Source organism: Taudactylus pleione, unplaced genomic scaffold, assembly GCF_031769625.1.
Source record: "Taudactylus pleione unplaced genomic scaffold, aTauple2 ptg000495l, whole genome shotgun sequence".
Taxonomy (NCBI): domain Eukaryota; kingdom Metazoa; phylum Chordata; class Amphibia; order Anura; family Myobatrachidae; genus Taudactylus; species Taudactylus pleione.
In genome coordinates this window covers 341,520-816,088 of record NW_028284897.1, presented here as the reverse complement: position 1 = coordinate 816,088, position 474,569 = coordinate 341,520, and the positions used below count along the sequence as shown (strand labels likewise).

Sequence of the window (474,569 nt, the reverse complement as noted above, 5' to 3'; positions counted from 1 at the left end):
TTGAGATTGGTAAACTCAAAATGGGTCTTGTGCTTAAGATCCCAAACTAGGTAATCGAGGACAGCTGCGGGGAACAGTGGAGGGTGTGGACGGAGCTGACTGGGTAGCCAAGGAAGGTCAGGGAGAGGGAAACCTTTAACGAGAGCATGTTCCAAATCCACCCAGGACTTAAAATGAGGGGGCAGAAACCAGTCACATAATTGGGAGAGTAGGACAGTCTCATGATATCTAATAAGATCAGGAAGGGTAAGACACCCTGCGGTTCTGAGTGAATCGTAACATTATAAGCCATTCTGGGGGGCTTACGTTTCCACACATAAGAAAACATCAATCATCTCATCTGTTGTAGTAATGTACGGGGGATTGCATAGGGAATGGCACAAAATATGTACATCAGTTTTGGTAACAACATAATTTTAAACGCCGCCAGACGGCCTAACCAGGAGACATCGTGACACATCCAAGCTGTGGCTAAGGACGTCAACTGGGTCAATAAGGGGATGTAATAAACCTTGTGAACATTTTTAATGCTAGAGGGAAGGAGAAGTTTGGGGAAGGCCGTTTCTATTCCAACATGACTGCCCAAGTGCAAAAAAGCAAGGATTATAAAGACATGGTTTGATATGGTGGAAGAACTTGACTGGCCCACACTGAGCCCTGACATCAACCCCATCGAGCACCTTCGGGTTGAACTGGAATGGAGATTGTGAGGAGTTATCATCCAACATCAGTGCCTGACCTCACAAATGCTCTACAGAATGAATGGGTACAAATTCCCACAGAAACCCCCCAAACACTTGCAGAAAGCCTTCTAAGAAGAGCTGAAGCTGTTATAGCTGCAAAAGGGGGACCAACTCCATATTACAGTATATGTATTACAGTCCCTGTTGGTATAATGATCAGGCATCTGAATACTTTTCTCCATATAGTGTGTAGAGATAGATAATATGAGATATGGTAAGAACTTACCCTTGTTATCTCTATTTCTACGAAGTCCATAGGGTTCCACAGGATACCTTGGGGTATAGGTGTGACGTCAGTCGCAGGGCACCAAAGAGTTAAGCTTTCAGCCTCCCAGGATGCACTAGGTCCCCCTCCTATACCCCGCCCCCGGGCCAAGGCACCTCAGTTAGTTACCAAGCCATAGGCCGGAGGAGGAGAAGGAAGAGAGAGAACAAAGATCTGGACACATACAAGAATCACATTCTCACCAGAGGGAGACGGAAAACCGGTGACCAGAGCAAAGCCCATCTGCAGCACAGGTGCGACAGGGCGGGAGTCCTGTGGAACCCTATGGACTTCGTAGAAATAGAGATAACAAGGGTAAGTTCTTACCATATCTCATATTTTCTACTTCAGGGTCCATAGGGTATCCACAGGATACCTTGGGGATGTCCCAAAGCAGTATCCTTTAAGGGTGGGGACGCTCCTGTGCAGAAAGGAGAATCCGCCGCCCGAAGGAAGCATCCTGAGAGGCGAAGGTGTCAAACCTGTAATACCTCACGAAGGTATGGACAGAAGACCACGTAGCAGCCTTGCAGATCTGAACTGCCGAGGCACCACGTCGAGCTGCCCACGAAGGACCCACAGACCTAGTGGAATGAGCCTTCAGAGAAGGAGGGACCGGTAGGCCTTCATGAAGATAAGCTTCAGAAATAGCCATACGGATCCAGGCTGCCAAAGTTTGCTTTGAAGCAGGCCAACCCTTTTTACGGAAGCCAAAGAGGACAAACAAAGCGTCCGACTTCCTAAACGAAGAAGTGCGGTCAACATAAGTCCTTAAGGCCCGCACAACATCCAAAGAGGCCTCACCCACGGAAAGACCCGGTGAGTTAAAGGCCGGAACAACTATTTCCTCGTTAATATGAAACTGGGAAACAACTTTGGGAAGAAACTCGGGCCGAGTGCGGAGCACTGCCCTGTTCCCATAAAAAACCAAGAAAGGGGGTCTACAAGAAAGAGCCCCTAACTCAGAAACACGTCTGGCCGAAGCAATGGCCAGAAGGAAAACAGTCTTAGCTGTTAGCCATTTAAGATCCACTGAGCCCAGTGGTTCAAACGGCGGTCCTTGGAGAGCCCTCAGGACCACAGCCAAATCCCAAGGCGCCACAGGTGGAACAAAGGGCGGCTGAATGCGGAGAACACCCTGCATAAAGGTGCGCACATCCGGGATTGTAGCAATCCTACGGTGAAACCAGACAGATAGGGCCGAAACCTGTACCTTCAAAGAAGCAAGGCGAAGCCCATGATCTAGTCCCGCTTGCAGGAAGGCGAGAATCCGAGACAGACGAAACTCCCGCGGTGCATAACCTCTCGGTCGACACCACTGGAAGAACGTATGCCACACGCGATGGTATATCCTCGCGGAAGACGGTTTCCGAGCTCGTAACATGGTACGCACCACAGAGCTGGAAAACCCCCGGGACCTCAGCATGGCCGTCTCAACAGCCACGCCGTCAAAGACAGCCGAGTCAGGTCCGGGTGAAGGCAAGGACCCTGAGACAGAAGGTCCGGTCGTAGCGGCAACCGCAGAGGAATGTCCACGGACAGATCCTGAAGGTCTGAGAACCAGTGCCGTCTGGGCCACGCGGGAGCTATCAACAGGAGCGTCCCTCCTTCCTGTTTGAATTTCCGGATTACCCGTGGAAGAAGGGAGACCGGAGGGAACAGGTATGCGAACCGGAACGTCCACCGGACGGACAGAGCATCCACCAGAGACGCCCCTTCGTCTCTTGTGCGAGACCCGTACACCGGCAACTTGTTGTTGTGCCGGGACGCCATGAGGTCGATTTCTGGAAGACCCCACCTGTCCACCAGTAGTTGAAAAACGTCCGGGTGCAGGGACCATTCCCCCGGATGAACGTCCTGGCGACTTAGAAAGTCCGCCTCCCAATTGAGCACTCCCGGGATGAAGACCGCTGATATGGCCGGAAGATTGCGCTCCACCCAAACCAGGATCCGAGAGACCTCTACGAGAGCCGCCCGACTGCGAGTTCCTCCTTGCCTGTTTATGTAGGCCACGGTGGTAGCGTTGTCCGACTGGACCTGCACCGGGCGACCCTGGAGAAACCGCTGTGCCTGCTGGAGAGCATTGAAGACCGCACGGAGTTCCAAGATATTTATTGGAAGCTCCGCTTCTGTCGGCGTCCACCTGCCCTGGAACAAGTGTGGACCCGAAACTGCTCCCCAGCCCCGAAGACTGGCGTCCGTTGTCAACAGGACCCAATTTGGAACCCAGAACGGACGTCCCTTGTTGAGGTGGGTCGTCTGTAACCACCACGTAAGGGACAGGCGAACCTCCTGGGTGAGCACAATCGTCTGGGACTTCAGAGACTGAGTCAGCCCGTTCCACTTGGACAGGATCAGGTGCTGCAGAGGTCTGGAGTGAAACTGGGCGTATTCCACCATGTCGAACACCGACACCATGGAGCCCAGTAACCTCATCGCCGAGTGTAAGGACACCCGGCGGCTGTGCAGACAACTGCGCACCTTTGACTGTAAAGCAGAGATCTTGTCCTCCGTCACGAAGATCCTTTGCTGTCCCGAGTCCAATAAGGCTCCAAGATGCAGAATCCTCCGAGACTGGATTAGAGTGGACTTCTGCCAGTTGATTAGCCAGCCGTGCCGTTGCAGCAGTGCAATGGTCAGGTCCAAGTGGCGTAACAGGAGCTCTGGAGATCCTGCCACCAATAACAGGTCGTCCAAATACGGCAACATGCGGACTCCCTGCAGCCGCAGAGAAGCCGCCATGACCGCCATCACCTTGGTGAAAACACGTGGTGCTGTTGCCAGGCCAAAAGGTAACGCCCGAAACTGGAAGTGGTCGCTGCTGATTGCAAACCTGAGGAACTGTTGATGGCGCCAAAGAATAGGGACATGCAGGTAAGCATCCTGTATGTCCAATGACACCAAGTAGTCCCCAGGTTCCAGCGCCAGAATGATGGACCGTAGGGTCTCCATCCGAAACTTCGGGACCCGCAAAGACTTGTTGAGTGCTTTGAGGTTGAGAATCGGACGATATGACCCATTGGGTTTCTGTACCAAAAATAGATTTGAATAGAAACCCTGGCCCCTCTGGGAGAATGGAACCGCCACTATAACTCCAGCCTGGAGCATAGTGTGCAATACCTTCCGCAGCTCCGTAGCCTTGTTCCGGTCTGATGGGAGACCCGTGGTGAAGAAGCGAGCCGGGGGTCTGTGCCGGAAGGAGAGGGCGTATCCGTGGGAAACCACCTCCAGAACCCAAGTGTCTGTCGTAGTGGTCGACCAACACTGGGCGAACTGTAGCAGGCGGCCTCCCACCCTGGGATCCCCCAAAGGGAGGCCCGGACCGTCAGGCCGCAGGCTTGTCATCTGGCTTGGGGGCCGGACGTCTGGTACTCCATGCCTGCTTCCGGGGCTTGACCGATTTCTTAGGGCCAGCCTGTCGAGGAAACGACTGTGGTTTGGGCCTGCCCTGGGCCCTAGATGACCGAAAGGACGATGGTCCCGAACCAGAAGGAGCAGCGGCCGACGGGAGACAGGCAGATTTGGCTGCCGCCAGCGTGGCCACAATCTTATCCAGATCCGGACCGAAGAGAACTTCTCCGGTAAACGGCAACGCTTCCAGACCTTTCTTGGAATCTGCGTCCGCCTTCCAGGATCGCAGCCACAAGGTGCGACGAGCAGCTACCGCTGCTGAAGAAATTCTAGACACCAGAGTACTAATGTCTAGAGCCGCCTCGTTGATGTAGGTGGCCGAATCACGGAGATTGCCAATCAACTCCGCCTGATCGGCCGGACAGTCGGATTCAAAAGAAGCCTCTAATGAATCCGCCCAGCGCTCCATCGCTCTGGCAACCCAGCAAATGGCCATAGCCGGCCGTGCTGCCCCCCCTGCAAGGGAATAAGCGGACTTCAGGCAGATTTCTACCTTGCGGTCCGTAGCATCCTTAAGGGAGGACATGGATGGCATCGGCAATGTGGCACTACGGACAAGACGGGTCACGTGAGAATCCACCTGTGGAGGGGATTCCCACTTAGCAAAATATCCGCGAACGGATAAGCCACCGCCAGGCGTCTCTGCGGCTGGTATCTTTTGCCAGGTTGTTTCCACGCCTCCTCTAAATGGTCCACCAACTGACCCGAAAGAGGAAAGACTGTGGCATCGCCCTTCACATCTTTGAAAAAGGCATTTTAGATTTAGCCGCTGGGGGAACTTCGTCCTCAATCACCAAGGCTGTGCGGACCGCCCGAATAAGTCCAGGAATATATACTTTGGACTTAGCATCAGCGTCCTTAGTATGGAGAGGTTCCTGATCGTAAGGATCTAGAATCTCCCCATCATCAGACGTCCCTTCGTCATCCTCATAAGGAGCGGACAGAGACGCCACCGGCCTTTTATGAGACCGCATCACAGACTCCCCTTGCAACACATCCGACAAGTGCTGTACAGAACTCGTCAGGGAGTTAACCCACGCTGGCTCCTGAGAACCCGGGAGCGGGGAAATAGGGAGACTATGGGGTACCACCAATTGTCGTGGGAACCCCTGCATGGGTGACGACACCACAGACTGCTGGGACAAACCCATCGGAGTAAACGCGGGCTGCGGAGCTAACTGGCCCACTAAAGCTGTTAACGCCTGAGCGAAACAAGCCCAGGGCGGCTCCTGTACCGGTGCTGTAACCGTAATAGGCCACGCCATGGACAAACACTGCCGGCAAAGGCCCTCCGCGCTACCCTCCCCCTCCGCTAACGGTACTTTGCACGTGGTACACTGTAGCCGGAGGGGAAAATCACTTTCAGACATGATGGCACCACGTATGTGACCTCTCTCACCAATTAAGTATTAAATAGGCGAGAGACCACCCTGCAGCACCGCACCGCAAGGGCTTTAGCAGAAAGAACAGGGACAGTAATAAAGCTGACAGTTTAGAGAAGAAAAGTTACAGGCAGCAGCGCTAGCACAGTCACATACAATGCAGAGAAATAACAATTCCTGCACTAACAGCGCTGATCACTCAACTACACAGACACAGGGCCTGGTAGGACACAGCGCTGCATACACAGACCTGACCACAGCGGAGGAGAGGTATGCGGGGGGACCCAGACCACGATGCTTCCGTCCAGCGCTTCCAGCAGCGTTCACCATGCGTTCTGGAGAAGATGGCCGCCGAGGAGCAGAGAGGAGGCTGGCCTGGGGGAGGAGCGCTGCCACAGGACCAGTCGGCAGCATGCAGAGAGGGCTGTGTGCAGCGGGGGAGGCGCCGGCTGTGAGACAGGGAAGGCGCGCTCCCCTGGCATGCATTTAACCCCTGGGACGCCGCAGCGCTACCGCTCTGCTGCGGTCCGCTGTCCCAGGGGGTAGTGGAAGCGCAGGTTGGTCGCCTGGCTCCACGCTGCAGCCAGTCCCCAGGGAGCCCCCTGCCTGGGGACTTAGGACCATGTGATCAGCGGGGACCCACCGCGGGACCCCGCTGCTTACCTCTGTCCCCCTTGAATCCGGCCATGGTCCGGAGCATCTGGGGTCACCGCTAGCTGTGACCCCAGACGCCCACCAGCATCCCCGGATCAGTACCGGCGTTCTGGTACCGGCGGGGTGTAGGGAAGACAGCATGGACGTCAGGACTGACTGTCCATGCTGTTCATCCAGATGTGCAGCCACAGCTGCATGAAGAATAAGCTTCAGGGGCTCTTCTAGCCCCCACTCCAACAGGTGCACCCGACTCCGGCCGGGCACCAAACTAAACTGAGGTGCCTTGGCCCGGGGGCGGGGTATAGGAGGGGGACCTAGTGCATCCTGGGAGGCTGAAAGCTTAACTCTTTGGTGCCCTGCGACTGACGTCACACCTATACCCCAAGGTATCCTGTGGATACCCTATGGACCCTGAAGTAGAAATATAATACTTTTCTCCATATAGTGTGTAGAGATAGATATATAATACTGTTTTCCATATAGTGTGTAGATATAAATGTGTGTGTGTGTGAATAAATGGGATTATTGACACCCATTTAGGTAATGAAGGGAAGGTGAAAAGAATTTTACAAAAACCTAATTGTGTAAAACAATTATGATGATCAACATTGCATTTTACAAATAGAAGTATAATAAATAAGTATATTCCTGATATATTACTGTAATTCTCTTACATGTAATAGGGAGAGGTGTCTGCCATAAATTTATCTATCCCTATCTTCATTTTCCAATCTGATTTTGGTGTCAATTTTCTTAATATCAAACACAAATACCAAATCTTATGTCAGAATAAGGATAAAAATAGTCCCAATATTCACCAACATAAGACAAATTGAAGTAATTGTTCCTTATATTTAAGTGGAATGGGACAGATTTAAGTAATTGTTCCTAAGCAGATGTGGGGGAGCCCCCTCCACTAATAGGATTGTTTGTGAAATATTAGTTGTTTTTAAAATAATTCTTTTAAATCCCCAGGATTACATGAGAAATGCCGTATAATTGTTCTCCTCATTTAGGCCCACTGGTGCCCAGGTGCCCATTACACATATGAGTCTTGTTTCTCATCTTAATAGTTCACTATCGATATCGCTCCCTCTAATGTCCATGTTATTTTCCTCATGCCAAATGCTGTTATCCCATTAGGGTTACTTTGTGGTATAGTATAAAATGTCTATCCCCTGGTGTTAGTACATTAGGGTTACTTTGTGGTATAGTATAAGATGTCTGTCCCCTGGTGTTAGTACATTAGGGTTACTTTGTGGTATAGTATAAGATGTCTATCCCCTGGTGTTAGTCCATTAGGGTTACTTTGTGGTATAGTATAAGATGTCTGTCCCCTGGTGTTAGTCCATTAGGGTTACTTTGTGGTATAGTATAAAATGTCTATCCCCTGGTGTTAGTACATTAGGGTTACTTTGTGGTATAGTATAAGATGTCTGTCCCCTGGTGTTAGTCCATTAGGGTTACTTTGTGGTATAGTATAAAATGTCTATCCCCTGGTGTTAGTCCATTAGGGTTACTTTGTGGTATAGTATAAGATGTCTATCCCCTGGTGTTAGTACATTAGGGTTACTTTGTGGTATAGTATAAAATGTCTATCCCCTGGTGTTAGTCCATTAGGGTTACTTTGTGGTATAGTATAAAATGTCTATCCCCTGGTGTTAGTCCATTAGGGTTACTTTGTGGTATAGTATAAGATGTCTGTCCCCTGGTGTTAGTACATTAGGGTTACTTTGTGGTATAGTATAAAATGTCTGTCCCCTGGTGTTAGTCCATTAGGGTTACTTTGTGGTATAGTATAAAATGTCTATCCCCTGGTGTTAGTCCATTAGGGTTACTTTGTGGTATAGTATAAGATGTCTATCCCCTGGTGTTAGTCCATTAGGGTTACTTTGTGGTATAGTATAAGATGTCTATCCCCTGGTGTTAGTACATTAGGGTTACTTTGTGGTATAGTATAAGATGTCTATCCCCTGGTGTTAGTACATTAGGGTTACTTTGTGGTATAGTATAAAATGTCTATCCCCTGGTGTTAGTCCATTAGGGTTACTTTGTGGTATAGTATAAGATGTCTATCCCCTGGTGTTAGTCCATTAGGGTTACTTTGTGGTATAGTATAAGATGTCTGTCCCCTGGTGTTAGTCCATTAGGGTTACTTTGTGGTATAGTATAAAATGTCTATCCCCTGGTGTTAGTCCATTAGGGTTACTTTGTGGTATAGTATAAAATGTCTATCCCCTGGTGTTAGTACATTAGGGTTACTTTGTGGTATAGTATAAAATGTCTATCCCCTGGTGTTAGTACATTAGGGTTACTTTGTGGTATAGTATAAGATGTCTATCCCCTGGTGTTAGTCCATTAGGGTTACTTTGTGGTATAGTATAAGATGTCTGTCCCCTGGTGTTATCCCATTAGGGTTACTTTGTGGTATAGTATAAGATGTCTGTCCCCTGGTGTTATCCCATTAGGGTTACTTTGTGGTATAGTATAAAATGTCTATCCCCTGGTGTTAGTACATTAGGGTTACTTTGTGGTATAGTATAAAATGTCTATCCCCTGGTGTTAGTACATTAGGGTTACTTTGTGGTATAGTATAAAATGTCTGTCCCCTGGTGTTAGTCCATTAGGGTTACTTTGTGGTATAGTATAAAATGTCTGTCCCCTGGTGTTAGTCCATTAGGGTTACTTTGTGGTATAGTATAAGATGTCTGTCCCCTGGTGTTAGTACATTAGGGTTACTTTGTGGTATAGTATAAAATGTCTGTCCCCTGGTGTTAGTCCATTAGGGTTACTTTGTGGTATAGTATAAAATGTCTATCCCCTGGTGTTAGTCCATTAGGGTTACTTTGTGGTATAGTATAAGATGTCTATCCCCTGGTGTTAGTCCATTAGGGTTACTTTGTGGTATAGTATAAGATGTCTATCCCCTGGTGTTAGTCCATTAGGGTTACTTTGTGGTATAGTATAAGATGTCTATCCCCTGGTGTTAGTACATTAGGGTTACTTTGTGGTATAGTATAAAATGTCTATCCCCTGGTGTTAGTCCATTAGGGTTACTTTGTGGTATAGTATAAGATGTCTATCCCCTGGTGTTAGTCCATTAGGGTTACTTTGTGGTATAGTATAAGATGTCTGTCCCCTGGTGTTAGTCCATTAGGGTTACTTTGTGGTATAGTATAAAATGTCTATCCCCTGGTGTTAGTACATTAGGGTTACTTTGTGGTATAGTATAAAATGTCTATCCCCTGGTGTTAGTACATTAGGGTTACTTTGTGGTATAGTATAAGATGTCTGTCCCCTGGTGTTAGTACATTAGGGTTACTTTGTGGTATAGTATAAGATGTCTGTCCCCTGGTGTTAGTACATTAGGGTTACTTTGTGGTATAGTATAAGATGTCTGTCCCCTGGTGTTAGTACATTAGGGTTACTTTGTGGTATAGTATAAAATGTCTGTCCCCTGGTGTTAGTACATTAGGGTGACATTTGTGGTATAGTATAAAATGTCTATCCCCTGGTGTTAGTGGCCCCATCAGTTGTTGGTCACGTTTGGCATTGTGTATGTTCCCCAGGTGTTCCAAAGTCCTCTTTTTCAGTGGTCCTCTCATTATTCTTGCATGGACATTGTATATTATAGATAATTGCTGCTGTGTTACAGGTAATATATTAATATATGTACCATGTTTTGTTCTACCTATCACATTATTATTAGTAGGTACCATCACTGGGCACACCTTACATGTACCACATTGCATGGATCCTTTTTTAGATAATACAGATTTTTGACACTACTCATACTGTATACTTTAATTTTATTCCAAATGTATAAATGTCTAACCTATTTTATTATGGAATAAGATACTCCAGTTGTCTCAGAACTAATTTCAGCATGATCCTAAAAGAAATGTCCCATTAAACTACATTTCCCATGAGAAAACTACATATTACCTAATTCCCTGAAGATGCCTCCAATATCAGACCTAATCATCATGGTGACATCACTTCCGCCATCCCACTCAGGGTTTTTATTACCTTGAAGATCCCCAGATTGACAAAAGACCGGCACTATGATACAAGTCACTACTGCCCCACACCCCTGAAGATGCTTATTTTATACATGAAGATGGACCTCCACTTCCAGTCTGCAGCACCGGAACCTGAAGTGACACCATTTTAAAGAGAAAACTGTTAATATAGAAGTGAGCACTTTGGAAGTTACCCTCCATGCCGTGATAAAGATATATAGGGCCTTATTTATCAATGAGTTTTATTATTCACAACGAGTGACTGTGTATGATTAATGGTCCTCCAGCCAATCAGCTCCCAACTGTCACTGTTTAAACAGATGGGAGCTGATTGGCTGGAGCACCGTTATCATATGCAATGAGTTTTGAATAAATGATAAAACTTGTTTATAAATGAGGCCCATAATATCTAGAAATGCGTTGGCTGTAGTACAGCGCGCTGGCGCTGCATACTTATACCCTGGAAGGAGGTAAGACCCTTGTTTGCACCATCTAGTTTCTTGAAAATGATATTAGTGATTCCTAACATCATCACTGCTCACTTTGCTCCAGGGGGAGCATGAAACCCCCTGGGTAATACATTTTGTATTTGTTTATATGTGTCAGGCATATCCATGCACTATAATATTCTAATACCAGTAACATTCCTTATACCAGCTAATGGTACCTGTATATGAGAGGCAGAGTATGCACAGTGGTGAGTACGGTATACATGTGATTTCCATCTCCCATTTGCATAGACACACATACATGTTTGGTATCACTACTGTCAGTGTCAGTGAGGTCCGCCATCATCACTGACTGCTAATACCAGTAACATTACTTATACCAGCTAATGATACCTGTATATGAGAGGCAGAGTATGCACAGCGGTGAGTATGGTACACATGTGATTCCCATTCCTCATTTGCATAGACACACATACATGTTTGGTATCACTACTGTCAGTGTAAGTGAGATACGCCATCATCACTTACTGCTAATACCAGTCACATTTCTTATACCATCTAATGATACCTGTATATGAGAGGCAGAGTATGCATAGTGGTGAGTACAGTACACATGTGATTCCCATCTCCCATTTGCATAGACACACATACATGTTTGGTGTCACTACTGTCAGTATAAGTGAGGTACGCCATCATCACTGACTGTTAATACCAGTAATATTACTTATACCAGCTAATAATACCTGTATATGAGAGGCAGAGTATGCATAGTGGTGAGTACAGTACACATGTGATTACCATCTCCCATTTGCATAGACACACATACATGTTTGGTGTCACTACTGTCAGTATAAGTGAGGTACGCCATCATCACTGACTGTTAATACCAGTAATATTACTTATACCAGCTAATGATACCTGTATATGAGAGGCAGAGTATGCATAGTGGTGAGTATGGTACACATGTGATTCCCATTCCTCATTTGCATAGACACACATACATGTTTGGTATCACTACTGTCAGTGTAAGTGAGGTAAGCCATCATCACTGACTGCTAATACCAGTAACATTTCTTATACCAGCTAATGATACCTGTATATGAGAGGCAGAGTATGCATAGTGGTTAGTACAGTACACATGTGATTTCCATCTCCCATTTGCATAGACACCCAAACATGATTGGTGTCACTACTGTCAGTGTAAGTGAGGTACGCCATCATCACTGACTGCTAATACCAGTAACATTACTTATACCAGCTAATGGTACCTGTATATGAGGGGCAGAGTATGCATAGTGGTGAGTACGGTACACATGTGATTTCCATCTCCCATTTGCATAGACACCCATACATGATTGGTGTCACTACTGTCAGTGTAAGTGAGGTACGCCATCATCACTGACTGCTAATACCAGTAACATTACTTATACCAGCTAATGATACCTGTATATGAGAGGCAGAGTATGCATAGTGGTGAGTACGGTACACATGTGATTACCATCTCCTATTTGCATAGACACACATACATGTTTGGCATCACTACTGTCAGTGTAAGTGAGATACGCCATCATCACTTACTGCTAATACCAGTCACATTTCTTATACCATCTAATGATACCTGTATATGAGAGGCAGAGTATGCATAGTGGTGAGTACAGTACACATGTGATTTCCATCTTCCATTTGCATAGAGACACATACATGTTTGGTGTCACTACTGTCAGTGTAAGTGAGGTACGCCAACATCACTGACTCCTAATACCAGTAACATTACTTATACCAGCTAATGATACCTGTATATGAGAGGCAGAGTATGCACAGTGGTGAGTACGATACACATGTGATTACCATCTCCCATTTGCATAGACACACATACATGTTTGGTGTCACTACTGTCAGTGTAAGTGAGGTACGCCATCATCACTGACTGCTAATACCAGTAACATTACTTATACCAGCTAATGATACCTGTATATGAGAGGCAGAGTATGCATAGTGGTGAGTATGGTACACATGTGATTTCCATCTCCCATTTGCATAGACACACATACATGTTTGGTATCACTACTGTCAGTGTCAGTGAGGTCCGCCATCATCACTGACTGCTAATACCAGTAACATTACTTATACCAGCTAATGATACCTGTATATGAGAGGCAGAGTATGCACAGCAGTGAGTATGGTACACATGTGATTCCCATTCCTCATTTGCATAGACACACATACATGTTTGGTATCACTACTGTCAGTGTAAGAGAGATACGCCATCATCACTTACTGCTAATACCAGTCACATTTCTTATACCATCTAATGATACCTGTATATGAGAGGCAGAGTATGCATAGTGGTGAGTACAGTACACATGTGATTCCCATCTCTCATTTGCATAGACACACATACATGTTTGGTGTCACTACTGTCAGTGTAAGTGAGGTACGCCATCGTCACTGACTCCTAATACCAGTAACATTACTTATACCAGCTAATGATACCTGTATATGAGAGGCAGAGTATGCACAGTGGTGAGTACAGTACACATGTGATTACCATCTCCCATTTGCATAGACACACATACATGTTTGGCATCACTACTGTCAGTGTAAGTGAGGTACGCCATCATCACTGACTGCTAATACCAGTAACATTTCTTATACCAGCTAATGATACTTGTATATGAGAGGCAGAGTATGCATAGTGGTGAGTACAATACACATGTGATTACCATCTCCCATTTGCATAGACACACATACATGTTTGGTGTCACTACTGTCAGTGTAAGTGAGGTACGTCAACATCACTGACTGCTAATACCAGTAACATTACTTATACCAGCTAATGATACCTGTATATGAGAGGCAGAGTATGCATAGTGGTGAGTACAGTACACATGTGATTTCCATCTCCCATTTGCATAGACACACATACATGTTTGGTGTCACTACTGTCAGTGTAAGTGAGGTACGCCATCATCACTGACTGCTAATACCAGTAACATTACTTATACCAGCTAATGATACCTGTATATGAGAGGCAGAGTATGCATAGTGGTGAGTATAGTACACATGTGATTACCATCTCCTATTTGCATAGACACACATACATGTTTGGTGTCACTACTGTCAGTGTAAGTGAGGTACGCCATCATCACTGACTGCTAATACCAGTAACAGTACTTATACCAGCTAATGATAACTGTATATGAGAGGCAGAGTATGCATAGTGGTGAGTACAGTACACATGTGATTTCCATCTCCCATTTGCATAGACACACATACATGTTTGGTGTCACTACTGTCAGTGTAAGTGAGGTACGCCATCATCACTGACTGCTAATACCAGTAACATTACTTATACCAGCTAATGATACCTGTATATGAGAGGCAGAGTATGCATAGTGGTGAGTATAGTACACATGTGATTACCATCTCCTATTTGCATAGACACACATACATGTTTGGTGTCACTACTGTCAGTATAAGTGAGGTACGGCATCATCACTGACTGTTAATACCAGTAATATTACTTATACCAGCTAATGATACCTGTATATGAGAGGCAGAGTATGCATAGTGGTGAGTATGGTACACATGTGATTTCCATCTCCCATTTGCATAGACACACATACATGTTTGGCATCACTACTGTCAGTGTAAGTGAGATACGCCATCATCACTGACTGCTAATACCAGTAACATTCCTTATACCAGCTAATGATACCTGTATATGAGAGGCAGAGTATGCATAGTGGTGAGTATTGTACACATGTGATTTCCATCTCCCATTTGCATAGACACACATACATGTTTGGTGTCACTACTGTCAGTGTAAGTGAGGTACGCCATCATCACTGACTCCTATTACCAGTAATATTACTTATACCAGCTAATGATACCTGTATATGAGAGGCAGAGTATGCACAGTGGTGAGTACAGTACACTTGTGATTACCATCTCCCATTTGCATAAACACACATACATGTTTGGCATCACTGCTGTCAGTATAAGTGAGGTACGCCATCATCACTGACTGTTAATACCAGTAATATTACTTATACCAGCTAATGATACCTGTATATGAGAGGCAGAGTATGCATAGTGGTGAGTACAGTACACATGTGATTACCAACTTCCATTTACATAGACACACATACATGTTTGCTGTCACTACTGTCAGTATAAGTGAGGTACGCCATCATCACTGACTGTTAATACCAGTAATATTACTTATACCAGCTAATGATACCTGTATATGAGAGGCAGAGTATGCATAGTGGTGAGTACAGTACACATGTGATTTCCATCTCCCATTTGCATAGACACACATACATGTTTGGCATCACTACTGTCAGTGTAAGTGAGGTACGCCATCATCACTGACTGCTAATACCAGTAACATTTCTTATACCAGCTAATGATACCTGTATATGAGAGGCAGAGTATGCATAGTGGTGAGTACAGTACACATGTGATTTCCATCTTCCATTTGCATAGACACACATACTTGTTTGGTGTCACTACTGTCAGTGTAAGTGAGGTAAACCATCATCACTGACTGCTAATACCAGTAACATTACTTATACCAGCTAATGATACCTGTATATGAGAGGCAGAGTATGCATAGTGGTGAGTACAGTACACATGTGATTTCCATCTCCCATTTGCATAGACACACATACATGTTTGGCATCACTACTGTCAGTGTAAGTGAGGTACGCCATCATCACTGACTGCTAATACCAGTAACATTTCTTATACCAGCTAATGATACCTGTATATGAGAGGCAGAGTATGCATAGTGGTGAGTACAGTACACATGTGATTTCCATCTCCCATTTGCATAGACACACATACTTGTTTGGTGTCACTACTGTCAGTGTAAGTGAGGTACGTCATCATCACTGACTGCTAATACCAGTAACATTACTTATACCAGCTAATGATACCTGTATATGAGAGGCAGAGTATGCATAGTGGTGAGTACAGTACACATGTGATTTCCATCTCTCATTTGCATAGACACACATACATGTTTGGTGTCACTACTGTCAGTGTAAGTGAGGTATGCCATCATCACTGACTGCTAATACCAGTAACATTACTTATACCAGCTAATGATACCTGTATATGAGAGGCAGAGTATGCATAGTGGTGAGTATAGTACACATGTGATTACCATCTCCTATTTGCATAGACACACATACATGTTTGGTGTCACTACTGTCAGTGTAAGTGAGGTACGCCATCATCACTGACTGCTAATACCAGTAACAGTACTTATACCAGCTAATGATACCTGTATATGAGAGGCAGAGTATGCATAGCGGTGAGTACAGTACACATGTGATTTCCATCTCCCATTTGCATAGACACACATACATGTTTGGCATCACTACTGTCAGTGTAAGTGAGGTACGCCATCATCACTGACTGCTAATACCAGTAACATTACTTATACCAGCTAATGATACCTGTATATGAGAGGCAGAGTATGCATAGTGGTGAGTACAGTACACATGTGATTTCCATCTCCCATTTGCATAGACACACATACATGTTTGCTGTCACTACTGTCAGTATAAGTGAGGTACGCCATCATCACTGACTGTTAATACCAGTAATATTACTTATACCAGCTAATGATACCTGTATATGAGAGGCAGAGTATGCATAGTGGTGAGTATAGTACACATGTGATTTCCATCTCCCATTTGCATAGACACACATACATGTTTGGCATCACTACTGTCAGTGTAAGTGAGATACGCCATCATCACTGACTGCTAATACCAGTAACATTCCTTATACCAGCTAATGATACCTGTATATGAGAGGCAGAGTATGCATAGTGGTGAGTATTGTACACATGTGATTTCCATCTCCCATTTGCATAGACACACATACATGTTTGGTGTCACTACTTTCAGTGTAAGTGAGGTACGCCATCATCACTGACTGCTAATACCAGTAACATTACTTATACCAGCTAAAGATACCTGTATATGAGAGGCAGAGTATGCATAGCGGTGAGTACAGTACACATGTGATTTCCATCTCCCATTTGCATAGACACACATACATGTTTGGCATCACTACTGTCAGTGTAAGTGAGGTACGCCATCATCACTGACTGCTAATACCAGTAACATTACTTATACCAGCTAATGATACCTGTATATGAGAGGCAGAGTATGCATAGTGGTGAGTACAGTACACATGTGATTTCCATCTCCCATTTGCATAGACACACATACATGTTTGCTGTCACTACTGTCAGTATAAGTGAGGTACGCCATCATCACTGACTGTTAATACCAGTAATATTACTTATACCAGCTAATGATACCTGTATATGAGAGGCAGAGTATGCATAGTGGTGAGTACAGTACACATGTGATTACCATCTCCCATTTGCATAGACACACATACATGTTTGGTGTCACTACTGTCAGTATAAGTGGGGTACGCCATCATCACTGACTGTTAATACCAGTAATATTACTTATACCAGCTAATGATACCTGTATATGAGAGGCAGAGTATGCATAGTGGTGAGTACAGTACACATGTGATTACCATCTCCCATTTGCATAGACACACATACATGTTTGGTGTCACTACTGTCAGTATAAGTGGGGTACGCCATCATCACTGACTGTTAATACCAGTAATATTACTTATACCAGCTAATGATACCTGTATATGAGAGGCAGAGTATGCATAGTGGTGAGTACAGTACACATGTGATTACCATCTCCCATTTGCATAGACACACATACATGTTTGGCATCACTACTGTCAGTGTAAGTGAGGTACGCCATCATCACTGACTGCTAATACCAGTAACATTTCTTATACCAGCTAATGATACCTGTATATGAGAGGCAGAGTATGCATAGTGGTGAGTACAGTACACATGTGATTACCATCTCCCATTTGCATAGACACTCATACATGTTTGGTGTCACTACTGTCAGTATAAGTGAGGTACGGCATCATCACTGACTGTTAATACCAGTAATATTACTTATACCAGCTAATGATACCTGTATATGAGAGGCAGAGTATGCATAGTGGTGAGTACAGTACACATGTGATTACCATCTCCCATTTGCATAGACACACATACATGTTTGGCGTCACTACTGTCAGTGTAAGTGAGGTACGCCATCATCACTGACTGCTAATATCAGTAACATTCCTTATACCAGCTAATGATACCTGTATATGAGAGGCAGAGTATGCACAGTGGTGAGTACAGTACACATGTGATTACCATCTCCCATTTGCATAGACACACATACATGTTTGGTGTCACTACTGTCAGTGTAAGTGAGGTACACCATCATCACTGACTGCTAATACCAGTAACATTTCTTATACCAGCTAATGATACCTGTATATGAGAGGCAGAGTATGCATAGTGGTGAGTACAGTACACATGTGATTTCCATCTCCCATTTGCATAGACACACATACATGTTTGGTGTCACTACTGTCAGTGTAAGTGAGGTACGTCATCATCACTGACTGCTAATACCAGTAACATTTCTTATACCAGCTAATGATACCTGTATATGAGAGGCAGAGTATGCATAGTGGTGAGTACAGTACACATGTGATTACCATCTCCCATTTGCATAGACACACATACATGTTTGGTGTCACTACTGTCAGTGTAAGTGAGGTACGTCATCATCACTGACTGCTAATACCAGTAACATTACTTATACCAGCTAATGATACCTGTATATGAGAGGCAGAGTATGCATAGTGGTGAGTACAGTACACATGTGATTTCCATCTCCTATTTGCATAGACACACATACATGTTTGGTGTCACTACTGTCAGTGTAAGTGAGGTACGCCATCATCACTGACTGCTAATACCAGTAACATTACTTATACCAGCTAATGATACCTGTATATGAGAGGCAGAGTATGCATAGTGGTGAGTATGGTACACATGTGATTTCCATCTCCCATTTGCATAGACACACATACATGTTTGGTGTCACTACTGTCAGTGTAAGTGAGATACGCCATCATCACTGACTGCTAATACCAGTAACATTCCTTATACCAGCTAATGATACCTGTATATGAGAGGCAGAGTATGCATAGTGGTGAGTATTGTACACATGTGATTTCCATCTCCCATTTGCATAGACACACATACATGTTTGGTGTCACTACTGTCAGTGTAAGTGAGGTACGCCATCATCACTGACTGCTAATACCAGTAACATTTCTTATACCGGGTGTGATACTATTTGCCGACAAAGCTAATACCGTCATTAAACCTGGCCACAGTGGAATCCCGATTGTGTTAAAATACTGAACACCGTAACAAAGACACTTAACATAGACCTACAATCATTATACCAAAATGTAAAATACAGACAGTATCATTATACCAATATATTGTTATCCCCAACGTCAAGACTCAGACGGGTAATAAACTCGATTTGAATGAAATAACAACAATTCATTATGCTCACAAAGTTGAAATACCAAAATTGCAATAAATCCAACAGCCCAAAAGACCGAAAACCACAATGTAAGTAGGTTAAAATACCTACAAATATAATATCGACATTAATATTCCTTGACAGAAAACTGACAACTGATTTACTGACAAATGAATTTGCCAACAAAACTCCGACATATCATAAACCTAACATTTAATATACCGACAATAATTTCCGGTTATAAGATATCGGCAACTGAAATACTGACAAAAATAATCTCAACACACCTAAAACTTTTATTATACCGATATTTACAATACCGACAATAAATAACCTCCATTCATTATCATAATAATCAGGAACCAAAATATCGCCAAATGAAATACCGACAAACCTAATCTCGACACATCCATAACTATGACAATACCGATCCTCATAATACCGACAAGTAAACAACCAACAAGTGACATCAGTCAGAGGAGTCGCTAAGTCCCGTAATAACTGTCCAGATCCGCCATGTAAGAGAATGCAATGTAGATGGCTGACCCTAGGCTAATACGGGAGTACGCCTTCATATCCCATCTAAAAATGAAAATAGCCGTCCCTTATTAGACAGAAAGTTAGACGCCCAAACTGCGGTATTACCTACTACACACATACTGTATATATGGGGGATACGTATCTTAATCCTACAAGGGGGGTGCCTATCTAACCTTCCCCCCCATGCGGCTAACTTATTCTTTTACTTTTGTTAAGGATGCAGACAGTCTGGATTTTGGCATCTAGCTAAAGATAGGTGTCGGGATTTAGACCCATAACTTAATTCCAGCTTCGTGTTTTGGGCGTCGGGATTTAGACCCATAACTTAATTCCAGCTTCGTGTTTTGGGCATCAGGATATAGACCAGTGGAATCTTTTCCACCAGTGTATTAGTTACATCCCACTAGGAGTATATCTGTATAAATAACTTTATTGTTTAATATTCATTAACCAATTTATAATTAACAGTTTCTTATATAGCGCAGAGTATTCCGTTGCGCTTTACAATTGTAAACATTAATAGAACAAAACTGGGTAATAACAGACAAATATATAGGTAGGAAGGCCCTGCTCACAAGCTTACAATCTATAGGGAAATAGGCATTGATACACAAGGATAGGTGCTATATATATTGCATTTGGTCCAGCCAGAATGCACAGTTTCTTGGTTGGCTGCATGATCCAGTCACACAGGAATTTCAGTTGAAATATAATAAGTATTAAGTATAGACTTTTTTATTTTTTGAAATAATTACCTTAAACTGGATGGTGGTGTAGCAGTATTAGGTGGAGGGTTAGACAATAGGAGGATTTTTTTTATTTATGCATGGCATGGATGTAGCTACCATACCACCCAAAAGATCCTGTCCACCCATCTACTGTTTTTGCGATATTTAGCATGAACCCAGAGGGAGGGACTTTAATAAAATCCAATAGAATTTACAGTATGTGATTATGAATATCTATATAAATAACTTTATTGTTTAATAATCATTAACCAATTTATTATTAACACTTTCTTATATAGCGCAGCATATTCCGAATAATTTTGTCAGATACAGCCTACCTATAAACACCACGCCTTTCACCACAAATAGTCCAAACTGGAAAATTTTGCTTTTGAGTTGGTCAAGAATTTTAACGACCTAAAAATGGAACAACAACAACAGCAACAATAACCCTCCTGCAAGCTTGTTCCTTCACAAAAGGGAGGTGTTATTGAACATACATGGATATTTGTTTGCTAAAAACAAGACGAGAGGTGACATTTCTTATTGGAATTGTGGGGAGAAAAGAAGTGGCTACTGTTTGTCATATGCCAGAACCATTGATTGTGGAGAACCAGCAGTGCGTTCACATGGAGAGCACAATCATCCTCCTCGTGCCGCAGACTGATGTATTAATCGCCAGAGCTGCTCTGAAACAAAGGGCAAGATGTACAACAGAATCTCCTGCACAAATAATTCAGAATGTCACCACAGAAATGTCAACTACCAGTGCTATTGCCATACCTAATCAAGATGCTTTGAGGCAAGTTATAAAAAGGGCCAGAAGAGAGAATTTACCTACAGAAGCCCAGTCTTTGATAGATATAAATGTGCTCCAAAATGTAAGAGAAATTGATGGTGCTGTTTTCCTGGCTAAAGATACAACCTTTGCTGGTAACAGAATATTATTGTTTTGTACAGTAGAGAACTTAATTAAACTTCATGGTTGGGACAGATGAGTCCTCCCAAAGATTCCTACCTTAGGTGTATGGTTTACTCTCCAGCACATCCCTGGAATGCTACAAGCTATTATTTTCGGATTTGCAGGATTTTGCTGATGAAAATGAAATCCAATTGGCACCACAATATTTCATGACTGACTTGGAATTGGGTGTCATTCATGCAGCTAAGAATGAGTTTGGGAGCAGTGTACACAAATGCTGTCTTTTCCACTTATCCCAAAGTATTTCGAAAAACATACAGGACACCGGACTAGCAGAACAATATGGGTCAGACCCTGAATTTTCATTAAAAATGAGACATTTACAAGCACTTGCTTTCTTGATAGAAAGTGAAATCCCATCTGCCTTCATTGAATGAAAAACTCAGATGCCTGCTAACGCTCAACCAGTACTTCGATACTCTGAGGAAAATTATGTACTTGGCAAAACAGGAACGTGGAGCAACTCAGCCAGAATCCCTCCAACTTTTCCCCCCTAAATTTGGTCGGTAACAGTAAATAATGACCTGGGTATACCCAGAACGCAAAATAAATGAGAAGGTTGGCATCACCGCTGGAACACTATTCTAGGACACAACAAATTGGGAATTTATAATCTTATTACAAATCTAATCAAGGAACAGTGCAATACAATCATTCAATGCGAAAGAGTTGTAGCCAATGTGTCCAAAACCCCCCACGTAAAGAAAATGTCACTAAAGAAAGAGCATTGCAGAATTGCATCCACACTAGAGATACAGTGGACACAATGACATTTCTAAGAGGCATTGCACACAATTTGAAACCTTAAATATTTTAATGCTAAAATATAGCATAAATCTGCTGCACTTTTCTGCATATGTTAAGTAAAAGTTTACCTGTGTTATGCTTGAGTTCTTAGATTGTTTATTTTCTTTCATAATGTGATTATAACTTAATTTCTTCACTTTAAAATCTAAATTTTATGGAAGATGCACTTTACAGAATATTGCCTAAGGTATAAATACTAAATAAATGATTTGATTTTACTAATGCTTTGGCTTTTTTTTTAAATGTACACTTAGTTTAAAATATATATTTATATTTTAATACTTATTTATTATGATTATAATTAAAATGTCAATCATACTCCAATTGTTTTTGTTTGTTTAAAAAATTAAGTATTATATTTTATTACCGAAGCCACCATCTTTTTCTAGGATTAAATAAGTAATGCAAGGTATGTGGACAAAGTATAGGTGAATCAGTATTAATTTTTATAATTTGGTTGTGTTTAATTACAAAACACCTGACTTATGTTCCCTGTTTTGCACCTACAGTACAGACAAGTCTGTGTATGTGTGGAATGTAGATAATAAACCTGCGCCAGAGATGCCATCGGGGTCTATATTCCAACACTCAAATCCCCATTGTGGAAATCAGATAGGCAACTAAATATATATATCCAACATGTTGTAGACGGCTAACGATATCTGTCATCTTCCAGTCTCTAAACCGCTAAACCATGCATATCCTGTGTATTCTAGATGGATAACCCTAGCAGCTGTACATACAGTGTTAGTCACAATGATTTTGATCCTAACCCATCTCCCCTGGTTTCCTAAACCTTGCTCGCCCCACTACGGCCGAAGGCTGTGAAGCCGCCGGTTCAAATCCCGACAAGAGGAGATCCCAATGCCAGCTGTTACGTACCCTAACCCTCCACCCCCCTAACTCTAACCATCCCTTAGGGTGTCTAACCATAAAATTCCAGGGGTGGTGTCTGACTCAAAGTCCCCCCCACCAGGGTTGAATAAACCTAACCTCCCCCCACACCGTAAACCTCAAACTCCCGGAGGGGTTGCCTAATGCTTATTCACCCTGGGAGTGCCTAAATCTAACATGCCCCTCCCACCCACGGATACAGAAGTACGCCGGACTGACTTCGTTCGGTCTGGCGTCTTTTGGCAAGTCATTCTTAAGATAGGTGTCGGTATTTAGACGCCTATCTTAATGATCTCATATAAATTTATGCATCAATAAATCTAATGACGGCATTTAGTCTGACGGTATATTAATACCTCCCCGTAAACTATACTAATCCGCTGAAGCATGGTAAGGGATGCCGGGCGTCTCGATTTAGATGTCAGCATCCCACCCCCCTTCTAGGTACACCCATCTAGGTTTATGCATCTGTCTTTAGTAGTAGATGTAGAAGTAGTCGATATTTAGATGTACAGCATCACGTATGCCAGGAAATCAATTTATATGAAGTGAAATACCAACACCCTAACCCACCCCACCCTAAGTCTCCCCCCGGTGGTACCAAGGGTCCGTAACCCCTCACCCCTTAGCCTCACCACTGATAAAATATAGTTGCCAAAATTACGATGCCATCTTTTAATAATCCACCATCCTAGCTATGAGCTGCGGTGATGTATGAATTATTTAGATATTACATAAATATTTTGGAAGCAAATGTGAAATTTTATTCACAGCACTGATAAAATGGCCGCCTGCAAACCAAACATTTTCAGAACCTATTTTTCCTTTATCGATTATTTTTGCCGTTCCTGGGGGATGAATTAAGTGACATGTTCTGTAGCCTGTGAGATAACCAATAACAACGTCTAGATTTGAACAAGGGGATTGCTAATATTTTCGCGCACTTTGTGTTTAATATAAAAGCTTTGACACGCCCTAGCACAGTTGCCATTTTCCTTCCACTGAAACTGTTGGTGACAGCATTGAGGGAATCGGCTCTTTTATTGACAACTGCTAACTGGTGATTAACTGATCGAGATAGCAAATACCATATTGCTTCTGAAAGTTTTTTTTTAATCAACGTAAGTATTTACTGTTATTAAAAATAATTTTTGGGAGAGTTAATAAAATACTATTATAAATATTACATGTATCCCCTGTTCCCCCACCACACCATCCTTTAGTGGTGCCTAACCCACAGTAAATCAAACCCTCCCCCCCAACCGGTGCCATACAGATGGACGCCGGACACTTCGTTCGGTCTGGCGTCCTTCAGCATTCCAGCGTCGGTCTTGAGAAAGGCATTGGTATTTTGACGCCTATTCTTAATCCTCTGGAATTTAGGTGTCAGTAAATATACTGCTGGCATTTAGTCCGGTGGTATATTAACTACATCCCTTATATGTTAGTTCATTGAAATGTTATCATACTCTGGAATTAGCACCCCATACTGTGCCTATTTTCTAGGTTTCCTCATAGAAGGGTCCATTTACTAAGCTGTGTTAGGAGACAGAGTGAAATGTGATAAGAAAGTGATAAGGTGCCAGCCAATCAGCTCCCAACAGTCATTTTTCAAACACAGCCTGTGAGGTGACAGTTAGGAGCTGATTGGCTGGCACCTTATCACTTTTCACTCTGTCTCCTAACACTGCTTAGTAAATAGACCCCATAATTAGCTATACCTATGGATCATTTAAAATGTGTTAGTCAATTTAATGAACACAGATGTGCACCTGATGTGTGAGATAGAAAATGTGTATTATGTGGTTACGCAGTTTGATAATCAATGGTCTATATAATATATAAATGAATATTCTTTGTTTCTGTTGGTGGTGGGAATATTGATTAGTGTGTGTGTGTTTATAGATAATCTAATGCATGTATCCAAAAATATGGTATTGAGAAAACAAAATATTTTTATTTTTTAAATGATAAAAGTTTAAAGATACATTTATATTTTGGTACAACAATAATCTTAATACACTTTTAGAACCTGCAAAACACGTGTACTGCACAGATGCATGCCTGGTAACATGGGAGAGATATACAGTTATAATTGGATGAATGTATATATTTGAAATGTAATGTAGTTGTAATACTGAAGGCCAGGGTGCCGTCTGTTTAAAAGAAGCCCTCAATCCTCAAGCCAATCTAACAGTCCTAGTTTAAAGAAAATACATAATGAAGAATTTAATAATGTTTTACTTAGACAGGTAGTTAAACCATGGATATCCTTAAAACATGACCTGTATAAATGCATTAAGTAATTAGTGTAGTAAACAACGTTATAAGTTCAACATTTAAAATTTTTAAAACATTTAAAATAATAAGTTTAGTTTGTTACACAGATTTAATTTTTGAGATTGCATTATTTTTTAATCACTTTATGGAATATAAATAATTTATTTTTAACAGGATGTAATTTTGTATCAGGATCACATCATACCAACGCTCACCATTATGGAGCTTGAATGTTGCCACCAGTATAACTGTGGCTACAATCCAGTTATGTCAAATTATACTGTTAACTTTTGTGGGGTAGGGTTAATCGCAAGGGTGAAGTGAAGGGTTACGTATTGATGTAAGGTTATTAAAGGTTAGTGGAAGGGGATTTGTTAATTAACTTTAGACGTGTGGGATGTCACTGAGTATTCCTGGTCTGTGATGCAGTACACAATCTGATTTACCTTGTTTAAGGCCTTTTTACTTTATAAACGTGTATGTGTAATTTTGAAACTGTTTGAAGAGTCATTTAATTTTTGCTTTTTTTTGAGTCTTTAAATAATGTTTCTTTTTTAATAGCTATTTAAACCATGTCCGTGGAGGTGAGGACACAAGAAGAAACTGAGCGTGACCAGCGGATCGGTCCAGAAGAAGCAAACCAAGACACCTCAACAATGGAGACTGTCAATGTTTCACATGATGAAGATGAGTCTGAAGATAAAGGATCAAGGCAGAGAGCTCCGAATTTCAGCACAAGGCAAATGGAGACCCTCATAGACCAGGTAATTCTTCACACCTCTCTGCTTTTGGTTCGCAGGCAAAGAACATGCACCACAAATTCAAAAATTCAACATGGGAAAAGATTTCACAAGCCGTTTCTTCAGTCAGTAAACAGTTTGCACACCGGAAAAATGAAAGAAGAGGCTTCGTGACTGTAAAAGGACAACAAATACCAAAATCCAAGATGGAAATGACCTGGAGGAAGAATGAGAAAAGAAGATACAGACAAACTTCGATGTGGTCAGGGAGGAAGAAGTTCCAGGCAATAGCTCACAAGGTATGTATTTACGTATGTATGTTATTTATAATTATTATTTGGTTGTTTTTTTCGGTTTTTATAAGTAGTGAGGTTTAAGACTTGTAATTGTCAGAACTAAATGTCCAATTTTCATTGTGGTTATTGTATAGGAACGCCAAAGAGCAGTAAAAAAAAACCAGACCAACAAAGAAGGAAACAATTACAAGAAAGAAACATGCAACAACACCATCATAAATGGAAGGTAAATACTATTGTTATTTACTTTGCTTTAAAAATGTTTGAACATTATACATAAAATTATTAAATGATTTAAAATATATATATATATATATATATATATTCCCAAAGGGGTCCACACTCACGATGTCCTATGTAAAGTGCTGGGGTGACAACCCAAAGAAGGAAAAAGCAAATCCTTCCAAATCCACAGAACAAAAAGCCACAGGGGTGCACTCACCAGTCTTCAAAAATTATATTTTAATCCATCTTTATTAGAGCATCGACATTTCGGTCCTACACATGGACCTTTGTCAAGATACTTTAAGAAGTGATACCATAGCTCTTAAATACCCTAAGCACCCATATAGACCCTCCCACAATCAATAAAACCAGTAACTGGTTTGAAACGTTGATGCTCTAATATACATGCCTTTATAATGAAGATGGATTAAAATAATTTTTGAAGACTGGTGAGTGCACCCCTGTGGCTTTTTATATATATATATATATATATATATATATATATACACACACACAAACGCACACACACACACACACACACACACACACACACACACACACACACTCTATATATACAGGAGAAAAGAGAAAAAGAAGAGTTTCTTTTGTTGAGGAAGAACATGACAGCAAAAGTGAACCAAGGACAGAGGACGCGGCAATAACCACGTTGGACACAGGTATGCATGTTTAACCAAAATGTACAATGTACTTACTTAGTAGACATTGAATAATTATTGATAATTAATTTTTAAGCTATAAAACATAAAGGAGTGTTTTGTCCATTATGGTTGTGCTTGAAATAGTCAGTCAGAATTGCAATGCAAACATTACTACACATTTTGGTCGATATTATATGCCTCACCCTCTCATTACTATAACCCTCATTACCTAGTGATAGAGCCTAAAATCTCACCTAGTAAGTACACTTACTCTAACACTCACCATACCCTATACCTAACCCTGTTCCTTAGTGCCTAAATCCAACCCTATCCCCAACTACATTAGTTAATTGGAGTGGGGAACATTTACTACATTTCAATTTTAGAAAGTTCATTCACGAGCTAAAGAAAACTGCACCCTGGGTATATGTATAAATTGGACATAAATATGTAAAAACTGAATGATATGGTTAACTTTTCATCTTCATAGTGGTTAGTTCATCAATGAGACAGATGTTCTATTCCCATAAAAGTATCTTTCATTGCTGAGAGAATTTTATCATTTAAAGACTTGTGGATATAATGTAACTGTGAAACGGGGAAGCTGTGCACTTGAACACTTTGCTCCAGATGTACTAAGCTCTGGAAAGTGATTAACTGGACCGAGATAAACTACCAGCCAATAAGCTCCTAACTTTCATTTTTCTAACACAGCCTGAAACATGACAGTTAGCAGCTGAGTTGTTGGCTGTTTATCACTTTCCAGTGTATAACTTTTCACAGCTTAGTACATCTGTCCCTCAGGGACAAGCGCAGTGAGAATAGTAATCTTGTTTACTATGAAATGATTGCAGCATGATGCAAGATTATATAATATACTGGACTTCAACTAAGGCACAGGAATATACTGTTTTCTTATTCTCAGTAGATTGTAAAAGTGTATGAGAACTCCTGTTATCTGTTGTGCTTACACCCAGCAGTATATTTTTTTTAATGAACGTTTATGACTAACTCTGGTGAATATTCACAATATTTTTTGGGAAATCACAAAGCTGTCTCATCAATGAAAAAGACTTATGGAAATAGAACATCTAGATTGTATGTGAGTACAGTACACATTTGTTTAAATTAAACTTAAAATACCTGAGAACACCTATTGCATAGTGAGTGGAGTACACCACTTTTTATTCATCAACTCTTCATTGTGGGATTCTGCAAGAACTGATGATTACATAAAGGGAATCTGATTTAGTACATATTTAGTACACACTCCACTAGTGATTTTTCTTGGGTTATCAATATTCATAACAGAATATGATTTTATGACATTGGTAAAACATTAATATGTTGGAATCTTAAAGCAGAAAACACAGAAAGAACAGTTCCTTCTGACCAGGAAGAAACCGTAGGTGAAAGGGAAGCCAGGACTATAACCACAGTACAAGGTTTTCTTGACACAGGTATGTCTGTTTCAAAATAATCAAAGTTTCATTCACTGTACTGTTCTACATCGACATAATCACTACATACCGTTGTTATAATGTAATGTTATTAAATTTTCATTTTTTAAATTGTTTATTTTTTCTATTAATCAACATAAAAAAAAATATATATATATATAATTTTTTTTTTTTAAATATACTGTATGTGTGTATATATATATATATATATATATATATATATAAAATTGTTTTTATAATTGCAGGAGGACAAAGTACAATAGATAGTAACAGATATTGCATCTGGAGCATCATCCTCACCAAACTTGCAATCAAATGAAGAAAATGCACCTCAAAGAGAGACTATTAGTAAGGACCCAATAAATATTATACATAAAAAAAAGTAAGACGTTTTTATTTTTTAATATCTTTGCGTTTATTTACATAATTTTAAATTTGTTATATTAATACTGCAATAATAGAGCATCGTGAATGGAAGGAACAGAAAATAAGTGAAGATCACAAATGGTTTAAACAAAGGAGAAGAGAAGATCGGGAATGGTTTGAACAAAGGAGAAGAGAAGATCGGGAATGGTTGAACAAAGGAGAAGAGAAGATCAGGAATGGTTTGAATAAAGGAGAAGAGAAGATCGGGAATGGTTGAACAAAGGAGAAGAGAAGATCAGGAATGGTTTGAATAAAGGAGAAGATCAAGAATGGATAGAAGAACAAAGGACAGAAGATCTGATATGGATGGAACAACATTTTAACAGCCTGGCGCAGAGCATGAACCAGATTTCAAATATACAGCTAAATCACTCATGCAGTTGGGAAACGATAGGCCAGTACTTTGGTCAAATGACTACAATGATTGATGTGCTTTTTAGTCATCTCCAACAGATGGACAGCCACTTTAACCATATGATAGTGTGACAGCATCAAGGCAACACAAACACAAGATTGATTGCCAACTAACTGTAGCTGTTGACGGACAATATCAAAAGATCCTCTGAAGTAGATCCACATCTACAAACTGAACAGCTTGCAATGCCATCAACATACAGTGGAGTCCAGCAAATACATGAAGAAAATAGAGAGCTTCGGATGAGGATGGAAATGGAACGGATGCAATTCTCAAGCCAGGAAGAACAGGACCCGGAACCAAGAACTGATGAACCATGATTTTTAAAAGTAAAATAGATTTTTGATTGTAACCATATAAATGTATTGATTGATTTTTTGTCAGGGGTTGAGGATGTGTTTTGTTACACTCCTTTTATTTTTTGGGGGTAAAAGATGTTTTGTTGGGGGTGTTTTTTTTGGAGTTAGACTGGGCGTAAGGGGTCTGCATCCTACTTTGGTGCGCAGGACCCTGTGATGACAGCACAAGGATATCGGGCTGAGAGTAGGACTTGGGGACAAGGTGCTGGTTGTTTTTTCTTTCGGGAAGATTGAAGCTTCATGCCATGTTTGTTTTCCTCCGCCATTGTGTCCAGGAGAAGCGGGGCGGTATGAAGGGACCAGCCTGCCACTAGACGGGGAGGAACCAATGAGGCTGGCATAGAGCTGAAAAGGCGGTGGGCAGACGGTAAGCGCAAAGATTCTCTGGGGCTTCCCCCACAACATTTTGTTTTAAGATAAAGTAATACTTGAATAAAAAAGGGATAGTCATCATCCCAGCTTAAGGGATGCTCACTGTAATTACCATTACTAGAATACAAACAGTGGCCCTAATTCTACAAGTAACACAAGTGCAACTCTGCAGTCAGACGATTCTTTCATTCTTCGTATATACATCTTAGTTACAGTGTGTATGCAAACTAGTCACTAAAATAGGGAATGTGATTGCAATGTATACACAGACCCACCTGGAAGTGATTGACACGAAGTATCATTGGTGGGTGGTGTGGGAGTGTGGTCAAGCAAGTGCAGGCGTGTCACTGTATATGAATAAAGTTGCAGGGGTATGTATAATTTATCCATTGCAAACCTATATGCAGCCTGAGCAATCACTGTGTGAAGGGGGAGGATTTATGTTGTGCTGCGTCTCTAAGTATTGAGCTGCGAGTGTATTGTGATGGCATTCATTTCAAAAACATTTCAGCGTGTGTGTGCAGGATTGCTATCCGTGCTGAATCACGCCCAGTGTCAGCTTCCCAGCTACAGAATGCAAAATGTAGGCATGCAGAAGGTAAGTTTCAGAGGTTAAGGGAGTGTTAGGTCTAGGCACAACCGGTGCGTTAGGGCTAAGTTGCGGGAGGGGGATTTTAGGTTGAGGCACCACCAAGAGGGACTTGGGGTTAGGCACCACAGTGGGGGAGGTTAGGTACCATAGGGGGGAGGTTAGGCACCACTAAGGGAGGGTTCCAGTTAGGGGTTGGGGGAGAAGGGGAGGGTTAGTATACTTACCATGCCCAGTCAGGATCTTCAGAGTTTGTGATTGCAACATCAGTATTTAGTGAGATACTTACCAGCCGTCAGAATTTCATACACAAAGCTATAGAAAATAGTTGGCTAAATATTTATTATATGAAAGAAGAACTGTTTCAATAATTTAGGACTGTGTGTTATTGTTTTAAATAACATATTGGAGTATAGTTAGATTTTAATCTTATTTTTTTTCCATAGCTAATAGAGGAATTTGAACTAGTGAAAATGGATTTAAAAAATACAAGTCAATAAATAAAAAACATTTATACAAATACAATAACAAAATTATACAAAGAAAAACATGTAATGTATTGTTTAATTTGTCTTAAGCAAAGTATTTATTTTTTATTTGCGTCAATAAGAAATAATGTATATTTCATATATTTTAGCTTGTAAATGTTAAACTAAAATGTTATGTTGATTTGCTAAATTTATGTTGATTTGCTTTGTGAATAAAACATGGCTTGCATTATTTTTTTAACTTTAAATAAAAAATAATAAACATAAGTCTTTATTGTATTTTTATCAAGATATGTAATATAGACTTGCCATATAAAATTAAACATGCGTGTGTTTGTGTATACAAACACAAATGCAGGTCCGTTTATAGGGGCAGGCGACCCGTGCAATTGCATAGGGCGCTCCACTCCTACCCCTGCTGACAGGAACGCTGGCCTCTGAAGCTACTGGAGGCTAAAGAAGCATTTACTTCAGAGACAAGCAGCATTCCCAGTAGTGCACTGCAAGGGTGAAATCATTGTTACCCATGCGGTGCAGAGCCTACCCTGCACACCCGATGGATAAAGTTAGATCAAGACAGTGGCGCAAGGCAGTAGCCGCCTACGGAGGCTGGAGAAGACAAAGTGGTCAGGTAAGTAATACTAAGTAGGCTGGGGGCGTGGCATACGGGGCACTACTATATGTAAAAAATAACAACAGGGGACAATGCATAAGTGGCACTGAAAAAGGGTCAAATCTACAGGAAGCACCGCATAAGGGCCACAAATACAGGAGGCACTGCATAAGGGCCACAAATACAGGAGGTACTGCATAAGGGCCACAAATATAGGAGGCACTGCATAAGGGCCACAAATACAGGAGGCACTGCATAAGGGCCACAAATACAGGGGGTACTATTGCCTGAGAGCCAGTGGGGGTGCAGCCTGTGAGCTGAAGGGTTGGAATGGCAAGGAAGGGGGCTGGAGTGACACATGGAGGAGCTGAAGTGGTTCCGGATTTCAAAACGTTTCATTTAACTGCTGTTAAATTTTTTTGGCTGTGTTGGCTTCCACAATTGCAATATTGGACTCCGCCAGGGATATTTAAGGAAGGCACTGAGACACGCTATCAATGGTTAATGGAGTGCACCCTTATCTGTGTGTGTGTGTATATATATATATATATTAAAAATGCCCACAGCAGAAAAGCAGGCCTACTACATATTTGCTTCTAAAGCTAGAGGCAGGATTAAAGACAGACGTCTGTATTCAAAGGTCTGTCTAGATCTAGATGCCAGAACCCCGACGGATGGCTTCCAGAACGAAGGAAAAACTATAGTAGCTGTTAGCTATGCGGGGAGGGTTAGTTTTAGGCCCCCCATGAGGTTTAAGATTAGGCTAGGGGAAGGGGGGGATGATGTTTAGACATCCCCCTTGTAGGATTAGGATACGTATCCTGTATATACAGTATGTGATTACAGGAAGCGTGTTTATAAACTGATTAAAAAAAAAAAACAAATAAAAAAGGATATAGTTAGGTATGAAAATGGGATTTTGTTAGCATTCTCTATTTGGTTTCTCGGTATATTATCTATCTAACTTGCCCTCTAATAAGGGACAGGTATGGCCGTTGTAAACGGGATGGCTGGCTATTTTTAGATGGTGTATGAAGGTAGAACTCGCGCATTAGCCTGGGGTTAGCCATCTACATTGCCGTCTGTTACATGGCGGATATAGACAATTACGGGACTTAGTGAGACTCCTCTGACTGATGTGACTTCTTGTTTGGCTTTTGTCAGTATTGTGACAGTGAAGGGAGATTGTTTACTTGTCGGTATTGTGATCGGTATTGTCATAGTTATGGATGTTTATATGGAAATGGGCTTCAGACTGCACACCTTGAACATATATATATATATATTTATATATATATATAATTAGAGATACTACCTGTGGAGACCATTGATATATGCACAAAAAAAGAAGTACAGGTGCTCAACTCCAAATTAACTGATTGTATATAAATAAATACATTTTTGCAATGAAAAGAGATTTTTGGCATAATCTTGGCCAAGGTTATGGGCCTACCCACCGGGTCCCTAACATACTAGGATTCAAATCCAGAGCGCAGGACACCCCCAAACTGGCCCAGCCAAGCCACCCCAGGGCACCACGATAGTAAGAAAAGTGCAGTGTGAAAGAGATAGTTAAGAGCAGCCTAGGCTGCATATAAAGAATGAAAATAAAAAGTGAAGTACATATTTAATAAACAGTGAAGGGTTAAAATGTGTTAGAAAGGAAAAATGTGTTATAACCATTATACACCATTGTTGACCATGAGGCAGAAGTTAAGGGTGTAGATATGCATTGAGAAAGAATCCTCTTTTTAATGATAAAAAGATAAATTTGATTAAAAAAGACGTTTTATTCATTTTACAAAACAACTATTTCTGGTTTGATGGACAGTTCTATTTACAACTTAGGGGGACTGCTATGAGCATACATTTTGCACCATCTTATGCCAATTTATTTATGGGATGGTGGGAGGAGTCAACAATATGGGAAAATATAGATTTTTTTCACAATATAGTTTTATGGGTTAGATATATCGTTTATATATTCTTTATCTGGAACGGGACAGAGAACAACCTTCTTTTATTTTGTGACATTTTAAACAAAAACTCTCTTAATATTAATTTAGTTTTTAACAAGAATAAATGAGATACATTTTTTAGATTTATTTAATTTATAAAAGGAGATAAATTAAACACCAAAAATTACAGTTAACAAACTGACAGTAACGCCTACATATACACCACCAGTAATCATCACCCATGGTGGCTAAAAAATGTCCCAAAGGGCCAGATTCAGAGAATATGAAGAAATTGTACCTACGAAAATGTATTCCAAGCAGAAGAACTCAAAAAGTTCATTGTGAAAGGATATGATACAAAATCAATTGAAGAAAATATTGAAAAGATGAAGAAAATTCCCCAGAGAAATTTGCTGGAATACAGAAAACCACAATCGCAGAATAATCATCCAAGACTCCCTTTCGTGTCCCCTTTCAACAATCAGTATCGTTCAGTAGAACAGATTTTTAAAAGACATTGGCATATTTTAACTAGTGACCCCTTTTAAAAAATATTATTCCCCTCGTACCCGCTTTCACATAGAAAAGCGCAAAATATAAAAAATAAAATTGTGAATAACGCAATCCCAGAAAAAAGGAGCAATAGAATAAAATCCACTGGATTCCATCGATGTGGAGTGTGCAACCCATCGACATCAAAAAAGTAAGATGGAGACCTATTCATCAACAACCACAGGACAAGTTTTTAAAATACGGGATTTCATTACCTGTGAAAGCACTAATTGTATATACACATTATAGAATGCACTTGTAATCTCTAATATATTGGAAAAACAAAAAGGAATTTAAAAGATTCTTGGAGGGAACATCTGAGGAATATTAAGAGGGTACGAAAATCACACACTATCTAAACATTTTAAATTAAAACATGTATGTTCTACGTCAGGTATCAAACATTTAATAGGTATTAAAAAAGTTGAGGAAAACTGGAGAATAAAAAAATCAGATATCATTTTAGCCAAAACGGAATGAAACCATATATGAGCTAATGACCCTGGAACCTTTAGGGTTAAACAGCGATTTTGAGCTTAAATGGTTTTTATAAATTCATGAATTGTTTATCTTATTGGCTTATGTTTTTTTAAAAATATTTTTTACTCATATTTATTAGTATTTATGTAATCTTATGTAATTCTAGATGATTGTTCTTTATAGTAGATATGGAATTCACTAAGCAAAATGTTTTCTCCTTTTATATATCGTTTAAATATTTATTTTTAAATTGATGTTATTTAGTGTTTTTAAACTGCTAAGCCATGGTGATATGTCATTTCAACGTGGGAGGTTTTTATTATCTATCCCACTTCTTATAGAAAAGTGTAGTCTCTTAAGTACATCACATATCCTGTCTAAATCGATGGAAGGTCTTCCGCCCATACTGCCCAAGTGACTTGATGGCCGTGACGCCACACACATGCATGATACATTCCAGGCTTGTAGACATTACGAGCAGAACGATCCACGTGTTCACAACACGCTCGATGCCGATGATGCACTTCAGATTATGTATTTCCAGTGCGCCACCACGTGGTTGATGTGTTCCAACTGTTGGAATGCACTCAGCGGTAAGGATTCAATCGAGAATCACAGCCACTATTAGTTTCTCCTCCATTTATAGGAATGGAGAACGGGAGCTTTAGCACTTATTCCTTTCATGCCAAATTGGTGAATACTTGATTAGAATAAGGAGTTAGCTCCTCAAATCAAGAAATTTGGAGACCCGCACAACTATATAAAGGTTTGCTAGGGAACCACCACCTCACACCTTGATAAAGACCATACCGGTCAAAATGTATTACTAGAGGGGATTCAACCACTATAGGGAGGAGAGGAGAGTACCCGGGCTCACCATCTTTTATCTCAAAGTGTGCCTTTCCCAAAGGCCCAATCTGGTACGGGGGAACCCCATTTGGTGGTTTCTTTTCATTTTATTTGTATTGTACTATTGTTTCACTTTATTAAAATTAATTGGATTTTACACTATGTGGAACTCTTTCCCATTTTTTTGTGGTACCACATTGTTGAAGGTAAGCAATTGAAGTGATATATGAACAGGATAATAATTATCCAGATCACTACATCTCACACATACGGACGATGAACAATCACTTGCTCTATTTCTGATGTCGGACTGACACAAATGTTTTCTCTATTTTTATTGTTGGACTAACATTGTTGATAATATTGTATTTGTTATTATCCTAACAAGTAGGACTGCAGATCACTCACTGTTGTATTGTTGCCTAGCTATTTAAGCCAGGGGTGGGGAAACTTTTCTGCCGAGGGCTATTTTGATATATATAACATTATTTGTGAGCCTGGTGCAGGCCACGCCGTTTGTGTGATGTCACACAGGGACGGGGTCAGAATTGCTGGTGATTACAGCAATGCCCAGAGCATCCTGAGGTAGCTACGGGGAGTGTAAGGGCAGCAGTGTGACCATCTGAAGCATCCTAAGGACACTCCAGGCAGCACTGCTGCATAGATTCTGGCTGCAGGGCGCCATTCTAGGCACCATGCTAGCCAGATTAGGCTAGCAGTAAAAAGCTCTGAGGGCCAGACCAAATGACTCAGAGGGCCTTATACAGCCACTGGGCGTGAGGTTCCTCATCCCTGATTTAAGCGGTCGGTGTTTCTCCACTCAGTTATCTGCTGCACCCCATTGTTTAGGAGTGGGACCTTTACACACATACCACTTTTGAGGTATTATGGATGTTAGTAAAGTGAAGTGGGCAGCTATATGTAGTTATGGGCATCTGGTTATTGTACTGCGGTTACATTTTGTATGGGTTCATTACCATATTTCTGCAGTGGCTGGGTGCGTGAGCAAGCTTGCGTTGCTTGCTGAACCAGGCCCTATAACCACACTAGCTACTAGGGTAACAATTCCCACACTCGAGCATGTAACTGGTTTCTCACCACTATAAGTCCTCCGATGTGTAACAAGTGTTGGTTTCTGTATAAAAAATGCTTCCTAAACTAGGGATGGATATCAGAAACCGATGGTTACCAACCATCAATGTTCCTGATTCGATTGAAGTACTCTATCAAAGAGAGGGGTTTGAAGTGGTTGCCAGCTATCTGTTGCTGCCTCCCATGAACACGCGATGGGTGTATGAATTAAGCGGTGGAGTCTGCAGCTCAGCATCGGTGCCCATTGCAGTGCATGGTTATGATGCGATAATTAGTAGCTATCGTATCACATGATTTGATGTCAGAACCCTGGCAATTATTCGACAGCAAGCTTCCGATGTCCATCCCTATTCAGAACATGGAAATGGTTTCTCACCTGTGTGACTTCTCTGATGTGTAACAAGACTTGATTTCTGTGTAAAACATTTTCCACACTCAGAACATGGAAATGGTTTCTCACCTGTGTGACTTCTCTGGTGTGCAACAAGACTTGATTTCTGTGTAAAACATTTCCCACACTCAGAACATGGAAATGGCCTCTCACCTGTGTGACTTCTCACATGTATAACAAGATTTGATTTCTGTGTAAAACATTTCCCACACTCAGAACATGGAAATTGTTTCTCACTTGTGTGACTTCTCACATGTGTGACAAGAGCTGATTTATCTGTAAAACATTTCCCACACTCAGAACATGGAAATGGTTTTTCACCTGTGTGACTTCTATGATGTCTAACAAGATCTGATTTCCGTGTAAAACATTTCCCACACTCAGAACATGAAAATGGTTTTGCACCTGTGTGACTTCTCTGATGTGTAATTAGATGTGATTTCTTTGTAAACCATTTCCCACACTCAGAACATGGAAATGGTTTCTCACCTGTGTGACTTCTCTGATGTGAAATAAGATTTGATTTCCTTGTCAAACATTTCCCACATTCAGAACATGAAAATGGTTTCTCACCTGTGTGACTTCTCTGATGTTTAACAAGATTTGATTTCTTTGTAAAACAATTCCCACACTCAGAACATAGAAATAGTTTCTCACCTGTGTGACTTCTCTGATGTGAAATAAGATTTGATTTCCTTGTAAAACATTTCCCACACTCAGAACATGGAAATCGTTTCTCACCTGTGTGACTTCTCTCATGTACAACAAGATGTGATTTTGTTGTAAAACATTTCCCACATTCAGAACATGGAAATGGTTTCTCACCTGTGTGACTTCTCTCATGTATAACAAGATATGATTTATCTGTAAAACATTTCTCACACTCAGGACATGTTAAAAGATTCTCACCTGTGTGACTTCTCTGATGTGTAACTAGCTTTGTTTTCTGTGTAAAACATTTCCCACACTCAGAGCATGGAAATGGTTTCTCACCTGTGTGACTTCTCTCATGTCTAACAAGATGTGATTTCCGTGTAAAACATTTCCCACACTCAGAACACGGAAATAGTTTCTCACCTGTATAACTTATCTGATGTTTAACAAGAGCTGATTTGGGCGTAAAACATTTTCCACAATCAGAAGTGACTGTATCATTGCTATGATATGTACTATGTGCAACAATATGTGAGTTACCAGAAGTACATTCCTCAAGAATAGAGGGATCAGATGGTATATCTGCACTAAGAAGTGGTGGATGAATATTTAGGGTTATGTAATTCTCTTCCGGAGATCCGTGTGTGGGGTTATCTTCTAATTTAAAATCTGGAGACAAAACGAGATGTCCCTCCGAGGTCTTCCTTGTATTCTCTCCACCTGGTAGAAATAAATAGTTATCCAAGTATCCCACAGCAAAGGCATCATTAATTAATATTATTCTCACCCCTATTCCCATAGGTTTGTGCTTAGTACAACATCATGCGGAATACTTTGGGCTTCTACCGATCACACTCATAATATAGAAGAAACAAACCTTACTAAATGGAGCAGACCCCTAGGACTCTAGGTTCTTTTTAATATCCCAGGAGCCGGCCAGCCCTAGATAATGCCCAATGGGGAACTTTCACTCGGTTCCCAAGTTCTAGGCAAAGGGTGATAGATCTATCCCTCACTGAGGCTGTCATTTCTTTTGACACAAAAGAAAAGGCAGAAAAAATTCCTTGGTGGTAATAAAAAACATGTACAAAATACTAATACAGTAAGGATGTAATATATCCTATATATAAATTGAATAGAAAATTATATATTAGTGTATAGGGAAAAAAGTAGCGGCTAGTTCCAATGAGGAGTAGTGATAGTCCTACAAAAAGTGAAAACAAAAGAAAAAAACTGTGCTAATAAAGATAAATATACGAACTCTGCGAGGCCAGCCCTCTGTGTGGTTTCAATCTTGCTGTGGTGCCCTCCTAGAGTGTCTGCCCACTCAATATACAGATTCAGAGGTATCGGCGGCACTCATCCAGACTTGTAATAAGTATAAAGTATGTCCTTTATTTCCAACATTTCGGAGGAAGTAACTCCGTCTTCAAGATGGATGTACTCCTTCCAAAACATTGGAAATAAAGGACGTATTCTATACTTATTACAAGTCTGGATGAGTGCCGCCTATACCTCCGAATCTGTATATATAAATATATATATATCTAACTTTATCTGTCTAGTTATATAGCTCTACCTATTGTAACTAGATTGGGGTAGGAGGTCCCACTCCTGGGGTAGTTGCAACCTCCAAACACACAGCAGTTATGAAACAGCACACAAGTACAGGGTTTTCCTGCAAGCTAGCCTTAGCTAGTTTTTATTGTGCAGTATAAAATGGAAAATATAAAAATAAATCCTAGCACTAAACAGAATCCCTCTCCCAAAGTGGTAGGGCCTACTTCCCTCACCACAAGCATAGGCACAGTATTTAAAAGTAGTACAAGAGCCAAACCCTGACACAGCTTATATGAGCCTTTCACAGCTGCAGGCACTAATTAGCCTGTTCTCAAGTTGAAGGTCAGAAAAACCCAAAACTCTCATCAAGCATAAACAGACATTTCCTGAGGGTTTAAAATACATAAGTCAGAAACCTTGGAGAAATATATTTGCCATTTAGCACTTTACCAGTGCTTCTATCACACTATATATACAGTATATCTATTTTACAAGTCGTCCTGAGTGCTGCCGTAGATGCTATATATTTATTCCTCTCCTGACTGGGAAAGGTAATTGGAGGGCACGGGGCGCAGTACTGGAGGCAAGCGTGGGTGTGCCGGCATTACCGAGTATCATACATATGGTAGGGCAGTGAGAAATCAGGAAGCACCAATTTTGTTTGCAAATGAATAATATCAATGTAATAAGAAAATACAAAGATAGAAAATATATATGAAAAAAAAATTATTCAAGACTATAAGAACTTCTAGCTCATATAAGCCCCATGAAATACAATAAAAAGCATAGATGCTGGTATCATTGCATCATCTACATAGATAAAATTGTGAATAGGTATAGTATATAGACAATCTGTTTTTCATCTGGAATGGGTCCTGCGACCGGATGGCCGCAGCCTCCACTCCCAAACACAGATTACTGGACCTTAAGGTATCAGGGATCCCCACTTACCATCAGTGACCACTTGTCACTGACTCCAACCACTGCGCAGTGGGCGGGTATATAGCTGCCACCTCCGAACTCCCACCATCGTCGTTTGGAACAGCTTTTCCTTATGTACACTCAGCCTCCTATCTCCGGCACCTGGAACCACTTCTGCTGTGTATGCGTTAGCTAGTTGCGGCCACACCCCCTGATTGGTGTCGGCTGATTCCTCCTCATCCCTCACAAAGGACCAGGCTCTGCACGGTAGCTGGCAAAGGGCTTGAGCTTTGGAGACGCTTGGCTCAATCCAGAACAGCTGAAGAACAGAATAGCGCTTTTTGCAATTCTGTTGGTCGCAAGATTCAGATGCAGTTGTACGGCAAATATGTTTATTGCTCACAGACTTGAAAAAGATCTTCCCTTTAGCTTTACGGGGGTACAGTATACATAAATGATACAGAAGTCTTGATATTACAAAGATATACAAGGTTGGACATTTTTACCAGGTACGCAGTCTTCTTTTATGCCACTCCAATACACATTACCACAGGGGTTAAGTCCGGCCTGTGGTTTCCAACCAATCACCTTAAGTGCATGTCCTGTGCATGTGCTGGCCACATGCACATTTAACATTGTCCCCTATGGACAAGGGGGAGCCTACCTGGTGTTTTAGTCACCACCCAGGAGTTGGCTCGTCTAGGGCCGGGGGAGGTTTCCCTCCAAAACCGACTTACAGGAATCTGCTAAGGGACCAAGCCTGCCACCCCTGCCTGAATCTGAGCTCCAGAGGTGGACAAGCAGGGTCCCTAGGCATGGTTTCCTGGCCATGGAGGGGAAGCTCTTTTGGAGCTCGCTGAGAACAATTATCTGGCTGCATTACCCAGCTTCCTACGCACATCCTCATACCACTTCCAGGCATGAGGCTGTATAGGTGGAACGTTTATTGCTCTGGAAGGGGCTGGAGGATCCAGCAGCCCACTGAGAACTCTGGAATCCCTGGCCATCCAGGGAAATCAAAGGTAAGTGCAATTTTCCTTAAATAATACATTTAAAATCATACATTAAATATATACCATTAAAATAAGTGTTTACATTGTACACACATGCACGCTGTGCCTGTTCCCCCCATCAGGCTCTACTCACTGCAGCCCTGCAGCTTGGGTTCTGTGAGCTCAGCTCAGTGCTGCACACACACTTTAAAGACATTTTGATTAAAACCCATGTATTTTTGTATACTCTGGGCTAAGCGCTGGGCTTTCCTAGCCCGGCACACTTGCAGACTGAGCTCAGGGCTGGGGCTCTCCCAGCACCGGGGGTTACCAGAAGCTTGCTTGCCTGGTCCCCCAGCGCTACCACCGCCACTGCTTAGTCGCAGCCTGTGGAGCTCCCGGGGCTGGTGGCACTGCTGACTCCTGGGAGAGCGCACCGGTCTCCAGTAGCTGGCACAGTGCCCCCCTCTGCCACGCTGGGAGCTGGCTTCTCCGTACTGGGGTATCGGAAGCTAGTGCTCCTGACCCCCAGCACACAGCTGCCGCAGTCCTCCCCTTTGTGCGGCACAATGAGGGTTAACTGCCATCCACGCTGTGCTGTGGAGCTAGGGCGCCGGGAGTAGGCCTCCGGCCCCCAGCATCAGCACACAGTGCCCCCTGGTACCGTGCACCAGTGGTTAACCAGCTCCATGGAGGGAGCCGGCTAGCCTGGTCCCCCCTGCATGTGGTGCTTAGCCCTGCAGTCTGGGACACTAGTCCCGGCTGCAGCGGCTTCCTGCTGCCCTGGAGCATGGAACACTCAATGGCTCCTTACAACCTGCCCCCCCCCCCCCGATGCCGTGCACCGAGGGGTTAACACTGCCGTGGCTGTCAAAGGAGGTCCAGGCAGTGGAAGACTATATAAATACATTTTAATACATACCCGGCACTTAGCGCCATTAATACATTTAAATACAGAGTGCCTAGCACCTATTGTAACATTTAAAAATGGCGCCGCAGCACAGGGGTTTAACCCCTTCAGTGCCACGGCCACCTTGGGAAGAAAACCAGGATCAGTTCAAAGGATGGCCCTCTCCTGATAAAAGATCAGAAATGGGGAACGACAGGCAGGTGCCCCCAAATCCGATACCTAAGTGCCCCCAAATCTGATATTGCGGGCAGATGTGATAGCCAAAAGAGTATTCACAGTGAGCCATTTGATGTCTACTGATTCCAGGGATTCAAATGGAGACCCCTGAAGTGCGAGAACCACTGATAAATCCCACGGAGCCACTGGAGGGTTAAAGGGAGGATAAATATGGAGGACACCCTGAAGGAAGATGTGAACATCCGGCAGTGGAGCAATTCTGTGCAGTAACCAGATGGACAAAGCAGAGACATGCACTTTCAGAGAGGCCAGGCGGAGTCCAAGATCTAGTCCACCTTGAAGGAAGCTAGAAGCCCGAAAAACCTCAGGGTCATAGCTTCTGGTAGCATACCACTGGAAGTATGTATGCCACACCCGGTGGAAGCAGTCTTACATGCTCAGAGCATGGCCTGAACCACAAATCTAGAAAACCCTTTAGACCTCATGAGAGATGACTCAAGAGATACGCCGTCAAAGACAGATGAGCCAGGTCTGGATGCAGACAGGGACCCAGAGACAACAGATCCAGGTGTAGAGGAAGTGGCAATGGAGCGTCTATGGAGAGACTCCAAAGGTCAGAGTACCAGTGAGATCTGGGCCAAGCGGGAGATACCAGCAGAACCGTTCCCCCATCCTTCTTGATTTTTCGAAGGACCCGAGGAAGGAGGGAGACTGGAGGGAAGAGGTACGCCAGGTAGATGACTGACAAGGTGTCTACAAAAGCTGCTTCGGGGTCTCTTGGCCTGGACCCGTACACCGGAGTTTTGTAATTGTGTCATGAGGCCCACCTCTGGTAGGCCCCATTTCGTGTCATGTCGTGACAGCTGAAAAAATCTGCTTACCAATTTAGGATCCCCAGTATGAAGACCAGAGAAATAGCCGGGAGGTGACGTTTGGCCCATGTGAGGATGCATGTCACTACTGTCATTGCCGACCGACTACGAGTGCCTCCCTGGTGATTGAGGTAGGTCGCCATTGTGGCGTTGTTGCACTATACTTGTACTGGCCTGTCCCGGAGAATGTCTTGAGCCAAAGTGAAGGCTCTGTAGATGGCACAGAGTTCCAGGATGTTGATTGGGAGGACCCTCTCTGTGGGAGTCCAATGTCCCTGGAAAGACAGCTGGTCTGTCACTGCCCCCCTCCCGCGGAGACTTGCATCCATGGTGAGGAGCACGCAATCTGGGATCCGGAATGGATGGCCCCTGTTCAAGTGGGACATCTGTAACCACCAGGAGAGGGACAGGCGAACCTCCGGAGAGAACCATGGTCTGGGATCTGATCAGATGAGGCAGTCCATTCCACCTGAATAGGATCAGGTGTTGTAGGTGCCTGGAGTGGAACTGCGCGAACTCCACCATGTCGAAGGTGGATACCATGGATCCCAAGGTCTGCATTGTTGAGTAAATTGACACTTCTTGACTGTGGAGTAACCTGCGCACTCGGTGCTGCAGACCGGAGATTTTGTCTGCTGTCAGGAAGATTCTCTGACCCTGAGAAGCTAAGAAGGCTGCCAGATGTACCATACTTTGAGAAGGGGTCAGGGAAGACTTTTCCCAGTTGATCAGCCAGCCGTGCATTTGTGGAAAGGCAATGGTTACCTGAGGTTGGCGGTAAAGGACCTCTGGAGAGCTTGCTGATAGCAAGAGATCGTCTAAGTATGGGAACAGCCTTGGTAGTCACAATCTTGTCCAATTCTGGGCCAAACAGGATCTCCCTAGGGTAGGGCAAAGACTCCAAAGCATTTTCAGAGTCCAAGTCTGTCTTGCATGACCAAAGCCAAATGATACGGCGGGCTACCACCAAAGTGGCAGATGCCTTAAAAGCTAGGAGACCAGTATTCAAAGCCGCTTCTCCTAAATAAGAGGATGCATCCCTAATGTGCGAGATGTGTGACAGCTGTTACCGAGAAGCATCAGTAGAAAATGTGTCTTCTAGGGCCTCAGCCCAGCTCTCAATGGCTTTTGCAACCCAGGACATAGATATGGCAGAACGAGTAATAACTCCTGTAAGAGAGTATACAGACGTCAAGCAAGCTTCAATCCTTCTGTCGTCTCCTTCAAGGAGGTTGCTGTATGGATAGGTAAGGTAACGTTCATAACCAAGTGTTTCACGTAGGAACTACAGCTAGGGGAACTTTCCATTTAGCGCATTCAGTAGCTGGAATAGAGTAAAAAGAAATCAAGCGTTTAGGCAGCTGAAACTTTTTATTTGGCGTATTCCATGCTTCACTCATTAGATGAGAAAGCTGATCAGAGTGAGGAGACTCCAGCATAACCACCTTCTGTCGCTTAAATATTTTGCCTTAGGAGTGGGCTCTGGATCTTCTATTTAAATAATTGATTTTATAGCTCTCACTAATGCAGGTTATTCAATTTATACGTAGGCCCCTCCTCCCCCGAGGGGGAGTCAGAGTGAGAGAGGTCTGCATCTGCTGCCTACCCAGATGGTAACTCAGAATCTGATAGCTGGGTGGACTGGGAAGATAGCACAGCATGCTTTGTAGCTTTACTGGCTAAGCGCCTCTCCTTTTGCATGTGTTGAAAAGCCGCCAAACTCTGCACTGAGGTAGAAAGTCTACCCAGGGAGTTGCAGGGAGTACCTGATGAGGCAATCCCCTAGGGGGAGCAACCACAGGGACCGCTAGGCGATCCGCAATCTTTGCCAACACCTGTGAAAAGGAAGCCCAGGGGGGGTTCCGTATAACAAGATGCACAAAGACCATCTTCAAGTGAATCCTCTGGGGATAAACCTACCAAACAGGACTTACAGGAAGCCAGGGTAGGAGCTGTAGCCTGCTTATTACTCTTGCCTTTGCTAGACATAGCTGCAAGGATAGTATAGCACACAATATGGCACAGTGCAGTGAGCAACACAGATATATGCACAATGTGAAGCACAGCGTATTCCATGGTTGTTGTGAAAGAAAAAGGGAAAGGTATAAGCTGACAGTAGAAAGCCAGACAACAGAGCTAGCATAAGTTACATACAATGCAGAAAATACATCTCACTGCTAGGAGCATAAATGTAACTGCAGTGGGCACTAAAATCAACTACGCAGACCACAGTGGCTGGCAGAGACTGGATCCAGCGTTCCCAGAGACCTGTGGCTGGCTTTCAGTAGAAAATGGATGCTGGAGGTCTATTGGAGTACCGGACGGACCTGTGTCCGTATCGGCGCCTCCAGTCTGTCTCCAGAGACCGGAGGTGAGACTGTCAGTATTACCTTTCCCCTTGCATCCCAGCTGCAGTCTAGGGACTAAGGAGCCACACTAGCCAGGTCCCCCCTTATGCCCCACCAAGTTGCGGTGCCGCAGAGGGGTGATGGAGCAGCACAGATGTCCAGAAGACTGTCTAATGCTGCTTGCTCTCTTACAGTAAAGTAAAATAAAATAAAATCATAAAAATAAAGCTTGGGCTGCTTATAGCAACCCCACTGCATAGCGGTGATCCAGCTTCTGCCGGACACCGTCGAAACTGAGTTGCCTTCAGGCTTTGGGCGGGGCATAGGGGGAAGGACCGGAGCATCCTGTTATAGAAAACAACTTTGCTGTTGGTGTCCGGTCCTTCAAGTACCACCTACACCCCATTGTCGCCCTGTGGAGCCATATGGAAGAAATAACTTTTAATGATGGTAAATGAAAAAAATTTTTTTAAGCGAAACGCATGTCGCTACACATGGGGTGATCCCAGCAGTGAGCAGTGGGACCTCCAGCCAGCCCCTACACATGGGGTGATCCCAACAGTGAGCGGTGGGACCTCCAACCGGCACCATGGGGCACATGGGTTGCAGCATATATAGCACAACCCGATCAGGTACTTTGAGCCTGATCGCAGATTCCCAAGGGTCGAGAATATACGCATGCGCCAGACCCATGCTGCGAATGTGCAGTACATGTCTGTTGGACAGAGTTTGGCAGTAGACTGTCAATGATTAACAGTCTGCTGGCATTTATGGGGCAGCGACGGTCTCTGTTTTCCCGATACTAAGGAGTGTCACCACGGTTGGGGGAGGATTGGAGAGGCCAGGTCTCTTTTGTGCATCTCCGCTGAGCGGTTTGCCTGACCCAATGGTCAGCAAGGCCAGCGAATCTGATCACAGATGATCCAATGCTATGTCCTTGGACGCAGCTTGGATCAGTAATGCATGCAGGAGAAATGGACGCCTCCTACTGCATTAACATAATAATACTATCGCAGCTGCTACCATGTTAGCAGCTGCAATAGCAACTACTTCCGCAGCTGAATCAGGCCCTTTGTCTCTCCCTCCATGCTCCTGGATATCGGTGATCACAGCTACACTCGCCCTGCACCAGAAGTGACTTCTTTCCTCCTCCTGTGATTTCCATCCTATGATCTGTTCTCTCCTCCTCCCGTTCACTGCTTACACATGGTAGGACAGCAGAAGCGGGACATAGGTATTGGAACTACACCTTTCATCTCCTACTTCAGGACAGCAGCTCTCCTATCATCACGGCTGAGATTACATAATACACATCGTCAATTATCAGCTACAAACTTAAAAATTTATGGGCTGCAGATACTTCATGTGTTTAAATATTTTTTTTGCCAAGCCTTGAGCAGATCCAGCTGTTCAATTGTGTTTTATACTAAGTCTGGGAGTAAATTAGATCTTTCATTTGTGTCTATCTGTCAAACTTTCACATGCTGCTCTAATCTTAATATATTCTGGTATTTTCCATATATTAAAAAAAAAAAAAAAAAAAAAGAGAAACCAGATGCACCATGCAACCATTAATAATTATACATAATATGCGAGGTTTTTTGCATAAATTTGGCCAAATATATGAGCTTACCCACTGTCGTCAACGTAAACCTCATCGGGTAAGTCCCTAACACTAAGGGGGTTCATGTCTGGGGCGTGGGGCACCCCCAAACCACAACAGCATGGGTTAGGGTGCATCTGGTTTCTCTTTTTTCTGTGTTGTAATAAGTCTCAACTAGGTAGCATATCCCAGTAGAAAGAGCTAGGGTGTGCAGGCCAGGCCCAAACCTTTCCATATATTTTAAGCATCTAAAAATTCTCTACCAGCCTCTTTATTATTCTATAACCATTGACTTTTATAGGTATTTACCCATTTTCATATATATTCGTTAAATATTTTCGCCATTTCTCAGGTTGTGGCAAGTATTGATACCCCTTACATAATATACTACATTTAATACTTATTTTAAATCGGACATTTTTTTAATCTTATTTATGGAGATAATATTGCCTATAATTTATATGTATTAGCCCTTTTATATTTTTTTCTGCAATCATTAAAACAGTGTGCCCGCAAAAAGGATCCTTTCTTCTGTCTCTCCTGGCGGGAAATATCCCAATGACATGGGTTTTATTTTGTTTACCCTGTTTGTATGGTCTTGTGGTCTGCTATAACAAAATAACAGAAAAAGATCTTTCTGGATTCAGGAAACCCATGTCCTCATCCAGAATAAGAGGACCCTCCAGCATGTGCACTATTCCTTACGCGTTTCATTGTATAATACAACATCCTCAGGGCTATAGAGAATCAAGCTTTACTCTTCCAAGATAATTAATAAGCGCCTTCTTACTCCATCTGCAGTTGTCTTGCGATGTCCCAAAAAGACAAAGCCTCACATACATTACTATATGTGTGTCTCTATATATTTGTGCAATATTGTCCAGATAAAATCACCAATACATCCAGAGGGAAATGTGCCATAACCACGTGGTCCCGTCCCAAAAGTAAACAGGTCACATGATCATCTCACAAAACAGGTGAAAATATCCACTCTAGTGCACCCAATATAACTGGAAAAATAAGATAAATCCAGATGTACTATGATTAAAATATATGAGCTTGATTCAATTTAACGTGAATTGAATAGAGCTGGAAATTAGCTCCCGAAGCTATTCAATTCAGCGCGCTGCAAAGCCCGGATAAGGATTTCTTCTCTCATCCCTCCTGGGATGCGAGCAGAAATCCAACAAAAGTCTAGGCACGATGCTGTTTTCTGCCCTTAGTGCTGAGGAAACAGCATTGTGCCGGGAAGTTTAGTCAGAGATGGCCCGTTCTCGCTATTAAACAACCTGTTTAAGGCACAAGGGGCGGGAGAACGGGCATTCCCTGACCTAACCGCGCAGAATTGAATAGCGCCGGGAGCTCCCTCCCGGCACTATTTACTTTGCGATCAATTGAATCGGGCCCTATAAAATCACTCATCTGAAAAATCTTTCTAAAAAGACTGAAGATAATAGACACTGACACAAGCCTCCATCAGTCTTCACAACGCGTTTCGTCCTGACCAAGAGTGTGGTCTGTATGACTTCCTTCCCAGGGTTATATACAATAATAACAAGCCTAAGTTCTTCTACACTGTGACCATCATCTAAAATTAGATACCAGTGTAAATACTTTGTAATAAAACGTATATCTGAAGTCCTAAGACCTCCATCTCTAGAAGATGGCACCTCTATTAAGGTGGAGTCATAGGATATCCGCTTGCGGCCATTTTGACCTTATTGCTGATGTTTTACACTAGTCTCTAATATTAGATGATAGTCACGGTATATAAGCGGGGGCACAATTCTGGTGGCCCTCTAACACAGTGGAGGGTTGGTGCACATTTTGTAAAAGCATCACAAAATGTGCACTAACTCTGCTACACAAGAATGCAATATATTGGTGCAGGGCACAGACGGGCACAAGCAGAAAGAGGAAAAAAGCAGAAGTGCAGAGCAGGAAACAGAAGTAAATCAGTAGGATCATGGATAATGTTACAAGGGGTTTCATCACATTGATCAGTGATTTAATCATTATAGCTACGTCCACTGCACTGATGTATGATATACACAGAGTGTGGGGAGGAGACAGGTCAGATCTCTGGGCTGGTAACACACAGTGACATGATGTGAGGGGGAGAGCAGGAGTATAATAGGGGCTGATGGCTCCTGATGTATGAGATACTCCACAGAGTGTGGGGAGGCGACTGGTCAGATCTCTGGGCTGGTAACACACAGTGACATGATGTGAGGGGGAGAGCAGGAGTATAATAGGGGCTGATGGCTCCTGATGTATGAGATACTCCATAGAGTGTGGGGAGGCGACTGGTCAGATCTCTGGGCTGGTAACACACAGTGACATGATGTGAGGGGGAGAGCAGGAGTATAATAGGGGCTGATGGCTCCTGATGTATGAGATACTCCACAGAGTGTGGGGAGGCGACTGGTCAGATCTCTGGGCTGGTAACACACAGTGACATGATGTGAGGGGGAGAGCAGGAGTATAATAGGGGCTGATGGCTCCTGATGTATGAGATACTCCATAGAGTGTGGGGAGGCGACTGGTCAGATCTCTGGGCTGGTAACACACAGTGACATGATGTGAGGGGGAGAGGAGGAGTATAATAGGGGCAGAAGAGAGTGTAGAAAGAGATTATTGTACAGACTGAATTATTAACAGAGAAGTATATTTTGGACAGGGGAAGCAAAGCCACGTAAATTGGGAGTACAAACAAACATTCCACATAAGACACTGGTTAAAATAAAGCCGAACTAATCATCACATTGTATGGAGAGAATATTTGAGGCTTAGTGTTTATTACTCACCTGTGTTGATATCTGTAGGGATTTCCTCCTCCTTGAACTGCTGATCACCTCTTGCATACAACTCTTCTCCCTCAGTATGTTCTGCTTTATTATCATCAGTCACATACATCTCTTCATCCTCCCCTGTATTTTCTGTCTTCATATCAGAAACATTTATATCTTCTTCTCCCTCTGTAGCTTCTGTCTTAAAATCAGTCACATACATCTCTTCTTCCTCCTCTGTATTTTCTGTCTTCATATCAGAAACATTTATATCTTCTTCTCCCTCTGTAGCTTCTGTCTTAAAATCAGTCACATACGTCTCTTCTTCTCCCTCTGTAGCTTCTGTCTTAAAATCAGTCACATACGTCTCTTCTTCTCCCTCTGTAGCTTCTGTCTTAAAATCAGTCGCATACGTCTCTTCTTCTTTATTTATATCTTCTGCCTTCATATCAGTCACATACGTCTCTTCTTCTTTATTTATATCTTCTGCCTTCATATCAGTCACATACGTCTCTTCTTCTCTCTCTATATCATCTGCCTTCATATCAGTCACATACGTCTCTTCTTCTCCCTCTATATCTTCTGTCTTCATATCAGTCACATACGTCTCTTCTTCTCCCTCTGTATCTTCTGTCTTCATATCAGTCACATAAGTCTCTTCTTCTCCCTCTGTATCTTCTGCCTTCATATCAGTCACATTCGTCTCTTCTTCTCCCTCTATATTTTCAACCTTAATATTAGTCACAACATCAACCTAAAAAATAATACAAAACAGAAAAATATAAAATACATCAGTCTAGAAAGGAAACCCACTGAGGAAGCCACAAAGTTGGTAGAACACGTCCTGGACCCTTCCTTATTTGTACATACTATTATCAATGACAAATGTATGGAGATCAATAAAACTTTTCAAAAAGTCTTAGAGTCTCCACACACTTGTCCAAAGAGGATACCACCAAATTCATTTGATACATGCACTAAAAAAGAGATTATTCTTGAATAAAACTATGCAAGGAAGGTATGTCCGTATCATTGTTTGGAGGACACATTTACAAGCTTCCATCGAGCAATCAGTAACCATTTGTGCTCCTTATGATCCAATCCAAGGAGGAGTCACGGGGCGGGGAAGGGGGGATAGTGGCGTAATTAAGTGAGTAGAGGAATACAACTGAAAACATCTCCAAAAGTATTTTACTGGGTGACAGCCCCATGTACAAAGGAGGTGGACAAGTCTCTGAGTATGAAAGATATATTGCAAGTTGTTCCTTGCAATATATCTGCTGGACTAACAATGTGCTGTGCTACAATTACTAACCAGGCATTTTCCTGCTGCTGATTGAGGTGTGTGAGCAGAAGTAACATCTTTTGTGCTACTGAGTGATTGTCAGCATTGGCTGGAGATAATTAAGCCAATGTTGTGGCCAAATTTATGTTAGGCATTGCTATAGTGACCTGTATAATGTCCCATTCCCAGCAGTCACCTCTCCAGTCATCATCCAGACACATCCCCTGGTGTTACTGTATAATGTCCCATTCCCAGCAGTCACCTCTCCAGTCATCACCCAGACACATACCCTGGTGTTACTGTATAATGTACCATTCCCAGCAGTCACCTCTCCAGTCATCACCCAGACACATACCCTGGTGTTACTGTATAATGTACCATTCCCAGCAGTCACCTCTCCAGTCATCACCCAGACACATCCCCTGATGTTACTGTATAATGTCCCATTCCCAGCAGTCACCTCTCCAGACAGCAGCTGAAAGATCCTGTTGGTGAGTTCCAGAATCTTCTGTTCATTGTGTCTCTCATGTATCAGTGAGTGAGGTGGAGGCACTGTGATGAGGCTCTGGGTCCTGCTCAGTCCTACTGACACACAAGGACGGCTGCTGGGCGTCTCACACTCACCAGGTGTCTTCTTCACTACTGTGTAATCCTGTGTATTGGGGAAAACACCAAATGTCACTGAATACACTCCCAGATCCCCTCAGCTCCCCAGTCATGTCCCTGTATTATTACTACTATCTATATAAATGTAATTGTGCGATTCCCAGTATCTCACCTCCCTAGTCATGTCCCTATATTATTACTATAGATATAAGTTATGTCACTGTGACACTCCCAGATCCTCTCACCTCCCCAGTCATGTCCCTGTATTATTACTATAGATATAAGTGATGTCCCTGTGACACCCCCAGACCCTCTCACCTCCCCAGTCATGTCCCTGTATTATTACTATAGATATAAGTGATGTCACTGTGACACTCCCAGATCCTCTCACCTCCCCAGTCATGTCCCTGTATTATTACTATAGATATAAGTGATGTCCCTGTGACACCCCCAGACCCTCTCACCTCCCCAGTCATGTCCCTGTATTATTACTATAGATATAAGTGATGTCACTGTGACACTCCCAGACCCTCTCACCTCTCCAGTCAGCACATAGATGATCTCCAGGGTGAGATTTAGTATCCTCTCAGTCATCTGACTCCTGTCCTTGTCGATCCTCAGTGATCAGAGATTTATACAGGACACGTCTCAACCCTCACGTCACTTCTAGTAAAGATTCTCTGGTTCCTCACGGCTCACTTGTCTAAAAATATAAATATAATAAATATTACAGAGCACATGTAACATAATAAAACAGGAAAGACACCGATATCACCCACATGATGCACATTGATCACTATACAGAGGACAAGCTGATATTACACACCTGATACACACTAATCTCACACACACTGATCACTATACAGAGGACAAGCTGATATTACACACCTGATACACACTGATCTCACACACCTGATACACATTGATCATTAAACACATTGATATACACCTGATACACACTGATCACTATACACAGGTCACACACCTGATAACCAGTGATTACTACACACAGTATAATATACACAAGTACACAACACCATATGACAAGATATTTCCCCAGGCCAGATCCCTCACAGCCCACCCACCTTTTCCTCCTAATTCCATCCTCAGGTCATTATCCCCAGTAACCTAGGATAAAGTCTCTGCCCCATCATCTTACCCTACTTCTCTGCTCCCCCTCCGCCATTATACGCCCTCCAATAGCGCACCACATCTCCCAGCCAGCCTCTCTCCCCCACTACTGCCCTATTCCTCTGTCTCCTAATATCTGGACGACTTGTGTACAATCACCCATCTTATTTTCTCTGCTCCCCCTCCCCCATTATACACCCTCCAATAGCGCACCACATCTCCCAGCCCAGCCTCTCTACCCCACTACTGCCCTATTCCTCTGTCTCCTAATATCTGGGCGACTTGTGTACAATCACCCATCTTATTTTCTCTGCTCCCCCTCCCCCATTATACACCCTCCAATAGCGCACCACATCTCCCAGCCCAGCCTCTCTACCCCACTACTGCCCTATTCCTCTGTCTCCTAATATCTGGGCGACTTGTGTACAATCACCCATCTTATTTTCCCTGATCCCACATCTGTAATAATTACTGAGTGTCAGCTGTGTTATACAGTCTGTGACTCCGCAGCTGTAGTGGGACCATAAGTCCCAGCATGCCCTGTCATGCTGGAATCCACAGTTAGCCTACCAGGATGTACGGACCATGTGTGACAATCCTGCCGGCCATGTTTATGTAGCATAGGGGAGAGGCTGAAGCATTTATTGGAGAATAATCCCTTACAGTACACAGTGAAGATCTAGAACAGTTTCCCATCTCCGGTCCCCAGGGATCCCTAACAGGACATGTTTTCCATATGTCCTTGCTGGAGCACAAGTGCCTTCATAAGGCTGCGTACACATATATATATCTGTCCAATCTGTCTGGTAATGTATGGGAGCAAATAACAATATAAATTTGATCCCAAACACTGGAAAACAGACCAGATTTTCCTTCCCACCAGATTGGACAGATATCAACAAAGCGTTACTGAGCGCACATACCATGGGTACACACTATACAATGTACACAGCCTTACTGAGAGCACATACCATGGGTACACAATATACAATGTACACAGCATTACTGAGAGCACATACCATTGGTACACACTATACAATGTACACAGCCTTACTGAGCGCACATACCATGGGTACACACTATACAATGTACACAGCCTTACTGAGCGCACATACCATGGGTACACACTATACAATGTACGCAGCCTTACTGAGCGCACATACCATGGGTACACACTAGACAATGTACACAGCATTACTGAGAGCACATACCATTGGTACACACTATACAATGTACACAGCCTTACTGAGCGCACATACCATGGGTACACACTATACAATGTACACAGCCTAACTGAGCGCACATACAATGGGTACACACTATACAATGTACACAGCGTTACTGAGCGCACATACCATGGGTACACACTATACAATGTACACAGCCTTGCTGAGTGCACATACCATGGGTACACACTATACAATGTACACAGCCTTACTGAGCGCACATACCATGGGTACACACTATACAATGTACACAGCCTTACTGAGTGCACATACCATGGGTACACACTATACAATGTACAGCCTTACTGAGCACACATACCATGGGTACACACTATACAATGTACACATCCTTACTGAGCGCACATACCATGGGTACACACTATACAATGTACACAGCCTTACTGAGCGCACATACCATGGGTACACACTATACAATGTACACAGCCTTACTGAGTGCACATACCATGGGTACACACTATACAATGTACACAGCCTTACTGAGGGCACATATCATGGTAAATACTATACAATGTACACAGCCTTACTGAGCGCACATACCATGGGTACACACTATACAATGTACACAGCCTTACTGAGCGCACATACCATGGGTACACACTATACAATGTACACAGCCTTACTGAGCGCACATATCATGGGTACACACTATACAATGTACACAGCCTTACTGAGCGCACATATCATGGGTACACACTATACAATGTACACAGCCTTACTGAGCGCACATATCATGGGTACACACTATACAATGTACACAGCCTTACTGAGCGCACATATCATGGGTACACACTATACAATGTACACAGCCTTACTGAGCGCACATATCATGGGTACACACTATACAATGTACACAGCCTTACTGAGCGCACATATCATGGGTACACACTATACAATGAACACAGCCTTACTGAGCGCACATATCATGGGTACACACTATACAATGTACACAGCCTTACTGAGCGCACATATCATGGGTACACACTATACAATGTACACAGCCTTACTGAGCGCACATATCATGGGTACACACTATACAATGAACACAGCTTTACTGAGCGCACATATCATGGGTACACACTATACAATGTACACAGCCTTACTGAGCGCACATACCATGGGTACACACTATACAATGTACACAGCCTTACTGAGCGAACATACCATGGATACACACTATACAATGTACACAGCCTTACTGAGCGCACATATCATGGGTACACACTATACAATGTACACAGCCTTACTGAGCGCACATACCATGGGTACACACTATACAATGTACACAGCCTTACTGAGCGCACATATCATGGGTACACAATATACAATGTACACAGCCTTACTGAGCGCACATACCATGGGTACACACTATACAATGTACACAGCCTTACTGAGCACACATATCATGGGTACACACTATACAATGTACACAGCATTACTTAGCGCACATACCATGGGTACACACTATACAATGTACACAGCCTTACTTAGCGCACATACCATGGGTACACACTATACAATGTACACAGCCTTACTGAGCGCACATATCATGGGTACACACTATACAATGTACACAGCCTTACTGAGCGCACATACCATGGGTACACACTATACAATGTACACAGCCTTACTGAGCACACATATCATGGGTACACACTATACAATGTACACAGCCTTACTGAGCACATATCTTGGGTACACGCTAGACAATGTACACAGCCTTACTGAGCGCACATACCATGGGTACACACTATACAATGTACACAGCCTTACTGAGCGCACATATCATGGGTACACACTATAGAATGTACACAGCCTTACTGAGCGCACATATCATGGGTACACACTATACAATGTACACAGCCTTACTGAGCGCACATATCATGGGTACACACTACACAATGTACACAGCCTTACTGAGCGCACATATCATGGGTACACACTACACAATGTACACAGCCTTACTGAGCGCACATATCATGGGTACACACTATACAATGTACACAGCCTTACTGAGCACACATATCATGGGTACACGCTATACAATGTACACAGCCTTACTGAGCGCACATATCATGGGTACACGCTAGACAATGTACACAGCCTTACTGAGCGCACATATCATGGGTACACACTATACAATGTACACAGCCTTACTGAGCGCACATACCATGGGTACACACTATACAATGCACACAGCCTTACTGAGCGCACATACCATGGGTACACACTATACAATGTACACAGCCTTACTGAGCACACATATCATGGGTACACACTATACAATGTACACAGCCTTACTGAGCGCACATACCATGGGTACACACTATACAATGTACACAGCCTTACTGAGTGCACATATCATGGTACACACTATACAATGTACACAGCCTTACTGAGCGCACATACCATGGGTACACACTATACAATGTACACAGCCTTACTGAGCACATATCTTGGGTACACGCTAGACAATGTACACAGCCTTACTGAGCACATATCTTGGGTACACGCTAGACAATGTACACAGCCTTACTGAGCACACATATCATGGGTACACACTATACAATGTACACAGCCTTACTGAGCACATATCTTGGGTACACGCTAGACAATGTACACAGCCTTACTGAGCACACATATCATGGGTACACATTATACAATGTACACAGCCTTACTGAGCACATATCTTGGGTACACGCTAGACAATGTACACAGCCTTACTGAGCACACATATCATGGGTACACACTATACAATGTCCACAGCCTTACTGAGCGCACATATCATGGGTACACACTATACAATGTACACAGCCTTACTGAGCGCACATATCATGGGTACACACTATACAATGTACACAGCCTTACTGAGCACATATCTTGGGTACACGCTAGACAATGTACACAGCCTTACTGAGTGCACATACCATGGGTACACACTATACAATGTACACAGCCTTACTGAGCGCACATATCATGGGTACACACTATACAATGTACACAGCCTTACTGAGTGCACATATCATGGGTACACACTATACAATGTACACAGCCTTACTGAATGCACATATCATGGGTACACACTATACAATGTACACAGCCTTACTGAGCGCACATATCATGGGTACACACTATACAATGTACACAGCCTTACTGAGCGCACATATCATGGGTACACACTATACAATGTACACAGCCTTACTGAGCGCACATACCATGGGTACACACTAGACAATGTACACAGCCTTACTGAGCGCACATACCATGGGTACACACTAGACAATGTACACAGCCTTACTGAGCGCACATACCATGGGTACACACTATACAATGTACACAGCCTTACTGAGCACACATATCATGGGTACACACTATACAATGTACACAGCCTTACTGAGCGCACATATCATGGGTACACACTATACAATGTACACAGCCTTACTGAGCACACATATCATGGGTACACACTATACAATGTACACAGCCTTACTGAGCGCACATACCATGGGTACACACTATACAATGTACACAGCCTTACTGAGCGCACAAACCATGGGTACACACTATACAATGTACACAGCCTTACTGAGCGCACATATCATGGGTACACACTAAACAATGTACACAGCCTTACTGAGCGCACATATCATGGGTACACACTACACAATGTACACAGCCTTACTGAGCGCACATATCATGGGTACACACTACACAATGTACACAGCCTTACTGAGCGCACATATCATGGGTACACACTATACAATGTACACAGCCTTACTGAGCACACATATCATGGGTACACACTATACAATGTACACAGCCTTACTGAGCGCACATACCATGGGTACACACTATACAATGTACACAGCCTTACTGAGCGCACATACCATGGGTACACACTAGACAATGTACACAGCCTTACTGAGCGCACATACCATGGGTACACACTATACAATGTACACAGCCTTACTGAGCGCACAAACCATGGGTACACACTATACAATGTACACAGCCTTACTGAGCGCACATATCATGGGTACACACTATACAATGTACACAGCCTTACTGAGCGCACATATCATGGGTACACACTACACAATGTACACAGCCTTACTGAGCGCACATATCATGGGTACACACTACACAATGTACACAGCCTTACTGAGCGCACATATCATGGGTACACACTATACAATGTACACAGCCTTACTGAGCACACATATCATGGGTACACGCTATACAATGTACACAGCCTTACTGAGCACACATATCATGGGTACACGCTATACAATGTACACAGCCTTACTGAGCGCACATATCATGGGTACACGCTAGACAATGTACACAGCCTTACTGAGCGCACATATCATAGGTACACACTATACAATGTACACAGCCTTACTGAGCGCACATACCATGGGTACACACTATACAATGTACACAGCCTTACTGAGCGCACATACCATGGGTACACACTATACAATGTACACAGCCTTACTGAGCACACATATCATGGGTACACACTATACAATGTACACAGCCTTACTGAGCGCACATACCATGGGTACACACTATACAATGTACACAGCCTTACTGAGTGCACATATCATGGTACACACTATACAATGTACACAGCCTTACTGAGCGCACATACCATGGGTACACACTATACAATGTACACAGCCTTACTGAGCACATATCTTGGGTACACGCTAGACAATGTACACAGCCTTACTGAGCACATATCTTGGGTACACGCTAGACAATGTACACAGCCTTACTGAGCACACATATCATGGGTACACACTATACAATGTACACAGCCTTACTGAGCACATATCTTGGGTACACGCTAGACAATGTACACAGCCTTACTGAGCACACATATCATGGGTACACACTATACAATGTACACAGCCTTACTGAGCACATATCTTGGGTACACGCTAGACAATGTACACAGCCTTACTGAGCACACATATCATGGGTACACACTATACAATGTCCACAGCCTTACTGAGCACATATCTTGGGTACACACAATACAATGTACACAGCCTTACTGAGCACACATATCATGGGTACACACTATACAATGTACACAGCCTTACTGAGCGCACATATCATGGGTACACACTATACAATGTACACAGCCTTACTGAGCGCACATATCATGGGTACACACTATACAATGTACACAGCCTTACTGAGCGCACATATCATGGGTACACACTATACAATGTACACAGCCTTACTGAGCACACACATCATGGGTACACACTATACAATGTACACAGCCTTACTGAGCGCACAAATCATGGGTACACACTATACAATGTACACAGCCTTATTGAGCACATATCTTGGGTACACGCTATACAATGTACACAGCATTACTGAGCGCACATATCATGGGTACACACTATACAATGTACACAGCCTTACTGAGCGCACATACCATGGGTACACACTAGACAATGTACACAGCCTTACTGAGCGCACATACCATGGGTACACACTATACAATGTACACAGCCTTACTGAGCGCACAAACCATGGGTACACACTATACAATGTACACAGCCTTACTGAGCGCACATATCATGGGTACACACTATACAATGTACACAGCCTTACTGAGCACACATATCATGGGTACACGCTATACAATGTACACAGCCTTACTGAGCACACATATCATGGGTACACGCTATACAATGTACACAGCCTTACTGAGCGCACATATCATGGGTACACGCTAGACAATGTACACAGCCTTACTGAGCGCACATATCATAGGTACACACTATACAATGTACACAGCCTTACTGAGCGCACATACCATGGGTACACACTATACAATGTACACAGCCTTACTGAGCGCACATACCATGGGTACACACTATACAATGTACACAGCCTTACTGAGCACACATATCATGGGTACACACTATACAATGTACACAGCCTTACTGAGCGCACATACCATGGGTACACACTATACAATGTACACAGCCTTACTGAGCGCACAAACCATGGGTACACACTATACAATGTACACAGCCTTACTGAGCGCACATATCATGGGTACACACTAAACAATGTACACAGCCTTACTGAGCGCACATATCATGGGTACACACTACACAATGTACACAGCCTTACTGAGCGCACATATCATGGGTACACACTACACAATGTACACAGCCTTACTGAGCGCACATATCATGGGTACACACTATACAATGTACACAGCCTTACTGAGCACACATATCATGGGTACACGCTATACAATGTACACAGCCTTACTGAGCACACATATCATGGGTACACGCTATACAATGTACACAGCCTTACTGAGCGCACATATCATGGGTACACGCTAGACAATGTACACAGCCTTACTGAGCGCACATATCATGGGTACACACTATACAATGTACACAGCCTTACTGAGCACACATATCATGGGTACACACTATACAATGTCCACAGCCTTACTGAGCACATATCTTGGGTACACACAATACAATGTACACAGCCTTACTGAGCACACATATCATGGGTACACACTATACAATGTACACAGCCTTACTGAGCGCACATACCATGGGTACACACTATACAATGTACACAGCCTTACTGAGCGCACATACCATGGGTACACACTATACAATGTACACAGCCTTACTGAGCGCACATATCATGGGTACACACTATACAATGTACACAGCCTTACTGAGCGCACATACCATGGGTACACACTATACAATGTACACAGCCTTACTGAGCGCACATACCATGGGTACACACTATACAATGTACACAGCCTTACTGAGCACACATACCATGGGTACACACTATACAATGTACACAGCCTTACTGAGCGCACATATCATGGGTACACACTATACAATGTACACAGCCTTGCTGAGCACACATACCATGGGTACACACTAGACAATGTACAGCCTTACTGAGCGCACATATCATGGGTACAGCCTTGCTGAGCACACATCATGGGTACACACTATACAATGTACACAGCCTCACTGAGCGCACATACCATGGGTACACATTATACAATGTACACAGCCTTACTGAGCGCACATACCATGGGCACACACTAGACAATGTACACAGCCTTACTGAGCGCACATATCATGGGTACACACTATACAATGTACACAGCCTTACTGAGCACACATACCATGGGTACACACTATACAATGTACACAGCCTTACTGAGCGCACATATCATGGGTACACACTATACAATGTACACAGCCTTACTGAGCGCACATACCATGGGTACACACTATACAATGTACACAGCCTTACTGAGTGCACATATCATGGGTACACACTAGACAATGTACACAGCCTTACTGAGCGCACATATCATGGGTACACACTATACAATGTACACAGCCTTACTGAGTGCACATATCATGGGTACACACTAGACAATGTACACAGCCTTACTGAGTGCACATATCATGGGTACACACTAGACAATGTACACAGCCTTACTGAGTGCACATATCATGGGTACACACTAGACAATGTACACAGCCTTACTGAGCGCACATACCATGGGTACACACTATACAATGTACACAGCCTTACTGAGCGCACATATCATGGGTACACACTATACAATGTACACAGCCTTACTGAGTGCACATATCATGGGTACACACTATACAATGTACACAGCCTTACTGAGCACATATCATGGGTACACAATAGACTGACGTGATATTTCGCTCCGATCTGCGCTAGTGCGTACTCAGGACAAGAAAGCCTCAGACAGGTGAGGACTCAGCAGGGCCTATTACAGAGGATGTTTGTGCATCTTATACATCACCCGGTGTACACTATGGTGTCTCTCTGTGTATTCTGTCACTTCCACACTAATAACCACCTACTGAGGGTACTGACCACCACCTACAGCTGATACGTTCTGTATGGGGGTCTGAGTGCGCCGGACACCTCCCTTTCTCTATAGTCTGTTACCCACCGAACACCACCAGGGTCTGCTCCACCTGTATTATATGTAACACTAATAACCACCTACTGAAGGTACGGACCGCCAGCTACAGCTAATACGTTCTGTATGGGGGTCTGAGTGCGCCGGACACCTCTCTTTCTCTATAGTCTGTTACCCACCGAGCAGTGACTGCTCCAGCTGTATTATATGTAACATCAGGGTCTGCTCCACCTGTATTATATGTAACACTAATAACCACCTACTGAGGGTACTGACCACGAGCTACAGCTGCTACGTTCTGTATGATTTTTTAGAGTCTTTAGTATAAATATGGACACATGGAAGATCAGCCCTATCCCTGAGAAAACACCAAACCATGTGAAACGCGTTGGGTACGAGATGGCTATGGATGGAGATTAACTGAAAACTTCCCTCTCTAACATTGGGCGGCCAGTGACGTCATCCAGCGGCAATGCAATTCAACACGCTGTATATGCTATGAGTCCAGCGCAAACCATCATCGGTAACCTTGCCTCATCTTATCAGGCATCAGACTGAGCACAGAACTGGCAATACAGGCGTACCTGCCGGGTATGTACCGGACCGCATCCGGGAAGAAGAAGACGACCATCTTAGGGTACGGTAGGGACAGGTCACCTTGTGATTGCCGTTCCACATTACCCTCACAGGGACCCGTCCTTCCACATATTCATACAAGAGCTATACACATAGTCTCAGTGCTTGTGCTGATGTATGTATGTGTATTTCTTCTTTATATATAAGGATTACCTCCACATAAATATCAGCGCTCGGTATAATCATATTATATCCTATCCTTACACTACTGAGCTGCTGAGTACATCACAAGCGCAGGAAAGGCTTATTACTTTTACCTTAGTAACAATTGGCTGCTATATGTACGATATACTACTGTATAACTAGATGCTATATATCACAGTAGTAACCTGCAATGCTGTATAACTAGATGCTATAGGTCCCCGTGGTAACCTGCAATGCTGTATAACTAGATTCTATAGGTCACCGTGGTAACCTGCAATGCTGTATAACTAGATGTTATGTCACCGTGGTAACCTGCAATGCTGTATAACTAGGCGCTATATGTCACCGTGGTAACCTGCAATGCTGTATAACTAGACGCTATATGTCACCGTGGTAACCTGCAATGCAGTATAACTAGATGCTATATGTCACCGTGGTAACCTGCAATGCTGTATAACTAGACGCTATATGTCACCGTGGTAACCTGCAATGCTGTATAGATAGACGCTATATGTCACCGTGGTAACCTGCAATGCTGTATAGATAGACGCTATATGTCACCGTGGTAACCTGCAATGCTGTATAACTAGATGCTATATGTCACCATGGTAACCTGCAATGCTGTATAACTAGATGCTATATGTCACCATGGTAACCTGCAATGCTGTATAACTAGATGCTATGTGTCACCGTGGTAACCTGCAATGCTGTATAACTAGACGCTGTATGTCACCGTGGTAACCTGCAATGCTGTATAACTAGATGCTATATGTCACCGTGGTAACCTGCAATGCTGTATAACTAGACGCTATATGTCACCGTGGTAACCTGCAATGCTGTATAACTAGACGCTATGTGTCACCGTGGTAACCTGCAATGCTGTATAACTAGATGCTATATGTCACCGTGGTAACCTGCAATGCTGTATAACTAGACGCTATATGTCACCGTGGTAACCTGCAATGCTGTATAACTAGACACTATATGTCACCGTGGTAACCTGCAATGTTGTATAACTAGACGCTATGTGTCACCGTGGTAACCTGCAATGCTGTATAACTAGACGCTATATGTCACCGTGGTAACCTGCAATGCTGTATAACTAGATGCTATAGGTCACCATGGTAACCTGCAATGCTGTATAACTAGACACTATATGTCACCGTGGTAACCTGCAATGCTGTATAACTAGATGCTATATGTCACCGTGGTAACCTGCAATACTGTATAACTAGATGCTATATGTCACCGTGGTAACCTGCAATGCTGTATAACTAGATGCTATATGTCACCGTGGTAACCTGCAATACTGTATAACTAGATGCTATATGTCACCGTGGTAACCTGCAATACTGTATAACTAGATGCTATATGTCACCGTGGTAACCTGCAATACTGTATAACTAGATGCTATATGTCTCCGTGGTAACCTGCAATGCTGTATAACTAGATGCTATATGTCACCATGGTAACCCGCAATGCTGTATAACTAGATGCTATATGTCACCGTGGTACCTGCAATGCTGTATAACTAGATGTTATATGTCACCGTGGTAACCTGCAATGCTGTATAACTAGATGCTCTGTGTCACCGTGGTAACCAGCAATGCTGTATAACTAGATGCTCTGTGTCACCGTGGTACCTGCAATGCTGTATAACTAGATGTTATATGTCACCGTGGTAACCTGCAATGCTGTATAACTAGATGCTCTGTGTCACCGTGGTAACCAGCAATGCTGTATAACTAGATGCTCTGTGTCACCGTGGTAACCGGCAATGCTGTATAACTAGATGCTCTGTGTCACCGTGGTAACCAGCAATGCTGTATAACTAGATGCTCTGTGTCACCGTGGTAACCTGCAATGCTGTATAACTAGACGCTGTATGTCACCGTGGTAACCTGCAATGCTGTATAACTAGACGCTGTATGTCACCGTGGTAACCTGCAATGCTGTATAACTAGACGCTATATGTCACCGTGGTAACCTGCAATGCTGTATAACTAGATGCTATATGTCACCGTGGTAACCTGCAATGCTGTATAACTAGATGCTATATGTCACCATGGTAACCTGCAATGCTGTATAACTAGATGCTATAGGTCACCATGGTAACCTGCAATGCTGTATAACTAGATGCTATAGGTCACCATGGTAACCTGCAATGCTGTATAACTAGATGCTATGTGTCACCGTGGTAACCTGCAATGCTGTATAACTAGATGCTATATGTCACCGTGGTAACCTGCAATGCTGTATAACTAGATGCTATATGTCACCCTGGTAACCTGCAATGCTGTATAACTAGACGCTATGTGTCACCGTGGTAACCTGCAATGCTGTATAACTAGACGCTGTATGTCACCGTGGTAACCTGCAATGCTGTATAACTAGACGCTGTATGACACCGTGGTAACCTGCAATGCTGTATAACTAGACGCTATGTGTCACCGTGGTAACCTGCAATGCTGTATAACTAGATGCTATGTGTCACCGTGGTAACCTGCAATGCTGTATAACTAGATGCTATATGTCACCGTGGTAACCTGCAATGCTGTATAACTAGACGCTATATGTCACCATGGTAACCTGCAATGCTGTATAACTAGATGCTATAAGTCTCCGTGGTAACCTGCAATGCTGTATAACTAGATGCTATGTGTCACAATGGTAACCTGCAATGCTGTATAACTAGATGCTCTGTGTCACCGTGGTAACCTGCAATGCTGTATAACTAGATGCTATAGGTCACCGTGGTAACCTGCAATGCTGTATAACTAGATGCTCTGTGTCACCGTGGTAACCTGCAATGCTGTATAACTAGATGCTATAGGTCACCGTGGTAACCTGCAATGTTGTATAACTAGATGCTATAGGTCACCGTGGTAACCTGCAATGCTGTATAACTAGATGCTATATGTCACCGTGGTAACCTGCAATGCTGTATAACTAGATGCTATAGGTCACCGTAGTAACCTGCAATGCCGTATAACTAGATGCTATAGGTCACCGTGGTAACCTGCAATGCCGTATAACTAGATGCTATAGGTCACCGTGGTAACCTGCAATGCCGTATAACTAGATGCTATAGGTCACCGTGGTAACCTGCAATGCCGTATAACTAGATGCTATAGGTCACCGTGGTAACCTGCAATGTCGTATAACTAGATGCTATGTGTCACCGTGGTAACCTGCAATGCCGTATAACTAGATGCTATGTGTCACCGTGGTAACCTGCAATGCCGTATAACTAGATGCTATAGGTCACAGTGGTAACCTGCAATGCCGTATAACTAGATGCTATAGGTCACCGTGGTAACCTGCAATGCCGTATAACTAGATGCTATAGGTCACCGTGGTAACCTGCAATGCCGTATAACTAGATGCTATATGTCACCGTGGTAAACTGCAATGCCGTATAACTAGACGCTATATGTCACCGTGGTAACCTGCAATGCCGTATAACTAGACGCTGTATGTCACCGTGGTAACCTGCAATGCCGTATAACTAGACGCTGTATGTCTCCGTGGTAACCTGCAATGCCGTATAACTAGACGCTGTATGTCTCCGTGGTAACCTGCAATGCCGTATAACTAGACGCTATGTGTCACCGTGGTAACCTGCAATGCCGTATAACTAGATGCTATGTGTCACCGTGGTAACCTGCAATGCTGTATAACTAGATGCTATGTGTCACCGTGGTAACCTGCAATGCTGTATAACTAGATGCTATATGTCACCGTGGTAACCTGCAATGCTGTATAACTAGATGCTATATGTCACCGTGGTAACCTGCAATGCTGTATAACTAGACGCTATATATCACAGTAGTAACCTGCAATGCTGTATAACTAGACGCTATATGTCACCGTGGTAACCTGCAATGCTGTATAACTAGACGCTATGTGTCACCGTGGTAACCTGCAATGCTGTATAACTAGATGCTATGTGTCACCGTGGTAACCTGCAATGCTGTATAACTAGATGCTATATGTCACCGTGGTAACCTGCAATGCTGTATAACTAGATGCTACAGGTCACCGTGGTAACCTGCAATGCTGTATAACTAGATGCTATAGGTCACCGTGGTAACCTGCAATGCTGTATAACTAGATGCTATAGGTCACCGTGGTAACCTGCAATGCTGTATAACTAGATGCTATAGGTCACCGTGGTAACCTGCAATGCTGTATAACTAGATGCTATGTGTCACCGTGGTAACCTGCAATACTGTATAACTAGATGCTATAGGTCACCGTGGTAACCTGCAATGCTGTATAACTAGATGCTATGTGTCACCGTGGTAACCTGCAATGCTGTATAACTAGATGCTATAGGTCACCATGGTAACCTGCAATGCTGTATAGCTAGATGCTATAGGTCACCGTGGTAACCTGCAATGCTGTATAACTAGATGCTATGTGTCACCGTGGTAACCTGCAAAGCTGTATAACTAGATGCTATATGTCACCGTGGTAACCTGCAATGCTGTATAACTAGATGCTATATGTCACCGTGGTAACCTGCAATGCTGTATAACTAGATGCTATGTGTCACCGTGGTAACCTGCAATGCTGTATAACTAGATGCTATGTGTCACCGTGGTAACCTGCAATGCTGTATAACTAGATGCTATATGTCACCGTGGTAACCTGCAATGCTGTATAACTAGATGCTATATGTCACCGTGGTAACCTGCAATGCTGTATAACTAGACGCTATATGTCACCGTGGTAACCTGCAATGCTGTATAACTAGACGCTATAGGTCACCGTGGTAACCTGCAATGCTGTATAACTAGACGCTATAGGTCACCGTGGTAACCTGCAATGCTGTATAACTAGACGCTATAGGTCACCATGGTAACCTGCAATGCTGTATAACTAGATGCTATAGGTCACCGTGGTAACCTGCAATGCTGTATAACTAGACGCTATAGGTCACCGTGGTAACCTGCAATGCTGTATAACTAGATGCTATATATCACCGTGGTAACCTGCAATGCTGTATAACTAGATGCTATGTGTCACCGTGGTAACCTGCAATGCTGTATAACTAGATGCTATGTGTCACCGTGGTAACCTGCAATGCTGTATAACTAGATGCTATGTGTCACCGTGGTAACCTGCAATGCTCTATATGTCACCGTGGTAACCTGCAATGCCGTATAACTAGACGCTATATGTCACCGTGGTAACCTGCAATGCCGTATAACTAGACGCTATAGGTCACCGTGATAACCTGCAATGCCGTATAACTAGACGCTATAGGTCACCGTGGTAACCTGCAATGCCGTATAACTAGACGCTATAGGTCACCGTGGTAACCTGCAATGCCGTATAACTAGATGCTATAGGTCACCGTGGTAACCTGCAATGCCGTATAACTAGATGCTATAGGTCACCGTGGTAACCTGCAATGCCGTATAACTAGATGCTATGTGTCACCGTGGTAACCTGCAATGCCGTATAAGTAGATGCTATGTGTCACCGTGGTAACCTGCAATGCCGTATAAGTAGATGCTATGTGTCACCGTGGTAACCTGCAATGCCGTATAACTAGATGCTATATGTCACCGTGGTAACCTGCAATGCCGTATAACTAGATGCTATAGGTCACCGTGGTAACCTGCAATGCTGTATAACTAGATGCTATAGGTCACCGTTGTAACCTGCAATGCTGTATAACTAGATGCTATAGGTCACCGTGGTAACCTGCAATGCTGTATAACTAGATGCTATGTGTCACCGTGGTAACCTGCAATGCTGTATAACTAGATGCTATAGGTCACCGTGGTAACCTGCAATGCTGTATAGCTAGATGCTATAGGTCACCGTGGTAACCTGCAATGCTGTATAACTAGATGCTATGTGTCACCGTGGTAACCTGCAAAGCTGTATAACTAGATGCTATGTGTCACCGTGGTAACCTGCAATGCTGTATAACTAGATGCTATGTGTCACCGTGGTAACCTGCAATGCTGTATAACTAGATGCTATGTGTCACCGTGGTAACCTGCAATGCTGTATAACTAGATGCTATGTGTCACCGTGGTAACCTGCAATGCTGTATAACTAGATGCTATGTGTCACCGTGGTAACCTGCAATGCTGTATAACTAGATGCTATATGTCACCGTGGTAACCTGCAATGCTGTATAACTAGATGCTATATGTCACCGTGGTAACCTGCAGTGCTGTATAACTAGATGCTATATGTCACCGTGGTAACCTGCAATGCTGTATAACTAGATGCTATATGTCACCGTGGTAACCTGCAATGCTGTATAACTAGACGCTATATGTCACCGTGGTAACCTGCAATGCTGTATAACTAGACGCTATATGTCACCGTGGTAACCTGCAATGCTGTATAACTAGACGCTATATGTCACCGTGGTAACCTGCAATGCTGTATAACTAGACGCTATGGGTCACCGTGGTAACCTGCAATGCTGTATAACTAGACGCTATAGGTCACCGTGGTAACCTGCAATGCTGTATAACTAGACGCTATAGGTCACCGTGGTAACCTGCAATGCTGTATAACTAGACGCTATAGGTCACCGTGGTAACCTGCAATGCTGTATAACTAGATGCTATAGGTCACCGTGGTAACCTGCAATGCTGTATAACTAGATGCTATGTGTCACCGTGGTAACCTGCAATGCTGTATAACTAGATGGTAACCTGCAATGCCGTATAACTAGATGCTATGTGTCACCGTGGTAACCTGCAATGCCGTATAAGTAGATGCTATGTGTCACCGTGGTAACCTGCAATGCCGTATAACTAGATGCTATATGTCACCGTGGTAACCTGCAATGCTGTATAACTAGATGCTATGTGTCACCGTGGTAACCTGCAATGCTGTATAACTAGATGCTATATGTCACCGTGGTAACCTGCAATGCTGTATAACTAGATGCTATATGTCACCGTGGTAACCTGCAATGCTGTATAACTAGATGCTATATGTCACCGTGGTAACCTGCAATGCCGTATAAGTAGATGCTATATGTCACCGTGGTAACCTGCAATGCCGTATAACTAGACGTTATAGGTCACCGTAGTAACCTGCAATGCCGTATAACTAGATGCTATGTGTCACCGTGGTAACCTGCAATGCCGTATAACTAGATGCTATGTGTCACCGTGGTAACCTGCAATGCCGTATAACTAGATGCTATAGGTCACAGTGGTAACCTGCAATGCCGTATAACTAGATGCTATAGGTCACCGTGGTAACCTGCAATGCCGTATAACTAGATGCTATAGGTCACCGTGGTAACCTGCAATGCCGTATAACTAGATGCTATAGGTCACCGTGGTAACCTGCAATGCCGTATAACTAGATGCTATATGTCACCGTGGTAACCTGCAATGCCGTATAACTAGACGCTGTATGTCACCGTGGTAACCTGCAATGCCGTATAACTAGACGCTATATGTCACCGTGGTAACCTGCAATGCCGTATAACTAGACGCTGTATGTCACCGTGGTAACCTGCAATGCCGTATAACTAGACGCTGTATGTCTCCGTGGTAACCTGCAATGCCGTATAACTAGACGCTGTATGTCTCCGTGGTAACCTGCAATGCTGTATAACTAGATGCTATAGGTCACCGTGGTAACCTGCAATGCTGTATAACTAGATGCTATGTGTCACCGTGGTAACCTGCAATACTGTATAACTAGATGCTATAGGTCACCGTGGTAACCTGCAATGCTGTATAACTAGATGCTATGTGTCACCGTGGTAACCTGCAATGCTGTATAACTAGATGCTATAGGTCACCATGGTAACCTGCAATGCTGTATAGCTAGATGCTATAGGTCACCGTGGTAACCTGCAAAGCTGTATAACTAGATGCTATGTGTCACCGTGGTAACCTGCAATGCTGTATAACTAGATGCTATGTGTCACCGTGGTAACCTGCAATGCTGTATAACTAGATGCTATGTGTCACCGTGGTAACCTGCAATGCTGTATAACTAGATGCTATATGTCACGGTGGTAACCTGCAATGCTGTATAACTAGATGCTATATGTCACCGTGGTAACCTGCAGTGCTGTATAACTAGATGCTATATGTCACCGTGGTAACCTGCAGTGCTGTATAACTAGATGCTATATGTCACCGTGGTAACCTGCAATGCTGTATAACTAGATGCTATATATCACCGTGGTAACCTGCAATGCTGTATAACTAGACGCTATATGTCACCGTGGTAACCTGCAATGCTGTATAACTAGACGCTATATGTCACCGTGGTAACCTGCAATGCTGTATAACTAGACGCTATAGGTCACCGTGGTAACCTGCAATGCTGTATAACTAGACGCTATAGGTCACCGTGGTAACCTGCAATGCTGTATAACTAGACGCTATGTGTCACCATGGTAACCTGCAATGCTGTATAACTAGATGCTATAGGTCACCGTGGTAACCTGCAATGCTGTATAACTAGATGCTATAGGTCACCGTGGTAACCTGCAATGCTGTATAACTAGATGCTATATATCACCGTGGTAACCTGCAATGCTGTATAACTAGATGCTATGTGTCACCGTGGTAACCTGCAATGCTGTATAACTAGATGCTATATGTCACCGTGGTAACCTGCAATGCTGTATAACTAGATGCTATGTGTCACCGTGGTAACCTGCAATGCTGTATAACTAGATGCTATAGGTCACCGTGGTAACCTGCAATGCTGTATAACTAGATGCTATAGGTCACCGTGGTAACCTGCAATGCCGTATAACTAGACGCTATAGGTCACCGTGATAACCTGCAATGCCGTATAACTAGATGCTATAGGTCACCGTGGTAACCTGCAATGCCGTATAACTAGATGCTATAGGTCACCGTGGTAACCTGCAATGCCGTATAACTAGATGCTATAGGTCACCGTGGTAACCTGCAATGCCGTATAACTAGATGCTATAGGTCACCGTGGTAACCTGCAATGCCGTATAACTAGATGCTATGTGTCACCGTGGTAACCTGCAATGCTGTATAACTAGATGCTATGTGTCACCGTGGTAACCTGCAATGCCGTATAAGTAGATGCTATGTGTCACCGTGGTAACCTGCAATGCCGTATAACTAGATGCTATGTGTCACCGTGGTAACCTGCAATGCTGTATAACTAGATGCTATATGTCACCGTGGTAACCTGCAATGCTGTATAACTAGATGCTATAGGTCACCGTGGTAACCTGCAATGCTGTATAACTAGATGCTATAGGTCACCGTGGTAACCTGCAATGCTGTATAACTAGATGCTATGTGTCACCGTGGTAACCTGCAATACTGTATAACTAGATGCTATAGGTCACCGTGGTAACCTGCAATGCTGTATAACTAGATGCTATGTGTCACCGTGGTAACCTGCAATGCTGTATAGCTAGATGCTATAGGTCACCGTGGTAACCTGCAATGCTGTATAACTAGATGCTATATAACTAGATGCTATGTGTCACCGTGGTAACCTGCAATGCTGTATAACTAGATGCTATATGTCACCGTGGTAACCTGCAATGCTGTATAACTAGATGCTATATGTCACCGTGGTAACCTGCAGTGCTGTATAACTAGACGCTATATGTCACCGTGGTAACCTGCAATGCTGTATAACTAGACGCTATAGGTCACCGTGGTAACCTGCAATGCTGTATAACTAGACGCTATAGGTCACCGTGGTAACCTGCAATGCTGTATAACTAGACGCTATAGGTCACCGTGGTAACCTGCAATGCTGTATAACTAGACGCTATAGGTCACCGTGGTAACCTGCAATGCTGTATAACTAGACGCTATAGGTCACCGTGGTAACCTGCAATGCTGTATAACTAGACGCTATAGGTCACCGTGGTAACCTGCAATGCTGTATAACTAGACGCTATAGGTCACCGTGGTAACCTGCAATGCTGTATAACTAGACGCTATAGGTCACCGTGGTAACCTGCAATGCTGTATAACTAGATGCTATAGGTCACCGTGGTAACCTGCAATGCTGTATAACTAGATGCTATAGGTCACCGTGGTAACCTGCAATGCTGTATAACTAGATGCTATATATCACCGTGGTAACCTGCAATGCTGTATAACTAGATGCTATGTGTCACCGTGGTAACCTGCAATGCTGTATAACTAGATGCTATATATCACCGTGGTAACCTGCAATGCTGTATAACTAGATGCTATGTGTCACCGTGGTAACCTGCAATGCTGTATAACTAGATGCTATATGTCACCGTGGTAACCTGCAATGCCGTATAACTAGATGCTATGTGTCACCGTGGTAACCTGCAATGCCGTATAACTAGATGCTATATGTCACCGTGGTAACCTGCAATGCCGTATAACTAGATGCTATATGTCACCGTGGTAACCTGCAATGCTGTATAACTAGATGCTATATGTCACCGTGGTAACCTGCAATGCTGTATAACTAGATGCTATATGTCACCGTGGTAACCTGCAATGCTGTATAACTAGATGCTATATGTCACCGTGGTAACCTGCAATGCCGTATAAGTAGATGCTATAGGTCACCGTGGTAACCTGCAATGCTGTATAACTAGACGTTATAGGTCACCGTAGTAACCTGCAATGCCGTATAACTAGATGCTATGTGTCACTGTGGTAACCTGCAATGCTGTATAACTAGATGCTATGTGTCACCGTGGTAACCTGCAATGCCGTATAAGTAGATGCTATATGTCACCGTGGTAACCTGCAATGCTGTATAACTAGATGCTATATGTCACCGTGGTAACCAGCAATGCTGTATAACTAGATGCTATATGTCACCGTGGTAACCTGCAATGCCGTATAACTAGACGTTATAGGTCACCGTAGTAACCTGCAATGCCGTATAACTAGATGCTATGTGTCACCGTGGTAACCTGCAATGCTGTATAACTAGATGCTATGTGTCACCGTGGTAACCTGCAATGCCGTATAAGTAGATGCTATATGTCACCGTGGTAACCTGCAATGCTGTATAACTAGATGCTATATGTCACCGTGGTAACCAGCAATGCTGTATAACTAGATGCTATATGTCACCGTGGTAACCTGCAATGCCGTATAACTAGACGCTATATGTCACCGTGGTAACCTGCAATGCCGTATAACAAGACGCTATATGTCACCGTGGTAACCTGCAATGCTGTATAACTAGACGCTATGTGTCATCGTGGTAACCTGCAATGCTGTATAACTAGATGCTATGTGTCACCGTGGTAACCTGCAATGCCGTATAAGTAGATGCTATGTGTCACTGTGGTAACCTGCAATGCCGTATAAGTAGATGCTATGTGTCACCGTGGTAACCTGCAATGCTGTATAACTAGATGCTATGTGTCACCGTGGTAACCTGCAATGCCGTATAAGTAGATGCTATGTGTCACCGTGGTAACCTGCAATGCTGTATAACTAGATGCTATAGGTCACCGTGGTAACCTGCAATGCTGTATAACTAGATGCTATAGGTCACCGTGGTAACCTGCAATGCCGTATAAGTAGATGCTATGTGTCACCGTGGTAACCTGCAATGCTGTATAACTAGATGCTATAGGTCACCGTGGTAACCTGCAATGCTGTATAACTAGATGCTATAGGTCACCGTGGTAACCTGCAATGCCGTATAAGTAGATGCTATGTGTCACCGTGGTAACCTGCAATGCTGTATAACTAGATGCTATATGTCACCGTGGTAACCTGCAATGCTGTATAACTAGATGCTATATGTCACCGTGGTAACCTGCAATGCTGTATAACTAGATGCTATATGTCACCGTGGTAACCTGCAATGCTGTATAACTAGATGCTATATGTCACCGTGGTAACCGGCAATGCTGTATAACTAGATGCTATATGTCACCATGGTAACCGGCAATGCTGTATAACTAGATGCTATATGTCACCGTGGTAACCTGCAATGCTGTATAACTAGATGCTATAGGTCACCGTGGTAACCTGCAATGCTGTATAACTAGATGCTATAGGTCACCGTGGTAACCTGCAATGCTGTATAACTAGATGCTATAGGTCACCGTGGTAACCTGCAATGCTGTATAACTAGATGCTATAGGTCACCCTGGTAACCTGCAATGCTGTATAACTAGATGCTACAGGTCACCGTGGTAACCTGCAATGCTGTATAACTAGATGCTACAGGTCACCGTGGTAACCTGCAATGCTGTATAACTAGATGCTACAGGTCACCGTGGTAACCTGCAATGCTGTATAACTAGATGCTATAGGTCACCGTGGTAACCTGCAATGCTGTATAACTAGATGCTATATGTCACCGTGGTAACCTGCAATGCTGTATAACTAGATACTATATATGTCACCGTGGTAACCTGCAATGCTGTATAACTAGATGCTATATGTCACCGTGGTAACCTGCAATGCTGTATAACTAGATGCTATGTGTCACCGTGGTAACCGGCAATGCTGTATAACTAGATACTATGTGTCACCGTGGTAACCTGCAATGCTGTATAACTAGATGCTATATGTCACCGTGGTAACCTGCAATGCTGTATAACTAGATGCTATATGTCACCGTGGTAACCTGCAGTGCTGTATAACTAGATGCTATATGTCACCGTGGTAACCTGCAATGCTGTATAACTAGATGCTATATGTCACCGTGGTAACCTGCAATGCTGTATAACTAGACGCTATATATCACCGTGGTAACCTGCAATGCTGTATAACTAGACGCTATAGGTCACCGTGGTAACCTGCAATGCTGTATAACTAGACGCTATAGGTCACCGTGGTAACCTGCAATGCTGTATAACTAGACGCTATAGGTCACCGTGGTAACCTGCAATGCTGTATAACTAGACGCTATAGGTCACCGTGGTAACCTGCAATGCTGTATAACTAGATGCTATAGGTCACCGTGGTAACCTGCAATGCTGTATAACTAGATGCTATAGGTCACCGTGGTAACCTGCAATGCTGTATAACTAGATGCTATAGGTCACCGTGGTAACCTGCAATGCTGTATAACTAGATGCTATATATCACCGTGGTAACCTGCAATGCTGTATAACTAGATGCTATGTGTCACCGTGGTAACCTGCAATGCTGTATAACTAGATGCTATGTGTCACCGTGGTAACCTGCAATGCTGTATAACTAGATGCTATATGTCACCGTGGTAACCTGCAATGCTGTATAACTAGATGCTATGTGTCACCGTGGTAACCTGCAATGCTGTATAACTAGATGCTATAGGTCACCGTGGTAACCTGCAATGCTGTATAACTAGATGCTATAGGTCACCGTGGTAACCTGCAATGCTGTATAACTAGATGCTATAGGTCACCGTGGTAACCTGCAATGCCGTATAACTAGACGCTATAGGTCACCGTGGTAACCTGCAATGCCGTATAACTAGACGCTATAGGTCACCGTGGTAACCTGCAATGCCGTATAACTAGATGCTATAGGTCACCGTGGTAACCTGCAATGCCGTATAACTAGATGCTATGTGTCACCGTGGTAACCTGCAATGCCGTATAAGTAGATGCTATGTGTCACCGTGGTAACCTGCAATGCCGTATAAGTAGATGCTATGTGTCACCGTGGTAACCTGCAATGCTGTATAACTAGATGCTATAGGTCACCGTGGTAACCTGCAATGCTGTATAACTAGATGCTATAGGTCACCGTGGTAACCTGCAATGCTGTATAACTAGATGCTATAGGTCACCGTGGTAACCTGCAATGCTGTATAACTAGATGCTATGTGTCACCGTGGTAACCTGCAATACTGTATAACTAGATGCTATAGGTCACCGTGGTAACCTGCAATGCTGTATAACTAGATGCTATGTGTCACCGTGGTAACCTGCAATGCTGTATAGCTAGATGCTATAGGTCACCGTGGTAACCTGCAATGCTGTATAACTAGATGCTATGTGTCACCGTGGTAACCTGCAATGCTGTATAACTAGATGCTATATGTCACCGTGGTAACCTGCAATGCTGTATAACTAGATGCTATGTGTCACCGTGGTAACCTGCAATGCTGTATAACTAGATGCTATGTGTCACCGTGGTAACCTGCAATGCTGTATAACTAGATGCTATATGTCACCGTGGTAACCTGCAATGCTGTATAACTAGATGCTATATGTCACCGTGGTAACCTGCAATGCTGTATAACTAGATGCTATATGTCACCGTGGTAACCTGCAGTGCTGTATAACTAGATGCTATATGTCACCGTGGTAACCTGCAATGCTGTATAACTAGATGCTATATGTCACCGTGGTAACCTGCAATGCTGTATAACTAGATGCTATATATCACCGTGGTAACCTGCAATGCTGTATAACTAGACGCTATAGGTCACCGTGGTAACCTGCAATGCTGTATAACTAGATGCTATATATCACCGTGGTAACCTGCAATGCTGTATAACTAGATGCTATGTGTCACCGTGGTAACCTGCAATGCTGTATAACTAGATGCTATGTGTCACCGTGGTAACCTGCAATGCTGTATAACTAGATGCTATATGTCACCGTGGTAACCTGCAATGCTGTATAACTAGATGCTATGTGTCACCGTGGTAACCTGCAATGCTGTATAACTAGATGCTATAGGTCACCGTGGTAACCTGCAATGCTGTATAACTAGATGCTATAGGTCACCGTGGTAACCTGCAATGCTGTATAACTAGATGCTATAGGTCACCGTGGTAACCTGCAATGCCGTATAACTAGACGCTATAGGTCACCGTGGTAACCTGCAATGCCGTATAACTAGACGCTATAGGTCACCGTGGTAACCTGCAATGCCGTATAACTAGATGCTATAGGTCACCGTGGTAACCTGCAATGCCGTATAACTAGATGCTATAGGTCACCGTGGTAACCTGCAATGCCGTATAACTAGATGCTATGTGTCACCGTGGTAACCTGCAATGCCGTATAACTAGATGCTATGTGTCACCGTGGTAACCTGCAATGCCGTATAACTAGATGCTATGTGTCACCGTGGTAACCTGCAATGCCGTATAACTAGATGCTATGTGTCACCGTGGTAACCTGCAATGCCGTATAACTAGATGCTATGTGTCACCGTGGTAACCTGCAATGCCGTATAACTAGATGCTATATGTCACCGTGGTAACCTGCAATGCCGTATAACTAGATGCTATATGTCACCGTGGTAACCTGCAATGCCGTATAACTAGATGCTATGTGTCACCGTGGTAACCTGCAATGCCGTATAACTAGATGCTATGTGTCACCGTGGTAACCTGCAATGCCGTATAACTAGATGCTATGTGTCACCGTGGTAACCTGCAATGCCGTATAACTAGATGCTATATGTCACCGTGGTAACCTGCAATGCCGTATAACTAGATGCTATATGTCACCGTGGTAACCTTCAATGCTGTATAACTAGATGCTATATGTCACCGTGGTAACCTGCAATGCTGTATAACTAGATGCTATATGTCACCGTGGTAACCTGCAATGCTGTATAACTAGATGCTATATGTCACCGTGGTAACCTGCAATGCTGTATAACTAGATGCTATATGTCACCGTGGTAACCTGCAATGCCGTATAAGTAGATGCTATATGTCACCGTGGTAACCTGCAATGCTGTATAACTAGACGTTATAGGTCACCGTAGTAACCTGCAATGCCGTATAACTAGATGCTATGTGTCACTGTGGTAACCTGCAATGCTGTATAACTAGATGCTATGTGTCACCGTGGTAACCTGCAATGCTGTATAACTAGACGCTATATGTCACCGTGGTAACCTGCAATGCCGTATAACAAGACGCTATATGTCACCGTGGTAACCTGCAATGCCGTATAACTAGATGCTATGTGTCACCGTGGTAACCTGCAATGCCGTATAAGTAGATGCTATGTGTCACCGTGGTAACCTGCAATGCTGTATAACTAGATGCTATGTGTCACCGTGGTAACCTGCAATGCTGTATAACTAGATGCTATGTGTCACCGTGGTAACCTGCAATGCCGTATAAGTAGATGCTATGTGTCACCGTGGTAACCTGCAATGCTGTATAACTAGATGCTATAGGTCACCGTGGTAACCTGCAATGCTGTATAACTAGATGCTATAGGTCACCGTGGTAACCTGCAATGCCGTATAAGTAGATGCTATGTGTCACCATGGTAACCTGCAATGCCGTATAACTAGATGCTATAGGTCACCGTGGTAACCTGCAATGCCGTATAACTAGATGCTATAGGTCACCGTGGTAACCTGCAATGCCGTATAAGTAGATGCTATGTGTCACCATGGTAACCTGCAATGCTGTATAACTAGATGCTATATGTCACCGTGGTAACCTGCAATGCTGTATAACTAGATGCTATATGTCACCGTGGTAACCTGCAATGCTGTATAACTAGATGCTATATGTCACCGTGGTAACCGGCAATGCTGTATAACTAGATGCTATAGGTCACCGTGGTAACCTGCAATGCTGTATAACTAGATGCTATAGGTCACCGTGGTAACCTGCAATGCTGTATAACTAGATGCTATAGGTCACCGTGGTAACCTGCAATGCTGTATAACTAGATGCTATAGGTCACCGTGGTAACCTGCAATGCTGTATAACTAGATGCTATATGTCACCCTGGTAACCTGCAATGCTGTATAACTAGATGCTATAGGTCATCGTGGTAACCTGCAATGCTGTATAACTAGATGCTACAGGTCACCGTGGTAACCTGCAATGCTGTATAACTAGATGCTATATGTCACCGTGGTAACCTGCAATGCTGTATAACTAGATGCTATATGTCACCGTGGTAACCTGCAATGCTGTATAACTAGATACTATATATGTCACCGTGGTAACCTGCAATGCTGTATAACTAGATGCTATATGTCACCGTGGTAACCTGCAATGCTGTATAACTAGATGCTATGTGTCACCGTGGTAACCGGCAATGCTGTATAACTAGATACTATGTGTCACCGTGGTAACCTGCAATGCTGTATAACTAGACGCTATATGTCACCGTGGTAACCTGCAATGCTGTATAACTAGATGCTATATGTCACCGTGGTAACCTGCAATGCTGTATAACTAGATGCTATAGGTCACCGTGGTAACCTGCAATGCTGTATAACTAGATGCTATAGGTCACCGTGGTAACCTGCAATGCTGTATAACTAGATGCTATAGGTCACAGTAGTAACCTGCAATGCTGTATAACTAGATGCTATAGGTCACAGTAGTAACCTGCAATGCTGTATAACTAGATGCTATAGGTCACAGTAGTAACCTGCAATGCTGTATAACTAGATGCTATGTGTCACCGTGGTAACCTGCAATGCTGTATAACTAGATGCTATGTGTCACCGTGGTAACCTGCAATGCTGTATAACTAGATGCTATAGGTCACAGTAGTAACCTGCAATGCTGTATAACTAGATGCTATAGGTCACAGTAGTAACCTGCAATGCTGTATAACTAGATGCTATGTGTCACCGTGGTAACCTGCAATGCTGTATAACTAGATGCTATATGTCACCGTGGTAACCTGCAATGCTGTATAACTAGACGCTATGTGTCACCGTGGTAACCGGCAATGCTATATAACTAGATGCTATATGTCACCGTGGTAACGTGCAATGCTGTATAACTAGACGCTATGTGTCACCGTGGTAACCTGCAATGCTGTATAACTAGACGCTATATGTCACCGTGGTAACCTGCAATGCTGTATAACTAGATGCTATATGTCACTGTGGTAACCTGCAATGCTGTATAACTAGATGCTATATGTCACCGTGGTAACCTGCAATGCTGTATAACTAGATGCTATATGTCACCGTGGTAACCTGCAATGCTGTATAACTAGATGCTATGTGTCACTGTGGTAACCTGCAATGCTGTATAACTAGATGCTATATGTCACCGTGGTAACCTGCAATGCTGTATAACTAGATGCTATGTGTCACCGTGGTAACCTGCAATGCTGTATAACTAGGTGCTATATGTCACCGTGGTAACCTGCAATGCTGTATAACTAGATGCTATGTGTCACCGTGGTAACCTGCAATGTTGTATAACTAGGTGCTATATGTCACCGTGGTAACCTGCAATGCTGTATAACTAGATGCTATGTGTCACCGTGGTAACCTGCAATGTTGTATAACTAGGTGCTATATGTCACCGTGGTAACCTGCAATGCTGTATAACTAGATGCTATAGGTCACCGTGGTAACCTGCAATGCTGTATAACTAGATGCTATAGGTCACCGTGGTAACCTGCAATGCTGTATAACTAGATGCTATAGGTCACCGTGGTAACCTGCAATGCTGTATAACTAGATGCTATATGTCACCGTGGTAACCTGCAATGCTGTATAACTAGATGCTATGTGTCACCGTGGTAACCTGCAATGATGTATAACTAGATGCTATGTGTCACCGTGGTAACCTGCAATGATGTATAACTAGATGCTATGTGTCACCGTGGTAACCTGCAATGATGTATAACTAGATGCTATGTGTCACCGTGGTAACCTGCAGTGCTGTATAACTAGATGCTATAGGTCACTGTGGTAACCTGCAATGCTGTATAACTAGATGCTATATGTCACCGTGGTAACCTGCAATGCTGTATAACTAGATGCTATATGTCACCGTGGTAACCTGCAATGCTGTATAACTAGATGCTATATGTCACCGTGGTAACCTGCAATGCTGTATAACTAGATGCTACATGTCACCATGGTAACCTGCAATGCTGTATAACTAGACGCTATATGTCACCGTGGTAACCTGCAATGCTGTATAACTAGATGCTATATATGTCACTGTGGTAACCGGCAATGCTGTATAACTGGCTGCTATATGTCACCGTGGTAACCTGCAATGCTGTATAACTGGCTGCTATATGTCACCGTGGTAACCTGCAATGCTGTATAACTAGATGCTATATGTCACCGTGGTAACCTGCAATGCTGTATAACTAGATGCTGTATGTCACCGTGGTAACCTGCAATGCTGTATAACTAGATGTTATGCTGCAGTAATATCTGGGTTTCTTTGCAGATTGCTTATACTTACATTTGGGATCTAACCCATGTGTCCTATACTATATGCAGTTATATGTACATTGTCTCACAAGGATACCTGGGAAAGTTCACAGACCTTGTATTATATTAGTAATTAATATATCATTATATTGCTGCCCACTCAGATATATGAGATTACTCTATGTATGTTACATGTGAATGCACCATGTCAGATATATGGGATTACTCTATGTATGTTACATGTAACTGCACCATGTCAGATATATGGGATTATTCTATATATGTAACATGTGATAGCACCATGAGAGGTATATGGGATTATTCTATGTATGTTACATGTGATAGCACCATGTCAGATATATGGGATTATTCTATGTATGTTACATGTGATAGCACCATGAGAGGTATATGGGATTATTCTATGTATGTTACATGTGATAGCACCGTGTCAGATATGAGCACTTGGATATGTCAGACAATAGCATATTATTCGGGTGATGGCCGACGCCAGGGCCAGATTAACAATGGGGCGGATGGAGCTCCAGCTCCAGGCCTCCACATAAAAATAGGCCCATTGTCATGACATGATGACTGGCCATCTGCTCTCCACCCGGTCAGTCATAAATCATAAGTAGTAAAATTCTATTCTATTTACCTCACAAAATGAAGCATTTTTTTATTTGACATATTTAGGGAGACATTGGGGCTCAGAGTATAGGGGTGTACACGCCCACATGGCACTGGCCACACCCACACAGCACTGGTCACGCCCCCTCTCTTCTCATAATAGGCCCTTGGTAATTTTCAGCTCCAGGCCCATGTGGCCCTCAATCCGGCCCTGGCCGACGCATTATTATACAAAGGGAATCTTCCTCCTTACACTTACTGTGATTACCTGTGTATATATATATATATATATATACCCCATACCTCTGAGCAGTGGGTGATGATGTATTTGTTTGACCATAAATGATACAGATAATCACTATATACGTCTCCCATTACACAGCTGGTCAGTGCTGAGGGGTTATTGGCCCTGGTTAGACCAGGCTTTATATCCTCTTTCTGTTACGTTCTGTGTATTTCCTGACTTAGGCCCTGATTCAGAGCCGATCGCTCTGACCAGCGAGACCCGGAGCGACAGCTTGGCTGTCGCAGTCCGGGTCTCGCGCATGTGCACAATGGAGCTCCCTCCATCGTGCGCATGCGCAGTGGGGACCATCGACCCACTTGCGAGCGTACTGCCGCTTGCGAGTGGGTCTGAATGACCCCCTTATTGCGCTATACAGATAACACCTCGGTCATTTCTTACTGACACTATTACAGGTTACGTGTTATTATTAGTAGGGTGAGTGCCCCAAAATATAGAGAGAACTTTCTGCTTCTGTTGTTGTCACCTGTATAATGATAATGCAGCACCAGAGTCTGCTCCAGCTGTATTATAGTAACAAAAAGTTCTACTCCACCTGTAGAATGATAATGAAGCACCAGAGTCTGCTCCAGCTGTATTATAGTAACAAAAGGATCTGCTCCACCTGTATCATGCCAATACTGGGGTCTGCTCTACCTGTATAATAGTGATGAAGCACCAGAGTCTGCTACAGCTGTATTATAGTAACAAAAGGTTGTGCTCCACCTGTATTATACCAACACTGGCGTCTGCTCTACCTGTATATACATAGTGCAGCACTAAAGGCTGCTCCAGCTGTATTATATAGAACACTGGTGTCTGATTTTCCTGTATGATAATGATGAGACACCACAGTCTGCTCCCCCTGTATAATAACAATAAATACCATCACCTGCTGCTTATTCCTGCTGGGACCATCACCCGGAAGCTGCAGCTATACAAGAAGACACGCCCCTCTATATAGCCACGCCCCTCTCTCCTCCGTGGGGCTAAGGCTACTGTCTGCCCCGCCCCTCTTATCTAAGAAACCGCCCTCCTCTCTTTCCCCAGCGAGCAGCCAATCAGGCGGCACAAAGTAGGAAGGACGTCCTGTAACTAAGCAGCGACCTGCCGCTCACAGCTTCATCACTAGAGTAAAAGCTTTATAGTCTAATGGTGTCCTCATGTACGGTGACCGGCGGCCATATTCTTATAGTCTCCCAGTCACAGAGCAGAGGGGGCGGGGCCACAGGGGCTTTAGGTGCCATTTTGTCATAGACATTCCTGACAGCCGGAGCCAGGTAACGTGTCCTGTATATATTATATTATTATTATATAGGGGAGAGGGGACCGTACAGTGATATATGAGGGGGAATAACACAGCTCCCAGCACACACTGATATGTGGTATTATTATTATATAGGAGAGAGGGGACTGTACAGTGATATATGAGGGGGAATAACAGCTCCCAGCACACACTGAAACGTGGTATTATTATTATATAGGGGAGAGGGGACTGTACAGTGATGTATAAGGGGCAATAACACAGCTCCCAGCACACACTGATATGTGGTATTATTATTAAATAGGGGAGAGGGGACTGTACAGTGATATATGAGGGGGAATAACAGCTCCCAGCACACACTGAAACGTGGTATTATTATTATATAGGGGAGAGGGGACTGTACAGTGATATATGAGGGGGAATAACACAGCTCCCAGCACACACTGATATGTGGTATTATTATTATATAGGAGAGAGGGGACTGTACAGTGATATATGAGGGGGAATAACAGCTCCCAGCACACACTGAAACGTGGTATTATTATTATATAGGGGAGAGGGGACTGTACAGTGATGTATAAGGGGCAATAACACAGCTCCCAGCACACACTGATATGTGGTATTATTATTATATAGGGGAGAGGGGACTATACAGTGATATATGAGGGGGAATAACACAGCTCCCAGCACACACTGATATGTGGTATTATTATTATTATATAGGGGGAGGGGACCGTACAGTGATATATGAGGGGGAATAACACAGCTCCCAGCACACACTGATATGTGGTATTATTATATAGAGGGAGGGGACTGTACAGTGATATATGAGGGGAATAACATCTCCCAGCACACACTGATATGTGGTATTATTATATAGGGGGAGAGGGGACCGTACAGTGATATATGAGGGGAATAACACAGCTCCCAGCACACACTGATATGTGGTATTATTATTATATAAGGGGAGGGGACTGTACAGTACACAGTGATATATGTGGTATTATTATAGGGGGTAGAGGAGTGTACAGTGTTCATAAGAGAGGATGTAAAAAAAAAACTTTCTGCAAAATTTTTCGGCTTTCTGATTGTTAGTTTCCGAAACATTGATTTTTCAATTTATTAAACTATTAATAATCGCGACTTATTTATTCAGTTTATTTGAAGTATCATGGCTGTTTATTAAGGAATCACCACAAAATTTGTAGGCTTAAGGTAACCATATTACTTTATCTGCCTTTTCGAATTGCAGCAAAAATTCAAGATTTGGAACAGAATTAAAAATGCAAGGTTAAATCAACATAAATACCCATTTTTTGGGAATTCCTGGAAGACAATATTACAACAGATTCCAAACAAGGGGAAAATAATGTTATTGTTGACTCAACTTCAGTTATGTTTAAGTTTTTACATTTCAAGTTTTCTTGAGTAAATTATGGATGCGGTACAACAGTAATCAAATGTCAATTTCATACTTTTATTTTTTTCTCCACTATAAAACAGAGTACCATGCTGATTTTTTTTTTATGGTAGTAATGTTAACCTTTGTTAAGCACCTAAATAAAATTGAGATATCTAATGTTGATTTAACCTTGTGTTTTTAATTCTGTTCCAAAACCTTTAATCTTTCCTGTAACTCGAAACATAAGACAGATAAAGTAATTTAGTTTGGATTTTTAGATTTAGAGAAAAAGTTACCTTAGGGGTCCAAATTTAATGGTGAGTCCTTAAAAACACCAGTGATACTTCAAATAAAGTGAATAAATAGACATTAGTAAATAGTTTAATAAATTGAAAAATATATATTTTGGAAAAGTCAGACAGTTGAGATATTTGGCAGAAATAGTTTTTTTTACATTATCTGTCAATTAAAAAAAAATTCGTAAAATTCAGAAATGGGTGGTGGACACCCCAGGTTATACTGACGTGAAATGACCCTTCTTCAAATCATTAACATCGGACTCATATCAATTAAGTTCTTCGATTCTTCAAAGTCGGATCCAAACTGATCAAGTTCATAAATTTATCAACATTGGATTCAAATCTATCAAGTTCTTTAATTCATCAACATTAGTCTCAAAACAATCCAGCTCTCAATCAGCATCATCGGTCCCAATCCAAGTCTGCCCATTCCTTCAGTATTTTATGTCCAGTTCCATTCCAACCTCCTGTTCAATAAAGACTTTCTATTCATGTTCTTGCCTTCGGGCCCATCATCCACTGCCGTATCTCTACCTCCTCACATCTATAGATGAGGAAGTCCTGGCTCAAGCCACCTAAATTCATCCACATCTCTCAAATCTCTTCTTCAACCTCCCACACCTGTTCCAACCCAATCCAACCCTCCGGTGTGGCAATTGTTATGTAACTGGATACTTATAATGACAGCTGTGGAGTCAGGAGCATAGTGAAATATAGATTGTTTATTGAAACAAAAATAATCCAGACAAATTACAAAAACAATGGTGCTCTCTGTAATCAATGAGACAGATTCACATGCAGCAATAGGAGGGACAGCTTGCCGAGCCCCTGTTGGCTTTAGTTGCACATATTATGGGATGGAGATATACAGACAGGATACAAGCAAAGGTAATAAGCTGCAGAGTAGATGAGACAGACTCACAGACAGCAGTAGAGATGCAGTTTGCAGAAGTCCAGTAGACAGGAGATCAGGTTCAGGCCGTGGACTACAATCCAGGGAAAACAATCAATGACCAGCAGGGGGCGTGGTGAGGGGGCAGGAATAAATAGTCTGTGAGGCAGGTGATAAAAAGTGGAGTAATATTAACTCCTAAATGTGAGGAGACAATGTCAGATGCAAAATAAAGGCCAATGGGCCTGATTCAGAGCCGTTCGTAAGCGGCCGCTCGTTCGCACTGAGCGATGTTCGCACAACTGCGCATGCATACGGATTGTAATACGCATGCGCGAACCAGTCAGTGTGGCCGAAAATCGTTTGTTCGCTTTATAGCGAATGCCTGCTACTTTGAGTGACAGGAGGAGGCGTATGTGGGTGGTAACAGGGGAAGGTGCTTGAAAACGGGGAGTGGAAATCAACGCAGGCGTGCTTAAAGGTCAAAACGGGCGTTTTAAGGGAGTGCATAATTAATACAGCAGCGTCATTGACCACGTCACTTGGTTATTTGATAGTCAGAACTGCTCGCAATATAGTGGTAGGAAAAACCAACCACAAGAATAGCGAGCAGTTCATACGCTGTTCAATGTACTCGATTAATCACATAAATAGCGGACATGACGTATGGTGCGAGCGGCCAGGGGGCGTATTTTTCAAAATTACAACCGCAAGTTTTGCTCGCTCGTTCAGACTTAGAGGCGTGAACAGACCGCAATGAGCGAACGGATCATTTGAATAGCCACCCCTTGTTTTGGAACGAACGACTGCAAATAGCGAGCGGCTCTGAATGAAGCCCAATGTCCTAACACCAATGTAACTTATTTCTAGTGGCGCAAAGAGCATTTGATATATGTCTTGAAGGAATAAGGACCCCAGCCAGGAGCATTGGTGTAACATTATGCAGTACAGTGCTGTGCGACAGCCCCTGAGGAGTCTAATGGAGCTGCGTCACAGGAAACTCTGACAGACACGGACCAGGGCTCTATGGTTGGGGGGAATGGGAAGATTTACCAGTCACTCAGCATAACTTGTCTGACTGTGTTACATGTGTTCTCAGAGATGTCTGTGATATTTATTCTATTTATTCCTAGAAAGTCCTTCTCTGAGGAACCAGAATCTTTATTACACATCACACGTTCTGTATTCTCACTGATTCACTGAGGATGGACAAGGACCGGAGTCACCATACTGAGAGGATCTTACAGCTAACCCTGGAGATTATTTACCTCCTAACTGGGGAGGTGAGAGGATATGGTAGTGTCACAGTGACATCACTTATATCTATAGTAATAATACAGGGACATGACTGGGGAGGTGGGGAGGTGAGGAGGATCTGGGAGTGTCACAGTGACATGACTTATATCTATAGTAATAATACAGGGACATGGCTGGGGAGGTGAGGGGGTCTGGGAGTGTCACACTGACATTACTTCTATCTATAGTAATAATACAGGGACATGACTGGGGAGGTGAGGGGATCTGGTAGTGTCACAGTGACATCACTTATATCTATAGTAATAATACAGGGACATGGCTGGGGAGGTGAGGGGGTCTGGGAGTGTCACACTGACATTACTTCTATCTATAGTAATAATACAGGGACATGACTGGGGAGGTGAGGGGATCTGGAAGTGTCACAGTGACATCACTTATATCTAGAGTAATAATACAGGGACCTGACTGGGGAGGTGAGGGAATTTGGGAGTGTCACCGTGACATCGCTTATATATATAGTAATAATACAGGGACACGAATAGGGAGGTGAGGTGATCTGGGAGTGTCAGTGATACTTTTATCTATAGTAATAATACAGAAATATGACTGTGGAGGTAACAGGGATCTGGCAGTGTCACAGTAACATCACATATATATATAGTAATAACCTACTTCCCCAATACACAGGATTATACAGCAGTGAAGAAGACATCTGGTGAATGTGAGACACCCAGCAGCCGTCCCCGTGTGTCAGGAGGACTCAGCAGGACCCAGAGCCATATCACGGTGCCTCCACCTCACTCACTGCTACATGAGAGAGACAATGACCAGAAGATCCTGGAACTCACCAACAAGAACAATCAGCTGCTGACTGGAGAGGTGACTGCTGGGAATGGGACATTATACAGTAACACCAGGGGATGTGTCTGGGTGATGACAGGAGAGGTGACTGCTGGGAAAGGGACATTATACAGTAACACCAGGGAATTTGGGTGATGACTGGAGAGGTGACTGCTGGGAAAGGGACATTATACAGTAACACCAGGGGATGTGTCTGGGTGATGACTGGAGAGTTGACTTGCTGGGAATGGGACATTATACAGTAACACCAGGGGATGTGTCTGGGTGATGACTGGAGAGGTGACTGCTGGGAATGGGACATTATACAGTAACAACAGGGGATGTGTCTGGGTGATGACTGGAGAGGTGACTGCTGGGAATGGGACATTATACAGTAACAACAGGGGATGTGTCTGTGTGATGACTGGAGAGGTGATTGCTGGGAATGGGACATTATACAGTAACACCAGGGGAAGTGTCTGGGTGATGACTGGAGAGGTGACTTCTGGGAATGGGACATTATACAGTAACACCAGGGGATGTGTCTGGGTGATGACTGTATCATTGTGTGTGTGTAAGGTTCCTATAAGGTGTCAGAATGTCACGGTCTATGTCTCCATGCAGAAGGGGGAGTATATAGAGGAACACAGGGCTCTGTACAAGGACGTGATGATGGAGAAGCATAAGCCCCTCACATCACTGGGTAAGAGGATAATGTCATTTATTTTACAGGGGAGAGCAGGTATGGGGGCCTCCTATACACACATCATCTGATAATATCATATACAATGTGCTCAGTCACTGTGTGTCTCCTACAGATGGACCCAGTAACAGAAATACACCAGAGAGATGTCCCCGTCCTCTTTATTTCCAGGATTGTACAGAGGAGAATCACAAGATTCCACCGGAGCATCAGGTAGCTGAGGTTTAGGGTCTCACCAATATACTATAGTGACTGTCACTATATAATTTGTAGAGCAGCTGTGTCTGTTTTATACACCGATATTATACTGTATAATCTGAAATAATGACATCAGACCTTATTACATTTTTTATATTCTTATTTAATTAGGGTGAAGATCTGATTAATATTAAGATAAGTAATCTAGATGGAGAAGAAGGGACATATGTGACTGATATGAAGGTAGAATATATAGAGGGAGAAGAAGAGACGTATGTGACTGATATTATGGCAGAAGATATAGAGGGAGAAGAAGAGACGTATGTGACTGATATTATGGCAGAAGATATAGAGGGAGAAGAAGAGACATATGTGACTGATATTGAGGCAGAAAATATAGAGGGGGAAGAAGAAATGTATATTATGGATGATCAGCAGTTTACGGAGGAGGAAATACCTACAGATATCAGCACAGGTGAGTAATAAACACATTACAGAAAATAGTCACATACTGTATTCTCCTTTCTCAGTCACTGCTACATTCTCCTCTGTCAGTACAAACTAATGAGAGGAATGTATCTGCCCAGTGTGGAGTCAGGAGCCATCAGTCCCTATTATACTTCTGCTCTCCCCTCACATCATGTCACTGTGTGTTACCAGCCCAGAGATCTGACCAGTCTCCTCCCCACACTCTCTGGTGTATCTCATACATCAAGAACCATCAGCCCCTTTTATACTCCTGCTCTCCCCCTCACATCATGTCACTGTGTGTTACCAGCCTAGAGATCTGACCAGTCTCCTCCTCACACTCTCTGGTGTATCTCATACATCAGGAGCCATCAGCCCCTATTATACTCCTGCTCTCCCCCTTACATCATGTCACTGTGTGTTACCAGCCCAGAGATGTGACCAGTCTCCTCCCCACACTCTCTGGTGTACCTCATATATCAGGAGCCATCAGCCCCTATTATACTCCTGCTCTCCCCCTCACATCATGTCACTGTGTGTTACCAGCCCAGAGATGTGACCAGTCTCCTTCCCACACTCTCTGGTGTATCTCATACATCAGGAGCCATCAGTCCCTATTATACTCCTGCTCTCCCCCTCACATCATATCACTGTTTGTTACCAGCCCATATGTGCTCTATATTAGACAATGCAAATGTCACACAAACTCGACCTTCTCGCCCTCACATAGCTATAACCACACTCCCGTCATTGCACAATCGCTTCCTCCAGTCTCTGCACTTGGATGATCTGTACTTTTGCACTTTATCTGCTGACAAGTCTCTGTATCCTGCTCTGTCCTTCTCCCTACTTCCTCTTTCTGCTATTGTCCATCTGTGCCCTGAACCATTCCCCTACCCAGTCCTGCTGCCTCCCCCGCTCTGTGCTGCCATCATTCTGTGTTGCTCTGTCCTATCGCTCTCCTTCCCTCTCAGCGTTTATGTAATGACTCATTACCCTAATTCAGTAACATGACTCTGGTGGGACTACTCTCCTTGAGGATGACCAGAGGACCATATAGAAGCTGCTATTGCTACATATATATCCACCTGGAGAACTTTTTGTAGTGTGGACGTAGTTGTTGGTAATTATCCCACAAATTTCCGATGTGTACTGTATGTGTGAGGGCGGTCTAGATGGGTATTGTGGTTCACCAATTTGACTGGCTAATGAGGTTTCCTGCTCTGTGATGATGGCTAGGGAACGTTACCCAGCAAAGTCTGCATTTGGGGGGAGATGTACATTGGTGATGTGCCATCTGCCTGTCCCTGGGGCTGGATCTATGAATTCCAAACCAATATGGAATGTTTGGAGTTTGTATGTGTTTCCTCCAACCTTTTAAAATCATAGTCATAGATTGATTGGCTTCTGATACAAATTAACATTAGTGTGTGTATATGTGTACATATGGTAGGGAATATAGTTTGTAAGCTCCACTAGGCCATGGCCTCATGTGAATGACTAAATATTCTCTGTAAGTGCTGCTCAGTATATCTGCGCTATATAAAAAGCTTCTCAGTATGTCTGCGCTGTATAAAGAGCTGTGAGTAACAATAATACAGTTTTATTGTATTTCCAGCAAATGGACGCACAAGCAGGAATGACTTGGAGGGACATCTCATCTTGTCTACAGATATTAAAACAGAAGATAACTTCACACAGGAATCTCCAGGAGATAATCCCATTACACTAAATATACATCCAGAACCTCAGAGTGCAGACATATCATCTGATCCCTCTAATTGCGAGGACTTTTATCCCGATACCTCAGTGTTTGTTACATATAGTGCAGCTCATACACCTGATAAAATATTTCCATGTCCTGAGTGCGGGAAATGTTTTACATGTAAAACATTTCTTTTTGCACATCAGAGAGGTCACACAGGTGAACAACCATTTACATGTTCTGAGTGTGGACATTTTTTTACAAGAAAATCGAATCTTATCACACATCAGAGAAGTCACACAGGTGAGAAACCATTTCCATGTTCTGAGTGTGGGAAATGTTTTACACTTAAGTCAGACCTTTTTAGACATCAGAGAAGTCACACAGGTGAAAAACCATTTCCATGTTCTGAGTGTGGGAAATGTTTTACACGGAAAACAGGTCTTGTTATACATCAAAGACTACACACAGGTGAGAGGCCATTTTCATGCTCTGAGTGTGGGAAATGTTTTTCACATAAATCAGCTCTTGTTAGACATCAGCAGTCACACAAGAGAAAAGCTTTTCTATGAGCTGATACAAAACAAGGTTGTAGCAACACTCCAGTCACACAGTATTGTAACATTTTAAGTTATCTGTAGATAATTGGGATGTGTCATTAATATAAAAAGAGAAGGGATGTACAGCACTGGGGAAACCTAAACTTCAATAAATAATTTAAATAGGGCTTGATATAGATGCAATAAAAATGTATAGTACTTAGTATGAACCCTCCCAAGGTCGGTGACATATTTCGCCATCTATGCCGTCAGGAGGTGATCTGGATATTCTAACTGAATTTGCTCCACCCGGATGGTTTAAACTAATCAAATTCATCACTGTCACCTGATACCTCTGTGGTCTTTTATACTAGATAGACAAGAACCCTTCACTTGGTCCTATCGACCACCTAGATATTTGTTATACTCCTCTGTATGACTTCACATATGTAATTTTCTACCTTTTTATTTATCTATGTGTGTGTGTAAGTGTATGGATATGTGTATATTTTATATATATATATATATATATATGTCTGTCCTTATTAGTGTATTTAGGTGTGTGGGTGTGATCATATCATGTGACTCACTAGTGAACAATATTGCACGATTTTACTATTATCAACATTACTATACAATATGGGAAATATAATGTTGTGTGTATAACGTGACCTAGATCCCAGTGTCATGCATATCTTCACCGTGGTAACTCTTGCTCATTGTTATTGCTGTAACCAGTCATGTGATTGTAGTTAACCATATGACCGGGTGGAACAAATCATCGAAGCCTCTTACTGGGTTTTTTCCACAAAGATCTCCATGAGTGGTGCATTCCAGTCATGTGTTATATCACATGACCGGGTGAATGTGATTACCCAGACTCCTTATCTAGTTCATTCTGGCACTCTGCAGTGATTGACTTGATTGGTCCATTCCGATTATGTGCGGTTATATACATCACATGACAGGGACTCGGGACCGGCTGCTGTGCTGCATTAATTGGTAAATTTACCTTTTTGTTCTTACGTTTTATATTGTTTTTACAAACTCATTTGCTGATTATACATTAGGTAATGATTGCCTTCTATGTAATATATTTATTATTCTTACATATGGCATGACTAAGTGTGATTCCCAACTTGATGTTTGTTTGATCTGCTCCTTGGGTATATAAGGCAGCCATATTATACTGTATTATACACGCTTCTGAAGAGGTTGTGGGTCTAATTCCATGATGAAACGCGTTAGTCACTTTATCCACTGGTCACGTTTGGGCCACTTGTCCTTCCTTATCCGGACCAGGAGTGACAGCAGGAATGTTGGGACATCCAGCGATTACATCGGCCAGCCATCACCCACTGCGAGCTTTCCTGCTAAAGACTGGACGGACTTCTGTCACAGCAACCTGGTAATATAACTATCTGCCACCTGGCCATTACCCGGATGCACCAAACTTCTTTCCATCACCTATTAGCTTGTGACGTTACCATTAATATCTGATTCTCTATTTACTATTATTGGTGCCCACTTATTTGTACTCCTGAATACCAGTGACCTATGTTTTATATGATCTATATGTGTTATGTCTGTAATTTTATCATTTATATGTTCATATTAAATACTATACATTTATGCATCTTTATCAGGCCGTATGTTATTATTTATTGTTACGTAGATTTCCCTAGCACTGTATAACTCTCTTCTTTGTATAATGTGTTATATATTATTGGAGGATGACCCCCATCTGTGTATAGCTGCTATATAACTCCTCAGACATCACCTATCAGATCTAATCTTTCCTAATCCTCCATTTGTCATTAATATAAGACTGGGATAGATCACTCGGGTGACACTTATAGTATTGTCTGTATTTTATTCGATATCGGCACCACTCTCTGCAGTAATAACAGACCACGTCGTTGTTATATAGGGGATACATATTATGTATATCAGTCATACACAGAGAAGATAAATACATTATTATACTATTAGATATCAGCACCACTCTCTGCAGTAATAACAGACCACGTCGTTGTTATATAGGGGATACATTTTATGTATATCAGTCATACACGGAGAAGATAAAATACATTATTATACTATTAGATATCGGCACCACTCTCTGCAGTAATAACAGACCACGTCATTGTTATATAGGGGATACATTTTATGTATATCAGTCATACACAGAGAAGATAAATACATTATTATACTATTAGATATCAGCACCACTCTCTGCAGTAATAACAGACCACGTCATTGTTATATAGGGGATACATTTTATGTATATCAGTCATACACAGAGAAGATAAATACATTATTATACTATTAGATATCGGCACCACTCTGCAGTAATAACAGACCACGTCATTGTTATATAGGGGATACATTTTATGTATATCAGTCATACACAGAGAACATAAATACATTATTATACTATTAGATATCAGCACCTCTCTCTGCAGTAATAACAGACCACGTCGTTGTTATATAGGGGATACATGTTATGTATATCAGTCATACACAGAGAAGATAAATACATTATTATACTATTAGATATCAGCACCACTCTCTGCAGTAATAACAGACCACGTCGTTGTTATATAGAGGATACATTTTATGTATATCAGTCATACACGGAGAAGATAAAATACATTATTATACTATTAGATATCAGCACCACTCTCTGCAGTAATAACAGACCACGTCATTGTTATATAGGGGATACATTTTATGTATATCAGTCATACACAGAGAAGATAAATACATTATTATACTATTAGATATCAGCACCACTCTCTGCAGTAATAACAGACCACGTCGTTGTTATATAGAGGATACATTTAATGTATATCAGTCATACACAGAGAAGATAAAATACATTATTAGACTATTAGATATCAGCACCACTCTCTGCAGTAATAACAGACCACGTCATTGTTATATAGGGGATACATTTTATGTATATCAGTCATACACGGAGAAGATAAAATGCATTATTATTCTATTAGATATCGGCACCACTCTCCACAGTCATAACAGACCACGTCGTTGTTATATAGAGGCAACATTTTATGTATATCAGTCACACACAGAGAAGATAAATACAATATTAGTCTATTAGATATCGGCACCACTCTCTGCAGTAATAACAGACCACGTCGTTGTTATATAGTGGATACATTTTATGTATATAAGTCATACACGAAGAAGATAAAATACATTATTATACTATTAGATATCAGCACCACTCTCTGCAGTCATAACAGACCACGTCGTTGTTATATAGAGGCGACATTTTATGTATATCAGTCATACACAGAGAAGATAAATACAATATTAGTCTATTAGATATCGGCACCACTCTCTGCAGTAATAACACCACATCATTGTTATATAGGGGATACATTTTATATATATCAGTCATACACAGAGAAGATAAATACATTATTATACTATTAGATATCAGCACCACTCTCTGCAGTAATAACAGACCATGTCATTGTTATATAGGGGATACATTTTATATATATCAGTCATACACAGAGAAGATAAATACATTATTATACTATTAGATATCAGCACCACTCTCTGCAGTAATAACAGACCACGTCGTTGTTATATAGGGGATACATTTTATGTATATCAGTCATACACGGAGAAGATAACTACATTATTATACTATTAGATATCAGCACCACTCTCTGCAGTAATAACAGACCACGTCATTGTTATATAGGGGATACATTTTATGTATATCAGTCATACACAGAGAAGATAAATACATTATTATACTATTAGATATCAGCACCACTCTCCGCAGTAATAACAGACCACATCGTTGTTATATAGGGGATACATTTTATGTATCTCAGTCATACACAGAGAAGATAAATACATTATTATACTATTAGATATCAGCACCACTCTCTGCAGTAATAACAGACCACGTCATTGTTATATAGGGGATACATTTTATGTATATCAGTCATACACAGAGAAGATAAATACATTATTATACTATTATATATCAGCACCACTCTCTGCAGTAATAACAGACCACGTTATTGTTATATAGGGGATACATTTTATGTATATCAGTCATACACAGAGAAGATAAATACATTATTATACTAATAGATATCAGCACCACTCTGCAGTAATAACAGACCACGTCGTTGTTATATAGGGGATACATATTATGTATATCAGTCATACACAGAGAAGATAAATACATTATTATACTATTAGATATCAGCACCAATCTCTGCAGTAATAACAGACCACGTCATTGTTATATAGGGGATACATTTTATGTATATCAGTCATACACAGAGAAGATAAAATACATTATTATACTATTATATATCAGCACCACTCTCTGCAGTAATAACAGACCACGTCATTGTTATATAGGGATACATTTTATGTATATCAGTCATACACAGAGAAGATAAAATACATTATTATACTATTATATATCAGCACCACACTCTGCAGTAATAACAGACCACGTCGTTGTTATATAGGGGATACATATTATGTATATCAGTCATACACAGAGAAGATAAATACATTATTATACTATTAGATATCAGCACCACTCTCTGCAGTAATAACAGACCACGTCATTGTTATATAGGGGATACTTTTTATGTATATCAGTCATACACAGAGAAGATAAATACATTATTATACTATTAGATATCAGCACCACTGTCTGCAGTAATAACAGACCACGTCATTGTTATATAGGGGATACATTATATGTATATCAGTCATACACAGAGAAGATACATACATTATTATACTATTAGATATCAGCACCACTCTCTGCAGTAATAACAGACCACGTCATTGTTATATAGGGGATACATTTTATGTATATCAGTCATACACAGAGAAGATAAATACATTATTATACTATTAGATATCAGCACCACTCTCTGCAGTAATAACAGACCACGTCGTTATTATATAGGGGATACATTTTATGTATATCAGTCATACACAGAGAAGATAAAATACATTATTATACTATTAGATATCAGCACCACTCTCTGCAGTAATAACAGACCACGTCATTGTTATATAGGGGACACATTTTATGTATATCAGTCATACACAGAGAAGATAAATACATTATTATACTATTAGATATCAGCACCACTCTCCACAGTAATAACAGACCACGTCATTGTTATATAGGGGATACATTTTATGTATGTCAGTCATACACAGAGAAGATAAATACATTATTATACTATTAGATATCAGCACCACTCTCTGCAGTAATAACAGACCACGTCATTGTTATATAGGGGATACATATTATGTATATCAGTCATACACAGAGAAGATAAATACATTATTATACTATTATATATCAGCACCACTCTCTGCAGTAATAACAGACCACGTCATTGTTATATAGGGGATACATTTTATGTATATCAGTCATACACAGAGAAGATAAATACATTATTATACTATTAGATATCAGCACCACTCTCTGCAGTAATAACAGACCACGTCATTGTTATATAGAGGATACATTTTATGTATATCAGTCATACACAGAGAAGATAAATACATTATTATACTATTATATATCAGCACCACTCTCTGCAGTAATAACAGACCACATCATTGTTATATAGGGGATACATATTATGTATATCAGTCATACACAGAGAAGATAAATACATTATTATACTATTAGATATCAGCACCACTCTCTGCAGTAATAACAGACCACGTCATCGTTATATAGGGGATACATATTATGTATATCAGTCATACACGGAGAAGATAAATACATTATTATACTATTAGATATCAGCACCACTCTCTGCAGTAATAACAGACCACGTCATTGTTATATAGGGGATACATTTTATGTATATCAGTCATACACAGAGAAGATAAATACATTATTATACTAGTATATATCAGCACCACTCTCTGCAGTAATAACAGACCACGTCATTGTTATATAGAGGATACATTTTATGTATATCAGTCATACACAGAGAAGATAAATACATTATTATACTATTAGATATCAGCACCACTCTCTGCAGTAATAACAGACCACGTTGTTATATAGGGGATACATATTATGTATATCAGTCATACACAGAGAAGATAAATACATTATTATACTATTATATATCAGCACCACTCTCTGCAGTAATAACAGACCACGTCATTGTTATATAGGGGATACATTTTATGTATATCAGTCATACACAGAGAAGATAAATACATTATTATACTATTAGATATCAGCACCAATCTCTGCAGTAATAACAGACCACGTCATTGTTATATAGGGGATACATTTTATGTATATCAGTCATACACAGAGAAGATAAATACATTATTATACTATTAGATATCAGCACCACTCTCTGCAGTAATAACAGACCACGTCGTTGGTATATAGGGGATACATTTTATGTATATCAGTCATACACAGAGAAGATAAATACATTATTATACTATTAGATATCGGCACCACTCTCTGCAGTAATAACAGACCACATCATTGTTATATAGGGGATACATTTTATGTATCTCAGTCATACACAGAGAAGATAAATACATTATTATACTATTAGATATCAGCACCACTCTCTGCAGTAATAACAGACCACATCATTGTTATATAGGGGATACATTTTATATATATCAGTCATACACAGAGAAGATAAATACATTATTATACTATTAGATATCAGCACCACTCTCTGCAGTAATAACCGACCACGTCATTGTTAGATAGGGGATACATATTATGTATATCAGTCATACACAGAGAAGATAAAATACATTATTATACTATTAGATATCGGCACCACTCTCTGCAGTAATAACAGACCACATCATTGTTATATAGAGGATACATTTTATGTATCTCAGTCATACACAGAGAAGATAAATACATTATTATACTATTAGATATCAGCACCACTCTCTGCAGTAATAACAGACCACATCATTGTTATATAGGGGATACATTTTATGTATATCAGTCATACACAGAGAAGATAAATACATTATTATACTATTAGATATCAGCACCACTCTCTGCAGTAATAACAGACCACGTCATTGTTATATAGGGGATACATTTTATGTATATCAGTCATACACAGAGAAGATAAATACATTATTATACTATTAGATATCAGCACCACTCTCTGCAGTAATAACAGACCACGTCATTGTTATATAGGGGATACATTTTATGTATATCAGTCATACACAGAGAAGATAAATACATTATTATTCTATTAGATATCAGCACCACTCTCTGCAGTAATAACAGACCACGTCATTGTTATATGGGGGATACATTTTATGTATATCAGTCATACACAGAGAAGATAAATACATTATTATACTATTAGATATCAGCACCGCTCTCTGCAGTAATAACAGACCACGTCATTGTTATATAGGGGATACATTTTATGTATATCAGTCATACACAGAGAAGATAAATACATTATTATTCTATTATATATCATCACCACTCTGCAGTAATAACAGACCACGTCATTGTTATATAGGGGATACATTATATGTATATCAGTCATACACAGAGAAGATAAATACATTATTATACTATTAGATATCAGCACCACTCTCTGCAGTAATAACAGACCACGTCATTGTTATATAGGGGATACATTTTATGTATATCAGTCATACACAGAGAAGATAAATACATTATTATACTATTAGATATCAGCACCAATCTCTGCAGTAATAACAGACCACGTCATTGTTATATAGGGGATACATATTATGTATATCAGTCATACACAGAGAAGATAAATATATTATTATACTATTAGATATCAGCACCACTCTCTGCAGTAATAACAGACCACGTCGTTGTTATATAGGGGATACATTTTATGTATATCAGTCATACACAGAGAAGATAAATACATTATTATACTATTAGATATCAGCAACAATCTCTGCAGTAATAACAGACCACGTCATTGTTATATAGGGGATACATTTTATGTATATCAGTCATACACGGAGAAGATAAAATACATTATTATACTATTAGATATCAGCACCACTCTCTGCAGTAATAACAGACCACGTCGTTGTTATATAGGGGATACATTTTATGTATATCAGTCATACACAGAGAAGATAAATACATTATTATACTATTAGATATCAGCACCAATCTCTGCAGTAATAACAGACCACGTCATTGTTATATAGGGGATACATTTTATGTATATCAGTCATACACAGAGAAGATAAACACATTATTAAACTATTAGATATCAGCACCACTCTCTGCAGTAATAACAGACCAATGTCATAGTTATATAGAGGATACATTTTATGTATATCAGTCATACACGGAGAAGATAAAATACATTATTATACTATTAGATATCAGCACCACTCTCTGCAGTAATAACAGACCACGTCGTTGTTATATAGGGGATACATATTATGTATATCAGTCATACACGGAGAAGATAAATACATTATTATACTATTAGATATCAGCACCACTCTCTGCAGTAGTAACATACCACGTCATTGTTATATAGGGGATACATATTATGTATATCAGTCATACACAGAGAAGATAAATACATTATTATACTATTAGATATCAGCACCACTCTCTGCAGTAATAACAGACCACGTCATTGTTATATAGGGGATACATATTATGTATATCAGTCATACACAGAGAAGATAAAATACAATATCATTCTTAAAACCAGATTTTATTATGGAAACTTATGGGTAGAACCCAGCTGTTTGCTGCTTTGGAATGGTGGATTTATGGTGATACACAAACCACAAAGTTTTTCTTGGTAGTAGTTAAAAATAAAAAACTAGATTTTTTTCACACTTTGTTGCGATTCAATGAAAACTGTTTTTACCTATTTGGGAAGATTATTTTAGTCTTTTTAGGCGAAATAAGGAAACTAATGGTATTGTTTTGAAAAAACAAGATATTGTGTGGGCACTGCATAAATAATACAAAACAGAGACAATTATTGATCTGGCTGCTTCTCTGAACAACACATCAATATCTATCCCACAGACCTTCATAGACTATGTGAGATAATCTATATAGTGCTGCCAAAGTGGTCACTGGTGAGGGTACATAGACTACGTGATGTACAGTCAGGTGCATAAATATTGGGGCATTGACAGAATTCTCATATTTTGGCCTCTATTCACCACCACAATGGCTTTGAAATGAAACAAACAAGATGTGCTTTAACTGCAGACTTTCGGATTTAATTTGAGGGTAATTACATCCAAATCAGGTGAACGGTGTAGGAATTACAACGGTTTCTATATGTGCCTCCCACTTTTTAAGGGGCCAAAAGTAATGGGACAAACTAAACAATCCTAAATTAAACTTTCACTTTTTAATACTTTGTTGCAAATCCTTTGCAGGCAATTACAGCCTGAAGTCTGGAATGCATAGACATCACAAGACGCTGGGTTTCATCCCTGGTGATGCTCTGCCAGGCCTCTACTGCAAATGTCTTCCGTTCCTGCTTGTTCTTGGGGCATTTTCCCTTCAGTTTTGGTCTTCATCAAGTGAAATGCATGCTCAATCGGATTCAGGTCAGGGGATTGACTTGGCCATTGCATAACATTCCACTTTTTAGACTTGAAAAACTCTTTGGTTGCTTTTGCAGTATGCTTCGGGTCATTGTCCATCTGCACTGTGAAGCACCGTCCAATGAGTTCTGAAGCATTTGACTGAATATGAGCATATAATATTGCCCGAAACACTTCAGAATTCATTCTGCTGCTTTTGTCAGCAGTCACATCATCAATAAATACAAGGGAACCAGTACCATTGGCAGCCATACATGCCCGTGCCATGACACTACCACCACGCTTCACTGATGAGGTGGTATGTTTTGGATAATGAGCAGTTCCTTTCCTTCTCCATACTCTTCTCTTCCCATCACTCTGGTACAAGTTGATCTTTGTCTCATCTGTCCGTAGGATGTTGTTCCAGAACTGTAATGGCTTTTTTAGATGTTGTTTGGCAAACTCTAATCTGGTCTTCCTTTTTGAGGCTCACCAATGGTTTACATCTTGTGGTGAACCCTCTATATTTACTCTTGTGAAGTCTTCTCTTGATTGTTGACTTTGACACATATACACCTACCTCCTGGAGAGTGTTCTTGATTTAAAAACCGAAATCTTATTGGCTATCCAAAACTTGTGACGGCTGATAGTCAATAAGATTCGGTTTTTAAATCCGAACGGAACCGAGTAGAACCGAACCCGCTCATCCCTAGCTGTGAAGGGGTTTTTCTTCACCAGGGAAATAATTCTTCTGTCATCCACCACAGTTGTTTTCCATGGTCTTCCGGGTCTTTTGGTGTTACTGAGCTCTCCGATGCGTTCTTTCTTTTTAAGAATGTTCCAAACAGTTGATTTGGCCACAGTTAATGTTTTTGCTATCTCTCTGATGGGTATGTTTTGATTTTTCAGCCTAATGATGGCTTGCTTCACTGATAGTGACAGCTCTTTGGATCTCATATTGAGAGTCGACAGCAACTGATTCCAAAAGCAAATGTCACACCTAGAATCAACTCCAGACCATTTACCTGCTTAATTGATAATGAAATAATGAGGGAATAGCCCACACCTGTCCATGAAATAGCTTTTGAGTTGATAGTCCCATTACTTTTGGCCCCTTAAAAAGTGGGAGGCACATATAGAAACTGTTGTAATTCCTACACCGTTCACCTGATTTGGATGTAATTACCCTCAAATTAAATCTGAAAGTCTGCAGTTAAAGCACATCTTGTTTGCTTCATTTCAAAGCCATTGTGGTGGTGAATAGAGGCCAAAATATGAAAATTCTGTCAATGTCCCAATATTTATGCACCTGACTGTATGTACACAAACTTTTTTTGATGCACAAAATTATTAGAAATATAGTATAAAATTACCTGCAGGCTGTGTGTATAAGGTGTATATAAAACATAAATGCATTCGGTGTTTAGATTTGGGTCCCATTCCCAAGATATTTAATTATTTTATGAACTTTATAACTGTGACGTATGAAACTGACATGTATACGTATACAGATTAGTCTAGAGGTGCCTTTGTGAACCTAAATAACTGGGGGTATTTAGATTATGACCCCTTTAATTAATTAGTCTTGGAGCTATGCAGAGAATTCTTATGCCCTTATCTCCATAGGCACAATGATCTCATAGAGTTTAATGAAACTATTATGTATTCATCATTCTCTCAAACCAATTGTACTTGTACAGCACAATTATATGTACCTTATATTGGTGTGTGATCAGATTATATGATTGCTGGTGTAAGATTCATGCCATGAGATGCAACGTATACGTCAAAGTTGGATGTAATTGTAGACAGATTACAAAGGAACAGCACCAGGTATAATCCCCTGTTTTGGTCCTCTTATAGTCACTCACACTGCTTACACACAATTATAAAACACTTATATGGTGGTATAAAGTTCTATTGTGTGATTATCAATGTAAAGCTGATCACTCAGAGATACAAATAAATACAGAAAATGGCTGGAAATGGTAATAAGCGGTTGGAGAATAGATCCTTCATTTGCTGAAAGAGACAGCTGAAAATCGGTCACTTGTCTTATAGCAAATGCCCCTATAGTCTGGTTTCAACAGAGTCTAAACAGAATGGAGACCAAGTGATTCCTGCTAAATGATTTCACAAGGTATAGAGTAAGTGACATAATGATATTAGGTCACACGGAGTAAATGTCCAGCTGTAGCCACACTGTGTGGAAGCCTAGGTGTGATGTGTGCATATTATATCAGTAATCATTTGTTATATTGCATCTTCCTAGCAGAGCATCTACAATATGCACACAGCTGCTGGGTACTATTCTAGAAACTTAACATGATGCTGATAATCACTGAAGCCATAATCAGCATTCAACACGTAGCCCACTGTATGTACTGAGATATATAATCAGACGGGGCAAATCACATCACCAGCTGTAGCCACGTTATTTGGACACATGGATACAAAGTGTGCATATGTGCGCATATGTTAATCTGATCACACACCAATATAAGGTACATATAATTGTGCTGTACAAGTACAATTGGTTTGAGAGAATGATGAATACATAATAGTTTCATTAAACTCTATGAGATAATTGTGCCTATGGAGATAAGGGCATAAGAATACTCTGCATAGCTCCAAGACTAATTAATTAAAGTGCTCATAATCTAAATACCCCCAGTTATTTAGGTTCACAAAGGCACCTCTAGACTAATCTGTATACGTATACATGTCAGTTTCATACATCACAGTTCTGTGCCTTTTATGATGCAGAACAATATATAATTATTTGTTGAAACATATAAATTACAGGTTGAGTCTCCCATATCCAAAATGTTTGGGACCAGGGGTATTTTGGATAATGGAATATTCTGTATTTTGGAATATTTGCATAAAATAATGAAATATCTTGGGAATGGGACCCAAATCTAAACACCGAATACATTTATGTTTTATATACACCTTATACACACAGCCTGCAGGTCATTTTATACTATATTTTTAATAATTTTGTGCATCAAAAAAAGTTTGAGTACATACATGAAATTCATTTATGTTTCATATATACCTTATACACACAGCCTGAAGGTTATTTTATACTATATATTTAAATAATTTGTGCTTTAAACAAAGTTTGAGTACATTGAACAATCAGAAAGCAAAGGTTTCACTTTCTCAGTCATGCTAAAAATATTTTGTATTTCGGAATATTTGGATATGGGAGACTCAACCTGTATTTATTTGAACCATATAACATAATCAACTGAATAGACAGAGTGGTGACATGTACCGTAATGGTCATCTGATCACAAAAGATGACAGTAGTGAGTAATATTCAAGGTTCTATAAGAAGTATTTCTTTGATGGTATGATAAGACCCCTCTCACATTACTTTAAATAATTTTCTTGACATTTTTTTTTCCTTACATTATTATAATTTCTTTTAATACTTTGCCAACCTAATCCTGGAGGGGGATAATTTTTTAATGAATACTTAATAAAAGTTATATTTTATTCTACAATAATCGATTTGTGCACCATTATACTACCGCTTTCTCGTTTTTCTGTTATAATCACTTGGTAGTTGGTAGCACACCCCTTGTTTCTATACAACAGGTAGTTGATCTCCTGTTCCTAAAATCCTGAGGGGGTTATCGATCTGGACCAGTGCAGTAGCCTCTTGTGCTTTACTTTATGGAAGAGTGGCCAGAAAAAAAGTCATTACATAGTGATAAAAATAAGAAGACACGATTTGAGTTTGCCAAAAGGCATGTGGGCAACTCCCCAAATGTATGGAGGAAGGTGCTCTGGTCAGATGAGATGAAAATTTTACTTTTTGGTCACCAAGGAAAATGCTATGTCTGGCGCAAACCCAACAGATCCCATCACCCCAGGCACACCATCCCCACAGTGAAGCATGGTGGTGGCAGCATCATGCTGTGGGGATGTTTTTCAGCAGCAGGGACTGGGAAACTGATTCAAGTCGAGGGAAAGATGGATGGTGCTAAACACAGGGATATTCTTGAGCAAAACCTGATTCAGTCTGCCTGTGATTTGAGACTGGGACGGGGGTTCACCTTCCAGCAGGACAATGACCCGAAGCATACTGCTAAAGCAACACTCGAGTGGTTTAAGGGGAAACATTTAAATGTGTTGGAATGGCCTAGTCAAAGCCCAGATCTCAATCCAATTGAGAATCTGTGGTCAGACTTGAAGATTGCTGTTCACAAGCGGAAACAATCCAACATGAAGGAGCTGGAGCAGTTTTGCTTTGAGGAATGGGCAAAAATCGCAGGGGCAAGATGTGGCAAGCTCATAGAGACTTATCCAAAGCGACTTGCAGCTATAATTGCTGCAAAATGTGGCTTGACAAAGTATTGACTTTAGGGGGGTGAATAGTTATGCACGCTGAATTTTTCTGTTATGTTGTCCTAAATGTTGTTTGATTCACGATATAAAAAAAACACAACTTCACAGTTGTAGGCATGTTCTGTAAATGAAATGATGCACACCTTCAAACAATCCATTTTAATTCCAGGTTGTGAGGCAACAAAACATTAAAAATGCAAAGGGATGTGAATACTTTTGCAAGGCCCTGTATGTGCAACACTTTAACCCATATACTGTTTGTAATGTGACACAATATCCTGAAGTTGCAGCTGTAAAATAATCTGTGCTGCATTAATTCAGTGTTTTATTGCTTGAAGCTCTTACCACAAATCCAAAAGTGCTATTGTATACATGTCCGTGATATGGTTTATTAATTCTTTAATTCCTGTATCATTCTTTGATTTGCAGTTATTCCCCATGTACCAAATGTTATTATGTTACCAAATCCCCAACCAACCTTATAACCTTGGGACAGTGTAAAGAGGTGTTTGTACTTCTCATATACCATTTGTATCTCTATTTTTTTTACCGTTCTTACTCTTTTCGGGAGTGATTCTTGCATATGTTTCTTTTAGATCCTCATGTTGTATTACCACTGCATCAGGTAGTAATGTTCCTATTAGGAAGGAATTTACCAATAACCATTTATAAACCCTATGTCCACACACATAATATAACCCTTGTGGTAGCATCATGGTTTATTAGACAATGTGTTAGAAAAGCATTATAAGGAACATTACAATGGGCACCTTTTCATCCATGGTTTCTTCTTGCTTGTCACATTCTGCTATACGATGACTGTGTTTTATTGTACCCCTACATTCCTTCTGTCATTACACAATTAATGCACTTACACATTTTTACTTATTAGGTTTCATGTATTTAATGATCTCTAAAAGATTCCCAAACAAGTTTAATTCTGAAAGGTCCTCTGTAAGATTGTGTTACAAACACTGGTTCCCAAATAAATACCTTCAGCTCCTGTACCATTTTGTTAATAGACATGATGTTCTGATTATACCCTGGATACCTCGTTAATTTTAAACGTAGGGAACTTGTGACATTATAAGGTTTAAGTGTGTGAGTTCCACATAGTGAGTGAAGTGTTGTTTGATTTGAGTGCAATGAGATAGACATTAGCACAACATCCCCTGAATGACATGGTGACTACATACCCAACAATCAACATTATTGTTCTTCCTATGAGCTCAATATAAGTGTTCAGGGAAGAAGTGTCAGTTTGTATAGAGGTGCTGTCTTTGCACCATTGTATACACCTCTTCTCTTTAGATCACAATATTCATATATACATTTTGGAATTGGGGGCAAACCTCCACACCTTTTCCTCACTGTACTGGCTCTTCTTTTCTGATACTTCGCCAGATGTATTGGAAAAAAATGAGACTGCGTTGTCTGTCCCAATAAAGGGTGACACAGAAGGTGTAAATATAGATGTATAATATATGTAAATGCTGATAACAGGAATCAAAAGTCACCTGATATAAACATAAAATGAAAAATAAAAAATGGTTGGCTCAATCTACATATACATAATATGTACAAATGTATAAATAGATAAAGTGAAGTGATAATTTTGTTATCCAAAATTTTAAGGGTCACATCCAGGAAGTTGATTTTGCATTAAAAGAGTGAGTGACAGTGAGAATATATTCGTTATTATTTAAATAATTAACAAAAAAAGTGCAGTTTCTAAAGTGCCATTCCAGATTATAAAAAGGTCATCAATATATCGACCGTAGAGCACCAGGTTCGCCGCATAGGGCCCATCCTCCACAAGGTGAGACTCGAATTCTCCCATGTAGAGGTTGGCATAACTAAGGGGCGAACCTGGTGCACATCGCAGTTCCTATTTTTTGTAAATAGTAAACATCTTGAAATAAAAAATAATTGTGTTCTAAAATAAATTGAATTATTTCTACAATGAATTCTATATGTGATTGAGTAAGATCCCCATCTTTGTTTAATTTGGAATGGATCACTTTTAGGCCTAAATCATGTGGAATATTTGTATAAAGTGCTGAAACATCAAGAGTCAAGAAGGCATAAGTATCTTGCCATGTTATATCTTGAATCATTTTAAGAAAGTGAGTGGTGTCTTTAATGTGAGAATTCAAAAAAGAAACCCGTGGCTGTAAATAACTCTACATAAAGTGAAAGATTGGAACATAAAGAATTAATACCCAAAATAATAGGTCTGCCTGGGGGATTAGTGAGGGATTTGTGCAATTTTTGTAAATAATAAAAAATAGATGTAGTTGGAAAAGGATTAAATAAAAATCTTCTCTCCTCCCTGGATATGACCCCTTGCAGCAGTGCCCTATCAAGAATTTTCAATAGATCATCCAGAAAACCTCCAGTGGGATTGGAGTTGAGTATCTTATAAAACTGGTCATCACTGAGTTGTCTCAGAGATTCCTTAATATAGTCCTCCCTGTTAAGGATGACCAAACCTCTGCCTTTATCGGCCTCTTTTATGACAATAGAATTGTCTTTTGATAAGTTCTTCAAGGTTCTTTTTTCCCATTTGTTGAGATTTGACCTTGAGACAAATTTTTAATGTTCATCTACAATTAAAACATATTTGATAATTCTTCTGCCACTGCAGTCCTATATTCAAATGTATATTTCATTATTTATTATACTACATTCTATATATTGTTATATCTATTTATACATTTGTACATATTATGTATATGTAGATTGCGCCAATCATTTTTTACTTTTCACTTTGCCAGATGTATCTTCTCTCCATTCCCGGTATGAGTCCTTATTTATCTGTATTTTGTTACTTTTATATATTTCTTTTTCAAACCTTCTAATTATTATTAAATATGGGCTATTAAGAATTTTTCACCTTGGTCTTCTGATCCGTACCTATACCTGGGAGTACCAGTATTAAAATAAGTGTGTGCATCTTTTATGGCTCTTAATGTGATTAATACCCTACCCCTTATAATCATGGATTTCAAAACAAGTGGAGTCTACCATTATGACCCCGGCAGTACCCCTAGGATAACTCTTCACACTGTCCTTGTCAGCCACCTGTCTGTCGAAGCCGGATGATTGGCAGACAGGGTTTGCGCGACGCCATCTTGCGAATGGCGACAGGACTCCATCTTAGAAATAGATCACACATCGCCATTTTGTCAAAACCTCATAGTACACAAAACACACTGCTAAATTGCTAATAAATAGCACGGCCAGCTTTTTAACAATCTTCCCCAAACACATACCGACAGTGTTTAACATACCTAAAAATGACAACACATTAAAATCACCACGGACTTAAATATGAACAGCGCAAAATAGTAGCAAAATAGTGTTTTCCCTGCATTCACATTAACACATACACGCGATGTTAAACAGTGCACAACGCAAATAGCTAATTAATAGCATGTCCAGCTTTTTAACGATCCCTACACAACCAATACCGACTTAGTCCCACACACACTGAAATACCTTTCCAGCTTAGCGCTGCTCGCTAAGTACCCAACAGACTCTCAAATGCACAATGCTATTTAGTGTTGTTTTCCCTTGCATACATACACTTAAAGCAATGGTTCCGTAGCGCAAAAGGATTATTATTACTCGATCTATTCACAATGCCAGCATGTAAAGAAATGACTGTTTTCTGCAACTATGGTTTAGTACATGATAAGTAGATTATGTTTGGTGCCATTCTGATCTGCTGTGTATTTGCAGATCTACGGTTCTATTGGCGGAGAAATCGCTACAAGCATCTGCAAGTTATGAATTATGGGGAATTTAGTGATAGAATGTGCATTGTATGTAGTGTCCCTTACTTAGTTATGCAGCAGGCAAAAGTACACAAAGAGCCACTTGGAGGCTGAACTTCTCAAGTTTGAATGAACCAATGGACTGTGCCGTAACGAAAGACTCAAGAAGAACCAATGTGAAGATGCCAGCTCATGCCTATTGTATTGCTTATCTCTGTTCGGGAACATAACCAGGCTCTCTGACCCCAGTTAGCTAGTCATATTTCTTGTTCCTGTGATGGGGGTTTCATGTTGATGCCAGAATCTGGATTCAGAAGCAACTGCGTATGTATCGATTGCACTATAGTTATTGTAACCTTTGCACGTAGTGTCTAGATCATGTGTGATAATGTACCTTTTTCTTTTATGCCTATATAATAACTTTTGTGCGTTGGACCACAAGGCCAAAGTCTGAAAGCATTTATTGTTGTGTGCGACTGTTCATAGCACTAATTAGCGCCACCTATGGTCTAGAGGTTATAGGCAGGATTCTGTAGAGGTTTATAGGAAGAACTGGTTAGAGGTTATAGGAAGGACTGTTTAGAGGTTATAGGCAGGATTGTATAAAGGTTTAAATAGGCTATAACAAGTCTTTGACAGCCCTCATTCTCTAGAAAAAATAAAAAGTTTAAAAATGCAACAAAAATAACTGCCCCAACCAATGGATACACAGAAATTTGTTCACACATAGCCATCTTTCTTTTTTCTTGGCACACAATCCACAGGAACATCACTAGGGATATACCCCAATTCTGTGAACCTTATCTTGGTCTGAACTATAGCTCTGATCAGGCCCATCATCAAATAAAATCAGGAAATTTAAATCACAGTCAAAGGCCCTCATTCAGAGCCGGACGCTCTGAGCAGAGCGCACGCTCTGAATGAGGGCCGTCCTCCATAATTATGGAGCGTCCTCCTGGACGCTCGTATAGCTGTGGGTCACCACCCACAGCCTATACGAGCGTGCAGGGTGATGGTCGCGATGGTCTTGACCATCGCCACTGCAAGCCGGAGCCTGCGGTTGAGTTTCTCAACCGCAAGGCCCGGAGTGATTTTGGCTCCCTCCGTCGTGCGCATGCGCAGTGCACACCATCGACCCACTTGCGAGCGGACAGCCGCTCGCGAGTGGGTCTGAATCAGCCGCTCGCGAGTGGGTCTGAATCAGGCCCAATGTCTTTATCTGTGTCTTCACTCGGACATCTCCACCGGGGTGAAACCTTCTTGTAGTGAGATGCGTGAATTCAATTGTCCTTCTCAGCCACATCAAGGTTGTTAGCAGGGTCTGGAACGGGCCTTGCCATTGATCTACGAGACAACCAGAACAGAAGAAATTTCTCTCCAGGCTGGACTCCATGACAAGGTCCCTCTGGGAGTCCCTTCATAAGCTTTCCTTGTAAAGTCTTCAGATGCTGTGAGAATTGTATAACATAGTCCGTAGTTAAATCATATGACCGTGATAAGTCTGTTGCTGGACTTACAATGAGGATAGGCAGTTTTTCAAAAAGTATCTCATAAGGGGACAGGTTAAGTGGCAGCTTGGGAATGGTGCGAATGCTATACAAATCCAGAGGTAAAGCCCCCAGCCAACTCATTGAACCTGCTAATGATAGTGAGATTAGTTGCAGGAAGGACACGGATTTCAGTAATACATATCAATTGAATCAGCTGAATCAGATCCAACAGTTCACTTTTGGGGAATGGTCAGCATTGTTATCATCTTAGACATCAGTCTCTGAGGTTCCCATCTTGAATTAAACAGAATAAAAAGACGAAACAGGAGAAATAACATTGCTATAGGAATATGGGGAAGGAGGGCAGGAGAGCTATGAGGGCAGGGGGGTGCCATTGGCTGACTGCCATACCACACTGTAGGTGTCATCGTGTAGCTTCTTATTGCTACACTGTAAAAAATTACAATTGTTTGATTAAATAAATTTGGCCAATTTGGATAAAATAATTGTTGCTTTAAAAATTTCTTAAAACAGATTAAATGTGCCAGACATTGGTAAAGGTTCTGGTGACCATTTAATAACAAATTGTACACTCTCATCATCATACAAGTCTTTCATAATTGCATACATACTTGTCATTCCTAATCACATATGCATTTTTTATTATCCCTAGATCCCGCATTACGCTAACTTCATTCCCCAACCTCTAAACATTTTTCTTTTAAAATTACTACCCTCTTAACTCTTGGCAACTCACTCAATGCCATACACAAGAAATGTCTTTCTCTTTTCTTTTCTCTCTGCTGCAAATATAAAACTCTCAAATAACTAATCTCTTGATCTTGAAATGGGAACACTCTTTCTTCCAGCTCCTCAAATAAGCTTTACACTTGCAATGAGAAACCTTAATTCTTTCTTAAGTATAAGCATGTTAGTGGCATTCCATACAAATTGTGGTAAACTACCCTGGTTCCATTAACTGTTTCACCAAACCAAACCAATACCTTACCATCAAGGTGCTTCACGCGCCCTTTCCCTATACTCTGTAGCTTATTGCAGGCTACAATTAACCTCTGCACATTCAAATCACTTGCTCATACCCTCTATCACTTACATGAACTATCTTCAATCCCATACAAATACCTAGACAATGTTGCCCTTTAAAAAAACAAATGAGATTAACTTTTTTTTTCCTTTCAAAATTGTGACACGTCTGTCAAAATAAAAACCTCAAAAAACTTACCCTGTGTTACCTGTCTTTTCGTTATCAGATTAAGGAGTCTAGTTACTAAGCTGTGTTATGAGACAGAGTAAAAAGTGATAAGTCTGTGATAAGGTGCCAGCCAATCAGCTCCCAACTGCCATCTCACAGATTGTTTGAAAAATGACAGAGGGGAGCTGATTGGCTGGCACCTTATCACAGACTTAATACTTTTCACTGTTTCCTAACTCTGCTCAGTAACTAGACCCCCAACACACCTGCCCATCGTGCTACCTGCCCGTCATTATCAGGTCAGCACACCTGTTATACCACCTGTAACTACACATCTACCTTGTGCTCCCAGCGCCATTTTATAACAAACTATAAAATAACACTTTTTATGAGCAGAAAATAAGTGGAAAAACTTATGAAACTTCTTAAAAAAATAGTTCAATTCCAGATAAAATTATCAATACAGCAGTTTAACTTACCACTATTCAAAGACTGAGGTAGAAAGGGGAAGAAAAAACAATACTGCACGTTTAATAATAAAATAAAAATTATCGTATGAGCAAAATAACTCACTGCCCGTGCAGACCCTCTCTATCCCTCACTCGCTCACCTATAGTGGGCGTCAACTGGTGTATCCAAGCCACGGCACCAAAATTGATAACGCGATGTGTTCTATATTTATTTATAAACCTCATTTATTATAAAAAGGAAGAAATAATTCACACAAATACAGATTTTAAAATAAATGACAATGTTTTTACTTAAGACAGTTTAATCATACATGTATTTTGCCAGTGCAGACTTACAACAAAAGACAAAGATTATATTAGCAGCAGTAGGAATATTTGTAAAATAAATTTGGGACACCCAGTCAGCCAATTTCATACATACGTACGGCAACCGCACCCAGCACCCCCAGACCCTCATTGTGTGCCCGCTCTTCCTTGTCCTCCGACTGCTCCCCTCCCTCTTTCTCTCATGAGCTTTATACTATACTATTTGGCTATTCCTTCAGTTAACCAAAAAATGGCGAATATTAATTTAAATTAATATTCATACATGCTAGACACTAATTGGTTATATGTCCTAATCATAATATGTTATCTTTTTGTTCTGTTCCCATGTAGCTTCTAATTCCTGCTTCTTGTAGGCCAAGGCTATCTTGATTAACTCTTTTTATTTATAAAGTCTGAGACTTGTTGTCTGCTGTTCTGCACACGCTAAAAACTGACATTTTAGACCTACAAGTCTTATTGCTAGACCATTAAACAAGATGGCTGCTGCCTCAGTTCTAACTTATACATATCTCCGCAGTTAATCACACTTGCATAGAAATAAACACTAATCTCTATATACTTATTAATACATCATTTAATATACCTTTGGATAAAATATTAAACAAAATGTCTGATGCAAGAGACTCATTTATTTACTTTAGAGAGGGGAGGGAAGATCTTAATCCTCTCTAGGCCTGAGACCATTCAACAAATGCGGCCCAGCTGCATCTCACACAACTATACTAATACTGAATCTCATCCTAAACATTTCTATATATTCTACATTGCAATATAGGGAAGAATAAAGGAACATAAGCATGCATATATTCATGAATTGCTGAAGGAATATGTACAACTACATATTCCTGCATTATCAGTGTCTACCTGTTATGTTGTCAGACTTTTTCTTGTCTATATTTTATTTGTCAATAATATATGTCAAACTTTTTAAGTATCTAACATATGTTTGTCTATCATTAGCTTGTTGATGTATTTTATTTCTACCTGTTATGTTGTCGGACTATTTTATGTCGATATTTTGTGTTATTAATATATGTGTTGGACTTTTTCCATATCTCACATATAAACGTTAGATATAACTACTTTGCAATGATGTGCATCTTACTGGTGGTGTTGTCGGTGTTTTTCTTGTCATTGTTTCATTTGTCTATGTTGTATTTGTCGGTCTTGAGTAGTTGTCGGGCTATTTTCTGTCTAACAGTGTCGCACAATAGACTGTCTATGTATTGGTGGTCGATCCATCATCCATGCTTGCATGGATTTGAGCAGACATAATAAACTGTGAGATTGTTACTCATGTTACAATGTCCTGTTGTAACAATTACTGGATACAGAGCATAAGGATACATGAGTAGCACTTTATGTATCAGCTGTGACTGCAGATCTGGTACAGAACACACACCACCAATGGATTGCATTATATACTGAGGAATAAAGACAGCACAGACTTGTTTATATTTCTTTATTTGACACAATTTTTCTTTTTCTTATCACTTTTTATATTTTTTTACTATTCATTGTTTTTATATACATTATCATAGATTTGATTGATTTAAATATATGTAATATTAAGCAATAATTAGCTCTAACATTACTATAAGGGGATATAAATACCTGTTTTTTAATGCATATCGAATAAAGAAATGTTTTTTAATTCAAGAATTATAAACCTTAATGTAACATGAGTGCACACTATTAAAAGTAAAACTGATTCCTTTCTCTCTTCTCTGGATTGTGGCATATACCATACATAGCAACCAATAGTGAAATGAGGGAGGCGGTCATGAACTTAAAAGCATCGCACCAGCCGGAGGTGAGAAGTGCTGATGGCTATAGCATTCATGAGGATGACCAAATAGTGGATGCCCCTCTGAACTTGGTAAGAGCTTCAAGCCCCGCCTCATCCTCTTACAGAAATTGTTTCCCAATATCCCCAGCAGGATAGGAAACTCCACGTCCCAGGGGTGGTGGAACGGATACCCTAGCAGATGTTAGCAGAATTGAGAGAAAAGGCAACAGAGCAGGAATGCATGCTCATCCAGATGTGGCAGGCGGGCACCCCTGACCGTGGTACCCAGTGTACCATTGCCAACTGCTGTACCAAGATCAGGACTCATAAAGTTTGCCAAATTTGCAGAAAGTGATGGGGACATTGATGGACACTTACAAGTCACAAATACAGAAAAAAGGGTGTCAGCGCTCCCCTAGTTAGGAAATATATGTGAGGAAATGAGATGTGTGGTTAAAATGTATTTGCAGCATCTCATTCTCTACATCAATTAATGAACTTTTTAACACATTTGTTCCCCTATCCGTCTGCAGGTGTAAATGTCCCGATATGGGTGCTCATTCACATGACAAACTTTTTCATTACCAAGTTTATTATATACTGTAATAATGTGAGAAAATGGAATGTTTAATACTTTTAAGCCTTTAGGTGTAGCCCTTGTCCATATGCCTGTTTTATCCATTCGTTATTCTGACCTAGCCACACAGGAAGTAACCAGTAGATCAATGTAACATCTCATAGAAAAAGGACCTTGTGGGTTATTTTCCAGCTCTGCAGGGGACACTCAGGACTTAAACCAATTACCTGGTCATTGTTCCTTCTATTTGCTCCCCTTTGTTCCTCTCTGGACTTTGGTAGTCCATACAGAGCCAAGCCAGCATGTGTTCAACAGTACAGAATAAGGGACCCACACCAATCAGGGAACCTCTAGGTGGGCACAAGCATCGTGGGAAATTGGGAGGTTTTAAAAGAGGTCACCAAGGGCAGCTCCTGATGTTAGTCATTGACTTTGGCTAAGAGGTATTGTTCTCCCAAGGTGCTTAGTGGAATGCATCACCAGTCCTGTGTGGACTTATACGCTATCACTGCTGTGTGATCTGTGGTAGTTTTCCTGGGTGAAACAGCGTGGTTAGCTCTTCCGTGGACTTGTCCTGGAACTATATCCTCTCTACTGGGATTGCCTCTGTCTGGACTGCTACTTGCATATTGCCTGTTCGCTTTATTTACCTCTTGCCTTTGCATATTACCTATTTCTGTGCCTGTGGTTTTATCTGCTCCGTGTCTGGGTGATTGAGAGAACCCCATATCTTCACAGCGACTTTCTCTGTTACTAATAAGATTTCCACACTTGTGCATCTGACTGCATTACCCAATTTGTATATAATGTATTTAATAAGAGTGTAATGCACCTTCCGCATTGCATACAGACTCACACACCTAACGCTTATATACAGTACATGTCCATCAGGTGTACTGCATCCCAAAGAGTATTTTACTCTACATATGGAAAAATACATTTTCTTGCTAGCATGTTGTATGTATAAGAAAAAAATGTTGGTGTCCACCTGTAAATAAGCCCCTTAGTGTATAAACACAATGTGGTCTAAACTAAAGACAAACCATTTCTGAGGAATCTCAGGACATAGAAATCTCACCTGTGACTTCTCTCATGTCTAACAATATCTGATTTATCTATATAACATTCATTTTTGTACAGAACATTCCTCACCTTTGAAACACTTAAACTGGCCACACATCTAAAGATTATCTGTCCAACCAGCCAACTAGTTGGAATGAAAATCTGGTAACATATGGGAGTAAATGATGATCAGTAATTTGCTCCTAAATGCCAGAAAACAGATGAAAATGGTCATTCAGACAAGTTTGTTAAATGTTTGATCTAAACAATTTGTTCAAACATCAGTTTTTGTCCATTTTCTGGCATTTGGGAGAAAATTGCTGATTGTCATTTGCTTTCATACCTTACCAGATTTTAATTCCAAACCAATCAACTAGTTGGCTGGTTGGACAGATAATCTTTAGATGTGTGGCCAGCTTTAGAATATTGTTACAAACCGATTTCAGGTCTACGAGTTCATGGACATTACATTTATCTTGTGAATTTTTTCATGTGTAACAAGATTTGCTTTGTTTATAAAACATTTCCCACACACAAGGCATGGAAATCGTTTCTCACCTGTGTGACGTATCTGATGTTTAACCAGAGATGATTTGTCTACAAAACATTTCCCACACTCAAAGCATGGAAATGGTTTCTCAACTGTGTGACGTCTCTGGTGTTTAACAAGAGATGATTTGTCTGCAAAACATTTCCCACACTCAGAGCATGAAAATGGTTTCTCACCTGTGTGACTTCTCTGATGTCTAACAAGAGATAATTTCATTGCAAAACATTTCCCACACTCAGAGCATGGAAATGGTTTCTCACCCGTGTGACTTCTCTGATGTCTAACAAGGTGTGATATGCATGTAAACCATTTCCCACACTCAGAGCATAGAAATGGTTTCTCACCTGTATGACTTTTTTGATGTGTAACAAGATGTGATTTATATGTAAAACATATCCCACACTCAGAGCATGCAAATGGTTTTTCACCTGTGTGACTTCTCTGATGTATAACAAGATGTGATTTATATGTAAAACATTTCCCACACTCAGAGCATGGATGTGGTTTCTCACCTGTGTAACTTCTTTGTGTAAAAAGAGCTGATTTGTCTGCAGAACATTTCCCCCACTCAGAGCATGGGAATGGTTTCTCACCTGTGTGACTTCTCTGATGTGTAACAAGGTGTGATTTGCATGTAAACCATTTCCCACACTCAGAGCATGGAAATAGCTTCTCACCTGTGTGACTTCTCTGATGTATAACAAGAGATGATTTCATTGTAAAACATTTCCCACACGCAGAGCATGGAAATGGTTTCTCACCCGTGTGACTTCTCTGATGTCTAACAAGGTGTGATATGCATGTAAACCATTTCCCACACTCAGAGCATGGAAATGGTTTCTCACCTGTGTGACTTTTCTGATGTGTAACAAGATGTGATTTATATGTAAAACATTTCCCACACTCAGAACATGGAAATGGTTTCTCACCTGTGTGACTTCTCTGATGTGTAACAAGAGATGATTTAATTGTAAAACATTTTCCACACTCAGAACATGGAAATGGTTTCTCACCTGTGTGACTTCTCTGATGTGTAACACGATGTGATTTATATTTAAAACATTTCCCACACTCAGAACATGGAAATGGTTTCTCACCTGTGTGACTTTCCTTATGTACAATAAGCTGTGATTCGTGTTTAAAACATTTATCATTTATAGAACAGGGGAATATTTTATCTACTCTCAAAGCTGTTCCAGAATTTCCAACATCAGAGTTATCAGGAGAACAGTCCTCATGAGTAGAGGGATGAGATGACACATCTACACTGTGATGTGCTGGGTGTATAATGGGGCTGTCACATGGAGAATTTCGTGCAATGTCACTGCCTTCTATTTCACAATTTGGAGATAACATGGAAAATTCCTCTGAGACATTCCTGCTGTTACATCCATGTGCTGGAAATAAGATAAATACATTGTAATATGAATGTTTCCTCTATGACAAGTTTATTTTTTTCAAATAAAATCTATGATTAAAAGTTCTAGAATTACTATCAAATAGATAAAATGAAGATGTACAGTCACAAGCCACCCAGCTCTGGTATATTTGTAGATGAATCAACCTACCTAAATCCAGCAGACTGGGAGGTGGATCAGTCTCTTATAGGTACAAATCACATGGAGTGGCTATAGTCTTTCATCATGATTACGGTATATGATACTGGATTGGGGAATGTTTATCAGCCTCTTATAGGCACAAATCACATGGAGTGGCTATAGTCTGTCATCATGATTACGCTATATGATACTGGATTGGGGAATGTTTATAAGCCTATTATAGGTACAAATCACATGGAGTGGCTATAGTCTTTCATGATTTACGCCATATGATACTGGATTGGGTTTCTGATCCCATGGGCCGTTTTCTGGTTGTGGATGTGGAGATGGAAAGTAATAAATGTACATTGGTGAACATCTGTGCTCCCAATATTTCTCCTAGTGAATTTGTTTTCTAAATTGTCCCAACTTTTAGCTCGATGAACATTATATACTCTGATACTACCTGGCAATTTTAATACAGTGGACGAACCTAATATTGACAGGTTCCCTCCTGTTTCACGCCTAAAAGCTCACTCGTGGCACCATATTCATGGTCTTATAACTACGTTTCAATTAAGTGATCTGTTGGGATTACACAACTTGACAGATCATTTACCCCCCTTAGTAGATCTCATCACTCCCTGACTCGCACAGATTACGGTTTAGAGGAGAAACACTCGGTTTCTCAGGTGCGATCGGTGGGTATTGGTGAACATCATAGTTTCTAATCATGCCCCCATTAGGTTTAGGTTATGGCATTGCTGCTTCCATGGCGACTGACCTCCTTTAGTGTTTCCCAGATTATCTGTCGAAGTCTGAGAACTTTAAGACATTATTGGAAGTGTCCTGGGCAAATAATTTAGATGACAACCTTAAGCATTGGGGCGACTTGGCCCTTTTTTTGGAGACGTCAGAGAGGGTCATGAGGCCATATTACATGTAATTATTAGTGCTGCCGCAGGGAAGGCCATATTACATGTAATTTTTAGTGCTGCAGCAGGGAAAGCCACATAACATGTAATTATTAGTGCTGCCGCAGGGAAGGCCACCTTACATGTAATTATTAGTGCTTCCGCAGGGAAGGCCATATAACATACACATGTAATTATTAGTGCTGTCGCAGGGAAGGTCGTATTACATGTAATTATTAGTGCTGCCGCAGGGAAGGCCGTATTACATGTAATTATTAGTGCTGCCGCAGGGAAGACCATATTACATGTAATTATTAGTGCTGCCGCAGGGAAGGCCGTATTACATGAAATTATTAGTGCTGCCGCAGGGAAGGTCGTATTACATGTAATTATTAGTGCTGCCGCAGGGAAGGCCATATTACATGTATTTATTAGTGCTACCGCAGGGAAGGCCATATTACATGTAATTATTAGTACTGCCGCAGGGAAGGCCATATTACATGTAATTGTTAGTGCTGCCGCAGGGAAGGCCGTATTACATGTAATTATTAGTGCTGCCGCAGGGAAGGCCGTATTACATGTAATTATTAGTGCTGCCGCAGGGAAGGCCGTATTACATGTAATTATTAGTGCTGCCGCAGGGAAGGCCGTATTACATGTAATTATTAGTGCTGCCGCAGGGAAGGCCATATTACATGTAATTATTAGTGCTGCCGCAGAGAAGGCCGTATTACATGTAATTATTAGTGCTGCCGCAGGGAAGGCCGTATTACATGTAATTATTAGTGCTGCCGCAGGGAAGGCCGTATTACGTGTAATTATTAATGCTGCAGGGAAGGCCGTATTACGTGTAATTATTAGTGCTGCCGCAGGGAAGGCCATATTACGTGTAATTATTAGTGCTGCCGCAGGGAAGGCCATATTACATGTAATTATTAGTGCTGCCGCAGGGAAGACCTTATTACATGTAATTATTAGTGCTGCCGCAGGGAAGGCCGTATTACATGTAATTATTAGTACTGCCGCAGGGAAGGCCATATTACATGTAATTATTAGTGCTGCCGCAGGGAAGGCCATATTACATGTAATTATTAGTGCTGCCGCAGGGAAGGCCATATTACATGTAATTATTAGTGCTGCCGCAGGGAAGGCCGTATTACATGTAATTATCAGTGCTGCCGCAGGGAAGGCCATATTACATGTAATTATTAGTGCTGCCGCAGGGAAGGCCGTATTACATGTAATTATTAGTGTTGCGCAGGGAAGGCCGTATTACATGTAATTATTAGTGTTGCGCAGGGAAGGCCATATTACATGTAATTATTAGTGCTGATGCAGGGAAGGCCACATTACATGTAATTATTCGTGCTGCCGCAGGGAAGGCCGTATTACATGTAATTATTAGTGCTGCCACAGGGAAGGCCGTATTACATGTAATTATTAGTGCTGCCGCAGGGAAGGCCACATTACATGTAATTATTAGTGCTGCCGCAGGGAAGGCCGTATTACATGTAATTATTAGTGCTGCCGCAGGGAAGGCCGTATTACATGTAATTATTAGTGCTGCCGCAGGGAAGGCCGTATTACATGTAATTATTAGTGCTGCCGCAGGGAAGGCCGTATTACATGTAATTATTAGTGCTGCCGCAGGGAAGGCCATATTGCATGTAATTATTAGTGCTGCTGCAGGGAAGGCCATATTGCAGTGTAGAATTAGCACAGTCCCTCCGACCCTGTATTTAAAGAGAAACTTCCACATATTTATCATGGACTACCTTGGAATCACATTAGATAAGGAAGAGCGGTCCTCTAGGTTCTTTGATACATGCGAGAGTTACGCAGATACGCTCCCCCTAGACGTTAGAGTATGTGACTCGCTCTAACATGCCCTACGGTATGGTTATCGCCAATAATATCACATTGCCGCTTTTCTCCTGGTTTCAGAATGTAATATTGTCTAATGAGTTCCGTTTCCTCTATAGCATACGGTTCCAACACGTGACTGACTTCCCTTATATTACAGTTACTGTCTATACGCTTCTTTTTAATCTGCTTCAGTTCGGGTTTGTATACAGATTTATCTATACTGTATGTCCGTTATCTGTCATTGTATACATTCATATAATGACTGTGTTAGTCACTTCTTGTTACTATATTTTGTTTAATGTTTGACTGTTTCAATGTTGAGTGTATGGCTCTGATTCACACCAACTATTTATATGACACACTATTTATTTTTGAGACAATGGGGGGAATTCAATTCAGTGTGATGTTGAATAGCTGTGGGAAGGAGCTCCCGAAACTATTCAATGCGGTGTTTGAGTGGGCTAAAGATGTCTTCTCGCACCCACCTTGGGTTGCAATAAAAAATCAGAAAAAAGTGCCTGGCGGTCAGCTGTTTTACTGCTTAGCGTGGCGCTAATAGCTGCGTGCCTGCCACTTTAGTCAGAGAATGCCAGTTCTCGCGCCTAAACACCCAGGTAAAGTTGTGAGAACCGCATTCTCAGACATAACAGAGCACTGAATCGAATTCAATTCGCATTGAACTGAATTCCGCCCAATGTGAGGAGGAAACTAATATCTCGGAGCTGGTAAAACACAGTGACATGATGTGAGGAGGAGAGAAAAAGTGTAATAGGGGCTGATGTATGAGATACACCAGATGGTGTGTGGGGAGGAGACTGGTCAGATCTCTAGGCTGGTAACACACAGTGACATGATGTGAGGGGGAGAGCAGGAGTATAATAGGCGCTGATGGCTCCTGATGTATGAGACACACCAGAGAGTGTGGGGAGGAGACTGGTCAGATCTCTGGGCTGGTGACACACAGTGACATGATGTGTGGGGGAGAGCAGGAGTATAATAGGGGCTGATGGCTACTGATGTACGAGATACACCAGAGAGTGTATGGAGGAGACTGGTCAGATCTCTGGGCTGGTAACACACAGTGACATGATGTGAGGGGGAGAGCAGGAGTATAATAGGGGCTGATGGCTCCTGATGTATGAGATACAACAGAGAGTGTGGGGAGGAGACTGGTCAGATCTCTGGGCTGGTAACACACAGTGACATGATGTGAGGAGGAGAGCAGGAGTATAATATGGGCTGATGGTTCCTTATGTATGGGATACACCAGAGAGTGTGGGGGGGGGAGGAGACTGATCAGATATTTGGGCTGGTAACACACAGTGACATGATGTGAGGGGGAGAGAAAAAGTGTAATAGGGGCTGATGTATGAGATACACCAGATGGTGTGTGGGGAGGAGACTGGTCAGATCTCTAGGCTGGTAACACACAGTGACATGATGTGAGGGGGAGAGCAGGAGTATAATAGGCGCTGATGGCTCCTGATGAATGAGACACACCAGAGAGTGTGGGGAGGAGACTGGTCAGATCTCTGGGCTGGTGACACACAGTGACATGATGTGAGGGGGAGAGCAGGAGTATAATAGGGGCTGATGGCTACTGATGTACGAGATACACCAGAGAGTGTATGGAGGAGACTGGTCAGATCTCTGGGCTGGTAACACACAGTGACATGATGTGAGGGGGAGAGCAGGAGTATAATAGGGGCTGATGGCTCCTGATGTATGAGATACAACAGAGAGTGTGGGGAGGAGACTGGTCAGATCTCTGGGCTGGTAACACACAGTGAAATGATGTGAGGAGGAGAGCAGGAGTATAATATGGGCTGATGGTTCCTTATGTATGGGATACACCAGAGAGTGTGGGGGGGGGGGGAGACTGATCAGATCTTTGGGCTGGTAACACACAGTGACATGATGTGAGGGGGAGAGCAGGAGTATAACAGGGGGTGATGGCTCCTGATGTATGAGATACACCAGAGAGTGTGGGGGGGGAGACTAGTCAGATCTCTGGGCACAGTGACATGATGTGAGGGGGAGAGCAGGAGTATAATAGGGACTGATGAGTCCTGATGTATGAGATACACCAGAGAGTGTGGGGAGGAGACTGGTCAGATCTCTAGGCTGCTTACACACAGTGACTTGATGTGAGGGGGAGAGCAGGAGTATGATAGGGGCTGATGGCTCGGAATCGGTATGGAATCCCTGCTGCCGCATGGCCGGAAGTTCGATTCCCGGCAGCGTCAGCCCGACAGATCAGCAGAGCCCGACAGCGCTGGAAATCCCGATCATCCCTAAGGTAAGTATAAACTAACCTAACCCTCTAACCCTAACCCTCCTTAGGGGTGCCTAATCCTAACCTCCCCCCCAAGTGCCTAACCCTAATCCCCCCTCTAAGTGCCTAATCCCCCCTTCCCCGCTGCCTAAACCTAAGTCCCTCGGGGGGGGTGCCTAACCCTAACCCCCCCTTAACCTAGCCTAACCCTAACCCTCCCGGGGGGGTGCCTGACCCTAAGTCCCGACCCGGTGGGCCCTAAACCTAACACTAAACCTCCCCCCCGTGGCTGTCCGCTCGCGGCGCCCGGCATCTCTTCGATCGGGATGCCGGGCGCCTATCTCCCGACATCGGGAAAATTACAGGCGTCTAGATATAGACGCCGGTCATTATCCCACGCCGTGATAAAGCAGCCGGGAAGCCGGCTGTCAGTATTAAGGCTGCAGGTTTTCCGACTGCATACCGATGGCTCCTGCCTCCACCACTGGGCAGATACTTTTTCCTCATTACTTTTGAACTGACAGAGGAGGGTGTAGGTCAGTGTTGGCTAACCTTGACACTCCAGCTGTTATGGAACTACATAACCCAGCATGCACTGCTACATTTTGCTATTAGGGCATGCTAAAACTGTGGCAGGGCATGCTGGGATATATAGTTCCACAACAGCTGGAATGTCAAGGTTAGCCAACACTGGTGTAGGTTAAGATATTGTTGTAGTGACTCTTTTCTGTAATAGGTGTTTATTACTCACCTGTGCCGATATTGGTAGGGCTTTCCTCCTCCTTACACTGCTGATCACTCATCACATACATCTCTTCTTCTCCTTCTATATCTTCTGCCTTCATATCAGTCACATACGTCTCTTCTTCTCCCTCTATATCTTCTGCCTTCATATCAGTCACATACGTCTCTTCTTCTCCCTCTGTATCTTCTGCCTTATTATCAGTCACATACGTCTCTTCTTCTCCCTCTATATCTTCTGCCTTATTATCAGTCACATACGTCTCTTCTTCTCCCTCTATATCTTCTGCCTTATTATCAGTCACATACGTCTCTTCTTCTCCCTCTATATCTTCAGCCTTATTATCAGTCACATACGCCTCTTCTCCCTCTATATCTTCTGCCTTCATATCAGTCACATACGTCTCTTCTTCTCCCTCTATATCTTCTGCCTTATTATCAGTCACATACGTCTCTTCTTCTCCCTCTATATCTTCTGCCTTCATATCAGTCACATACGTCTCTTCTTCTCCCTCTGTATCTTCTGCCTTATTATCAGTCACATACGTCTCTTCTTCTCGCTCTATATCTTCTGCCTTATTATCAGTCACATACGTCTCTTCTTCTCCCTCTATATCTTCTGCCTTATTATCAGTCACATACGTCTCTTCTTCTCCCTCTATATCTTCTGCCTTATTATCAGTCACATACGCCTCTTCTCCCTCTATATCTTCTGCCTTCATATCAGTCACATACGTCTCTTTTCCCTCTATATCTTCTGCCTTATTATCAGTCGCATACGTCTCTTCTTCTCCCTCTATATCTTCTGCCTTATTATCAGTCACATATGTCTCTTCTTCTCCCTCTATATCTTCTGCCTTATTATCAGTCACATACATCTCTTCTTCTCCCTCTATATCTTCTGCCTTATTATCAGTCACATACGTCTCTTCTTCTCCCTCTATATCTTCTGCCTTATTATCAGTCACATACGTCTCTTCTTCTCCCTCTATATCTTCTGCCTTCATATCAGTCACATAAGTCTCTTCTTCTCCCTCTATATCTTCTGCCTTTATATCAGCCAGACTATCACCCTAAGTAAGCCACAAAACAATATAGCAACAATTGAAAAATGCAATTTCATTAAATCACATTAATTAGAAGTATTCTGGTTAATAAGACACCCACAGCTTATCTACGGATCATATAAAGTCACTGTGGTATATTGGTGAGAACCTAAATCCCAGCTACCTGATGCTCCTGTGGGGTCCTGTGATTCTCCTCTGTACATTCCTGTGAATAAAGAGGATGGGGACATCTCTCTGAGGTGTTTCTGTTACTGGGTCCATCTGTAGGAGACACACAGTGACTGAGTACATTGTATATATGTGATTATCAGGTGATGTGTATATATACAGTCAGGTGCATAAATATTGGGACATTGACAGAATTTTCAGATTTTGGCCTCTATTCACCACCACAATGGCTTTGAAATGAAACAAACAAGATGTGCTTTAACTGCAGACTTTCAGATTTAATTTGAGGGTAATTACATCCAAATCAGGTGAACAGTGTAGGAATTACAACGGTTTCTATATGTGCCTCCCACTTTTTAAGGGGCTAAAATTAATGGAACTATCAACTCAAAACCTATTTCATGGACAGGTGTGGGCTATTCCCTCGTTATTTCATTATCAATTAAGCAGGTAAAAGGTCTGGAGTTGATTCTAGGTGTGACATTTGCATTTGGAATCAGTTGCTGTCGACTCTCAATATGAGATCCAAAGAGCTGTCACTATCAATGAAGCAAGTCATCAGTAGGCTGAAAAATCAAAACAAACCCATCAGAGAGATAGCAAAAACATTAGGTGTGGCCAAATCAACTGTTTGGAACATTCTTGAAAAGAAAGAACGCACCGGAGAGCTCAGCAACACCAAAAGACCCGGAAGACCACGGAAAACAACTGTGGTGGATGACAGAAGAATTATTCCCTGGTGAAGAAAAACCCCTTCACAAAAGTTGGCCAAATCAAGAACACTCTCCAGGAGGTAGGTGTATATGTGTCAACAATCAAGAGAAGACTTCACAAGAGTGAATATAGACGGTTCACCAAACCATTGGTGAGCCTCAAAAACAGGAAGACCACATTAGAGTTTGCCAAACAACATTTAAAAAAGCCATTACAGTTCTGGAACAACATCCTATGGACAGATGAGACAAAGATCAACTTGTACCAGAGTGATGGGAAGAGAAGAGTATGGAGAAGGAAAGGAACTGCTCATGATCCAAAACATACCAAGACACCAGTGAGGCATGGTGGTGGTAGTGTCATGGCGTGGGCATGTATGGCTGCCAATGGAACTAGTTCCCTTGTATTTATTGATGATGTGACTGCTGACAAAAGCAGCAGAATGAATTCTGAAGTGTTTCGGGCAATATTATATGCTCATTCAGTCAAATGCTTCAGAACTCATTGGACGGCGCTTCACAGTGCAGATGGACAATGACCCGAAGCATACTGCAAAAGCAACCAAAGAGTTTTTTAAGGCTAAAAAGTGGAATATTATGCAATGGCCAAGTCAGTCCCCTGACCTGAATCCGATTGAGCATGCATTTCACTTGATGAAGACAAAACTGAAGGGAAAATGCCCCAAGAGCAAGCAGGAACTGAAGACATTTGCAGTAGAGGCCTGGCAGAGCATCACCAGGGATGAAACACAGCGTCTGGTGATGTCTATGCGTTCCAGACTTCAGGGTGTAATTGCTTGCAAAAGATTTGCAACAAAGTATTAAAAAGTGAAAGTTAGATTTAGGATTGTTTAGTTAATCCCATTACTTTCGGCCCCTTAAAAAGTGGGAGGCACATATAGAAACCGTTGTAATTCCTATACCGTTCACCTGATTTGGATGTAATTACCCTCAAATTAAATTTGAAAGTCTGCAGTTAAAGCACATCTTGTTTGTTTCATTTCAAAGCCATTGTGGTGGTGAATAGAGGCCAAAATATGTCAAAGTCCCAATATTTATGCACCTGACTGTAGGTGGTCCCCATACCTGCTCTCCTCTGTACAATAAATTACAGTCTCCTCTTACCCAGTGATGTGAGGGGCCGGTGATTCTCCATCATCACGTCCTTGTATTCCCCCTCCTGCATGGAGACATAGACAGAGACATCCTGACACCTTATAGGAACCTGACACACACAATGATACAGACACCACCCAGACACTTCCCCTGGTGTTACTGAACAATGTACCCTTCCCAGCAGTCACCTCTCCAGTCATCACCCAGACACATCCCCTGGTGTTGCTGTACAATATCCCCTTCCCAGCAGTCACCTCTCCAGTCATCACCCAGACACATCCCCTGGTATTACTGTACAATGTCCCATTCCCAGCAGTCACCTCTCCGGTCATCACCCAGACACATCCACTGGTGTTACTGTATAATGTCCCCTTCCCAGCAGTCACCTCTCCAGTCATCACCCAGACACATCCCCTGGTGTTACTGTACAATGTCCCCTTCCCAGCAGTCACCTCTCCAGTCATCACCCAGACACATCCCCTGGTGTTACTGTACAATGTCCCCTTCCCAGCAGTCACCTCTCCAGTCATCACCCAGACACATCCCCTGGTGTTACTGTATAATGTCCCATTCCCAGCAGTCACCTCTCCAGTCATCACCCAGACACATTCCCTGGTGTTACTGTACAATGTCCCATTCCCAGCAGTCACCTCTCCAGTCATCACCCAGACACATCCCCTGGTGTTACTGTACAATGTCCCATTCCCAGCAGTCACCTCTCCAGTCCTCACCCAGACACATCCCCTGGTGTTACTGTACAATGTCCCATTCCCAGCAGTCACCTCTCCAGTCATCACCCAGACACATCCCCTGGTGTTACTGTACAATGTCCCATTCCCAGCAGTCACCTCTCCAGTCATCACCCAGACACATCCCCTGGTGTTACTCTATAATGTCCCATTCCCAGCAGTCACCTCTCCAGTCATCACCCAGACACATCCCCTGGTGTTACTGTATAATGTCCCATTCCCAGCAGTCACCTGTCCAGTTAGCGGCTGAAAGATCTTGTTGGTGAGTTCCAGCATCTTCTGCTCATTGTGTCTCTCATGTATCAGTGAGTGAGGTGGAGGCACCGTTATGGAGCTCTGGGTCCTGCTCAGTCCTCCTGACACACGGGGATGGCTGCTGGGTGTCTCACACTCACCGTATGTCTTTTTCACTACTATGTAATCCTGTGTATTGGGGGAGACATCAATGAGGTCAATTAAACGCCACCTAAATGGGGATGATTATTTAGGTGATCACTTTACATAATATACAAGAAGACTCTATTTCACTAAAGCAAGTATTATAACAATCTCTTATATACAGGAAAGTGTAGCGTATATAGTATCTCCTGCAGCTCCAACATCTTTGTGTCAGTGACAGAAAGAAAACAACATACTGTGAGCATATAATAATTCCCAACTCCAGTGAGGACTGTGGGACTGATTATTATTATCGGTTATGTATATGGCGCCACAAGTGTTCTGCAGCGCCTTACAAAGTACATAAACAAATAGGTTGAAGAGTGACTTACAGTACAATACAATACAGGACATACATACAATAATATACAGTTCTACATTTGAGACCATAACACCCAGATAAGCAACAGAGCAAAGCAACCAAGCGTTAGGTGCCTTAGTGGGGAGTAAGAAGTAGATGAAAGTCGAGAACGGAGAAGCACAAGAGGGTAGAGGGTCCTGCTTACAAGAGCTTACATTCTAAAGGGGAGGGTCAGACAAACAGGTCTGACACAGATGGGGTAGACAAGAAGGAAGGAGCATGTAGCAGCAAGTTAAGATGAGAGTTGGAAGGCTTTGATGAAATAGTGGGTCTTGACAGCCCATTTGAGCCCGACTGATACTAATATCTGAGACCAGCTTCCTGCTGCTCGCTTAATAATATAGATATGTGATGTCACTGTGACACTCCCGGATCCCAGCACCTCCCCAGTCATGTCCCTGTATTATTACTATAGATATAAGTGATGTCACTGTGACACTCCCAGATCCTCTCACCTCCCCAGTCATGTCCCTGTATTATTACTATAGATATAAGTGATGTCACTGTGACACTCCCAGATCACAGCACATCCCTGTATTATTACTAGAGATAGAATTGATGTCACGTGACACTCCCAGATCCTCTCACCTCCCCAGTCATGTCCCTGTATTATTACTATAGATATAAGTGATGTCACTGTGACACTCTCAGATCCCCTCCCCAGTCATGACCCTGTATCATTAGTATAGATATGTGATGTCACTATGACACTCCCAGACCCTCTCGCCTCCACAATCATGGCCCTGTATTATTACTATAGATATAAGTGATGTCACTGTGACACTCCCAGACTCCCTCATCTCCCCAGTCATGTCTCTGTATTATTACTATAGATATAAGTGATGTCACTGTGACACGCTCAGACCCTCTCACCTCCACAATCATGTCCCTGTATTATTACTATAGATATAAGTGATGTCACTGTGACACTCCCAGAACCCCTCATCTCCCCAGTCATGTCTCTGTATTATTACTATAGATATAAGTGATGTCACTGTGACACTCCCATATCCCCTCAGCTCCCCAGTAATGTCCCTGTATTATTACTATAAATATAAGTGATGTCACTGTGACACTCCCAGATCCCCTCACCTCCCCAGTCATGTCCCTGTATTATTACTATAGATATAAGTGATGTCACTGTGATACTCCCAGATCCTCTCACCTCCCCAGTCATGTCCCTGTATTATTACTATAGATATAAGTGATGTCATATGACACCCCCAGACCCTCTCACCTCCCCAGTCAGCTCGTAGATGATCTCCAGGGTGAGATGTAAGATCCTCTCAGTCCTGTGACTTTCAACCTTGTCCATCCTCAGTGAATCAGTGAGAATACAGAAAGTGTGACGTGTAGTAAAGACTCTGGTTCCTCACAGCAGGATTATCTAGGAATAAATAGAATAAATATAATACACATCACAGAGAACACACATAACACAGTCAGACATGTAACACTGAGTGACCAGTAAGTCTCTCCTTTCCCCCCAGCCATAGAGCCCTGGTCAGTGTCTGTCAGAGGTTCCTGTGACCCAGCCCCATAAGGCTCCTCAGAGGACATCACACAACGCTGTACTGCATAAGGTTACACCAATGCTCCTCTCCTGGCCGGGGGTCTTATTCCTCCCAGACACAGATTTGGTGCAATTTACTCCACGTGAATCTTGTACAAACACATGAATAAGGGATTTGGGGATTTTTTACTTTTGTTTTACATTTATTCCAGAACCGGAGAGAATCTGTGACTATACTGAGGTCATACAGGTAACAGGGGTGTGAGGGGAGAGTACACAGGAGAGCAGAAGGGGTGCAGATATGGGGAGAGGGGAAGTAACGTAGGAATACAGAGCACACAACAGGGGGTGTAACAGCTGTACAGAGGTGTCAGTAACACAGGGGAGGGGAACAGAAGAGGTTAATAACACAGGGATAGGACAGCAGGCAGCCCAGGGGACACACAAAGGGTTACACAATACAGAATCCCATCAGTCACTCTGCACAAATGATGAAATGACAAATGACCGCACCTCAGATGTATGTTACATGTGTGACCAGCCTGCCGGCCGTGTGTGTGCAGCGTAGGGTGGGGTGAGACATGTCCTGGGGGATAATCAGTGACACTCTGAGGAACTGGGGACTGTCACAGCCACTGGCTGTCTCTGAGAGACTCTCTATTACTCAGGATAACAAGACGTCCTGACAGACAGTCTCAGCTCAGGGAGTGCAGCCCTTTGTTACATGGCCGGTCTGTGTCCTTCTCACACATCCTTCACCAGCTCCTGTTATGTATCATATGCTATATACAGTACATACATGTTATATTTATTATGTGTTATTCCCTGACCACTCATTACTGTTATTATTACTCTGCAGCTATAACAGGACACTACAGGCTGCTCCCTCTGTATAATAAAAATAACAGGACACCACAGGATGCACTCCCTGTATAGTAGGACACCACAGGCTGCTTCTCTTGTATAGTAGGACACCACATGATGCTCCCCCCGTATAATAGGATACAAGGTGCTGCACCCCCTGTATAGTAGGATTCAACAGACAATCCCCTGTAAACGAGGACACCACACGCCGATAGCCCTGTATAGTAGGACACCACAGGCCGCACCCCCTGTATAGTGTAGAACACTGCAGGCTGCTCATACTGCATAGTAGGACATCATAGGCCGCTACCACGGTTTAGTAGAGATCAACAGGCCACTCCCTTGTATAATAGGACACCACAGACTGCTCCCTCTGTATGATAAGGCACCACAGGCCACTCACCCTTTATAGAAGAACAGCACGGGATGTTCCCCCTGAATAGTAAAGCGCAACAGGCCACAATAGGTACCAAAGGCCACTCTCCCTGTATAGTAGGACACTGCAGGCTGCTTCCCCTGTATAGTGGGACACCACAGGCTGCTCTCCCTGTATAGTAGGACACTGCAGGCTGCTCCTCCTGTATAGGATGACACACCGCAGGCTGCTCTAACTGTATAAGACACCGCAGGCTGCTCTAACTGTATAAGACACCGCAGTCCGCTCCACCTGTAAAGTAGGACATCGAAGGCCACTCCCAGTGTATAGTAGGACACCACAGGCCACTCGCCCAGTATAGTAAGGTAACACAGGCAGCTTACCCTGTATAGTAGGACACCACAGGCCATCCCCCTGTATAGTAGAGTGCAACAAGCTGATTCCCCTGTATAGGAAGGCACCACAGGTTGCTCCCCCTGTATAGTAGAATGACACAGGATGCTCCACCTGTACAGTAGAGTGCAACAGATGACACAGACTGCTTCCCCTGCATAGTAGGATACCACTGGATGCTCCCCCTGTATAGTAGGACACCACAGGCTGCTGTCCCTATATAGTAGGACATCACAGGCTGCTCCCCCTATATAGTGTTGGACAAAACATGCCGATCCCCCTGTGCAGGCTGCTACCATTGTATAAGACACCACAGGCCGCTCCCCCTGTATAGTAGGACACTATATAGTGTAGGTCTCCACAGGCCACTCCCTCTGTACAGTAAGATGCCATTACCTTCTGCCGTTTGACACAGCAAGGTTGCATTTTTCGCACTTGAGTTAAAAAACTGTTCCGTCATGTCCTTTCTCCCTTATATAATAATACTACCACATATAAGTGTGTGGTGAGATCTGTTTTTCCACACTGAAGTATCACTAAACAGTTCCCACAGCTCTTTATATTATTACAACATATCAGTCTGTGTTAACAGCTGATTTAATCCCCCTTATATATCACTGTAGTCCCTTATCCTCTAAATATTAATAATATAGTGTTCTGGCTAGGCTGTTTTAGTGGGCGACCTGCTCGATTTCAAAGGGCAGAATACACTCTGCCCCTATGGTAGCACCCTGTTGGCAAACTGCTAAAACAACATGCCAGGTGGTGTTCCCACCTGCGGACTGCAGTGTCCCTCGGGTGGGAAAAATTGTGGTGCAGCGCTGGTGAAGATTCACAGAGAAAGGAGAGCTTAGGGTCAGCCTAGCTGGGAAAATCCCCAAGAGTGATGAACAGGGGACTCATTATACCCCCTTTGCAGGCGAGCTCTCGAGTGCCATACCCCTTGCTGGACCTAGAATGAAAACTAAATTAATACAACATATCAGTGTGTGCTGAGAGCTGTTATTACCCCTCATATATCACTGTACGGTCCCCTCCCCCTATATAATAATAATACCACATATCAGTGTGTGCTGGGAGCTGTGTTATTCCCCCTCATATATCACTGTATGGTCCCTTCTCCCCTATATATTAATACCACATATCAGTGTGTGCTGGGAGCTGTGTTATTCCCCCTCATATATCACTGTACAGTCCCCTCTCCCTAAATAATAATAATACCACATAACAGTGTGTGCTGGGAGCTGTTATTCCCCCTCATTTATCACTGTACGGTCCCCTCCCCCCAATATAATAATAATACCACATATCGTGTTTGTTTTTCATGATTATTGCAGGAAGACCAAAGCTGTTGTCACAGTGTAATAAATGTATCAAAGGATGAATGTTATTTGCTATTTCCTGTGAAATGTTATATCAACATTTTAGGAGACAGTTATTACTATATGATAAATCAGTTTTGTTTAGGTTTGGGTGACTCCTTTGAAAATGTAATATTATATTTTCTGAGGAATCATGATTGGTTGAGAGGAAGACAGGGCGGATTTGCCCCCTGTGATGTTGTAAGAATGATATAAAAAGAGGGACTGTGAGCCCTGTATGTGTACATCTCTGAAAATCCTTTGTGGAGAAGAACTGCTGATAAGATTCCTGTATGCAATGTAATGTACCCCTTCATTCGGAAGGTTGAGTCTTCTTTAAGACATTGAGCAATAAAACACCGTTTGCCTTTACTTCAATTGCCTTAATCCTGCGACCAACAGAATTGCACCGAAACGCTATTCCGTTCTCCTGCTGTTCTGGGTAAGAGCTCAGCGTCTCCAAGTTCAAGCCCTCTGCCAAGCTACCGTGGAGACCTGGTCTATTGCGGGGGATCAGGTGGGAACAGCCGACACCAAACAGGAGGTGTGTACGCATTTAGTCGACGCATACGCAGCAGAAGCGGTTCCAGGTGTCGAGGTAGGAGCCTGATTGTACGTAAAAATAGGTTCCAAACGCCGATGGTAGAGTTTGGTGGTGTCAGCTTCAGTAAATGCCCACGGCGTAGTCAGTGACAGGTGGTCACTGACGGTGAGTGGGAGTCCAAAAGCGCTAACCCATGACCAGGGCCGGCCTAGACGAAAGGCGTCCAGTCACACCCCTCTCCCCTATATAATAATACCACATATAAGTGAGTGCTGGGAGCTGTGTTATTCCCCCTCATATATCACTGTATAGTCCCCTCTCCCCTATATAATAATACCACATATCAGTGTGTGCTGGGAGCTGCGTTATTCCCATCATATATCACTGTACGTCCCCTCTCCCCTATAGAATAATAATACCACATATCAGTGTGTGCTGGGAGCTGTGTTATTCCCCCCTCTTATAGCACTGTACAGTCCCCTCTCCACCTATATAATAATAATACCACATATCAGTGTGTACAGTCCCTTCTCCCCTATATAATACCACATATCAGTGTGTGCCTGGAGTGGTGTTATTTCCCCCTCATATATCACTGTACAGTCCCCTCTCCCCTATATAATAATAATACCACATATCAGTGTGTGCTGGGAGCTGTGTTATTCCCCCACATATATCACTGTACAGTCCCCTCTCCCCTATATAATAATAATGCCACATATTATTATTATTATCATTTATATGGCGACACAAATGTTCTGCAGCGCCTTACAAAGTACATAACAAGTTGTAGACAAGCGACTTACAGAACAATACACTACAGGATCAGGCCATGGATAATATATATTGCTACATTAGCGACCATAACACCCAGATAAGCAACAGAGCATAAGCAACCAAGTGTTAGTTGCCTTAGTGGTGAGTAAGAAGTAGATAAAACTAAAGTAGGGAAAAGCACAAGAGGGTAGAGGGCCCTGCTCGCAAGAGCTTACAGTCTAAAAGGGAGGGGAAGAGAAACAGGGGTGACACAGATGGGGTAGATGGGGAAGAAGGAGCATGTAGCAGGGAGTTAGAATGATAGCTGGAAGGCTTTGATGAAGTAGTGGGTCTTAAGAGCCCATTTGAAGGATTGCAAAGAGGTGGAGAGTCTGATGGGGAGAGGGAGAGAGTTCCAGAGGTGGCGAGCAGTGCGGACAAAGTCTTGGAGGCGGGAGTGGGAGGAAGTAATCAGCTGGCATGAAAGGCGGCGTGCATTAGTTGAACGAAGAGAGCGGAGAGGAGAGTGAAGGGAGATGAGATCAGAGATATATATGGGAGAAGATTGGGTGAGGGCTTTGTAAGTGAGCGTGAGAACCTTAAATTGGGTTCTAAAAGGGAAGGGGAGCCAGTGGAGGGCTTGTAGGAGAGGGGAGGCAGATGTAGAGCGTTTGGAGAGGAAGATAAGCCGTGCAGCAGCATTAAGAATAGACTGGAGAGGAGAGAGATGGGATTTGGGAGGCCAGATAGGAGGAGGTTACAGTAGTCCAATCTGGAGATGACCAGTGAGTGTATGAGGGTTTTAGTAGCATCCTGGGTGAGATAAGGTCTGATCTTAGAAATATTTTTGAGATGGAAATGACAGGACTGTGAAAGGTTCTGGATATGTGGTTTGAAGGAGAGGGATGAGTCCAGGATAACTCCAAGACAGTGCACCTTGGGACTAGATGAGATAATTATTCCATCAATTGATAAAGAAATAGTGGGAAGTGAGGTTATATAGGAGGGTGGGAAGACGATCAGCTCTGTCTTAGACATATTAAGTTTAAGAAATCGCTGGGACATCCAGGAAGAGATAGCAGAGAGACAGTTGGAGAATCGAGTCAGAAGAGAGGGAGAGAGATCAGGGGAGGAAAGGTAGATTTGAGTATCATCAGCATAAAGATGATAATGGAGGTCAAAAGAGCTGATGAGATCACCTAGTGAGGAAGTATAGAGGGAGAATATGAGTGGTCCAAGAACAGAACCTTGGGGAACACCTACTGTTAGAGGCTGCGGGAGGGACGACACATATCAGTGAGTGCTGGGAGCTGTGTTATTCCCCCTCATATATCACTGTACAGTACCCTCTCCCCTATATAATAATAACATCACATATCAGTGTGTGCCTGGAGCTGTTATTCCCCCTCATATATCACTGTACAGTCCCCTCCCCCCTATAGAATAATAATACCACATATCAGTATGTGCTGGGAGCTGTGTTATTCCTCCTCATATTACACTGTACGGTCCCCTTCCCCTATATAGTAATAATACATTTCAGTGTGTGCCGGGAGCTGTATTACTCCTCATATATCACTGTATAGTGCGCTCTCCCCCTTATATAATAATAATACCACATTTCAGTGTGTGCCGGGAGCTGTGTTACTCCTCATATATCACTGTACAGTCCGCTCTCCCCCCTATATAATAATAATAAAACATATCAGTAAGTGCTGGGAGCTGTGTTATTCCTCCTCATATATCACTGTACGATCCCCTCTACCCTATATAATAATAATACCACATTTCAGTGTGTGCCGGGAGCTGTTACTCCTCCTCATATATCTCTGTACAGTCCCCTCCCCTATATAATAATAATACCACATATCAGTGTGTGCTGGGAGCTGTGTTATTATCCCTCATATATCACTGTACAGTCCCCTCTCCCCCTATATAATAATAATATAATATATATATACAGGACACGTTACCTGGCTTTGGCTGTGTCAGGAATGTCTAGGACAAAATGGCAGCTAAAGCCCCTGTGGCCCCGCCCACTCTGCTCTGTGACTGGGAGACTATAAGAATATGGCCGCCGGTCACCATACATGAGGACACCATTAGACTATACTGTTGTTACTCTAATGATGAAGCTGTGAGCGGCAGGTGCAGGTGGCTGCTAGATACAGGACGTCCTTCCTACTTTGTGCAGCCTAATTGGATACTCGCTGCTGCCAATCACCGCCCTGAGGGGAAAGAGAGGAGGGCGGTCACTTCGATTAGAGGGGCGGGGAAGACAGTAGCCATAGCTACACGGAGGAGAGAGGGGCGTGGCTATATAGAGGGGCGTGTCTTCTTCTATAACTGCAGCTTCCGGGTGACGGTCCCAGCAGGAATAAGCAGCAGGTGATGGTATTTATTGTTATTATACAGGGGGAGCAGACTGTGGTGCCTCATTATTATCATACAGGTATATCAGACACCAGTGTTCTACATAATACAGGTGCAACAGACCCTGGTGTTACTAGAATACAGCTGGAGCAGCCTTTAGTGCTACACTATGTATATACAGGTAGAGCAGACCCCAATGTTGGTCTAATACAGGTGGAGCAGAACTTTTTGTTACTATAATACAGCTGGAGCAGACTCTGGTGCTGCATTATCATTATACAGGTGACAACAACAGAAGCAGGAAGTTCTCTCTATATTTTGGGGCACTCACCCTACTAATAATAACACGTAACCTGTAATAGTGTCAGTAAGAAATGACCGAGGTGTTATCTGTATAGCGCAATAAGTCAGGAAATACACAGAATGTAACAGAAAGAGGATATAAAGCCTGGTCTAACCAGGGCCAATAACCCCTCAGCACTGACCAGCTGTGTGATGGGAGATGTATATAGTGATTATCTGTATCATTTATGGCCAGACATATACATCATCACCCAGTGCTCAGAGGTATGGGGAATATATGTGTATATATATATATATATATATACAGGTAATCACAGTAAGTGTAAGGAGGGAGATTCTCTCTGTATAATAAAGCGTCGGCCATCACCTGATTAATATGTTATTGTCTGACCTATCCAAGTGCTCATATCTGACATGGTGCATTCACATGTAACATACATAGAGTAATCCCATATATCTGACATGGTGCAGTCACATGTAACATACATAGAATAATCTCATATCTGACATGGTGCAGTCACATGTAACATACATAGAGTAATCTCATATATCTGACATGGTGCATTCACATGTAACATACATAGAATAATCTCATATCTGACATGGTGCAGTCACATGTAACATACATAGAGTAATACCATATATCTGAGTGGGCAGCAATATAATGATATATTAATTACTAATATAATACAAGGTCTGTGAACTTTCCCAGGTATCCTTGTGGGACAATGTACATATAGCTGCATATAGTATAGGACACATGGGTTAGATCCCAAATGTAAGTATAAGCAATCTGCAACGAAACCCAGATATTACTGCAGCATAACATCTAGTTATACATCATTGCAGGTTACCATGGTGACATATAGCATCTAGTTATACAGCATTGCAGGTTACCACGGTGACCTATAGCATCTAGTTATACAGCATTGCAGGTTACCACGGTGACATATAGCATCTAGTTATACAGCATTGCAGGTTACCACGGTGACACATAGCATCTAGTTATACAGCATTGCAGGTTACCACGGTGACACATAACATCTAGTTATACAGCATTGCAGGTTACCATGGTGACATATAGCATCTAGTTATACAGCATTGCAGGTTACCACGGTGACATATAGCGTCTAGTTATACAGCATTGCAGGTTACCACGGTGACATATAGCGTCTAGTTATACAGCATTGCAGGTTACCACGGTGACACATAACATCTAGTTATACAGCATTGCAGGTTACCATGGTGACATATAGCATCTAGTTATACAGCATTGCAGGTTACCACGGTGACACATAGCATCTAGTTATACAGCATTGCAGGTTACCACGGTGACACATAGCATCTAGTTATACAGCATTGCAGGTTACCACGGTGACACATAGCATCTAGTTATACAGCATTGCAGGTTACCATGGTGACATATAGCATCTAGTTATACAGCATTGCAGGTTACCACGGTGACATATAGCGTCTAGTTATACAGCATTGCAGGTTACCACGGTGACACATAGCATCTAGTTATACAGCATTGCAGGTTACCACGGTGACATATAGCAGCCAGTTATACAGCATTGCAGGTTACCATGGTGACATATAGCAGCCAGTTGTTACTAAGGTAAAAGTAATAAGCCTTTCCTGCACTTGTGATGTACTAAGCAGCTCAGTAGTGTAAGGATAGGATATAATATGATTATACCGAGCGCTGATATTTATGTGGAGGTAATCCTTATTTATAAAGAAGAAATACACATACATAAATCAGCACAAGCACTGAGATTATGTGTATAGCTCTTGTATGAATATGTGGAAGGACGGGTCCCTGTGAGGGTAATGTGGAACGGCAATCACAAGGTGATCTGTCCCTACCGTACCCTAAGATGGTCGTCTTCTTCTTCCCGGATGCGGTCCGGTACATACCCGGCAGGTACGCCTGTATTGCCAGTTCTGTGCTCAGTCTGATGCCTGATAAGATGAGGCAAGGTTACCGATGATGGTTTGCGCTGGACTCATAGCATATACAGCGTGTTGAATTGCGTTGCCGCTGGATGACGTCACTGGCCGCCCAATGTTAGAGAGGGAAGTTTTCAGTTAATCTCCATCCATAGCCATCTCGTACCCAACGCGTTTCACATGGTTTGGTGTTTTCTCAGGGATAGGGCTGATCTTCCATGTGTCCATATTTATACTAGACTCTAAAAAATCATACAGAACGTAGCAGCTGTAGCTCGTGGTCAGTACCCTTAGTAGGTGGTTATTAGTGTTACATATAATACAGGTGGAGCAGACCCTGATGTTACATATAATACAGCTGGAGCAGTCACTGCTCGGTGGGTAACAGACTATAGAGAAAGAGAGGTGTCCGGCGCACTCAGACCCCCATACAGAACATATTAGCTGTAGCTGGCGGTCCGTACCTTCAGTAGGTGGTTATTAGTGTTACATATAATACAGGTGGAGCAGACCCTGGTGGTGTTCGGTGGGTAACAGACTATAGAGAAAGGGAGGTGTCCGATGCACTCAGACCCCCCATACAGAACGTAGCAGCTGTAGGTGGTGGTCAGTACCCTCAGTAGGTGGTTATTAGTGTGGAAGTGACAGAATACACAGAGAGACACCATAGTGTACACCGGGTGATGTATAAGATGCACAGACGTCCTCTGTAATAGGCCCTGCTGAGTCCTCACCTGTCTGAAGCTTTCTTACGCTGAGTACGCACTAGCGCAGATCGGAGCGAAATATCGCGTCAGTCTATTGTGTACCCATGATATGTGCTCAGTAAGGCTGTGTACATTGTATAGTGTGTACCCATGGTATGTGCGCTCAGTAAGGCTGTGTACATTGTATAGTGTGTACCCATGGTATGTGCGCTCAGTAAGGCTGTGTACATTGTCTAGTGTGTACCCATGATATGTGCGCTCAGTAAGGCTGTGTACATTGTATAGTGTGTACCCATGGTATGTGCGCTCAGTAAGGCTGTGTACATTGTATAGTGTGTACCCATGGTATGTGCGCTCAGTAAGGCTGTGTACATTGTATAGTGTGTACCCATGGTATGTGCTCTCAGTAAGGCTGTGTACATTCTATAGTGTGTACCCATGATATGTGCGCTCATTATGGCTGTGTACATTGTATAGTGTGTACCCATGATATGTGCGCTCAGTAAGGCTGTGTACATTGTATAGTGTGTACCCATGATATGTGCGCTCAGTAAGGCTGTGTACATTGTATAGTGTGTACCCATGATATGTGTGCTCAGTAAGGCTGTGTACATTGTATAATGTGTACCCATGGTATGTGCTCAGTAAGGCTGTGTGCATTGTATAGTGTGTACCCATGATATGTGCGCTCAGTAAGGCTGTACATTGTGTAGTGTGTACCCATGGTATGTGCGCTCAGTAAGGCTGTGTACATTGTATAGTGTGTACCCATGGTATGTGTGCTTAGTAAGGCTGTGTACATTGTATAATGTGTACCCATGATATGTGCCCTCAGTAAGGCTGTGTACATTGTCTAGTGTGTACCCATGATATGTGCACTCAGTAAGGCTGTGTACATTGTATAGTGTGTACCCATGATATGTGCGCTCAGTAAGGCTGTGTACATTGTATAGTGTGTACCCATGATATGTGCGCTCAGTAAGGCTGTGTACATTGTATAGTGTGTACCCATGATATGTGCGCTCAGTAAGGCTGTGTACATTGTATAGTGTATACCCATGGTATGTGTGCTCTGTAAGGCTGTGTACATTGTATAGTGTGTACCCATGATATGTGCGCTCAGTAAGGCTGTGTACATTGTCTAGTGTGTGCCCATGGTATGTGCGCTCAGTAAGGCTGTGTACATTGTCTAGTGTGTGCCCATGGTATGTGCGCTCAGTAAGGCTGTGTACATTGTATAATGTGTACCCATGGTATGTGCGCTCAGTAAGGCTGTGTACATTGTATAGTGTGTACCCATGATGTGTGCTCAGCAAGGCTGTGTACATTGTATAGTGTGTACCCATGATATGTGCGCTCAGTAAGGCTGTACATTGTCTAGTGTGTACCCATGGTATGTGTGCTCAGCAAGGCTGTGTACATTGTATAGTGTGTACCCATGATATGTGCGCTCAGTAAGGCTGTGTACATTGTATAGTGTGTACCCATGGTATGTGTGCTCAGTAAGGCTGTGTACATTGTATAGTGTGTACCCATGGTATGTGCGCTCAGTAAGGCTGTGTACATTGTATAGTGTGTACCCATGGTATGTGCGCTCAGTAAGGCTGTGTACATTGTATAGTGTGTACCCATGATATGTGCGCTCAGTAAGGCTGTGTACATTGTATAGTGTGTACCCATGGTATGTGCTCAGTAAGGCTGTGTACATTGTATAGTGTGTACCCATGGTATGTGCTTAGTAAGGCTGTGTACATTGTATAGTGTGTACCCATGATATGTGTGCTCAGTAAGGCTGTGTACATTGTCTAGTGTGTACCCATGATATGTGCACTCAGTAAGGCTGTGTACATTGTATAGTGTGTACCCATGGTATGTGCGCTCAGTAAGGCTGTGTACATTGTATAGTGTGTACCCATGATATGTGCGCTCAGTAAGGCTGTGTACATTGTATAGTGTATACCCATGGTATGTGTGCTCAGTAAGGCTGTGTACATTGTATAGTGTGTACCCATGATATGTGCGCTCAGAAGGCTGTGTACATTGTCTAGTGTGTGCCCATGGTATGTGCGCTCAGTAAGGCTGTGTACATTGTCTAGTGTGTGCCCATGGTATGTGCGCTCAGTAACGCTGTGTACATTGTATAATGTGTACCCATGGTATGTGTGCTCAGTAAGGCTGTGTACATTGTATAGTGTGTACCCATGATATGTGCGCTCAGTAAGGCTGTGTACATTGTCTAGTGTGTGCCCATGGTATGTGCGCTCAGTAACGCTGTGTACATTGTATAATGTGTGCCCATGGTATGTGCGCTCAGTAAGGCTGTGTACATTGTATAGTGTGTACCCATGATATGTGCGCTCAGTAAGGCTGTGTACATTGTATAGTGTGTACCCATGGTATGTGCGCTCAGTAAGGCTGTGTACATTGTATAGTGTGTACCCATGGTATGTGCGCTCAGTAAGGCTGTGTACATTGTCTAGTGTGTGCCCATGGTATGTGCGCTCAGTAACGCTGTGTACATTGTATAATGTGTGCCCATGGTATGTGCGCTCAGTAAGGCTGTGTACATTGTATAGTGTGTACCCATGGTATGTGCGCTCAGTAAGGCTGTGTACATTGTATAGTGTGTACCCATGGTATGTGCGCTCAGTAAGGCTGTGTACATTGTATAGTGTGTACCCATGATATGTGCGCTCAGTAAGGCTGTGTACATTGTATAGTGTGTACCCATGGTATGTGCTCAGTAAGGCTGTGTACATTGTATAGTGTGTACCCATGATATGTGCGCTCAGTAAGGCTGTGTACATTGTATAGTGTGTACCCATGATATGTGCGCTCAGTAAGGCTGTGCACACATTGTCAAATCTGTCTGATGGGATGGAAAATCTGGTCTGTTTTCCAGTGTTTGGGACCTAATTTCTATTTTCTACTTCAGGGTCCATAGGGTATCCACAGGATACCTTGGGTATAGGTGTGACGTCAGTCGCTGGGCACCATAGAGTTAAGCTTTTCAGCCTCCCAGGATGCACTAGGGTCCCCCTCCTATACCCCGCCCCCGAGCCAAGGCACCTCAGTTTAGTTTGGTGCCCGGCCGGCGTCGGGTGCACCTGTCGGAGTGGGGGCTAGAAGAGCCCCTGAAGCTTTCTTCAGTGCAGCTGTGGCTGCACATCTGGATGTACAGCATGGACAGTCAGTCCTGACGTCCATGCTGTCTTCCCTACACCCCCGCCGGTACCGATCCGGGGATGCTGGTGAGCATCTGGGGTCACAGCTAGCGGTGACCCCAGATGTTCCGGACCATGGCCGGATCCAAGGGGGACAAAGGTAAGCAGCGGGGTCCCGCGGTGGGTCCCCGCTGGTCACATGGTCCTAAGTCCCCAGGCAGGGGGCTCCCTGGGGACTGGCTGCAGCGTGGAGCCAGGCGACCAACCTGCGCTTTCCACTACCCCCTGGGACAGCGGACCACAGCAGAGCGGTAGCGCTGCGGCGTCCCAGGGGTTAAATGCATGCCAGGGGAGCGCGCCTTCCCTGTCTCACAGCCGGCGCCTCCCCCGCTGCACACAGCCCTCTCTGTATGCTGCCGACTGGTCCTGTGGCAGCGCTCCTCCCCCAGGCCAGCCTCCTCTCTGCTCCTCGGCGGCCATCTTCTCCAGAACGCATGGTGAACGCTGCTGGAAGCGCTGGACGGAAGCATCGTGGTCTGGGTCCCCCCGCATACCTCTCCTCCGCTGTGGTCAGGTCTGTGTATGCAGCGTTGTGTCCTACCAGGCCCTGTGTCTGCGTAGTTGAGTGATCAGCACTGTTAGTGCAGGAATTGATTTTCTTTGCATTGTATGTGACTGTGCTAGCGCTGCTGCCTGTAACTTTTCTCTAAACTGTCAGCTTTATTACTGTCCCTGTTCTTTCTGCTAAGCCCTTGCGGTGCGGTGCTGCAGGGTGGTCTCTCGCCTATTTAAGTTATAATTGGTGAGAGAGGTCACATACGTGGTGCCATCATGTCCGAAAGTGATTTTCCCCTCCGGCTACAGTGTACTACGTGTAAAGTACCGTTAGCGGAGGGGGAGGGTAGCGCGGAGGGCCTTTGCCGGCAGTGTTTGACCATGGCGCGGCCTCTTACGGTTACAGCACCGGTACAGGAGCCGCCCTGGGCTTGTTTCGCTCAGGCGCTTACAGCCTTAGTGGGCCAGTTAGCTCCGCAGCCCGCGTTTACACCGATGGGTTTATCCCAGCAGTCAGTGGTGTCGTCACCCATGCAGGGTTTCCCACGACAATTGGTGGTGCCCCACAGTCTCCCTATTTCCCCGCTCCCGGTTTCTCAGGAGCCAGCGTGGGTTAACTCCCTGACGAGTTCTGTACAGCACTTGTCGGATGTGTTGCAAGGGGAGTCTGTGATGCGGCCGCATAAACGGCCGGTGGCGTCTCTGTCGGCTCCTTATGAGGATGACGAGGGGACGTCTGATGATGGGGAGATTCTGGATCCTTACGATCAGGAACCTCTCCATACTAAGGACGCTGATGCTAAGTCCAAAGTATATATTCCTGGACTTATTCGGGCGGTCCGCACAGCCTTGGTGATTGAGGACGAAGTTCCCCCTGCGGCTAAATCTAAGTATGCCTTTTTCAAGGATGTGAAGGGCGATGCCACAGTCTTTCCTCTTTCGGGTCAGTTGGTGGACCATTTAGAGGAGGCGTGGAAACAGCCTGGCAAAAGATACCAGCTGCAGAGACGTCTGGCGGTGGCTTATCCATTCGCGGATAATTATTTTGCAAAGTGGGAATCCCCTCCACAGGTGGATTCTCACGTGACCCGTCTTGTCCGTAGTGCCACATTGCCGATGCCATCCATGTCCTCCCTTAAGGATGCTACGGACCGCAAGGTGGAAATCTACCTGAAGTCCGCTTATTCCCTTGCGGGGGGGCAGCACGGCCGGCTATGGCCATTTGCTGGGTTGCCAGAGTGATGGAGCGCTGGGCGGATTCATTAGAGGCTTCTTTTGATTCCGACTGTCCGGCCGAACAGGCGGAGTTGATTGGCAATCTCCGTGATTCGGCCACCTACATCAAGGAGGCAGCCCTAGACATTAGTACTCTGGTGTCTAGGATTTCTTCAGCAGCGGTAGCTGCTCGTCGCACCTTGTGGCTGCGATCCTGGAAGGCGGACGCAGATTCCAAAAAGGGTCTGGAGGCGTTGCCGTTTACCGGAGAAGTTCTCTTCGGTCCGGATCTGGATAAGATTGTGGCCGCACTGGCGGCAGCCAAATCGGCTTGTCTCCCGTCGGCCGCTGCTCCTTCTGGTTCTGAACCATCGTCCTTTCGGTCATCTAGGGCCCAACCCACAGTCGTTTCCTCGACAGGCTAGTCCTAAGAAATCGGCCAAGCCCCGGAAGCAGGCATGGAGTACCAGACGTCCGGCCCCCAAGCCAGATGACAAGCCTGCGGCCTGACGGTCCGGGCCTCCCTTTGGGGGATTCCAGGGTGGGAGGCCGCCTGCTACAGTTCGCCCAGTGTTGGTCGACCACTACGACAGACACTTGGGTTCTGGAGGTGGTTTCCCACGGATACGCCCTCTCCTTCCGGCACAGACCCCCGGCTCGATTCTTCACCACGGGTCTACCATCAGACCGGAACAAGGCTACGGAGCTGCGGAAGGTATTGCACACTATGCTCCAGGCTGGAGTTATAGTGCCTGTTCCATTCTCCCAGAGGGGCCAGGGTTTCTATTCAAATCTATTTATGGTACAGAAACCCAATGGGTCATATCGTCCGATTCTCAACCTCAAAGCACTCAACAAGTCTTTGCGGGTCCCAAAGCTTCGGATGGAGACCCTACGGTCCATCATTCTGGCGCTGGAACCTGGGGACTAGATGGTGTCATTGGACATACAGGACGCTTACCTGCATGTCCCTATTCTTTTGCGCCATCAACAGTTCCTCAGGTTTGCAATCCGCAGCGACCACTTCCGGTTTCGGGCGTTACCTTTTGGCCTGGCGACAGCACCACGTGTTTACACCAAGGTGATGGCGGTCATGGCGGCTTCTCTGCGTCTGCAGGGAGTCCGCATGTTGCCGTACTTGGACGACCTGTTATTGGTGGCAGGATCTCCAGAGCTCCTGTTACGCCACTTGGACCTGACCATTGCACTGCTGCAACGGCACGGCTGGCTAATCAACTGGCAGAAGTCCACTCTAATCCCGTCTCGGAGGATTCTGCATCTTGGAGCCTTATTGGACTCGGGACAGCAAAGAATCTTCGTGACGGAGGACAAGATCTCTGCTTTACAGTCAAGGGTGCGCAGTTGTCTGCACAGCCGCCGGGTGTCCTTACACTCGGCGATGAGGTTACTGGGCTCCATGGTGTCGGTGTTCGACATGGTGGAATACGCCCAGTTTCACTCCAGACCTCTGCAGCACCTGATCCTGTCCAAGTGGAATGGGCTGCCTCAGTCTCTGAAGTCCCAGACGATTGTGCTCACCCCGGAGGTTCGCCTGTCCCTTGTGTGGTGGTTACAGACGACCCACCTCAACAAGGGACGTCCGTTCTGGGTTCCAAATTGGGTCCTGTTGACAACGGACGCCAGTCTTCGGGGCTGGGGAGCAGTTTCGGGTCTACACTTGTTCCAGGGCAGGTGGACGCCGACAGAAGCGGAGCTTCCAATAAATATCTTGGAACTCCGTGCGGTCTTCAATGCTCTCCAGCAGGCACAGTGGTTTCTCCAGGGTCACCCGGTGCAGGTCCAGTCGGACAACGCTACCACCGTGGCCTACATAAACAGGCAAGGAGGAACTCGCAGTTGGGCGGCTCTCGTAGAGGTCTCTCGGATCCTGGTTTGGCCGGAGCGCAATCTTCCGGCCACATCAGCGGTCTTCATCCCGGGAGTGCTAAATTGGGAGGCGGACTTTCTAAGTCGCCAGGACGTTCATCCGGGGGAATGGTCCCTGCACCCGAACGTTTTTCAACTACTGGTGGACAGGTGGGGTCTTCCAGAAATCGACCTCATGGTGTACGGGTCTCGCACAAGAGACGAAGGGGCGTCTCTGGTGGATGCTCTGTCCATCCGGTGGACGTTCCGGTTCGCATACCTGTTCCCTCCGGTCTCCCTTCTTCCACGGGTAATCCGGAAATTCAAACAGGAAGGAGGGATGCTCCTGCTGATAGCTCCCGCGTGGCCCAGACGGCACTGGTTCTCAGACCTTCAGGGTCTGTCCGTGGACAGTCCTCTGCGGTTGCCGCTACGACCGGACCTTCTGTCTCAGGGTCCTTGTCTTCACCCGGACCTGACTCGGCTGTCTTTGACGGCGTGGCTGTTGAGACGGCCATGCTGAGGTCCCGGGGGTTTTCCAGCTCTGTGGTGCGTACCATGTTACGAGCTCGGAAACCGTCTTCCGCGAAGATATACCATCGCGTGTGGCATACGTTCTTCCAGTGGTGTCGACCGAGAGGTTATGCACCGCGGGAGTTTCGTCTGTCTCGGATTCTCTCCTTCCTGCAAGCGGGACTAGATCATGGGCTTCGCCTTGCTTCTTTGAAGGTACAGGTTTCGGCCCTATCTGTCTGGTTTCACCGTAGGATTGCTACAATCCCGGATGTGCGCACCTTTATGCAAGGTGTTCTCCGCATTCAGCCGTCCTTTCTTCCACCCGTGGCGCCTTGGGATTTGGCTGTGGTCCTGAGGGCTCTCCAAGGACCACCGTTTGAACCACTGGGCTCAGTGGATCTTAAATGGCTAACAGCTAAGACTGTTTTCCTTCTGGCCATTGCTTCGGCCAGACGTGTTTCTGAGTTAGGGGCTCTTTCTTGTAGACCCCCTTTCTTGGTTTTTCATGGGAACAGGGCAGTGCTCCGCACTCGGCCCGAGTTTCTTCCCAAAGTTGTTTCCCAGTTTCATGTTAACGAGGAAATCGTTGTTCCGGCCTTTAACTCACCGGGTCTTTCCGTGGGTGAGGCCTCTTTGGATGTTGTGCGGGCCTTAAGGACTTATGTTGACCACACTTCTTCGTTTAGGAAGTCGGACGCTTTGTTTGTCCTCTATGGCTTCCGTAAAAAGGGTTGGCCTGCTTCAAAGCAAACTTTGGCAGCCTGGATCCGTATGGCTATTTCTGAAGCTTATCTTCATGAAGGCCTACCGGTCCCTCCTTCTCTGAAGGCTCATTCCACTAGGTCTGTGGGTCCTTCGTGGGCAGCTCGACGTGGTGCCTCGGCAGTTCAGATCTGCAAGGCTGCTACGTGGTCCTCTGTCCATACCTTCGTGAGGTATTACAGGTTTGACACCTTCGCCTCTCAGGATGCTTCCTTCGGGCGGCGGATTCTCCTTTCAGCACAGGAGCGTCCTCACCCTTAAAGGATACTGCTTGGGGAAATCCCCAAGGTATCCTGTGGATACCCTATGGACCCTGAAGTAGAAAATATGAGATATGGTAAGAACTTACCCTTGTTATCTCTATTTCTACGAAGTCCATAGGGTTCCACAGGACTCCCGCCCTGTCGCACCTGTGCTGCAGATGGGCTATGCTCTGGTCACCGGTTTTCCGTCTCCCTCTGGTGAGAATGTGATTCTTGTATGTGTCCAGATCTTTTTTCTCTCTCTTCCTTCTCCTCCTCCAGCCTATGGCTTGATAACTAACTGAGGTGCCTTGGCTCGGGGGCGGGGTATAGGAGGGGGACCCTAGTGCATCCTGGGAGGCTGAAAAGCTTAACTCTATGGTGCCCAGCGACTGACGTCACACCTATACCCAAGGTATCCTGTGGAACACTATGGACTTTGTAGAAATAGAGATAACAAGGGTAAGTTCTTACCATATCTCATATTATTTGCTCCCATACATTACCAGATTATCCTTCCCACCAGACAGATTGAATAGACATATTTATAGGTATGTACGCAGCCTTACGAAGGCACCTGTGCTCCCACAAGGAGATATGGAAAACATGTACTGTTAGGGATCCCTAGGGACCAGAGATGGGAAACACTGTTCTAGATCTTCAGTGTGTATGTGATTACCCTCTACCCTATGCTACATGCCCATAGCCTGCAGGATTGTCACACATGTAACGTACATCCTGGTAGGCTAACTATGTATTCCAGCATGACAGGGAATTCTGGGACTTATGGTTCCACTACAACTGCAGAGTCACATACTGTACCAGACAGCTGACACTCAGTACTTATTGCAGATACAAGAGCAGAGAAAACAAGTCACTCAGATATTGGGAGACAGAGGCATAGGGAAAGTATGTGATATCAGTGTGACCTGTGTATAGTGATCAGTGTGTATCAGGTGCGTGCTATCAGTGTGACCTGTGTATAGTGATCAGTGTGTATCAGGTGCGTGCTATCAGTGTGACCTGTGTATAGTGATCAGTGTGTATCAGGTGTGTGCTATCAGTGTGACCTGTGTATAGTGATAATCAATGTGTATCAGGTGTGTGATATCAGTGTAACCTGTGTATAGTGATCAGTGTGTATCAGGTGTGATATCAGTGTGACCTGTGTATAGTGATCAGTGTGTATCAGGTGTGTGATATGGCTTGTGGAAGAGGAGTGCTTAAGAGTTACTTGAATATGATACATATACTTATATATTTATTATATTATATTTATTCCTAGACAAGTAAAGGACCAGAAAATCTTTACTAGAAGTCACGTGAGGGTGAGACGTGTCCTGTATAACTCACTGATCACTGAGGATGGACACGGACAGGAGTCACATGACTGAGAGGATTCTAAATCTCACCCTGGAGATCATCTACCTGCTGACTGGGGAGGTGAGAGTTTCTGGGAGTGTCATAGTGACATCACTTATATCTATAGTAACAATACAGGGATATGACTGGGGAGGTGAGAGGGTCTAGGAGTGTCATAGTGACATCACTTATATCTATAGTAACAATACAGGGACATTACTGGGGAGGTGAGGGGATCTGGGAGTGTCATAGTGACATCACTTATATCTATAGTAATAATACAGGGACATGACTGGGGAGGTGACGGGATCTGGCAGTGTCACTATGACATCACATATCTATAGTAATAATACAGGGACATGACTGGGGAGGTTAGGGGATCTGGGAGTGTCACAGTGACATAACTTATATCTATAGTAATAATACAGGGACATGACTGGGGAGTTGAGGGGATCTGGGAGTATCACAGTGACATCACATCTATATAATACAGGGACATGACTGGTGTGGTATCTGGTAGTGTCACCATTTATATCTATAGTAATAATAATACAGGGACATGACTGGGGAGGTGAGAGGATCTGGGAGTATATGCAGTGATATTTGGTATTTTCCCCAAAACACAGGGTTACACAGTAGTAAAGAAGACATTTGGTGAGTGTGAGACACCTAGCAGCCATCCCTATGTGTCAGGAGGACTGAGCAGGACCCAGAGCCTCATCACGGTGCCTCCACCTCACTCACTGATACATGAGAGACACAAGATCCTGAACCTCACAAACAAGATCATTCTACTGCTGAAAGGAGAGGTGACTGCTGGGAATGGGACATTATACAGTAACACCAGGGGATGTGTCTGGGTGATGACTGTATCATTGTGTGTGTCAGGTTCCTATAAGGTGTCAGGATGTCACTGTCTATGTCTCCATGCAGGAGGAGGAGTATATAGAGGAACACAGGGGTCTGTACAAGGACGTGATGATGGAGAATCACTGGCCCCTCACATCACTGGGTAAGAGGAGACTGTCATTTATTGTACAGGGGAGAGCAGGTATGGGGGGCCCCCTATATACACACATCGTCTGATAATCACATGTGTACAATGTACTCTGTCACTGTGTATCTCTTACAGATGGACCCAGTAACAGAAATACCCCAGAGAGGTGTTCCCGTCCTCTTGATTCACAGGATTGTACAGAGGAGAATCACAGGATCCCACAGGAGCATCAGGTAGATGGGATTTAGGATCTCACCAATACACTATAGTGACTCTCATTATATGATCTGTACAGAAGCTGTGTGTATTATTTTCTGTGATTTTTCTACTTAATGTGAATTAATTAAAGCAGACATTTTTAAACTTATTTGCTTTTAATTTTGGGGGGTTTCTTAGGGTGAAGGTCTGGCTGATAATAAGGCAGAAGATATAGAGGGAGAAGAAGAGACGTATGTGACTGATATGAAGGCAGAAGATATAGAGAGAGAAGAAGAGACGTATGTGACTGATAATAAGCCAGAAGATGGAGAGAGAGAAGAAGAGACGTATGTGAGGGGTGATCAGCAGTGTAAGGAGGAGGAAATCCCTACAGATATCAGCACAGGTGAATAATAAACACTTATTAAAGAAAAGAGTTATATATTCTCCTTTCTCAGTCACTACAACACGTTCTTATTATACACCCTCCTCTGTCAGTACAGAATAATGAGGAAAATGTATCTGCTCAGTGGGGGAGTCAGGAGCCATAAGCCTCTAATATACTTCTACTCTATCCCCTCATGCCACTGTGTGTTACCGGCATAGAGATCTGACCAGTCTCCTCCCCACACTCTCTATTGTATCTCATACATCAGGAGCATCAGCCCCTATTATACTCCTGCTCTCCCCCTCACATCATGTCACTGTGTGTTACCATCCCAGAGATCTAACCAGTTTCCTCCCCACACTCTCTGGTGTATCTCATACATCAGGAGCCATCAGCCCCTATTATACTCCTGCTCTCCCCCTCACATCATGTCACTGTGTTACCAGCCCAGAGATCTGACCAGTCTCCTCCCCACACTCTCTGGTGTATCTCATACATCAGGAGCCATCAGCCCCTATTATACTCCTGTTCTCCCCCCTCACATCATGTCACTGTTACCAGCCCAGAGATCTGACCAGTCTCCTCCCCACACTCTTTGGTGTATCACATACATCAGGAGCCATCAGCCCCTATTATACTCCTGCTCTCCCCCTCACATCGTGTCACTGTGTGTTACCAGCCCAGAGATCTGACCAGTCTCCTCCCTACACTCTCTGGTGTATCATACATCAGGAGCCATCAGCCCCTATTATACTCCTGCTTTCCTCATCACAGCATGTCACTGTGTGTTACCTGCCCAGAGATCTGACCAGTCTCCTCCCCACACTCTCTGGTGTATCTCATACAGCAGGAGCCATCAGCCCCTATTATACTCCTGCTCTCCCCCTCACATCATGTCACTGTGTGTTACCAGCCCAGAGATCTGACCAGTCTCCTCCCTACACTCTCTGGTGTATCTCATACATCAGGAGCCATCAGCCCTATTGTACTACTGCTCTCCCCCTCACATCATGTCACTGTGTGTTACTAGCCCAGAGATCTGACCAGTCTCCTCCCTACACTCTCTGGTGTATCTCATACATCAGGAGCCATCAGCTTCTAATATACTCCTGCTCTCCCCCTCACATCATGTCACTGTGTGTTACCAGGCTAGAGATCTGTCCAGTCTCCTCCCCACACTCTCTGGTGTATCTCATACATCAGGAGCCATCAGCCCCTATTATACACCTGCTCTCCCCCTCACATCATGTCACTGTGTGTTACCAGCCCAGAGATCTGACCAGTCTCCTCCCTACACTCTCTGGTGTATCTCATACATCAGGAGCCATCAGCTTCTAATATACTCCTGCTCTCCCCCTCACATCATGTCACTGTGTGTTACCAGGCCAGAGATCTGACCAGTCTCCTCCCCACACTCTCTGGTGTATCTCATACATCAGGAGCCATCAGCCCCTATTATACTCCTGCTCCCCCCCTCACATCATGTCACTGTGTGTTACCAGCCCAGAGATCTGATCAGTCTCCTCCCCACACTCTCTGGTGTATCTCATACATCAGGAGCCATCAGCCCCTATTATACTCCTGCTCGCCTCCTCACATCATGTCACTGTGTGTTACCAGCCCAGAGATCTGACCAGTCTCCTCCCCACACTCTCTGGTGTATCTCATACATCAGGAGCCATCAGCCCCTATTATACACCTGCTCTCCCCCTCACATCATATCACTGTGTGTTACCAGCTCAGAGATCTGAGCAGTCTCCTTCCCACACTCTCTGGTGTATCTCATACATCAGGAGCCATCAGCCCCTATTATACTCCTGCTCTCCCCCTCACATCATGTCACTGTGTGTTACCAGCCCAGAGATCTGACCAGTCTCCTCCCCACACTCTCTGGTGTATCTCATACATCAGGAGCCAGCAGCCCCTATTATACTCCTGCTCTCCTCCTCACATCATGTCACTGTGTGTTACCAGCCCAGATCTCTGACCAGACTCCTCCTCACACTCTCTGGTGTATCTCATACATCAGGAGCCATCAGCCCCTATTATACTCCTGCTCTCCTCCTCACATCATGTCACTGTGTGTTACCAGGCCAGAGATCTGACCAGTCTCCTCCCTGCACTATAAAACCTTATACTTACACATCACAACAAACTCCATGTATACACACACAAAACTATAAGCACACACTTATTATTGCACATTGCTTCCACCAATGCTTGTCTACAATGAATGACTCAGCCTATAATAGTAGTGTGACTGTGACAGTGGGACTGTGGCACCTGCGTGTGACCAGAGGGACATATAGTGGCTGTTGCACTGTTTCCATTTGCTACCTTTGTGTCCACCTGGAGACCTGTGAGTCGTGTAACCGGTGGCCAGGACATGCTGCTAGTGTACAGAGCTACTGTGCTTCCACGTCTCCAGTGTGTGTGAGAGAAGTGACTGGATGCCCAGTGTCACTGGCTTATCTGGTTTCCTCTCCCATGATAGTAGCTGGGGAATGTTACTCACCACATGTCACCATGGCTGGGTCTATGCCATCTGCTTGGTAATCCTGTAGTGTTTTATTTTATCTGTGCAGCAGGAGCCATATCTGCTGTATGTACAGTTATTGTAATAAAGTAGCTGTAGAATTGTTTGCAAATTCAAATTATACATCATGGACTAATATTATTATTATTAATCATTATTTATATGGAGTCCGCTTTGCATTACGCTGTATATAAACAGAACACATTGTAAGCCTAACAAGGGAATAGTGCAGAAAACTTACAGTACAAAACATTGTAGCACATGGGACACCAGCTATAACAACACTGCAGCTTATACAGTCACAGTAGCCACAGAAGCAGCACGGGCTGAGCCCAATGGTTCTGTGCTGCTTTTAGTATTGGGGAGGAGGCGTTAGTATAGGTCAGGGACGAGGGCCCTGTTCATTAGAGCTTACAGTCTGTAGGTGGAGGGGCTGGCAGACAGGGGTGGCACTTAGAGGATACATAGTGAGGAAGGAGCATACAGAGGTGGGTGAAGATGAGAGCAGGAAAGCTTTAGTAAAGAAGTAGATCTACAGAGTTTGTGAAGCTTAGGAGAGTCAGTAGGTGAGAGTACCAGGGGTGGGGAGCAGCACAGGTAAAGTCCTGGAGGCAGGAGTGGGAGGATGTAATTAGTTGGGAGGAGAGGCACCAGTTCTTGGCAGAACAAAGTGGGCGGTGGTAGTCTGGAGGGAAATGGAGAAGTAGGGGGGAGATGATTGGTTGAGGGCATTTTAGGTGAGTTTGAATTGGGTTCTCACATGGGTAGGGAACAAGTGTTGGGCCTGTAGGGGAGACTGAAGCTGTTATTTTGGAGATGATGAGCCAGGACAGATTGGAGGGGAGAGAGGTGGGAGTTGGGGAGGCCACATAGGTGTAAGTTGCAGTAGAAGAGTCTAAAGATGTACAGTGAGTGGATGAGGGCCTTAGGTGCCTCTAGGGTGAGAGAGGGGCTGATCCTGGAGATATTTTAAAGATAGAACTGACAAGACTGTAAAAGGAACTTAATGCGGGCATTAAAGGATATCTCCAAGACTTCAGACTTGTGGGATAGAAGAGATGGAAAGGTTGTCGATGGATAGTAAAATTGAGGGAGGTGAGGGGACTCCACATGGTAGGAAGACGATCAGCTCATTCTAAGACATGTTAAGTATAAGAAAGCGCTGAAACATCCATGAACATTTGCTCCTCAATGTAAACATTTATGTCTATTCTCATTTGTTTCCTGTAGATGAACACACAAGCAGGAATATCTCAGAGGGAGATCTCATCGTGTCGCCAGATTTTAAAATAGAAGATGAGAACATCACACAAGATTTTCCAGGAGAAACTCCCATTACCCTAAATATACATCCAACACTTCACAGTACGGATATATCATCTGATCCCTCTAATCATGAAGAACATTCTCCTGATAATTCAGATCTTGTTATACACAGTACAGCTCATAAAGGTGATACGCTATTATCTTGTTCTGAATCTTGTAAAAGTTCTATACGTCACTCAGTTTTTGTTAGACATCAAAAAATTCACTCAGGTGAGAAACCATTTCCATGTCCTGAGTGTGGGAAATGTTTTGCACAGAAATCAGAACTTGTTAGACATCAGAGACATCACACAGGTGAGAAACCATTTCCATGTTCTGAGTGTGGTAAATGTTTTACACAGAAATCACATCTTGTTACACATCAGAGACGTCACACAGGTGAGAAACCATTTCCATGCTCTGAGTGTGGGAAATGTTTTACACTGAAATCAGATCTTGTTACGCATCAGAGACGTCACACAGGTGAGAAACCATTTCCATGTTCTGAGTGTGGGAAATGTTTTGCACAGAAATCAGATCTTGTTACGCATCAGAGACGTCACACAGGTGAGAAACCATTTCCATGCTCTGAGTGTGGGAAATGTTTTACACTGAAATCAGATCTTGTTACACATCAGAGACGTCACACAGGTGAGAAACCATTTCCATGTCCTGAGTGTGGGAAATGTTTTGCACAGAAATCAGATCTTGTTACGCATCAGAGACGTCACACAGGTGAGAAACCATTTCCATGCTCTGAGTGTGGGAAATGTTTTACACTGAAATCAGATCTTGTTACACATCAGAGACGTCACACAGGTGAGAAACCATTTCCATGTTCTGAGTGTGGGAAATGTTTTACACAGAAATCAAATCTTGTTACACATCAGAGAAGTCACACAGGCGAGAAACCATTTCCATGCTCTGAGTGTGGGAAACGTTTTATACAGAAATCAGCTCTTGTTACACATCGGAAAAGTCACACAGGTAAGAAACCATTTCCATGTTCTGAGTGTGGGAAATGTTTTACACAGAAATCGCATATTGTTACACATCAGAGATGTCACACATGAGAAATTCAATTTCAGTCAGCTAATATACATGAAACGGGTATCAATAATAATTATTGAAAAAGCTGTGTATATTATAATGTAAATAATAAAAGCCAGCATGAATACATTTACAGCGTGTATACTCCATTGTGTATGGACTTCACTGAGTTATTGAGGTCTTTACGTAAGGCTGCTACCTTTTGTTGCACTTTCTCCCTCTACTCCTGTTATTTCCCTGGGTGACTTTAATAATGTAATGGATCCTTCCATAGACCATTGGAGAAAGTTAATTATTTCTTTACCCCCTTCCCAGTGCCCTTTATCTAAATGAATTGCATACACCAAGAAAAAATTGATTGGGATGCGCTGACACAAAAGCGGCTGGTACAGGGATAGTCACACCCTGAAATCAATCACAGTAAAACACAAAAGAACCAGCGCTAAAAAAGATGGACGGTGATCTTTAAATAATGAAAATTTCATTTATTATAAAAAAACAAGAGTAAAACAGTAAATGCCACACATGATAATGGTTGAATGAATGATCAGCACTCTCAATGTGGGATTCCAATGAAAGATATGAACACAGTGTTAAAATATATCTCTGATCCTGTATATTGAGCAGATGGTATAGGACCTAGGACTCCTTCCACTATATCCAAGGTTTTGAGATTTCAAGCAGCCCATATGAATAGTCAGTACAATTGGTTTTAACACAGTCTTTAGCATCCAAAGAGCAAATTGAATAAGCTGTTAATAATCCACCTGTATTTTTTTCTGCATGCCGTATTCTCATTGGTTAGACAGAAATGACACCCATAGACCACACATTTCTAAATTTCTGGACTCCATCATATAGTGTATATCCCCGCCAATAAGGTGACGTGTTCCGGATAATTACCCCTGGGTATACACTATATGATGGAGCCCAGGAATTTAGAAATATGTGGTCTATGGGTGTCATTTCTGTCTAACCAATGAGAATATGGCATGCGATCATGTGACACTAGGTTATCACATGATTGCATTGCCGTTAATTGTACAATATAGATTCTGATCAAGATACATTTTCCCTACACCATTTACGGGTAAGTGGGATTGCCTAATCTTAGCTTTGTTTAAGCCTTTTTTTATTAAATGTGTTTGATGGAATTTTTTCTTTTCATTTATTAATTTTATTGCTACTACATGTGTTATTAATTAACTAATTACTCCTGGGTATTTAACTACCCCAACAATATGAACCAATGCACATACTCCTGAGGAAGCTAGGTGCCTCTTGCCTAGTGAAACGCATTGAGGTGATTGCTCTGGGAATCCTGCTAACATTGGACTTTACTTTGGACCCCCACAACCTTTCCAGGACTGAGTGCAGCGCCAGAACAAAATGCAGGTGGATTATTAACAGCTTATTCAATTTGCACTTTGGATGCTAAAGACTGTTGAAACCAATTGTACCGACTATTCATATGGCTGCTTGAAATCTCAAAACCTTGGATATAGTGGAAGGAGTCCTAGGTCCTATACCATCTGCTCAATATACAGGATCAGAGATATATTTTAACACTGTGTTCATATCTTTCATTGGAATCCCGCATTGAGAGTGCTGATTGCTGTATTGGGCTGGTTGGATGTCTGGTGTGTCCGCTATCCCTCTACCTTTTCCTGTCAGTCCTCTTTGTCACGTATTGAAATGGTTTTTATTTCACCTATTTTGGTTCCCAGAGTTTCTGTAGTTGATTATTTGTCGAGGGGTGTCTCCGACCACTCTCCTCTGTGCATTAGTATTGGTTCCTCCCTTTCGGACGGTGCCTGCTTTTGGAAACTTAACCCATTCTGGCTAGACCTAGTGGGTGCCGGCTCTGAATGTGAAGCTGCTTGGGTTTTCTATCGTGTGGATAATGCCTCATGTACTGATGTTTCTCTCCTTTGGGATTCCTTTAAGGCAGTTCTAAGGGGCACCTTTATTAAGCGTATTGATAACATTAAATTATTTCATGGGGAGACTTCCGGTGGGCGGGGCATCAAGTATGGCCGCGTTTTAACTTGGCTCCCTGTGAAGGACAGTGAATCCTGAAACATCAGGGCACGAAACACAGAATTGAGCCTAGCTGTGTTCACTATGATATCCCTCTTCACCTGAGGAATCCAGGGATACCTATATTGTCAGGGAGCCTAAAGTATTTTCCCCGGAATCCAGCCATTAATTCAATGGCCTACATGAACGCCGGGAGCCTGCTTGGCGCGAACACACCCTGACAACCAGAAGGGTTTCCCTTGTGGGACTTCAACGCTTGGGAAGTCTCTTACCTGCTGTCCGCTAATTTGCTGCAGACTCGGCATTGCTGGAACTAAACAGGGCTAACGGGGTCCTCTTGGAGCCGACAGGACCTTCAGCGCGGACAAGCGCTGCCTGCTCCCGGTGGGCATTCTGTGACATACCGCCCCTGGCCTGCGGGAGAGACACCACCTATTGCTGATTCGGCGGCTGCCTACTGCTGTGTACGCCCGCTGTGGACCTGCTGACTCCAGGTGGGGGTGGTGCTGCCATCCACTGACTGAGGCTGCGGACGCTGGAGACGTCTTCTCCCGGTTGCCCTTACCTGATGTGCCAGCCGTAGATGTGGAGGAGCGGCTCCTTATCTGCAAATTGACCAATCTTCTGTGCCAACTGCCTTGTTCAGGGAGCTGTGGAGAGCTGTGGAGCCGCTGCGCCTCTGCCATCCTGCAGAGCTGCTGGGGATCGTCCCGGAGATTGCAGCTGAAGTCGGGGGTCAGGTACCGCATGCGCTGCCTAGCGCTCTGACTTACCTGCCTAGGTGACTCTAGTGACCAATGCCTGTGATATAGGTCACTGAATATTCTGGCCTGGCTTGTCAGAGATGACCAGTCCTGTCACCTGTTTGTGACCCTTGGCATTGTCTTCCTTGCGTTCCCCCCCCCCCTCTGGTGCTAGCACTTTACTCAAAGAGTTTTGTTGAAAGCATTCAACGCTCCGAATATTTTGTGTGGAGAAACTTTACAAATGCGATGTGTTTTCCTGATGCTATAATACATTGTACTGTTTTTTTTTTCTCTGTGATATTTGCATAATTACATATAGGTTGTACTGGGCTAATGCAGAATTGTTGGCTGCTGATATATGGTAGTTTTATTTGAGACGCACTACACTGTGCCCATTTTTACAATTTTTGTGTTCATTCTAAGAAGTGACCATACAACTGCTGCTGTCAACAATGTATATGATACAATCTAAACTAACAACCACAATGTGATTACTATGGTTATAGCTTTATTGTACAAATCCGAGTAGCTTCAACCCCCTAATTCTTGCATTGTAAGTCTATGAATCCTTTAAACTAACTATTGCCAAATACTGTATTGGCTGCGTAGGACAACTATAAATGTTACTGTCTTGTTTCTGTGTGCTTGGATATGGACAAATACGTCCATAAAAATACTTCAAATAAAACTCCCCAATCTAATACAAATACTAGAATGAATAGATCTGGCAAATCCACTGGGAAATCCCAGCCTCCACCTACCCCTACTGGGGAGGAAACATCGGCTATTCATCAATTACGGAAATGGTTCAGGAGATTTCCAAACTGATAATGCCCCAAATAGAAAAAATTGAAAAAAAACTTGAAAACATTATTTGATACGGCTCTTACTAAAATAGAGGCAAACACAACTAGAATTAACACACTGGAGCAAAGAGTGAGTGATACAGAGGACCAGACTCATACGCTCCAAAATTCTTCAGACACATTAACAAATTCTGTTCAAGCCATGCAGGCCAAAATAGATGATCTGGAGAATAGACACAGGAGAAATAATCTCCGGTTTATCGGAATTCCACCAAAAATACGGGATTCGCAGCTATCGGAATACATTATTACCTCAGTGATAGGAACACTTGACATCCCAGATGCCACGTTGCTTTCTCATATTGACAGGGCTCATCGAATTGGCCCAGAAAGACAGGATGTAGCAGGCAGACCCAGACCAGTTATTGCGAGATTCCTGGACTATAGGATGAAGGAACACATTTTGCGTGCTTATCGCAAAGTTTCTCAGTTACTGGTTAACGGGGATCGTATCTTGATATTTCAAGATTTTTCGGCATCCGTTTCTCAGAAACGTAGAGAGTTTTCGGAGGTCTGTAAGATATTACATGTTCATAACACACGTTTTGCTTTAATGTATCCAGCGAAACTCAAGATTCCAGAATAACGGCCGTACGTTGTTCTTTACTGATTCGAATCAAGTTAAAGAACATGTCTCACGTATGTTCAGACGACAAGACAATCCTCCACACGATTGATTGAATTTATCTAATTTACCTGGTGTAGTTCATAGATTTAATGTATCTGTACTATAATAAGATACTTGGGATTTGTTACTTTTACAAATCTGGAATATGATAGAGAACAAATATAAACAATTTATTTCAAGTTATGTTCTGCGACCGCCAATGTGTTTATTGGTGCTCGCTTGGTTTTGGATAATAATGGAAAATTTGAGAAAAAGATGGATAAAGCAATGTATGTTTTCTAAGTTAATCTATAAAGGTGTCTGGCTGGCCTTCCCCCCCCTTATGATGAGATTATCTTGTTTAAACTGCAGAATATACACACACCTCAACCTCCCTGCTTGCTGGGACTGGGAGGAGGTGGTTCTTATGATATCTCTGATTCAACACACCCACCCACGTCAGGGAATTGGCTAGTGCAGCTATAACAAATCCTGGAGTTCTGTCCTCCTGCTCTGACAAATATTTTGGGATAGTTTCTTGGAACGTGGGGGGTCTTAACTCTCCAATCAAACGTAAAAAAGTGGTCTCTCATCTTAAAAAACTTCGCCCACAAGTAATGTTTCTTCAGGAAACACACTGGCTGGCAGGAAGTGCATCGTCCCTAAAGGCTCCTTGGCTGGATCAATGTATTTCAGCGGACTACCAACGGAAAGCTAGGGGAGTGGCGATTCTATTCCATAGAGATCTCCAATTCACCATTTTAAATACTGTATCAGATCCTAATGGTAGATATCTTCTACTAGATGTAGAAATCTGGGGTTTCAAATATACTTTAATTAATATATACGCTCCTAATGTTGCAACCTCCGAATTCCTCCAAGATTTTACCCATTTCCTGGTTCAAAGGAACAATTATCCTATCATTATGGGTGGTGACTTTAATTTTGTAGATAACCCCTTTATAGATAAACAACCTGTTCCACGTAATCCAAACTCCCCAGTTTGGAAACAGATTCAGCTTCTCCGCTCAGCCCTCCAGCTCACTGATATTTGGCGCCTTCTCAATCCAACTGATAAATCCTTTACGTTTTACTCAGGGGTTCATAAGTCCTGGTCTAGGATAGATCTCATCTTAATATCTGATTCCTTAGTTACACGGGTGGGAGAAACGGACCTTTTGAATATTGTTGTTTCAGACCATGCTCCTATATCAGTGACCATGGAAAGAGCACGGCAGGCGGGAGGGCAGAGAGGATGTCACTTTCCCAGTTATCTGTATCAATCAGCTGATTTCAAACAATTTCTGACTGATAAATGGATGTTGTTTGTAGATGACACCATAGAACACTGGGATACTCCCACTTTATTCTGGGGCACATCAAAAACCGTCTTGAGAGGCCACATTATAGACTATGTATCCCGATTAAAAAAAAAGTCAAATGCTGACTACCTCGCACTACATAACTCATTGAATTTGGCCTTACAAAATCATATGGCTAACCCATGTGACGAGACGTTAGTTAGGTACACCGAAGCCCAACAGCTATTAAATGATTTTTTATTGTCACAAGCCCTACGGAATTTAGTTTTCTCTAAATTTAAATATTATAAATGGGGCAATAAGACTGGTCGCCTCTTAGCAACAATGTCCAAAAGTAAGACATATAAACGATATATAACGGCGATACGTCACCCCCAAACTAATCAAATATTGACTGATTCCAAGAACATTCTGGAACAATTTGAAAGTTATTTTAGTACCTTATATTCAACTCTTCCGTTTGATGCAGACCATCATAGCCGAATAATGCAAGACGCACATTTACCTAGCATATCCGTAGAGCAGTCTGAATCGCTCAGTTTGCCAGTTACGCTTTTAGAAGTTAGTTCGGCTATTTCTCAGCTACATCTCCATAAGTCCCCAGGCCCGGATGGGCTGTCAAATGAGTTTTACAAGATACTCCAACCACACATAACCCCTACTTTAGAAGAGCTATTCAATAATATCCTGCAGAGCCATACACCCTTTCCCTATTTTAACTCTGCTTATACTATATTGATCCCCAAGCCCAATCGAAACCCCCAGGAAATAGATACATACAGACCAATAACGCTGCTTAATTCGGATATAAAAATATTTGCAAAACTTATGGCAGACAGATTACAAAACATACTCCCCCAAATACTAACGGTACATCAACTAGGATTTGTGCGAAACACGCACTCTGTTAAAGGCATACGCTCAGCCATAGCGGCAACAATTGCCTCTTCACAGTCACATGCTTCTAAAAATATACTACTGAGTTTAGACACATCAAAAGCTTTTGACACAGTTCTTTGGCCACATCTATATTCGGTGCTTAGAGCTAGAAACCTTCCCTCTTTGTTTATTGACCTAATTCATTACCTATATGCCTCGCCAACTAACATCCTACAAATCAACGGCCACAACAGTGCGCCAATTACTATGTTTCGAGGAACTCGTCAGGGTTGTCCCCTGTCTCCAATTCTATTTAATCTGGTGATAGATCCCTTGTTACGTCTTTTGCATAATGACTTGGACTTCCACGGGATTAAGATAGGAAATAAAGAAATTAAACTCACTGCCTTTGCAGATGATATTCTGCTTTATATATCAAACCCAGCAGTCACTACCTAAAATATTTCATATTTTAAAGCAATTTGGAGACTGCTCGGGATTCCAAGTTAATTGGTCAAAGTCGGTAGCACTTCGACTGGGTTCCGGAAACTTTCTGGTAAATGGTTTGGGGGAGGCTGAACTAAAATGGAGATCGGACTTTATAACCTATTTAGGTATTGTTATACCACGGAGGCCAAGTCTTCTGTATGAACTAAACTACACATCTGCTATCCGAGGGGTGTCTGGTGAGCTGGAGGGCTGGAAGGCATTGCCACTATCCTATATAGGCAGGGCATATTTAATCAAGATGGTGTCATTCCCTAGATTGTTATATTTGATCCAAGTTTTACCTTTAATGTTGACACTCAAAGACACCCAACAACTTAATTTCTTATTTCGGAAATTCATATGGAGGGGTAAGCGTCCCCGTATTGGGCTTATAAAGTTGCAACAAACTGTAACTAATGGGGGAATTAATTTTCCAGATGTCCAGTTGTATTGCCAGGCGGCTCATCTTAGATATCTCAAAGATTGGCTACATTGTCATGATAACTATGCAGTTACCTCTCTGGAAAGAGAATTTCTTCAGGGGGGCGATCTAATATCTTTCTTGCATTTATATGATCAAGAAATTTTACCCCAATATCGAGATAACCCTTTACTATGGTCTGTCAGAAAATTATGGTGCATCACACGCCACAAATATAATTTAAACGCTCATAACACATTATTTCTCCCATTGATATCAAATCCTGATTTTCAGGAAGGGCAAGCTGGATACCCTTTTACTATCTGGAGAGTAGGCGGAGTGACCAGTATAGGATGCATGGTAAATATGGAGGCCCACCGACCCCTCACGTTCCAAGAGATGTCTGAAAAATATCCAGTGACAACTGGATACCCTGTAGCATTTTTACTGGCACAGCACTATGTCAGTCTGGTACTAAGACGTTTTTCTTCTGCTGACTGGGATAGTTTACTGGATGTGATGCTGAGGCAACGATCTCAGAATAAAGGGGCAATTTCTTCAGCTTATAATTGGCTTCGAAGCTCGTTAGATCACACCAAATCTCAGAGAGGTATTGTGGTTTGGACCTCCCAGGTTCCGAGTCTGCGGGTGGATGAATTGCTAGACGCACATTACAAAGCCTGTAGATCATTCCCTTCCGTTATGTATACGGAAATGTTCCTTAACATATTACACAGAACGTATCTTTCCCCACATAGGAGATTTTTGATTGGTTTATCTGATTCGCATCATTGTTTTAAATGTGGAAATCCCCGGGCAGACCTAAAACACTGCCTTTGGGATTGCCCTATAATACGTAAATTTTGGATTGATGTTCATTCATATTCAGTAACACATTTAATCAATTATTTACCTCTCAGTCCAGAGTGGGCACTGTTTGGGATTATTTCCAGTGATTTGCGTATAACAAGAGGAAGCCGTAAACTATTGTTGGCAGTGAGTACCGCGGCAAGGAAATCCATCCTGCAGAGCTGAATTAAACCGGAGCCACCTCCTATGAGTCTTTTCAAAGCTAAACTGTTCTATCTCTTTAGAATGGAGTGGGTAGGAGCTACTTTGGAAAAGGAGACACAGGTTTAACGTTTCTTCGCAGTTTGGGAGAGTTACATTGTAAGCCTTTCTACAGCTGTTAAGACACAGATATGTAACTCATTTTCAAATACTACTTGGTTCATGCATCGTATGGTGGATAACGATCCTCCAATAGTTTTGTAAATATGGATTATAGATATTAATTTACAGACAAAATTTCAAGGGTATTGCTCGAGGAGGAAAAGTGGGGGTGGAGATAGGCGAACTAACAAAGACATCTTTTGTTATATTTCTTTCTTGAAATGTATTTTTTTTTATTCTTTTTTGTACTGTCTGTGAAACTTGAATGTTTCCCTTTTTATGAAGGTACAATGTCAGAAACAGTGTTTGTTATACAATATTTGACTTATCTAGTGTATTTCTGATAAGACACAATTTGTACTAACATTTATCATTATTTTTCTTGACTATTTTGTGTACTGTTTGATAATATGCATTGCTTTAATAAATAAAGTGTTTAAAAAAAAAAAAATCTGACAGTTTATTGTACGGTGTCTACACAGCCAAAGTCTCAACCTGATTCTGTTGTACTGTTGACAAGCGGAATGGCGAGCACCTATGTGGACATTGTCTATGTGTGTGTGTATATATACACACACGCACAATGCCCACATAGGTGCTCTGCACTCCACTGGTCAATAGTATAACATGCCCAGGCATGTACTTTGTGTTTTGTGTGTGTGCATATATATATATATATATATATATAAATATATATATATATATAAATATAATATATATAATAATTTACACACACGCACACAAATGCCCACATAGGTACCCTGCATTCCACTGGTCAATAGTATAACATGGCCAGGTATGTACATTGTGTTTGTGTGTGTGTGTATGTATGTGTGTATATATGTATATATACATATATATAAAATGTACATACCTGGCCATGTTCTGCTATTGACCAGTGGAATGCAGGGTACCTATGTGGGCATTGTGTGTGTGTGTGTGTATACGTATATATGTGTGTGTGTGTGTGTATGTATATGTGTGTATATGTATATATACATATATATAAAATGTACATACCTGGCCATGTTCTGCTATTGACCAGTGGAATGCAGGGTACCTATGTGGGCATTGTGTGTGTGTGTGTGTATACGTATATATGTGTGTGTGTATATATTTAACCTCTCATCACACGAGCTCACTTAATAAAGGCCTCTTTCGCCCTGACTGCAGTCTAATAACTTCCAATTGTTTATTGACCTAAATAAATTTATTAGAAAGCTCACATTAAAGAGACACTTTACAAAAAAAGAGACATTAGTAGAGATTAATACGTACACCCTTTCTAAGTCTGGCCTTAAGTTGCCCTCAAAATATTATCCTTTAGAATCAAGAAGTAGTCAAATTGAAATGTTCTACCAATCAGTGAAAAAATATTTATGTGAGGTAGACGATACCCTTCATGGCGCAAAAACTCAAAATAATTTGACTACTTGTGAGAAAAATGCTCTAAAAAAAGCTAAGAAGTAATGAGGGGTTAATACTGAAACAGGCAGATAAAGGCGGAGGCCTGGTGATAATGAATAGAGAGGATTATGAGATTCAGGGCCATAGATTGTTAGATGACGTCTCCTCATATATTAAACTTGATGGGGATCCTACATCTAATTTTGTGGAAGAACTAAGAGTGATTCTAGTGGATGCACTAAGACAAGAGCTCATAAATAAAGATGAATTTCAATACCTGGTAAAAAATAACCCAGCGATACCCATATTCTATTTTCTCCCTAAAATCATAAACGTTTAATAAATCCCCCAGGGAGACCTATAGTGGCGGGCATTGACTCTCTTACGGCACGTATCTCAGAATACATTGAGATTTTTTTGAGTAAATATGTTTATAGGTTAAAGTCTTACACCAAAGATACCATGACCATATTACTATTGGAAAATTTTGCCTGGGAGGATGATTATCACTGGGTAACCATTGATGTCCAATCATTATATACAATGATTGACCATATGAGAGGTATTGAATCATGCAAAGAGTTTCTTGTGAATTGTAACTAAGTGAATATCATAAAGATTTTATTTGTACTCTCATAGATTTTATATTGAAACATAATTATTTTAAATTTTTTAACTATTTTTATTTACAAGTCTGTGGAACTGCGATGGGGACTATATTTGCACCCAGCTTTGCCAACTTACATATGGGCAGCTGGGAAAATGTTTTTATATATGGTACTACTACTTTTAGAGATAATATTGTTTTATATCAACAATACATCGATTACATTTTAATTGTATGAAAAGGTACTAGATTGAAATTTGAAGAGTTTATGGAATTTATTAAGGGCAATAACTATAATTTATCTTTCACATACAAGTTTGATGATCACCAAATTGAATATCTGGACATGATATTGATGAATACTGAGACTGGAGTCCACACGAAAAGTTTTGTAAAGTCAGTAGATACCAACTCTTATGTGCACTTTGATAGTGGCCATGCTTTAAAATGGAAAACCAACATACCATTCTCACAATTTTGCAGAGTGAAGCAAAATTGTAGCATATAGGATAAATGTGAGGAACAACTTGAGGAATACTCAAGTAGATTTAGGGAAAGGGGCTACCCTAAGGACCTCCTTAGGGAATCCATTACCAGAACTAGAAATACCAACAGGTCAGAACTCTTAAGATATAAAGAGAAGTGTGATAAAGACAAAGAAGTCCTATTCATCACCCCATTTAATAGAGATTAAAAAAACATATGCAATATTCTAATGAAACACTGGGGTATTTTAAAAATTGATGGGGTTCTAAATACCATCCTACCAGACAAACCCAAAGTGGTTTTCAAAAAGGCTAAAACTTAAAAAGCATACTTGCACCTAGCCAATTAAAAATGAAGACTCCCAAAAATATGAGTATATGGGAGAACCAATGAAAAGGCTTTTTTAAGTGTGGTCATTGAAATATCTGTAGATTTGTGCACCCCATTACCAAGTCTTTTATGAATTTTAATGATTCTAAAAGCTTTTTGATTAAGGAATACATGAATTGTATAACCACATGGGTGATATATGTTTTAGAATATCCCTGTAAGCTAAAATATGTTGGTAAAACAAAAAGACCCTTTAAAATGAGAATACAAGAGCATGTGCGTAGTATTAAAAACAAATTGGATAACCATAGTGTTCCCAGACATTTTAAATTAGTCCATAACTGATATAGATGGTTTGAAATTTAAAGCTATAGAGCATGTGGAAATGGGTGAGAGAGGAGGCGATATAGATAATTATCGAAAAGAGAGATGTTCTGGATATATACATTGAACACTCTAGCTCCCAATGGACTAAATGATAACTATGAAATTGCTCCTTTTTTAATTTACTTTTTAATCCAGTTTGTATTTTGATTCTTTTATTAGTTCTAACTTATTTGTTTCCATATATATTGTCATTTTTAGAAGTTGTTTTAATGTTGTAATTGTTTTTAAATTATTTATGGGATTGATCTACTGATGCACTTTAAACTATTGTGGTCTTTTTAATACTCCATTAACTACCATCTACTACCTGACTAATATTAGCACTGTTGGGATGTGACATGGTGCCTGGAGCTGAAGGCATTGACCGTGTCAGCTGCTCCAGAGCACTGGTTCACTCCTCAAGTAGGGGAAACGCCAGGGTGAACTCCTAAAGTAGCAGGAGTGAGAAGATACACGGGAGCTGAGTGTGCATTTCCGGTAGGTGGAACTCACTTCCAGGTGACTTCCTGGTCGGTGGAACACAAACCACGGAGCCGCCTTTGGCGGTACACATGCCCACTAATTAGGTTAATACTTTAGGGTATTTATAGACCACTAATACTGGCACTACTTATCCTCCTGATGAAGTCCCCAAGATTATATATGGACGAAACGCATTGAGGTGGTGAATGATCTGACAGATGAGATCCTCCCAGTGATATGTGTGACGATACTTATCGACAGATAAGCCTTGTTGACTTTTTTTCTTTCTACAGGCATTTAAATTGTTTTTTATGTGTAATAAACTTGTTGTGTAGTATTACACTATGGTTCTTTTTTCCCTTCTATACATGTACATCATGTTTTAATGAAGTGAGACATTGAGTTGTGTCCAGGAACCATTGCTTTAAGGACTCCCTTGGTTGCTTATGCTAACATATAAGTGGTGTATTCCACTTAATGAGGTACACCCCCACTCACATAGAGGGTGATCATATTTGGTGAAGGTTGCCAAAATGTAATAATATTGCACTAGGAAGTGCTCACTCTCCACCCTTCTATCTTTCAATATATATACACTACCGTTCAAAAGTTTGGGGTCACTTAGAAATGTCCTTATTTTTTAAAGAAAAGCACTGTTTTTTTCAATGAAGATAACATTAAATAAATCATAAATACACTCTATACATTGTTAATGTGGTAAATGACTATACTAGCTGCAAACATTTGGTTTTTAAAGGAATGTCTACATAGGTGTATAGAGGCCCATTTCCAGCAACCATCACTCCAGTGTTCTAATGGTACATTGTGTTTGCTAAGCGCGTTAGAAGACTAATGGATGATTAGAAAACCCTTGTGCTATTATGTTAGCACAGCTGAAAACGGGTTTGCTCGTTAGAGAAGCTATAAAACTAGCCTTCCTTTGAGCTAGTTGAGTATCTGAGGCAATCACATTTGCGGGTTTGATTATACTCTCCAAATGGCCAGAAAAAGAGAACTTTCATTTGAAACTCGACAGTCTATTCTTGTTCTTAGAAATGAAGGCTATTCCATGCGAGAAATTGCCAAGAAACTGAACATTTCCTACAACGGTGTGTACTACTCCCTTTAGAGAACAGCACAAACAGGCTTTAACCAGAGTAGAAAGAGAAATGGGAGGCCCCCGGTGCACAACTGTGCAAAAAGACAAGTACATTAGAGTCTCTAGTTTGAGAAATAGATGCCTCACAAGTCCTCAACTGGCAGCTTCATTAAATGGTACCCGCAAAATGCCAGTGTCAACATCTACAGTGAAGAGGCGACTTCTAGGCAGAGTTGCAAAGAAAAAGCCATATCTAAGACTGGCCAACAGACATTGCACAGAGGAAGATTGGAAAAAAGTGTTATGGACAGACGAATCAAAGTTTGAGGTGTTTGGATCACACAGAAGAACATTTGTGAGACGCAGAACATGTGAAAAGATGCTGGAAGAGTGCCTGACGCCATCTGTCAAGAATGGTGAGGTAATGTGATGGTCTGGGGCTGCTTTGGTGCTGGTAAAGTGGGAGATTTGTAAAAGATAAAAGGGACTTTGAATAAGGAAGGCTATCACTCCATTTTGAAACGCCATGCCATACCCTGTTGACAGTGCTTGATTGGAGCCAATTTCCACCTTCAACAGGACAATGACCCAAAGCACACCTCCAAATTATGCAAGAACTATTTAGGGAAGAAGCAGGCAGCTGGTATTGTCTGTAATGGCATGGCCAGTGCAGTCACCAGATTTCAACCCCATTGAGCTGTTGAGGGAGTAGCTTGACCATATGGTACACAAGAAGTGCCATTCAAGCCAATCCAACTTGTGGGAGGTGCTTCAGGAAGCGTGGGGTGAAATTTCTTCAGATTACCTCAACAAATTAACAGCTAGAATGCCAATGGTCTGCAATGCTGTAATTGTTGCAAAATGAGCATTCTTTGACTAAAGCAAAGTTTGAAGGACAAAATTATTATTTCAAATAAAAATCATTATTTTTAACCTTGCCAATGTCTTGACTATATGTTCTATTCATTTTGCAACTCATTGATAAATAAAAGTCAGTTTTCATGTAAACCACGAAATTGTCTGGGGTGACCCCAAACTTTTGAACGGTAGTGTGTGTGTGTGTGTGTGTGTGCGTGTGTATATGTATGTATATATTTACACACACACACAATGCCCACATAGGTACCCTGCATCCACTGGTCAATAGTATAACATGGCAAGGTATGTATGTGCATTGTGTGTTTTTGTGTTATATATATATATACATACATGTACATACCTGGGCATGTTGTACTATTAACCAGTGGAATGCAGGGTACCTATGTGGGCATTGTGTGTGTGTGTATATATATATATATATATATATATATATATATATTTATTTACACACAATGGCCTCATAGATGCCTTGCATTCCACTGGTCAATAGTACAACATGCGCAGGTATGTACATTGTGTGTGTGTGTATATATATATATATCTATAGATATAGCATGGAGCCTACAGCAATGTCCCCCCTTCTCACCCCTCAGGCAAAGTCTATCTGCTCATCCCCCAGCAGCACCCAATTACCAGTAACTTTGTCCATCATACATTAGTGTTCCCCATCACAAACCTTTTACCAAAAAATTTGCATGCGCACAGTAGTGTCCCCTCCATCAAACCCCCTAACTCACCTCAGCACCACCTCTTCTCACCCCCCTAGCACTAATCATCCCCCCCACACTTTTCAGCTAGCACACATACGGTTGTTCCATTAACATTTATAACTGCTGCCAGATTTTGTTCCAAAAAATATATATATTTTTAAATAGATATGTATTCCCCCAAATTTTGGAGGAAAAAAGAAAATAATGAAATAAATATGATTTACACAGTTTTTACAATCATATATTTTATTTTGTACACAGAAAATACCAGCAAACATACACATATTTTATTAAAAAACAATACATGAGTAGCTAAATATATTATTGTTTCTGAAGGGTACATATACTTATAACGGGTCATTGTGTTTGTGTGTGTATGTATTATATTATATATATATATATATACACACATACAAATAGAAGACACATATACAAATACTATTTCAAGTCACAATGATATGAACTTGTGCCTCCACATTTCATGTAAAAACCACAAACACATGTACCTATATACACAAAGGTAAATATAGATATATACAGACACATATACACACACATATATATATATATATATAAAAAAACTCAATATATCTGAGGTCTGTCACATACTGTTGTGTGCTGCACTGTGCCATATTTTGGCAACAGGTTCCTGCAGCTTACTCATGTGTAAGACAGGACCAGTATATTGCTCCGTTAGTATTTATACATACTCGTGGTCGCTTTCTACCCAGTGCGCTATTGTGCATCATTTACCCTGCGGACATGTCTGACAACGGTAATGAACACATTACTGTACCTATGCTGCAATCTTGCAGATTATGTATTGCGGTTTTCAGTGAGGAGGTTGTGGTTCGGGATGGGTTATGTATGAGGTGTTATAACCCACCATGTGCCTCCAACCCTCCGACATCAGTACAGGAGCCCCCTTGGGAGGTGTTTTCTCAGAATGTGGCCTCCATTGTGGACTGCCTGGCAGTCCCGGCTGTTGTTCCTCCTATATGGGTACCACAGCAGCCCATCCCTCCCTCACAGGGACTACCACTGATTATGCAGACCCCTCCTGTACCACAGCAGGTGGTCATTCCCACAGTAGGATTACTACAGGGTGGACCTCCACCATGGGTGGATGCATTCTCTACCTCAGAGTCTGGCTACGATCTCAGCAGCCATTCAGACCATGTTACAGAGTGAGAAACCTGGACGACCAGCTAAGCGTCCTGTATTGTCATCTCAATCCACACAGCTGTCAGAATCTGAGATGTCATCTGATGACAGAGAGGTGGCTGATGCCTCTAACCCCGACTCCCCTCGGCAAGAAGCAAAGCCTGAGTCAGGGATTAATATCCCTGCCTTGGTGCGTGTGGTCAGATCCGCATTGGTTATAGAGGATGACGAACCAGCCCCTAAACCCAAACACCCTGTTTACAGATAGAGGTGTCTTCATTAGTATTCCCTCTGTCAGATCAGCTGGTGGATCACATGGCTGATGCCTGGCAATTGCCTGGTAAGAGGTATCAACCTCAAAAACATTTAACCTCATGTTATCCATTTCCTGAGACTCATTGTAAGAAGTGGGAATCACCCCCTGCTAATAATCCCATTTATTCCCATGATAATAAACCCATTGTATCTATACAACCACATCTATCCCTATTACACTGAATAAAGCCTGGGATAATAGCTATTATAGCATCATAGATGAAACTAAGGGGTGGTCCGGGTGTGTACTGAGCCACCCACTAGCCAGATCACCCAATTCCCTGTAAATAAATATAATTGCCATCTGCCGCCAAGCTCCACCTCCCCACCTCAATCACTGGGCATTCAGCTGCTAACTCACATGGTGATGTCACTGCACATGGTGATGTCACTGCACATGAGCTCTCTGTGTGTGCTCAGTCACATTGTGCTGCTGGAGAAGAGCGATGAGGAGCCTCACAGTGACAGCAGCACCAGCAAGACACGGAGGCCGCTGTGACTGAGTGATAGGAGACAGCTGCCTGCCCCTGATGAAGAGGAGAGGGGGTCAGTCAGCTGCAGATAAGGGTGGGGGAGGGGAGGCTGTCTGCATTGTATATAATCTGTAATAAAGTATAAATAGCAGGAACCCGATTTCTTATACTCGTTTCCTGCAAGTTACAGTGAACTAATGTGACAAATGCTTGATTACAATGTACATTGTTACATATTGTTAGAGAGTGTATATACTGATAGAAGCACTGGTAAAGTGATAAATGGCATATATGAGTGTCCAAGGTTTCTGACCTATGTGTTTTAAACCCCCAGGAAATATCGGTGTCTGGTTGATTAGAGTTTGGGCTTTAAGTAAAAGCCCGATAATGGGTCCTGGGGGTGTGGATGTGAGAGAGAAGAGAGGGCTCCATCCACAAGGCCGGTTCAGGTGTTGAGGCCTTCAGCCTTGGAGCAGGCTAATTAGTGACTGCAGCTGTGAGAGGCTGATAAATGGCTGTGTCAGGGTTTGGCTCAGTGTCTCATACCTGGGAGAGCAGGCAGCAGGCTTATTCAGAGACACTGTGATGTAACACATGTAAGTACTGTGCATATGCCTGATGGTTAAGGCAGTAGGCCCTACCACTTTGAAAGAAGGAATTTATTGTCTAGTTAGTGCTCATTTATTTTTGTTTTACATTTTTATACCACAATAAAAACTAGCTGCGGCTAACTTGCATGAAAACCCTGGACTGGTGTGTTATTTCCTGGCAGGTGTGTGTTTGGTGGTGTCCATCTACTGAAGTAGAGGGACCTCCTACCCCGGTCCTATTACAGCACACACATGCATACATGCACACACACGGTTACACACACATACACATATATACTTTCTGTGCTCATTTTATCTTTAATGATAATGGGTAATGAATATGTGTCAGTGTAACAGCAGTATATTAGTATATTTAGACATTGAAGATATAATATCTTTAATTCTTTTTAAATTTGCTATGAACGTTTGCACTATTTGGGTAAGAATTTGGTATTGGGATTGCGTAGAATAAAAGTATCGGGCAATATTACTGTTATTCATATGCTACTGAGGACAATGTCAAGAATTTATTTCATTGTCTATACAGGACACTGTAATAACTAAGGTTAGGCTGTGGGTGTGAGACTTAGACTTTGGGGAGGATATCGTTTGGCTGCGGGTGCAAGGCTTAGGGGGGTAGGGTAAATCTATGAGGTTAAGCTGTGGGGGGTAGGATTAAGTTAGAGGGGGTTGGAGTAGGCTGTGGGCACAAGGCTTAGACTGAGGGGGTAAATCTGTGGGCCTCAAGTTTAAGCTGTAGGGAATAAGGTTAGAATGTGGGGGTAGAGTTAATCTGTGTGGAATAAGGGTATACTATGAGGGGGTAGTGTTAGGCTGTGGGGGTTAGGGTTTAGCTGTGAGGGGGATAGTGTTAGGCTGTAAGGGGGGAGGGTTAAGGTGTGGGGGGGAGGTTTGATTAGGCACTATATGGAGGATTAGTAGGACACTTACCAGAACGCTGGAGGATCACAGGTGTGAAGTCACATGACCGCCAGGACACAGAAGCTGCTGCAGCCATCAGGAGCAGGTAAGTAGCTGCTGGGCCACGAGGGAGAATATGGTGACATTATACAGATCTACATGATGACTATGAGCATGGCTAATGTCATCATTCTCATGTCAGCATTATACATGTGGCCAGATCACACAATCGATGGCTTGGTTCCAATGTTCAATGGTTTACCCAACAAGGCTGAGGTTCCAATGTTTCCTCACCATCGACATATTAGTTCTAATGTTGGCTCACTGACTCCCCCGGCCTGACCATCACCCACTTACTCCAGAGACTCTTCCACCAGACACACAGCTTGGGCGGCAGCCAAGTGTCTATGATGTCATGGTAACACTCAGTATGTCACTACAGAGCAGCTCTGCCTGGCAATGATGGAGGGCACTGCTGATTGGCTAAGCTCAGAGTTAGTCAGGGCAGTCACATGGGGGTCACAGGTGGTGGAGCAGTGTGTGATCACTGCTGAGCATGAAGCACAGTAACAGCCAGCCTACCATTATTAGGAGGCGGTGGGTCAGCTCAGCCAGTCCGGCTATAACCATGAGGAGTCCTGTGTAGAGACATCAGAACACACTGATATCTCATAACCAATGTCTAAAACTAAATGTTTTGTGACCAAGGCTAAATACATCGGCTCTATCAATGGTTTCTTCATGTCCAATTCTTACTGTAATGCAGACATCAGTAATAGTATCTAAGTTGTCATCAGAGAAAATGTGGAGATGATTTACCAGAGATGGTTCCAGTGACAATTCCCAGCATCCTCCTCCAGTCCTCAGACCAAAGCTGGGGAATGTGCAGAGGGGCAGGTACATTAGTCCATGTATAAGGGACAGTTCCTCCTATTATATCTGTATGACTGACATAGACCAGACACATTACTGACATAGGGAGACGCTGTGACCCATCAGATAGGCTCATACACAGGTCCTTGTACCCATTACATGATCCCACATATGGGCTGTTATGGATCCCGTGTGGTGGATTCTCCCATGTTATACATTTCTTCATTGCTGCACAATATCATATATTATACACTACACGGGAACCCTGGTATTACTATACTATACACTACACGGGAACCCTCGTATTACTATACTATACACTACATGGGAACCCCGGTATTATTATACACTACACGGGAACCCCGGTATTACTGTACTATACACTAAACGAGAACCCTGGTATTACTATATTATACACTACACGGGAACCCTGGTATTACTATACACTACACGGGAACCCCGGTATTACTATACACTACACGAGAACGCCGGTATTACTATACTAAGTACTACACGGGAACCCTGGTATTACTATATTATACACTACACAGGAACCTTGGTATTGCTATACACTACACAGGAACCCCGGTATTACTATACTATACACGGGAACCCCAGTATTACTATACACTACACGAGAACACCGGTATTACTATACTAAACACTACACGGGAACCCCGTTATTAGTATACTATACACTACACGGGAACCCCGGTATTATTATACACTACACGGGAACCCCGGTATTACTGTACTATACACTAAACGAGAACCCTGGTATTACTATATTATACACTACACGGGAACCCTGGTATTACTATACACTACACGGGAACCCCGGTATTACTATACACTACACGAGAACGCCGGTATTACTATACTAAGTACTACACGGGAACCCTGGTATTACTATATTATACACTACACAGGAACCTTGGTATTGCTATACACTACACAGGAACCCCGGTATTACTAAACTATACACGGGAACCCCAGTATTACTATACACTACACGAGAACACCGGTATTACTATACTAAACACTACACGGGAACCCCGTTATTAGTATACTATACACTACACGGGAACCCCGTTATTACTATACTATACACTACAGGGGAACCCCGGTATTACTATACTATGCACTACACGGGAGCCCCGGTATTACTATACTATATATTACACGGGAACCTCGGCATTACTATACACTACACGGGAACCCCGGTATTACTATACTAGACACTACATGGGAACCCTGGTAGTAATATAATAGCTTGGGGATGGGATACTGGCGGTTTGGATGCTGGTGGTCAGAAAACTAACAGCACAATCCAGTCAGAATCTTGATGCCTGGAGGGAAGTACCCTAATCCTCCCCTCCCCCCGCAGCAAAAGCCTCCTCCTAGTGCCTAACCTAATACTTACCATTGGGATATCAGCAGTGATTCCGGTGCTGGGATTCTGACTGCCAGCATCCTACCGCAGAGCTGCCGATTACATCCCAATATAATAATGGTTACAGGTCTCCCTCATTCCCCCCACACCCCACCTTTTCCTTTATACACAAGTTATAACTAAACACAGCAGTGAGGCAGAATTTCCTACATCAGAGTCATTTTATTGCAAGGTCACAAGAATATAGTTTCCTTCTGTAGTAACACTTGGAATTTTATTTATTGAATATTTAATACTACAGATTACTATAATATTGTGTGAATGTTTTGCTGCTAGAATAGTGCAAGAAAAGCAGATTATAAAATGAGCAGCTGCTGTATCCTGCAAACCTGGGGGCAGACACACAAGCAGCAGATAATGTGGGTGGTGCTGGCAATCTGTAACTAAAAAGAGAATGGTAACAGCAGCACAGAGTATTTCAGCTCATATAACTCCATTACAGCTATGATCAGACAAGACTGACATGGATACAGCTAGGTAACAGAACAGAGTAATGATGTGAGGCTCCCGGCATACTGGTGTAGTGACTCTGTTCTGTGCACCTGTATATAGATAACAGATCATACATCCAACGCTCAGAGATGTGCAGCATCCTGGCATTTTCCATCAGGTGGGGTCTGTACGTATTAGGAGCCATCCATGAGGAATAGCTATCCTGGCTTTCTCTCTTTGGTATAATATGGTCCTTACATTAATGATGAGTGTAACATCCTGCACATAATAGTCCTGTAACGTCCAGTTACTCATACAGAGCAATTCCTGTTATTATTCATGGCTTGTGTACAAAGGGCCTGATTCAGAGCTGAACGCTCTGACCAGAGCTCTCGCTCTGAATCAGGGCCCTCCTCCATGAAAATGGAGCGGCCTCCTGGACGCTCGTATAGCTGTGGATGACCACCCACAGCTATAGCGAGCGTCCATGATGATGGTCGCGATGGTCTTGACCATCGCGACCATCGGGCTTGCGACGGAGACCTGCGGTAGGGTCTCGCTGCCGCAAGCCCTGGAGTGATTTTGGCTCTATCAGAGCCAAAATCACTCCCACTGACATCACTAGTGATGTTAGCGGGGCCGGCTTGAGACGGTAGGCGTTCCCATGGGAACGCCTCCATCTGGCAGGCACGCCCACCAAAGGGGGCGTGCTATCAACATCGACAGCACGCCCCCTTTGGTGCGAGACCCGGAGCGATGGAAAGCCCGTCGCTCCCCGGGTCTCGCGCATGCGCACGACGGAGCTCCCTCCGTCGTGCGCATGTGCAGTGGGGAACATCGACCCGCTTGCGAGCGGGTCTGAATGACGCCCAATGTGTCATTTCTGTATTGCTCATGTATTATAAGCTGCAGGATATGATACTCGCACAGTGCTGTCATTCCCTCCATGGTACAGATACAATAGAGATGACATATTATCTAATACATATGTACTAACATAATGCTGATATATACCATGATAGGAGGTAATAACAGGACAGGCCAGTGTATCCATGCAGGTGCCCATCAGAAAGCAAATCCCCAACACCAGAGCGGTGTCACAGTGACAGGAGACAGGAAAAAGGGGCACACGTGTAAGACAAAACCTTTCTTGTTTGGGTATGAGAAATGGATACTAAGACAGTCACAGTATAAAGGTACTAAAAGCAAAGTTAGGATAAAGCTAAAAAACAAAACAATAAAAAACCGCATAACAAGAACCTAGGAATACAAAGAGCTGGTGCAGCCCCAATATATACCTATAATCACCGGTACCTAAAGTGACAGAGTAATACATCTTTATGTCAGTTTATAGCCAGTTCTGAATGAGTCATAGTAATTGTCTGACTGACCAATACTGACCGGGCTTATGCCTGACGTTTGTTCTTCGGTGGCCCTGACCTTGGCTCGTACCCTGGTCTATAGCTGACTGCCCTGTCCCTATCTCTATGTTATTTTCTCCTGCCAGCTGTGGCCTAGTGTGACCAGTCCGTGAGACACAACTCACCCTCATGCAGAAACCTCTATACTTCCTTGTGACATCTCTGGTAATATCAGTGTTTCCTCGAAAGCCCGTCTTACAGCAAATCACTAGGTCTTATACCTAGGCCATCACAGAACATGTGCACCACCGAGAGGACAACTGGTCACTATTCCAGCTTTACTAACAATGTACAAAAATGTTCAAGTCAAACAATGTGGTAAATACTAACAAGCGCCACAAGCAGCTGTGTTACCCCACATGGGCGTCAGACAGGTCCGTACGGCGTTTGGTTTTCTTGTTACCAAACTCTTTATCTCATATATTTGTAGGTGTATAACAAAGCTTGTTTTGTCCTTTCTGTGATTTACTCACTACCAAATAATCTTCATCTACTGACCCTGCACAGTACTGGTGGTGTCACCGTGGGAGGTGAGACAGTGCAGGACATAGGGCTCTATTTATTAACATTATTTTTACTAAAATAAAGTGAAAAAGGGTGTTTTCACACCCTTTTCACATTATTTTAGTTTCACCTGTAGTTATTACAGGGCGCTTGGAGTAGAATTAGTAAAATTCTACTCCAACCCCTAGTATCACTTATTTTTAGTAAAGCAGATCGCATTTCCCATAATTGTAATGGGAAATGTGATCCGACTAGAGTTACTAAAATCAAATTGTAAAAAAATACCGGGGGAAGCCCTATGATAATAACGCCACCTGGAGGTGGCGTTATCCAGGGTCTCCCCCGGTTACCGGGCTCCCACTCTGCTCTAACGGGGAGAGCAGAGGCGGGAGCCGGTACCAGTAATCAGCTATGTGGTCTAAACAGACCGCAAGCTGATTGCTGTAAAAAAAAGGAAAAAAAAATTTAAACATTTTTTTTTTTACTTACCTGAATCCAGGGACCGGTGATCGGGCATCCGGTGATGGCTCCTCTCCGGTCAGCTGGTCTCCCATAGTGCACTGCTGCCCGGTCATCAGGTGATCGGGTCCCAGTGCAGTATGGGAGATCACCTGATCGGGAAGCCCGGAGATCACCGGAGGCCAGGAGGATGCAGGTAAGTGTAATGAAGGGAGGGGGGGGGGGGTCGTGGGGTTCCGTGATCGTGGGGGCCGGGGCTTAGCGTCGGTAGGGGGTAGCAGCGACGGTGGGTCGGCGAATGCGTGGGCTCTTAGTCGCGGTATTTTTTCCAAAAATACCACGACTACAGTGCGGATGGGATCCGCAGGGACAGAGCTTTATCGCAAGCTCTGTCCCTGCAAGGAATTTATAGTAAATCCCTGTGATATTGCCTGAATTCACAATGCGAATTCACTCGGTAATATCACACTACAATCCGCATTCAATATGCGGATTGTAGTAAATAGAGCCCATAGTGAGGACAATCTGTACTGATCCTACTTATCCTGTGATGTCCCTGTATTATTCCCCCATTACTACGTACCCTGCTCACATCTGTATTCTGCTGGGGATATTGGGAGCCTGATGCACTTAATGGACATTACTGTTAGTGGTTTATACCAGGACCAGCAGCTTCGTGTGTCCCAACACTAATTACATTATCTAATAATGTATGAATTACATAAGTGATCATGATATTAATGTCCTTATCTTTTGGAATAGTGTAAATAGTAGGTAACAGAGAATCTAATTAGAAGGAAACAGACATCAGACTGCTGTAAGGAGATTAGAGATCCATTTACCAGGAAACCCAATCAGAGAATACTGGATCCAGTGAGATAAAATCAGAGGTTACAGATGTCATTATATCGCCCATCTCACCCCGTCACTTACAGCCCAGTCATCACATGATGTCATAGTTTCCCACTTCCCATATTACACCCCCAGCACATTGTCATGATGACAGATTAGTTATGTCCCTATACTACATCATGTGGTCTTGTTACTGCACAAATAGACCAACAGCACAATAATAATCTAATACAGAGCTTCCCAAACTCCCCCATTACAGGTCAGGGTTTAAGGATAGCCATGCTTGAGTCCAAATGGTTAAATCAAATTGACTTAGGTACTATTTAAGTGACCTGTGCTCAAGCATGGATGTCCTGAAAACCTGGCCTGTAATAGCAGAGTTTGGGAAACTCTGATCTGATAGAATAAGAAAACTGAAAGCCATTACATGAGGAACCTGTTGGAGCCCTATGTTGGTGACATCCGTGTGGATATACTATCAGGTGCATAAATATTGGGACATTGATAGAATTTTCATATTTTGGCCTCTATTCACCACCACAATGGCTTTGAAATGAAACAAACAAGATGTGCTTTAACTGCAGACTTTCAGATTTAATTTGCGGGTAATTACATCCAAATCAGGTGAACGTTGTAGGAATTACAACGGTCTCTATATGTGCCTCCCACTTTTTAAGGGAACAAAAGTTATGGGACTATCAACTCAAAAGCGATTTCATGGACAGGTGTGGGCTATTCCCTCGTTATTTCATTATCAATTAAGCAGGCAAAAAGGTCTGGAGTAGATTCTATGTGTGACATTTGCATTTGGAATCAGTTGCTGTCGACTCTCAATATGAGATCCAAAGAGCTGTCACTATCAGTGAAGCAAGCCATCATTAGGCTGAAAAATCAAAACAAACCCATCAGACAGATAGCAAAAACATTAGGTGTGGCCAAATCAACTGTTTGGAACATTCTTAAAAAGAAAGAACGCACCAGAGAGCTCAGCAACACCAAAAGACCCGGAAGACCACGGAAAACAACTGTGGTGGATGACAGAAGAATTATTTCCCTGGTGAAGAAAAACCCCTTCACAACAGTGGGCCAAATCAAGAACACTCTCCAGGAGGTAGGTGTATATGTGTCAAAGTAAACAATCAAGCGTGAATATAGAGGGTTCACCACAAGATGTAAACCATTGGTGAGCCTCAAAAACAGGAAGACCAGATTAGAGTTTGCCAAACAACATCTAAAAAAGCCATTACAGTTCTGGAACAACATCCTATGGACAGATGAGACAAAGATCAACTTGTACCAGAGTGATGGGAAGAGAAGAGTATCGAGAAGGAAAGGAACTGCTCATGATCCCAAACATACCACCTCATCAGTGAAGCATGGTGGTGGTAGTGTCATGGCGTGGGCATGTATGGCTGCCAATGGAACTGGTTCCCTTGTATTTATTGATGATGTGACTGCTGACAAAAGCAGCAGAATGAATTCTGAAGTGTTTCGGGCAATATTATATGCTCATATTCAGTCAAATGCTTCAGAACTCATTGGACGGCGCTTCACAGTGCAGATGGACAATGACCAGAAGCATACTGCAAAAGCAACCAAAGAGTTTTTTAAGGCTAAAAAGTGGAATGTTATGCAATGGCCAAGTCAATCCCCTGACCTGAATCCGATTGAGCATGCATTTCACTTGATGAAGACAAAACTGAAGGGAAAATGCCCCAAGAACACGCAGGAACTGAAGACATTTGCAGTAGAGGCCTGGCAGAGCATCACCAGGGATGAAACCCAGCGTCTGGTAATGTCTATGCATTCCAGACTTCAGGCTGTAATTGCCTGCAAAGGATTTGCAACAAAGTATTAAAAAGTGAAAGTTAGATTTAGGATTGTTTAGTTTGTCCCAATACTTTTGGCCCCCTAAAAAGTGGGAGGCAAATATAGAAACCGTTGTAATTCCTACACTGTTCACCTGATTTGGATGTAATTACCCTCAAATTAAATCTAAAAGTCTACAGTTAAAGCACATCTTGTTTGTTTCATTTCAAAGCCATTGTGGTGGTGACTAGAGGCCAAAATATGAAAATTCTGTCAATGTCCCAATATTTATACACCTGACTGTATAATAAAGTATAATATATTAGTATATAGTGTGATAATGCAAATGTCATTTACCTTTCACTAAGCAGGGACAGCAATCTAGGCTAATTATGTATTTATGCCGGTTTTGAAAATTTTCAGTACTGCAAAAACCGCTGCAATTTGTATATATTTCTAGAGGCTCACACACATTGTTTTTCTCCTGTATGACGTTTCTGATGCCTAAAAAGATCTGATTTCTGTGTAAAACATTTCACACAATCGGGACATGGAAATGGTTTCTCACCTGTGTGACTTCTCTGATGTACAACAAGATATGATTTGTGTGTAAAACATTTTCCACATTCAGAACATGAAAATGGCTTCTCACCTGTGTGGACTCGTTGATGTTTAATAAGCTCTGCTTTTTCTCTAAAACATTTCCCACATTCAGAACATGGAAATGGTTTCTCACCTGTGTGATATCTCTGATGTCTAATAAGAGCCGATTTATGTGTAAAACATTTCACACATTCAGAGCATGGAAATGGTTTCTCACCTGTGTGAGTTCTTTCATGTTTAACAAGGTTTGATTTATATGTAAAACATTTCCCACACTCAGAGCAAGGAAATGGTCTCTCACCTGTGTGACTTCTCTGATGTGTAAGAAGATCTGATTTCTGTGTAAAACATTTCCCACACTCAGAGCATGTAAATGGCCTCTCACCTGTGTGATATCTCTGATGTGTAACAAGATATGATTTGTTTGTAAAACATTTCCCACACTCAGAACATGGAAATGGTTTCTTACCTGTGTGACTTCCCTGATGTCTAATAAGATCTGATTTCTCTCTAAAACATTTACTACACTCAGAACATGGAAATGGCTTCTCACTTGTGTGACGTCTCTGATGTCTAACAAGCTGTGATTTACATGTAAAACATTTCCCACACTCATAACAGGGAAATATTTTATCAGGTGTATGAGCTGCACTATGTGTAATAAAAGCTGAGATATCAGGAGAACATTGGTCACAATTAGAGGGATCACATGACATAGCTGCACTGTGAGGTACTGGATGTATATTTAGCATAACGGGAATATCTTGTGGAGATTCCTGTGTGAGGTTATCTTCTATTTTAATATCTGTAGATAAGATGGGATCTCCCTCCAAGTCATTCCTGCTTGTGCGTCCATCTGCTGGAAATACAATAACTATTATTATTATGCACAGTTCTCTACTATGGCACATACTGAGAGCCATTTATATAGCACAGACATACTGAGAAGCACTTTATATAGCACAGACACACTGAGAAGCACTTTATATAGCACAGACATACTGAGAAACACTTTATATAGCACAGACATACTGAGGAGCTCTTTATATAGCACAAACATACTGAGAAGCACTGTATATAGCACAGACATACTGAGAAGCACTTTATATAGCAGACATACTGAGAAGCACTTTATATAGGCACAGACATACTGAGAAGCACTTTATATAGCACAGACATACTGAGAAGCACTTTATATAGCAGACATACTGAGAAGCACTTTATATAGCAGACATACTGAGAGCCCTTTATATAGCACAGACATACTGAGAAGCACTTTATATAGCACAGACATACTGAGAAGCACTTTATATAGGCACAGACATACTGAGAAGCACTTTATATAGCACAGACACACTGAGAAGCACTTTATATAGCACAGACATAATGAGAAACACTTTATACAGCACAGACATACTGAGGAGCACTGTATATAGCACAGACACACTGACAAGCACTTTATTTAGCACAGACACACTGACAAGCACTTTATAAAGCACATACATACTGAGAAGCACTTTATATAGGCACAGACATACTGAGAAGCACTTTATATAGCACAGACATACTGAGAAGCACTTTATATAGCACAGACATACTGAGAAGCACTTTATATAGCACAGATATACTGAGGAGCACTGTATATAGCACAGATATACTGAGAAGCACTTTATATAGCACCGACACACTGAGAAGCACTGTATATAGCACAGACATACTGAGAAGCACTTTATATAGCACAGACATACTGAGAAGCACTTTATATAGCACAGGCACACTGAGAAGCACTTTATATAGCACAGACATAATGAGAAGCACTTTATATAGCACAGGCACACTGAGAAGCACTTTATATAGCACAGGCACACTGAGAAGCACTTTATATAGCACAGGCACACTGAGAAGCACTTTATATAGCACAGGCACACTGAGAAGCACTTTATTTAGCACAGACACACTGACAAGCACTTTATAAAGCACAGACATACTGAGAAGCACGTTATATAGCACAGACACACTGAGAAGCACGTTATCTAGCACAGATATACTGAGAAGCTCTTTATATAGCACAGACACACTGAGAAGCACTTTATATAGCACAGACATACTGAGAAGCACTTTATATAGCACAGACATACTGAGGAGCTCTTTATATAGCACAAACATACTGAGAAGCACTGTATATAGCACAGACATACTGAGAAGCACTTTATATAGCAGACATACTGAGAAGCACTTTATATAGGCACAGACATACTGAGAAGCACTTTATATAGCACAGACATACTGAGAAGCACTTTATATAGCAGACATACTGAGAAGCACTTTATATAGCAGACATACTGAGAGCCCTTTATATAGCACAGACATACTGAGAAGCACTTTATATAGCACAGACATACTGAGAAGCACTTTATATAGGTACAGACATACTGAGAAGCACTTTATATAGGCACAGACATACTGAGAAGCACTTTATATAGCACAGACACACTGAGAAGCACTTTATATAGCACAGACATACTGAGAAGCACTTTATATAGCACAAACATACTGAGAAGCACTTTATATAGCACAGACATAATGAGAAACACTTTATACAGCACAGACATACTGAGGAGCACTGTATATAGCACAGATATACTGAGAAGCACTTTATATAGCACCGACACACTGAGAAGCACTGTATATAGCACAGACATACTGAGAAGCACTTTATATAGCACAGACATACTGAGAAGCACTTTATATAGCACAGGCACACTGAGAAGCACTTTATATAGCACAGACACACTGAGAAGCACTGTATATAGCACAGATATACTGAGAAGCACTTTATATAGCACAGACATAATGAGAAGCTCTTTATATAGCACAGACATACTGCGAAGCACTTTACAGAGAATATGTAGTAGTCTTCAATCTAACACCCTGCACCTGTCACAACCCGTGCAGTTCCTCTTTCCTGCCTGGGGTGTCACTCTCTGCTCTGGTGCTTTTTCACCCACTCAGCTGATGCAACAAACTTCTGATATACAGACCAGTATGTGCTAGAAGTTGGAGACAGGAGGACAGGGTAGGGGATGGTGAAGAACAAAGAGTGGGGGAGGCAGCAGGACTAGGTAGGGGAATGGTGCAGGGCACAGAGCAGGGGGAGGCAGCAGGACAGGGTAGGGGAATGGTGCAGGACACAGCGGGGGAGGCAGCAGTAAAGGGTAGGGGTATGGCGCAGTGCATAGACGAGCAACAGCAGAAAGAGGAAGAAATCAGTAGGGCAGAGCAGGACAAGAATATTGGGTCAGCAGATAAAGCGCAACAGTATAGAGCATCCAAGCACAGAGACTGGAGGAAGCCATTATACAATGACGGGAGTGTGGTTATAGCCCTGTGTGTGTGAGAAGGTGGAGTATATGTGACTCATATGTTGTGATGTGTAGTATACAGTATATTGAAAACCAGTCAGTCAATATTACTCAAGGAAGATAATGGGTATTATCACATGTACTAGTGCACGAGGAGGATCATGGGTAATGTCACATGGGGTATCATTACATTAACCAGTGATTTAATCATTATAGTTACGTCTCTTGTACTGATGTATGAGCTACACCAGAGAGTGTGGGGAGGAGACTGGTCAGATCTCTGGGCTGGTAACACACAGTGACATGATGTGAGGGGGAGAGCAGGAGTATAATAGGGGCTGATGGCTCCTGATGTATGAGATACACCAGAGAGTGTGGGGAGGTGACTGGTCAGATACATATCTCTCCTTGTCAGAAGTCAATTAACATATCAGTATATTTTTTGAATTGGGGAAGGAAATGCACACAAACTTGGTAGAACATACAATCTCCACACATATAATACACTGGTTAAAATCAAACCGAACATTATATCATGGTGCAGAGAGAGAATGTGACTCTTTTCTGTAGTAAGTGTTTCACCTGTGCTGATATCTGTAGGGATTTCCTCCTCCTTACACTGCTGATCACCCCTCACATACGTCTCTTCTCCATCTATATCTTCTGCCTTATTATCAGTCACATACGTCTCTTCTTCTCCCTCTGTATCTTCTGCCTTTATATCAGTCACATACGTCTCTTCTTCTCCCTTTATAGCTTCTGCCTTGTTATCAGTCACATACGTCTCTTCTTCTCCCTCTATATAACTTATCTTAATGTTAGTCAGATCTTCACCCTAATTAAATCAGAGAATAAAAAACTGCATAATGTATGATTTCATTACTTGAGATTACACAGTATAATATCAGTGTATAAGACACACACAGCTTCTGTAGTATATAGTGACAGTCACTTTGGTATATTGGTGAGACCATGAATCCCATTTACCTGATCCTCCACTGGGGTCCTGTGATTCTCCTCTATACAATCCTGTGAATAAAGAGGAGGGGGACATCTCTCTGGGGTATTTCTGTTACTGGGTCCATCTGTAGGAGACACACAGTGACTGAGTACATTGTATATATGTGATTATCAGATGATGTGTGTATATAGGGGACCCCCATACCTCTTCTCCCTTGTACAATAAAGGACAGTCTCCTCTTACCCAGTGATGTGAGGGGCCGGTGATTCTCCATCATCACATCCTTGTACAGACCCCTGTGTTCCTCTATATACTTCCCCTCCTGCATAGAAACATAAAAAATTACATCTTGACAACTTATAGGAACCTGACACACACAATGATACAGTTATCCAGACACATCCCCTGGTGTTACTGTATAATGTCCCATTCCCAGTAGTCACCTCTCCAGTCATCCCCCAGACACATCCCTTGGTGTTACTGTATAATGTCCCATTCCCAGTAGTCACCTCTCCAATCATCTCCCAGACACATCCCCTGGTGTTACTGTATAATGTCCCATTCCCAGCAGTCACCTCTCCAGTCATCACCCAGACACATCCCCTGGTGTTACTGTATAATGTCCCCTTCCCAGCAGTCACCTCTCCAGTCATCACCCAGTAACATCCCCTGGTGTTACTGTATAATGTCCCATTCCCAGCAGTCACCTCTCCAGTCATCACCCAGACACATCCCCTGGTGTTACTGTATAATGTCCCATTCCCAGCAGTCACCTCTCCAGTCATCACCCAGACACATCCCCTGGTGTTACTGTATAATGTCCCCTTCCCAGCAGTCACCTCTCCAGTCATCACCCAGACACATCCCTGGTGTTACTGTATAATGTCCCATTCCCAGCAGTCACTTTTCCAGTCATCCCCCAGACACATCCCCTGGTGTTACTGTATAATGTCCCATTCCTAGCAGTCACCTCTCCAGTCATCCCCCGACACATCCCCTGGTGTTACTGTATAATGTCCCCTTCCCAGCAGTCACCTCTCCAATCATCTCCCAGACACATCCCCTGGTGTTACTGTATAATGTCCCATTCCCAGCAGTGACCTCTCCAGTCATCACCCAGACACATCCCCTGGTGTTACTGTATAATGTCCCCTTCCCAGCAGTCACCTCTCCAATCATCTCCCAGACACATCCCCTGGTGTTACTGTATAATGTCCCATTCCCAGCAGTGACCTCTCCAGTCATCACCCAGACACATCCCCTGGTGTTACTGTATAATGTCCCATTCCCAGCAGTCACCTCTCCAGTCATCACCCAGACACATCCCCTGGTGTTACTGTATAATGTCCCATTCCCAGCAGTCACCTCTCCAGTCATCACCCAGACACATCCCCTGGTGTTACTGTATAATGTCCCATTCCCAGCAGTCACCTGTCCAGTTAGCGGCTGAAAGATCTTGTTGGTGAGTTCCAGGATCTTCTGGTCATTGTGTCTCTCATGTATCAGTGAGTGAGGTCGAGGCACCATGATGGGGCTTTGGGCCCTGCTTACTCCTCCTGACACATGGGGACGGCTGCTGGGTGTCTCACAGTCACCTGATGTCTTCTTCACTACTGTGTAATCCTGTGTATTGGGGAGACAAAAATGAAAACGTCAAGTAAACTCCACCTATATGGGGTTGTTTATTCAGGTGTTAACTTTGCATAATATATAAGAAGACTATTTCACAATATCAAGTCTTATATATAGGAAAATGTAGAGTATATCGTACGGAGATCTGACATATTTGTGTCAGTAATAAAAAGAAAAGTACATACTGCGAGCAATGTACTAAATCCCAACTCAAGTGAGGACTGTGGGACATATACAATATCTGAGACCGGCTACCTGCTGCTCGTTATTACTATAGATATAAGTGATGTCACTGTGACACCCCCAGATCCCCTCACCTCCCCAGTCATGTCCCTGTATTATTACTATAGATATAAGTGATGTCACTGTGACACCCCCAGATCCCCTCACCTCCCCAGTCATGTCCCTGTATTATTACTATAGATATAAGTGATGTCACTGTGACACCCCCAGATCCCCTCACCTCCCAGTCATGTCCCTGTATTATTACTATAGATATAAGTGATGTCACTGTGACACCCCCAGATCCCCTCACCTCCCAGTCATGTCCCTGTGTTATTACTATAGATATAAGTGATGTCACTGTGACACCCCCAGATCCTCTCACCTCCCCAGTCATGTCCCTGTATTATTACTATAGATATAAGTGATGTCACTGTGACACCCCCAGATCCCCTCACCTCCCAGTCATGTCCCTGTATTATTACTATAGATATAAGTGATGTCACTGTGACACCCCCAGATCCTCTCACCTCCCCAGTCAGCTCGTAGATGATCTCCAGGGTGAGATGTAAGATCCTCTCAGTCCTGTTACTCTCGTTCTTGTCCATCCTCAGTGAATCGGAGAATACAAAACGTGTGATGTGTAATAAAGACTCCTCACAGCAGGACTGTCTAGGAGTAAATATAACAGACTTCACAGATAACACATGTAACACAGTCAGACATGTAACACTGAGTGACCAGTAAGTCTCCCCTTTCCCCCCAGCCATAGAGCCCTGGTCAGTTTCTATCAGATGTTCCTGTGTCCCAGTCCCATAAGGCTCCTCAGAGGCAGTCACACAACGCTGTACTGTATAAGTTTACAACAATGCTTCTGGCTGGGGTCTTATTCCTCCCAGACACATATTATATGCTCATTGCACCACTGGAAATAAGTTACATCGGTGTTAGGACAATGTCCTTTATATTGTATCTGGCCTGCAGTACCTCTGTGTCACCAGAGCTGCTGCTGATGTATTCTGACACTGTTTCCTCACATGCAGGAGTTAATATCACTCCCCTGTTTAACCACCTGCACCTGCCTCACAGACTATTTATTCCTGCCCCTCACCACGCCCCCTGCTGGTCATTGACTGTTTTCCCTGGATTGTATTCCATGGCCTGAACCTGATCTCCTGTCTACTGGACTTCTGCAAACTGCAGTTCCCCTGCTGTCTGTGAGTCTGTCTCATCTACTCTGCAGCTTATTGCCATTGTTTGTACCCAGTCTGTATATCCCCAGCCTATAGTATGTGCAGCTAAAGCCAGCTGGGCCTCTGCAAGCTGTCCCTCCTATTACTGTATGTGACACTGACTCACCCACTCTGCAGTATATGGTTCTTGTTTGTATCCAGTTTTGCAGACCTTCAAGTTTCTGTTACCACCAGTTCCCGTCCGGGTCATGTATCACTCCTGGCTTCTCTGCATTGTCTGCACTGTTTTTGTTTCAATAAACATTTTATATGTCACTATGCTCCTGACTCCACAGCTGTCATTACAGGTATCCGGTTACATAACAATGGGACAGAAACGGGGGCTTTCCAGAGAATTTGTTTTCTGTTTTAATTTCACCCTAAAACGGACAATATCAGACCACATAATTACATATAATATAAATCACACAAATGACACAATTCACTTTATTTCCTAGACGCATACATATTACATACATACATGCATACATACATAGAAATGTTTGTTTTGGCAGCCAATGTGAGTCAGCACAGCCAGAATGCGATACAGGGCGCTGTCATCCGTACAATTTACTGATGTGTAATAGTGATCTGTATACACACATCATATGCAGATGGCAGTATAATAATATATGTATAGTCCCTATTATCCCCAGCCAGCAGATCTATTACCAGAGAGATACAGGGCGCTGTCATCTGTACAGTACACTGATGTGTAATAGTGATCTATATACACACATCATATGCAGATGGCAGTATAATAATATCTGTATAGTCCCTATTATCCCCAGCCAGCAGATCTATTACCAGAGCGATACAGGGCGCTGTCATCTGTACAGTACACCGATGTGTAATAGTGATCTATATACACATATCATATGCAGATGGCAGTATAATAATATCTGTATAGTCCCTATTATCCCCAGCCAGCAGATCTATTACCAGAGAGATACAGGGCGCTGTCATCTGTACAGTACACTGATGTGTAATAGTGATCTATATACACATATCATATGCAGATGGCAGTATAATAATATCTGTATAGTCCCTATTATCCCCAGCCAGCAGATCTATTACCAGAGAGATACAGGGTGCTGTCATCTGTACAGTACACTGATGTGTAATAGTGATCTACATACATATCATATGCAGATGGCAGTATAATATCTGTATAGTCTCTATTATCCCCAGCTAGCAGATCTATTACCAGAGCGATACAGGGCGCTGTCATCTGTACAGTACACTGATGTGTAATAGTGATCTATATACACACATCATATGCAGATGGCAGTATAATAATATCTGTATAGTCCCTATTATCCCCAGCCAGCAGATCTATTACCAGAGAGATACAGGACGCTGTCATCTGTACAGTACACTGATGTGTAATAGTGATCTATATACACATATCATATGCAGACGGCAGTATAATAATATCTGTATAGTCCCTATTATCCCCAGCCAGCAGATCTATTACCAGAGAGATACAGGACGCTGTCATCTGTACAGTACACTGATGTGTAATAGTGATCTATATACACAAATCATATGCAGAAGGCAGAATAAAAATATCTGTATAGTCTCTATTATCCCCAGCCAGCAGATCTATTACCAGAGCGATACAGGGCACTGTCATATGTACAGTACACTGATGTGTAATAGTGATCTATATACACATATCATATGCAGATGGCAGTATAATAATATCTGTATAGTCCCTATTATCCCCAGTCAGCAGATCTATTACCAGAGCGATACAGGGCGCTGTCATCTGTACAGTACACTGATGTGTAATAGTGATCTATATACACATATCATATGCAGATGGCAGTATAATAATATCTGTATAGTCCCTATTATTCCCAGCCAGCAGATCTATTACCAGAGAGATACAGGGCGCTGTCATCTGTACAGTACACTGATGTGTAATAGTGATCTATATACACATATCATATGCAGATGGCAGAATAATAATATCTGTATAGTCCCTATTATCCCCAGTCAGCAGATCTATTACCAGAGCGATACAGGGCGCTGTCATCTGTACAATACACTGATGTGTAATAGTGATCTATATACACATATCATATGCAGATGGCAGAATAATAATATCTGTATAGTCCCTATTATCCCCAGCCAGCAGATCTATTACCAGAGAGATACAGGGCGCTGTCATCTGTACAGTACACTGATGTGTAATAGTGATCTATATACACATATCATATGCACATGGCAGTATAATAATATCTGTATAGTCACTATTATCCCCAGCCAGCAGATCTATTACCAGAGCGATACAGGGCGCTGTCATCTGTACAGTACACTGATGTGTAATAGTGATCTATATACACATATCATATGCACATGGCAATATAATAATATCTGTATAGTCCCTATTATCCCCAGCCAGCAGATCTATTACCAGAGCGATACAGGGCGCTGTAATCTGTAAAATACACGGATGTGTAATAGTGAACTCTATACACAAATCATATGCAGATGGCAGAATAATATTATCGGTATAGTCCCTATTATCCCCAGCCAGCAGATCTATTACCAGAGAGATACAGGACGCTGTCATCTGTAGAGTACACTGATGTGTAATAGTGATCTATATATAGATATCATATGCAGATGGCAGTATAATAATATCTGTATAATCCCTATTATCCCCAGCCGGCAGATCTATTACCAGAGAGATACAGGGCGCTGTCATCTGTACAGTACACTGATGTGTAATAGTGATCTATATACACACATCATATGCAGATGGCAGTATAATAATATCTGTATAGTCCCTATTATCCCCAGCCAGCAGATCTATTACCAGAGAGATACAGGGCGCTGTCATCTGTACAGTACACTGATGTGTAATAGTGATCTATATACACAAATCATATGCAGATGGCAGTATAATAATATCTGTATAGTCTCTATTATCCCCAGCCAGCAGGTCTATTACCAGAGTGATACAGGGCGCTGTCATCTGTACAGTACACTGATGTGTAATAGTGATCTATATACACATATCATATGCAGATGGCAGTATAATAATATCTGTATAGTCCCTATTATCCCCAGCCAGCAGATCAATTACCAGAGAGATACAGGGCGCTGTCATCTGTACAGTACACCGATGTGTAATAGTGATCTATATACACAAATCATATGCAGATGGCAGTATAATAATATCTGTATAGTCTCTATTATCCCCAGCCAGCAGATCTATTACCAGAGAGATACAGGGCGCTGTCATCTGTACAGTACACCGATGTGTAATAGTGATCTATATACACAAATCATATGCACATGGCAATATAATAATATCTGTATAGTCCCTATTATCCCCAGCCAGCAGATCTATTACCAGAGAGATACAGGACGCTGTCATCTGTACAGTACACCGATGTGTAATAGTGATCTATATACACATATCATATGCAGATGGCAGTATAATAATATCTGTATTGTCCCTATTATCCCCAGCCAGCAGATCTATTACCAGAGAGATACAGAGCGCTGTCATCTGTACAGTACACTGATGTGTAATAGTGATCTATATACACACATCATATGCAGATGGCAGTATAATAATATCTGTATAGTCCCTATTATCCCCAGCCAGCAGATCTATTACCAGAGAGATACAGGGCGCTGTCATCTGTACAGTACACTGATGTGTAATAGTGATCTATATACACAAATCATATGCAGATGGCAGTATAATAATATCTGTATAGTCTCTATTATCCCCAGCCAGCAGGTCTATTACCAGAGTGATACAGGGCGCTGTCATCTGTACAGTACACTGATGTGTAATAGTGATCTATATACACATATCATATGCAGATGGCAGTATAATAATATCTGTATAGTCCCTATTATCCCCAGCCAGCAGATCTATTACCAGAGAGATACAGGGCGCTGTCATCTGTACAGTACACCGATGTGTAATAGTGATCTATATACACAAATCATATGCAGATGGCAGTATAATAATATCTGTATAGTCTCTATTATCCCCAGCCAGCAGATCTATTACCAGAGAGATACAGGGCGCTGTCATCTGTACAGTACACCGATGTGTAATAGTGATCTATATACACAAATCATATGCACATGGCAATATAATAATATCTGTATAGTCTCTATTATCCCCAGCCAGCAGATCTATTACCAGAGAGATACAGGACGCTGTCATCTGTACAGTACACCGATGTGTAATAGTGATCTATATACACATATCATATGCAGATGGCAGTATAATAATATCTGTATTGTCCCTATTATCCCCAGCCAGCAGATCTATTACCAGAGAGATACAGAGCGCTGTCATCTGTACAGTACACTGATGTGTAATAGTGATCTATATACACACATCATAAGCAGATGGCAGTATAATAATATCTGTATAGTCCCTATTATCCCCAGCCAGCAGATCTATTACCAGAGCGATACAGGGCGCTGTCATCTGTACAGTACACTGATGTGTAATAGTGATCTATATACACAAATCATATGCAGATGGCAGTATAATAATATCTGTATAGTCTCTATTATCCCCAGCCAGCAGATCTATTACCAGAGAGATACAGGACTCTGTCATCTGTACAGTACACTGATGTGTAATAGTGATCTATATATACACATCATATGCAGATGGCAGAATAATAATATCTGTATAGTCCCTATTATCCCCAGCCAGCAGATCTATTACCAGAGAGATACAGGACGCTGTCATCTGTACAGTACACTGATGTGTAATAGTGATCTATATATAGATATCATATGCAGATGGCAGTATAATAATATCTGTATAATCTCTATTATCCCCAGCCAGCAGATCTATTACCAGAGCGATACAGGGCGCTGTCATCTGTACAGTACACTGATGTGTAATAGTGATCTATATACACACATAACATATGCAGATGGCAGTATAATAATATCTGTATAGTCCCTATTATCCCCAGCCAGCAGATCTATTACCAGAGCGATACAGGGCGCTGTCATCTGTACAGTACACTGATGTGTAATAGTGATCAATATACACATATTATATGCAGATGGCAGTATAATAATATCTGTATAGTCCCTATTATCCCCAGCCGGCAGATCTATTACCAGAGAGATACAGGGCGCTGTCATCTGTACAGTACACTGATGTGTAATAGTGATCTACATACATATCATATGCAGATGGCAGTATAATATCTGTATAGTCTCTATTATCCCCAGCCAGCAGATCTATTACCAGAGAGATACAGGGCGCTGTCATCTGTACAGTACACTGATGTGTAATAGTGATCTATATACACACATCATATGCAGATGGCAGTATAATAATATCTGTATAGTCCCTATTATCCCCAGCCAGCAGATCTATTACCAGAGAGATACAGGGCGCTGTCATCTGTACAGTACACTGATGTGTAATAGTGATCTGTATACACAAATCATATGCAGAAGGCAGAATAAAAATATCTGTATAGTCTCTATTATCCCCAGCCAGCAGATCTATTACCAGAGAGATACAGGGCGCTGTCATCTGTACAGTACACTGATGTGTAATAGTGATCTATATACACATATCATATGCAGACGGCAGTATAATAATATCTGTATAGTCCCTATTATCCCCAGCCAGCAGATCTATTACCAGAGCGATACAGGGCGCTGTCATCTGTACAGTACACTGATGTGTAATAGTGATCTATATACACACATTATATGCAGATGGCAGTATAATAATATCTGTATAGTCCCTATTATCCCCAGCCAGCAGATCTATTACCAGAGAGATACAGGGCGCTGTCATCTGTACAGTACACTGATGTGTAATAGTGATCTATATACACACATCATATGCAGATGGCAGAATAATAATATCTGTATAGTCCCTATTATCCCCAGTCAGCAGATCTATTACCAGAGCGATACAGGGCGCTGTCATCTGTACAGTACACTGATGTGTAATAGTGATCTATATACACACATCATATGCAGATGGCAGTATAATAATATCTGTATAGTCCCTATTATCCCCAGCCAGCAGATGTATTACCAGAGAGATACAGGGCGCTGTCATCTGTACAGTACACTGATGTGTAATAGTGATCTATATACACATATCATATGCAGATGGCAGAATAATATTATCGGTATAGTCCCTATTATCCCCAGCCAGCAGATCTATTACCAGAGAGATACAGGACGCTGTCATCTGTACAGTACACTGATGTGTAATAGTGATCTATATACACACATCATATGCAGATGGCAGTATAATAATATCTGTATAATCTCTATTATCCCCAGCCGGCAGATCTATTACCAGAGAGATACAGGGCGCTGTCATCTGTACAGTACACCGATGTGTAATAGTGATCTATATATAGATATCATATGCAGATGGCAGTATAATAATATCTGTATAATCCCTATTATCCCCAGCCGGCAGATCTATTACCAGAGAGATACAGGGCGCTGTCATCTGTACAGTACACTGATGTGTAATAGTGATCTATATACACATATCATATGCAGATGGCAGTATAATAATATCTGTATAGTCCCTATTATCCCCAGCCAGCAGATCAATTACCAGAGAGATACAGGGCGCTGTCATCTGTACAGTAAACCGATGTGTAATAGTGATCTATATACACATATCATATGCAGATGGCAGAATAATAATATCTGTATAGTCACTATTATCCCCAGCCAGCAGATCTATTACTAGAGTGATACAGGGCGCTGTCATCTGTACAGTACACCGATGTGTAATAGTGATCTATATACACACATCATATGCAGATGGCAGTATAATAATATCTGTATAGTCCCTATTATCCCCAGCCAGTAGATGTATTACCAGAGAGATACAGGGCGCTGTCATCTGTACAGTACACTGATGTGTAATAGTGATCTATATACACATATCATATGCAGATGGCAGTATAATAATATCTGTATAGTCCCTATTATCCCCAGCCAGCAGATCAATTACCAGAGAGATACAGGGCGCTGTCATCTGTACAGTAAACCGATGTGTAATAGTGATCTATATACACAAATAATATGCAGATGGCAGTATAATAATATCTGTATAGTCTCTATTATCCCCAGCCAGCAGATCTATTACCAGAGAGATACAGGACGCTGTCATCTGTACAGTACACCGATGTGTAATAGTGATCTATATACACACATCATATGCAGATGGCAGTATAATAATATCTGTATAGTCCCTATTATCCCCAGCCAGCAGATGTATTACCAGAGAGATACAGGGCGCTGTCATCTGTACAGTACACTGATGTGTAATAGTGATCTATAAACACAAATCATATGCACATGGCAATATAATAATATCTGTATAGTCTCTATTATCCCCAGCCAGCAGATCTATTACCAGAGCGATACAGGGCGCTGTCATCTGTACAGTACACTGATGTGTAATAGTGATCTATATACACACATCATATGCAGATGGCAGAATAATAATATCTGTATAGTCCCTATTATCCCCAGCCAGCAGATCTATTACCAGAGCGATACAGGGCGCTGTCATCTGTACAGTACACTGATGTGTAATAGTGATCTATATACACACATCATATGCAGATGGCAGTATAATAATATCTGTATAGTCCCTATTATCCCCAGCCAGCAGATGTATTACCAGAGAGATACAGGGCGCTGTCATCTGTACAGTACACTGATGTGTAATAGTGATCTATATACACATATCATATGCAGATGGCAGAATAATATTATCGGTATAGTCCCTATTATCCCCAGCCAGCAGATCTATTACCAGAGAGATACAGGACGCTGTCATCTGTACAGTACACTGATGTGTAATAGTGATCTATATACACACATCATATGCAGATGGCAGTATAATAATATCTGTATAATCTCTATTATCCCCAGCCGGCAGATCTATTACCAGAGAGATACAGGGCGCTGTCATCTGTACAGTACACCGATGTGTAATAGTGATCTATATATAGATATCATATGCAGATGGCAGTATAATAATATCTGTATAATCCCTATTATCCCCAGCCGGCAGATCTATTACCAGAGAGATACAGGGCGCTGTCATCTGTACAGTACACTGATGTGTAATAGTGATCTATATACACATATCATATGCAGATGGCAGTATAATAATATCTGTATAGTCCCTATTATCCCCAGCCAGCAGATCAATTACCAGAGAGATACAGGGCGCTGTCATCTGTACAGTAAACCGATGTGTAATAGTGATCTATATACACATATCATATGCAGATGGCAGTATAATAATATCTGTATAGTCCCTATTATCCCCAGCCAGCAGATCTATTACTAGAGTGATACAGGGCGCTGTCATCTGTACAGTACACCGATGTGTAATAGTGATCTATATACACACATCATATGCAGATGGCAGTATAATAATATCTGTATAGTCCCTATTATCCCCAGCCAGCAGATGTATTACCAGAGAGATACAGGGCGCTGTCATCTGTACAGTACACTGATGTGTAATAGTGATCTATATACACATATCATATGCAGATGGCAGTATAATAATATCTGTATAGTCCCTATTATCCCCAGCCAGCAGAACAATTACCAGAGAGATACAGGGCGCTGTCATCTGTACAGTAAACCGATGTGTAATAGTGATCTATATACACAAATAATATGCAGATGGCAGTATAATAATATCTGTATAGTCTCTATTATCCCCAGCCAGCAGATCTATTACCAGAGAGATACAGGACGCTGTCATCTGTACAGTACACCGATGTGTAATAGTGATCTATATACACACATCATATGCAGATGGCAGTATAATAATATCTGTATAGTCCCTATTATCCCCAGCCAGCAGATGTATTACCAGAGAGATACAGGGCGCTGTCATCTGTACAGTACACTGATGTGTAATAGTGATCTATATACACACATTATATGCAGATGGCAGTATAATAATATCTGTATAGTCCCTATTATCCCCAGCCAGCAGGTCTATTACCAGAGCGATACAGGGCGCTGTCATCTGTACAGTACACCGATGTGTAATAGTGATCTATATACACACATCATATGCAGATGGCAGTATAATAATATCTGTATAGTCCCTATTATCCCCAGCCAGCAGATGTATTACCAGAGAGATACAGGGCGCTGTCATCTGTACAGTACACTGATGTGTAATAGTGATCTATATACACACATCATAAGCAGATGGCAGTATAATAATATCTGTATAGTCCCTATTATCCCCAGCCAGCAGATCTATTACCAGAGAGATACAGGGCGCTGTCATCTGTACAGTACACTGATGTGTAATAGTGATCTATATACACAAATCATATGCAGATGGCAGTATAATAATATCTGTATAGTCTCTATTAACCCCAGCCAGCAGATCTATTACCAGAGAGATACAGGGCGCTGTCATCTGTACAGTATACTGATGTGTAATAGTGATCTATATACACATATTATATGCAGATGGCAGTATAATAATATCTGTATAGTCCCTATTATCCCCAGCCAGCAGATCTATTACCAGAGAGATACAGGGCGCTGTCATCTGTACAGTACACTGATGTGTAATAGTGATCTATATACACACATCATATGCAGATGGCAGTATAATAATATCTGTATAGTCCCTATTATCCCCAGCCAGCAGGTCTATTACCAGAGCGATACAGGGCGCTGTCATCTGTACAGTACACTGATGTGTAATAGTGATCTATATACACACAATATATGCGGATGGCAGAATAATAATATATGTATAGTCCCTATTATCCCCAGCCAGCAGATCTATTACCAGAGAGATACAGAGCGCTGTCATCTGTACAGTACACTGATGTGTAATAGTGATCTATATACACACATCATAAGCAGATGGCAGTATAATAATATCTGTATAGTCCCTATTATCCCCAGCCAGCAGATCTATTACCAGAGCGATACAGGGCGCTGTCATCTGTACAGTACACTGATGTGTAATAGTGATCTATATACACAAATCATATGCAGATGGCAGTATAATAATATCTGTATAGTCTCTATTAACCCCAGCCAGCAGATCTATTACCAGAGAGATACAGGACTCTGTCATCTGTACAGTACACTGATGTGTAATAGTGATCTATATATACACATCATATGCAGAAGGCAGAATAATAATATCTGTATAGTCCCTATTATCCCCAGTCAGCAGATCTATTACCAGAGCGATACAGGGCGCTGTCATCTGTACAGTACACTGATGTGTAATAGTGATCTATATACACATATTATATGCAGATGGCAGTATAATAATATCTGTATAGTCCCTATTATCCCCAGCCAGCAGATCTATTACCAGAGAGATACAGGGCGCTGTCATCTGTACAGTACACTGATGTGTAATAGTGATCTATATACACATATCATATGCAGATGGCAGTATAATAATATCTGTATAATCTCTATTATCCCCAGCCAGCAGATCTATTACCAGAGCGATACAGGGCGCTGTCATCTGTACAGTACACTGATGTGTAATCGTGATCTATATACACATATCATATGCAGATGGCAGTATAATAATATCTGTATAGTCCCTATTATCCCCAGTCAGCAGATCTATTACCAGAGAGATACAGGGCGCTGTCATCTGTACAGTACACTGATGTGTAATAGTGATCTATATGCACATATCATATGCAGATGGCAGTATAATAATATCTGTATAGTCCCTATTATCCCCAGCCGGCAGATCTATTACCAGAGAGATACAGGGCGCTGTCATCTGTACAGTACACTGATGTGTAATAGTGATCTATATATACACATCATATGCAGATGGCAGTATAATAATATCTGTATAGTCCCTATTATCCCCAGCCGGCAGATCTATTACCAGAGAGATACAGGGCGCTGTCATCTGTACAGTACACTGATGTGTAATAGTGATCTATATATACACATCATATGCAGATGGCAGTATAATAATATCTGTATAATCTCTATTATCCCCAGCCAGCAGATCTATTACCAGAGCGATACAGGGCGCTGTCATCTGTACAGTACACTGATGTGTAATAGTGATCTATATACACATATCATATGCAGATGGCAGTATAATAATATCTGTATAGTCCCTATTATCCCCAGTCAGCAGATCTATTACCAGAGAGATACAGGGCGCTGTCATCTGTACAGTACACTGATGTGTAATAGTGATCTATATACACATATCATATGCAGATGGCAGTATAATAATATCTGTATAGTCCCTATTATCCCCAGCCAGCAGATCTATTACCAGAGAGATACAGGGCGCTGTCATCTGTACAGTACACTGATGTGTAATAGTGATCTATATATACACATCATATGCAGATGGCAGTATAATAATATCTGTATAGTCCCTATTATCCCCAGCCAGCAGATCTATTACCAGAGAGATACAGGGCGCTGTCATCTGTACAATTTACTGATGTGTAATAGTGATCTGTATACACACACAACATATGCAGATGGCAGAATAATAATATCTGTATAATCTCTATTACCCCCAGCCAGCAGATCTATTACCAGAGCGATACAGGGCGCTGTCATCTGTACAGTACACTGATGTGTAATAGTGATCTATATACACATATCATATGCAGATGGTAGTATAATAATATCTGTATAGTCCCTATTATCCCCAGTCAGCAGATCTATTACCAGAGAGATACAGGGCGCTGTCATCAGTACAGTACACTGATGTGTAATAGTGATCTATATACACATATCATATGCAGATGGCAGTATAATAATATCTGTATAGTCCCTATTATCCCCAGCCGGCAGATCTATTACCAGAGAGATACAGGGCGCTGTCATCTGTACAGTACACTGATGTCTAATAGTGATCTACATACATATCATATGCAGATGGCAGTATAATATCTGTATAGTCTCTATTATCCCCAGCCAGCAGATCTATTACCAGAGAGATACAGGGCGCTGTCATCTGTACAGTACACTGATGTGTAATAGTGATCTATATACACATATCATATGCAGACGGCAGTATAATAATATCTGTATAGTCCCTATTATCCCCAGCCAGCAGATCTATTACCAGAGCGATACAGGGCGCTGTCATCTGTACAGTACACTGATGTGTAATAGTGATCTATATACACAAATCATATGCAGATGGCAGTATAATAATATCTGTATAGTCCCTATTATCCCCAGCCAGCAGATCTATTACCAGAGAGATACAGGGCGCTGTCATCTGTACAGTACACTGATGTGTAATAGTTATCTGTATACACAAATCATATGCAGAAGGCAGAATAAAAATATCTGTATAGTCTCTATTATCCCCAGCCGGCAGATCTATTACCAGAGAGATACAGGGCGCTGTCATCTGTACAGTACACTGATGTGTAATAGTGATCTACATACATATCATATGCAGATGGCAGTATAATATCTGTATAGTCCCTATTATCCCCAGTCAGCAGATCTATTACCAGAGCGATACAGGGCGCTGTCATCTGTACAGTACACTGATGTGTAATAGTGATCTATATACACACATCATATGCAGATGGCAGTATAATAATATCTGTATAGTCCCTATTATCCCCAGCCAGCAGATCTATTACCAGAGAGATACAGGGCGCTGTCATCTGTACAGTACACTGATGTGTAATAGTGATCTATATACACATATCATATGCAGATGGCAGAATAATAATATCTGTATAGTCCCTATTATCCCCAGTCAGCAGATCTATTACCAGAGCGATACAGGGCGCTGTCATCTGTACAGTACACCGATGTGTAATAGTGATCTATATACACACATCATATGCAGATGGCAGTATAATAATATCTGTATAGTCCCTATTATCCCCAGCCAGCAGATCTATTACCAGAGAGATACAGGGCGCTGTCATCTGTACAGTACACTGATGTGTAATAGTGATCTATATACACATATCATATGCAGATGGCAGTATAATAATATCTGTATAGTCCCTATTATCCCCAGCCAGCAGGTCTATTACCAGAGAGATACAGGGCGCTGTCATCTGTACAGTACACTGATGTGTAATAGTGATCTATATACACATATCATATGCAGATGGCAGAATAATAATATCTGTATAGTCCCTATTATCCCCAGTCAGCAGATCTATTACCAGAGCGATACAGGGCGCTGTCATCTGTACAGTACACTGATGTGTAATAGTGATCTATATACACATATCATATGCAGATGGCAGTATAATAATATCTGTATAGTCCCTATTATCCCCAGCCAGCAGATCTATTACCAGAGAGATACAGGGCGCTGTCATCTGTACAGTACACTGATGTGTAATAGTGATCTATATACACATATCATATGCAGATGGCAGTATAATAATATCTGTATAGTCCCTATTATCCCCAGTCAGCAGATCTATTACCAGAGCGATACAGGGCGCTGTAATCTGTAAAATACACGGATGTGTAATAGTGAACTCTATACACAAATCATATGCAGATGGCAGTATAATAATATCTGTATAGTCCCTATTATCCCCAGCCAGCAGATCTATTACCAGAGAGATACAGGACGCTGTCATCTGTACAGTACACTGATGTGTAATAGTGATCTATATATAGATATCATATGCAGATGGCAGTATAATAATATCTGTATAATCCCTATTATCCCCAGCCAGCAGATCTATTACCAGAGAGATACAGGACGCTGTCATCTGTACAATACACTGATGTGTAATAGTGATCTATATACACATATCATATGCAGATGGCAGTATAATAATATCTGTATAGTCCCTATTATCCCCAGCCAGCAGATGTATTACCAGAGAGATACAGGGCGCTGTCATCTGTACAATACACTGATGTGTAATAGTGATCTATATACACACACATCATATGCAGATGGCAGTATAATAATATCTGTATAGTCCTTATTATCCCCAGCCAGCAGATCTATTACCAGAGAGATACAGGGCGCTGTCATCTGTACAGTACACTGATGTGTAATAGTGATCTATATACACACATCATATGCAGATGGCAGTATAATAATATCTGTATAGTCCCTATTATTCCCAGCCAGCAGATCTATTACCAGAGCGATACAGGGCACTGTCATCTGTACAGTACACTGATGTGTAATAGTGATCTATATACACATATTATATGCAGATGGCAGTATAATAATATCTGTATAGTCCTTATTATCCCCAGCCAGCAGATCTATTACCAGAGAGATACAGGGCGCTGTCATCTATACAGTACACTGATGTGTAGTAGTGATCTATATACACATATCATATGCAGATGGCAGTATAATAATATCTGTATAGTCCCTATTATCCCCAGCCAGCAGATCTATTACCAGAGAGATACAGGGCGCTGTCATCTGTACAGTACACTGATGTGTAGTAGTGATCTATATACACATATCATATGCAGATGGCAGTATAATAATATCTGTATAGTCCCTATTATCCCCAGCCAGCAGATCTATTACCAGAGAGTTACAGGGCGCTGTCATCTGTACAGTACACTGATGTGTAATAGTGATCTATATACACACATAACATATGCAGATGGCAGAATAATAATATCTGTATAGTCCCTATTATTCCTAGCCAGCAGGTCTATTACCAGAGTGATACAGGGCGCTGTCATCTGTACAGTACACTGATGTGTAATAGTGATCTATATACACACATCATATGCAGATGGCAGTATAATAATATCTGTATAGTCCCTATTATCCCCAGCCAGCAGATCTATTACCAGAGAGATACAGGGCGCTGTCATCTGTACAGTACACTGATGTGTAATAGTGATCTATATACACAAATCATATGCAGATGGCAGTATAATAATATCTGTATAGTCCTTATTATCCCCAGCCAGCAGATCTATTACCAGAGAGATACAGGGCGCTGTCATCTGTACAGTACACTGATGTGTAATAGTGATCTATATACACATATCATATGCAGATGGCAGTATAATAATATCTGTATAGTCCCTATTATCCCCAGCCAGCAGATCTATTACCAGAGAGATACAGGGCGCTGTCATCTGTACAGTACACTGATGTGTAATAGTGATCTATATACACATATCATATGCAGATGGCAGCATAATAATATATGCATAGTCACTATTATCCCCAGGCAGCAGCCCTATTACCAGAGAGATACAGGGCGCTGTCATCTGTACAGTACACTGATGTGTAATAGTGATCTATATATAGATATCATATGCAGATGGCAGTATAATAATATCTGTATAGTCCCTATTATCCCCAGCCAGCAGATCTATTACCAGAGCGATACAGGGCGCTGTCATCTGTACAGTACACTGATGTGTAATAGTGATCTATATACACATATCATATGCAGATGGCAGTATAATAATATCTGTATAGTCCCTATTATCCCCAGCCAGCAGATCTATTACCAGAGAGATACAGGGCGCTGTCATCTGTACAGTACAGTGATGTGTAATAGTGATCTATATACACATATCATATGCAGATGGCAGTATAATAATATCTGTATAGTCCCTATTATCCCCAGCCAGCAGATCTATTACCAGAGAGATACAGGGCGCTGTCATCTGTACAGTACACTGATGTGTAATAGTGATCTATATACACATATCATATGCAGATGGCAGTATAATAATATCTGTATAGTCCCTATTATCCCCAGCCAGCAGATCTATTACCAGAGAGATACAGGGCGCTGTCATCTGTACAGTACAGTGATGTGTAATAGTGATCTATATACACATATCATATGCAGATGGCAGTATAATAATATCTGTATAGTCCCTATTATCCCCAGCCAGCAGATCTATTACCAGAGAGATACAGGGCGCTGTCATCTGTACAGTACACTGATGTGTAATAGTGATTTATATACACATATCATATGCAGATGGCAGAATAATAATCTCAGGTGCGCCCGGGCCGTGACCTAAGGAGAAACGGTGGCATGACAGGTCAGGAACGCCGTGTAACTCGCTGCATACACATTGCTCCCAGCTCTGCACTGTGTGCTCAGTGACTGAGTGTGACTGAGCAATCCCAGCCGATGAAGGACAAGACAGGGACGACAGTGAGACTTCTCAGCTGGTTATTTACATTTTTTTCTGTAGGGCCCAATGTATTTTTTTTCTTTAATCCTTTGGGGAGCAATGTTTTTTTTTTTTCCTGTAGGGAGCAATGCGATTGTTTTCTTTTTCTGTGGGGGCCAATGTGTGTGTTTGTTTGTTTTTTTTATGTGGGGACCATTTTATTTTCAATTTTTTTTCTGTAAGTCATTGTGTTTTATTTTTTCTCTGTGGGGCCTAAAGTATTTGTTTTTGTTCTGTGGGGGCCAATATGCTTTTTTTTTTTTTTTTTTTTTTTTAACTCCTGTGGGGAGCAATGTGTTTTGTTTTGTTTTTACTGTGGGGAGCAATGCGATTGTTTTCTATTTCTGTGGGGGCCAATGTGTGTGTTTGTTTTCTTTATGTAGGGACAATTTTGTTTCATATTTTTTTTCTGTAGGCCATTGTTTTATTTTTTCTCTGTACAGCCTAAAGTGCTTGTTTTAATCTGTGGGGGCCAATGTGCTTTATTTTTTTCTGTGGAGGGTAATGTGTGTGTTTGCTTTTCTGTGGGGGCCAATGTTTGTTATTTATCCTGTACGGGCCAATTTGTGAATGATTTTTTCCCATGGGGGCCAATGTGTGTGTTTTTACCCGTGGGAGACAGATGGTGTGCCTTAGCAACTTTTAAAATCTTGTTCGGCGGGCCGCGTGTTGAAAATCGCTGCTTTACAGGTAATGCACTCACCTATATATATGTTATATTTATCAAAAGATATCTTTAATCGGGTACCCCACATAGGATGACAGGTTATCCTCACCAGGAATAGAACTATAGCCCTTGTTATTCCTGCAGTCAATGCAAGTTGATCTTTTCGTCTAGTGCAGAAATGTTGTGAGGTCACGTGGTTGTTCCTTGTTGTGTCCAGGACACCCCTATATAATAATACCACATATCAGTGTGTGCTGGGAGCTGTGTTATTCCCCTCATATATCACTATACAGTCCCCTCTCCCCCTATATAATAATACCACATATCAGTGTGTGCTGGGAGCTGTGTTATTCCCCCTCATATAACACTGTACAGTCCCCTCCCCCTCTATAATAATTAATCCACATATCAGTGTGTGCTGGGAGCTGTGTTATCCCCCCTCATATATCACTGTACAGTCCCCTCTCCCCCTATATAATAATAATACCACATAGTGTGTGCTGGGAGCTGTGTTATTCCCTTTCATATATCACTGTACAGTCCCCTCTCCCCTATATAATAATAATACCACATATCAGTGTGTGCTGGGAGCTGTGTTATTCCCCCTCATATAACACTGTACAGTCCCCTCCCCCCTATATAATAGTAATACCACATATCAGTGTGTGCTGGAAGCTGTGTTATTCCCCCTCATACTTCACTGTACGGTCCCCTCCCCCTCTATAATAATTAATCTACATATCAGTGTGTGCTGGGAGCTGTGTTATCCCCCCTCATATCACTGTACAGTCCCCTCTCCCCTATATAATAATACCACATATCAGTGTGTGCTGGGAGCTGTGTTATTCCCCCTCATATATCACAGTATGGTCCCCTCTCCCGTATATAATAATAATACCACATATCAGTGTGTGCTGGGAGCTGTGTTATCCCCCCTCATATCACTGTACAGTCCCCTCTCCCCTATATAATAATAATACCACATATCAGTGTGTGCTGGGAGCTGTGTTATCCCCCCTCATATATCACTGTACTGTCCCCTCCCCCCTATATAATAATAATACCACATAGTGTGTGCTGGGAGCTGTGTTATTCCCCCTCATATATCACTGTACAGTCCCCTCTCCCCCTATATAATAATACCACCACATATCAGTGTGTGCTGGGAGCTGTGTTATTCCCCCTCATATAACACTGTACAGTCCCCTCCCCCCTATATAATAATAATACCACATATCACTGTGTGCTGGAAGCTGTGTTATTCCCCCTCATATATCACTGTACAGTCCCCTCCCCCTATATAATAATACCACATATCAGTGTGTGCTGGGAGCGGTGTTAATCCCCCTCATATATCACTGTACAGTCCCCTCTCCCCTATATAATAATAATACCACATATCAGTGTGTGCTAGGAGCTGTGTTATTTCCCCTCATATATCACTGTACAGTCCCCTCTCCCCTATATAATAATAATAATACCACATATCAGTGTGTGCTGGGAGCTGTGTTATTCCCCCTCATATAACACTGTACAGTCCCCTCCCCCCTATATAATAATAATACCACATATCACTGTGTGCTGGAAGCTGTGTTATTCCCCCTCATATATCACTGTACAGTCCCCTCTCCCCTATATAATAATACCACATATCAGTGTGTGCTGGGAACTGTGTTATTCCCCCTCATATATCACTGTACAGTCCCCTCTCCCCCTATATAATAATAATAATATAATATATACAGAACACGTTACCTGGCTCCGGCTGTGTCACGAATATCTATGACAAAATGGCAGCTAAAGCCCCTGTGGCCCCGCCCCCTCTGCTCTGAGACTGGGAGACTATAAGAATATGGCCGCCGGTGACCGTACATGAGGACACCATTAGACTATAATAATGTTACTCTAGTGATGACGCTGTGAGCGGCAGGTGCAGGTGGCTTCTAGTTACAGGACGTCCTTCCTACTTTGTGCCGCCTGATTGGCTACTCGCTGCTGCCAATCACCGCACTGAGGGTGAATGAGAGGAGGGCGGGCACTATGATACGGGAGCGGGGTAGACAGTAGCCATAACTACATGGAGATGGGCGGGGCTATGTAGAGGGGGCGTTTCTTTTATTTACTTCAACTTCCGGGTGACGGTTCCAGCAGGAGGAATAAGCAGCAGGTGATGGTATTTATTATTAATATACAGGGGGAGCAGACTGTGGTGCTGCATAATCATTATACAGGTAGAGCAGACACTAGTGTTCTATATAATACAGAATTAATAGACCCCGGTGTTACTATAAGCAGCCTCTAGTGCTGCACTATGTTTATACAGGTAGAGCATACCCCAGTGTTGGTATAATATAGGTGGAGCAGAACCTATTGTTATAATAGTGCAGCTTGAGCAGAATCTTTGGCTGCATTATCTATATACAGATGGAGCAGATCCTTTTATTTTTATAATACAGTTGAAGCAGACTCTGGTTCTGCATTATATTTATACAGATGGATCAGTCTGGTGCTGCATTATTATACAGGTGGAGCAGAACCTTTGTTACTAATATACAGCTGGAGCATACTTTGGTGCTGCATTATCATTATACAGGTGGAGCAGTCCCCAGTATTGGTATGATACAGGTGGAGCAAATCCTTTTGTTAATATAATGCAGTTTGAGCAGTCTCTAGTGCTGCATTATCTTTATACAGGTGGAGAAGACCGCAGTGTTTGTATGATACAGGTGGACCAGAACCTTTTACTAATATACAGTTGGAGCAGACTCTGGTGCTACATTATCATTATACAAATAGCAACAACAGAAGCAGAAAGTTCTCTCTATATTTTGGGGCACTCACCCTACTAATAATAAAGTGTAACCTGTAATAGTGTCAGTAAGTAATGACCGAGGTGTTATCTGTATAGCGCAATAAGTCAGGAAATACACAGAACGTAACAGAAAGAGGATATAAAGCCTGGTCTAACCAGGGCCAATAACCCCTCAGCACTGACCAGCTGTGTGATGGGAGACGTATATAGTGATTATCTGTATCATTTATGGTCAGACAAATAAATCTGTATAATAAAGCGTCAGTAACCACTTGAAGCGTCTGCGCTTTTGATTTTAGGTGCCATATAGAACCTTTGGCTATTTTATGTTTTGTGTATTATAGTGTAACCTATTTGTGTCTATGAGTTTTTAGTCACATGATATAATCTTCAGTAATAAACAGATCAGATATTTGCAGTAGTTCTCTCACCCTTGGTATTTTGTGTGTGATATATATATATCTGTGTGTGTAAAATATATATATATATATATATATATATATATATATTGGTAGAAAAATAAAAATTCCAGCACAAGTTGCATCGTACTTCAGATCATGTGATTTATCTGATTATTTGCCCCTGTGGCCAACACTATGTGGGGATGACCACACGTAAGTTTAGAGAACGTATGGCCAGCCATCGCTCCTCTATTCGGACTGCACTGTTGAATAATGATTCAGATAAACCGGTAGCCCGACATTTTGCCAAAGAGACACTCTGTATCAAGTCTTAAGTGCATGCTAATAGATTATGTTCCTCGTGATGGTGACCATGCCAAGATATTACGCCAACGTGAGGCTAGATGGATTTTTGAACTGGACACAGTGGCTCCACGGGGCTTAAACGAGTATAACCCATACAATATCTTCTTGCGCTAAATGTTTTCAGTAACATAATATTATCATGGACACACTTTTCCTGATACAGTGTCAATGGAGTTTTTCTGTATTTTTATGGTTTTGTGTTTTTTCGTTTCTCAGCATTTTTATTTTTTATTTAATTTTTTTCTTTTTTGTATTCTTTATTTGCATATGTAAGTGTAGTGGGTAATATGTAAGTGTGGTGGGTAATAGTCCACTTGCAATGACTTCAGTATACTGTTTAGCACATTTATTTACATGCGCTATGATGATGATTAATGTCATTATCATATATATGATTGCTGTTGTTATTTAGTTTCTGAATGGCCAGCTATGATGTCGATCTTTTGTTTGTTTTTTCAATTATCACAGATTGCTTATGATGCATAAGGTCGTGTTCACTGATTTGGTTTAATGGCCACCTGACCTTCTCCCGTCAGACTGATATTAGTCTGATTGTCTTCATCCAGCGCACCCCGTGTTAGGACTTATCGATGTCCCATTATGACTGAGACAGGTGTATCTATAATGGCAGTCCTTGATCGCTTAACTCTGAATGATACATCTGTTCATACAGCAATGTGCAGCTCTGACTATGTTTGAGTCCTTAATACGCGACACATGTATATGTAGAACATTGGTCTGCAGCTGCTGATTTATCTATGCTGTGCCTGTGGAGGGGCGCATGAGCTGATGGTAACTCAGTGAGATATTACTACATGTGTGACAAGTATCTCCATATGTGTGAGTTGTGAAACGATCTCTGAGGGAGGTGCGCTATGTGACAGGAGCTTCGCTGACACTAGAGTGTCACCATTATGTTTTCCCCCTGGCGCCTCCCACCAGTTTGATTGGTGTGTGCTCTGGTGGGGGAGTGTTCCTAAGTTGACACGCATGTGGAGTTCTCTGTGGAGCGCTGCCTGGCGTGTCCGTAAGTGCCGGGCACGTCCCCAAGTGTGACGACAAGGGGACGCGTCTTATAGACACGCCCCCTTTTCGGCGCGCGCACAAAGTTACCCTCTCTGGCTCCGGCGCCCTGCCTGCCGCCGGAGCTAGAGTGAACACTAGATAGGTGAAAAATAGTGGATTACTAGCAGTAAGTGGTCAAAAGTAATAAACCATAATTAGGAGATTACAGACTAGCCCGGTCAATTCGGCTGCCTCAAGGGTCCTTGAGCGCAGGGGAACCACCAGGGCGAGTCTGCAGCACCCCACAAAGAATGATCTATGGAGGAAATTAATTAGAAATCTACATCCACTGTCACATTGAGACCCTCTGGTTTCAAGGTATGAATTTTATGTACCCAGACGGCTTCTCTGAGACATAATCGGGTGAATCTGTCTCCACCTCTTTCAGTTCCAATATTATGGTTACAACTTGTGTTAATAATCATTTACCTATTTCTCTCCTTCTGTCCCCACCCAGCCTCTGATGACTGCAGACACCAGAAGTGGACATAAGAACATTCCCACGGGTAAGATTGTCACTATCCTGTGATTTATTATTATTCCCGTCTTCCAGCCGTCTTCTTGTACAGGATATTACACATTAATAAATAACGCAATAAAGAACATTACGTTATTAGTCTGGATCTTTTCTCCCTCACAAAGTCTGGCCTCTGGTTATACGGTAGACGAGGATGAAACAAGGGACCCGGTTGCCAGGTTCCCTCACAGATGTGGCCCTTAGTACATCCCATACATCTTTAGCCAATTTAGATGCACATGTAGGTAACAATGTCCTCTTGCTTGGCAACAGGATACAGTAATACAATAAAACAGATCAGTGGTAGATGGAGCATCAGCTGTAATAACCCTGTAGTTATTAGGGAATAACAGGACACATGTATTACTAGTGGTGTTAGATGGAGATGTGACTAAGGACTGATTCTCAGTAATACAATAATACAGATCAGTGGTAGATGAAGCATCAGCTGTAATAACCCTGTAGTTATTAGGGAATAACAGGACACATGTATTACTAGTGGTGTTAGATGGAGATGTGACTAAGGCCTGATTCTCAGTAATACAATAATACAGATCAGTGGTAGATGGAGCATCAGATGTAATATCCCTGTAGTTATTAGGGAATAACAGGACACGTGTATTACTAGTGGTGTTATATGGAGATGTGACTAAGGCCTGATTCTCAGTAATACAATAATACAGATCAGTGGTAGATGGAGCATCAGATGTAATATCCCTGTAGTTATTAGGGAATAACAGGACACATGTATTACTAGTGGTGTTAGATGGAGATGTGACTAAGGGCTGATTCTCAGTAATACAATAATACAGATCAGTGGTAGATGGAGCATCAGATGTAATAACCCTGTAGTTATTAGGGAATAAGAGGACACGTGTATTACTAGTGGTGTTAGATGGAGATTTGACTAAGGGCTGATTCTCAGTAATACAATAATACAGATCAGTGGTAGATGGAGCATCAGCTGTAATATCCCTGTAGTTATTAGGAATAACAGGACACATGTATTACTAGTGGTGTTAGATGGAGATGTGACTAAGGCCTGATTCTCAGTAATGCAATAATACAGATCATTGGTAGATGGAGCATCAGATGTAATAACCCTGTAGTTATTAGGGAATACCAGGGCACATGTATTACTAGTGGTGTTAGATGGAGATGTGACTAAGGTCTGATTCTCAGTAATACAATAATACAGATCAGTGGTAGATGGAGCATCAGATGTAATAACCCTGTAGTTATTAGGGAATAACAGGACACATGTATTACTAGTGGTGTTAGATGGAGATGTGACTAAGGCCTGATTCTCAGTAATGCAATAATACAGATCATTGGTAGATGGAGCATCAGATGTAATATCCCTGTAGTTATTGGGGAATAACAGGACACATGTATTACTAGTGGTGTTAGATGGAGATGTGACTATGGTCTGATTCTCAGTAATACAATAATACAGATCAGTGGTAGATGGAGCATCAGATGTAATATCCCTGTAGTTATTAGGGAATACCAGGGCACATATATTACTAGTGGTGTTAGATGGAGATGTGACTAAGGGCTGATTCTCAGTAATACAATAATACAGATCAGTGGTAGATGGAGCATCAGATGTAATATCCCTGTAGTTATTAGGGAATAACAGGACACATGTATTACTAGTGGTGTTTTATGGAGATGTGACTATGGTCTGATTCTCAGTAATACAATTATACAGATCAGTGCTAGATGGAGCATCAGATGTAATAACCCTGTAGTTATTAGGGAATAACAGGACACATGTAATATTAGTGGTGTTAGATGGAGATGTGACTAAGGTCTGATTCTCAGTAATACAATAATACAGATCAGTGGTAGATGGAGCATCAGATGTAATAACCCTGTAGTTATTAGGGAATAACAGGACACATGTATTACTAGTGGTGTTATATGGAGATGTGACTAAGGTCTGATTCTCAGTAATACAATAATACAGATCAGTGGTAGATGGAGCATCAGATGTAATATCCCTGTAGTTATTAGGGAATAACAGGGCACATGTATTACTAGTGGTGTTAGATGGAGATGTGGTTACGGTTTGATTATCACCGTGTACCTTAGAGCTAATGTAGAGTTTTACAAAGAAACTAACCTTTGTGCCAAAGTATAATCCCTCACCCATCACCTACACACACATTTACACCTAGTGCATCGTACAGGAACTGCCTGAGTTAATAGACCTCTTTTGTAATTTAAAAAAACCCTCAAAATGAGAGCTCTCAGATCACAAAGTTCATCTATCTGTCGTGCACATATAATTATGAGCACTGGTTCCTTTAGCAAACTTTCCTAGCGTATACTTTACATTAAAGACATTAAAGGAGTGAAATGACTGAGAATACTATGGGGTTAATTCTTTAATACGCAGTGAGGTGAGTTCGTGCTGCAAAGGCATGGAATCGCCACAGCTGGACCCGCAACTTGCCCCCCTCATGGGCCAATCTAGGGCCCGGACTCCTGGATCTTTGTACGAGTCCAGTGGTATTGTAAGTGCTGCATATAGCTGCACTTACTCGCGGATGTGACTGTGTTGTGTCTAATTAAATCAGTCAGGAGTGTCACAGTGACATCACTTATCTTTAAACAGGGACATAACTGGAGATGTGAGGAATCTGGGAGTGTCACAGTGATTATTGATACAAGGACATGACTGGGGAGGGGACTGCTGGGAATGGGACATTATACAGTAACACCAGGGGATGTGTCTGAGTGATGACTGTATCATTGTGTGTGTGTGTGTCAGGTTCCTTTAAGGTTTCACTATGTTTCCATGCAGGAGGGGGAGTATATAGAGGAACACAAGGGTCTATACATGGACGTCATGATGGAGAATCACTGGCCCCTCACATCACTGGGTAAGAGGAGGCTCTCATTTATTGTACAGGGGAGAGAAGTTATGGGGGCCCCATATATACACACATCACCTGATAATCAGATATTTACACATTGTACTCAACTGTGTGTCTTCTACAGATGGGCCCAGGAACAGAAATAGCCCAGAGAGATGTCCCCGTCCTCTTTATTCACAGGATTGTACAGAGGAGAATCACAGTATTAAGGAGCATAAGGTAGATGGGATTTAGGGTCTTTCCAAATATGACTGTCACTATATGATCTATAGAGCATCTGTGTATGTCTTATACTCTGATATTACACTCTTTACTCTCAATTAAATTAGACTTTATTATTTCATGGGTCATTTAGAGTGAAGATCTTGCTGATAATAATGTAGAAGATACAGTTGGAGAAGAAAAGATGTATGTGACTTATATTAAGGCAGAAGATATAGAGGGAGAAGAGACGTATGTGACTTATATTAAGGCAGAAGATCTAGAGAAAGCAGAAGAGACATATGTGACTGATATCAAGGCAGAAGATATAGAAGGAGAAGAAGAGACGTATGTGACTGATATCAAGGTAGAAGATACAGAGGGAGAAAAAGAGACATTTGTGACTGATATCAAGGCAGAAGATATAGAGGGAGAAGAAGAGACGTATGTGACTGATATGAAGGCAGAAGATATAGAGGGAGAAGAGATGTATGTGACTGATATCAAGGCAGAAGATATAGAGGGAGAAGAAGAGACGTATGTGGCTAATATAAAGGTAGAAGATACAGAGGGAGAAGAAGAGACATTTGTGACTGATATCAAGGCAGAAGATACAGAGGGAGAAGAAGAGACGTATGTGACTGATATGAAGGCAGAAGATTTAGAGGAAAAACAGACGTATGTTACTAATATGAAGGCTAAAGATACAGAGGGAGGAGAGACATATGTGTGGGGTGATCAGCAATTTAAGGAAGAGGAAATCCCTACAGATATCACAACAGGTGAGTAATAAAGACTTATTACAGAAAAGAGTCACATTCACATACTCCTTGCTCTTCAAAACAGTGCCGTAATTAGATATGGGCTACCGGTGACATCGCACAGGGCACAGAGGCTCTGTGGACAGCACTGTCTACCCCCCTGGCCCTTGCTCCTGGCTAGCAGGGTGCCTACAGCCAGGATTGCTTCTGGGGCACCTACAGAGCATCCTGCGGACAGGCACCCTGGCCAGTACTACACAGTATACTATGCTGAATATTTTTGGTCACTTCCTAATAAGAAGAACTTGTAGACATTTCTGTACGTTGAAGGGATCACCATGAGGGCGGGGAACACGTCTTTTGGGATTAAATAATTTCTTCCCACACTGCTCTCCTGCTTTGTCATAATGGAAATTTGCAATATAAAAAAACATTCATGTAAATATTCCCAAAAAATGGCGACCTCTGCGCATGTCCAGCTCCTCTCTCCGTACATCCCATGGATATTTTGCATCTTTCCTGTAAGCCTGGAGGCAGCAGTGTCTTGTTCACGTGCCTTCAGCTTTCATGGTCTAGTACAGGCCTGGCCAACCTGTGACCCTCCAGCTGTTGTGTAACTACACATCCCAGCATGCCCTACCACAGTTTTAGCATTTCCTAATAACCAAACGTTGGCAAGGAATGCTTGTACTTGTAGTTTCACAACAGCTAGAGAGCCACAGGTTGGCCAGGCCTGGTCTAGTATATCAGAACACATTATATCTATAGTATATGAGAGATTCTCTCCTTTCATGTCAGAAAGTACTCTCCAGCACAAGCATCGTAAATGTTTAAAACACACATGTCTGCGCCTGGGTTACCCATATTGTACATGGTACAAGCTGCGTGGTGATAGTAATGCCGTATATGAATACAATCCAGAAAGACAATTGTTGTCGGATGTGATCGGACTGTTACCTCCCAGTGCTGGGCACAGTGTAGGTAATGTGCAATGTTCAGAGTACGAGAGGCTGTAATTCCTACTAACTGTATATATATATGTACAGATATAAAGATATATATATATATATATATCATATGGGTTACCCTGCAGCCTCAGGGCAGCTAAGTTCCGGACTGTAGGGCTGCACTTGTACAGCGCTAAGCACAGGGCATAGAGTATCTAATAATGTTACATGTACTGACTGTTATATAATAGCACTTTCCCCATAGTGTCTGTGTGACCCTTGGAAAGTGCACTGAGAGGCCAGGTTACCCGATAAGGGGAGGTTATTGTGTCACCTAGAGACAGGCAGTGACATGTTAGTGAAGCCTGTGAGTAACCATTTGCCCTAGTGACGCCTTTGCCTTTTGGTCTTCCTGCATATTGGAGTTTCCTGTTCATGCCTTCCGTAGTAAGGAGACCAGTCATGTAACACGTCGGGGTAAATGTAATAGGATCCAAGTTTGTAAAATGTGCGAGTGTAGAGCTATTGTGAGGATACCAGGTGAGCTAGGGATCCCGGGGTTCAGGGATCACATAGTGGAGCTGGTTATAATGAAAAAAAGATTAACTTTATTCACGGAGACACAGAAATCCACCAAGCAGCAAGCAGGATTATATGAATACAGTCCACTCAGAGTTCAGCAAAGTCTTTTACAGCTGCTGTATATCTCCTCCCTACCTGGCCAGCAATGACAGCTGTATCAGGGCACACAGAGCTGATCTATATCTCCTCCCTACCTGGCCAGTAATGACAGCTGTATCAGGGCACACAGCTGCTGTATATCTCCTCCCTACCTGGCCAGCAATGACAGCTGTATCAGGGCACACAGAGCTGCTGTATATCTCCTCCCTACCTGGCCAGCAATGACAGCTGTATCAGGGCACACACAGCTGCTCTATATCTCCTCCCCACCTGGCCAGCAATGACAGCTGTATCAGGGCACACACAGCTGCTCTATATCTCCTCCCTACCTGGCCAGAAATGACAGCTGTATCAGGGCACACAGAGCTGCTGATACCCAATGTCACTGATAGGGGACAACATCCCCACCTCCAGAGTCACACTGTATACACACTACCCCACCATTCCTTCCTGCTGCTCTATATCTCCTCCCTACCTGGCCAGCAATGACAGCTGTATCAGGGCACACACAGCTGCTCTATATCTCCTCCCTACCTGGCCAGCAATGACAGCTGTATCAGGGCACACACAGCTGCTCTATATCTCCTCCCCACCTGGCCAGCAATGACAGCTGTGTCAGGGCATACATAGCTGCTCTATATCTCCTCCCTACCTGGCCAGCAATGACAGCTGTATCAGGGCACACAGCTGCTGATACCTAATGTCACTGAGAGGGGACAACATCCCAACCTCCAGAGTCACACTGTATACACACTACCCCACCATTCCTTCCTGCTGCTCTATATCTCCTCCCTACCTGGCCAGCAATGACAGCTGTATCAGGGCACACACAGCTGCTCTATATCTCCTCCCCACCTGGCCAGCAATGACAGCTGTATCAGGGCACACACAGCTGCTCTATATCTCCTCCCTACCTGGCCAGCAATGACAGCTGTATCAGGGCACACACAGCTGCTCTATATCTCCTCCCCACCTGGCCAGCAATGACAGCTGTATCAGGGCACACACAGCTGCTCTATATCTCCTCCCTACCTGGCCAGCAATGACAGCTGTACCAGGGCACACACAGCTGCTCTATATCTCCTCCCTACCTGGCCAGCAATGACAGCTGTATCAGGGCACACACAGCTGCTCTATATCTCCTCCCCACCTGGCCAGCAATGACAGCTGTATCAGGGCACACACAGCTGCTCTATATCTCCTCCCTACCTGGCCAGCAATGACAGCTGTACCAGGGCACACACAGCTGCTCTATATCTCCTCCCCACCTGGCCAGCAATGACAGCTGTATCAGGGCACACACAGCTGCTCTATATCTCCTCCCCACCTGGTCAGCAATGACAGCTGTATCAGGGCACACACAGCTGCTCTATATCTCCTCCCCACCTGGCCAGCAATGACAGCTGTATCAGGGCACACACAGCTGCTCTATATCTCCTCCCTACCTGGCCAGAAATGACAGCTGTATCAGGGCACACAGAGCTACTGATACCCAATGTCACTGAGGGGACAACATCCCAACCTCCAGAGTCACACTGTGTACACACTACCCCACCATTCCTTCCTGCTGCTCTATATCTCCTCCCTACCTGGCCAGCAATGACAGCTGTATCAGGGCACACACAGCTGCTCTATATCTCCTCCCTACCTGGCCAGCAATGACAGCTGTATCAGGGCACACACAGCTGCTATATATCTCCTCACTTGGCCAGCAATGACAGCTGTATCAGGGCACACACAGCTGCTCTATATCTCCTCCCTACCTGGCCAGCAATGACAGCTGTATCAGGGCACACACAGCTGCTCTATATCTCCTCCCCACCTGGCCAGCAATGACAGCTGTATCAGGGCACACACAGCTGCTCTATATCTCCTCCCTACCTGGCCAGCAATGACAGCTGTATCAGGGCACACACAGCTGCTCTATATCTCCTCCCTACCTGGCCAGAAAGACAGCTGTATCAGGGCACACAGAGCTGCTGATACCTAATGTCACTGAGAGGGGACAACATCCCAACCTAAAGAGTCACACTGTATACACACTACCCCACCATTCCTTCCTGCTGCTCTATATCTCCTCCCTACCTGGCCAGCAATGACAGCTGTATCAGGGCACACAGAGCTGCTGATACCCAATGTCACTGAGAGGGGACAACATCCCAACCTAAAGAGTCACACTGTATACACACTAACCCACTATTCCCTCATGCTGCTCTATATCTTCTCCCTACCTGGCCAGCAATGACAGCTGTATCAGGGCACACAGAGCTGCTCTATATCTCCTCCCTACGTGGCCAGCAATGACAGCTGTATCAGGGCACACACAGCTGCTCTATATCTCCTCCCCACCTGGCCAGCAATGACAGCTGTATCAGGGCACACACAGCTGCTCTATATCTCCTCCCTACCTGGCCAGAAATGACAGCTGTATCAGGGCACACACAGCTGCTCTATATCTCCTCCCTACCTGGCCAGAAATGACAGCTGTATCAGGGCACACACAGCTGCTCTATATCTCCTCCCTACCTGGCCAGCAATGACAGCTGTATCAGGGCACACACAGCTGCTCTATATTTCCTCCCCACCTGACCAGCAATGACAGCTGTATCAGGGCACACAGAGCTGCTCTATATCTCCTCCCCACCTGGCCAGCAATGACAGCTGTATCAGGGCACACACAGCTGCTCTATATCTCCCTACTTGGCCAGCAATGACAGCTGTATCAGGGCACACAGAGCTGCCGATACCCAATGTCACTGAAAGGGGATAACATCCGAACCTCCAGAGTCACACTGTACACACACACTACCCCACCATTCCTTCCTGCTTCTCTATATCTCCTCCCTACCTGGCCAGCAATGACAGCTGTATCAGGACACACAGAGCTGCTCTATATCTCCTCCCTACCTGGCCAGCAATGACAGCTGTTTCAGGGCACACACAGCTGCTCTATATCTCCTCCCTACCTGGCCAGCAATGACAGCTGTATCGGCACACACAGCTGCTCTATATTTTCTCCCTACCTGGCCAGCAATGACAGCTGTATCAGGGCACACAGAGCTGCTCTATATCTCCTCCCTACCTGGCCAGCAATGACAGCTGTGTCAGGACACACAGAGCTGCTGGTACCCAATATCAATGAGAGGGGACAACACCCCAACCTGCAGAGTCACACTGTACACACACACTACCTCACCATTCCCTCCTGCTGCTCTATATCTCCTCTATGTGACGTTATGCTGGCGCTGTCTGTCTGTATTTCTTACTCATTCTGTCAGACAATATAACTATACCTTTTTCTGAGCCCTTACAATTACAGTGCTGTCAGGATGCTTATTTTACCTCACATTTACATATATGTTTATTGTGTGGTTTGTCACAAACAGTGTACACTTCCCTCATTGCTATGTGTGAAAGTGTTGATGATGTGCACGATTCCGCCCCAGTCCTGCTGTCATGCAAATCATGTACTGCAGGACTAGGTGTGGGGGACATGGTCTCAGAGGGATTATGTGTGAGGTGTTCTAATCCTCACAGTCCCTCTGTGGTCCCACCCACCTTGCACTTCCATGGCGGTCAGTGGGCAGCACCCCCTGGGTTTCCCCAGAGTGGGTTCACACACTTTGCCCATCACAGGGCCTGCCTTTACAAATTTCACCCATGCAGGTTCGATCTGTGCCCCCTCCATGGATGGATACACTGTCTACTACAGTGCAGACCCTGGCGGATACCTCTGTTACCCTCCAGGCTATGCTGCAGGGGGATAAACCCCTTAGCCCGGCCAAGAGGCCTATGCCATCATCACAATATGATGATGAAGACACTGATACCGGGGAGATGGTAGACGAGGATGACGCTGAGCCCTCTCAGCGAGAGGAGGAGTCTAAATCTAATGCTCTGATATGTGCTGTCTGTTCGGCCCTAGTCAGAAGGACTAACCGCCTGCTCCCTGGTCCAAACATGCTCTATTCAAAGAAATAAGGACTACTTCTGCAGTATTTCCTTTATCTGATCAGCTAGTGGAGCACATGGAAGTGGCATGGAAATCGCCTGGGAAGCGATTTCAGCCTCAGAGACGCATGGCTTATGCCTATCCCTTTCCTGAGGAACATTGTACTTAATGGGAATCACCGCCTGTGATGTACTCTTATGTGATGAACTTAATCAAAAGCGCTACTCTGCCTATGCCATCCATTTCTTCCTTAAAGGATACCACAGATAAGAAGGTAGAGGCTTGTTTAAAGTCAATGTATTCTTTTTCAGGAGCAGTCTCCTGACCAGCTATGGCTATCTCCTGGGTGGCCAAGGCTATGGAGTTCGGGGCAGACTCCCTAGAGGAGTCTTTTCCTTAGGATGCTGCCACAGATCAAGCGACTCTGGTGGGTAACTTCAGTGATTCTACTTTGGACATCAACTTATTATCCTCCAGGATTTTGGCTGCTGCAGTGTCACCTTGCCGTTCATTATGGCTGCGTTCTTGGAGAGTGGACGCAGCATCTAAGAAGGGATTAAAGTGTCTACCTTATACTGGTAAGATCTTGTTTGGCCCTGACCTGGACAAGATTGTGGATAAATCTGTGTGTCTGCCTTCAGCATCTACTTTTTCAGGATCTCGACCCTCATCCTATCTGCCACAAGGTAAGCCTAAGGGTCAGCCTTTTCCTAGATAGCCCCCAGAAAGACTGTCAAGCCCAAGAAGTAGGCCTGGAGTACTAGACGTCTGGCTGCCAAGTCTGATGACAAGTCCAAGGCAGTACAATCCTTGCTTCAAGCAGGGGTCATTATACCGGTCCCGTTACCCCAGAGGGGAACAGGTTATTCCAATTTCCTTCTGATACAGAAACCGAACGGATCCTATCGACCTATCATCAATCTCAAGTCCCTGAACAAATTCCTCAGGGTACCTCATTTCAGGATGGAAACCCTTTGCTTAATTATACTGGCTATGGAACCTGGGGATTTTATGGTGTCACTGGATATTCAGGATGCATGCCTGCATATTCCGATTGCTTTGTCTCACCAGCGTTTCTCAGGTTTGCTGTACTGCAACAACATTTTTAGTTTCAGGCTCTACCATTTGGCCTCTCTACTGCACCTCGGGGTGTTTACCAAAATTATGGAGGTAATGGCAGCCCATCTGCGGCTGCAGGGGGTCTACCTGTCACCCTACCTGGACAACCTTTTACTGTTGGCAGGGTCTCCAGTGGTGCTTCACCACTATCTAAAGCTCACGATTTCGGTACTTCAGACTCACGGGTGGTTGATCAATTGGATGAAGTCCGCCTGACTCCATCCAAGAGAATGCTCCATCTGGGAACTTTGTAAGATTCACAACAACAAAGGATTTTTCTGACAGCCGAAAAGATCTCCACTTTGCATACGTGAATATGCAGATGCCTCCACAGTTGCCAAGTGTCCATCCACTCAGCAATGCAGCTACTGGGTTTCATGGTATTGACTTTCGACATGGTGGAATATGCCCAGTTTCATTCCCGGCCTCTGCAGAAATTGATCCTCTCCAGGTGGGATGGATTACCCCATCGTATAAAGGCACAAACGATGGTGCTCTCTCCGGAGATACGTATGTCTTTGGCTTGGTGGCTCCAAATGGGTCGCCTCACCAAGGGGCGCCCCTTTTGGATTCCGGACTGGGTCCTCCTGACGCCAGTCTTCGGGGTTGGGGCGCAGTGACGGGTCCATACTCGTTTCAGGGATGATGGACAGTCGAGGAGTCTGCCCTGCCAATCAACATATTGGAACTTTGGGCGGTCTTCAGGGCCTTCAACAAGCCAGACTCGTACTTCACGGAAAGCCCTTGCAAGTTCAGTCAGACAACGCCACGACTGTGGATTACATCAACCATCATGGAAGAACTCGAAGTCAGGCAGCAATGACAGAGGTGTCACGCATTCTGACTTGGGCGGAAGGCAATCTCCCAGCCATATCGGCAGTGTTCATTCCAGTGGTTCTCAATTGGGAAGCGGACTTCCTCAGCCATCATGATGTGCATCCCTGGGAATGGTCTCTTCAAGAGGTGTTTCAGCTCCTAGTGGAGCCTTCCGGACGTGGACCTCATGGCCTCCCAAGACAATCACAAACTGCCAGTGTACGGGTCCAGAACAAGAGATGCCAAGGCTCTCCTGGTAGACGCTCTGTCAGTCAAGTGGACCTTAAAGTTTGCGTACCTGATTCCTCCAGTCTCCCTTCTTCCTCTTGTAATTCAGAAGTTCAAACAAAAGGGAGGCACTGTCCTCTTGGTGGCTCCAGCGTGGCCCAGACATCACAGATCTACAGACTCTTTACATCGACACTCCGGTGCTGCAGAGAGTAGCCCGGCACCTTTGCTGCTCCCTTGGCAGTCCTGGAATCTCCTCTCTGTGTCTTTTCACATCCCCCCCTTCACAATTTAAAATACTGACATAGTTTGGACTCTAACCTGTCACCTCTACTTTGCAGTCAGACAACATACCTATAGAGCAATTTGCTGCTACAATGGAGCCTGTGCATTCTAACTATATGAAGCTACTTTACATTCTCTGTAATTTAAAATACAGTCCTACCAGGGATTCGAACTTAGCAGCTCATACTTTGCAGTCAGTCACCTTACCAATGTAGTAGCCCGTCGCTACTACATTAGAAACCTGTGACTTCTAACTATATGAAGCTACTTCACATTCTCCTTCATTTAAAATTCAGTCAAACCTGGGATTCAAACCTATCACCCCACACTTTGTAGTTAGAGACATTACCAATGGAGCCATTTGCTCCTGCATTAAAAATATGAGAATGTTAACTATATGAGGGCACAAATTTACAGTTTGCAGGAGGGTGTCTAACACCCTAGCACCGGCCCTATGTGACATCTCCTTGTAAAAGCACTTCACAGGTTAAATTCTCCCTCCACAGTTGACACTCACGGGTTGAGTGAATTAAGGTACCATTGTCCCATCTTTTTACTCCCTATTGCCAGAGAGCCAGGAGTTGGACCCAACAGGGTGTCACCTGAGAGATGACACTTGGGGGAGGTAGTGGGGGCTGGACTACCTCCCCCAAGACCCTACCAATCTGAACCTTTGGTAACTCCCCTGAGCAGGAACTTCCAATTAGGGTATTAGGAGGGTGATAGAGGAGGGTTACTCTGAGGGCTGGAGAGATGAGTCCTTGGCCCTAGGCTAAGAGGTGATACTCTGCAGGGAATCATTGTGGGAACTGTCATGTGGAATTGTATTACTGAAGTGTGCTGTGCTCACCCATTCGGTTCAGTAAACCACCATTGGTTTTCATCTAGCACCATGCCCGAGTGATCTGCAACCTGTAGCATCTGTATTTACGTGAATGATATGTGGTGCTCCATTGCTGCCCTTTATTGAGACTTTCCCTTCCATGGATGTGGAATGTCTATTGATAAATGCAGGCCCTTTTATTTGCCTAGAGAAATTAATCAGTGATCGTGGTGGCTGTTTATATTCCCCCGCAGGCAAATGAGGGTTGTGCTCTGGACATTGTATGTAACGCCCGAGCTAACAACAATCCACCTATGTGGAAGGAGCATCCAGTCACTGTGTGTTACCAGCCCAGAGATCTGACCAGTCTCCTCCCCACTCTATCTGGTGTATCTCATACATCAGATGCCATCAGCCCCTATTATACTCCTGCTCTCCCCCTCACATCATGTCACTGTGTGTTACCAGCCCAGAGATCTCTCCAGTCTCCTCCCCACACTCTCTGGTGTATCTCATACATCAGCCCCTATTATACTCCTGCTGTCCCCCTCACATCATGTCACTGTATGTTACCAGCCCAGTGATCTGACCAGTCTCCTCCCCACACTCTCTGGTGTATCTCATACATCAGGAGCCATCAACCCCTATTATACTCCTGCTCTCCCCCTCACATCATGTCACTGTGTGTTACCAGCCCAGAGATCTGACCATTCTCCTCCTCACTCTCTGGTGTATCTCGTACATCAGGAGCCATCAGCCCCTATTATATTCCTGCGCTCCCCCTCACATCATGTCACTGTGTGTTACCAGCCCAGAGATATGACCAGTCTCCTCCCAGCACTCTCTGGTGTATCTCATACATCAGGAGCCATCAGCCCCTATTATACTCCTGCTCTCCTCCTCACATCAAGTCACTGTGTGTTATCAGCCCAGAGATCAGACCAGTCTCCTCGCTGCACTATAAAATCATATACTCATACATCACAACAAACTTCATGTATACACACACACAAAACTAAGCACACACTTATTATTGCACAGTGCTTCCACCAATGCTTGTCTGCAATGAATAATTCAGCCTATAATAGTAGTGTGACTGTGACAGTGGGACTATGACACCTGAGTGTGACCAGAGGGACATATAGTGGCTGTTGCACTGTTGCCATTTGCTACCTTTGTGTCCACCTGGAGACCTGTGAGTAGTGTAACCGGTGGCCAGGACATGCTGCTAGTGTACACAGCTACTGTGCTTCCACGTCTCCAGTGTGTGTGTGAGAGAAGTGACTGGTTGCCCAATGTCACTGGTTTATGTGGTTTCCTGTCCCATGATAGTAGCTGGGGAATGTGTAAGCTTGGGGAATGTTACTCACCACATGTCACCGTGGCTGGGTCTATGCCGTCTGCTTGGTAATCCCGTTGTGTTGTATTTTATCTGTGCAGCAGGTGCCATATCTGCTGTATGTACAGTTATTATTGTATTAAAGTAGCTGTACAGTAGTTTGTAAATTCAAATTAGACATCGTGGACTCACTAATAGTATTATTAGCCGTTATTTATATGGGTTCAGCATTGCCTTACGCTGTATATAAACAGAACACATTGCAAGCCTAACAAGGGAATAGTGCAGGAGACTTACAGTACAAAACATTGTAGCACATGGGACACCAGCTATAACAACATTGCAGCTCATACAGTCACAGTAACCACAGAAGCAGCACGGGCTGACCCAATGGTTCGGGTGCCACTGTTAGTATTGGGGAGGTGGTTTTCGTATAGGTCAGGGAAGAGAAAGCACAAAAGGGAAGAGGGCCCTGCTTATTAGAGCTTACAGTCTATAGGTGGAGGGGCTGACAGAGGGGTGACACAGGGGAGAGAGTGAACAAGAAGCATAGAGAGGTGGGTTAGAATGCGAGCAGGGAAGCTTTAGTAAAGAGGTTGGTTTTGATAGTGTCTGCGAAGCTTTGGAGAGAGGGTGAGAGTTCCAGCGGTGGGCAGCAGCACAGGCAAAGTCATGGAGGCAGGAGTTAGAGGCTATAATAAGTTGGGAGGAGAGGCGTCAGGCATTGGTAGAGCAAAGTGGGTGATGGGAGAGTGGAGGGAGATACGGTTGGAGATGTAGGGGGAGAGGATTCGGTGAAGGCTTTATAGGTAAGTGTGAGGAGTTTGAATTGGGTTCTGGACTTTTGGAAGAGCGGACGTGAAGCAGTAATTTGTAAAAGATGAGCCAGGCAGCAGCATTGAGGACAGATTACAGTAAAGAGAGATGGGTGTTGGGGGGGGCCACGTGGGAGGAGCTTACAGTAGTCCAGTCTAGAGATGAACAGTGAGTGGATGAGGGTCTAATTTGCCTCCAGTGTGAGAGAGGGTCTGATCCTTGAGATATTTAGAAGGTGGAAGCGGCATGTCTGTGAGAGGGACTGAATGTGAGTATTGATGGAGAAGGCGGAGTTAAGGATATCTCCAAGATACAGGACATGTGAGACAGAAGAGATGGTGAGGTTGTCTATGGATGATAAAATTGAGGGAGGTGAGAGGACTCCAGGTGGTGAGAAGACGATCAGCTCAGTCTTAGACATGTTAAGTTTAAAACAGTGCTGAGACATCCAAGAACATTTGCTCCTCAATGTAAATGTCTATTTTCATACATTTGTTTCCAGTAGATGGACACACAAGCAGGAATACCTCAGAGGGAGAGCTCATCGTGTCTCCAGATTTTAAAATAGAAGATGAGAACATCAGACAAGATTCTCCAGAAGAAAACCCCATTACCCTAAATATACATCCAGCACTTTACTGTGCGGACATATCATCTGGTCCCTCTAATCATAAGGAACGTTCTCTTGATAATTCAGATTTTGCTACACACAGTACAGTTCATAAAGGTGATATGATATTATCTTGTTCTGAATCTGGTAAAAGTTCTATACATCAGGCATTTTCTGTTACACATCAGAGAAGTCACACAGCTGAGAAACCGTTTCCATGTCCTGAGTGTGGAAAATGTTTTACATATAAATCTAAGCTAGTTATACATCAGAGAAGTCACACAGGTGAGAAGCCGTTTCCATGTCCTGAGTGTGGGAAATGTTTTGCATATAAATCTGATCTGGTGATACATCAGAGAAGTCACACAGGTGAAAAACCATTTCCATGCTCCGACTGTGGGAAATGTTTTAACAAGAAATCACTTCTTGTTAGACATCAGACGACACACACCGGTGAGAAGCCGTTTACATGCTCTGAGTGTGGGAAATGTTTTACATATAAATCAGATCTTGTTATACATCAGAGAAGTCACACAGGTGAGAAGCTACTACCATGCTCTGAGTGTGGGAAATGTTTTACCAAGAAATCACTTCTTGTTAGACATCAGATGATACACACCGGTGAAAAAACATTTCCATGTTCTGAGTGTGGGAAATGTTTTACATATAAATCAGATCTTGTTATACATCAGAGAAGTCACACAGGTGAGATGCTACTGCCATGTTCTGAGTGTGGGAAATGTTTTACCAAGAAATCACTTCTTGTTACACATCAGATGATACACACCGGTGAGAAGCCATTTACATGCTATGAGTGTGGGAAATGTTTTAACAAGAAATCACTTCTTATTGGACATAAGAAGACACACACCGGTGAGAAGCCGTTTACATGCTCTCAGTGTGGGAAATGTTTTATATATAAATCAGTTCTTGTTATGCATCAGAGAACTCACACAGGTGAGAAACCATTTCCATGCTCTGAGTGTGGGAAATGTTTTACACAGAAATCAGATCTTGTTATACATCAGAGAAGTCACACAGGTGAGATGCTACTTCCATGTTCTGAGTGTGGGAAATGTTTTACCAAGAAATCACTTCTTGTTACACATCAGATGATACACACCGGGGAGAAGCCGTTTACATGCTCTGAGTGTGGGAAATGTTTTAACAAGAAATCACTTCTTATTGGACATAAGACGACACACACCGGTGAGAAACCGTTTTCATGCTCTGAGTGTGGGAAATGTTTTACATATAAATCAGATCTTGTTGTACATCACAGAAGTCACACAGGTGAGAAGCTACTACCATGCTCTGAGTGTGGGAAATGTTTTACCAAGAAATCACTTCTTGTTAGACATCAGATGATACACACCGGTGAAAAAACATTTCCATGTTCTGAGTGTGGGAAATGTTTTTTACGGAAATCAGGTCTTGTTAAACATCAGAGACGTCACATAGGTGAGAAACCATTTCCATGTACTAAGTGTGGGAAATGTTTTACAGAGAAATCAGATCTTCTTAGACATCAGAGAACTCACACAGGCAAAATACAAATTAAATGAACTGATATTCATGGACCATAGATGCTGCACAGAGCATAATCCAGTTGGTAACGGGGAAAACACAATGAGTAGAGTCTAAATAATGACTTAGTAAACAATTTTTAGATTATATCTAGAGACAAAGTCGATGCAATGCTGCCAGTCCATACGTTTTAGTCACCCGTAAACAAAGTACAACATCAGGAGGTGTAGACGGCGCTGTGAGAGCATAGATCACAGTATAATAATTCACCAGGGAGTGTCTGCAGGTCTCATATAAACGGCTAATAACACTGTAACTGTATATGATGGTACAGAGCTAATAACACTGTAATTGTATATGATGGTACAGAGATAATAACACAGTAACTGTATATGATGGTTGTCACAAACGTGGAATTTAGGAGCTGTGTTCCCGGACTGGGCCTTGGATCTGTATTATTTGGCGCAGACGCTCGCTGGAGGAGGCTTGGCTTAATGAAGTTTCTCCGCATGAGAGGGTGCAGCGAACTGACAGGAGTTTGAGGAATGCGGCAGTAACGAGATAGCTAGGAAGCTACGTGGAGCGGCTGGATAGCCTAGGGTAGACGTTGGTAGCTGAGTGGCTATGTGGAGCGGCTGGATAGCAGTGGGTAGATGTAGGTAGCTGAGTGGCTACGTAGAGCGGCTGGATAGCCGTGGGTAGACGTTGGTAGCTGAGTGGCTACGTGGAGCGGCTGGATAGCCGTGGGTAGATGTTGGTAGCTGAGTGGCTACGTGGAGCGGCTGGTTAGCCGTGGGTAGACGTTGGTAGCTGAGTGGCTACGTGGAGCGGCTGGATAGCCGTGGGTAGACGTTGGTAGCTGAGTGGCTACGTGGAGCGGCTGGATAACCGTGGGTAGACGTTGGTAGCTGAGTGGCTACGTGGAGCGGCTGGATAGCCGTGGGTAGACGTTGGTAGCTGAGAGGCTACGTGGAGTGGCTGGGTAGACGTTGGCAGCTGAGTGGCTACGTGGAACGGCTGGATAGCCGTGTGTAGACGTTGGTAGCTGAGAGGCTACGTGGAGCGGCTGGATAGCCGTGGGTAGACGTTGGTAGCTGAGCGGCTACGTGGAGCGGCTGGATAGCCGTGTGTAGACGGTGGTAGCTGAGAGGCTACGTGGAGTGGCTGGATAGCCGTGGGTAGACGTTGGTAGCTGAGCGGCTACGTGGAGCGGCTGGAGCGCAGTGGGAAGGCTACTTAGCTAAACTAAGAAACTAGTTGCACTGGCAACTTGTGTGAGCATTGGGGATCCTTTTATAGTGGACACTGGGAGCTGACAGGCTGAGAGAGGAGAAGGCTCCTCATTGGTGGAAGTGGGGTCACATGGGCAATCCAAGATGGCCGCGCCCATGGACCGGAGGACAGAGCTTCCTGGAGGTAGTCAGCGGGGACCAGAGGTGAGCAGGAGCCGGCGTGGGAGCAGCACAGCAGCGGGACCCTCCAGAGGACAACAGCGCGGGAGCCGGAAGACAGCGCGGGTCAGCGCCCGCACAGGTAAGCGACGGGGTCTGATTCTGGGGTCTCCAGGCCGGCGTGTGACAATGGTACAGAGATAATAACACTGTAACTGTATATGATGGTACAGAGATAATAACACTGTAACTGTATATATGATGGTACAGAGCTAATAACACTAACTGTATATGATGGTACAGAGATAATAACACTGTGACTGTATATGATGGTACAGAGATAACACTAACTGTATATGATGGTACAGAGATAATAACACTGACTGTATATGATGGTACAGAGATAATAACACTGTAACTGTATATGATGGTACAGAGATAATAACACTGTAACTGTATATGATGGTACAGAGATAATAACACTGTAACTGTATATGATGGTACAGAGATAATAACACTGACTGTATATGATGGTACAGAGATAATAACACTGACTGTATATGATGGTACAGCGATAATAACACTGTAACTGTATATGATGGTACAGAGATAATAACACTGTAACTGTATATGATGGTACAGAGCTAATAACACTAACTATATATGATGGTACAGAGATAATAACACTGACTGTATATGATGGTACAGAGATAATAACACTGACTGTATATGATGGTACAGCGATAATAACACTGTAACTGTATATGATGGTACAGAGATAATAACACTGTAACTGTATATGATGGCACAGAGCTAATAACACTGTAACTGTATATGATGGCACAGAGATAATAACACTGACTGTATATGATGGCACAGAGATAATAACACTAACTGTATATGATGGTACAGAGCTAATAACACTATCTGTATATCATGGCACAGAGATAATAACACTGTAACTGTATATGATGGTACAGAGATAATAACACTAACTGTATATGATGGTACAGAGATAATAACACTGTGACTGTATATGATGGTACAGAGATAATAACACTGTAACTGTATATGACGGTACAGAGATAATAACACTGTAACTGTATATGATGGTACAGAGATAATAACACTGTGACTGTATATGATGGTACAGAGATAATAACACTGTAACTGTATATGATGGTACAGAGATAATAACACTAACTATATATGATGGTACAGAGCTAATAACACTGTAACTGTATATGATGGTACAGAGATAATAACACTGTGACTGTATATGATGGTACAGAGATAATAACACTAACTATATATGATGGTACAGAGATAATAACACTGTAACTGTATATGATGGTACAGAGCTAATAACACTGTAACTGTATATGATGGTACAGAGATAATAACACTGTGACTGTATATGATGGTACAGAGATAATAACACTAACTATATATGATGGTACAGAGCTAATAACACTGTAACTGTATATGATGGTACAGAGATAATAACACTGTGACTGTATATGATGGTACAGAGATAATAACACTAACTATATATGATGGTACAGAGATAATAACACTGTAACTGTATATGATGGTACAGAGATAATAACACTGTAACTGTATATGATGGTACAGAGCTAATAACACTGTAACTGTATATGATGGTACAGAGATAATAACACTAACTATATATGATGGTACAGAGATAATAACACTGTAACTGTATATGATGGTACAGAGATAATAACACTGTAACTGTATATGATGGTACAGAGATAATAACACTGTAACTGTATATGATGGTACAGAGATAATAACACTGACTGTATATGACGGTACAGAGATAATAACACTGTAACTGTATATGACGGTACAGAGATAATAACACTGTAACTGTATATGATGGTACAGAGATAATAACACTGTGACTGTATATGATGGTACAGAGATAATAACACAGTAACTGTATATGATGGTATAGAGATAATAACACTGTAACTGTATATGATGGTACAGAGATAATAACACTGTAACTGTATATAATGGTACAGAGATAATAACACTAACTGTATATGATGGTACAGAGATAATAACACTGTAACTGTATATGATGGTACAGAGATAATAACACTGTAACTGTATATAATGGTACAGAGATAATAACACTAACTGTATATGATGGTACAGAGCTAATAACACTGTGACTGTATATGATGGTACAGAGATAATAACACTGTAACTGTATATGACGGTACAGAGATAATAACACTGTAACTGTATATGATGGTACAGAGATAATAACACTGTAACTGTATATGATGGTACAGAGATAATAACACTGTGACTGTATATGATGGTACAGAGATAATAACACTAACTATATATGATGGTACAGAGATAATAACACTGTAACTGTATATGATGGTACAGAGCTAATAACACTGTAACTGTATATGATGGTACAGAGATAATAACACTGTGACTGTATATGATGGTACAGAGATAATAACACTAACTATATATGATGGTACAGAGCTAATAACACTGTAACTGTATATGATGGTACAGAGATAATAACACTGTGACTGTATATGATGGTACAGAGATAATAACACTAACTATATATGATGGTACAGAGATAATAACACTGTAACTGTATATGATGGTACAGAGATAATAACACTGTAACTGTATATGATGGTACAGAGCTAATAACACTGTAACTGTATATGATGGTACAGAGATAATAACACTAACTATATATGATGGTACAGAGATAATAACACTGTAACTGTATATGATGGTACAGAGATAATAACACTGTAACTGTATATGATGGTACAGAGATAATAACACTGTAACTGTATATGATGGTACAGAGATAATAACACTGACTGTATATGACGGTACAGAGATAATAACACTGTAACTGTATATGACGGTACAGAGATAATAACACTGTAACTGTATATGATGGTACAGAGATAATAACACTGTGACTGTATATGATGGTACAGAGATAATAACACAGTAACTGTATATGATGGTATAGAGATAATAACACTGTAACTGTATATGATGGTACAGAGATAATAACACTGTAACTGTATATAATGGTACAGAGATAATAACACTAACTGTATATGATGGTACAGAGATAATAACACTGTAACTGTATATGATGGTACAGAGATAATAACACTGTAACTGTATATAATGGTACAGAGATAATAACACTAACTGTATATGATGGTACAGAGCTAATAACACTGTAACTGTATATGATGGTAGTGTAATAACAAGCAATCTGGGGAGCTTCATCCTAGTTGGAGTTTCTACATCATGGTGAGGCCCCCAATAGTTGGTTTTTATTGCGCTACCATCATATACAGTTACTGTGTTATTAGCTCTATATGTGACGTGCAGACGCTCCTGGTGACTGATCACAGTGTGGTTTATGCTCTCACCATTTTATTCACCTATATCACATTTATATGCTTGAGATATTAAACATCTGCTGAATATTTACACTATGGGCGAATGATGAAATTAATGTATATTATTTAGGTACTACTTAGGGTGCATCAATACTAAATACTGTAAAAGCTGTGTACATTAATGCAAATAGTAAGAGCCTTTGTTGCCTACAGTACATTGGACGTATCATTTATTCCCTATAAATTAGATTCAGGGAACACAGATTGAACATAGTAAAGGGTCACCAGCTGCACAGTGTGTCGCAGCACTTTGCTACCAATCACAGCTGTGCTCCTGAAGACCTGTCACATGTAGGGGTGCAGCATGTGAGGAGGACAAGCAGGGGCGCAGACAAGAACTTATGTGCTAATGGGGCATTATGGGTATTTACATACCTTGTTCCCACAGGGGCTCAGTGATACTATAGATTATGAGTCCTGTGCTTAGATGTTGGTGTAGTCAGCCTGATCAGCTGGACCCGTATATGGGGCCATAACTGCAACTCTTTCTGTACAAATAGGGGTTACACGACTTGTGTGTGGAGTCTGTTACCCGTATTCCCCACATGTGTAGGTAACACAATACCAGGATGACATGAATAACTGATAGAGGAGACCAGCCTATAATGATGGGATGTGCAGGATAAGACATGTAATTCTCTGTATTTAGGTCTGTTACCTGTATTCCCCATATGTGTAGGTAACACAATACCAGGATGACAGGAATAACTGATGGAGGAGACCAGCCTACAATGATGGGATGTGCAGGATAAGACATGTAATTCTCTCTGTATTTAGGTCTGTTACCCGTATTCCCCACATGTGTAGGTAACACAATACCAGGATGACATGAATAACTGATAGAGGAGACCAGCCTACAATGATGGGATGTGCAGGATAAGACATGTAGTTCTCTGTATTTAGGTCTGTTACCTGTATTCCCCACATGTGTAGGTAACACAATACCAGGATGACATGAATAACTGATGGAGGAGACCAGCCTATAATGATGGGATGTGCAGGATAGGACATGTAATTCTCTCTGTATTTAGGTCTATTACCCATATGCCCCACATGTGTAGGTAACACAATACCAGGATGATATGAATAACTGATAGAGGAGACCAGCCTACAATGATGGAATGTGCAGGATAAGACATGTAATTCTCTGTATTTAGGTCTGTTACCTGTATTCCCCATATGTGTAGGTAACACAATACCAGGATGACAGGAATAACTGATGGAGGAGACCAGCCTACAATGATGGGATGTGCAGGATAAGACATATAATTCTCAGTATTTAGGTCTGTTACCTGTATTCCCCACATGTGTAGGTAACACAATACCAGGATGACATGAATAACTGATAGAGGAGACCAGCCTACAATGATGGGATGTACAGGATAAGACATGTAATTCTCTCTGTATTTACGTCTGTTACCCGTATTCCCCACATGTGTAGGTAACACAATACCAGGATGACATGAATAACTGATAGAGGAGACCAGCCTATAATGATGGGATGTGCAGGATAAGACATGTAATTCTCTCTGTATTTAGGTCTGTTACCCGTATTCCCCACATGTGTAGGTAACACAATACCAGGATGACATGAATAACTGATAGAGGAGACCAGCCTACAATGATGGGATGTGCAGGATAAGACATGTAGTTCTCTGTATTTAGGTCTGTTACCTGTATTCCCCACATGTGTAGGTAACACAATACCAGGATGACATGAATAACTGATGGAGGAGACCAGCCTATAATGATGGGATGTGCAGGATAGGACATGTAATTCTCTCTGTATTTAGGTCTATTACCCATATGCCCCACATGTGTAGGTAACACAATACCAGGATGATATGAATAACTGATAGAGGAGACCAGCCTACAATGATGGAATGTGCAGGATAAGACATGTAATTCTCTGTGTTTAGGTCTGTTACCTGTATTCCCCATATGTGTAGGTAACACAATACCAGGATGACAGGAATAACTGATGGAGGAGACCAGCCTACAATGATGGGATGTGCAGGATAAGACATATAATTCTCAGTATTTAGGTCTGTTACCTGTATTCCCCACATGTGTAGGTAACACAATACCAGGATGACATGAATAACTGATAGAGGAGACCAGCCTACAATGATGGGATGTATAGGTTAAGACATGTAATTCTCTCTGTATTTAGGTCTATTACCCATATGCCCCACATGTGTAGGTAACACAATACCAGGATGATATGAATAACTGATAGAGGAGACCAGCCTATAATGATGGGATGTACAGGATAAGACATGTAATTCTCTCTGTATTTAGGTCTATTACCCATATGCCCCACATGTGTAGGTAACACAATACCAGGATGACATGTATAACTGATAGAGGAGACCAGCCTACAATGATGGAATGTGCAGGATAAGACATGTAATTCTCTCTGTATTTAGGTCTGTTACCCGTATTCCCCACATGTGTAGGTAACAATACCAGGATGATATGAATAACTGATAGAGGAGACCAGCCTACAATGATGGAATGTGCAGGATAAGACATGTAATTCTCCCTATATTTAGGTCTGTTCAGCATTAATAGATGCACCACTAAGACACATTGCGGTTAGAGTGGTGTAACTAGTGGTATATTTCCCGTAATAGGTAAAGAAGATACATGTGGCAATGTTTGTGGGTGTAGAGCACTGGCTAAATCCTATGTCTACTACAGAAGAGGTAATAGGTTCGAGGCCAAGTAAAAATTTGGGGACAAATATGTATTTTGTGGTTCATTACAATAGAAATCCTTATAGTCACATGTTGCAATTATATACATGGCTAACAACTAGTTAATCTATTCTCAATTATAAACCTTTTCTCATATTTCTTTACTCTTTCATTTTGTTTGTATAGTAGTGAACTTTAGCGCCCACTGATAATGTATAATATGCAGATTTAATAACATGGGATAAAATGGGACTATATTGTATAAAAGTTATAAATATGATGAGTATATTGTTGACTTTATTAAATGATTGAAAAAGAAATTGGAATACACTTTATGAACAAGATATATGGAAGTGGCTTTGATGATAGGGATAATAGAATATATGAACATAATAGAAATAGGTGTAATATGAGCCCAGCTCCATCACTAGCAGGTGGAGATAGAGCAGTGATAGAGAAAAGGTTTAGGAAGCACAAGGTGACGAGTTCCAGTCCTGGGAAGGAAAGTGATTTTTTTTTTTTTTTTTTAATGTGTTCAGGTTTATTATCATTTAATTTATTTTTATTTTTACTCTGTATAATTATATTTACTGCTGTGGATGCTGTATCTGTTTTTTATCTTTTCAAACGATAGTAACCATGATGTTTATCTGGCTCTACACTTAAATCCTTTACACAATTACAGGAGGAATTTTCCATACCTAGAGCACATTTTTACAGATTTCTGCAACTGAGGCATGCCTCAGCGTTCAGTTTAGGGCTAAGCCCCCCTGACATTCAGTCATTTTCCATTAAGACAGTACTTATCTCATTGGGTACCCTTGTCCTTTATTTATTCATACCTTTCGTCCTTTCACCATGAATCCAGGTTACTTGATCTTAAAGAAAAATGGGAGGCAGATGTGGGCTTAATAGATGATAGCGAATGGGATATGGCTCTGAGTATTCCCCGCACCTCCACTGCCTCTGTGAGATTTCACCAAATCCAGCTATATATTTTGCATAGAGTTTACTTGACCCCAATTAGGCTGGTGAAAATTGGTGGCCTTGCTTCTAGTGTTTGCCCAAGGTGTCGGATGGTGGTTGATACTTTCTGGCACTTACTCTGGGATTGCCCCACAGTTCAGACATTTTGGTGCAAGGTTATACAAGCTCTTTCCAATACTGGGATTCAAGACCCTTTTCTCACCCCGAAAGTATGCTGCTTGGGTGTCCTGGAGGATACCATTCTAGATAATTATGATAGGCAGTTTGTTGTTAATATGTGTACCTTGGCCAAGGTTAATATTGCTTGCACCTGGATGGCCTCTCAGGGTCCTGACTTTTGTGCATGGCTTGCGCTGGTTCGTACCACTGTCAGGCAAGAGAAATACATTATATAACTCAAAAGGCAGAGTTTAAATTTGATTGCACTTGGAGTAGATGGTGTAGGTCCAGATATGCTCTCCCTGATGTGTAATGTCTAACCGATGTTTAATTGATTGTATGTTATAAGTGCAGGCGTGGGAGAAGCTCCTCTTCTCTCTTTCATTTTATTTCCCCTTTTTTGAAATTTTTTTTTTTTCCGTTTTTTTTTAATAAATATAATATACTGTTATCTAATAGTAAAAAGAGTTTCTGTTTATTATGATGGAATAGATGTCCTAATTGGGATATATTATTTGAATGTTTCTGTGTTTAGGACTGAATTGTACCACATAGATATGTTTGTAATATGTGCAACATCTCTACACATTCGGGATGACACTCATAATTTCAGGATAGTTTAAAGATATTTAAGTATTGGTTAAATCTGTACCTCATTATTCTGTAAGTTTCCCCTTATTTGTCACGATGATTCGTATGTTCTGTATTGTAATATGCTATTATTATTGTTAATGTTTCTATTGAGTGTTGGTATTTTGTAAATTCCAATAAAATATACTCAATTTAAAAAAACAAACACCATGATGTTTAATGTGTAGATTCAATAGAAACTTAAAAATAATTTTTTAACCACCTGTATGTAATGTGACGTAAGGAGGTGGATCATAGGGAGGTGGATCAATATAGGTGAGAAAATTGAATTTAAATCCGTCACACAGGATATTTTATCTTAAGGATGACAAACCCCCAGATTTACCATTAAAAATATTATTTATCCTGATTGAGAGGATCTACCATAGACACAAATTATCAATGACACAATGGGGAAAAAGAAAGCTTGGTCAGCTATGGTGCACGTACAAAAAACTATAATTATAACTTTTAATGTTTCATTCACACAAAAACAAAGGGGGGATAGGGGATACAGGTCATCTACAGGCATCAGCAAACAAATAAACCAGAAATAACAAAGGGCCTGATTCAGAGCTGAACGCTCTGACCAGAGCGCTCGCTCTGAATCAGGGCCCTCCTACCTTTTTTGGAGCATCCTCATGGACGTTCGCATAGCTGTGGGTTACCACCCACAGCTATAGCAAGCGTCCATGATGATGGTCGCGATGGTCGTGACCATCGGGCTTGCGACGGAGACCCTGTGGTAGGGTCTCGCTACCGCAAGCCCTGGAGTGATTTTGGCTCTATCAGAGCCAAAATCACTCCCACTGACATCACTAGTGATGTCAGTGGGGCCGTCTGGCAGGCACGCCCACCAAAGGGGGCGTGCTGTCAACATCGACAGCACGCCCCCTTTGGTGCGAGACCCGGAGCGATGGTGAGCCCGTCGCTCACCGGGTCTCGCGCATGCACACGACGCAGCTCCCGTCGTGCACATGCGCAGTGGGGAACATCGACCTGCTTGCGAGCGTCCTGCCGCTCGCGAGTGAGTCTGAATGACCCCCAAAGTGCATTGATCAATCGCCTCAATCTACCATCAGAGTTTCATTTAAATTAAATAAGGGGGAGGGGCTCCGAGGAGCAGCATGTGCAGGGGGCACCCTTACCCTCTGTAACATATATGTGCCATGGAAGCCACTACATTATAGGAGAAGGAATTGTAGAATAAGGAACCTCTTAAGTCTTCATTTCAAAATGAAATTGAGTCTTAAGCTGCATACACACACAACGATTTTGTTACCAACGATTTTATGAACGATTTTCTGTCAGATTATCTGTCAGATTTTTTAAAGTGTAAGGAACGATTTTTTTGAACTACGATTTTTGTATATTCCCTTAATGAAAATCGTTGAGTTGACAAGCCTGACTGAACTACAAACTACAATCGTGAACGCGCATGAACGATTATCGTTCATTTGACTCAGAAAGTGAACGATTTTTTCAAATGATTATCGTTAAACGATAATCGTTTAACGATAATCGTTCAAAAAATCATTGTGTGTATATGCAGCTTTAGAAATAACTTTCGCAAATGGAGGAAGACGAGGGGATTTCCAATGCTGGGCTCTGGTGGCCCTGGCAGATACTATAATGTGACCAAGGATATAGCGGGCACATTTAGGAACAGTGGAAGGATACCAATGTAGGAGGGCTATGGAGGGGTCTGGGGTTAAGGTGAGGCCTGATACATCATATATAAGGGTAAACACTTCTGTCCAAAAAGGGCGTAATATAGGACATTCCCAAAAAACATGGAAAATAGAACCATCAGAATTGCAGAGACGCCAGCACAATGTTGAAGTCACAGGCCATATCTTATGGAGTTTAGAGGGACTGAAGTACAATCTATTTAAGAGCTGGACCTGCATTTCAGTATGATTGGTGCATTTAGAAAGGGAGAAGGAATAAGGTGAATAGATTCCCACTGTTTAAGGGTGAAAAGTACGTTGGAGATCAGTCTCCCATTTAGGCTGAACTAGGGACTTAGCCGTCAAATCTGGAGGGACAAAAAAACAATACCAGTAAGATATGGCTCCACGGGAAGGTCTAGTCAACCTACCTAGAACTCAATCCAGTTGTAATTGAAACACATTGGGATCTGTATACATACTATAAACCCAGTGTTTAAGTTGAAGGTAATAGAACCAGGCTGAGGGACTTAAATTCAATTTAACAGAAAGGTCAGAAAATGGTTAAGATGGAAGATGGGGAAAGGAAATCTGTCAGAGACTCAATACCTAGGCACATCCAATGAAAGATATGCAGATGGGACAGAGATCTATTTAACGTCTGTAGGAAAACATTTCTTGTGGGAAGGGTAAACTCAAAATGGGTCTTGTGCTTAAGATCCCAAACTCTTAGGACGTTGAGGGCAGCTGCAGGGAACAGTGGAGGTTGTGGATGGAGCTGACGGGGAAGCCAAAGGTCAGGGAGAGGGAAACATTTAACAAGAGCACATTCCAAATCCATCCAGGGCTTAGAATGAGGGGGCAGAAACCAGTCACACAATTGGGAGAGTAGGGCAGCCTCATGATATCTAATAAGTTCAGGAAGGGTAAGACCCCCCCCCCTGCGGTTTTGAGTGAATAGTAAGATTATAAGCCATATTGGGGGGTTTACGTTTCCACACATTAAGAAAACCTAAATCGTCTCATCTGTTGTAGTAATGTACGGGGAATTGCATAGGGAATGGCACGAAATAGGTACATCAGTTTTGGTAACATCATTTTAAATGTCGCAAGACGTCCTAACCAGGAGAACTCGTGACACATCCACTTCAACTGGGTCAATAAGGGGATGTAATAAACCTTGTGAACATTTTTAATGCTAGAGGGGATGGGGAAGTTTGGGGAAGACCCTTTCTATTCCAACATGACTGTGCTCCAGTGCAAAAAAGCCAGGACTATAAAGACATGTGGGGTCTTTCAGACCCGCTCGCGAGCGGCAAGACGCTCGCAAGCGGGTCGATGTTCCCCACTGCGCATGCGCACGACGGAGGGAGCTCCGTCGTGCGCATGCACGAGACCCAGCGAGCGACGGGCTCACCATCGCTCCGGGTCTCGCACCAAAGGGGACGTGCTGTCGATGTTGATTGACAGCACGCCCCCTTTGGTGGGCGTGCCTGCCAGACGGAGGCGTTCCCATGGGAATGCCTACCGTCTCAAGCCGGCCCCACTGACATCACTAGTGATGTCAGTGGGAGTGATTTTGGCTCTAATAGAGCCAAAATCACTCCAGGGCTTGCAGCAGCGAGACCCTATTGCAGGGTCTCCGTCGCAAGCCCGATGGTTGCGATGGTCAAGACCATCGCGACCATCATCATGGACACTCGCTATAGCTGTGGGTGGTAACCCTCAGCTATGCGAGCGTCCATGAGGACGCTCCAAAAAGGTAGGAGGGCCCTGATTCAGAGCGAGCGCTCTGGTAAGAGCGTTCAGCTCTGAATCAGGCCCATGGTTTGATGAGTTTGATGTGGAAAAACTTGACTGGCCAGCACTGAGCCCTGACCACTTTATTGAGCACCTTTGGGTTAAACTGGAACGGAGATTGCGAGCCAGATGTTCTCGTCCAACATCAGTGCCTCACCTCATACATACGCTACAGAATGAATGGGCACAAATTCCCACAGACACCCTCCAAACACTTGAAGAAAGCCTTCTGTATATAAAAATAAAGTGTGTGTGTGTGTGTGATTAAATGGGATTATTGACACCTATTTAGGAAGTGAAGGTAAGGTGAAAATGATTTTACAAAAACCTAATTGTGTAAAACAATTGTCAGAATCAACATTGTAATTTACAAATCTGATAAATCTAATAAATAAGTATATTACTGATATATTACTGTAATTCTCTTAACTGTAATAGGGAGAGGTATCTGCCATAAATGTATCTATCCCTATCTTCATTTTCCAATCTGATTTCAGTGTCAATTTTCTTAATATCTTATGTCATAATAAGGATAAAAATAGTCCCAATATTTCACCAAAATAAGACAAATTTAAGTAATTGTTCCTAATATTTAATTGGAATGGGACAGATATAAGTGATTGTTCCTAAGAAGATGTGGGGGGGGGGCTTCCACTAATAGGATTGTTTGTGAAATATATTTTAGTTGTTTTAGAAATAATTATATTAGATCCCCAGGATTACATGAGAAATGTCGTATAATTGTTCTCCTCATTTAGGCCCACTGGTCTTGTTTCCTGTCATAATAGTTCACCATCAATATGTCCCCCTCTAATGTCCATGTTATTTTCCTCATGCCAAATGCTGTTAGTACATTAGGGTGACATTTGTGGTATAGTATAAGATGTCTATCCCCTGGTGTTAGTACATTAGGGTGACATTTGTGGTATAGTATAAGATGTCTATCCCCTGGTGTTAGTGGCCCCATCAGTTGTTGGTCACGTTTGGCATTGTGTATGTTCCCCAGGTGTTACAAAGTCCTCTTTTTCAGTGGTCTTCTCATTATTCCATTATCATTTTTCTTACATGGACATTGTACATTATATATAACTGCTGCTGTGTTATAGGTAATATATTCATTTATGTACCATGTTTGGTTGTACCTATCACATTATTATTAGTAGGTACCATCACTGGGCACACCTTACATGAACCACATTACATGGATCCTTTTCTAGATAATAAAGTATTTGAGTAGTGTCAAAAATCCTGTATTTTTATTCCAAATGTTTAAACGTATAAATGTCTAGCCTATTTTATTATGGGAGATACTTCAGTTGTCTCTCAGAACTAATATCAGCATGATCCTTAAAAGAAATGACCCATTAAGCTACATTAACCAAGATCCCTGGAGAACAATTAACACCAATTCCTCTCCACCGGATGATGTCACTTCCATCTGAGTTGCTGTAAAACACAAAGCTTCCTAAAGATGGCGGCTGGACCCAATACTCAGGCACAAGAGAAAACTACATATCACACAATTCCCTGAAGATGCCTCTGACATCAGACCTATTCATTTCCGGGATCCTGGTGACATCACTTCCGCCATCCCACTCAGGGTTTTTATTACCTTGATTGTTTTCTTTATCAGGAGACCGGCACTATGATACCGGCCACTACTGCCCCACACCCCTGAAGATGCTTATTTTATACATGAAGACGGACCTCCACTTCCAGTCTGCAGCACAGGAACCGGAAATGACACTATTTTAAAAAGACAACTTACTATAGAAGTGAGCACTTTGGAAGTTACCCTCCATGCCATGATAAAGAGATATGGGGCCTTACTTATCAATGAGTTTTATCATTCACAACGAGTGACTGCGTATGATTAATGGTGCTCCAGCCAATCCGCTTCCAACTGTCAGTTTTCAAACAGCTGATTGGCTGTAGCACCGTTATCATACGCAGTCACTCGTTGTGAATGATAAAACTTGTTGATAAATGGGGCCCATAATATCTGGAAACGTGTTGGCAGTAGGAGGTAGTGCCCGGTAGAGCTGTATACCGATACCCCGGAAGGAGGTAACACCCATGTTTGCACCATCTAGTTTCTTGAAACTGATATTAGTGATTCCTAACAGCATCATTGGTCACTTCGCTTGAAGTATGAAACCCCCTGGGTAATACATTTGGTATTTGTTTATATATGTCAGGCACAATCCCATTCACTATAATATTCTTTTTATTACCTTTTAATAAAAAAGTTTTTAAACAAAGAGGGAATCTATTGTTTCTACAAAAAGATTCCTTTATATTAGAGGCAGAGTGTGCATAGTGGTGAGTATGGTACACATGTGATTTCCATCTCCCATTTGCATAGACACACATACATGTTTGGTATCACTACTGTCAGTGTAAGTGAGGTACGCCATCATCACTGACTGCTAATACCAGTAACATTACTTATACCAGCTAATGATACCTGTATATGAGAGGCAGAGTATGCATAGTGGTGAGTACAGTACACATGTGATTCCATCTCCCATTTGCATAGACACACATACATGTTTGGTGTCACTACTGTCAGTGTAAGTGAGGTACGCCATCATCACTGACTGCTAATACCAGTAACATTACTTATACCAGCTAATGATACCTGTATATGAGGCAGAGTATGCATAGTGGTGAGTACAGTACACATGTGATTACCATCTCCCATTTGCATAGACACACATACATGTTTGGTATCACTACTGTCAGTGTAAGTGAGGCACGCCATCATCACTGACTGCTAATACCAGTAACATTACTTATACCAGCTAATGATACCTGTATATGAGGCAGAGTATGCATAGTGGTGAGTACAGTACACATGTGATTACCATCTCCCGTTTGCATAGACACACATACATGTTTGTTGTCACTACTGTCAGTGTAAGTGAGGTACGCCATCATCACTGACTGCTAATACCAGTAACATTACTTATACCAGCTAATGATACCTGTATATGAGGCAGAGTATGCATAGTGGTGAGTACAGTACACATGTGATTACCATCTCCCATTTGCATAGACACACATACATGTTTGGTATCACTACTGTCAGTGTAAGTGAGGTACGCCATCATCACTGACTGCTAATACCAGTAACATTACTTATACCAGCTAATGATACCTGTATATGAGGCAGAGTATGCATAGTGGTGAGTACAGTACACATGTGATTACCATCTCCCATTTGCATAGACACACATACATGTTTGGTATCACTACTGTCAGTGTAAGTGAGGTACGCCATCATCACTGACTGCTAATACCAGTAACATTACTTATACCAGCTAATGATACCTGTATATGAGGCAGAGTATGCATAGTGGTGAGTACAGTACACATGTGATTACCATCTCCCGTTTGCATAGACACACATACATGTTTGGTGTCACTACTGTCAGTGTAAGTGAGGTACGCCATCATCACTGACTGCTAATACCAGTAACATTACTTATACCAGCTAATGATACCTGTATATGAGGCAGAGTATGCATAGTGGTGAGTACTGTACACATGTGATTACCATCTCCCATTTGCATAGACACACATACATGTTTGGTGTCACTACTGTAAGTGTAAGTGAGGTAAGTCATCATCACTGACTGCTAATACCAGTAACATTACTTATACCAGCTAATGATACCTGTATATGAGGCAGAGTATGCATAGTGGTGAGTACAGTACACATGTGATTACCATCTCCCGTTTGCATAGACACACATACATGTTTGGTGTCACAAGTGTAAGTGAAGTAAGTCATCATCACTGACTGCTAATACCAGTAACATTACTTATACCAGCTAATGATACCTGTATATGAGGCAGAGTATGCATAGTGGTGAGTACAGTACACATGTGATTACCATCTCCCGTTTGCATAGACACACATACATGTTTGGTGTCACTATTGTCAGTGTAAGTGAGGTACACCATCATCACTGACTGCTAATACCAGTAACATTACTTATACCAGCTAATGATACCTGTATATGAGGCAGAGTATGCATAGTGGTGAGTACAGTACACATGTGATTACCATCTCCCATTTGCATAGACACACATACATGTTTGGTATCACAACTGTCAGTGTAAGTGAGGTACGCCATCATCACTGACTGCTAATACCAGTAACATTACTTATACCAGCTAATGATACCTGTATATGAGGCAGAGTATGCATAGTGGTGAGTACAGTACACGTGATTACCATCTCCCGTTTGCATAGACACACATACATGTTTGGTGTCACTACTGTCAGTGTAAGTGAGGTACGCCATCATCACTGACTGCTAATACCAGTAACATTACTTATACCAGCTAATGATACCTGTATATGAGGCAGAGTATGCATAGTGGTGAGTACAGTACACATGTGATTACCATCTCCCATTTGCATAGACACACATACATGTTTGGTATCACTACTGTCAGTGTAAGTGAGGTACGCCATCATCACTGACTGCTAATACCAGTAACATTACTTATACCAGCTAATGATACCTGTATATGAGGCAGAGTATGCATAGTGGTGAGTACAGTACACATGTGATTACCATCTCCCGTTTGCATAGACACACATACATGTTTGGTGTCACTACTGTCAGTGTAAGTGAGGTACGCCATCATCACTGACTGCTAATACCAGTAACATTACTTATACCAGCTAATGATACCTGTATATGAGGCAGAGTATGCATAGTGGTGAGTACTGTACACATGTGATTACCATCTCCCATTTGCATAGACACACATACATGTTTGGTGTCACTACTGTAAGTGTAAGTGAGGTACACCATCATCACTGACTGCTAATACCAGTCACATTACTTATACCAGCTAATGATACCTGTATATGAGAGGCAGAGTATGCATAGTGGTGAGTACTGTACACATGTGATTACCATCTCCCATTTGCATAGACACACATACATGTTTGGTGTCACAAGTGTAAGTGAAGTAAGTCATCATCACTGACTGCTAATACCAGTAACATTACTTATACCAGCTAATGATACCTGTATATGAGGCAGAGTATGCATAGTGGTGAGTACAGTACACATGTGATTACCATCTCCCGTTTGCATAGACACACATACATGTTTGGTGTCACTATTGTCAGTGTAAGTGAGGTACACCATCATCACTGACTGCTAATACCAGTCACATTACTTATACCAGCTAATGATACCTGTATATGAGGCAGAGTATGCATAGTGGTGAGTACAGTACACATGTGATTACCATCTCCCGTTTGCATAGACACACATACATGTTTGGTGTCACTATTGTCAGTGTAAGTGAGGTACACCATCATCACTGACTGCTAATACCAGTCACATTACTTATACCAGCTAATGATACCTGTATATGAGAGGCAGAGTATGCATAGTGGTGAGTACTGTACACATGTGATTACCATCTCCCATTTGCATAGACACACATACATGTTTGGTGTCACTACTGTAAGTGTAAGTGAGGTAAGTCATCATCACTGACTGCTAATACCAGTAACATTACTTATACCAGCTAATGATACCTGTATAGAGAGGCAGAGTATGCATAGTGGTGAGTACGGTACACATAATAATTTGCACCTTGGGAGTGGTACACGTCACCTGTACAATACCCCAAATGAAGAACTGAGCTTACTGTGATCAGCCTAAAACACTACACATTGGGCCTAATTCAGAGCCGGACGCTATTTGCAGTTGTTCGTCCAGAAAATAGGGGTGGCTATTCAAATGAACCGTTCGCTCTTTGCGGTCTGTTCATGCCTCTATGTCTGAACGAGCGAACAAAACTTGCAGTCGTTTTTTGAAAAAATACGCCCCCTGGCCGCTCGCATCCTACGTCATGTCCGCTATTTATTAGATTAATCGAGTACATCGACCAGCGTATGAACTGCTCGCTATTCTTGTGGTTGGCTTTTGCTACCACAATCTTGCGAGCAGTTCTGGCTATAAAATAACCCAGTGACGTGGTCAATGACGCTGCTGTATTCATTTTGCACATCCATAAAACGCCCGTTTGGACCTCTAAGCACGCCTGCGTTCAGATCTCCACTCCCCGTTTTCAAGCACCTTCCCCTGTTACCACCCACATACACCTCATTATGTCACTCAAAATAGCAGGCATTCGCTATTTAGCGAACAAACGATTTTCAGCTGACTGGTTCGCACATGTGTTTTACGATCTGTACGCATGCGCAGTTGGGCAAACATCGCTCGGAGCGAACGAGCGGCTCTGAATCAGGCCCTTAGTTGGATCCTCTTATATATTACATGTATCTGTGACGAGCACATGCTGATCAGTATAATCCATCCATGGGAGAGAAATGGGGAATAATGACCTCGGGATGAGTAATATATATAAGGAACGTACAGTTACAGTCATTATCTGTAACACCATAATATACATCACATAGTCTATGTACCCTCACCAGTGACCACCTTGGCAGCGCCGCTCTTCAGCACTATACACATTATATCACATAGTCTATGTACCCTCACCAGTGACCACCTTGGCAGCGCCGCTCTTCAGCACTATACACATTATATCACATAGTCTATGTACCCTCACCAGTGACCACCGTGTCAGCGCCGCTCTTCAGCGCTATACACATTATATCACATAGTCTATGTACCCTCACCAGTGACCACCTTGGCAGCACCGCTCTTCAGCACTATACACATTATATCACATAGTCTATGTACCCTCACCAGTGACCACCTTGGCAGCGCCGCTCTTCAGCACTGTACACATTATATCACATAGTCTATGTACCCTCACCAGTGACCACCTTGGCAGCACTATACACATTATATCACATAGTCTATGTACCCTCACCAGTGACCACCTTGGCAGCGCCGCTCTTCAGCGCTATACACATTATATCACATAGTCAATGTACCCTCACCAGTGACCACCTTGGCAGCGCCGCTCTTCAGCGCTATACACATTATATCACATAGTTTATGTACCCTCACCAGTGACCACCTTGGCAGCGCCGATCTTCAGCGCTATACACATTATATCACATAGTCTATGTACCCTCACCAGTGATCACCTTGGCAGCGCCGCTCTTCAGCGCTATACACATTATATCACATAGTCTATGTACCCTCACCAGTGACCACCTTGGCAGCGCCGCTCTTCAGCGCTATACACATTATATCACATAGTCTATGTATCCTCACCAGTGACCACCTTGCCAGCGCCGCTCTTCAGCGCTATACACATTATATCACATAGTCTATGTACCCTCACCAGTGACCACCTTGGCAGCGCCGCTCTTCAGCGCTATACACATTATATCACATAGTCTATGTACCCTCACCAGTGACCACCTTGGCAGCGCCTCTCTTCAGCGCTATACACATTATATCACATAGTCTATGTACCCTCACCAGTGACCACCTTGGCAGCGCCGCTCTTCAGCGCTATAAACATTATATCACATAGTCTATGTACCCTCACCAGTGACCACCTTGGCAGCGCCGCTCTTCAGCACTATACACATTATATCACATAGTCTATGTACCCTCACCAGTGACCACCTTGGCAGCACTATACACATTATATCACATAGTCTATGTACCCTCACCAGTGACCACCTTGGCAGCGCTGATCTTCAGCGCTATACACATTATATCACATAGTCTATGTACCCTCACCAGTGACCACCTTGGCAGCGCCGCTCTTCAGCACTATACACATTATATCACATAGTCTATGTACCCTCACCAGTGACCACCTTGGCAGCGCCGCTCTTCAGCACTATACACATTATATCACATAGTCTATGTACCCTAGTCTATGTACCCTCACCAGTGACCACCTTGGCAGCGCCGCTCTTCAGCACTATACACATTATATCACATAGTCTATGTACCCTCACCAGTGACCACCTTGGCAGCGCCGCTCTTCAGCACTATACACAATATATCACATACTCTATGTACCCTCACCAGTGACCACCTTGGCAGTGCCGCTCTTCAGCACTATACACATTATATCACATAGTCTATGTACCCTCACCAGTGACCACCTTGGCAGCGCCGCTCTTCAGCACTATACACATTATATCACATAGTCTATGTACCCTCACCAGTGACACCTTGGCAGCGCCGCTCTTCAGCACTATACACATTATATCACATAGTCTATGTACCCTCACCAGTGACCACCTTGGCAGCGCCGCTCTTCAGCACTATACACATTATATCACATAGTCTATGTACCCTCACCAGTGACCATCTTGGCAGCGCCGCTCTTCAGCACTATACACATTATATCACATAGTCTATGTACCCTCACCAGTGACCACCTTGGCAGCGCCGCTCTTCAGCACTATACACATTATATCACATAGTCTATGAAGGTCTGCGGGATGGATCTTGTAGTGTTGTTAGGAGACAGCAGCCAGATAATTGAGGCCTTTATTCCCGGCCCTTGTAGTGTAGATTTGTGGTGGTGACAATAATTGTCTCTCTGCTTTGTATTATTTATGCAGAACACACACAATTATTATCTTGTTTTTTCAAGAAATTACCTAAAAAGGCCAAAATAATCTCCCCAAAACAAGCAAAAACATTTTTCATTGAATTCCAAGAAATTGAAAAGAAACCTAATGTTTTTCTTATATTTTTGTTCTCACCACCACCATGAAATACTTTGTGGTTTGTGCGTCACCATAAATCCACCATTCCAAAGTAGCAAACAGCTGAATTCTACCCATAAGTTTCCATAATAAAATCTGTTTTCAAAAATAATAATGTATTTTATCTTCTCTGTATGACTGATATACATAAAATGTATCCCCTATATAACAACGACGTGGTGTGTTATTACTGCAGAGAGTGGTGCCGATATCTAATAGACTAATAATGTATTTATCTTCTCCGTGTATGATTGATATACATAAAATGTATCCCCTATATAACAACGACGTGGTCTGTTATTATTGCAGAGAGTGGTGCCGATATCTAATAGACTAATAATGTATTTATCTTCTCCGTGTATGACTGATATACATAAAATGTATCCTCTATATAACAATGACGTGGTCTGTTATTACTGCAGAGAGTGGTGCTGATATCTAATAGTATAATAATGTATTTATCTTCTCTGTGTATGACTGATATACATAAAATGTATCCCCTATATAACAACGACGTGGTCTGTTATTACTGCAGAGAGTGGTGCTGATATCTAATAGTATAATAATGTATTTATCTTCTCTGTGTATGACTGATATACATAAAATGTATCCCCTATATAACAACGACGTGGTCTGTTATTACTGCAGAGAGTGGTGCTGATATCTAATAGTATAATAATGTATTTATCTTCTCTGTGTATGACTGATATACATAAAATGTATCCCCTATATAACAACGACGTGGTCTGTTATTATTGCAGAGAGTGGTGCCCATATCTAATAGACTAATAATGTATTTATCTTCTCCGTGTATGACTGATATACATAATATGTATCCCCTATATAACAACGACATGGTCTGTTATTACTGCAGAGAGTGGTGCTGATATCTAATAGTATAATAATGTATTTATCTTCTCTGTGTATGACTGATATACATAAAATGTATCCTCTATATAACAATGACGTGGTCTGTTATTACTGCAGAGAGTGGTGCTGATATCTAATAGTATAATAATGTATTTATCTTCTCTGTGTATGACTGATATACATAAAATGTATCCCCTATATAACAACGACGTGGTCTGTTATTACTGCAGAGAGTGGTGCTGATATCTAATAGTATAATAATAGCCCCAATAAGGTATAAATAACATACATGATATAGTAAGATAACGTATTAGTGATCTGTATAGCGGCAGCGTCACTGGGACCTAGGTCACATGTTATACATATATAACAAGAGATATGGTAAGAACTTACCTTTGTTATCTCTGTTTCTACGAAGTCCATAGGGTCCACAGGGTTGACCTTGGGGTTATAGCTGGATCAGGATCCAGGGGCACCACACAGTTAAGCTTTTAGCTCCCAGGATGCACTTGGGTCCTCCCCTATACCCCGCCCCCGAGCCATAGGCACCTCAGTTGGTAAGCAGCCTAGGCCGGAGGAGAATATGGAACAGAGAGAAGGAAGACTGGAACACACAAGAAACCATACTCACAGAAATGGGAGACGGAAAACCGGTGACCAGCCACACAGCCCATTTGAAGCCAGGTGCGTCAGGGCAGGCGCCCTGTGGACCCTATGGACTTCGTAGAAACAGATAACAAAGGTAAGTTCTTAACATATCTCTTGTTTTCTACTTCAGGGTCCATATGGGGTCCACAGGGTTGACCTTGGGGATGTCCCAAAGCAGTTCAACTAAGGGCGGGGACGCTCCTGAGCAGAAAGGAGAATCTTGCGCCCGAAGGATGCATCCTGAGAGACGAAGGTGTCAAACGCATAGAACCTCAAAAACGTTTGAATTGAAGACCAAGTGGCCGCCTTACACAGCTGAACAGCAGAAGCGCCACGTCTAGCAGCCCAAGAAGGACCCACAGAACGAGTGGAATGAGCCTTAACAGAGACTGGCACAGGTAAACCCTCCTGTGCATAAGCCTCACAAATAACAGAACGAAGCCAACGGGCTAACATTTGTTTGTTGGCAGGCCAACCCCTCTTGTGAAAACCAAAGAGGATAAACAAGGTATCAGACCTCCTAACCGAAGCTGTCCGGTCCACATAGATTCTAAGCGCCCGGACAACATCTAAGGAAGTCTCACCAGCTGAAAGATCAGGGGACTGAAAAGCTGGCACAACAAGTTCCTGATTAATGTGGAACTTCGAGACCACTTAGGGCAAAAACTCAGGACGAGTGCGGAGCACCGCTCTGTCCTGGTGAAAAATCAAAAAAGGAGGGCGACAGGAAAAAAACAGTCTTAAATGTCAGCCACTTGAGCTCCACCGACTCAAGAGGCTCAAACGGAGGACCCTGCAGGACCCGTAGAACCACCAAGTCCCAAGGAGCCACGGGAGGCTGGATCCTGAGAACACCTTGGAAAAAGGTGTGAACATCCGGTAGTATTGCAATCCGCCGTTGAAACCACACGGACAAGGCGGACACATGAACCTTCAGAGATGCAAGGCGTAAGCCGAGGTCCAATCCTGATTGAAGAAATTCCAAGATCCTAGAAACTCGGAACACCTGAGGATCATAATGTCTGGACTCACACTACTGAAAGTAAGTGTGCCACACCCTGTGATAAATCCGTGCTGAAGCAGGCTTGCATGCCCTGAGCATGGCACCAATAACCGAACTGGAGAAGCCCCGAGACCTCAAGACGGCTGTCTCAAGAGCCACGCCATCAAAGACAGCCGACCCAGATCCAGGTAAAGGCAGGGCCCTTGAGACAACAGGTCCCGACGCTGAGGAAGAAGGTACGTCGCGTCGATGGAGAGGCTCCTGAGATCGGAGTACCAAGGCCGTCTGGGCCACGCCGGAGCTACCAGCACGAGCATGCCGCCGTCCTGCTTGAATTTCCGCAGAAACCGAGGAAGTAGGGATATCGGAGGAAACATACGCCAGGTGAAACGTCCATTTCACCGACAGCGCGTCCACCAGACTTGCGCCTGCGTCTCTTGTCCTTGACCCGTAAACGGGCAACTTGTGATTGTGACGGGAGGCCATCAAGTCCAGCTCCGGCAGTCCCCACCTGTCCACGAGTAGCTGAAATACCTCTGGGTGAAGCGACCATTCCCCGGGATGCACGTCATGACGGCTGAGGAAGTCCGCTTCCCAATTGAGGACTCCGGGGATGAAGACCGCCGAGATCGCTGGAATGTGACAGTGACACTCCGCCCAAGTCAGGATGCGAGACACCTCCGACATCGCTGCCTGACTGCGAGTTCCTCCTTGGTGGTTGATATACGCCACCGTGGTGGCGTTGTCGGACTGCACCTGTACCGCCCTTCCGTGAAGAGCGGGACCGGACAACTGCAGGGCCCTGTATACTGCCCGCAGTTCCAGGATGTTGATGGGGAGAAGTGCTTCTTCCGCAGACCAACGACCCTGGAGAGACAATGAACCGGTCACTGCCCCCCAACCCCGGAGACTGGCATCTGTTGTGAGCAGCACCCAGTCCGGGATCCAAAAGGGGCAACCCTCGACCAGATGAGCTGTCTGAAGCCACCAAGCCAAAGATTGCCGAACCTCCGGAGACAACACCAGCACCTGAGAGCGGATCCGGTGAGGTAACCCGTTCCATTCCGATAAAATCAACCCCTGCAGGGGCCGGGAATGGAACTGGGCAAATTCCACCATGTCGAATGTCGACACCATGGACCTCAGAACTCTCATAGCCGAATGGACCGACAGGCGGCGACTGCTCAGGCGACCTTCTCCGGAGTCAGAAAAATCCTTTGCTGATGCGAATCCAGCAGGGCTCCCAAATGAACCATCTGCTGTGATGGAATCAGGGAGGACTTTTTCCAATTTATCAACCACCCGTGTGCTTGCAGGCAAGCGATCGTCAGGTGGAGATGTTGAAGCAGTACCTCTGGGGAGCTCGCTAGCAACAGGAGGTCATCCAGATACGGCCGTACATTCTGGTTCCGAAGATGTGCGTCCATGACCGCCATAATCTTCATGATGCTGCCAAATTTTGCACGGAGTTGGAGAGCACATCCACCCAGGCGTGGAGGAGTCGCCATAGGGGCCTGCAAAGGTACCACAGGCTGCTGCGGCACAGGGGAAGCCTGTATATACATAGGCAACCCCGCATAGGGACCCACAGACTGAGACCCAGGAGGACTCCGCAATAACTGCGGGACACCCGGGGAAAGGGGGATGGTCGGCTGGGGTAACGCCCTAGTAGGGAGAGCAGTCGGGACCGACAGACGGTCCGCAATAGACACCAGCACTTGAGAAAACATCTCCCACTGTGGTTCCTGTGTCACAGAAGGTCTGGATGGGCCAGGAGCCACCTGGCACCGACTACACAGGCCATCCTGTGACAAATCCTCCCTATTCACTCCTGCAGAACAGCGTCCGCAGGAGGCCAACGCCGGAGCCACTGAGCGCTCAACCTCCTCGTCTGACATGACAGAATATATTATATATCTGGCAACAGGGCAGAAGTAAACGCACTCACCGGTGTGTTGAACAACAGCCCACAATATGGCACTGTCGCACACAACTGTATCTGACGAACCTCACAAATACGTGATCTATATAAGTGAGGTCAGTAGAAACACCCTTCCCCCACACACCTGTAGGGCTCATAGGAGAAGTAAAGGGACAGGTATAAGCTGACAGTAAGCGGAAAATAAGCACAGACAGGCAGCACTAGCAAAAGTCACATACCATGCAGAGAAGTTATACTCACTGCACCTTTCCACTACAACCTCCCAGATTCAGTGTCTGGGAGGGCTATAGTGCTGTGTACGCTGTCCTTAAATCAGTGGAGAGGTACACAGGGGGACCGGTCCGCGTGCTCCCTGAGATCTGCGTTGCCACTGTGAGAAAATGGCCCCCAGAGACCTCAGAGGAGGAGTGGCTGTGTAACTGCAGCTCAGTGACGCCAGACTGCGTGCTGAAAGGCGCGCTGAGCTGAGGGGAGGAGCCGCTGAACAGGGAAGGCTTCCTCCCCTGGTTTGCCTGTTATCCCTGGTGGTCTAGTGGTCCCACGGGTTATGGGGGGGCCCGCCGCCACTGCCAGCAGCCTCCGGTCTTTCCCCAGGACCGGAGGCTAAAGGACTGCATTTTAAGGCATTCCGCGCGCCGCCGCTAGCCAGCGACGCGCAGCTTACCTGAATCCCCGGCGACTCCGGCAGCAGTCCTGGGAGGTAGACAGAGTCCGGCTAGTACGGACTCTGTCCTCCCGCCGCGATCCCCAGATCAGTACTGGCGTCGCGGCGCCAGTCGGGGATCAGAGCGGCAGCGTGGGCGTCTGTATAGACAGCCCTTCGCTACCGTCTGTAGTAAAAAGAGATTAAAATAAATAAAATCTAACTTAAAATAAAAAGCTTCTGGGGGCTGCTCCTGCAGCCCCCCTGCGTGGTGACCGACTCCGGCCGGGCACCAACTTACACTGAGGTGCCTGTGGCTCGGGGGCGGGGTATAGGGGAGGACCCAAGTGCATCCTGTGAGCTAAAAGCTTAACTGTGTGGTGCCCATGGATCCTGATCCAGCTATAACCCCAAGGTCAACCCTGTGGACCCCCTATGGACCCTGAAGTAGAAATATATATATATATCATAGCGATTCTCCTAAGTTATATAACACAAAAAGGTATAAATAACATATATGATATAGTAAGATAATGGATTAGTGATCTGTATAGCGGCAGTGTTACTGGGATCTAGGTCACATTATAAACACATTATTACCATATATTGTATAGTTATAATGTTGATAATATTAGTAATAACGTGCGATAGTGTCCACTAGTGAGTCACATGATATAATCGCGCCCAATTACACTAATAAGGGTAGATATAATATATACATATCTAAGCAAATTATTCATCCTAAATCCCTATTGTAGGCTTATTCTGCAAATATATAGAATAAGAAGAGCTTAGATTTAGGTATAATGAGAATCACATGTAACATATTACGGTATATTCGGATACTGGGGATATATATATATATATATATATCCCCTGGGTGTATTCATAGTAGATATTATATATTTTAATGCATCGTTACCAAGCCCTATATTATTTATTGTTGTTGAGATATCTCTATCGTTGTACATCCCCCCTCTCTTTATATTGATGACACACATCCCAATTATCTGCGGATGTAGAACTTAAAATACTGTGTGACTGGACTGGAGTGTTACTAAAACCCTGTTTTGTATCAGCTCATTGAAATACTTTTCTCATGTGTGACATCTGATGTCTAACAAGATTCGTTTTTCGTGTAAAACATTTCCCACACTCAGTACATGGAAATGGTTTCTTTCCTGTGTGACATCTCTGATGTGTAACAAGATCAGATTTCTTTGTAAAACATTTCCCACACTGAGAACATGGATATGGTTTCTCACCTGTGTGACTTCTCTGATGTCTAACAAGGTTCGTTTTTCGTGTAAAACATTTCCCACACTCAGAGCATGGAAATGGTTTCCTTCCTGTGTGACATCTCTGATGTGTAACAAGATCAGAGTTCTGTGTAAAACATTTCCAACACTCAGGACATGGAAATGGTTTCTCACCTGTGTGACGTCTCTGATGTATAACAAGAGCTGCTTTATATGAAAAACATTTCCCACACTCAGAGCAACTAAACGGCTTCTCACCAGTGTGTATCATCTGATGTCTATTACAAACAGATTTCTGGGTAAAGCATTTTCCACACTCAGAGCATAGAAATGGCTTCTCACCTGTATGAGTTCTCTCATGGGCAACAAGATTAAATTTATATGTAAAACATTTTCCACACTCAGAACATGAAAATGACTTAACACCTGTGTGAGTTCTCTGATGTGTAACAAGATCAGTTTTGACTGTAAAACATTTCCCACACTCAGTACATGGAAATGGCTTCTCACCTGTGTGACGTCTCTGATGTGTAACAAGATGTGATTTCAGTATAAAACATTTCCCACACTCAGAACATGGAAATGGCCTCTCACCTGTGTGAGTTTTCTGATGTCCAACAGAAACTGACCGACGTATAGAACTTTTACCAGATTTAGATAACATTCTATTACCTATATGAGCTGTACTGTGTGTAGCAAGATCTGAATTATCAGGAGAACGTTCCTCATGATTAGAGGGACCAGATGATATATCTGCACTGTGAAGTGCTGGTTGTATATTTAGGGTAATTGGAGTTTCTCCTGGACAATCTTGTCTGATGTTCTTATCTTCTATTTTAAAATCTGGTGACACGATGAGATCTCCCTGCGAGGTATTCCTGCTTGTGCGTCCATCTACTAGAAACAAATGTATAAGAATGAACAATTTACACTGAGAGCAAATGTTCTTGGATGTCTCTGCGCTCTCTTAAACTTAACATGTATAAGACTGAGCTGATCGTCTTCCCACCATCTGGAGTCCCCTCAGCTCCCTCAATTTTATTATCCATCGACAACCTCACCATCTCTTCTAACCCCCAAACGACTAGTGATGCGCGGGCACGTATGGACGATAACGATATTGTCCATACTTGCTGGCAACCTGGTTGATATCGACAAGGTCACATAAGGACCCACGATCATTGATCGCAGATTGCTGGCCTGTCGTTGGTGGGTTGGTGGTGTGCTGGATGAACAATAACGATCATTTAGCACATCGGGAAGGTGCAGGACGATCAGCCAGCGATATCATTATCGTTGACTGTTCGTACCATGTGTACGCACCATAACACCCTCTTCCACTCACTGTTCATCTCTAAACAGGGCTAATGTAACCTCCTCCTATGTGGCCTCCTCAATACTCATTTCTCTCCACTGAAATCTGTACTCAATGCTTCTGCCTGGCACATCTCCAAATTACTACTTCTGCCTCCCCTCTACTACAGGTCCTACACTGGCTCCCCATCCCCATCAGAAAACATTCAAACTCCTCACAATCTCCTATGAAGCCACCATACATATCCCCCTTTTCATCTCTTTCTACATCTCCCTCCTCACTCTCATCACCTACTTTGCTCTGCCAATACCTGGCGCCTCTCCGCCCAAATCATTATATCCTCCCACTCCTGCCTCTAAGACTTTGCCTGAGCTGCTCCCCATCGCTGGAACTCTGGAACACTCTCTCAGACTCACCACCTCTCTCCAAAGCGTCACACAGACAGTACTAATATAGGTTGAATCATTCATTGTAGACAAGCATTGGTGGAAGGACTGTGCAATAATTAGTGTGTACTTGCACATAGCTTGTGTATGTGTGTATACATGGAGTTTGTTGTGATGTGGGAGTATATGGTTTTATAGTGCAGGGAGGAGAATGATCAGATCTCTGGGCTGGTGTGAGGGGGGAGAGCAGGAGTATAATAGGGGCTGATGGCTCCTGATGTATGAGATACACCAGAGATTGTGGGGAGGAGACTGGTCAGATCTCTGGGCTGGTAACACACAGTGATATGTGAGGGGGGAGAGCATGAGAAAAATAGGGGCTGATGGCACCTGACTGCCCCACTGTGCAGATACAATTCCCTCATAAGCTTGTACATTGATGTAGTGACTGAGCAAGGAGAATATGTTGTAAGTGTTTATAACTCACCTGTGCTGATATCTGTAGGGAATTCTTCCTCCTTACACTGCTCATCACTCCTCACATACGTCTCTTCTTCTCCAGCTATATCTTCTGCCTTCATATCAGTCACATACATCTCTTCTTCTCCATCAATATCTTCTGCCTTCATATCAGTCACATACGTCTCTTCTTCTCCCTCTATATCTCCTGCATTCATATCAGTCACATACGTCTCTTCTTCACCCTCTATATCTTCTGCCTTCATATCAGTCACATACGTCTCTTCTTCTCCCTCTGTATCTTCTGCCTTCATATCAGTCACATACGTCTCTTCTTCTCCCTCTGTATCTTCTGCCTTCATATCAGTCACATACGTCTCTTCTTCTCCCTCTGTATCTTCTGCCTTCATATCAGTCACATACGTCTCTTCTTCTCCCTCTGTATCTTCTGCCTTCATATTAGTCACATACGTCTCTTCTTCACCCTCTATATCTTCTGCCTTCATATCAGTCACATACGTCTCTTCTTCTCCCTCTGTATCTTCTGCCTTCATATCAGTCACATACGTCTCTTCTTCTCCCTCTGTATCTTCTGCCTTCATATCAGTCACATACGTCTCTTCTTCTCTCTCTGTATCTTCTGCCTTCATATCAGTCAAACATGTCTCTTGTTCTCCCTCTATATCTTCTGCCTTAATATCAGCAACATTTTCACTCTAAATGATCCATATAACAATAATGTCTGATTTAATTGAGACTAAACAGTATATCAGTGTTTAAGACAGACACAGCTTCTCTGCATATTATATAGTGACAGTCACTTATATTAAGGTATATTGGTGAGACCCTAAATCCCACCTACATGATGCCCCTGTGGGGTCCTGTGATTCTCCTCTGTACAATCCTGTGAATAAAGAGGAGGGGGACATCTCTCTGGGGTATTTCTGATACTGGGTCCATCTGTAGGAGATACACAGTGACTGAGTACATTGTATATATAGATGTGCCCTTACACATCTTTGCTGCAGTCGAGACAAAAATCCCCTTACGGAGCGCCAAGTCCCATGAGACACTGCTAGCGCCATGTGACTTTATTGCATCTTTTTTTTTTGCTGAAAATGCATCTAAGTCACAATGCGATGTAACCAGCAGATTAATTTACATGCAACACTTGTATATCTGTGTGCGACTGAGTCTCTGAATCTGTATACGAAGTGCTACAATGTAGCAGCCGCAGCTTTTTTCATGCCAAGTTCCGCTGTGCATCATATACAGACATAGATGCAAACAGATATACAAGTGTCACATATCACATTAATCAGCACAGTCTGCTGGTGTGTCCTAGTAGCACAGGACCTGGTGGCTCACTCACACCAGACAAGTCACACTGTGTGCTGTTATTTAGGTTAGATTTGAGGACACATCTCTATGAAAGACGCCCAACGTTAGGAGAGTAGCACGGGACCCGAGTGAGCCACCAGGCAAGTCACACTGTGTGGCGTAGTGAGGACAGATGTAAGACGACACATCTATAAGTGATTATCAGGTGATGTGTGTATATAGGGGCCCCCATACCTGCTCTCCCCTGTACAATAAATGACAGTCTCCTCTTACCCAGTGATGTGAGGGGCCGGTGATTCTCCATCATCAGGTCCTTGTACAGACCATTGTGTTCCACTACATACACCCCCTCCTGTATGGAGACACAGACAGTGACATCCTGACACCTTATAGGAACCTGACACACACAATGATACAGTCATCACCCAGACACATCCCCTGGTGTTACTGTATAATGTCTCATTCCCAGCAGTCACCTCTCCAGTCATCACCCAGACACATCCCCTGGTGTTACTGTATAATGTTCCATTCCCAGCAGTCACCTTTCCAGTCAGCGGCTGAATGATCTTGTTGGTGAGTTCCAGGATCTTCTGGTCATTGTGTCTCTCATGTATCAGTGAGTGAGGTGGAGGCACCGTGATGGGGTACTGGGTACTGCTCAGTCCTACTGACACACGGGGATGGCTGCTGGGTGTCTCACACTCGCTGGATGTCTTCTTCACTACTGTGTAATCCTGAGTATTGGGGAGACAACAATGAAAACGTCAATTAAACTTCACCTATATGGGGTTGTTTATTCACGTGTTATCTTTGCGTAATATACAAGAGGACTATTTCACAATATCAAGTCTTGTAACAATCTCCTATATATAGGAAATTGTAGAGTATATTGTATGCAGATCTGAAATATTTGTGTCAGTGACAAAAAGAAAAGAACATACAGCAAACAATGTACTAAATCCCAACTCCAGTGAGGACTGTGGGACTTATACTATATCTGAGACCGGCTACCTGCTGCTCGCTTTTTCCTATAGACAAAAAATGTCACTGTGATACTCCCAGATCCCCTCACCTCCCCAGTCATGTCCCTGAATTTTGACTAAAGATATAAGTGATGTCACTGTGACACACCCAGATCCCCTCACCTCCCCAGTCATGTCCCTGTATTATTGCTATAGATATAAGTGATGTCACTGTGACGCTCCCAGATCCCTTCACCTCCCCAGTCATCTCCCTGTATTATTACTATAGACATCAGTGATGTCACTGTGACACTCCCAGATCCCCTCACCTCCCCAGTCATGTCCCTGTATTATTACTATAGATATAAGTGATGTTACTGTGACACTCCCAGATCACCTCACCTCCCCAGTCATGTCTTTGTATTATTACTATAGATATAAGTAATGTCACTGCGACACTCCCAGATCCCCTCATCTCCCAGTCATGTCCCTGTATTATTACTATAGATATAAGTGATGTCACTGTGACACTCCCAGATCCCCTCACCTCCCCAGTCATGTCCTTGTATTATTACTATAGATATAAGTGATGTCACTGTGACACTCCCAGATCCCCTCACCTCCCCAGTCATGTCCCTGTATTATTACTATAGATAGAAGTGATGTCCCTGTATAATTACTATAGATATAAGTGATGTCACTGTGACACTCCCAGATCCTCTCACCTCCCCAGTCATGTCCCTGTATTATTACTATAGATATAAGTGATGTCACTGTGACACTCCCAGATCCCATCACCTCCCCAGTCATGTCCCTGTATTATTACTATAGATATAAGTGATGTCACTGTGACACTCCCAGATCCCCCTCACCTCCCCAGTCATGTCCCTGTATTATTACTATAGATATAAGTGATGTCACTGTGACACTCCCAGATCACCTCACCTCCCCAGTCATGTCCCTGTATTATTACTATAGATATAAGTGATGTCACTGTGACACTCCCAGATCCCCTCACCTCCCCAGTCATGTCCCTGTATTATTACTATAGATATAAGTGATGTTACTGTGACACTGCCAGATCCCCTCACCTCCCCAGTCATGTCTATGTATTATTACTATAGATATAAGTAATGTCACTGTGACACTCCCAGATCCCCTCACATCCCCAGTCATGTCCCTGTATTATTACTATAGATATACGTGATGTCACTGTGACACTCCCAGATCCCCTCATCTCCCCAGTCATGTCCTTGTATTATTACTATAGATATAAGTGATGTCACTGTATTATTACTATAGATATAAGTGATGTCACTGTGATGCTCCCAGGCCCTCTCACCTCCCCAGTCAGCAGATAGATGATCTCCAGGGTGAGATGTAAGATCCTCTCAGTCCTGTGACTCCCGTCCTTGTCCATCCTCAATGAATCAGTGAGAATACAGAATGTGTGACGTGTAATAGACTCTGGTTCCTCACAGCAGGACTATCTAGGAATAAATATCACAGAGAACACATGTAACACAGTCAGACATGTAACACTGAGTGACCAGTAAGTCTCCCCGTCCCCCCCAGCCATAGAGCCCTGGTCAGTGTCTGTCAGAGGTTCCTGTGACCCAACCCCATAAGGCTCCTCAGAGGCCGTCACACAACGCTGTACTGCATAAGGTTACACCAATGCTCCTCTCCTGGCCGGGGGTCTTATTCCTCCAAGACATATATTTGGTGCAATTTGCTCCACGTGAATCTTTTACAAACACATGAATTAGGGATGTTGGGATTTTTTTATTTTGTTTTAAATTTATTCCAGAAACGGAGAGAGTCTGTGACTATACTGAGGTCATACAGATAACAGGGGTGTGAGGGGGGAGTACATAGGAGAGCAGAAGGGGTGCAGATATGGGGAGAGGGGAAGTAACGTAGGAATACAGAGCACACAACAGGGGGTGTAACAGCTGTACAGAGGTGGCAGTAACACAGTGGAGGGGGAAGGGAACAGAAGAGGTTAATATCACAGGGATAGGACAGCAGGCAGCCCAGGGGACACACAAAGGGTTACACAATACAGAATCCCATCAGTCACTCTGCACAAATGATGAAATGACAAATGACCGCACCTCAGATGTATGTTACATGTGTGACCAGCCTGCCGGCCGTGTGTGTGCAGCGTAGGGTGGGGTGAGACATGTCCTGGGGGATAATCAGTGACACTCTGAGGATCTGGGGACTGTCACAGCCACTGGCTGTCTCTGAGAGAGTCTCTATTGCTCAGGATAACAAGACGCCCTGACAGACAGTCTCAGCTCAGGGAGTCAGGGGAAATTGTGGTTGTGCTGTCAGGTGTTATTATATAATAGGAGTGAGGTAAGAGTATATAATAATAACACATTACATTTATTATAGACAATAACACATAAAACAAACCAATCCACTTAGATGTATAATGTGAATCTCTCAGGTGTATATCTTTATGCTACAAGGAAATATAGTTACACACCAATTAAGGGCCGTATTCAAATAGTTGCGAAAACGGAAGTTTTTTTCAGCATCTGGGAAAATGGACGACTTCCCCCAAAAAACAGTCGAGAACGGAGAAAAAAACTGCAGAAAAGATTTCTCCATCCCACATCAGGAGCAAAAAAAAGCAAAATCCCTATTTTTGGCTAAAAATTTGGGGATTTTATTCAGAAACGTTTGAACCCCCCCAATAGTTAATTACCCAAAAAAAATTTCGTAAGTTGCGTATGTTGGTGAGAAACGACTGCGCAAAATTTGGGTGAAAAATAAGAATCGTTGAAGATTATAGAAAGCTATTTTTTCCCAGGAAATTGCTGTTCCATGTAAATTTGGGGGTACGTTAAAATGGGTGCTTGTATATTTTCATGTCGTAAAAACGCAGTTTTTAAAACCTTTAAAAAACCGCCTGCTGTGACCACATGTATTGTTTAAAACACTTGACGCATTCATACCCCCCGAAAAATCAGATCTGATTCGTTAAAACCATTTTCATTGATTTTATTTTCACCCAAGATTTGCGCGGGCGTTTTTCGCCAAAGTACGCAACTTAAGGAAAAATTAGGGGGTAATTCATCATTGGGGGGGGGGGGGGTCCAAAGGGTTCTGAAAGAAATACCCATATTTTTAGCCAAAAATAGGGATTTTTGTTTTTGTCGTTCTTCTTGGCGAACGTTGACCTATTTCGTAGATGGCAGAAAAAAATGCTGTTTACGCCGCTAATTGAATACGGCCCTAACTGTGCAGAGTGCTCCTGTAACAGAGTATTAGGATTGTAGTAATACGTTTGTACAAAGTGACACAATGTATAAAAGCCACATTCCTCTGACTATAATCATTACCAGCCCGAGAGAGAAGAGAGTTACTGTGCGATAGCTGAGTCAGGGATAATACATGGTCAGTAATAAGATCATTGGTAGAAGGGGATATAATATGTCATGTACCTGGCACAGAGATCACAGACCCTTAGGACACATCCTCTAATCATAAATTACCCCCAAATGTTTTAGTAAGTTTCGTACTTTGGTAAAAAACGACCGCGCAGATCTTGGGTGAATAAAAAAAAATCACTGAAAATGGTTTTAACGTATTGGGTCTGATTTTTCGGATGTTTCAAACATCACATTTGGTTACAGAAGGGCGGTTTATTAAAGGTTTTTAAAATTGCATATTTACGACACAAAAATATTCTTGCGCCCATTTTAACGTACCCCCAATTTACGTGTGACAGTAATTTCCTGGGGAAAAAAAGATTTCTATCATTTTCAAAGTTTGTTTTTTTTCACCCAAATTTTGTGCGGCCGTTTTTTTACCAACGTTTGCAACCTACAACATTTTTTGGGGTTCATTTCTCATTAGGGGGGGGTGTCCAAAGGTTTCTGAAAGAAATCCCCACATTTTTAGTAAAAAATAGAGATTTAGCATTTTTTTTCATCCAGATCTCGGATGGAGAAAACTTTTTCCAGTTTTTTTCTCCATTTTCACCTGTTTGCCGTTATCGCCTGTTATTTGGGTAAAATCAGCCATTTTTGCCGTTTCTTTTGGCAAAAAATGTCCGATTTCAGCGATGTCGAAAAAAGCTGCCATTTTCGCCGGTAACTGAAGAGAGTTTAACTATATTTCCTTGTAGCATAGAGATATACACCTCAGAGAATAACATTATACTTCTAAGTGAATTTATTTGTGTTATTGTCTATAATAAATGTAATGTGTTATTATTATATACTCTTACCTCACTCCTATTATATAATAACACCTGACAGCACAACCACAATTTCCCCTGACGGCTGCTTATAATTAGGGCATCACGGTCGCCCTTAGGAGGCTGCTGACCTGTCTTATTGCTAATGTGGGTGTAATACTGACCTCTGGATGGATACTGGCGCTAATTATACCTTACTAGTTACAGCTATATCCTTCCCCAGCTCCTGTTATGTATCATATGGTATATACAGTACATACATGTTATACCTATTATGTGTTATTCCCTGACCACTCATTACTGTTATTATTACTCTGCAGCTGCTGCTATAACAGGACAACACAGGTCACTCCCCCTGTATAATAATAATAATAATAATAATAACAGGATACCACAGGTCACTCCCCCAGTATAATACCAACAGGACACCACGTCACTCCCCCTGTACAATAATAACAGGACACTCGCCCTGTATAATAATAAGAGGACAACACAGGCTGCTCCCCCTGTATAATAATAAAAACAGGACACCACAGGTCACACCCCCTGTATAATAATAACAGGACACCACAGGCTGCTCCCCCTGTATAATAATAATAAGACACCACAGGCTGCTCCCCCTGTATAATAATAACAGGATACCACAGACTGCTCCCACTGTATAATAATAATAAGACACCACAGGCTGCTCCCCTTGTATAATAATAACAGGATACCACAGACTGCTCCCCCTGTATAATAATAACAGGAGACCACAGGTCACACCCCCTGTATAATAATAACAGGACACCACAGACTGCTCCACCTGTATAATCATAACAGGACACCACAAGCTGCTCCCTCTGTATAATAATAATTATAATAATAACAGGACACCACAGTCTGTTCCCCCTGTATAACAATAACAACAGGACACCACAGGCTGCACCCCCTGTAAATTAATAATAACAGGACACCGCAGGCTGCTCCCCCTGTATAATAATAATAACAACAGGCCACCACCGGCTGCTCTCCCTGCATAATAATAATTACAGGACAACACAAGCTGCTCCCCCTGTATAATAATAATTACAGGACACCACAGGCTGCTCCCTCTGTATAATAATAACAACAGGACACCACAGGCGGCTCCCCCTGTATAATAATAATAACAGGACAACACAAGCTGCTCCCCCTGTATAATAATAATTACAGGACACCACAGGCTGCTCCCCCTGTATAATAATAACAACAGGACACCACAGGCTGCTTCCACTGTATAATAATAATAATAATAATAATAACAGGACAGCACAGGCTGCTCCCCCTGTATAATAATAATAACAGGACACCACAAGCTGCTCCCCCTGTATAATAATTACAGGACACCGCAGGCTGCTCCCCCTGTATAATAACAGAACACCACAGGCTGCTCATCCTGTGTAATAATAATAGGAGGACACCACAGGCTGCTCCACCTGTATAAAAATAATACCAACAACAGGACACCACAAGCTGCTCCCATTGTATAATAATAATTACAGGACACCACAGGCTGCTCCCCCTGTATAATAATAATAACAGGACACCACTGACTGCTCTCCCTGTATAATAATAATAACAGGACACCACAGGCTGCTCCACCTGTATAATAATAATAATAACAGGGCACCACAGGCTGCTCCCCCTGTATAATAACAGGACACCACAGACTGCTCTCCCTGTATAATAATTACAGGACACCACAGGCTGCTCCCCCTGTATAATAATAATAACAGGACACCACTGACTGCTCTCCCTGTATAATAATAATAACAGGACACCACAGGCTGCTCCACCTGTATAATAATAATAATAACAGGGCACCACAGGCTGCTCCCCCTGTATAATAACAGGACACCACAGACTGCTCTCCCTGTATAATAATAATTACAGGACACCACAGGCAGCTCCCCCTGTATAATAATAATAATAACAGGACAACACAAGCTGCTCCCCCTGTATAATAATAATTACAGGACACCACAGGCTGCTCCCTCTGTATAATAATAACAATAGGACACCACAGGCTGCTCCCCCTGTATAATAATAATAATAACAGGACAACACAAGCTGCTCCACCTGTATAATAATAATTACAGGACACCACAGGGTGCTCCCCCTGTATAATAATAACAACAGGACACCACAGGCTGCTTCCACTGTATAATAATAATAATAACAGGACAGCACAGGCTGCTCCCCCTGTATAATAATAATAACAGGACACCACAAGCTGCTCCCCCTGTATAATAATAATTACAGGACACCGCAGGCTGCTCCCCCTGTATAATAACAGAACACCACAGGCTGCTCATCCTGTGTAATAATAATAATAAGAGGACACCACAGGCTGCTCCACCTGTATAATAATAATACCAACAACAGGACACCACAAGCTGCTCCCATTGTATAATAATAATTACAGGACACCACAGGCTGCTCCCCCTGTATAATAATAATAATAATAATAACAGGACACCACAGGCTGCTCCCCCTGTATAATAATAATAACAGGACACCACTGACTGCTCTCCCTGTATAATAATAATAACAGGACACCGCAGGCTGCTCCCCCTGTATAATAACAGAACACCACAGGCTGCTCATCCTGTGTAATAATAATAATAAGAGGACACCACAGGCTGCTCCCCCTGTATAATAACAGAACACCACAGGCTGCTCATCCTGTGTAATAATAATAATAACAGGACACCACAGGCTGCTCCCCCTGTATAATAACAGGATACCACAGACTGCTCTCCCTGTATAATAATAATAATAACAGGACACCATAGGCTGCTCCACCTGTATAATAATAATAACAGGACACCACAGGCTGCTCCCCCTGTATAATAACAGGACACCACAGGCTGCTTCCACTGTATAATAATAATAATAATAATAACAGGACAGCACAGGCTGCTCCCCCTGTATAATAATAATAACAGGACACCACAAGCTGCTCCCCCTGTATAATAATTACAGGACACCGCAGGCTGCTCCCCCTGTATAATAACAGAACACCACAGGCTGCTCATCCTGTGTAATAATAATAGGAGGACACCACAGGCTGCTCCACCTGTATAAAAATAATACCAACAACAGGACACCACAAGCTGCTCCCATTGTATAATAATAATTACAGGACACCACAGGCTGCTCCCCCTGTATAATAATAATAATAATAACAGGACACCACAGGCTGCTCCCCCTGTATAATAATAATAACAGGACACCACTGACTGCTCTCCCTGTATAATAATAATAACAGGACACCACAGGCTGCTCCACCTGTATAATAATAATAATAATAATAACAGGGCACCACAGGCTGCTCCCCCTGTATAATAACAGGACACCACAGACTGCTCTCCCTGTATAATAATAATTACAGGACACCACAGGCTGCTCCCCCTGTATAATAATAATAATAACAGGACAACACAAGCTGCTCCCCCTGTATAATAATAATTACAGGACACCACAGGCTGCTCCCTCTGTATAATAATAACAACAGGACACCACAGGCTGCTCCCCCTGTATAATAATAATAACAGGACAACACAAGCTGCTCCACCTGTATAATAATAATTACAGGACACCACAGGGTGCTCCCCCTGTATAATAATAACAACAGGACACCACAGGCTGCTTCCACTGTATAATAATAATAATAACAGGACAGCACAGGCTGCTCCCCCTGTATAATAATAATAACAGGACACCACAAGCTGCTCCCCCTGTATAATAATAATTACAGGACACCGCAGGCTGCTCCCCCTGTATAATAACAGAACACCACAGGCTGCTCATCCTGTGTAATAATAATAATAAGAGGACACCACAGGCTGCTCCACCTGTATAATAATAATACCAACAACAGGACACCACAAGCTGCTCCCATTGTATAATAATAATTACAGGACACCACAGGCTGCTCCCCCTGTATAATAATAATAACAGGACACCACAGGCAGCTCCCCCTGTATAATAATAATAACAGGACACCACTGACTGCTCTCCCTGTATAATAATAATAACAGGACACCACAGGCTGCTCCACCTGTATAATAATAATAACAGGACACCACAGGCTGCTCCCCCTGTATAATAACAGGACACCACAGACTGCTCTCCCTGTATAATAATAATAATAACAGGACACCATAGGCTGCTCCACCTGTATAATAATAATAACAGGACACCACAGGCTGCTCCCCCTGTATAATAACAGGATACCACAGACTGCTCCCCCTGTACAATAATAATAATAATAATAATAATAATAATAATAACAACAATAACAGGACACCACAGGCTGCTCCCCCTGTATAATAATAACAGGACACCACCGACTGCTCTCCCTGTATAATAATAATAACAGGACACCACAGGCTGCTCCCCCTGTATAACAATAATAACAGGACACCACAGTCTGTTCCCCCTGTATAACAATAACAACAGGAAACCACAGGCTGCACCCCCTGTATAATAATAATAATAACAGGAAACCACAGGCTGCTCCCCCTGTATAATAATAATAATAACAGGACACCACTGACTGCTCTCCCTGTATAATAATAATTACAGGACACCAAAGGCTGCTCCACCTGTATAATAATAATAACAACAGGACACCACAGGCTGCTCCCCCTGTATAATAACAGGACACCACAGACTGCTCTCCCTGTATAATAATAATTACAGGACACCACAGGCTGCTCCCACTGTATAATAATAATAATAACAGGACAACACAAGCTGCTCCCCCTGTATAATTATAATTACAGGACACCACAGGCTGCTCCCTCTGTATAATAATAACAACAGGACACCACAGGCTGCTCCCCCTGTATAATAATAATAATAACAGGACAGCACAGGCTGCTCCCCCTGTATAATAATAATAACAGGACACCACAAGCTGCTCCCCCTGTATAATAATAATTACAGGACACCGCAGGCTGCTCTCCCTGTATAATAATAATAACAGGACACCACAGGCTGCTCCACCTGTATAATAATAATAACAGGACACCACAGGCTGCTCCCCCTGTATAATAACAGGACACCACAGACTGCTCTCCCTGTATAATAATAATAACAGGACACCATAGGCTGCTCCACCTGTATAATAATAATAACAGGACACCACAGGCTGCTCCCCCTGTATAATAACAGGATACCACAGACTGCTCCCCCTGTACAATAATAATAATAATAATAATAATAACAACAATAACAGGACACCACAGGCTGCTCCCCCTGTATAATAATAACAGGACACCACCGACTGCTCTCCCTGTATAATAATAATAACAGGACACCACAGGCTGCTCCCCCTGTATAACAATAATAACAGGACACCACAGTCTGTTCCCCCTGTATAACAATAACAACAGGAAACCACAGGCTGCACCCCCTGTATAATAATAATAATAACAGGAAACCACAGGCTGCTCCCCCTGTATAATAATAATAACAGGACACCACTGACTGCTCTCCCTGTATAATAATAATTACAGGACACCAAAGGCTGCTCCACCTGTATAATAATAATAACAGGACACCACAGGCTGCTCCCCCTGTATAATAACAGGACACCACAGACTGCTCTCCCTGTATAATAATAATTACAGGACACCACAGGCTGCTCCCTCTGTATAATAATAATAATAACAGGACAACACAAGCTGCTCCCCCTGTATAATAATAATTACAGGACACCACAGGCTGCTCCCTCTGTATAATAATAACAACAGGACACCACAGGCTGCTCCCCCTGTATAATAATAATAATAACAGGACAGCACAGGCTGCTCCCCCTGTATAATAATAATAACAGGACACCACAAGCTGCTCCCCCTGTATAATAATAATTACAGGACACCGCAGGCTGCTCCCCCTGTATAATAACAGAACACCACAGGCTGCTCATCCTGTGTAATAATAATAAGAGGACACCACAGGCTGCTCCACATGTATAATAACAATACCAACAACAGGACACCACAAGCTGCTCCCATTGTATAATAATAATTACAGGATACCACAGGCTGCTCCCCATGTATAATAATAATAATAATAACAGGACACCACAGGCTGCTCCCCCTGTATAATAATAATAACAGGACACCACTGACTGCTCTCCCTGTATAATAATAATAATAACAGGACACCACAGGCTGCTCCACCTGTTTAATAATAATAATAATACCAGGACACCACAGGCTGCTCCCCCTGTATAATAACAGGACACCACAGACTGCTCTCCCTGTATAATAATAATAATAACAGGACACCATAGGCTGCTCTACCTGTATAATAACAGGATACCACAGACTGCTCCCCCTGTACAATAATAATAATAATAATAATAATAATAATAACAACAATAAGAGGACACCACCGACTGCTCCCCCTGTATAATAATAATAACAGGACACCACAGGCTGCTCCACCTGTATAATAACAGGACACCACAGACTGCTCTCCCTGTATAATAATAATAATAACAGGACACCATAGGCTGCTCCACCTGTATAATAACAGGTTACCACAGACTGCTCCCCCTGTACAATAATAATAATAATAATAATAATAATAATAATAATAATAATAATAACAACAATAACAGGACACCACCGACTGCTCTCCTTGTATAATAATAATAATAATAATAATAATATTAATAACAGGACACCAGAGGCTGCTCCCTCTGTATAACAATAATAACAGCACACCACAGGCTGCTCCCCCTGTATAATAATAACAACAACAACAGGACACCACAAGCTGCTCCCCCTGTATAATAATAACAACAGGACACCAGAGGCTGCTCCCCCTGTATAATAATAATAATAATAATAATAATAATAATAATAATAATAATAACAGGACACCACAGGATGCTCCCCCTGTATAATAATAATAACAGGACACCACCGACTGCTCTCCCTGTATAATAACAGGACACCACAGACTGCTCCCCCTGTATAATAATAATAATAATAATAATAATAACAACAGGACACCACAGGCTGCTCCCCCTGTATAATAATAGTAATAACAGGACACCACAGGCTGCTCCACCTGTATAATAATAATAACAGGACACCACAGGCTGCTCCCCATGTATAATAACAGGACACCACAGACTGCTCCCCCTGTATAATAATAATAACAATAACAGGACACCACAGGCTGCTCCCCCTGTATAGTAATAACAGGACACCACCGACTGCTCTCCCTGTATAATAATAATAATGATAATAATAGGACACCGATGGCTGCTCCCCCTGTATAATAATAATAACAGCACACCACAGGCTGCTCCCCCTGTATAATAATAATAACAACAGGACACCACAAGCTGCTCCCCCTGTATAATAATATTTACAGGACACCACAGGCTGCTCCCCCTGTATAATAATAACAGAACACCAGAGGCTGCTCCCCCTGTGTTATAATAATAATAATAAAAATAATAATAATAATAATAATAATAATAACAGGACACCGCAGGCTGCTCCACCGGTATAATAATAATAACAGGACACCACAGGCTGCTCCCCCTGTATAATAACAGGACACCACAGACTGCTCCCCCTGTATAAAATAACAATAACAGGACACCACAGGCTGCTCCCCCTGTATAATAATAATAACAGGACACCACCGACTGCTCTCCCTGTATAATAATAATAATAATAATATTATTATTATTATTATTATTATTAAGAGGACACCAGAGGCTGCTCCCCCTGTATAATAATAATAATAATAACTGCACACCACAGGCTGCTCCCCCTGTATAATAATAATAACAATAACAACAGGACACCACAAGCTGCTCCCCCTGTATAATAATATTTACAGGACACCACAGGCTGCTCCCCCTGTATAATAATAACAACTGGACATCAGAGGCTGCTCCCCCTGTATAATAATAACAACAGGACACCACAGGCTGCTCCCCCTGTATAATAATAATTACAGGACACCGCAGACTGCTCCCCCTGTATAATAATAGAACACCACAGGCTGCTCATCCTGTATAATAATAATAAGAGGACACCACAGGCTGCTCCCCCTGTATAATAATGATAACAACAACAGGACACCACAAGCTGCTCCCCCTGTATAATATTTACAGGACACCACAGGCTCCTCCCCCTGTATAATAATAACAACAGGACACCAGAGGCTGCTCCCCCTGTGTAATAATAATAACAGGACACCACAGGATGCTCCCCCTGTATAATAATAATAACAGGACACCACAGGCTGCTCCACCTGTATAATAATAACAGGACACCACAGACTGCTCTCCCTGTATAATAATAATAATAATAATAATAATAACAGGACACCACAGGCTGCTCCACCTGTATAATAATAATAACAATAACAGGACACCACCGACTGCTCTCCCTGTATAATAATAATAATAACAGGACACCAGAGGCTGCACCCCCTGTATAATAATAATAATAACAGCACACCACAGGCTGCTCCCCCTGTGTAATAATAATAATAACAACAGGACATCACAGGCTGCTCCTCCTGTATAATAACAACAGGAGACCACAGGCTGCTCCCCCTGTATAATAATAACAGGACACCACAGGCTGCTCCCCCTGTATAATAATAATAACAATAACAGGACACCACAGGCTGCTCCCCCTGTATAATAATAACAGGACACCACCGACTGCTCTCCCTGTATAATAATAATAACAGGACACCAGAGGCTGCTCCCCCTGTATAATAATAATAACAACAGGACACCACAGGCTGCTCCCCCTGTATAATAATAATAACAACAGGACACCACAGGCTGCTCCCCCTGTAAAATAACAGGACACCACAGACTGCTCCCCCTGTATAATAATAATAACAGGACACCACAGGCTGCTCCCCCTGTATAATAATAACAGGACACCACCGACTGCTCTCCCTGTATAATAATAATAATAACAGCACACCACAGGCTGCTCCCCCTGTATAATAATAATAATAGCAGCACACCACAGGCTGCTCCCCCTGTATAATAATAATAATAGCAGCACACCACAGGCTGCTCCCCCTGTATAATAATAATAACAACAGGACACCACAGGCTGCTCCCCCTGTATAATAATAACAGGAGACCACAGGCTGCTCCCCCTGTATAATAATAACAGGACAGGACACCACAGGCTGCTCCCCCTGTATAATAACAGGACACCACCGACTGCTCCCCCTGTATAATAATAATAATAGCAGCACACCACAGGCTGCTCCCCCTGTATAATAATAACAGGAGACCACAGGCTGCTCCCCCTGTATAATAATAACAGGACACCACAGGCTGCTCCCCCTGTATAATAATAATAACAACAGGACACCACAGGCTGCTCCCCCTGTAAAATAACAGGACACCACAGACTGCTCCCCCTGTATAATAATAATAATAACAGGACACCACAGGCTGCTCCCCCTGTATAATAATAACAGGACACCACCGACTGCTCTCCCTGTATAATAATAATAATAACAGGACACCAGAGGCTGCTCCCCCTGTATAATAATAATAATAGCAGCACACCACAGGCTGCTCCCCCTGTATAATAATAATAACAACAGGACACCACAGGCTGCTCCCCCTGTATAATAATAACAGGAGACCACAGGCTGCTCCCCGTGTATAATAATAACAGGACACCACAGGCTGCTCCCCCTGTATAATAATAACAGGACACCACAAGCTGCTCCCCTTGTATAATAATAATAACAATAACAGGACACCACAGGCTGCTCCCCCTGTATAATAATAACAGGACACCACCGACTGCTCTCCCTGTATAATAATAATAATAACAGGACACCAGAGGCTGCTCCCCCTGTATAATAATAATACCAGGACACCACAGGCTGCTCCCCCTGTAAAATAATAATAACAGGACACCACAGGCTGCACCCCCTGTAAAATAATAATAACAAGACACCACAGGCTGCTCCCCCTGTAAAATAATAATAACAGGACACCACAGGCTGCTCTCCCTGTATAATAATAATAACAGGACGCCACAGGCTGCTCCCCCCTGTATAATAATAAGAGGACACCACAGGTTGCTCCACCTGTATAAAAAAAATAATAATAATAACAGGACACCACAGGCTGCTCCCCCTGTATAATAACAACAGGACACCACAGGCTTCTTCCACTGTATAATAATAACAGGACACCACAGGCTGCTTCCACTGTATAATAATAACAGGACACCACAGTTTGCTCCCCCTGTATAATAATAATAACAACAGGACACCACAGGCTACTCCCACTGTATAGTAGGATAAAACAGGCTACTCCCACTGTATGGTAGGACACCGTTACCTGTTGCTGCCGGACACTTGACTCCTCCTGACTCCGGCTCTCAGGAATGTCTATGACAAAATGGCAACTAATGCCCCTGTGGCCCGCCCCCTCTTCTCTGTGACTGGGAGACTATAAGAATATGGCCGCCGGTCACCGTACATGAGGACACCATTAAACTATACAGTTGTTACTCTACTGATGAATCTGTGAGCGGTTTCTCAGGTGACTGATTAGTTACAGGACGTCCGTTCTACTGTGTGCCGCCTGATTGGCTACTAGCTGCTGCCAATCACCGGACTAAGGGAAATTTCAGGTGGGCGGTCACTATGATACGAGGGGCGGGGAAGAGAGTGGCCATAGCTACAGGGAGATGAGAGGGGCGGGGCGTGGTTAACGTGAGGGGCGTTTCTTCTATAAGGAAAAGGCAGAGAGCGGCCATTGCTGTGTCTGGCAGTAGGTAATGGTGTTTCCTATTTTTATACAGGGGGAGTAGACTGTGTTGTGCTGCATTATCATCATACAGGTAGAGCAGGCTATGGTGTAATATATAATACTGGTGGAGCAGGCTTTAGTGGTCTTTTATTATAATACATGTGAATCAGATTCCAGTCTCAGGTATAATATAGCTGTAGCATACCCTGGTGCTGCCTTACCATCAAGCAGGTAGATCAAACACCAGTGTTACATATAATACAGCTGGAGCAGACCGTAGTGTTACATATAATACAGGTGTAGCAGACTCGAGTGTTACATATAATACAGCTGGAGCAGAATGTAGTGTTACATATACAGCAAGAGCAGACTGTAGTGTTACATATAATACAGGTGGAGCAGACCCTGGTGTTACATATAATACAGCTGGAGCAGACCCTGGTGTTACATATAATACAGCTGGAGCAGTCACTGCTCGGTGGGTAACAGACTATTGAGAAAGGGAGGTGTCCGGTGCACTCAGACCCCCCATACAGAACGTAGCAGCAGATAGTACAACACTGTTGACACTCAGTAATAATTACAGATGTGGGAGCAGAGAAAATAATATGGGTGATTGTACACAAGTCGCCCAGATATTTGGAGACAGAGGAATAGGGCAGTAGTGGGGAGAGAGGCTGTGCTGGGAGATGTGGTGCGCTATCGGAGGGCGTATAATGGGGGAGGGGGAGCAGATAAGTGATAAGTAGGGGAAGATGATGGGGACAGAGACTTTATCCTAGGTTACTGGGGATAATGACCTGAGGGTGGAATGAGGAGGAAAAGGTGGGTGGGCTGTGAGGGATCTGGCCTGGGGAAATATCTTGTCATATGGTGTTGTGTACTTGTGTATATTATACTATGTGTAGTAATCACTGGTTATCAGGTGTGTGACCTGTGTATAGTGATCAGTGTGTATCAGATGTATGATATCAGTGTGATCAGTGTGTATCAGGTGTGTGATATCAGTGTGACCTGTGTATAGTGATCAGTGTGTATTATAGCGTTCCCGCTAGGCTGTTTTAGCAGGGCGCGGTGCCCTGCCCTCCTTCTGGAGGGCAAAAAGCACCCTGCCCTCACAGCCTGTGGGTGCCGACTTCACCCGCAGGACGCAGTGTCCCGCGGGTGGAGAAATGTGCGGTGACCCGGCATCTATTCTCCCTATCTGCAGCGCTTGGGGGCTGCCCGGCGTGTCCGTAAGTGCCGTGCACGCCCCCAAGAGTGACGAAAAGGGGACGCGTCTTATAGACACGCCCCCTTTTCATGGCCACGCCCCCTTTTTGGGCGCGCGTGCCTTCGGCGCGCGCACAACGTTGCCCTCTCTAGCTTCGGCGCCCTGCCTGCCGCCAGAGCTAGAGTGAACACTATATCAGGAGTGTGATATCAGTGTGACCTGTGTATAGTAGTGATCAGTGTGTATTAGGTGTGTGATATCAGTGCGACCTGTGTATAGTGATCAGTGTGTATCAGGTGTGTGACCTGTGTATAGTGATCAGTGTGTATCAGGTGTGTGACATCAGTGTGACCTGTGTATAGTGATCAGTGTGATATCAGTGTCACTTGTGTATAGTGATCAGTGTTTATCAGGTGTGTGATATCAGTGTGACCTATGTGTATAGTGATCAGTGTGTATCAGGTGTGTGATATCAGTGTGACCTGTGTATAGTGATCAGTGTGTATCAGGTGTGTGATATCAGGGTGGCCTGTGTATAGTGATGATCAGTGTGTATCAGGTGTGTGATATCGGTGTGTGACCTGTGTATAGTGATGATCAGTGTGTATCAGGTGTGTGAGATCTGTGTGACCTGTGTATAGTGATCAGTGTGTATCAGGTGTGTGATATCAGTGTGACCTGTGTATAGTGATCAGTGTGTATCAGGTGTGTGATATCAGTGTGAACTGTGTATAGTGATCAGTGTGTATCAGGTGTGTGACCTGTGTATAGTGATCAATGTGTATCAGGTGTTAGACTTGTGTGCATAGTTATCACTGTGTAACAGGTGTGTGATATGGCATTGGGGAAGAGGAGGGCTTAATATTTACTCAGTATGTCGTGTTTGAATATGTTACATGTACTTTGATATTTATTATAACTATTATACTTTTAGACACGTGAGGAATCAGAGAGTCTTTACTAGAAGTCACGTGAGGGTGAGACGTGTCCTGTATAAATCGCTGATCACTGAGGACGGACAAGGATAGAAGTCACATGATTGAGAGGATTCTAAATCTTACATCATCTACCTGCTGACTGGGGAGGTGAGGGGATCTGGGAGTGTCACAGTGACATCACATATATCTATAGTAATAATAAAGGGACATGACTGGGGAGGTGAGGGGATCTGGGAGTGTCACAGTGACATCACATATATCTATAGTAATAATAAAGGGACATGACTGGGGAGGTGAGATGATCTGGGAGTGTCACAGTGATATCACTTATATCTATAGTAATAATACATGGACATGACTGGGGAGGTGAGGGGATCTGGGAGTGTCACAGTGACATCACTTATATCTATAGTAATAATACAGGAACATGACTGGGGAGGTGAGAGGGTCTGGGAGTGTCACAGTGATATCACTTATATCTATAGTAATAATACATGGACATGACTGGGGAGGTGAGGGGATCTGGGAGTGTCACAGTGACATAACTTATATCTATAGTAATAATACAGGGACATGACTGGGGAGGTGAGGGGATCCGGGAGAGTCACAGTGATATATATATATATGTATGTGTATATATATATATATATATATATATATATATATATATGTATGTTTGTATATATATATATAGTACAGTGCTTGACAAATCCCGGTTGCCACGGCGACTAAGATTTTAGTCCTGGCGACCGGGATTTCCAAGTGTCCCCCCACCGCAGGGAGCCTCCAATTGCCGGGCACCTGCTGAAATTTTACCAGCGAGCGCCCGACTCCCTGCAGCGGCAGCCAGAGCTCCCTCCTGAGCTCCAGCATCCGGCTCCCCCCCACAAGCACTATGGGAGAGATGTCATTACTATTGGGGTCACTACTACCGGGTGCACTAATACAGGAAGCATTACTATTGGGGGCACTACTACTGGGGGCACTAATAGGGGCACTATTACAGGGGCTGGTATGAGCATTTTGAAAAATCTGATGGCCATTAAAGAGGCATGTGTGGTAATTTGTTGGCATGTGGGGAGGTTGAGGGGCACTGAAAGGGCATGTGTGGTGGTCTATACAAGTTTTCATCTGTTTTGGTAATGGACGATCGTCTGGCTCTTAAACTTTTAAGATGGCTCCTAGATTTTACAAAAATTTGTTGAGCCCTGATATAGTAATAATACAGGGACATGACTGGGGATGTGAGGGGATCTGGGAGTGTCACAGTGATATCACTTATATCTATAGTAATAATACAGGGACATGACTGGGGAGGTGAGGGGATCTGGGAGTGTCACAGTGACATCACTTATATCTATAGTAATAATACAGGGACATGACTGGGGAGGTGAGGGGATCTGGGAGTGTCACAGTGACATCACTTATATCTATAGTAATAATACAGGGACATGACTGGGGAGGTGAGGGGATCTGGGAGTATCACAGTAACATCACTTATATCAATAGCCTTTCTCAGGTATAGTGTCAGTGCCTCAGTCCTCTCGTCAGCACAGCTGTAACCAAGCAGTATGTAGATGCTTTCAAATAATAGTATTAGTCCCTCCGTTCTTACAGGACTTACGATGAGTTTAATATATCTTTCTATTGATGTCTCCCTCAGGATTACACATTAGTCAAGAAGACATCTGGTGAGTGTGAGACACCCCCCAGCTGTGCCTCCATCAAGGTGCCTCCACCTCATTCACTGATTCATGAGAGACACAATGACCAGAAGATCCTGGAACTCACCAACAAGATCATCCAGCTGCTGACTGGAGAGGTGACTGCTGGGAATGGGACATTATACAGTAACACCAGGGGATGTGTCTGGGTGATGACTGGAGAGGTGACTGCTGGGAATGGGACATGATACAGTAACTCCAGGGGATGTGTCTGGGTGATGACTGGAGAGGTGACTGCTGGGAATGGGACATTATACAGTAACACCAGGGGATGTGTCTGGGTGACGACTGGAGAGGTGACTGCGGGGAATGGGACATTATACAGTAACACCAGGGGATGTGTCTGGGTGACTGCTGGGAATAGGACATTATACAGTAACACCAGGGGATGTGTCTGGGTGACGACTGGAGAGGTGACTGCGGGGAATGGGACATTATACAGTAACACCAGGGGATGTGTCTGGGTGATGACTGGAGAGGTGACTGCGGGGAATGGGACATTATACAGTAACACCGGGGGATGTGTCTGGGTGACGACTGGAGAGGTGACTGCTGGGAATGGGACATGATACAGTAAAACCAGGGAATGTGTCTGTGTGACGACTGGGGAGGTGACTGGTGGGAAGGGGACATTATACAGTAACACCAGGGGATGTGCCTGGGTGATGACTGGAGAGGTAACTGCTGGGAATGGGACATTATACAGTAACACCAGGGGATGTGTCGGGGATGACTGGAAAGGTGACTGCTGGGAATGGGACATTATACAGGAACATCAAGGGATGTGTCCTGGTGATGACCGGAGAGGTGACTACTGGGAATGGGACATTATACAGTAACACCAGGGGATGTGTCTGGGTGTTGACTGGAGAGGTGACTTTCGGATCATAAATATTTTCAACCCAGTCCCAAGCTTCACCTCGGAAAGATTAAATAATAAACTACTACATTGGTAGGCTTGACTCCAAAGGATGGAGAGGATTTCATAATAGCGAGGAAATGTTCCATTAAAGCATAATACTGCAATATATTTCCATCAAAGCAAATGGGCGTAGAGACACCGGATGGATCCTGAGTGACACCTCCAGTGCGGCAGTAACATCATCTAGTAGTCTTCCCGACTGAAGGGGTGCAGAAACAATTGACTCGGACAAAACACTAAAATACACCTTCTTGAGTGAGGAACCGAAGACCCTCTCGGTGTATGAGATTTGAGACCTTCTAGGGTACGGAACTCGAAACCCCTTTTTGGGATGTGAGACTTGAGACTCCTTCCTGGGGTGGAACACTTGAAAACCCCGGCTGGGGTATGGGACTAGGAACCCCTTCCAGGGGAAGTGCACTTAATATTTTTACCTGGGGTACAGAACATGAAACTCCCCCTTGAGATGGTGAGACTCCCTCCTGGGGTGTAAGACTAGAAACCCCCTCCTGGGGTGTGAGACTTGAAACCCCCTGCTGGGGCATGAGACGTGAGACCCCCTGCTGGGGTGTGGAACTTGAATAACCCCTTGGGCCGAGAGACTAGAACCCCCCTCGAGGTACGAGATTTGAAACCCCATCCTGTGGCATGAGACTTGATACCCCCTGCTGGGGTTCGGAACTTGAAACGTCTTGAAACGAGAGAGACTTGAACCCCCCTCTTGGGGCAAGAGACTCAAGGCCCCCTCCTGAAGTACAGGACTTCCCTGTTGGAGTATGGGACCTAAAACCCCCTCCTGGGGAAACTGACTTGACTTTACCTCTTGGGGTATAGAATATGAAACTCCCTCTTGGGATGCAAGATCAGAGACTCCCTCGGGTGAGTGACTCAAAACCCCCTCTTGGGGTATGAAATTTGAAAACCCCTCCTAGGGTATAACACCAGAAGACTCCTCCTGGGATATAATATTCTAAAACCCCTCCTGGGGAACAAAACTTGAAACCCTCTCTTGGGGCGTGAGATTTGAAATGATGGCCCCCTTCTGGGGTGCAGGAGTTCAAACCCCCTGCTGAGGTATGGGACTAAAAAAACCCTTCCTGGGGAAGTTGACTTGACATTTCCTCTTGGGGTATGGTACATGAACCCCGCTCTTGGGACGCAAGACCAGAGACTTCCTCCTGGGGTGAAAAACCGAAAGGCTCTCTTGGGGGTACAAAACTTAAAATTGCCCTTAAAGGGATGTATTACACAAAAACCTTTCCTGGGGTACAACACCGGGAATCCCTTTCTGGGGTATGAAATCTGCAACCCCCTCTGGAGGTGTAACACATGAAACTTCCTTCTGGGAAGCAAAACTCAAAACCCCTCCTTGTGGTATGTCACTTAAATTCCCTTCTTTGGATGTGGAGCTTGAAGCCTTGTCTCGAGACATAGGACCTAAGACCACCCCCTGGGGTGAGCCACTCATAACCCCCACCTGGGGTACAAGACTTGAAACTAAAGAGTTTAAGACTGGTTTACTAAATAACTCCTCAGGGACAACTGGCTGGAGACCGCCTATGTCACAGATAATGTCCGAATCATGGCCCTGATTCAGACCCACTCGCAAGCAGCTGTCCGCTCGCAAGTGGGTCGATGGTCTGCACTGAGCATGCGCACGACGGAGGGAGCTCCGTCGTGCGCATGCGCCAGACGCGACGAGCGAAGGAAAGTCCTTCGCTCGTTGTGTCTGATCAAAGGGGGCGTGCTGTCGATGTTGATTGACAGCACGCCCCCTTTGGTGGGCGTGCCTCCCTGACGGGGGCGTTCTCAAGGGAACGCCTCCCGTCAGAAGCCGGCCCACTGACATCACTAGTGATGTCAGTGGGAGTGATTTTGGCTCTGATAGAGCCAAAATCACTCCGGGCCTTGCGGTTGAAAACCTCAACCGCAGGCTCCGGCTCGCAGTTTCGATGGTCGCGATGGTCACGACCATCGCGGCCATCAAACTGCACGCTCGTATAGGCTGTGGGTGGTGACCCACAGCTATACGAGCGTCCAGGAGGACGCTCCATTTTTATGGAGGGCGGCCCTCATTCAGAGTGTGCGCTCTGCTCAGAGCGTACGGCTCTGAATGAGGGCCTATGACCGATAGAATTAATATGAATTGTTTCTCTGACTTTGGGAGGTTGACCTATTCCCCCTAACTTCCCTAGGGAAGAAGCATCTTGTAGCCGGGCCCCAGTTATAAGCTTCTTTTTGCTTGGAAAGTGTTCCCTTTTTGTTCGAACCTGAATTAGTAGAGATCACCAGTGGAGACTGGGTACAACTGGAAGTGCCGTCTTCGAGGAACACACCCTTGTCCCCATCTCTTGAAGGACGAAGAGCATAGTCTCTAATGAAATAGTCATCATAACCACAATACAGGCAGATGTAGTTCCCGGCGGCGCTGACGTTCGCCTTCCAAAAGCTTAGGGCGTAGGAAGCTACAATGTCTTACTCCAGCCTCCCTGACGGTGATGTTGGAAACCTCAGGGGTAACACCAGAGGACTTAGAAATAATTTGGAGTATCTTGGGAAGGAGACTTTTGAGTTGTCCCAAAACTTGAGAAAAAGTTAGGAGGAGGTCATGATCACTAGAAATAGCATACGATGTAGGAAGGACTGCTCGAAAGATAGGTTTGAAGACTGAAAACTTTCCCCGGGCGTAGGAGAGGATGAAAAATGAGACTCAGAAGAACCAGACACAGGAGGTTTTGTCGGTGGTACTTGAAAAATAGCTGGAGATGATACAGAAGGAGCAAAACATTTTTCTTTAAATATCCCCGAAAATTCTTGCAGGTGTTGCCTCACAACCCGCAGAAATGTCTCATGAGCCTCCACTCGAGAAAGCAACTCGAGAACCACCGCCTTGTCCTCCAATCTGGCGGCTTGCATCTTCTGGGCCTGAGCAAACTGTCATGACCGGCTGTATGGAATCCCCTACTGTGGGGTGCAAGCTGAGGTTCAGGACTGAAGGGGAAATCTGAGACGTGGGGCCTGTACACAAGATCTCATCCACGAGTACCAGTTGGCGAGACCTGACCAAAGGTGCAGAGTCTAACCAGCCAGGAGGTGTTCACCAGTGACCCCTCCTAGCGGGATATGGGTTTAGCAGCACCCAGCTGGCAGCTCGCGGTCCTTTGGTCAGATAACTGGCACTCACGGGAATAGAGAATCTTGCTACCCTGGCGGATACTTCTCACAAGGATTAAGCTACACCCTAGTGTAGCTTCTAATATATACACTGGTGGACCTAGGAAATAACAAGGCACTGAGGACTGGTGCGTGAGGTACAATGGCACTGAGGATTGAATTCTACAGAGACAGCGGTATTTAGACTGGATGCTGTAGTGACAGCGGTACAGACTGAACGTTGTAGTGACTGGTACTATATGGCTGGATGCACTTTAGCATCGGGGAATGGCAAATGCTCCAAGCACAGGACAGATTTTCTGAACACACTGGAGCACAATGATTAGGTAATTGCTGCAACACAGGAGAGATATTCTGAACACACTGTAGCACAATGATTAGGTAATTGCTGCAAGTACAGGAGAGATATTCTGAACACACTGGAGCACAATGATTAGGTAATTGCTGCAAGCACAGGAGAGATATTCTGAACACACTGTAGCACAATGATTAGGTAATTGCTGCAAGCACAGGAGAGATATTCTGAACACTGTAGCACAATGCTTGGTAATTGCTGCAAGCACAGGAGAGATATTCTGAACACACTGTAGCACAATGCTTGGTAATTGCTGCAAGCACAGGAGAGAGATTCTGGACACACTGGAGCACAATGATTAGGTAATTGCTGCAAGCACAGGAGAGAGATTCTGAACACACTGGAGCACAATGATTAGGTAATTGCTGCAAGCACAGGAGAGAGATTCTGAACACACTGGAGCACAATGATTAGGTAATTGCTGCAAGCACAGGAGAGAGATTCTGAACACACTGGAGCACAATGATTAGGTAATTGCTGCAAGCACAGGAGAGATATTCTGAACACACTGGAGCACAATGATTAGGTAATTGCTGCAACACAGAGAGATTCTGAACACACTGGAGCACAATGCTTGGGTATTTGCTGCAAGCACAGGAGAGATTCTGAACACACTGGAGGACAATGATTAGGTAATTGCTCCAAGTACAGGAGAGAGATTCTGAACACACTGGAGCACAGTGCTTGGGTATTTGCTGCAAGCACAGGAGAGATTCTGAACACACTGGAGCACAATGATTAGGTAATTACTCCAAGCACAGGAGAGAGATTCTGAACGCACTGGAGCACAATGATTAGGCAATTGCTGCAACACAGGAGAGAGATTCTGAACACACTGGAGCACAATGCTTGGCTATTTGCTGCAAGCACAGGAGAGATTCTGAACACACTGGAGCACAATGATTAGGTATTTGCTGCAAGCACAGGAGAGATTCTGAACACACTGTAACACAATGATTAGGTAATTGCTCCAAGCACAGGAGAGATATTCTGAACACACTGGAGCACAATGCTTGGTAATTGCTGCAAGCACAGGAGAGATATTCTGAACACACTGGTGCACAATGATTAGGTAATTGCTGCAAGCACAGGAGAGTTATTCTAAACACACTGGAGTACAATGCTTGGTAATTGCTGCAAGCACAGGAGAGATTCTGAACACACTGGAGCACAATGATTAGGTAATTGCTCCAAGCACAGGAGAGATTCTGAACACACTGGAGCACAATGATTAGGTAATTGCTGCAAGCACAGGAGAGATATTCTGAACACACTGTAGCACAATGATTAGGTAATTACTCCAAGCACAGGAGAGAGATTCTGAACGCACTGGAGCACAATGATTAGGCAATTGCTGCAACACAGGAGAGAGATTCTGAACACACTGGAGCACAATGCTTGGCTATTTGCTGCAAGCACAGGAGAGATTCTGAACACACTGGAGCACAATGATTAGGTATTTGCTGCAAGCACAGGAGAGATTCTGAACACACTGTAACACAATGATTAGGTAATTGCTCCAAGCACAGGAGAGATATTCTGAACACACTGGAGCACAATGCTTGGTAATTGCTGCAAGCACAGGAGAGATATTCTGAACACACTGGTGCACAATGATTAGGTAATTGCTGCAAGCACAGGAGAGTTATTCTAAACACACTGGAGTACAATGCTTGGTAATTGCTGCAAGCACAGGAGAGATTCTGAACACACTGGAGCACAATGATTAGGTAATTGCTCCAAGCACAGGAGAGATTCTGAACACACTGGAGCACAATGATTAGGTAATTGCTGCAAGCACAGGAGAGATATTCTGAACACACTGTAGCACAATGATTAGGTAATTGCTGCAAGCACAGGAGAGATATTCTGAACACACTGGAGCACAATGATTAGGTAATTGCTCCAAGCACAGGAGAGATATTCTGAACACACTGGAGCACAATGCTTGGTAATTGCTGCAAGCACAGGAGAGAGATTGTGAACACACTAGAGCACAATGATTAGGTAATTGCTCCAAGCACAGGAGAGTTATTCTGAACACACTGTAGTACAATGCTTGGGAATTGCTGCAAGCACAGGAGAGATTCTGAACACACTGGAGCACAATGATTAGGTAATTGCTTCAAGCACAGGAGAAATATTCTGAACACACTGGAGCACAATGATTAGGTAATTGCTCCAAGCACAGGAGAGATTCTGAACACACTGTAGCACAATGATTAGGTAATTGCTGCAAGCACAGGAGAGATATTCTGAACACACTGGAGCACAATGATTAGGTAATTGCTGCAAGCACAGGAGAGATATTCTGAACACACTGGAGCACAATGATTAGGTAATTGCTCCAAGCACAGGAGAGATATTCTGAACACACTGGAGCACAATGCTAGGTAATTGCTGCAAGCACAGGAGAGAGATTGTGAACACACTAGAGCACAATGATTAGGTAATTGCTCCAAGCACAAGAGATATATTCTGAACACACTTAGGACCTCATTCAGAGCCGCTCGTAAGCGGCAGTACGCTCGTTCCAAGCGATGTTCGCCCATCTGCACATGCGTACGGTTTATAATACGCATGCGCGAACCAGTCAGTGCGGCCAAAAATCATTTGTTCGCTATATAGCGAATGCCTGCTATTTTGAGTGACAGGAGGAGGTGTATGTGGGTGGTAACAGGGGAAGGTGCTTGAAAACGGGAAGTGGAATTCTGAACGCAGGCGTGCTTAAAGGTCAAAACGGGCGTTTTAAGGGTGTGCATAATTAATACAGCAGCGTCATTGACCACGTCACTTGGTTGTTTTCTAGTCAGAACTGCTCGCAATATAGTGGTAGGAAAAACCAACCACAAGAATAGCGAGCAGTTCATACGCTGTTCGATGTACTCGATTAATCTAATAAATAGCGGACATGACGTATGATGCGAGCGGCCAGGGGGCGTATTTTTCAAATAAGCGTCCGCATGTTTTGTTCGCTCGTTCAGACATAGAGGCGTCAACAGACCGCAAAGAGCGAACGGTTCATTTGAATAGCCACCCCCTTTTTCTGAACGAGCGAGCGCTAATAGCGTCCGGCTCTGAATCAGGGCCCTAGCACAATAATTAGGTAATTGCTGCAAGCACAGGAGGGATATTCTGAACACACTGTAGCACAATGATTAGGTAATTGCTGCAAGCACAGGAGGGATATTCTGAACACACTGTAGCACAATGATTAGGTAATTGCTCCAAGCACAGGAGGGATATTCTGAACACACTGGAGCACAATGATTAGGTAATTGCTCTAAGCACAGGAGGGATATTCTGAGCACACTGGAGCACAATGAATAGGTAATTGCTGCAAGCACAGGAGTGATATTCTGAACACACTGGAGCACAATGATTAGGTAATTGCTGCAAGCACAGGAGAGAGATTCTGAGCACACTGGAGCACAATGATTAGGTAATCGCTGCAAGCACAGGAGAGATATTCTGAACACACTGAGCACAATGATTAGGTAATTGCTGCATTACAGGAGAGATAATCTGAACACACTGGAACACAAGAGTCGGCACTGGTAATCACAGAAGTAACACAAGGACAGACCTGGAATGAAGTAGCATCAGCAGACACTGGAAAATGACAACATTGTTCAGGCAACTTCCTGTTGTAGGATTCGGTCCTAAATATCCTCAGGCAGCTGCTCATTGGATCACAAGATCAGCTGGAAGACTAGCAAGGCTGTCATTGGAGGAAACTGGTCAGGTGAGATAAACCAACATGGCTGCGCCCATACCTGCAAACACAGGAGCCTAGACACATGCATGGAGGTCCTACCAGACCCGGGGAGAATCTTCAGCCATAACCCACCACTGCTACTGACGTCCGAATGCCTCAGAGCCTAAAGACATCAGTCCAGCAGTGAGTAAAGGCCGATCCCAGGCCGGATCCTGACAACTAGTTTCCTCAGTGTATCTCTAGTCCCCACAGTGTCCCTCCAGCCTTCAGTGTATCTCCAGTCCCCACAGTGTCCAGAATCCAGAAATAATTGTTCATACAAACTGAGAATCCTTCAGAATTAATGGAACTAGATGATTTACAGAACCTCCTACAACCTTTACTAAGAACAGCCACAATTGTCCCAGTTCCTTCAGGACAGAAGAACAAAGGCTTTTCCTAATAGGAGGACATCAGGATTCTTTTGCACCAACCTCAACGTGAGGAGGCTAAACAACTATGTCAGTGTCAGACCATTTTGCATGGGAAGAGTGAATTTGATCCTCTCCGCTATCGGCCAGGAGGATTTCCTCACACCCATAGACCTGCAGAACGCTTCCTCTTATGTTGTAATTTAGCACAGGAAGTGTCTCAGGTGCTGGATCAGAGACACCATTACCCGCTCATCGACCTTCCTTTTGTCCTGGCAACTTCTATATGGACCCTTACAGAAATGCTGCTGCAGAGATAAGAGATCTGGGGGCCTAGATGTGGCCACATCTATACATCATCCTGGTTGTAGGAGAATCAGAACATGTGACAGATGCCAAGAAAATACAGGTGATGACCTTATTGCAGAAACATGGCCGGGTTGTGGTCAGGACAGAAAGTCAGCTTGTTCCCTCACAGCAAATACAATGTCTAGGAGCACAAATACCATCCAGCACACAGTAACTCTGTCAGAGGAAAGGCGTCTCAGACAATAGTACTTAGCGTATGATGTACAGATTCATCACCGCTCACCAATGAGGAGAGCGCTGCAATTATTGGGAATGTTCTCAGCCATAGGAATAGTTCCTTGGGCAAGATGGCACTAACGAAACTGGATCAGAACCTTTATATATCCCTGTCTATACCTTCTAAAATCCTTCCTATAAACCTCTAAGAATAACGCTAATTTGCGTATGCAGTCTAACCGCAAATAAAGACAGGAGTGGAATCTGTGGTTCCAACGCACAAGTATTATTCAGGTAAAAGTACAGTCAGTTACACGCAATTGATACATACACAATTTAGGCGTAAAAGGAAATATTACAGACCCAAGTACAGTATACATACGCTGCGCCTCCGGACCCAGAGATAGACCTCAGACTAGAGACCCTCAGTTCATACAACCTTCAGCATGGACTAAAAAAACCAGTATTCGGGCACACATATTTATCCTCATCAGACTGAAGCAGGACAATGGGGAATTGCTGATGTCATTGGTTCCCAGAAGAGAAGCATATGTTACAGCACATTTAACAGGCTGTTTCAGATATACTCTCCCTGCCTCTAACAGCAGGGGAATCTTTCTAGTAACACCTTCTGTACATTCCAACAGTTTAAACATTTTGTTGCTTGTAGGTTCTGCGATCCATAACTTGAGTTTGCATGATGCGATCTCTCCACCGATAATACCGGAATGCTGTAAAAAGCATACGCATCAGAACAAGACCAAACACAACTTGCTTATCATGTATAATACCTTAGTTATCAAAAACCTTTATTTCTACTTCAGGGTCCATAGGGTATCCACAGGATACCTTGGGGGGGTATAGGTGATAACGTCAGGCATCGGGCACCATAGAGTTAAGTTTTCAGTCCTCCCAGGATGCACTAGGGTCCCCCTCCTATACCCCGCCCCCGAGCCAAGGCATCTCAGTTTAGTTTGGTGCCCGGCCGGAGTCGGGTGCACCTGTTGGAGTGGGGGATAAGAAGAGCCCCTGAAGTTTTCTTCAAGCAGCTGTGGCTGCACATCTGGAAGTACAGCATGGACACTCAGTCCTGACGTCCATGCTGTCTTCCCTACACCCCCGCCGGTACCAGAACGCCGGTACCGATCCGGGGATGCTGGTAAGCATCTGGGGTCACAGCTAGCGGTGACCCCATATGTTCAGGACCATGGCCGGAATCAAGGGGGACAGCAAGGTAAGCAGTGGGGTCCCGCGGTGGGTCCCCGCTGTTACATGGTCCAGAGTCCCCAGGCAGGGGGCTCCTTGGGGACTGGCTGCAGCGTGGAGCCAGGTATATAACCTGCGCTTCCACTACCCCCCTGGGACAGCGGACCGCAGCAGAGCGGTAGTGCTGCGGCGTCCCGGGGGTTAAATGCATGCCAGGGGAGCGCGCCTTCCCTGTCTCACAGCCGGCGCCTCCCCCGCTGCACACAGCCCTCTCTGCACACGCCGACTGGCCCTGTGGCAGCGCTCCTCCCCCAGGCCAGCCTCCTCTAAGCTCCTCGGCGGCCATCTTCACAACCGCATGGTGAACGCTGCTGGAAGCCTGGAATCAGAGGCATCGTGGTCTGGGTCCCCCCGCATACCTCTCCGATTTGGTACAGGTCTGTGTATGCAGCGCTGTGTCCTACCAGACTCTGTGTCTAGGTAGTTGAGAACAAGAGCTGATAGTGCAGGAATTGATTTTTCTTTGCATTGTATGTGACTGTGCTAGCGCTGCTGCCTGTACTTCTATTACTGTCAGCTTTATTACTGTCCCTGTCTTTCTGCTAAAGCCCTTGTTGTGCGGTGCTGCAGGGTGGTCTCTCACTATACGAACAGGTATTGTTGAGAGGGGTCACATATTTACCATTATGTCTGAGAGTGATTTCCCTGTACAGCTTCGGTGTGCTACGTGCAAGGCACCTATAGCGGAGGGGGAGGGTAGCGCGGAAGGGCTATGCCGTCCGTGTTATTTATTGGCGCAACCTATTACGGTCACAGCACTGGTATAGGAGCCGCCCTGGGCTTGTTTCGCCAAAGCGCTTACAATCCTCGTGGGCCAGTTAGCTCCGCAGCCTCCATTCACTCAGATGGGAGTGTCCCAGCAGTCAGTGGTGTCGTCACCCATGCAGGGTTTCCCGAGACAATTAATGGTATCCCACAGTCTCCCTATTTCCCCTCCTCAGGTCTCTCATGAGCCTGCGTGGGTTAATTCGTTAAGAAGCTCTGTACAGCAGTTGTCAGACGTGTTGCAGGGGGAGTCTGTGATGCGGCCCCACAAGCGGCCGGTGGCATCTCAGTCCGCTCCTTATGAGGATGACGATAGGACATCCGATGATGGAGAGATTCTGGATCCTTCTGACCAGGAACCTCCCCGTCCTAAAGAGTCGGACGCTAAGTCTAAGGTGTATATACCTGGCCTTATTCGTGCAGTCCGGACTGCTTTAGTTATTGAGGATGAGGAACCTCCGGTATCTAAGTCCAAATACGCCTTTTTCAAAGAGGTTAAAGGAGATGCCACAGTGTTTCCTCTTTTGGGACAATTAGTTGACCACCTAGAGGAAGCGTGGAAACAGCCAGGCAAACGATATCAGCCTCAAAGGCGTTTAGCAGTGGCGTATCCATTTGCGGACAATTATTTTGCTAAGTGGGAATCACCTCCACAGGTGGATTCTCATGTGCCTTGTCCGTAGTGCCACGTTACCCATGCCATCCATGTCCTCCCTTAAGGATGCTACGGACCGCAAGGTAGAAATCTGCTTGAAGTCCGTCTATTCCCTTGCAGGGGGGGGCAGCACAGCCAGCTATGGCCATTTGCTGGGTTGCCAGAGCTATGGAGCGCTGGGCTGATACGTTGGAGGCATCCTTCGATCCCGACTGTTCGGCTGAGCAGGCGGAGTTGATAGGCAATCTCCGAGATTCAGCCACTTATATCAACGAAGCGGCCTTAGATATTAGTACCCTGGCGTCTCGAATTTCTTCGGCAGCAGTGGCTGCTCGTCGCACTTTGTGGTTGCGACCCTGGAAGGCGGATGCTGATTCCAAAAAGGGTTTGGGGGCATTGCCTTTTAACGGAGAGGTTCTCTTTGGTCCGGACCTGTACAAGATTATAGCCACGCTGGCGGCAGCTAAATCAGCATGTCTCCCGTCGGCTGCTGTTCCTTCTGGTTCAGGTATATCGTCCTTTCGGGCTTACAGGGCCCGGGGTAGGCCTAAAGCACAGTCTTTTCCCCGTCAGGCTGGCCCCAAAAAATCGTCCAAGCCCCGGAAGCAGGCCTGGAGTACCAGATGTCCGGCCCCTAAGCCAGGTGACAAGCCTGCGGCCTGACGGTCCGGGCCTCCCTTTGGGGGTTCCCAAAGTGGGAGGCCGCCTGCTGCAGTTCGCCCGGTGTTGGTCGGTCACCACGACAGACACTTGGGTTCTCGAGGTGGTCTCACACGGGTATGCCCTCTCCTTCCGGCACAGACCCCCGGCTCGATTCTTCACCACGGGTCTACCATCAGACCGGAACAAAGCCACGGAGCTGCGGAAGGTTTTGCACGCTATGCTCCAGGATGGAGTTATAGTGCCTGTTCCATTATCCCAGAAGGGCCAGGGTTTCTATTCCAATCTCTTTTTGGTGCAGAAACCCAATGGGTCGTTTCGTCCGATTCTCAACCTCAAAGCTCTCAACAAATCTTTGCGGGTACCGAAGTTTCGGATGGAGACCCTATGGTCCATCATTCTGGCGCTGGAACCTGGGGACTACATGGTGTCATTGGATATACAGGACGCTTACCTGCATGTCCCTATTCTTTTGCGCCATCAGCAGTTCCTCAGGTTTGCAATCCGCAGCGACCACTTCCAGTTCCGGGCGTTATCTTTTGGCCTGGCGACAGCACCACGTGTTTTCACCAAGGTGATGGCGGTCATGGCCGCTTCCCTGCGGCTGCAGGGGGTCCGCATGTTGCCGTACTTGGACGACCTTCTCTTAGTGGCAGGACCTCCGGAGCTCCTTCTCCGACACTTGGACCTGACCATTGCGCTACTGCAACGGCACGGCTGGTTGATAAACTGGCAGAAGTCCACCCTGATCCCGTCTCAGCGGATTCTGCACCTCGGAGCCTTATTGGACTCGGGACAGCAAAGGATCTTTGTGACGGGGGAAAAGATCGCTGCCTTACAGTCGAGGGTATGCAGTTGTCTGCAGAGCCGCCGGGTGTCTCTGCACTCGGCGATGAGGTTACTGGGCTCCATGGTGTCGGTATTCGACATGGTGGAATATGCCCAGTTTCACTCGAGACCTCTGCAGCACCTGATCCTGTCCAAATGGAATGGACTGCCTCAGTCTCTGAAATTCCAGTCGATAGTGCTCACTCCGGAGGTTCGCCTGTCCCTTGCCTGGTGGTTGCAGACGACCCATCTCAACAGGGGTCGTCCATTCTGGGTGGCGAATTGGGTCCTATTGACAACGGGCGCCAATCTTCAGGGCTGGGGAGCAGTTTTGGGTCCACACTTGTTCCAGGGCAGGTGGACTCCGGCGTAAGCGGAGCTTCCAATAAACATCTTGGAACTCCGAGCGGTTTTCAATGCTCTCCAGCAGGCACATCGGGTTCTCCAGGGTCGCCCAGTGCAGGTCCAGTCGGACAACGCTACCACCGTGGCCTACATAAACCGGCAAGGAGGAACCCGAAGTCGGGCGGCTCTCGTAGAGGTGTCTCGGATCCTGGTATGGGCGGAGCGCAATCTTCCGGCCATATCAGCCCTCTTTATCCCGGGAGTGCTAAACTGGGAGGCCAACTTTCTCAGAACGTTCATCCGGGGGAGTGGTCCCTGCACCTGGACGTTTTTCAACTGCTGGTGGACAGGTGGGGTCTTCCAGAGATCGACCTCATGGCGTCCCGGCACAACAACAAGTTGCCGGTGTACGGGTCTCGCACAAGAGAGACGAAGAGGCATCTCTGGTGGATACTCTGTCCGTCCGGTGGACGTTCCGGTTTGCTTATCTCTTTCCTCCGGTTTCCCTTCTTCCACGGGTAATCCGGAAATTCAAACAGGAAGGAGGGACGCTTCGGTTGATAGCTCCCGCATGGCCCAGACGGCACTGGTTCTCAGATCTTCAGGGTCTGTCCATGGACAGTCCTCTGCGGTTGCCGCTACGTCCGGACCTTCTGTCACAGGGTCCTAGTCGTCACCCGGACCTGACTCGGCTGTCTTTGACGGCGTGGCTGTTGAGATGGCCATGTTAAGGTCCAGGGGGTTTTCCAGCTCTGTAGTGCGGACCATGCCAAGAGCTCGGAAACCGTCTTCCGCGAGAATATACCATCGCGTGTGGCATACGTTCTTCCAGTGGTGTTGACCGAGAAGTTATGCACCGCGGGAGTTTCGTCTGCCTCGGGTAGTCGCCTTCCTACAGGCGGGACTGGACCATGGGCTTCGCCTTGCTTCTTTGAAGGTGCAGGTTTCTGCCCTGTCTGTCTGGTTTCACCGTAGGATTGCTACAATCCCAGATGTACGCACCTTTATGCAGGGCGTTCTGCGTATTCAGACGCCTTTTGTTCCACCTGTGGCGCCTTGGGACTTGATTGTGGTCCTGAGGGCTCTCCAAGGACCGCCGTTTGAACCACTGGGCTTAGTGGATCTTAAATGGCTAACAGCTAAGACTGTTTTCCTTCTGGCCATTGCTTCGACCAGACGTGTTTCTGATTTAGGGGCTCTCTGTTGTAGACCCCCTTTCTTGATTTTTCATGGGAACAGGGCAGTGCTGCGCAGTCGTCCTGAATTTCTTCCCAAAGTTGTTTCCCAGTTTCATGTTAACGAGGAAATAGTTGTTCCGGCCTTTAACTCACCTGGCCTTTTAGTGGGTGAGGCCACTTTGGATGTTGTGCGGGCCTTAAGGACTTATGTTGACCGCACTTCTTCGTTTAGGAAATCGGATGCCTTGTTTGTCCTCTATGGCTTCCGTAAAAAGGGTTGGCCTGCTTCAAAGCAAACTTTGGCAGCCTGGATCCATATGGCCATTTCTGAAGCTTATCTTCATGTAGGCCTGCCGGTTCCTCCATCTGTGAAGGCTCATTCCACTAGGTCTGTGGGTCCTTTGTGGGCAGCTCGACGTGGTGCCTCTGCAGTCCAGATCTGCAAGGCTGTAACGTGGTCCTCTGTCCATACCTTCGTGAGGTATTACAGGTTTGACACCTTTGCCTCTCAGGATGCTTCCTTCGGGCGGCAGATTCTCCTTTCAGCACGGGAGCGTCCCCACCCTTAAAGGATACTGCTTTGGGACATCCCCAAGGTATCCTGTGGATACCCTATGGACCCTGAAGTAGAAAATATGAGATATGGTAATAACTTACCCTTGTTATCTCTATTTCTACGAAGTCCATAGGGTTCCACAGGACTCCCACCCTGTCGCACCTGTGCTGCAGATGGGCTTTACTCTGGTCACCGGTTTTTCCGTCTCCCTCTGGTGAGAATGTGATTCTTGTGTGTGTCCAGATCTTTTTTCTCTCTCTTCCTTCTCCTCCTCCGGCCTATGGCTTGGTAACTAACTGAGATGCCTTGGCTCGGGGGTGGGGTATAGGAGGGGGACCCTAGTGCATCCTGGGAGGACTGAAAACTTAACTCTATGGTGCCCGATGCCTGACGTCATCACCTATACCCCCCAAGGTATCCTGTGGAACCCTATGGACTTCGTAGAAATAGAGATAACAAGGGTAAGTTCTTACCATATCTTATATTTTCTCAGCATTGAAACTAACTTAACCGACTTAGATCATACATTTTGATGCTTATGGAACCTTATGTGTGAATATGAAATGTGTGGGTATTCAGGGTTGGGTATAAAGACATATTAATATGTGTATGAAGAAGGGTGCAGTTAACTCTTACTGAGTGAACATTTTAACAGTGTGACATGCTGGGCTAGATAGTTCTACATGCCTTCTGTCAGCAGCCCCCACTTGTCCTGTGTTCAAAGGGAAAAACCTATTTTGTTCTCCTAGACTCTTGTGTGGAATGCAAATGTATTATCACCTCAAGCTGTGAAATTTGGGGCCGTCCTGTCTAGGATTCAGACAAATCCAATTGTGTATATCAATGCCTGGATTATATTACAATTGCCACAACTTTACTTTATCTGCATCCAGGGATTCCCAATTTGTATGTAAAACTACCCATTGTATATTTCTATTTACTTTTACTCAGAAAGCTTGTTTTTCCAGTTGCCCTTGGTAGATTAACATTGCCATCTGTTCTTAGCTCCTGAGTTGTAACTTGAAATGACGTTGGTCATAAAATGGCGTCTTGCAGATTCTTGTTTCTAAAATGGAGTCTAGCTGCCATTTGCAAGATGGCGTCGCGCACGCTTCAATTTTAAACTGATCTTGTCTCAGCTAATAATCCAGTTTTGACAGTCCACCCTTTGATAGCGAACAACATGCTATCACAATCTGCTATTTAAATTTAATTTATGCTTACATTTACATATTATTTAGTGTTATTATGGGATGGCACAAGATGGTTCTTAATCCATCAATAATGTGTCTCTGGGTGGGGACATAAAACTACTATTATACGCACACCGCGGATCTTGGAAGATCATGTGACAGGTGTGGGAATGCACTAGTCTTATAACAGCAGTCTTGAAGGGGAATTTGAGACGTTACATTGTCTGAGGTGTTCTATAAATAACATTTCAATAATATCTTCTATGCATGCCTAAATATTATACATTTAAATGATGGTACTTCCTAGCTCAGGGTTGTAATGCAGTTCTGTATCTACCTGGGTATAGATATTATCATTTCTGACCACCATCATAGTTCCATCCTTTCGTTTTACTCTGTTTTTACATTTTCCACACTTCAACACAATAGGAACACACCGGACGCATATGCCAATTACTATGATGACAATCAGTATAAGGATCAAGAATTTGCCTATGCTGGCGATCACTTCCTGGACCCATTCCCCTAGACCTGAGAACCATTTTACTGGGTTCAGCTATGACACCCATCCTTCTATCTTTTCCCCTGCTTCAGCCACTGATGCGTTATGGTTCTTTCGAAATTCCCACTTTAGCTGCAGAATCTCATCCATCTTCTGGTCTATCACCTCCTTAGGGTCGCTGGTATCATTGGTGACATAAGTGCAACATTTTACTCCAAATTGGGTGGCTAACATTACGCAATACCCTCCAGTAACAGTAGTTAAATAATTCAACACTAGCCTGTGTTGCACTAGTTCTTTCTTGTACGCTTGCAATTCTCTCCCTGTGTACCTGAATGTGTCATCGTACATCTATTATCTATTAATTTAGCAAGTTCCTGGATTTATCTAAAATTGAATGTACCCCTAGCAATCCTGGTGGGACCCAGGGCGACTAAAACTTGGAAGCCAGTTGTCTCACTGATTAATTGAGCGGCTTTATGCATATCACCAGGTATCATATTTCTCTTGCCTCTGTGTTCATATTGTGGTGAAGATATGGTGACGGTGTGTTTTTATGTATTCCCAGCATTTCAACATGTGTGAGGGTCATAACTTCTGGGACTAATCTTCCCAGATAACACAAACCTTCGGAACTCGGGGAGAGCCATTTATACGCTTTTCTTCCGCATATAAAATATACATTATCGGGGAGAACATAAGGAATGGCATGCATCATTATCATTAAACACATTTCCCTTGCAAACAATCCTATCTCAGGCTCTTCCATCTGGTATATGCAACTTTCTGGTTGTATTATTTTAGCACAATAACCATCTGGTACTTTACCAATAATTTCTTTGGTGGAACTCAATGTATACCTGTACCTAAAATGTTTCCCACTTGATTTAATTGAGCATAACAGATCATAGTTTATGGACTCATTATCAGCTCTTTGTGAGAAGGTCATCATCTGATTATTCCCCGTCACTTCCCAACCTCCGGGTTTATTGGGGTTGGTTATGTTTAAACACAAAAGTGATCTATCTACTTGGAATTGATAGAGTTTGAAATGAGGCGGTTTGGATGAGAGGAATTTTCCATCCAACGTTTTCCCTTTTTGTAATTCTAAAATTTCCGTGATATTCAGCGGAAATGGTACCAACCCTACATTAAGCTGTCCCTGTGGCACATGTGAACACACCCAGCAATCAGTTTGATTTAACACTTTGCCTACCATGCTATCATAATCCTCTAAAGGATCATAATCCTCCCCAGTACGGGTTATATTTAGGTTAGCACTGTTGGATACAGTTCTCATCAACTAGGGACCCACAAATACAGGAATCTTCAGACGATAAACCTCCACACCTTCCCCGAGTATCCGGAATGACAGCTCTCAACAATAACAGTACTAAGATTGGTCAGACACTCCCCTGATTGACATTGCACTCCTTCTTTCTCCACTCCATCAGCACTGCCATCAGCTCCCGTTTCCTCAATCGGTCCCCCATCACAGACACTGGATATTCCCGAACTGACCAGGATGGTGAACACTCTAAAAGAGAATATGAAAATGAACACAGCAGGCCCGTCCATTTTAACAACAAGTCCTGCAAAATTTCTCTCGGTTCAGGTATCTCACTACGACCTTTTCAATCCTCCCGGAACAAGCTCGCGAGCGACAGGTCCACACTATCAGCCTTGTCTCCGCCTTGTTTCTCCACCGGTTGATTGACCTTTTTGCAGTGAGTGGAATGGACCCAGGTATCTCTCTCGGCCACCTTCAAAGATGTAGTACTCGTCAGCAGCACCTGGTATGGACCTTCCCACCGATCAGTCAAACAACCTGAACGCAAGAAATTTGCTGCCAAGGAGGACTGAAGGCAAAACCAGTGATTTATGTACCTGATAATTCCTATTCCTCTCAGCACTCCATGGTGACCCAGTGTTCCCACCCATCTTGTTTCATATATATATTTCAGAGACAGCTGGGAAGTTTCTCAAAGACACAGTGTGTCACATGACCTATGTATAAACTTACCAAGTGAGGTTCAGGGGAGGATTCCAGTGGCAGGACCTGGTGCAGGTATGGCAGCGAGAAGCAAGTAACCCACAAGATGTTTTGGATGCAGTGAGTAAACGTAAAGATATGTGTAGCACTGTTCTGCAGGGTCTGCACAGTCTTGAGGTCTGCACACTAGCAGCCTTATATAAGAGCAGGAGAGACCTTAGGCAGCTATCTGGTGTAAGCTTTTCAGTTCATTGACCAGTGCACTAAATTATAGCCAAGAACAGAGCCAGGTTTGGAACAACATATCAGCAGAAGGATTAAAGGAGAGGTGAATAGTTGCACACAAGCCAGGATCAGACACTATATCAGTAGCAGGAAGATCAGAGAAGACGTGAGTAGCCACACACAAGCTAGGATCTATACACAGTATGAGCAGGAGGAGCAGAAGAATGCAATCAAACACAAGCAAGTAGTGGTATACTTTATCACCTAGCATTGTGTGCAGGAATAGCTTTGATAGCATTAGCAATCACCAAGCATCCCTACTTTACAGTGTCAGATGACGCAGACAACTTGCACATGCACAGAAGAATTTCCATAATGCTGGGGACTCGCACTACACCTGTCACATCTACTCAGCCAGGATACTTTCTTACCAGCTTCTAATACTACACAAAACCTATGTAACATGACATGAAATGAGGATCCACATTATGGGCCTAATTTAGTAGTACATGTTACTGCACAATGATAAGGAATCTGCCCAGGCACCAGACCCGTTCTGTGCATGTGCAAAACGGGTCTGAGAGCCCGCATGGAGACTGTCAGCAGACCGTCAGTGATTGACACTATGCCGCGGTTTGTGGGTGGGGAGAGGGCGACGACAGCCTCCGTTACCCAAAATGGAGGTGTGTCGCCACTGTTGGGGAGGAGGGAAGAGGCCAGGATCTCCGTCGGCTGATGGAGATTCCCTGGCCTCTTCCTCGCAGCTGCAATGGCCAGCTGCATGACCCTATTAGCCGACCGATGGTCTGCAGAGTATCTGATTCTGCATTGGACAACGCAGCTCGGATACGTAATGCAGCAGGAGCTGAATAAGGCCCTATATACCATCCTATTGCCTGTGTTTTTATAAAGCTGTCTCTAGCTAATTTAGATGGAACTTAACACACTGTAAGAGCTGCCATAAAGAACAACAATGAAAAGTACTTTTCAGGTACATCATTTGCTGTTTTCTCTAACATCTACTTGGAGGACACTGAATACTATGAGGCAGAGACACAAGCAGGAGTATGAGAGTTTTCACGTAATATAAAGTGACCATGCTCCTGTTTCCACACTCCGTACCTCATAGTATCCAGTGTCCCTCAGAGGACTGAGAGAAGGATTCATAATGCAAGTACAAAGATTCAATGTTTCATTATATGACCTGTGTGCATCTAATACACCAATATTCTTCTAGATAATCTCAGTCAATGGAACTGAAATGACTAAGTGTTATTTTATTATTTTGTGGATTATTTAGAGTGAAAATCTGACTAATATGAAGGCAAAAGATACAGAGGGAGAAGAAGAGACGTATGTGACTGATAATAAGGCAGAAGATATAGAGGGAGAAGAAGAGACGTATGTGACTGATAATAAGGCAGAAGATATAGAGGGAGAAGAAGAGACGTATGTGACTGATATAAAGGCAGAAGATATAGAAGGAGAAGAGACATATGTGACTGATATAAAGGCAGAAGATATAGAGGGAGAAGAGGAGAAATATGTGACTGATATGAAGGCAGAAGATATAGAGGGAGAAGAAGAGACGTATGTGACTGATATGAAGGCAGAAGATATAGAGGGAGAAGAAGAGACATATGTGATTGATATGAAGGCAGAAAATATAGAGGGAGAAGAAGAGACGTATGTGACTGATATGAAGGCAGAAGATACAGAGGGAGAAGAAGAGACGTATGTGACTGATATGAAGGCAGAAAATATAGAGGGAGAAGAAGAGACGTATGTGACTGATATGAAGGCAGAACATATAGAGGGAGAAGAAGAGACGAATGTGACTGATATGAAGGCAGAAGATATAGAGGGAGAAGAAGAGACGTATGTGAGGGGTGATCAGCAGTGTAAGGAGGAGGAAATCCCTACAGATTTCAGCACAGGTGAGTAATAAACACTAATTTACAAAAGAGCCTCAAATATTCTCTCCATACACCGTGATGATTGTGTTCAGCTTTATTTTAACCAGTGTCTTATATGTGGAATATTTGTATGTACTACCAATTTACGTGGCTTTGCTTCCCCAGTCCAAAATATCCTTCTCGGTTAATAATTCAGTCTGCACAATAATCTCTTTCTACACTCTCTTCTGCCCCTATTATACTCCTGCTCTCCCCCTCACATCATGTCACTGTGTGATACCAGCCCAGAGATCTGACCAGTCTCCTCCCCACACTCTCTGGTGTATCTCATACATCAGGAGCCATCAGCCCCTATTATACTCCTCCTCTCCCCCTCACATCATGTCACTGTGTGTTACCAGCCCAGAAATCTGACCAGTCTCCTCCCCACACTCTCTGGAGTATCTCATACATCAGGAGCCATCAGCCCTTATTATACTCCTGCTCTCCCCCTCACATCATCTCACTGTGTGTTACCAGCCCAGAGATCTGACCAGTCTCCTCCCCACGCTTTGTGTATATCATACATCAGTGCAGGGGACGTAGCTATAATGATTAAATCACTGATCAATGTGATGAAAACCCTTGTAACATTATCCATGATCCTAATTTGCTTCTGTTCCCTGCTCTGCACTTCTGCTTTTTTCCTCTTTCTGCTGTTGCCCGTCTATGTGCCCTGCGCCATTCCCCTACATTGCCTGCTGCATCTCCTGCTCTATGCCCTGCACCATTCCCCTATCCTGTCCTTCTGCCTCTCCAGCTCTGTGCCCTGCACCAATACTTTACCCTGTCCTGCTGCCTCTTCCGCTCTGTGCCCTGTGCCATTCCCCTACCCTGTCCTGCTGCCTCCCCTGCTCTGTGCCCTGCACCATTTTCTTACTCTGTTCTGCCTCCCCAGCTGTGTGCCCTGCACCATTCCCCTACCCTGTCCTGCCTCCCCTACTTTGTGCCCTGCACCATTCCCCTACCCTGTCCTGCTGCCTCCCCTGCTCTGTGCCCTGCACCATTCCCCTACCCAGTCCTGTTGCCTCCCCCACTCTGTGCCCTGCGCCATTCCCCTACCCTGGCCTGCTGCCTCCCCCAGTCTGTGCCCTGCACCATTCCCCTACCCTGTCCTGCTGCCTCCCCCACTCTGTGCTCTGCACCATTTCTTTACCTTGTTCTGCTGCCTTCCCCGCTCTGGGCCATGCACCATTCCCCTTCCCTGTTCTGCTGCCTCCCCCACTCTGTGCCCTGCACCATTCCCCTACCCTGTCCTGCTGCCTACCCCGCTCTGTGCCCTGTACCATTCCCCTACCCTGTCCTCCTGCCTCCCCTGCTCTGTGCCCTGTGCAATTCGCCTACCCTGTTCTGCTGCCTCCCCTGCTCTGTACCCTGCACCATTCCCCTACCCTGTCCTGCTGCCTCCCCTGCTCTGTGCCCTGCACCATTCCCCTGCCCTGTCCTGCTGCCTCCCCCGCTCTGTGCCATCATTCTGTGTTGCTCTTTCCTATTGCTCTCCTTCCCTCTCAGCGGTTATATACAGTGACTCATTACCCTAAGTTAGTAGCATGACTCTGGTGGGGCTACTCTCCCTGAGGATGACCATATAGAGGCTGCTTTTTCTACATATATATTCACCTGGAGAACTTTGTGTAGTGTGGACGCAGTTGTTGGTAATTCGCCCACAAGTTTCCCGTGTGTGTATGTGTGAGGGCGGTCTAGATGGGTATTATGGTTCACCAACGTCACTGGCTAATGAGGCTTCCTGCTGTGATGATGGCTAGGGAACGTTACCCAGCAAAGTCTGCATTTGGGGGTAGATATACATTGGATGTGCCATCTGCCTGTCCCTGGGGCTGGGTCTATGACATGTGCTGATAATGTGGGTGTGGAATGTTATCTGTTCAAAGAGTCTTATTTATTGTTGGTTGATTTGGAAATTAAATAATGTGGTCATAGCTCATACCTGTAAATTAAACAACCAAACCCCTTCATAATAGTAACACCATGGTGGTGTAATGGTTAGTATTGCTGCCTCACAGCACTGAGTTCATGAGTTCAATTCCCAGCCAAGGTGCTGTGTGGAGTTTGTATGTGTATCCCCCAAAAATCATGCTGGTAGGTTAATTGGCTTCTGACAGAATTTAACCATAATGTGAGTGCGTGTAGATATGGGAGGGAATATAGATTGTAGGGACTGATGTGATTGGCCAAATATTCTCTGTAAAGTGCTGTGTAATATGTGTGCGCTGTATAAAGAACTCTGGTGGAAATACAATAACTCTGTTATTATTATTCAGATGGACGCACAAGCAGGAATGACTTGGAGGAAGATCTCATCTTGTCTACAGATATTAAAATAGAAGATAACATCACACAGGAATCTCCAGGAGATAATCATGTTATGCTAAATATACATCCAGTACCTCAGAGTGCAGATATATCATCTAATGCTTATAATTATCAGGACTGGTCTCCTGATACCTCAGCTTTTGTTAGACACAGTGCAGCTTATGCACCTTATAAATTATTTCCGTGTTCTGTTTGTGGGAAATGTTTTAAACAGAAATCACGTTTAGTTATACATGAGAGAAGTCACACAGGTGAGAAGCCATTTCCATGCTCTGAGTGTGGGAAATGTTTTATACGGAAATCAGATCTCGTTATACATCAGAGAAGGCACACAGGTGAGAAACCATTTCCATGCTCTGAGTGTGGAAAATGTTTTACACGGAAATCGGATCTTGTTATACATCAGAGATGTCACATAGGTGAGAAACCATTTTCATGTTCTGAGTGTGGAAAATGTTTTACACAGAAACCAAATCTAATTACACATCAGAGATGTCACACAGGTGAGAAATCATTTCCATGCTCTGAGTGTAGGAAATGTTTCACACAGAAATCAAATCTAATTCTACATCAGAGAAATCACACAGGTGAGAAACCATTTCCATGCTCTGAGTGTGGGAGATGTTTTAGAGATCAATCAAATCTTGTTAAGCATCAGAGAAGTCACACAGGTGAGAAACTATTTCCATGTTCTGAGTGTGGAAAATGTTTTGCAGTTAAATCAAATCTTGTTACACATCAGAGAAGTCATACAGGTGAGAAACTATTTTCATGTTCTGAGTGTGGAAAATGGTTTACAGTTAAATCAGATTTTGTTGCACATCAGAGAAGTCACACAGGTGAGAGGCCATTTGAATGCTCTGTGTGTAGGAAAAGTTTTACACGGAAATCAGATTGTATTACACATCAGAGAATTCACACTGGTGAGAAACCATTTCCATGCTCTGAGTGTGGAAAATGTTTTACACGGAAATCGAATCTAATTCTACATCAGAGAAATCACACAGGTGAGAAACCATTTCCATGCTGTGAGTGTGGGAAATGTTTTGCAGTTAAATCAAATCTTGTTAAGCATCAGAGAAGTCACACAGGTGAGAAACCATTTCCATGTTCTCAGTGTGGAAAATGTTTTGCAGTTAAATCAAATCTTGTTACACATCAGAGATCACACAGGTGAGAAACCATTTCCATGCTCTGAGTGTGGGAAATGTTTTACACAGAAGTCACATCTTGGTAGACATGAGATCTCACACAAGAGAAAAGCATTTTTCTACATCAGGGTCCTTAGGTATCCACAGGGATACCTTGGGGGTATAAGTGAGTTGGTACAACCGGGCGCAACGCAGTTAAAAATTTCATCTTCCCGGGATGCACCAGGCTCTCCTCTTATACTCCGCCCCCAGGAGGTCCTATGGACGTCCACACCGCCGCTCTGTTACCCCGCTGGCGCCGAGACTCCAGTACTGATCTGGGGATCTCGGCAGGCTTCCGGGGTTCTTACTAGCAGGGATCCCTTACTGTGGCCGGACGCCCGGGGATTTGGTAAGTAGCGGGCACCCGTGGTGGACACGTGCCATCACAGTCATGCTTTTTTTCCCCAGGGCTGGTGGCTCCCTGGGGAAGTGCCCTCCTGGAGTCCTGCGCTGCCACTAGACCACCGGGGACAAGAGGACCGGCGCAGAGCGGAACGCTCCAGCGTCCCTGGGGTTAACTGCAGGCCAGGGGAGGATGCCTTCCCTGTTGAACAGCCGGCTCCTCACCCGCTGCATAGCGCACCATTCCACTGCACTCTGGCGCACTGGCTATACTCTCCCGGCATCTCCTTATTTCTGAGCTCTGGCGGCAATTTTCTACAGCCTGTCGCAGTCTCCAGCATTGCGGAGCTGGGTCCCCCTCTGCATACCCCTCCACGTTAGCGAGGTCAGTGTATGTAGCACTTGGTCATTATAGCAGGCTATTCTGCATTGTATGTGACTTATGCTAGTGCTGTCTACCTGTATATTTATTTTCTCTGTCAGCCATTTTATCTGTCCCTTTTTCTCTTTACAACAGACCCCTACAGTACAGGTGCTGTTCAGGGGGGGTTCAATTGTATCACAGATATTTTTTTTTTTCTGTGTATAGTGTCACATACACTGTGTCTGCTGCCATGTTAGGTAGTGAGGAGTCTTTGCAGATCTCTGCTCCTGTCCTGTTTTCCTGTGTCAGATGTAAGACAGGAATTGGGGAAGAAAATAGGGATAGGGGAGACGTTTATCGGCTCTGCCCATGTATTGCCCCATGGAGTTCATGCAGCAGCCATTGTTCCCAGCTCCCTTGCAGGGGTACCCCGGGCAGATGATGGTGGCACAATGTCCCCCTCAGCATACACCTCAGGTATCTCCAGGAACCTATCTGGGTGAACTCTGTCTACCACGGTACAAAACCGAACAGATTTTGCAGGAATCACTGCTTCGGCCTGCTAAAAGGCTATTATTGTCATCCCAGTCTACACATTATGATGAGAATGACATGACGTCTGATGATGATGAAATTCTTGACTTATCTGATTCTGAACCCCCTCCGAAGGAGGTAGAGGCTAAGTCTAAGATATATTCCAGGCCTCATATGGGCGGTCCATATAGCCATGGTGATTGAGGACAAAGACCTACCTGTGGCTAAGCCTACATATGCTTACTTTAAGGATGTTAAAAGCACTGCTGCAGTGTTTCCCCTGTCTGGTTGGTTAGTGGATCATTTGGAGGCATGGAAGTCTCTTGGGAAGGGGTTTCAGCCTCATCAACATTTTGGCATATGCCTTCCCTTTTGCTGAGGATTATTTCACTAAATGGGAAACTCCCCCCTTAGGTGGATTCTCACGTAACGTGCTTGGTGAAGAGAGCGACCCTACCTATGCCTTCCATGCCTTCTCTGAAATATACTATGGACCGCAAGGTGGAGGTATGTCTGAAATCAATTTACTCCCTCGCTGTTGGGGCATGGCTGTCTGCTGGGTGGCCAGAGCCATGGAAAAAGGATGCCTTGGAAGTGTCATTGTCTTCAGGGGCTACCAGTCAGCAAATTGTGCTAGTAAGCGCATTAATGAGGCAGCTTTGGATGTTAGCCTGCTTCTAGGCAATATCAGCTTGCCGCTTCCTGTGGTTATGCTCTTGGAGAGCGGATGCAGTTTCCAAGAAGGGCTTGGAATGTTTACCGTATAATGGTCAGGTCCTGTTCGGCCCTGACTTAGACAGATTTGTGGATATGCTGGCGGCAGCAAAATCTGCATGTCTACCTTCAGCTCCGACTCCATCAGGGTCCGTGACCTCGTCCTATCAGGCTCAAGGTAAGACTAAAGTGCAGTTCTTTTTGAGACCATCAGGTACCAAGAAGGCTGCCAAGCCCAGTAAACAAGCTTGGAGCACCAGATATCCGGCGGCTAAGCCCGACAACAAGCACTCAGCCTGACGGGAAGGGTCTCCTCTTGGGGGACTCCAAGGTGGGAGGCCGACTTCTTCAGTTCACCCAGTGCTGGTGCCAGACCACCACAGACACTTGGGTAAGGGAAGAGGTCTCACGGGTATGCCCTCTCCTTCTGCAGAAGGCCTCCCCATCAGTTCTTTACCACAGACCTTCATTCACACCAGGAGAAGGCTCTGGAAATCCACAAGGTAGTGCACTCTATGCTCCAGGCAGGGGTTGTAGTGCCGGTCCCTTTACCCCAAAGGGGGACGGGTTATTACTCCAACCTCTTTCTGGTACAAAAAAAACAGATCATACCATCCTATCCTCCGCCTGCTACCTTACTTGGATGACCTCCTACTGTTAGCTGGGTCTCCAGAGGTACTTCACTCAGCCATCACAACGTGCATCCAGAGGAATGGTCTCCACCAGGAAGTATTTCAGCTCCTAGTGGACAGGTATGGCCTTCCCGAAATAGACCTCATGGCCTTCCAGACACAACTGCAAGCTGCTGGTGTATGGGTCCCGAACAAGAGACGCAGAGGCTCTTCTGGTAGACGCTCTGTCGGTACAGTGGACCTTCCAGTTTGCGTACCTGTTTCCTCCGTTCTTCGAGTACTTCGAAAGTTCAAGCAAGAAGGAGGCACAATCCTGCTGGTAGCTCCAACATGGCTCAGACGTCACTGGTACTGAGATCTTTGGAGTCTCTCCATCGACACTCCATTGCTGTTGCAACGCCCGGACCTGTTGTCTCAGGGTCCTTGTCTTAACCCAGATCTGGGTCACCTGTCTTTGATGGCGTGGCTCTTGAGACATCCCTCCTAAGGTCGAAAGGTTTCTCCAGCTCCGTGGTGAACACCATGCTCAGGGCTAGAAAGCCTGCTTCAACCAGGATTTACCACAGGGTGTGGCATACCTATTTTGAATGGTGTCACCTTAAAGGGTACGATCCTCTGGTGTTTCAAGATGTCCAGAGTTCTAGCCTTCTTACAGGCAGGCTTGGATCAGGGTCTCCGCCTTGCCTCCTTAAGGGTGCAGGATTCTGCCCTGTCGGTGTGGTTTCAGCATAGGATTGCTCCTCTTCCTGATATCCGCACCTTTATGCAGGGGGTCCTTCGCATTCAGCCTCCCTTTGTCCCTCCAGTGGCTCCTTGGGATTTGCCTGTAGTCCTGAGGGCTCTACAAGGATCTCCATTTGATCGCCTGGGCTCAGTGGATTTCAAATGGCTTACAGCTATGGTTTCCACAAGAAGGGATGGCCGGCCAATAAGCAAACTTTGACCCAGTGGATTTGCATGGCGATATCTGAGGCTTATACTCATGACGGCATTCCAGCGCCGCCCTCTGTGACCGCTCATTCTACTCGGTCTGTGATTACCTCGTGGGCAGCTCAGCATGGCGCCTCGGCTGTTCAGCTGTGTAAGGCGGCCACGTGGTCTTCTGTCCAGATTTTTGTGAGATATGCTTTTGATACATTCGCCTCTCAGGATGCTTCCTTCGGGAGGTGGATTCTCCTTTCTGCACAGGAGCATCCCCACCCTTGACGGATACTGCTTTGGGACATCCCCAAGGTATCCCTGTGGATCCCTAAGGACCCTGATGTAGAAAATGAGATATGGTAAGAACTTACCTTTGTTATCTCTGTTTCTACAAAGTCCTTAGGGTCCACAGGGCGCCCACGTTGTCACCCTGTGCTCCAGTAGGGTGTTGCTCTGGTCACCAGTCTTCTGTCTCCTTTGTGTGAGAATGAGATTCTTGTGTGTGCCAGACTTTCTTCTCTCTTTTTCTCCTCCGGCCTATGGCTTAGTACGTAACTGAAGGTGCCTTGGCCTGGGGGCAGGGTATAGGAGGGGAGCCTTATGCATCCTGGGAGGATGACATTTTTAACTGCATGGTGCACGGTTGTCCCAACTCACCTGTACCCCCAAGGTATCCCTGTGGACCCTGAGCACTTCGTAGAAACAAGAGATATGGTAAGAACTTACCTTTGTTATCTCTGTTATATGAGCTGACATAAAACAGGGCTGTAGCAATACTCCAGTCACACAGTATTTCAACATTTTAAGTTATCCATCCACAGATAATTGGGATGTGTGCTATTAATATAAAAAGAGGAGGGATGTATAGCGCTAGGGAAACCTTAACAATAAATAATGAATATAGGGTTAGATAAAGATGCGATACAAATGTATAATATTTTAATATGAACCATCCCAGGGGCAGTGACAGGTATCACTGTCTATGCCGTCAGGAGGTGTTTTGGATGCTGCCACAAGCCGCCATCGCAGCTTGTTTCCTTCTCGCTCCCTTTCCGGGACGCATTGTTCTTCTGCCGCAGCTTCAGACAGCCTCCTCTGTTACCAGGCAACATAGATGCCGAACTGGGATGCCTGCTGGGAAGTCAGGATGCCGGGCAGCCACACATACTTCTGGGACCACTGGATGACAGGCACTGGCTCAGCTGTTGGTCATTAGCTAATCTCCAGCTTTGCTTGTTATTGATGCAATATCTTTTAAAAGTCTGCCGGTTTGGCACCATCTTGCTGGTTATAGCGTACCCTTAGCATGTGTATTCCGGTTCCTGTCAGTCGTATTCCCTGTCAGTATCCATTTTCATAGTGTGAGACTTCTGCATAGCTGTGACTCCATTGGAACATCTAATTATTCACTCGCTGCAGTTATCCAGAGCAGTGCCACCAGCATTCGGGAAGTTCACAGCAAGTGGTTTTCATCTCAAGCCTGACCTTTGCCTTTGGGCTTACTGCACCTGTGGCATACCCATCTAGCGGCCTCCATTTGTAGCCTGGTCCTCTCAGCCTTCAAGGCCGCATACCACCTTGGCCCTCAAGGCTGCACCTTGCCACTAAAGCTGCAACTCGGCCGTCAAGGCCTCATACCAATGACAAGGCCGCACCTCGGCCCTCAAGGCTGCATACCACCTACAAAGCTGCACATTTCCATCAATGTCACACCTTTGCCATTTTGGTGGCCTATCTGCATTCAGGTCACTCCTTTTGAAGTACAATAAAATACAATACTTTCTGTACGTTATTATAAATATTATTTTCATTATAATTGTAATTTTCTATTTTTTATTAAATTTGTATAGCTGTATATTGATGTTTAGTCTTATTTTAAATGGCATTTGATATGTAATTTATAGATAAATACTGCATCTCTGCTGTAAATATAAATGTAATATTATTGATGTCATTATTCTAAATCCCTTTATTTGCAGTTAAGCAATGTAATGTGCTGCCCCTGAAACTCAATATTTCCCCTCACCCATGATACTGTAAAACAAAGGAAATCCAGCATGGGATAGTGGGGGCCTTCAGGCTTTATGAAGATCCAGTCGCACACACAAAGGAGAAGGTCCTGACCTATCCAACGTTTTTGAATCAAGCAATTTTTATTGAAAAACAAGTTTACAAAATTTACAAAAATACAAACAAAATAAAGTCCTCAGTTACATATATGATAAATCATACATATGATACAAATAGACCAAAAAAATCTGTTCATCAGACAATATACAAAAATCAACAAAGTAGGTATAAAAAAAATCACCTCAATATACAGAACATACAATATCAGTGATTAAAGAACATAGATATGCTTATATCAAGGAAAGCACGATATATTTGGGTAAGTCGATTATCTTTGCCCGAGGCCAGGCACACACATCCCACCCAAAATGGAAAAAGGGAAATTTAGACATAGTATTACGGGTTTTGAACATATGCTTTCCGTGACTAATCACATCACCCACCAAGATTCTCCAATTAAGCATATCAGGAGGGTCAAATGCAAACCACCTTCGGGCTACAATTACCTTGGCCAGTTTAGAAAGACACATAACATAACGGTATAATATCAGGGAATGTGTTTCCTCCAGGTCAAGTCTGAACAAGCAAATTTCAGGGCTGAAGCTCGGTAGAGAGGGGTCCGTTACCAAGATGTCCCTCCAAACATGATCCCAAAATATATGAACTAGTGGACATTCCCATAGCAGGTGCCAGAAACCAGCATTCTCCTCCCTACATCTAGGACAGAATCATCCCTAAAACCAGCATGGTGCAAAAAAACAGGTGTACGATATACTCAATGCAGGACATAAAAATTTACCTATTGATACCTAACACAGGGTGTAGTGTATTTAATTGAACTTAATATTTGAGACCAATGTTCATCAGAGAGTTGGCCCAAATCTGTTTCAAATTTTACCCTAAGGGGTATAAGCAATTCTGGAAATATTCTATCATTGAGAACTGCATAGATAGAAGACACCCTATACTATGGACTTAACAGGAGATGGGGAGAGTACAGGAGAAGCACAGGCAAATTGTGTATGTAAAGCATGTCGTAATTGCAAGTACCGAAAAAATGCTATATTAGGAATATTAAAGTCAATTTGTAGCTGCTGAAACGATTTGAAGTTTGCACCCTCATACACTTGACCTAGAGTCCTAACACACTTCAGGAGCCATATATTATCCGATGATAATTTAAGTAGTTCAGGATAAGACCTATTAAACCAGAGAGGGGAATCAGTATCCTTATCAGACCAGTCAAAAAGGGTATGAGCGTAACGACAAATTAACAGAGCCTGACAAAGTAAAGGGGGTAACCCAGAAGCAGACATACCAGAAAGTAAAAACAATAAAGGGGTAATGAAAGATCCCACCCGTTCAGCCAGGAAGCCCAGTAACATTGTACCAGCGGAACCAGACACCCAATCAGATAAATGATCTAACTGAGCAACTATGTGGTAGAACCGAAGATTAGGAAGAGCCAGCCCCCCAGAAGCCCTAGATCTATAAAGGGCTTTAATGGATATTCTAGCAGACCCATGACCCTGTATAAAAGAGGAGAGTATACTATCAATAGCAGAAAACACCCTCTTGGGAACATAAACTGGGGAATGTTGCAGGTTATATAGATACTTGGGTTGAATAGACATTTTAAACAGATTTATTGGTCCTAGAACCGACAAAGGCAATTTTTTCCAAACATGGACCTTCGCTTTAAAATGAGCTGTTATAGGATCAATATTTTGCGACATATAGTCCGAAGCCAGTGGCATAATCCACACACCCAGATATTTAAATCTTATGGTCCACTGCAAGGGGCAAGACAACTGCTCTCGTTCCGGGATACGGCCTGACATGGGGAATAAACTAGACTTATCCCAATTAATAAGTAGTCCTGAAAAAACACCCATCATGATAATAATACCCAACACCGACTCCAATGAAAATAAATTCCTATAACTATATCCAGCAGCAAACTCCCTCAAAAATAATTAGAACTGGTCCCCTGGTGGAACAATCATTTATAAATCTTACATCAAAAACAGAGGATGTAAACTGATTTAAGGTACTATACATTATATGCAATACAGTACTATATAGAGCAACATACTATAGTGATCAAACACAAAATATACCCAATAAAATAGCAAATAGTAAAAACAAAAGAAATTGCAAAAATTGCTATAGAGACCTGTATCAGTGTAAAGGGCAAATGCCTAAATTGAAGGATTCAAATAATTTGAGGCAGAAAAATTTCAACTAGGAGCACGGGGCTGCCTTTCCAACCAAACCTCCGCATCATGGTAGTAGCAAAAAAATGCAATCTCGCAATCTTGCAGGATATAAAATGGAATACTGGATGTTACTGTCCCGAAGTTTGCGTTTGACTTGCAAGAACTGCGATCGATTCTTCTGCACCTCCAATGCGAAATCAGGGAACATTGAAACAGAATGGTTCTCATACTGCAGCGGACCCTTGGCACGGGCCAAACGAAGAACAGTGCCCCGATCTTTAAAGTGTAACAGATGAGCAATGAAGGTTCTAGCAGGAGCTCCAGGTGGAGCAGGTCTAGAGGGGAGCCTATGGACATGCTCCACAGCAAATTGGGGACCAAAGACTTCCCAAGTAAATAGATGAATTAGCCAGTCCTCAAGAAATTTCTCAGGGGTAAAGCCTTCCGACTGCTCAGGAAGCCCAACAAGACAGATATTGTTGTGTCTAAGCTGACCCTCAACATCAGACAGTTTAGCTTGAGTGGACACCACCTGAGAAGACAAATCTTCAACCTTATGCTTTAAAGGAGAGGTGACATATTCCAAGTCCGAAATGCGGTGCTCTGCTTCACCCACTCTATCCCTTATTTTTTGGAAATCCTGGTGAAGCAAGGACACATCAACTTGAACTTGACCAATTTTATCAGTGACTCTTTGTTCAGAGGTGGAGATGGCCTGTAAAATTTGTTGTGTAGAATGAGATGCACCACTATGATCAGCATCACCCTCAAGAGGCGGAGGGGGGGGCGGCCGCAACTTGATTAGATGATAGAGGTACCTGAGATGTTCTTGCATACTTCTCCAGTCTGCCAGCAGCCCCAGTGGTATTGCCAGTTTTACCCATGTTGGTACAAATAATATGAGGACACTCCACACGTAATATAGTGCAATAGAAGCACTATGAGAACCAGCAATTTACAGATAAACACTTAGTGCCAACAGGCTGCAGCACAGCTAATAGGAATTCAATATGTCCCACTTTACAGGATCCAGCAGGTGAACCCAATCAGAGCAGTATTGTATAGGTCACCGACAATAAGGAGCACTGCAGGCAAGCAGCTTCATCCAGAGAGCAGTACAGGTTATGCAGATACACTCCTATAATGTAGGCAACAGGAGAAGTGTAATGGAGGAGCGTAGCACGGGAGGCTCCAGGATCTAAGATGGCGGCTGCAAGGTGACTCACCACACCAGAGACCCAGCAGAGGAGCGTTAGTGGGGAACAGACACCCAGTGCCAATGATTGCAGAGTGGAGCGCCGCGGAAGGACCACAACAGCAGCAGGAGGAGGCAAAGTTCAGCCGCAAGGCAGCATCTCACAGTGGTCAGGAGCGCTCACTGACAGGAGAGCAGACACCGCTACAGTCTCAGGATGCTCCGTCGCAGATTCGCCCACTGCGAGGCACCGGAGACCCCCACACGACACACCAGAGACCTCAGGAGACATACCCGCACCAGCAGGTAAGATAGATCACCAGGGAAACAAGATAAAATCATGAGAAATCATGGGAGCCGCAGAAAAACGCTGTCACTCCATGCAAAACCAAGCCACGCCCTCTGTACCCAATTATGTTATTCCCTAAGGACTATTTGAATGTGAACCTATAAATTGTACTGCAGTGACCTTTGGAAGTCAGTGCATTGAGAACTGAAGGTTTGTGTTGGTGCCAGCCGCACATGCGCAGTGTAAGGGGCGGTACTCTATTTGTATTTCTTTGTGCAAATAAATCTTTTGGACTTTGGAACTCCAACTAAGCTGAGCGGCCTTCCCTTTATTAAAGTAAAATAATTGTGAACAATGGGGGCTGTTATTGACCAAGCCAGCGTGCCTCTAGTGGTCTTACACGGTATCTGCCTGGTGATAGTAACAGATGTTCTAACTGAGGGCCTGATTCAGCAAGGAATGCTACAGAGAAATTGCATGCACCCAGCCACTGCGATAATATGCTAATGAACGCATCCCTGGGTGCAACTAGACCTCTGGCCGCATGGTCTTAATTATACATGCTCCCGTAATGGCACTCAAATGCACAGACACCTTGCATTTCTGACCACTGGCCAAATGGCACTTCCTGTCAGTCACGTTCAGGAGGGAATGCGTACACACTGCAAACTCCCTTACTGGACCGCAGTGACTGGTTCGCACACGGGTAGTGCGATGCATGAGCAAAAATACAAATTCCTCAGTTGCATAGACTGCATGTGTGTATTTCATGAGCACACATTTCTGTGAATTAGCAGCTCCACCATTTTGTGAGTGACAGCAATCTCATTCTGTGAGTGCTGAATCTGCCGTTAACCACAGGGTGTGATGGCATACCTAATCTGTATTGCACAAGGAACACGTCCATTAAGGCGTCAGCCTTAATGATCGCAATTTCATTGCTTTTTGAAGTTTGAGTGGCAGAAAATCAATAGGTTTTGTGAATTTTCAGATCATGTCCAAGCAACCTTAATGGAACATATGAAACCATAAGGTTTTTTGTCTATGGAATATATATATATATATATATATATACAGTATATATATATATACACACAGTATATATATATATATATATAATTCAGGGAACTACCTCACCGCTTGACCCCTAACATACAGGCAGTTAGTCTGAAAATATAACAGCTTTGTTGAGTCCTCCCTGCCTCCTGTAGGTATGGACACTGGCCTCCAGGCACACTTAAGGTGCCTACACAATTGGCGATGTGCTCACGATCCGACATTGTGTATGATTTCCCATGAACTCTCCCCAGGAGCTCCCCGGCAGTCGTGGGCACGATTTGGTGTAAAAAGCCACCAATTGGATACACGATCGCGCATCATGTGCGATGTCCAAATCGTGAAATCGTACACGATAAATCATGAGCTTACCAAACAACACACGAGGATCTTCACGATTGGTTGAAAATTTTTAAAATGGGTGGGGCTAGCTAGGGGGTATAAAAAGCAGGCACCATTTTAACTCTGTGCACATTCTGCTCTGGTACTAGTGAGGCTAGGTGTATACCTGCTGAGCCCTGTACATTGCTACTGTGCTCTGCTCTGTATTTGGCTTACCTTTGCAAAGTGTGTTCTACCTGCAAGTGTGTGCTACCTGCATTCTATCCTGTTCCTGAATTTTGTGCTGATGGATCCCTATTGGTATAGAGTGTTGGTCGCCTATGCTGGGGTCAAGGTGATGAAGGAAAGGACCACTCAAAAAGGAGAACATGCTGAACCAAGGAGTGGCTGCTGCAAAGGGATACTCGCTCTCACATGCCCCTGCTGATGGAGATCAAAGCGAACACGGACTACCGCATCTACCTGTGCATGGATGATGACACCTTCCAGGAGTTGCTGAGTATGGTGACCCCCCACATCGGAAGGCAGGACACAAGACTGCGGAGGACAATCCCTGCTGAAGAGAAACTGGTGGCTACCCTGAGGTACCTGGCTACAAGAAGGTCACTGGAAGACCTGAAGTTTGGGCCCCTCATCTCCCCTGAGTCCTTGGGCATCATCATCCCGGAGACCTGCAAGGCTATTGTTAAAGTGCTGCTGTACCAGTATTGTAAGGTAAGAAAAAAAAAAAAGTACACATTTGTTTCTTATGATAGAACAAAAGAATCTTTTTTTTTTTTCACTCTTTAAATACCAATATTGTCAGCCAATAAGGCTGCACCAACAACACTGTACCAATAACACTGCGCCAACAACACTGTGCCAACAACACTGCACAGTAATACATAAGATTTTTGGGGGGTTTTATATATAAATTTTAAAGCATGCATATAAAATGCAGAAATCAGCATTATCACCAAATGTTATCAGTCCCAATAGCCAGGCTGCTGTATGGTATATGGTTGGTCAGATGCCAGATTGAACAGACCAATACACACATGGCACAAGTACAAATTGTGGCCACGGCTTCCAGCAATCTGTACTTGCTCCATGCGTGTAGTGACCTTGTCCAATCAGCGTCATCACCACCGTAGAGCATACAGTAGCTATTGGGAGTGATAACATTTGGTGATAGTACAGGCAACAATAATACAAAAAATACATCTTCAAAAAATGGGGCAAATCATCTTCTGCCTCCAGCATAGCAGTGTAAATAGCCTGGCTTGTGGATGGGGTACTGGGTGGGAGAGTAGCCTCCAACTGGGCTGGGGGGGCCCAGAGAGGTGGATTGGGCAGGTGAGCACATAAGAGGGTCTGCTATATATGTAGAAATATGCAGATTAGAAGTTAGAGGCCTAATCAGCAGCTCATAGACCAGCCGCTGGAACTCCCTTTGTCTTTGTCCTATCATTTGGCGCATTGCGCTATTTATATGTGACGTAAAGTCATCAATATGGTCTGGTTTTCTTTGGAGGATTCATTACGCCTGCTGCAGGAATATGTCCTCTGGCTCGGTGGGTTGCTGTTGCTGCTGCTTTTTCCCCTGCCATTTTTTTTTCTTTGGGGAGGTGCGGAAGATGTTGGGGGGGGGGGTTCAATGGTCCGTGGGCATGGGGATGATGTATCCACCTTGCTGTCCCTGATCAGATTGATGTCAGGAGTTGTGGACAAATCAGGGTCTTGGGTGGGAGTCTGTATAGGAAAAAATTTAGAAAAAATATTATGGTTATGTTTTAACTCATTTTTTACTATTTTCCAAACACCATGTATAAGTCAAAGAGCATCGCTGAAGAGTTTCTCTATCACAGCTCTTACCTGTGCACTTATCAGACCACCCTCATTATACATCCCCTGACTTTCTGTCACCAGAAATCCTCAGGCAGTGACAGGAGGAAGCCGGCAGTGATCGGTCAGTGACTGACCTGTTACCAGGTTACTTCTTCTAGTCTGTAAGAGCTGCACAATGGTGAGAGCGGGGGATGGAGGAGCTTCTCTATCACAGCTCTTACCTGTGCACTTATCAGACCACCCTCATTATACATCCCCTGACTTTCTGTCACCAGAAATCCTCAGGCAGTGACAGGAGGAAGCCGGCAGTGATCGGTCAGTGACTGACCTGTTACCAGGTTACTTCTTCTAGTCTGTAAGAGCTGCACAATGGTGAGAGCAGGGGATGGAGGACCTTCTCTATCACAGCTCTTACCTGTACACTAATAAGACATATGCTGAGAAATGGATGATGATAAAGTCACTCACTAACCAATAATCTCCTGTGTCTTCCTCTTAGTGTGTGAGAAGTAGAGCAGGTTGGCAGTTGCTTATCAAAGATATTTATATTTAATAAGGTACTTTACAATAGAATTACAATATCCTTTCAGTCAGATGCGATAGTAATATAACATTTATTATATAGAACAATGTATGCAGTGATGAAAGGTGTCAGTAGATTAGTTACACTGTATGCAGTGATGAAATGTGTCAGTAAGATTAGTTACAATGTATGCAGTGATGAAAGGTGTCAGTAAGATTAGTTACAATGTATGCAGTGATGAAAGGTGTCAGTAGATTAGTTACAATGTATGCAGTGATGAAAGGTGTCAGTAGATTAGTTACAATGTATGCAGTGATGAAAGGTGTCAGTAAGATTAGTTACAATGTATGCAGTGATGAAAGGTGTCAGTAGATTAGTTACAATGTATGCAGTGATGAAAGGTGTCAGTAAGATTAGTTACAATGTATGCAGTGATGAAAGGTGTCAGTAGATTAGTTACAATGTATGCAGTGATGAAAGGTGTCAGTAGATTAGTTACAATGTATGCAGTGATGAAAGGTGTCAGTAAGATTAGTTACAATGTATGCAGTGATGAAAGGTGTCAGTAAGATTAGTTACAATGTATGCAGTGATGAAAGGTGTCAGTAGATTAGTTACAATGTATGCAGTGATGAAAGGTGTCAGTAAGATTAGTTACAATGTATGCAGTGATGAAAGGTGTCAGTAAGATTAGTTACAATGTATGCAGTGATGAAAGGTGTCAGTAAGATTAGTTACAATGTATGCAGTGATGAAAGGTGTCAGTAGATTAGTTACAATGTATGCAGTGATGAAAGGTGTCAGTAGATTAGTTACAATGTATGCAGTGATGAAAGGTGTCAGTAAGATTAGTTACAATGTATGCAGTGATGAAAGGTGTCAGTAGATTAGTTACAATGTATGCAGTGATGAAAGGTGTCAGTAAGATTAGTTACAATGTATGCAGTGATGAAAGGTGTCAGTAGATTAGTTACAATGTATGCAGTGATGAAAGGTGTCAGTAGATTAGTTACAATGTATGCAGTGATGAAAGGTGTCAATAGATTAGTTACTATGTATGCAGTTATGAAAGGTGTCAGTAAGATTATTTACAATGTATGCAGTGATGAAAGGTGTCAGTAAGATTAGTTACAATGTATGCAGTAATGAGAGGTGTCAGTAAGATTAGTTACAATATATGCAGTGATGAAAAGTGTCAGTAAGATTAGTTACAATGTATGCAGTAATGAGAGGTGTCAGTAAGATTAGTTACAATGTATGCAGTGATGAAAGGTGTCAGTAAGATTAGTTACAATGTATGCAGTGATGAAAGGGGTCAGTAAGATTAGTTACAATGTATGCAGTGATGAGAGGTGTCAGTAAGGTTAGTTACAATGTATGCAGTGATGAAATGTGTCAGTAAGATTAGTTACAATGTATGCAGTGATTAAAGGTGTCAGTAAGGTTAGTTACAATGCATGCAGTGATGAAAGGTGTCAGTAAGGTTAGTTACAATGTATGCAGTGATGAAAGGTGTCAGTAAGATTAGTTACAATGTATGCAGTGATGAAAGGGGTCAGTAAGATTAGTTACAATGTATGCAGTGATGAGAGGTGTCAGTAAGGTTAGTTACAATGTATGCAGTGATGAAATGTGTCAGTAAGATTAGTTACAATGTATGCAGTGATTAAAGGTGTCAGTAAGGTTAGTTACAATGCATGCAGTGATGAAAGGTGTCAGTAAGGTTAGTCACAATGTATGCAGTGATGAAAGGTGTCAGTAAGATTAGTTACAATGTATGCAGTGATGAAAGGTGTCAGTAAGATTAGTTACAATGTATGCAGTGATGAAAGGTGTCAGTAAGGTTAGTTACAATGTATGCAGTGATGAAAGGTGTCAGTAAGGTTAGTTACAATGTATGCAGTGATGAAAGGTGTCAGTAAGATTAGTTACAATGTATGCAGTAATGAAAGGTGTCAGTAAGATTAGTTACAATGTATGCAGTGATGAAAGGTGTCAGTAGATTAGTTACAATGCATGCAGTGATGAAAGGTGTCAGTAGATTAGTTACAATGTATGCAGTGATGAAAGGTGTCAGTAAGATTAGTTACAATGTATGCAGTAATGAAAGGTGTCAGTAAGATTAGTTACAATGTATGCAGTGATGAAAGGTGGCAGTAGATTAGTTACAATGCATGCAGTGATGAAAGGTGTCAGTAGATTAGTTACAATGCATGCATGGTACATTGCCAGCCAAAATCATTCTAAGGACAATTTGTTATTATCCAGTCTTTCTGATATCTCTATATGAGACTAATATAAACTGTCTTCTCATTGGTTTGGCCTGATAATTGTGGCACCTATTAGGCATCTAATGACATAGTACACACTGCGCTAAGTCTAGAAATATAGCAAGAAGTGGCTAGTAACTTACCATGTATAATATAGTGTCTGATGAGGGCCGTGGCCTAGCTAGCAATGGATGCAGTCGGTTGTCCCCTGAGCTCCTGCCTAGCCTGACGATAACAAGCTTTCTCTGCAGCTACTCTGGGATATCAGCACCCCCCAGATACTTACACCCTACACCTTACACTGGCATTCACGGTTGCGGAGCCAGGGAGTACTCTAGGCATTCCTGCAGGTTGCAGTCTGCTGCCCCCTCCTGATCCAGGGACCAGATTTGTGCAGGCAGCCACAGCAGACCTCCAGGGGCACATGATCGGGGCCACCTGAACTGCAGCAGCTCGATGGAGCCCTCATTGTAGATCCCCCAGGTGGCATCCTGACTGTGGGACCCTGCTGGCTATACAGCCCCCACTACCTCGCCAGAGCCTGTGTTCATTACCCCAGGGCCTGAAGAGATGCTGTCCGACTAGATCTTCCACCTTGCGGTGGCCATCTTAACCCTCCCTCCTACCATTTTCTGCAGCCATCTACTGCAAAGCCAGGTGGTCACCAGCGGCACCTTGGTTACTGGCTGGACCATGGGTGGCGCCCCCACCTGTGTGACAGCTTGGAGTGCCTGGTGGTGGAACCGGAGGGTGGTGAGTCCCTGCGGGTAGACTCCATTTTATCTCCCCATATACTTTCATCTCCATCTGCTGCATTACTCTCCCATACCTTCCATTGTTTTGGTTGTGGGATTGGTAGGATTAAGTTCTGTTGAGCCCCTCTACCACTATTTTTGTGGGTGACCTGCATATTTATCAGTATATATCTTAATCCACATATTTAATAATTCATGCCTGATATTTTTACAATCGCTCTGCAAACTATGTACTATATCTGATACTTTGGCACCCCCTTGTGGTTATTGATGATAGCTTCACCATGATTAGCTTAATTTTCATATATATCTGGTCCTGATTTGTGCGTGTTACTGTGAGGCTATAGCAGTAGACTGTTTCCTTCCAACTGGCTCTTACCTTCTGCCACAGTTCTCACCTGGTCTCTGCCAGAACTACAGTTGTGAAGATTTATTTCCTTTTTTTTATATTTAACACTGTTTGCAGGTTTTTTTATAAGTGATCTTGCATCTGTTATTTGATATCTCCTGGCCTCTGATAATCCTTTTATGGTGCTCGAGGCTCTGTGTGTTGAGCTGAGGACGCACAACTAATAACGCCATTCAACCTGCCTGGATCACTATTGTAGAATCCTGTCTTTTCCTTGATATCTGTGTCTATTGTTTTCTCTATACCTACTATCTCACCATGTCATGGAATAAATATCCTCCACCAGCTTCTGCGAATTTCGGACCTAAATTCAAGAGCTCACAGAATCAAGCATTGCACCCAAAATCCCCCTCCTCCTCATGCTCGTCAGATATGGGCATTGACCCCCAAAGTGATGACGAGTTTGCTGGAAGTTTTTCAATCTTCTTTACAGAAAAAATTATCTACAACTGTAACGGATTTTAAATCGGAACTAACATCCTTTGGCAATAGAACGGATGCCTTGGAATCCAAGTCAGATAATTTATGTCGCTCCCAACAACGCCTTGATAAAGAACTTTCCGGACTTCATGATGAAGTTGAAGCTCTCAAGGAAAGACGGGAGGGCCAAGAGAATCTGCCTTGTTGTATCAATTACGCATTCGTAATATAGCAGAGCCGGTCCTTGGCTCCTCCCTATCATCGTTTCTGAAGGCCTTCTTGCGACATATAGTGCCAGATCTCATGGATGAGGATTGTTTATGTGATAGAGCCCACAGTTTGCTCCAATCAAAATCTTCTCCATCTCAGCCACCTAGGGATGTCATAGTCCGTCTGCACTATTTTCGGGCAAAGGAATGGATCCTGTTATCCATTCATGACTCTGCAGTGATTCCTTTCCAAGATATGCAGTTACAAGTTTTTCAGGGCTTGGCCCCCTCCACTATTCAAAAACAATTGGACCTCTAGCCGGTCACTAAGATTCTGTGACAGCATCAAATCTGGTATAGATGGGGATTCCCCTTTATGCTTTAGGTTTCAGCGAACAACTCTGTCCATAATGTCAAAACCCTCATCCAAGGTCAAGAACTACTGGCCACGCTGTGCCTACTTCCAATGCTGACCTTCACTCCGGTGACTGCCATACTACCTCCCAAGTCATAGCGCTCTATGCTCCCTTCACCAAAGTGGACCAAGATATCTCGTCATCATTCCGAGGACTGTGACCCCACTTGAATTACCTGCATTATTGTTCTTTACATGCTTCTTCTATATAGGGGTTTAATGTTGTTGTTTGATGGGAAACATAACAACTCCCCCATCTTGATCCTTTATAACCTTTGACATTATTTTGTTCATATGCTGTAAGGTTTTGATATTGTGTTTTCTTCTAACCAATGGTTATGTTTTGATATGTTATGTTTTTTCTCTTTTTACCTCCATGGCTTTCCCTAGGTTTCCTTTTCTCCTACTACCTTTTCCCCTCCATACCCTTCTCCTTTCCTTCCTCCCTGTTTTTCCCTTAGTCTCCCCTCTTCTACATCCCTTTCCCACCCTATCCTTCTCCTTACCCTCCGCCCTGTTTTTCCCTTAGTCTCCCTGTCTCCTACCTCCCTTCCTATCCCTACCCTTCTCCTTTCCCTCCTCCCTGTTTTTCCCTTAGTCTTCCCTCTCCTACCTCCCTTCCCTTCTCCTTTCCCTCCTCCCTGTTTTTCCCTTAGTCTCTCCTCTCTCCCTTCCCCTCCTTACTCTTCTGTTTTTCCCTTAGTCTCCCTTCTCCTACCTCCCTTCCCCTCCTCCCTGTTCTTCCCTTAGTCTCCCCTCTCCTACCTCCCTTCCCCTCCCTACCCTTCTCCTTTCCCTCCTCCCTGTTTTTCCCTTAGTCTCCCCTCTCCTACTTCCCTTCCCTTTTCCATTCCTTTACCCCCTTTTTTTTTCATTATGACCCAGGTATATTATTCCTGTATTTCAGGGATTGTTTGTATGTTTCAGTTATTACCAATTCTGCATGAGGGTTCAGGCAGATTCGGCCATGTTAGACAGTCCTGCCACTGCCCCAATGCTCCCTTCAATATTTGTATTCATTATTATGTGGATTATTTCTGTTGGGGTCTTGATTTGGGACCCATTTATTCAGGGTACTTACCCATATGAGTTCTATGATTTTTTATATTTTCTTTTCCACTTTTTTTGTGGCATTTCTATGTTTTCCCCTTGTATTTTTTTCTTTTTTTTTTTGTGGTTCTCTATAGACCCACTATGTGATTTCTCATATTTATTTGTGTTATGTGTGCTGCATATTCTCACATTTTTTCTCTTTCTCTTAAATTGCTATCTATTAATGTGAATGGACTGAATTCTCCAAAGAAACGTACATATTGCCTTCCTGCAAGAGATGCACCTTACAGGTATGCATTCCCAGCCCCGATGTAGGTGGTTTTCTCTGACCTTCTTTGCTCTAGCAACTTGTAAAAAAACAAGGGATTGCCATTTTAATCTATCGTAAGCTTCCATTAGTTCACACCAAAACTGTAATAGACCCAGAGGGACATTTCCTCGTGGTGATTGGCACCCTTCACGCTGAGACCCTCACCTTAGTTTCAGTTTATGCTCCCAACCAAGATCATCCCCAATTTGTTTATTCTTTATTTTGGCATATTGGTAGAGAGGCGCAGGGACGCATAATTATGGGTGGGGATTTGAATGCTATTATTGACCCTTTGTAGATAAAACTAATCCCCCTGCCCGCACTTCGGGAACATCACTCCCCAGGGCATTCCGTACTCTCATTTCTTCCCTTAAACATTATGGTCTCTGCTACTCCTGGCATTTTAAATATCTTCAGTCTAATGATTATACCCATTTCTCGGCTCCACATCAGCATTACTCAAGATTTGATATGATCCATGTCTCCTCCTCTATTACTCGCTTGGTTTTAGATGCAGGCATTACCCCACTCTCCTGGACAGACCATGCAGCTGTTTGTATTCTTTTAGATATATATTGTTCTGCTCTTAGATAATGCAATTGGTGCTTAGATTATTCCCTTCTACAGCACCCCTCTGCTTTACAAGAAATTAAGTTAGCAACAGTCCATTATTTCAAGAATTCCTCTCCTGGCATTTCCTCCAGGATCCTCTGGGAAGCCCATAAGGCTACTATACGAGGTCTTCTCATTGCTAAAACCTCAGCTGTTAGGAAAGCAGCAACACAGATGATTCAACTCCTGGAGTCACAAATATCCACATTACTGGCTCAACACAAACTATCCCCTAGCACCTCAGTACATTCCCAAAAAGAGAATCTGAGGTCAACTAAATACCCTCTTGTCTCACCGCTCCGCACTTACTTTACAGAAGCTTCGTCAGTGCTTTTTTACGATAAGGTTGATGAAACAGATTCTTTATTAGCGAATAAGGTACTCATAGGCAAGCGTTAGGTGCGATAGTCAAATTGTATTCACTTGGTTCTTTCACCTATGACCCTGAAATAATGGCTGAGGAATTTCAGACCTTTTATAGTTCTCTTTATAATTTTACGGATTCTTCCCTTTCCTCCTCCTGTTGGGACTGAGGAAGTCACTCATATCTTTCATCCACCTCTCTACCTAGCCTATCGGACTCTCAGCTGATTATACTCAATGAGCGTATTTCACATAAAGAGACAATAGTTGCTATAAAATCAATGCGAATCTTTGTCACCCCAGGTCCTGACGGGTAATTATTTGCAAAAGAACTTGCTCCACACCTTACTTACACCTTATTTAATGACATCATGTAGTGCGCCTCCTCTGCTCTTAAAACAACCTGGGCCAGTATTGTGATCCCAAAGCCTGATAAAGATCCGAAACAATGTATTAACTATAGGCCAATTTCGTTATTGAATGTTGACCTGAAAATGTATGCTAAAATCTTAGCCAATCGCTTGGCCCCTTTATTTTCATACCTGCTATATCCTGATCAGGTCGGGTTTATACCAGGGTACCAGGCATTGAACAACACTAGAAGGACTATTGACTTGATTCACTCTATTCATAAACAGAAACGTCCCTCTTATTTTAGTGCTTGGTGTGGAGAAGGCCTTCAGTCGCATTTCCTGACCCTTTGTTTATGCAGTTCTTGATAAAATGGGCTTCTCTGGTAAATTCTTGGACGGCGTCCTGGTGCTTTATCGCTCACCATCGTCGCGGGTCTCAGTTAATAACGCTCCTCTAACTTTAGGATTGCTAATGGTACCAGGCAGGGTTGTCCTCTCTCACTTGCGATGGAACCTCTGGCGGCAAGGATCTGATGTAATAAGACTATCGTGGTATAAGTACAGGCCCTTCAGAACATAAAATGGCGTTATATGCTGATGATGTTTTCATTTCCCTCACTGAACCAGCCCAATCTCTTAAATCACTCCTTTCTGAAATACAGCAGTACTCTCAGCACATACTTTAGAAACCCTGCTGCCATGCACCTGGCATAACAAGAAAATCAAATATCTAAGTGTTTTTCTAACTCACCATCATCACCAGCTATACCAGGCTAATTTTCCTCGCCTTTAGACAGTATCAAATCTGATCTCCATGAGTGGTCCAGCTACTTCATCTCATGGATAGGCAGAATACAGTCAGGTAAGATGAGCGTTCTTTCTCGGCTCCTGTATCTTTTCCAGACTCTTCTGATATATATTCCTCTGTATGTTTTTACATTTCTTCAACATCAAACTTTTCACTTATATGGAACCATGAATGCCCACGGATTAGACTTAAATTACTTCAGCTTCCTTCTAGGGATTGAGGTTTGGGTATACTTGACCAGGAAATATTACTATGCAGCTCTCTCATTGTGTGCAGTGGTGTAATACTGATGCGAGGAAGGTCTGGGTGGACATTGAGGCTGAGGAGCTGGCACTGGCCACTGAATCTTCCCTGCTGTGGCTTCGCAGGATTCGACGCCCATGGACAGTAATCTCCCTTCCTGTAGTTTCCTGTTTGGTTAGCTGTTTGGGATTTAGACCCTCATTCAGAGCCACTCGCTAGCGGCAGTACGCTCGTTCCGAGCGATGTTCGCACATCTGCCCATGCGTACGGATCGTTATACGCATGCGCGAACCAGTCAGTGCGGACGAAATTCATGTGCTCGCAATATAGCGAATGCCTGCTATTTTGAGTGACAGAATGAGGCGTATGTGGGTGGTAACAGGGGAAGGTGCTTGAAAATGGGGAGTGGAGATCCGAACGCAGGCGTGCTTAAAGGTCAAAACGGGCGTTTTATGGGTGTGCATAATTAATACAGCAGCATCATTGACCACGTCACTGGGTTATTTTATAGCCAGAACTGCTCGCAAGATTGTGGTAGCAAAAACCAACCACAAGAATAGCGAGCAGTTCATACGCTGGTCGATGTACTCGATTAATCTAATAAATAGCGGACATGACGTATGGTGCGAGCGGCCAGGGGGCGTTTCGAACAAATAAACGAGCGTATGTTTTGCTCGCTCGTTCAGACTTAGAGGTGTGAACAGACTGCAATTTGCGAACGGATCATTTGAATAGCCACCCCTTGTTTTTGAACGAACGACCGCAAATAGCGAACGGCTCTGAATCAGGCCCTTAGTCAATAAATGCTTTCAACTAGACCCAAGTCCGTCTCATTTGATACCTTTATTTCATAATCCTGCATTCCCCCCTGGTTTGTGTAAATCCTCCTTTACCACCTGGCTATCAGGAAATATTTGTTATTTAAATTATATTACCACGGATGCTAATTTTCCAAAATTTTCTGTACTTCAAAAAAAAGCGGCGATTCCCTCCAAATATTTCTTATGCTTTCTGCAAATTAGGCACTTTCATTCTAAAATGAGTCCTACTCTGACGATCAGTCCTATTTTGAGTCTATTTGTTGGAAACACTCCTCTACCAGAGGTCTAATCTCCAATATTTATGCTTTATTAGATGAAGAAGGCCCTAACCGGGACTCTCATGAATTAGCACAAGACTTAGACCTTGGACATACTATGGATAGTGGAGACTGGACGAAAATCTGGGACTATGCCGCATCTAGTTCTATCTGTGTCAAGATTAAGGAAAATATTTATAAATTACTATATCGGTGGTATATATACCATCTCTGTTAAAAACTTTGTTTCCTGAAGGTGCTGGAGGGGTTGACAGAGCAAGGGCACCTTTTTGCATATTTGGTGGCCCTGTCCAAAACTGGCTGGTATATTGCAAGAGGTTATCAATCTCCTCTCTAACCTATATGACAGGCCTGGCCAACCTGTGGCTCTCCAGCTGTTGTGAAACTACAAGTCCTAGCATGCTTTTCCAGCTGTTCGGTGGGATGGTATGCTGGGACTTGTAGTTTCACAACAGCTGGAGAGCCACAGGTTGGCCAGGCCTGTATATGAGATTACGATTCCTCCTGACCCTAAATACTTCCTCCTACCCTTAAATCTCCCTAAACTCTCCCGATATCTAAATAAACTGCTCCGGCACATTGTCTCTGCTGTGACCTGTCAAATAGCAGAATCTCCTATGCAGGCAATCTTAACACGTGTTTGGTATGTTTATAAAGTGGAATATATGAATGCTATAATAAGTCACTCCTCAAAATCCTTTAACAAAATATGGTCCCCCTGGCTGACTTCCCAAAATGCTTCTTCTCCATTCAGTACAATATTTATTTATTTTTTTGCTATTATTTTGTTTTTGGGTTTTCTGAAGAGTGACCACCCCCTCCCCCTCTGTCTACTTTTTTTTTCTCTCTCCTTTTGTCCTTTTTTCATTTTCCTTTCTCTCCCCTTCTTCTCTAGTTTCTTTAACTACTTCCTTTTTCGGACATCTTGCCACACCGTTGGTTTGAGATTGTTGTTTTGCTTTTATATGTTTCTTAAAAATGGATCACTATATTGTGGTTTGATTTATTTTCGACGTGGTTTTATATGTGTATTAAGTATTTTTGAGTTATGTTTGTTCTATATAACTTTGATTCGCTCAATAAAAAGTGCTTAAATAAATATAGTGTCTAATGGTTTTTTACAAAAATGAGACTAAATAATATTTATACTGATCTTTTTTAACCTAAACAGCATTTTATTAACATTTCAGAAAAAGATGAGCACAAGGCTGGTCACAGGTCAAAGTATCTCATCACCTAACATTTCCAATATAACACAATATAATTCACATTTACAGCCAGATGCCATAACATGCAGAGCAATATAACACAATATAAGTCACATTACAGCCGGATGCCATAACATGCAGCGCAATATAACACAATGGGCGGAATTCAATTGTATTCGCGGCCCGCATCTCCCGTCTAAAGTGACAGGAGATCGCGGGCCGCTATACAATTGTCCAAGATGTTCGCGCTGATCGCGCCCATAGAGGTCAGGTTTAGCCGCGTAAAGCAGCTAAACCCGACCAAAGTGCTGGGCGCGATCGCGAAAAGTGATGTTTGGGCGCCCAAACATGTCACTTTTCGCACATTTCAGCTCTCATCCCCCAGGGGGTGCGAGCTGAAATGTAGCGCTGGCAGCTGATCGCGCCCGACAGTAGCAAGAATAGAATAGCTCCGTCGGGCGCGATAGGGGATTAAAACAATTGAATTCCGCCCAATATGTCACATTACAGTCAGATGCCATAACATGCAGCGCAATATAACACAATATAAGTCACATTACAGCCAGATGCCATAACATGCAGAGCAATATAACACAATATGTCACATTACAGTCAGATGCCATAACATGCAGAGCAATATAACACAATATGTCACATTACAGTCAGATGCCATAACATGCAGAGCAATATAACACAATATAAGTCACATTACAGCCAGATGCCATAAGATGCAGAGCAATATAACACAATATGTCACATTACAGTCAGATGCCATAACATGCAGCACAATATAACACAATATAAGTCACATTACAGCCAGATGCCATAACATGCAGAGCAATATAACACAATATAAGTCACATTACAGCCAGATGCCATAACACGCACAGTGATATAACACAATATGTCACATTACAGCCGGATGCCATAAGATGCAGTGCAATATAACACAATATAAGTCACATTACAGTCGGATGCCATAACATAACAATAGAACAAAAGTGGATTCCACCTAAATAGGTAGATGATTAAATATCTGTAGCAACTAAGTATTATTAGCGTGACCTTTTGTCACTCCTGGTGGTGGCATCAGCCATGGTTTGTGGGGTTTGTACATCACTCAGTTTGCCTAAAGTTATACTATGTGTCTGTCAATTGCATTGTGACTGGTTCCAGGGTCAAATTATGTACATGAGGAAGAAGCTCTGGCCTGAATAATCTGGGGTTCAGGCTTTACAGTCACTTTCCTCCACCCTAATAAAGCTGGATACACACTGGGTGATATATCGGCCGTTCAAATGAGCATCCGATATGTTGCGACATTGTTCACAGATATATCGCATTGGCTGTGCAGCAGTGCAGATGGGAGATATATAAGCAGATATATCGGTGCATCTCTCTGTACGGGTGGACCACTGACCACTCATACACCTGCTGTAGGGACTGACATCGCAGCTGGGTAGGAAAATTCAAATGCCCTCCCATCTGGGGCATCAGGACGATATGTCTAGTGGCTGATCAGTAAGTGTGTATAGTTTATCTGATCGGCAGCTGTGTTGGCAGATCCGTTGGCACAATGTGTACCCAATTTGATGACTAAACTGGGAGGATGTGTACACATTACACAGACTGTACACACAATGTATTACATGGATTGTGCCAAACACAGAGCACACAGGTGTATCCCTCTGTAGGAGCAATAAGGAACCTCAGTGGTGCTGGTGTCTGATCTCCATTGTTTCCTCTTGGCACCAGCCATGCCTGTTATTACATCACACCCCCACCAGTAATGTCACACACATCCCCTTACTAGCGCCATCATAGACACTATATACATATAACAAGACTATAGCACACATCTATCCCTGAGTGATGACAGCCCATTAATGTAACAAACATAAAATATAAAGTGATACAAAAGGAAGAAGAATAACACTACAAGATATTACACTGCATTTATTACACTATCAGTACATATCATAGCGTCATCCTCTGTGCTCAGGAAAGGGAGCACGGTCTTCCTATAGACACACAAATATACACAGAGACTACACCCAGAGCGCCAGGGACACCCACATATAGGACAGTCCTTATTCCTCACACTTATGGTGTCGTGGTGATGGTGCCACTAACCGAAGAACAATTTGTGTTTGTCAGTCTCTTCATTTTTGGAAAACAAACCTATGACATCACACTGATCATTTATGACCTCACGTTGCTCTGGGCACCTGGCATCCTAGTTGTGTATCACAGGCTATTATTGCTGGCGCAGAGGAGGCTTATGGCAGGAACTTGTTTAACAGGTATATAGACCAAATGTCCCATTACAAGTCACTATGAATTTACCCCAAGTCCCTTAAGCACGGTCCATGTTCTTCTGCATTCTTTTATGTTGTTTTGGGGAATACAATTCCAAAGTGACTATACACACTAACGTGACATTGAGTGGATATTACCTTGTGAGATGGAAAGTAACAGGACCTAGACAATACAAAGTGATCAGTAGCACAAACCATGCCAGCTCAGCCCTTTATATAACAAAAATAAATGTGAGAAGAGGAGATTGAAGAACCCATCTTTGGAAAAAAATATTATGCACGAGATTCGCTCTTTAGATAAAATATTTCCCTCTCAAAGTTTCCCAATTAAATGTGTGTGAATATTATCCCACAAGATCTGACTTATGTAATTTCTCTCAATCAGAGCATGAAAATGGTTTCTCACCTCTATGAGTTTTCTGATGTGTAACAAGAGATGATTTCTGTGTAAAACATTTCCCACACTCAGAGCATGGAAATGGCTTCTCACCTGTGTGACTTCTCTGATGTGTAACAAGATGTGATTTCTCTGTGAAACATCTCCCACACTCAGGACATAGAAATGGTTTCTCACCGGTATGAATTCTATGATGTTTAACAAGATCTGATTTTAGTGTAAAACATCTCCCACACTCAGAGCATGGAAATGGTTTCTCACCTGTGTGACTTCGCTGATGTGTAACAAGATATGATTTCTGTGTAAAACATTTCTCACACTCAGAACATGAAAATGGCCTCTCACCTGTGTGAGTTCTCTCGTGTACATGAAGAGCCGATTTGTTTCTAAAACATTTGTCACACTCACAGCATGGAAATGGCTTCTCACCTGTGTGAGTTCTCTCATGTATAACAAGATGTGATTTCTGTGTAAAACATTTTCCACACTCAGGACATGAAAATGGCCTCTTACCTGTGTGAGTTCTCTCGTGTACATGAAGAGCCGATTTGTTTCTAAAACATTTGTCACACTCAGAACATGGAAATGGCTTCTCACCTGTGTGAGTTCTCTCATGTATAACAAGATGGGATTTGTTTCTAAAACCTTTCCCACACTCAGGACATGAAAATGGCTTCAAATGTATATTAGCTGGCTGATGGGCAATAAGCTTTGTTCTCTTTGTAGAACATGTGGCATCTATATTATTAGGAAATATATTATCTGCTCTAAGAGCTGTAATAGATGTACTGATATCTGAGTTATCAGGAGAACATGACACATCAGAAGGGTGAGATGATATATCTGTACTGTGGAGAACTTGAGAATCTCGTCTGATGTCATCTTTTATTGCAGAATCTGGAGATATAATTAGATGGTCCTGTGATATATTCCATCTGTTGCATCCATCTGTTGGGAATATAATAAATGTACAGTAATATGAATGTGTTAACAAAATAAGATAGAAAAATATTTTAAAACGTTCAAAGGTACAATTTGAAACTGACATTTTAAACTGTGCGATATAAATACATATACACACACCATATATATATATATATATATATATATATATATATATATATATTGTAAGGTACATATTTGTTTAAAAATATAAAGTGCATGTGCCGGAGGTGAATAAAATACTTCTGCCTCCAGATGTGCACTGTCCATGAGATGTAATGAAAGAGAAGCTGTAACTGTTAATGTTTACCACACTTGTGTAATAGTCACATTACCACGCCTGTCTAATAGTCACATTACCACACTTGTGTAATAGTCAAATTACCACGCCTGTGTAATAGTCACATTACCACACTTGTGTAATAGTCAAATTACCACGCCTGAGTAATAGTCACATTACCACGCCTGTGTAATAGTCACATTACCACGCCTGTGTAATAGTCACATTAAGGTTCTGCATTTTCTCTGCACATTTATAGAATTAGTTTTCTTTCTGGGTCTGCATGAGACTCACAGTATTGAAGAACTGGGCCCTGGATTTATTAGTGTTGTAGTAACAGTACTTAAGTGATTGCTAAATTGGGAAAATTGTATTGATAATATGTTGATTTTAATGTTGCATTATAGTGTGCTATTGTAGGTTAAGGCTTCATATCCTCTAAACAAATGCACTAATAAACTTAGTACATATAATATCTTGTGCTAATGAAAGTCCCTTTATGTTAGGACACACCCAGGTATCTACATAAACTCCTAGAGTCTAGCTAGAGAGGTCATCCCTTATAGCAACCACATTTCCCGTCAGTGATCGTGGTGAGCAAAAAAAATTAGTGGGTCCTTGGGACCCCTCTCTCTTTAAAAAATTGGGGTCCTATTCCCCTTTTTCTGGGTTCCATCCCATATTATGGTACAATGCTGGGAGAAGATAGCAGTTGGGGTAGAGGGGGTTAAGGGTAAGCAGTAGTTGGGGTAGAGCTGGAGATAGAGGCAAAGAGAAGTGGGGGGTAAGGGCAGGCAGTGCTGGGGACAGGGAGGAGGTAAGTGCAGACAGCAGTTGGGAAAGTGCTGGGGGCAAGGATGGAGCTAGGGGCAAACAGTGCTAGGGGTAGGGAGGTAAGGGTAGAAATCAGCTGGTGCAGCATTGGAGCAAGGAGGTGGTTAGGGGCAGACAGTACTGGAGACAGTGCTGTGTGGGTAGGGAGGAGGTAGATAGCAGCTAGGGCAGTACTGGGATGCAAGGATTACATTAGGGACAGGCAATAATGGGGGTACGGAGGGGCATGGGTGGATAGCAGCAGGGCAGGACTGGGGGGCAAGGATGAGGTTAGGAGTAGGGAAGGGGTAAGGGTAGATAGCTGGGGCAGTACTGGGGGGAGGGCGTATGGATAGATAGTAGCTGGGGCAAGAAGGTTCTTAGGGACAGGCAGTACTAGGGGTATGCTCTAAGGCACTGCAGGCACAGGGGACACACATCTACACATTCCTACCATACAGGATCACAGCCATAAGCCTAACCGTCTTTCCGGGCACAGATGCAAGGCAGGGGAGTGTAATCAGGCATGAGGTGTCACGGTGGTTCGCTGCCCATACACAAAGCCCACATCATTGAGCAGTGACAGAGAGCAGCGCTTACCTTTGCTGCGGAGGAGGGTGGCTGCACAGCACTGGGTGAGTCAGGTCAGTCACTGCAGCATAGGTACATGCTGCTGGCGCTGGCTACCGGGGTCAGCGGTCCCTGTAGAGGATGCAGCAGTACCACTGGATACTGACCTGAGCTGAAGGAAAGAGACCAGCAGATCGATGCGCTGCTCTGGTGGGCTCAGAGAAGGGGAGGAAGACACTGCAGGCTGCGATTGGCTGAAGAGACAAAGCCAGTGATTGGCTGGGGAAACAGGTAACGAGTGATTGGCTAGAGGTGCTGCTGCTTCTTCCTGGGAGTGGGCGGAGCCTGGCAGCCCTGGTGTCTGGCTGGTCGGAGCTGCCTGGAGATTGGGTGAGGGGCGGGGACTAGATGAGGAAACTCCGCCGGCGGCTATTGGTTGTGAAGATGCCGCCGGCGACAATTAGCTGCACACAGCGCGTCCTAGGGGACCCACTTAGTTTTAAAAGTTGGGTCCCCAACAGCCTGTAGCACGTAAAACTTTTATATAGCGCGTATTTTGCGATCCCTGTCCGTAGAGATTTATATTCTCACGGGTACTTGGATGTCCCCGGGTCTTACACTCAAGATAGTAAGAGTTAATGTTGGAAACCAGGTGGCAGCAGAGAGTAAGCTGAAGCGGGAAACAGGGTGCAATGAAACCGGAGCCAGGTGACTAGTACTGAAAACCAGGAAGCAGTAACTGAGACCAGGGTCAGCAAACATACAGAGAATGAACCAGGTACTAAGTTGGAAGGTCAGAAAATCAGGTCAGGAGGCAGGTCAGGAGCTAGGGACAGGGTGCAGGAATGTCTGGATGTTTAGGAACAAGCAGGAGGCACACAAAGGCAGGAACAGGTGCAGGAGAGTCAGGATTCCAGTAACAGGCAGGAGGTTTCAGGGAGCAGGTCAGCATCAATGGCATACAGGACACTATAACCGTCAGTGAGGTTATGTCCTCACTGCCTCTCACCTAAGCAGACACCGAATCAGCATGTCCGCTGGGACAAGCCCCATAATATGTGTAAACGCACTACAGCTGCCGGTCAGTAAAGAGAAACAGTAAGGCAACAGCCGGGACCAGAAGGCAGTGTAGCTGACGTGATGACATCATGGAGCGTCCCGGTAGCAACGACAGGAACAAGGCAGGGCTGTGTGATATACAGTACTGTGCAAAAGTTTTAAGCAGGTGTGGAAAAAAACCTGGAAAGTAAGAATGCTTTCAAAAATAGAAGTGTTAATAGTTTCTTATTTTTATCAGTCATCAAAATGCAAAGTGAATGAACAGAAAAGAAATCGAAATCAAATCGATATTTAGTGTGACCACCCTTTGCCTTCAAAACAGCATCAGTTCTTCTAGGTACACTTGCACAAAGTCAGGGATTATGTAGGATTATAGTCAGGTGAATGATTAACCAATCATACCAACAGGTGATAATGATCATCATTTTCATATGTAGGTTGAAACACAGTCATTAACTGAAAAAGAAACAGCTGTGTAGGAGGCTTAAAAGTGGGTGAGGAACAGCTTAACTCTGCTACCAAGGTGAAGTTGTGGAAGACAGTTTCATGTCACAGGTCATACATCATGGCAAGACTGAGCACAGCAACAAGACACTAGCATAAGCAAGGTCTCTTTCAGGCGAAGCAGGGGTACAATAGGGGATGATGACACCTGACGTATGAGATACACTAGAGAGTGTGAGGAGGAGACTGGTCAGATCTCTGGGCTGGTAACACACAGTGACATGATGTGAGGGGGAGAGCAGGAGTATAATAGGGGCTGATGGCTTCTGTTGTATGAGACACACCAGAGAGTGTGGGGAGGAGACTGGTCAGATCTCTGGGTTGGTAACACACAGTGACATGATGTGAGGGGGAGAGCAGGAGTATAATAGGGGCTGATGGCTCCTGATGTATGAGATACACCAGAGAGTGTGGGGAGGAGACTGGTCAGATATCTGGGCTGGTAACACACAGTGACATGACGTGAGGGGGAGAGCAGGAGTATAATAGGGGCTGATGGCTCCTGATGTATGAGACACACCAGAGAGTGTGGGGAGGAGACTGGTCAGATCTCTGGGCTGGTAATACACAGTGACATGACGTGAGGGGGAGAGCAGGAGTATAATAGGGGCGGATGGCTCCTGATGTATGAGATACACCAGAGAGTGTAGGGAGGAGACTGGTCAGATCTCTGGGCTGGTAACACACAGTGACATGATGTGAGGGGGAGAGCAGGAGTATAATAGGGGGTGATGGCTCCTCACTCCCCAACATGGCAGATAAATTTCTCTCATTAGTTTGTACTGTCAGAGGAGTGTGTAGGATAAGAGATTGTTGTTGTTACTGGACAAGGAGAATATGTGACTTTATTACTCACCTGTGCTGATATCTATAGGGATTTCCTTCTCCTTACACTGCTCATCACCTCTCACATACGTCTCTTCTCCCTCTGTATCTTCTGCCTTATTATCAGTCACATACGTCTCTTCTTCTCCCTCTATATCTTCTGCCATTATATCAGTCACATACGTCTCTTCTTCTCCCTCTATATCTTCTGCCATTATATCAGTCACATACGTCTCTTCTTCTCCCTCTGTATCTTCTGCCTTACTATCAGTCACATACGTCTCTTCTTCTCCCTCTACATCTTCTGCCATTATATCAGTCACATACGTCTCTTCTTCTCCCTCTATATCTTCTGCCATTATATCAGTCACATACGTCTCTTCTTCTCCCTCTGTATCTTCTGCCTTACTATCAGTCACATACGTCTCTTCTTCTCCCTCTATATCTACTGCCATTATATCAGTCACATACGTCTCTTTTTCTCCATCTGTATCTTCTCCCAGATCTTCAATCTAAATGACACATAAAATAATAACACCTGATTCCATGGAGAGTAAACATCACAAAATTAGTATATTAGACACACACAGATTGGGGATACCATAAATCCCAACTACCTGATGCTCCTGTGGGATTCTTCGATTCTCTTCTGTACAATCCTGTAAATAAAGAGGATGGGGACATCTCTCTGGGGTATTTCTGTTACTGGGTCCATCTGTAGGAGACACACAGTGACTGAGTAAATTGTATATGTGTGATTATCAGGTGATGTGTGTATATAGGGGGCCCCCATACCTGCCCTCCCCTATACAGTAAATAGTTTCCTCTCAGGGCCGTAACTAGAGTAGTGCGACCTGTGCCATGGCACAGGGCACCGCAGGGCAAGGGGCACTGTTTTGACCTGTCCATTTTCTGTTTATTATCATTCTCACTTGTAGCTTCCTCTTCTTTTATCCCCAGCAGCTCCTGGCCTCCCCTATCTCTTCCCTGGCCCTTACCCATGAGGCCATGGCCCTTTTTTGGGTGCATTTCTTATATCCCTATTTGAAAAATAATAGGGGGGGGGGGGGCGCCAAAGCTCTTTCTGGCACAGGGCACTAAAAAGTCTGGTTACGTCCTCTTACCCAGTGATGTGAGGGGCCGGTGATTCTCCATCATCACATCCTTGTACAGACCCCTGTATTCCTCTATATACTCTCCCTCCTGCGTGGAGACATAGACAGTGACATCCTGACACCTTATAGGAACCTGACACACACAATAATACAGTCATCACCCAGACACATCCCCTGGTGTTACTGTATAATGTTCCATTCCCAGCAGTCACCTCTCCAGTCATCACCCAGACACATCCCCTGGTGTTAATGTCCCATTCCCAGCAGTCACCTCTCCAGTCATCACCCAGACACATCCCCTGGTGTTATTGTATAATATCCTATTCCCAGCAGTCACCTCTCCAGTCAACGCCCAAACACGTCCCCTGGTGTTACTGTATAATGTCCAATTCCCAGTAGTCACCTCTCCAGTCATCACCCAGACACATCCCCTGGTGTTACTGTATAATACCCAATTCCCAGCAGTCACCTCTCCAGTCATCACCCAGACACATCCCCTGGTGTAACTGTATAATGTCCCATTCCCAGCAGTCACCTCTCCAGTCATCACCCAGACACATCCCCTGGTGTTACTGTATAATGTCCCATTCCCAGCAGTCACCTCACCAGTCATCACCCAGACACATCCCCTGGTATTACTGTATAATGTCTCATTCCCAGCAGTCACCTCTCCAGTCTGCAGCTGAATGATCTTGTTGTCGAGTTCCAGGATCTTCTGATCATTGTGTCTCTCATGTATCAGTGAGTGAGGTGGAGGCACCGTAATTTGGCTCTGGGCCGTGCTGAGTGCTCCTGACCCATGGCTGCTTGGTTTCTCATGCTCACCAGATATCTTCTTCACTACTGTGTAGTCCTGTGTATTGGGGGAGAGGAAGCACCAAGGTGCTCATTACCTAATCGCTGGAGGAGCAAACTTGGACACTGATCGCTAATTGCTCGCCATATTCTATTTCAAGGGAGTCCAGTTCCAAAGCAGTGATAAGTAATCTAACTGTGCCACTCCCATGTCATGTCCCTGTATTACTACTATAGATATGTGATATCACTGTGAGACTGCCAGATCCCCTCACCTCCCCAGTCATGCCCCTGTATTATTACTATAGATATAAGTGATGTCAGTGTGACATTCCCAGATTCCCTCTCACCTCCCCAGTCATGTCCCTGTATTAATACTATATAAATAAGTGATGTCACTGTGACACTCCTAGATCCCCTCACCAGCCAAAAGTCATGTCCTTATATTACTATACATATATATATATATATATAATTTATGTCACTGTTACAGTCACAGGCCCCCTCACCTCCCCAGTCATGTCATTTTATTATTACTATATATATAAGTGATGTTAATGTGACCCTCCCAGATCCCCTCCTCAGTCATGTTCCTGAACTATTACTGTAGATACAGTGACACTCCCAGATCCCCTCACATCCTCAGTCATATCCCTGTATTAATACTATATATATAAGTGATGTCACTGTGACCCTCCCAGATCCCCTCCTCAGTCATGTCCCTGAATTATTACTGTAGATAGTGACACTCCCAGATTCCCCTACCTTCCTCAGTCATATCCCTGTATTATTACTATAGATATAAGTGATGTCACTGTGACCCTCCCTGATCCCCTCCCCAGTCATGTCCCTGAATTATTACTGTAGATACAGTGACACTCCCAGATTCCCCTACCTTCCTCAGTCATATCCCTGTATTAATACTATCGATAGAATGAATGTCACTGGGACACTCCCAGACCCTCTCACCTCCCCAGTCAGCAGGTAGATGATCTCCAGGGTGAGATTTAGTATCCTCTCAGTCATGTAACTCCTGTCCGTGTCCATCCTCAATGATCAGTGACTCATACAGGACACGTCTCTCAATTGACTTCTAATTGAAGAGTCTCTGGTTTTTTAGGAGTCTATAAATAAAATAATTATAATAAATATTACAGAGTACATGTAACATATTCAATCAAGAAACACTGAGTAACCAATTAGCCCTCCTCTCTTTCCTGAGACATATCACACATCTGATAGGGATCATTAACAGGGCATGTTTTCCATATATCCTTGCTGGAGCACAGGTGCCCTTTTTCCCGATTGACATTCTAAACCGTCCACAGGTGGTGCTAATTATCTTACTGGTGATTCTGTGAGGATACCTGGAAAACATGCACTGTTATGGTTCTCTGAGGACTGGTGCTGGGAAACGTTAGTCCCGTACACACATAGTAGTGAGAGAAAGTGCGGAGCGCAGAGGGAACTCCAAACAGGTTGGCGATAATTATCTCACTGGTGATTTTGTGAGGAGACATGGAAAACATGCACTGTCATGGATCCCTGAGGACAATGACGGCACTGGGAAACGCTGGTCCCCTACACACAGGATAAAAGTGCGTGGAGCAGAGTGAGCTCCAAACAGGTTGGTGATAATTATCTCACTGGTGATTCCGTGAGACCTGGAAAACATGCACTGTTATGTTTCCCTGAAGACTGGTGCTGGGAAACGCTGGTCCCTACACACAGGGCAGTAAGAGAGAAAGGGAGCTCCAAACAGGTTGGTGATAATTAGAGAAATGAAAAGATAAGAAAGCCTCAAACAGGTGAGGAGTCAGCAGGGCCTATTACAGAGGACGTCTGTGCATCTTATACATCACCCGGAGTACACTATGGTGACTCTCTGTTTATTCTGTCACTTCCACACTAATAACCACCTACTGAGGGTACTGACCGCCAGCTACAGCTGATACGTTCTGCGTGGGGGGGTCTGAGTGCTCCGGACACCTCCCTTTTTCTGTAGTCTGTTACCCACCGAGCAGTGTCTGCTCCACCTGTATTATATTTAACACTGATATCTGATCCACCTGTATTATATGTAACACTAATAACCACCTACTGAGAGTACTGACCACCAGCTACAGCTGCTACATTCTGTAAAGGGGGTCTGAGTGCACTGGACACCTCCCTTTCTCTAGTTTGTTACCCACCGAGCAGTGTCTGCTCCACCTGTATTATATGTAACCCTAATGTCTGCTTCCCCTGTATTATATGTAACACTAATACCCACCTACTGAGGGTACTGACCGCCAGCTACAGCTGATACGTTCTGTATGGGGGAGTCTGAGTGCGCCGGACACCTCCCTTTGTCTAGTGTTACCCACCAAGCAGCGACTGCTCCAGCTATATTATATGTAACACCAGGGTCTGCTCCACCTGTATTATATGTAACACTAATAACCACCTACTGAGGGTACTGACCGCCAGCTCCAGCTGATACGTTCTATATGGGGGGTCTGAGTGCAGCAGGCACATCCCTTTATGGTCTGTTACCCACCAAGCAGCGACTGCTCCAGCTGTATTATAGTAACACCAGGGTCTGCTCCACCTCTATTATACAAACACTGGTGTCTGCTCCACCTGTATTATATCTAAAAATTGTATCTGATTAACCTGTATGATAATACAGCACCAGATTGCTCCACCTGTATTATATGTAACACTAGGGTCTGATCCACCTGTATTATATGTAACACAGGGTCTGATCCACCTGAACTTTATGTAACACTGATATCTGATCTACCTGTATTATGTAAAAAAAGGAAAGAAAAAGCACTGTCTCTTTGTTGGCGCACAAGGAGAAAAGTAGATTAAAATATAACTTTTAATTTTAAATATCTAAAATAATCTAGCCTTACTAGTGAAATATTCCATAGAAATAAAAATCATGAAACCAACACATAAATGTATATAATTCTGATATTTATTGGTCAATATTAAACAATAACGTAATAAGTAATGTGTTTGTCTCTATGTCCTTGTTCTATTATTAATTGAATTATAGGAATTTCTTTTATTGATAATTCATTCTCAAATGGATTGTGCCTATTGCAAACCCACAGTTGTGGATAAGTGGTAATGTTGTCGGATATCTCAAATTAACGATGCCTTCATGTGACTTATATGTTTGGCCAGTCTCGTACTACCATTGGTTATGTAAAATAGGTGATTGAGACTGTCAACCAACAACTATTACCACTGTAGTAATAATAGCGCCCTCTATGGGGAAAAGTACTTCTTCAGTTTGGGATTATGCCACATGGGAACATGTATCCATATCTTATTTCAAAGTTTAGACTTTCCCTCTTTATAAGGCTACATATTGTTACTCAATCATATAAATTACTACCAGGCAATTCAATGTTACCCCTTAGTAATCGGTATTATTCATACCATGTACACGTATGATTCATTCATCACATTGCATAAAAACCTTAGTAATTCAGTACTGATGTTGTAGCTCCCCCTGTAGGGTTATGGAGTTTTCACATATGCAAACGATTATGCATTTGCTTATAGCTACATCATCATGTGCATATATAATATATTGATTACAGTGCCCTCTATGGGAGAGCGGAAAAATTATATTAATTCAGTATTGATGACATAGCTCCCCCTATAGGGTTATAAGGTTTTCCACATATGTGAGATGCAAGCAAGTATTACTTATGTTTATAGTGCGAATCACACACTACTCAAGTATGGGGAGTTTTATTGCCTCATGCCTTTATCTCCACATCATGTAGGTTTGTCAATCTCTCAATATATTGGTTGAGGATACAAAAAAATCTCCCTATTAATTTTATCACGGCATAGACATGACACGCGGCAACAGCCGCAAGCGCCAAAGATCCGTATTTGTTCAATATAATATAATTTCCCCTATGGGGTTGTGGGATTTACATATATGTAGTAGACTGTGCATTTACTCATAGCTGCATTATCTTGTGCATATGTAATTTATTAATCACAGCGCCGTCCATGGGAAAGCAAAAAAACTTTATCGATTCAGTACTAACTGTTATAGCGCTCCCTATAGGGTTATAGGATTTTTCACATATGTAAAATGCAATCAGATATTCCTTATATTCACAGTGTAAATCACACAGTGCACAAACTGTGGGGAGTTTTATTGCCCTATACCATTATTTCCACATCATGTGAGTTTGCCATTCTCTCAGCACAATAGTTAAAAATACAAATCAAAAAAAGAAAAATCCTATGTGGAAAACCTTATAACCCTATAGGGGGAGCTATGTCATCAATACTGAATTAATATAATTTTTCCGCTCTCCCATAGAGGGCACTGTAATCAATAAATTATATATGCACATGATGATGTAGCTATAAGCAAATGCATAATCGTTTGCATATGTGAAAACTCCATAACCCTACAGGGGGAGCTACAACATCAGTACTGAATTACTAAGGTTTTTATGCAATGTGATGAATGAATCATACGTGTACATGGTATGAATAATACCGATTACTAAGGGGTAACGTTGAATTGCCTGGTAGTAATTTATATGATTGAGTAACAGTATGTAGCCTTATAAAGAGGGAAAGTCTAAACTTTGAAATAAGATATGGATACATGTTCCCATGTGGCATAATCCCAAACTGAAGAAGTACTTTTCCCCATAGAGGGCGCTATTATTACTACAGTGGTAATAGTTGTTGGTTGACAGTCTCAATCACCTATTTTACATAACCAATGGTAGTACGAGACTGGCCAAACATATAAGTCACATGAAGGCATCGTTAATTTGAGATATCCGACAACATTACCACTTATCCACAACTGTGGGTTTGCAATAGGCACAATCCATTTGAGAATGAATTATCAATAAAAGAAATTCCTATAATTCAATTAATAATAGAACAAGGACATAGAGACAAACACATTACTTATTACGTTATTGTTTAATATTGACCAATAAATATCAGAATTATATACATTTATGTGTTGGTTTCATGATTTTTATTTCTACGGAATATTTCACTAGTAAGGCTAGATTATTTTAGATATTTAAAATTAAAAGTTATATTTTAATCTACTTTTCTCCTTGTGCGCCAACAAAGAGACAGTGCTTTTTCTTTCCTTTTTTTGTGTATTGCTTATTACTGTCTGTGGCAGCACCCCCATGGGATAATCATACATTAGTGAGTTATCAACAAGTTGGGGCTTTCATATTTATAATTATTTTCAAATTAAACCTTGTGCAGAGGTACTTTCCAAGTTCCCTATTCCTAATTTATAACTACCTGTATTATGTGTAACACCATGGTTTGCTTCACCTCTATTACATGTAACACCAAGGTCTGCTCCACCTGTATTACATGAAACACAAGGGTCTGCTGCAGCTGTATGATATGTAACACCAGGGTATACTCCAGCTGCATTATATTTAACACCAGGGTCTGCGCCACCAGTATTCCATGTAGACACCAATCGTGCTGAGTGTGGTGTGATGCAAAGGGTTCGTTACCGGTCTGGTTTATCCCTTAGTTCTTGTCAGTACTCAGGCGTTACTTATTAGAGGCAACAAAAGTGTTTTACCAAGGAAATATATATACACAATGCAGGAGTTATTGGCAGTAGATAACAATATGAGTAGTATCCAGTTAACAACAATGGATGTAATTCGGCAATTAAAGATGCAATTGATTACACACACACTTTAAGCAGTAACTTTACAACGGGATCCGTAATTTTTATTAAAACGGGAACGCTGGAACCTTGGATCGGGTTTTACCCTTCATCAGGCTGTTGATAAAATGGTTAATACATATATGCTAACTACAATGCTACATTAGCAATAAAAGAGAAAACAATCACTCCTCGTTTGTTTGTGCACAATATAATAGTAAATGGTTACCACTGCATGCAAGGGTTGATCTACAGTTTATCCAATGTTTGTAATACTGTTTGCAAACGTTACCCGGGTTTAATGTTGAATTGGCTGTTGAAAAGTTTCTAGCACTACTTCAATCTGAACTGACACTTGTGAGGACCAAGTGACAAAGTTAAGGTCTCCTGTCTTTTACCTGTCCTTAAGAAACTTCCTGGCAGACGCTGTTGAAATTAGCGGCTGTAAACTCCTAAAGCAGAGGCGTCTTTAGAGAGGAGGCCCGTGTGCATCCCCAGACACGGGCCTCCTTCTCTCACTCCGGTGGCCGGGAGCCGACTGACGAGCCTGGCCGGCCACCGCAGAATCAATAGACTCTGGGCACTAGAGTATGCCCAGGGTCTATTGGGCATGCGCAGATCGCTGGGGAAATGGCACGGCTGCCATTTTCCCGACGATCTCCTCACAGCACATGCACAAAATGCCGGAGAAATGGCCGCAACGGCCATTTTCCGGCGTTTGAACTGCGGTGGGAAACCCAACGCGGGACTTCGGAGAAGTAATACAAAGTATGGGTCCAGGGTGTGCGGTGCGGACCCCCCCTGGACCTGGGGGCCCGTGTGCACCACATACCCTGCACCCATTATAGATACGCCCCTGTCCTAAAGCGATATCACATTCTCCTCTAAGGTCACTGCAACAAGATTTATTCCTGACTCCCTATGTGTCCGGGCTAATTTGAGTAGTTACAGCTTTCACGGGCTAACAGTACTTTTACTGCTTTCTATCCCTACAGCTGCATTAGGGGGATGTGCAGCTGATTCGGAACATGTAAGGACTTATGAGGGTCTGTGTTTGACAACTATACTGCTTTGTAACCCGTCAGAGATTAGTCACTCACTAAAACTGTCGGCTGAAGTGTAGGGCGGATGTGCAGCTCTGTGATAGTAACTTTATTACAGACCTGATGCTTGCTCCAGTTCTCCTGAATCAGGTATCTGGCTCTGAAGTAGTCACTGCTCTGCTTACCGTCATTCACTTTCCTCAGTGATCTTGTATGGAAGGACATCGGAAGCCCACCATCAGGGCTGGGTCTAGGGGTGTTCCGCCCGTGGGCCGAAGTTGCCCGCGGGTGGTCAAATCAGGAGGTTGGGGACCCCCACCGCCGTAGCTGTGCGGCGGTGCCGGACCCCGGAGTCTGAATGGATGCTGCGTGCGGCATCCATTCAGTGACGGGAGAGGGCTGGGGGAAGCCCAGCTAGTGATGCTCTCCCCAGCCTGATGTTATTTGGAAGCATGCCTTGCGGGCACGTCTCCAAATAACGTCACTTAGGGGCATGGCCTATGGTAATGAGGCCACGCCCCCAATTTCAGTCACGCGCAGCCTGCCAGCCTGGCACAGGGTGCTCAGACCCCTGGAGCCGGCCCTGCCCACCATCGTATGATGGCAGTAATTCCACCATTGAATATTTTGATGCATCAAAAGAATTCAATGGTAAAAACAATTCATATGAATAGTAAAGGGGCGGAGTTTGGGGAGGGGCTAGGACACAAAGCAACAAAAAAAAAAAAACCAGCTGAGCCAGGCAGGCAGAGCTGACTGAGGGCCTGATTCAGACCCGGTCGCAAGCGCAGTGCGCTCGCAACCGGGTTGATGGTGGGCCAGTGCGCATGCACGAGACCCGTATAGCGACAGGCAATCCGTCGCTCCGGGTCTCGCAACAAAGGGGGCGAGCTGTCAATGGTGGGTGACAGCTCGCCCCCTTTGGTGGGCGGGCCGGGGGAGTGGCTGCCCAAACTGAGGCGTTCCCATGTGAACGCCTCCGTTTGGGGCGGCCCCACTGACATCACTCGTTATGTCAGTGGGAGAGATTTTGGCTCTGTTAGAGCCGAAATCTCTCTGGGGCTTGCGGCAATGAGACCCTACCACAAGGGTCTCGTCGCAAGCCTGATGGTCAAGACCATCGCATCCATCTTCCTGGCCGCTCGCTATAGCTGTGGGTGGTCACCCACAGCTATGCGAGCGGCCAGGAGGCCGTTCTAAAATAAAAATAGCCTGGCCCTGATTCAGAGCGAGCGCTCTGTCAGAGCGTCCGGCTCTGAATCAGGGCCTGAGTACGAGGAGAATGAGAAACCCTATCACTGCCACGCTGCTGTGGGCACTTAGTCTAAAAACATGTATTAAATATACTTAAAACACAAAGAAAAGGAACCTTACAGCACCAGCAGAGAAATCACTCTCCATCTCTACAGGTGTTAAGGGGCCTATCCATTAGCAGATAAAAGGAACGATAGATCGATGCGCACTCCTGCGGCCGATGAATCGCATCTATTATCTCTCCAACATGTTGGTCAATTATCGCATATGGCTGTACGATATTTATTAGCAATATCGTGCAATTTATTTGCAGTAAACAACGAAAAATATTAGCAGCAGCTACAGAGCGCTGCAGAGAAAAAAAACGCTCCCTGAATTATGTCATGCGATATCGTTCGTTTGCCAAAATCTGTCATGTACATGACAGATATCGTTCAGTGCAGCCACCGGAGTTTTCAAGGGATATCTTGTCTTTCATCGCTCAGAAATATCTGCTAATGGATAGGCCCCTTAAACGTTGTTATCTGTCACTGTGTGTCTGTGACTGCTGCTGCAGGGCTGCACACTGATTGGCTCTCTGAGACAGTGAGAGCCAATCAGAGCTAGTAGAGAGGGGGAGGGACAGAGGGCCAGGTCTGAGGCAGCGAGAGCCTACAACGCTCCCAGCAGCATGAACCAGGAAGATTACCAGAGGCAGAGACACAGCAGCCAGGGGAGGAAGAGCTTTTAGGAATTAAAGAAAAGAAGCCACCGTCGAATGTAAACATCGGAATGCTGCCATTGAATGGTAAAAACACAAACATCGGAAGAAAAACATCGACCATCGATGTCCTTTCCTCAGCAGCTCAGCTTGCCTCTTCTTCTCCCGCCCACTGGGGGAAGGTTCGTGCCTCAGGCTGCCGCCCAAGAAGAGGAGGAGGGACTGTGCTCGGTCACACTCAGCTCCCAGCTCTGTGTTCCTACTACAGCCGGACCTCTGAGTCACAGCTGCCGCTCCCCGGTCACCTCAGCAGCGCATTATGTAACCAGCCCGCTCACCTGCTCCGTCTCCTCATACAGCGCGCCAACCGCTGGGGGGAGGGGCTATTTATCTCCTCTGCCTCCTCCCTGCGCGCGCCAGCTCCTTTTCCCGCCGGCCCCACGCGCTGCAGCCTGACTGGCTGGAAGGTTCTAGTCACCGCCCGCCCCTCAGTGCTCTGATTCCCCCTTAGGCAGCCCTGGAGTGGGGCTATGGGGTGAGGGTCCTGTCCTCACTAGAAAAGTCATTGGAGGCATAGGCACACTATTGCCCCTGCCCTGGGGTATAACACATTCATTGTGCATCACCAGAAACAAACACTTGTTTATATACATAAGTATAAGGGTACTCCTAGGCTGTGGAGTACCACATCTGCTCCACCTTTATCATATGTGACACTGGTGTCTGCTCCACCTGTATGTATATGTAACACTGGAATCTAACCTACCTGTATGATGTTAATGAGGTACCATAGCTTGCTCTACCGGTATAATAATAGTTAATACCATTACCTGCTGCCAGACACAACAATGGCCGCTATATGCCTCTTCCTACTCTACTCTTCCCTAGTGGGACTGTCCCCCGGACGTTGCTCCTCTGATATATTTCTAGCTATGGCAACTAACTGCCCCGCCCTCCGCTCAATCCCCTCAGTGCGGTGATTGGCAGAAGCAAGTAGCCAATCAGGCGGCACACAGTAGGAAGAACGTCCTGTAACTAAGAAGCCACCTGCACCTGCCGCTCACAGCTTCATCACTAGAGTAACAAAAGTATAGTGTAATGATGTCCTCATGTACGGTGACCGGCGGCCATATTCTTATAGTCTACTAGTCACAGAGCAGAGGGGGCGGGGCCACAGGGGATCTAGCTGCCATTTTGTCATAGACATTCCTGACAACCGGAGCCAGGTAACGTGTCCTGTATATATTATATTATTATTATATAGGGGAGAGGGGACTGTACAGTGATATATGAGGGGGAATAACACAGCTCCCAGCACACACTGATATGTGGTATTATTATTATATAGGGGGAGAGGGGACCGTACAGTGATATATGAGGGGGAATAACACAGCTCCCAGCACACACTGATATGTGGTATTATTATTATATAGGGGGAGAGGGGACTGTACAGTGATATATGAGGGGGAATAACACAGCTCCCAGCACACACTGATATGTGGTATTATTATTATATAGGGGGAGAGGGGACTGTACAGTGATATATGAGGGGGGATAACACAGCTCCCAGCACACACTGATATGTGGTATTATTATTATATAGGGGGAGAGGACTGTACATTGATATATGAGGGGGGATAACACAGCTCCCAGCACACACTGGTATGTGGTATTATTAAATACGGGGAAAGGGGACTGTACAGTGATATATGAGGGGGGATAACACAGCTCCCAGCACACACTGATATGTGGTATTATTATTATATAGGGGAGAGGGGACTGTACAGTGATATATGAGGGGGAATAACAGAGCTCCCAGCACACACTGATATGTGGTGTTATTATTATATAGGGGGAGAGGACTGTACATTGATATATGAGGGGGGATAACACAGCTCCCAGCACACACTGGTATGTGGTATTATTAAATACGGGGAAAGGGGACTGTACAGTGATATATGAGGGGGGATAACACAGCTCCCAGCACACACTGATATGTGGTATTATTATTATATAGGGGAGAGGGGACTGTACAGTGATATATGAGGGGGAATAACAGAGCTCCCAGCACACACTATGTGGTGTTATTATTATATAGGGGGAGAGGACTGTACATTGATATATGAGGGGGGATAACACAGCTCCCAGCACACACTGGTATGTGGTATTATTAAATACGGGGAAAGGGGACTGTACAGTGATATATGAGGGGGGATAACACAGCTCCCAGCACACACTGATATGTGGTATTATTATTATATAGGGGAGAGGGGACTGTACAGTGATATATGAGGGGGAATAACAGAGCTCCCAGCACACACTGATATGTGGTGTTATTATTATATAGGGGGAGAGGACTGTACAGTGATATATGAGGGGGAATGACACAGCTCCCAGCACACACTGGTATGGGTATTATTCTATAGGGGAGAAGGGACTGTACAGTACACATCAATTATGCCATTTTCCTCCACTTTGCAATTTATCACTCCAAAAATAACATGTCATTATTGGGCAAGTTACACTATTTAAAAAATTCATATTGCCAAATAAGTCCTTAAGGAGGGTGTTCCATTGTTTCTTAACTAAGTCCTGACATTTTTACCTTTATATAGGTATTTTCCACAACTTTTTAACTGCTTAGGAGGTGATAGCTAATTCGCAAAAAATGTTATGTAGAATTCGCACCTGTGAAAAGCGCATTTAATAGGATTGCGCAAAAAGTATTTGTTAGCACCATAAGCCATTTTTCATGAAAAAGAAGCATATCGGGTCTAATTGAATTCTCCTCTTAATGTGATTGTGGACATGAAAATCTAAAATTTTCTGGAATGATATAACAAAAGGCAATAATAATAATTCTCTTTAATTCATCCCTTTGTAACAAAATGAAAGTTGAGCAATTTGAATAAAAGAGGTGTCTGGGAGGAACAAGGCGCCTGGGGCCTTGCCGTTTTATATTTCTGGATCTGAAATGCAGAGAATTGTTAGCTGGCTAATTCTAGCCCCCAGCCGCCATTTGTGGTGGTTCTTCAGCAACAAAGGATTGTGTGACTGCGTCTGAGGTACCTTATGTAGCTGGATCTGAGAAACACTGACCAGATCTCCATAGCTCGGGGAGGAGGGCTTACTGGTGACATGGTGTTTCCTACCTGAGTATGTGACTTGTACTCTGATATTTATTGTATATAATATTGATATTCCTATATAATTCAGCTGTAAGGAACCAGAGAGTCCATACTAAACTTCCCGTGAGAGTCCTGTATAAATCATTGAGGATGGACAAGGACAAGAGTCACATGACTGAGAGAATAATAGATCTCACACTGGAGATCATCTACCTGCTGACTGGGGAGGTGAGGTGGTCTAGGAAAGTCACAGTGACCTCACTTATATCTATAGTAATAATACAGGGACATGACTGGGGAGGTGAGGGGATCTGGGAGTGCCACAGTGACATCACTTATATCTATAGTAATAATACAGGGACATGACTGGGGAGGTGAGGGGATCTGGGTGTGTCACAGTGACATCACTTATATCTATAGTAATAATACAGGGACATGACTGGGGATGTGAGAGGATCTGGGGGTGTCACAGTGACATCACTTATATCTATAGTAATAATACAGGGACATGACTGGGGAGGAAAGAGGACCTGGGAGTGTCACAGTGACATCACTTTTACCTATATTAATAATACAGGGACATGACTGGGGAGGTAAGGGGATCTGGGGGTGTTACAGTGACATCACTTTTACCTATATTAATACTACAGGGACATGACTTGAGAGTTGAGGGGATCTGTGAGTGTCACAGTGACATCACTTATATCAATAGTAATAATACAGGGACATGACTGGGGAGATGGGATCTGGGAGTGTCAGTGACATCACTTATATCTATAGTAATAATACAGGTACATGACTGGGGAGGTGAGAGAGTCTGGGAGTGTCACAGTGACATCACTTATATCTATAGTAATAATACAGGGACATGACTGGGGAGGTGAGGGGATCTGGGAGTGTCACAGTGACATCACTTATATCTATAGTAATAATACAGGGACATGACTGGGGAGGTGAGAGAGTCTGGGATTGTCACAGTGACATCACTTATATCTATAGTAATAATACAGGGACATGACTGGGGAGGTGAGGGGATGTGGGAGTGTCACAGTGACATCACTTATATCTATAGTAATAATACAGGGACATGACTGGGGAGGTGAGGGGATCTGGGAGTGTCACAGTGACATCACTTATATCTATAGTAATAATACAGGGACATGACTGGGGAGGTGAGAGAGTCTGGGAGTGTCACAGTGACATCGCTTATATCTATAGTAATAATACAGGGACATGACTGGGGAGGTGAGAGAGTCTGGGAGTGTCACTGTGACATCATTTATATCTATAGTTGTAAGACAGGGACATGACTGCGGAGTTGAAGGGATCTTGGAGTGTCACAGTGATGTCACATCCATTGTCACAGTGATGTCACATCTATAGTAATAATACAGAGAGATATAGTATCAGTGCCTCAGTACTCACAGGAGCTGGGATATATCACATTGCTCACGGCATCTTGTTTTGTTTCTTTTCTATCACTGAAATCAAGATGGCAGGAGATGTGCTATATTCTGTCCACTTTCCTATATATAGTATACAGTTACAGAATAAAAGGAGTATTCAATATGAAACGTTAACTTCACTGTCGAAGTTAACGTTTCATATCGGAGTTTTTCCCTGCATTAAAGTATCAGGCGCGCTCCCGCCTATCCCCGTATTCAATATAAAATTAACGAAAGCGGGAGCCTCCGAAGTTGGATTTGCGTAAAGTTACGAATTTTTCCTTAAAATAATTGTAAGATCCCCCTAAAGTTGTAAAAACATGGGGGATCACTATGGGTACCCCCGTTTTAGCCTTTAAATGAAAGTCGGGGATTTAAATAGCCGCAGCAGGTTTTTTTTTCCCGGCATTGAAGAAGTGATGCAGAAGAGCACTTAGGTTATTTTTTTTCGTTTTTTTAAGTGGTCCCATCAAATTTGGGGTACATGAAAATGGGTACTAGCATATTTTGATGTCCCTAAAGTTAGTTTTTAAAAATTCTGCAATTGTGCACCTGCCGCTAATAATCTATTCTAGAATACACCTGCCGCTAATAATCTATTCTAGAATACACGTGCCACTAATAGCCTATTCTAGAATACACGTGCCACTAATAGCCTATTCTAGAAAACATCTGCCGCTAATAATCTATTCTAGAATACACCTGCCGCATACTTACAGAATAGCCCTGAACCTATTTCCCTATTGTTAAACAATTTTTTCCCATTTTTTTTTTTTCACCCCAATTTTTAAACTCATTTTTTGGGGTGTCCCTATTTTTATTTTAAACTTTTTTTGACACAGTTCTTTTTTAAATGTCATTCCCAGGGGTGCAGGCTATTTTTTTTAAGCCTGCACCCCTAAACCCCAATTCTGCACTTTTTTCGACACCTATTCAATGGTGAAAAGTTATCGCCGTTTTTTATCAAAGACTTTTAAAAACTGCGATAAGTCTTTGAAATTGAATACGGTGTAAAAGTAAAACCTGCGATAATGACATCATACCTCCGATATTAACGCAAAAACGATGTTTTCGCTCCCATATTGAATACCCCTGTAAATGTTTTATTTGTAAGACTGACCTTTCTTGCATATTGTGCACTGATGACAATAAACTGCTACATGAGTATAATTTTACCCTTTTATTGATATCTCTCCCAATACACAGGATTACACAGTAGTGAAGAAGACATCCGGTGAGTGTGAGACTCCCAGCAGCCGTCCCCATATGTCAGGAGGACTGAGCAGGACCCAGAGCCACATCACGGTGCCTCCACCTCACTCACTGATACATGAGAGACACAATGACCAGAAGATCCTGGAACTCACCAACAAGATCATTCAGCTGCTGACTGGAGAGGTGACTGCTGGGAATGGGACACTATACAGTAACACCAGGGGATGTGTCTGGGTGATGACTGGAGAGGTGACTGCTGGGAATGGGACATTATACAGTAACACCAGGGGAAGTGTCTGGGTGATGACTGGAGAGGTGACTGCTGGGAATGGGACATTATACAGTAACACCAGGGAATGTGTCTGGGTGATGACTGGGGAGGTGACTGCTGGGAATGGGACATTATACAGTAACACCAGGGGATGTGTCTGGGTGATGACTGGAGAGGTGACTGCTGGGAATGGGACATTATACAGTAACACCAGGGGATGTGTCTGGGTGATTACTGGAGAGGTAACTGCTGGGAATGGGACATTATACAGTAACACCAGGGGATGTGTCTGGGTGATGACTGGAGAGGTGACTGCTGGGAATACGGTGACTGCTGGGAATACGGTAACACCAGGGGATGTGTCTGGGTGATGACTGTACCATTGTGTGTGTCAGGTTCCTATAAGTTGTCAGGATGTCACTGTCTATGTCTCCGTGCAGGAGGGGGAGCATATAGAGGAACACAGGGGTCTGTACAAGGATGTAATGATGGAGAATCACCGGCCTCTCGCATCACTGGGTAAGAGGAGACCGTCATTTATTTTCTACTTCAGGGTCCATAGGGTATCCAAAGGATACCTTGGGGTATAGGTGATGACGTCAGGCATCCGGCACCATAGAGTTAAGTTTTCAGTCCTCCCAGGATGCACTAGGGTCCCCCTCCTATACCCCGCCCAAGAGCCAAGGCATCTCAGTTTAGTTTGGTGCCCGGCCGGAGTCGGGTGCACCTGTTGGAGTGGGGGCTAAGAAGAGTCCCTGAAGTTTTCTTCAAGCAGCTGTGGCTGCACATCTGGAAGTACAGCATGGACAGTCAGTCCTGACGTCCATGCTGTCTTCCCTACACCCCCGCCGGTACCAGAACGCCGATACCGATCCGGGGATGCTGGTAAGCATCTGGGGTCACAGCTAGCGGTGACCCCAGATGTTCAGCACCATGGCCGGAATCAAGGGGGACCCCAAGGTAAGCAGCGGGGTCCCGCGGTGGCTCCCTGGGGACTGGCTGCAGCGTGGAGCCAGGTATATAACCTGCGCTTCCACTACCCCCTGGGACAGCAGACCGCAGCAGAGCGGTAGCGCTGCGGCGTCCCGGGGGTTAAATGCATGCCAGGGGAGCGCGCCTTCCCTGTCTCACAGCCGGCGCCTCCTCCGCTGCACACAGCCCTCTCTGCACACGCCGACTGGCCCTGTGGCAGCGCTCCTCCCCCAGGCCAGCCTCCTCTAAGCTCCTCGGCGGCCATCTTCACAACCGCATGGTGAACGCTGCTGGAAGCCTGGAATCAGAGGCATCGTGGTCTGGGTCCCCCCGCATACCTCTCCTCCGATTTGGTACAGGTCTGTGTATGCAGCGCTATTGTCCTACCAGACTCTGTGTCTAGGTAGTTGAGAATAAGAGCTGATAGTGCAGGAATTGATTTTTCTTTGCATTGTATGTGACTGTGCTAGCGCTGCTGCCTGTACTTTTCTTCTATTACTGTCAGCCTTATTACTGTCCCTGTCTTTCTGCTAAAGCCCTTGTGGTGCGGTGCTGCAGGGTGGTCTCTCACTATACGAACAGGTATTGTTGAGAGGGGTCACATATTTACCATTATGTCTGAGAGTGATTTCCCTGTACAGCTTCGGTGTGCTACGTGCAAGGCACCTATAGCGGAGGGGGAGGGTAGCGCGGAAGGTCTATGCCGTCCGTGTTATTTATTGGCGCGACCTATTACGGTCACAGCACCGGTACAGGAGCCGCCCTGGGCTTGTTTCGCCAAGGCGCTTACAACCCTCGTGGGCCAGTTAGCTCCGCAGCCTCCATTCACTCAGATGGGATTGTCCCAGCAGTCAGTGGTGTCGTCACCCATGCAGGGTTTCCCGAGACAATTAATGGTACCCCACGGTCTCCTTATTTCCCCTCCTCAGGTCTCTCATGAGCCTGCGTGGGTTAATTCGTTAACAAGCTCTGTACAGCAGTTGTCAGACGTGTTGCAGGGGGAGTCTGTGATGCGGCCCCATAAGCGGCCGGTGGCGTCTCAGTCCGCTCCTTATGAGGATGACGATGGGACGTCCGATGATGGGGAGATTCTGGATCTTTCTGACCAGGAACCTCCCCGTCCTAAAGAGTCGGACGCTAAGTCTAAGGTGTATATACCTGGCCTTATTCGTGCAGTCCGGACTGCTTTAGTTATTGAGGATGAGGAACCTCCGGTATCTAAGTCCAAATACGCCTTTTTCAAGGAGGTTAAAGGAGATGCCACAGTGTTTCCTCTTTCGGGACAATTAGTTGACCACCTAGAGGAAGCGTGGAAACAGCCAGGCAAACGATATCAGCCTCAAATGCGTTTAGCAGTGGCATATCCGTTTGCGGACAATTATTTTGCTAAGTGGGAATCACCTCCACAGGTGGATTCTCATGTGACACGCCTTGTCCGTAGTGCCATGTTACCCATGCCATCCATGTCCTCCCTTAAGGATGCTACGGACCGCAAGGTAGAGATCTGCCTGAAGTCCGTCTATTCCCTTGCAGGGGGGGCAGCACGGCCAGCTATGGCCATTTGCTGGGTCGCCAGAGCTATGGAGCGCTGGGCTGATAAGTTGGAGGCGTCCTTCGATCCCGACTGTTCGGCTGAGCAGGCAGAGTTGATAGGCAATCTCCGGGATTCGGCCACTTATATCAACGAAGCGGTCTTAGATATTAGTACCCTGGCGTCTCGAATTTCTTCGGCAGCGGTGGCTGCTCGTCGCACTTTGTGGTTGCGATCCTGGAAGGCGGATGCTGATTCCAAAAAGGGTTTGGAGGCATTGCCTTTTAACGGAGAGGTTCTCTTTGGTCCGGACCTGGACAAGATTATAGCCACGCTGGCGGCAGCTAAATCAGCATGTCTCCAGTCGGCTGCTGTTCCTTCTGGTTCAGGTACATCGTCCTTTCGGCCTTACAGGGCCCAGGGTAGGCCCTATAAGGCCAGTCTTTTCCCCGTCAGGCTGGCCCCAAAAAATCGTCCAAGCCCCGGAAGCAGGCCTGGAGTACCAGACGTCCGGCCCCTAAGCCAGATGACAAGCCTGCGGCCTGACGGTCCGGGCCTCCCTTTGGGGGATCCCAAAGTGGGAGGCCGTCTGCTGCAGTTCGCCCTGTGTTGGTCGGTCACCACGACAGACACTTGGGTTCTCGAGGTGGTCTCACACGGGTATGCCCTCTCCTTCCGGCACAGACCCCCTGCTCGATTCTTCACCACAGGTCTACCATCAGACCGGAACAAAGCCACGGAGCTGCGGAAGGTTTTGCACGCTATGCTCCAGGCTGGAGTTATAGTGCCTATTATCCCAGAGGGGCCAGGGTTTCTATTCCAATCTCTTTTTGGTGCAGAAACCCAATGGGTCATTTTGTCCGATTCTCAACCCCAAAGCTCTCAACAAATCTTTGCGGGTACCGAAGTTTCGGATGGAGACCCTACGGTCCATCATTCTGGCGCTGGAACCTGGGGACTACATGGTGTCATTGGACATACAGGACGCTTACCTGCATGTCCCTATTCTTTTGCGCCATCAGCAGTTCCTCAGGTTTGCAATCCGCAGCGACCACTTCCAGTTCCGGGCGTTATCTTTTGGCCTGGCGACAGCACCACGTGTTTTCACCAAGGTGATGGCGGTCATGGCAGCTTCCCTGCGGCTGCAGGGGGTCCGCATGTTGCCGTACTTGGACGACCTTCTCTTAGTGGCAGGATCTCCGGAGCTCCTTCTCCGACACTTGGACCTGACCATTACACTACTGCAACGACACGGCTGGTTGATAAACTGGCAGAAGTCCACCCTGATCCCGTCTCAGCGGATTCTGCACCTTGGAGCCTTATTGGACTCGGGACAGCAAAGGATCTTTGTGACGGGGGAAAAGATCGCTGCCTTACAGTCGAGGGTACGCATTTGTCTGCAGAGCCGCCGGGTGTCTCTGCACTCGGCGATGAGGTTACTGGGCTCCATGGTGTTGGTATTCGACATGGTGGAATATGCCCAGTTTCACTCAAGACCTCTGCAGCACCTGATCCTGTCCAAATGGAATGGACTGCCTCAGTCTCTGAAATTCCAGTCGATAGTGCTCACTCCGGAGGTTCGCCTGTCCCTTGCCTGGTGGTTGCAGACGACCCATCTCAACAGGGGTCGTCCGTTCTGGGTGGCGAATTGGGTCCTATTGACAACGGACGCCAGTCTTCGGGGCTGGGGAGCAGTTTCGGGTCCACAGTTGTTCCAGGGCAGGTGGACTCCGGCGGAAGCGGATCTTCCAATAACCATCTTGGAACTCCGAGCGGTTTTCAATGCTCTCCAGCAGGCACATCGGGTTCTCCAGGGTCGCCCAGTGCTGGTCCAGTCGGACAACGCTACCACCGTGGCCTACATAAACCGGCAAGGAGGAACCCGAAGTCGGGCGGCTCTCGTAGAGGTGTCTATCCTGGTATGGGGGGAGCGCAATCTTCCGGCCATATCAGCGGTCTTCATCCCGGGAGTGCTAAACTGGGAGGCCGACTTTCTCAGTCGCCAGGACGTTCATCCGGGGGAGTGGTCCCTGCACCCGGACGTTTTTCAACTGCTGGTGGACAGGTGGGGTCTTCCGGAGATCGACCTCATGGCGTCCCGGCACAACAACAAGTTGCCGGTGTACGGGTCTCGCACAAGAGACGAAGGGGCGTCTCTGGTGGATGCTCTGTCCGTCCGGTGGACGTTCCGGTTTGCTTATCTCTTTCCTCCGGTTTCCCTTCTTCCACGGGTAATCCGGAAATTCAAACAGGAAGGAGGGACGCTTCTGTTGATAGCTCCCGCATGGCCCAGACGGCACTGGTTCTCAGATCTTCAGGGTCTGTCCGTGGACAGTCCTCTGCGGTTGCTGCTACGTCCGGACCTTCTGTCACAGGGTCCTTGTCGTCACCCGGACCTGACTCTGCTGTCTTTGACGGCGTGGCTGTTGAGACGGCCATGTTTAGGTCCAGGGGGTTTTCCAGCTCTGTAGTGCGGACCATGCTAAGAGCTCGGAAACCGTCTTCCGCGAGAATATACCATCGCGTGTGGCATACGTTCTTCCAGTGGTGTCGACCGAGAGGTTATGCACAACGGGAGTTTCGTCTGTCTCGGGTACTCGCTTTCCTACAGGCGGGACTGGACCATGGGCTTCGCCTTGCTTCTTTGAAGGTGCAGGTTTCTGCCCTGTCTGTCTGGTTTCACCGTAGGATTGCTGCAATCCCAGATGTACGCACCTTTATGCAGGGCGTTCTGCGTATTCAGCCGCCTTTTGTTCCACCTGTGGCGCCTTGGGACTTGATTGTGGTCCTGAGGGCTCTCCAAGGACCGCCGTTTGAACCACTGGGCTCAGTGGATCTTAAATGGCTAACAGCTAAGACTGTTTTCCTTCTGGCCATAGCTTCGGCCAGACGTGTTTCTGATTTAGGGGCTCTCTCTTGTAGACCCCCTTTCTTGATTTTTCATGGGAACAGGGCAGTGCTGCGCAATCGTCCTGAATTTCTTCCCAAAGTTGTTTCCCAGTTTCATATTAACGAGGAAATAGTTGTTCCGGCCTTTAACTCACCTGGCCTTTCAGTGGGTGAGGCCACTTTGGATGTTGTGCGGGCCTTAAGGACTTATGTTGACCGCACTTCTTCGTTTAGGAAGTCGGACGACTTGTTTGTCCTCTATGGCTTCCGTAAAAAGGGTTGGCCTGCTTCAAAGCAAACTTTGGCAGCCTGGAGCCGTATGGCTATTTCTGAAGCTTATCTTCATGTAGGCCTGCCGGTTCCTCCTTCTGTGAAGGCTCATTCCACTAGGTCTGTGGGTCCTTCGTGGGCAGCTCGACGTGGTGCCTCTGCAGTCCAGATCTGCAAGGCTGCTACGTGGTCCTCTGTCCATACCTTCGTGAGGTATTACAGGTTTGACACCTTCGCCTCTCAGGATGCTTCCTTCGGGCGGCGGATTCTCCTTTCAGCACAGGAGCGTCCCCACCCTTAAAGGATACTGCTTTGGGACATCCCCAAGGTATCCTGTGGATACCCTATGGACTCTGAAGTAGAAAATATGAGATATGGTAAGAACTTACCCTTGTTATCTCTATTTCTACGAAGTCCATAGGGTTCCACAGGACTCCCGCCCTGTCGCACCTGTGCTGCAGATGGGCTTTGCTCTGATCACCGGTTTTTCCGTCTCCCTTTAGTGAGAATGTGATTCTTGTGTGTATCCAGATCTTTGTTCTCTCTCTTCCTTCTCCTCCTCCGGCCTATGGCTTGGTAACTAACTGAGATGCCTTGGCTCGGGGGTGGGGTATAGGAGGGGGACCCTAGTGCATCCTGGGAGGACTGAAAACTTAACTCTATGGTGCCCGATGCCTGACGTCATCACCTATACCCCAAGGTATCCTGTGGAACCCTATGGACTTCGTAGAAATAGAGATAACAAGGGTAAGTTCTTACCATATCTCATATTATACAGGGGAGAGCAGGTATGGGGGCCCCCTATATATACACATCACCTGATAATCACATATATACAATGTACTCAGTCACTGTGTGTCTCCTACAGATGGATCCAGTAACAGAAATACCCCAGAGAGATGTCCCCGTCCTCTTTATTCACAGGAGTGTACAGATCAGAATCACAGGACCCCACAGGGGCATCAGGTAGGTGGGATTTAGGGTCTTCTCGCCAATATACCAAAGTGACTGTCACTATATGGTCTGTATAGAAACTGTGTGTATTATTAACTAGAATTCTTTTACTTAATGTGAATTAATTAAATCTGACATTTTTTAACTGTTTTCTTGTTTTGTGGGTAACAGGGTGAAAGTCTGGCTAATATAAAGGTAGAAGATATAGAGGGAGAAGAAGAGACATCTGTGACTGATATAAAGGCAGAAGATATAGAGGGAGAAGAAGAGACGTATGTGACTGATATGAAGGCAGAAGATATAGAGGGAGTAGAAGAGACGTATGTGACTGATATAAAGGCAGAAAATATAGAGGGAGAAGAAGAGACATATGTGACTGATTTAAAGGCAGAAGATACAGAGGGAGGAGAAGAGAAGTATGTGACTGATATGAAGGCAGAATATATAGAGGGAGAAGAAGAGACGTTTATATGGGGTGATCAGCAGTGTAAGGATGAGGAAATCCCTACAGATAATAGCACAGGTGAGGAAAAACACTTATTACAGAAAACTGTCACATATTTTCCTTGCTCAATCACTACAACAATTTCTTATCCTACACCCTCCTCTGTCAGTACAAACTATTAAGGAATATGTATCTGCCCAGTTGCGGAGTCAAAAGCAATCAGCCCCTTTTATGCTCCTGCTCTCCCCCCTCACATCATGTCACTGTGTGTTACCAGCCCAGAGATCTGACCAGTCTCCTCCCCACACTCTCTGGTGTATCTTATATATCAGGAACCATCAGCCCCTATTATACTCCTGCTCTCCTCCACACATCATGTCACTGTTACCAGCCCAGAGATATGACCAGTCTCCTCCCCACACTATCTTGTGTATCTCATACATCAGGAGCCATCAGCCCCTATTATACTCCTGCTCTCCTCCTCACATCATGTCACTGTGTGTTACCAGCCCAGAGATCTGACCAGTCTCCTCCCCACACTCTCTGGTGTATCTCATACATCAGGAGCCATCAGCCCCTATTATATTCCTGCTCTCCCCCTCACATCATGTCACTGTGTGTTACCAGCCCAGAGATCTGACCAGTCTCCTCCCCACACTCTCTGGTGTATCTCATACATCAGGAGCCATCAGCCCCTATTATACTCCTGTTCTCCCCCTCACATCATGTCACTGTGTGTTACCAGCCCAGAGATCTGACCAGTCTCCTCCCCACACTCTCTGGTGTATCTCATACATCAGGAGCCATCAGCCCCTATATACTCCTGTTATCTATCATTTACACATTTTAGAAGTCAACACTTTATTGTGTGTTATGGTAGTAATACAATACAGTACATCCCACTAAGTGGTACCTAAAGCAGTCGCCATGTTGATCACCAGTCCCTTTGATCAGATGTTACCCACACAGTGTACCTTGGACAGGGCAGCAGCCCACACCTCAAGTGCTGACGGATATCAGTCACTGCAATCACCTCCTGTATGTCCATCCAGTGAAACAGCTATCAGGTGCAATGTTCTGCAGAATTATGAGGGGATCCCTAGTCCAGCAGCCTAAAACCGCCAAGGCCGGGACTTCTTCCCACTGTACCATCCTGTAATACTGTCCTGCTGGAATGAGACAAAGCTCCGCTCTCCAATATCTCCTTGTAGGAGCCTAAACTCCGCACCCCAGAGGACGGTACACAGTACTGAGCCCCAACCCCCTCCTGTCCTTTCCTTGTAATACAGCTCAGGGCCCACAATGTAGGGGTACACCCCTGTGCAGGTAACTCATTAGTGTGTGTCCTGGTATTGGGTATCCCTGCAGGGGGGCTTGGTGTGATGTACACTCCCCCTGATTACTAGTTACCCCCTGTGGTGTGAGTGCCTTAGTCTCTGAGAGTTACTAGGATAGAACAATGGGACTCAGATACCTTTCATATGTCACCTGATAATGATAATGTAACATATACACAACATGACAGCCTAATTGTACACATTACTACTCTACACCCCCTTATGTGCTGTCTATACCCCTCACCCACAGTATATGCTGCACATTACTACTATACACCCCATTATGTGCTGTCTATACCCCTCACCCACAGTATAAGCTGCACATTACTACTATACACCCCTTATGTGCTGTCTATACCTTTCACCCACAGTATATGCTGTACATTACTACTATACACCCCCTTATGTGCTGTCTATACCCCTCACCCACAGTGTATGCTGAACAGTACTACTATACACCCCCTTATGTGCTGCCTATACCCCTCACCCACAGTATATGCTGCACATTACTGCTATGCACCCCCTTATGTGCTGTCTATACCCCTCACCCACTGTATATGCTGCACATTACTACCATACGCCCCTTATGTGCTGTCTATACCCCTCACCCACAGTGTATGCTGCACATTACTACTATACACCCCTTATGTGCTGTCTATACCCCTCACCCACTGTATATGCTGCACATTACTACTATACACCCTGTATGTGCTGTCTATACCCCTCACCCACAGTATATGCTGCACATTACTACTATACACCCCCTTATGTGCTGTCTATACCCCTCACCCACAGTATATGCTGCACATTACTACTATACACCCCTTATGTGCTGTCTATACCTTTCACCCACATTATTTGCTGGACAGTACTACCATACACCCCCTTACGTGCTGCTTATACCCCTTACCTACAATATATGCTGCACATTACTACTATACACCCCCTTATGTGCTGCCTATACCCCTCACCAACAGTATATGCTGCACAGTACTACTATACATCCCATTATGTGCTGTCTATACCCCTCACCTACAGTATATGCTGCATATTACTACTATACACCCCCTTATGTGCTGTATATACCCCTCACCAACAGTATATGCTGCACAGTACTACTATACACCCCCTTATGTGCTGTCTATATCCCTCACCCACAGTATATGCTGGACAGTACTACCATACACCCCCTTACGTGCTGCTTATACCCCTTACCTACAATATATGCTGCACATTACTACTATACACCCACTTATGTGCTGTCTATACCCCTCACCTACAGTATATGCTGCATATTACTACTATACACCCCCTTATGTGCTGTATATACCCCTCACCAACAGTATATGCTGCACAGTACTACTATACACCCCCTTATGTGCTGTCTATACCCCTCACCCAAAGTATATGCTGCTCATTACTACTATACACCCCTTATGTGCTGTCTATACCCCTCACCCACAGTATATGCTGCACATTACTACTATACACCCCCTTATGTGCTGTCTATACCCCTCACCCACAGTATATGCTGCACATTACTACTATACACCCCTTATGTGCTGTCTATATCCCTCACCCACAGTATATGCTGCACATTACTACTATACACCCCCTTATGTGCTGTATATACCCCTCACCAACAGTATATGCTGCACATTACTACTATACACCCCCTTATGTGCTGTCTATACCCCTCACCCACAGTATATGCTGCACATTACTACTATACACCCCCTTATGTGCTGTCTATATCCCTCACCCACAGTATATGCTGCACATTACTACTATACACCCCTTATGTGCTGTCTATATCCCTCACCCACAGTATATGCTGCACATTACTACTATACACCCCTTATGTGCTGTCTATACCCCTCACCTACAGTATATGCTGCACATTACTACTATACACCCCCTTATGTGCTGTCTATACCCCTCACCCACAGTGTATGCTGCACAGTACTACTATACACCCCCTTATGTGCTGTCTATACCCCTCACCCACAGTATATGCTGCACATTACTACTATACACCCCCTTATGTGCTGTCTATACCCCTCACCCACAGTGTATGCTGCACAGTACTACTATACACCCCTTATGTGCTGTCTATACCCCTCACCCACAGTATATGCTGCACATTACTACTATACTCCCCCTTATGTGCTGTCTATACCCCTCACCCACAGTATATGCTGCACATTACTACTATACACCCCCTTATGTGCTGTCTATACCCCTCCCCACAGTATATGCTGCACAGTACTACTATACACCCCCTTATGTGCTGTCTATACCCCTCACCCACAGTATATGCTGCACATTACTACTATACACCCCCTTATGTGCTGTCTATACCCCTCCCCACAGTATATGCTGCACATTACTACTATACATCCCCTTATGTGCTGTCTATACCCCCCACCCACAGTGTATGCTGCACAAACGTACAGTCCATGAAATACCCAATGCCAACTGACGAGGGCTATCACAGCTGTGGTTATCTTCATATTTTAAGACAAAAGTAATTTTTTGTAAATGTATCATAATTACTTGTACTCTGGATAAAGAAACAAAACCACTAAACATTGAGAACTTAAATAATAGGAAGATTTGTTCCTAGTTAAAATAAACTGGAAATAACTCTATTTCTATGCCATTTATGTTATTTCCAACAGATGGACGCACAATCAAGAATACCTCAGAGGGAGATCTTAATTCGTGTCCACATTTTAAAACAGAAGATAATGTCACACAGGGTTCTACAGGAGACATCCCCATTACTCTAAATTTGCATCCAGTACCTCACAGTGCAGATATATCATCTGGTCCCTGTAATCATAAGGAATGTTCCCCTGATACCTCTAATATTGCTACACACAGTACAGCTCACAAAGGTGATAAAAAGTGTCTCTGTTCTGATTGTGGGAAGTGTTTCACAAGGAAATCACATCTTGTTATACATCAGAGAAGTCACACAGGTGAGAACCCATTTTCATGCTCTGAGTGTGGGAAATGTTTTACACAGAAATCACTTCTTGTTACACATCAGAGAATTCACACAGGTGAGAGGCCATTTCCATGTTCTGAGTGTGAGAAATGTTTTGCACGAAAAGCACATCTTGTTATACATCAGATATGTCACACAGGTGAGAAACCATTTTCATGCTCTGAGTGCGGGAAATGTTTTACAACAAAATCAAGGCTTATTAAGCATCATAGAACTCACACAGGAGAGAAACCAATATCATGCTCTGAGTGTGAGAAATGTTTTACAGACAAATCAAATCTTATTATACATCAAAGATGTCACACAGGTGAGAAACCATTTACATGCTCTGAGTGTGGGAAATGTTTTACTGCAAAATCATGTCTTATTACACATAAGAGAACTCATACAGGAGAGAAACCAATTTCTTGCTCTGAGTGTGAGAAATGTTTTACAGCTAAATCAGATCTTGTTAAACATCAAAGATGTCACACTGGTGTTAAGCCATTTCCATGCTCTGAGTGTGGGAAATTGTTTATACAGAAATCACATCTTGTTAAACATCAGAGAAGTCACACAGGTGAGAAGCCATTTCCATGTTCTGAGTGTGAGAAATGGTTTGCACGGAAATCACATCTTGTTAAACATCAGAGAAGTCACACAGGTGAGAAGCCTTTTCCATGTTCTGAGTGTTTGAAATGTCTTAAAACAAAATCAAGTCTTATTAGACATCATAGAACTCACACAGGGGAGAAATCATTTCCATGTTCTGAGTGTGAGAAATGTTTTACAGAAAAATCAGATCTTGTTAGACATCAAAGATATCACACAGGGGAGAAACCTTTCCCATGCTCTGAGTGTAAGAAATGTTTTACAGAGAAATCACATCTTATTAGACATCAGACAACTCACACAGGGAAGAAACAATTTACATGCTCTCAGTGTGGGAAATGTTTTACACGAAAATCAAATCTTGTTACACATCAGAGAAGTCACACAGGTGATAAACCATTTCTATGTCCTGAGTGTGGGAAATGTTTTACACACAAATCAGATCTTGTTAGACATCAGAAAAGTCACAAAGGTGAGATACCAATTTCATGCTCTGAGTATGGGAAATGTTTTACAGAGAAATCAGATCTGGTTACACATCAAATAATACATAAAAACTTGAGCTGATAGACATGATACACAATACTTATACTCAATAATCCAAATGCTTCAAATCTTTAGGCTAATCTTTTGTGTTTTTTAGTACCAGCAATAGCAGAATGGACAATACACAGCACCATCAGTAGACAAAACATTGGTACATTTTCCACACAACTATATATATATATATATATAGTGCATCCGGAAAGTATTCACAACGCTTCACTTTTTCCACATTTTGTTATGTTACAGCCTTATTCCAAAATGCAATAAATTCATTTTTGTCCTCAAAATTCTACACACAATACCCCATAAAGACAACGTGTAAAAAGTTTTTTTGAGATTTTTGCAAATGTAATAAAAAAAAACACTAAGAAATCACATGTACATAAGTATTCACGGCCATGAAGCTCAAAATTGAGCTCAGGTGCATCCTGTTTCCATTGATCATCCTTGAGATGTTCCTACAGCTTAATTGGAATCCACTTGTGGTAAATTCAGTTGATTGGACATGGTTTTGAAAGGCATACACCTGTCTATTTAAGTTTCCACACTTGACAGTGCATGTCAGAGCGCAAACCAAACATGAAGTCTAAGGAATTGTCTGTAGACCTCCGAGACAGGATTGTCTTGAGGCACAAATCTGGGGAAGGGTACAGAAAAATATCTGCTGATTTTGAAGGTCCCAATGAGCACAGTGGCCTCCATCATCCGTAAATGGAAGAAGTTCGGAACCTAGAGTTGGCTGGCCGCTAAACTGAGCAATTGGGGAAGAGGGTCCCTAGTCAGGGAGATGACCAAGAACCCGATGCTCACTCTGTCAGAGCTAGAGCATTCCTCTGTGGAGAGAGGAGAACCTTCCAGAAGGACAACCATCTCTGCAGCAATCCACCAATCAGGTCTGTATATTAGAGTGGCTAGATGGAAGCCACTCCTTAGTTAAAGCACATGGCAGCCAACCTGGAGCTTGCCAAAATGCACCTGAAGGATTCTCAGGTCTCATGAGACAAGATTGAACTCTTTGGTGTGAATGCCAGGCATTATGTTTGGAGCAAACCAGGCACCGCTCATCACCAGGCCAATACCATCCCTACAGTGAAGCATGGTGGTGGCAGCATCATGCTGTGGGGATGTTTTTCAGTGGCAGGAACTGGGAAACTAGTCAGGATAAAGGAAAAGATGAATGCAGCAATGTACAGAGACATCCTGGATGAAAACCTGCTCCAGAGCACTTGACCTCAGACTGGGGCAACGGTTCATCTTTCAGCAGGACAACGGCCCTAAGCACACAGCCAAGATATCAAAGGAGTGGCTTCAGGACAACTCTGAGAATGTCCTTGAGTGGCCCAGCCAGAGCCCAGACTTGAATCCGATTGAACATTTCTGGAGATATCTGAAAATGGCTGTGCACCGATGCTTCCCATTCAACCTCATGAAGCTTGAAAGGTGCTGCAAAAAGGAATGGGCGAAACTGCCCAAAGATAGGCGTGCCAAGCTTGTGGCATCATAGTCAAAAAGACTTGAGGCTGTAGTTGCTGCCAAAGGTGCATCAACAAAGTATTGAGCAAAGGTTGTGAATACTTTTGTATGTGTGATTTCTTAGTTGTTGTTTTTTAAAATTTGCAATACTTTTTACACGTCATTATGGGGTATTGTGTGTAGAATTTTGAGGACAAAAATGAATTTATTCCATTTTGTATTGAGGCTGTAACATAACAAAATGTGGAAAAAGTGAACACTTTCCGGATGCACTATATATTACACAGTCATGGACAACAGATGGGAACAGACAAAGGAAAGAACAAGGAGGGAAAGATGTATTTTGTGTTGCAAACCAAAAGCAAGTAGTCCTCAGTCACCTTGAACTCTAGCCAATAGAGCCATGTGAAGACAAATTCCGAATGTCAGTCTATCCTGGAGAACATCACATCTTCCATCTGGATGTTGTGGCCATGTCACTGTGCTGGAGCCTGGAACCTACTTACTAGGTAGGGCGGTGCTGGTCCCCCAGGGCTGTGATGATCCCATCGTGGGCTGGTGCCAGCCAGCACCTGCTGCAAGTTCCTTTCGCTACCAGTGGTCCCTCTTTGCTGCTGTGGGTATCAGCAGTATCACCTTTTCTCCCTGGCTGCTGCTGTGGCCGGCTCTGTCCTTCACCTTGGCTTCGGGCGGCTCTTGCTCCTGTAGGGATAACATCCATAGGATAATCAGAGGGCCGTGACCTGCAGATCGTGTCTTGCGAAGCTCAAACCCCCTTGTGGAGGTCCCTGGTAAAGGCCACTGATACATTAGCCTCTACGCCAATCCCAATTGTACGGTCCACATCCATACCATCCCAACAAGAGTTGTGACAGGACAATTCTGTGATATCATGCCTGAATCGGGGAAGAACTAAGATTTTGCTTTCATGGATATATTAAGGTGGTTTACTTGCGAATAGACATCTCAGTGTAGTTTAAAAGAATCCCCCCCAAAAAAAGATGTTATCTCTGGACCTGATATCTTCTTGGAGATCTCAGTTACCGTTCGCTAAGACAACAGTAATCCTGGGACCTGCCAAATATGGGAGGCTGTTCCTGGATGAGAACCACATCTAAAACATTGACCAGGGAACATTTTCTGTAAAACAATTGGGCTCCTATACCAGAAAGACAGTAATTTGTACTGAGTTTCACTCACTGGCCTAAAGGCTTTGGAAACTTATGTGGGTAAAATTAAAAATATTCCATTATTTATCACCGATATGAAGGTTGCATTCTCGTTGCCTTTGGAGAATAAAATTCAGAAGGCTACTGAACTGGTATTCCCCCAATAGTGTGTAAATTAAAGACATGCAATGCCTAAGAAGAACCCTAGAGGAACACCAGGACTCTTGAGAACTTTCCTCAGCCCATTGTCTCTAATTAGGGAAAGAAATTGATGATTTATCTGACACTAGATCCATGAATCCTGCTCTGGAAGCCTCAATCGGTCCTGTAACTCAATATATAGACAACACAGGTGTCAGAGTAGGGGAAAGTCTGGGAGCCATTGGAATGCCGACTGAGACCCATTCTATCGTGGTCCATTATTTGAGCTCAGCTGGGCAAGACCACGTCAGCAACCTATGTAAGTGCATTGTGAGATGATTAGTTTTAATTTCAGATTTTGGGAAGTTGGTTCATTGTATTTGAATTAAATCCATATGAGGCCTTATAACCTGCAGAGCCTACATTAAAATGTAACTGAGGGGCCTGAGCTGTGATAATCAATCATAGGAAATTCCTGGATGACAACTGAATAGGGATTGAATAAAGTTTCTAGTAATAGGGATTGAATAAAGTTTGTAGTAAAAGATTCTAGATGTGTGAGGCATCATGTGGTATTGTGCTGTGAAGTGACTGGCTACACATGGCTGCACCACTGTGGCTATAACATGCAACTGAGAGCGTTATTGTCAGTCACATGACAGATCTAAGCTTATCTGATTGTTACTCTGTACACATTAAAAATCACGTCTTCTAGACTTGCAGTTTGAATTGCATCATTTCTGACACAACTGCATGATCATAATTGAGGAAGTCAGGGAGTTGGAGACCACCTTGATGTTTCCGCGTGCACAGAATGGAATCGCTATGCCTTGGTGTCCGACCGCCCCAGACAAAGTCACTGATGATACCAAGAAGTTCCTTTTAACAAATCCCTGGGGAACCTAAATTGGTGATTCTTGCAAACAGAGAACTTTAGGAAGAGCATCATGTTGAGGACACCGACTCTACCAAGCCAGGAAACTGTAAGGCCATGCCAGCTCTTACCCAATGGCCTAATTTTCTGAAGGGCTGGTCTGTAATTAGCTTTGATGTGATCAGAGGCCTGTCCAGTGACCATAATACCCAGACACCTTAGCTAGGAGGGGAAGCCACATATTCAGGGCTCAGTAGGTTCAGTAGTTTTACTCATAGCCACTAATTGGGAGTCGTTTTTTTTTATATTTGGATAACAGCCTAAATTTCTGCAATTCCTTGGGGTTGTGCTTCTGTTTGTTAACAGTTTTACATTACATTGACCATAAATAATTTGATTTGGTGCTGGACAACCAACCTGAGGCACCCCTGCAAGTGTCCCAAGGCACCCCAGGGTTCCACGGCATACAGTTCAGGAACCACTGATCTAGAGGCATAGTTAAGGGTTTTTATAAGAGATGTTGCCCATAGCATCCAATCAGATTCTAGCTACTATCTTTTCGTAGGTGCTAGATAAGTAGAACCTGATTGGTTGCTATGGGCAACATCTCCACTTCTAAAGAACCGTACTTTAGTAAATATACCCCCTAGTATTAATCCCCAAATGGTGAGTGCTGTGTATTTACTTTATTTGTATTTATTGGGGAATTTGATGACCCTTATACTCCAGCTGATCCCACACCCGGTTATCTCGGTTTAGGCGCATCCACTACCCTCTGTGAGAGAGATTGTGAACCTGCCATTAGTAAGTCAGTACATTATTGTGCACATTGCAACATGCTGGAGGTGCGGTGACCAGGTGGCTCCTATCTCCTGCAGGGTGAGTGTGTTAGTCTTTGCCTGGCCAGGTGTGGGTGCTGTATCCCCAGCATTTTGGAGGGAGGGAGGTGATGCTATGTGGCCGGTTTTGGCTTTGGTGTGAGCAGATGTGTCTGCAGGGTACACAGTGTTTAGCACAGCCAGATACATGAGGTGCTGAGGAGGAGCCTCTATGCCACCCAGTCTGGTTTAGCGAGTACTATAGGCCTCCCTCGCCCCCTGCAGAGGACTGGGATTGTACACATGCTTAGAGGGGTGGAGGTCAGGTTTATAGATGGCAATGCAGAGGACTGGGATTGTACACATGCTTGGGGTGGAGGTCAGGTTTATAGATGGCAATGCAGAGGACTGGGATTGTACACATGCTTAGAGGAGGTGGAGGTCAGGCTTATAGATGGCAATGCAGAGGACTGGGATTGTACACATGCTTAGAGGGGGTGGAGGTCAGTCTTATAGATGGCAATGCAGAGGACTGGGATTGCACACATGCTTAGAGGGGTGGAGGTCAGGTTTATAGATGGCAATGCAGAGGGCTGGGATTGTACACATGCTTAGAGGGGGTGGAGGTCAGGCTTATAGATGACAATGCAGAGGACTGGGCTAATACACATGCTTAGAGGGGGTGGAGGTCAGGTTTATAGATGACAATGCAGAGGACTGGGATTGTACACATGCTTAGAGGGGGTGGAGGTCAGGCTTATAGATGGCAATGCAGAGGATTGGGATTGTACACATGCTTAGAGGAGGTGGAGGTCAGGTTTATAGATGGCAATGCAGAGGACTGGGATTGTACACATGCTTAGAGGGGTGGAGGTCAGGCTTATAGATGGCAATGCAGAGGACTGGGATTGTACAGATGCTTAGAGGAGGTGGAGGTCAGGCTTATAGATGACAATGCAGAGGACTGGGATAGTACACATGCTTAGAGGTGGTGGAGGTTAGGCTTTAGCCTGTCTTATAGATGTCAATATTACACACACAATTGACTGTTTTGATATATCTTGAAAAATCCCCATAAAAGCAGCATATTCACAAATTATAACTTACTTAGAATGCATTATATTCTATTCACTATATTTTAGATTGTACAGTATGTATTTTGTATGTAAATTGAAAAGCACTTTTACAGTAACATGAATCCACATGACATTTTAGTCAAATTATAGGTGAGGCTCTCACAGCTTCCACAGACCATGGTTCACCTCCTGGGGAGTGCTCGGCCCAAACACATGCCCCCTCCCCACCAAGCTACCATGCGCATAATCTGCAGACAATGACAGAATACGATTGCATATAAACACAACTACATAAAATAGTGGCAATCGCAAACAGCAGATATATGGCAAGATGGTATAGCAGTAATGCCAAACATGCAATAAACTCAGATACACATGCAGTTGGCAGTATGGAATTGCAGCACAACACACCTCCGGAGGAAATCTCACTCTCTAGCGGACTTCCTTCACTTCATGTTTGTTCTCTCTTCCTACAGCTCGGCCCTCTCCAAGCAATCCTTCCAGTCGCTCATCGCCTCTCAGTCCTCCAATCCCCACTGCCTCTTTGGTACTTTCAACACTCCTTTGTCCTCCCATCCTCCCTAACTGCATTTGACTTTGCTCCCTCTTTTCCAATATTGAGGCAAACCTATCCTCCAATCTCCCTGCTGCAACCCCACCTCCCCCACCATCTGCACCTCCTAGCCACGCCCTCATCTTGTCATTTACCCTCTCCACCTGCCCCCTTGACCCTCTCCCTTCTCGCCCTCTATGCTCCCTCTCCACCAATGCCTGCTCCCACCTTTCTCACCTTTTCAACTTACCTCTTCCCATTGGCATCTTTCCCTCACCATTCAAACATGCTCTTGTCACACCTATTTTTAAGAAAACAACCTTCACCTGTCAACTACCGCCCCATTTCTCTTCCTTTCACCTCCAAACTACTTGAGCGGCTTGTCTACAGCTGCCTCAACAGGTATCTCTGACAACTCCATCCTTGATCCTCTCCAATCTGGCTTCCACTCCACTCCACTGAAACTGCCCTGCAAAAGTCACCAATGACCTGCTTGCAGCCAAATCCAGGGACCATTTCTCTCTGCTCATCCTCCTGGACCTCTCTGCAGCATACTGTGGATCATCCTCTCCTACTCCGCAACCTTCAGACCTTTGGCCTCACACTGTCCATGCCTGGTTCCCCTCTTACCTCACCAACTGCTCCTTTTCTGTATCTGCCTCTTGCTCCACCTCCACCCCTTCCATCCTTCCCATTGGTGTCCCGCAGGGTTCTGTCCTGGGCCGTCTTCTCCCTGTACACCTCTACACTAGGAGAACATATCAGTTCCTTTAGCCTCCAATACCACCTCTATGCCAATGACATGCAACTATACCTCTCCTGACCTCTCTCATTCTGTCCTCTCAGGTATCCAGCTGCCTCTCTGGATGTCTGAGCGCTCTCTGAAGCCTAACACGGACATAACCTAACTCATCATCTTCACACCTAACGGCCCTGTTTCAGAGCTGGACGCTCTGAAAGAGCGCTCGGTCTGAATCAGGGCGTTTTTTTTTTTTTTTGAGCGGCCAGGATGGTGGTCACGATGGTCAAGACCATCGTGACCATCGGGCTTGCGACGAGACTCTTGTGGTAGGGTCTCGTGGCCGCAAGCCCCAGGTACTGCTTTGCCTGCCTGGTTCAGACTCATTCCTATCGACTATGTTCCAGTTCACCTCATAGGGACCAGTCTCTATCTTCAAACCCACCAGCCAGTACATAGGATAATCAGAGGGCCGTGACCTGCATATCACGTGCTGCGAAGCTCAAACCCCCTTGTGGAGGTCCCTGGTAAAGGCCACTGATACATTAGCCTCTACGCCAATCCCAATTGTACGGTCCACATCCATACCATCCCAACAAGAGTTGTGACAGGACAATTCTGTGAAATCATGCCTGAATCGGGGAAGAACTAAGATTTTGCTTTCTTGGATATATTAAGGTGGTTAACTTGCGAATAGACATCTCAGTGTAGTTTAAAAGAATCCCCCCCCCAAAAAAAGATGTATCTCTGGACCTGATATCTTCTTGGAGATCTCAGTTACCGTTCGCTAAGACAACAGTAATCCTGGGACCTACCAAATGAGAACCACATCTAAAACATTGACCAGGGAACATTTTCTGTAAAACAATTGGGCTCCTATACCAGAAAGACAGTAATTTGTATTGAGTTTCACTCACTGGCCTAAAGGCTTTGGAAACTTATGTGGGTAAAATTTTAAATATTATTCCATTATTTGTCACCGATATGAAGCTTGCATTCTCCTTGCCTTTGGAGAATAAAATTCAGAAGGCTACTGAACTGGTGTTCCACCAATAGTGTGTAAATTAAAGACATGAAATGCCTAAGAAGAACCCTAGAGGAACCCCAGGACTCATGAGAACTTTCCTCAGCCCATTGTCTCTAATTAGGGAAAGAAATTGATGATTTATCTGACAGTAGATCCATGAATCCTGCTCTGGAAGCCTAAATCGGTCCTGTAACTCAATATATAGACAACACAGGTGTCAGAGTAGGGGAAAGTCTGGGAGCCATCGGAATGCCGACTGAGACCCATTCTATCGCGGTCCATTATTTGAGCTCAGCTGGGCAAGACCACGTCAGCAACCTATGTAAGTGCATTGTGAGATGATTAGTTTTAATTTCAGATTTTGGGAAGTTGATTCATTGTATTTGAATTAAATCCATATGAGGCCTTATAACCTGCAGAGCCTACATTAAAATGTAACTGAGGGGCCTGAGCTGTGATAATCAATCATAGGAAATTCCTGGATGACAACTGAATAGTGATTGAATAAAGTTTCTAGTAAAAGATTCTAGATGTGTGAAGCATCATGTGGTATTGTGCTGTGAAGTGACTGGCTACACATGGCTGCACCACTGTGGCTATAACATGCAACTGAGAGCGTTATTGTCAGTCACATTACAGATCTAAGCTTATCTGATTGTTACTCTGTACACATTAAATATCACGTCTTCTAGACTTACAGTTTGAATTGCATAATTTCTGACACAACTGCATGATCATAATTGTGGAAGTCAGGGAGTTGGAGACCACCTTGATGTTTCCGTATGCACAGAATGGAATCGCTATGCCTCGGTGTCCGACCGCCCCAGGCAAAGTCACTGAAGATACCAAGAAGTTCCTTTTAACAAATCCCAGGGGAACCTGAATTGGTGATTCTTGCAAACAGAGAACTTTAGGAAGAGCATCATGTTGAGGACACCGACTCTACCAAGCCAGGAAACTGGCTTAATAACCAATGGCCTAATTTTCTGAAGGGCTGGTCTGTAATTAGCTTTGATGTGATCAGAGGCCTGTCCAGTGACCATAATACCCAGACACCTTAGCTGGGAGGGTTTGTTAACAGTTTTACATTACATTGACCATAAATAATTTGATTTGGTGCTGGAAAACCAACATGAGGCACCCCTGCAAGTGTCCCAAGGCACCCCAGGGTTCCACGGCACACAGTTCAGGAACCACTGATCTAGAGGCATAGTTAAGGGTTTTTATAAGATGTTGCCCATAGCATCCAATCAGATTCTAGCTATTATCTTTTAGTAGGTGCTAGATAAGTAGAACCTGATTTGTTGCTATGGACAACATCTCCACTTTTAAAGACCCGTACTTTAGTAAATATACCCCCTAGTATTAATCCCCAAATGGTGAGTGCTGTGTATTTACTTTATTTGTATTTATTGGGGAATTTGATGACCCTTATACTCCAGCTTATCCCACGCCCGGTTATCTCAGTTTAGGCGCATCCACTACCCTCTGTGAGAGAGATTGTGAACCTGCCATTAGTAAGTCAGTACATTATTGTGCACATTGCAACATGCTGGAGGTGCGGTGACCAGGTGGCTCCTATCTCCTGCAGGGTGAGTGTGTTAGTCTTTGCCTGGCCAGGTGTGGGTGCTGTATCCCCAGCATTTTGGAGGGAGGGAGGTGATGCTATGTGGCCGGTTTTGGCTTTGGTGTGAGCAGATGTGTCTGCAGGGTACACAGTGTGTAGCACAGCCAGATACTTACATGAGGTGCTGAGGAGGAGCCTCTATGCCACCCAGTCTGGTTTAGCGAGTACTATAGGCCTCCCTCGCCCCCTGCAGAGGACTGGGATTGTACACATGCTTAGAGGGGTGGAGGTCAGGTTTATAGATGGCAATGCAGAGGACTGGGATTGTACACATGCTTGGGGTGGAGGTCAGGTTTATAGATGGCAATGCAGAGGACTGGGATTGTTCACATGCTTAGAGGAGGTGGAGGTCAGGCTTATAGATGGCAATGCAGAGGACTGGGATTGTACACATGCTTAGAGGGGGTGGAGGTCAGGCTTATAGATGGCAATGCAGAGGACTGGGATTGCACACATGCTTAGAGGGGTGGAGGTCAGGTTTATAGATGGCAATGCAGAGGACTGGGATTGTACACATGCTTAGAGGGGGTGGAGGTCAGGTTTATAGATGGCAATGCAGAGGACTGGGATTATACACATGCTTAGAGGGGGTGGAGGTCAGGCTTATGGATGACAATGCAGAGGACTGGGATTGTACACATGCTTAGAGGGGGTGGAGGTCAGGTTTATAGATGGCAATGCAGAGGACTGGGATTATACACATGCTTAGAGGAGGTGGAGGTCAGGCTTATAGATGGCAATGCAGAGGACTGGGATTATACACATGCTTAGAGGAGGTGGAGGTCAGGCTTATAGATGGCAATGCAGAGGACTGGGATTGTACACATGCTTAGAGGGGGCGGAGGTCAGGATTATAGATGGCAATGCAGAGGATTGGGATTGTACAAATGCTTAGAGGGGGCAGAGGTCAGGATTATAGATGACAATACAGAGGGCTGGGATTGTACACATGTTTAGAGGGGGCGGAGGTCAGGTTTATAGATGACAATGCAGAGGACTGGGATTGTACACATGCTTAGAGGGGTGTAGGTCAGGCTTTAGCCTGTCTTATAGATGGCAATATTACACACACAATTGACTTTTTATATATCTTGAAAAAGCAACATATTCACAAACTTATTTAGAATGCATTATATTCTATTCACTATATTTTAGATTGTATTTTGTATGTAAATTGAAAAGCACTTTTACAGTAACATGAATACACATGACATTTTAGTTAAATTATAGGTGAGGCTCACGCAGCTTCCACAGACCATGGTTCACCTCCTGGGGAGTGCTCGGCCCAAACACATGCCCCCTCCCCCCCAAGCTACCATGCGCATAATCTGCAGACAATGACAGAATACAATTGTATATAAACACAACTACATAAAATAGTGGCAATCGCAAACAGCAGATTTATTGCAAGATGGTATAGCAATAATGCCAAACATGTAATAAACTCAGATACACATGCAGTTGGCAGTATGGAATTGCAGCACAACACACCTCCGGAGGAAATCTCGCTCTCTGGCGGACTTCCTTCACTTCAAGTTTGTTCTCTCTTCCTACAGCTCGGCTCTCTCCCTCGCCAAGGAATCCTTCCAGTCGCTCATCGCCTCTTAGTCCTCCAATCCCCGCTGCCTCTTTGGTACTTTCAACACTTCTTCGTCCATCCCTCCCATCTTCCCTAACTGCATTTGACTTTGCCTCTTTCTTATCCAAAATCGAGGCAAACCATATCCTCCAATCTCCCTACTGCAACCTCACCATCTGCACCTCCTGGCCACCCCACCTTGTGCTTCTTCAGCCCCTCTATGGGTGATGAGGTCCACTCCCTCATCTTGTCATCTACCCTCCACCTGCCCCCCTGACCCTCTCACTTTTCGCCCTCTACACTCCCTCTCCACCAATGCTTGCTCCCACCTCGCTCACCTTTTCAACTTACCTCTCCATCGGCATCTTTCCCTCACCATTCAAACATGCTCTTGTCATACCTATTCTAAAAAAAACAACCTCGACCCATCCTCACTCGCCAACTACCGCCCCATTTCTCTTCTCCCTTTCACCTCCAAACTACTTCAGCGACTTGTCTACAGCTGCCTCACCAGCTATGTGCCGCATTCAATTAGTCGACGGGTTTCCGCAGGTGATGGCAAAATCCTGTTTTCGTCGTCATCGTGTGTTGTGATGTGTTTTCGCCTGGTCCGTTTCCACCTTATTCAATTTGAAAGAGGCGAAACTCTCACACATGCGGAAAGTGGCCAATCACGCGAATCCGGAGGAGGAGATTTCGCCGCGGGCGGAAACTTATCGGCGCTTTGGCACCTTTTTTCTATAAGGCTCTGATTGGCTGTTGGTCATCCACCATTTTGACCAGCCTGCAGCGTGGAGAGAGTGCAGTGTCCCTGACCATTTTGGTTTGCTGGCAAGGGCACATTTGGTGAACAAAAGTCAGCAAGAGAGCAGCAGCACCAACCAGTGTGACCAGCAATCCAGGATCCAGAGGAGAGAAGATAGCGTCTGGGAGCAGAGGAGCCAGCCCGTGGAGGAAGGTTTCAGCACCCATTTATTTTTGTGTAGGTAAGTGTAATCTGTCCCAGTCACCCAACCCTTACCCTGACCCATACACTCACCTAGGCAATGCTGCACCCCTTTAGGACCCTCCCCCCTATATTATTTGCATCTACAAAAATGAATGTTGTTATTTTTGCCCTCAGATAACCCCCCCTTTCCTTTGCTTTCATTAGTATTTTTGCTTTTAATGCAAAAAGTATGCAATGTTTACTCCTCACAACCCCCCTTTCATTTTTTTATTTGTACTCTTACACCCCCATCGTCCAGTACCTCTCAAGCTAATACTTCCTCTAGATAGATGCATTTGCCACATACCAACACCAAATGTCAATTTTTCATGAGTTAATAATGTTTAAAAAAATCTACTGAAATCTATTTCATGTTTTTTTTCCCCGTGCCTTTTATGTTTTTGAATGTATATTACACAAGTCTATTGTCAATATTTTTTGTATTAATATTCCTTTAATTATATTATAGGTTTGTATTGAAGAAATGCAGAGGGAGAAGAGACTGCGGTCACCCCGTTTGCCCCGCTCTTCTGACAGGTCCCCGGACACCTGTGACGAGTGGCAGGAGTCACAGGAAGAGGGGTCAAGACAGAGGGATAGGAGTGCGGCGGGGACAACCCAAGGACAGGAACGTGGAGATCGTCCCACCCAGGTATAGTAATTATATCACAATTCCACACACACAATAACATAGACACTTATAGGGGTTAATTTAAAAAAAGTTTTAAAAAAAATATATGGAAAACTAAACATATCCATATATTTTAGGTAAAACCCCTATTCAGCAATGAGATAATAGCGAAGATAACGCATTTATCTCCATTAAATCCCTATTTGCATAGTACTGCACGGTAGGGGTCAGGCCTTTGACCTCTACAGTGCTTTAACACTGCTATTCAGATAAACCCAAAAAATGTTAATTCACTTTACAAATATTTACTTGATATAACACCCTCGCTAAATGGCGTTATATGAAGAATATTCATAATTATCCCTAAGGGCCATATTCAATTTGGAGGGAAAAGTCTGTTATCGGCAGATCGGCGATGACGTAATTTTTGCCATTTTCACTTATCCCCATATTCAATTTCAAAGACTTTTCGCAGGTGCGAAAAGTCTTTGTAGAAAGACGGGGATAAGTTTTCACCACTGTTTAGGTGGCGAAAAAAAGTGCAGAATTGGGGTTTTGGGGTGCAGAATAAAAATAAAAAGCCTGCAGCCTTGGCAATGTCCCCTAAATGTAATCTGTTTAAAAAAAAAAAAAATCCTCAGGACACCCCAAAAAAGGTACTTTCATTTTGAGGGCAAAAAAAATGTTGGGGAACAAACTTAAAAACTAGTAAAATAGCCTCAGGGGGGGTCCCCATGTATGCGGCAGGTGTTTTCTAGAATGCAGGTGGTTGCGGCAGAGGCATTTTTGAAGAATTAAAAAAAAAAAAACATTTTAGGGACTTAAAAATAAGCCTGCACCCATTTCCATGTACCCCAAATTTGATGGGACTAGTTTTTTACCCCCCCAAAAAAATAAATGCTATACTTCACCACTTCTTCACAGGCACATTTATGCACCTGCCGTGGCTATTTAAAAACCCTGATTACCTTCAGCAGATCAAATCGGGGCTACCCATAGTGATCCCCCATGTCTGACCATCTTTTGGGGGGTGACAGGCTGATTTCTCCAAAACTGACAGGACTTTACGATACTTACCTTTCCGCCGGGTCCCGTTTTTGCCGGACCCTAATTGAATACGGGGATAAGCGGGCACGCGCCCGCCCGATACTTTATTGCTGCAAAAAACGGCAATGATGGCGAAAAGTCCGACCTCGGACTATTCGCCTCAAATTGAATATGGCCCTAAAACTGCATGGACAGAGGGAAATTTTCCCATAAGTCCCTGCAGCATCGTGTAACTCTGCTCAGTCTCCGTGACTGCTTTCCGATGACCGGCGACAGATAAGTCCAACTAGAGTATTTTTAAACCTTCAGAAAGTGATTAACATGTGTATAAAGGCTTTTTAATAGCCTGTACATATGTATATTTCTGTGCGATTATATTAAAGATTTATATAAATGTAAATTCTTACAGCACATAAATATACATGTATACAGGCTAGTTTAAAGCCTATATACACATGTAAATCACTTTTGGGAGGCTGGAGATCTACTTACCCAGTCGGTGGTCTCAGCAAGCAAGGATGGAGACTGTTCCCTACTGCATGACTGAGCATGTGCAGAAGAAAAAAACAAAAGGTATATTATTTTTTGGAATACTGAAAACAATGCCTTCTATAACATGGCTGGGACAGCGTGTTTCCGCAACTGCTGTCCCTGCAGGGAAAATTGTTGAATAGCAACAACAAATTATTTTAAAAAAACACGGTGTTGTTGCCCTATAAATATCCGGCCAACATCATCACTCTAGTTGAATAGACCCCTTATATTAAAATATTATTAATACCACACCAACGCTGAAGACATAGGGTTTTTTAAATAGGGACAAGAGTGGCTCTTTATACAAACCCATATTATTGGTTGTGGAAGAGTAATCCCTATTTCAGTGTAACACACTCCTATAGGGATTACTCTTGCGCTACATCAATTCAGTGCATGCTAAAGCTGCTGATGTCCTTGTTATGGGCCAAAGTGTTGTCTGACGTTTGTGTATTTCCCCTTTTAAGTGTCAGTCTTTCCTTTGCCTCATTGTATTCTTTTTAATTTTTTTTCCTTTTGATAGTTTTGCATAATTTTTTTTTATTTTTTATTATGCATTGATTTAGTAGCAGCGTAACATGCAGTGCCACCCTAGACTCTGAGGCTATATCCGTCCTTAATCTTTTGCTACCGCCTATTTATCTGAGTATTGGCACTGCATGTTACGCTGCTATTAAATCAATGCAGAATCTAAAAATAACAAATCAACTTTTGCCCTACTATCCAAAAAAAATAAAAAATAGGGACTAGAAATTAGACAAAGGAAAGACTGACACTTACTTAAAAGGGAAATACACAAACGTATGGCAACATTTTGGTCCATAACAAGGACAACAGTTCTGGCATGCACTGATTAATGCAACGCAAGACTAATCCTATAGGAGTGTGTTACACTGAAATAGGGATTACTCTTCCACAACCATTAATATGTTGTATATTGTATAAAGAGCCACTGTTGTCCCTATTTAGAAAACCCTGTTTATTCAGGGTTTATGTCCATCCAAATTAACTATCTAAAAATCTTTTATACAGTCCCAAAGTAAAAAGTATCACATCGTATTTATTCAAAGTTGTCCCTAGTTTTGCCATATTTTTTTTTTATTAATTATTTTCATCTTTATTTTATCCTGCAGTGATATTGTAGCGGCGTAAAATAAAGATGAAAAGTTGCACTAATTTAAAAAAAATAGGAACTACAGTGACTGTGATTATATCCTGACACTTTCAAGTTTGGTAATGCACAAGGAATTTTTTTGTTCGTAATTCTGGTTAAAAATGTATTTATTTAAATATTGAATATACACCCCATAACCATTTGTGGGATTTATTGTAGTGACCTGTTCAAAGATTTTTTCCATAAATTTGCTTTTTATTTATTGGTTGTTTAATCTGTATGGTTGTAATAAAATTTAATTTTATTTACAGCCCAGCAGGACAGAAGACATCCCTTCATCACAAGAAGAGCCAACGGCAGCAAGTGAAAAGCCATCAAAGAAGCCAAGGAAGATCCGCTTCAGTGAGACAGGAAACAGCGCGCTCATCGATGGAATCTACAAGCATTATGACAAGATTTTCGGTCATCGTGCTCAAAACACATCGGTCAGGGAAAAAAGGAAGATCTGGGGTGAGGTTGCTTCGAAGGTCACCGCATCCTCTGGAAGACATCGAGATGCCGACGTGTCAAGAAGAGGTACACCGACTGCAAGAGACAAGCCGAGGAAAAGATGAAAAACCATTGAGAGCGTGGAGAGGAACCAGAGGAGGACCACCTTTGACCATTCGATGGCTTCCATGGGAGGAGAAGATCCGGGACCATATGAATCCCATTATGGTTGCCGGCGTACAAGGATTACTGGACAGACATGATCCAGCAACACATGTTCTAGAGGGTAAGAAAACATTTAATTTTAAAGTTTAAATTTAACTTTCACAATATGTTTAATTTTTTCTTAATTTGATTTTTAGACCAACCATCTTCAGCGCCACCCACACAGAAGATCGACATCTGACAGACAGAGGGAATCGACTTTGACATTGGGAACTATCAGACGGACAGCAGATGGTAAACTAATCTGCATTTTTTTTACATAATGATCTCTGTCTAAATTGTTTTATTGCTTTAGTTTAAAATCTGAGTGACTTTTTTCTCTTTTAAAAAATTTTTTTTTACATTTTAGAATCTACAACAACACAAAGACCACCAAAGAGCAAGGTGGCAGCGAGAAGAAAGGAGAAAACCACCATGATCCAGCCTACAGTCTGGCATGAAGAGGAGCCAAATCTGCCATTGCTCCCCCGCATCGGTTTGGAATCTCCAGGACCAAGATTGGAAGGTAATATATAATCTTGTCTTTTACCTCGAGACAGAGTATTCAGATGACCTCCCACCCTATATATCGGTACCCCTAATTCTTTTAGCAATCATCTTCTCATCCCTAGCGGAATGTACTGATGTGACCGGAGGTGGCAAGGCCGACCGGTTACAATCCTGATCATGGAATGCTGGCAAAGGATTTAAGACAGGCGTCAAGATCCGGGATCCCGATCGTTGTGGACTGGGTAAGTATGTACTTAGCCCAGGGATGGGGGAGTTAGGTTTAGGGCAACCCGGGGGGACTTAGGGTTAGGCAACCCCTGGGGAGGGTTAGGCTAGGGTAAGGGGGGGTTAGGCACTAGGGGGGGAAGTTAGGGTTAGGCACCCCCCTGGGAGGCTTAAGTTTAGAGAAGGGGGGTTAGGCATTAACAAGGGGAGGTTAGGTTTAGGCACTAGGGGGGGAGCTTAGGGTTATGCACCCCTAAAGGTGGGTTAGGGGGGAGAGGGGAGGGTTAGGGGTACTTACCTCCACTGTCAAGATTCTCTCCTGCCGGGCTAGCCTTGTTGGGATTTGAACTGGTGGTTAAACATCCGCCGGTAATACATTCCATTCCATCCCTAGCATAGTGCTGCATGTTTTTATTCATCGCTTCTCCAGATCTCTAATGCAGGTGAAGTGATTGGGATAAGCGATAGAAGACCAAACGGTAGCTCAAGTTATATGTTTTGGCACATAGGTATAGAATTTAACATTTATAATTAGTTATTTATGAAGTTTTTTAATAACAGACAGCAGGACTCCTGATCCAGTAGAAGACACACCAGCATTGGTGGAAGAACCTGGAAGACTACAAACAGAGGAAGATTTGGGAATAGGGAAGCCAGAATGCAGAGAACAGCGAGGTTAGTTTGTTTTATTGTTTAACAAATCAATAAATCTTTTACAGAAGGCCCAGGGGGTATATTACAAAACAATGGTAAGTAGATACTAGATTTACATGCAGAATGTGTTTTTATTTTATTTTTTATTTTTCTTTCGTTATGGAAGAAGGACCATTGACCAGCACTGGAGGAGCATCAGGAACTGGACCGGATCTTCTGCGACCTCAACATGATGAAGATGATGATGATGATGTTGACGTGGCAGAAGACACACCGAGAAGACCAGGAACAGTTGGTAATTGTTTTTATCTATATTTTTCATTTATTTGTTTAAATATGAAACATTTTCCTGTTTAAACAAATTTTTGCCGAAATTGCAGTAAATGTTTACTATAATAGGAATGTTAAAATATTATCTTTGTACAAGTATTTTAGGGTAATCCATAGGTATTTAGTGAAAATTGAGAGTGCGCATGCGAATGACGAGATGTTGTCAGCATCCCACCGTGCGTGATGCTGACAGTCCGAATACCGGTGAGGAAAATCCTTTCAAACAGGATCCCAGCACCAATATCCAGACCTTCAGCATCCCAAAGGTAAGAATCAGGTTGTTAGGTGTTTGGTTACCTTAAGCTTGTGGGGTTTGGTTTCAGGGGGAGCCTTAAGGTTAGGCACCGTGGAGGGGGTCTTAGGTTTAGGGTCTGGGGAGGGGGTGGTTAATTGTGGAAACTAGGAATGAGGGGTTAGGCTTAGACACCAGGGAGGGGTAGTGTAGGTGTTGGGAAAATAGTTATCTTTATTTTCTATAGGTGTCGTGAATTTGGCTTTGGGGATGTTGCTGTCGGCATTTTGAGCAGCTGCATCCCCACAGTCTGAATTTGTCAATCAAACACGCACACGACCACAAATTTCTGTACTACGGCCTATATATATAATTAGACATTCATCTTTTATTTTAAGTCGAATAATTTCAAGCTGTAGCAGAAGTTCAAAGAGGACTCCCAGCGGCACAGGTCCAGAATATTACAGACATGAACCAGGACATGGATGATCATCAGAACAGCTTCAGAGACACCGTGGACAGAAGACTGGAGCAAATGGACAGATCCATTGGAAGAGTACTACACCTAGTACAAGAAGAACAGACACAGAGAAGACTCGAAAACTAGGAAACAAGGGAGACCATGAAATCCATCAACGAACAGCTGAAGATCATGAACTCCACACTCAATAGACTCGTGGAGAATACCGAATGTCAAGCGTCAAGTCAGACACAGATCGCCACCAGCAACAGCCTGATCGCCACATCCCTCCAGCAGATCTCTAGCAACATGATGCTCATCCTAAGACCCCAGCGGACCTCACCACTTCAAGGGCCCTATGCACATGCTCCTCATCATGCCTGGTATGGCCCAGAGGCCCAACCTTTGCCACAGTATCAAGCAGGATACATCTACCAACCGGTAGCACCGCCCTCAAGTCCTACACCAGAACCACCAGCACCAAGCAGAAGAAGAGAGGAGCGTTAACCATGAATATTCAATGTAGTTCACAGTTACCAGAAGAATGGAGTATCCACAAGAAGAGCCCCCTTGAGGATTCATCGTGGGAGTCATTTCAAATGGTGATATTGTTCCTTTTATTTTTTTCTATAAATGTTTTGAATTAACATGTATACATTTTTCCAAAACAATCTAGGTACACTAAAGGGAGTTAGGGCTTTAGGTAATACATATGTGTGTATGGGTAGATGATGAACGCTCCCTTTTTTAGGCAAAATCATGGGCCTTAAGCGAGCATTCTGAGCCCACTGTTTTTTATTTTTTTACAATGTATATTGTGTATATTATTTATGTTAAACAAATGAACTCACCCTTTTTAATTTTTTTGAGCCCTTTTAGGACAAATCCTGCCATAGTTATCAAGATTGGAAGAAGAATGGAGCGGTCATAACCTTGGTGAGTTGACATGCATAATTGCACAGTGTAAGGCTTATGTAAAATATACAGATTTACACTATGCTGGTGATTCATATACAATACACTGGATCAATTTTACAATAGTTAAGGTGTACTGTTTAGGTATCACTATGCTTATTACCATTTTATACTTTAACACTATTGTTTCTCTAACTTAGCCCACACGACTCCACAGTTAGTGTTTTCTATGGTCTCCTAGAAAGTGCACAGGTGTAGTCATGAGTTCATGCCATTAATATACACAATGTACATGGTGAGCAAGATATATTTTCTGTGTGATTTGTCTGGAGACCTGGAAAACATGCACTGTTTGGAGTTATGACGACAAAGTAATGTGACCCTGAATTTCACACACACACATATGTTTGCTGATAAAGTCCAATTCACCACATTAACACAATTGTATTCCATTTTAACACACCTAAACAACCACAAAATTGTAAACTAGTCTTGAAGCCGGGGGACGATATACCGACGGCCACCTTCCCAAAAGCTTAATCCCGGCAAGGGATTTAACATAGGCGACGATATATCCGACTCCTATGTTAATCCTGAAGCCCACCATCCTGATCACCCGCGATGGGAAAATATTACAATTAGCCCTTGCATGGGGGTAGGTTTAGGTACACCCAGGGGGGGGACTAAGGGTTAGGCACCCCCCATGGGGAAGGTTAGGCTAGGAAAAGGATAAGGGTGCGGAGAGGGGAGGTTAGGTTTAGGCACCCCTGGGTGGAAATCAGGGTTAGGCAATATGGATGATGGAAAGTTAGGGTTAGGGATACCTTATATACTTACCTTGTCGGCATTTTCACTGGTCTTCCTTCCGGCGTCTGTATAACATCCGCCGGGATTACATCCGGAGGTATATTATACCAATTCCTATACATTGATGATTGGTTGCAATGTTGAACTCAACTATGCAAGTTGTAACACAGTGCTTGTTTTGGTCATGGAGCAGGAGGTGTCATATATCTCCTGGTGCATTTGCAAAACAGCCAGGATCTTATTGCCTTACTGCCTGTGAGTAGCTTTACAAATTGCGTTCCTACCATTTCCTTGGCCTAATTTTTTATTTTTATTTTTTATGTTAGGGTTAACCTGTACATAAACACATGTTGCTGATATGGTTGTACACTCACTACTTTGTAAACAAATGTTTGATAATAAAAAAAATATACAAAAAATAATTTACTTCTATTTTATTTTACAGGCAAATTCCTTTATCATCAATAAAAGCTTGAAAAAAGAAGATTACAGATCAAGCACAGATTTGTTGCTGAAAAAGAAAAATATTTTATATATTACAATCTACTTATTATTATTTTTTTTCATTTTTATGTTTTGTAAAAAATAAGAGTTTTAATTTCACCATTAATTGTCTGTTTTTTATTTTTAGTGAGATAAGTGTTAATGCATTTCTTAATTTTAGTGTTTTTGTTTGGAATATTTTAGATTAAGGTAGGTTAGGTAGAAGCATAGGACTTGTAGTTATAGTGGTTGTGGTAACCACTATTTCAGCAAGATATATCCTTGGTTTCTACAAATTAAGGCCCTGATTCAGAGCCGGACGCTCTGACCAGAGCGCTCGCTCTGAATCAGGGCCCACCTCCATTAATATGGAGCGTCCTCCTGGACGCTCGTATAGCTGTGGGTCACCACCCACAGCATATACGAGCGTGCAGGATGATGGTCGCGATGGTCTTGACCATCGCGACCATCGAAACTGCGAGCAAAAGCCTGCGGTTGAGTTTTTCAACCGCAAGGCCAGGAGTGATTTTGGCTCTATCAGAGCCAAAATCACTCCCACTGACATCACTAGTGATGTCAGTGGGGCCGGCTTCAGACAGTAGGCGTTCCCTTGGGAACGCCTCCGTCTGGCAGGCGCGCCCCCGGCACCCCCACCAAAGGGGGCGTGCTGTCAGTCAACATCGACAGCACGCCCCCTTTGATGAGACACTCCGAGCGAAGGAAAGTCCTTCGCTCGTCGCGTCTCGCGCATGCGCACGACAGAGCTCCCTCCATCGTGCGCATGCGCAGTGCGGACCATCGATCCACTTGCGAGCGGACAGCCGCTCGCGAGTGGGTCTGAATGAGGGCCTAAGTGTATAAGTACCAACCTGGTGTCCTCTTTTACTGCGTTGCCATGGGGAAGATGCTTTACTACTCCCTGCTGTACATTGTGAAAGGTAAGGTTAAAGCACCGTACACACGTAGCAATGACAACGATCTGATTGTTGTCAGATCGTCCTGCATGTGTTCATCCAAACACAGCAACAACCCCCCAATAACTGTAACAATCAACAATCTTGGGTCCCTATAGTAAACAGGCTAACCTGGTCGATATCGACCAGGTATACCTGCTTGCACGGGCAACGGCAGTTGATCGCTAACGACCGTCTGTTGGTCGTTTGGAGGGGCCAGAACCTGTCAGATTTTAATGATAGAATAGTTATCGTTACAATCTGACAGTTTATCGTACTGTGTGTACCCAGCATAAGTCTCCACCTGGTTCTGTTGTACTGTTAACAAGTGGAATGGCGAGCACCTATGTGGACATTGTGTATGTGTGTGTATATATACACACACACACAATGCCCACCTAGGTACCCTGCTTTCCACAGGTCAATAGTACAACAAGCCCAGGTATGTACATTGTGTATGTGTAAAATATATATATATATATACACACACACATACAATGTACATACCTGGGCATGTTGTACTATTGACCAGTGGAATGCAGAGCACCTAGGTAGGCAGTGTGTGTGTGTGTATATATATATACATCTATATCTACACATGTGCATATATATATATATATATATATATATATATACGCACAAGTACACACATTTTACTGGTCAATAGTACAACATGCCCAGGTATGTACATTGTGTGCGTGTATTTATATCTGTATGTATATATATATATATATATACATATACACCCATATACAGTATATTAGTACGGAGCCTACAGCAGTGTCCCCCCTTCTCACCCCTCAGTCAAAGTCTACCTGCTCACCCCCCTGCAGCACCCAATTACCAGTAACTCTGCCCATCATACATTAGTGTTCCCCCATCGCAAACCTTTTACCAAAACACTCTCCCATGCACACAGTAGTCTCCTGGTTCCAGCCTTACATGAACTTACCTAATTGCGATCCAGATAAGCTCTTATTCCTTATCCCTACCCCTTTTATTGTTTTTTATATGTGCTTTTTTCCACTTTTTAATTGTATTGTACTGCCCTATATATTAGGGTCAGCTGTTATTTGTAATAAATGACCCCTTTTTTATCTTATTTATATTTGTCATTTATACAAAATTATATGCACTTTATAATAATTCGCTACCACATTTATTTGCACATATTTTTAGTCTTGCACATTATTTATTGATTTATTTTGCACTTTATCAAAGTATTTATTAGCACATTGGTCGCTCTTTTATCAGTTTCACTTTCTCTATATATATATACATATATATATATATATATATATATATACATACATATAAAAATACTATTTCAAGTCACAATAATATGAACTTGTGTCTCCACATTTCATGAAAAAACCACAAACACATGTACCTATATACACAAATGTAAAGATATATATACAGTATATATATATATATATATATATATATATATGTACACATACATACATACACACACACAAACATATAATTATCCATGCAAATATACAATTTGGGGTGATATAAATTTTTTTCCAAGCCCACATAATTTTTTCACCTGACGCACTTTTTGCCTACATCGTGTGTTTTATGATGACGAAAAATTATCACCTGCGCCCCCGCTTTTCCCCTTAGTCAATTGCAAAGGACGCAAAAACGTCAGCCGGCAAATTCAGACCAGGCAAAAAATGGCAGAAATGTGGAGGTCTGGACCCCCTGAAAAGCTGCACTAACATAGGGGATCACTATAGGGATGTACTAGTACCCCTAATAAAGCTATTATGGGTACTTAAGTTCTCTCATTTGATTCCTATTAGCGACTTTGCATAAGTGGTGAATAATAGCATTATTATTTTTAGGAGAAACTAACTAGTCCCAGCAAATTAGGGGTACTTTAAAATGGGTGCTAGAATATTTTAAAGTCGCTAAAGTGTACTTTTAAAAAGCATAAATAATGCAGCTGTTGTAAACACCTGCAATCCCATAAACACCTGGCCCATACTTGGGGACCACCCAGAAGCCTATTTATAATTCTCCCCCAAATTGGTATTTTTGGGCGCCAAAAATACAAGTACTTTTTTGGGGTGATCTTAATTTTTTTTGGACACATTTACCCTTTAAGGGGCTGTCCCAAGGGTGCACAGGGGTTTCCAGACATTTGCACCTCAAAACCGCAAATCTGCATTTCTATCTGCCTGCTAATCAGCAGTGAATCTTTTTCACCTATTACATTGAGAAAAAAAAATGCTTATTAAAATAAACACTATTCAGTATAATTAAATACTATTAGTAACGTTTAACACATGAAAAAACATTTTTTTCTTTCTTTTTGTTTTCTCCACCCTGCATGTGAAGATAAAAAAACAGGCGAAAAATACTTTGAAATCGGCGATACTTTTTCACCTGTTTTTAGTTGAATACCGAATAGGCAAAATCTCATTATTTCCTATGTGGAACGGTTGACCAGGCGAAAAGTCAAACTGGCGAAAAGTTTTCGCCAAAAACACGCAAAAACGGCTTTTCACTCCAAATTTAATATGGGCCCGTGTATCTGTTATTTGAACAGTAAAGTAGAAAGTTCTACAAATTATGTCATGGCCTCCTGTCACCTGATCTCAATCCCTGCCTTCTCAGTCACCTGATCTCAATCCCTGCCTTCTCAGTCACCTGATCTTAATTCCTGCCACCTAAATCACCTGATCTCAATCCCTGCCTCTTCAGTCACCTGATCTTAATTATTGCCTCCTTAGTCACCTGATCTGTCAATGCCCCCTCAATCACCTGATCTCAATCCCTGCCTCCTCAGTCACCTGATCTCAATCCCTGCCTCCTTAGTCACCTGATCTCAGTCAATGCCCCCTCAGTCACCTGATCTCAGTCAATGCCCCCTCAATCACCTGATCTCAATCCCTGCCTCTAAGAAACTCTGGGATGAATTAGACATAAAAGTTAGTGGAATGGTTCCAAAAAATACTGAGAACTTATGGGAATGTCTGAATGAGTCCCGGGAAGGCGTAATTTACCAAACTTTAGAAAAGTTGGTGTCTCGAATGCCCAATCATGTGAAGCAGTGACACACGCCAAAGGAAGACACATTGATGAAAGTCAAATTTAATGTGAAATTTGTTATACTATATAATTATAAATAATAATTGTTAATGTTTAGCTACAATATCACGTTTTATCTTTTATCTTATCATTTATTTTCTGTGGCCAAAGACTTTTGCAAGCTAGTACATTTATATATAATATATACGCAAATGATGGCACTCACCAGACTAATAAGTAAAGCATAACAGTGCATTTATTGTTCAAACACAAACCAAAATCACATGTACATATCATGCCCCCAATGTTTCCATCCCACCCGGGGGCTTTGTCACGGCAGTGACATCAGAATACACTATCAATGTTGCATAGGTTCAGCAGAGCACTGGAAAATACAGATGTGTCCAGGTTCATTGTGGCTGATCGCGCCACAAACATGCACCATGCTATTCCCTGCGCCAGCATACATTATGGTACACTATGGAGCGATCGCAGTGTGCACCATTTAGTTCTATGGTGTCGCGCTTGCATGCTCATCTCCGATCATGGGAGTGCGCCTTGCGCTATGCCTAGCACGATTCACCACTCCATTGGGCACATCTGTTCAGAGCAGTCTCCCTGGCCCCGACTGGTGCAGAATCTCTTCTCTTTATATATATATATATATATATATATATATACACACACATATATATATACACACAGTGGTGGAAGTGGGGTGGTATGACATTCTGCCGCTTCATATTTGTCACAGAAGAGAATGTACCGGTGCTGGGATAGAATATGGGATCACAGCCCTGGAACAGCAGTGGCAGTCTGGAGATGTGTCCTGCTGGGACACATCTCGATTGGTGGTGGCGCTGGCAAGGAGCTGGGAGCATCGGGAAAGCACTGGGCGACCGGCCAAAGGCGGCTTGCAGACTGCCAGCCAATGAGAAGCTGCCAAATGGCAGCTTTTTATTGGCTCACTGTCGGCACTGGTTTTAAAAAGCCTCCTCTTTTGATTGGCAGCCTGAGCCGGTCCACGAGGTGGGATTTGCTGACGGTCCTGACTTTAAACTGCACAGCAGCTGGGACACAATGCTCCCGGTTTTGTTTCAGCATAGAGAGGTCAGAGGAATCAGAGAGAGAGGGGAGGGCGTAAGAGGGAATCAGAGCGGCAGGGGATGAGAGGTAGGCAGTTAGTGGTGTAGGGTGTGAGAGGGAATCAGTTAGTGAGAAGGGCAAGGGGTAATAAGAGGGAAGCAGGCAGGCAGAGGGAAGTATGTGGCGTGAGAAGTGCGATGGAAGCAGGGGCTGAAAGAGGGGCGAAAGATTTAATTCTCCATAACCCCCAACCTCTAAATTCTCGAAATTAGGGTCCTGGTGACAGCGGAGTGCACTGGAAAAAACTTTAGACAAGGGAGCCTGTTCTGGACCTTCCACTGGATGGATTTGGATGACATCACATAATTTGGATTAAAACTTCACATACTGGTAAGTTTGGACCCCAAATGACATACTAGGGGGTTTAGAATCCCGGTCGGAACTCCCGATGGTGTACGCTGGGCAGAACTTTGACTCAGAGAGCCTGTTCTGGGTCTGCCACTGGAAGGATTTGGATGACATCACATAATAAAACTTTTATATACATACTAGCTGAATGGTACATACAGTATATACACACACACATATGGATAAACAAAAAGGTTGAAAATCAGATGAGTGAAGTCATGCAGAGGATTATAACATATATCTAGGTGGTCGGTAGTACCAGTTGAAGGGGTTCTTGTCTATCCAGATCACCTCCTGAGAGCATAGATGGCGAAATCTGTCACTGGGAGTGTTCATATTCAATTTTGTACATTTTAATGCATCTTTATTAAGCAAAATAAAAATTATTTATTATCATTTAAATTTCCTTAATGTTGTACATCCTCTTTTTATATTAATGACACACATCCCAATTATCTGCAGGTGGATAACTTCAAATGTTAAAATACTGTGTGATTGGAGGGTTGCTATCTTTTATTGTATCAGCTCACAGAAATGCTCTTCTCCTGTGTGACAGCTGATGTCTAACAAGGTTTAATTTATGTGTAAAACATTTCCCACACTCGGAGCATAGAATGCTGTCTCACCTGTCGTTGTCTCTTATGTGTAACAAGATCTGATTTCCGTGTACTATATTTCCCACACTCTTGAAATGGCCTCTCACCTGTGTGACTTCTCTGATGTCTAACAAGTTGTGATTTCCGTGTAAATTACTTCCCACACTCTGGAAATGGAAATGACCTCTCACCTGTGTGACTTCTCTGATGTCTTACAAGTTGTGATTTCTGTATAAAACATTTCCCACACTCAGAGCACGGAAATGGCCTCTCACCTGTGTGACTTCTCTGATGTATAACAAGTTGTGCTTTCCATGTAAAACATTTCCCACAATCAGAGCATGGAAATGGTTTCTCACCTGTATGTCTTCTCTGATGTCTAAAAAGTTCTGATTTCATTGTAAAACATTTCCCACACTCAGTACATGAAAATGGTTTCTCGCCTGTGTGACGTCTCTGATGTGAAACAAGATCTGATTTCTGTGTAAAACATTTCCCACACTCAGAACATGGAAATGGTTTCTCACCTGTGTGACTTCTCTGATGTGCAACAAGAGATGATTTTCGTGTAAAATATTTCCCACACACAGAACATAGAAATGGTTTCTCTCCTGTGTGACATTTCCAATGTGTAACAAGATGTGATTTGTTTGTAAAACATTTCCCACACTCAGAGCATGGAAATGGTTTCTCACCTGTGTGATTTCTCTGATGTATAACAAGAGCTGATTTCTGTGTAAAACATTTCCCACACACAGAACAGGGAAATATTTTAATAGGTGTATAAGCTGCACTACGTGTAACAACAATTGGGTTATCTGGAGAACATTGGTAACAATTACAGGGATCAGATGATATAGCTGCACTGGAAGGTACTGGATGAAAGTTTAGTGTAACGGGATTATCTCTGGGAGATTCCTGTGTGATGTTATCTTCCATTTTAATATCTGTAGACAAGATAGGATCTCCCGACAAGTCATTTCTGCTTGTGCGTCCATCTGCTGGAAATACAATAACTGTATAATTATTACTCACAGCTCTTTATATAGCACAGACACACTGAGAAGCACTTTATATAGCACAGACATACTGAGAAGCACGTTATATAGCACAGACATACTGAGAAGCTCTTTATATAGCACAAACACACTGAGAAGCACTTTATATAGCACAGACACAGTGAGAAGCACGTTATATAGCACAGACACACTGAGAAGCACTTTATATAGCACAGACACAGAGAAGCACTTTATATAGCACAGACATACTGAGAAGCACTTTATATAGCACAGACATACCGAGAAACACTTTATATAGCACAGACATACCGAGAAACACTTTATATAGCACAGACATACCGAGAAACACTTTATATAACACAGACATACTGAGAAGCACTTTATATAGCACATACACACTGAGAAGCACTTTATATAGCACAGACACACTGAGAAGCACTTTATATAGCACAGACACACTGAGAAGCACTTTATATAGCACATACACACTGAGAAGCACATTATATAGCACAGACATACTGAGAAGCACTTTATATAACACAGACATACTGAGAAGCACTTTATATAGCACAGGCACACTGAGAAGCACTTTATATAGCACAGACACACTGAGAAGCACTTTATATAGCACAGACACACTGAGAAGCACTTTATATAGCACAGACACACTGAGAAGCACGTTATATAGCACAGATATACTGAGAAGCACTGTATATAGCACAGACACACTGAGAAGCACTTTATATAGCACAGACACACTGAGAAGCACTTTATATAGCACATACACACTGAGAAGCACTTTATATAGCACAGACATACTGAGAAGCACTTTATATAGCACAGACATACTGAGAAGCACTTTATATAGCACAGACATACTGAGAAGCACTTTATATAGCACAGACATACTGAGAAGCACTTTATATAGCACAGACACACTGAGAAGCACATTATATAGCACAGACATACTGAGAAGCACTTTATATAGCACAGACATACTGAGAAGCACTTTATATAGCACAGACATACTGAGAAGTACTTTATATAGCACAGACATACTGAGCAGCACTTTATATAGCACAGACACACTGAGAAGCTCTTTATATAGCACAGACATACTGAGAAGCACTTTATATAGCACAGACATACTGAGCAGCACTTTATATAGCACAGACATACTGAGAAGCACGTTATATAGCACAGACACACTGAGAAGCATGTTATATAGCACAGACACACTGAGCAGCACGTTATATAGCACAGACACACTGAGAAGCACTTTATATAGCACAGACACACTGAGAAGCACTTTATATAGCACAGACACACTGAGAAGCACGTTATATAGCACAGACACACTGAGAAGCACTTTATATAGCACAGACACACTGAGAAGCACTTTATATAGCACAGACATACTGAGAAGCACTTTATATAGCACATACACACTGAGAAGCACTTTATATAGCACAGACATACTGAGAAGCACTTTATATAGCACAGACATACTGAGAAGCACTTTATATAGCACAGACATACTGAGAAGTACTTTATATAGCACAGACATACTGAGCAGCACTTTATATAGCACAGACACACTGAGAAGCTCTTTATATAGCACAGACATACTGAGACACACTTTATATAGCACAGACATACTGAGAGGCTCTTTATATAGCACAGACATACTGAGAAGCACTTTATATAGCACAGACATACTGAGAAGAGCTTTACAAACAATATTTAGTCATTCACATCAGTTCCTGCCCCAGTGGAGCTTACAATCTATTTTCCCTACCACATGGACACACATATAAAACACACTAGGGTTAACTTGTGTTAGAAGCCAATAAAAATACTAGTATGATTTTTGGAGGGTTGGAGCAAAAACATACAAACTACACACAGCACCATAGCTTGGAATTGAACTCATGACTTTAGTGTGAAATTACAGCAATGCTAACCACTACACCACCGTGTAACTATTATGAATGAAGTTGTTTAGTTGTTTAATTCGCGGGTAGAAACTATGACCACATTATTACATTTACAAATGTACAATCTACAAATAAGACTATAAATGAACAGATAAACTAATGTCATAGACCCAGCCCCAGGGACAGGCAGATGGCACATCACCACGGGATATCTCCCCCCAACTGCAGACTTTGCTGGGTAACATTCCCTAGCCATCATCACAGAGCAGGAAGCCTCATTAGCCAGTGACGTTGGTGAACCACAATACCCATCTAGACCACCCTCACACATACACACAGGAGACTTGTGGGGTATTTAAAAACAACTGCATCCACACTACACAAAGTTCCCCAGGTGGATATATATGTAGCAAAAGCAGTCTCTATATGGTCCTCTGGTCATCCTCATGGAGAGTATTCCCACCAGAGCCATGTTACTAACAGGGTAATGAGTCACTGTATATAACCACTGAGAGGGAAGGAGAGCGATAGGACAGAGCAACACAGAATGATGGCGGCACAGAGCAGGGGAGGCAGCAGGACAGGGCAGGGGAATGGTGCAGGGCACAGACACAGCAAACATAGGAAGAAAGCAGAAGACAGAGCAGGATACAGAGACAAGTCAGCAGATAAAGCACACAGTTCATCCAAGCACAGAGTCTGGAGGGAGCCATTGTGCAATGAAAGGTGTCATTAGCTCTGTGTGTGTGTGAGAAGGTGGAGTTCATGTGACGTGTGTTGTAATGTGCACTATACAGCATGTTTAGGCTGGTAACACACAGTAACATGATGTGAGGAAGAGAGCAGGAGTATAATAGGGGCTGATGGCTCCTGATGTATGAGATACACCAGAGAGTGTGGGGAGGAGACTGGTCAGATCTCTGGGCTGGTAACACACAGTGACATGATGTGAGGGGGAGAGCAGGAGTATAATAGGGGCTGATGGTTCCTGATGTATGAAATACACCAGAGAGTGTGGGGAGGAGACTGGTCAGATCTCTGGGCTGGTAACACACAGTGACATGATGTGAGGGGGAGAGAAGGAGTATAATAGGGGCTGATGGCTCCTGATGTATGAGATACACCAGAGAGTGTGGGGAGGAGACTGGTCAGATCTCTAGGCTGGTAACACACAGTGACATGATGTGAGGGGGAGAGCAGGAGTATAATAGGGGCTGATGGCTGATGATGTATGAGATATACCAGAGAGTGTTTGGAGGAGACTGGTCAGATCTCTGGGCTGGTAACACACAGTGACATGATGTGAGGGGAGAAAGTAAAAGTATAATAGGAACTGATGGCTCCTAACTCCACACTGGGCAGATACATTTCTCTCATTAGTTTGTACTGACAGAAAAGAATGTAGCAGTGACTGAGCAAGGAGAATACAGTATGTGACTATTTTAGGTAATAAGTGTTCATTACTCACCTGTGCTGATATCTGTAGAGATTTCCTCATCCGTAAACTGCTGATCACCCATCATATACGTCTCGTCTTCCCCCTCTTTGTCTTCTGCCTTTATATCAGTCACATACGTCACTTCTTCTCCCTCTATATCTTCTCCGTTTATATCAGTCACATACGTCTCTTCTTCTCCCTCTATATCGTCTGCCTTATTATCAGTCACATACGTCTCTTCTCGCTCTATATCTTCTACCTGTACATCACTGACATGCCTCTCTTCTTCTCCCTCTATATTTTCTACCTTCATATCAGTCACATAAGTCTTTGCTTCTCCTTTTATATAATTTATCTTAATATTAGTTAGATCTTCACCCTAATTAAATCAGAGAAAAAAAATGCATAAAGCCTGATATAATTTTTTGAGATTATATAGAATAATGTGAGTGTATAAAACACACACAGCTGCTCTAGTGATAGTATTTTGGGTAGACCTTCAATCTCAGGTACCTGATGCTCCTGTGGAATCTTGTGATTCTTCTCTGTACAATCCTGGAAATAAAGAGGACGGGGACATCTCTCTGGGGTATTTCTGGGTCCATCTGTAGAAGACACACAATGACTGAGTACATTGTATTTATGTGATTATCAGATGATGTGTATAGCCCCATACCTGCTCTCCCCTGTAAAATAAATGACATTCTCCTCTTACCCAGTGATGTGAGGGGCTGGTTCTTCTCCATCATCAAATCCTTGTACAGACCATTCTGTTCCTCTATATAATCCCCCTTCTGCATGGAGACATAGATAGTGAAATCCTGACACCTTATAGGAACCTGACACACACATTGATACAGTCATCACCCAGACATATCCCCTAGTGTTACTGTACAATGTCCCATTCCCAGCAGTCACCTCTCCAGTCATCACCCAGACACATCCCCTGGTGTTACTGTATAATGTCCCATTCCCAGCAGTCACCTCTCCAGTCATCACCGAGATACATCCCCTGGTGTTACTGTATCATGTCCCATTCCCAGCAGTCACCTCTCCAGTCATCACCCAGACACATCCCCTGGTGTTACTGTATCATGTCCCATTCCCAGCAGTCACCTCTCCAGTCATCACCCAGACACATCCCCTGGTGTTACTGTATCATGTCCCATTCCCAGCAGTCACCTCTCCAGTCATCACCCAGACACATCCCCTGGTGTTACTGTATCATGTCCCATTCCCAGCAGTCACCTCTCCAGTCATCACCCAGACACATCCCCTGGTGTTACTGTATCATGTCCCATTCCCAGCAGTCACCTCTCCAGTCATCACCCAGACACATCCCCTGGTGTTACTGTATCATGTCCCATTCCCAGCAGTCACCTCTCCAGTCATCACCCAGACACATCCCCCGGTGTTACTGTATAATGTCCCATTCCCAGCAGTCACCTCTCCAGTCATCACCCAGACACATCCCCCGGTGTTACTGTATCATGTCCCATTCCCAGCAGTCACCTCTCCAGTCATCACCCAGACACATCCCCCGGTGTTACTGTATAATGTCCCATTCCCAGCAGTCACCTCTCCAGTCAACAGCTGAATGTTCTTGTTGGTGAGTTCCAGGATCTTCTGGTCATTGTGTCTTTCATGTATCAGTGAGTGAGGTGGAGGCACCATGATGGGGCTTTGGGTCCTGCTGAGTCCTCCTGACACATGGAGACGGCTGCTGGGTGTCTCACACTCACCAGGTGTCTTCTTTACAACTGTGTAACCCTATGTATTGGGGGAGACATCAATGAGACGGTCATTTAAACTCCACCTAACTGGGGGTGCTTATTCAGGTGATAACTGCATAATATACAAGAAGACTATTTCACAATAAAAAGTCTTGTAATAATCTCCTATTTAGGAAAATGTAGAATATATAGTATCTCCTGCAGCTTTGACATCTGTGTGTCAGTGACAAAAATAAAATAACATACTGCGAGCAATGTACTAAATCCCAACTCAGGGAGGACTGTAGGACTGACACTAATATCTGAGAGTGGCTCCCTAGATTATTACTATAGATCAGTGACGTGCAGTCAGGTTAGATAGGATTGCATAGCCTTTACTATCATACTCTGTATACTGTAAGTTTTTTATCATTATTATAGTCAAAACTTTGAAGAACATATTATAAATATCTTCTTTGTATCATTCTAATAATTTTTATAGTCAAGACTTTGGAGCAAAGAGTTTATGGCAGGTGAGGCACTGTCTCCCTTGTCAATATTTTCTGCACATCCCTAATCAAAATTCAACAAATTTCCAGCACGATATAATGCTTCAGCTTTGTATAATGCCCACATGAAACCTTGGGTTCATATATGTATTTTTAAATCTGGCTCTGATACTAGCCAGTGCCTCCCCAGCCATTTACCTGGTTGGGGAGGCACCGCACGTCACTGCAATAGATATATGTGATGTTACTGTGACACTGCCAGATCCCTGTTACTTCCCCAGTCATGTCCCTGTATTATCACTATAGATATAAGTGATGTCACTGTGACACTCCCAGATCCACTCACCTCCCCAGTCATGTCCCTGTATCATTACTATAGATATAAGTGATGTCCCTGTATTATTACTATAGCTATAAGTGATGTCACTGTGACACTCCCAGATCCCCTCACCTCCCCAGTCATGTCCCTGTATTATTACTATAGATATAAGTGATGTCACTGTGACACTCCCAGATCCCCTCACCTCCCCAGTCATGTCCCTGTATTATTACTATAGATATAAGTGATGTCACTGTGACACTCCCAGATCCCCTCACCTCCCCAGTCATGTCCCTGTATTATTACTATAGATATATGTAATGTCACTGTGACACTCCCAGATTCTCTCACCTCCCCAGTCATGTCCCTGTATTATTACTATGTATATAAGTGATGTTACTGTGACACTCCCAGATCCCTTCACCTCCCCAGTCATGTCCCTGTATTATTACTATGTATATAAGTGATGTCACTGTGACACTCCCAGATCCCCTCACCTCCCCAATCATGTCCCTGTATTATTACTATAGATATAAGTGATGTCACTGTGACACTCCCAGATCCCCTCACCTCCCCAGTCATGTCCCTGTATTATTACTATAGATATAAGTGATGTCACTGTGACACTCCCAGATCCCCTCACCTCCCCAGTCATGTCCCTGTATTATTACTATAGATATAAGTGATGTCACTGTGACACCCCCAGACCCTCTCACCTCCCCAGTCATGTCCCTGTATTATTACTATAGATATAAGTGATGTCACTGTGACACTCCCAGATCCCCTCACCTCCCCAGTCATGTCCCTGTATTATTACTATAGATATAAGTGATGTCACTGTGACACTCCCAGATCCCCTCACCTCCCCAGTCATGTCCCCGTATTATTACTATAGATATAAGTGATGTCACTGTGACACTCCCAGATCCCCTCACCTCCCCAGTCATGTCCCCGTATTATTACTATAGATATAAGTGATGTCACTGTGACACTCCCAGATCCCCTCACCTCCCCAGTCATGTCCCTGTATTATTACTATAGATATAAGTGATGTCACTGTGACACTCCCAGATCCCCTCACCTCCCAGTCATGTCCCTGTATTATTACTATAGATATAAGTGATGTCACTGTGACACTCCCAGACCCCCTCACCTCCCCAGTCATGTCCCTGTATTATTACTATAGATATAAGTGATGTCACTGTGACACTCCCAGACCCCCTCACCTCCCCAGTCATGACCCTGTATTATTACTATAGATATAAGTGATGTCACTGTGACACTCCCAGATCCCCTCACCTCCCCAGTCATGTCCCTGTATTATTACTATAGATATAAGTGATGTCACTGTGACACTCCCAGATCCCCTCACCTCCCCAGTCATGTCCCTGTATTATTACTATAGATATAAGTGATGTCACTGTGATGCTGCCAGACCCTCTCACCTCCCCAGTCAGCAGGTAGATGATCTCCAGGGTGAGATGTAAGATCCTCTCAGTCCTGTGACTCCCGTCCTTGTCCATCCTCAATGAATCAGTGAGAATACAGAATGTGTGACGTGTAATAGACTCTGGTTCCTCACAGCAGGACTATCTAGGAATAAATATCACAGAGAACACATGTAACACAGTCAGACATGTAACACTGAGTGACCAGTAAGTCTCCCCGTCCCCCCCAGCCATAGAGCCCTGGTCAGTGTCTGTCAGAGGTTCCTGTGACCCAACCCCATAAGGCTCCTCAGAGGCCGTCACACAACGCTGTACTGTATAAGGTTACACCAATGCTCCTCTCCTGGCCGGGGGTCTTATTCCTCCCAGACGCATATTTGGTGCAATTTTACTCCACGTGTATCTTGTACAAACACATGAATTAGGGATGTTGGGAATTTTCACTTTTGTTTTACATTTATTACAGAAACGGAGAGAATCTGTGACTATACTGAGGTCATACAGGTAACAGGGGTGTGAGGGGAGAGTACACAGGAGAGCAGAAGGGGTGCAGATATGGGGAGAGGGGAAGTAACGTAGGAATACAGAGCGCACAACAGGGGGTGTAACAGCTGTACAGAGGTGTCAGTAACACAGGGGAGGGGGAAGGGAACAGAAGAGGTTAATAACACAGGGATAGGACAGCAGGCAGCCCAGGGGACACACAAAGGGTTACACAATCCAGAATCCCATCAGTCACTCTGCACAAATGATGAAATGACAAATGACCGCACCTCAGATGTATGTTACATGTGTGACCAGCCTGCCGGCCGTGTGTGTGCAGCGTAGGGTGGGGTGAGACATGTCCTGGGGGATAATCAGTGACACTCTGAGGATCTGGGGACTGTCACAGCCACTGGCTGTCTCTGAGAGAGTCTCTATTGCTCAGGATAACAAGACGTCCTGACAAGACAGTCTCAGCTCAGGGAGTGCAGCACTTTGTTACATGTCCTGTCTGTGTCCTTCTCACACATCCTTCCCCAGCTCCTGTTATGTATCATCTGGTATATACAGTACATACATGTTATACCTATTATGTGTTATTCCCTGACCACTTATTACTGTTATTATTACTCTGCAGCTGCTGCTATAACAGGACACCACAGGCTGCTCCCCCTGCATTAATAGTACCATCAAGAAACCACAGGCTGCTCCCCCTGTAAAGTAGGACACCGAAGGCTGCTCCCCCTGTATAGGACACCACAGGCCACTCCCCCTGTATAGTAGCACTCTGCAGATCGCTCCCCTATAGGGTAGGTCCTGTTTAGTAGGACACTACAGACTGCACCACGTGTTTAGTAGGACACCACAGGCTGCTCCCCCTGTATATTAGGACACCACAGGCTGCTCCCCCTGTATATTAGGACACCACAGGCTGCTCCCCCTGTATATTAGGACACCACAGGCTGCTCCCCCTGTATATTAGGACACCACAGGCTGCTCCCCCTGTATATTAGGACACCACAGGCTGCTCCCCCTGTATATTAGGACACCACAGGCTGCTCCCCCTGTATATTAGGACACCACAGCCCGCTCCTCCTCAACAATCATAAATACCATTACCTGGAACTGTCTCCCGGAAGCTGCAGTTATAGAAGAAACGCCCCTCTATATAGCCACGCCCCTCTCATCTCCGTGTAGCTATGGCTACTTTCAGCCCCGCCCCTCTTCTCATAGCGACCTATCTCCTCTATTTCCCCTTAGTGCGGTAATTGGCAGCAGCGAGTAGCCAATCAGGCGGCACAAAGTAGGAAGGACGTCCCCTCCTGCAGCTGCCGCTCACAGCTTCATCACTAGAGTAACATATGTATAGTCTAATGGTGTCCTCATGTACGGTGACCGGCGGCCATATTCTTATAGTCTACCAGTCACAGAGCAGGGGGGGCGGGGCCACAGGGGCTTTAGCTGCCATTTTGTCATAGACATTCCTGACAGCCGGAGCCAGGTAACGTGTCCTGTATATATTATATTATTGTTATATTGGGGAGAGGGGACTGTACAGTGATATATGAGGGGGAATAACACAGCTCCCAGCACACACTGATATGTGGTATTATTATTACATAGGGGAGAGGGGACTGTATAGTGATATATGGGGGAATAACACAGCTCCCAGCACACACTGATATGTGGTATTATTATTACATAGGGGAGAGGGGACTGTATAGTGATATATGGGGGAATAACACAGCTCCCAGCACACACTGATATGTGGTATTATTATTATATAGGGGGAGGGGACTGTACAGTGATATATGAGGGGGAATAACACAGCTCCCAGCACTCACTGATATGTGGTATTATTATTATTATATAGGGGACTGTACAGTGATATATGAGGGGGGATTACACAGCTCCCAGCACACACTGATATGTGGTATTATTATTACATAGGGGAGAGGGGACCGTACAGTGATATATGAGGGGGAATAACACAGCTCCCAGCACACACTGATATGTGGTATTATTATATAGGGGAGAGGGGACTGTACAGTGATATATGAGGGGAAATAACACAGCTCCCAGCACACACTGATATGTGGTATTATTATTATTATATAGGGGAGAGGGGACTGTACAGTGATATATGAGGGGGAATAACACAGCTCCCAGCACTCACTGATATGTGGTATTATTATTATTATTATATAGGGGACTGTACAGTGATATATGAGGGGGAATAACACAGCTCCCAGCACACACTGATATGTGGTATTATTATTACATAGGGGAGAGGGGACTGTATAGTGATATATGAGGGGGAATAACACAGCTCCCAGCACACACTGATATGTGGTATTATTATTATATAGGAGGAGAGGGGACTGTACAGTGATATATGAGGGGGAATAACAGCTCCCGGCACACACTGATATGTGGTATTATTATATAGGGGAGAGGGGACTGTACAGTGATATATGAGGTGGATAACACAGGTCCCAGCAGGTCCCAGCACACACTGGGCTCAGAATGGATCGCTTTTGCGATAGCGTACAATGATCGGTCGATGGTGCGCACTTCGCATGCGTTTGCATCGCTGAGAGCGTACGTGAATTAGCATTGCTATTGCAGTGCGATCACTCACGCAGATACAAAGCCATCGCAGAGTGAGTGACTTCAGGTCAGCGTTTGGGGGTGGTGACGGGAGTGGTCAGAGTGTCCGATGTTACTCGATGTTCCCAATGTATATGCAGGACTGCAAGGTATTACGGATGTGAGATACCGGTAGTGGGGGACTCTATGCTGGTTGTGCGACAGCATTGCGCTAGCATTCGCAGATGCTATTGCAATAGCGATCTATAAAGAATCAGGCCCACTGTTATGTGGTATCATTATTATATAGTGATGTCCAGGACACAACAAGGAACAACCATGTGCTGAAAACCAGACCTCACAACTTTCCTGCACTAGATGAAAAAGATCAACTTGTATTGACCTCAGGAATAACAAGGACTGTAATTCTATTCCTGGTGAGGATAACCTGTCATCCAATGTGGGGCACCCAATTAATAATACCTTTTGATTCATTTTTATAATTTTACCCACCCTTTTTACCTTTCCTCCCCAAATTACTTTATTGAATCATTACCACCCGCCCCTGGTGCTTATAGACCCCGCTGGGAGTATTACCCCTCACCCCCATGGGCAATATTCCCCCACATGCAGAGCTTACCTGATGATCAGTGCCCCCTGCTGCAGCTAATCTCTGTACTTACAGAGATCAGCCAAATATCTGTCCCTGGTACATGCGCTCCAGAATGACTTTTGCACGGCATTCTGGGGTGCGATTCCGGAAGTGATGTAGCGTTCCCACTAGGTTGTTTTAGCGGGGCGCGGAGCAAAAAGCACCCTGCCCTCACAGCCTGTGGGTGCTGTTCTCACCCGCGGGACGCAGTGTCCCGCGGGTGGACAAACATGCGGTTACCCGGTCACCGCCAGAGAATAGACGCCGGGCGCATGCGCCCGGCATCTATTCTCCCTTTCTGCATTACACGCCCCCTTTTCATTACCACGCCCCCTTTTCGGGCGCAGGCGCGCGCACAAGGTTGCCCTCTCTAGCTCCGGCGCCCTGCCTGCCGCCGGAGCTAGAGTGAACACCAGTGATGTCATCGGTCACAGAGTGCTGCAGTATTTCAGGGTGGTTCGGGGAGTCAGAGGGCATTCATTCTGTATATATACAGATCAGATCGCCTCTGAATAACTGAGGGACAAGGCGGGGTAGCGCAGTCGGGGACCTTGTCTACTTAAGCACAGCTGATTGCGATCACATCACATGCTACCACGCCAATTAAATGGTTAAACTGTTATAAACAAGTTTGAGGATGTGGATAAGTAACTTGTGAGACTAAACGGATGAGAATATTATGTCATGTGCGAAAAATCTTTGTAAGAAAACGGGGATATGTTCAGTGTTCACTCTAGCTCCGGTGGCAGGCAGGGCGCCGGAGCTAGAGAGGGCAACTTTGTGCATGCGCCTGAAAAGGGGGCGTGGCTATAAGACACGTCCCCTTTTCGTCATACTTGGGGGCGTGCCCGGCACTTACGTACACGCCGGGCAGCCCCCAAGCGCTGCAGACAGGGAAAATAGATGCCGGGCGCATGTGCCCGGCGTCTACTCTCCGGCGGTGACCGTGTCACCACATATTTCTCCACCCTCGGGACACTGCGTCCCGCGGGTGAAGATGGCACCCGCAGGCTGTGAGGGCATGGCGCTTTTTGCCTTCCTTCTGGAGGGCAGGGTGCTTTTTGCCCTCCAGAAGGAGGGCAGGGCGCCACGTCCCACTAAAACAGCCTAACGGGAATGCTATATGTTTTCACCATGTAATACATGGCGAAAAAAAATGCAAAATTGGGGTTTAGGGTGCAGGCCTTTAAAAAGTAGCCTGCGCCCCTGAGAATGTCCCCTAAAACTGATCTGTGTCAAAAAAAGTGTTAAAAAATTGGGACCCCCCAAAAAAATTAAGTTTAATTTTGGGGTGAAAATTAAAATGGGGGACAAACTTCTAAAGTAGTGAAATTAATTCCAGAGGGGTTCCCAAGTATGTGGCAGGTGTTTTCTTCATTGCGGGTGGTATTGGCAGGTGCATTTTTGAAGAATTTGTAAAAACAATTTTAGGGACTTAAAAATATGCTTGCACCCATTTTCATGTACCCCAAATTTGATGGCCGTAGTTATTTTTCCCCCCAAAAAATCCTAAATGCTCTTCTTCATCACTTCTTCACAGGCTAATTTATGCACCTGCCGCAGCTATTTAAACTCCTGATGTCACGGCCAGGGTATTTCAGCATGACACTAGGCGGGTGTTACCTGTGAGGTCGTTGTGGTCTGGTGGCGGAGCTGGTGTCTGGCGGGGGGCTTTGGCTGCGTGCGTTGTTGTGCGGGCCTGTTGTCACTCTGCGCTGGTAAGGCCTGGCAGCGTCTCCGTTTCATTTGGCATGGGCGCCGCCATTTTGCCTTCTGGCCATGTGATGCGGCTGGCCAATCCTGGTGAGTCACATGTTCCCTCCGGCCAGTAACAGCACGGCATGGGGTATTTAGGAAGGGTCAGTACCTTCCTTCTTTGCCAGTGCAACGTGTATCTCAGCCTAGCTGAGAGGGAGTTCTCTGTGCTTATCCTGTTCCTGTGAATTCACTGTCTGCCAGGCTGCCTGTCGGCTCCTAGCTTCCACTGGACTACCCCGCTTCCTCCACCACCCTTGCCCATACCTGAATGCCTGAGCCTGCTGACATCCTGCTCATTTGCCTTAGTTCACTACCTGCATACCTGGCTTATTATTTCCTGCATCACTACCTGCATACCTGGTTGATTATTCCAGGCTCACTACCTGCACAGCTCTAATTGTTTCTACTTGGACATTAACCCATTACTCCCACCACAGAACTCTTGTGCACGTTTATATATTCCTGGACTTTTATTTACTGCCATATTTTATGTCTACTCAAGCACATATTAAAAAACCTAGTTTTTTATTCAAACCCGCTTCTGTGATCGCTCCTGCTACCACCCCGGGTCCACAATCAACCCAGAACATAACACCCGACTTCCCTTCAGCAGCCAAAACGGGGGGTACCCATTGTGATCCCCATGTCTGGACACCTTTAGGGGGTCCCAGGAACATTTCCTGAAATTGCCATTACTTTTCCTATACTTACCTTTCTGCCGGGTCCCATTCTCGCCGGCTCCTAATTGAATACGGGAATAAAACGGGGACGCGCCTGATACTTTATCCCTGCAAAACTTGCGATGATGGCGAAAAGTCCAAGCTCGGACTTTTCACCATCAAATTGAATACCCCTCATTGTCTCTGTACTAAGAGAAACATTATTGTCTCTCTAAGATCTCCATTTGTATTATCCAGAATAGTTTTCTCTGAGCTATCCAGGTCCCATCTGTGTTCTTCACAGCTGCTCTGAGCGATCCAGGTCCTGTCTGTGTTCCTCACAGCTGCTCTGAGCGATCCAGGTCCCGTCTGTGTCCCTCACAGCTGCTCTGATCGATCCAGGTCCCGTCTGTGTTCCTCAAAGCTGCTCTGAGCGATCCAGGTCCTGTCTGTGTTCCTCACAGCTGCTCTGATCGATCCAGGTCCCGTCTGTGTTCCTCAAAGCTGCTCTGAGCGATCCAGGTCCTGTCTGTGTTCCTCACAGCTGCTCTGAGCGATCCAGGTCCTGTCTGTGTTCCTCACAGCTGCTCTGAGCGATCCAGGTCCTGTCTGTGTTCCTCACAGCTGCTCTGAGGGATCCAGGTCCCGTCTGTGTTCCTCACAGCTGCTCTGAGCGATCCAGGTCCCGTCTGTGTTCCTCACAGCTGCTCTGAGCGATCCAGGTCCCGTCTGTGTTCCTCACAGCTGCTCTGAGCGATCCAGGTCCCGTCTGTGTTCCTCACAGCTGCTCTGATCGATCCAGGTCCTGTCTGTGTTCCTCACAGCTGCTCTGATCGATCCAGGTCCCGTCTGTGTTCCTCAAAGCTGCTCTGAGCGATCCAGGTCCCGTCTGTGTTCCTCACAGCTGCTCTGAGCGATCCAGGTCCTGTCTGTGTTCCTCACAGCTGCTCTGAGCGATCCAGGTCCTGTCTGTGTTCCTCACAGCTGCTCTGAGGGATCCAGGTCCCGTCTGTGTTCCTCACAGCTGCTCTGAGCGATCCAGGTCCCGTCTGTGTTCCTCACAGCTGCTCTGAGCGATCCAGGTCCTGTCTGTGTTCCTCACAGCTGCTCTGAGCGATCCAGGTCCTGTCTGTGTTCCTCACAGCTGCTCTGATCGATCCAGGTCCTGTCTGTGTTCCTCACAGCTGCTCTGATCGATCCAGGTCCCGTCTGTGTTCCTCAAAGCTGCTCTGAGCGATCCAGGTCCTGTCTGTGTTCCTCACAGCTGCTCTGAGCGATCCAGGTCCTGTCTGTGTTCCTCACAGCTGCTCTGAGCGATCCAGGTCCTGTCTGTGTTCCTCACAGCTGCTCTGAGGGATCCAGGTCCCGTCTGTGTTCCTCACAGCTGCTCTGAGCGATCCAGGTCCAGTGTTCGCAAAATACGCGCTACAGCGCGTATTTACGCGCTGTAGGCAATCAGTGACTCACTTTTTAAAAATGTTTGGGTCCCGAAGGACACGCTACGAGTGCGCCGCAGCAGCCGGCCAGTGACTTCCCCAGCATCTCTCCAACCAATCAGCGCGGGCGGCAGCGTCTCCTTGTCCAATGAGGAGGACGCCCGCTAGACACTCATTATACATTACAGCAGCCGGGAGGTTCTGTGCAGGAGTAGCCCAGAGGAGAGTGAGACCCAGGGAGGCGGCAGCCGCAGCATGTGCTTCCCTGTCCTGACTGCAGCTGTCTGGGGAGGAGAGGAGGGAGACAATTGCGGCGGCACAGTACTCCTGTCTACAGTCAGCATCGCGCCTGTCAGCATGCCACCCTCAGTATAATGGTGCCCGGACCCAGGATACAGCGTACAGTAACATACTCCACCTCCTGCTGCCTGTGTCAGCCACAAGAAAGACACTCGCAGTGCACCCCCCCACCCTTATAGAAACCATGACAACCACCTCTGAGTGACTGTTCTCTGAATTACTCCACCTGTACAGGGGCCACAGCGCTGGAGAGTGCTGGTTAGAGGGTGCAGTGCACTAGCCTGTCACTCTCCACGATTATTATATAGTAGCTCATTGTGTGCATGCCAAACTCACTATGGCCCTCTTGAGTCCTCCTCCCCAATGTGACCTCTTTTGAGTTGGATTTAGTGCTGTAAACTTCCAAAAGTAGCACCCAAAGGTCTTTTTTTATATTAAAATTGAGATCTCACTGGTGGAGAATTACTAAAGCCGTAGAATCCCTGAAATTAAGGTTTAACCAATTAAGTGTATGCATATGTGACACTCGCAGTAACCCTGAACTCACCGATGTTTGCTCACAGCCCCATATTGTAGTGCAGAATGGCCGCTGGAACTGAGATGCCAGAACCAATTTACTGCGTATGTGGGCTAAAGAGGGGAGGTCCACTGTGGTGGGTGCAGGTGGCAAAGGATAGAGTTAATATCCTCTCCTCGTCCTGCACTCAATAGCCGTATGTGTACTGTAAGCGAAGTCCCAGTGAGGAGCGTGGGGCCAGTGAGTACCATTGTGAGGAGGGGAGTTTCTAACACCTAATGTCACCCCTCTGCTGTCTTGCTAATACACCACCTTCACCTATTTAAAAAATATATGCCCTTACTCCCCTCTACCCCCAGATCTATCCCAACATCTTCCTACCTTTACCCCCAGCTCTATCCCAACTGCTGTTTGCCCTTAAACCCCTCTACCCAAACTGCTACCTGCCCCAGCACTGTCCCAATTGCTGCCTGTCCTCACCCCCATTAATATGTGATGGGACCCTAAAACCGTGGAGTAGGACCCATATTTTTTAAAGTAAGGGGTCCCGGGGACCCACATATTTTTTCGCTCAGCGCGATCACTGAGGTCCTGTCTGTGTTCCTCACAGCTGCTCTGAGCGATCCAGGTCCTGTCTGTGTTCCTCACAGCTGCTCTGAGCGATCCAGGTCCTGTCTGTGTTCCTCACAGCTGCTCTGAGCGATCCAGGTCCTGTCTGTGTTCCTCACAGCTGCTCTGAGCGATCCAGGTCCTGTCTGTGTTCCTCACAGCTGCTCTGAGCGATCCAGGTCCTGTCTGTGTTCCTCACAGCTGCTCTGAGCGATCCAGGTCCTGTCTGTGTTCCTCACAGCTGCTCTGAGCGATCCAGGTCCTGTCTGTGTTCCTCACAGCTGCTCTGAGTGATCCAGGTCCCGTCTGTGTTCCTCACAGCTGCTCTGAGTGATCCAGGTCCCGTCTGTGTTCCTCACAGCTGCTCTGAGCGATCCAGGTCCTGTCTGTGTTCCTCACAGCTGCTCTGAGCATTCCAGGTCCTGTCTGTGTTCCTCGCAGCTGCTCTGAGTGATCCAGGTCCTGTCTGTGTTCCTCACATCTGCTCTGAGTGATCCAGGTCCTGTCTGTGTTCCTCACAGCTGCTCTGAGCAATCCAGGTCCTGTCTGTGTCCCTCACATCTGCTCTGAGCGATCCAGGTCCTGTCTGTGTTCCTCGCAGCTGCTCTGAGTGATCCAGGTCCTGTCTGTGTTCCTCACAGCTGCTCTGAGTGATCCAGGTCCCGTCTGTGTCCCTCACAGCTGCTCTGAGCGATCCTGGTCCCGTCTGTGTCCCTCACAGCTGCTCTGAGCGATCCTGGTCCCGTCTGTGTTCCTCACAGCTGCTCTGAGCGATCCAGGTCCCGTCCGTGTCCCTCACATCTGCTCTGAGCGATCCTGGTCCCGTCTGTGTCCCTCACATCTGCTCTGAGCGATCCTGGTCCCGTCTGTGTCCCTCACAGCTGCTCTGAGCGATCCTGGTCCCGTCTGTGTCCCTCACAGCTGCTCTGAGCGATCCTGGTCCCGTCCGTGTTCCTCACAGCTGCTCTGAGCGATCCAGGTCCCGTCCGTGTCCCTCACATCTGCTCTGAGCGATCCTGGTCCCGTCTGTGTCCCTCACAGCTGCTCTGAGCGATCCTGGTCCCGTCTGTGTCCCTCACATCTGCTCTGAGCGATCCAGGTCCCGTCCGTGTCCCTCACATCTGCTCTGAGCGATCCTGGTCCCGTCTGTGTCCCTCACATCTGCTCTGAGCGATCCTGGTCCCGTCTGTGTTCCTCACAGCTGCTCTGAGCGATCCAGGTCCCGTCTGTGTTCCTCACAGCTGCTCTGAGTGATCCAGGTCCTGTCTGTGTTCCTCACAGCTGCTCTGAGCGATCCTGGTCCCGTCTGTGTTCCTCACATCTGCTCTGAGCGATCCAGGTCCTGTCTGTGTCCCTCACATCTACTCTGAGCGATCCAGGTCCCGTCTGTGTTCCTCACAGCTGCTCTGAGCGATCCAGGTCCCGTCTGTGTTCCTCACAGCTGCTCTGAGCGATCCAGGTCCCGTCTGTGTTCCTCACAGCTGCTCTGAGCGATCCTGGTCCCGTCTGTGTTCCTCACAGCTGCTCTGAGCGATCCTGGTCCCGTCTGTGTCCCTCACAGCTGCTCTGAGTGATCCAGGTCCCGTCTGTGTTCCTCACAGCTGCTCTGAGTGATCCAGGTCCCGTCTGTGTTCCTCACATCTGCTCTGAGCGATCCAGGTCCTGTCTGTGTCCCTCACATCTACTCTGAGCGATCCAGGTCCCGTCTGTGTTCCTCACAGCTGCTCTGAGCGATCCTGGTCCCGTCTGTGTTCCTCACAGCTGCTCTGAGTGATCCTGGTCCCGTCTGTGTTCCTCACAGCTGCTCTGAGCGATCCAGGTCCCGTCTGTGTTCCTCACATCTACTCTGAGCGATCCAGGTCCCGTCTGTGTTCCTCACAGCTGCTCTGAGCGATCCAGGTCCCGTCTGTGTTCCTCACAGCTGCTCTGAGCGATCCAGGTCCCGTCTGTGTTCCTCACAGCTGCTCTGAGCGATCCTGGTCCCGTCTGTGTCCCTCACAGCTGCTCTGAGCGATCCAGGTCCTGTCTGTGTTCCTCACAGCTGCTCTGAGCGATCCTGGTCCCGTCTGTGTTCCTCACAGCTGCTCTGAGCGATCCTGGTCCCGTCTGTGTCCCTCACAGCTGCTCTGAGCGATCCAGGTCCTGTCTGTGTTCCTCACAGCTGCTCTGAGCGATCCTGGTCCCGTCTGTGTTCCTCACAGCTGCTCTGAGCGATCCTGGTCCCGTCTGTGTTCCTCACAGCTGCTCTGAGTGATCCTGGTCCCGTCTGTGTTCCTCACAGCTGCTCTGAGTGATCCTGGTCCCGTCTGTGTTCCTCACAGCTGCTCTGAGCGATCCTGGTCCTGTCTGTGTCCCTCACAGCTGCTCTGAGCGATCCAGGTCCTGTCTGTGTTCCTCACAGCTGCTCTGAGCGATCCTGGTCCTGTCTGTGTTCCTCACAGCTGCTCTGAGTGATCCTGGTCCCGTCTGTGTTCCTCACAGCTGCTCTGAGCGATCCTGGTCCCGTCTGTGTCCCTCACAGCTGCTCTGAGCGATCCAGGTCCTGTCTGTGTTCCTCACAGCTGCTCTGAGCGATCCAGGTCCCGTCTGTGTTCCTCACAGCTGCTCTGAGCGATCCAGGTCCCGTCTGTGTTCCTCACAGCTGCTCTGAGCGATCCAGGTCCCGTCTGTGTTCCTCACAGCTGCTCTGAGCGATCCTGGTCCCGTCTGTGTTCCTCACAGCTGCTCTGACCGATCCAGGTCCCGTCTGTGTTCCTCACAGCTGCTCTGAGTGATCCAGGTCCCGTCTGTGTTCCTCACATCTGCTCTGAGCGATCCAGGTCCTGTCTGTGTCCCTCACATCTACTCTGAGCGATCCTGGTCCCGTCTGTGTTCCTCACAGCTGCTCTGAGCGATCCAGGTCCTGTCTGTGGTCCTCACAGCTGCTCTGAGCGATCCTGGTCCCGTCTGTGTCCCTTACAGCTGCTCTGAGCGATCCTGGTCCCGTCTGTGTTCCTCACATCTGCTCTGAGCGATCCAGGTCCTGTCTGTGTCCCTCACATCTACTCTGAGCGATCCAGGTCCCGTCTGTGTTCCTCACAGCTGCTCTGAGCGATCCAGGTCCCGTCTGTGTTCCTCACAGCTGCTCTGAGCGATCCAGGTCCCGTCTGTGTTCCTCACAGCTGCTCTGAGCGATCCTGGTCCCGTCTGTGTTCCTCACAGCTGCTCTGAGCGATCCAGGTCCCGTCTGTGTCCCTCACAGCTGCTCTGAGTGATCCAGGTCCCGTCTGTGTCCCTCACAGCTGCTCTGAGTGATCCAGGTCCCGTCTGTGTTCCTCACAGCTGCTCTGAGCGATCCAGGTCCCGTCTGTGTTCCTCACAGCTGCTCTGAGCGATCCTGGTCCCGTCTGTGTTCCTCACAGCTGCTCTGAGCGATCCAGGTCCCGTCTGTGTTCCTCACAGCTGCTCTGAGCGATCCTGGTCCCGTCTGTGTTCCTCACAGCTGCTCTGAGCGATCCAGGTCCTGTCTGTGTTCCTCACAGCTGCTCTGAGTGATCCAGGTCCCGTCTGTGTCCCTCACAGCTGCTCTGAGTGATCCAGGTCCCGTCTGTGTTCCTCACAGCTGCTCTGAGCGATCCAGGTCCCGTCTGTGTTCCTCACAGCTGCTCTGAGCGATCCTGGTCCCGTCTGTGTTCCTCACAGCTGCTATGAGCGATCCAGGTCCTGTCTGTGTTCCTCACAGCTGCTCTGAGCGATCCAGGTCCCGTCTGTGTCCCTCACAGCTGCTCTGAGCGATCCAGGTCCTGTCTGTGTTCCTCACAGCTGCTCTGAGTGATCCAGGTCCCGTCTGTGTCCCTCACAGCTGCTCTGAGTGATCCAGGTCCCGTCTGTGTTCCTCACAGCTGCTCTGAGCGATCCAGGTCCCGTCTGTGTTCCTCACAGCTGCTCTGAGCGATCCTGGTCCCGTCTGTGTTCCTCACAGCTGCTATGAGCGATCCAGGTCCTGTCTGTGTTCCTCACAGCTGCTCTGAGCGATCCAGGTCCCGTCTGTGTCCCTCACACCTGCTCTGAGCGTTCCTGGTCCCGTCTGTGTTCCTCACAGCTGCTCTGAGCGATCCAGGTCCCGTCTGTGTTCCTCACAGCTGCTCTGAGCGATCCAGGTCCCGTCTGTGTTCCTCACAGCTGCTCTGAGCGATCCAGGTCCCGTCTGTGTCCCTCACAGCTGCTCTGAGTGATCCAGGTCCCGTCTGTGTTCCTCACAGCTGCTCTGAGTGATCCAGGTCCCGTCTGTGTTCCTCACATCTGCTCTGAGCGATCCAGGTCCTGTCTGTGTCCCTCACATCTACTCTGAGCGATCCAGGTCCCGTCTGTGTTCCTCACAGCTGCTCTGAGTGATCCAGGTCCCGTCTGTGTTCCTCACAGCTGCTCTGAGCGATCCTGGTCCCGTCTGTGTTCCTCACAGCTGCTATGAGCGATCCAGGTCCTGTCTGTGTTCCTCACAGCTGCTCTGAGCGATCCAGGTCCCGTCTGTGTCCCTCACACCTGCTCTGAGCGTTCCTGGTCCCGTCTGTGTTCCTCACAGCTGCTCTGAGCGATCCAGGTCCCGTCTGTGTCCCTCACAGCTGCTCTGAGCGATCCAGGTCCCGTCTGTGTTCCTCACAGCTGCTCTGAGCGATCCAGGTCCTGTCTGTGTTCCTCACAGCTGCTCTGAGCGATCCAGGTCCTGTCTGTGTTCCTCACAGCTGCTCTGAGCGATCCAGGTCCTGTCTGTGTTCCTCACAGCTGCTCTGAGCGATCCAGGTCCTGTCTGTGTTCCTCACAGCTGCTCTGAGTGATCCAGGTCCTGTCTGTGTTCCTCACAGCTGCTCTGAGCGATCCAGGTCCTGTCTGTGTTCCTCACAGCTGCTCTGAGCGATCCTGGTCCCGTCTGTGTTCCTCACAGCTGCTATGAGTGATCCAGGTCCTGTCTGTGTTCCTCACAGCTGCTCTGAGTGATCCAGGTCCCGTCTGTGTTCCTCACAGCTGCTCTGAGTGATCCTGGTCCTGTCTGTGGTCCTCACAGCTGATGTAAAAAGATTCCAGGGTGCTGAATTTTCATATGTCTTTTGCTTAGGAAACCAGAAGCCAGATCATTTATTAGTGACATATACAGGCGCAATAAAGAGCATATAGCGGAAATGCTCGTCAACCGGGAGTCTTTATAATGGAACAATGTATCGTATATATGTGCTAGGAATTATATATAATGGTGATGTCCCAGAAAAGAGTTATGGGGTATTTCAGGAATCATTCCTAGAGTTTTGACAAAATCACTTGGAAAACCTCCGCAAAGCCCCATTGTGTTAAGAATGTATTTATGCATGTATGGTATTTCTATGTATATATGTATGTATGTAATACGTCTCTAGGAAATAGAGTGAATAGTGTAATTTGTGTAATTTATATTATATGTAATTGTGGGGTCAGACATTGTCCTTTTCAAGGGTGAAATTAAAACACAATCCAAATTACCTGGAAAGCCCCCGTTTCTGTCCCATTGTTATATAACCGGATACCTGTAATGACAGCTGTGGAGTCAGGAGCATAGTGACATATAAAATGTATATTGAAACAAAACCATAGTGCAGGCAATGCAGAGAAGCCAGGAGTGATACATGAACCGGACGGGAACTGGTGGTAACAGAAACCTGGAGGTCTGCAAAGCTGGATACAAACAAGAACCATATACTGCAGAGTGGGTGAGTCAGAGTCACATACAGTAATAGGAGGGACAGCTTGCAGAGGCCCAGCTGGCTTTAGCTGCACATATTATAGGCTGGGGATATACAGACTGGATACAAGCAAAGGCGAATAGCTGCAGAGTAGATGAGACAGACTCACAGACAGCAGTGGAGATGCAGTTTTGCAGATGTCCAGTAGACAGAAGATCAGGTTCAAGCTGTGGAATACATTCCAGGGAAAACAATCAGTGACCGGCAGGGTGTATGGTGAGGGGCAGGAATAAATAGTCTGTGAGACAGGTGCAAGTGGTTAAACAGGGGAGTGATATTAACTCCTGCATGCGAGGAAACAGTGTCAGAATACTATAGCAGCACCTCTGGTGGCACAGAGGTACTGCAGGCCAGATACAAAATAAAGGACAGTGTCCTAACACCGATGTAAAATTCCCAGTGGTGCAAAGAGCATCTGATATGTGTCTGGGAGGAATTAGACCCCCGGCCAGGAGAGGAACATTGGTGTAACCTTATGCAGTCAGCATTGTGCGATGGCCTCTGAGGAGTCTTATGGGGCTGGGACACAGGAACGTCTGATTGACACTGACCAGGGCTCTATAGCTGGGGGGAAAGGGGAGACTTACTGGTCACTCAGTGTTACATGTCTGACTGTGTTACATGTGTTATCTGTGATGTGTATTATATTATATTTATTCCTAGACAGTCCTGCTGTGAGGAACCAGAGTCTTTATTACACATCACACGTTCTGTATTCTCTCTGATTCACTGAGGATGGACAAGAACGGGAGTAACAGGACTGAGAGGATCTTACATCTCACCATGGAGATCATTTACGAGCTGACTGGGGAGGTGAGATGGCCTGGGGGTTTCATAGTGACATCACTTATATCTATAGTAATACAGAGACGTGACTTGGAAGATGAGGGGATCTGGGAGTGTCACAGTGACATCACTTATATCTATAGTAATAATACAGGGACATGACTGGGGAGGTGAGAGGATCTGGGAGTGTCACAGTGACATCACTTATATCTATAGTAATACAGAGACGTAACTTGGAAGGTGAGGGGATCTGGGAGTGTCACAGTTACATCACTTACATCTATAGTAATAATATAGGGGCATGACTGGGAAGATGAGGGGATCTGGGGGTGTCACAGTGACATCACTTATATCTATAGTAATAATACAGGGACATGACTGGGGAGGTGAGGGGATCTGGGAGTGTCACAGTGATATCACTTATATCTATAGTAATAATACAGGGACATGACTGGGGAGGTGAGAGGATCTGGGAGAGTCACAGTGACATCACTTATATCTATAGTAATAATACAGGGACATGACTGGGGAGGTGAGGGGATCTGGGAGTGTCACAGTGACATCACTTATATCTATAGTAATAATACAGGGACATGACTGGCAAGCTGAGGGGATCTGGGAGTGTCACAGTGACATCACTTATATCTATAGTAATAATACAGGGACATGACTGGGGAGGTGAGGGGATCTGTGAGTATCACAGTGACTTCACTTTTATTAATCGTAATAATACAGGGACATTAGTGTTCACTGTAGGTCCGGCGGCAGGCAATGTGCCGGACCTAGAGAACGGGCACTTCTGCACGTGTCGAAGGCGCATGTGCAGAAAAAGGAGCGTGGCCAATTAAATGGGGGCATGTCTTTATGAGGTGTCCTTTTTTCGCCACTCTTGGGGGCGTGCCCGGCTCTTACGGAAATGTCTGGCAGCCCCCAAGGGCTGCGGTCACTGTGAATGGATGCCGGACCATTCACCGGCAGTGACTGCTGCTTCGCTGTTTAACCCACCTGCGGGACACTGCGGCCCACGGGTGGAGACAAAACCCGCAGGCTGTTTCAGCAGGGCACCGCGCTGGAGGGCAGGGTGCTTTCTGCCCTTCAGAAATTGGGCAGAGCACGGCACCCTGCTGAAACAGCCTAGCGGGAACACTAGGGACATGACTGGGGAGGTGAGAGGGTCTGGGAGTGTCACAGTGGCATCACTTATATCTATAGTAATAATACAGAGACATGACTGGGGAGGTGAGAGGATCTGGGAGTGTCACAGTGACATCACTTATATCTATAGTAATAATACAGGGACATGACTGGGGAGGTGAGGGGATCTGGGAGTGTCACAGTGACATATTTTTTATCTATAGTAATAACCGAGCAGCAGGGAGCCGATATCAGATATAGTATAAGTCCCACAGTCCTCACTGGAGTTGGGATTTAGTACATTGTTTGCAGTATGTTCTTTTCGTCACTGACACAAATATGTCAGATCTGCATACGATATACTCTACAATTTCCTATAGGAGATTGTTACAATACTTGATATTGTTAAATATTCTTCTTGTATATTATGCAAAGTTAACACCTGAATAAACAACCCCATATAGGTGGAGTTTAATTGACGTTTTCATTGTTGTCTCTCCAATACTCAGGATTACACAGTAGTGAAGAAGACATCCGGTGAGTGTGAGACTCCCAGCAGCTGTCCCTGTGTGTCAGGAGGACTGAGCAGGACCCAGAGCCCCATCACGGTGCCTCCACCTCACTCACTGATACATGAGAGACACAATGATCAGAAGATTCTGGAACTCACCAACAAGATTATTCAGCCGATGACTGGAGAGGTGACTGCTATGAATGGGACATTATACAGTGACACCAGGGGATGTGTCTGGGTGATGACTGGAGAGGTGACTGCTGGGAATGGGACATTATACAGTAACACCAGGGGATGTGTCTGGGTGATGACTGGAGAGGTGACTGCTGGGAATGGGACATTATACAGTAACACCAGGGGATGTGTCTGGGTGATGACTGGAGAGGTGACTGCTATGAATGGGACATTATACAGTGACACCAGGGGATGTGTCTGGGTGATGACTGGAGAGGTGACTGCTGGGAATGGGACATTATACAGTAACACCAGGGGATGTGTCTGGGTGATGACTGAAGAGGTGACTGCTGGGAATAGGACAGTATACAGCAACACCAGGGGATGTGTCTGGGTGATGACTGGAGAGGTGACTGCTGGGAATAGGTCATTATATAGTAACACCAGGGGATGTGTCTGGGTGATGGCTGGAGAGGTGACTGCTGGGAATGGGACATTATACAGTAACACCAGGGGATGTGTCTGGGTGATGACTGGAGAGGTGACTGCTGGGAATGGGACATTATACAGTAACACCAGGGGATGTGTCTGGGTGATGACTGTATCATTGTGTGTGTGTCAGGTTCCTATAAGGTGTCAGGATGTCACTGTGTATGTCTCCATGCAGGAGGCTGAGTATTTAGAGAAACACAGGGGACTGTACAAGGACGTGATGAAGGAGAATATCTGGCCCCTCACATCACTGGGTAAGAAGAGACTGTCATTTATTGTACAGAGGAGAAATGGTAATAGTGTCTGCGCCAGTAGCTATACAATAACCCCCAAGGCTATTAATATAAACAATGTAAAAATGTATTCAACATACATATGAACTGCAGTTCATCCCTTTAAAACATATTAACAGACAGTAAACAATGTTGCCATCCGTCCTAACTTGACTAGAGATAATACAATGTATTTATTGCACAAGAAAGGTCCCAAATAGATGTAATAGATGTATAGGACATATATATCTAATAATAATGTATTATGAACTTTGCATTTATTCAACCATGTCCATATAAAATGCAAAAGAACTTCCGGCACATACATTTATCCTTAAATGCGATAATGTATAGTCACCAATTGTAGAGACTGTGATGAATGACCGGTGAGAAGTTCTCCAATTATCAGGCTCCTTAATGCTTGTGTAGACCCGCACCGTGTCTCCTGTATGGCTTGCATGGTAATAGCAAATCCCGGCTTGTGTTATGCACCAGTGTCTTGTCTGCAGTTGCGCGGCACCAGCAGCCCCTGACGTTGCCAGGTATATGGATGCTGGAATATGTAGTGCCCAGCACAGCGTGTCTAGCGCCTGCAGAGGCCCCATGGGTTCAAGAGGGATATGGTGGAAAAACTCCCTCCTGCTGCTCCAATCGTACTGCCGCTACCTGTTTATCGCAGTCCGGGAAATAAGCAATGCCACAAATGTCCTCACAATTGCATGTTCAGTTGGCAAAAAGACAAACACAGCAGACCACAGTTTATGGACTTGACGCGTTTCTCCCCTCTCCCAGAGGTTTTTTCAGAAGGCATTATTATTAGATATGTCCTATACATCTATTTGGGAACTTTCTTGTGCAATAAATACATAGTATTATCTCTAGTCAAGTTCGGACACATGACAATATTGTGAACTGTCTATAATATGTTTTAAAGGGATGAACTGCAGTTCATATGTATGTTGAATAAATTTTTACTTTGTTTATATTAACAGCCTTGGGGATTATTGTATGGCTACTCCTGCAGACACTGATACCATTTTTATGTTTATTTGAGGGTTTTTTGACAGAGCCCCTCGTTTGTCAGCTGCAAGTTTCTATACAGGGATAAATAGCGCACATTACTTTTTACACTTATTGTACAGGGGAGAGCAGGTATGGGGGCCCCCAAAATACATACATCACGTGATAATCACATATATACAATGTATTCAGTTACTGTGTGTCTCCTACAGATGGAACCAGTAATAGAAATACCCCAGAGAGATGTCCCCGTCCTCTTTATTCACAGGATTGCATAGAGGAGAATCACAGGACCCCACAGAAGCATCAGGTAGATGGGATTTAGGGTCCCACAGTGACTGTCACTATGTGATATGTACAGAAACTGTGTGTGTGTCTTATACACTGATATTTTACTGTGAAATCTCAAGTAATGACATCAGACATTATGCAGTTTTATTATCTGATTTCTTTAGGGTGAAGATCTGAGTAATATGAAGATAAATTATATAGACGAAGAAGAAGAGACGTATGTGACTGATATGAAGGCAAAAGATATAGAGGGAGAAGAAGAGACGTATGTGACTGATATAAAGGCAGAAGATATAGACGGAGAAGAAGAGACGTATGTGACTGATATGAAGGCAGAAGATATAGAGGGAGAAGAAGAGACATATGTGACTGATATGAAGGCAGAAGATATAGAGGGAGAAGAAGAGACGTATGTGACTGATATGAAGGCAGAAGATATAGAGGGAGAAGAAGAAACGTATGTGACTGATATGAAGGCAGAAGATATAGAGGGAGAAGAAGAGACGTATGTGACTGATATGAAGGCAGAAGATACAAAGGGAGAAGAAGAGACGTATGTGACTGATATAAAGGCAGAATATATAGAGGGAGAAGAGACGTATGTGACTGATAATAAAGCAGGAGAAATAGAGGGAGAAGAAGAGACGTATGTGACTGATAATAAAGCAGGAGATATAGAGGGAGAAGAGACGTATGATCATCAGTGTAAGGAGGAGGAAATCCCTACAGATATCAGCACAGGTGAGTAATAAACACTTATTACAGAAAAGAGTTACATATTCTCTCTCTGCACCATGATATAGTGTTTGGTTTGATTTTAACCAGTGTGTTTTATGTATGGTGTTTGTATGTTCTCACAGTTTTGTACGGATTTCCTTCTCCAATCCAAAAATATACTGGTATGATAATTGACTTCTGACACAATGCACCTGTGTGTTCAGGTATTTAGATAAACTCCTATGCGTATGGAACTTGGGAATGACTACATATCTTGCATACATCTCTATGATTGGCTGATTATAAATAAAAAATAATTCTGTCGTACAATCATCATCTTCTACATACTCCTCAGCCCCTATTATACTCCTGCTCTCCTCACATCATGTCACTGTATTACCAGCCCAGAGATATGACCAGTCTCCTCCTCACACTCTCTGGTGTATCTCATACATCATCAGCACCTATTATACTCCCGCTCTCCCCCTCACATCATGTCACTGTGTGTTACCAGCCCAGAGATCTGACCGGCCTCCTCCCCACACTCTCTGGTGTATCTCATACATCAGGAGCCATCAGTCCCTATTATACTCCTGCTCTCCCCCTCACATCATGTCACTATGAGTTACCAGCCCAGAGATCTGACCAGTCTCCTCCCCACACACTCTGGTGTATTTCATACATCAGGAGCCATCAGCCCCTATTATACTCCTGCTCTCCCCCTCACATCATGTCACTGTGTCTTACGAGCCCAGAGATCTGACCAGTCTCCTCCCCACACTCTCTGGTGTATCTCATATATCAGGAGCCATCAGCCTCTATTATACTCCTGCTCTCCCCCTCACATCATGTCACTGTGTGTTACCAGCCCAGAGATCTGACCAGTCTCCTCCCCACACTCTCTGGTGTATCTCATACATCAGGAGCCATCAGCCCCTATTATACTCCTGCTCTCCCTCTCACATCATGTCACTGTGTGTTATCAGCCCAGAGATCGGACCTGTCTCCTCCCCACACTCTCTGGTGTGTCTCATACATCAGGAGCCATCAGCCCCTATTATACTCCTGCTCTCCCCCTCACATCATGTCACTGTGTGTTACCAGCCCAGAGATCTGACCAGTCTCCTCCCCACACTCTATGGTGTATCTCATACATCAGGAGCCATCAGCCCCTATTATACTCCTGCTCTCCCTCTCTCATCATGTCACTGTGTGTTATCAGCCCAGAGATCTGACCAGTCTCCTCCCCACACTCTCTGGTGTGTCTCATACATCAGGAGCCATCAGCCCCTATTATACTCCTGCTCTCCCCCTCACATCATGTCACTGTGTGTTACCAGCCCAGAGATCTGACCAGTCTCCTCCCCACACTCTCTGGTGTATCTCATACATCAGGAGCCATCAGCCCCTATTATACTCCTGCTCTCCTCCTCACATCATGTCACTGTGTGTTACCAGCCCAGAGATCTGACCAGTCTCCTCCCCACACTCTCTGGTGTATCTCATACATCAGGAGCCATCAGCCCCTATTATACTCCTGCTCTCCTCCTCACATCATGTCACTGTGTGTTACCAGCCCAGAGATCTGACCAGTCTCCTCCCCACACTCTCTGGTGTATCTCATACATCAGGAGCCATCAGTCCCTATTATACTCCTGCTCTCCCCCTCACATCATGTCACTGTGTGTTACCAGCCCAGAGATCTGACCAGTCTCCTCCCCACACTCTTTGGTGTATCTCATACATCAGGAGCCATCAGCCCCTATTATATTCCTGCTCTCCCCCTCACATCATGTCACTGTGTGTTACCAGCCCAGAGATCTGTCCAGTCTCCTCCCCACACTCTCTGGTGTATCTCATACATCAGGAGCCATCAGCCCCTATTATACTCCTGCTCTCCCCCTCACATCATGTCACTATGTGTTACTAGCCCAGAGATCTGACCAGTCCCTCCCCACACTCTCTGGTGTATCTCATACATCAGGAGCCATCAGCCCCTATTATACTCCTGCTCTCCCCCTCACATCATGTCACTGTATGTTACCAACCCAGAGATCTGACCAGTCTCCTCCCCACACTCTCTGGTGTGTCTCATACATCAGTACATGAGACATCGCTATAATGATTAAATCACTGGTTAATGTAATGATACCCTATGTGACTTTACCCATTATCCTCCTCGTGCACTAGTACATGTGATAATAGTCATTATCTTCCTTGAGTAATATTATGTGACTGACTGGTTTTCAATATACTGTATACAACACATCACAAAGCAAATGTCACATGATCTCCATCTTCTCACACACACACAGGGCTATAACCACACACCCGTCATTGCACAATGACTCCCACCAGTCTCTGTGCTTGGATGCTCTGTGTTGTTGTGCTTTATCTGCTGACCTGTCTCTGTATTCTGCTCTGCCCTTCTGCATTCTTCCTCTTTCTGCCTTTGTCCGTCTGTTCCCTGCGCCATTCCCCCTGCCCTGCTGCCTCCCCCTTCTAGTACACACTGGTCTGTATATCAGAAGTTTGTAGCATCAGCTGAGTGGGCAAAAAGCACCAGTGCAGAGATTGACACCCCAGGCAGGAAAGAGAAACTGCACATGTTTTGACAGGTGCAGGGTGCTAGAATGAAGACTACTAAATATTCTCAGTATGCTTCTCAGTGTGTCTGTGCTATATAAAGTGTTTTAGTATGTCTGTGCTATTTAAAGTTCTTCTCAGTGTGTCTGCTATATAAAGTGCTTCTCAGTATGTCTGTAATATATAAAGTGCTTCTCCGTGTGTCTGTGCTATATAACGTGCTTCTCAGTGTGTCTGTGCTATATAACGTGCTTCTCAGTGTGTCTGTGCTATATAAAGTGCTTCTCCGTGTGTCTGTGCTATATAACGTGCTTAGTGTGTCTGTGCTATATAAAGTGCTTCTCAGTATGTCTGTGCTATTTAAAGTGCTTCTCAGTGTGTCTGTGCTATATAAAGTGCTTCTCAGTATGTCTGTGCTATATAAAGAGCTTCTCAGTATGTCTGTGCTATATAAAGTGTTTCTCAGTATGTCTGTGCTATATAAAGAGCTTCTCAGTATGTCTGTGCTATATAAAGTGCTTCTCAGTATGTCTGTGCTATATAAAGTGCTTCTCAGTATGTCTGTGCTATATAAAGTGCTTCTCAGTATGTCTGTGCTATATAAAGAGCTTCTCAGTATGTCTGTGCTATATAACATGCTTCTCAGTATGTCTGTGCTATATAAAGAGCTTCTCAGTATGTCTGTGCTATATAAAGTGCTGCTCAGTATGTCTGTGCTATATAAAGTGCTGCTCAGTTTGTCTGTGCTATATAAAGTGCTTCTCAGTATGTCTGTGCTATATAACGTGCTTCTCAGTGTGTCTGTGCTATATAACGTGCTTCTCAGTATATCTGTGCTATATAAAGTGCTGCTCAGTTTGTCTGTGCTATATAAAGAGATTCTCAGTATGTCTGTGCTATATAAAGAGCTTCTCAGTATGTCTGAGCTATATAAAGTGCTGCTCAGTATGTCTGTGCTATATAAAGTGCTGCTCAGTATGTCTGTGCTATATAAAGTGCTTCTCAGTATGTCTGTGCTATATAAAGTGCTTCTCAGTGTGTCTGCTATATAAAGTGCTCTGAATAATAATAATAATAATAATAATAATAATAATAATAATACAGTTATTGTCTTTCCAGCAGATGGACGCACAAGCAGGAATGACTTGGAGGGAGATCTCATCTTGTCTACAGATATTAAAATAGAAGATAACATCACACAGGAATCTCCAGGAGATAATCTTGTTATGCTAAATATACATCCAGCACCTCACAATGCAGATATATCTTCTTATACCTCTAATTCTGAGCAATGTCCTCCTGATACCTCAGCTTTTGTTACACATAGTGCAGCTCATACACCTCATAAATTATTTCCCTGTTCTGTGTGTGAGAAATGTTTTACATGTAAATCACAGCTTGTTACACATCAGAGATATCACTCAGGTGAGAAACCATTTCCATGCTCTGAGGGTGGGAAATGTTTTGCATATAAATCAAACCTTGTTAAACATGAGATAAGTCACACAGGTGAGAAACCATTTCCATGCTCTGAATGTGGGAAATGTTTTACACACAAATCATCTCTTGTTAGACATCAGAGATATCACACAGGTGAGAAACCATTTCCATGTTCTGAATGTGGGAAATGTTTTAGAGAAAAAGCTGTGCTTATTAAACATCAACGAGTCCACACAGGTGAGAAGCCATTTTCATGTTCTGAATGTGGGAAATGTTTTACACAGAAATCAGCTCTTGTTACACATCAGAGAAGTCACACAGGTGAGAAACCATTTCCATGTCCTTATTGTGGGAAATATTTTACACAGAAATCAGATCTTGTTGTACATCAGAGACGTCACACAGGTGAGAAACCATTTCCATGTCCTGATTGTGGGAAATGTTTTACACAGAAATCAGATCTTGTTATACATCAGAGACGTCACACAGGTGAGAAACCATTTCCATGTCCTGATTGTGGGAAATGTTTTACACAGAAATCATATCTTTTTAGGCATCAGAAACGTCACACAGGAGAAAAATAATGTGTGTGAGCATGTAGAAATATATAGAAATTGCAGCTGTATTTGCAGTACTGAAAATTTTCAAAACCAGCATAAATACATTTTCTACTTCGGGGTCCACAGGGTTGACCTTGGGGTATAGCTGGATCTGGATCTACGGGCACCACGCAGTTAAAGCTTTCACTGCTCCCAGGATGCACTTGGGTCCGTCCTCCTCTATACCCCGAGCCACAGGCACCTCAGTTTAAGTTGGTGCCCGGCCGGAGTCGGGTCACCCTGCGGGGGGGCTGCAGGAGAAGCCCCCAGAAAGCTATTTATTTTTATTTAGGAGTCATTTAATTTTTAACTATTTGGAACTTCAGAGCGGCAGCAATGGACTGTCTATATAGACGTCCATGCTGCCGCTTCTACTCCCCGCTGGTGCCGCGACGCCAGTACTGCACTGGAGATCTCTGCGGGAGGCCAGAGTCCATACTAGCTGGACTCTGGGGATCTCCCTGGACTGCTGCCGGAGACGCCGGGGAGAAGGTAAGCCGCGAGTCACTGATTAGCGGCGGCTCGCGGGTTCCCTTAAATGCAGTCCTTTGCCCCCAGTTCTGGGGGACAGATCGGGGGGTGTTAGCGGTGGCGGCGGGCTCCCCCTCCTTGGAGGTATACCCCGTGAGACAACTAGACCAGCAGGGTATAATACGCGGGAAGCTGGCAACCCTGGGGTTAATAGCTAGCCAGGGGAGGAAGCCTTCCCTGTTTAGCGGCTCCTCAGCTCAGCGCGCCTTTCAGCGCGAAGTCTGGCGTCGCTGAGCTGCAGATTCCTCGGCCACTCCTCCTCTGAGGTATCTGGCGGCCATTTTCTCTGGGTGGCAGCGCAGATTTCTCAGGGAGCACTCAAACCGGTCCCCCTGTGTACCTCTCCCCTGTTTTTGGACAGCGTACACAGCACTATAGCCCTCCCAGACACTGAATTTGGGCGGTTGATTGTAGTGGAGAGGTGCAGTGAGTTTATCTTTCTGCATGGTTTGTTACTTTTGCTAGTGCTGCCTGTCTGTGCTTATTTGTACTTACTGTCAGCCTATACCTATCCCTTTCCTTCTCCGAAACCCTGCAGGTGTGTGGGAGGGGCGTTACTACATACCTCACTTATATAAATCACATATTTGTGAGGTCCGTCACATACTGTTGTGTGCCTCACAGTACCATATTGTGGGCTGTTGTTCAGCACACTGGTGAGTGCGCTTGATTCTGCTCTGTTGCCCTATATATTTATTCATATAATATATTTTGTCATGTTGGAAGAGGAGATTGAGCACTCCATGGCTCCGGTGTTGGTCTCCTGCAGGCGCTGTTCTGCAGGAGTGGCTAGAGAGGATTTATCACAGGATAGCCTGTGTGGACGGTGCCAGGTGGTTCCTGGCCTATCAAAATCCCCTATGACGCAGGAACCACCATGGGCAATGTTCTCTCAGGTGCTGGTGGCTATTGCGGACCGTCTGTCGGTCCTGACTGCTGTCCCTACTAGGGCGTTGCCCCAGCCTGCCATCCCCCATTCCCCGGGTGTCCCGCAATTATTGCAGAGCCCCCCCGAGTCTCAGTCTGTTCTTATGCGGGGTTACCTATGTATATACAGTCTACCCCTGTGACACAGCAGTCTGTGGTGTCTTTTCAGGCACCTGTGGCGGCTCCTCCACCCTGGGTGGATGTGCTCTCCAACTCAGTCCAAAATTTGGCGGCCGCGTCTTCGGCTTTTCAGTCAATGTTGCAGAGTGACATGCCTTCAAGGACGTCAAAATGTACACTAATGGTGCAGGTGGCGCATTTTTTGGACTCCGATGGGTCCTCAGATGATGGGGAGGTTCATGACGACACTGACTCGGACACCTCGGTCCAGGAGGTAGATACCAAGTCATCCATTAATGTGCGAGCACTGGTTAGGGCGGCCATTCTCCTAATAGAGGATGAGGCATCAGCTCCTAAGTCGAAGTTACCTAGTTTCAAAAAGACTAAGGTGGCTTCTGCGGTGTTTCCCCTATCTGATCAATTAACGGATCATATGCCAGTGGCTTGGCAGGTTCCCAGTAAGAGATTCCTGCCACAGAATCGGTTAGCTTCTAATTATCCTTTTCCTGAGGCACAAAAAAATGGGAAACTCCACCGGCAGTGGATTCCCATGTCACCCGTTTAATAAGGAGCGCTACTCTGCCATTACCGTCTATATCCTCGCTGAAGGATCCCACGGACAGAAAAGTTGAGACTTGCTTAAAGTCCATTTACTCTCTATCGGGCAGTGGCCCATCCGTCCATGGCCATCTCCTGGGTGCCAAGGCCATTGAGGGTTGGGCCAACGCATTAGAGGATACTTTTCCAGACGATGCTCCAGATGTCCAGAGGGCGTTGTTAGGACAGATGAGAGACGCTGCTTCCTACATTGGAGAAGCCTCTATGGATGCTAGCCTACTGCCCGCCGATCCTTATGGCTGAGGTCCTGGAGAGCGGACGCTGATTCAAGAAAGGTCTGGAGGCCTTTCCTTTTAATGGAGAATTGCTATTTGGTCCGGACTTGGACAAAATAGTGGATACCCTGGCTAAATTCAAGTCCGCTTTCCTCCCTTCAGCAACAACACCTGCCAAGGTCCGGAGTTCGGCCTTTCGGGTTCAGGGTAAGGCAAAAGGTCAGTTTTTCTCGAGGCAGTCGGCGGCTAAGACCGCCTCTAAACCCAAGAAGCAAGCCTGGAGTGCTAGGCGCCCTTCTTCCAAACAGGAAGATAAGCCTTCCGCCTGATGGGACAGGCCTCCCTCTGGGGGACCCCAGAGTGAGAGGCCTTCTTCAATTCGCCCAGTGCTGGCTCAGTACCACCACAGACGCCTGGGTTTGAGAAGTGGTCTCCCAGGGGTACGCCCTGTCTTTTTGGCACAGACCGCCCCACCAGTTTTTTTGCATGAGTCCTTCTCTGGACAAGAGCAAAGCTTTCCAGATTCAGGTAGCTATAGAATCCTTGCTACAAGCAGGGGTCATTGTTCCCATTCCGCAGTCTCAATGCGGGACGGGGTACTATTCTACTCTGTTTCTGGTACAGAAGCCCAATGGTTCTCATCGCCCTATCCTAAATTTGAAGTCTCTGAACAAATACCTCAGAGTTCCCAAATTCAGGATGGAAACGTTACGTTCCATCATTCTGGCGATGGAACCCGGGGATTACATGGTCTCCCTGGATATCCAGGACGCCTATCTCCACGTGCCCATAGCACCTGCACACCAGTGGTATCTGAGGTTTGCTATCCTGCAACATGACTACCAGTTTCGGGCATTGCCTTTTGGCCTTTCCACGGCTCCGAGGGTGTTCACCAAGGTGATGGCAATTATGGCCGCCCACCTTCGGGGACAGGGTATACGGCTGCTGCCGTATCTGGACAGTCTGCTGCTAGCAAGCTCCCCGGAGGTACTTCAACATCTCCACTTGACCATTGCTTGTCTTCAAGCACACGGGTGGTTGATAAATTGGAAGAAGTCATCTCTGATCCCATCACAATGGATGGTCCATTTGGGAGCCCTTCTGGATTCTCATCAGCAAAGGATTTTCCTGACTCCGGAAAAGGTGTCCTCCTTACAACTGAGGATACACAGTTGCCTGAGCAGTGCCAGGGTGTCGGTCCACTCAGCCATGAGAGTCCTAGGGTCCATGGTGTCGGCATTCGACATGGTGGAATTTGCCCAGTTCCATTCCAGGCCCCTGCAGGGGCAGATTCTATCGGAATGGAACGGGTTACCTCACCGGAACCGATCCCAGATGCTGATCTTGTCTCCGGAAGTGCGCCTGTCTCTAGTTTGGTGGCTTCAGCCAGCTCATCTCATCAAGGGTCGTCTCTTTTGGATCCCGGACTGGGTTCTGCTCACAACAGATGCCAGTCTCCGGGGTTGGGGGGCAGTGACCGGCTCGTCTCTTCAGGGCCGTTGGTCTGCGGAGGAAGCAGCTCTTCCCATAAATGTGCTGGAGCTGCGGGCCATGTACAGGGCTCTGCTGTCGTCAGGCATCGCTCTTCATGGAAGGGCAGTTCAGGTGCAGTCCGACAACGCCACCACGGTGGCGTACATCAATCACCAGGGAGGAACTCGCAGTCGAGCGGCAATGTCAGAGGTGTCTCGCATCCTGGCTTGGGCGGAGTGCCACCTTCCTGCGATCTTGGCAGTCTTCATCCCGGGAGTCCTCAATTGGGAGGCGGACTTCCTCAGCCATCACGTTGTGCACCCAGGGGAATGGTCGCTACACCCAGAGGTGTTTCAACTTCTCGTGGACAAATGGGGACTGCTGGAGTTGGACCTGATGGCATCCCGTCACAACTACAAGTTGCCCATGTACGGCTCAAGGACAAGGGACACAGACGCAAGTCTGGTGGATGCGCTGTCAGTGATATGGTCATTTCGCCTGGCGTACCTATTTCCTCCGATCTCCCTGCTGCCTTGGGTACTAAGAAAGATCAAACAGGACGAAGGCACGTTTCTGCTGGTGGCTCCAGCGTGGCCCAGACGTCCTTGGTACTCCGACCTCAGGAGCTTGTCCATCGACGTTCCGTACCTTCTGCCTCAGCGTCGGGACCTGATGTCTCAGGGGCCCTGCCTTTACCCGAATCTGGGTCGGCTGTCTTTGACGGCGTGGCTCTTGAGACAGCCGTCTTAAGGTCCCGGGGATTTTCAGGCTCTATCATCACCATGCTGAGGGCGCATAAACCTGCCTCCGCACGGATTTACCACAGAATGTGGCACACTTATTTTCAGTGGTGTGAGTCCAGAAACTTTGATCCTCAGGTGTTCAGGGTTTCTAGGATTTTGGCATTTCTTCAGTCAGGTCATGACCTGGGTTTATGTCTTGCTTCCCTGAAGGTTCATGTATCGGCTCTGTCCGTGTGGTTCCAACGTAGGATCACTACATTGCCTGATTTTCAAACCTTTTTTAAAGGTGTTCTTCGAATCCAGCCTCCCTTTGTGCCTCCAGTAGCTCCGTGGGATTTGGCGGTGGTTCTTCGGGTCCTGCAGGGACCTCCTTTTGAGCCTCTTGAGTCGGTTGACCTCAAGTGGTTAACACTTAAGACGTTTTTTCTCCTGGCAATTGCTTCAGCCAGGAGGGTGTCAGAGTTGTGGGCACTCTCCTGTAGTCCCCCCTTCTTAATTTTTCACCAGGACAGAGCAGTGCTTCACACTCGTCCTGAGTTTTTGCCTAAGGTAGTCTCTAAGTTCCACATCAATCAGGAACTTGTGGTGCCAGCCTTTCAGTCTCCTGATCTTACAGCTGGTGAGACTTCGTTGGACGTTGTCCGTGCTCTCAGAATTTATGTTGACAGGGCTGCTTCTGTTAGAAGGTCCGATTCTTTGTTTGTCCTCTTTGGGTTTCACAAGAGGGGTTGGCCTGCCAACAAACAAACGTTAGCCCGTTGGCTTTGTTCTGTTGTTAGGGAGGCTTATATACAGGAACATTTACCTGTTCCAGCTTCTGTTAAGGCTCATTCCACTCGGTCTGTGGGTCCTTCTTGGGCTGCTAGACCTGGTGCCTCTGCTGTTCAGCTATGTAAGGCAGCCACTTGGTCTTCCATTCAGACGTTTTTGAGGTTTTATGCGTTTGACACCTTTGCCTCTCAGGATACATCCTTTGGGCGCAGGATTCTCCTTTCTGCACAGGAGCGTCCCCGCCCTTAGTTGAACTGCTTTGGGATATCAACCCTTTGGACCCCCTATGGACCCTGAAGTAGAAAACAAGAGATATGGTAAGAACTTACCTTTGTTATCTCTGTTTCTACGAAGTCCATAGGGTCCACAGGGTGCCCGCCCTGACGCACCTGGCTTCAAATGAGCTGTGTGGCTGGTCACCGGTTTTTACGTCTCCCTTTTCTGTGAGTATGGTTATTCTTCCTTCTCTCTGTTTAGTCTCCTCCTCCGGCCTTGGCTGCTTACCAACTGAGGTGCCTGTGGCTCGGGGGCGGGGTATAGAGGAGGACGGACCCAAGTGCATCCTGGGAGCAGTGAAAGCTTTAACTGTGTGGTGCCCATGGATCCAGATCCAGCTATACCCCAAGGTCAACCCGGTGGACCCTATGGACTTCGTAGAAACAGAGATAAAAAAAGGTCTTACCATATCTCTTGTTATTAGCCTAGATTGCTGTCCCTGCTTAGGGAAAGGTAAATTACATTTGCATTTCAACACTATATACTAAAATATTTAATCAAAATCCACACGGATGTCACCAACATAGGGCTCCAACAGGTTCCTCATGTAATGGCTTTCAGTTTCCTTATTCTGTCAGTTTAGAGTTTACCAAACTCTATTACAGGCCAGGTTTTCAGGACATCCATGCTTGAGCACAGGTCACTTAAATAGTACCTAAGTCAATTTGATTTAACCAATTGGAATCAAGCATGCATATCCTTAGACCCTGGCCTGTAATGGCAGAGTTTGGGAAGCTCTGTATTAGATTATTATTGTGCTATTGGCCTAGTTGTGCAGTAACAAGATCACATGATGTAATATAGGGACATAACTACTCTGTCATCATGACAATGGGCTGGGGATGTAATATGGGAAGTGGGAAACTATGACATCATGTGATGACTGGGCTGTAAGTGACGGGGTGAGATGGGCGATATAATGACATCTGTAACCTCTGATTTTATCTCACTGGATCCAGTATTCGCTGGTTGGGTTTCCTGGTAAATGGATCTCTAATCTCCTTACAGCAGTCTGATGTCTGGTTCTTTCTAATTAGATCCTCTGTAACCCACTATTTACACTATTCCAAAAGATAAGGACATTAATATCATGATCACTTATGTAATTTATACATTATTAGATAATGTAATTAGTGTTGGGACACAGGAAACTGCTGGTCCTGGTATAAACCACTAACAGTAATGTCCATTAAGTGCATCAGGCTCTCGATATCCCCAGCAGAATACAGATGTGAGCAGGGTACGTAGTAATGGAGGAATAATACAGGGACATCACAGGATAAGTAGGATCAGTACAGGTTGTCCTCAGTATGTCCTGCACTGTCACCTCCCACAGTGGTGACACCACCAGTAATGTGCATCCAGCTCCCGATATCCCCAGCAGAATATAGATGTGAGCAGGGTACGTAGTAATGGGGGAATAATACAGGGACATTACAGGATAAGTAGGATCAGTACAGGTTGTCCTCAGTATGTCCTGCACTGTCACCTCCCACAGTGGTGACACCAAACAATGATTATAAGTGATACAAATATTGATAGGCAATATTACCATATATTTCATATCTAGAATTAATGTTAATATAACGTAACATATAGAAGATGCAAATTGTAGAAATATATGTATTTTAAATTTCCAAGAGGACAAGATGCCAATAAGCAGAGTGATATATAAATCATGTATCTGAGACTCCCATAAACCTGTGACCATCTGAGAGCCCATAGATATGAGCTGTCCTGGTGGGTCACACCAATGTCTAAGTACAATCACAATGACCATCCTGCTGTGTAAGATCTCACGTGTGAGATAACCAGCCCTGTGTGACCATCAGAGCCCATAGATAAGAGCTGTACTGGTGGGTCACACCAATGACTAAGCACAGTCACAATGACCATCCTGCTGTGTAAGATCCCGTGTGTGAGATAACCAGCCCTGTGTGACCATCTGAGAGCCCATAGATATGAGCTGTACTGGTGGGTCACACCAATGTCTAAGTACAATCACAATGACCACCATGCTGTGTAAGATCCCGCGTGTGAGATAACCAGCCCTGTGTGACCATCTGAGAGCACATAGATAAGAGCTGTACTGGTGGGTCACACCAATGACTAAGTACAATCACAATGACCACCCTGCTGTGTAAGATCCTGCGTGTGAGATAACCAGCCCTGTGTGACCAAGTGACTTAATTTCCTGATATTGTGGAGAGAAGCCAAACCAAGCTGGCATGGTGTATGATGTATGAGAAATAGAGTGACTGTTGTAATGAGATACTTAGCTTTCAGAATTGAAGCCGAGACGTGCATTTAGCTGCTTTTGACTGCGCAATCTCTATATGCCAATGACTGCTGACTTGTTATTCCCTGATATAGAAACATCATATAAAGATGATTTAGATTTACGTTTTGCCTGGTATACAAGTTATTCCCAACTACGATACCGGGGTAGTGGATTTAATCTGGCTGATATACTGTATTATTATTATATAGGGGGAAAGGGGACCATACAGTGATATATTAGGGGGAATAGCACAGCTCCCAGCACACACTGATATGTGGTATTATTATATAGGAGGAGGGGACTGTACAGTGATATATGAAGGGGAATAAGTTTCCATCACACACTGATATTATATAGGGGAAAGGGGACTGTACAGTGATTTTTGAGGGGGAATAACACCATTCCCAGCACACACTGATATGTTCATTATTATTATATAAGGGAGAGGGAACCGTACAGTGATATGAGGGGGAATAACAGCTCCCAGCACACACTGATATGTGGTATTATTATATATGGAGACAGGGCACTACAATGATATGTGATATTATATAGGGGGGGGAGAGGGGACCGTACAGTGATATATGTGGGGGTATAACACAGCTCCCAGCACACACTGATATGTGGTATTATATATGGAGATGGCACGATACAGTGATATGTAATATATAGGGGGAGAGGGGACCATACAGTGATATATGAGGGGGAATAACACAGCTCCCAGCACACACTATGTGGTATTATTATATATGGGGAGGGGACTGTACAGTGATATGACGCGAAATAACACAGCTCCCAGCACACACTGATATGTGGTATTATTATATCGGGGAGAGGACTGTACGGTGATATATGAGGGGGAATAACACCATTCACAGCACACACTGATATGTGGTATTATTATTATATAAGGGAGAGGGGACCGTACAGTGATATATGGGGGAAATAACACTGCTCCCAGCACACTGATATGTGGTATTATATAGGGGAGAGGGGATTGTACAGTGATATGTAATATTATATAGGGGAGGGGACTGTATAGTGATATGTGAAGGGGAATAAGTTTGAAGCACACACTGATATGTGGTATTATTATATAGGGGAGAGGGGACTGTATATATGAGGGGGGATAACAGCTTCCAGCAGACACTGATATGTGGTATTACCAGGGCCGGCGCTTCCACAAGGCAAGCTTAGGCAGCTTCCTAGGGGCGCCGGCCCTCCGATCACACCCCCCATGTGCCGGGTGTTCACTGAAATTGTGTTTAGCGGGCACCTGGCTCCTTCTCTACCCCCCCTCCATCTTCTGGGTCCTGCAGTGCATTATGGGAGTGACGTCATGACGTCACTCCCATAGTTCTGAGGAGCGGGCATCGGGGACAGATGGCAGCAGGCACTGGAGCAGGGTTTAAGGTAAGTGTTGTTTTGTTTTTTTGTGTGTGTGTGTGCGGGGGGGCTTACTACTGGGGGCACTACAGGGGCCGCACTAAGGGCACTACAGCTGCCTTACTACTGGGGGAACTACAGAGGCCGCACTACTGGGGGCACTACAGGGGCCTCACTACTGGGGGCACTGCAGGGACCTCACTTCTGGGGGCACTGCAGGGGCCTCACTACTGGGGGCACTGCAGGGGCCTCACTACTTGGGGCTCTACTGGGACCTTACTACTGGGGGCACTACAGGGCCTTACTACTGGGGGCACTATTGGGAGCCCTACAGGGGCCCTTACTACTGGGGCACTGCAGGGAGCATTACTACTGGGGGCACTGCAGGGGGCATTTCTACTGGGGTCACTACTACAGGGGGCATTACTTTTAGGGGCATTACTAAAGGCATTATTACTGCTGGGGGCACTGCGTAAGGGGCACAATTACAGTGGGCATTGCATAAGGGGCACCATTACAAGTGGGCATTTAGTGTTTTAGGGGAACTACTACTGTGGGCAATGTGTAAGATCTAAGTTAGGGGGCCCAAAAAGTTCTAGTTATGCCCCTGATACTGCGTGTGTGTGTGTATATATATATATATATATACATATATATATATATACTGTTGCCCCACAGGTGAAAATGAATTTGCACAGGCGAAGTGGCGGATAAGTTTTATTTATATATATATATATATTTATATTTAATTTTTTACACAAAACTTATCCGCCACGTCACCTGTGCAAAGTAATTTTCACCTGAGGGGCTAAATGAGTACCGGTTTTGCCTAGGCTGCCTAGAAGTCTAGCACTGGCCCTGGGTATTATTACTATTATATAGGGGAGGGAACCGTACAGGGATATATGAGGGGGAATAACACAGCTCCCAGCACACTGATATGTGGTATTATTATTATATAGAGGAGAGGGGACTTTACAGTGATATATGAGGGGGAATAACACAGCTCCCAGCACACACTGATATGGTATTATTAAATATGGGAGAGGGGACTGTACAGTGATATATGAGGGTGAGTAACACAGCTCCTAGCACACTGATATGTGGTATTATTATATAGGGGAGAGGGGACTGTACAGTGATATATGAGGGGGCATAACACAGCTCCCAGCACACACTGATATGTGGTATTATATACGGGAGAGGGGACTGCACAGTGATATATGAGGGGGAGTAACACAGCTCCTAGCACACTGATGTGTTATTATTATATAGGGAAGAGGGACTGTACAGTGTTATATGAGGGGGAATAACACAGCTCCCAGCACACACTGATATGTGGTATTATTAGTATTATATAGGGGAGGGAACCGTACAGTGATATATGAGGGGGAATAACACAGCTCCCAGCACACACTATGTGGTATTATTATTATATAGGGGAGAGGGGACTGTACAGTGATATATGAGGGGGAATAACACAGCTCCCAGCACACTGATATGTGGTATTATTATTATATAGGGGAGAGGGGACTGTACAGTGATATATGAGGGGGCATAACACAGCTCCCAGCACACACTGATATGTGGTATTATATTCGGGAGAGGGGACTGCACAGTGATATATGAGGGGGAGTAACAGCTCCTAGCACACTGATGTGTTATTATTTTATAGGGGGCAGGGGACTGTACAGTGATATATGAGGGGGGAATAACAGCTCCCAGAACACACTGGTATGTGGTATATAGGGGAGAGGGGACCGTACAGTGATATATGAGGGGGAATAACAGCTCCCAGCACACACTGATATGTCGTATTATTATACGGGAGAGGGGACTGTACAGTGATATATGATGGGGAATAACAGCTCCCAGCACACACTGATATGTGGTATTATTATATAGGGTGAGGGGACTGTAAAGTGATATATGAGGGGGAATAACACAGCTCCCAGCACACACTGATATGTGGTATTATTATTATATAGGAGAGAGGGGACTGTACAGTGATATATGAGGGGAATAACACAGCTCCCAGCACACACTGATATGTGGTATTATATACGGGAGAGGGGACTGTACAGTGATATATGAGGGGGAGTAACACAGCTCCTAGCACACTGATATGTGTTATTATTTTATAGGGGGCAGGAGACTGTACAGTGATATATGAGGGGGAATAACAGCTCCCAGCAAACACTGATATCTGGTATTATATAGGGGAGAGGGGACTGTACAGTGATATATGAGGGGGAATAACAGCTCCCAGCACACACTGATATGTGGTATTATATAGTGGGGAGGGGACTGTACAGTGATATATGGGGTTTGCTACCTAAAAAGGCTGATTTCATGGACAGAATGATCCGGTCACACAGAGGATTGTCTGCTCACATATCTCCTGCCAAGGTTTATATTATGGATGAGCGGGTTCGGATTTCTGAAATCCGAACCCCCCCTGATCCGAGTTGGGAACCGAGTCCGGCTCGGGTTTTCCCGCCTGACTCGGAACTGTAATCGAGGCAAAACTCCATCATCCTGCCTTCTGGATCTGGCAGGTTTTGGATTCTTTAAAAGGTCCCCGCGTCGGCGCCATGAAAAGGGAGGGTGGGAGCTAGGGCTGGCTGGGCTGTGTTGTGCTGCTGTTGTCCATAGGGGCTGGCTGGGCTGTGTTGTGCTGCTGTTGTCCATAGGGGCTGGCTGGGCTGTGTTGTGCTACTGTTGTCCATAGGGGCTGGCTGGGCTGTGTTGTGCAGTCAGTTGTCCATAGGGGCTGTGTCCACTCCAAAGTCTATAGGGGCTGGCTGGACTGTGTTGTGCAGTGTCCCATAAAGGCTGTAGTCCTAAAGGGGTGCTGTAGTGTTGTCCAGGGAGTGATCTGTCCATCAAGGGTGCTCCCCCAAAATGCACTCCAGAAAAACAAAAAACATTTTTTCTGTATTTGTGAATTGTGTGCGCAGTAGCCGCACGTGCATCAACAAAGTAGCGCCAAGCATGCGCCTGTGTCATAAGTAAAGGGCCGGCTGGCTCGTCTGTTAAAGGGTGTTGTAACCCCCAAAGTGCACTCCAAAAATAAAATATATATTTTTTCTGTGTTTGTGAATAGTGTGCGCTTTAGCCGCATGTGCATCAACAAAGTAGCGCCAAGCGTGTGCCTGTGTCATAAATCAAGGGCCGGCTGGCTTGTGTGTTAAAGGGTGCTGTAACCCCCAAAGTGCACTCCAAAAAATATATTTTTTTTTTTCTGTTTGTGAATAGTGTGCGCAGTAGCCGCATGTGCATCAACAAAGTACTGTAGCGCCAAGCGTGCGCCTGTGTCATAAGTAAAGGGCCGGCTGGCTCGTCTGTTAAAGGGTGGTGTAACCCCCAAAGTGCACTCCAAACAAAATAAAAATATATTTTCTGTGTTTGTGAATTGTGTACACTGTGGTTGCACGTGCATCAACAAAGGAGCAGCGCCAAGCGTGCGCCTGTGTCCCATAAGTAAAGGACCGGCTGGCTCATCTCTTAAAGGGTGGTGTAACCCCCAAAGTGCACTCCAACAAAAATAAAAAATTATTTTCTGTGTTTGTGAATTGTGTGCACTGTGGCTGCACGTGCATCAACAAAGGAGCAGCGCCAAGCATGCGCCTGTGTCATAAGTCTGTTAATAGGTGGTGTAACCCCCAAAGTGCACTCCACAAAAAATAAACAATTCTTTTTTTTCTGTGTATGTGTGCGAAATGTATGCGCAGTAACCGCACGTGCATCAACAAAGGAGCAGCGCCAAGCGTGCGCCTGTGTCCCATAAGTAAAGGATCCGCTGGCTCATCTCTTAAAGGGTGGTGTAACCCCCAAAGTGCACGCCACAAAAAATAAACAATTATTTTTTTTCTGTGTTTGTGTGCGAAATGTATGCGCAGTAGCCACACGTGGATCAACAAAGGAGCAGCGCCAAGCGTGCGCCTGTGTCCCATAAGTAAAGGACCGGCTGGCTCATCTCTTAAAGGGTGGTGTAACCCCCAAAGTGCACGCCACAAAAAATAAACAATTCTTTTTTTTCTGTGTATGTGTGCGAAATGTATGCGCAGTAACCGCACGTCCATCAACAAAGGAGCAGCGCCAATCGTGCGCCTTTGTCATAAGTCTGTTAAAGGGTTGTGTAACCCCCAAAGTGCACTCCAAAAAAAATGAAAAACTTCTTTTCTGTGTTGTGAATTGTGTGTGCTGTAGCCACACGTGCATCAACAAAGGAGCAGCGCCAAGCGTGCGCCTGTGTCAAAAGTCTGTTAAAGGGTGGTGTACCCCCAAAGTGCACTCCCAAAAAATTTTTAAATTCTTTTATGTGTTTGTGTGCGCCTAAGCCACACGTATATATCAATATAACATAAATGGAGGACAAAAGTTTGTCCGATAAAATAAAATAGGGAAAGATCAAGAACCACTTCTTCCTAGTGCTGAAGCCGCTGCCACTAGTCATGACATAGATGATAAAATGCCATCAACGTCGTCTGCCAAGGTCGATGCCCAATGTCATAGTAGAGGGCATATAAAATCCCAAATGACAAAGTTCAGGAAAATGACCTTAAAAAAACATTTAAATCATCTGAGGAGAAACGTAAACTTGCCAATATGCCATTTACGACACGGAGTGGCAAGGAACGGCTAAGGTCTTTCCCTATGTTCATGACTAGTGGTTCAGCTTCACATGACGATGGAAGCCCTCCTTCCGCTACAAAAATCAAACAAGTTAAGCTGGCAAAAGCACAGCGAAGAACTGCGTTCTAAGAAGATATTACAAATCCCCAAGGAGAGAAAAAGTGTGGTGGCGGTTGCAATGCCTGACCTTCCCAGCACTGGACCGGAAGAGGTGGCTCTTTCCACCATTTGCACGCCCTCTGCAAGTGCTGAAAGGAGCACACACAGTCCACTTGCTGATATGCAAATTGAAGATGTCACTGTTGAAGTACAACAGGATGAGGATACTGGTGTAGCTGGCGCTGAGGAGGAAGTTGGCGAGGAGGATTCTGATGGTGATGTGGTTTGTTAAATCAGGCTCCAGGGGAGACAGTTGTTGTCCGTGGGATGAAAAAGCCCATCATGGTCATGCCTGGGCAGAAGACCAAACATTCCACCTCTTTGGTCTGGCAATATTTCTATCCAAATCCGGACAACAACTGTCTTGCCATATGTACCATATGTAAAGGTGAAATAAGTAGGGGTAGGGACGTTAACCACCTAGGAACATCCTCCATTATAAGTCACCTGCAGCGCGTTCATAAAAAGTTAGTGTCAAGTTCAGAAATTTTGGCTAAGACCGTAAGCTGTCCAGGGACACCTAAATCCCTTCGTCCTGTTGTATCCAAGTGCCTGCAAACCACACCGTCAACTCCCTCCTCATCAATTTCCTCCTTAGTCAGGATCGGAAGTAGTCCTGCAGGCCATGTCACTGGCATGACTGACTCTCATATCCGGGATTCTTCTGGAGGATCCTGCATTGCTGTTGCTGCTGGGAGTCATTCCTACTTCCTCTCTGGGATGATGAACAATTGACCCTCCAACAGTCCTTAGCGAGGAGGATGAAGTACAACAGCAGTCATCCTGAAGCAAAACGGGTAACTGAGGCCTTGACTTTTATGTTGGTGTTAGACGTGTGTCCGGTATCCACCATTAGTGCAGTGGGATTTAGACAACTGATGGAGGTAGTGTGTCTCCGGTACCAAATTCCGTCTAGATTCCACTTCACTAGGCAGGCGATACCGAGACTGTACAGAAACGTCAGAAAAAGTGTCCTCAGTGACCTAAAAAATGCGGTTGTACCCAATGTCCACTTAACCACGGACATGTGGACAAGTGGAACAGGGCAGACTAAGGACTATATGACTGTGGCAGCCCACTGGGTAGATGTATCACCTTGCGCAGCAACAACAGCAGCGTCACCAGTAGCAGCTTCTCAGAAATGCCAGCTCGTTCCAAGGCAAGCTACGCTGTGTATCACCGGTTTCAGTAAGAGGCACACCACCGACAACCTCTTAGAGAAACTGAGGGAAATCATCGCCCAGTGGCTTACCCCACTTAGACTCTCCTGGGGATTTGTAATATCTGACAATGCCACCAATATTGTGTGGGTATTACATCTGGGCAAATTCCAGCACGTCCCATGTTTTGCTCACACAATAAATTTGGTGGTGCAAGAGACGGTTTGGGTGACCCGAAAAATTTCTGGCCACTTTCGCCATTCAGCGACTGCGTGCCAAAGACTGGAGCGCCAGCAAACACTCTTGAATCTGCCCCGCCTTCACCTGATGCAAGAGGTTGTGACGCGGTGGAACTCAACCCTCTATACGCTTCAGAGGATGGAGGAGCAGCAAAAGGTCATTCAAGCCTATACATCCACCTATGACGTAGGCAAAGGAGGGGGTATGCACCTGACTCAAGCGCAATGGAGAATGATTTCCCTGTTGTGCAAGGTTCTCCAGCCCTTTGAACTTGCCACACGTGAAGTCAGTACAGACACTGCCAGCTTGAGTCAGGTCATTCCCCTCATCAGACTTTTGCAGCAGCAGCAGCTGGAGAAAGTGAAGGAGGAGCTAAGACGGAGCGATTCCACTCGGCATGTGGGACTTGTGGATGAAGCCCTTCATTCGCTTTTCCAGGATTCCAGGGTGGTCAATCTGTTGAAATCAAACCACTACATTTTGGCCACCGTGCTCGATCCTAGGTTTAAAGCCTATGTGGTGTCTCTCTTTCTGGCCGACACAAGCCTGCAGAGGTGCAAAGACCTGCTGGTGAAAACACTGTCAGCTGGAGCGGAACGTGACACGTCAACAGCTCCTTCATTTTCTCCCGCAACTGGGGCTGCCAGGAAACAACTTAGGTATCCTAAGCAACCCGCTGGCAGTGATGCAGGGCAGGCAGGACCAAGTTTGGACATATGGTCCGGACTGAAGGACCTGGCAACAATTTCTGACATGTCTACTGTCACTGCATATGATACTGTCACCATTGACAGAATGGTGGAGGATTACATCGGTGACAGCATCCAAGTAGGCATGTCAGACAGTCCGTACTTGTACTGGCAGGAAAATGAGGCAATTTGGAGGCCCCTGTACAAACTGGCTCTATTTTACCTGAGTTGCCCCCCTCCAGTGTGTACTCTGAAAGAGTGTTTAGTGCAGCCGGGAACCTTGTCAGCGAAAGGCGTAGGAGGTTGCTTCCACAAAATGTGGAGATGATGTTCATAAAAATGAATTATCAACTCTTCCAGGGAGACCAGCCTCCAGAACGTACAGAGGGACCTGTGGTGGTGAATTCCAGCGGGGATGAATTAATACTCTGTGAGGATGAGGATGTACACAACACTGAAGAGGGTGAGGAATCGGTGGATGAGGACGACATCTTGTCTCCGTAGAGACAGTTTGTGCAGGGACAGATTCATTGCCAGCTTTTGTGGGGGCCCAAACGTACCAATCATTTCAGCCACAGTCGTGTGGCAGACCCTGGCGCTGAAATGATTGGTTTGTTAAAGTGTGCATGTCCTGTTTATACAACATAAGGGTGGGTGGAAGGGCCCAAGGACAATTCCATATTGCACCTCTTTTTTTTCTTTGCATTATGTACTGTTTGGGGCCTAGTTTTTCAAACTGCCATCCTGTCTTGCCACTGCAGTGTCACTCCTAGATGGGTCACGTGTTTGTGCCGCCCACTCGTGTCGCTTAGCATAGTCATCCAGCTACCTCGGTGCAACCTTTTGGACTAAAAACAATATTGTGAGGTGTTCAGAATAGACTGAAAATGAGTGGAAATTAATGTTATTGAGATTAATAATAGCATAGGAGCAGAAAAACCCACAAATTCTGCGATTTTAGCTGTTTTTATGCTTTTTTTTTTTTTTTTAAATACAGATACAGAACCCAAAACACAAAAGGGTGGTTTTGGCAAAACCAATCCAGATCCAAAAGACGAAGAAAGATCCAGATCCAAAACACAAAAAGTGGACGGTGCACACCCCTAGTTTATATACAGGGTGCGGCATCTGCAGTCTGCCGATAAAGGTAATATCTATACACAGTAGTAGACATCTCACTCTCCTGATGGAATAATGGAAAGAAGAATTAGTAATGACTACATCTGTATGCTGGAGGGAAGAGGATGAGAAAGGCAATGACAAGCTTGTGCCATAATGACACAGCTTCCCCATCTCCCCTGTAGCCTCCTATATCTCTACTCCAGGAACTCTCCCCGTGTGGGAGGGGGGATAGATAAAGTTTATATAAGTAGACTTATAGGGGAGACATTCTAGTCATATTCTCATAAACTCTCTCCATTGTTCAATGTCTAATACCCCTTTCACACATAAGCCAAAAACCCAGGTGTTCCATGTGAACGCGCATCGACCAGGGTCTGGCATGCGTGTTAAAGGTCTGACCAAGGTTGACAGTCCCAGGTCCGCAACCATGGTCCCTAACAGGGTTTTTCCCAGCACTTGCAACCCGGGTCAAAGACCCGCCTCAAGTTTGAAAGGTGCGACCTGGGTATTGATTACCAGGGTCATGCCTAAAAGAATTTGATTGGCCGGGGACAGTAGTGCTTGGAGATAACAATCTATACACATGTAGGGAAGGGGAAGATGAGGAGTTCAATTGCACAGGAGATCTGGTTCAAAAGATCACACAGACTTGGGTTGGGTGGGTGAAAGGGTATGCAATTGGGATGCCGATGGTCTAAATGCCGACAGCCGGCGTCCCGACAAGAGTCTAATGACAGGCATCGAAATCCCGACACCAGTCATTTTACCTACGCCGGGTGAGGACAGCCACGGGGGGGGGTTAGGTTAGGGCCTCCCGGGGGGACTTAGGGTTAGGGAAGGGGGGTTAGGGTTAGGCACCCCCCCGGGAGGCTTAGGTTTAGGCAGCGTGGAAGGGGGGGTTAGGTTTAGGCACTTAGAGGGGGGATAGGGTTAGGCACTTGGGGGGGAGGTTAGGGTTAGGCACTTGGGGGGAGGTTAGGCACACCTAAAGGAGGGTTAGGGTAGGGAATTAGGTTAGCGGTACTTACCTAATTAGCAGTCGGGATCTTCACCTCTGCCATGCGGACGGCGGTAAATCATACCGATCCCAGTGAAAGGAGGTGCCCCCTAGTGTATATACTGTATATAAGGGAGAGAGAAAAGAAAATACCTTTGGTAAGGGGAAAGTGAAGGGGGAGGGTTTATATAATAATACATACCTTTTATTGGTTTAAATTAAAATTACAGCGTGGCTCATACAGTATATTAACAGAGACTAGTGCACACAGAAAACATTATAAAAATAATGGTGATATCTGCATCTATGCACTTGATTATAGATGAATTAGTCATATACTGATAATGCCACTATTAGGGGTATATTCAATTTGGTGCGAGACTATCAGAAATCCTGCACCTGTGAGGTTCCCCTGCAGGTGCGGGATACAGTATTTGCTATACAATTAGGTGCAGGTGCGGGATACAGTATTTGATATACAATTAGATGCAGGTTTTTTTCTCATGCCGGGAGGTTTTTATTCTCGCACCTTAATTTTAGGACAAGTCAGGGGGACTTGCTCTGGCACCCCAGCGGCACTCCCCTTAGGACTAATTAAGCAATGGGAAGTTTCCAATTAACTTAATTAGTCCTTAATTACTTATCTTCTGCAGCGCTGTCTTCTGCATCCAGCGTCGGGAGCCGGCTCTTCTGCAGCAGGGTGAGTATGTCAGTGTGTGTGTGCTGTATGTCAGTGTGTATGATATATTAAGGATGTGATATACTGGTCTAGACCATGTGCCACGGGGTTATTATCAGCAGTAGTATATGTATAGATACAGTATCTTTATGGAAACAGTCATAACCTTCTGGTTTTGGGGTTCTGAACTCTAAGAGGTCTTAGATGCACCAACAGCGTTTTGTGCCAACCATTTTGGTGTCGACCTTTTGACCATGTCGGCCATTTGTACCCATCATTGTAATTGTGTTTCAGATGCATCCACTCGCACCTACTGGTGTTGGGGTTAACGGACTCAAACGCAACCTCAGTTTTCAATAATAACATGATTTCCTGTTCAATAATGTTGCAGGACTGTATTGATGGCACTACATAGCTCCACAGCTCCCCGACACCCTGCAATGACACACCCATACAGTTATGGCGTGCAGGGGCTCGAGTATCGGGTTTCAGATGCACCCTCAGTGTCAGGGGTTCAGACGGGTCAGGCGCATGCACAGCTTTCACTGAGATGAATTAACCCTAAACCTAATCCAAACCCTTAAAAAAAATTATCATGTCTCGACCATTTTTGTGTCAACCTTTTGACCATGTCGGCCATTTGTATCCATCATTGTAATCATTTTTCAGATGCACCCACAGGTGTTGGAGTTCAGGGGTTCAGATGCACCTTAGTGGTTCTCACCATGGAAGACAATTGGGGGAATCGCTCATTGGCTGAGAGGTGGAAGGCTCGTCTCTCTCAGCCAATGAGCACTCAGTACCGGGATAAATATAGTGAAATTCTGCCACTGAGCCATCATTTGGTTAGTGGTCCGGGTCATCTCGGATGCCTACTGTACTTTGGAAGGAAGAGGACGTGATCCATGCATTGGAGTAGGTAAGTATGGATTTTTATTTACAGGTATCCTTGATTTCTACATGGAGCAGGGGATACTTACTGTACAGTAGGTGAGTATGAGTGTGAATGTGCATGTATGCTGTAATAAAATGTTACTATCACGGTGTGTGTGCTGTGTATATTGTAATATTTATTTTACAGGTGAACTACAGGTACAGTACGTACCAGTGGGCCCGTAATACCCCGCATGCTGGTGATAGGCTAGTCCCGCCATTTAACCTGGATGAGCAGCTCAGCTGCAGTAAATTGCCTCTGGCAGCCATTTTACAGGAGTGTATGACGCACAATGCAGGATGCATGTCACAGTATGCGCATGCTCACAGCGGTTATCAGTACTCTAAGCTACAGTATGTGCCTGCTCACAGCTGTTGTCAGTACTCTAAGCTACGGTATGTGCATGCTCACAGCGTTTGACAGTACTCTAAGCTACAGTATGTGCATGCTCACAGCGGTTGTCAGTACTATAAGCTACAGTATGTGCATGCTCACAGCGGTTGACTACTCTAAGCTACAGTATGTGCCTGCTCACAGCGGTTGACAGGACTCTAAGCTACAGTATGTGCATGCTCACAGTGGTTGTCAGCACTATAAGCTACAGTATGCGCCTGCTCACAGCGGTTGACAGTACTCTAAGCTACAGTATGTGCCTGCTCACAGCAGTTGTCAGTACTCTAAGCTACAGTATGTGCATGCTCACAGCGGTTGTCAGTACTGTAAGCTACAGTATGTGCATGCTCACAGCGGTTGACAGTACTCTAAGCTACAGTATGCATGCTCACAGCGGTTGTCAGTACTGTAAGCTATGCTATGTGCATGCTCACAGCGGTTGTCAGTACTGTAAGCTACAGTATGCGCATGTTCACAGCGGTTGTCAGTACTGTAAGCTACGGTATGTGCATGCTCACAGCGGTTGTTAGTACTGTAAGCTACGGTATGTGCATGCTCACAGCGGTTGACAGTACTCTAAGCTATGGTATGTGCATGCTCACAGCGGTTGTCAGTACTGTAAGCTACGGTATGCGCATGCTCACAGCGGTTGTCAGTACTGTAAGCTATGCTATGCGCATGCTCACAGCGGTTGTCAGTACTGTAAGCTACAGTGTGCGCATGCTCACAGCGGTTGTCAGTACTGTAAGCTACGGTATGCGCATGCTCACAGCGGTTGTCAGTACTGTAAGCTACGGTATGTGCCTGCTCACAGCGGTTGACAGTACTCTAAGCTACGGTATGCGCATACTCACAGCGGTTGTCAGCACTGTAAGCTACGGTATGCGCATGCTCACAGCGGTTGTCAGCACTTTAAGCTATGGTATGTGCCTGCTCACAGCGGTTGACAGTACTCTAAGCTACAGTATGTGCCTGCTCACAGCGATTGTCAGTACTCTAAGCTACAGTATGTGCATGCTCACAGCAGTTGTCAGTACTATAAGCTACAGTATGTGCATGCTCACAGCGGTTGTCAGTACTGTAAGCTACAGTATGCGCATGCTCACAGCGGTTGTCAGTACTGTAAGTTACAGTATGCGCATGCTCACAGCGGTTGTCAGTACTCGAAGCTACAGTATGCGCATGCTCACAGCAGTTGTCAGTACTCTAAGCTACAGTACAGCCATTGCCAATAGTTTTGAGAATGACACAAGTATTGGTTTTTACAAAGTTTGCTGCTTCAGTGTTATTAGACCTTTATGTCAGATGTTACTATGGTATACTGTCAGATGTTACTATGGTATACTGAAGTAATATTACAAAGGCTTTTATTGAGAATTACATTACGTTTATGCAAAGAGTCAATATTTGCAGTGTTGATCCTTCTTTTACAAGACCTCTGCAATTCGTCCTGGCATGCTGTCAATCAACTTCTGGGCCACATTCTGACTGATGGCCGCCCATTCTTGCCTAATCAATGCTAGGAGTTTACTGAAAAATAGAATGGTACTGAGCGCTAGAGAAAAAAAATTAATAGAGAGAGGGATGTACATATAGAGAAGGGATTAAAGTGCCCAAAAGAAAGGGAAAGAGAAATAAAATAAATATATAAGTAAATCAAAAACTAAATCAAAATAAAATTAAATTATAAGAATTGAAATAAAAAAAAAGCTGCGCCTCTTGATGACGTCAGACGCCGTGCGGCCGCCGACTGCGGGGGTTCTCCGATCTTCACTAGCTCCGGCATAAATTATTCACTGTGATTCCCTACGCAGCCTGAGGCCTGATAGCGTGCAATGAAGTGAGCAATATCTGAGCAGTGTTCCATGTTTTGCTGCCAGTCTGCTGTTCAGAGGTCTAGCCGGGCTAGGAGCCTATCAGAGATGTCACATGATTCAAAGGATGTAATAGTTTCATTGCTGGGAGAACAGGCGGAGGTACTAGCCGGAGCTAGTGAAGATCGGAGGACCCCCGCAGTCGGCGGCCGCACGGCGTCTGACGTCAAGAGGCGCGGCGCCACGTGCTCAGCTCACCAACCGGAGACTGCCGCAACAAGAAGAGAGCCCCAGAATAGGGTAAGATAGGGACAGTGCTTACCTGTAACTCTTGTCACTAACAGGACTGCCTACCCCTCTCCCGGAACCCACTCCTCACATTGCCAAAAGGCTGTAAAAATACATTAGCACTATTTAGTGCAAGCTAATGGTTTTTAAATTGCTTCAATTCTATTAATAGCAGATTCATATTGTTTTCATATTCACTGACACTCATTCTTTACATATAATTTTTACATTTATTGATTTTTTTATTTATTTCTGTTTTTATTTCAATTCTTATATTTAATTTTATTTTTATTTAGTTTTTGATTGACTTATATATTTATTATTTTATTTCTCTTTCCCTTTCTTTTGGGCACCTTAATCCCTTCTCTATATGTACATCCCTCTCTCTATTAATTTTTTTTCTCTAGCGCTCAGTACCATTCTATTTTTCAGTATATCTTATAATATTTGAGCTGCTTTTAAACATAGAAGCGCAGCATAACTATTTTCGAATGCTTGGAGTTTGTCAGAGTTTGTGAGTTTTTGTTTGTCCACCTGCCTCTTGAGGATTGACCACAAGTTCTCAATAGGATTAAAGTCTGGAGTTTCCTGGCCATGGACCTAAAATTTTGATGTTTTATTCCCCGAGCCACTTAGTTATCACTGTTGCCTTATGGCAAGGTGCTCTATCATGCTGGAAAAGGCATTGATCGTCACCAAACTGTTCTTGGATGGTTGGGAGAAGTTGCTCTTGGAGGATGTTTTGTTACCACTCTTTATTCATGGCTGTGTTCTTAGGCAAAATTGTGAGTGAGCCCATTCCCTGGGCTGAGCAGCAACCCCACACATGAATTGTCTCAGGATGCTTTACTGTTGGCATGGAACTATGATAGAAGCCACTACTGTCCCACACCCCTGATGATGCTTATTTTATACATTAAGATGGACCTCCACTTCCGGACTGCAGTGCCGGAACAGGAAGTGACACCATTTTAAAAGGAAAACTGTAAATATAAAAATGGGCACTTTGGAAGGTAACCTCCATGCCTTGATAAAGAGATATAATATCTGTACGCATTGGCTGTAGGAGGTAGTGCCTGGTGGAGCTGCATACAGATACACTGGAAGGAGATAAGACCCTTGTTTGCACCACCTGGTTTCTTGAAACTGGGCTTGAAACTGATATAAGTGATTTCTAACATCATCACTGGTCACCTCACTCCAGGGGGAGTATGAGACCCACATTGTAATACATTTTGTTTATATATAATGTGTCACGTATATCCATGCACTTTTGTATTACATTTGGTTTAATAAAAACCTGTTTTTAAACAAAGATGAAATCTATTTGTTCGACAAAAAGAAACCTTTATATGAGAGGCAGAGTATGCATAGTGGTGAGTACTGTACACATGTGATTTCCATCTCCTATTTGCATAGACACACATACATGTTTGGTGTCACTGCTGTCAGTGTAAGTGAGGTACGCCATCATCACTGACTGCTAATACCAGTAACATTACTTATACCAGCTAATGATACCTGTATATGAGAGGCAGAGTATGCATAGTGGTGAGTACTGTACACATGTGATTTCCATCTCCCATTTGCATAGACACACATACATGTTTGGTGTCACTACTGTCAGTGTAAGTGAGGTACGTCATCATCACTGACTGCTAATACCAGTAACATTACTTATACCAGCTAATGATACCTGTATATAAGAGGCAGAGTATGCATAGTGGTGAGTACAGTACACATGTGATTTCCATCTCCCATTTGCATAGACATACATGTTTGGTGTCACTACTGTCAGTGTAAGTGAGGCACGCCATCATCACTGACTACTAATACCAGTAACATTACTTATACCAGCTAATGATACCTTTATATGAGAGGCAGAGTATGCATAGTGGTGAGTATGGTACACATGTGATTTCCATCTCCCATTTGCATAGACACACATACATGTTTGGTATCACTACTGTCAGTGTGAGGTACGCCATCACTTATATCACTTCTTAAGGGATCTTTAGATATATCTGTTGCTTTAGAGTGAGCACGGCGCACATTATAATTTGCACCTTGGGGGTGATACGCGTCACCTGTACAATACCCCAAATGAAGAACTGAGCTGTGATCAGCATAAAACACTACACATAGTTGGATCCTCTTATATATTACATGTATGTGTGACGAGCACACGCTGATCAGTATAATCCATCCATGGGAGAGAAATGGGGAATAATGACCTCGGGATGAGTAATATATATAAGGAAGGTACAGTTACAGTCATTATCTGTAACACCATAATATACATCACATAGTCTATGTACCCTCACCAGTGACCACCTTGGCAGCACCGCTCTTCAGCACTATACACATTATATCACATAGTCTATGTACCCTCACCAGTGACCACCTTGGCAGTGCCGCTCTTCAGCACTATACACATATCACATAGTCTATGTACCCTCACCAGTGACCACCTTGGCAGCACCGCTCTTCAGCACTATACACATTATATCACATAGTCTATGTACCCTCACCAGTGACCACCTTGGCAGCGCCGCTCTTCAGCACTATACACATTATATCACATAGTCTATGTACCCTCACCAGTGACCACCTTGGCAGCGCCGCTCTTCAGCACTATACACATTATATCACATAGTCTGTGAAGGTCTGTGGGATGGATCTTGTAGTGTTGTTAGGAGACAGCAGCAGTGTAGATTTGTGGTGGTGACAATAATTGTCTCTGCTTTGTATTATTTATGGAGAACTCACACAATTATTACCTTGTTTTATTTCAAGAAAACACCATTAGTTTCCTTATTTCTCCTAAAATAATCTCCCCAAAATAGGTAAATATATTTTTAATTAAACTACAAGTGAAAAGAAAGCCACTATCAAGAAATACTTTTGTGCGTAACCATTTTTCCACAACAGCAAAAAGCTGTATTCAACCCATAAGTTTCCATAATAATATCTATTTTCAAAAATAATAATGTATTTTATCTTCTCCGTGTATGACTGATATACATAAAATGTATCCCCTATATAACAATGACGTGGTCTGTTATTACTGCAGAGAGTGGTGCTGATATCTAATAGTATAATAATGTATTTATCTTCTCTGTGTATGACTGATATACATAAAATGTATCCTCTATATAACAATGATGTGGTCTGTTATTACTGTAGAGAGTGGTGCTGATATATAATAGTATAATAATGTATTTATCTTCTCTGTGTATGACTGATATACATAAAATGTATCCTCTATATAACAATGATGTGGTCTGTTATTACTGTAGAGAGTGGTGCTGATATCTAATAGTATAATAATGTATTTATCTTCTCTGTGTATGACTGATATACATAAAATGTATCCCCTATATAACAACGACGTGGTCTGTTATTACTGCAGAGAGTGGTGCTGATATCTAATAGACTAATAATGTATTTTATCTTCTCCGAGTATGACTGATATACATAAAATGTATCCCCTATATAACAATGACGTGGTCTGTTATTACTGCAGAGAGTGGTGCTGATATCTAATAGTATAATAATGTATTTATCTTCTCCGTGTATGACTGATATACATAAAATGTATCCCTATATAACAATGACGTGGTCTGTTATTACTGCAGAGAGTGGTGCTGATATCTAATAGTATAATAATGTATTTATCTTCTCTGTGTATGACTGATATACATAAAATGTATCCCCTATATAACAATGACGTGGTCTGTTATTACTGCAGAGAGTGGTGCTGATATCTAATAGTATAATAATGTATTTTGAAAAAATATTACCAACAATAATCCTCAGGCGCTTAAAGATAAACTAGACCTCAAAAAAAAAACAGAAGAAATTTCATAGTGCAATACATTTAAGATCTCTTTTATATCACAATGACCCCCTTCTTTTTTCAGACTCCTACCATTAGGGATGGTCTACTATAAAAAGTAGACAGAACAGCATGTATTAAAACTTGTAGTTCTCTTCCGAATAAATGGTTTTTCTTTTAATAAACACAATCTCCAACGTTGTATATGTAAAGAGAGAAATAATTCCAAAAATAGTGTAATACAGATGAATTGGTCTACCCAATCAATAGACAACAAAGCATAAGTCCGAAATCTCAGGCGTCCCCGGTAGTTGTTAGACGGACCAACTGGGAAGTGTCCAAAAAAGTCCTCACTCAGCTCCTCCACCAACGCGTTTCGATACTATTGTATCTTTTTTCAAGGTATGAGGAGACATGCAAAGCCTTCCGATATATATACCCCGCCTAATAGGCATAAGCTAAACCTATTGCCAGACATGGATCAACTTGCCAGACTAAAGGTATGGTTTCCATGTTAAGAGAGCCGCTCCCTCCACTCCATCTCTGTCCACAGTTAAAGCCGGTTGATGTAACCTCAGGTGATGTAAATCGGCACCCATCTTGACCACAGGTCTGTGTTCCGAGTCTCTCTTTCATGCTCGTCGTGTCACTTCCGGTCACCTGTTCCCGGACTTCCTGTGTTACTGACTGTGCATTAGAGATTCAATGGACTTAATTCAATAGGGAGTCAGCATCCTTCTTATTAGCGGCGGCCATTTTTGCAGAGATTTTTATCGGAAGACCCATTTAAAATACAAAATGAAACAAGAAATATAAAATTAATAACTTTTAAAACAACATATAAAAGAATAAATCCTGTGCAAATATGCAGAAATGTAATAAAATCCTATGAGTAGCAGCGGTTTTAACAAGATATATCAAAAGAACACCATTTAATAAAACCATGTGGACAAAAATAATAATAACATTTAGAATGATGAATCGAATAAAAACCTGTGCAGATATGCAAAAATATAATAAAATCTTATAAAAACCATTTAATCTCAAAATCCTTATTGAGTCCTATGGGTTTAAGAGTTTTAAAATTATGTATCATTTGCATTTCTTTTCTAGCTAGTTTTTGTGCTATATCACTCCCTCTTATATCCGCTTTCACTTTCTTAAGCCCATAAAAATTCTTTATGTGGCTTGTATCACAATTATGCATTTCCCTAAAGTGATTAGAAAGGGCATGGGTCTCAATGCCCTTCCGTATATTCCGCAGATGTTCCCCAATTCTGGTTTTTAAAGGTCTACTTGTACGACCTATATAGAATTTGTTACATGTGCATTCTATGCAGTAAATAACATTAAAAGAATGACAGGTCAGGAAATCCTTAATCTTGTGTTCCTTATTATTAATTATCACCTCAGTTTTTTTATTACCAAATGTATTTTTAATATTCTTACAACCAATACAAGTCCCACATCTAAAAAAACCTTCCGAAATAACATTGGTATGTCTTGGTGATGTGGGATGTAAACTCCTAACCAATTTAGACTTTAAATTTGGGGCCCTCCTGAAGATGCATATTGGATTGTCCGGAAATTCTTCTCCGATTATAGGGTCCTTTTTTAATATTGGCCAGTGTTTTCTCATTATTTTTCTTACTTGTTGATATTGGGAAGAATAGTTGGTTGTGAAAGACCACTTGAATCTTTCATCATTCCTTTTCTCTTTTTCAATCTTTTTCATACATGTTTCTCTTTCTAGATTTGTTACTATTTCAAGTGAGGCATTGATTTTTTCCTCATTATAACCACAGGCCTTAAAACACTTTTTCATCTCTGTGGCTTGTGATAAAAATGTACTTTGATCAGAACAATTCTTCTTTAACCTTTTAAACTGTCCCATTGGTATAGTGTCTAACCAATTCTCATGGTGACAACTATTTCTATTTATATAATTTCTTGAATCAGTAGGTTTTATAAAATTCCTTGTTTTCAATTGTTCACCATCAATAAAAATAGTAAGATCTAAAAAGTTTACCTTTTCCTTACTAATATCAAATTCTAATTTAATGTTTCTGTCATTTTTGTTTAAAAATTCACAAAAAGAATCTAAAATGGTTCGATCACCCTTCCATATAAAAAATACATCATCTATATATCTATGCCAGGACACCATGTTCGCCCGGAACGGGTTCTCATTCCATATATAGTCCCGTTCCCATGCCCCCATGAAAATGTTGGCATAGCTTGGGGCGAACCTGGTGCCCATGGCTGTGCCTCTCTTCTGTATATAAAATTCATCCTTAAATACAAAAAAATTATTAAAAAGGATAAAACCTATACTTTCAATAAGAAATTCCTGTAAAACTGTATTCATCGATGAATTCGCTAAAACACTTCTTACTGCCTCCATACCTTGATAATGGTCAATAATAGTGTAAAGCGAATTCACATCGGCAGTTACTAGAAAATAATCTTCCTCCCATTTTATAGTTTTTAATATCTCTAACACATCCCCCATATCTTTCAAATGGGAAATGTTTAAAGAGACATAAGGCTGTAGATTGAAATCTATGTATTGAGACAGATTGGAGGTTAATGACTCCACACCTGAAATAATGGGTCTCCCTGGTGGTCTTTCTTTACACTTATGTATTTTTGGTAAAATATATAAGGTTGGAATGATGGGATGTTCAACCCACAGAAATTTGAACTCCGCCTCTGTTAAAATATTTTTTCATTTATATTTCACCAGAAGTTCTTTCAACAATGCCATAGTTCTTTTTGTTGGATCGGCCCGTAATTTTTTGTATGTGTTAAGTAGGACAACCCCCCCCCCTTATCGGTGGGTTTAATAACTAAATTTTTATCTTCCACCAAGGTTTTCAAACCTTCCCTTTCTTTTCTAGTGATATTTAGTTTGAACTTTTTTTAATCTAATTTCTCTAAATCCACTCTCACAAGGCTACTAAAAGTTTCAATGAAACAGCCCTTCAAATGAGAGGGAAAAAAGGTTGATTTCGGTTTAAAGGGAGTCAAAGCCTGAACTTCCTCATTAGTTTCTCTTTCTTTTTGTAATTTGAAAAACTTTTTTAAGGTAAGTTTTCTCAGAAATTTCTCGACATCAATAAAAATTTCAAACTGGTTGATTCGAGTTGAAGGTGCGAATTGTAACCCTTTTTCCAATACTGACCTTTCCTCTTCCAACAGAACATGAGTACTTAAATTAAAGATTTTAGTTTTCCCAAGTTCTTCTGCTTTTTCACAAGGAATTCCTTCTTTTTCTGACTGTCCGCCTAATGTACCTTCTCCCTCTTTATTTCGCTGTTTATTTTTATAAGTCGTGATCTTTTTCTTATTATAACACTTTTTTCTTTCCTTTTTAATTTTTCCCCCCCTTGACCCTCTAAAGGGACCTTTTATCTCCACTTGGATGGTCTCCTTGTTAGCTCTAAAAAAGAAGAGGACAAAAGACTTTCATGTTCCAACGTGTGGAATCTGTTATTTTTAGACCTCATGTCCTCCCAAGGCCTTTTTTCTGGGGGATATTCGTTATGCCGATTAGTCCTTTCACTATTTTTAAATTTTGTATCCTCCCAATGTCTTTCTTTTTGTGGATATTCATTATGTCGATCATTCCTTCTATAATTGGATCCAGAATTCTTCCATTGTGGAATATTCCTAATTCTACCCATTCCATGCATATTTTGGGAGTTTTGATTATTTTCAATTGGATTAACCCATCTTTCTCTCCTATGCTTGAAGGTTTGAGTTTGAGAATTACTTTCTTTTATTTGATTAAACCTTAAAGGAGGTTTCTGTACTTCTTTCTCTATTTTTGAATTATTGACATTTCTATTTATTTCCAATTCTGCTTCCTTCATGTCTAATATATTTATTAAATTTCCTTTTAATAAGAATTTGTTCTGATCTCCCCAATCTATCTTCAATAATCGTTTCTTTTTCTTTATAATATAGTGAATTGATAAAGGGAGTAGTCAGAATTTTGCATGTATTAATTTCCTCCTCAAATTTACGGAGTTCTCTTCTTCTCTCCTCAATAATTAATTCTATTAATCTAAGAGAACAATCCTTAATGATATTATCCCATTTTTCCTTGAATTGTTCTGTAGATGTAGAGAAGCTAGCCCTTTTATTAATTTTGAGTCCCCTTGGGATTAAATGATTGGCCAGATACCTTTCTAATGTAGCAACTTCCCACCATATTTTATTTTCTTTGATAAGCAATTGCTCCAAATTATTATTCTATATGTTATTATTATTTTTGTCCACATGGTTTTATTAAATGGTGTTCTTTTGATATATCTTGTTAAAACAGCTGCTACTCATAGGATTTTATTACATTTCTGCATATTTGCACAGGATTTATTCTTTTATATGTTGTTTTAAAAGTTATTAATTTTATATTTCTTGTTTCATTTTAATTTTGTATTTTAAATGGGTCTTCCGATAAAAATCTCTGCAAAAATGGCCGCCGCTAATAAGAAGGACGCTGACTCCCTATTGAATTAAGTCCATTGAATCTCTAATGCACAGTCAGTAATTATCTTCTCCGAGTATGACTGATATACATAATATGTATCCTCTATATAACAATGACGTGGTCTGTTATTACTGCAGAGTGGTGCTGATATCTAATAGTATAATAATGTATTTATCTTCTCTGTGTATGACTGATATACATAAAATGTATCCCCTATATAACAATGACGTGGTCTGTTATTACTGCAGAGAGTGGTGCTGATATCTAATAGTATAATAATGTATTTATCTTCTCTGTGTATGACTGATATACATAAAATGTATCCCCTATATAACAACGACGTGGTCTGTTATTACTGCAGAGAGTGGTGCTGATATCTAATAGACTAATAATGTATTTTATCTTCTCCGAGTATGACTGATATACATAAAATGTATCCCCTATATAACAACGACGTGGTCTGTTATTACTGCAGAGAGTGGTGCTGATATCTAATAGTATAATAATGTATTTATCTTCTCTGTGTATGACTGATATACATAAAATGTATCCCCCTATATAACAATGACGTGGTCTGTTATTACTGCAGAGTGGTGCTGATATCTAATAGTATAATAATGTATTTATCTTCTCTGTGTATGACTGATATACATAAAATGTATCCCCTATATAACAATGATGTGGTCTGTTATTACTGCAGAGAGTGGTGCTGATATCTAATAGAATAATAATGTATTTATCTTCTCCGTGTATGACTGATATACATAAAATGTATCCCCTATATAACAATGACGTGGTCTGTTATTACTGCATAGAGTGGTGCCGATATCTAATAGTATAATAATGTATTTTATCTTCTCTGTGTATGACTGATATACATAAAATGTATCCCCTATATAACAACAACGTGGTCTGTTATTACTGCAGAGTGGTGCTGATATCTAATAGTATAATAATGTATTTATCTTCTCCGTGTATGACTGATATACATAAAATGTATCCCCTATATAACAATGACGTGGTCTGTTATTACTGCGGAGTGGTGCTGATATCTAATAGTATAATAATGTATTTTATCTTCTCCGTGTATGACTGATATACATAAAATGTATCCCCTATATAACAACGACGTGGTCTGTTATTACTGCAGAGAGTGGTGCTGATATCTAATAGTATAATAATGTATTTATCTTCTCCGTGTATGACTGATATACATAAAATGTATCCCCTATATAACAATGACGTGGTCTGTTATTACTGCAGAGAGTGGTGCTGATATCTAATAGTATAATAATGTATTTATCTTCTCCGTGTATGACTGATATACATAAAATGTATCCCCTATATAACAATGACGTGGTCTGTTATTACTGCAGAGAGTGGTGCTGATATCTAATAGTATAATAATGTATTTATCTTCTCTGTGTATGACTGATATACATAAAATGTATCCCCTATATAACAATGATGTGGTCTGTTATTACTGCAGAGAGTGGTGCCGATATCTAATAGTATAATAATGTATTTATCTTCTCTGTGTATGACTGATATACATAAAATGTATCCCCTATATAACAATGACGTGGTCTGTTATTACTGCAGAGAGTGGTGCTGATATCTAATAGAATAAAGACAATACTATAAGTGTCACCCGAGTGATCTATTCCAGTCTTATATTAATGACACATGGAGGATTAGGAAAGATTAGATCTGATAGGTGATGTATGAGGAGTTATATAGCAGCTATACACAGATGGGGGTCATCCTCCAATAAGATATAACACATTATACAAAGAGGAGGGTTGTACAGCGCTAGGGAAATATAAACAACAATAAATAATATACGGCCTGATAAAGATACAAAAATATTATAGTATTTAATATGAAAATATCAAATAATAGAAATTAGAAACATAACACATAGATCATATAAAACATAGGTCACTGGTATTCAGACAAATTCTGATTACAAATAAGTGGGCACCAATAATAGTAAATAGAGAACCAGATGTAAATGGTGACGTCACAAGCTAATAGGTAATGGAAAGAAGTTTGGTGCATCCGGGTAATGGCCAGTTGGCAGATAGTTATATTACCAGGTTGCTGTGACAGAAGTCCGTCCAGTCTTTAGCAGGAAAGCTCGCAGTGGGTGATGGCTGGCCGGTGTAATCGCTGGATGTTCCCATATTCCTGCTTTCACTCCTGGTCCAGATAAGGAAGGACAAGTGGCCCAAACCTGTCCAGTGTATAAAGTTACTAACGCGTTTCGGTGAGGAATTAGACCCACAACCTCATCAGAAGCGTGTATCATACAGTATAATATGGCTGCCTTATATACCCAAGGTTTAGGAGGGGAACCATAATTAGCCATGCCATATATAAGAATAAATATATTACATAGAAAACAATCATTGCCTAATGTATAATCAGCAAATGAGTTTGTAAAAACAATATAAAAGGTAAGAATAAAAAGTTCCATATACCAATTAATGCAGCACAGCAGCCGGGCCCAAGTCCATGTCACATGATGTATTCAACAGCACATGATCGGAACGAACCAATCATGTCAATCTCTGCTGCAGAGTTCCAGAATGAGAGGGAGTCTGGACAATCAGATCCACCCGGTCATGTGATATAAACACAAACACACACATGACTGGAATGGACCAATCAAGGAGATATCATCCAAGCCTCTTGCTGGATTTTCTGCAATTTGTTCCACCCAGTCACATGGTAAACCGCAATCACGTGACCAGTTACACCAGTAACAATGAGTAAGAGTTGTCATGGTGAAGATATAGAAATACAGGTCTCCGGGCACATAGCATGAGTACAATGTCACGTGATGGAGCTGACCAATCCAATTATCACATGTTATATATATCATAGCGATTCTCCTAAGTTATAACACCATAAGGTATAAATTACATACCTGATATAGTAAGATAACGATTAGTGATCTGTATAGCGGCAGCATCACTGGGATAAAGGTCACGTTATAAACACATTATAATACCATATTGCATAGTTATGTTGATATTAGTAATAACGTGCGATAGTGTCCACTAGTGAGTCACATGCTATGATCACACCCAATTACACTAATAAGGGCAGATATAATATATATATCTAAGCAAATTAATATTCGTCCTAGATTCCTATTGGAGATTTATTCTGCAAATAATATGAGATATGGTAAGAACTTACCCTTGTTATCTCTATTTCTACGAAGTCCATAGGGTTCCACAGGATACCTTGGGGTATAGGTGTGACGTCAGTCGCAGGGCACCAAAGAGTTAAGCTTTCAGCCTCCCAGGATGCACTAGGTCCCCCTCCTATACCCCGCCCCCAGGCCAAGGCACCTCAGTTAGTTACCAAGCCATAGGCCGGAGGAGGAGAAGGAAGAGAGAGAACAAAGATCTGGACACATACAAGAATCACATTCTCACCAGAGGGAGACGGAAAACCGGTGACCAGAGCAAAGCCCATCTGCAGCACAGGTGCGACAGGGCGGGAGTCCTGTGGAACCCTATGGACTTCGTAGAAATAGAGATAACAAGGGTAAGTTCTTACCATATCTCATATTTTCTACTTCAGGGTCCATAGGGTATCCACAGGATACCTTGGGGATGTCCCAAAGCAGTATCCTTTAAGGGTGGGGACGCTCCTGTGCAGAAAGGAGAATCCGCCGCCCGAAGGAAGCATCCTGAGAGGCGAAGGTGTCAAACCTGTAATACCTCACGAAGGTATGGACAGAAGACCACGTAGCAGCCTTGCAGATCTGAACTGCCGAGGCACCACGTCAAGCTGCCCACGAAGGACCCACAGACCTAGTGGAATGAGCCTTCAGAGAAGGAGGGACCGGTAGGCCTTCATGAAGATAAGCTTCAGAAATAGCCATACGGATCCAGGCTGCCAAAGTTTGCTTTGAAGCAGGCCAACCCTTTTTACAGAAGCCATAGAGGACAACAAAGCGTCCGACTTCCTAAACAAAGAAGTGCGGTCCACATAAGTCCTTAAGGCCCGCACAACATCCAAAGAGGCCTCACCCACGGAAAGACCCGGTGAGTTAAAGGCCGGAACAACTATTTCCTCGTTAACATGAAACTGGGAAACAACTTTGGGAAGAAACTTGGGCCGAGTGCGGAGCACTGCCCTGTTCCCATGAAAAACCAAGAAAGGGGGTCTACAAGAAAGAGCCCCTAACTCAGAAACACGTCTGGCTGAAGCAACGGCCAGAAGGAAAACAGTCTTAGCTGTTAGCCATTTAATATCCACTGAGCCCAGTGGTTCAAACGGCGGTCCTTGGAGAGCCCTCAGGACCACAGCCAAATCCCAAGGCGCCACAGGTGGAACAAAGGGCGGCTGAATACGGAGAACACCTTGCATAAAGGTGCGCACATCCGGGATTGTAGCAATCCTACGGTGAAACCAGACAGATAGGGCCGAAACCTGTACCTTCAAAGAAACAAGGCGAAGCCCATGATCTAGTCCCGCTTGCAGGAAGGCGAGAATCCGAGACAGACGAAACTCCCGCGGTGCATAACCTCTCGGTCGACACCACTGGAAGAACATATGCCACACGCGATGGTATATCCTCGCGGAAGACGGTTTCCGAGCTCGTAACATGGTACGCACCACAGAGCTGGAAAACCCCCGGGACCTCAGCATGGCCGTCTCAATAGCCACGCCGCCAAAGACAGCCGAGTCAGGTCCGGGTGAAGACAAGGACCCTGAGACAGAATGTCCGGTCGTAGCGGCAACCGCAGAGGACTGTCCACGGACAGACCCTGAAGGTCTGAGAACCAGTGCCGTCTGGGCCACGCGGGAGCTATCAACAGGAGCATCCCTCCTTCCTGTTTGAATTTCCGGACTACCCGTGGAAGAAGGGAGACCGGAGGGAACAGGTATGTGAACCTGAACGTCCACCGGACGGACAGAGCATCCACCAGAGACGCCCCTTCGTCTCTTGTGCGAGACCCGTACACCGGCAACTTGTTGTTGTGCCGGGACGCCATGAGGTCGATTTCTGGAAGACCCCACCTGTCCACCAGTAGTTGAAAAACGTCCGGGTGCAGGGACCATTCCCCTGGATGAACGTCCTGGCGACTTAGAAAGTCCGCCTGCCAATTTAGCACTCCCGGGATGAAGACCGCTGATATGGCCGGAAGATTGCGCTCCGCCCAAACCAGGATCCGAGAGACCTCTACGAGAGCCTCCCGACTGCGAGTTCCTCCTTGCCTGTTTATGTAGGCCACGGTGGTAGCATTGTCCGACTGGACCTGCACCGGGTGACCCTGGAGAAACCGCTGTGCCTGCAGGAGAGCATTGAAGACCGCACGGAGTTCCAAGATATTTATTGGAAGCTCCGCTTCTGTCGGCGTCCACCTGCCCTGGAACAAGTGTGGACCCGAAACTGCTCCCCAGCCCCGAAGACTGGCGTCCGTTGTCAACAGGACCCAATTTGGAACCCAGAACGGACGTCCCTTGTTGAGGTGGGTCGTCTTTAACCACCACGCAAGGGACAGGCGAACCTCCGGGGTGAGCACAATCGTCTGGAACTTCAGAGACTGAGGCAGCCCGTTCCACTTGGACAGGATCAGGTGCTGCAGAGGTCTGGAGTGAAACAGGGCGTATTCCACCATGTCGAACACCGACACCATGGAGCCCAGTAACCTCATCGCCGAGTGTAAGGACACCCGGCGGCTGTGCAGACAACTGCGCACCCTTGACTGTAAAGCAGAGATCTTGTCCTCCGTCACGAAGATCCTTTGCTGTCCCGAGTTCAATAAGGCTCCAAGATGCAGAATCCTCCGAGACGGGATTAGAGTGGACTTCTGCCAGTTGATTAGCCAGCCGTGCCGTTGCAGCAGTGCAATGGTCAGGTCCAAGTGGTGTAACAGGAGCTCTGGAGATCCTGTCACCAATAACAGGTCGTCCAAGTACGGCAACATGCGGACTCCTTGCAGCCGCAGAGAAGCCGCCATGACCGTCATCACCTTGGTGAAACACGTGGTGCTGTCGCCAGGCCAAAAGGTAACGCCCGAAACTGGAAATGGTCGCTGCGGTTGCAAACCGAAAGAACTCTTGATGGCGCAAAAGAATAGGGACATGCAGGTAAGCGTCCTGTATGTCCAATGACACCATGTAGTCCCCAGGTTCCAGCGCCAGAATGATGGACCGTAGGGTCTCCATCCGAAACTTCGGGACCCGCAAAGACTTGTTGAGTGCTTTGAGGTTGAGAATCGGACGATATGACCCATTGGGTTTCTGTACCAAAAATAGATTTGAATAGAAACCCTGGCCCCTCTGGGAGAATGGAACAGGCACTATAACTCCAGCCTGGAGCATAGTGTGCAATACCTTCCGCAGCTCCGTAGCCTTGTTCCGGTCTGATGGTAGACCCGTGGTGAAGAATCGAGCCGGGGGTCTGTGCCGGAAGGAGAGGGCGTACCCGTGAGAGACCACCTCCAGAACCCAAGTGTCTGTCGTAGTGAACGACCAACACCGGGAGAACTGCAGCAGGCGGCCTCCCACCCTGGGATCCCCCAAGGGGAGACCCGGACCGTCAGGCCGCAGGCTTGTCATCTGGCTTGGGGGCCGGACGTCTGGTACTCCATGCCTGTTTCCGGGGCTTGCCCGATTTCTTAGGGCCAGCCTGTCGAGGAAACGACTGTGGTTTGGGCCTGCCCTGGGCCCTAGATGACCGAAAGGACGATGGTCCAGAACCAGAAGGAGCAGCGGCCGACGGGAGACAAGCAGATTTGGCTGCCGCCAGCGTGGCCACAATCTTATCCAGATCCGGACCGAAGAGAACTTCTCCGGTAAACGGCAACGCTTCCAGACCTTTCTTGGATCTGCGTCCGCCTTCCAGGATCGCAGCCACAAGGTGCGACGAGCAGCTACCGCTGCTGAAGAAATTCTAGACACCAGAGTACTAATGTCTAGAGCCGCCTCGTTGATGTAGGTGGCCGAATCACGGAGATTGCCAATCAACTCCGCTTGTTCGGCCGGACAGTCGGATTCAAAAGAAGCCTCTAATGAATCCGCCCAGCGCTCCATCGCTCTGGCAACCCAGCAAATGGCCATAGCCGGCCGTGCTGCCCCCCCTGCAAGGGAATAAGCGGACTTCAGGCAGATTTCTACCTTGCAGTCCGTAGCATCCTTAAGGGAGGACATGGATGGCATCGGCAATGTGGCACTACGGACAAGACGGGTCACGTGAGAATCCACCTGTGGAGGGGATTCACACTTAGCAAAATAATTATCCGCGAACGGATAAGCCACCGCCAGGCGTCTCTGCGGCTGGTATCTTTTGCCAGGTTGTTTCCACGCCTCCTCTAAATGGTCCACCAACTGACCCGAAAGAGGAAAGACTGTGGCATCGCCCTTCACATCTTTGAAAAAGGCATACTTAGATTTAGCCGCTGGGGGAACTTCGTCCTCAATCACCAAGGCTGTGCGGACCGCCCGAATAAGTCCAGGAATATATACTTTGGACTTAGCATCAGCGTCCTTAGTATGGAAAGGTTCCTGATCGTAAGGATCCAGAATCTCCCCATCATCAGACGTCCCTTCGTCATCCTCATAAGGAGCGGACAGAGACGCCACCGGCCTTTTATGAGGCCGCATCACAGACTCCCCTTGCAATACATCCGACAAGTGCTGTAAAGAACTCGTCAGGGAGTTAACCCACGCTGGCTCCTGAGAACCCGGGTGCGGGGAAATAGGGAGACTGTGGGGTACCACCAATTGTCGTGGGAACCCCTGCATGGGTGACGACACCACAGACTGCTGGGACAAACCCATCGGAGTAAACGCGGGCTGCGGAGCTAACTGGCCCACTAAAGCTGTTAACGCCTGAGCGAAACAAGCCCAGGGCGGCTCCTGTACCAGTGCTGTAACCGTAATAGGCCGCGCCATGGACAACACTGCCGGCAAAGGCCCTCCGCGCTACCCTCCCCCTCCGCTAACGGTACTTTGCACGTGGTACACTGTAGCCGGAGGGGAAAATCACTTTCAGACATGATGGCACCACGTATGTGACCTCTCTCACCAATTAAGTATTAAATAGGCGAGAGACCACCCTGCAGCACCGCACCGCAAGGGCTTTAGCAGAAAGAACAGGGACAGTAATAAAGCTGACAGTTTAGTGAAGAATAGTTACAGGCAGCGCTAGCACAGTCACATACAATGCAGAGAAATAACAATTCCTGCACTAACAGCGCTGATCACTCAACTACACAGACACAGGGCCTGGTAGGACACAGCGCTGCATACACAGACCTGAGCCACAGCGGAGGAGAGGTATGCGGGGGGACCCAGACCACGATGCTTCCTTCCAGACTTCCAGCAGCGTTCACCATGCGTTGCAGAGAAGATGGCCGCCGAGGAGCAGAGAGAAGCTGGCCTGGGGGAGGAACGCTGACACAGGACCAGTCAGCACAGTGCAGAGAGGGCTGTGTGCAGCGGGGGAGGCGCCGGCTGTGAGACAGGGAAGGCGCGCTCCCCTGGCATGCATTTAACCCCTGGGACGCCGCAGCGCTACCGCTCTGCTGCGGTCCGCTGTCCCAGGGGGTAGTGGAAGCGCAGGTTGGTCGCCTGGCTCCACGCTGCAGCCAGTCCCCAGGGAGCCCCCTGCCTGGGGACTTAGGACCATGTGATCAGCGGGGACCCACCGCGGGACCCCGCTGCTTACCTCTGTCCCCCTTGAATCCGGCCATGGTCCGGAGCATCTGGGGTCACCGCTAGCTGTGACCCCAGACGCCCACCAGCATCCCCGGATCAGTACCGGCGTTCTGGTACCGGCGGGGTGTAGGGAAGACAGCATGGACGTCAGGACTGACTGTCCATGCTGTTCATCCAGTTGTGCAGCCACAGCTGCATGAAGAATAAGCTTCAGGGGCTCTTCTAGCCCCCACTCCAACAGGTGCACCCGACTCCGGCCGGGCACCAAACTAAACTGAGGTGCCTTGGCCTGGGGGCGGGGTATAGGAGGGGGACCTAGTGCATCCTGGGAGGCTGAAAGCTTAACTCTTTGGTGCCCTGCGACTGACGTCACACCTATACCCCAAGGTATCCTGTGGATACCCTATGGACCCTGAAGTAGAAATATAGAATATGAAGAGCTTAGATTTAGGCATAATGAGAACCACATGGAAAGTATCACGGTATATTCTGATACTGGAATCATACTGATATATATATATATAATTCCCTGTGTATATTCATATTAGATATTATACATTTTAATGCATCTTTACCAAGCCCTATATTATTTATTGTTGTTGAGATTTCTCTGGCGCTGTACATTCCTCCTCTTTTTATATGACACACATACCAATTATCTGCGGATGAAGAACTTAAAATACTGTGTTACTAAAACCCTGTTTTGTATTAGTTCATAGAAATACTTTTCTCATGTGTGACATCTGATGTGTAACAAGGTTGGTTTTCCGTGTAAAACATTTCCCACACTCAGAGCATGGGAATGATTTTACACCTGTGTGACTTCTCTGATGAATAACAAGATCTGATTTATATGTAAAACATTTCTCACACTCAGAACATGGAAATGGCTTCTCACCTGTGTGACGTCTCTGATGTTTAACAAGAGTTGATTTCCGTGTAAAACATTTCCCACATTCAGAACATGGAAATGGTTTCTCACCTGTGTGACATCTCTGATGAATAACAAGATCTGATTTATATGTAAAACATTTCTCACACTCAGAACATGTAAATGGCCTCTCACCTGTGTGACTTCTCTGATGCACAACAAGACCTGATTTCCGTGTAAAATATTTCCCACACTCAGAACATGGAAATGGTTTCTCACCTGTGTGACTTCTCTGATGTCTAACAAGATGTGATTTCAGTTTAAAATATTTTCCACACTTAGGGCATGGAAATGGCCTCTCACCTGTGTGACATCTCTGATGTATAACAAGATCTGATTTCTGTTTAAAACATTTTCCACACTCAGAGCATGGAAATGGCCTCTCACCTGTGTGACTTCTCTGATGTGTAACAAGATCTGATTTCTGTGTAAAACATTTACTACACTCAGAGCATGGAAATGGCCTCTCACCTGTGTGACTTCTCTGATGCACAACAAGATATAATTGCCGTGTAAAATATTTCCCACACTCAGAACAAGGAAATGGTTGCTCACCTGTGTGACTTCTCTGATGTATAACAAGCTGTGATTTCAGTTTAAAATATTTTCCACACTCAGAGCATGGAAATGGCCTCTCACCTGTGTGACATCTCTGATGTATAACAAGATCTGATTTCTGTGTAAAACATTTCCCACACTCAGAGCATGGAAATGGCCTCTCACCTGTGTGATTTCTATGATGTGTAACAAGATCTGATTTCTGTCTAAAACATTTACTACACTCAGAACATGGAAATGGTTTCTCACCTGTGTGATATCTCTGATGTGTAACAAGTTGTGATTTATATGTAAAACATTTCCCACACACAGAACAGGGAAATATTTTATCAGATGTATGAGCTGCACTATGTGTAACAAAAGCTGAGGTATCAGGAGAACATTGGTCACAATTAGAGGGATGTATATTTAGTGTAACGGGATTATCTCCTGGAGATTCCTGTGTGATGTTATCTTCTATTTTAATATCTGTAGACAAGATGAGATTTCCCTCTAAGTCATTCCTGCTTGTGCGTCCATCTGCTGGAAATACAATAACTGTATTATTATTATTATTATTATTATTATTCAGAGCTCTTCATAAGGCTCACACATTTCATTGCGCTTTACAGAGAATATTTGGCCAATAGGCTTACAATCTATATTCACAACCGTATCTACTCGCACACACAATATGCTTTATTTGGTCACAGGTCAATTAACCTGCCAGTATGATTTTTCCAGGAAAAAAAATGCAAAACTCCACTCATCACTTTGGTTGAAAATTAAACTCATGAACTTAGTGCTGTGAGTCAGCAATCCTAACCCCACTACACCACCATGTTATTATAAATGAAGAGGTTTAGCTGTTTAATTTTGTTTAATTTGCATATACAAACAGTGACCACATTATTACATTAACAAATGAACCAACAAGAAACAAGACTCTAATTGAACAGATAAAATGACACAAGCACATTATCTGCACAAGTCATAGATCCAGCCACAAGGACAATCTCAACCAGTGATGCTGGTGAACTACAATATCCATCTAGACCGCCCTCATACATAAACAGGGGAAACTTATGGGATAATTACTAACAGCTGCGTCCACACTACACAAAGTTTTCCAGGTGGATACATAAATAGCAAAAGCAGCCTCTATATGGTCCTCTGGTCATCCTCAGGGAGAGAAGCCCCATCAGAGTCATGCTACTAAATTAGGGTAATGATTCACTGTATTTAACTGCTCAGAGGGAGGAAGAGCGATAGGACAGAGCAACACAGAATGATGATGGAACACAGAGGGGGAGGCAGCAGGACAGGGTAGGGGAACGGCACAGAGCGGGGGAGGCAGCAGGACAGGGTAGAGGAACGGCACAGAGCAGGGGAGGCAGCAGGACACAGTAGGGGAATAGAGCAGGGCACAGAGGCAGCAGTACAGGGTAGGGGAATAGAGCAGGGCACAGAGCGGGGGAGGCAGCAGGACAGGGTAGGGGAACGGCACAGAGCGGGGAGGCAGCAGGACACAGTAGGGGAATAGAGCAGGGCACAGAGCGGGGGAGGCAGCAGGACAGGGTAGGGGAACGGCACAGAGCGGGGGAGGCAGCAGGATACAGTAGGGGAATAGAGCAGGGCACAGAGGCAGAAGGACAGGGTAGGCGAATAGAGCAGGGCACAGAGCGGGGGAGGCAGCAGGACAGGGTAGGGGAATAGAGCAGGGCACGGAGCGGGGGAGGCAGCTGGACAGGCTATGGGAATGGCGCAGTACACAGTGAGGGAGGCAGCAGGACAAGGTAGGAGAACGGCAGAGGGCACAGAGTAGAGGAGGCAGCAGGACGGGTAGGGGAATAGCACAGAGCGAGGGAGGCAGCAGTACAGGATAGGGAATGCCCAAGGGCAGAGTGAGGGAGGCCGCAGGACACAGTAGAGGAAAGGCACAGAGCAGAGGAGGCAGCAGGAGAGGGGAATGGCACTGAGCAGGGGAGGCAGCAGGACCTGATGGTGCAGGGGAATGGTGCAGGGTACAGAGCGGAGGAGGCGGCAGGACAGGGTAGGGAATGTCCAAGGGCAGAGCGAGGGAGGCAGCAGGACACAGTAGAGGAAAGGCACAAAGAGGAGGCAGCAGGAGAGGGGAATGGCACATAGTAGGGGAATGCCCAAGGGTACAGAGCGGGGGAGGCAAGGCAGCGTAGCGGAATGCGCAAGCGTACAGAGCAGGGGAGGCAGCAGAACAGGGTAAGGGAATGCCCAAGTGTACAGAGCGAGGGAGGCAGCAGGACAGGGTAGGGAATGTCCAAGGGCAGAGTGGGATAGGCAGCAGGACACAGTAGAAGAATGACACGGAGCAGGAGAGGCAGCAGGACAGGGTAGGGAAATGGCACAAAGGCAGTAGGACAGGCTAGGGGAATGGCGCAGGGCACAGAGTAGGGGAGGTAGAAGAACAGTGTAGGGGAATGGCACAGAGCAGGGGAGGCAGAAGAACAGGGTAGGGGAATGGCACAGAGCAGGGGAGGCAGAAGAACAGGTTAGGGGAATGGCACAGAGCAGGGGAGGCAGCAGTATAGGGTAGGGGAATAGTGCAAGGCACAGAGTGGGGGAGGCAGCAGGACAGGGTAGGGGAATGGCACAGAGCAGGACAGGAAGGAAGGATAGGATAGGGGAATGGTGCAGGGCACAGAGTGGGGGAGGCAGAAAGACAGGGTAGGGGAATGGCACAGAGCAGGGGAGGAACCAGGACAGGAAAGGGGAATGGTGCAGGACATAGATAAGTAACAGCAGAAAGAGGAAGACAGCAGGAGGGCAGAGCAGGATACAGAGACAGGTCAGCAGATAAAGTGTAACAGTACAGAGCATCCAAGCACAGAAAGTGGAGAAGCAACTGTGCAATTACGGGTGTGTGGTTGTGTGTCTGTGTGTGTGATGGGTAGTACACAGTATACTGACAATCACATATTATTCAAAAAACATAATGGGTGCTGTCACATGTGTTAGTGCACAAACCAGAATCATGGCTGTTATATGGGGTTTCATCAAATTGACCAGTGATTTATTTAGTACAGCTACATCCCTTACACTGATGTATGAGATACACCAGAGAGTGTGGGGAGGAGACTGGTCAGATCTCTGGGCTGGTAACACACGGTGACATGATGTGAGGAGGAGAGCAGGAGTCTAATAGGGGCTGATGGCTCCTGATGTATGAGATACACCAGAGAGTTTGGGGAGGAGACTGGTCAGATATCTGGGCTGGTAACACAGAGTGACATGATGTGAGGGGGAGAGCAGGAGTATAATAGGGGCTGATGGCTCCTGATGTATGAGATACACCAGAGTGTGGGGAGGAGACTGGTCAGATCTCTGGGCTGGTAACACAGAGTGACATGATGTGAGGAGGAGAGCAGGAGTATAATAGGGGCTGATGGCTCCTGATGTATGAGATACATGAGAGAGTGTGGGGAGGAGACTGGTCAGATCTCTGGGCTGGTAACACAGAGTGACATGATGTGAGGGGGAGAGCAGGAGTATAATAGGGGCTGATGGCTCCTGATGTATGAGATACACCAGAGAGTGTGGGGAGGAGACTGGTCAGATCTCTGGGCTGGTAACACACAGTGACATGAAGTGAGGGGGAGAGCAGGAGTATAATAGGGACTGATGGCTCCTGATGTATGAGATACACCAGGGAGTGTGGGGAGATTGGTCAGATCTCTGGGCTGGTAACACACAGTGACATGATGTGAGGGGAGGGCAGGAGTATAATAGGGGCTGATGGCTCCTGATGTATGAGATACACCAGAGAGTGTGGGGAGGAGACTGGTCAGATCTCTGGGCTGGTAACACACACCGTGACATGATGTGAGGAGGAGAGCAGGAGTATAATAGGGGCTGTTGGCTCCAGATGTATGAGATACACCAGGGAGTGTGGGGAGGTGAGCAGGAGTATAACAGGGACTGATGGCTGATGTATGAGATACACCAGAGAGTGTGGGGAGGAGACTGGTCAGATCTCTAAGTAGGAAATACACAGTGACATGATGTGAAGGAGATAGCATGATTATAATAGAGGTTGATGGCTCCTGACATATGAAATACACCAGAGAGTGTGAGGAGGAGACTGGTCAGATCTCTGGGGTGGTAACTCACAGTGACATGATGTGAGGGGGAGAGCAGGAGTATAATAGGGGCTGATGGCTCCTGATGTATGAGATACACCAGAAAGTGCGTGGAGACTGGTCAGTTCTCTGGGCTGGTAACACACAGTGACATGATGTGAGGGGGAGAGTAGGATTAGAATAGGGGTGATGAGTCCTGACTTCCCCACTTGGCAGACACATTTAATGCCTTAGTTTGTACTGAAAAAAGGTGGTGTAGGATAAGAGATTGTTGTAGTAACTGAATGAGGAGAATTTGTGACTTTTTTCTGTAATAAGTGTTTTAACTCACCTGTGCTGATAGCTGTAGGGATTTCCTCCTCCTTACACTGATCACCCCTCACATACGTCTCTTCTTCTCCCTCTATATCTTCTGCCTTAATATCAGTTACATCCGTCTCTTCTTCTCCCTCTATATCTTCTGCCTTCATATCAGTCACATTCGTCTCTTCTTCTCCCTCTGTATCTTCTGCCTTCATATCAGTCACATACGTCTCTTCTTCTCCCTCTATATCTTCTGCCTTCATATTAGTCACATATGTCTCTTCCTCTCCCTCTATATCTTCTACCTTATTATCAGTCACATACGTCTCTTCTTCTCTCTCTATATCTTCTGCCTTCATATCAGTCACATACGTCTCTTCTTCTCCCTCTATATCTTCTGCCTTTATATTAGTCACATACGTCTCTACTTCTCCCTCTATATCTTCTGCCTTTATATCACTTACATACATGTCTTCTTCTTCTATATGTTCAACCTTTATAAATGCCAGACCTTCATCCTAAATAACCCATAACACAAAAAAATTATTTAAGAAAGTCTGATGAAATTACATGAAATAAAACAAAAGAATATCAGTGTATAAGACACACACCGCTTCTCTACAGATCATATAGTGACAGTCACTGTGGTATATTGGTGAGACCCTAAATCCCATCTACCTGATGCTCCTGTGGTATCCTGCGATTCTCCTCTGTACAATCCTGTGAATACAGAGGACGAGGACATCTCATTGGGGTATTTCTGTTATTGGGTCCATCTGCAGGAGACACACAGTAACTGGGTACTATATATATCTATATATACTGTATATGTGATTAATAGATTATATGTATATAGGGAGCCCCCATACCTGCTCTCCCCAGTACAGAAAACGAGTCTCCTCTTACCCAGTGATGTGAGGGGCAAATAATTCTCCATCATCACGTCCTTGTACAGAGCCCTGTATTCCTCTATATACACCCCCTCCTATATGGAGACATAGATAGTGACATCCTGATATCTTATAGGAACCTGACACACACAATGATACAGTCATCACCAAGACACATCCCCTGTGTTACTGTATAATGTCCCATTCCCAGCAGTCACCTCTCCAGTTATCACCCAGACACATCCTCTGGTGTTACTGTATAATGTCCCATTCCCAGCAGTCACCTCTCCAGTCATCACCCAGACACATCCCCTGGTGTTACTGTATAATGTCCCATTCCCAGCAGTCACCTTTCCAGTCATCACCCACATCCCCTGGTGTTACTGTATAATGTCCCATTCCCAGCAGTTACCTCTTCAGTCATCACCCAGACACATCCCCTGGTGTTACTGTATAATGTCCCATTCCCAGCAGTCACCTCTCCAGTCAGCAGCTGAATGATCTTGTTGGTGAGTTCCAGAATCTTCTGGTCAATGTCTCTCTTACGTGTTAGTGAGTGAGGTGGAGGCACCGTGATGGGGCTCTGGGTCCTGCTCAGTCATCGTGACACAAAGGGACGGCTGCTGGGTGTCTGACACTTACTGAATGTCTTCTTCACTACTGTGTAATCCTGTGTATTGGAGAAGCTATCAGTAAAAGGCTGAAATTAAGAGTTAATTGTGCATAACTGATATCACTGTGACACTTCCAGATCCCCTCACCTCCCCAGTCATGTCCCTGTATTATTACTACAGATATAAGTGATGTCACTGTGACACTCCCAGATCCTGCTGCTTCACAGCCCATAGGCTGCAACTCCTTTCAGTGACTGTTATTAAGGCCTCAAAGGCTGCTACTCAGCCCAGAGGCTGCTACCGGCCCAAAGGCCGCACCTCATCCTATTGGCCCTCAGGCCACAACCAGCCCAGACGCTGCTACCAGCCCAAAGGCTGCACCTCATCCTACTGGCCCCTTGGCCAATGCCAGTCAGTCATCATCAGCCCTCAAGGCTGCTACATGGCCGCATCAAGCCAAGGTATGCCAGCCCTCAAGGCCGTAGCGGGACTAATACCCAACTGTCTGACCTGAGCCTTAACACTCACTCCCCAGGCATGTCCCTGTATTACTACTATAGATATAAGTGATGTCACTG

General features: G+C 43.9%; 5 protein-coding genes, 1 long non-coding RNA gene and 1 pseudogene across 8 annotated transcripts; 4 read left to right on the top strand and 3 right to left on the bottom strand.

The window, feature by feature from the left end:
- Window positions 1–33,640: 33,640 nt before the first annotated feature.
- On the bottom strand, window positions 33,641–277,685 carry LOC148502492 (uncharacterized). Its single transcript, XM_088449766.1, has 16 exons — window positions 277,670–277,685; window positions 264,397–264,540; window positions 262,635–262,826; window positions 262,366–262,489; window positions 261,614–261,711; window positions 260,780–261,428; window positions 188,630–188,727; window positions 188,450–188,477; window positions 188,280–188,383; window positions 126,307–126,612; window positions 125,950–126,261; window positions 125,601–125,709; window positions 119,102–119,653; window positions 38,499–38,666; window positions 38,247–38,414; window positions 33,641–37,910 (listed from the first exon to the last, which is right to left on the bottom strand). Exons 2-16 carry the CDS (start codon window positions 264,472–264,474, stop codon window positions 37,546–37,548), a joined length of 3,351 nt encoding a protein of 1,116 aa, XP_088305892.1. The 5' UTR covers window positions 264,475–264,540; window positions 277,670–277,685; the 3' UTR covers window positions 33,641–37,545.
- Window positions 84,656–306,770, top strand: LOC148502490 (uncharacterized). 3 transcript variants are annotated; one of them, XM_088449763.1, is made up of 10 exons: window positions 84,656–84,735; window positions 88,446–88,595; window positions 89,257–89,448; window positions 90,034–90,112; window positions 90,228–90,325; window positions 90,482–90,785; window positions 92,397–93,035; window positions 156,680–157,504; window positions 229,355–230,716; window positions 305,769–306,770. In XM_088449763.1, the coding sequence occupies exons 2-10, from the start codon at window positions 88,518–88,520 to the stop codon at window positions 306,692–306,694; spliced, it is 4,503 nt and encodes a 1,500-aa protein (XP_088305889.1). In that variant the 5' UTR covers window positions 84,656–84,735; window positions 88,446–88,517; the 3' UTR covers window positions 306,695–306,770. The 3 variants fall into 3 exon arrangements, with proteins under 3 accessions (XP_088305889.1, XP_088305888.1, XP_088305887.1); XM_088449762.1 differs by lacking the exons at window positions 84,656–84,735; window positions 88,446–88,595; window positions 89,257–89,448; ... (4 more) ...; window positions 156,680–157,504; window positions 305,769–306,770 and adding exons at window positions 216,515–216,599; window positions 216,718–216,812; window positions 217,081–217,576; window positions 229,064–229,231 and having other exon boundaries at window positions 229,355–229,942; window positions 230,027–230,876; XM_088449761.1 differs by lacking the exons at window positions 84,656–84,735; window positions 88,446–88,595; window positions 89,257–89,448; ... (4 more) ...; window positions 156,680–157,504; window positions 305,769–306,770 and adding exons at window positions 216,928–217,576; window positions 229,064–229,347 and having other exon boundaries at window positions 229,444–229,724; window positions 229,803–230,876.
- On the bottom strand, window positions 184,086–187,853 carry LOC148502493 (uncharacterized; annotated as a pseudogene).
- LOC148502491 (uncharacterized) lies at window positions 278,047–281,983 on the top strand. Its single transcript, XR_015870006.1, has 3 exons — window positions 278,047–278,108; window positions 280,231–280,381; window positions 281,898–281,983. It is a non-coding gene; the product is annotated as an uncharacterized LOC148502491 (long non-coding RNA).
- Window positions 306,771–332,247: 25,477 nt separating the features above from the next.
- On the bottom strand, window positions 332,248–473,891 carry LOC148502487 (uncharacterized). The gene is made up of 9 exons (XM_088449782.1): window positions 473,856–473,891; window positions 473,394–473,472; window positions 473,166–473,263; window positions 472,516–472,921; window positions 468,172–468,612; window positions 467,836–468,003; window positions 467,416–467,667; window positions 394,158–394,241; window positions 332,248–333,325 (listed from the first exon to the last, which is right to left on the bottom strand). Exons 2-9 carry the CDS (start codon window positions 473,425–473,427, stop codon window positions 332,961–332,963), a joined length of 1,848 nt encoding a protein of 615 aa, XP_088305908.1. The 5' UTR covers window positions 473,428–473,472; window positions 473,856–473,891; the 3' UTR covers window positions 332,248–332,960.
- Window positions 349,785–367,415, top strand: LOC148502489 (uncharacterized). The gene is made up of 6 exons (XM_088449772.1): window positions 349,785–349,798; window positions 354,352–354,543; window positions 355,072–355,150; window positions 361,162–361,259; window positions 361,419–361,770; window positions 365,711–367,415. The coding sequence occupies exons 2-6, from the start codon at window positions 354,412–354,414 to the stop codon at window positions 367,198–367,200; spliced, it is 2,151 nt and encodes a 716-aa protein (XP_088305898.1). The 5' UTR covers window positions 349,785–349,798; window positions 354,352–354,411; the 3' UTR covers window positions 367,201–367,415.
- LOC148502488 (uncharacterized) lies at window positions 416,881–427,195 on the top strand. The gene is made up of 7 exons (XM_088449774.1): window positions 416,881–417,068; window positions 417,765–417,914; window positions 419,531–419,722; window positions 420,332–420,455; window positions 421,706–421,803; window positions 421,949–422,525; window positions 426,207–427,195. Exons 2-7 carry the CDS (start codon window positions 417,837–417,839, stop codon window positions 427,109–427,111), a joined length of 1,974 nt encoding a protein of 657 aa, XP_088305900.1. The 5' UTR covers window positions 416,881–417,068; window positions 417,765–417,836; the 3' UTR covers window positions 427,112–427,195.
- Window positions 473,892–474,569: the final 678 nt, after the last annotated feature.

Excerpts from the sequence above, each read along its gene's own strand:
- LOC148502488 (XM_088449774.1), top strand. The coding sequence starts at position 417,837 with ATGGACAAGAACGGGAGTAACAGGACTGAGAGGATCTTACATCTCACC. Across the intron at positions 417,915-419,530 it reads TTTACGAGCTGACTGGGGAG|GATTACACAGTAGTGAAGAA; the intron begins GTGAGATGGCCT and ends TCCAATACTCAG. Across the intron at positions 419,723-420,331 it reads TTCAGCCGATGACTGGAGAG|GTTCCTATAAGGTGTCAGGA; the intron begins GTGACTGCTATG and ends TGTGTGTGTCAG.
- LOC148502490 (XM_088449763.1), top strand. The coding sequence starts at position 88,518 with ATGGACAAGGACCGGAGTCACCATACTGAGAGGATCTTACAGCTAACC. Across the intron at positions 90,786-92,396 it reads ACCTACAGATATCAGCACAG|CAAATGGACGCACAAGCAGG; the intron begins GTGAGTAATAAA and ends TTGTATTTCCAG. Across the intron at positions 157,505-229,354 it reads GAAATCGCATATTGTTACAC|ATCAGAGAAGTCACACAGCT; the intron begins ATCAGAGATGTC and ends TTTCTGTTACAC.
- LOC148502492 (XM_088449766.1), bottom strand. The coding sequence starts at position 264,474 with ATGGACAAGGACGGGAGTCACAGGACTGAGAGGATCTTACATCTCACC. Across the intron at positions 125,710-125,949 it reads AAGATATAGAGGGAGAAGAG|ACGTATGTGACTGATATGAA; the intron begins GCGTATGTGACT and ends GGAGAAGAAGAG. Across the intron at positions 37,911-38,246 it reads ACATCAGAGAAGTCACACAG|GTGAAAAACCATTTCCATGT; the intron begins GTGAGAAACTAT and ends GAAGTCACACAG.
- LOC148502487 (XM_088449782.1), bottom strand. The coding sequence starts at position 473,427 with ATGATGGAGAATTATTTGCCCCTCACATCACTGG. Across the intron at positions 472,922-473,165 it reads GGATACCACAGGAGCATCAG|GGAGAAGTAGAGACGTATGT; the intron begins GTAGATGGGATT and ends GAAGATATAGAG. Across the intron at positions 468,613-472,515 it reads CCCTACAGCTATCAGCACAG|CAGATGGACGCACAAGCAGG; the intron begins GTGAGTTAAAAC and ends TTGTATTTCCAG.
- LOC148502489 (XM_088449772.1), top strand. The coding sequence starts at position 354,412 with ATGTCAGGAGGACTGAGCAGGACCCAGAGCCACATCACGGTGCCTCCA. Across the intron at positions 354,544-355,071 it reads TTCAGCTGCTGACTGGAGAG|GAGGGGGAGCATATAGAGGA; the intron begins GTGACTGCTGGG and ends GTCTCCGTGCAG. Across the intron at positions 361,260-361,418 it reads GGACCCCACAGGGGCATCAG|GGTGAAAGTCTGGCTAATAT; the intron begins GTAGGTGGGATT and ends TGTGGGTAACAG.